The sequence below is a fragment of the Asterias amurensis genome, chromosome 7 (genome assembly GCF_032118995.1).
Source record: "Asterias amurensis chromosome 7, ASM3211899v1".
Lineage (NCBI taxonomy): Eukaryota > Metazoa > Echinodermata > Asteroidea > Forcipulatida > Asteriidae > Asterias > Asterias amurensis.
This window is the reverse complement of record NC_092654.1, coordinates 15,033,252-15,609,823: the sequence shown is the minus strand read 5'-3', so window position 1 is coordinate 15,609,823 and position 576,572 is coordinate 15,033,252. Positions and strand designations below refer to the sequence as shown.

The following is a 576,572-nucleotide window of genomic DNA, read 5'->3' as shown; positions in this document are numbered from 1 at the left end:
TGTTTTATTTTATTTTGAAACCCACAAATTACAAAATTAAACAATGAAAAGGTAACCCGACCCATTAATTGACTCTGTTTGTAAATATATAAAGTATATAAGGTCTGTTTGTATGATTTTGTATAAAATTATTGATAAATTAATGTTTATAAAAATCTTATTTAAAGAAAGGAAAAACAGAAGAAAGAAACAAACGCCATGGTTTTGGTTGGTGGGTTTTACTAAAACACGTTTCAATTAGATGTTAATCAGAACAGTCCAATAAAAAACACAGCAGCAGAGTTTGAATGAACTTGACCCGGAAAGGGTCCACGCGGGTCAGTCCCGCAACCTGGTCGGCTCGAACTGTTCTCTGAGGTTGAAGTGACCATAACAAAGAAACAGTCCTGCTGAATTGGGCCATAATCATAACTGGGCCAGCCTGACCCGTGTTCCGTGTAACAGTGATAATTACTTGGAGCAGGTTTGACCCGGAAAGTGTTTCCCGTGGGTCTTATAACCATGACTTGGTCAGCTTGACCTGTTCTATGGGGCTGTAGTGATCTTAACAAAGGGAAGGTCATGCTGAATTGGGCTATACCTATAACTGGGTCAGCTTGATCCGTTTCCTGGGCATCAGTGAGCCTGACTTAGAGAAGGCCTGACCCGGAGAAAGTTTCAAAAAAGTCATAATACCCTTACCGGGTCAGCTCGACCTGTTCTGTGGGATGCATTGACTGTAAATAAGTGAAACTAATGCTGAACTTGAAAATGGTCACAGTTGGGTCAGATTTACCTGTTTTCTTGTGGCGCAGTCACCACAATAAGGGCATGTCTGACCCGAAAAATAGTCAACGTGGGCCATACCCATAACTGGCCCACATTGACCAGTTTTCTTGGGTGCAGTAACCATGAGTAAGGAAAGGTTATACTGACCCACAAATTGGTCTTGCCCATTTGACTCCCTCCAAGTCAATTATGACCCTTGACATTTTAGAGTGTAGATAAATGACATTAAATGACCGCCCGTGAAAATTTGCATTACTAGTTATGAATAACACTGACTAGATTTTAGGTGTTTGATACCGGCTTTAGTCAGCCGCAGATGTTCCCACATAAAATTGACAACACATTTTTTTGTGACAAGTAATTAGTCAAGTTCTGATTTCATCGATACACAAATGTAGCAATATTGACGTAACTGACACGTCACGAAACGCCATAGTGCACTCAAGCACGTAATCAAAACGAACAGCTTAATGATAACCCGTTGATGTTTTCTTAATACTGTACGATTTAATATCTATCATTAACACTTTTCTCTGAGTGTAATAAACTGAACACGATTAAACATAATGACTGACAACGCTTATACTTTATTACTTAGAAATTATAGTAGGCCTACTAAAGAAAAAAATGTACATAATGTAATGACTATACAGTTGCAGAAGAGCCATATAAATTAAATGATATCTTATTTAATGATTCCAAAAGCGTGTTTGTGTTTCTATTTTACTCTTGCAAAAAAAAAAAAGACGTTATTCAACAGCCTGAGGTGAGCAGTTTGCATCAGCTAATTTTATTTCCCCATTTAACTCTTGTTAGAAGTATATCCCCATCTTAAATACTCAAAAGAATTCCTTAGCTTCAAAGCATTCCTGAGCCTCAAAGCACACAATGGGTACGCCACTCCTCACAATGAAGGCACCATTAACTACAATGGGTGTCTTGGTTTCCGGCCATTGTTGTTTTTTCCACTTGACCAGTCGGGGTATTTTTAGGTTATGACAGAGCTCGACGTAGTTTAAGAAAATGGTAGATCCAGTTTTGTGCAAGTGTTTCTGACGTTCTTTGGATACATAAGTAACAGCAGAGTCGTGACCTCTACTCATCTAGGCCCTCCATTGTCTTAAGTGTTGATGAGCTGCCCTGGTCAACGCCTCCCAGAACACACCCATGAATAATCTTGGTAAGAGTGTTGTACACTTTGCTTAACTTCTTTACAAATTCACATGTGTTTATACAAGCACTGTTGATTGTTGCTCGACATTTGCTGCGTTCTATTATGTCTTTTCTTCCCCGGAATAGCTGCCTTATCCTGAAACCATTTTTCCAGTCATTATGAAATAAAATAGAAGATAATTTTCCCGAATAAGATTTCCATTCCTTGTATTCCTGGTCGCAGGATACAGACGGTATTCCCTTTCACTTTCCGTATGGCGCCACCACTTTTTCACAAGTTTTTACAAAAAGGGATATCTCATTGAAGTAAATTAGATACTATATTATTTCATATCGAATGGAAGAGTGGTGGCGCCATACGGAAACTTTTCCGTATTGTCAGATGTTTTCTGCCTTTGACTTCCTCAACTTCAGAATTGACTATAAAACAAGATTAAGCAAGGCTTATTCCTTGAGATTTAACCCAGTTTCAGCCGATTTTGAAAACAATGTAAGGCTTATCTTTTAGTTTTCACCCAGTTTCAGCCGATTTTGACAGCAAATGGAAGGCTTATCCTTTGAGATTTTACAAAATTTCAGCCGATTTTGACAACAAATGCCAATCTTACCCCCTTCAGATTTTACGAAATATCAGCCGGTTTTGGCAAAAATGGAAGGCTAAGTCCCAATTGACTTTATTTCAGCAGATTTGTGAACCCCAAAAATGCAAGGCTTTTTGAGATTTGACTCAATTTCAGTAATTTTTGACATAAATGCTAGGGATCCCATTTGAGATTTTAGCCAATTTCGGCTGATCTCTGAAAAAGAAAATGAAAGGCTTACCTCTTGCGATTTTACACAGCCGAATTGGTTTTACAAAAAATGCAAGGCTAGTCGTTGATGACATCCCAGTTTCAGCAAATTTTGACAAAAATGCAAGGCTAGTCGTTAATAAGATTTTATCCAATTTACAAAAATGCAAAGCTTCCCTCTTGAGATTTAACCAAGTTTCAGCCGATTCTGACAAAAATGCACGAGATTTCACCCAATTCAGTTTTTTTTATTTGTTTTTTTTACCAAAAAATGCTTTTTAGTCCTTATTGAGATTTTATCCAGTTTCAGCTGGTTTGGGCAACAAATGCAAATTTTATCCCCTCAGATTTTGCCCAGTTTCGGCCGAATTTTTAACAATACTGCAAGTCTTAGTCCTGATTGAGATTTTATCCAGTTTCAGCAGATTTTGAGAACGAATGCAAATCTTGCCCCTTGAGATTTTTCCGAAATTTCAGCCGGTTTTTTTTGTTTACAAAAATGCAACGCTTACCCCTTTTGATTCAACAAAATTTAGGCAGATTTAGGCAACAAAAAAATCACAAAAGGATTATCTTATGTGATTTTACCCATTCTCAGCCGATTTTTTACAAAATTGCAAGTCTCACGCCTTAATGGCAGTGAACACTATTGGTAATTACTCAAAAATAATTATTAGCATAAAACCTTTCTGGTGACGAGTAATGGGGAGAGGTTGATAGTATAAAACATTGTGAGAAACGGCTCCCTCTGAGGTGCCATAGTTTTCGAGAAAGAAGTAATTTTCCACGTATTTGATTTCGAGACCTCAGATTTAGAACTTGAGGTCTCGAAATCAACCATCTAAACGCACACAACTTCGTGTTACAAGGGTGTTTTCTTCTTTCATTATTATCTCGCAACTTTGATGACCGATTGAGCTCAAATTTTCACAGGGTAGTTATTTTATGCATATGTTGAGATACACCAACTGTGAAGGCTAGTCTTTGACAATTACCAATAATGTCCACTACCTTTTATAAATACCAAGTTTCAGCCGGTTTATAGAAAAAATGCAGGGCCTACCCCTTGTTATTTCACCCAATTTCAGCAAACATAAATAAATAATTAAAAAATGCAAGCCTTACCCTTTCGAAAATTTACCCAGTTTCTACAGTGTGCAAAGTCTACACCTTGTGATTTTAACATTAACAAAAAATCTTGTTTCAGCAATTCAGCCATGCAATTTTCTAAACTTGTGCAAAATGTTGTGGTATATCACACGGCATAGGCCTAAGCCTTGAAATGTTCTCAAAGTTTTTGCCTGATTTGGGGCATTTCCCTTCAGTTTGACAGATTTTTGATGAAATCACATCCCTTGCAATATTCCCATTTCCCCCCTATATTTTGATGAAATCAAACGGCCTAAGCCTTGCAATTTTGTTTGCCTGATTTGTAATAAAATCACAATTTTTTTTTTCCGGATGTTTGCCTGAGGGTTGATTTGCCTGATTTGTTTCATTTTCCTGAAGATTGCCAGATTTTTTTGTGTGTGATAAATCCCCACCGTGCAATTTTTCACATTTTCCCATATATTTTGATAACATTTATCGGCTTTAGCCTTGCAAAGTTCCCTTTGCCTGATTTTTTTCTAAATTTTTGCCTTAGTTTTGATAAAATCACATGGCTTTAGCCTTGCAATTTTGGCCTGTTTTTTCCATTTCCTAAAGTTTGCCAGAATTTTGACGTAATCACAAAAGCCTTCCAATTTTTCAAACCATATAAAAAAAAATCAGACGGCTTAAGCCTTGCAATTTTCTTCATTTTTGCCTGATTTGTGATAAAAACACAGGGCTTTAGCCTAGCAATTTTCTCATTGCTTTTCTGATTTTTTATAACATCACAAAGCTTGCAATTTTTCAAAAAATCTATATTTTGAAAAAATCAAACGGGATAAGCTATGCAATTTTCTGATTAGTGATAAAATCACAAGGCAATTTTCTCATTTTTTATGACAATTTATTTTTTTTTTCTTTAAAAATAGTAAGCAATTGTTTCCACTTTCGCCAAGTTTTTTTTTTGATAAAATCAAAAAGTCTTGTAATATTCTTCCTTTTTGCCTGATTTTTGGTCAGATCACAAGGCCCTGCACTTTTCTCAACTTTTTCCTGATTTCAGGTAAAAACACAACAGTATGCTTTGCACTTTTCTCAAATTTGTGAGAAAATCACAATGGGTAAGCCTTGCCTGATGTTTGCTATTTTCCTTAAATTTGTCAGATTTTTTTATAACAATTACAAGCCTTGCAATTTCCCCCCTTTGTTCTGATAAAATCATCCGGCATGCGATTTTCTTCTTTTTGGACTGAATCGTGATAAAATCATAAGGCAATTTTCAAAATATTTGACTGAATTGTGGTGAAATTAGGTTTAAAATTTGCAATTTTCAAATTTGTTTTTGCCTGAAATTTTTATATATAAAATCACAAGGCTTAGCCTAAACCTTGTAATATTTTCCCTTTTTGTCTTATTTTTGATAAAATTAATTACAAGCTTTGCACTTTTCTCCACTTTTGTCTTATGTTAAAATCACAATGCTTAACCGCTGCAATATTCAACGTTTGTGCCTTGTTTTTTTTATAAAAATCTTTCATTTTATAAATGTTTACCCTACTTTTGCTAGAATCAAATACGGTTAATCTCGAATTTTCTCATTTTTATCCTATTTTTGCTTAAAAGCAGTGGACACTATTGGTAATTACTCAAAATAATTATTACCATAAAACCTTTCTTGGTAATGGGTAAATGGGGAGCCATTGCTAGTATAAAACATTGTGGGAAACGGCTCCCTCTGAAGTAACTAGTTTTTTTTCTTCTTCTTTTTGAAATAAGTTATTTTTTTACGAATTTGATTTCAAGACCTCAGAATTAGAGTTTGAGGTGTCGAACTCAAGCATCTAAATGCACAAAACTTCGTGTGACATGGGTGGTTTTTCTTCCATTACTATCTCGCAACTTTGACGACCAATTGAGCTCAATTTTCACAGGTTTGGTATTTTATGCTTATAAATGTTGAGATATACAAATTGAGAAGACTGATTTTTGACAATTACCAATAGTGTCCACTGTCTTTAAATTACAATGGGTAAGCCTTGAAAGTTTCTCAATTGTAACACTCTTTTTGCTAAAATCACAAAGGGCAAGCGTTGCAATGTCCTCAAGTTTTGCCCATTTTTCCATAAACTAAACAGTCTTGCAGTTTCCCTTTTTGCCTTATTTTTGATAAAACTAATCACAAGCATTGCAATTTTCCCAATTTTCTTTTTTAAAATTCGCAAAGCAATATTTAAAATGTTTGCCTTTTTGATGAAACCACAGTCTTGCAATATTCTAAATTGTTACCCTATATGTGCTAGAATCACAAAGTGTTAGCCTTGCGATTTTCTCCATTGTTGCCTGATTCCTGAAGAAGTCACAAGGCTTAATAAATATAATAAGCCTACCATTTGTTTTTTAATTTTTACCCTATTCTTGCTAAAATCCCAATTGGTATCACTGGCATATTTCTCGACTTTTGCCTGTCAGCCTTGCAATGTTCTAATTTTTTTCACTCTTTTGCTAAAATCACAAAGGGTAACCTTTGCAATTGTCTCCACTTTTGCATTTGTTTTTTTCTAAAGGCCTTGCAAGTACACATTTTCAGGCGAAACAAGGCCCTGTGAACTTGTGAAACTTTGCCTGAAAATGTGTACTTTGCGCATTTTGCTAGAAAATGTTTACAAGGCTATAACCTTGTGAACTTAGCAAAATTGGCTAGGAAATGTTCACAAGGCTATAGCCTTTTGAAATGTTAGTAAGGCATTTTGTACTTGGCAAATTTTGCTTGAAAAAAATGTTTACACCGCATTGCGAAATGGTTACAAGGCTATAGCCCTGTGAAATGTTTAAAAGACTTTGTGAAATGTTTACAAGTCTTAAGTTCTTGTGAAATTTTACAAGGCTATATAGCCTTGTGAAATGTTTACAAGACCTGTGAAATGTGTACAGAGCTATAGTCTTGTGAAAATTTACAAATGTAAATATTTACAAGGCTGTAGCCTTGTGTATTTGGCAAATTTTGCTTGAAAATGTTTACAAGGCCTTGTAAAATGTTAACAAAACCTTGTGAAATGTGTACGAGGCTATAGCCTTGCGTACTTAGCTAATTTGGCTTGAACATGTTTACTAGGCTGTAGCCTTGCGTCCTTGTAAACATTTGCCTGGAAATATGACAAGGTAAAAGCCTTGCGTACTTTGCCTGAAAATGTTTACAAGGCTATATACAATGTAGCATTGTGTCCTTAGCAAATTTTGCTAGAAAATGTTTACAAGGCTATAACCTTGTGAAATTATTACAAGACCTTGTGAAATGTTTACAAGACCTGTGAAATGTTTACAAAACCTGTGAAATGATTACAAAGCTATAGTCTTGTGAAAATTTACAAATGTTTACAAGTGAAATGTTAATAAGGCTTTTTGTACTTGGCAAATTTTGCTTGAAAATGTTTACAACGCATTGAAAATTGTGACAAGTTTACAAGGCTATAACCTTCTGTATTAGACAAATTTTGCTTGAAAATGTTTACCTTGTGAAGGCTATAGCCTTATGTACTTGGCAAATTTTGCTCGAAAATTTTACAAGGCTATAGCCTTGTGTAATGTTTACAGAACCTAGTGAAATGTCTACAAGTGAAATGTCATAAGTCTTGTGAAAATTTACAAATGTTTACAAGGCTTGAAATTTTGCTTGAAAATGTTTACAAGGCTATAGCCTTGTGTATTTGGCTAATTTTGCTTGAAAATTTTTACAAGGCTATAGCCTTGTGAAATGTTTACAAGGCTATAGCCTTGTGAAGTGTTAACAAAACCTTGTGAAATGTTTACAAGGCTATAGTCTTGTGAAATTTTACAAATGTTTACAATGCTATATAGCCTTGTGAAATGTTTACAAGGCAAATAGCCTTGTGTATTTAGCAAATTTTGCTCGAAAATGTTTACAAGGCTATAGCCTTGTGAAATGTTTACAGAACCTTGTGAAATGTCTACAAGTGAAATGTCATAAGTCTTGTGAAAATTTACAAATGTTTACAAGGCTTGAAATTTTGCTTGAAAATGTTTACAAGGCTATAGCCTTGTGAAATGTTTACAAGACTATAGCCTTGTGAAGTGTTAACAAAACCTTGTGAAATGTTTACAAGGCTATAGTCTTGTGAAATTTTACAAATGTTTACAATGCTATAGACTTGTGAAATGTTTACAAGGCAAATAGCCTTGTGTATTTGGCAAATTTTGCTTGAAAATGTTTACAAGGCTATAGCCTTGTGAAATGTTTACAAGGCTATAGTCTTGTGACATTTTACAAATGTTTACAAGGCAATAGCCTTGTGTATTTGGCAAATTTTGCTTGAAAATGTTTACAAGGCTATAGCCTTGTGAAATGTTTACAAAACCTAGTGAAATGTCTACAAGTGAAATGTCATAAGTCTTGTGAAAATTTACAAATGTTTACAAGGCTTGAAATTTTGCTTGAAAATGTTTACAAGGCTATAGCCTTGTGAAATGTTTACAAGCCTATAGCCTTGTGAAGTGTTAACAAAACCTTGTGAAATGTTTACAAGGCTATAGTCTTGTGAAATTTTACAAATGTTTACAATGCTATAGCCTTGTGAAATGTTTACAAGGCAATAGCCTTGTGAATTTGGCAAATTTTGCTTGAAAATGTTTACAAGGCTATAGCCTTGTGTATTTGGCTAATTTTGCTTGAAAATGTTTACAAGGCTATAGCCTTGTGAAATGTTTACAAGGCTATAGCCTTGTGAAGTGTTAACAAAGCCTTGTGAAATGTTTACAAGTCTATAGTCTTGTGAAATTTTACAAATGTTTACAATGCTATAGCCTTGTGAAATGTTTACAAGGCAATAGCCTTGTGTATTTGGCAAATTTTGCTTGAAAATGTTTACAAGGCAATAGCCTTGTGTATTTGGCAAATTTTGCTTGAAAATGTTTACAAGGCTATAGCCTTGTGAAATGTTTACAAGGCTATAGCCTTGTGAAGTGTTAACAAAACCTTGTGAAATGTTTACAAGGCTATAGTCTTGTGAAATTTTACAAATGTTTACAATGCTATAGACTTGTGAAATGTTTACAAGGCAAATAGCCTTGTGAAGTGTTAACAAAACCATGTGAAATGTTTACAAGGCTATAGTCTTGTGAAATTTTACAAATGTTTTCAAGGCACTAGCCTTGTGTATTTGGCAAATTTTGCTTGAAAATGTTTACTTGTGAAATGTTTACAAGGCTATAGCCTTGTGAAGTGTTAACAAAACCTTGTGAAATGTTTACAAGGCTATAGTCTTGTGAAATTTTACAAATGTTTACAATGCTATAGCCTTGTGAAATGTTTACAAGGCAAATAGCCTTGTGTATTTGGCAAATTTTGCTTGAAAATGTTTACAAGGCTATAGCCTTGTGAAGTGTTAACAAAACCTTGTGAAATGTTTACAAGGCTGTAGTCTTGTGAAATTTTACAAATGTTTACAAGGCAATAGCCTTGTGTATTTGGCAAATTTTGCTTGAAAATGTTTACAAGGCTATAGCCTTGTGAAATGTTTACAAAACCTAGTGAAATGTCTACAAGTGAAATGTCATAAGTCTTGTGAAAATTTACAAATGTTTACAAGGCTTGAAATTTTGCTTGAAAATGTTTACAAGGCTATAGCCTTGTGAAATGTTTACAAGACTATAGTCTTGTGAAATTTTACAAATGTTTACAATGCTATAGACTTGTGAAATGTTTACAAGGCAATAGCCTTGTGTATTTGGCAAATTTTGCTTGAAAATGTTTACTTGTGAAATGTTTACAAGGCTATAGCCTTGTGAAGTGTTAACAAAACCTTGTGAAATGTTTACAAGGCTATAGTCTTGTGAAATTTTACAAATGTTTACAATGCTATAGCCTTGTGAAATGTTTACAAGGCAAATAGCCTTGTTTATTTAGCAAATTTTGCTTGAAAATGTTTACAAGGCTATAGCCTTGTGAAATGTTTACAAGGCTATAGCCTTGTGAAGTGTTAACAAAACCTTGTGAAATGTTTACAAGGCTATAGTCTTGTGAAATTTTACAAATGTTTACAATGCTATAGCCTTGTGAAATGTTTACAAGGCAAATAGCCTTGTTTATTTAGCAAATTTTGCTTGAAAATGTTTACAAGGCTATAGCCTTGTGAAATGTTTACAAGGCTATAGCCTTGTGAAGTGTTAACAAAACCTTGTGAAATGTTTACAAGGCTATAGTCTTGTGAAATTTTACAAATGTTTACAAGGCAATAGCCTTGTGTATTTGGCAAATTTTGCTTGAAAATGTTTACAAGGCTATAGTCTTGTGAAATTTTATAAATGTTTACAATGCTATAGCCTTGTGAAATGTTTACAAGGCAAATAGCCTTGTTTATTTAGCAAATTTTGCTTGAAAATGTTTACAAGGCTATAGCCTTGTGAAATGTTTACAAGGCTATAGCCTTGTGAAGTGTTAACAAAACCTTGTGAAATGTTTACAAGGCTATAGTCTTGTGAAATTTTACAAATGTTTACAAGGCAATAGCCTTGTGTATTTGGCAAATTTTGCTTGAAAATGTTTACAAGGCTATAGCCTTGTGAAATGTTTACAGAACCTAGTGAAATGTCTACAAGGCTATAGTCTTGTGAAAATTTACAAATGTTTACAAGGCTTGAAATTTTGCTTGAAAATGTTTACAAGGCTATAGCCTTGTGTATTTGGCTAATTTTGCTTGAAAATGTTTACAAGGCTATAGCCTTGTGAAGTGTTAACAAAGCCTTGTGAAATGTTTACAAGGCTATAGTCTTGTGAAATTTTACAAATGTTTACAATGCTATCGCCTTGTGAAATGTTTACAAGGCAATAGCCTTGTGTATTTGGCTAATTTTGCTTAAAAATGTTTACAAGGCTATAGTCTTGTGAAATGTTTACAAGGCTATAGCCTTGTGAAGTGTTAACAAAACCTTGTGAAATGTTAACAAGGCTATAGTCTTGTGAAATTTTACAAATGTTTACAATGCTATAGCCTTGTGAAGTGTTTACAAGGCAATAGCCTTGTGTATTTGGCAAATTTTGCTTGAAAATGTTTACAAGGCTATAGCCTTGTGAAATGTTTACAAGGCTTTAGCCTTGTGAAGTGTTAACAAAACCTTGTGAAATGTTTACAAGGCTATAGTCTTGTGAAATTTTACAAATGTTTACAATGCTATAGACTTGTGAAATGTTTACAAGGCCTTGTGAATTGTTAACAATGCTATAACCTTCTGTATTGGGCAAATTTTGCTTGAAAATGTTTAAAAGGTCTAGTGAAACGTTTACAAAGCTATAGTCTTGTGAAATGTTTACAAGGCTATAGCCTTGTGAAAATGTATTCAGCTTTGTAAATTTTGCTTTTAAATGTTTACAAGGCTGTAGCCTTGTGAAATGTGTACAAGGATACAGCCTTGTGTATTTGGCAAATTTTGCTTGAAAATGTGAAATGTTTACAAGGCTATGAAACGTTTACAAGGCATAGTGAAACGTTTACAAGGCCTAGTGAAATGCCGACAAGGCATATAGCCTTGTGAAACGTTTACAAGTCTATAGCCTTGTGAAATGTTTAAAAGACCTTGTGAAATGTTTACAAGGCTATAGCCTTGTGAAATGTTTATAAGGCTATAGCCTTGTGAAATGTTTATAAGGCTATAGCGTTGTGAAATGTTTAAAAGACCTTGTGAAATGTTTACAAGTCTTGTTTACAGTTTTGGTTATAGTCTTGTGTATTTGGCAAATTTTGCTTGAAAATGTTAACAAGACCTAGTGAAATGTCTATAAGGCTATAGCCTTGTGAAATGTTTGCAAGGCTATAGCCTTGTGAAATGTAAACAAGGCCTTAGCCTTATGTACTTGGCAAATTTTGCTAGAAAATGTTTACAAGGCTATATAGCCTTGTGAAATGTTTACGCGACCTAGTGAAATGTCTACAAAGCTACAGCCTTGTGAAATGTGTATTTGGCAAATGTTGCTTGAAAATGTTTACAAGGCTATGTGAAATGTTTATAAGACCTAGTGAAATGTTTACAAGGCTTGTGAAATGTAAACATTTTAAAGCAAAATTTACAAAGCTGAATATTTCACAAGGCTATAGCCTTGTTTACAAGGCTATAAGCCTTGTAAACATTTCACAAGGCCTTGTAAACACTTCACAAAGCCTTGTAAACATTTTCAAGCAAAATTTGCCAAATACACAAGGCTATAGCCTTGTTTACATTTCACAAGGCTATAGCCTTGTAAACATTTCACAAGAATGTAAACATTTCACAAGGCTATTTTCACAAGGCCTTGCAAAAATGTTCAAGCACACAAGGCTACAAAAGCCTTGTAAACTTTTTCTAGCAAAATTTGCCTAATACATAAGGCCTTGTAAACATTTCACAAGGCCTTATAGACGTTTCACTAGGTCTTGCAAACATTTCACAAGGCCTTGTAAACACTTCAAGGCCTTGTAAACACTTGCTAAGTACACAAGTCTATAGCCTTGTAAACATTTCAAAAGTCTATAGCCTTGTAATCATTTTCACAAGGCCTTGTAAACATTTTCAATCAAAATTTCAAGCAACAAGGAAACAATTTGCCAAGTACACAAGGCTATTTGTAAGCATTTCACAAGGCTATAGCCTTGTAAACAATTTTGCCTGAGAGTGTGTACAAGGCTATAGCCTTGCGTACTTAGCTAATTTGGCTTGAACATGTTTACTAGGCTGTAGCCTTGCGTCCTTGTGAACATTTGCCTGGAAATGTGTACATGGTAAAAGCCTTGCGTGTATATAGCCTTGTGACCGTAGCAAATTTGGCTAGAAAATGTTTACAAGGCTTTAGACCTGTGTACTTAGCCTTGTACACACTCTCAGGGAAATTGCACAAGTACGCAAGGCTATAGCGTTGGAATATTCTTGTGTACTTGTGAATTTTTTCCTGAAAAAGTGTACAAGTGTATAGCCTTCTTTTAAGTCAGAAAATGTGTAAAAAAAAATACTGCAAATGTGTACAAGACCTCATCATTGTGTACATGTGGAATTTCGCCTGAAAATGTGTACAAGTCAGATTCCGGAGTGGCATCATGCTTGGATTCTCGACTGAATGCACCGAGTTACCGACGTCAGCCTCTTTAAACATGCGAAGGTCCTTCACAGATTGTCATTTTTCGCTTACGAACTTAGAACTCGTTTTCCAAAATGGCCACTTCTATCCCAAATGGCCACTTCTGTCCTAAATTGCCTTTGCTGTAGGAATTTACTTTTTCTTTGTGACTGGAGTAGCTCGGACGGTCCCGTCCCCTGTACACAAATGAAAGAAAACTGAAGTTACAATAAAACAATACTGCTTATTAATTGTGTCGTAATTTAAAAAGATTGGGAGTGTATTTGAATACATCTCATTTAACCATGATTTTTGAATGACTTCTAAGTGTGGTGTATCACTGTAAGGTGCGCATCGTGGCGACACATTCATTCTTTTTAACATAAAAACAATCTTGAAGTCAAATTTTAAAATGCACAATTTCAATTCGATGTCCATGTTAGGTTTCATTTCAGTTATTAAAAGAGTCGGTTGATGTTGGGGTCTCAAAATTCATCATTGCAATAACCTTATGTCTCAAAATTCATCATTGCAATCACTTATCTTTCTGAAAGTTTGTATACACTCAGCGCCTTGAGTACCTTGTTTGGTAAATTCGTGCGCTATATAAGACTTCGATATTATTATTACATTCATGTTGTAAACCAAACCAAATCAAGACCTGGCTTACTGCAGGAAACCATCAGGAAGCTGGGGAATGATCCATGTCACTAGTTCACAAAATTCCATGGGTAAAAAATTGCCAAAGACAACAACTATTCAATCAGTATTCTAGTACAAATATCCAACGGATATAGTAGAAAGCAAATCGTAATTCACTTACAATAATTGTGTCAACTTGTTGAAATAGCTTGTGTACAGACGTCGGGGACCAGATGAGTGTTTGTGTAGCTGTTGTAAGACAAGGGGAGAAATAAAGGATATCTAGCGCAGTTGAATAAAGGCAGTGAACACTATTGGTAATTACTCAAAATAATTATTAGCATAAAACCTTACTTGGTGACGAGTAATGGGGGAAGGTTGATAGTATAAAATATGTGAGAAACGGTTCCCTCTGAAGTGACGTAGTTTTTGTCATTAAAATGCAATGTATTTTGAAATCAATCTGTAAAGAATTGTTATCCTTAAAGGCAGAGGACACTATTGGTAATTACTCAAAATAATCATGATAAAAAAAAACCTTTCTTGATTTCGAGTAATGGGGAGCTGTTGACAGTATAAAACATTGTGAGAAACAGCTCCCTCTGAAGTGACGTAGTTTTCGAGAAAGAAGTAATTTTCCACGAATTTGATTTCGAGACCTTTAGTCTAGAATTTGAGGTCTTGAAATCAAGCATCTGAAAGCACACAACTTCGTGTGACAAGGGTGTTTTTTCTTTCATAGTTATCTCGCAACTCCGACGACCAATCGAGCTCAAATTTTCACAGGTTTGTCATTTTACGCATATGTTGAGATACACCAAGTAAGAAGACTGGTCTTTGACATTTACCAATAGTGTCCATTGTCTTTAATTGATTAAAAATGAAAGATTATAAATAACTGCTGCAAACTGCTCACCAACTAGAACGAACATTGCAGAGTCTTTCTCAAAGGCTAAACAAACATATTCAATTTTCTTAGCCGTCCAACTATTAAATTAGTCACATACATTGCAAAAATCGGATGATAAAACTTACGCCATTGGTGTTATCACATAAAGATACCAAAAAGGAATCACAACTTCCACTATGTGTTAAAAGAGAGTAATATCTCAACACTCAAAACAATTACCTTCTGAAATGGTGTATCTTTAAAGACTGTATTGTGTGCGCTGAAAAGAGGGGGCTGTAAAGTTGCACACTCGCCTTAAAGGCAGTGGAAACTATTGGTTATTACTCAAAATAATGATTAGCATAAAACCTTACTTGGTAATGAGAAATGGATAGCTGTTGGTAGTATAAAACATTGTGAGAAACGGCTCCCTTTGAACTAACGTAGTTTTCGAGATAATTTTCCACGAGTTTTATTTCGAGGCCTCAGATTTAGAACTTGAGGTCTCGAAATCAACCATCTAAACGCACACAACTTCATGTGACAAGGGTGTTTTTTCTTTCATTTTTATGTCGCAACTTTGACGACCAATGTAGCTCAAATTTCCACAGGCCTTTTATTTTATGCATATGTTGAGATACACTAAATGAGAAGACTGGTCTCCAATAGTGTCCAATGTCTTTAACATTGATCATTAATAATTTGATTTAAAAAAATAAAAAATAATAGCCTACTGATTAGGGTTCACCACTGCTAATATAATGATTTAACTAATATTGTTCAATTTGATGTCAGATGGCATGATTCAAAAGACGCAAGTAAAAAACCAACGTGAGCATGTTGTAATTATCATGAATACAATTTTTCAATTGACAACTCCCTTCGTATAAATGTGCCTTAACAAGCTTTGTGTTCATCGAATGAAGTGGAATCAATGAGTCTATGGTTAGCGTTCAAGTGGCGCATAATGCTTTTAATGAAAGTATAATTGTTTGATGCTGAATGCAGGTCGAGTCCGTACACGAATGGTATTATTCAATAAAAAGCACTTTGAATGCTGAGGGACCTAAGGGTAAATAGTATAACTAGAAACCTGCTTTTATGTTCTGATGTCACTTTGGCTGCAGTTATTGGCCCAGACATATCAGGTTAAGAAACACATTATAGTCGAACATCTTTGTAGTGGAAAAGGCAAACACCAAATTTATAATTTCCCCTCAAATGAAAATGCCAGAGTTGCCTGTACTGTTTAGTACCATCAACAAAGTGTGATTTTAGTTGTTGGAAGCGTTCGACTGTTTTAACCCGACGTAAATCAACAATACAACTCAAAGGCAGTGGACACTATTGGTAATTAGTCAAAATTATTATTAGCATAAAACCTTACTTGGTAACGAGTAACGGTATTGATAGTATAAAACATTGTGAGAAACAGCTCCCTCTGAAGTGACATAGTTTTCGAGAAAAAGTATTTTTTCACGGATTTGATTTCGAGACCTCAGCTTAAGAATTTGAGGTCTCGAAATCATCTGAAAGCACACAACTTCGTGAGACAAGGGTGTTTTTTCGTTCATTATTATCTTGAAACTTCGATAACTGATTGAGCTCAAATTGTCACAGGTTTGTTATTTTATGCATGTGTTGAGATACATCAAGTGAGAAGGCTAGTCTTTGACATTTACCAATAGTGTCCAGTGTCTTTAACGGTAAAAATTATATGTTTTATCGTGTGGTCGCCTTTTTAAGATATCGTCGAAAACGGAAGAGTAATACATTATCTGAGAAGCGTTACGATAGTAACGCTTTTCAATTTGGGCCTTTGGTATCTTTTTTTACATAACCACATTACTTTGAAATAAATTGTTTCTCAAAATGCTTTATACTTCTAATCAAAAGGTTGTATTGCCATTAATCTTAAGAGTGATATACCACACATTCGCCCCTTTAGACACATGGTTTTGGCAAAAACTAGGTGTTTCGCGAGATTGGATCCCATTTAAGCTTAGATACGAAACTTATAATAGAGTATTATCCTCGACAACCAGTTTAATGCACATACCAATTCACAATCAAGGGCAAAACCGATTTGAACGCAATTTTACGCCTAATATGTTTTCTTGTAATCAAATTAAATTCCAGTGCAAAGTAATAACAACTGAAAGTACTTAAACGAGTAACTATTGAAGATAAGACATCACGTGAAGTGTTACATAACAAAACAAAAAGACCAATATAGATCATTGACTACACAGATATTTTATGAATCACAACTTGTTATAGTTGGAGATGCCATATTTGAAATAATAAAGTCTAGTTGGAACACATTGGAGCATTCAATAAACCCAAAGTTTCCACCTCAAACTAACACTAGATTCATCATCTACCATAAATATCAATATATGAATACAGATATTTTATGAATCACAACTTGTTATAGTCGGACATGCAAACTTTGTAATAATAACGTCTACTTAGAACCAACAAACTCATAACACATTGGAACATTCAAGGAAATCAAAGCCTCCTACTCAAACTAACACTGAATTCACCATCTACCATTAATATCAATATATGAATACAGATATTTTATGAATTACAACTTGTTATAGTCGGAGACGCAATATTTGAAATAATAACGTCTAGTTGGAAAACATTGGAGCATTCAATAAACCCAAAGTCTCCACCTCAAACTAACACTGAATTTACCATCTACCATAAATATCAATTTATGAATACAGATTTTTTATGAATTACAACTTGTTATAGTCGGAGACGCAATATTTGAAATAATAACGTCTAGTTGGAACACATTGGAGCATTCAATAAACCCAAAGTCTCCACCTCAAACTAACACTGAATCCATCATCTACCATAAATATCAATAGAGTGAATGCATGATGATTCATACAAAAAAATTGTTTTTGTTAGTTTTCTTTCTAATCATAAATATCAGAGTTGATCTGGCTAGGGGCTGTTATGCTTCCATTGTTGAGTTCCCGACTGGGTTGGAAACAGTCTCTTGACTTGCAGCCGACGCCTTTCAGAGCAGTTTCCGTTTCAAAATCAACCCCAAAAGGAGATTAATAACATAATTATGTCTCCTTGGAAGGAGCTAAAATTAATTACCACCGAGTTCAAGATGTTAAGACGTATATATGACTCAAACTAGGAACTACTGTACGGCATTTCGGCTCCAGTACCTCGAGCGTATACCGTGGATACAGCTATACACCAAGCACGGAACCCAGGAGTCAACATACCGCCGTCAAGCGCTGCATGGATACGTTTAGGGTAGGTGCATTACATTTCTACTCACTGTTAAAGTCACTGGACACTACTGTTGCTAGTTTCTCAAGATAATTGTTAGTATATAAACTTACTTGGTAACGAGCAACGGAGAGTTGTGGATAATCTAACACAATGTGAGAACGGCTCCCTCTATTAAAGGCAGTGGACACTATTGTTAATTGTCAAAGAGTAGTCTTCACAGTTGGTGTACCTCAACATATGCATAAAATAACAAACCTGTGAAAATTTGAGCTCAATCGGTCGTCGAATTTGCGAGATAATAATGAAAGAAAAAACACCCTTGTCACACGAAATTGTGTGCTTTCTGATGCTTGATTTCGTGACCTCAAATTCTAAACTTGAGGTCTCGAAATCAAATTCGTGGAAAATTACTTCTTTCTCGAAAACTACGTCATTTCGGAGGGAGCTGTTTCTCACAATGTTTTATACCATCAACTTCTCCCCATTACTTGTCATCAAGAAAGGTTTTATGATGATAATTATTTTGAGTAACTACCACTGCCTTTAAAGGTATTGTAGTGTTTGAGAAAGGGGTAATTTCTTACTAAAATATTTAAAAGTTTCAGGCCTGAATTCTTGAAAACAAATTGGCATCTGAAAGCACACAAATTTATGCAATGAGGGTGTTTTTCTTTCGTTATTCTCTTTCCACTAAACTCATGACCAATTGAGTCCAAATTTATTTTCACAGAGTTGTTTATTTTTTGCATATGTGGGGATACACCAAGTGAGAGTACTGGTCTTTGACAATTACCAAAGGTGTACAGTGCCTTTAACTTCTCAATCGCAGTAAACTAAAGTAGAATTTGAAACTTTGCGAGGTGGGTTTTGCGGTAGCACCACGCATGTGTAAATCTTTTTGAGTACAGTGTTGATTCTGAGAAAAAAACCATCACTATCCAAAAGAGATGAAGGACCAACATTACTCAAAAGAAATTTAAAAACCTCATCGCACACCTCAGTCACCCAAATCAAAGTAAACTTTGGTCACTACGTTCAGGTTTAGCTTGAATTTAAATTATAACTTATGCCGGTGAATTTCAAGCTTAGAAGGATGTTTTTTCTGAGTAAGACAAATCGATGATGTCTTAATCATGTCGTTAAGAAAGATACACAAATAATACAATGTCCTGTCTAATTTTGAGTATTTTTTAACAACCCACCAGTATTGCGTGAATAACCCTATTGAACGTGTCAAAAAGGAGGTTATGTAAGTGGTCATGGGTGGAGTGCGGCAGCTTGCCTTTCTTTTTTTATTCCCAACACAACTGAGAGTAGCAGAAGTTAAACTCAAGTCGAGGCTTCCTAAACCTGTACATGAAGGGATGTTCACCCTTTTGCACTCTGGCGAGAAACGCAAACATTAGCCAGATAAATACACGCACGTGTAAAGTATAATATAAGGCGTTTGCAATATTTGCAAAATTCGGGAATCGGTGCAGAGATGGTGTTAGCACATATGTTCGCCATCTCTAAACCAATTTACTGGTTTGTAACATGCAAGTTAGACTAAAATTAGACCTAATATGCACCGAATCTTGTCACAATCATACCAGATTATTTGTGGACGTATCAGGAGTAAGGCAAATATTTCATTTTATTTTGAAGATCAGACTACAAATATATCGCCCAACACACACGGAAAATTCAGTTATGATTGACGGCACCGGCCCGACGGATTTAAAGGCATTTGATAAGTTCAAATAACTGGGAAAATATATTACTTGGTTATGTAGTTATGTAGTTTTTGCTAAAAGAGGTTAACAAAATGTTGGAGACTTCATTAGCAAGACACATCTACGGCGCGGAAACGGTCACGTAAAGTGAAACGCAACCCCTGGTGTAGTTCGCAGCACTGTATATAAGAACACGGTTAATAAAAAACCTCGAGCAAGACCATTCCAGCAGCCAAGTCAGCAATACGATGGGTAATTAAAATACAACAATAAACCGATTACTTGATAAATATTTAAAATCGTAATCACCGACCGCACCAAGCTTGATGCAGAGCAGTCTAATCACATTATTATTAATATTGTTATTATTTATTTGACTAAAACATACACAATTGCAAAGGAGCAAAATACAAGAAGACGAATAAAAAAGTAAACCATACAGCAGAACAAATTTAGCAACAAAAAACACATTAAGTAGCCATTGGAACATTTAGTTCCAGATTTCAATGAAAACCCGAGTTTCGTGGCAAATGAGCCATACTTGGGTTTAGTCTGACAATCCGGAACTCTTGTAAAATTCGACCTAGAACATTTCAATTGTACTGACCTAGACCTTAGTTTGACTCAACGGTACCTAGTGTTGTAACTGCAAAAGGCCAAACAGAAAATCTAAAATGAAGAATCTTGAACGCAAAGGAGGAGCCTTGGAATTCAAGCTCCGGTCAGCCAAATACATTTTTGATAGGAAAAAAGGGGAAAAAAAGAAAAGAAAAAAGTGGGGTGAGTTATCTATAATCAGAAGTCTACTCAGAACATGTGATGATTTAAGGCAAAATAAACCACTTTACTTTTAACCTTTCCCTTGTTTTAACCCTAACCTATTGTAGATGTAGGTAGGCCTTCCGGAAAAAAAACTGGATTGCTAATTTCAAAAGATGGTCGCGTTTTTAAAATATCGCTGAAAATCCGGGGCGAACTATTTCCACGCACGAAGAATAATCCCACAGGAATACACGTACGCGGCACGTTTCTCAGGGTCAAATTTGAGGGCATGTTTTTATATAACCACATTTAAGTCGAATTAACGATGCTTATACTATCAAATGTTTCTGTAGTTTTCAAACCAAAGTTGTTTTTCTGCCATTCATTTTACGAGTGACCAGACGTACACATTATTCCCTTTAAACAATCTGAACCAGACGAAATCACAACTTCGCTGACCGTACGAATATTTCCCTCAACTGTCGAGAGTAATCAAAGGTTTAACTTGGTCAATATCTAGAGTAAGGTCGAGGTCATGGCTATACACTTGGCAAATAATCTGTCTTTTTCGATTGAAGGTACTGCAGCCGATTTCACGAAACGCTAGGATGAGTCCTATCTCGGGTCAGGGGTGGATATCACAAAGAGTTAGGACTAGTCCTAACTTATGACTAGTCCTAGGAGATACTAAAAACGTATGGCTAGTCCTAAGCTAGGACGAGTAACTCGTCCTAACTCGAGTTAAGACTAGTATTACATCTTTGTGAAATCCACCCCTGCACGTGTAACCCGTCCTCACTTAGAATGGGTTTAGTTCGTCCTACGTCTTCCGATACGGAATTTAACTCGTCCTAAAGTCCAGTTAAAGATTAATCCTATGTTTGGAGAAATCGACGGCTGGACACCTTTGGCAATATTGTCAAAATCCAGTATCCCCACTTGGTGTTTTCTAACTTATGCGTAAAATAACAAACCTGTAAACATTTTGGCTCAATTATTGGTCATCGAAAAAAACACCCTTGTTTGCATTAGTGTGCTTTCAGATGCATAATGTATTCAGCTGAAATGTTTTATTATTTGAGTAGCCTTGCTCAAGGCAGTCGAAAAAGACCGCTGCTGTAAAAGCCACACCTACACTTTGAGTGAAATGTGTGTACCGGTAACAACATTGCACGACACGACGACCCCCGTACGCTATCCGCATGCGTCGGCCGTTAGGCCGATATGCCTAGCGGCCTGCGCATGCGGATATTGGTACGAGTGCGGATGACTTGTGCACAGATAGTCGTACAGTGGGCATTGAGCAATGTGACAGTGTGTATACGGTTGGGTCGTGCGGTGTGATTATACACGCTACGCACTAGTGTATACTGGTGGGTTTACAGCGGATACTTTTCGGAGTGAATAAGGCTATTATTTGAGCGACAAATTATTCTCTGTCTCAAAAAAACATTTACTTCAGAGGAAATGTTCGTTACCAAGTATGTTTTCATGCTAACAACTATTTTGAGTAATAACCAGTAGTGTACAGTGCCTTTAACTCTAACTGCAATTAAAGTTGAAGGGGTGCGCACCTTGGAGAAAACAAAACCTACTTATTCTCGCCATTTTTAAATGATTGCCCTTTGGAAATCACGTCTATAGATATCGCTAATTCAATTTCGACTGACTGATTGTCAATCTGACAAATGAGGAGAAATTACACAGGAGAACTGCTAAAAGGCCCTGAAAAAGCGAACTGATTCTTGAATGCATTGTATCTGACAATTTGAGAGCGAATCAATCAAGTAATTCTCTAAGTATTTCAGGGTTCTTTGTTTCCGCACGAAGTCAATGCTTGTACCAGCTGTATGAACAAATAGACAAAATGAGTTTAATCATCACGGTCCATACAACGTTTTGATTCAAGTTAATTTTAAAAATACTGATGTAAGCCACATACATTGACTTTTTAAAACTTAATTCAAGCTAAGGCCCGGCCTCAATGAGCAGCGAATGCTACAAAATACCAAATATTTATCAGAATAAATGTCAATGCTTTTACTGTATGCGATCATTTGAATTACCCTTTTTGGGATCTAATTGTTGTATTGTATTGTATTGTATTGAATACACCGGCCAAAGGATACCAAACAAAAATGGTTGAATACTTTCGTAGAACATAAATGTCTGACATTATGGATATACAGTTTTTTTTCTTTCTGTGACAAGATTACACAAAACGGATACAAAACTACCAATGGACAACCGAAGGCCATAAGATCTGTATAAATATTCTCGGCGCTCTTATTTGAGCAAAACGAGAAGAGTGGTGTTCTGTGCATACGATAAGCTTACGATAAGCTCCTAAAAAAAATAGTGCGGGTCAAATACAGTGCTTGCTTTTGGGAATTGTAACGATTCGTTGCCATGTTTGTTTGGCATTATAGGACTACCGCATTTACTGAAGCGCAACATTGTCCAATAATTCCAAAACATTTTAGACATGATCTGTTTTCATATTTTCTAAACACAAACTCCTTATGTGTATCCTTCACTGGTTGCTTAAAAAAATATGATGTATTTGCTATTTTCAAACGGAAGTAGTTCCGCAACGTGATACACCCCAAAGCTTAGACATATACCAAATTACTGCTGTTGGTGTGTTCTTTCCAGCCATGCATATAACTCAATCCTTGAAATTGTCAACATCTGACTCATTTTCACGTAGCGGGTCACATATAGCGTCAACATCGTATATAGAAACCTTTTTTTCTGGATGCTTCCTGTTCCCCCCCCCCATGCGATCCTAAAACAGCCTTTTTGAAATATCGATTAGAAACAAGGCTCACAGTTACGTTAATTAAGGGTACAACTAATTAAACATACACTTTTGATATACCGCTGCAGAAAAACAGGATATCATAAATACAATATGTCCTTTGTTTTCATGGGTAAAATGATATTACGGAACCCTTGAGTTTTTCGCCAACCTCATCAATGACGTTAGTACTTGTCCTTTGTCGAGTATTGCTTAAGTCTCCTTGATATTTAACTCATTGCAAGTACACCGCAACACTGACTTCTTAATGGCTTTAAAATGGCTTTCCAAATAAAAAAAAAATAAAAAAACCTCAATCCGAGCACGCGTCTCTTTGCTGACTAACAATGTTTCTAAGATTCACATTCATTGAACTTCACTTGACTTCACTTCACTTCCCCGGGCAACACACGGATAAATAACACGATAAATACTACACAGAGAACAAGCCTGCGGAAAACCAAAAAGCGAAAATAATCACTATCCAATAAAAGAAATAATTTCGGGCAGTAAAATTAGTCACAATGCGCTGAAAACTTAGCGTAGGCTAGGACTACTGTCTCTGCCAGCCTCCATGCTTAAACAAAACCCTTTGTTTGAGCATGACCTACACAATGTTCAAACACATTGTCTAAAAAGACATGTTATTTGATAAAACTTGTCGGTGAGACAAAAGGCCAGTGAATTGAATATGGAAAACAATTTGATGCTCATGACTCTCTTTTGTCTTGTTTTGTTTCTCGCATCTTGTCATTTTTCGGAACGTGTTTTAAAGGGCTTTGGAATTATGAATCGTCTGAAATGCTTTACACTATTGCATACGAATTTCACATTTTGTATAAGAGCGAAACGAAAAATGCAAACAACAATTAAAATCGCGTATTAAAAAAGGTCGACTTACGCAAAGCGCAAACAACATCTTGTATGTACACACAAAAACACTCATTGCCCAAGAGTTAAATAAGTTTAATGTTTCGAACGGAAATTAAAAGCATTGAAATGTAGGCCTTAGCCCTTGGTGGTCTTACATAAATGCTAACCTCACCTCGAGGGGATGTGCTAAAAACAACGCTGATTGACTACCAAAAGTCACTGCGTTGTATGCACGCTCGTTAAAATTAGAGAACTTAGATAACTTGTCGTGCGCTTAGCACAAGTCTTTCAAAATGCAAGTATTTTGACTCGATTCCATTTTAACTGAATCATATTTCCACATGGTCATCCTAAACTGCATATAGCTAGACATAATGTGGGTGCGTTCGTTTAGCTTCCCTGGGTCGACCCCGGCCTGCCCCGGTACGTTCGAATAGCTTTGACGGGGCTCAATAGTGTGCCACCTGTGAGGTGTGTCACTTGGGGGTGACCTGAGGTGCATGCCGTCACCACGAGAGGGCGATCAGTGTGATCGTTCGATTAGCTCTTGTCAGGGGTTCACCCGAGTGAGCACCGCGGGGTCGACCCATGGAAGCTAATCGAACGCACCCATTATCACAAGATCAAAGAAGAATAAGAGGGTTTAATGCAGGCCTACCAGTTGCTCTCAGACATAATTATGCCCGGTGGTTTGCGGGTTACCATACTTGAGTGCGTGCAGAGCAGAACGGACCCTAATTCAAATGTACTAGATTCTGGAACATTTGAATTAACCAGTTATGAGCAAGCACGACATGCTGGGAAAATGGCAGTCGTGCATTGTACGTTATCTAGGTGTGCAATGGGTCAATACAAAAGATAAGGCTCCCTTTTCCCACAAATTAATGTCGATCAGCAGTGTACAGACAAGCGGATTTTAAATCAAAGAAGACTCGTGTAACACACAACGATGAGTGACGAAATCCTTGTTTCGTATAATTATCAATCGCGGTAGTCTAGTTGGTAAAACACTGCTCTAGAATTGCAAGGGTCGTGGGTTCGAATCCGACACCAGTAATATGCCTGTCGTGGGTTCGAATCCGACACCAGTAATATGCCTGTGATGTTTGTTTACAGGACTCGGGAAAGTACTGAGTGTACAGTGCTAACACACATCGGTGTATGGGTAAAAAACCAAAATTAATATTCTTTATCCCCTATCCAAATTTAACATATATTTATAGTAATCATTAAAACATGGGGTCGTGGTGGCTAGTTGTTATTTTGGGATGCATTGAGTTTCTCCCCAAAGAACACTAAAGCAATGTATTTAAATCAGTCCAGATAATCACCAATGGTAAAGCAGGACCCGATCGGCAGAATTATCCGAAGACAGAAGACTGTACTACATGTATCGATGAGTAAAGTACAACACAAGTCAAACTCGCCATTCATCGGCCTTCTGCGAATTTCTGGGCATTTCCTCAATCCGAATTTCATATTCTAGAGATAGTTTTCTTTCCATCTGCCAGCTGTTATTTCGATCGCCATCGTTTACAAAGAGACAAAACGGTTTCCGATAGTTCTGCCCAGGTTTATAATAATTCACAAAAGTGCTAAAGAAAATATTATAGTGCAAGTAATGAGTAGTATTAGTTTGCGCCGATCTAACAAAGAACAGGAAATTTCCGACCTATTTCATTGTTTTTGACCTTTTGTTCTAGGGGTATGTTTTTCAGTCTGTTCTTTAGTCCCGCTTCTTGAATGGCTTGAGGCATTGATTAGAGCCTCACACGTGCGCAGGTGGGTCTTATGTCATGAATCAAATTGCTTATTCCTGCCTTATAGTATGGCGTCTTACAAAGGGGGTTAATAGAATCTAAGCTTGGACTGGGTATTTTTAGGATCCAACCTGACCATCCCCTTCACTGTGTCTATACGTAATTCTAATTAGCACCTGTCACTTTCAAATGTTGCATTAATCATTATAGATGTCTCAATTCTTTTGAAGTTGTTGTTTCTCGTATAGGTGGGGGTGGATGAAAAGATAGTTTTAAAGACAAGTCACAAAAACCGTTTTTGACAAGATAGATAATGAACATGTTAAAGGCTAGGGGGTGGGTGGATGTCACAATATTGTAGTTTATGGTAAGTGGGACTTGTAAGTTGATTATAACGATTTAGTGACGTTTGTTGTAATGTAACGAAATTAATATTTCTCAACTGATTCGAATTTCTAAAGAGATTTGGTTCGACATTAAGCTCCGATCGTATCATTTGTTTCTCATTGATGACCAAAGTACATACACTGATTGAAAATAATGTTCTTTGCAGAACCGTCAACGCCTTCAATATTGGTTTTCAACAGTTTGTTTTTAAACATAAACGAGTCGTTTGTTCGAAAGTCTTAACGGCATCTTTTTTGTATCCATGCTGACCCTAAGTTCTTTATATTTCATAAAATTACGTCACATAAAGTATTTCGTCCAATCTTAGTAGTAGAAATCTGAGTAGGATTTGAAACTTTGCATGGTGGATATACAATTTGGAAAGGTTTGCGGTAACACCATGTAATGACTATCTCTAATGAGTTGGGCTGGTTCTGAAAAGAACCGTTGGTTTCAACTCGACGTTTCGATCAGTATGCTTTGATCGTCTTCTGGAGAAAGCTGAGACGTCGAAACTTCCGAGTTGAAACCAACGGTTCTTTTCAGAACCACCCCAACTCATTAGAGATAGTCATTACATGGTGTTACCGCAAACCTGTCCTTATAGAAGAAATCTATTCTCAATGTGGATTGATTTTTTATTTATTTATGTGAAATGGTTTGAACATAAATAGAGGTACGCAGCGTTCTCTTTGCGGTGATGTTTGGATACAGAGTTATCACCACATCTGATACACCATGGCCTCTTAATACCGTCTGTTTACATGCCTGAGGTTATTTTGTAATAATACAAATCCATTATTACCCGTCAAAGATTAATTCCGATTTAATTCTTAACAATTGCCGCAGGATTGCCGGCAGTAGTCACACACAGGCGGTTTGCTCAGCAGCAATGTCCTATAGCTTTTTTTTCTTCTCATTTGTTATGTAGCTTGAGGAATAATCAAGGATCACAAGTGATATCTTCAAACAATAATTGAGAGGGTTTCCAGTTTCAGTCAGACTAAAAATAATGTGCAAACCTTTTTTAGAGCTCAAAAGACTGCCCATAATGAGATATCTGATACCTTGTCTATTAGTCGTATAGCTGTAGGCAGTATTACGCTGTGTTCGGTTTTCCCTGAATCAAATAGCAATTTAACAGTCCCCTAAAAAGAAACATCTTTTTGAATACTAGTTTCTTAACTTGCTCGAAATATCAGCAAAAGCATATCAGCATAAATTCAGTCTGGCTGTGTGATGTGTTCGTTTGCTATTTGTTTTGATTGGTAGTTTTTTTCTGCTCCAGTTAATGAGTTTAAATTATCTCAATCTTTTTTTATTTTTTATTTTTATTTTTTTTAACTCTTCTTAATATTTGTAAAATTACTCTTCTTTGTAGAAAATTAAACTCAATTCAGCCTCTTTTAGAGAGTCTATGTACTTTTTGTAAGAAAAAAACAACACAAGGTCTACAGATTTACACTAAACTTACACAGTTTGAAGATAATGATAGTAGAAAGCCTGAAGTGCTGTAGTTTTTGAGAAATGAGTAAAACAATGTCATGGAAATAATTGTCGTCTCACTGATCATGAGACGAAGAAAATTATTTTAGCATGTAAAAACGTATTTTCATGACATTGTTTTCCTCATTGCTCAAAAACTACAACATCTCAGCAACTAATACTTTAAGGTACGCTTTCTACTATCATTATCTTAAAACGGTGTAAGTGTAATGTAAATCTGTGGACATTGTGGACATTGTGTTACAAAAAAGTACCCACATCCTTTAAGGCTGAGAAGCTTTTGCTTCTTATCTGGAAATAAACCTAACATTACTAAATAATATAAACAAGAAGCTACAGATGAAAAACACATTTCAACCTCACGTTGATTCTGACATCAAAAGCTGTCATAATCTTAAATCATCAGAGAGAAAATGTTGTTTGAAGAAATGCCGTCTTCCCTCGAGCTAAGATTCCGGATATCTCTAAAGGAATGAAAGGATAACACTGGATCAATCTAAACAGGTGTTGTCATCTAACGGCGTTATACTTTGATCAAATAACCAGCTTGATCGGATGAAGAGGCTAAATAGTGGTAGCTGAAAAAGCAGTTGTTTTGGTTTTTGAAAAAGATGAGAAGTTAAATTGCAAGGGAGGAAATACAACTTGGAAGTTGGGAATTAAAGGAAGTCAGTGAATTACAACCGGATGCTAGCCACACATGCTGGCAAGACCCCCATTGCACTGTTCAGGCATGAAACTGAGTTAAATAACATGAACGATTCTTAAAACTACACATTATTATACAGAAACGCATGACTAAAAGTTCACAAAATGAAGTGAAACAACTGGCAGGAGAAAAGGTTTGAAAGTTACATGCTAAGCAGATGTGTTTTAAGTGAAATCTTGAACAGATCTGGGCCCAATTTCTAGGCTCTTCTTACTGCCAACTTCTGCGCTTACAGGCACGATTTCCCGCTTACGTGCTGCGCTACCTTTGTAAGCGTAGAATGCCTAGTAACGTGGAGTACGCACGCGCAGAAGACAACATTTTCAGCAAACCCGTGAAATAAGCTTGCCGTAAGCACAGAATTCCCTGCTACCGTAAGCGCCGATTCTGTGCTTACGGTAAGCAGAGCCATGAATTTGGGCCCTAGTGTGTTCGCATTCCTACCATGTGTTGGAAGCCAGTTCAGTGGCCGATTTCACGAAACTTTACGCAATTGCCGTAAGTCCACTTGCGCAACGTTTATGGCGTAAGTTGCGCCATAAACGTTGCGCAAGTGGACTTACGCAGTTGCGTAAAGTTTCGTGAAATCGGCTGCAGGACTTCTGGAGCTCTTATCTGTTATGCAAATGATACATGGCCGTATGCAACTGTGTTCATGGTTGCCCGCCATAGTTTATAGCAACTTGAGATGCATTATTATTGTATGGACATTTCAATTTTTAGCCTAGGCTTACCTATCTGGAAAGATATTGAAAATATTGCTCAAACTATATCCTCAACGATCTGTCTAAAAAGAAGAACATTCTTTTCCAGTGTTCATTGAATATTTTAGGTGCATCTTTGTCGCCACCCGGAGCAAGTCCCCATAGGATGTACAGACTCCGGGAAACAAGCTCTCATCGATATTTATAGCAACTGTACAACAAAAGTAAATTAAGTTAAAAAGGCGGGTAGAAGAAAGCAAGATAGGGACTACCTCTTTGTTTGACTGATGCTCGTGCTCGTACCAGACCGGACAAAAATACAGCAACATCCCGCTAAACAGAGAGTCAATATTTGCCATAGTCCGTCTTACGAGTCCGAACTACACCATTAATGCCTGCAAACTCGCATCGAATACCGTGCGCTGAAACTCAATGTGTTCATTTACATATTTCATGTTTTGGATTCGTAGCAACGTTTTTTTGTTAAGCTTGGGAAAACTGACGTGTCTCATCACTTAAATTGCTGATTATAAAAAGTGTAATTAAGATTGAAAGCTTATGGTTTCTAGGTCCACTGGTCCTTTGTTCTAATTGTTTCAATATGACACTAATCAAATAAAGGGCGAACGGAGCACTAGTTATGCCGGCTTTTATGATATTTGTACAATATTAGACCCAAAAGTTGCTCCTATAACTCGATACTGACGTACGTCTGGATCTAAATCCATCAGGTATTACAAACTGTTGGTAGAATATTTACTTGACACATATAATCGAGAATTTCCCGGAACATATATTTGTCGTTTATTTCTCGTTTTCGTTGTATGTGTTTCCGGTTTGTCTATTGTCATGATACTTCAGAATGTTACTTCAGAATGTTACTGAGTATCCCAGGACCACCTCCCTTATAGGGTTTGGGTGCTTTTTGTATCACACAAGATCACATCGTCAACATTTACATTAAACTTACACTTAAGCTTCCCTTAAAATAAAACTTGCTGAGGTGCTGTAGTTTTTGATAAATGAGAATAATGTCACTAAAATGATGTTTGTCTCTGGAGACGAAATATAAGTTAGGATGTGCAACGTATTTGAGCCACTCTCCTTAAAACTTTGCTTTGTGATTTCCACCTTTTTCTCAAAAACTAATGAAGCTGAAACTTTTACTGATAAATTACTTTTACAGTATATTAAATACATCTTCTTTCACAGGAAAGTAGGAATTCAAGTCATGACCAAAAACTGTGTCTACAAAAGGTGTCAAAACCCTTTAAAGACACTGGACAATATTGGTAATTGTCAAAGACCAGTCTTCAAATTCGTTGAAAATTAGTTCTTTCTCGAAAACTACGTCACTTCAGAGGGCGCCGTTTCTCACAATGTTTAATACTATCAACCTCTCCCCATTACTCTTTACCAAGAAAGGTTTTATGCTAATAATTATTTTGAGTAATTACCAATAGTGTCCACTGCCTTTAAAGAAGAAAGGTGGTTCGTTATTCTTTTCAACATTGCAATATCTTTTCAAACATATCTGGTCTTGACATAATTTGAAAAGTTTGACCTAAAATATTTAGGCACATGACCATACGCAACATAATATGAAGTACCCTCAAGGTATAGTCCATACAGATCGGAGTGGAGGTTAAATCTATCACCGGCCGTAAGATTAATATTGAAAGACCCAAGTCTTTGTTTATAAATATACCGTGATTTATGAATAAATAAATGTTTGGATTGATGCTTCTGGAAGAAGGCCCAAGTTCGGTAAAAATGCAATCAGTTTTTCAGATTAAGTTTTAGAAAATATGTGGCGAAAAGCCAACCAGAAAAATTATTTCATATGTAGAGCCTATTAAACATGTTAAGATTCTTGTTTGTGTTTGAATGCTACAAACCATTTGAGCTGTTGTACAAAAGATAAGCATGTTTATCAATTTAATGACCATGTTTAAAAGTGGGTACAGCATTTGTGTTTAAAGGCACTGGACATTATTGGTAATTACTCAAAATAAATGTTATCATAAAAACTTAATCGGTAACGGGTAATGGAGAGAGCTGTTGATAGTATAAAACATTGTGAGAAACGGCTCCCTCTGAAGTGACGTAGTTTTCGAGAAAGAAGTAATTTTCCACGAGTCTTATTTCGAGACCTCGAAATCAAGCAACTGAAAACAAACAACTTCGTGTGACAAGGGTGTTTTTTTCTTTCAAAGTTATCTCGCAACTCCGACGACCAATTGAGCTCAAATTTTCACAGGTTTGTTATTTTATGCATATGTTGAGATACACCAAGTGAGAAGACTGGTCTTTGACAATTACCAATAGTGCCCATTGTCTTTAAATCTATCACCGGCCCTTATATAAATACTGATGGACGCAGGTCTTTATTTATAAAATACACCTTGATTTATGAATGAATCAATGTTTGGATTGCACTTCTGGGAGAAGCCCCAATTTCTGAAAAATGTCATTATCAGTTCTTCAGATTAAATTTAAGAACAACGTGTTGACATTTTTAAAGTTCTAATCAAAAACATTTGTAGGCAACTACAAAATCCTTCTTTACAAGTAAAAACCTTCTAAACATGTTAAGATTCACGTGTGTGTTTGAATGCTACAAACCATTTGAGCTGGTTTCCAAATAATAAGCACGTATATCATTTAAACCTGTTTGAAAGTCAGTGTTTAAACTCTAAACATAATTTTTGCAGTGCAGAGCATACTGTTGGAAACGTCGATATCTAATTGGCGATCAAGAAGAAAATATTTATGTCTTTAGTGTGCGTGTGCAATCTCTTGTCATTAGGATGAGGGTTGCCAGCAAGGATTTAGATAGTTAATGGGAGGTTAACGCTTTCGAAAAACTATTTATCTTAGTACAAATTTACCATTGAACGGTGTTTTGTAGATGTGATGAAAAACGTATTGCGAAATTTGTCATAATATTATATTAGTCACATGCAGGGACGGGATAAGAGCGTATTGTTCTGTTAACACAAACAATTATGCATGATTGTGACACATACGCTCCCACTGTTGACAAATTGTACACAAGGGGCATTTCTAAAAGCTTTGATGCTTCAAGACCTCTTCTGAAATGCATTGACCTAAAAATGGTTGCTTCGGGATACCACTTTGATTGTTGGGGTTTCATAAATTGTCTTGCTTTTGTTGCTGAAACCAAACCACATCTCCGGGCAATGGTTTGTACTGGCATACTCACTTGCCTTGGAGCATTTTGTTGTGAATGGAGTTCCAAATATCTAGCGAAAAAGTGGGCATAAAACTCTGCGGAATTCTTGCGTTTTTTTTCTCTTTCTTTTAGAATGCGTGGGTGTTTTAAAAGCGACTCCCACCACCAACTAATGAAAGAACGCGTGAACATCCTATGGGTATCGAGTCCATTGCGTTTTTAGTCCGTGCAGGAACACAGTATTAATATTTAAACTACAATTTCTTATAAGCAAACAATGGTATCCACAAATTTAAAAAACGCCCACATACATGTTTTAACGTACATCGTAAACTATACCCATTTCTGACTTAATTATCATGGGTTCCGCTGGAGGCCTAGACCCAGGGGTGATTCTCAAAACTTGATTGTACTGTTGGTTATAAAAACGCTATATAAAAAGTAGGAGACAAATTATTTGAAACTAAAACAAAAGACAGACGAATGGAATTTACACAACTCGATCAATTGAAAACCACCAATGAATGCTCCCTTCGGTTTAGAACATAGCCAACTATTCTCACATTAGAGTTCTCACCAAAATGACTCGCAAAGGTTCAAAAACAATACGCAGGCGCCTCTTATGTGTTGATAGACTGTATACCTTTATTTAGAACTGTGTGTGTGCAATGAACTGACGGAGGTGCCTGTTTCCAAAATGGCTGTTTAATCGCGCATACCACCATATGACGGTATTCCTTGTGGAATTAGACCTCCCTCACGCTGTCACCATCTTGGTCATGTTACCCTGTTTTCAATAACAGAAATGAATGCTAACATTCATTGCGCAAACATGACACCAGATTATTATTTCGTCCAGCCTCTCAGTTTGGTTACAATGAGTTGGAATGGAGTAAAATCATGATAGCCACACCATGATAAGGTCTGTACCGGTGCGTTGTTGGATTTTTATCAGTTTCCAACAAACTCAGAAGCAGGGATCTTATTGGTAAACCGTTCGGCAGGCTCGTGTAGTCAATCTGTATTGTACTCATCCACAGACCCACCCACTTGTTTGTGAATCCCACTAATCGAGGACTTCTCTCTGTTCTCACACTGTCTGCACTTTGTTTTTTTTAGCGACGTCACCATCGGTTATGTACACGAAAGCAAAGCGAGAACGTCCTCGCTCTGTCGAAAGCCGCATACATTTTTGTTAAACTTGAAGTCCTCGGTTCCAACGGGTAGACACGTCCAAAATGCACAATAGAAGGAAATGGTTATTGAGATACGTTGGGATTCTTCAAAGAAAAACAGTCAATTTTGAAACGCTTCGATAGGTCGGAAAGGTTGGATGTACTTGTTAGAAGTGTTTGACAGCTTGTGTAAGTTTCTCGTTAGACATTGAGTGCCTTAGCAATACAATTGGATGTACAATATGAGAAAGGCTGACACCGGACCTTCTACAAATCAATCGTGTCCGATTGATATTTTACTGACCATTTGACAGCGAATTAAACAACAAAATTTGAAATTTGTGTCGAGGACTCACTTTCAATCATCCTCAGTGAGATACGCATCTCACATCAGTGTTGGAAGACTCAGGGGTCGGGGGTGGGGCACGGCAGATGGTTGAATCATCACACAGGCCAACACGGTGAGTTGAAACAAAAACTTTTTAATATAAACAAGAAAGATAGTAGGACCAAGTACTTAGCCCTGTGGAACACCATACTTGATCTACGTGGTTTGAGAAGGTTTAACCTCAATGACAACTCTCAACTCAAGTAGGACCAAGTGTTGGACCCTGTGGAACACAATACTTTATATATAAGTGGTTTGAGAAGGTTGAACCTCAATGACAACTCTCAGCTTGCGGTTGGAAAAAGGAAAACAGAAACCATGGATAACTGTTTACTTGACCGATATGTCCAATGCTACACCACGAGCCTCGCCACTATGATCTAAAGGCCCTTTATACTTGATCGATTTTCAATTAGGGAAAGGTGATCACCGACTAACCATGTACGTACACGACGGTTATCGTGTACGTACACGATAAGAGAGATGTTTTGTTTTGTGCATGCGGCCGCAATACGCTTCCGTAGAACAGCAACAACAACACATCTCCTTTCTGAAAGTTCAGTCTGGACATCCGCACAGCAGATAGTACCATCTCCCGTACATTACCACAAGCCTCCTACACATTTTTATTTTGTTGATACCACTCTTGTCCAGATATAACATTATGTACAAAAGACAGATAAGCAAAGTAAGAAGCACAAAATATAATGGAGGGAATTTGTTGTATAGTTAATGTATGGGTGCGTTCGAGAATAGCTTTCCTGGGTCGACCCTGTGGTGCTCACTCGGATGAGCCCTTGACAAGAGCTAATCGAACGATCACATTCGCCCTCTCGATGTGACGTCATGCACCTCGGGTCACCCAGAGTTGACCCACGTCACATGCAGGGCACTTGGGGCTGACCCGGGTGAGCCCCTGGATTGACGCCAAAGCTATTCGAACGTTCCGGGGGCAGACCGGGGTCGACACAGGGAAGCTAAACGTACGCAACCTGTGCAAACCAACAAAAAAGAGAGTTTGAACCAAGCTTCAAACTTCCACCAATACACTGACACTGTGCTGCCTCATCTTTCACATTTCTTTGAATAACGTTTACGAAATTTACAAAAAACATTCTCAGGCCTTACTTCTGAATGCAAAACAAAGTGTTGGTCGGGTAACTGACTACTAAGTTATTCATACCCACATTACACGTTGGATTTCCTCCTTCTTTATAGTATGGGGCACTCAGGTTAGACTCTCTAAATCCTTAACGAGCACATCATCTTTATTTAGGTGTCACCGCCAGATAAAAAAAAAGGCGCTTACCTTAAAAAAATACTTCATCTTCTATAGCAGCCAGTGATTGAGTGATTTAAAATGCATCTGAGTTTGAAGTTGTATGAGATTTGTTGTGTTTGACACTTGGCAGCGACTTTAAGTGCGATCAGACCGGAGACAGCAGCTGCCATGGCTCTAAATGCCCCGGTGGTGGCGTTTCATATTTGCACTCAGAGTGATTAATACTCACACGTATTGACTCACCCTTTACTCCTCTACTGCGCCATTATATGGCGTTTAATATTTGATGAAAACAAACGCGAGTAAGGCTGGCCCATCACTGTGACTGAAATTTTCTTGATCTTTTGCCTTTATTAAGTGCTTCTTTAAAGGGTAGTTTAAATAGGCAGTGGAAACTAATGGTAATTGTCAAAGACTAGCCCTCACAGTTGGTGTATCTCAACATAAGCATAAAATAACAAACCTGTGAAAATTTGAGCTCAATCTGTCATCGAACTTGCGAGACAATAATGAAAGAATTTCGAGACCTCAAGTTCTAAATCTGAGGTCTCGAAATCAAATTCGTGGAAAATTACTTCTTTCTCGAAAGCAATTTAATAGAGGGAGCCGTTTCTCACAATGTTTTATACTATCAGCCTCTCGCCATTACTCATCACCAAGAAAGGTTTTATGTTAATAATTATTTTGAGTAATTACCAATAGTGTCCACTGCCTTTAAATCTGCAACTGCAATGAAATCTAATGAGATTTAAATTTCAGACAGCAAATTAAAGAATTAGCCTTAGAGATGGCTCTTGACTTGACGAAGGTGCTTTGTTAAATTTCTTCAGATTCAAAACTGGGGCCATTTTCAATTTCTACAATATTCTGTCAGACGCTGTAATTAATTTTCATTGCTGTGATAAAAATGTCACTGTAAGTAACCACTTTGACATTTTTTTTCCTTTGAATGTCAAAACAGTGAGAGGACAATTTCTGATCAAGTGGGTGTTAAAGACACTGGACACTATTGGTAATTGTCAAAGACCAGTCTTGTCACTTGCTGTATCTGAACATGCATAAAATAACAAATCTGTGAAAGTTTGAGCTCAATTGGTAGTCGAGGTTGCGAGATAATAATTACAGAAAAATACACCCTTGTCACACGAGGTTGTGTGCTTTCAGATGCTTGATTTCGAGACCTCAAATTCTAAATCTGAGGTCTCGAAATCAAATTCGTGGAAAATTACTTCTTTCTCGAAAACTACTTCATTTCAGAGGGAGCCGTTTCTAGCAATGTTTTATACTACCAAAAGCTCCCCATTACTCGTAATCAAAAAAGGAGGGAAAAAACCCAAGACAATTAGGAAAGAGTGGTTTGAGTCTATTTGTTTCGTGTGCGTCAAAGTTACCGACATAGGACATGCCTTTTTCCTATAGCGTAAACATGTCCGATGCATCACCGGGGTGGATTTCACAAAGAGTTATATGTCTTAATATCTCGAGAGACTTGTCTTATCTCGAGTTAGGACGGGTTCCTCGTCATAACTTTAAATTCAAATCATTATGATGATTATTCCATACTCTTTTCGGAAAATAATGAAATGTTAGAGTTTATCAGTAGGCCTACATAGAAAGTAACAAAATCAGAAGCACATAAAAATACAAAAGTATATAGGATTTGAGGCATTGCATGATGATGTATCAATGTATATTTGGTTTGTGGTAACACCATGTGCGTATCTACTTGCCAGGTATAGAGTTTGTTCATAGAACAGTCTCCTGACGATGACTAGAGCAAGCTAGTTGAAACGTTGAGACCAATTCAAGAACTGACTCCACGGTGATACAGTTAATTACGATCCTATAAGCTAGTAGTCCCAGCCTATGTCTATACCATCCGCCCAGGCAGCCGATTTCACGAAGCTTTACGCAACTGCGTAAGTCCACTTGCGCAACGTTTATGGCGCAAGTTGCTCAGACAGTTCTTTTCAGAGCTGAGAAGTCTCTCGAACACCCGAACAATCTACTCCGCGGTAGTAGAGTTAAGCCAGACAGTCCTTTAAGAACAAACTCTACCTGGCAAGTAGATACACACATGGTGTTACCGCAAACAAAATATATATTAGTACAAAAGTAGTTAAAGCAAATGTTTAATAAATAACTAGGAACGAAGTTAGGACAACGCTTAACTTTTTGATAAACTCATAGGAATAGTTCTAAGTAAGAACTATCTTTGTGAAATCGACCCCAGATTGACCATAGAAGAAGTTTGTTCAAAAACTGTCTTCTTGGAGGGTTTCGTTCTTTCCATGTCAGGCATATTGATAGCTACTCAAACATTAAGTACATATTAATTTGAATCTAACCTCTGTTTCAAAAGACAGGTGAAGTTCACCACGATCAATTAAAAACAATAGGATATTCACAGACTCGTAGGTTGGTGGGAATGCCACGTGAACAAAAGATACGAAGGGATTAATGGAATAGAGGAGGAAAAGTGCAACTTGACTAAGGGGCTTCCGACTGGAAGCCCGTGGGAAGATCCGACATGGTCAAAATCGACCGTTTTTTTTCCAAAGCGTGAGCGGACAGACCCCGACTATCATGACACGTCCATCGAGATGAGCACTGTCAAGAGGCGGCGGCAGTGCCCACGATTAAATTAAGTAAAGTTCATGCCCTCTGTATCAAATGCTTTCTTCTTCCCTAAATGATGAACTGAAAAGCGTGATGCCGCTATAAAGAAATCGCTTGAAGTGAAGCTCGAGGTCTGAATACTCCACTTCATTTTTATAAATCAGGTTTTGAAAATGAAGAAATGGGACAAAGACAAAACAATTATCCTGTATGAAGGGCTGCAACGAGGGCAGACGCTCACAGACACTGTTTCCGCTCTACGCTATGTAGAGAGAGAGAACACAGATTGTAAGCTTTTAACCTTTTGCTTAGAGGGTATAACAATGACCACGCCTACTTGCTCAGACCATTTATCGCCGTGCTATCCGGATCGCCTCATGTATTATTTACCGTACATTGCTATGGTGTGTTATTATTCTACAGATCACTGCACTTCAAATCAAATCAAATACTTTCCCGAAATCGCAGGGAGTGCGAGATTTAAGAGTTTCAACCTGCAATATGATATATCGTTCGTGACTATTTACCTTATGCGAGACGATCGCTGATATTGATTTTGAATCTGATTCTTTCACACTGGCTGGACAATTCGAGACTTGTAACCAGAAAGTCAGAACTTTTCAAGTTGACAGATGTAATAATGTTGTCGCTATATTAAGCCTCTTACAATACGCTTAAAATTAGCTGGACAGACAAACTTGAGTTTTTTTGCATAATCATTGTTTAAAAAAAAGATTCAGGGCAAAAACAAAGACCCACCCCACAAACAATACAAATAATGAGTAAAATAAATTAAAATTACAAAATACACAAATAAATAAAAATTTATAATAAAAAAAAGTAGAAAAACAACAAAATAGAAAAACAAATTATTAAAACAAAACTACACAATAATAATCAGTTGCGTGAACGAACCCGTGCACCGGAACACTGTACTTAGAGATACCAGTCTACGTGCCATATGCTTCGCCTCAAAATAATTTAATTAGTTAACAATGTCATATTTAAAGAATATTAATTTACCCCAGACATCCAGCAATTATCTTGAGGAATTCAAATAATTTGCATAGAAATTTCAATAACTTGAATGAAAAATAGTTGGACCATGTTGGACACATTTTTCTTTAATTAAGTCCAGCGCTATACACGCATCGACCATTGGAAACAAGGTTGTCGAGCGTAACCAGCTTCATTTCCCAAAACAAGAACAGTTTCCTTAGCTTTTTTTTTTCATTAAATTTTACATAGCGTATGCCTAAATTACTTATATGCATTTCATAAAATGATGCGCCAATGTGTCTGTTATCATCTCAGCAAAAAACAATGGACCCTTCCCGTGAAATATGCTAATCACATTCACGCATGCGTACAGACCCTGTTGGTTGGCAAACGCCATAGAGTTGTGCACTAAGCAGACGCACAATCGCGTCTGCGTCACGCACCCATTAGCCGTGTACAAAAACAGCGCGATGTTCCCTCATTTTGCCAACCAAAATGTTAGTGCGCAGGCGCTATGTGCAATGTATATATTTCATGGGAAGGGTCTATTGACGACCACTTAATGAATAAACTACGTCTTACAGGAGTAAAACAACAACACACTTGTTAAATCAAATGGTTTGGACAAAGGATAATGAAGCAATAAAGTAATGAAGTTTAGAGTAGGTTTGTTTGAAAAGCACTTCAGTGTGTGAGCCGCGGGGGGGGGGGGTTTAGGGCATGAAGAGGGAGAGAATAAATAATGACAGTTGAGCTAATGAGTTGGTTTGTATTTATTTATTTATTTATTTTTTATTTATTTACTTTTTTGGGGGGGGGGGGAGACGGGGGTATTTAAGTTCACACAGCCTTGCTTCGCTACTTTAGCTGTTTTATAATTTGAAATGTTAATGCTTCATGTTTAATAACTGACTAACGACAGAATTCCATTGGCAAAACATGTGCTTTATAAATGCTTGTATTGCTATAGTTTTTTCAACAATACATGCTATAAAAGAGCATCTTCAAATATTTAACAACTGTACACCAGACGGTATCATTTATGGTTGGTCACATCTCTTTTGCCAGATGAAAATTATACTTCTAGTGGAAAATAGCATAACATTACCACGCTATCAGTTGTTCTTTCTAAAAGGATTCTGCATTTTCTTTTTTACAAAACAGGAATAAAGAATCTTACCCATTTTTCTGTTAGGATGTGAACATTATCGCAGCCCAATCCACAATACATTTCCAAGTTGACGTCATTTATTTAATGATTTATTTTCCACTCTTTAAAAAAAGAAATGAAAATACATTTCTTAAAAATGGTTTAAGCTCCAGAACATGACAACAACATGTTTCAAAATGGTTTAAGCTCTAGAACATGACAACAAAATATTTGAAATGGGTTGAAGCTCCAGAACGGGACAAAACATTGTTAATACATAAACAAACGTTCAGTATACAGTACAACGAACATTGGCATCAGATAACAGTCTCAAATTCCTTCCAGACAATCACATTAAAATTAAAAATGAATTTGCCCCCAAAAGAAATGCAAATAAGGTTCAGCATACTTTTCCATACGCACAAAGGTTGATACAGAAATTGATATCTACACTCGACTTATTGATGTTTAAACATCAAACCAAACTTAAAACCAGACTCGCGTCATCATTTGGTCATAGCTGAGCATTATCGAATTCCAGTTTTATTTGATCAGCTGACACACTAAAACCACTTCAAACCTTAAGCTTACAAACTCGTTTGTTCTAGGGTTTTTACATCGATTCACACGGTGTAACATTCACATCCAAACTCTGTTCACACGGGTAGACATAAGAACCAGGTCAAGATGAAACTGCGTACAGTGTTGCTAACAATGTATTCAGTCATGCTTGGCAAGCTTGTGTTTTTAACAGTGCTAAGATAAACGCATTTTAAGAACGCCGAGCGAATAGTTTGCGTCGTATTAAAGACACTTCACTTTCGGTAATTGTCAAAGACCAGTCTTCTCACTTGGTGTATCTCAACATATGCATAAAATAACAAACCTCTGAAGACTTGGGCTCAATTGGTTGTCGGAGTTGCAGGATAACTATGAAAGAAAAAAACACCCTTGTCACACGAAGCTGTGTGCTGTCAGATGCTTGAATTCGAGACCTCAAAATCTAACTCTGAGATCTCGAAATCAAATTCGTTGAAGCTTACTTCTTTCTCGAAAACTACGTTACTTCAGAGGGAGCCGTTTCTCACAATGTGTTATACTACCAAAAGCTCCCATTACTCGTCACCAAGTAAGGTTTAATGCTAACAATTACTTTGAGTAATAACCAACAACGGTGTTAAGTTAAATGCATTTTAAGAACGCCAAGCGAAAAGTAGGCGTCGCATTAATACGCCGGGAAAGGAAAGTAGGCAATGTGGCTGAGTGATACGCAGCCCAATCCATGCATCGTGTATCCGTGATGAACTGATCCTGTAAAATCAATAGAGACACCTTGTAGGCTAGGCTTGACTTCCCAACTTTACCAGAGAACGTGTGCATTACCAACTTACAAGCTTACTGCACATAAAACCACGATGGGCTCATACAACATTCCATCTATGAGTAGCGGACTAGTTGGCAACCAGGGTTACCAACGAATGACACAAATCCACGTTTATGGATTGGCGCGCTTATTCAATTATTTTTTTTGTGAGCAACAAGCTCAGTGCTTATCATTGCACTCTTACTGAAAGTACATTCCCTGGTGGATCAATCTAAACATGTGGTATGCTGGATATATTTAATAAGTAGCTTTTAAGAAGTAATACAAGTTCAAGTAATCTACTTTTAAGAAAACATTTCCTTTTTTATTATAGTTCAAATAATGTCAATTAAATTGAAGAACTCAATAGGGGAAGCCAGATTCTTAAATTAAAGGCATCATCAACAATACACCAAGCTGTCTGATCGATAAAGCTTTATTTTGACATTCGAAGACAAGTTAATGTCCTTTCCAGTTTGTAGGCACCACATATGCAACTCATTATAATGTACTTTTACCGGGGGGGGGGGTGGGAATTGTGTGATTCAAATGGTTAAACAATTATTCACCAGTTGTGGAGTAACACCGAAAATGGCTCAAACATTTTAACTAGATTAAATGAGTAAAATCATCGCCCAAAACGCGGGTAATTGATAGTTTATTAAATTCCCCCAAAAATATGTAAGCCTAAACAAATTACCGAACTGTCAGGTACAAAAATATACCCAACTATTGATGAGGAAATATTACCCAATTATTTGGCAAATAGAGTGTCCAACTGAGATTGAGAAAAAGTGCTCAAATGAGGGGCATGTTGATATTTTATGCAACGTTGGGTTTAAAATGTGTGTTTTGTGCCCATTATTTGTACAGTGCAAAGAGTGATCCATTTTAGGTTGGGTAGTTCAAGTTAACAACAAATTTTCCCCCCATTACACCATTGCTATTGTTTCCTCAAAAGAAAAATCTAATTCCAAATTGTGTTTTGTATTGTCTAGCAACTATTATCACAATTGATCTCTTGAGCCGTTCATAATTGATTTCAGTCCAAACAAACCAAACAAGTAAAAGCCAATATTTTTATAATAGCGGTAGCGAGAGAGAACGAAATGATACTGTTATCCCCTTGTGAGATGCCTGGAGGTTGGCCTTGGTGGCCCGGGGGAGATTTCATCTAAACACGGGCAATGTCATCAGCCTTGAATGAAGCCTACATTGGTTCTTATCATATCAACAATTACCCTAACATTACAGTATGGACAGTGGAAGGGGTTCTTATTGGTTCATTGGTTCTTATATCAAAACCCTATCATTACAATATGACCTTTGGACGAGTATTTTTAATTGTTGAAAAAGAAAAAAAAGAAAAAAAAAGAGAAGTGAAGAAAAACACGTTTTCTTAAAAGGCAGTGGACACTATTATTAAATTCTTATTCTGAGGTCTCAAATCAAATTCGTGGAAAATTCGGGAGCCGTTTCTCACAATGTTTTATACTATCAACCTCTCCGTACTCAGTACCAAGTAAGGTTTTGTGCTAATCATTAGTTTGAGTAATTACCAATAGTGTCCACTGCATATTGTGCAGAATAAACAACACAGGTTCTATTAAAGCTTCAATAAATCAGAGATATGAATTGTTTTCGTTTGTGTATTTTTGACAAACCGACTCTACTTATCGTTGAATAAAAACGAATCTAAAAGGGATCCATAGCATTGAAAAATAACAACGAATCCTGATATTTTTAACAAAAGATATGCACTTTAAAGTAAATTTGCGTTCATGACCGCTGATACAACTGAATGCAGTTTCTCAACCTTATTAATTTATCTTTTCCAGTTTGTTTTCTTTCCTAGTCGAATAAAATACTCAAGTCCTAAATCCGAACGATAAACTAATACACCTGTAACTGAATTCGCTTGAAGGCAAATATTTTGAACAGAACGAAGAAGATTAAAACATAAAGAGAAGCTGACATTCAGTGCAATACAGAATCCCTATAGGATAGATCAAGACCACCTGTTCACCGTAAACCATTTGAAGCCAGACAGAATTAAGAGTTTCAAAAAACATTAAAGTTACATTATCTGCTTAGCTTTTACCTTCAATGAAATACACAGATTACGATAGTTTCGTGAACTTCAAACTAAGCCCCTATATTCAAACATGCATTGACTGGATTTTAAGTCCCCTTTTTACGTTTACACATTATTTTCATGGGGGCAAGGTGATTTGGGGGGCAAGGTTAGTTGGGGTCAAGGCTTTGTTTCTTTTTTTTTGCAAGAAAATCTTTGTTTGATTAGTGGAAGAGAGACGAAGGACTAGGGCGTCTCAACACTATCCGTTATTGGCGACCCACCATCCGTAATCACTATCCGTTAATACGAAGCCGCCATCCTTGTTACGGATTCACAATCCGTTATTACGAATTCACCGCCGTTACAGATACACTATCCGTTTTAACGGATTCACAATCTGTTAGTACGGATTCACCACCATTACAGATACACTATCCGTAATTACGGATTCACATTCCGTTATTAAGGATTCACCACCATTACAGATACACTATCCGTAATTACGGATTTACAATCCGTTATTACAGATTCACAACCATTACACTACACTAACCGTTATTACGGATTCACAATCCGTTACATACGGATTCACCACCATTACAGATACACTATCCGTAATTACGGATTCATAATCCGTTATTACGGATTCACCACCATTACGGATACACTATCTGTTATTACGGTTTCACAATCCGTTATTACGGATTAACCACCCTTATAGATACACTATCCGTTATTACGGAATGACAATCCATTATTACGGATTCACCTTTTTGTTAGGGTGTAGATGCGTAGTAATGGATAATAAATTTGTAGTTACGTGTTATGAATCCGTAACATGGATAATGCATCTTTAATGGATCGTGACTCGTAATAACGGACTACTTCAATTCATATTTACTGGTAATGAAAACTAGAAAAAGTAAGGTTAAAGGCAGTGGACACTATTGGTAATTACTCAAAATAGTTATTAGCATAAAACCTGTCTTGGTGACGAGTAATGGGGAGAGGTTGATGGTGTAAAACATTGTGAGAAACGGCTCCCTCTGAAGTGCCATAGTTTTCGAGAAAGAAGTAATTTTCCCCGAATTTGATTTCGAGACCTCAGATTTAGAACTTGAGGTCTCGAAATCAACCATCTAAACGCACACAACTTCGTGTGACAAGGGTGTTTTTTCCTTTCATTATTATCTCGCAAGTTCGATGACGGATTGAGCTCAAATTTTCACAGGTTTGTTATTTTATGCATATGTTGAGATACACCAACTGTGAAGGCTAGTCTTTGACAATTACCAATAGTGTCCACTGCCTTTAAAGTAAATAAACAAATAACTTCAAAAAATTGTGTCCAGGCAGGAAACCATAACTATTTCTTTACCCGCTAAAACTCAAAGGCTTTATTATGTGTTGTGTCTCTACTTATTTTGAAATGTATAAATAAATTGCCATTTAAAGTGGTATTAATACAAACGCGTGGATCTCCATTAATACGATTGATTAAGATAGTATGTCACTGGCTAAAATTCAATTGTAATGATAAATATGTTTACTCCCACTTGACAATTAGTTCACAATCAATCGTTTGAGTATTGAGTTCAGTACCCCTTAAAACTCTGCCTTGAACACACGTGCTCGTTACAAACAATCGATATCACGTCCACTGTGTTCTTTCTATCCATCCAGCAAGGTAAAACTACGCTGAGGGTCTTTATTAGATGCTGATCGTAGGACGTGACGTACACAACCTCCACTGCCTACTACTACTCCTACTACCCCTGGACCCCCACCAACCCACAAAATCGGCCCCCGCATCATCAGACGCGAGCAAAGTGAGCAAGCAATAGCTTTAAAGACTTGGGATCAAGGCAGGCGGAATTAGTCAGTCGCATTTTGTACGCTGTAAAAGCAACCTGGGATAGAGAGATTGCTGCTTAACAACCCGGAGGAGGAAGACGCGACCAATAGCACCAAGTGTAGAGAAACATCACAGCCGGGAAAGAGTGGAGGGCTCGGTCGCTGGGAGAGATCGGATCATTTTGTGGGACTGTCTACTGCGACTACACCTGGTACATTTATACAGGTCTTACGGACAGGGAACTTGATTGTAACAAAGTTGGATACGAGTAGAGTCGACACAAACGAGGAAGGTGGTCGTACAGGTGGTAAGTTTAGTTTTTGTTTTGAGATACCGTTCCGTTGATTTTCTTAGAGGGTTTGGGTACTTTTTGTACGACAACAAACACAGTGTCCACAGATTTACATTTAATTCACATGGTTTGAAGATAATGATGATCGATGCTTCCCTTAAATTATTACTTACTGAGGTGCTGCCGTTTATTAGGGGAAAATTATTAAAACAATGTCACGAAAATAATATTCTTCTCGGTGAGACGGAATATAAGCATGTTTATTTTAATTTATTTGCGCGACTCTCCTGCATTGCTATGCGATTTTCCCATTTTTTTTCAAAAACTTGTCTGACGACAATGACGCTGAAACTTTTACAGGTAATTAAATTAAATATTTTCATTCACAATGAGTAACGATTCATGTCATAGCCAAAAAGGTTTGATCTACAATGTGTACAAACCCTTTTTTATTTGTTCTTATGGCATTCAAAGCTACAATCTATGAATGGAATTTATCTGTTAATTTGTAAATCGCGAGAATAACGAAGAATAAAAAATGCATCAAAGGTCTTAATGATTTAACATGCTGCTTTTCCATTTTCGACATCAAGAGTTCAAGTTTTTAAGCACCTTATTTTGGTCAAATTGTTTTATGTTGTGTTAAATTGTACATTCTTCAACAATTCTGTACGATTAATTAACATATAAACGGCTTAAAAAAAGTCTCGCACCAAATGAACATAAACAGTCGAAAGGAGCAGCAATCATGACATATTTCTAAATTTCTCCTTTTCAAATTCAATTTGTGTTAGTTTCGTTGTAAATATTGACGCTACCCTTCGATGATTGCACCAAGCAGATGCAATTTCTTTAAATCTTTTACAGACAGCGCTGACCAAAAAACATCTTCTTCAATTTCTAAAATTTGCAGTAATTTTAAACCTCGCTGTAAACACTGTCTACAGTTGTGGTATCACGACATAAAACTATTATTTTGAAGTTTCTTAAAAACAGACTTGAAATTCAGTACGGAGTGGACATTTCGATAGCGGTTCCTCACGGCGCCACGGCGTGACGCGACACCCCTAAATCAGCATCGATCTTGGCCCATTTGTGAACGGCTGGTACACTTTGTTTCTCCTGCAAGAACTTTCTCCTTCAGTGACAAAACTCTGGGGAGTTAGTTCAAACACCCACTTAACATTATGGTGGATGTGTTGTCGCTATTCAATGATACAAACAAAATACGATCTAAATAAACTCCCGATGCCCCCTTTTTCTAATTGATACGTGCACTGCTATTTTCCAATGAAATTAAATATTCTTCTTGTATAACTCAAAAGGGTTTTCAATTCGGGAAGATGTCACGGCCCTGCATTAATTTCAATATTAGTTTTACATTTTGTTGGGGGTGCTAGTTATAACAAACAATTACAAGATGAAAAGTATTATTGACAAAAATTTGATATTCAATCGTTGAGTGAAAACAAATTAATGTTTTTCATTTGTTAGATGACCATGCTTGTTTTTATTTCGTGGTGACTTCGGGTTGATTTTGAATAAATAAATAATTGACATTTTACAGTTGTTAAGGGCAAGGTTTGTTTAAAGGCAGTGGACATTTTTGGTATTTACTCAAAATAATTATAAGCATAAAACCTCACTTTGTAACGAGTAATTGGGAGCTGTTAATGGTATAAAACATAATGAGACACGGCTCCCTCTGAAGTAACGTAGTTCTCGAGAAAGAAGTATTTTTCCACGAGATTGGTTTCGAGACATCAGATTTAGAATTTGAGGTCTCGAAATCAATTATCTGAAAGCATACAACTTCGTGTGACAATGGTGTTTTGTCTTTCAGTATTATGTCGCAACTTCGATGACCGATTGAGTCCAAATTTTCAAAGGTTTGTTACTTTATGCGTATGTTGAGATACAGCAAGTGAGAAGACTGGTCTTCGACAATTACCAATAGTGTCCAGTATCTTTAAGAATTCATATTGAGACACACCTCTAAGAATTGACAGCTGTTTGTAGTTAATCTTGGGTTTAAAAGCTTACCAGGCACTAAATTATGTTTGTATGAATGATGGGTGCGTTTGTAAAACCACGAGTTCAAAACGTCGCTTTAAGCAGCATGTTTGGGATTGATAACGACAGAGTGTCGTGTTTCTTTAAAGGCATGGACATTATTGATCATTGCTCAAAATAGTCGTTAGCATAAATTCTGACTTGGTAGAGAGCAATTGAGAGCTGTTGGTGGTATAAAACATTGTGAGAAACGGCTCCCTCTGAAGGAACGTAGCTTTTGAGAAAAAGTTAATTTCTCACTCAAATATTAAAATACTTCTAGTCATCTGAAAGCACAGAAATTTGTGCAACAAGGGTATTTATTTCCCTTCATTTTTCTCTTGCAACTACGATGACCAATTGACTCCAAATTTTCACAGATTTGTAATGCTATGCAATATGTTTGGATACACCAAGTGATCCTAGGCCTACTGGTATTTTTGTGTTACCAAATGTGTCCATTGCCTTTAAAACAAAAGTCTAGTAATATCAACAAAAACATATCAAACACCCTTTTACATAATGTCTTCTCTCTTTCTTGGTACTACAAATTTAATAAGTTTATTTGTTACTTTGTCTATACAACTGGACGTGTTTTATGATATCGGATGTCACTGCGGTCTGTTGTGGCACAATGAACCATGATGACATTCGTTATATGATCCCAATCTTGTCCACTATTGCTTTCACTTTCTTTAAGTGTCCGTCTATCTTTTAAAGTGCTTCTCTATCAGATGATGTAAATGTCTCTCTTAATTTTTAAAGTACTTTCCTTTCGTTTCTCTTCTGTGACTAACAACAGAGTACGCTACAATGTCAACTTAAAGAACGCATCTCTTTCTGTCGTGTAAAATGTCCATCCAGTATTATTTTGATTGAGTCAATTTCGTTCTAAAGGTGATAATGAAACTAGGAAGCTTTTTATTGTTCAAGATTTATGACTTAGGAAATAAATGCAACCTTCTTTGGGTTCAAACTCGTTGGCCTGGATTTGTAGGGAGTTCACGAGAATAAAAAGAGAAAGTGGAGGCTGGTAAAGATTATTGGTACATTACTTGTGCACATAAAACAAAATGCAAATCAGAAACTTCATAACCCACAGTTCGGCCTGTTGATTATTCCAGTTGTTGAATAAAATAAAATACAATACATTGCAGTACACTTTTATTATGATCAAAAATTGTTTTTGTTACATTTGAATATACACCGGTGTCCATCAAAGAAGAAATGGCGTCTTACATCTGGATATTGTCAAACACAATCCAACTTTTAAATTGGATTGTGTTTTAACGTTGGATTGTGTTTAACAAAGTTAAATAGTTAATGTTAACATTAGGGCCTATGGTCTACGGACTAAAGGAATGGAATTGTTTGAAGTAGTCAATTAATATCGACTATTGTGTGTGTGTTTTTGCGACAACTTTTTTCATGTTAGTTTCATTCAGTTCGATAAAGGAATGTTAGTGTAAAATAAACAAAACGGGTTATTTTATTAAGGGGTTTCGTGAAACATATTATCCATCAACGAAATGAGATGTACAAAACCATTCAAACAGCTTTATTCAACGTACTGTTTCTACTGGCCTGGTGCATGTCCCCCATCAAACAATCTAGACTGTTTCAATATGAATAATATAAATTTCTCCTTTCAGCTCCCCTGAGTTATTTTCATCTTAAATATCTTTCTTCTCATAGCCTCTTACCAATAGTGGCTGTACGCTTTATTCGGGGCAAACTTGCAAGGAAAAATTGAAATGATTGGAAAATTGAAATATTGTGTAATGTCATGTGAGTGTATACCCTGCGTTAATATAATTTATTCCGAAATGCAACCAAACTATTTTCCCTTTCAGGGTATAATCGTGTTTTGTTTTTACATCGTGCATTTATATTGATTGATAGTTTAAATGCTACTATTTATTACGGTAGTGTTTTTAACCATAGCAGTGTATTTCAGATAAAGATGGAATGTTTCTGGTTAACTTCAGTGGAAAAAGTTGCCAAACATATTTTGTTTAAAACATCTTTATTAAAGCATTTTTTTTTTTTTTTCTATCTGCTTCCAAAAAATATAGACCTACAAAAAGATTCCCCTACAAACAGCATTTGCCAAAAAGGATGTCCAACCTTTGATCCCATGTGAATATTTACGAAAGTCATCAAACAGTTATCTTATTTGCTAAAACTTTTTTTTCTTCTTAAAATAATTTCACCTTTAAGACAGTATCGCATCCGGCCGTATGAACTAACCATAATCATCTTGTTCCTCGCATGTTCGAGTTTCACACTCCGTAAAACATAAATACACCACATCAAACAGGTTTGTTTGCTGCGGAATACCTATGATATATAGAAACAGTAATTGCCTCGTACTCTGATTTATGCCCCAAAAGCCATGTTCCCTCAAAGTGTTGCTTTCTATTTCGCTGAGATTTTGGCACGACGTCATCATATAAATTATCTTGGAGTGACATATTAAAATGGAAGGTGATACGAAATTATTGATGTACCGTACACGTTTGGTCTGATTTTAAATACACACAGAGCCTACAGCTTTTCGTCGATGAAGGCGTCGTATCTTTTTGTACGATGTTAATTACTGTGTCTTTATGACCATGACGTCACAGGAAACGTAAAATTAGTCATGTGAGTCTGTGAATGAATCTTCAGCCGTTCCATGCGCAATACAATAATTATTCGAAAACAGGAAACTTTTGACTTGTTGAAGGCACTTCGTATGACAAGAGTGTTTTTTTTTCTTCCATTTTTATCTCGCAACTTCGACGACCAATTGAGCTCAAATTTTCACAGGTTTGTTACTGTGTGCATATTGTGAGATACACCAAGTGAGAAGACTGGTTTTTGACAATTACCAAAGGTGTCCAGTGTCTTTAAGAAGAATTTAAAACTTTGAATCGTGGAATTACAATTTTAAGGTTTGCGGTAACACAGTGTACTGATAATCTCTAATTGAGTTGGGGTGGTTCTGAAAGAACCGTATGTTTTTAACTTGACGTTCCGATCAGACGTTTTCAACTCGACGTTTTTAACGTGACAATAATATCAACAATTTATATTCAAGAAGTCGCGTTTTTATTCACTCAGGGCCCAATTTCGCGGAACCTCTGCTTACCGCGGAATTCTGCGGGTTACAGTTGTAGTCTGTAAAGCACGTGATTTTTGAAAATTCCGCGAAATTATAGTCTATACCTCAATTACATTTCGGGGAAGGGCAACGTAATTAGAAAACAGTCCAAATCGGTTAAACGGAACAACATATAAAAAGGAAAAGGTGTACGAAACGTTCAACTACACCATTTATGCAAATTTTTATAGAACTTTTATTTTCCAGGAAGGACATACAGAAGTAGTTTTGGCTTTCAATTTCTTTGGTTGGAAGATCATTGAAAAACGTTCACGAAGATCTGAGGATGCTGTAGTTATCACATCTCATAGACTGTGCCACGCTAGAACAATTTAAAACACAACTTAAAACCCATCTATTCAATCACAGAAGCGCTTCGAGACTTTATTTTCTATTATGCGCCATTTAAGAACTGTTTATTATTATTATTAACACACAACAACAAACAACAACTAAAGCACGGTTGAGCTTTAACATATTATTCGTTTACACACCATTTTATTATAGACATGGATAGTAACAAAAAAAATGGTGTAACTTGTTCTGGTCCCTTTTCAAGTTCTTCCATTTCATCAGCTCAAGCAAGATTTACTTTTTTATCAGTCTGTTTTTTATGCAAGTCGCCTGACACACAAGGCCTGAAGGCCACTTCAAGGTGTGGGCTACAATTATTTTTCCCAAAGGCCGTTGCCACCTACTTCTAGGGCTGTAACAGGGTTGCCCCTTGGAACAAGTTCCCTGTCACACAACGTGAATATCTCCCAGAGAGACTTCAAGTCCCACTGGCTTTTAATCGCTAGTTTTTCATTTCAACGAACACTCTAAAAAAGAAGTGTAAAAACCTTTACGCAACATTGGGTATTTTTTTTCTTAGAGTGAACACAACTTTTGTGCCACACTTGGTTTTTTTTGTCTGCACCTTGACTGGCTATCCGGAGATGTTTTTCGTCCATATCAAAGCACATTATAAGCCCATATAGCGTTTTACTATTAATAACTGATCCACCAATTAAATTGATAGGTATACGTTGTTTTGGACTGTATTAAGGAACGGCGTGCTCCCTAGGGCCAGGCTCGGGTGCCTAAAAGTCGCCTCCCAATAGGGAAGGGCATCAGTAATTTCAGTTGTATATACATCAAGATAGGCCTACCTAAAGAAAAAAAGTTGATATTAAAGAAAAAGAGTTAGATTGAAAATCACTCCGATTGATTGATACTTATGACAAGTGCAGATGATTTTGTCCCCGGTTTTAAAAGATTAAAGTGAATTTCTTCATAAAATTTTAAAGGCACTGGACATTATTCCTAATTACTCAAAAATAATTATGAGCGTAAAACTTACTTGGCAACGAGCAATGGATATAAAGTATAAAACTTTATGAGAATTGGCTCCCTCTGAAGTAACGTATATTTTGAGAAAGGGGTAATTTCTCACTCAATTAATAAAGGACTTTAGGCCTGAAGCCTTTTATTAGCAACTTAAATCATGCAACTTTGTGCAATAAGGGTGTTTTCATTTCAGTATTCTCTTGCAACTTCGATAACCAATTTTGAGTCAAAATGTTCACAAGTTAATGTTATTTTATGCGTGTGTTTGGGATACACCAAGTGAAAATATTAGTTTTTGACACCAACCAAACGTGTCCAGTGCCTTTAAAGCCATTATACACTTTCGGTAAACAGTATTGTCCAAAGCCCACACTTCGTGTATCACAACTTATATATAAAAAAACAAACCTGTGAAAATTTAGGCTCAATCGGTCATCGGAGTCGGGAGAAAATAATGGGAAAACCCACCCTTGTATCCGCGCATTTCGCCGTGTCATGACATGTGTTTAAAATAAATCCGTAATTCTCGCTAACGAGAATTTATATTGCTCAATGTTTTCTCAAAAAGTTCATGGAAGAATATTTCAAGAGAAGTCTTTCACCATTACCTTCTGTAAACCCTGTAAATTATTTGTAAATCTGTGAACTTTTTTGTTTGTTCTGTACCAAAAGTGAATAATGGCTTTAAAGTTTAAAATTGAAATTCACTCCAGTTGATTGAAACTAGTGACAAGTGAAGATGATTCTGTCCCTAATCTGAGGAGATTGAAGTGAATTTCTTTATAAAACTTCGAGAGAATAATGGACTTTTTGATGGAGCATTAACACAAAATGGGTTAATATGAAGCTGAAAAGGAATTAAATTTAGTTAACAGCTTTGTTCTGGGCACTGTATTAAATTCCCCTTGTGCTTTTCCTGATTTGTGCTGTCTGATTTTCATGTCCTCCAGATATGAACTGCCGACCTGATACATATCACGAATAACATAAATGACAAATATGTGACACTTCATATCACCTATGTATATCTCCACCTGTAACTATTGCCCTTGGCTCTTTTATTGCATCAGACTCTTACAAATTTAATAATGCTGTGTCAAAAATCTAAAATCTAAAATGCAGTGCCGCGTATAACATCCCTCTGAGCGACTTGTTGGGTGTTTCAGTTCGTCAAGTTATTAGTCAAGTAATTTTATCCCTTTCTTAATGTTTGTCGAGAAAGTTTGGTTTAAACAGACCCGTGGATGTTACTTAAACCTTTGGGTGAAAACCGTATTATGTCATTTTTCAAGAAAAACATTCATGATCAGTAAAAAAAAAAAAAAAAAAAAAAAAAGTAGAAAAAATGCAGTGATACGCCTAATAATTCAATGCTCACTTCATATAAAGACAAAAACATACACAATATCATCCACTGTTATAACTAAACTTACCTAGCTGAGCCAGATACAATCAAGCTAAAGAAGTTGATAAGCTAACTTTATCGGAAACAAGCTGAAATTAATTTAAACTTTTGGTCTCGGACCTAACCAATCCAACGTAGCCAAAACGAACAAAACCATGGTACATTTTACTTTTATAAAGTAACCTTTGCACAAGCATAACAAACCTTTGCCCAAGCATAACAAACTAAATCAAACTTAACACAAGACATCCAAAACTAAGGTAACTTATACTGACTTGTAAGCTTCATAGTTGAAACCATAATACTTATTTGTCACCCTCACACCGAAGTGTTGTTCAAAACAAATCCTCAAGAAACGGGACCAACTCCAACCAATGCCGCACAGTTTACGGGAAATGTATCCACTTCTCTAGATCACGTATTCAATAATTATTCTTTTTTTGCCTAAATCGATATTTTCAGAAGACATGGAGCTGAACAATTTGTTTTGCCTTAATGCGATATTTTCAGAAGACAGGGAGCTGAACAATTTTGGCGCAAAGTGGCTTCTTTTAAAATGAAATAATTTGCCACAACATTGCCTCGTCTAACTAAACAACATACTGTAAGTCATCGGAACTATAAAGGTCACGAACCGAAAGATATGAATCAAATAGGTCACTATTATTATTTTAAACCGATAACCGGCACACCTACGATCTTTGATGTTTTGGGGGCTTAAGGCCAAACTCATTCCAGTGAATAATCGAATACCGGATTGGTTGTTATAGTTCGCTTCACCGATCAGCCAGATCTAGCCATGCGTTATCTGTCACTCAATAAACTCGGCTTACATTTGAATACATAGCCGTTGAAACAATGCTTAAAGGCACTGGACACTATAGGTAGTTAATCAAAATAACTGTTAGCACTATAACTTGATTGGGAACGAGCGATGGAGACAGGAGCCAATTTCATAGAGCTGCTTAAGCAAAAAGTTTGCTTAAGCACGAAAAACAGCTCGCTTATTTTACACATGGCCAAAATGTTATGCCATATATACATTGATTGTGACTGGTAATTAGCTGTTGTTCACTTAGCATAACAATTGAGTGGAGTCTTGGCCGGTAATCTGATTTTACTAAGCAAGGATTTTTAAGGATGCTTAAGCAGCTCTATGAAATTGGGCCCTGTTGATGTTATATATAACATGTGTAAGAAGTGGCTCCCTCTGAACTAACGCATTTTTTGATAAGGAGGTAATTTCTCACTCAGATAATAAAATACGTCAGCTGAAGCCTTTTATTATGCAGCTGAAAGCACACAACTGTGTTTTTATTTCATAATTCTGTTGAAAATTCGATGACCAATTGACCTCACCTTTTACAGGTTTGTTACTTTATGCATGTGTCGAGATACACCAAGTGAAAATACTGGTCTTTGACAAATTTAATACTAGAGGTGCCCGATGCCTTAAATGGATCACACCAAACTCAAATGTCTGTTATATGTTCCACAATTCGCGCCGGCAGTTTGACGAGCATTTTGACGAACATTTAGATGCGTCTCATCACCACCCACACCCGTTCTTGCCTGATCCAGCAGACTTATATACACAAACAACATGTTTCTCACATCTCGGAGCTTCGTCAGTATTGTATCAAATTAATCGTATAATATAAACCGAGTATAATTCAGAGACCAGTGGTACAAACAACGGATACCATTCGCTTGAAACTAATCGAGACCATAGCGAGTTGAACTTGTGTTGTTATACGCACTTGTCATTCCCATCAAAATAATAATAAACAGCCAAGTTCAGATTTGATGATTCTGTGCATTTCGTTTACACGAGGTAGTGGGTGCAGGTATAATTAAATCTATCAAACGGAGAGGATTGGATAAATTTCATCAGGGGAGATCGTCTCACATGAATATATCTATTGTGACATACACAGTCGCCGTTGCATTCTTGATCTTCATGATTTAATGATGGAAGAACAAGTAAAGGAAGTTAAGAATTAATAACTAAGGACTTGGTTGATCAAGAATCCTCTTGTTTATTTTAAGTTGTTGGTTTGATTTAACTACTCTCGGCTTTCGAACATCAGTTTTAACAGGCCGGGAGAAAGTTCACAGAAATAACTGAGATCCACGTCCAGCCGTTGACTCGTATGTTAATACTATATCATATTTAACAAAAAAGAAAAATCGCCAACCCAAACTGTGCGGCGGTCATTCTTTTCCAAGCCATGGGTTTGGACACAATGGTCCAGTCGATGATGGCTTCAAACACTTCAAAATGAATAGGTCAGTGAATGTTCTCGTGTCGGAGAAAACACTTGATTTATTTCACATAGGCCTACGTATTCTTACATTAACTCCGGACAGAGACTCCAAGTTCCCATGCCATGTAACAACTTCTGCTGATAATAGACCGTACAGCAAAAGTACCAACCCATCCTTAATTAACATTAATAACACCCCAGCACCGCAAGCAAGTGGTCACATAACAACCCTCGTAGGCCATTATAAGTATATTTGTTCTGTTAAAAAGGGAGTGGGTCAAACAATCTTCAATCTTTCACGGTGTTTGCACCTCCCGTGCAACTTAGTGGAATAGTGACTACCTACAAAAAGGAAACCTAAACCCAAAATATAGAATCACGAAGGCAAACTGCCCATTTGTTTTATCTACTATGTTAATAGCCACAACTGAGCGCCACACTGTTGCAAAAGTCCCTGGAAAAAAATGGTTCATTCGAGAAACTCACTAATATGTTTACAAGTAAATTGTGTGGACTGTTGTTTGATCAATGCATCATTGTCAACTGAATAGCAACCGCGGAATAAGCCACGTGCGAACAGTTCAAATTTAAACCGTGGCGGTAAAGTTATCAATCTTTATGTTACCGATACGACAAATTTGAGAAGGTCAGAAATGTTGGCAGTTTCAGTTTGTTTTATGTGTGTCACATTGTAAATTAATATATGGGGTAGGAAAGGGTGGATTGATGGGTTAAAGATAGCTATCACATTATAATAAAGTTTAATGCTGTTTAAATATATAACGAAAATTAAACAATCTTCTTTTCATTTACACTTCCGGGTTTGTTTTTTTTATGACAAAGGGAAACGAATCTGACTTGAGCCAATGGCTCTATATATTCAAGATTAAAACACGTTCATTGTGGCCATATTATATAGAGATATAGTAATATTTGCGTTCGTTAGAGCTATGTGAACTAAACAAATGTTTGTCCTGTTGTTGAGCAAAAGCGTATCAGGAGAAACGATAGCACCAAGGATTGCCCTTTTGGATAATGATTTAGTTTGCTTTTGGGCAATCCCTATAGGCTGCTATTTGTTTTTGTACTTCTACATATTCCTCTTTTGTTCGTAATGCTCAGATATTGTGCTTTCTAAGTCGTCGGTCTATTGTATTGTACTGGTGTTTTTGTATAGATTTGTTTTAACCATCATAGAAAATGGTCCTTATGCTGTAATCGATTCTTTGTTTGAGACACCCTTCTCCCTTCAAGGAGTTACTGTGATAGTAAAGCAACAGTGCTTGTTCCACGGTCACCGATTAAAGCCAGTGGACACTTTCGGAACAGCAAAAAAGTTAAAAGTTCACAGATTTACAAATAACTTACATGGTTTACAGAAGGTATGGTGAAAGACTTCTCTTGAAATATTCTTCCATGAAATGCTTTACTTTTTGAGAAAACATTAAAACATTATCAATTATCGGTATCGAGAAATACGGATTTATTCCAAACACATGTCATGACACGGCGAAACGTGCGGAAACAAGGGTAGGTTTTCCCGTTATTTTTTCCTACTCCGATGACCGATTGAGCCTAAATTTTCACAGGTTTGTTATTATATAAGTTGTGATACATGACAATACTGTTGGACAATACTGTTTGCCGAAAGTGTCCAATGGCTTCAAGGCGATTGTGCGTCTGTATACCGTTACTAAGTCTTGCAACAAAACTGTAAAAGTTCAAGCGTTTCATGAACAGTGCAAGCTGATATTATACTTCAAAAACACTCGTTGTTCACGCTAATAACATCCTTCAAAAACTCGTTGATTGTGTAGGGTATTGTATACCCAAGATCGGTTCTATAAAAACAGTTATCTGTTATAACGGGTGGGGGATATGTTGAAACTATAAAAAGGGCAGCTATCTGAACAATAATTAAGCAACATGTAGTTGAGTCCAAATTCCCATTTACTTAATTAAATGAAGGATACTATTACTCATGTAATGTATCTAATTCGCTCTTGCGCATTTCACGCTTCAGATAGTCATTTCCGCCCTTATGTTCTGTCGAACCCACGCCACTGGCAGCACGAAGGTTTACCCATGGTCAGATAGAAAGGTATTGGACAAAATAGCATATAGCAAGAGCTATCATTTCATTAAAAATATTCACAGATGAAAAACAAAATGTAAAGTACAATAAAGAAAACCTATCGGACATGTACATAATATATGAGAAAATACAAAAAAAGTAGCACCCTGATGGATTCCAACAAAAATAAACTAGTTTACGATCGAGTTGGTCGTAAGCTTCAAGATTAAACAAATTTATATTGGGTGGGGGGGGGGTTCTTGTAAGAGAAATGACAGAGGTCGATTAAACTATCTGAACTGTTGTGCCGTCGAGCGGAATCGATTGTACCTAACCAATGAAAATCTTTACACAAAACCACATGGTTTTTCATCTTTATTTATCAAAATCCACCCCCACGATTAAAACTATATGTATGATAGACATCATGTATATAAAAAGAGAATAATAACAAATATTAAAAAACTCCCTCTCCAACTATTAGGAATAGCCCATTGGGTGAAATGGCATAGCGCGACTATGTGGCCTTTTTGTAGAACGGGTAGATATTATTGTTTGCATTTTTGGGGGGATTCGAACTGCCTCTAGCTACCGGGCAATCACAGTGGTCTAGTTGCTAAGACACTTCTCTAGAATTGTGAAGGTCGTGGGTTTTCGAATCCCACTCTAGTAATATGCCTGTGAGTTCTTTCACAGAGCTCAGGAAAGTACTGAGTTGACCTACACAGTGATAACACACATCGGTATATAATATGGATAAGACCAACGCTGGTGGACAACCAAGAGGGAACTTTATTATTGAAGCAAGCGTCATGAGAACTTTTTTTCGTGGAAATCGGCGCTATAGAAGACGTCATTTTTATTAATATCTTTTATCCCCAATGCAAATCTCCATATATTAAATAAATGTTTACTTTTTCTTTGTGTATTCAGTACAGGAAGATGACGCGGTCCTACCTGGTACTCTGCTGTCTGGTAATCTGGGCGTTTCTAGCAACGGGCACGTTACCAAGCAACGCAGACAGTGCCTGCTGCGCTCGAACCTTCAGGTGTAATCTCCGGAGCGATTGCACTTGTATGGTCAGAGAGATCCTCTGCAGGGATCCCTCCGAGGGGATGTTAAACAGCGGAAAACGATCGCCCCCGTCGGATAGGCAGCAACAACAACTAAACGTATTGGAGAGTAGCGGTTACCATGCCAACCCAAGGATGATGCCCTCATCGTCAAAGTACCGGAGAGCACTTCGACTGGCAACAATGAATGAGGACTTCTTGTGATGACGATTATCAAACATTACCAACGAAAAAGAAAAAAAGGAAAAAAAAGTATATTTTTTGGTCCCTGTTTCCCCATTTCTCTATGAACTATTATACGACGCCGACGCAATGACCTACATGGAACAACGAATAACGACAACAGGTGACAACTATTACATGGAGATAATATACAGTCATTCATAAAGATACCATCATACCGCTGCAGCTATAAGGCTAAAATTTAATAAGCTTTGTCGGTTCCCAGGCGGTGGTTTTAATCAATTAAACATAATGCGGAAAATGAAAATGAATTTGTAATTTGCGGTCCGTTAGAATAATTATTTGAAACTTACCGCTCACTATCGAACAGGCACACACTCCTCTATGTATAATTGCGTAAGAGTTGATGTGTAAGAGTTTATTCCGTGTGAAATAATTGGTGTATATTAAATGATAAAAACTACAAAAAGACGCATGTGATAATTATGTAAACTAAAATTATTGAATTGCGACATGGACATTGAAACTAAATAAATAGTGAACAAAAAACACATAAGAGTGTAGTAAGCTTGTAAATTATGCCAAATATATACATGTAGCATCGCTTGTCTTTTTTGTTGCGATTTCTCTACCCGCTTCTATAATAGCAAAAAGTTTGTTGGTCTTTTGAGCTCTATTAACAACAAATACTTTCACAATGACAGCCACCTCTAAAATGTACTTAATATTTAAATAAAACCTATTCCACTATCAAGGTTGTCATTTATTTATACCTGACTTAAGATTTGTCAACAGAAATTCCAGGTCAAATGCTAAAAATAATAAGTATCTTTACTCAGATATTACCAGTCCTACGAAGTATGCGTGCATAACCTATATGTTAACAAAAGTCTCCTTTAGTTTGGCTGTACGGTCACCCCTTAATTATGTCAATAGTTTTAAGAGGTTTATTTTACCATGATATAAATGCTTTCACGTTCCGATTTAACAATTGGTAATTGTGTGTAAACAGTTGCGCTGAAGAAAAAAAACACAGCCACTGCTGTACAATTGATACAAAGTGGTACCTTTAGCCTCTTGGATCAATCAATTATTTTTTGCAATCATAATATTACCGTAGTTGTATACAATACAATTAACCTGTGAAAAATGCCGATTCAAAAGGTAATTGGTTTTTTTTTTAGTGTTTATTTTTTTTAGATATCGCTGAAAATCCGGGGCGAATATACAGGAAAAAATTATCACTGTAGGATAACATAACCTGAGAAACGTTACTGCAGTAACGCTTCTTAGATTCAAATTTAAGGGTTTGAAAACTCAGATCTTTGCACGTCACCACATTACTACGTAGTTACATGTTTCTGAAATTGCTTTATACAATGGCTTGTATTGCCATCAAAGGCACTGGACACACGTTTGGTAACTGTCGAATACCAGTATTCGACATTTGTGTATCACAATATATTCATAAAACAACAAACCTGTGAAATTTTGACTGAATATTGATCATCATCGAGGTTGCAAGAGATCAAGGAAAGAAAAAAAAAACACTCGTTAAATCACCTCTTTATAAAAAACAAAAAAACAAAAAAAACAAAAAAACAACTACGTTCCTTCATAGGGAACCGTTTATGTTGAGGAATTACCAAATAGTGTCTAGCGCCTTTAATCGTGGTTATCAAACGTACATGTACCTTCACTTTTAACACCATAGATTCAAACAAAACTAAGTGAAATGCGAACCGATTGGAGTGACCTTCGTGTCAAAGAATAAAGATGTGTAATTAAAAGGAAAACTGACTGACACCCGGACAAAGATATTGACCGTAAACAGAGTGCTAAAGATAGCTCAGCAGTTATTAGAAAGCCGGCAAGTCATGGGCCCAATTTTATAGAGCAGCATTCTTCAGCTGAAAATGCTGCTTAAAATAAATCCATGCTTAGCAATAATAAGCAGGATACCGGTCATTAAGTGTACATGTGTAGTGGTATTCTGGCTAGCATACTTTCGTTTTGCTTAGCTTATTTTGGGGCATAAGCAGCTCTATAAAATTGCGCCCTGCTCTATCTAATTTGTCTTTCTTGCCAGGCTGGTCTTTGATTAACACAGAATTACTGAGTCAGTTTCCTTTGTGGTTGATTACACTTAATAAAGAAGGCATCTTTTTTATATGGACTACCTTAATTAGAACTTGTTTTGTTTGAGGCCTGAGTTTGTTTTATGGCTTAGACCTCATGTAATCTGGGATGGATATGTGCGCAAGAAAAAAACAGAAACTTAAACAAAGAACGTTGTAGTTTGCTTGTATATGTTTTATCCCATTGTGTTGTATGTGGATTAAAATGTATGCATTCTGGTATGGATATGTGCACAAATGTAGAAACTTATGAAAAGAAACACATTAGCCCATGGTTATCCAAACTGTTTAACTGTTTATACGCCACAAATTTAAACAAACGCTAAAATGTTAAACTATGTTCGTAATGAGCGGTTACATGGCATCCAGATACAATGTTTCAATACCTCGCATTCTCTCAGTAACTACTGGTAGACAGGATTCATGATCAAAAACGTGATTAACGGGAAATTTTGACGAGCAAAATATTCAATATCAAGTAATGGATGCCCTTCATGGTATTACAATCACAGTGGTAGATACACCATATCATGTTTCCAACGTTATACATGCCCGCCTGTGTAGTCTTACTACCAGCCGGAAAGTTGAAGTGGTATTTCAGATTCATGTATGGAACAATTGTATGAAGGTTTCATCTTTTAGTATGAGTAGTCACGTTCAACGTGATTTACACACCGTAATTGAGGGATATATTGTTGGCATTCAAAAAGTCACATGTAATATTGGGTAACGGTATCCTTGCTTTGAAAGTCAGTGACTAAAAAATAAAGTATCAAATAACAGGAACGTTTCTAGTCATAAAAAACTCATGCAAATCAAAAGAACTTTGCATGTACACAGTTAGATATTGATAAACTAGTACGCTCTTAAAGACAGTGGACACTATTTCATTTGGTGTATCTCAGCATGTGCATAAAATAAGAAACCTGTGGAAATTTGAGCCCAATTGGTCGTCGGAGTTGCGAGATATCAATGAAAGAGAAAAACACCCTTGTCACACGTAGTTGGGTGCTTTCAGATGCTTGATTTCGAGACCTCAAGTTCAATATGAGGTATCGAAATCAAACTCGTTGAAAGTTACTTCTTTCTCGCAAACTACTTCACTTCAGAGGGAGCCGTTTCTCAGAATGTTTTATCCACCAACCTCTCCCTATTACTCGTTAATACCAAGTGAAGTTTTATGCTAATAGTTATTTTTAGTAATTACCAATAGTGTCCACTACCTTCAAGCAAAGCACGTTGGTATTTTGTTTTAAAAGCTGGGGTGTTAAAAATTACACCATTGGTGTTGTTCTAAAAATATACCGAAAAGAGAATCAAGATTCACTCCTCGGAAGTAGAAAGAACAAACTCTACCCGGCAAGTAGACACACACGTGGTGTTACCGCAAACCAAATATAATATTGAGACCTCACCATCAATGCCTCAAATCATATATAAGACTAACATAATTAGGTGTCACGATTGCACAAATGTTTTGCAGAAATACATGTTATTTTAATACTCTATTGCAGTAATAAACTTTGATTTTTGTTTTGCTAATTGTATGTGACGAAACACTCAATGTGTCGACTTTTGCAATACTCTGACGGTAGTGTGATGCATGGTGTGGTTATAATTAACGCTGAAGTGTCAATCCTAGTTTGAAAATCTACCAGTTGACTTTGTCATACATCTCTGTCAAGCATTGTTATGAGTTTTTACCTAAAATCTATCTTTAGCAAAAAAAATGTAAATTGGTTGTGGTGATGCCCAACTTTATTTAGATTATTTACATTTAAGGTGCTGTAACAAACATGACGTTTTAAGGAACACGTTGCCTTGGATCGGTCGACTTGGTCTTTGAAAAGCGTTTGTATTAATTTGTTATAAAATGCATTGATTAGAAAGATATTTTAAAAGTAGAATATAAGGATCCGCACAAGTATCACTCGAAATTGTGTGGTTTTCCTTTAACCTCGTCGACAGTGTATTCCACTTTTAAAACATATTTCTAACCATATGCATTTTATAACAAACGGTTACAAACGCTTTTCAAAGACCAACTCGACCGATCCAAGGCAACGTGTTCCTTTAATCTCAAAATAATGAAAAACCATGCATATATAAAATCAGAAAGTTAACGTTTCGAATACCAAACTGGGAAACAAATTTTGCAGTGCATCGTTATGCATTGCCTGTAATAACTATGGTTGTGAACTTGTAAAAAGGCAAAAAGTAACTGTAACCGAGTTTCTAATTAAACCTGAATGGGGAAATGTCTTCATCTGTGGTATGTTCTGTATTCATTGCTACCGTAATCTAACATTCAAGGTTATCAATGCTTGTATCGAACACTATGGATTATGTGTTTTGGGAATTTCATCGCGTAGTTTATGATAATAGTAAAGGAATAAGAGGAAGAACTAGTTTGCAGTGCTTAATCTACGGTCGTATAAAAAGTACGTATTGATAATAAAAAAAAATTAAAAAAATGAATTATAGACCCACTGTAGCCCTTAAAGACAGTGGACACTATTGGTAATTGTCAAAGACTAGTCTTCACAGTTGGTGTATCTCAACATATGCATAAAATAACAAATTGCTAAACAACAACATTTGTTTAATAATAATTTTATTTAGACGGGTTTTAAATAAACACTTTTGAATTATATATCCTTTGCGGTAAGCACATGCCTAAAGGCATTCAGCATCCACTGCCAGAAAAACTGGGACAAACCCTTTATCGTAGCTAGAAGTCATGTAACCGGGCTCATGTACTTGCATTGCATCTCATAACATTGGGGACGAAGCATAAAGCATAAAGCCCGGTCACACAGGCCCCGGTAACGAGAACGACAACGAGAACGATAAAAATGCACGCCCTCGATTGGTTGAAATGCTCCACGCAGAATACGCCCACGCTCATTTAACCAATCGAGGGCGTGCATTTTTATCGTTCTCATTTTCGTTCTCGTTATCGAGGCCTGTGTGACCGGGCCTTAATGGTTACGTGTCCTGCTAAACACAATTTTATGTTAGTGATATACCCCAGCTCAAAAATAACGCTGGTGTTAGTCTTTCAATGTCTCAAAGACAATGTTTTCTCAGCAGTTCAAAATCACATTAAGAATGACATTAAGAATGACTGCCCCACGCCTTAAACTTAGGTTGGCTCCTTTTATACTTCTCTTCAAAAACAAAATTAACAGGTCTTGCTCCGAATGAAGCAGGTTTCTCTGACATACCTAGTATAGACGTTGTGGTAGTTCTTGCTTTAAAAAAATACTTTAAAACATGTGCATTGACCTTGAATTATTGATGTCTAATACGTGCGTGCTTATATTCTAGAAGAAGGATGTATTTCCTAGAACAATACCAGTGTTTAATGGAAATAGACCGGACGAGTATGCTCAAAGGCCTATCAGGACTTACTGCCTAATACCCAAAATGAAGAGAAGACCGGACCAGTTAGCCTTTATATCAAGATTTAACGCATTTAGAAAACCGTGCGTTCGTAGGGGCAGATTAAAATCGATCCCACCGAGTCAGTTGGTTATTTCTTACATGTTGTTCACGAATGACCTTTTATTGCTCGTATTTACCATGGATACGATTACAATTTCATTCTCACCCAAATAATAGAACCGGACCAACTTTAACATACTTTTCAAAAATGAATTTAGAAATGTTGAGAATACATGGGGGGAAAACCCCGCATAAGGCTTTAACGAGTTGCTATATTGTGCGTGAGCCATCTGCAAAATGCAGACGGCATCTGAGATATCAAAGTGTATTTTGTAAAAGAATAATTAATCGGTAGTAAACTTTGCTCAAAGGTTTTGCTTTATACTCCACGGTGAAAGAAAGCGTGTTGTGTAAAGGCCAAATGGCAAGGCGCACTGGACACCACAAGCGCTAGCGTTTCTGATCAGTAGTGTGTGGGTTCGAGTCCCGTTCTCGACGTTTGTTTCCTTATTGTAGGCACATTAGCTGGGATTTAAATATAATTACGGTGCAAATGAGTAAATGGGGCACGTGCCAATTAATATGAAGCATAGAATCACTGAAACATAATTCATACTGAAGCAAAATGTTTTGTTGGTGTCATTAATTTTTTGTCTACGGGATACAAGTTGGTACAATATGAATACAAATTATGAAAATGTAGTTAAACTAATCAGGTTGCACAAGCCAAAATACCGAGTTTACCTGTAGCTGGAGTAGATGGGCTTTTTATTCATTCATTACGAATGCATGGAGTTATCGTAATGTTCCTGCCTCGATATTGTTGGTGGTCAACCTTTCCAAATAGATTTGTGGTTTTGGGTTCGAAATAAATGATAGTTTAATTATACTATAATTTTTATTGGTTTGATTAAACGTTATTACTATTGGGAAAGCAAAATGACTTTGTTACTCTGATTGACAATTCTAACTATAATTAATGAAGTAGTTTGAATGCACCTTTTAAAAGCAAAATTGCTTAACAAGATCCAAATGTAATGTAATTTGCTTGTTAGAGCATAACTGTTGTTCATTAGTTTAGTAAGCTATTGTATGTGGACGACGTTAAAGGTATATGTAACTACACACGAACTCCAGACTCAAAATAAAGCAACGAAAATGAAATTAAGTTAAGATTGAACTTGTTTATGAATAATTACTGCAGTTATGTATTATTGTTAATGACTCTGTATAGACATAGTGTTGTCAAAATATACGTCAGTTAAAACAACCAGGGCCCAATTTCATGGCTCTGCTTACCGTAAGCACAGAATCGGCGCTTACGGAAGCATGGAATTCTGTGCTTACGGCAAGCGTATTTCACGGGTTAGCGGCGAATTTGGGCTTCTGCGCGTGCGTACTTCACGTTACTAGGCATTCTACGTTTACAAGGCTAGCGCAGAAATTCGGCGCTTGCACGTAAGCGGGGAATCGCGATCGTAAGCGCAGAATTCGGCGGTAAGCAGAGCCATGAAATTGGGCCCAGTACCCGTTGCTGATAAGCTTAGGTAGAATTATTAGGTGTAGTTCAGAGACAAGCATTGACAAGAATGTAAACACTTCATTGATACTTATATAATTGAAGTCTTATTAATTTCATTCACGACACGACTGCACTAATTCAGACTTCATCCGTTTTGGTTTGTCATCTTGACATTTGCTTAGTGTCAGAATCAACCCGATGTAATCAATTTTGATGGCACAAATTGAGTCGACAAGTATGTTCAATCGATGTGTTAAAAAAAAGGTAATTTAATAGAGCCAACTTTGATTGAGTTAATCATTGATAGATTTTAGGGCATGGTATTTCATATAAACTGACAGCACTGTGTAAATAAAATGTATTGCACAATTTTTCGTGTAAAGGCTAAGCAGAAATACTTGTGGACTAATTGTTGATTTATATTTTTTTTTTGAGTTGGATATTATACCACTAACGCTTCACTCAAGCAACAGTCATAACAGAACAACGAACCATACATCTCTAAAACCCGTGCATAAGTTCTGTACCCACTTTTCCTCATGTGAAACATGTTTAGACTGTTGTGTGTGGGTCATTCCGTGTCAATTCAACACGCTTTTGGACCTGACCCTCACGGATTTAAATGAAACTCGGTGTGCTGATTGGACTCCCGGAGAAATGCCCAAATCCCAAATTTTATGCAATTCGGATCATTATTTAGGGAGATACGGCTTAACAAACTTTTGACTAATTAGCATGACCTGCTATGTTTGGATAATCATATCTCCAAAAGTAAAACACCTACCGAGATAATATTTACATCATTCTGAAGCTCTTGACATGGTAACATAAAATCAAAATTTGTCCACGCACCACCGAAAAAACCCGCACAAATTTGACCTTTGACCTTGATTTGCGAAAATGCGTACTTTCCAAAATGCGTACTTTTTTGTTAATGCAAGTTTAAGATGTAAGCAACAATATTCTGAAAAATTGTGATGGGCACTCTTACAGTTTTTCTTTTAATGATTTTTTTAGCATTGGCTATCAAGGCCAAAACACACGTGTGTGTTTGAATCCTACAAACCATTAAAGGACCACGCTGCATTGGATCGGACGAGTTGGTCTACGAAAAGCGTTTGTAACCGTTTGCTATTAAGTGCATATGGTTGGAAAGATGTTTTAAAAGTAGAATACAATGATCCACACAAATTTGCCTCAAAATTGCGTGGTTTTCCTTTTACTTTGCGAGCTATCACGGTCGGCCAGTTATGGGAGTCAAAAATCTGACGTTACAAACGATTTTTCAAAGACCAACTCGACCGATCCAAGGCAACGTGTTCCTTTAAGCAGACGTAAACATTAACATCAATTGCTACCACTCAATATCGACCAATCAGATCCTCTAAATCTACAGAAAGTTAGGAAAACTTCAAAGAAAAAGTCATCCACAATGACCCTTTGGCCATAGACATTAAAATTTCTGTTACTCGCAAATATTAATTTAATTTGGATCGAGGGATTGAGTAACCCCTCAGCCATTCACAGAACTGTGTACCACTAAAACACACTTTTTGGGTGTTCGAGCCGGTTCCTAAACAGTTTTTGGCTTTTAAGTTTCTTGAGGGTCTTCAAAAGGAGGAACGAATACAAAGTGAAATGTTACAGCGTTTCTGCATTTGGATGAAAAGGTTAATATGTGAGTAATCATTCATTTCGCCAAATGGTGATTTATTTTGTTGTAATGCCAGGACACTTTTTAGGCGACTCGGAAGACGAAACACCTTCTCTAGATAACAATGAGACTAGATAAAAACTGAACCCACTGTATCAATTGAACTGGATCTTTTCACTATACAATTATTAGTATGACAAAAAAAACCTACTCTCTAAATGCAAAGGAGTGAAAAAGCACTCTTTGAAAAGCCATATGAGGAACAACTTTTCTTCGAGTGGTCTTCCACTCTTTTAGATTGAAGTTTTCATGTTTTTGAGTGATTGTTCACTGTCCTGGAGTGAAACCCCTCTAAAAGAGTGAAATAACACCACTCTTTTTAAAGCAGTGGACACTATTGGTTATTGTCAAAGTCTAGCCTTCACAGTTGGTGTATCTCAACATATGCATAAAATAACAAACCTGTGAAAATTTGACCTCAATCGGTCATCAAACTTGTGAGATAATAATGAAAGGAAAAAACACCCTTTTCACATGAAGTTGTGTGCGTTTAGATGGTTGATTTCGAGACCTCAAGTTCTAAATCTGAGGCCTCGAAATCAAATTCGTGGAAAATTACTTCTTTCTCGAAAAACTATGGCACTTCAGAGGGAGCCGTTTCTCACAATGTTTCATACCATCAACCTCTCCCCATTACTCGTCACCAAGAAAGGTTTTAGGCTAATAATTATTTTGAGTAATTACCAATAGTGTCCACTGCCTTTAAATAGCCATGTGAGGGACAACTCGAAATGTACAGAGTGGTGTTTTTCACTATTTTACATTTAGAGAGTAATGCGATTAGTACAAATTTAGTTACGAGCTGCAATATTTTTTTACAAATTAGATACACAGGGTACTCGAGAAAAGGTTGCATTTCTCTATCATCACATTGTGCAAACCTAGCGCAAAAATCCCAAACACTAGATATTATGTTAACCACGTGGTGTGAACTGCTGTGATGTAATTTTGAAAAATGGACAGTTATTAACAATTTGAATTTTTTTTTTGACAATTTGACTTTGGTGCCCTAGAAATGGTGGCTATATACAAACACCCCGTAAATGGGAGGATAAGTAGTTTTGTTTTGGGCATTTTGTTTTTGGCCAATGTTTTTTACGTAAACGGTTCGGAACCTACCCCCAACCCTCCCGCGGCTAACCACGCAGCCGTCGATTTTACAAAGAGATAGGACTCGTCTTATCTCGAAATAGGACGAGTTACTCGTCCTAACTTAGGATTAATCTTTTAAGGTCTGCATGCTACAGTGCAGGGTTGGGACTCGTCCTAAGTCACAAGATTAATCCTAAGTTAGGAAAAGTTTGGTGAAATCGACGGCAGGTGAAAAACACGTATATGACAAACCTCTAACTGCCTCCAATGAAAATAAATGCCGGTCGTAAAACTAGTACAATTTCTTTTATAGTTATAATGGGGGTAATTTGGATCAAGATTATAAATAACATCGTTTTGCAATCTAACATTAGTTTCAATTTTCTTTACGATACAAGCTGGCTTAATGGTTGTACTTTATAGTATTTTACATACCCTAACCCGTTCTACTTGCGGGAATAACCGCCTTGTAGTCTCGGTCGTTTGACTGAAGAGAAACACAGCATTTGTAAGGAATATTCCAGGGACCAATGTGCTTGAGTACTCCTTAAAGCCATTGGACCCTTTCGGTACAGAAACAAAAAAAAAGTTCACAGATTTACAAATAACTTACAGGGTTTACAGAAGGTAGAGGTGAAAGACTGCTCTTGAAATATTATTCCATAAATTGCTTTACTCTTTGAGAAAACAGTAAAACAATATTAATTCTCGATAGCGAGAATTACGGATTTATTTTAAACACATGTCATGACACGGCGAAACGCGCGGATACAAGGGTTAAAGGTTATTTTCTCCCGACTCCGATGACCGATTGAGCCTAAATTTTCACAGGTATGTTATTTGATATAGAAGTTGTGATACACGAAGTGTGGGCCTTGGACAATACTGTTTATTTAAAGTGTCCACTGGCTTCAACTGTTCTTCTTCAGGGCCAAACTTCATAAAACATGTAAGCAAAACTCGAATCTGGCACCAGCGACACCAATGAAAACTTAATGTAATTTGGGCTGGTAACCCGACTCTTCTTAGCGAGTTTTTGTGCTTACAGGCTTTATGAAGTTTGGCCCATTATAGACTTGGCACTCGAGAGGGTTTCGCAGTGTAAAGGACCTTAACAATTGTTTCTGGCCTAAGTAATTGTTGTGCCTTGCTGTGATTTCCTTAGATCAAAATATATAAATATATATTTGAGAAAATGTGCTCCGTTCCATTCAATGCCCGCTTTGTTTAATATTTTATTTTAAAGGAATTTCGAACATTTTTGCAGGAAAAAAGAAACAACTGTTGTTTTTTTGAAAACACAATAAAAGTATTTTTCGAGCTGTTTTCTCATTTGCACTTCGAGCTGTTTTCTCATTTGCACTAATTATGCGTGAGACTTGCATAGTCAATTGGTGTAATTAACTTCTCCTGTTCAATAACGTAGTTTGGGTCGAGTGCACATCATTTGCATATAGATTGCTTGTTAAAAGTAGCTGCTATTAAGTGCAATAACTTGTTACAAGTCATTTATCATGATGTTATAATGTTGCTTGTCTTATATGCAACACACTAATACCGTAGAGCATCATACATTAGACAGCTTATATACCGTTTATTTCAAGGACGTTACAAAGTGCAGAAAACATTTGAACATTCCTGATCAATAACTCCAACACTGTAACACATTTCTGTCTGTCCGTTGTTTCTATTCTGTTTTTGTCTCAAATCGATCAGTAGTAGTATTTTGTTATTTTCTAAACCTACTTAAAGGGCCTGAGTACTTTTTTGTAGGACACAAAAGTCATTGTCTACAGATTTACATTAAATTAACCCGGGTTTAAAGATAATGATGGTATAGAAAGCTCCCCTCGAAATATTAATTACTGGTGTGCTGTACTTTTTGGGGGAAATGAGTAAAACTTTGAGACGAAAACTATTTCAGCATGTAAAACGTATTTTCGTGACATTGAAAGCAACAACGCCCTTGTCACACGAAGTTGTGTGCTTTCAGATGCTTGATTTCGAGACATCAAGTTCTAAATCTGAAGTCTCGAAAACGACGTTACTTCAGAGGGAGCCGTAGCTCACTGTTTTGTACTATCAACCTCTTCCCATTACTTGCTACCAAGTAAGGTTTTACGATAATAATTATTTAGAGTAATTACCAGTAGTGCCCACTGCCTTTAAAGGCAGTGGACACTACTGGTAATTACTCAAAATAATTATTAGCATAAAACCTTTCTTGGTGACGAGTAATGGTGAGAGGTCGGTGGTATAAAACATTGTGAGAAACGGCTCCCTCTGAAGTACCATGGTTTTCGAGAAAGAAGTAATTTTCCACGAATTTGATTTCGAGACCTCAGATTTAGAACTTGAGGTCTCGAAATCAACCATCTATAAACGCACACAACTTCGTGTGACAAGGGTGTTTTTTCTTTCATTATTATCTTGCGAGTGCGATGACCGATTGAGCTCAAATTTTCACAGGTTTGTTATTTTATTCATACGTTCAGATACACCAACTGTGAAGGCTAGTCTTTGACAATTACCAATAGTGTCCACTGCCTTTATATATAGACACATACCACCCCGTACAATAATTTTTCAAGCACAACAAATTACAACAAATAGTCAGAACAATAACAAAAAACAAACTACACTAAACCGTTGATACGTACCATTCCTATATAAATCAAAAAATAAAATTAAACGCAAACAAGAGCAAAGGTAACAACAAGACTTCGGGCATGACCAATTGAGCTTAATTTTTCACAGGTTTGTTGTTTTTCCCATATTTTGGGATACACCAATTACTGGTCTTTGACAATAATTACCAAAGGTGTCCAGTGCCTTTTAGCATTTGAAATTCCCCGTGGCACTGACTATTTCGCTGAGGTACAAAAACGTTTTGTGACAGCATAAAACAGCTTGATCTATATGACAGGATGTGAATTGATATCCAATACAAGAAAGGGTTACAAATGCATGGAGTGAGTACGTTTGCCTTCGCTTCTGCAAATCTCAGTCTCAAATTGAAAAAAACAAAACACCACCCCGGGTCTCAGCAATTTCCAAATTGTTGCTTCTACATACACACAAACCAATTCTATCGCGCTGAAGTTTGCGTTGTAGCCAAGCTATCCCATCCATTCTCGCACGTGCAGTTTGATGACAATTCGATTGTCAGTTAATATAGGCCTGTTCAAATGACACACACATTGTCCGAATGGTGCCTTAGTCTGACGTCACACGCAGACTTTCAGCTGGCTACTTGTATCGTGTAACCCCTAATTGTTATATCTGTCTGATACCATTTCAACCTCGTCAGAGAGGATGCCCCTTTGCCCATGGCCTGTTCAAAATTTTCACAAATTTGTTCACCTTATGGGTTTAACTTAATGATACAAAAGAAAGTACGGTAGGTCTGAAGGGATTTTATTGGAGCATAATTGCTTTGCCGCCAAAATGTCCCTAGTAAAATGAACGGGCTAGACAAATGACTGATAACTGCGTCAGTGCTTTAAGCAAAAAGACCTTTTCTCGTCCCCATTGCTATGAAAATGTGTGTATTGTCATGGCAATTTATCAGCCCTGTGTGGCGTTGGCAAATATTGGAATCATGTCCCGTTGCTGGTTCACCTTTCAAGGCGACGCTCTTAATGTACAGATAAGACATCATTATTTGTAGCTCCGATTAGGCCCTAAAAAAATTCAGTTGATCGTCCCCTCCCTCATCCTTTTCTGAGCCCGCATTTTATTTTGTATTTTTTTCAAAAAGAGAAATTTTCTGTGTAGTTCTCAATACTATCTACTCTTTAAAGAACATGTTACTACAACAATTAAGTGGTGACTTTAAACTGGAGAATTAACAGCTTGACTTAAAATGTGTGGCGGCCACCTTTGAAAGAAAGAAATGAAAACAATCAAAAGTTCCTCATCCTCCTCTTTCTTATAAAATCCGGACAATGAACTGATATTTTGTTTAACTTGGCCTTATAGCAAGCCTGTGTTAAAACCAGCGGAAAATGAAGCACTATCGATTACCGGATATTTGCTAGAAACTACCAATGTTGGAATCGTGTTGGACTGTAGATTGAGGTTGTGTACAATTATAGAGGTTAATGAGGCATCGGTGGGGTTGCTGAACAAACACGGGAACGTTTCAGGTAAAACTGTGAAGAAGAACGATCTTAAAACATAAACATGGCTGCCGATAGATACTCTTACACTTACAGAACTGTCTCTTAATTTGTATGTTGTTGGCCTACTGCCATAATGATTATGTTATCATGTTTAAAGCCATTGGACACTTTCGGAACAGAACAAAAAAACTAAAAGTTCACAGATTTACAAATAACTTACAGGGTTTACAGAAGGTAGTGGTGAAAGACTACCCTTGAAATATTATTCCATGAAATGCTTTACTTTTTGAGAAAACATTGTAACAATTATCAATTCTCGATATCGAGAAAAAAACGGAATTATTTTAAACACATGTCATGACACGGCGAAACGTGCGGAAACAAGAGTGGGTTTTCCCGTTATTTTCTCCCGACTCTGATGGCCGATTGAGCCTAAATTTTCACAGGTTATTTTATATACAAGTTGTAATACACGAAGTGTGGGCCTTTAGACAATACAGTTTACCGATGTTGTGCGATTGCTTTGACTATAGAGGTAAATCATTCATGGTCGACAAGTTTTCGGCAAATCAGATAGGTAAAGGTGTCGTTATCAAACTACTATTGCTCTTCTACCCCTTTGGACAGGCAAGAATAGATAAAACAATGAACAGAATAAATGGCCGAATAAATAATTTAATTAACCCTTATCGATTAATTTCAAAAAATCTTACGGCAACCTTTTTTTTTTTAAATGCACGAACCACTTAATACAAAACACAAAAATAAATTAGTTTATTTGATAAACTTCTCGAATATCGTGTTACAGTTGACCTAATATTCACTTACGTAAAACACCTCTGTGCTTGTTCTACCAATATAGACCTATATCGACTCCCTTTACACCAGAAATATATATAGGTCTCCAGTTCAGCGCTAACACTAAGATCGGTGTGTTATTGATGACGTCACTATACAACGGACGCTGCGAAGTACATAATTTGTGCCGTTCAATGGTACATTGCCTATAGCATTTTATTAAATACATTATTAGCTATTAGCGTTCTACTCTCAACTTGTACAGCCGTGGGGTATGATAGGGGATCGATGCGTGAGTGGTGGATTCATATTAAAGAGGCAATACTCGGGGAAGTTCCTATACTTAAGATGTTGTTGACATTAGAAGACTGATCCCAGCAACGAAGGATTAACAATGTCAATATCTGCTTTAAATATTGAAAAAAAAATTGCATTGGACACTCGTATTTCTTCCTCCATGTATAAACTACCTGTTACAAGACACTTCTGTTACAGGATCCTACTCAAGATGTTGTTGACTTTAGAAGACTGATCCCAGCAACGAAGGATTAACAATGACAATATCTGCTTTAAATATTGAATTTTTATTTTTTGCATTGCATATGAACACTCGTATTTCTTCCTCCATATTTAAACTAATTGTTACAAGACACTTCTGTTTCAAGATCCTACTCAAGATGTTGTTGACATTAGAAGACTGACCCCAGCAATGATGGATTAACAGTATAATATTGAATATTGAAAGCTTCTTCTCCAAAGGACACTCGTTAAAAGTAATTAACTATTACAAAACAGATCTTAAAAGATGTGGGTAAAAAACAAAGTGAATTATGTTACGAAACACTTTCGTCACAAGATCCTGCTCGTGATTTCCAAAGACACTTTATTAAAAACACTACCTTCACTGATCTCCACATTTCTTGCATTTTTAACCCTTGCACGAGTAAGATTTGCAAAAAGTGCTGTGTGTTTATGACGAGGAAAAAATGAAATGTGAAATAGTACCATAATTATAGAGAACTGAATAAGAAAGATATTTTGATAAGGTGTACTCTATATCCCTGTTTGGGGGGGGGGGGGGTTAGAGCTCTGGTTTTTGGAGTCATTCAACCAACATTTCCATTCTCAATATTTCACCGATGAACTTACAATTGAACTTTTCATCGACTCTAACCCAGATGCGTGTTGGTAAGAACTATAACAGTATTCTCAAAGGCTGATATTTGATCCGATAAGTGTGGGATTATTTGTAATGCATTTGACGTTTTGCTCTTAAATGCACTTAGCCGTAAGATAGGGGGCATACGAACAAATTGACCAAGACGCATGTCGTCTGAAACTTGAGGTTTTGGTCAACTCAGAAATATTTCCATATTTATCGACTTGTGTTGACCTTGAAGGCATGACCAAAGCAGAACAACTTCAACCACAATGACATAATAATAATGTATACTTTTCGAAAGTACGTTTGTGTTTTGTAGAAAATGTTAAATACATTCAGTTTAAAGGCAGTGGACACTGTTGGTAATTACTCAAAATAATTATTATTCTAAAACCTTGCTTGATTACGAGTTATTGGGAGAGGTTGATAGTATAAATCATTGTGAGAAACAGCTCCCTCAGAGTTGACGAAGTTTTCGAGAAATAATTAATTTTCCGCGAATTTGATTTCGAGACCTCAGATTTAGAATTTGACGTCTCGAAATCAAGCATCTGAAAGTAGTGCGACAAGGGTCGACGACCGATTGAGCTCAAATTTTCACAGGCTTGTTATCTTATGCATACGTTGAGATACACCAACTGTGAAAACTAGTCTTTGACAATTACCAATAGTGTCAGTGTCTTTAAAACAACAAATATATAACTTAATGATGGTAATAGTCCACACCAATCTTTTTGATCTACTGAGCCGTCATGAGCCAAATGAATGTTTAAAAATACAGCATAACAAAAAGGACGCCCTTTCTGGAAACATTATTGTGACCAATCGTTCTGTTTGTACCATACCCGAATCAAGTTCAGCAAACTATAATATTAACATATTTAAACCAAGCAGCCGTAGATGGATGTTATAATCGCCGTGTCTTATTATCATATGATTTCTTCATTGAAAATATTTGATAAATTGAAAGAAACCCTTTTGACAGTATGACACACGATGTTTATTCTTATGAAATTGATGAATGAAAAAATACCAAAGGAGTTGTTTAATTATTATTTATGGCGTGAATTTAAATTAAATGTATGTATCCATAGTTACACATTCAAGCAAATATACATCGATTCGACTACTTAACCTGGTGCATGGTAAACACCAATAACATTACAAATGACCAATGTAACTCTAGATTGTATTCCATTTGAATGAACATTATTCAATGTCATAATGTCTTTATTCTATCCAACCCGTTCACTATCCTCCAAACGAAGTTAAATCAGTCCTAATTATTCCTCCAACCCACAAGGGGAAACAGTATAAATCACTCATGAAGAGCTAGCTTAAAAACCTGAAGGTTGCCCACATCAATACCTACCCTCCAATATGTAGAAATTAGTTGTAAATTCAGTCCATTTACCCAGTGCAGTCTTCTTGCGGACTGGCTGGCTGATTCAATTTGATTACCTCCCCTGCCAGGACTAAACAAACCGTTTTTTATCTTATCTTCTATTCTCCGTTCTCTCGGGCTATGAACTCGTCGGACTCAAACCCCGATAAATCACCCTGGGCCACCACCATAGTCAACTTAATTGTTACTCAGTCAAATGATATTATTTTCATCTTCTGCACGGAGTAATTTCATTAAGATTGGGGGAGGGAGGGTGTTCGTTTGGGATGCTGTGCCCTGTTTCTTAAAACCTAATCACATTGTGACGCGTTGCTATTTCAAGATCTCACCAGCCAATACTGGTTCCCGCCTTTTTGTCGATATTGTATTTGGGTCACCTGACCTTTCATTGATAAAGACCCAGTGTATGTGGAAATCGCTTTTACGTGTTCAGCTTATCATTTTGACTAGAAACCCTACCAAAGTTGTATAGGCTTGACTTTCAAGAGCCCAGCTTCAATGTATCATTAAGTTTGATCAACTGTGTTGTTTAAACAGAACAACAATGTACTGTCTGAACAATGCAATAATTATATCATAACACCTACACAAAGTTCAGACTCAATAATATTTGGTTGACCCAAAACAATTTGGTTGACCCAAAGCAATTGATCAATCGAGTTGCATAAATAGAATAACAATTTACAGCCTGATCAATGCAATTAATTTTAATCATATCATACCGCCTACACAAAGTTCAGACTCGATATTTGGTTGAACCAAAGCAATAGATCCTTCCCATGAAACATGTAAATTTCACAAAGTGCGTGCGCACTAACATTATGGTTGGCAAAATGAGGGAACATCGCGCTGTTTTGTACACGGCTAATGGATGCGTGACGCAGACGCGATTGCGCGTCTGCTTAGTGCACAACTCTATGGCGTTTGCCAACCAACAGTGTCTGTACGCATGCGTGAATGTAATTAGCATATTTCATGGGAAGGGTCCATTGATAAGTGTAGTTAGTATACAATTCGTAGATGACCGTTACGAGTAACACTTACTGCAGTTTGCTATTTTAATTGCTGCACACTGTTACAGTAATACAGTACTTGTAAGCATTTTTGGGTTTTTTACTCACTGTAAAAAAAACTCAAGCCTGCGCTTCAAAAGCACTGCTTCGATATAGATGACAACCAATGAATTTACCAAGAAAACAAACTTTATTTCAGAAATAATACAACACAATAGGCACTTTAAAACATGTTAACTCAAACACATTTATGGAGACATGCAAAATTGCAAAATTTACTCATTATGATTGTGAACTTTCCCATCACCGTTGGTTGAGGATACCAATAAGGCAATATGAAAAGGTGCAGTATACGCAACCTGACAATTTCTTTTACGTAATCGGTTTATTCAATAGTACACGCGGTCATCGACATTTCTAATAATAACCCTTAACATCATCAAGATCCTGCCTAACAATCCTTTAATAGTGTTCTTGACAAGATAATCTACAGACTAACAAGGGGTACATGAAGACGATGAGGATTGTGTGCCTGGGATATATACAGTGTCATCTTCTCACATCTTAGAATTTCACAGACAGGAAAACAAAACTCTTTGCAGACGATTAGCTTTTGGCTTTTGAAATGATTCAAGTTGAAATTTGAAGAACATGTTTTCACATGTCATCAACGTTTGACGCACATGTTTTAATGATGAGTTCGATAAAGTTCAGTCAGCAAGTCCCTATTGTAGTAAGCGAATGTCAACTACCGGTATTAGTTGTGTACACTATATGAGTATCGTGACGAGAAGGGGACATTTTGTCATTGAACGTAGGTTTGCTGAATTTATTTGCATATTAATTAAGCAATGGACGATTAGTGCGAACCGTAGTTGCAACGTTTGATTGCTTAGTCGAGTTGCGACTACTGTTTCAACACTCGCTTAATCGTGCTGGCATAACTATTACAAAAATACACGCGACAACATAATCTACGAACAAAACAAAACAAAATTTGAATTTTCAGTATTGCTACTGCGGCAAACGATTTGCTGAAATGCATCTTGGAAACAAAAAATAAGTCGCGACTAGGTCAAGATAAGCTGCTTACAACATGTCTTTACATCTACAAACACTTAATGAATCTAAAACCGCCTATCTTTAAACCTTTCAAAGTACCTTTGCATCACTACTACACAAAAATTAACAAAATATTAATATTTGAAAACAAGATTTCGCACGTCATTATTGGAAAGAAAAATTCCGTCTTAAAGACCAATCGCCTTGGTAACCAAACACTTCCCATTCTGGCATTCTAAATTTAATGGCTTTTAAATATAAGGCTGGATGTCTTCTCCTAGAAGATATATTGATTTCTTAATCGTGAACAGCAGGTTAATCGGAGCTGAAAGTCAATACAGAAGGGTATACTTCCCTGACAGTACAACATTTCACACGTCCAAGGACGTGAATTAGATCGGAATTCAAATGTTTGCTTCTTGTTCAATTGATTTCGTAGTATTAATCATTTGCAGATTATTTGCCATGTGTAGTCATTGTCATGCTCTATTAACGTAGGATCTGAACAGTCAGGTATCGCTATTAGTACGCCGCGGTGTTTGAAGGTTTTCCCCCTTATGTTTCAGTCGAGTGTGCGCCACCTAAATGTAGCCCGAGCCCTAAATGTTGCCTGACCTAATAGTAGCCCCAAACATGTACCTAGATGTAGAGTGGACCTAAATGTCTCTGTTCGTTCATAGAGTGGACACGTCCAAACGAGTAAATTCAACAGAGTGCAATTAATAGAGTAATAGAGCCCTAAATGTAGCCTGACCTAAATGTAGCCCCAAGCATGTACCTAAATGTAGCCCGGACCTAAATGTCTCTGTTCGTTCATAGAGTGGACACATCCAAACGAGTAAATACAACAGAGTGCAATTAATAGAGTAAAAAAAAAAAAAAAACTAACAGCAAACAGATTTTTTTTTTTTTTTTTTCCGAGTACTCTGAAACTTGCTGAATTTGGCAAACCAACTTTCATTACAGTTTGAAATTTATTCTGGACAAGTACTTGTTTAAATTAAGCCCGTGAATTTTTCAAGGTTGGGGTAATTTATCGGTTCCAGATACGACGGACATCGATTAAGCATAATCAAAAAACCATGTTTAGCATCACCGCCCGACGAAAAAGGGATACTTCTAAACGTTCTCAGACGAAACAATTAATAAAAAAAATAATAAAAAATAATGATTACATTTGGTCAAGGTCTTGCTCACCTGACGGCAATACCAAAATGACAATGCTGAAATTTACAGTATTTGTAAATGCCGGAGAATGCTGTTTGATGACTGTGAATCCTAAACTGCGAATTTGATGAGATGCGTTGTGAATGGCAATACGATTATGTGATGAGAACGGGAAATATACAAAATCCCGTACGCTGTTATATATGTATCTTTTACTTTTTATAGTTTTCTTAAAGACAGTGGACACTATTGGTAATTGTCAAAGACTAGCCTTCACAGTTGGTGTTTCTCAACATATGCATAAAATAACAAACCTGTGAAAATTTGAGCTCAATCGGTCATCAAAGTTGCGAGATAATAATGACAGAAGAAAACACCCTTGTCACACGAAGTTGTGTGCGTTTAGATGGTTGATTTCGAGACCTCAAGTTCTAAACTTGAGGTCTCGAAATCAAATTCGTGGAAAATTACTTCTTTCTCCAAAACTATGGCACTTCAGAGGGAGCTGTTTCTCACAATGTTTCATACCACGAGCCTCTCCCCATTACTTGTCACCAAGAAAGGTTTTATGCTAATAATTATTTTGAGTAATTACCAATAGTGTCCACTGCCTTTAAATATATATATATCTATTTTATTGAATGTTTTCAGTGCTTTCTTATCTATGTTTTGTTATTTTTTACTTGCTCATACCTGTTAGTGGCGGTTTTAGTAATCAATAAAATAAAAATAAAATAATAATATACATTTTTCGGGAAGATCTACTGGCTGGGGTAGTTTTGCACATCAACAGTCAGGGCCCACACAGGGAGAATAGTGCATTGACAACTGATGGAGCCTGTATACCCTGGTTAAATAAGATGAAATAAATAAATAAATATATAAATAAATTTTCTGCAAAGATTCATGAGCTGAAATACCTCTTTTGACTTGTTGATTTTTTTTTCAACAAACTCAACTAATTTTTGAATATTTGTTTCACATTTCTACAAACTAAGGCTATCTGTTTTTTATTTGCATCTATGGCTTTTCATATAGTTTTCCAACCTCGGTTGGTAAAAACTCGGGCTGTGACGTTGCGATAGAAATTGCACAAACTGATGAAGGCCTGAACCAGTTGAACAATAATAATCAACTTACCGAAGAGTGCGAAATTGGGACACATCGTACAAGAACACTCACTGATGGAATTGCTTCGCGTGCTTATAAGAACAATGTAATCAATACACGTGATTCAGATGCTGAGTGAAATTTTGTAAACACAATCATGTATAAAACAAATATGTAAGTGATGTCTGAAGCTTTGCACGGTGTGAAGGATAAGAATAATCTATACAAAATAGTAAACTAATGGGTACAACAATGTAACTCTTTTGAGGGAAAAGAGCCGGTTTGGTCTCGACCTTTTGAACACTTTACTCTGCTCGTTTTCAGGAGAGAAACAAAAACGGTGAACCACGACAGGAATGAATTCAACGTGAGTTTGAAAAGTTGCATCCAACACACACCTAGAATACACTATTGGTAATTACTCGAAATAATTGTTATTATAAGAACTTATATGGTAACGAGTTATGGAGAGCTGTTGATAGTATACAAATATTGACTGCTTCGAGTGCTATGGTTAAAACTATGACTCCCGAGGTGATCCCCGGGAGCGTTCTATTTTCCCGAGGCGAAGCCGAGGGAAAATAGAACGCTACGGGGATCACCGAGGGAGTCATAGTTTTTAACCATTGCACGAGTAAAAGCAGTCAATATTTGTTTTGTAACACCCCAAACATGTCTAAATACTGTACTATTATTAAGTTACAGACCTGAACGGACGACGCGAATACAGATTGCAAACACTTTTACTGTGATGCATGTAGTGAGTGTCGTGCAATCCGAAATGGTTACAGACTATTAATTTATCATCCTCGTACACGCAACGGACGTCTGGGTACTGCACGCCGTGTGCTATAGTCTTCGGACTAGCGCATGGCAAACCGACGCACTATCACACGGCCGTCGTCTAGCAAAACTAAGACATGTCATGTGACGCGCTCTAAACCAATGAGCAGGCAGAATACTTGCAAGGGGTGTTATAATACAAAACATTGCGAGGAACGGCTACCTCTGAAGTAACGGTTTTTTAGAGGTAATTTCTTACTCATATATAAAAAGGTTTCAGGCACAACAATGGTGTTTTTGTCTTTCATTTGTTCTCTTGCAACGTCGATGACCAATTGAGTCAAAAACTTTCACAGATTTATTATTTAAATAATAAATATATTGGCATACACCGAGTGAGAATACTGCTCTATGACAAACATTGGGTGTCCAGTACCGTCTTCGAGCATAATCTAAAGAAGCAGAGCCTACTAATATTTCATAAGATCGATTGTGCACTATTCACATGTACTTCTTATGCACCAAAACGGAACAACGATATTCAGAAACAAAATTACCGACACAGATAGTTCATTGATTCAGAGTGGAAGCCCTAGATATTAGTTCGGTATATATCAAATACTGTAAAGCATCGAGTATTGTACTACTCGTCATCCTGTTTAAAAAAATAAAATATACAAAGAAAGCAAACAACTTGCTCCTTTTGCGCTTGTCTGGGTGATTATTTGATTTAAAAAAATGAAATTTATGAAATTAACGAAAATCCTTAGACAAAAATTGTAAGTGGAACGTTTGTAGTTGCCGCTTATATACAAACTAGGTTTGATGATATATACAATGTATAACCACAGATTAATCTCCATACACATTTTCTATGTAATTGTACTCGCAGAAGTAGGCCTTTGTGACAAACTATATTTGTGAACACTGACTGATACACAATGCAACAGAGTAGTTGGCCAAAGTATATATTCATATTGGTAGGGATTTCACATGAAAGCTTCCAGGTATAATTTGCAAAGATTTTGACTCTACACGAAGTATGAATAAAAGATACTCAAATGTCATGATAATAAAGCAGTGGTATACCATAAATACAATAGTATACCAGGTAAGAATAATAAGTAATACTTTACTGAATTAAAACCCAAAAGTACAGTATGTCATCATGTGTAGGCCCTATGCGTCGTGGCGTGTGTTTGTATCACTAATCATGTCTCATTTCTTCAGTGGAAACCTCACGTCAATGATATCAAACAAAGTGGCAGAAAGGGAATGTTTACATTTGTAAAATGCCTGAACCTTTGTTGCCATGGTCTTGGCCTTGGTGCCCCTTCAAAAGTTTCCCATAGACTTTTAGATTGTCCAATGTATAAAGTGCTTTTTCCCAGAATGAAAGTGGCCTTGCCCTCTCAAAGATTAAATTGCAGGCCTGCGTTAAACCAACGCAGCTTTCGATGAAAGCATTTTGAGAAACATTTCACTTTGAAATTATGTTATAAAATATCGCAGTTTGTATGCCCCTAAATTTAAATTTTAGAAGCGTGACCGCAGTATCACTTCTCAGATTGTGTGTTCGAGTTAGATATTATTCTTCATGCATGGACATAATATTATTCGCTTCAGATTTCCGGCGATGTCTTAAAAAATGTGACCACCTTTTGAAATGAAGTTTTCACGTTTTGTTGTATACATCAATATGTACACCAGGATTTAAAACCCGAACGGTCAAAAAAAGATATACTTTGCATTTAAAGGCAGTGGACACTATTGGTAATTACTCAAAGTAATTATTAGCATAAAACCTTACTTGGTGACAAGTAATGGGGAGAGGTTGACAGTGTAAAACATTGTGAGAAATGGCTCCCTCGGAAGTGACACCGTTTTCGAGAAAGAGGTAATTTTCCACGAATTTGATTTCGAGACCTCGGATTTAGAATTTGAGGTCTCGAAATCAACCATCTAAACGCACACAACCTCGTGTGACAGGGGTGTTTTTTCTTTTATTATTATCTCGCAACTTCGACGACCAATTGAGCTCAAATTTTCACAGGTGTGTTATTTTATGCATATGTTGAGATACACCGAGTGAGAAGACTGGTCTTTGACAATTACCAATAGTGTCCAGTGTCTTTAAAGAGACACACTATAAGGTCTATCGCATGCTTTTACCATCCCAAGGGAAGGATGAATTGAACATGGCTTATAGTGAAGGTCGTTCTAAACGCAGCAGCTGCATCAGCCAAATTATGTCAGGCCAAAGAGCCTTAAAATAAACATTTATAGCTTAGCGAATTGGGTAAAAGACTGTACGCAATGAAGACAAAATTACCTGTAAGCGGAAATGACACAAGTGGAGAAAACAGCGTTTAGACAAGGCAGTGCTTAAAGGAATGGTTTATACCAGCCTAAGTTGAAGTGCATCTCCAAAAAACTTCAGCACATAAATTGTATTATGCAACACTGGTGGTTTTTTCCGATTTTTTTCGTTTACTGTTCCATTTCAACGTCTATGACCATCTGAGTCCAAATTGTGCACAGATATTTGAAGCATTTTATGCTGAGATACACCCAGTGAGAATACCCAGTGAGAATACCCAGTGAGAATACTGGTCTTTGAAAATTACCAAAGGTGCCCAGTGCCTTTAACGCTAATGTAAGGTTTGACAATGATCTAAATGAATATCAACTTAAGAAACGAGATAGCAACTGATAAATCATATTCATTTGATTGTTGTTCCTCATAACAACATTAATGTGATGATCATTCTAAAACATGGCGTCATTGTGCAATATGAATAACCAAACAACTCCTTTAAGGAATTCATGTGAACATTAAGAACAAAATATAACACAGTCACCACAACCCGTTGTTGGATCGATATACGGTGCAGTAAAAACAGCTGTGGTTAGTATTGAGGAAGCTCGGTTTCCGCATACCAAACATGGAACCTTTGAGGAACCACAAGAAAACAAAACTATCCTTCAACCCAACACCTACGAAGAGCGCTGTCAGTCGCTCAGCAGTATTTCTCTTTATAAAGACAACTGTGAAAAAAGAAAATCCCAACAAAATCCAAGTTTATTAGAGCTGTATTAGAGCAGAAACAATAAGACTCCACCACCACCAGTAGTCCAGCATTCTCCTGAAGACGAGCACAGTATACTGTTCGAAACGTCGAGAGCATTGGAGAGCCGTTGATAATATAAAACATTGTGAGAAACGGCTCCCTCTGAAGTTATGTATTTTTTGAGAAAGAGGTAATTTCTCACTAAAATAATAAAAGACTTCTAGCTAGAAGTCTTTTATTCTTATCTGAAAGCACACACATTCGTCCAACAAGGGTGTTTTTTTCTTTCATCATTTTCTCGCAACTTCGATGACCAATTGAGCCAATTTTTTTACAAACTTGTTATTTTATGGTTATGATGGGATACACCAAGTAAGAAGACTGGTCTTTGACAATTACCAAACCTGTACCCTCCCTTTAAGTCGCCATTCCTTCCAGTAACAAATTATTGTCGGGCTTGGAAGGGGGGATACTGCTCTATAGTAAAAATCGACTGGGCGTTTGTATAGCTTTGTACATTGAAGAAACTTGAATAAATATTCCCCTCCAGGGAAAAAAAATCGACCGTGCTGTTTGGATGGGTGTGTAGCGGCACTGCTCTAGTTTGAATGAGGTGTTCCCGTTTCATCATCCCCGAAACAAGTCTCAACTGTGTTAGACCGGTGTAAACGGCATATCAAGGACCGTTCTATCGAAACAGACATTGAATTCTCACTCCTTGTATGCCCGGTCTGGTCCCCTCTTCTTCCTCCCCTGGTGATATATATAGTTTACATCCATACCAATATTTGCTGAAAATCTTATGTCTTCTTCATTGACAAACCGACACCTGACTGTGAATTTTAAGAACATGTTAATCATGTCGAAGAATATTGACACACTGGCTGGACACACTGCCTGAAGAAATGACAATAGATGGACAACCAGAATAACGGATTGGCAAGGGAAAGAGGTAGACAGAGAAGAAGATGGAGAGATGACATCAGAATACCAGAACTGCAAGAAATAGAAATGATTGGCATTTCAATGAGGATGGTTACATCCTACATTGGATAAACACAGCTTAAATGATGAGGATGATAATGATAATGATGAATATGGGATAACGTCTTAAGTGCTTTTCACACAACGGCTATTTAACTTGGGTCCCTTGCTTAAAGAGCACTTGGAGAGAAGAAAAAAGAATTGTTGTCTTTTCACACGAGGTACATTTTTTTCAAATTTGACAATCATGCTACAATTTAGCAAGGGATCCTTGATAAAATGCTCTCGTGTGAAGGGGGCTAAAGAGTCAGTAAGAAATCCAGCGTCTGTTTCCGAAACGTAAACTTGTTGATCGTGACGTAGTTCCGATGGCCGCTCTCTGACGAACGACAGGTTCCCGAGTTCAAGAGCAAATCTACTAAACGAACGGACATCTTTATTGCAATGTTTATTAACTGTTACTAAGAAAATCTCTCGCGTGCATAATTCCTGAGCTTTTTCAATCAACAACGATTGATTTTTTTGTTAAGGGTGACTTCGCTATAGGGGGAGGGATGATTGGCAAAGTAAACAGCGTGCATTTCCATGTTATTTTTCCTATCAGAACGATTGAGCGTGAAACCAGACTTTATGCTTCTTCTCACTCATATACTCTTACTACATCTCTTTGGAACTAATTCACTCCATCCTATATATAAGAGGAATATCATTTCCTGCTTCCAACTTCCCTTTGAGTTATTTATCACGTTTAAGAATTTTCTTCTTGTATAGCCCCTTACCAAAGAGAGGCTTCCCAGTCAATGAAACACGGCAAGCTACCACAAGGGAATATAAACGCCAAGTTGGCAACACCCAGTCTCTCCTATACAAACGTTGGTTTAACATTTATGAATATGAATTGCAATAAACAAGAAAATGTGATTCAGTAACTAGACGACAATTGCAGAATCAAGCTAGTTTGAGGATTCAAACCCACAACCTTGTGATTGCAAGTCATGCATGCAGCCTAACCAGAGTCAAGGTCTACCGTGATATGACTAGTATAGTCCTATCTCCAAAAAAACTAAAATTTACATGCAAGGGCCATCATCAAAGAAGCACGGATATTGAATTGATTTTTCGACAGTGCTTTGCATTCAGTCTCGTCCAATCCTAAATTAAATTGTTTCCTATTTAAGTATTTTGGATTTTGAATTGCCTTAAAAGCTCTTCGGTGCTTTGCATTAAACTGGCCGGATATAATTCTTTGTGGCATGACCACTGGCTATGCAGGACCTTGTAGTCATATCCATTCCTAATCAATCCAACGTGACAAACATGCCAATGTCATAATACTTCATTGATAAAGTCCGCGCGTACTATTTGCATTTCCTTATTGGACCTTTTCATTCAGCACGTAAAATGTTAGATAAATATCGCACTGAGTCTCCCTTACTATCACTTTGATGCACGAATTATAACTATACGGGAGCTCAGGTTCGCCAATTTTTAGAGACATTTTATTATCGGCGTTATAATGTCAAAGTATTGCGACATACTGCTTTACTATTGCGTTTCAACCACCGTCATATCGTGTTAGTGTCGCGGTACTATTGCGTTAGTCGATGCGGCGTAGGAGAACGGCATGTGCCTCGATTGTAGGCAACATACGCCAGTTTTGTTCGCAGTTTTGTTCACACTCTTGTTCCAGTGCTTTCCCTCGTTTTTTTTTTCGTTTTTTTTTTCATTGCCTTTTCTTTGGTGTTATAACTTTGTTGATTGTCTAGTTTTGATGTTTGTCATTGTTTGTTTTTGTCGTTCTTATGTACAATGTAATTTTGCTGTATTTTACTTACTCTTTTTAGCTTAATGTTTGTAAAACACTGTACAGCGTTTTGAGATTTTTATGTACGACGCTAATTTAAAAATAAATTATTATTATTATTATTATTAGCCGCCCCCCCCTCACAATCATCGTTTGTATAAACGTAGAGAAAAATAGACACTGACAAAAAGTTATTTTATAGCAAACAAAATTGTATAAAGGAGGAATAATTTTCCCGCACTTTTTAGACACACCGAACAGCACTTAAATTATTGTGTCAAGGTTTACTCGATGATTTGTTCAATTATCATGGCTTTTCAGCATGTTTGTAAAGTGAGGAGTTGTTTTAAGTTTGAACAAATAATTTCCTCCGTGGAAAAAATTGGTAAAAAAAGAAGAGCGAATTATAACTTTTAATAAACAGAAGAAAAAAAGAAAAGCAAAAAAAAAACGAAAAAAAAACCCATATCTTTAAAGAAGAAATGCTATATTTCATGTCTCTTTTGCAGCTGTTTCGTTCTCACTTTCAATGTTAATGTTTCAAACCGTTTTCATTCCATTAACGGGTCGAGACAAACGTACACACACAGACCAACCATAGACAGCCATTCTATAGTATCCGATACCACGTCGGTAAGATAACTGCATCAGAACCAATGTAAAATCAACAGTTACCATGGCAGCACTTCACCTCCCATAAGACTAATTGGGGTAACTTGGGATTCCCTAATAACATTTGGGTAAAGTTAGTATGTCTCTCTGACTCAATTGGCACCTCGGCGAAGTCTATTGCGATATAAGTTACACGGCATCTACGCGAGTGTGTGATTTCCTTGAGGTCGAATTGGGAAGCAGTCGAACTAGAAACGCGAGATGTGATGAACATTGTTATTGTTGCGGTCATGTTCTAGTTTTTAAGAGGAAGTAAAAAGTTCGACACTGGAGGACAGATAAGTTTACCCATGGGAAGCGACACTATAAATATAGGTTATATTAAAAAATACAAATTTATTGTTGGTGAAATAAAACGGTTTCTGCACTGACTCACAATGTTTTAGCTAAAGAGAAGGGAATACGATGAAACCAATCGTTGTCTTATGGGGACGATTAATATGATCATTCGTCCGTTTAAAAAAATTGGTACTTTGGTTCCCACCTCATATCATTATTTATCGATATATCTATGGTTTTACCAGGACAAAACTGATAAGTCAGTTACAGTTAACATTAATTCTGTAACTGATGTGTGTCACTAAAACCTACGTATCATCTTTGTTTGATTGCGATTTGATCCTGTATTTTTAGGCAGTTTCCAATACTGCTGGAAAAAAGTCCAAAATGTTGCAACAAACAATAACATAACCATAGAGCTAAATAATTTATACTTTGACAAGAGTGCTTATTACTGCGTTGTGAACGGCAAAGTTTGAGTATTATGTGTTTGTTTCAAGCATAGAGACAATTGATTGATTATTATTTGACAGAGATTGATGGTTGAATTGGTGAAGTTATCATCCTCGTTGTTAGTCAGATTGCTTAAAGGCGGTACTGTAGAACAAGATCTAATGATAAGCAATGGTACATACGCCCATTAAACTTGAAAAGGTCGAAAGCTAAGGAGAATAACAGAATAATTGCATACTTGAGATATCGTTGTTATTTAACCAAGAATGATTGGACTTAAGCCTGATTCAAACCTCCTGCGAATGGGATAAGAGGTCTGTCCCCCGCACCAGTCTCTCTTGGGGAGATCGATGCTTTTCACATGCTGCTCCCAAACTCCGGAACAATCTACCCCTTGAAATTCGTCAGTCTTCTTCATTGACTGTGTTTAAATCCTGCTTAAAAACCCACCTGTTTTCCTCACGTTTTTGTGATTAATTTGTTGTTCTTTTCTTTTCTTTCTTTTCTTTTTGTCAGTGCGCCATGAGCGTCAGTCATGGCGGATACCGGCGCCTTATAAATTTTCATTATTATTATTATTATTATTATTATTATTATTATTATTATTAAGTATGTTGACGTCACAGGGCTGTTTTCGCAGCAAATGTTTTGCAGAAGTTGAGCACAAGTCGACTGGTGCAAATCTGCTGCTTTTGAATAGAACGTGTGAAGACCGAGGAAAAAACCCAGTGACTAGAGTCGATTTATATATCTCAAGATTTTCATAGTGTAACATTTACTGTTTCATTAAAGCCATTGGACACTTTAGGTAGAAGAGCAATATTAGTTTGATAACGACCCCTTTACCGATCTGATTTGTCGAAAATTTGTCGAACATGCATGACTTAACCTCTGTACATTAGCTTAATGCAGGTAAAGCAATCGCACAACATCGGTAAACAGTATTGTCCAAAGGCCCACACTTCGTGTATCACAACTTACATATACAAAAACAACAAACCTGTGCAAATTTAGGCTCAATTGGTCATCGGAGTCGGGAGAAGATAACGGGAAAATCCACCCTTGTTTTCGCACGTTTCGCCGTGTCATGACATGACATGTGTTTAAAATAAATCCGTAGTTCTCGATATCGAGAATTGATATCGTTTTAATGTTTTCTCAAAAAGTAAAGCATTTTATTGAACACTATTTCAAGAGAAGTCTTTCACCATTACCTTTGTAAACCCTGTTGTAAGTTATTTGTAAATCTGTGCACTTTAAAAAAAAAAATCGGTTCCGAAAGTGTCCAATGGCTTTAATACAATGATTGTTTATTGCTGGTCGATAATATTATCATGCTTTACTTTGACATGCAGTTATCCACAGCGACAACTCATCGGGCACAGTAAATAACATACACCCTGCCTATACACGGACTGATCTACAAACTCTCAATACATAACAAGGACAAGTTGTGTCCCAAGATCACAAAACCGACCGTACCAAATGACGACTGGATCATTCACTCACCAAACTAACATCTCGGATAAACGTAAAAAGGTATTTTGAACAAGCTGACTGGTCTATAAGTTCAAACTTAGCATGGACCATCATTAGGTATCACAAATTTAACCAACATGTCAACATTAACGACTCTTGTAACTTAAAGGCAGTGGACACTTTGGGTAATTACTCAAAATTTGTATTAGCATAAAACCTTACTTGGTATCGAGTAATAGAGAGCTGTTGATAGTATAAAACATTGTGAGAAACGGCCCCTTCTGAAGTGGAGTAGTTTTCGAGAAAGAAGTAAATTTCCACGAATTTGATTTCGAGACCTCAAGTTTAGAATTTTGAGGACTCGCAATCAAGCATCTGAAAGCACACACCTCCGTGTGACAAGGGTGTTTTATCTTTCATTATTATCTCGCAACTTCGACGACCGATTGAGCTCAAATTTGTACAGGTTTGTTATTTTCTGCATATGATGAGATACACCAAGTGAGAAGACTGGTCTTTGACAATTACCAATAGTGTCTACTGTCTTTAATTCGTCACGTCGTGAAAACGGTGTCGGTATGGTGACCCCTGAGTATTTCTCAATGGCTACAAACGAAGAAACAAACCGCTGAAAGACTCTGCTCGGGTCGAAACGCCAGGCTATTGTTCTTTTTCTAATAGTATACCACCCGTCATTTAGGTTGGTAAAACAGTTTGTGACAGTTAATTCCTTTCCCTTTCTTGATCCGTGCGTGCTAAAAATAGACCTGTGTATATGCGCGTCTGGCTATGACGTCACAAGATGCGGTAGTCAACGTTTGATGCATAATAAATACGGCAGTTAGTTGACTGCGTTAATGGTATAGTTCAAAATTATTTGAACAGTCGGTAAGTCTTGTACACTTCTGCCAAGAATCAATATCTAGCTGCTTCATGTTTAATACCTTCCTCTCACTGATCAAGTTTAATTGCGAAAAGTTTCGATTTTTGTACAAGGTGCAGGTTTAACTCATGACCGACAAATAATTTAATGTGAAGAACTGTTTACGTCACAAGGTGCAGACAAACATGTCTCAAACCGAACCTATTCAAAAGCGAGTGTGAATGTACATTTTCTTTCATACATTTTTGTTCAGAAACTATACTTAAGGGGTTAATGTTTTCTTCGGAATTCATGTTTGATCCAAGACCATTTTCTAAAACGTTTTTAAAACATACACAGCCATGAAGTTGCTATAAAACTCAGATACAAATTATATCGTTTTTTACTGAGCTATTTAATTGAGGATGAAATTGTACAGTTTAAATTCCTGACATTTTTTTCACTGTCTTCCTAGCTATTTCAGCAATTAATTGTTGACGGGAATGCTATTTAAACTCGTTTCTTTGTAATTTAATTGTAATTTTGTTACTTTTACACATCTACTGCGTTTGTCGTAAGTATCAATTAACAAGTAAGGCCCAAAACTTAGCTCCACTTTTGCCTTGGAAGACATGCGTCAAATGTATAATACTTTGACGTCATTGTGGGGGGGGGGGGGAGCTTGTTGCAACAAAGCGGTTAGACAAGACGGAGCTCCGCAGAATGACGCAACATGGGCGATGACCTAACGGGGCTTTTCACGAATCTTGAAAAGACAAGCACCAGAGCAGGGTATTAAAATAATGCGATCGCCGTTTTGTAACTAAAATCTGTCTCCTTTCTGGCGACTTTAACTTCCTTAATGATTAATGACTGAAAACATTTGACATTTATACATCGGTGTTCATGGGCATCTGCAAACACCATTCTTTATCCAAAATGTAAAAAAATTAATTTAACATCTAAAATATTTTAACAATAATAATGTGTAAAATAAACGCAAATTTTTGTTTTTATTGTAGTTATTTAATGGTGTTTTTTTAGACTGACAGGGCCAACCTCAAAATAAAGTACAATACTGTAATTTAAGAGTTGTAAACTAAGTCTATCCAGATGGGAAATAATGAATTAAGGAAGTCAAACATCGGTTGACTTATAGCTTCGTTCTCAGTAATAAATACGCCCTCAACGGATGAACCTCGTATCATTGACTTTCCGTGTAAAACCATTGTTTCAGAAAACAATATGCGTATTATCTGAAGTTGTTAAAAAACTCCCTGACTATGGCAGTTGGTTGTTTGTGAGGTTTGTTTGCCGGTGTGTTTGTTTGTTTGTTTGTTCTCATATCCATTCATCCAACAGCTCATTTAAATTCATAATACGGAAATAATAATACCAAACTAAGTTACGGACAATGTTGTAGTATCCAAACTTGAATAATGGTGGCGCTATACCAGTTTATTATACAGACAAACTCGCAAAGATGGTCCCAGAATAAAGGAAAATTGATCTGGGAAATTATAGGGTAGTTGATTGTTTGTGATGTGGGGGCGCTATTCTAGTGCATTGGTCAACATTGAAGTCGCAACAACGCCTGTGTTATTCTGACATGATGTATTCCTTATTCAAAATAAGCATATATCCAGTTCTTACCCATAATCTTCAAGTTCCCAGTCAGCGACTCCAACCTCACGAGCTTCTTTGATACAGAGGTGATCTACCCTGCCGTCAAGTGCTCATGGTTGACCGCCTTGGAGACCGCCCTCAATGCACTCGAGGCACGTAAAGTCAGGTTGGCTTCGTGGTGTCTTGCCTTGCCTTCCACCTGTAACCCGGTTCAAATCCTACCGGGGCAGTTTGAGTGTTTTCCCTTGAATTATTGTCTGGGGTTTTCCTCCCACATCTAGATCTGAAATGTCTCCATTGTCTTCTCACCTTGTCCAGATACTAAACAGGCTTCAACAAGAACTATCATGCTATAGTGTGAAGATCGGAGTTCGCTGAAGAAATCCCAACGACAAACATACGCCCAATTCAAACCGACTAAACCAAGGTGGAATCTGTACAGGAACCAGAGGTCGCTTTGGACATGAAGGTAGAATATTGGAGACAATATCATCCAAAACAACAAATCGAGAAAGATCCTTGGAGTTAGCTGAAGATATTCCAACAACAAACGTAAGGGCTAACTCAAGCCGACTGCCTACAAGGTGAAATCTGCATTCTGGAACCAGACTATAGAACAAACTAACGGTCACTTTGAGGGTGGAGGTAGAATTCCATACAACTAGAGACATTACAACCCACCACCAACCACAACAAACAACGAGTAAAACCATCACAACAACCCAACCCACCGAAGCAAGACAATCCTTCGAATTGTTACCCTCATACACTGCGTCATTAGCTTCCGGTCTGTGGCAGCATTATAGTCATGAATCAATTACAATTGCTCTTGGGTCCATGCCCCATTCATCTTTTACAAACATTTCGAATAGTGATGTAATAGATTTATTTAAAGGCAGAGGACACTATTGGTAATTGTCAAAGACTAGCCTTCACAGTTGGTGTATCTCAACAAAATGCATACAATAACAAACCTGTGAAAATTTGAGCTCAATCGGTCAAATAACCATTGCCACACGAAGTTGTGTGCATTTAGATGGTTGATTTCGAGACCTCAAGTTCTAAATCTGAGGTCTCGAAATCAAATTCGTGTAAAATTACTTCTTTCTCGAAAACTATGGCGCTTCAGAGGGAGCCGTTTCTCTTAATGTTTTATACCATCAACCTTTCCCCATTACTCGTCACCAAGAAAGGTTTTATGCCAAAAATTATTTTGAGTAATTACCAATAGTGTCCACTGCCTTTAAAATCCAATGACTACTGCATACCGAGTCCCCTATAGTTTAAGTTGAGACCGCGAGGGTAAGGTGTTATGTGTTTCATGTACTGGGAATGTCGGCCAGGGGTACACAAGTTGCATCCCTGCGTAGAAACCTTTTGTCAGACTTTGTACACATAGAATTGTAAAATTACCATCCTCAAACATTTTCCTACTTTGTTTCTGGAGGATTACTTTTTTAAATCGATTTACAGAAGAAAAAAAATCCCATTTGAAAAGCCATTTTTAAAATTGGGGTTATTCGTTCAAAATAAGCAATTCGGGCTTGGAACATGCATTTAACGCAGTATTAACAAACACAAATAAATATAACCCTAACTCTAACCCACTTACAAAGCACTATGAGAGTGGCAGTTTTGGTGCACATACATATAATATATATAATCCGGACATTGCTTCTACAAAATTCAACAGCGACCTCAACGATTCACTTTTGTCCAAGACAGTTGATTGTTTGTATAAACGTGGCGGTGCTTTACTAGTTTTCGTTCATTTTCCGCCGTCTGAATTATTGTTGTGACTTTGGGAGCATGCATCACAGCGAACCAACATGAGTATTTCAGTTTTTGAGAGAATCGTAGTACTGAAAATTGTAGTTTAGGTTAGCCGTTAAATTGATTTGATAAATATCCCTAGTCCCTCCCCTTAGTTTGTCAAACATTACGGCCATCGTAATGGTTATAAAATACATTCATCACAGCATTGAGTTGTGTGCTGATTGTGTGAGCCTGCCTGAAGATTGCCGGTTACATTAAAGTGCGCCACCAAGTAGTTTCTAGGTGAGAAAAGTTTATTGCACATCGTGTAGACTTGTCCCGATGCAATGTTATGTATTGGTTTAACATAATCATCAAGTGAACTGCATACAATGATTTCATTGGATAAGGGTGCAGTAATGTAAGCTCTTCATCTGTGATTGGTCCAAGGTGACGTTTGGCAGGTGCTTTTGTCCATAATGTACACTTGAAATACATGTAACTTTGTTTCATATCATGCACGTAGGATTTGAATGCGAATCTCCATGTGAAGTGCATGGAAGGTCAAAGGTACTTTTGGACGGGGATGGACGTTAGATTAAGGCTGATATGTGGCGAAATTCGAGAGACACGAAGTGAGACTTCAAATTAATGGAGGCATTCTAATTATTAAATCATACATAAATTTTTTAAGCCGGAAAAAAAACCTTGTGAACAGAAAGGGCTCCACGAAAAGATCTTATCAAACTTTTATTTATTTAATATTATTATTATTATTATTATTATTATTTTTTTTTTTTTTTTTTTTTTTTGGGGGGGGGGGGCGGGGGGATTTTTGTATAATATTAAAAGCGAAGTTAATAATAAAACTTTACACAGAACACTATTTTTATCGATGGCGATACGCCACACTGTAACATCAATGTATCGTCCATAAGTTAACACAGCGCCCTCTCTAGACAAGAATATCCTGAGGGCAAACATCATGACGTCATTGGACCAGGCAAGAGGCCCTATTACCACGTCCCGCCTCTAGGTAAAGGACCTTTGTATACACATTTTAATAAAACTGTATACGTGGGCGGGAAGAGTCACTCGACCAATGGTATCAACGACTGGTTCACCTGTGAGCCTACGACAGAGTACCGTTGGTTTTACTCAGTGTCACTGAGTTTTGTACATAAATAAACTGACTTTACCCCGACAGTCTGCTCATATCTACTACATTTATATTTCAGTTTGTAGTAAAGGCAAAGAACTGGTGATAAGGAATCCAGCTTAGGATTAGTTTTTACTATACTTAGGCTAGGCTATGATTCTTAGGCTATAGGGCTCCATCAGCTTATAGTGTTGAAATCGTACATTTTTCGGTACGGGACTTTACATTTGCTGTCGGAGCCTATGCTTGAGCCCAATCAGATACCGTAGTTTCGAAAAGGGAATATACAGCAACACTGCTTTTCAATAATAATAAATAAATAAAAACCAGCTCTTATATAGCGCAAATCCAAATAATGATCCTTGCGCTTTACACACAAACAGAAGCAAATAATTAAAATACACTAGAATAAATAAGTTTTGAGGTTGCGTTTTAAAGCAGAAACTGTTGGAGAGGACCTTAGGGTATACGTGGTAATGTGTTCATGATAATGATGGCAACATCTTTTGACCGCCACGATGCGTTAAGAAAACGAGAAAAAACTTACAATGAGCAGAAACTAGACTACAATTATTGACATTCGTTGACAGACTGTTTCATAAAAAAAATTGGGTTATAATGATAATCAAACATCTAGGACAAAGGAACAAGTTGGCCCTGCCGCTATTGCTTAAATAGAAAAGAAACCATTGCACATTTTTAAGAGATTAAACACCAATTATTTATCCGTTTTAGTTTTCTTGGGGTTTTTCCTACCCTGTATTTAGCAAGTAGTAAAAATACTGACATAAGTGCATGCGTTTAACGGTTATTCTTTGTCGTGGGCGAGCGGATAAGAGCAACGAACTCAAGCTCTGGTGTTTCTGTTCAGCAGAGTTTGGGTTCGAGTCCCGGTCGTGACAGTTACGTCCATGAGCGAGACACTTAACTATAATTGCTTCCCTCCACCCAGGGGTAAATGGGTACCTGTGCGGGCATAGATGTTCTTGTGATTGGTATAGTTTAGTGCGCTTCATATTTGGTGGCACAGGCTGTAAACTCCAAGGGAGCTGAGATGGTTTAAAGAATGATTTAAGGCCCAGCGACCAGGGGCAATATTATGGAAGCGATTTGAGTTGCTCTTCGTGTGTATAAAGCGCTATACATAAAAAACCGAATAATAGTATTATTATTTTTGTATTGTTTTGTTTTTGTTTTATAGGATTATAGTAGGTGTGAATCCAACAACATCATGGACGAACGACATAAAGAATTGGACCGGGCTGGACATGAAATGGCAGCTGGACCTTTTGGTATAAACTTGTGATGATCACCGCAGCGAGCGCAATTTGCGCCACACTAAAGAGAGAGAATCGATGCTGTATATCCGTTGTATAATACTATTTTACTATTTTTGGCAGATTGGTCAACGTTTCCGAGGTGAGCAAATTAACAGCAGTTGTCCCCTTATGGTGGGGCCGACACACACCTAGGTTGCTAGGAAACACACTCCTCTAGATTGTTCCCAAAACACGCCATCTTTATGGGTAAATTGTATTAATTGGCTTACAGGCAAGTCAAGTGCTCGAATAATTGACTTAGCTAGCCGCATTGTGCACTTAAACCAACATTGAGTTTTGTGAACTGCACGCATGCTGCACGCCGTTTTCGAGCGAAACGCATGACTGTGAGTTCAAGCTGCCTGTATTCCCTATACTGGACAGAAATTGTTTTATTAAAAGGATTCCAGTAACAACTTTAACACACATTTTGGCTGGTAACCTCATTTTGGTAAGCATGGTTTTGATGTGCTTATAGATCCTCTTTATGCTTAAGCAGGCTCAATTTCATAGAGTGCTTTTAAGCACAGAACGTAGCTAAACATAACAAAATTACGCTTACCAGAATAAGGTTACCAGCCAAACTATCATATATAACAAGTACATTTGTGAGTGTTCATTTCTGCTTAGCAATTATTAAAGATTACTCTTGCTTATATAAAACTACTCTATGAAATTGGAACAGATGGCCGATTGGCGTCATCGTGTATTACAACCTTTAGTGCAAAACATAATTATGCAACTCTTTTGGAGAACTAAAAAGAGACAAATTTCAGACTTACTAATAAATCAAAAGTCTCAATTTACGTCATCAATTACGAGATCACTTGTTATAATTGGGTGATAATACACCAAGAAATTGATTAAATCCCTCGCACGTAGTGGCAATTATAAGGGAAACTGTGTGGTTACACTAAGATACACGAACAACCTTTATTGTTACCGAATAAATTGCCAATATAGTATATAACTCGTTGAAGGACTTTCCATTGTTAAACTAATTAAGAAAGATTTCCTATTAATTTGAAGATTAACTTCTCATTAGGATGACCGGTGGTATTAATCTATACGAAGAGATTTCACCGAAAGCTCAATGGATAGCGAAGGTGACAGACGAATCAGACAACGACTGACGTCACAATGTTGGGACGACTCTCCTAGAGAACGGTCGGAACAAGAAAATTATAATAATGCGTGTGTGTAACATTAGTGAAGGTTGCAAACATTATGTGCATCAAAATTGCCATCCTCAAAAATTGTCCTGATTATTTTTGTAAGGATTCAATTTTTGTAACCGATTTTGAAACAAATATTTCCCATTGAAAAGTACAAACAACAGCGGTAATTTTGATGTACAGAAAAAAATGGCGTAAGTTTATAAGAACTGCTTTGTACGCGAAACATTTTGCCATGATGAAACGTGTATCAACTGTACACGAGAATAAAACTAGCATTGTAAAAACCACTGGGTAAGACTTAGGCCTATCCAGCCTTCATACGAAGTTTGGACCTGAAAACAAACCTACACACGTCCACACTGTGTTTTACAGTGCAATGTAAGATATTCCTTAAATTTTATAGGAAAAAGAATGTTCACAGAGTGTGTGCAAAACAAAGCTCTTGTGTGTCCTACCTGGTTGTGTTTTTATACAACAGTAAGTATTGTACGAGTTACGTCGTTTAAGCGGGAAGCAGTAATCATTTAGTAGCCCATTAATTATATATAAATTTTCTATTGTTTTTTTTTTTCTCAACAAGTTCAATAAAATAGTAAATTTTCCTATAACCTAAAGGTCAAGTCTGTCGACAAAAACATTTCTCAGTGACGTCACTACAGTTTAACAAACAATCCTGAGGTATCGTTTATTTAATTACCAATACAAGGAGTGGGTGTATGTGGGAACCCAATTATCGCGCAGGGGTTGATAACTTCACACAACCTATCGAGAATTTTCTAATATAATTTTGTATGGATCAAAACATTGCTGGAATTCACTGCCTCTTCGAAACTGAACCAAGGACGTACAGGTGTAGGAAGATACACAAAAGAGTTTAGACACGACCTAGCGTTTTCCCGGGCAATATTGTTGTCACACGACTTGTATCTTTCATTTTTGATTTGAAAACAATTCTGTGGTGGCTCCAGCCTTTATTTAGAAACGTGTGTTTTGTATCAATATTTAGGAATCGAAAGGTGGTTTTCAAAGTCGTGTGGGTTAGCATGTGTCTATAGTTTCACATATCTCATGATCACTATACTCCGAGGGGTTAGTGTGATAGAAACCAAACTATTGTCTGTAACTAATATCTTTAAAACAAAACAATTATTTTTATCGGACTTGGGTGGGAATTCGAAGTATACACCTTGCAGCCCACCCATACTCGAAACACCCACACAAAAGCCCACACAAGCCCACACGCACACAAACCCGGTGTGGCGGTTTCAACTTTCCGCCGTGTTCAGTTTTCCGAATGACCAAATACGGTTACATTACGTCATGCGATGCCTGCGCACAGCAAGCGAAAGTAGTCCATTTTTAGTGCCGTATTGAGTCATCCGTGTGCTACTCTCCGGTAGCTGTCATGGCGGCGTCCACGAGTACAACGAGGCGGCGAACGCGTGGATCATATAAGAGAATTTGGTGTGTTTAGGAGTTGGTCATGGAAGAAAAATATGCCCCCATTTTGAGGGTAAATACAGATGGTGCTTTACACGTTGAAATACAGAGAATGGTCCAGTGACTTAGTCAAATTTTCTTGGGAAATTAGTTAACTCAAAATGGAAATAAAGGGAAACAAAAGCAGTTTGTATATGTGACAAAAAAGTCAATACTGTGTAATTACAGATGTGTTATTATGTGTGATTGTCTCGTCACCCAGAAAACTGAACACGCCGGAAAGCTAAAACCGTTCGAACAACGTGCTGAAATGTCTGGCTACGTCACCCGGAAAACTGAACACGGCGGAAGACTGAAACCGTCACACCGGATTACCACATTGTGTCATGGTGTGCTATAAAACAAGAGTTTGTAGAAGAACTTCTCGCACTTCCGGAGTTTGGAGTTCCTATAGGCATTTATTTTGTTTTTATTAATGACGTCTGCTATTTGAAATGAACGTTTTTCGTTCACCTCAAGTTAATGCCCCCCCAAAAAGATTGACGGCTACTGAGCTAGCTATGTTTGAGAAGAGGTCGCCCCTACCGTACCATAACAAATAAGGGGGAGGGATTAGTTAACCATTTTCGTTTTCCTTGTTACAGGTGGACAAAACACCCGAGGAAATGTCATCTTTATTACCAAGAAAGGGGTGACAATAGATTGATGTCCCTTCTTTATACGGATGCAACTACCGGAAGCTTTGACTTACTTTGCTGAGGGCGCTGCCTATTACACTTAACACATGTTTGTATAACCTAATAGTAATAATTATTATAACAATGCAGCATCGTTCCCACTTTGGGACCTCTCAACCTGAATATTAGGATCACAATGTTATCATTATATCCTTCTTAATAATATTTGATTACCCCAGATTCTCTAAAAGAAAACATCGTTATTTATCACCAAGGACATGGTAGTTCAAACGAGAGCTTCAAGTTGGATCTATTTACATTTTAATGAGTTTTTTTTTTATACATAAAGTCGAAATGCTATCAGAGCATCTTGGCAGCCGATATCCGTGTAACTACCATTAGTCTTTATGAGCATTTCCTTCTCCGACTTTGTGAAGTGAACACTTTTGTTAAAACAATCGAGAATAATGTCAGTGTTATTTTATCTTACTTCATTGTTCAAATGGATGAGGTGTTGTTGCCTGCAAACAATTACTGCTTGAAGTTTATCGTACGCCAACGTAATATGAAAGTCAATAAAAATGTTATCTCCTTTTGATAAATGCGGGAGTGGTGTTTTAACAAACTGTGTGTTTGGCCCGTGCTATTTCCCCTGGGCAAAATATTAAATTTAAATTGTAACTATCATCTGAAGAGTCTGTTAGTATGGGCTCTTTCCCTCTTTTGTGATACCACATGATATTAAGAGAAAGGTTGAGTGAACTTCTGTACGCTTACTTTTTAGTTTAATTGAGTTTTTGTGTATTTAATGTGTATTAAACTACTGAGTGTATCCAGGAACTCTCTCAGTACGGTAATGTAGGGTGCCAATCCATTATGGTTAATATTATACCCTTTGGCACGTGACGTCACAAAAAAAAACAAATAGTGCCCTCATTGCAATCAAAGAAGATCTATCCTAGATTGACATTTTGTGCTCTGTGAACACACAACCTAACAGATTGGTTTTGTGGGGTCTTGCTATTGGTCTTCTTTTGTTCCCTTTTCTAAAGAATTCCTTTGTGGGGTCCAAGTTGAACAAAGAATGACATTGTGGGGTCCCAGTGAAATAAATAATTATGGTGTGTGGTCCATTGTTCCATTGTGCAAAGTACCCCACAAAGACGCTTTCGTTTTAACCCAAGCATGTACTAAGTTGTTTGACCTAAAAGCAATGGCGGCCAATGGTAGGGTCTTATGCTACTGAGCAGTGGAGCCTCTTTCTAGGTCAATTGTTTCGATGAAATACTGTTGGTCAATATCGAAAGAGAAACCAAAATACACTGAGAGCAATACATGGTTTAGTGTGCGTATCTTCTCTTCATCCATTAATTATTAGTTAAAGGCGGGAACTTTTATGACTTAATTCCAAATGATAATGACCGGGTTTTTGAAAGTACCACGCAACACTGACGATGCATAGTTGCGGAACCGTGTGTCTAGTCAGCAAATGGCACTGACGTTCTATTAAGACATCAATATTTTAAGTTAATTGCACATGGAGTGGATCATACCCATTATGCCATCATTTCAGAAGGCAGTACTTTTATTACATGAAGTTTTTCAAGTGTGCTGTGTCTCGCGGGTTTGCATGTTAAGAAGGATGTGTTGAGTTAAGAAGTCGATTCAATGAGACAATGGTTGTAAACAAGTTGTCATGGGGAAGGAGTAAGCATTTGGTACGGTGGTTATAATGAAGGGTAACTTGCTGATGAGTGTTTAACATTGGTGCATACGATAAATTGTGAAACGAAACAAAACAATTATAAATGATCTGTTTTGGCCAATGAGAGAAGAATCCTTGTTCTGATTAAAAACCGATATTTTTTGGGTCTGTCAGATCGGCATGACCAACAGGGACTAAAGATGGGTGTCATTGGGCTATTTCAATGCGATAATTTTGTAAAGGTACTGTTGTTTATTTGTTTGTTTAGCCTGTTTGGGTATCAATTCTCATGAATAACCATAATTTGAAACAAATGTCATTTAAATCCGAAATGTAAAAACAAACCAAAAACCCAAAACAGTGTTTGTCAAGTTTATATCTTCATGAAATTTGCATATGATGTAAATATAGGCACACTTTTCAAAATCGTATACACATACCTTAAGAAAATTGAACTTTTTTTTAATCTTCCGTATAATTAACATTCGTAACAAGGTTTTATTAATTTCCTTTCGTTAACCACGGTTAGTCAAATCAGGGTTTCATTTGGCCCCTGCCCAAATAGTTAAGAACAAACAAATTGATATTATTAAAAAGTAAACACACGTAATCACATTCTAGAAATCTAATTACTCCATAAGATGGACTCTGTTTTATCGCCAGGACAATGGTAATAATTACAAATCATCCACCTCTGATATGAATAACTTAATTTATTGATATGTACCCCCATAGACCTAATCAGTTCATTAAGTCTAACTGCTGATGTATAACTTCCTAACAAAATACACACATTTCATTTACTGTAACTGCTGATGCAAAGTATTATACAATCCCTATCGTCCTCTAACGCAATGGAATGTCAAGTAATTGAATAAAAGGTCTCATTTTTAACGCGAGCATGGTGATTCATGATCACATTATAGGCGCCAGTCAGAAAACACCATCGGTTAAATGGACAGTAACGAACTTATATCATTTAAAGGGTTTGGATACGCTTTTTGAACGACACAAAAACACAATGTCCACAGATTTTCATTAAACTTACACAGTTTGAAGATAATGATAGTAGAAAGCTTAACCTAAGGCGCTGTAGTTTTTGAGAAATGAGTAAAACAATGTCACGGAAATTATTTTAGCATAATATAGGCCCTGCAACGTATCTACGTGACTCTAATGAAAACATTGCTTTGCGATGTTCACTTTTTTTTCTCTCACAAACTTGACAACTAATGAAGCTAAAACTTCTACGGGTAAATTATATTACATACATCTTCATTTACAGTCAAAAGGGATCAATGTCATGTCCAAAAATTCGATCTAAAAAACTCAAAGAAGGCATATGTAGGCCACACCTCATGCACCCTGATACACGTCCAGCGGTAGCGCCAGGCATGATAATATTTTGGGCAAAGAAATGTTTTATTTTATTCATCTGGGGATGGAGTGGGGGGGGGGGGGGGCAAAGACCTTACCCTCTTTTTTAGGGGGGAAATGCACCCTAAGAGCGCAGCCACAACGCACAGTTAATTACAAAAGCGTCTGCAACAGCGTGTGCGTAGCTTGTGATGGTTAAATATCGACCTTAAACTACTGAGGAATCAGTAAGTTCTGGAACCCCAAATGATATGGAATAGTAACATTTGAATTATTTTCAGTTTTCCGCCAAGTTATGCATTTTATCAATCTTTAAAGCTACGGGTTTTTTTTAGTTTTTTTTATCAACTATGGATTTTTTACTTGACTTACAATAACAGGTTCCAGTCGATTGTTCCATTTGTCTATTTTCTTACTGTGAAACTTAGTTAGTATAGAGTTGATGGTAAATACGTTTTCTCTGAAAAATAGCATTCTGCCTCAAGGAATCAAAGGGAAACACTGAATGCAATGTCACTCCCTTCCTTCTAACAACCGTAACAAGGCACTGGACACTATTGGTAACTACTCAAAGTAGTTGTTAGAATAAAGTCCTATCATTGAGAGCTGTTGACAGAATTGAAACATTGTGAGAAAGGGCTCCCTCTGAAGTAACGAAGTTTTCTTAGAAAATATATAAAGGTAATGTCTTACTCAACAAAGATTTCAGGCCTTTTATTGGGCATCTGAAAGCACACAAATTGTGCAACACGAGGTTTTTTTCCGGCATTATTGTCTAACAACTTCGATGACCAAATTGTGTCAAATTTTTTCAGAGTTTTGTTCTTTTATGCACATCTTTGATACACTAAGCGAGAATGATGGTCTTTGACACGAAAGGTGTCCAGAGGCCGATTTAACAAATATCTAAAACTAGTCCTAAACTTAGAACTAGTCCTAGGAGATATTAAAAACTTAATGCTAGTCCTAAGCTAGGACGAGTATAAACTCGTCCTAACTCGAAATAGGACTCGTCTTAACTCTCTGTGAAATTCACTCCAGTGCCTTTAAGTCAAGTCCGCTGAAAAATATCCCTCTGCCTCTCTGAGTCGAGGGGAAACATTAAATGCAATTTCCTTCCCTCCTACATCCATTAATGCGCTGCGGCCAGGGATCACACTCAAGTTTACGATACAACATAGGGAGCGGCAGCCAGGGGATCACCTTAAAGGGATGCAACTTTTTAGCTTAGGTATTCAACAATAATCCACCAGACAAACTGATCGGGTCAATTTTAAATGACTAAACAATTAGTCAGCTTGGTGTGACCATGACCGCAAAGGGGGGTATAAATAGTAGGCCTACAATGGGGAGAGGTTGATAGTATAAGACATTGTGAGAAACGGCTCCCTCTGGAGTGACGTAGTTTTCAAGAAAGATGTAATTTTCCACGAATTCGATTTCGAGACCTCAAATTTTTTCTTTCATTCTATTATCTCGCAACTTCGACTACCAATTGAGCTGAAATTTCCACAGGTTAGTTATTTTATGCATATGTTGAGATACATCAACTGTGAAGGCTAGTCTTTGACAATTGGCAATAGTGTCCACTGCCTTTAAAGAAATATAAAACATTGCAAAAACTATGTATGTGAACAGTAAGAACGAGAAACCATCATTACAAGTACTGACTGCATATTGAATATATTTTTCAGACCCAAAATCAACGTTTTTATTTGTTTTGTATACCATCTGTTGGATAGGGAAAGTGTAGTCAGAGTTGTGATTGTAAAGCATGCTGCATTCAACCCATACCCAGCACTTTCATTTTCTCACTGCACATTCCGTTCGTTTTGGACTCTATTGTCTGAGACGATACATGTATCATTTTACAACAAAAAGTACACCCTTTTGTAACAGATACAGAGTTACTTGAATCAGACTATCCACCCTTGTATGTTTATTGACACAAATAGAAATGATCAGTTAGAAAACAAGTGTTAGAATACCTCTTTCACACTCTTTAAGCCCCGGTCTTGCTCAAGCACAAAGGGAGTTACACCTCTTCATAATTTCTTGGCGCAATATTATCTGAGAGTTGAAATGGATCCCTCCCAAGTAATTTTGTTTTCAAGAGTTTTTGTGTGGGGTATAATCACAGCGGATAAATAGGCATCTTAGCTGTGAATAAGGGTGCGTGCTTTGACTTCATGTTTACAACATTGAACAGTATACATTGTCGCATATAGTGTTACCCCGTCACGTAGGCGACAATTTCAAGAAAGTGAATCAATATTCTAGTTTAGAAAGCGAAATCTTGGCAGAGCAAGATGTAACTGTGCTTTGCAATAATATTTGCGCTCTGTGTGTGGTTGGGTTTTTTTCTGCACGGACCTCATAATATTATAATAATGGAGTTCTAAACAAGAAATATCAAACATTTTCAAAAGTCGATACTGATTGAAAATAAAAAATGAGGTTTGTTTTTAATGCTCATGGGTTGACCTTTAATTAGGAGTCGATTCTGAGAATGAAATTGAATAATACTTTCATTCACTGAGATGTATATGAACTAAATGACAATAGCATGGGTGGTCTGCTAACCCCTGTCCCAGTTTATATTGAAAAATGTTATTGGAGAAAAGAAAGGCAACATAGACGCGCGGGTGCCGGGTGTCATTTTTGGTATATTATACACTATGAGGCGTCAAGATACAAATCATAAGAAAAGTACACTTGTTGGCACATAGTCTTAGACAGTGTGAAGTGAAATACAGTCACGTCTTATTACCGTTAAACCATTGTGACTGTACTGCGTCATAAGAAGTTAAAGGGTAGATATACGTTTGGTTGCTTCACTCTTAAAACTAATGGAAAATAATTTGAAATAAAAACCTTCAGCTTTCGATAGTATAAAGCATTTTGGGAAAAGACACTTCGAAGTTAAGTGGTTATTTAAAAAGACTCATTTTTTTATGCAGAGAAATTTGAATCTGAGAAGCGTTATTGCCTTAACGTTTCTCAGATTGTGTATTCCTATTGGGGATTATTCTACATGCGTAGAAGAAAAAAAAACTTCAGATTTTCGACGATGCCTCAAAAACGTGAATAACTTTTGAAATGAAATGTTAGTTTTACTATATCCACCAACATTGTATTTAAATAATCGAGCGGTTCTATAAAACTAGTGTAAACTTTGCCTTCATGTGGTAAAGTTGAGTGGTAAGTTAGAACAATGTCCAAAACAGATCTCCTGTCTCGGAAGTCAGGAATGATGTTGATGGATCGGTCCAATAATACTACATTTTTTGTCGTGAATAATGCGTTCGATTAACCTGAATAAAAAACCGTCATTAAGAGTCATTAGGAAACTGATGGTTTTTTGCTGGTGAATGCTTTGACTAACCTGAATAATAATCGTCAATGTGTTTCATTAGGAAACTTATAATGTACACTATGTTTTTGTTGGTATAAATGTGATTAACCTGAATAACAACCGACAATAAGTGTCATTAGAAAAATTCTAATACACTCTATTTGTTTTGGTATAATTATGTTAATTATGATGGGCTATCATTATTGATGTCGAATTGATGGCCCAAAATGACTGTTGTAAAAGGGTGTGCGTAACATTGCAGAGTAAATACAAATAATCAAGGATTTGCAGAAAACTTATAACATTGTGTAAAGATGGTCAGTGTAAAACCATCTTGCTTGAAGAGGTTTTTAGAAACGAATAAAACAACTCAATGACCGAATGGCTTAAACTCTCACAGGTTTAATAGATGTTAAATTTGCATCGGGAATAAAGAATATTAATTTGGTATGCCACTGCTCTAGAATTGCAAAGGTCTTAGGTTCGAATCCCACCCGAGTAAAATGCCTGTGATCTTTTTAACAGTACTTAGGTAAGTACTGAGTATACGGTGCTAAAACAAAACGGTGTAAATGGGTAAAACCCCAAAATTAATATTTCACAGGCTTGTTATTGCATGTTTGGTCATAAAAAGTGTTGGTACCGGTCGTCCACCATTACCAATGCTACACATTGCTTTAATCACCATACATACTATGGTAATGAAATGAGGCTAGAAAAAAATACACTTATGAACAAAATGTCTAAACTTCGAAATTTCAGACCCGAGTTTATAAGAAACAAAAACTCGTGTTTGATCGACTCATTGGTGTGAAAGTATTAAAACCGCCCCAAGCAATAATTAATCACGTAATCAGACTCAGTCCAATAATATTGATCAAGTAATACTCGCGTAGGACTGTCTCACATGTTGCAGATAACAAATTAATACCAGACTTAATCATGAAATCTATAATCAAGCATAAACAAAGGAGAAACATCTAACACAAACACTAATAATCTGATTTATAAGTTTCCATGAATTTTGAACAACGCTGATTTCCCTATAGACGTATCGAAGCTTGTGACGGTCCATTCCGACTTAAACTAAACAGCTTTGGAGGAAAGACACTTGAATGGAAAATGTAATACCTCCTTGTAGATTTTAGCAGCGTCGACGCCTCTAAAACATTGATGTATTTAAATTACAGTTTGTGGTACTAATTCGAATCTTAAGCTTTTCTGTAAGAAAATATTGTCATAGTATATTTGGGAAGATGATTAAGATTGATTTTTTTTCATGTCCCTCGGAATGTCTTCCTTTTTAATGAATAGATAATTGTTAATGTTCGTACTTCGAGTATAACAAAGAAGTTCATGTAAGTGGACTTTCAGTATAAAACCGTGTACGTTTCAGAGATAGATCTGACAGTTCAGTTATCTGTGGTTCTCTACATCAGTCAGATGTGTGAAAGTTCAAAGTTTTACTAAAACTCTTTTAACAATATACACTTTAACTATTGTAATTCCAATGTAAAAGTTTTCCATAGGAACGTTCTATATAAGCACTTCTTAGGATTTGGGTACTTTTTGTACCACAAAACACAATGTCCACAGATTTATATTAAACTAACATCACCGTTTGAAGGTAGTGATAGTAGAAAGCACACCTTATCAGTTGCTAAAGTGCTGTAGTTTCTGAGAAATGAGTAAAACAATGTCATGAAAATACGTTTTTACATGCTAAAATAATTTTCGTCTCATGATTACTGAGACGAAAATTATTTTCATTACATTGTTTTTCTCATTTCTCAAAAACTACTGCACCTCAGCAAGTAATATTTTTAGGGAAGCTTTCTACTATCTTTGTCTTCAAACTGTGTAAGTTTAGTGTAACTTTCTGGACATTGAGTTTTGTTGTCTTACAAAAAGTACATAGACCCTTTAACCACCCCGCCCCACACACACACAAAAAGGTAGCTCTTTTCGCCTTAAAATCCATGTGGCTCCTTATTTTTCCCACATTGGCGAGTAATGCACATTTCAAAATGATCGATGGCACACCTTCTTTTTGGGTCAAATTTTCCTTCTTCTAAAAAACCAAGCAAATAACGTACAATCCCCACCCCCCCCCCCCAATTTGTCCTGTCTTTGTTGTTGCGTGTCTGTCTTGTGAAACTACCTCTTTCGTTTTCGACCTCGCGATCTAATGAAGCTTGACCAGACTACTCTATCAATAGCTCATCATTTTAACGAGCATCTAAAAGGAAACTAAGGGGGATGTTTGATTGAATTATTCATCATAATTGTTGCATGCTCTTCGAGAGTGAAAACTCTCTTTGGTTAAAAAAATGACATCATTGTACAACCACTTCGTCCAAAACCAGACAGAATTCTTAAGGATAGCCCACGTCTGTGAAATGACCTTAGGCAGAAATACAGTACCACCATTAATAATATAAAAAGGGTAGCTACTAAAATAAATAAAAGGAAGTTGACTCAAGCAAATTGAAGATGTGTTTCTTTTTGTCGCATAGTTGTATTATTGTATGTAAATGCTATCGACGATTCACAGTTTTTACATTATTAGTATTGGCGATGAGAGTTTGGCCGATGTGTATAAAGGTGTCGTGTACAGATTATTTGGACAAACTGTGCCTAAGTTTCCATCATGTTACCAGCCCAACCGTGTAACTATGTTATAAACACTGCGTTAGGAAAAAAAATGTTGTCATCTCCAAGGAATTTGTTTTTTGGCCATGACATGAATCCCTACTCACTGTGAATGAAGATGTATGTAATATAATTTACCTGCAGAAGTTTCATATTAATTTGTTGTCAAGCATTTATAAACAAGTGAAAATCACAGAGAAATGTTTTCAGGAGAGTCGTTTAAATCCGTTACATGCTAAAATAATTTTCGTGAAATTGTTTGATTCTTTCTCAACAACTACAGCTCGACAATTATTATGTTAAAGGACTTCGGTATTTTTTGTAACACAAAGCACAATGTCCATAGAGTTACATTAAACTTACACCGTTTGAAAATAATGATAGTAGAAAGCGTACTCTAACATAATTAGTTGCTGATGTGGTGTAATTTTTGAGAAATGAGTAAAACAATGTCATGAAAATACGTTGTTACATGCTAACATAATTTCCGTCTCATGATCACTGAGACGAAAATTATTTTCATGACATTGATTTATTCATTTCTCAAAAACTACAGCACCTCAGCAAGTAATATTTGAAGGGAAGCTTTCTACTTTCTCCAGAAGACGATCAGAGCATACTGATTATAACGTCGAGTTAATCCAACGGTTCTTTTCAGAACCACCCCAACTCATTTAGAGATAGTTATTACATGGTGTTACCGCAAACTCTTCTATATCTTTTTTCCACCATGCAAAGTTTCAAATCCTACTTTCTACTATCATTATCTCCAAACTGTGCACGTTTAGTGTAAGTCTGACATTGTGTTTTTTTGTCGGCGTTAGGGCACCGCATCTTTAATAAAATCGACATGAGACTTGGGAAGACAGATGAGTGGTATAGTGATATGCATCGATGGTCGAATTTACAAGCGCAAGTCCTCAGAAGCAGAATCTAAAACACAACCAGGTCTTGACAAGTTTCCAAACACTCAGCTAAGAAAACTGCAACAGGAAGATACACTTCCCTCGGGATAGCACAATAAAAACACATCAGGCTTAAATCAACACAACCTTCTTACTTCTCATTAGATATATTTTCTTTTTGAAATAATATTCTAAGGCAGTTCTTTTTTTCAATTTGCGCAGACACTGGTCGAGTTGGTCTTTGAAAAGCGTTTTTTAACCGTTTGTTATAAAATCGATATGATTAGAAAGATGTTGTAAAAGTAGAATACAATGATCTACACAAATATGCCTCGAAATTGCGTGGTTTTCGTTTTACCTCGTCGAAAAACACGGTCGGTAATTTATGGGAGTCAAAAATTTGACTCCCATAAATGGCCGACCGTGTTAGTTCGCGACGTAAAATGAAAACCGTGCAATTTTGAGTTATTCTTGTGTGGGTCATTATATTCTACTTTTAAATCATCTTCCTTACCATATGCATTTCATAACAAACGGTTTCAAACGCTTTTCATAGACCAACTCGTCCGATCCAAGGCAACGTGTTCCTTTAAGTCTTTCTTGTTATCACACTGTAAATTGCATGGGATTTTATATGCAAGAACTATCAGTCCCTTAGGTTTGGTTTAATTGTGAAGTAATTTAAACACACGGTAATGCCATTTGGGTTTTGAATAGATAAATTGTAAAGCAACTTAAATACACGGTAATGACATTTTTTCAAAATCCCCTGGCTTCAACACTTTGAATTCGAAGTACATGATTCGTTTAGTCGATGCGGAGCATCGGATGATGGCCCTCCAAACACGTACATGATAACGCGTCTCAAAGGTACCACAGTCGAATCACCTTATAGGGACGGGGGGGGGGGGGGTACAGGCGTAGTAAACAGGTAGTTCCTTTTCAACCCATACGAGGACTGTGAGCATTGATAATGCCGGGGGGGGGGTCTCCAGTATTGTGTTCATAAGTTGTTAACACGGAGGCTTTTTTGCGACTTTCCTATAAATGATCCAGTATCACAATCATAAGAGAATCCAAAATTGTAACAAATACAGTATTTTGGACACTATAGTGTGAGTAATTATAATGTTTCATACATTTTTAGGATCGTTTATTGTTTGTTTTGTCTTTCTTTTTCTCTTTTGAGGGGGGGGGGGGGCTTTATTGTTAAAACAAAATAGTTTGTGTCATACTTGTTTTGTTATTTATGTTAAATTCAACAATTCATTGTTAATATACATTTTAATTTTTTTTTGTATTGTTGTCTGATGTTTTATGCCTTATTTTGTATGTATGCTCCTTATACGGGGCAGACAAGTTCCATTTTTGTATGATGACAGTAATGTCTTATTCTTTGATTCAATTTGTGGGTATCCAAGATTATTGCATGGATTTCTGATTTCTTATTGTTGAATAAAAAGTGACTCTTCTTAAAGTCATCTATTTGTAGTAGCTTCTTGCTCTTTGGCTCTTTTCGTCCTTCGGATGGGACGTAAAGCCGTTGGTCCCATGTGTTGTGTAAGGCATGTAAAAAAAAACTAGTCCACTAATCGAAAAGAGAAGGGGTTCGCCCCGGTGTTCTTGGTTGTGGCTGCTTAAAGGAACACGTTGCCTTGGATCGGACGAGTTGGTCAAAACAAAAGCCCTGTAACCGTTTTTTATATAATGCATATGGTTGGAAAGATGTTTTAAAAGTAGCATACAATGATCCACACAAGTTTGCCTCGAAATTGCGTGGTTTTCCTTCTACTGTGCGAACTATCACCGTCGGCCATTTATGGGAGTCAAAATTTTGACCCCCATAAATGGCCGACGTGTTAGTCGACGAGGTAAAAGGAAAACCACGCAATTTCTAGGCATGTTTGTGTGGATCATTGTATTCTACTTTTACAACATCTTTCAACCCATATGCATTTTATAAAAAACGGTTACAAACGTTTGTCAAAGACCAACTCGACCGATCCAAGGCAACGTGTTCCTTTAATGCGCCATAGCACCTTGTAAACCCTTATAAGGTGCTAAATAATTGGGTATTCAAATTCATCAATGCAATTACCTATCTTTCTGAAAGTTTGTATATACTCAGCGCCTTGAGTACCTTGTTTAGTATATACGTGCGCTTTATCAGACTTCGATATTTTATTATTATTATTAGAATACTGATAGAAATTGTCACTTGACCATCGCAATGCTTCCTGGGAATTCAAAACGGATTTGATCTCTTAATAGAATTTGCTTTTTGTCCGTGGAAGTCTATGTTTTTTACTCTTCGGGCAAAAAGAAGATTATGAAAAAGTGTCACACTAAACATTGAAGTGTTTCTGCGAATTGAAAATGAGTGCCAAACACTTATTACGGCCACATTGTTGTTATTTTGTTGTTTTTGTTGTTGTTTTTAATTCAATTCAAGTAAACGTTTATTTCATTCTACTCTTCACAAGATCAAACGATATACAAAATATTACATAGATAGGCAAAATATTAAGCACAGAGGATGGAGAGAAAATAGTTAATCTATGTTGTTTGTTGTTGATGTTTTTGTTGTTGTTGTTGTTGTTGTTTGTTGTTCTTGTTTTGTGGGAGGGGAACTTACATTTTTAAGAATAAGTGTAAACACACTCTTATAAATGTCAGTATTTGTATGTTTTATATTCAAGTTGTATGAACATCTTCCTTTAAAAAAAAAAAAAAAAAAAAGGGGAAAAAAAAAGGAAAACTGACTCAATAATTTTTGAAGGCAAATGACGCACGCCTTTTGCATTGACCTCAGAGAGACAGAACACACTGTAATTTTATTATTGGTTTAAAAGCAACCATATTTGCTAATTAGATAAAAAAATATTAAAAACATGGATTAAATATCGTTTCTATTGCATCTTGTAGGTTTTCGATTGCCCTGAAATACACAGTGCTTTCAATTGTTACCTTCATGGCGAACAAAGAATAAGAAAGACTCATCTAGAAACTCATCAATGTAGACGAGGCCATCCATTGGCTAAGGATCCTCCTGAAGTTGAACCTTTAGTAAATTGTTCTTGATTATACTGATTACGCCCTACTCACTAGAATTGCTATCAGGTAAAGTACATAACGTTATTCATGATCGATGGTCTCAATATTTTCATTTATTTGGACAATAAATTTTTAAATACAAGTATCAGATAAAATACCTTTTGCGTTTGGGAAGTAATGCCTCGTTAAGAACAATAGTTAGCTTTACATTAATAGAAGTACTTTTAAACTTGTAAGTTATTCTCTGTTCTATAGGAAGAGGGTGATTGCACTTAAATTTCATCCGCAGCTGACGGCTGTTCTATGTGTGGACTTTTTAGTGACTGCTATAGGGATGAACGCGTAAACTGAGCCGTTGGTACCATTAGATGTACGGGATATCAACAAACTACAAGTGAGGGAGTGATCCGCTCTCAGCTGCAGTTCCAACTATATTGGCTCGATCATTATATACCTGTCAGCCCAAGCAATACGAGGAGCAACTACTTCACCCAGCACTTTAGAAAGAACAAGACAATAACTGTCACCATTCGGTAAAAAGCAGCCATGCCACAGTTTCGGGTATGAGTTTTCTATGATTATATGCTGACTTTTGGTTGTCGCATTGATGGTGAATGTTTTGTACTATAAAATTAAAATTTTATAAAAAAACACTTCCTTTCGAGTAGAAAATGTCTGAATAATTTCCGGTGGGCGGACTAGTTGGTGGTTCTAATTGAATACCGTCTATAAAAGCGATTACTTGATGCTCATCCTCTCATTTGAACGCACATCAAGGACGAACAGGTGGCTGTACGCAACCTCTCACACCGCTGCAAAGTCACTTAGCTTTTTCTTTTCCGCACGACTGTCCAAGTTTTAGACGCTTCAGTTGACGGCGCTTGATTCGCAAAGTATCTGTTGACGCTGGACTAGGCGAGACGAGTTGTTGTGGTAAGTACAAACTAATTACATTGCCTATAATATGCATGGGGGAAAAGGGATGCAGTTCTGAGAAGTTGACGAAATGCAGAATTTGGGATGGTGTTTTGATCCGCAGAGAGGTGTCAGTCAGTATTATTATTCTTTAAGAAGGTTTGGGGGAAATGATCTTAATTTACATTGAATCAGGATACAGTCAGGGGCAGAGAATCTTAATTGTATTCTTCTCATTATTATTCGTCTGGCATCACTACCCCTTCTTAATGACCAATCGATACAAAAAGCAATGCAGATTAAAAAAAACAGAGCAGATTTCAAGTTAATCTTGTTTAAACGTTGAAACCGAAATAATGACAAAATATCCACTCTTTCGGTTGAACTATTTCCCACCTCTTCCCGTGCTAACATAACAAAAGTTGAAATAGTCCAGCACAGATATTATAATATATGGAAATGTATTATCATAACACTCTTTCCAAATTACAACAAGTCAACATATACAGCGTCACTGGATGGGATATAGCATTAATATTTATCATGAATCCCCAGCCGTGACACTTGTGTCCTTAAAGCATATGATATCTGTGCTGGACTATTTCAACTATTGCTTCGTCCTTCGGATGGGACGTAAAACCGTTGGTCCCATGTGTTGTGTGACGTATGTAAAAGCACCCAGTGCAACTATCGAAAAAGCACCCAGTGCAACTATCGAAAGGAAAAGGGCTCGCCCCGGTGTTCCTGGCTGTGACTGCTGTATGCGCCGTAGCACCTTGTGAACCCTTATAAGGTATATAAAATTGGGTCTCAGAATTCATCACTGAAATAACCTTTCTGAAAGTTTGCGCCTTGGGTACATTGTTTAGTATGCGGGCGCTACATAAGACTTCGACACTATTATCATAATCATCCTCTATGCAAGCTATCAAAAACATGATACCTTGGAACCCTAATCGTAAACGCAAGACTGGGGTGTGGTCAACTCCGCAGCTTAATGGCTGTATCTTCATTATGATTAGAGAGAGTCTACACTTCTTCCCCCCTCTAGGCCCGATGTGTCCAAAATAACGACCAGTCAAGCGTAAATCGAATTTAAATATGATTAAAAACCAATTTGATTTAATGTCACTACTCAAGCGCGTATGGTCTTATAGTGATATATACACACATCATGTGCAATACAGCACCGGTGCCGTCTTTGTGTGGATTGACTCATCCGACTTTGATACTAATACATGCCAACACATGAGCCTAATAAGACGTTGCAATTAGAAAGGAAGATGTTGTTATGATATTTAACATAAAAGGTAATTTATATCTTTGTAGATTTAGGCAAGGTTTGGGAATTTTATACCACTTTACACGTGCTTGGAAATTACACAAACAATTCGGCAGGTTGGGGTTTAGATATTGGTTGTGAGTATAACACATGAAATAATAATATGCATTATATGCATATAAATGAAATAAACCTGCTCGTTCGTACGAACAAGCGCTTGTTGCCAACCATTTGCATGATAATTGGTGAAATAAAATAAGTCACCAACATTGACTTTACGAAAATAATAGAATTGGGAAATCAGCTCAGCTTACAAAATAGTGCAAATGAAAATAGCGAAGCGAAGTTACGATGTCAAGGAAGGGCAACCGAATTGATCATGTGACCTGTGACGTCACATACTCATAAGAACCATTATAGACTGGACTTCATGCAAGCATGATTTGTGTACATAGCTTAATGGAAGCAAATTTTATCTGAGTTTTTTTTTTGGAGGTTGCACTGACGGATTATATTAACTTTTGATGTGTATAATGAAATGTGCACATCTCAAAACGTCTTCGGATGACCTTTTGATAACTCGCCTGTAGATAGAGAGACCATAGGTTTTGAAGGCTTAAGAGGCTTGGGAGGTATTAGAGGTTTTATTTGGAAGATTTAAGAGGTTTTGGATAACCTCTCCCTTAAACCTTATAATAATCCTTTACCTACACCACAAAAAAGGCTTTTGGCAAAACGACAATCTTTATACCACAAGGTTAGACAAATGTTTCTCTGTTGAAAGAAAGCAAATGTTTCTTCGTTGAATAAAAGCACCCACATCTTTATTGAAAGAGAGTGCACATACCTTTAGACAGAGTTTTGTCAACACTCAACATGATTTGCTTGGCTTTATTAAAAGAGGTTAGCCACGCCTCCACACACCTCCTCTGACTTGTCAAAGCTCTATTAGATTACAAGGTGATAATGCATGAACATGGTTCCGTACTGTGCCTACAAACCGAATAGGTGATTCACCGGTGTGTAACGCTGTGAGGGACCAGGGGTGGATTTCACAAAGAGTTGGGACTATAGTCTTATCTGGAGTTACTCGTCCTAACTTAGGACTAGCTGTACGTTTTTGATATCTCTTAGGACTATAGTCCTAAGTTAGGCTAGTCCTAACTCTTGTGAAATCGACCCCAGGGCCCAATTTCATAGAGCTGCTAAGCACAACAATTTGCTTAGCATGAAATTTCTTTCTGATAAAAACAGAATTACCAACAAAATTCCCATTTGTTGCATATTGCTTGTTACTGGTATTCAGCTGATGTTTGCTGAATCCTGAAAATCATGAAGAAATTTCGTTGGTAATCCTGTTTGTATCGAGGCAGAAATTTCATGCTCAGCAAATATGTTTGTGCTTAGCAGCTCTATGAAATTGGGCTCAGGTTATGGTGGAGGTCTATTAGGCGGTTCAAGTTGATCCATAAACCTGTTTACACTTGACGTTCATGATTTTGGAAAGACTCGGAATTGTCATTGATGATTGCCTTTGTTTTTTTTTTTCACAGGACTCGGGAAAGTACTGAGTATACAGTGCTACATACATCGGTGTATATAAGTAAAAACCAAAAATTAATAATTTCAAGTCATTTCAAGTCAACATTTATTTCAAACTATTCGTCTCAAGATAAAACATAAGCTTGTGTTGATATGGCCATACGCCATTGGAATTGTAGGCGATCGGCTACAGTTTTTTGGTAATTCCTGGCATATGTCCCTGGCTTTTGTTTTGTTAATGTTCGTATTTTGTACGTGTTTTAATGCCGAATAATTATTATCAATAGTAATAATAAATAATATACAAAATGTTGCATAGATAAGCAAATATTAAGCACAGATTATTTATTTATTTTATCATTTTAATTTCACCCCAAGTTCAATAAATCTTATACAATTAACATGTATGCAACAGCGGGAGAAAAATGTGGTTGTAAGGGAAAACCTGAAGTAAATTTATCTCTTTATATGAGAGGGCGCCCTAACTCAAATGACGTCATTTGCATTTAAAGGTCCAGCAATAGTGTAAACAAATAAACTATAATCTTCATCCCGATGCAAAACTAACATGTACATAATGAGTGATGGTGATGTGGCTTTATGATATGATTTCAAATCTGATTATCTATATATACATCCAACAGAGGTCAATCTGAATGACAACTGGGAATTCCTTCTTTTTACCCCGGGGTCCTCGAAAAAAAAAGCACGGGCATAATTTTCCAATCATCATAGTTGCGTCCATTTGCACAATATTAGTGAATAACTTATTAATCTCGTTTTCAGTCCCTATACAAGGTTGGGTTCTCCATGTACAACTAAAGATTCAATCATTCATCTTCGGTGCCAGATACTTTCGAAGATTTTTTCGTTTAAAACCAGACATAAAAAACACCAAATCGTATATACAGTGAAAGGCGCATAAACAACCCACAAAACACAGTCAACTATAGAGTGTTTTTCTTTAAGAGATTAAATTATATATGTATTGATTCAAAATTTGAATACTATATGCAAGGCTCCACATAGACTCCATTTCTTTCCCCAAAAGAGTGTTGCTAAAGTTTTTAATACCCACTTACAGTTCCCCAAAGAGTAACATAGCGTCATCTGTTGTGATTAATCATTGAAAGTGTTTTCTTCAAAATAGAAAAAAACAAATCTATGAGGGTTATGATTCTTCATACCATGCATCTGATTCTTCACACTTTATGCATCATTAGAATTCAAACATCGTAGGCATTGGAAAATGTTAGCAATTAATTTGTAAAGGTTGACCAACGATAATTTCCATTTTAGACCGTCATTGTGTAAACATAGTCGCCACTCTACCGGTCCCTTTACAGACTCACTGGCAGCAGTCGATCAATGTATGGAATCAAAATGGCAAAACAAACCTTAGCTGACAAAAGGAATGGGAATTAATTTGTAAGTTTTGGTTAAAACATTAATTTTGAAGACCCACAAAAGTATAAAGACGAAAAATTCAGTTTGACGGACAATTTTTATTCTCAGAGGTGATGGCAGTCACAATTATGAATCTTAAAGTTCAGGATATTACAACAATAATGGTAGCTTATGTAAGTTATGTAAATTTAAACATTTCTCAATTTTTTTTTGTCGGGCATTGTACTATTTTCTTTCAAAAACTCAGTTTAAAGGACATAAAATGGGACCAATGTGTGTGGTTTTGGGTTTTTTTTTTGCGAGGACGCATGAAATACTCCCATGCATAAAACAGTCGTCTAGTCAATTTTACCTGTTGGGCGAGAATGAATTAAAGTTAATCTAGCGCTATCTATATTTGTTGAGAAAATTAATCAGTGAGATTCATTTGGAAGCAGGGTTTCTGTAAACATTATCCATAAACTCAACGCTGACTCATAATTTACGTTCTTGTATCTCCAGGTAAAGGATACTTTAGTGGAGTTGACAATGAGACAGCGACTAAATGCTTCCGGTGGCGGTTGCGTTACATTGGACATAATAAAATGAGATTTAAAGGGATGGTATTTGGTGACAATCTTAAAAGTAATGGCAACAAAAACGTTTGGTTAGAAACCATATCTTGCGATAGTGAAAGGCACTTTGAGAAACTTTTCACTTCGAAGTAATGTTGCTGTGTAAAAAGAGATCAGTTTGTATGCTTAAAATTTGCATTTTGTGTATTCCTATTATTAGGAATAATTTGTGAAATGCAAACTTCACACAAAAAAGTCATGTTTGTTTTGTTGTATACATCTTCATTTGTGTAGGATTAAGGCAATCCACCGGGCTCCAACTCCCAAATTGGGTGACCCAATGTGTGTTTCGGAACAGAGTTTGATAAAATACAGACACAAAAACCTCTGTTCGTAACAACAACATAATCATGTTACATTCTTAAACTACGAGAAACCTTTGTATATATAGGTTCTCTCGGTCAATTTCGAAAAATGAGCAGCAAGCTATTCTATTTCGCATGAAATCGAATGCTACTGAAAAGGGTCATTCGATTTCTGATTAGTCAAATGTAATGTTGCGTCATTCGATTTAACAAAATGATCATTCAAATTAACAGTTCATCAAAGCAGCATTCAAATTCGCAGATGTTTCTTGAGGCGTGTGTGTCACGAAAAAAGAATGACGGTACGCTAAATTGAACAGAGTGCTAAAGGAATTTGACTCGACTCAAAACGAAATTGAATGGCCGATACCTGAAATTGAAACGCAGTAAAAACCGGAGAGGCAAAATAGCTTTTATTCGAACGCATGCAAATGAAATTGGCTGCTCATTTGCCGAATTTGACCGAGAAAAACCTATATTAGCGAGAAATAAATATTGATATTCATCGGTGAAACATTATTGCAGACCTGCCTCTTGTGACATTTACATTTACCTGACGAGTATTGATCAGGCTCTTAGCCGTGGTTCGCAAAACTTCGCTTGTTCCCTCCCAGGGTCCAAATATATTGAAAAGTAGGCCTGTCTGCATTTGTATTCGGAATACTGGACAAGTATAGTGACCCATTGGACTAAGAACGAGTGTTGGCCAAGTGACAAGACATGTCAAAACGGGCTTGTAGAAAAAGTTGGACTCGTTATTATTTACACATTTGAAAACTTCACACATTTTGTGGCTATCCCGACGAGAGGATAGTGATGACCAGGAAATTGTCACTATGGTGCGTTCGTTTAGCTTCCCGGGGTCGACCCCGGTGTGTGGCGGTTTTTTTTCCAGGTCGAACGTGGGTAATTATGCACACGACCGTTCGTCCTGGAAAAAGAAAACGCCACACACCGGGGTCGACCCAGGGAAGCTAAACGAACGCACCCTATAGGGGTCAATGGCTGAGCATAAAGCCTGGCCAGACGGTAGTGAAGTTAGAGGCACTGGACACTGACGATAATTACTCAAAATACATGTTAGCATAAAACCTTACTTTGTAATGAGCATGCAGTGGAGAGCTGATGATAAAGTGTAAAACATTTTGCGAGACGGCTTCATCTGCGGCTCCATACTTTAGGTTTTGAAAAAGAGGTAAATCACTCAAATATTAGAAGACTTAAGGCCTCAAATATTAGAAGACTTAAGGCCTGAAGCCTTTAATTGGGCATATTATGAATGCACACACCTTTTGAGCTAAAAGGGTGATTTTGCTTTCATTATTCTCTTGCCAATTCGATGACCAATATAGTCAAATTTTTTACAGATAACACGCGACAACAAAGTAATCAAATGGAGGCAGAAAAATGGCGATGTTACTCAATAATCTAAATATCAAACTAGGAATGTTTTGGCCTGAAACCTGATTCCAGTTCAGCGAACAGGGAAGTTTCACTTATCAAGAAAGTTTCTAAGATTGATATGAGCATCTATCTCTATAGACCTTTATCACGGTGTGGCCATCTTTATTTGACTCCATTCAAACTCATTGTAACCAAACTGAGGCCGTGTCCGAAACGACGACTTCGGCTACAGCTACGGCTAGATCGCGCGCGTCTGCCTATTCTTCAACACTGGTAGACGCGCTGATCTAGACGTAGCTGTAGCCGAAGTCGTCGTTTCGGACACGGCCTTAGGCTAGACGAAATAGTAGTCTGGTGCCATGCGCAATTAGTGTTAGCATTCATTACAGTTTTATTGGAAATAGGGAACATGACCAAGATGGTGACAGCGTGATCTAAAGGTCTATAAGTTTGCTGAGTAGTTGGAGAACTGAGAAAGGCCTAATAAGAGTCAGATTGTTCATCTGAACTGCCAAGTGGTACAAATCCTGGTTATATAAAGATATTAATTAGCTTCGTTGAAGGGAGACGCAAATGGCTAGACTCTTTATTTTGAGAAAGTTTGTTTGGTGCTGTTGCCACAGGGAAGATGATTGTTGTTTGGACAAAACAAACCTTTACATGCGCAAATTTAAAAGGAAGCGTCTAGATTAAAAAAAATCATATGACATTGGTAGTGAAGAGAAAAGTTTTGTTTGTGTAGGGTTTTGGTTAATATACTGTCTTTCAATCAGGGCAGTCTAAATCATTGGATGTCTGTTAAACATCCTGCCTTTACTATATATATTAATTAGCTTCGTTTTCACCCTTTTACACTGGGGGTGCGTTCGTTTAGCTTCCCTGGGTCGACCCCGGTGTGTGGTGGTTTTTTTTCTCCAGGACAAGTGTGTGCAGATAATTACCCACGTTCGTCCTGGTAAAAAAAACGCCACGCACCGGGGTCGACCCAGGGGAGCTAAACGAACGCACCCTTAGAGAGTAGTGATGAAAAACGTTTTCCCTTTTGGTAAGGATTTGGTCACTATCCAAGATGTAAAGTGTGATGTCACAATGCAAATCACTATGGTAATACTGACAACATGTCTTGCGATAAATTTAATTGCTTCGTAAAATCGAGCTCTGGTTATTAATTAGCTTCGTTAGGGGATGCGCAAATGGCTGGACTTTCTATTTTGAGAAACAGGATACTGTATGTTACTGTTGCCGCAGGGGAGATCATTGTTTGACAAAACATTTGAAAACACACGATAAAAAATAGAATATTATTCAAAACAACACTAATTAGTCAGATTATGAGACATGATTTTCGTGTAAGTTAGTCAAAATCATGTCTCGTATGACCAATTAGTGTTGTTTGGACTAATTATTTTAAGAGTGTATCTTGCCTTTAGCAGACAAGTATGACTTTGGTATAGAGATGAAAAACGTTTGCCTTTGGTAGGGTTTTACAAGTTTACAAACCATTGGATGGCCATGCCTGTTTTGGACGGAACAATAATAATTCACAATTTATATATTCAAATATATAACTGCACATTTTCTTGATTCATACCCCCCCCCAAAAAAAAAAAAAAAAAAAAAAAAAAAACGTAAAAGAAAAGTTAATAAAATAAATACATAAAAACTACCTTCCATAATAGGCACACTCTCTAAAAGAAATTAAAGTTCAAGGGATTTTTGTTGCTTGATTGGTTGTTAACTATCATGCGCCTTGAACACCCAGCAGGGTGGATATGTGCGCATTACAAGTCTTATTATTATTATTATTATTATTATTAATATCATTCACAAAGCAAGCATAACTGTTTGATATTAGTAAGACCTTGGCGAGATTGCAGGTCTACTTCTATCTTTAATAGTTCACTATACATCATCAAAATGACTTCAGACTGATGAGACCATTGACTCTAGCATGCCATGGCAGATTAAACTCTCTATAGTAGATTATGCCTCCGGTAACCAAGTACACGCGCTTCGCTTTATTAGAAAGATGCTTCTTCACAGTTCATTAAACCTGTATTGTTATATAAAGTACTGGTTAGAAATGTGTACGCCCTGGGTTAAACTGAAATGAATTGGCATTGATACCTGAGCAAAAAATTAAATATTATTATTATATTTTCATCGTTGGCAGATGACAGGTTTTCTTGACAGCCCCTGTTCAACTGAAATATTATTATATAAAAAAAAATCTTAAAAAAACATTTTTCAATAAAAATCTAGATCCGTTGTTTTTAAACTCATAGGCGGTGGCAAAACTGTATTCTATAAAGTGGCGTCCAGTCATATCAAAACTTAACAACCTCGAGGAATTTAATTTCAGGCCTGAAAACATTTTGGTACTTAAGACTTTCCGCAAGATACTGTGCTACTTCTTCCCTTGTCGTTTCTTAACAAGATTGACTATGCCAAAAAATAGTTAATGGCCTGACGTTCTGACCCTAGCAGAATTTTTTATCCTCTATTTATTTGCCTTCAGGAAAGGCTCTGCTAGTGTCGAAACATTAGGCCATCAAGCCATTTTTGCATTTGTACATTATGTCTTTTTGGTTGGCAAGCAGTTCCAGCTAATTATATTTTCTCTAGAATCCAGATTTGGTTTGTATGTAACGTGTTAAAAGCTGCATGTCTCTAACCGAAACCCTCTAGGGTTGTGTGTCAGTTCTTTAACCTGATACTTCCCTTTTTCAGCTCCCCGTCAAATTATTAATGCAGTTTGTTAAAACCGAGTAAAAAGGAAACTTGAATTGGATAAAAGCCTTTTTGGTTCGAATGTTTTGACACATCAGAAAGTGTTAAAAGAATTCGTAAGAAAAAAAACATGAAATGTAAGTCAGGTCCGGGCTACATCATTTAGGTACATGTTTGGGGCTACATTTAGGTCCGGGCTACATTTAGGTACATGTTTTGGGCTACATTTAGGTCCGGGCTACATTTAGGGCTCGGGCTACTTTATGGTGCCGCACAGACACTGGTTACAACAAGCATATCTTTCATAAATTTAACACCACTGCAAATAGATTTTGGAAATGTTTCTTTCTGTCTGAGGTAATGAATAGTTTTGAGAAAACCGCCATGTGAAAATGTTTAGCTCTTATTTGGTAAAAAAAAAGGGTTTAACTTAAAAGTAATTATTCGGAAGAAGAAAAACAATAACCGTTTTAATTCTACTAAACTCAAATAAACACAACAAAGTCCCCATACCGACCAACAAGAAACACAAACCATATATTATTGGTGCTTTGTCGAATATGCGATTTCTTTGTACACGTTTATTTCATTTTATGGCTTTTATGTTATTGTCTGTTTTCATAACTAGATGAATTGTTACACGTATGCCGACTCTGAAAAAAATCAATTTTGAATTATATTTTTGAGCATGTTCTTTAAATCAGTACAGTCCAGCTGAAGTCCACTCGATTTAAGTTCGTTCGATTTAATATAATTCGATCCCCTTGTGATTCAGGTTGATTAAATTTGATTCGATTTGATTCAGTTTAGTTTTGCACTTTAAAAAAAATAAGTTAATACAGTTAGATTTAATTACTAAAATTTAACTTCATTAAGTTCTATTCACTGCAGCGAATGTCGATATATTTCTTACCAGCATATGTTCGGGCAGGCCTACCGCGCTACTGAATGATATCTTTTCCACTTGTAGTATCATTTTTCAAAGACCGATGTTTACAAATGACTACGTGGGTTCTTTTGTTTGAATATGTTTTGGTTGTAAGCTACTGTTGTTTTAACACTTGGAGAAGGCTTTCATGATCCACTTCTAAAGTTTGTTCAGGGCAATCTAGGAAAGGGATACTCCGTGAGCGAGTTGGTGAGCAAACGATCAGTTTGTCTGTCTACTAATGATTGCGTTTTCTTAGGCCCTTTTCGAAACCACGGCTTCGGCCTTGGAGTCGGCGTCAGGCTCCGTCATCTCATCTGAAGCCCTGACCGCGTACGCAAAGCACGCGCAACTGTCAAAACAACCGCGGTGCCAAGCTAGCCTAAACCGAACCCAAAGCCGAATCCGTGGTTTCGAAAAGGGCCTTAGTCTCCAGTCTTATATAGGTCACCATTATTATATCTAGAGTTCTGGACCCTTTGGATGTAAAATGTAACAGACAAATACTTCATAACCAATAATAACGCAGCGGACAGCGAAATACGATTACGCACAGGAGCATCCTCTAATGTTCTCCTCTTACTGTTGTTCTGTGTTGCAATGTTTTTACGAGGCGAGGAGCATTAAATAAGTAACTTATCAACCCACGGGCGTAAAACACCCAGCAGCGAAAAGAAAAAAGAGGGGGGTAATGTCAACACAGAGCACCCTTCAAGATGATTCCAAATAGTTCATCTGGAAAATTGAGTGTAACGATTTGACGATAGCATCCGGATTGCTAACGGATACGGCTATACATCATGACTATAACATAATCACATCTCTTGAAGTATACCTGGCTATAGTGTGTTATTAGATAACTAGTTGATTGTTAAAGGTACTGGACACCTTTGGTAATTGTCAAAGACCAGTATTCTCACTTGGTGTATCCTAACATATGCATAAAGTAACACACCTGTGAACAAAATTGGGCTTAATTGGTCATCAAAGTTGCAAACGAATAACGACAGAAACAAAACATCATTGTTGCCAGTTTTGTGTTTTCAGATGCATACTAGGAGGCAACAGTCCTGAAGCTGAAGTCTTGTTTTTTTTTGAGTGAGAAATTACCTCTTTCTCAAAAACTACGTTACTTCACAGGGAGCCGGGAGCCGTTTCCGCGAATGTTTTATATATTGCCAATAGCTCTCTCAATAGAGAATAATGAAAAAAAAAAAAACACACGTGTTGAATTACTCTGTGTGCTTTCAGACGCATAATAAAAAGCTTCACCTGATTTTTTTTTTATTTGAGTGCAAATTTACCTCGTTCTCAAACACTACGTTACTTCAGAGGGAGCCGTTTCTCACAATGTTTTTATACTATCAACCCCATCAACAGCTCTCCTTTGTTTGTTTCCAAGTAAGTTTATTGTGCTAACAATTTTTGTGACCAAAAGTGTCCAGTGCCTTTAAGGACTGCGGTGCGTACATAAATGTTATCAATCCAGGCGATCAGGGATGGCTTTCAACAATTCAAGTCATCCCGGGCCGTTCAGCATTCATGTATAACAGATTAGTTTGATTCTATAAGCTCGCACTTTTTATCGAGATAAATAATTTCCAGCTGGGTATCGGGTCTGTTCAAAGGTTTTCACCATGGATATAATGAATGAGGAGGGCCTTTATCTTGCAATCAGTTTGACGATCCGTGTGAATCACAAAGTCTGGGTTTCATTTCTACGTACCTATCAAATTGATATCTCTTTTTAAAATCAGAGATAACTATTAAGTCTCCAAAATCCATTCAAGGGAGCTGTGATTAACATCCAATTAAAGTGTGGTTGCACTATATGTAACATCTTCATACATCATATAAATATATTCAACATCTTCATATATTATATAAGTTCACTATGGTGATATGCAGCACTTCGTCAGCGTTTCCACGTTTCACTATGTTTCACTATGCTTCACTACGTTTCACTACGTTTCACTATACGTTTCACTACGTTTCACTACGTTTCACTATGTTTCACTACGTTTCACTACGTGCTTAAAGACAGTGGACACTTTGGTAATTGTCAAAGACCAGTCTTCTCATCATGTATACCAACATATGCATAAAATAACCAACCTGTGGAAAATTTGAGCTCGATTGGTCGTCGGAGTTGCGAGATAACTATGAACGAAAAAAACACCCTTGAGGTCTCGAAATCAAATTCGTGGAAAATTACTGCTTTCTCGAAAACTATACGTCACTTCAGAGGGAGCCGTTTCTCACAATGTTTTACACTATCAACCTCTCCACATTACTCGTTACCAAGTGAGGTTTTATGCTGATAATTTTTTGAGTAACTACCAATAGTGTCCACTGCCTTTAAGGGTTTTTTTTGTGTACACTTTTGTTTTACTTGTTTGTTGATAATGCATGAAGACCTACAATTCTACGAAGTTTCAAAGCTAAGACAGCTTTACTTTTTATAAGCTATAGAGTGTTTTCAACCTTTGGAAGTAAGACAACAATACAAACTTAGAACTGGGATTTAATAACAAGGACAGTGAACTGGTTCAGACACAAGATATCTTTGAGATGTACGTAAGCACCAACCTCTGTATTAAAAGGCATCCTGACAACGATGTGATCCGGTAAACAGAAAAAAAAGTATAGCCCATTAAACAGAAAAAAAGTATAGCCCATTATAGCAAATTAAGTTGAGTCGTTAACCAAAGGTTCCTTTCAGAACCAACACTACTCATTAGAGATGTCCACATGTCCACGAAAGTAACCCATATAGTCTTTAATTCTATGTTACACTAAAAACATTACTTATTTCATACTACTAACAATAACTACTTCGTATACTTTTCGGTGCTTTGTGCTATTTGGTACCTTTATCTTTTACATATAACCCCAATTAAACCAATTCACTGATCAAATTAAAATATCTTTTTTTTCAACTAACATTCTGGTTTGTTCTTTAATAACATGGCATTAAAAATATCCATGATCTAACTCGACAACTAGGTCTAGTAAATGTTTACTTTTGTCTGTATTTGAGACAGTCGCCCCATCCTATAATTGCACATTGTAAGCATGCATTATAGGCAAGCTGATAAACTGTTTGTAATAAGCTGTTAAACAACACATGCTTTCAAATAAACCGGTCTAAGTGAACACTATATAGGGCGGGATGTTTGGGTTTAATCAAGGCGTAGTATTCATCTTCACAGGTTGCTAGAACTTCTCTAAAACGTCAAATTTGAGGAGGTTACTTTTTGTGGGTTGCCTCATTGATTGACGAATCATATTATTTATGTTGCATGATATGCAAATACCGAACCAGACAGTGCTATAGTGACACGTCTGCTGAGTTGGGCAGTCAATTTACGCCTGTTCCGTTGGCCAATCACACAAGTATGTTGTTGATGTTCCCATTAAAAACAAAATCTGTAGTAAAGAATTACCATCCTCAACAATGTTCATGTTGTTTTGTTTAAGGATTCCCTATTTTTAATCGAGTTTGAAGAAGAAAATAATCCCCATTGAAAAGCCGCACTACGACAGTGCAATTTTGGTGTACAGAAAAAAAAGCTTCCCGTTGATAGTCTGGTTATCAAACGTGTAGTATGGAAAAAGCATCCGCCTCGTCATTGATGATGTGCGGAAAGGTCATACTATTAGCAATACCAAAAACAGTGCCCTGCGGGACCCCGTTTGGTAATGTGCTGAAGGATATAGTACGCACCTACGCAGTGAAGAAGATAATTAACCAATGATCTCAAACTGATAAATGACACTTTATGAGAGAAATTGACAAACAGTACAATGATTGCCACGGCTGCTATTGAAAAGCGTGGGGTTCAGAGGCGCCACAATTTGGCCCGTTGAGATTGGGGTATGCGAAAGGAAAATAGAAAAGGGGTGTTCAGTTTGTATAGACTGATCAAGACACATTAAGAACGACTGTGGTGTGTATAGGGTTTGCTACTAATAATGTGTTTTTACATTCTGGTTCAATTTCCCCTGGCTCACTTGAAGTCTAATATTTCAATAAGATAGTTGTAATTCCGGCGACTCTTCAAACGGAGTACCCCAACAAAAATAAATTAACATAGAAAACATGATAACACAAATTATTTATCTTTAAAAAGAACAAGCAAACAAACAAACAAACAAACCAAACAAACAGACAAAACAAATCACAGCAATTGGTCATCGAAGCTGAAGGTAAATGATGAGAGACAAAAAACACATTGTTATATAGAATTGTGTGTTTTCAGGCCAAGAAAGGCTTTATGCCTGCGAAGCATTTATTGTGAAACATTTTCAAAGGGAATCGTTTCTAACATTGCTTTATAATATCAACATCTCTCCAGTGCTCTTTACCATAAGTACAAGTGGCCTTGTACAGTCATTGACGGGTGAATTACCAAAAGTAGGCTACATTTTTCTGCCTCTAAATGACATTTCTGGTTCATATCTCTAACCTACATTTTAAGACAAAACCATAGGGGATTTTATTTCTGTTACTGCGTCATAGAAACTAATAGAGTTGTTTTTTGCGATTCCCGCTTTAGCAATGTGTTCCTTTTGTACAGGCTACAGTTTGGTCCAAAAACATCGGTTTCCTTAAAATCCCTTGCGAAGCAAATCCATCAATATATTAACCAACAAGCAGTTGCAGATGAAAACAAAGTGCAAGCTGTCTGTTTATCCCGGTGATATGGACATACATGCTTTACAAGTAGCAACATAACTGTCAATAGTAGGTTTCTTATACAGTACGTCAATTAAATGAGTCTTTCTTTAGAAAACCGTTTCTTCTAGCACACAAACACATGTACTAAGGCTGACTAGAATGAAGACTACATACAAGATGTGGCAAGTTCCAGACATGAGGCTATCTGTATAAAAGAAGTCCCTCGATACTGGTTGGGTGGACGTGATCGACTATGCTCCATGCCCTTTATAAAAACAAAAACGCTGATGCTAAAACTCATTTTAGTTTCGGCAAAACCCCCGAGTCACCGGCCAACAACTACTCAGGGAGACAACGGCACTATAATTAAACCTCATCTCAAGTCCTGAACTACACAAACAAAGATGAAACCCAAGTCCTCTCCTTGACCACGTGGATACAAAAGGTTTTGATTCACCCCCCCCCCCCTTCCCCCAGACCTTCCCAGAAGAGCTATTGTGAAAACATGAAAAGGAGACGCGGTTACCCGAGACGATTGATATACGTACCGCCATCAGTGCAGACCTGTGTTCTGCAATGCAATATTTATAAACATGTCTCTACAGGAATCCCTGAAGATGCTCGCCTTACCCTCAAGCGACCGAGCCTTACGCGTCCAGTTCAGAATGTAAAAGCAATTTCCTTTACGCAGGTACAACAATCTCTTGGATTAACTGAAAACCCATGGCTTATGACTTACAGGGACTTATAACAGGTTCGAAAAAAGCGGATATTGATTTCTCCCAGAATAAACTAAAAACGGTTAAAATTGTTTGTCCATTTTGTGGTCTCGAGTTTGGTAGATGTGGTATTTTTGGTGGTAACTGAGAGGGTGACATCTTGCTCAAATATCTGTATAGGCGTTCTCAGAATGGATGAAACGTGGCACGGGCGAAAAACGACCGACTTTCCACAGAGCATCATCGGATTTCTTTCAAACAAAGGATATTAGAACCATTCTCATCGAACACTTCTACTGATTGAATCTTCTGTTTTTGTTTTGTTTTTGTTTTTTTTGTTTTTTTTTATACAGAGGTGTAAGATATTTGTATAGGGTTGTCCAGCGGAGGGTTTGGGCTGCAATGCACCCACCCACACACGATATTATATTTTGTTTCCAGGTATTCTTATAATAAGGGAATCAATGTGTGGTGAAGAGGTTTTCAACTATGTGGTTTAATCCCAACGAGGCCTGGTTCTTGATAATTTTACCGAGACGAAGTCGAGGTAAATTATCAAGAACCAGGCCTCGGCGGGTTAAAAATCATAATTGTTCAATGATTTCTTTCAACACAACACCCCTCCAGCTATGAAATGATAAAGCCCTCCGCCGCCCTCGGGTAAACAACTCCTTATAAGGGAATGTTGTGCGCGTCCCGCGTATCGCGTGATGTGGCACAACTGTTTCAGCTGTTGCTCTCTACCAATAGGATTGAAGAAACTGTCTTTAAGAACAGGTGCAAGCTCGCGTGTCACGCCCATGTTTCAACACTTTTTACTGGTCATAAACAAAGGTTTATCCACACCCACGTGACGCGCTCTCCACCAACAGAAATAGCGAAACTGTCTGAGGTATTTATGAATTGTATTTAATGTCTGCTCAAATGTATACAATAAGCCAACGGCCCAAACTGAGGTTCTGTATTTTGTACAATGTTGCGTTAAGGCAATTTATCCGATCTCAAAAATATTAAATTCTAAACTAATGAAGCAAACGTTGCTCTCAAAGTAATTAAGTATATCCATAGGTCTGCTAGAATGTAATAAAGTAGAGCAAAATATACTTTTTGTTAAAAAAAGTGGTGTGTATAATAATGTCCAAAATGAAATATTATGATACTTTGTCTTATCAACAAATAAATAAAATTAAACAATTTAAATAAATCCTTTGACGTATTTGCTATAACTACTGAATTTTATCTATTTACAATTAAACGAATCGGGAGATTAGGCAAATTAATTTTATTATATTTGTTTGGCCCGGTTACTTTTTGAAAATCATTATGTTTTGCAGTGTCAATGACCCTAAAAGAATGCGTTGTTGGACAACTGTTGGTAGTAAAAAGGCACCCCACCGTTTGCAAAACTGACATAAAAAGCACGTGGTATCGGGTTTCATTTGAATTACGCGGGCGCTGATGATAAAGTTTACATAATATTCTTCGCTTTAAATGACTACTTGTTTTCTTAAGAAATGAGTGATGTTTCCTCTACCGATTGAACCAACATAAGTACAGATGTCAATTAAACGGTTTAAATGAGCCTGTTTGAACAATCAAACATCAAGACTGATTTATAGTAGTTGCAATCTCATGACGTCACTCCAACTCGCACTTGTCACACATGACCCGCGGCACAATACACATTGAACGGCATGTGCATACATTTTATTTGCAATTACTGGCACTGTTGGGTATTCAAGCCTAGAATACCTAGAAAGGGGCTAGTCTGTCTTCATTCTTGTGTATAAACAAAAATCAATGAAATCACTCATAAGAATGTAATATACACGAGACTTGGGAAGGTTTCATGTTCACACCTAGCTATGACGCATTTTCTGACTTAAAGTGCGTTGAAAGTCCCTGGAGACGTATGTAACTCTCGTTATTGCAAGTCGTGCGAGCAGTAATTTGTGACCACTGTACACAATGTTGATGTTCTTATTGTAGTTTTTAAAATGTCATGTTCTTTTTGAGTTTATACGAGTCTCATGTCGATGAAAAATTTGAATTTTAAATTTGAATGGTGTGGATTTAGTGTTGACGTTTGTCTTTCGTTTATATGTCAAGTTGGAAGTGATCTATAGATACAAGACCCAAGTAAGCTTATGTTTCAGAGAAAATTTAAGTTAAAGGTGTATGAATTTTACAGGCACTGGACACCTTGGGCAATTGTGCAATTGCCAACGACCAAGAGATTCTCACTTGATGTATCCCAGCATATGGTGCATACAATCAAATGGTCATTGTAAGAGAGGATAATGGAAGGAAGAAAAAAAAACTTGTCTCACAAATGTATGTGCTTTCATATTATACTAAGGCTTCAGGTCTGAAGTATTTTAATACTTGAGTGAGAAATTACCTCTTTCTCAAAAACTTCGTTATATCAGAGGGAGCTGTGTCTCACAAAGTGTTATACTGTTTCATTGGTCCAATACTAGAGATATGATTTTTTTAATGCCAAACCAATATAAAAACTTCAAGGGAATCCAGTCAAACTGGTCTGTCTGAATTTCTCTGAACGAACCCTCCATATCCCTAAAAGCAAAATCCAATTTTTCAAATTGACACCTTAAAAAGCACAAAGGGTTTTCTACGTGACTTCAATCTTGAATTAAAGGGACACATTGACTTGGATCGGTTGAGTTGCTCCGTGAAAGCTTTTGAAACCGTTTGTTATGAAATCGATGGTTATAAAGATGTTTATATGGAGTCACAATTGTGGCTCCACAAAATGGCGTGCCGTATGAATTCACGAAGTCTATGGACAACCATGCAATTTTGAGGCACATTTGTGTGGAACATAATTAAGTACTACTTTTAAAACGTCTTTCTAACGATGCATTTTATAACAAAACTGTTTCAAACGCTTTTCTTGGACCAACTCAACCGATCCAAGTCAAGGTGTCCCTTTAAATACTTCTAGCCGGGTTGGTTGGAAGACGATGCCTCGTAATTCGGTTGTTGTGGCGACTGCCTCTCCAGTGGGGAAATCCAGACCAATGGCACTTAATTCTCTTGTCCCGAAAGAAGGGGGAAGGAAACAATCTTAAAGTATTCTTTTCAACTTTAGAATCCGCAAGGGAGTTGCTCGGTTGCTCAGACTGGTTTGTTAAAGTTCATTTTCGGGACTTCCTTGAATTCAAAGTATCTAGGATGGAGATTAAAGATTGATTGTCTGCGACTCCACACAAACAGCACAAACGACATAAGCGTTTATATGTTCACACTTGGTGGCAATTAATTATTTTTCTTATAATTAATTATTTATTGTTAATTACAATTATTTGTTCTTTCTTTTTTTTTTTTTCTTCTCTTTTTTTTTCCTTTTTTTTTTTGGGGGGGGGGAAGTGTGGTTGGCTCTTTTGTGTTGAATTTATTCAACTTGTATGCTTTTATTTTATTTTTTTTTATTAGGTAAACAAAAGTTTGTATTTTATACCAAAGAAGGAAAACAACAATAGCATAAATGTTTGACATAAATTGCATAATGGGAAAAAAATAAACATGCTTGCATTTGTTCTCTAGAAAACACAAAACAATTGAATCAATCTACAAATCAAAGAAATGACGTCAAATAAATCAGAACTTTTCAAACATGTCCGTCAAATTTAACAAACCAAAAATAAAATAAAACCTACACTGTAGGAATGCAACACTAAAGCTAGAAACAGAACTTTAACATAGGGGGGTGGGGGGTGGGGTGTATTATTTGACACATCAGATAACTTTATCAATATCATGACATAGTATAGAATGATTAAATGTATTGCCAGCTAGTCTTCTTTGCTCTTAAAAATTACTAAAGTACAGAGAGAAAAATCTGAGCAGACTGTATCCGTTGAAGACTATAGTGTGAGAAAGTTCTTTGTCACTTTGCATTATGTAGATTCGTGTCCTTTAATAACCGTTACTGGACCCATAGTATACGGTGTTTATGTGTCTCCAGAGAGTAATGCTCTGCAATTCCACATATCAATTATAATCCCCTTAGGTTAAAGGAGAATAATTTCATATGACTGTTTAGGGTTACATGTCATTTATAGCGGCCTTTTCTGGGTTAATTGGTCGTTTTTTAAATTAAATCTAGACAGGACAATCACTGCTTTAAACCCACAAGCGGCTGATGATGGGAAACCCAAGTTCAGACATAACAGAATACAAGCCGACGCGTTTTTGTTGTTGCTTTGAGGTTGTTTTTTCGTGGCTTTCGTTTCTTTGTTGGATGGATAAATCCTCTCAATTATCGATACCCACTTGGATTATTGCTTGGATTGCTGTTGTTAACAAAATTCACTGTTAATGTGTGAGTTTTAAGCATGTAATTTCGTAATAAAGTATTTTAAAAGCATTTTCCAAGTCAAGTCAATTGTAGTCCCCAGGCTGCCTTACAGTATTATCACCTCACACTCTTAAAACCATTCCTATGTGTATACCACACCGGTTCGTTTGAGCCACCACTCCTCCCAAAAGAGATTTGTCATAAACCATAGCTTCAAGTAACACTTATTCCTAAAACGACCTCAACTCCTTAGGAGTATGCAGCACCGTCCTCAGAACGGGGTGCCTATATAGGTAGCTCAATACTGAAGTCACTAATATCCACCCATACAGGTACCCATTTACTCCCGGGGTTTGAGAAGCAAGAAACGTCTTGTTGAAGCACACCTTAAGTGTCATGACCGGGATTCGAACCCACACCCTTGTTACCACGACGAGGCTAACAGGACTTGAGTTCATTTTACTTTATAGAGTACTCTGTTACAAAGTCCCACCTGTTACAAAGCTTCACTATTATGACAGTGATAAATCACATAGAAGATGCATGTTGATGCGACGTGAATCCAAGCCTATTAATACCAACTGTCATTTTCTTACAATTTTATTGCCCCAATGGTTTGCCCTGATATAACCCCATTAGGCCTTTATAGTCTATCATTTTAAGTCAATAAAAGGAATACAAAACTAACCATATAACAGTCGTACTGTAGAGGACATCGCCTCCGTAGGCCTAAGAGTTATAAACTCTTTGTTTCCTGCGTACCCTATTTCGTTACGCAGAAGAGACAAATATTTATCAAATGTCTATGATTTGGGCTCATGATGTCATTATGACAACTGCCTAATATAAAAAAAGTTGCTCTTTACGTCGCTGAACCCATTTTGCCTTACGAACGTGACACAAGAGTGGAAATTCACATAATGTGTGGGATTCATTGACTCGCTAACTGATTCCTCGGGCGAGTAATAAAAATAGCCAAAATCATTGCTCGTTCTAAGAACTGTATTTATAGTAATAGACCAAATAGCAATAATAACATGAAACCAGGAAATAGATTTATAGCTGTTGCAAACTTTTAAAAGGACATAATATGATATAAATAATAAAAATAGATAATGGACTGACGTCTCAACCCTAGCAGGGGTCTTTCTCGAAACAAGGCTAAAAATACTCTCCTTGCTATAATTAGGGCCAGAACGTCAGGCATATCTGTATGCAATAAAATAAAATAAAACTGAGTAAATGAGATAACATTTTCTTAGATGTTGTATGCTGGTTCACAAGGCGAGCTCACTCAGCCCATCATACCGTAAGATATGTCCGGAGAATATCGACGTTTAAGGGTGGATAGTGTTTAACAATGTGTATAAGTGTCACTGTCAATGATAACTACTGGACATATCGACTCAGAGTTTGGCAAGGAGGTCTCGTTGTTGCCTGTAGTGCCATAGTGACCTATGCTTCCCTTCCAGCCTCTGTCATTCATTTCTTTATTAGTCTCTTATAATCACACAATGTCAGCTTTCTGAAGGCTTGTTATTGCTTCGCGATGCTCAAAAGAAATAGCCTTTTGAAAATGATGAGGTTTTTTTGTGATATTTTTTATCAGTTTAGACGTGATTCAAGTTGTCAAGTGTCTTCAAGTAGTCCCAATCGCTTCGATTTGAGCTTAAAGTTCGCTTCTGATGTATGGAGTGATGAAATAATATGCTGGTCTGCCCTGGAGTGATTTATAACACAGCATGGAAATTATATGGGGGGAACAAAAATCGGAACTGGCCAGTGCGTGGATTATATGACTTACAGACGCACGCAATAATTACATTAGCACTGCTGCGTAATACACGTGTAGCCGCACAAATTACTGGAACCTGTCCCTGGTTTATTATATGGAGGAAAAAATTAAATCTCAATTTCTGGACTAAATGTCAGCATCAGTTTCACCCCTGGAGGCTAATCTATTGACCCTGCATATAACATGCATCTCATAAGCAAGTCACTACTACTATTATAACTACTATCAAACCATATCTTACGCTATTGACCTACATATAACATGCATCAAACAAGTCACTATTATAACTACTATCAATCTATATTTTACGCTATTGACCCTGCATATAACATGCATCAAGCAAGTCACTATTATAACTAATATCAAACTATATCTTACGCTATTGCCCTACATATAACATGCATCAAGCAAGTCACTACTATAACTATAATCAAACTATATCTTACGCTATTGACCCTACATATAACATGCATCTCGTAAGCAAGTCGCTACTATTATAACTACTATCAAACCATATCTTACGCTATTGACCTACATATTACATGCATCAAACAAGTCACTATTATAACTACTATCAAACTATATCTTACGGTATTGACCCTGCATATAACATGCATCAAACAAGTCACTATTATAACGAATATCAAACTATATCTTACGCTATTGACCCTGCATATAACATGCATCAAGCAAGTCACTATTATAACTACTATTAAACTATATCTTACGCTATTGACCCTGCATATAACATACATCTCATAAGCAAGTACTGTTACAACTATAAACAAACTATATCTTACGCTATTGACCCTGCATATAAGTAAGCAAGTCAATACTAATACTATAACTACTATCAAACTATATTTTACGCCATTGACCCTGCATGTAACATACATCTCGTACGCTATATTACCCTGCATATAACATGGATATCATAAGCAATTCACTACTGTTTATATAACTACTATAACAAACTATTTATTGCACTCTATAACAAACTATTTATCTCCCAAACAAACATGCAACATAAACTAAAATATCCTTATGATATTTCATATCATCAATAAATACAATCTAATTAGTTAACAACTTCAGTGGGCAGTTTATACATTATTAAGTAATTTACTACAAGGGAAACTGACGGGGTTTTAGTGATATAAAATTGACGGGACTTAATAATGACAAAGTCATTCAATACATTGTTATCAAACAATCATATTTAAACTGTCCAACTGGACAATATGTTTACCAAATAACCTTAAAATAGTATTATGTTAAACAAATCCAGGACAAGTTATTTGCAAGTAGCAAAGTGATATGTTTTTCCTTTTTGAAGATCACTTCACCCCCCACCCCCCACCCTTCAACAAGCACCTCCCTGACTGAACATTCTAACTCCCCTCAAGTAGAGAAGGAGAATCTAATAACATCGACTAAACATTGCGATGATCTTTTTCAACTTCACATTTTGACGGTTATTGACGCGGTCTATTTCATTATTGTATTCACATTGAAGTCCGGAATTTTTCAATTTAAACATTTGCTTTGAAAACATTCTCATTTTGAAAAAAGGCTAACTTCCCGTGAAACATGATCGTCATCAAAACCAGAAACGAGTCGAATATAGATTCAGTTGAATTTAAGGGATGAGATTTGTCACGTCGTGTATAGACCTATGTCTCAAAATGAACGCCTAAATTCCGTATCCTATGAGATAGTGCAAACACTGCCGTCGTTATTGTTGTATCGGGTTCTCACTTAATAATAAGACGAACGTCTTTATATTGCCTTCACTCGTAGGTGGGAAAAGAATAAGCTAATATTAAAAATGGAATCAATATGTGGTCTAAGCTGGGGCATGTACACGCCAAAGCCTCCCTGTGTTTGTGAGCTATTCCCGGTGTATATAGTAGCCACAGCAAAGCATCGAGGAAAATGTGTTGACATAGCTGATTAGGCTTTTCTACTTGGATGGAATATTTATTTATAGGACGAGGATACTTTGAGCAAAGGTTTAACGTGCTCCCGTTTCAACTGATGGGATATTTTATTAATGCTGTTACTATTTGGAGCGAGATGTCTTCATGCTCATGTTTCTTTTCCACTTTGAAACTCCCAATTTTAAAGATTGATTTTATATGATATTTAAGCATACGCCAACTCAAAATCTCCAGTTTGCTATGTCATTTTTAGCTAAACACTAGTCTCTGCAGCCTATGGCTATGTTTAAGGCAATACAGGAAGCAATGTTCATGTTTTTTAATCAATGGTCAATTGTCATCATTTTAAAATAAAGAACCAAAAAAGTAATCGATGACTTAATTGGAATGTTGTGTTTAAAGCTAAATGCTCACCGCAAGCCTTTCCTTATCAACACTAATGCTTTGACTTTCTTATAGACCTATTCAATCATTATGCGTTGCAAGTAAGTCCATGTGGTTAATTTTCACTTTCACATCTACTGGATACAGACACCCGAATTACTTACATTGCAAAACCAACATGAACACTTCCAGCTAGTTCGTAGTAATAATTATGCGAACCAGATCTAGTTAGACTCCTCTCTCTATCAATAGTGTGTATATTGGTCATAAGGCTTCATTCAGCAACTGCATATAACTCCATTAGTATCATGATTTACCCTTTTCTCACCACATCATGAGCTGTTGCTGTTGATTTATCTTCATTTCAACGACATACTCATTTAGTTGGACCCAAAAGGCACTGGACACGTTAGGCAAATGTCAAATACCAGCTAATGTCAAATACCTGGGGCCAATTTCATAGAGCTGCTTAAGCAAAAAATTTGCTTAAGCACGAAAATAGCTCGCTTATTTTACACATGTTACTGGCCAAAATGTCATGCCATATACATTGCTTTTGACTAGTATTTAGCTGTTGTTTACTAAGCATAACAATTGAGTGGAGTCTTGGCCGGTAATCTGATTTAACTAAGCAATGAATTTTTTGCTTAAGCAAAATTTTTTGCTTAAGCAGCTCTATGAAATTGGGCCCAGTAATTACCCTTTTTGGGATCTAATAAAGATTATTGTATTGTATTGTATTGTATTACTCTCATGTTGGTGTATCTCAACATAGTATAACAACAAATCTGTGAAAGTCTGTGCTCATTTGGTCATTGAAGTTGCAAGAAAATAATGAAAGAAAAAACACCTTTGTTGCTTTACTTTGTGCGCTTTCAGATGCATAATAAAATGTTTTAGTCGATTACTTCGCAGAGGGAGCCGTTTCTTACAATGTTATTTTTAATACTATCAACAGCTCTCTATAGCTCTTTACCAAGTCATTTGTTTGCTAACAGTTATTTTGAGTAACTGACAATAGCGTCCAGTGCCTTTATTAAAGATACGTTATGAGACATCTTTAATAATAGACCCATCGCACTAGCAGCCATCGGTTGTCAAACGTGCACGAGTGAAGGGATGTTCGTTGGCTGAGAGTCGTGTGCATCCAGCGCGTTACACGCATGCACCCGTCTATTGTTTTACATCAATGTATACGGTGGCCAATGACGTCATGTGAAGTTCATCCGTAATGAACACAAACAAGGCATCTATTTATCGCAATGCACTATTGGCGTCGAAACGTCAGACCATACACTATTTGTTTATACCATGTCATTTTTTCTTGGTAAGTAGTTTGAAGCAGCTAGAAACAAAAATCAAAAAGCCGTGGTGCAAAATGCAGACCTCACCTAGTTATAGCCTACTCTTATCTGCACAGTTTCAAATCATATTAAATTAATATTTCATTAAATTTGTTCAACCACGTCGACGGACTTATCTTGTTTATGTATCATTTGGTCTGTGTGTAAACAACGCTAATTTAGAAGTAGATTTCCTGCCAATGGAAACGTTTTGCAACCAACAGGAGATTTTGGCGGTCAAATAGGTCTTTACATACGTACGTAAAAGAAACTGTTATACGTCCAAATGTCGATATCATCATATGATACAGGAAGTTTAGAAAATAAAATTTTCAAGCGTAAAATCTATGACGTAAATCAAATTCAATTATGTAGTTAACAAAATATATTGCCATGGACTAATAGAGAACTATATCACATCACATACCTATACAAACATATATTACAAATATTTGTGTAGTTCTCATGCAACAATAAGCATCACGATTTCATAAAAAGGTAAATCAGCAAGTACATCTAAATTTGTAGCTGCCACAATACCATTTCCCGGTGAACACAAGTATGTAAATTTGAAATCATTCATGTAAATTCGGAACAGGACGACGTCATTGCCAGTCAGACAGAGTCATCTTGGTGCGATTTTAATAACTAGGCGTGGGTTATGACGGCAGATCCTTTCAACAAGGAGGATTGACTGTTGATGTATACTTCAAGAAGACGAAGAAGAAGCCAACAGTGGGCTATGGGTCTCTAGGGAGAAAAGAAACAATTAATAAAGCCTTGGGTTGGTGGGGGAGACAAAATATCCACCCCTACGCTTGAATTGGTTTGAGCCGCGGATTCGCTGACTGACGTGACGTATCTGGTTTGAGTGTAAGGTGGCGCGCTTCCGCCAGTAAAAGATAGTAACATCATTTTGCCGCACACTGGACGGCAGGGCTGATAGAGTTCTCATAAGGGGGTATGAATAACCAGCATTATCGGAAACTTTCTTTCTACACAGGAGCTACAGGATGCGGACGACCACTCTTTTCGTAATACAGACAGTAGTTGTTATCGGGTACTTCACCTGTTCGTCGACGGCAGCGGCCAATGCCTGCTGCAGGGGAACGTGTCATGACATCCCACCAGGTTGCAACTGCCCGTATAAGTCTTACTTGTGCGGGGAGTTGAACGCACTTACAATGGGAAAACGAAAAGCAGACGACACTTCTTATCTCCTGACGCAAGAACAGGAGACGCAACAACAAAACCAGCAGCGAAGAACGCAACAGCCCCAACCCTGGGTTGACCGGCAACCAGATGACGACCGGTAAGTTAGCACGTTTCCACTCCATTTTCCATCCACAAAGACTTCGACTCAAAAGTTACCATAATTGTCATCTTTTCAGAACAAGCTAAGGGGACAAAGTTTCAATAATTGTAGTTTAAGAATCAGCGGTCTTAAATTCACTCTATACAGCATGATTTGTCCAATATAGCATGGACCTGTGATCAATTTGACAAAGGTAGTCCTTTAGAACCAGTCATATGACTCTTTATGGGTGTATGACTCGTCCTAACTCAAGTTAAGACGAGTAACTCTTTGTGAAACCACCCAGATCTTCTTCAAAATTTTTTGAATGATCTCTGTGGTAGCTCCTGGTTAAGGTACCAACGTGCAGCAATAAGACAAATTCATGCTCAACAATCATCTCTTTTTGATTAAGAATGATTCAATTGGTCAATAATTACACCAGCAATTAGCAATCTGCCGTTTTATCATTAAGCCTGTCCCTGCCAAATAAGCGCGACGAAAGCTACCCGTTTGCCACCTGTCGTGCCGATACTTCCATCCACTGTGCCGACACTTCCATCCACTGTGTAGCGCCACCTCTGGGGGCTGTACGGTCAAAATGCTCAAACAGCAACTTCTTCGCAAGTTCGCGAGTCCTCTACAATAAAGTGAATGTTCATTTGTGGGTATAGTCTTATGAAACAAAGTGCACTCACTGGCTATATTTAACGACTAGTTCAGTATGCAAACTTTAACAGCTTCAGTGTCAGAAGACGCTAAATACTGAGTCTTTGTAAAATACTGGTACACATTTTTATCCCCCAAAAAGAGTGTTTGTCATTTTGTTCGCATAACTAATATTCGGAAACTGCTGTAATGAATGCACAAAATTCATTAGTTCATTGTGAAATGTATTTAAATTGCCATGCCAAAGTATATAAAAGTCAGTCTTTGTTAATAATAATAATAATATTATTAATATTTGTTATCGATAAATAAGCCGGATGGAAAACTGACTCGATAAGTTTATTTAAAATTTGGGGTGAACAAAGTCAAAACTGACTCAAACTGAACCTGCGACCTCAGGATTAAAATGCCAGCGCTCTACCGGCTAAAAGACATATTATGTAAAGCTTAATCCGCGGCACACCTTTGACTACCATAATTGTGACAATTAAATTTCGGATTTTGAAACTAGACGTTTAAAGCTTCATTATGGATTTATAAATTTCTGAAAACCACGCACTACTGGTCAAAACTTGAATGAAATTCCCCTTGTATTGCGTAGCTTCGTACCCTGTGTGCCCTCTTTTTTTTCCCAGATTTCTGTTGCAAGTTAAGAGTCTTTTCTTGTAAAATAAGCCGTCGGATTTTGAATAATATGAGCTGATCTTATGTAAGCTTAGCTGGAATGTTACACGTTTAGGTGCGCTGTTCAAGTGGTCACAGACTTTTGCTTTGACTATTGGAAAGGTCACCTTTTGTAATAACAGACGGCAATCGACTTTTGGTTGAAATCAAATTTCATGTGTGAATGAACCGCAGGATACAATGATTTCGTGAAATACAAACATTCTGACAATAGTCATAATTGACAATGACACACAAACTATGCAATGTCAAATGCCAACCTGCGTAATTGATGAAGCACTTCTGAATTGGATGTTGTTCGTGAGATGTTTTTTTACGGTGAATCTTTTTGAAAATTTAATATAAAGGAGTGTCAAATTAAGTTGTTTTTTGTTCAAGATTATCGAGTGCCTACGGCGAAAGATGGGGGAGTGGAGGTATGTCTATTGTTGAAACAGGAATTATGCATGAACGCCATTTTAGAAAGCAAATATTTTGCTTTGTTACGGCCATTGTCTATCACTTATCTGTTGTTGCATCAAATGGGTTGCTTACTGAAATGAAGTCACAAAGTTAACATTTCACATTTCAGCCCTGCCAAAGTTTCTCTTTTAAATCTTTGATTGTTCGATCAGCAATCACTTGAAAATATGCAGTACCGGTATGATCCCAAGAAGACAGAGATACATTATGCAAATGAGAAGTATTATGCTCAAAACCACAAATGAAGAAGCAAACGGGGAAAATCAAGCAGCATGGCACGATAGTTGTAATTGTCTTGTTTGTTACACAATCTGATACATGTTAATACGATCCAACCAACTTCAACAGTCAGATGTAATACATAATATTTTTTATACACACAATTTTGTATTAAAATACTATTTCCAAAGTTCTCAAAGTGATATCTATACTAATCTAATTTATGTATTTATGTACGTCATCTCTAATGAGGGTAAACTCCAATCAGCCCAAGCACTGCTTTCCATTGAGGCACTCAGTACCAACAACTTATTATTATAAAACATTAAAGGCAGTGGACACTATTGGTAATTGTCAAAGACTAGCCTTCACAGTTGGTGTATCTCAACATATGAATAAAATAACAAACCTGTGAAAATTTGAGCTCAATCGGTCATCGAACTTGCGAGATAATAATAAAAGAGAAAAACACCCTTGTCCAACGAAGTTGTGTGCGTTTAGATGGTTGATTTCGAGACCTCAAGTTCTTAATCTGAGGTCTCGAAATCAAATTCATGGGAAATTACTTCTTTCTCGAAAACTATGGCACTTCAGAGGGAGCCGTTTCTCACAATGTTTTATACCTATAACCTCTCTCCATAACTCGTCACCAAGAAAGGTTTTATGCCAATAATTATTTTGAGTAATTACCAATAGTGTCCACTGCCTTTAAGGTACGCATTACACCACAAAAATTGTTAAAAAGGAAAGACACCTTGGTCTCCAGCCTAAATAGCAAATAGCGCCTCTGTCCATTTGGGTTCACAGAATCTCATTCCTGTAGTATCTCGTAGTGTGTACAATCAATATACATACACTTATTGCAATTAACTTCAATTTCTGATCTGAATGAAGATGATTTCATTTAAGGTTATAAAACAAGAACATCGATTCAAGAGACGCATTGTTTCAACAGCTTGATAAATACAGTACAGCCGAACTACAGACAACTGGTCGCTAAAATTATCGAGCGGTTAACACCATGAGATAAGGCATCGAGCGATCGCCAACAGCCAAACGTAATTATTTCAAAGCCCCGATTCAAAAATGTTTTTCAGATTTTAGGAGCCATGGCGTTTCGAGATTGTGGAATCATTCATATTTTAGTCAGACACGTACAGTGGTAGTACGTGGAAGATGATTTGGGATTTAAGACGGGGCGTTGAAAAATTGAATTTTAATATTTAACTTGTTTTCAACAGATAAATAGTTAAATGTTTAAAGATTCGTTTATGGCCTAAAATTGGCCTTAAGCATGCCCTCAACTGGTTTGGTAATTCATCAACATGCTCATTTATCATTAAGCAAGGCCCAACTCAAAATAATAATATAGTTGGAAGACAATAATTATGTGAGTTGGGCTCGGAGTAGAAGAAATCGAAATTAAAATATTGAACAGTTATCCGGATCGGAAGTTCTTAAATGGATTTGTAAAGTTAAAAACATACCATCATTTCGATTTTGTTAAAAAAGATAATGGGATAGGTAACGATCCTTGAATAAATGTATTTCTTTTTATTGCAGCTAATTTTCATTTTGGAGATAAAACATATTTTAATGCGTCACAATGTTTTGAGAATATGAAACACATTCTCAAAGACAAAGTATACTTTTTTTTTTTTTTTTTTTTAACCAATCAATTCTGTTAAAGGATTTGGGTACCTTTTCAAAATGTGCATAGATTTACATTAAACTTACAGGTTTTAAAGATAATGATAGTGGAAAGCTTCCCTTCAAATTTTACTTACTGAGGTGCTGTAGTTTTTGAGAAATGAGTAAAACAATGTCATGAAAATACGTTATTAAATGATTAAAATAATTTTCGTCTCACGAGACGAAAATTATTTTCATGACATTGTTTTACTCATTTCCCAAAAACTACAGCACCTCAGCACGTAATATTTTCAGGGAAGCTTTCTACTATCATTATCTTCAAACTGTGTAAGTTTAGTGTAAATCTGTGGACATTGTGTTTTTTTGTCCTACAAAAGTTACATAGACCCTGTAATCCAGAGCGAGTATGTTCCACGCAGAAACAAAAATCCAAGTAGGAATACACTATCTAAGAAGCGTTTTTAGATTCAAATTGTGGGACAAAAACAATGATATCTTTTTACATTACTGAAATAGTTTACAAAAAGCCTGACACCATCGAAAGCTTAGACTTCTACTAACCCAAAACTTTATGTTTTATTTAAGAGTGATTACCAACATTTATTATATACATTCCCTTTAAACAAAAAAAGATCACAGTTACGGTGGCATTAGTTCCACCTCACTGGAAATAGCACCGTCTTTCACCAGAAAACCTAACTTTGATCATTTATTTGTCACTCTTAGAGCAAGCTACCTTCTCGAATAAGATATGCTTCAGAATATGTTGTGACTATTCTACACGTATTGGCCAACACCTATCACAACAGAGGACTATGTGTAATGACGTATACAGGGTGATTTCCATCCCCATTTGATACAACAATATTTTCGACCGGATCTCTCTCGTCGAACATTTTAAATTCATACAGGCATGAGTTGTGATGGGGATAAATAATGGCTGCATGCGCTATTACCTATTGGACACTGTGGTTGTGAGAACACACAACCTGGATATGTCCAGGAATAAAGTATAGTGCTATTCACACGACAGCAGTTTAACTGGGGTCCCTTGCTTAATTTTAGCTTTGTTTGTCAAATGTAGCAATGGGGAACAAGATCTTGCAAGACAAAAAAAGAATTGCTGTCCTTTCACACGAGGTACATTTTGTAACATTTTTACAACCATGCTACGAGTTATCAAGGGACCCTTGCTAAATTGCTCTTGTGTGAAGGAGGCTATGTCGTCAACTACCCCTCCACCCTAACACCCCACCCCCTCCAGGCATGACACGTTAAGCACTGATGCAACACTGACTTGTATCGACTGTCTTGCTACTGTTATTAGGTTAAGACCTGGATTTGACCATAGATACCCGAGGCAATGTAATGTTTTCCCGTGTATTAGTAATCATTCGGTTTGCTGTCTTTGTAAACTAAGTTTTCAGGCGAAAAGCTTTTCTTTCTTTCTTTTGGCGGGAAAAGGGTGGTACTAGGATTAATCATGCGTTAAGTGCCGAAGAAGTGAAGGGAATGATAGAGCAGAAATGGTTTGAATTTGGGGTGATTTTTATGATATGGTGTTGTAAAGACACTGCGGCTAGAAAAACTTAACTACAACACTGCATAATGATTAAGAAAGGGCATTGTGTGCTAGTTTAGGATTGTTTTTTTTTAAGAGTTTGATGTAATCTTCGTTGTTGTCAGTTTGTTCATTGTGATACTTTTTATAAGTGGACAAAAACAAAGGAAGATGTTATTTTCTTTAAGGCAAGTTACAACGAAGGGGTTTCTAACATGTTTATGACTTTATTGCACATTAACCGGTTCTCTTTCTATTCTTAGTAAGTACAAAACATGTAATTGTTCTAAATGAACGAATCTTTAGCGGGTTACACGTTAATAATAAATCCCCAACCTACATTTGATTACAACAGTGCTAAAATACAGTACTGTTTTACCGCACACGATATCACTTTGCGGTCACACTAAACTGTGATACTGCGATAAATGATTGATGTATTTCGGTTTTAAAAAAGAGTCTCATATATTATTTTGTTGGACTTCAAACGCTCATGTCCATTTGATATTGACAAGGTGTCAGTATGCTGGACATTGTTCTCCGACCCACGGCATTGTCACATCACAGGCACACTCAGACAGGTATATCTTATTTCACTTCACCGTTTGCAGACGAAACACTTTAGTGGCCCACGAGACCCGCTTTCTCGGAAGATTATGACATTAAATTCTTAATTCTTCCTCTCCCACAGAGTGCCTTCGAAATTTGCCATTAGTAAATTTTATCGTGTGAAATGCCCTGTGTTCCCTTCTTTAGGCACATTTGCCGAGAAGCAGGCCGATTCATTTGTTTTTGCTGAATGAATCTGGTCTTATTTTCACAAAGATGTTTAAAGACTCTAGACACTATTGGTAATTGTCAAAGACCAGTCTGCTCCCTTTTGGTGTATCTCAACATATGTATGAAACAACAAACCTGTTCAAATTTGAGCTCAATTGGTCATCGAAGTTGCGAAATATTAAAGAAAGGAAAAAAAAGTCACACGAAGTTGTGTGCTTTTAGATGGTTGATTTCGAGACCACAAATTCTAAATCTGAGGTCTTGATATCAAATTCGTTGAAAATTACTTCAGAGGGAGCCGTTTCTCACAATGTTTTTTACTATCAACCTCTCCCCATTACTCGTCACCAAGTAAGGTTTTATGCTCATAATTATTTTGAGTAATAACCAATAGTGTCCACTGCCTTTAACATAAAGTTTTGCGTAGCAACTTCCTTTGTTAAGCCAAAATTATAGGTACCAGTCACACCAATGGTAAATGTACGGTATTTTCGCTGGTAACCTATTTCTGTGATTAGCAAGCTTTTGTCCTTACATGCTCTATGCAATTGGGCCCTAGTTCTCAAGAGTTTCGGGCAAATATTAACATCTCCTGCTTTTTTTTCACGTGCAAACTACCCCAAATTTATTTCGTAAATCATTATTGAATTGTTAATGGTATTGATTAATGAACACACAATAATTGAGCTGCACTTGTATAAAATGATGGTCTGTTTTGTTTTGCAGGTAAAAAAAAAAAAACCACCGCGTTTCAATGTCGTTCCTTTAAGACATGGTCGCTTCCTTTAATGTAAACAAATGGAACTGCACCGTCTTTTACTGTATGGTCACTGAACAAGCTCAAAAAGTCATTTTATCTGTGATGCAGTGCGAAAAAGTGGGCTTTGCAGGTTAACAAAAAAACACCGCGTTTCAATGTCGTTCCTTTATAACATGGTAACTTCCTTTAATGTAAACAAATTGAACTGCACTGTGTTTTACTGTATGGTCACTGAACAAGCTCAAAAAGTCATTTTATCTGTGATGCAGTGCGAAAAAGTGGGCTTTGCAGGTTAACAAAAAAAATACCGCGTTTCAATGTCGTTCCTTTATAACATGGTAACTTCCTTTAATGTAAACAAATTGAACTGCACTGTCTTTTACTGCATGGTAACTGAACAAGCTCCAAAAAAAATCATTTAATCTGTGATGCAGTGCGAAAAAGTGCCCGCTTAACGACTACAGAGAAAGCTTTCTTAATATCCATCACGTTTCGGCTCGGTCAAGTTAAACCAGGCAGAAAGCTACTGACAGTCCAACTGCGTTATGGTAGAAAATTGATTCCCCTTCCATGCACAGATCAGTAATTGTATAAAGGATGGTAAAGAAAGAGGCAGGCAAAACACATCCTTCGGTTGACAAAAGGTGTGGCCCGACCTCGTATACAAACATACATTAGTTCTCGCTGTGACTGACATCAATTTTGGATGTATATAATTATATATAGGATCAAACATCAACTACTTCATTCTGATCTTCATTAAGATTGCTGGCTCTTCAAAACAATAGAAGGTCAAGAAGTGACATTTCTGGAATTGGTATACAAGGAAATAATAGCAATTCTTTGAATGAAAAGACTGGGATGGTCTCCAGTAATGACATTGCTGATTGTGAGTGAAAAACTCTAAAAGGTAAACTAAAAGCAAATTCAACAGTGTAGACCGAAACATAATAACTCGTACTGCAGTATTAACTAGGTCTATGCCAATACTTTGTAATCAGAATTGTATAATTATAAGTAACCACTGTCTGACAATAGTGGCCACAAAAACTAGAAGAAAAGAAGTTCCGTGTGGTAGAGAAAGTCACACACCATGACATGAATCGTGAGTGGAATGATTTGAAAGTCAACCGTAGCTCTTTTGTGGTTGTGGTGAATTCCATATTTAACCGTCATTCTATATTTAAGTATTTGATGGGGGGATTTGTAGGAAGGGCGCGGAATGACAAGACAGTAATTGAACTGACTGATCTGGGAAAGCATGAATCTAATATGATGACACTATACCTCAACCATCAGACTTCGGCCCCTAATGCATCCCTCAATCGATAATAAAAGACATTTACTACAAAGCCTATCCCACTTGCGTGGTAGATATATCGGTCAAGGGAAACAGAGTGAAGTGTACTAAGTGCCAGAATTCTAGCCTTTATATTGTTACTAGCAACATGCATGGACTGCTCCTATCTAGGTATCATCTTCACCGTTTCTTAAGGAATGTCTCTTTTGTATTCTGATACCTTTGTCTCCGAACAGTCTAAATGCATAGGGCATAAAGACTAATCGGATGGGTTCATCGTTAAGTTTGGCTATATTCAATTAAAACGAAAGACGCAATGACTTGAGGGAAGTTTTGAAGAAAAGAAATACGCATGACATAGCATCGATCAATCGGTACCTCTTGGTTCCCAACGGAAAGTGATTTTGAAGTTTGACAAGAACGCTAGCATGGAGCTAATGGGTTCTAACCGTGCACTTGCATAGACATTATCACTCCCAAGTATAGACAGTCTGCAAAATTCACTTAAACCCCAAACACCCACCAACATCCGTGTGTTACATTCTGATATCTCTAATAGCCACACACACAAACCTCGGTTGGCAATAACTGGCTTAAAGGCACTGGACACTATTGGTAATTACTCAAAGTAGTTTTTAGCATACAAAAACTTACTTGGTAACGAGCAACGGAGAGCTGTTGATAGTATACAACATTGTGAGAAACGTCCCCCTCTGAAGTAACGTTGTTTTTGACAAAGAGGTAATTTCTCACTAAAATAATTACTTGAACTGAATAAGAAACCTCAGCTGAGGTCTCGAATTCAAGTCATCTGAAATCACACAACTTGTGCGATGAGGGTTTTTTTTTTTCATGCATCATTCTCTCGCAACTTCGACGACCAATTGAGTCTACATTTTCACAGATTTGTTATCATAATATGTATATTTAGGGATACACCAAGTAAAAATACTATAACCTTTGACAGTTATTGTACGTGTCCAGTGTCTTTAAGGCCGTTAGAAGCCCCCGCTCTAATATCTAAATTTCGCTGATCCGCTGCAGCTCCGTTGAGTATTAAAAAACAGGAGTTATTTTTAAAAGACCCATAAATTAGTTTGGCCTTGACTTATCGAGCTTTTCAATATTGATTTCTGAAAAACCGACCTGGATCTGATAACTTAATTGAAACCACAAGAGAATATCATTAAAAATCTACTACAATAAAATCAACGAAAAAGCTTAATATTGATAAGTATTATTTTGAGAAAATAATACAATTTTTTTTTTTTTTAATTAAATTAAATTGCTGTTTTGCTACAAACATTCTATTTTTATACACACAAGTGCTCCATTTCTATAGTAAGATTTGCACGCGAGGGGACCTGGGCTCTATTATGGGAACATGCGTCATAGCTGGGATACCAAACAACATTTCGATGATTTGAGACCTAAAATAGACGGTAATTTGCCCTTTGTTGTTTAGATTTGACATTAGCCGAAGGTAAGGAAACCTTTTCACAATTGCATCTTACTTTATTTGTATCTTATAACTGTTTAAAGGCAGTGGACACTAATGGTAATTACTCAAAATAATTATTAGCATAAAACCTTTCTTAGTGACAAGTAATGGGGAGAGGTTGGTTTGGTGGTATAAAACATTGTGAGAAACAGCTCCCTCTGAAGTGCCATAGTTTTGGAGAAAGAAGTAATTTTCCACGAATTTGATTTCGAGACCTCAAGTTTAGAACTTGAGGTCTCGAAATCGACCATCTAAACGCACACAACTTTCTTCTTTCATTATTATCTCGCAACTTTGATGACCGATTGAGCTCAAATTTTCACAGGTTTGTTATTTTATGCATATGTTGAGATACACTAACTGTGAAAGCTAGTCTTTGACAATTACCAATAGTGTTCACTGCCTTTAATTGTTTTAATCCTATATAAAGTTTAGAACTAACATCGGGAAATTTCATTTCAAAAGGTGGTCGCGTTTTTGACTGATATCGTCGGAAATCCGGAGCGAATAAAATCTCCACACAGGAAGAATATTCCAAATACAAAATCTGGGAAGCGTTACTCACTAACGCTTGCCTTCCCAGATTTTTGGGGCATAACAGCTGTTATCCTTTAACATATCCAAACTACTTCGAAGTGAAATGTTTCTAACAAAGCTTTATACTATTTAATGTTTTTCAAAATGCTATTAAATGTTTCTATAAATGCTTTATACTACTGCCCCTCAACTTTAAGAGTCAGTACCTTTCCTTTAAACCATTCTTTTGTGCGCCCATCCAAATTGCCGTTAAAAAGAAAATATTATCAAAAGGAGATTGAAAATAAACTGACTACTTTAATTGGTCTCATTTTGAACATGTAGTCCCGGTGATATCTCCTAAGAAAAAAATGATGAAGTATTTCCCCTCGGGGCATCGAAGTTAAATTATTTACTTTGATAGCCTCATTTCAGTACATCAAACCGGGTGAGTATTGTGAAGGGAGACACTCCCGTAGCAAATTGGAGCTGACCTTCTGTGTCCTGTAACTGGTTCTTTACAGAAGCTAATCATGGTTTCTATTATGTTGATATGCAAGGCATCAGTGTTGCTTATCATAACAAATCGTGGGAGTGTGGATCGAAGTTATTACATCTCAGCATTCGATAAAAGGCCAATTGGATGATAAGAGAATTCGAGTGTGCTCACCCAAACCTGATCAGACAATTTAAATTGGGCAGCGCGCACCACTCACAGAAGGAAGAAAGAACTGGGATACAAGATTAAGGCTTGTGTTAAATTGGTAACTGTCGAAGACCAGTCTTCTCACTTGGTGTATCTCAACATATGTATAAAATAACAAACCTGTGAACATTTGAGCTCAATCGGTCGTCAAAGTTGCGGGATAGTAATGAAAGAAAAAAGCACGCTTGTCACACGAAGTTGTGTGCGTTTAGATGGTTGATTTCGAGACCTCAAGTTCTAAATCTGAGGTCTCGAAATCAAATTCGTGGATATTACTTCTTTCTCAAAAACTACGTCACTTCAGAGGGAGCCGTTTCTCACAATGTTTTATACCATCAACCTCTCCCCATTACTCGTCACCAAGAATGGTTTTATGTTAATAAGTACTTTGAGTAATTACCAATAGTGTCCACTGCCTTTAAGTGCCGCTCTAGTTGAATGAATTTTTATACTGCATGGAAATTTGTATAAAGCAATTTTAATCTTCTTCAATACTATGGTTACTTAAATTTTGAAATAAAATGTAAAACCTTTACCCAAACAAATTATTCGGTGCCAAACTTTCCAATAAAATTAATGTTATACTGCACTTATTTGATGCGTATATTTGAAATATTTTGTTTGCGGTTTGGAGCCCTTCCATTTTTGTAACACAGACATATTTACAAAAGCACAATTGTACAAGTTATACGATAGCTCTTTTGTGTTTTTATTGGTTGACCATAGGCTAAGCTTCGGTATAAATATGTGGAAGGTTCTGCCAAAAACAGTTCGTATAAAAAGTGAAAATCACCACAACTATCCTATAATAAAACAAATCATTATGTTTGTATCATGAACTTTAACGTTAAAGGCAGTGGACACTATTGGTAATTGTCAAAGACTAGCCTTCACAGTTGGTGTATCACAACATATGCTTAAAATAACTAACCTGTGAAAATTTGAGCTCAATCGGTCATCAAAGTTGCGAGATAATAATAAAAGAAGAAAACACCCTTGTCACACGAAGTTGTGTGCGTTTAGATGGTTGATTTCGAGACCTCAAGTTCTAAATCTGAGGTCTCGAAATCAAATTCGTAGAAAATTACTTCTTTCTCGGAAACTATGGCACTTCAGAGGGAGCTGTTTCTCACAATGTTTTATACCATCAACCTCTCCCCATTACTCGTCACCAAGAAAGGTTTTATGCTAATAATTATTTTGAGTAATTACCAATAGTGTCCACTGCCTTTAACGTTAAATGTACAAACTATATCCTATTTTAAAAGCCATATTCACAACTTTCGGATGAGGATAATTAATAGCTACATTACTTCACAAGAATCTCAAAAGCTCAGACATTGAACACAAAAATATCCTTTTAACGCGGCATCGGTGTTATTATTACGTTGTAATTGGTCAATTCAGCAAAGAAAACACCACCATCGGTATCCGGCGACAGGAATTAAGCCTACATATAATTCATTTATACTGCCACAGTTAATTAAATAATGGCGGCGAATAACAAACACAAAGTTCGGCTTCAATGATGTTAGAAATGTACCGGCTTAGTGACTAGTCTACTATATTATAGTATTTGTCTATCGAGTCTCAAGGATACTGCAGCGATATATATTCCTATAGGAATTGATACTCAATCTGATGACAAGCATAATAATTTGTGGTTTCTTTTGTGTTTCTGTTTTGTGTGTAATTCAAATAAACATCTCTGAGGACCCATTCACTTCTGAACCGTAGTCCGTTTTGCTTCCACGTGAGCTATCTGTGTTTTCACTTTTTAGTTGAAGGTGGGTTTTTTTCTTGGTTTCAACGTGTCCGGGTTTAGTAATGACTACTGACGTGGAAACTTTTTCTCACGACATCGGACAATTTGCAGTTATTAATTGTATATTTTTGAAACGTTTGGAGTTGCTTTTATGACCTCACTGACCGATAAAAGTTGATATGGACCCCTTGAGAAAACTACGCTACTAATAGTGATTTGTTATTTTAAAGCAGCTTGTGTACACAGTATAGAATGAATGTAACTGCATTGCGTTTTATTATTGTACAGTCTGGGGATATAAATACAATCAGTCAACTACATCTTGGTGTTTTTTCTTCTTGTTTGGCTGCAAAATTTTCACGTTTCGATGAAAATAATCATAAAGGCTCTAAAAATGTAATTAACGAATCCGTGACGACCCACATTTAAGTACAAGCAAGACCAAAGGGCAGACATGTTCAGCCAACAACATCGTATAAGGTGACTCTCAATGGGGGTAAAATTCACGTTTACAGTTACAAAAGAGATTTGTATTTCAAAAGAACTTTACTTCGTGTATATAATATAAGTGTAGTAAATTCTCCCCAAAATACGCTTTGGCCCCTAAAGAGAACATTTTGACACAATCTAACAAAAAAGTCAAATAAATAAGTTATAAAAAGCACTTCCTGTTTTGTCATATTTACCACAACAAAAAGATCCCCTATAGCAAACAATCAATTGTTAATCCTTCATAATATAGATATCCAGTTCTATCTCCCACGAATAGAATGTATTTTTCCAGTTTCATCAGAGTTTTTTGGAAATTTAGTAAATAGTGTGAAAGGATTTCAATAAAGGCGTGCGTGAAACATTAACCGTTGTGTCAACAGCACGCAGTGTTGAGTTTCGCCAGGGTCCTGGACCCATCTCTTCTTCTATTCTGGTGTTTCATAACTCTATTGTCAGATCCACATCTTACACCGCTCTCCGTGTGTTTGGTAGTTTCTCATTCAATTGGAACATAAAGAACTGCAGGGTTTAAGGTGCTCGCAGACGGAGTTGGGTATCACGATGTTTTCTTTAGGGAGTGTGGATGCAAGGATTTTGAGGTTTTTCAAGCCTTTTTAGGTGGGGTATTGAATTTGTCTCTGCCTGCCAAGACATAGTCCATAAAATATCAAATAATCCACAAAAATGGTCCATAAAGAGCCTTTCCTGCCAAACGGTGTAAACAACACCAACAGCTCAAAAATAAAGATGACTATAAGTTCGACTTGATGTCATTCAATACACAATGTCCCAAGGTTTACGTTAAACTCACACGGATTGAAGATAAAAATGATAAAAAGCGTTCATTAAAATATTTACTTGCTGAGGTGCTGTAGTTTTTGAGAAATGGCAAATCAGTATCACGAAAAAATTTTTTTTTACTTTATAATACGCGACTCTCTTATTTTCACGGTTTTTATTTTCTCTAAAAAACTTGACGACAAATGCAGCTGAAACTTCCCCTTAATTATATAACATACATCTTCATTCACAATGAGTATGGACTCATTGCCTAAAACTTGCAAAGGTACAGAATGTATCAAAACCCTTTAAAAGCTTTGAAATAACAAAGAATATAGACAATACCTCTATTGGTCACAGCCCTTCTTTTCAGGACAGTCACATCCAGATAAAAGTTCGTTTAAAGGAACACGTTGCCTTGGATCGGTCGAGTGGGTCTTTGAAAAGCGTTTGTAACCGTTTTTTATAAAATGCATATGGGTAGAAAGATGTTGTAAAAGTAGAATACAATGATCCACACAAACATGCCTCGAAATTGCGTGGTTTTCCTTTTACCTCGTCGATTAACACGTCGGCCATTTATGGGGGTCAAATTTTTGACTCCCATAAATGGCCGACCATGTTAGTTCGCACAGTAGAAGGAAAACCACGCAATTTCGAGGCAAACTTGTGTGGATCATTGTATTCTACTTTTAAAACATCTTTCCAACCATATGCATTTTATAACAAACGGTTACAAACGCTTTTGTTTTGACCAACTCGTCCAATCCAAGGCAACGTGTTCCTTTAAGCATACTCTAGGCTTCTTACTCACATAGAAGCAGTTGCCCTTTTCGTGTTGTCTTCAATGAACTGTACGACTCTTTATAATTGCATTGTGGGCCCTGGTTGTTTTGTGATTGAAGCTGAGGGGCAAAATGGTATTGGGCAGACATTAATGCCTCTGGGCAAGTATGGGGGAAATAAATGACATCTGCTGAATAAATCTGGTTTCATGTGCTATACAATCCATACGAAGGAGCCACTTAATTAGTTGGTTCAAACACAGAAAGATTGTTTTGAAGTTGATCTATCGGCTGCAAAAACTGGGTTTTAAAGCTGACACCCGGGTGTTGTCATTTGTATGGAGATACCCCCAAAATAATCAAAAGTGTGGGTGTTAAAACAACACATATTTTAGAGTTATTTTAACACCATATAGATGTTATTTTGGTTATCTCTTCTGTATGTGTGCAACAACACCCACGGTGTCGATTTTAACAACCCGGTTTTGCAGTGATGACGTCTACATACAAAGAGAGGGTGTTAATTTTTACAGGTTTTTTTGTTCTTATGGGTTTGGTTTCAAGTTGTTCTGTCCCTTATTAATGTACAGTTTTTGTTCTCATGGGTTTTATTTCAAATAAATCTACCCCTTTGCACGTCTCAAACCTACGGGTTTGATTTCAAATTGGTCTACCCCTTTCTTCTCACGCCATTGAGCTATCTAACCTACTGCACTATCATGACATTCTGTGACTCAGAATGTTGTTGGTTCAGTTCCCGCCGACCTTATACAAATTGTTTTAAAGTTATGACGTTTTAGTTTCCCAAAGCACCAGAGCGTGATGGGGATACTTTTGTGTTCTGCCGGTTAGGCCTACGACGTTCGTTTATTGAATAAAAAGAAAGCAAGTCTCTTTTGCCTCATGGATTCGCTCCTACACAAACTCTTCAGGGAATGTGTTTAATACAATATGACACCAATGGTCCATACAAACGTCCATACGCCAGAAGCAAATGCATAAAAGTCACAATTAAATGACACGCATCTGTGAACAAAATATAATTATGCAAAACCTGGGACTGTTTAAACTTCGCCCATGGCGTCCATATCGGCAAGTTTGTGTCCCGACGTTTAGAAGTCGTTTCTTTTATTTCTTCAATTAAATGTTATGACTATTCACTAAAAAAGTAAGTGGATATCGCAATGTAGATATTGCACACTCATTGCAACATACTGACAGGTGCAACGAATTATACACACTCAAACCCTCATCCAATGTGTGGATTGAGATTATTTGTTTTCATTTGAAGCTACATCACTAAACTATAGTCATCAATACAGTATTGCTATGTCTAACTGTGTAACAAGACACTTTCATGGGGAGGGGGAGGGGGCGTGGAGCAGGGGAAGACGTTTCAGGGCTATTTCAATTGTGCATTTTTGTCTATCTCATTTGCAGGTAAGGGAGGAGAGATTTTTGGCGAGGAAGGGTGGCTCCCCCATCTCAACCCCCCCCCCCCTGCTTCCGTAGATCATTGTGTTCCGTTTCGATATTTTAGTGGTTTAATCGTTTGTTTGTATACAAAAACAAAATTGCACGGAATGTTTTGTCATGCAGAATTAACAAAAGAAACAGTCGGTGAAAATGAACCAATCCGAATGATTTCAATGATCCCATTGTACACATTTTTTTTCGCTGAGCCTTTTGAGGGGGGAGGTGTCAAAAAACAAATCATTGAATCCTCAACATACGTGGCGTTAATGGAGACTGTCAAGATTCAGTTCGGTGTGAATCGTCACATTCAAAGTGTCTCTAATGCGACTACCATCACAATTTTAATTACCCCATTTCCGGTCATTAACATATTAAAGTGTAAAGCAAGACAAGTTCTCAAAAGAACATAATCTAACCTGGCAAATAGGTAGACACATGGTGCTACAAACCAAATACATATTGATACCTCACCATGCAATGCCTCAAATCCCAACAACTTTGTCATCACAGTAATTGTCCAGAATACAGCAAACACGTCACAACAAAAGTTTGACGTCACGCGTTAAATTTCTACATCCTTCTGGTAAGGTTGGCGTTATTCTATTACAAACCACACTCACAAACCCATCTCACAGAGTCTCAGATGCCCACAAGGAATGCATTGAGAATTTTTTTGTTTTGTTTTAAGATAGGAATGAGAAGTTTATAGTTATGTCAGTCTCCCTAAACTTGAAAAAAAAGTTTTTCTTTCTTTATTTCTTTCTTATTGTTGATAGTATAAAACATTGTGATAAACGGCTCCCTCTGAAGTAACGTAGTTTCTGAGAAAATTGTAATTTCACACTCAAATATTTCAATGCTTCAGGCCTGAAGCCTTCTAATATACATTTGAAAGCATAACAATGTGTTCAAAAAGGGTGCTTATGAATATGTTGGAATACACCAAGTGAAAATAATGGTCTTTGACAATTACCAAAGGTGTACAGCGCGTTAAAATAGTGAAAGGAGCTTGCTGCTAATGTGTTGTGTAAGTTCATTAAGCATTAAGGCGGATGCATATGTACTGTGTACGCAAATGCAACACAATGCAGCAGAGAAAAAAACAACAACAACTCGGAGCATCAAAGAATGACACAACATTATGGTTGATCATGTTTTCGGTCCAGAGGACACAAAAGTTAAACCAAATGATCGATTTTGTCAGCAGCATGGGTAGCCTGCCGGAACAAAGTGATTTAAAGTTACAGTGTTGCGCACAATTGCGAGAAGCACATAATATTTTTACAGAAAACACAGAAACATATGTATGGGGGCAGTCATTCACAAGTTTTTCTTATACCCCCCACCCCCAGTCCCGCACTCAATTGAAAAATGTACAATTTGTGAGTGTTCTTAAATAATTATGTGCAGGTTTACCAGAACAACGAAGACGAAAGGATGGGTTGGTTCAACTCCAAGTACAAAAAAAAAAATTGCCAAACACGAAACAATTCAAAAGTAACATATGGACTTAAAACATCTTCAAAAAATGCTTCATCAATTTAACATTAATTTTTTTAAAGGAAATGTGCCTTTGATTTAAAAGAACAAAATTACTGTGAAATTGCAGGTTTTACAACCAAAATAAAGTTAACCTATAATATATTTCTGGGTCTGAGAATTGTTGTATCAGTTCTTACTGGATGTTTGTTGTCCAGAGTATGTTGCTGGCATTATTGGAACAGTGTCGAGCAATTCAAGTCACATTAATGCTAATCATCAAGTATATAATGGTCATCATTCATTGATTCAACAACGTGATGGCTAACCTTGGCATGGTTTTCATCTGGGCTTATTTTCAAGTTTAAAAATTTACGGTTTGGATTTATCTTGGCGGCACTCCGAATTGATGATATATTTGTTTTCGTTATCACTTTTTGTCCACTTTTTGTCCACTTTTTTATTGAAATAGTCAGCCGTTTTCTTAGAATACAATTTTCATATCGTTAGCTGCTTATAACTTAATAATATCCTACAAAAAAACCTCGTGAATTCTTTTCTGTATTGGAATATTTTGATTGATTTCTTTTTCCCTTGACGTTTCGACCAGAAAAAAAAACCACTCTTGAGACTAACACAACCATCGCCACCTTAGCTTCCACCCGCCCCTCATTTCCATATTGCTTTTCAAGATTCCGTTACATCAATGTCGCATCCTTTTATACCCTCGGGATATTTTGCAAATGTGTCTTGCATTTCCCCGGTGTCAGCGTAAAACTCTGCTAAGTCCGTTTTTATTATCCCTGATTGATCTGCCCTGCGGCGGTACCCACCATTAGAATCCAACCAACCACTGATAACCGCCCTGGGGTTTTGCCTCGTTCAAATGTGGAAGCATCCATAACATGCGGCTTAATCAACTTCGACATCGGGAAAAACAGCGATGGCAATCGCGGCTGAGGTACAATTCGAGACCAAGAAAGCAACGAAATCTGGAGGGAAATAAAGACATTGAACAAACGTACCAATCCCCATCTGAAATCTCGGGGCCTCTGTATGGAGCCATTATCGAGGAAAGAAAAAAATATGAAAGTTTACAAAAAAAACATGCTTTTCAATCTGGGAAATGGTCACTCGGCGAGATTTTTTTTTTCATTCCTTCAGATCCTTTTTCGTCAAAATCCAATTAGTTCTTTTTCCCTGTCCCAACATTGGTAATTGAAGGAAATGTGTAAGTACGTTAAGGTACAAAGGCCTTTATCAACGGGGTCCAATGCGATGACTTTGCTCTTGAGAAACATTCATGCTAGGTATCTTGGGCTCTTTTAAGGACCCCAATGCACCTTCAGAAGACATTCTACCAGTCTTGGAAAACATTGTGTTAAAGAAGTGATGTTTAAAGCTGTGCATGTCTGAAGGAAAGAATAATATAACAGTAAACTTGCGGGTACAGCTATGTATATAGTTCTTTGAAAACAGCCGGTTTGGTCTCAACGTTTTGAACATACTCTGTTCGTTTTCAGGTGGTTTCAGCAGCAAGTTTATTACATTTGTTGTTTCCTCTCAAGATTGTCTAAACAAAGAAGGGTGGTGATTGTATCTCTGTTGTGGACGTAAAAGCAAATGGAAACAAAACTTCTTAACCATATAAGATTGGTTTTAAAGTAAACATATGAAAGCAAAATATAATCACAAGGTTAAATCTTGACACAAGTTTTTTTTTCAGTTCGCGAAATTGAGTAAAAAGGGAAAACCAGATTTCAAAGAATGATATTTTCAGTGACAATGCACCAACGAAATGTATTCAATGTTTGTTTTAAGAGATCCTTATCATTGAACACAGCATATCATAGACATGGAAACTCGTCCAAAAACAATGAAATATCCATTCTTAACAACTTTTGGGTAACTCCGCGCAGACACAAAACCTTACCCACCTTTGAACCTTTCCTCGATTTTGACGAACGAACAGGAATAGGAAACATCTGTAATTAAGGACAGACGCTGCTGTGCATTGTCAAAATATCATCCATTTCGGAAATCAAAATTAAATTGTGGGGCGTCACGGCGTTAAACACAATCTCACACATGACAAAACAGCAATTACCAAATAATATGTTGTTATATTATGGTGCTATAACTATCAACAGTATCTGACAGTTTTAACAATCAAGATTAATGCGTGACGGTAATGGTTTAAAGCTTAATGGATAGTTTGAGGAAACGTTTGTGGAGTATTCTGATAATAATCAATCATCGTTGCGTGTAAAAGTGTTGACACAACTAGGAATATCCCGACGTTTGAGGAAAACTCGCTAGAACCGCCTGAAAGATAAATTGCGGTTAACAACGTGTACCGATAAGTGGGATTGTCTCAGGTGTGGAATGATATGGTATCAGAAAGAATAACGAGGATGCAATGTATCAGAGAGAATATTAAACAGTATATGGAGGGTAACGTGGTATCAGAGAGGATATTTAGGATATCACGCCATCTAGTAGAATTTTGAGGATATCATGGTTTCAGAGAGAAAATTTGGGATATCATGGTATCAGAGAGGATATTTAGGATATCATGGTATCGGAGAGGATATTTAGGATATCATGGTATCTAAGAGAATTTTAGATATCATGGTATCGGAGAGAATATTGAGGATATCATGGTTTCAGGGAAAATATTTATGATATCGTGGTATCAGAGAGAACATTGGGGATAACGTATCAGAGATAATATCACGGTATATAAGAGAAAATGGAGAATATCATGGTTTCAGAGAGAACATTGGGGATATCACGGCAGCAGTGAGGATGTTTAGGATATCACGGTATCATTGAGAATATTGAGTATATTATGGTATCGGAGAGAGTATTAAGGATATCGTGGTACAGAGCTTTGATGATATCATGGTATCAGATAAAATATTAGTAATAAATTTATCATGGCATCTGACAGAATATGGACGATGGTACCAGAAAGGCTACGGGGATAGCACGGTATTTGAGAGAACTATTGAGAGTATCATGGTATCTGAGAGAATATTAAGGATAACACGGTCAGGAAGAATATTAAGGATATGGTATCTAAGAGAATATTGAGGATAACATAGTGTCTGAGAGAATATTGAGGATATCTGAGAGAACATTGAGGATACCATTGTATCTTGAAGAATATTGAGGATATTATGGTATCAGAGAGAATATTGAGGATCGAATGGTTTTTGAGAGAATACTTAGGATCAAATGGTATCTGAGAAAACATAGAGGATATCATGGTATCTGCGAAGAATATTAAGTCTTTTGGTTCTTTTGGCCAACATTGTAATTCCAAGATTAAAGATGTTTACGTGCATGCAACACATTATCTGTACGGATACTCGTTCAATCAGTGTCAATGTTTTTGAAAAACAACAACTCAAGCACTTTGACAACGTGTTTCACTTCGTGCAAGTATTATTCACAGTTTAAGCATCAAAATCGGCAGCTCGTCTTTTGTTTATTTTGTATAACATTCTAAACCCATGATTTGAGTTGTCTAGGTGAATGCAACAAGTAATCTGTATGGATAGTCATTTAGTCAATGTCAATGTATTAAAAACACAACTTTGACATCATGTATTGTGTCAGTACTATTCACAGTTTGGGTATCAATGGACAGCTCGTCTTTTGGTTATTGTGGCCAACATTTTAAACCCAAGATTTCAGACGTTTAAATGAATGCAACATGTAATCCTTGTTGATACCTGTAGTCACGTTTGTCGTGTCGTGTTTAACTACCGTAATGTCATGATCGATAGTCGTTGTGCATGTGTTGTAGAGCCCATTGGACCAGTTTATTGTCTACGTCAATAATGCACGTTCTCATTCAATGCCAGTGAATTCTGGCTGTGTTATCGATTATTCGCAACAACTTTCTTTTGCTTCCGTAGGCGCGAGGTACAGTCACAATCAAACATTATTGCGCCTTTTATAAACCTAAAAAAGTCACAAACCAAACAATATTGATGACACGTTCTCTACTCAAGACATAGTTGCAGTTAAGGACTCAAGCTTTATGGGAAAGATACAACCAAGTACGATATCGGCGTTATCTCGAGGAAGCCTGGTCCATACTTCCTGCGAATTCGAATACGATACGAATCTTGACGTCACAGGCGTTTAGCATAAGACGGCTTGTGCAAATTATTTGTTGCGAATTTGTGACGTCACTAGTTGTATCGCATTCGCATTCGCATTCGCAGGGAGTATGAACCGGACTTTGCAGTTCGCATTTAAAGGCAATGGACACTATTGGTAACTACTCAAAATAATTATTAGCATAAAACCTTTCTTGATTACGAGTAATGGGGAGAGGTTGATGGTATAAAACATTGTAAAAAAACGGCTCCCTCTGAGGTGACATAGTCTCGAGAAAGAAGTATTTTTTGCACTAATTTGATTTCGAGACCTCAGATTTAGAATTTGAGGTCTCGAAATCAACCATCTAAACGCACACAACTTCACGTGACAAGGGTGTTTTTTCTTTCATTATTGTCTCGCAACTCCGATGATCGATTGAGCTCAAATTTTCACAGGTTTGCCTTATATGCATATGTTAAGAGATCCATCAAGTGTGAAGACTAATGTTTGACAATTACCGATAGTGTCCAGTGTCTTTAAACTTCATTCTCAAGGCAATGGACACTGAGTTAGACTAAAGGTTTAATTGTACGGTAAAGGCAGTCAAGATACCATGACAAAACATTGTATTTATTATATTTGCACTTCAAAACGTGTTTACTGTTTGTCGGCATCTTAGTCACTACAATCCAACACAATATAACGTTTACCAAAAGAAAAATGTGGTTTACTTGTGTAAAATCAATTTTTAGCGAATAGTGTTTTTAATGTGTTAATGCACCCAAACATCTACCTACAAGCAAAACTACTGCGATTGTCCGCAGATTGAGTGCATTTCAAAAGTCATCTTATAATTTCACTCATTCCGCTAAACCCTTTTTAAGTGTTATCTTTTTGTGTTTTGAGGTTTGTATCAGTGTTGTTGTGAGCTTCATACAGGCGCCACACAGTAAAGCTTTAGTCCAGCCTCTGCGCTCTAATACGTACACAGAAAGAGATGCTTGCTTGTGATAAAAACGCAAACAAGAATGTCAGGTTATGACACCCAGACGAAATCTCTTCTATTTGAATAAAATCCCATAAAGGTTAAAGTGAGATCCCCAGCTATCTGTTCGCCCTGGGCACATGGAATCTTACGACTTCTCTTTTTTTTATCACATCTTTAGCAGAGTCACATCAGCTTCATAGAAGCGAAGAGAGTTATTGTGATAAGAGTCGAGCTGTGTGGCCGGCCTTGTGTCTGTTGCAAAGCTCGGCTCCGGGGCGACGCCGACAAACATGGCAAACATTGCAATATCTGGTGATATGTTTGGAGGGGTGGGGATGATGCAAATGGGTCACATGTCACGCCTAGGGTGACTACGTCAGGTTCTGAATGGTCGATGGGATAAGGAAATTAAGAGTAGGGTCTACTTCATACCTATAAGACGTTTATCTTCACAAGTCTGAGTATTGCCACTGCCAGAATTGATGGGGTACAATTATAGGTTTATTGAGTGTGACTTAGGAACCGCATTGTATCCCCCTTCAAAATATCATGACTCTATTGATCTTCAAAAACCTAGTTACAGTGATGTAATTTTTGTGTAATCCTCCTGGGGGATGCTTGGCAACGCGAAATGTCAGTTGATGTTTTGTTTTATTTCTTCTATGAGTGTTATTTGACACGTTCACTTCACTTTATCTCGAATACCCTCACACAAAGAGACACAACTATTATTAGCTTGGATGAAAAAGAATGTCAAATATGCTTTAAGTTTGTTCAATAATCACCTGTAGGCATATCAGGCTGGAAGCGTAAGTACATGATGTCCTACTCGATAAAGAAAGGTGTAGTGGTTTATATTGGATTAAGTCATGCACACCATCAATATTCTCCACAGTAACATGTTGCACGTCGTCTTTACTGCCCAGCAACTTTCTAGCCGCAAATGATCAAAGGAGGGGAATTTCTCGAGTATATATTATTGCTTTTATACGTGATTGCAATTGAAATTAATTCATATTACCAGATGGTATTTTTTTTTTCATGGTTTAAGACTGATATCAAGTTAGTTAGGTCCAAAATTAGGCATGATGTTTGTTGTGTTAGCTACCATTATGAAAACTGAGGGGATTGATTCTGTGAGATTTTCGATGGGGTTCCCTGTGTGTCCGAACACAACTCAACAAGGAAACTTCGACAAAAACACAAGTTTGGCTGAATTTAAGTGCAAGACGAGCAGATTCCAAAACAGCCCCTTGTCCTTTAAACAAATTTTCTGAACACCTAAACCACAATTTTATCTATAAATATTATGTTGTTCTTATTTGTAGTTATCCATTCTTAGTCCATTTATGTTATCCCATGCGTCTGTTATGTTTTTTGTTATCCATTCTTAGTCATTTTCTGTTATCCCATGCGTCTGTTCTGGCTTTTTCCTTTTTTATCGTTATATTTTTAACGTTTGCAAATTATCAGCGGTAGGCTGCAATGACATTTTAAAACAAATAAACCATTAGCCATAAACCTCACAACTCTGTTTAGTTATTGACCATGTTACATGATTACGAAGGAAGCCTAATAAGCTGTTATTTTCCTGTTAACATAAACATCTTAAAATCCATGAGCCCCATTTTTATTTTGTTGATGCACATACCCTACTCTAATAAATCCTTTACCCTAATATCATCCTCTGTGATACTAGGCTCCATTCTTATTTTAGTACCCATAACATTCTTTCCGATAAAAACAAACAAACAAATTGAGGGTGTTTCGTTAGTCTCTTTTCATTCCACTTCATATTGACGAGTCACTTGCGAAGGAAGAACGTCAGCACATTTTGCCCTTTACAGGAAATCGTGTTTACTGGACACTTCTTATTAAACCTATGAACGGCTTAAGGGCGCTAGGTGAAGAAACCGGAAACAAAAAAGTGCGGGAAAAATGTCTAAATGAGACGGAAACCTGAGCAGCTGCGAGTATGTTTCAAACAGGATACTTGGATACGTGTTTTGTGCACTCTGCCACAAAGAAGTAGGGGAACGTTCTTTGAAGGTGTCATTCTTCAGGATGCAGCCTTTCTCTGCCGTGTATTTAACATCCTGAAAACCTAAGATACACCTTTGCTTTAAAGTCTGTTACCCAATAGGGGCTGTTTAAAAACCGTTGTTCCGTTATAAAGACTTGTCAGTGTTGTTGGTTTAGACATATCGTATTATAAAAAATGTCAGACCGGAAACGCTATTATGGATTAAACAGAGTAGGGCGTTCTATTCTCTGCTCATGATGAATGACATAGTGACAATATTACAGTCATCGAAAAAAACATTCATTTCTGAGCCAGATATGAAAGACGCTAGAGGGAGATGCATCAGTGCGCTTCGAGACCCTTTATCCAATCACGGGGGAAGGAAATCCCCTTTGGATATAACTAAACACAACAGCTGGTCTACTGGGTAGGCCTACCCCGGAGTCACACTGCCAGATGTAACCCGGCTTCTTATATTATTCATCGGTTAAAAAGGGCAATGATTTACAAGAAAAGTTAACTCTGTCTGTAGATTCTAGAGTACAATGATCTTCAACAATCACGTGCGCGGTGTAGGCTATTTGAATCCCGTGGATTTGGCGCGAAAGTGACTGATGTATCGAGACTGGCACTACTATACATAGAAGAGTAGCGCGTATACAAAATTGTACACATTCTCAAAACATACATCCTTTTGGAGCAATATGTTGAGCTTTCCTTTGTCCCATGTACTTAACAGTTTACCATAGACGTTGTACACACAATTTCTTGTGGAGCACCCCGGTCTTTAGATTTCCCCTATGGGGTCCATTTTGGTTTCCCTTTTTGTGTTGTCCTTGGTCTCCATAAGGTAGTGATGAGCACACATTTCTAACAAAGCGTTGTTAATTTGTCATCATCAATCACTTTTTGTTTTGATAACGCCTGAATAATCAATTTGATTCACAGATTAATTGCCGCTGAACTGCTTGACGTTATCGCCGATTTGTGGTTTAAAAAATGTTCGTTCTAAGATCACATTACTACACACGATAGATATAAAAGTGTTATAGCGTGTATCTCTACTGTTGTGACACCGTTTAATTAATTAGTACCCCGTATGTGCCTTTTTAAAGAGCTAAAACACTTTAAAGTTTGCATTTAAAAAAATATAGAAACCGACAAGAATTAATTCTCCCATGAAGAGCTTATAATTTAATTGTCATTTAATCGGTTGCCCTTTCATCAAACGCATCCCATAGGGGGTTAAAAGAGTAAAGACTTTCAAACTATTCTCTGTGACTTTGCCTTTTAGCAATGTCGTCAGGAAGGAGTCGCTTGACTTGGAAATATTCGCTGTAATTAATTATGGGGTCATTAAATACTATCTTGGCGGTGGAAGAATCGGAATGGAGCCGCTGACGAGAAGTGATTTACCTTTAAAAGTTTAGCTGTCTTAAGTTCATGCCCGCCGGGATTTACTGCAATTAAAGCCGCGGCGATACCCTAAACTTGTCTAATTATTATCACTACTACACGCGTGCACTGTTATCATATCGCTACACTCCTGTTACAACTAAATGTTAAAAGTATAGTTTTTACCGTATCAACTATGGCACTTTTCGAAGAGGCTATATAGAAAGCGCGTGTTGTAATTCAGTTAGCTTTGTGCTAACAATTTAGGCCGGAACCGACCTAACAATTGCCAATGTATCAATGTTGTGAATACAAGCCGCTTCATGCCGGTAGGTAAAGGGCAAAGTGAGAAGGGATAAGTTGAGAATGAATGGGAGATGTGAATCACATAGGGATCGTTTCAATCCCATTAGATGCTCATTAATTGTAGTGAAATACCTCACGGTGATTCGAAGTTCTCGAATTTCATTCCAGGCAACTCTCAATTGAAAGTTTTTTGTTTCCTTGATACAAAACGTTGTCCAAAACTCTGTCATTCTTGGCAAAGGAGTTTCCGCTAAGAATGGTTGACGCAAATGTATGCATTTTGCGGGATTGAGCTTTAGGAAGAATATTCTCCTTTCGCAACAAACAGAAAGGGTTCAATCGAAATTAGGGTATAGAGATTAAATTACGCAAATGCGTCATAAGGAATATCAATATTTTAATAACCTTCTTTGAATGTGTGTCAAGAACATGTTTTCTAGTATGGAGGTTTGAAAATGAACCCACGGTGGGATTCAAACCCTCGACCAATAGATAGAATAAGGTATCTTTACCGGACGCGGGTGCCAGGGTAACACTATTTTAGTCACCACTTAACCTACTTTATGTCCCTAAAAACAATGGGTCTGTTTTTTCTGAAGACATATCAAACCTTTTACGGCTTGATAAATTATGTTTAAAATTAAAATTGTTATCACTTTTCAAATGTAAGTTTTTAGTAATGGTACAAACTGTGTTACCAATGTGCTCTGTGTATGGAAAAGAAAACCCAAGGGCTACCAGGTGAAAAACAAAAATTGTCAACTTCTTTATGTCCCAAGAACAATGGTTTTGGTCTGATGGAGAAAACACTAACAATGTATCAAACCTATGTCCATAAGTTTTAAGTGATACACGGTAAAACGGTCATTTTACACCGAAACACTCCCAGTTATACTTCTTCCCGAAACAAAACAATGAGTTTCACTAGAGGGCGCTTCAGAAAAAAACTTGTCTCACATTGTCTTTTACTTTTGGCTTTAAGTTAAACGCGTGTCAGGCTAAATACTGATGACGTCGTCTCGTATCAAAGAAATTACTCTGTTAAAATAGGCCAAATAAATATGTATAGGTTTACTTCAAAAAAATACTATGATCGGTAGGTTATAAAATTTAAAATTAAGAGGTATTTTTTCTCCTCAGTGATTACTTATTAACACGCCAATTTTCTTCTGTTTTGATTGCAGGATCGTAGATGTTTTGAATAATCTTTTGAAACTCTTCAAGGAAACTCATCAAGGGGATCAAGATGGTTTCGATCTCCAAGACCAGAGTGAGTCATTTGTATTCTGCTTTTTTGTTATATTCCACGCTGGGGACCTTTAAGGCGGGTTTACCTTTTTCAAAGATAATTTCTTGCAACTTCACTGACCATTTGAGCCCGAACTTCACAGATTATATTGGAAAACATAACATGATTTTACGTTATATTATAATTTCCAACCAAAACGTGCAAGATACCACCAGTGCACTAAAACAAATAGCATACCCTCGCCTCAGCTATTGCTTGTTTCGTCAACTGACTGTCATAGCTTTTTATTAATGTTGATTCTGATAAAAGGGCCGGACAAGAACTTTGAGTGGCGACCACAGTGTCCTTCATTAGATTATTGCAAAAAATATACTTCTCTAAAAACTTCCGAAAGACGGTTACCAACAAAAAGAACTGTCAATCTAATTCTTAAGTGTGACGTAATTCCACTGTAAGACATGCCCACTTCATACAAACAGGCACCCGATCCCGAGCGATCGAGTGCGTGTGACGCAATGATTTGCCAACAGCAAAGATGCTTTGCATGGAATAGGGTTAATGTGTTGACCAAAAACATCTTTCAGCAAACACTGATATAGAAGCCAGTTGCAAATGGTTCCATTAACGCAGTGTTTTGTTTTGCTGTCTGTTCCTGATTTGCTCGTAATTGTTTTTCGTTGGGTTGTTACTTAACACCAACCAATTGAGCTGCTGTGAACTGGACGTTGCGTCGTCTAAAAATCACTTGGGCGTTTTGTCCCTTTTAAAAGGTTAAAGGGGGGTCTGCATTTTGGTAATTACTGTTATATAAAAAACAATGACCATACAAACTTACATTACAAGAAGCATTGCAGTTGTTTATAAGCTGTAACATTTTGCGAAACAATTCACTTCAAATGAATGTGGTTTTAGAGAGAAGGGTTCAAAACATTTCAATCTGAGAAAGTTTCTCATAATGTGTATCCCATTTACGGATCATTCTTCCTGCGTGGACAAACGGCTCGGGGATCTTCGGCAATAGGCAACAATGCTAACACCTTTTTAACGACATTTTCACAGTTAAGTTTAATTGTATAATTAATCTACATTTTTTTTTAGTAGAGCAAGTATTCTGAAGGTGTACTTTGCATTTAAAGGCACCGGACACTTGGTTTTCGTCAAAGAACAGTATTCTAACTCAGTGTATCTCAACATACGCATACAATAACAAACCTGCGAAAATTTGGGCTCAAATTATTGGTCATCGAATTTGCAAGAGAATATTGAAAGAAAAAAAATACCCTTGTTGAAAGAATTTTGGGTTCTTTCAGATGCCTTAAAAGGGCTTCTGCGAAAGTCTTTTATAATTTGAGTGAAAATTTAGCTTTGTTCAAAAACTTCAGAGGAAGCCGTTTCTCACAATTTTTTTATATTATCAAAAGTTTTTATGCTAACAAATTATGTTAATTAATTACCATTATATTATCCAGTGCCTTTAAGTGTTTTATTGTATCGGAAAGCAGACAACAAAATGCATTTAAGTCTTTTAGTTTGTCAACTAAATAACTGAGACGATGCATTTATTTTAATCAAAGATTTTTCTAGGCTAAACCCTTTTTTCTTTTTTAAAATTTTATTGACGCATTCCCTATTCAAGAGTCCATATCTTTCCTCCATAATGAGTATGTACCTGTGATATTTCAGTAAAAGCAGCGAAAATATACTTTTACTGAAGGTGTCTGTCGTATGCTAAAGAAAAAGCCTATTTGTATCATGTTACGTAGTGGTACAATTCAATATATTATAATATACAAATGGCACATGCGCCTCTAAGAAGAGTGCAACCAAAAAGTTCAACACAAAGTACAATTAACCTCGCATGGTTATCAAAAGTCGATGCTATGGAAACAAAACCAGAATTCGCCAGAGAAAAAGCTGACCAAAACACGTGTGACAATTGCTTCTGGGGTAAGGTCTATTTTCATCTCAAAACATGTCCTGGATTTGGGGCTATAGTTCTATCAAACCATAAACATGCACAAGAATATCCAGCCTGGGTTGATTTCACGTGTTAAGCATTGCCTTCTTGGTTAGCCGGCGGGAAGGATGGTGGCCGCATTGAGTGTATAAAGTTACCCCCCCCCCCCCCCCCTACGTCAACAACCAGCCCTGGCCCCTTGGTGATGTTGAACATTACAAATTACATGCTTGGCAATCATATTAATCGAAAAGTAGAAAGACCTTCAAGATGTTTGACTTTAAGAACCCTATAGCAGTTTTTACTTACGGAATTTTCTTCGAAGGTTGCTCAAAACCAAATTCACCAAGTTGGCACGGTATATAATACTTATAGTGTTGTGGCATATTTGCCTTTTGGTCGAGATTTTGCGCTGAAAGTGACATTCAAGTACAATTCGAAGTCACCATTGTCAACAACGAGTATCACGCTATCCTACCCTAGATTATAAAATAACGCATTTTGTTGTCGAGTTAGATTGTCATTTTAATTCAGTATCCGCGCTTATAATATACTAACTTACTTTTTTTACTCAAGAAAAGAAAAAAACTCGAAATCTTGTTTTGAAAAGCCTTTTCGCTATAACTGTTTCTGAACAAAACTTTCCACGCCGTTCGTTTTTTTTCCGAGAGCCTAACGGTTGTGAACAAAATACTTTCCAAAATGTTAAATGATTAACCACTCCATTAAATATACGGGGAAAACATCCCGATTTATACGTGACGGGTGTTCTGCACTTGTAAACATTTTGCGGAAAACCAAAGGAAATAAACACACCTTGCTGATGTCAGTTTAGAAGATAATAAATTGTCAATTTATTAATTGAAAGAAGCATTTGTTTCACCTGTCAACAAGCGATAACAGAATTTTTAATCTGCTTACTTGTACGTTGTCTTTATTGTTTTACGATCATATTTATGGATTTTATTTTTTTACCTTTTAATTATTTAGTTTTGGTGGTTAAAATTTTATTATTTTAAGAGGGTAGAATACATTAAAATGTAGGAGCACGAGGCATATGTAAACATTACAAAAAGACACGAGTTTCCAGTAAAGATGGCGCTACAAGTTAAAGTTATTCAAGTTTCCGTGTTATGTTTTGAAAACATAAATACTTTCTCATTAATTATTTCGTGTCTGTTGCGATTCAAGTTTGAACATTAATCGCATTCCAATACGTCATGAAATAATTACTGTACATTCAAGATGTTGTTTTAAATATACATTTAAATGTTGAGATCATTTCCCTTTTTCTATTTAAACATGAGCAAGCAAGACCAATGTTTAAGGTTGTTATTTGAGAGAATGCAATGCAGCGGTAGCATTTAGTTTAAAGACAGTAGACACCATTGGTAACTGTCAAAGACTTGTCTATGTTGGTGTATCTCAACGTATGCATAACATAACAAACCTGTGAAAATTTGAGCTCAATCGGTCGTCGAAGATGCGAGGTATTAGTGAAAGAAAGAAGAAAAAACTTGTCGCACAATTGTCACACGAAGTTTTGTGCTTTCAGATGCTCGATTTCGAGACCTCAAATTCTAAATCTGAGGTTTCAAAATCAAATTCGTTGAAAATTAATTCTCGCAATGTTTTATACTATCAACCTCCCCCCATTACTCGTTACCAAGAAAGGTTTATGATAACAATATTTTTTTTGTAATTATCAATAGTGTCCACTGCCTTTAAATTATGGGTTTTGTTTCTGTCACACAGTTTATATCACGTTCATATTATGAGTAACTCAATGTTGCCTCAGCTGACTTATCATTGCGGCGTAATAACTATTTTGTAATGCGTGAGCGACTCGACCTACTTCTTAAGCTGTAAAATATAATGTGTAGATTCAGAATAATAAATGAAGAGATTAGTTTGCTTTCCTCTCTAAGTAAATTATGCATAATTTGTTTGACAACCTCTCACAATGCCTTAAAAAGTCGCTGGAAAACCGTGCTTCGAAATAGTCGGAATAAACATGTTGAAAACGTTTATACTTGAATTTTGTGTCGCTAACGATCCATGCCTCGTCCTTGCGCAAATATTTTCCTTCACTCCGCCCAAACAATGTAATCACCGCCTGAATTGCTTTTCGTGTTGACTTCCTTGAATTCAGACCACTGCTGAACAAGGAGCAAACACATCTTATTGTCCGACTTGACGGAAGACTATATAGCCCTGCCTAAACGACCTCTTCAAACACTTTTATTCTCCGAGTTCTGCCCTTCAATTATCTGAGCTTTTTACTCCGAAAGCTTTGTATAGATGGTTAAGATTTTTTTTTTTTTTTTTTTTTTTTTAAGAGTGATAACAGCACTTTGAGAACGTGGTTACATCTAGACATGCTGACTGTGGTATATAAAGCTCAATTTTACGGAGAAATTTAAGATATGGTGTCGAGTATCAGTGTTATATCACATTGGCTTTGAAATGGCAGTTTACGCTGGTGAAACCAAGCACCTTGCTTTACGTCATTTCACTCCGTCTATTGTCATTATAGTAAAACTGATATAGGGTGCGTTCGTTTAGCTTCCCTGGGTCGACCCCGGTGTGTGACGGGTTTTTTTTCTTCCCAGGACGAACGTGTGCAGATAATTACCCACCTTCGTCCTGGAAGAAAAAACCGCCACACACCGGGGTCGACCCAGGGAAGCTAAACGAACGCACCCATAATGATCACGGGTTTCAGTATCATATATGGATGCTTGCTTCCATGAATTGGTACAACTCCAGCTAAATAGCTATAACTAATTCGACTTATTGACTTCAACCTATACAAGAAAAGCGAAATGCACGTGCATTGTTTGATCGGTATACTTTTCCAAGAAGTCCACAGGCAAACTATTCGGGTGAGTTCGAACCCACGACCACTCTGTGTACTACAGTACAAAACAATACAATACAACTTTATTGTCCCTGCATGGGAAATTCCTTTGGCCTTATTGCTCACATAAAAATACAGTCACCAGTAAAAAGGCACAACATTAAAAATGGGATAGACCTTACCACATAAAAAACGTGGGCCTAATAAAAGCAGAGTTAAAAAGTGAACCACAGATCAAAGGGCATTATACGGAAAAGAACACTAAACAACAACATAAGTAAAAATGCACTTCAAAGGCGTTTAGATACAGAATGATACAGCAACTCACCGTTCAAGCTGGCCATTATAAGAGTGTATGTCTTAAAAGGCAAAGTCTACCTTTAGTTTTTGGAACCGTTAGATTATTTCAATCACGTGAAAATTTCATTTCTAAGGTGGTTGCGTTTTTCAGATAATGCCCGACAATCCGAATCTGTTGTGTCCACGCACATGAATAATAATCCCCGTATCCAGGTTTTAAGAAACATTACTGCGGTAACGCTTTTCATATTCAAAGTTTGGGGCTTAAAAACTAATATATTTATTTAAATAACCACATTAGTTTGAAGTGAAATGTTTCTTAGAATACTTTAACTTACCGAAAGCTTCTGATTTAGGCCTCTAACAAAAGTGTGTATAAATTGCCATTAATTATTGTGTAATACGTTTTTCGCCTTATATCTTTATCTGAATCCATACCGGGTACGATTGATCGAGAACAAATCTGAAATGTATTTCCACTGAAGTTTGTAATAAGTTACTGTCTACGCACTAATGTAAAATAGTCACATTAGAACCACCTTAGAATTGCCAACAAACTCTCACAGTCAATCAAGCAGCAACTCACTGTGTACAGACATGGACGGGCATGGCTACGTGGCGTTGATCCCAAGCTGCTACCTATTTACTCAAGTAATGGACCGGTACTAACGAGTCCAAAGCAAAGTTTACCCTTCATCTTGGGTAAAAGTCTCCATCGTAGAAATTCTGTCTTCATTGTGAATCATCAAGCATTCAAACCATTTTTTAATACGTTAAGTCGATGTGTTGTTAATGGTATGGGCAAATATTTTGCGTTAATCGCTCGCAAAATGTGTTGAACCTTTTGCTGTTTGTTTCGTCATAGTGACGTCATTTTTGTTCTTTAAAACCACTGTACACTGTTGGTAATTACTTGGAATTGCTATTAGCGTAAAAAATGTTCATTATAACAAGCAATGGAGAGCTGTTGGTAGTATAACTCATTGTGAGAAACGGCTCCCTCTGAAGTAACATAGTTTTTGAGAAAGAGGTAGTTTCTCACACAAATAATAAAATACTTCAGCTGAAGCCTTTTATTATGCATCTGACTGAAAGCACGCACAATCTTGTGTGCAACAAGGGTGTTTTTCGTTCATTATTCTCTTGCAACTTCGATGACCGATTGAGTCAAAATTTACACAGGTTTGTTATTTAAAGGCAGTGGACACTATTGGTAATTTCTCAAAATAATTATTAGCATGAAACCTTACTCGGTAACGAGTAATGGGGAGAGGTTGATAGTATAAAACATTGTGAGAAACGGCTCCCTCTGAAGTTGAGTAGTTTTCGAGAAAGAAGTAATTTTCCCTGAATTTGATTTCGAGACCTCAAGTTTAGAATTTGAGGTCCCGAAATCAAGCATCTGAAAGCACACAACTTCGTGTGACATGGGTGTTTTTTCCTTCATAGTTATCTCGCAACTCCGACGACCAATCGAGCTCAAATTTTCACAGGTTTGTTATTTTATGCATATGTTGAGATACAACAAGTGAGAAGACTGGTCTTTGACAATTACCAATAGTGTCCAGTGTCTTTAATGCATATGTTGGGATACTGCAGCCGATTTCACTTAACGCTAGGATTAATCCTAACTCGAGTGTGGACGAGTAACCCGTCCTAACTTAGGATGGGTTCAATGCGTCCTACGTATTTGGTTACGGAACTGAACCCGTCCTAAGTCCTAAGATTAATCCTCAGTTAGGAAGAGTTTTGTGAAACCGACGGCTGGTCTTTGAAAATATTATTACCAAAGGTGTCCAGTGCCTTTCAGAGTGCCAGAGTGTGTTCTTTTTTCTTAATCAATACAAATGTATATGAGAAAAAAAGGAAGACTGTACGTTTACCAGGTTAATAATATTTGCCTGGTAATATTTGCGCAGAAACCTATTGATCGGTGTTACATATGACTCCGTTTATTGAATTTAAATTATTCAGATTCCTCATCGTGGCGAGGCCTTGACAAACTGTAGACTGATTGCCGGCAACTGAGGTTGAGTTCCAAGTAAAGATCAGATCTGCCGAGCTGTTTATAATTACTCCCAATATGTTCACACTGTTGAACCATAGAGAAATTACAATGAAGGTCAACATACCTTTTTTCTTTTCTTTTTTTTTCTTTTTTCATTATCTGTAAAAAATTATCAAAGCTTAGGATGCAGTTGATTTTTTTTCATTCTTTTTGGTCGATTTTTTGCTTCTTCTTCTTTAGGTTTGGTTTACAAAGTGCGGTGAGAATTACTTTTTTTATGGTACACACTTGGTGAATGCTTATAAAAAGCTGTTTTCAGAATCAATTCTGTGTCGAGTAATGAAGTCGTCGCAATACTTCCGATATTTACATTCATTTCATAATAGCCGGTGTCACACTTGTAGTGAGAAAAACACAAAAACATCAGGCTTTTATATTCAATCTGGAATATTGAAGAACAAAAGGAGTATAGTATATTTGTGTCTACCAGTATTTTTTTTCGAAACCCATATCCTTTCAACCATTAAACTGTAAGGTGGCAAGCTAGGTGATACACAAAGGGTATCAAGTGTTCTGTCTTATCTCGGTGACTCCTACTATTCGCCAATTACGGCGTAATATTGCATTATATCAGCGAATGCAAAAATAAAACTGCACTTTTTTCGCACCAACGGCGATATACAAAACGGCGATCTGTAACTCAAAAGTGCGGCGATATATCTCAATAAAATACGGAGATATGACGCAAAAGTACGACGATTGTCGCAACAAAAGACGGAGATGTGACGCAATACACGGCGATATGTCGCAACAAAGTTTAGTTCGGAGATATGACGCAATACGGCGAGATATCGCAATAAAATGCGGCAATATATAAACACAACTGTACAGCGATATAACGCAATAAAATAGACCAACGGGAATATAAACGTATAATCTGCATCTGTTAGCTACTGTACAAACGCCTGGTGTGGCTATCCCGTGGCTATAATTATAGTATAGCAAAATGTCCCAATACTTCGTCGATAATGACGCCGTGGAACACAGGTTTTCTATATAGGAATTGAGTCATCGAACACAATATCACACCAAACATTATTAATGTGTAGACTCTTTTCCCTAAGCTATACTGATAACTTTTTATCAATTGACATATTCTTCTCATTCTTATATCTTACTACAGGTGATGACTGGGAACCAGTGACGTCAAGTCGAAAGCAACAATCCGAGCATGCGCACAACGTGTACCGCCACCAACCGCTTTTCTCAGAGGACATATTGTAGAATAGACAATTAAGGCGAAATTTAAATTTTTATTTTCTTTATTCCTGAAAACAAAACTACTTAAAAAAAAATAATGCTGTACGTATTTTTGCAGTCTTTTAAGGCTTACTTTTTAAAGTTTATTTCATTGTCAGACATTCCTTCTGTCGACTTCTCCTCAATCTGAAATGCTTTTCAAAACAATTGCATAATTTTATCCATGTTTTTTGCACCACTTCAAATTTCCTGTGAACGTGACGGTTTTCATAATGTTTAAATGGCAACAATAAATTCCAAAATGATTCCGTGTTTTTTTGTTTTTTGTTTTTTTTTTTTTTTTTTTGGGGGGGGGGGTTATGGCGAGGCACTGCTAACACCCTTGGCCTTATATGCACAATGACATGATGAAAGTCAACTCTATTGTCTTGATAGCGAAACAATGGTCCTTTATTCAGAACAATCGTAATGTGGAGTGTTGTTCAAAACATAGTGAAATTTCAACAATGCATTTCGTCAAGGTCTCTTTACCTTTTTTTAGAAATAAGTTCCTTTCATCAACGGAATATCTTACGTCTCACAAATTTTTCATTATGTTGATCTTTCCAAGATAAAACATCGATTTTTTGTTTTAAAAACATGCATTTTTGTTTCATACGAGGACCGTCTAGACACAATGACAACATAATCCATCTATATTGACAGTATTTTTATTATAACCCGTACAGATCGTCATATCATTGTTCATGTCATTCGATGATACTTTTTATTGTCATTGATCATTTCTTGGAATGTCATTAGATTAACGCGTAGCTCATGTCACAGTTATTATTATTATTATTACTACTACTAATAGCTGTTTTTAATTAATTTAAACAGTTTAATTTTACTGCCTGCCTTGAGGTTAAACAAAACACTGTAAAAAAGAATCCTGAAGGATTCCACAATAAATTGTTAAGTATTAATTGTGAAATACCTGTGGGAAATTAAACAATTTTTGTTATTGTGCATTTTGCTTAAGGACATTACAAGTAAAGGTTTCAAGTTCTTAGAACAGTTTCGATTTGTTTACATGATAAACTTTATTCTTTATGGCTTTTTGTCCTTCGTTCGATCCTTAGGCCTTCCAGTCTGCGTTCTGTTTGTTTTAGTTTTTTTTGTTTCGGCTTTTTGTTTATGTTACTCTCAAATTAAATTCTATGATATATAGAAAACAGTTTAGTTGAATTCAATCATGTAAAGGCAGTGGACACTATTGGTAATTACTCAAAATAATTATCTGCACAAAACCTTTCTTGATTACGAGTAATGGGGAGCGGTTGATAGTATAAAACATTGTGAGAAACAGCTCCCTCTGAATTGACGTAGTTTTCGAGAAAGAAGTAATTTTCCACGAATTTGATTTCGAGACTTCAGATTTAGAATTTGGGGTCTCGAAATCAACTTTGTGTGACCATGGTGCGACAAAGTTTGTTTTCTTTCTTTTCATTATTATCTCGCAACTTCGACGACCGATTGAGCTCAAATTTTCCAAGTCTGTTATATGATGCATATGTTGAGATACACCAAGTTAGAAGACTGGTTTTTACCAAATATTAATAGTGTGCAATGTCTTTAAAGTACTTGTTTTATAGTTAAGATTTGTCTGTCCACAAAGGTACTAAGTGATTAATGCATTACGTGTACACAGCTTTGTTAAAGGGTTTACACGTGATCATAGATTTAATAGTAGGGTACACTTTAATAGTTAACAAAAACAAAATGTTTTGAATGAGCGTCTTAAAGACACTGGACACCTTGGGTAATTACTCAAAATATTAGCATTCAAATGTATTTGGTAATGACAGGAGCATTGGTGATGTTTGGATGATTTGAAAATAAAGCAACTATTAAAGAACCAGAATGGTATCAATTTGGACCAAAATTAATCACGTGTTTCATCTCTTTTTGATTTTGGGCGAGGGTAAATGCCGAGGAAAAGATTTGATGTTAAATAGTCGTTGTTATCCTCTTATTTTAAAATCATGCACCAAATAAAATTGTCTTCTAAATCGAATACATCCCCCTTGACCCTTTCTGTCTTGACGAATTTCAATTAATTTGCTAGCCAGTGACTAAATAACGTGTGAATTTTTGTTTTGACCCTTGCCTATAGGGTTACCATGAACCATGCGTTTATAAGACATATTATATGTCTGATGGTATGGACTGTCCGACAACTGTCATAAGAACGCCAAAATTGCTGAACAGAAAGCACTAATGGACTCTATGGGTTTAAATTGACCCGTAATCTGAGACAACTCGACCCAAATATTTCTTGACATTCGAGCTCTTTTTGTGTACAATTTACTATCGCATTTATATTGTGAGCGGCACAGTGACTTTCCAAAAATGCAAATAAACATCTTGATAGAATAAAATACTAAAAGAAAGAAGACTGTTTCCTAATAATTATTTATTTACATATTCACGACATAAGTTAGGAAGGCTGACGATGGGGCAAGTTGTTACCGTTTTGTTCGTTTGCCACCATATCATATTTGCTCGACGGTTCAGAATACTTTCAAAATTGCATATTTATTATTACAAAACCCAACACGATTGGTCATCTCTAAACATTCTGCATAATTATCTGCCCTGTCAAACTTAATCGCAAGTATTGGGAAATGGGTCGTCATAATATTAAATTAGCCCACGTTTGCACCGTTCAATGGTTGCCCCCCCCCCCCCCCCCCGATTTTTCTTGTCTACGACTTTTGGTTTTGGGGAGGGGTGGTTCGGGGACGGGCAAATTGTTTTACATTCCTTATTCTTTCAATCCAGTAGCAGAATGCAGCCTACTCCTTGAAAGGCATTGGACACTATTGGTAATTACTCAAAATAATTATTAGCATAAAACCTTACTTGTTAAAGGCATTGGACACTATTGGTAAATTACTCAAAATAATTATTAGCATAAAACCTTACTTGTTAAAGGCAGTGGTCACTATTGGTAATTACTCAAAATAATTATTAACATAAAACCTTACTTGTCAAAGGCAGTGGACACTATTGGTAATTACTCAAAATAATTATTATCATAAAACCTTTATTGGTGGCGAGTAATGGGGAGAGGTTGATTGTATAAAACATTGTGAGAAACGGCTCCCTCTGAAGTGACGTAGTTTTCGAGAAAGAAGTAACTTTCCACGAATTTTGATTTCGAGACCTCGAGTTTAGAAATTTAAGGTCTCGAAATCAAGCATCTGAAACACACAACTTGGTGTGACAAGGTTCATTCTTTCTTTCATAGTTATCTCGCAACTCCGACAACCAATCAAGCTCAATGTTTCACAGGTTTGTTATTTTATGTATATGTTGAGATACACCAATTGAGAAGACTGGCCTTTGACAATCACCAAAAGTATGCAGTGTCTTTAACAAGTAACGGGGAGAGGTTGATAGCATAAAACATTGTTAGAAACGGCTCCCTCTGGAGTGACGTAGTTTTCGAGGGTAATTTTCCACGAGTTTTGATTATGTTACCTCGGAATTAAGTTTGTTTTCATTATTTTCTCGCAACTGCGACGACCAATTGAGTCCAAATTTTCACAGGTTTGTTATTTTATGCATTTGTTGAAATACAGCCAGTGAGAAGACTAGTCTTTGACAATTACCAAAGGTCTCTAGTGTATTTAATATCTTTAATTAATTTGATGAACACGATAGACATTCTGCCCCTACCCACGGAAGTAGCACGACCTTGGGTGAGCACGTTCACATCCATCATTAATCAAACATTTTGTTTATGAAGTGAGTTCAACACGGTATAGAAACACATGCTGTTTCACAATCCTTACTTTAAACAGGAAGACAAAATGAACAAAATTCATGGTTGTTTAAAAAGTAATGTAAGATTTCCTCTTTCGAGCAATATAACTAGAAACAAAGAAGGGTTTACCCATGCATCTTGGACATACGCTATATGAGCAGATAAGCTCTAATTAAAGCCTAGATCAATATGTTAGAAATACAAGTCGTTCTCGATCATGCGAGAGGTCCGCCGTCAAAAAATGGCCAGTTGGTCCCGAGAAAGGGAGTTTTCTGATGTTAAAGGCGATGGGACTGAAAATAAAAGGACTCTCACGGGATTGGGACTTGAGTCAAGTCTAGGGTTAAAGTTAAAGGCCTGTGAATGATATCCTAGTTTTATTAAAAAGATTTAAAATATTGACGTTTGACGTTAAGTTGTATGTATTGAATGACAACTCAAGCAAACTGGCGGTGGGGTTGGGTTAAAACGCGTAGGTTTAAGACAGACATTTCATTATTGCACTAACGTATTAGGGCCCAATTTCATAAAGCTATTAAGCAGAAACTACTGCTCATCAAATTTCTTTACTGAGCATAAAATGAGTGGGGCACCAGTTGCAACAGTGTAAACTTTGTGGAGTTTCGGCTGTTTTAACATTCTGTTAAGCAAGATTTTTCTCTGCTTAGCAAATGTGTATGCTTACACGCTTCGGGCAATTGGGCCCAGTCCTTGGTCTTGATGAAGACTCGATTATGTTATCATTGTGTTGAATGCCTACCCAAAGTTGTGTACAATAAAAGATTGGGATTTACTGTTAAAATCGCCGTTTTGACCTGATTGTATGTTGAGTGATGTTGAACGATGTAATAATGATTGCGACATTGAACGATTGCGTGTATTTAAGACAAGCATTTAGTAAAGCAGTCTTATTACAGCGCACGTATCCACACGGTAATGAAGTCGCTGGAACAAAGGGAGACACTTTTAAAGGCAGGTAATTACTCAAAATAATTGTCAGCATAAAACCTCACTTGGTAACAATTAATGGGGAGAGGTTGATAGTATAAAACAATGTGAGAAACAGCTCCCTCTGAAGCGATGTAGTTTTCGAGAAAGAAGTAATTTTCCACGAATTTGATTTCGAGACCTCAAGTTCAGAATTTGAGGTCTCGAAATCAACCATCTAAATTTAAAAGCACACAACTTCGTGTGACAAGGGTGTTTTTTCTTTCATAGTTATCTCGCAACTCCGACGACCAATTGAGCTCAAATTTTCACAGGTTTGTTTTTTATGCATATGTTGATATACACCAAGTGAGAAGACTGGTCTATCACAATTATCACTAGTGTCCACTGTCTTTAAAGACAGGTTTTCAAGACTTTACAAGGCCGATTTATAGCACCTCATGAGCGAACTGCCATTGATGTCCATTTCTGAAACATTTCTTGTAGATTGCCTCAAACATGTAAGTACAACTCACCTGATGAGTGACACAAATTATGCATTCAAGGAAATATTTTGTGGAAAATATCCTGAGGGTAGCGAAGTGTAATGTTAGTTGTGGGTTTGTTTGTGCATGCATAATAAACTGGAACTAATGTTTGCGCTTGCAGGCTCAATGTTTGACAGGAATTTCAAGTTCACCGCGAACTATTGATAAATCAATATTTTGTCTCAGAAATTTTACCTGCCCTTTTTTGTCCTCACACGACGAGCATCAATTCAGCAGAACAAATCTATCTTCATCACTTAAGCCGCTTTCCTGTATCTACTGGAAATTGACGTTTTCACTGACATTACCTTTATAATTGATTTAATGTCATATTTACAGATAATGGTTCCACCGCTTGGCCACATGTCTTATAGCCCCATGTTTGACTTAAAGCCTTTCCGTAAAATGAGCCACTTAGTAGAAATAACTTTGACTCCACGCACCGCACACAAAATAATAAACACTACAGTCCATTTGCCAATTCCAAAGTTACAATGAACAATAATTGTGTTTTTTTGTTCCAATTAAACTATTACAACAGTTGTCCACAACAGGCGTTTTTTATTAATCAAGTTAATTAAATGACTGTAGGTTTGTTTGATGTGTTCTCTAAACAACACACGCCCCTAACGATAAACGTTTCCGGGTGCACTTTTTTAAGTGGACATAATGCATCGCTTAATACTATAATAATTGCAGTTATACGCCATCAAGTATCCTTCAGTGACTGTGCTTCTCTCTGGCAAAAAAGGGTATTTAGAACATCAGATCCTTTTATATAAAGGTGTTAGGGAAGATACACAACCACATTTTAAAAGCATTGTTGACATACCGTTTTAATTGGCCCAGTTCACATGACGTCATCGTCACAATAATCTTCGTTTGGGACATTTTGTGAGTCATGTCTAAGTGTGTCACACTACACAGTCTTATATTGCGCATTTAAAGAGGATGTGCATGTTTGGTTATCGCTCTTAAAATTAATTGAAACGATATAATCATACAACAGCTTTCGACAGTATTAAGCATTCGGAGAAACATTTAACTTCGAAGTAGTGTGCTTATGTATTAATCATATAAGTTGTTACGCCACAAAATTTGAATATAAGAAGCGTTACTGTAATAACGCTTCTTAGCTTGTATATTCCTGCGTGGACAATCATTTGTTTGCTCCGAACAGGTGGGAAGCATGGGAGTATATGTACCCCACCGCTACCCCCCCCCCCCCCCCCCCAACTCAACACTACGTTATTTACCTTTAAGGGGGTACAAATCCCATCTCAAACCAGAGCCTTGCATGCATGTTGGGATTTCAGTCCTTACCTGTTTGCGTGGGTTTTCGTTCGCTATAAATCCTGTTATAGGCGCTCACTGTGTTGTTTAAGTGCAATAATGAAATTAAACAAATAAACACCTCAGAAACATAGGAGAGCAACGGAATACCAATTTGTAAATCAATGAATAGAGGGCGATGGTGTTTGGACGAGGCACACTTGAATAACCTGCTATTCTGTAGGGTAAAGGGGCCCACTCTCTCCAACAACTGCAAAATGTGCCAAGCTCATCCGCTGAGTGACTCATTGAGCAATGAAATTGTTCTTTGCAATAGATCGGTTGCAATACGCGTCATTGACCACCATCTTTGATGTAAAACAATGGAATAGTGCACGCATGTACTAACGACTCTCAGCCAATGAATAGCTCTTCACAGATGTATATTGTTCATCAAAGATGGCGGCCAATGACGTATATTGCATTCCATCTATTGTCAGGCCATTTACATTAATTAATTTAGTAAACAAAAACACAGGCAATCGTCAACAGGGGTTTTTGGTATTATATATTCACTTAATATCAAACAAATCCTACATGAATGGCACCCGAACAAAGCTATTGACAAATTAGAGTGACCGCCGACATAAGGCTGAAGATAGCTCAGTTGGTAGAGCGCCGGCACGTTAATCCAGAGGTCGTTGGTTCGAGTCCCACCCTAGTCAGTTGTCTTTGTTCAATCCCAAATCAAAAACAAAAACAGTAACAGGTGGCGTGGAACAGCGACGTGACGTCATAAGTAAACTACGAGCGTGTCAGTGGCGTATCAATCATTGACTGGTCAAACTCAACACCTGTTAAGATCTTCAACAACACAACACCGTAACAAAAGGTAGCGGTCGATTTCGCAAAGATCAATTCCGTTCCCAAAAGAATATTATTAGTTTGAGCAAAGTAAAGGAACTGAATAAGCACGTCCAAATCGCGTCAAACCTGGATCAACTGAACCAACTGTATTCGATCGTAAACATTATTGATATAGTCATACATCTAACAGGTCAACGACGGATAATGTCAACGACGGTTTATTAACGGCCAGTCTCGCAAATTAATACATCATAAACCGCAATTTGTTTTCGACCCCCTCCAACTATAATCATAGATTTTAATTATGATGTATTTTTTTTCTTCATAATGAATATAAACATGAACTAAAATGCTTCGGGTTACCTTACAGTAGATTGGTCACCGTGTATTAATATTGAAGGAGAAACATGTCAATCAAATATAGCATGTTTTTTTAATAAGTCTTTCTTAGGGTGAAAGAACACGCTAAAATAAACGAATACCACAGCAGATTGACCAAAGCCATTCATTATCATAGATGCTATTTTAATACCAAATTATTTAAGATGTTTTTTCTTTTCTTTTCTGCAAAGTTTATCATTCTGTGGTTGTAACATATCGACAGAGTGTAGTGAATTAAACTGTATTTACTTTGAAACGATTAGGAATGGAAACTTCTGATGGTTCATTCCTACAAAGCTCAGAGCCCAATTCCATAAAGCCTGTATGAGCATAAAAAACTTGCTAAGCTCATAAAAAAATATTGCTTTACAGAAACTGGGTACCAGCCCAAATTCGACAAAGTTTACATTGTTGCAACTGCATGGTGCCCCATTCACCTTTCAGCTTTATGAATATGGCATTGCTTCTTAAATGGATCCCTTAAATGGAAACCTATGTTGTGAAACATGTACTTTACATTTTGTAACAATTTTGTTTAATTATATATATTTATATGAAAATGTGGAAGATAATTGAACTTCATTATGTGTCCCACGAAAAATGAAAATTCATATGCCATGAAGTGATTGAAGCTCCAGAAAAATTACGAGTAACAATAACTGCATTAAAAAAAGTACGACGATATGAAGGGAAGCAGTTTCTTTCATACTCAAACATAGAATCATGATATCTATTATGTTGAAATTCCTGAGATGTATAATTGTTTATCAACTAAAAATAATGAACACGGTATACTTAACAATAACATGCGGATTTTGTTTTGTTCTCCCAGATTGTTGCTAAATTAATTTTGCATGGAGTTCCTGGTAGCCAATTACAATGCGTAATAAATGTCGATTATACCTTGAGGTTTATATTAATAGACGGTTACTGTAAATAAAGTCGAGAGGATGGCTTTCATTGACACGATGCTTTCTAATCAAACAATTATGATTTATTCTGGCGTTATTAATCATCTATCTCTATAGGCCTTGGTTTTTCATTTATCTGTAAGTGGTGAGGAGGAAGGTCGGAGAAGGCTGACTAATTTGGTCTCTGTTGAATATCATTCCTGGAACCCCATAGAAACCGATTATTAAAGGCACCGGACACCTTGGGTAATATTATTGTCATAGACCAGTCTTTTCACTTGGTGTATTCTCAACATATGCACAAAATAACCTGTGAACATTTGAACTCAACTGGTCATCGACATGGCGAGATAATAATGAAAGGAAAAAAAACCTTTTCGCACGAAATTGTATGCTTTCAGATGCTTGAATTTGAGACCTCAAAATCAAATTCTGAGGTCTCGAATTCAAATATTTTAAAGAGAAATTACTTCTTTCTCGAAAACGACGTACTTAAGAGGGAGCCGTTTCTCACAATGTTTTATACTATTAACATCTCTCCATTGATCGCTAACAAGTAAGTTTTTATTCCGACAATGATTTAGAGCAACTACCAAAAGTATCCAGTTCTTTTAACCAGCGGTTCTTTTAAGAACCAACACTATACAAAAATAGATATTGGCATGGTGTTACCGCAAACCTCTCTAATAGTTAACTAACATCGATGCATTAAATTTTTGGTCATCACCTAAAGACACTGTATTGTTTGTTCATCAATATGAATAACGCAAACAGACCAAAAACCTACCAAGTATACAAATCGCAATTCCTTTGATATCATAGCTTCCTCTCCGGGGTAAAATACATTATTATTTTTAAAAAGCTTTCACAATTCATTTTCTCCATGAGTGCGTCACTAATGGCAGTGTGCAGTCATGCCAACCTAAACCTATTAATGGATGGTCATGGATACATCATTTTCAGTGGTTTGTATCATTCAACAACATTTTTTAAGCCTCATGTTTCGCTAAGATGCTGTATTTGGTGCTTGATATTTGGCGTGTAATAACCCCTCTCTCAACGCTTGTGTCTTCAGTGCACACAAATCGGCCCCAAATGACACTCAAGGCGCTTTATAGATTAAAGATGTACAAGAAGACACCGATACATGTACATTTGAAGATAAATATCAAACAGCTGTAGGTCTAAACACAAACAGAAATTCCATCCAGCCCTTAAAAAACTTATACTAAAACTTAAAAGACCCATAATAAGTGGCACCGTTGAGAAAACCCAACACAATTGTGTTCTGTGAATCTTGTTTTTTGTTTAAATTTACCTGGAAGTGGTATTTTTTCAAAATAAAGCTTTTGTCACTAATATATGTGTTTTGATGAGTGGAATGTGAATAAACAGTTAACTAAGGTTTTAAAAAATCAGTTCTTATGTTATTTACAAATTTAAGAGTAGACCCCGACCCGAGAGGGCGCTGTTCGTGACGTAAATCGAGGCAGACTTTGCCTGTAATGCGTAGAGTAAACACAATTGCAAAGTACATGTACGGACCAAGTCGTGAGTTTGTACGTTTCCAAAAAAAAAAAGTTTTGTTTTTTTCCGGCAATGCCGACCAGGTGTATTGCTGCTGAATGCAGAAAAACACTTTTTGAAATGTACCAACTCACGACTTGGACGTACATGTACATTGCACATGTGTTTACTATACGCATTGCAGGCAAAGTCTGCCTCGATTGACGTCACAAAAGGGGTAGGCGGAGTCAGCCCCCCAAACAACTTTATATATTTTTTAAACATATAAATCGTGACAAACAATTACTAAAAAAAATTGTTTTATTGTTCGTAAGCATATACTCTTATGTTTGAAAGAAAAAAAATTCTATTTCCAGGTGACTTTAAAGGATGTACGATGAGTAAGGAGTACATGTATGTTGGAGCTGAAACATTTTGGGGTGGGGACTCCCTCTCTCAATGCCTCATCGGGCGTATGTATAATGCATGAAGAGCTCTGTCAATAACGATATTCACACGAAATTGCAAATCAATTTGATTGAATCCCATATACTTTCAAATGTATATTTGCTGTGGGTGGGTGTCATGTAGGTGGGTTTTTATAGAAGTACATGGTCATCCTAGAAAATGAACAAACACATTATTGGAATTGAAAATGTGGGTGGAAAATTCTTGTAAATACTTCAAAATAAAGACAAGACCGCAGTTCAAAAAGGTGCAGCGATAACGAAATACCAAATTATTACAACTGAGACGCTAAAACATAAATTCAACGCACACAAAAATGGGGGGAAAGACGTCAAATTAAATTCTTGGCGTTGCAAATATTGGCGCAAATGTGGTGTTTAAATTGCAAAATTTTTACGGCTGATTTTGCAAACTCCACCATGCTTAAATTGTCACCCAATAACTCGCGGTCCGAAAATCACATGGTCTGGCAGGTATCTATGCTGATCTCTGACTAACGTGATGCATCTAAGGGAAAATGTTTGAAACTTTAGATAAGGAAATACATTAACAAATTTTCTAAATGTGTGTACGGTTGGTGCCAGACTAAACTGCGTGTTTAAAAAAACGAAACACTAACGAATGACTCCGTTTGCGACTTGGGTACTATACCAAATTGTGAACTATATGCAACTACTCGTGTACGTTTTGGAAATCTAAAGATTTCACACAAATGTACGATTTGAGGGTACAATTTTGTGATTTCTTTTTACGCAAATTTACGATTTGGGGTAAATATTTTCGCAAAATTAGTTTAAAATTGGTGTTCGATGTCTATCAATCTATCATCTGATATAGTTTTTAATTACCAGTCTGTGTGGAAAATTGCTTAAATTATGTTGATCATTATTGAGGAAACACGACGGAAATCAGTTATTTTGACAGGGATTGATGGGGAGGGGAGGGGGCCTTCTTGATTTTGAAAGAAATTCAGACGGAAACATTTGTATCTGTTTAAAAAAACAGCAACTTATTTTAACGTGCAGTGGCTTTCAACGCACACGAACACATTTTTTGCAAACAATGGCTATGCAAGGTTTACCTTTCCTATCCAATTGTTACCCCTTAACAACTGTGAGCGTCACACCTGTTTTGATTAAGAACTATTTATAAATAGAAACACTCAATAATTGGTTACTTAGAGGCTGAGGAGACAACAAAAACAACAACAAACGAACATAAAAACACTTTGATTAGTGAAACATGAACAATGGTTAATCGATGCAAAGGTTGTTGTCATTAGAGGCTGGTATACGACTTGATAAATCCTCGTCACGAACTCAAAAAATATCAAAACAATTAGAAAAGAAATTGTTCTTTCCGGTTCGGTGTTGGTTAAAGAGCCCAAGCCATGTGAGTATCGCCAAGATTAACCATAATCGACACACTACACAAACTGTGGTGTTAAAATTTACACCGCTGGTGTTGTCCCATAACTACAGATACCGAAGAGAAAATAAAACTTAACACCCGGTTTGTTAAATCAACACCAATGTAATTATTTTGCAGAATAAAGTGTTATTTAAACACCCTTTGTGTAAATTTAGATTCTTTTTGGGTATTTGTAATAATATGACAGCACCCATGATGTCAATTTTAACACCCCAGGTTTTGCAGTGTAGATGTCGCACAATCTGAGGGTGTGTATTAAATGAATACATCGGTTTGGAGAGATATCGATCTGACATCCAGATAGATATATTTTACATGCAATAAGATATCAAATAATCTAATATATAGATACAAACAGATCTTTCACAGATCACTAACCCAAATCCAAACCCCAAAAGCAAGACACAGATGAAAGCTTCGTCGGCAATTCAAAGGTAAAAAAAGGTCCCACTGTGGGAATAGATCCTCATAGTCTTATATAAGCTAGACAGAGTCGTAACTCACCTCCCCTTATATTAACAACCTGTCTCATTAATAAACTCGTGTAAATATGAAACGACACAACAAGTGTTCTTAGGCGCCCTTTGGGAAAAAAAACGTGTTGAACTCACGGAGGGAGCGAAGACGTGACCAGGCATCAACAGATGGCGGTTTTTAATGGATTTACAAATCCTACTTTATGACTGGCGGAAACCCCTTTTCCGTTGGTGTGTATGGAAACAGATTCATCAGAGAGTACAGAACCAGACGCAAGGGAAGGGAGGGTTAGTCTGGGCACTTGGAGCGGCAGCATTGAACAGCCTTCACCGAAATCAAACTAACACCTTTTAAAAAATAAGTAAGCCGTTAATGAAATCGATTAATCGAAATTGCTTTTACGGGAACATTTAAAATCTTTAAATCGAGAAACAAAACATCGTTAATAGTCGTTAACTGGAAAGATCTTCTGGCGCCTTGTCAAGATTATACGAACAAATCGTACGAGTCTCAAAGGTATTTCTTTGTTTTAAAACAAAGTGCAGATATTGAAAAATACAGAACACTTATTGGTGTTGGGGAGGATTTTATTTAAGTTGTTGATGCCTGTAAAAACAGACATATGCACTTGGATCGCAAGAGTCTAGACGAATAGTACAGCCACTGAAAAAAAAAAAAAGGATAGGCTAAGACCCATGTACACTTCTGGACCAATTTAAATTTAAACTTCTGCCAACCTATTCGAAAACGAATAGTTTGCGGTGTGATGGTGTGCGTAACCTGCTCTCTATTTTGGGCCTTGCCACACGAGGCAACTTTTGCAGGCAACTTGGAGGCAACCAACTGCAGTGCATGCTACAGGACCACTTTGGTAGCACACGGGTCAATTTTCAAACATTGTCTTACGATCCACAAGAGAAATGGGTGAACATTCAAATGTGAATGTCTTTTCTTCATGGAGATTGCCTGGAACTGGTTGCCCGTAAAATGCCTCGTGTGACATGGCCCTAAAGCCCTTTGTCACATGAGGCAACAATTGGAGGCAACCAGTGACAGTGCATACTACAGGACAACTTTGGTAGCACATGAGTCATTCTTCAAACAATGTCTGACGATTCCCAAGAAAATTAGGAGAAAATTCAATGTGGATGGATTATCTTCTATTCCTAGAACTGGTTGACTGTAAGTAGCAAGGTGTGCCATTACCCTTGATCGACTAAAATATAGATTTATATATTTGTATTTCTGTTGGTGTCCATGTTGTATTAAATGTTTTTTAGACAATTTGAATTTCCTCTCACCATCTTTCCTCCCGTATCGGCAGAAACTTTGATATATATATATATATTTTTTTTTTTATTTTTTTTTTTAATATTTTCGCCATTTACACATGACAATAATTTAAATACAGAGCGAGACAATAATCAGAATGACAAGGGAACATACAATAGAGCCAGCAAAAAGATGGAAAGTGTTAACCTAAATACTGTGACCTGTGGCCTGTGTTTCCTATACTCTATAATGTTTCATATTGTTCATCTCCAACACTTTGTCCGATGACCCCTGTAAGTCCAATACTTTTCTATCTGGAAAATATGAAGAGAGAAGCCGCAAAATAATAAGTGCAAACACGGTGTTTAGCACAAAACAAAGAAGAAAGATTATATTTCTTCATAGTATTTGTCACAAAACCACCCACACGAGCCTCATCCCACTAAATTATCGGACAATTTAAATGCCTCTAGTTGTTGACAGAACCCATCGATCACAGAGCGTCACATATTAATGACGTCATTGACTGCGCTGACAGTGACCTTCCAATGGAGGTGCAAAGTCAGTCGTTCAATTTAGGAAGTCATGCTTTAATTTGATCTAATCCGTGGGGTAATTAGTGCATGCGCTCAGAAAAGACTTTTCTGTGGGAAAGGACTTCTTATTGTGTCCAAAGAGATTGCTTTTTCCCTTCATCATTATTCTATAATGTCATGGCTTCAAAGTAATTTTTTTGGAAGGCCGTACCTTATTATTGTCTGCCTAGTACTATATAAGGTCCTTTAGTGCAATTTGTATGGATTTCAAAACTGCCGTTGCATGTTTTTGGAGCTCCTGGTAAATTTGGCTTATTGGTCAAGACATAGTCTTCAAAGTATTTGTTTGGCAGTAGAAAGAAACAACAAAAAATTCTTAGTAAAACCTCTTCCTTGTTTTCAAATCTATGCTTTTTTTATTTTTTGACCTTTTGATCTTTACGTATATGAAACTACTATTCATAAATACCTAAGACAGTTTATCCATTCTGATTGGTCGAGAGGGCATCGCGTGGGGGTTGTTTGAACGAATGATATAACACCAGTGAAAAGTGATGAAACATGGGCGTGACTGGCGAGCTTGCACCTGTGCTTATAAGACAGTTTCTTCATTCCTATTGGTCGAGAGCAATGGCTGGAACAGTTGTGCCACATCACGCGATACGCGCGACGCGCACATCAATCTCCTTATAAGGAGTTGTTTACCTGAGGGCCTTACCATTTAATAGCTGGAGGGGTGTTGTGTTGAAAGAAATAATTGAACAATTATAATTTTTGCATTTATTTTACTTTTTGACCAAAAAGTGTTGATTTTTTTTGACCGGAAAGGTATTTATGAATGGGAATCAAAGTGTGTTGAATCGGTTTTCAACTATAGTGGTTTAAACCCGCCGAGGCATGGTTCTTGATAATTTACCTCGACTTCGTCTCGGTAAAATTATCAAGAACCAGGCCTCGGCGGGTTTAAACCACTCGTCGAGGTAAATTATCAAGAACCAAGCCTCGGCGGGTTTAACCACTAGTTGAAAACCTCTTCACCACACATTGATTGCCTTATTAATGACCTTTACTTCTGAGCAGACGAATGTAATTCCTATACCATGACCCCAGTCATCGCAACTCTTCTGACATGTCATAAGAAGTTCAGTTCTGTTCACAATCTTCGTGAGCTAGACACTGGAAGAAATTACTCAAGTTGGTAAATAAGTTACATTTATGCAATTTATCTGATCATAAAATAATGTTATTTGAATGAAGGGTATATGCTTTTGGTAAGTTAACGACTATAAAAACTGACAGGGTAAAGAACAGAAGCACCGGAGAGCTGTTGATATTAATCAACAAAAAAAGTAATGTTGTTTTATAGAGAAAGAGGAAAATTATCTATACAAAAAAATGAATCTGGGAAAGGCTTCATGCTTGAATCTTTCTCATGCTGTTAGAAAGCACACTCTCAATTCTATGCAACAAGAGTGTTTGCTTGTTTCATTATTTGTCTTGCAATTTCTAAGTCCGATTGAGGCCAAATTCTCGCAGGTGTGTTATTTTATGCATGTGTTGAGTTACACCAAGTAAGAAAACTGGTCGTTTACAATCCAAAAGTATACACTTCTTTTTAAGCCAATCCATTTGTCTTTTCTTGTGCATCAACCTTCAATTGATTATGATCTATCACGGGCCAGTAATGACTTAAATGTTGTTTGTGCTTGACTCTCTCCATCTGGCCATTGATCTCTATAAAAAAAAAAATCCCCTCATTGAAGATCGTGCATGAAATTTCAAATTTAAATTAAACTGTCAAAAAAGACGGACAATGATAGCATTTTGAACAAATAGGGGAAGTTTACTATAATGGTTTATATTATTAGCAACAGTTAATAAACAAACTTGAATGTTATAGTATACTCTGAATGGTTATCAGATAATGTAGAAGATACTTTTGCACAAAGGTTTATCATGCAGTCACGTATTTTTTTTTAATTTTTTTTTTAAGGGAATCACTCTTAGAGTAGTATTACAAAACTTTGGTTAGAAGTCAACAGGAGCTTTCGATAGTATACAGCCGTCGATTTCACAAAGAGTTAGGACTCGTCTTATCTCAAGTTAGGACGAGTAACTCATCCTAACTTAGGATTAATCTTAAGGTCTGCATGCTACAGTGCAGGGTTGGGACTCGTCCTATGTCCTAAGATTAGTCTTAAGTTAGGAAGAGTTTTGTGAAATCGACGGCAGCACTTTTAGAATCATTTCACTTCGAAGTGGTTATGTCAAAAGTAGTTTATATCAGATTTTATGCCCCAAAACTCGAATGTGAGAAGCGTTACTGCGATAACGCTTCTCACATTGTGTATTCCTATCTTATGGGATTATTCTTCAGTCGCTCCAGATTTCGCGAAATTTCAAAAATGTAAACACCTTCTTTGAAACAAAATTTCAAAAGTTAGTCTGATTGTAAACAGTCATTAATATTTTATAGGGTTAAAGGCACTGTACACGAATTGTCAAAAACCAGTGTTCTCACTTGGTGTATCCCATCAATTGGTCTTTAAAGTTGCGAGAAAATGATGAAAGAAAAACACCTTTGTTGAACGAATTTGTGTGCTTTCACATAGGAATAAAAGACTTCTATAGCTAGAAGTCTTTTATTATTTTAGTGAGAAATTACCTCTTTCTCAAAGGTCAGTTTTTAAGTTAATATTTGTTTTGAGTAATTACCAAACGTGTACCTTCCCTTTGAACGGCTCCGCAAACCAAAGGCATATACTTTTTCTTTAAAGGCAGTGGACACTATTGGTAATTGTCAAAGACTAGCCATCACAGTTGGTGTATCTCAACATATGCATAAAATAACTAACCTGTGAAAATTTGAGATCAATCGGTCATCGAAATTGCGAGATAATAATGAAAGAAAAATAACCCTTGTAACACGAAGTTGTGTGCGTTTAGATGGTTGATTTCGAGACCTCAAGTTCTAAATCTGAGGTCTCGAAATCAAATTCGTGGAAAATTACTTCTTTCTCGAAAACCCTGGTACTTCAGAGGGAGCCGTTTCTCACAATGTTTTATACTATCAACCTCTCCCATTACTCGTCACCAAGAATGGTTTTATGCCTTTACATCGAAACTGTATTTATCTGTAAATGACCGTTTATAAAGATAGAAGAAAAAAACCGCAAATATGTCGCCTCTCCCAAATGAAATTCACTCATCATCTTGACCAATATAGTTTCATCCGACTCAATAAAACTTCATCATTTACATCGAAACCTGTCTTCTTGAAGAAGATAAATCGACTTGAGAAGATGACGCGTCTTCAAGAACCGTTTTCAGTGATAAATTACCCCGAGTCAGTGACAAATTGGCGTCTTGCTCACGTATACTTTGTTTGGTTTTTCCTTTTCTGCTAACTATAGGCTATATCCGTTTGTTTGATTGTTTGTTTGTTAAATTAGAAATACTCATTGCCCATCGGGCAATATAGCGGTGACCGGACAGAAAATGTGCTTACGTGCTTTTATCACTGCACCTCTTCTCAGAGATGTGACAGCTTAAAGTTTAATTATAGGCCTATCTCTCTTTTTTAAATAAAGTATTCTATTGGTTTTTGGAACCGTTCGGTTGTTCTTATCCTATAATATAGGTTTTCTCGGTCAAATTCGGCAAATGAGCAGTCAAATTCACTTTCATGCGTTCGAATTAAAGCTGTTTTGCCTCTCCAGTTGTTACTGCGTTTCAAATGCAGAATTCGGCCATTCAATTTCGTTTAGAGTCGAGTCAAATTCCTTCAGCACTATGTTCAACTTAGTGTTTTGCATTCTTTTTCATGACACACCCGTATCAAGAAGCGTCTGTGAATTTGAATGCTGCTTTGATGAAAACCTTATTTCAAAGGGTGGTTGTGTTTTTGAGATATCGCCGAAAATCCGGAGCAAATTATATGTCCAAGCAGGAATAACGATCTATTATAATAGCAATACACAATCTGGAAGGGGCCATAAAAAGTGATATGTTTTATATAAACACATTTATTACTATAAGTGAAACTTTTCTCAAATGTTTTCTTTCTGATGAAGGCTGATGTTTTTATTTGTTATTGCCGTTAATTTTAAGAGTGGTTACTAAATTCCATCATAATTTCAGGTTAAAGGTTCTTCTGTTTTCCTCCTTCTTATGGCTCCTTTGAGTTTTGTTGTAGTTTCATTGTTTTTTTGTTTTTTAAGAGGTTCAGGAATGTTTATGCTCAGTTGTTTTATACATTTCGGTATGTTTATTGACTGCTTGTTTTACTTAATATTTTAATAATACTGTGAAGGCATTGAGCGTGTTTTTAGGCAAATTTGTGCGCTACATGTTGTTATTGTTATTTATTATTATATAATGCAACGTTAATAAGTCAATATCTTCATGATTCAAATTGGTGAATAGGAGGAAGGGAAGAATCGATATAGCTGCACTTCCAAAAATATATCACAGTTTCAGTTCGGTCGAGCCTCACTCTTTAAGGTTAAACCCGTCCTATATTGATTCAAATATCAATTAATAATACGCCTATATCAGACGTGAATATTGATTACAGAGTTAAACACCACGGCCAAGGTAGCCTGTACATCCGACGTCACACGTGGCTCGTTACGCCTGCAGAGAGTGGCCTCAAACCATGGTCAATCCCCGTCCATCTTCACCTTTCACCTCTAGTTTCATATGCAGACGCCCGAAAGGGCAGCTGCCAAACGTTACATCGGACCAATCAAAACACAGTACTAGAAAGCTTACGTCACTCCACATTCATCCAATGAAATCTATGGATCCAATGAAATCACTGGTTCTGAAAAGCAACTTTGCGGATATTAAAAAAAAGGGTACCAGTCTATGATCAAGGTAACACAGGTAATTCACTGTTCACTCGACGATTGCCTCAGAGGGACATCACCATTTTATAGTCGCATCAGTGATCAACTCGCCACTGCTGTGTCATAATATACTGTTTTCCATATTTATGACGTGATAACATCTTCATTCGTCAGGAGTTTCTTGCCACCTGATCATTGACTGATCGTTATTCCAGGGCTCGATTTCATGACAGATCTTACTAAACATTTTTAACATGATCTCAGCTAGGATAGTAAAATTCGGCTACCCACCACTTAAAACTGTTTAAGTTTTGCACAATAAGACTACATCTAAACGTTTCATTAAAGGTGGTCGCGTTTTTGAAATCCGGAACAAATAATGACCACGTAGGAAGAATAACCCCTTAATAAGAATGTTCGATCTAAGAACGCTTCCCAGATTAATATTTTAAGGCATAGCAACTTTTATGTTTTTACAAAAACACTACTTCAAGGTGAAATGTTTCTCGAAACATTTCTGGGCATAAAAACTTTTATCTTTGAACATAAACACATACTTCGAAGTAAAATGTTTCTCAAAATGCTTCCTTAAAGACATAACTATCTTTCATATCCTAAAGATACTACGTAATACTATAAACTACTCATAATTTGAAAATAATTATCAAACTTTGTAAAATTAATGTGTAAGTGTACATGTAGGGCAGCAATGAAATAAATGTGTGTGCAAATACCCATTAAAAATTGACGTATACAATGTATACAAACACATAGCAAACGCTGTTGAATGCTTATGACCAAATGTTGTTATTGCCATTAATTTTAAGCATCGACCTGTCAGCGTTGACCGTGCCACAATCTTTGAAAAAGCAAAACGCAGAGGGAATCACAATTACTTGAGGGCGCCCTTTCCTGACTAATGTTATCATAGACCTTATCGCAAATACCAATGCGCAAGCGCAGACTGTTGAATGAGGTGCATTGTGGGATATATATGAATCAAATTTGTAATCAGCTAGACCACAATGCACCTAATTCCAAGCTTTACGCGCGCGCCCCGGTATTTGCGAAAAGGTCTATAGACCTTTTCGCAAATACTGGGGCGCGCGCGTAAAGCTTGGAATTAGATGCATTGTGGTCTAGCTGGTAGCAAAATTTGATTCATATCTATCCCACAATGCACCTCATTCAACAGTCTGCGCTTGCGCATTGGTATTTGCGATAAGGTCTATTAGCGTAATCATTGCCTACCTGTATCCATTGTGACAGACATAATCCAAATGTAACATCCATGGCATTTACTATTTTTACAACCTGTCGTCTATTGTCAGCTCAATCATGACTAAGACTCTTGTGTGTCTTCTTTAAGAAGGGATATAAATTACCCCAGTGCCGAAGTGACACATTCTTCTATCCATCAATATAGATTTGCAATTATGATAAATGACGCTGCATTCACAGATTAATATGAAATTGGGTACTCAGAGGAAATTTATCTTGTCGCTGTCTGAAGAGAATTAGTTCCACTATTTCACCAAGATGCAATGGCTTTAAAACAAGGGTACAAATTGTGGTAAATGGAGGTCGATAGCCAGTTAATCTCACATCATACAGTTTTTGCATTGGAAGAATGAACACCATGACGAAGTGAATGGGTAAAAAAGGTAGGATAGCAAAGGGCGGTGTATGCTGTTATGAGGTTACAATTGGAAGAGTTTCTTTTCCTGAAAGACACTGGACACCATTAGTAAGATTGTCAAAGACCAGTCTTCTCACTTGGTGTATCTCAACTTATGCATACAATAACAAACCTTTGAAAGTTTGAGTTCGTCGTCGAAGTTTCGAGATAATAATGAAAGAAAAGACACCCTTTTTACACGAAGTTGTGTGCTTTTAAATGGTTGATTTCGAGACCTCAAATTCTAAATCTGAGGTCTCAAAATCAAGTTCGTGCGTGAAATTTACTTCTTTCTCGAAAACTATGTCACTTCAGAGGGAGCCGTTTCTCACAATGTTTTATTCCATCAACCTCTCCCCATTACTCGTCACCAAGTAAGGTTTTATGCCAATAATTATTTTGAGTAATTACCAATAGTGTCCACTGCCTTTAAAACTAACTCTATTCATTCGCACTGTCAATCATCGTAAAAACAGATTCAGTGAGATTAACAGCTTTACAAGAACTACGAAAGTTTTGTTTCTATTTGCATATGAAGGCTATATATAGGACTTGTGATTTTTTTTAACGTAATTGAAGCAGAAGTAAATGTTGATTCTTTGTGTTAAAAACACGCACTTGTATGTAACCAACAACAGTATACAGTCACAGTATTCTTTTAGAACATGCACGTACACCTCAGATGAATTGATGATCATAATCAGGCACGAAAAGGTTCTATACCCTTTTTTCCCCCGTTGGGTGCAGTACGCTCAGTTAAAAAAGTTATTTCAAAATAAGTAGAAAAACCAAACCTCAGTAAACAAAAAACTAATGTCAATGATGATGCTAAACAGCAATTGTATTTAAACAGATTCAACTGTTTGTTCAACCCCCACAAAATCATTTACGAATTTACCCAGTCAGTTTCCCTTGTGGTTTGTATTGATAAATAAAACAAAGAGGAAAATAAAACATTTTATATTCTAGAAAAGGTCTCCCCACCTTCTGACATGTTTTTGTCACTCAGATAGACCTTTCTTTTGTGTTAACCCCCTTTTAATCTTGCATTGTGGGCAGGTATTGAAGAGATGAGCATGATTATGCCTCTAGACTTACAGTCTCATCTTCATTTTGTGGGGAGAAAAGTAGACCACAATGCTGACTCACAGACAAATCACAAGACGATATCATAAGATGATTCACAGACATTGAGGGAAGGGGGGGGGGGGGTCTTCCGAGGGTTATCTGAGGTTGGGATGAACAATCCCTTCGAGATACTTGAAAGACGAGGATGACGTCAGACGCCGCCCCTGAAACTTTAGCATTTCAAACTGTTGACAGAATCAGTTTTACGAAAGGTCAACCAATCAATATGCGAGATACGTAATTGACTCAGTGACTTCGCTATGGGTTGAAGTCATGTACCAATTAAGGGGGTCCCTACCTTCCCCCAACAAATTCTCCCTTCCCACTCACGTCCACATCGTTACCATGAATTTTACTTTATTAATCTTAAATTGCTTAATTGCGGTAGTTAGGGGAAGGGAATATGCACCAAAATGGACACGCCAAATTTACCATCATGATCCCCCGGATGAAAGATGGGAAGCCGTGTTATTAGTTATGGGGCGGATATGTAAATAATTGAACTCTAATACGACTGGTGATACATGTTTGACATTCTCTTATCGGTGAATCGATGGATGGGGGGTGATGGGTAGATGCTTTAATCCATAATTTATGAAATTAAACCGCTATGATTGATGTTGTCTGCTGCATCTGAAAAGTGCCTTGTGTAATTTAGTCGTCGTCACGTTTATGGTATTATCCACATTCCATGCAACAGTGTTAGGAGCTATATACCCTGTATAATGCCTACATCTAATAATGGAGTCCCTCAGGGTATACCAATTATAATGGTATAATGACATCCTGTGAGGGAATGGCCAAACAATATGTAATTTATCATGAGTTGATGGACCGTAACGATACTGTATGTCTTCATTATATTTATTTTATTTTATTTTATTTATTATAAAACAATAAAACAAGCACAGGCCGTCCGGGGAAGGGCGAAAGTATAAAAAAAAAAAACTGTTATCAAAAAAGATGTGCTCTCCCAGACCTAGCTCATAAAAAGTTCACATTTATATACTATACATTAAACACTCTAAACTTGCAGTAAAAATTAAAACTAAGCTCCATTGAAACTTACTAATGGATGCTTTTTTCTTTCAAAGATCCCCAAAGAATAAAACATGATTGAAGCTATCAACTCTGGAACATTCTCAATGATACCAAAAGGTCCTTCAACCTTTTGCCCAACGGTAGAAAAAAGACGCGCATTTCTTGAAGTTAGTGTATGTGCCTCGACTTGCCTATGGGAGAAGCAAGTTAAATGTTCAAATAAGTCTTGAAATGGTGTAAAGGCCTTAACTTAAGAGAGACAACACGTTTGATGTGTATAGACCTTTTTTGCTTTCGGGGATGAATGAATGTTCAAAGTGCAAATACTTAAACTGTGCATGTGCCTTAAAGGCAGTGGACACTATTGGTACTTACTCAAAATAATAATAAGCATAAAACCTTACTTTGTGACAAGTAATGGGGAGAGGTTGAAAGTATAAAACATTGTGAGAAACGGCTCCCTCTGAAGAAAATTAGTTTTAGAGAAGGAAGTAATTTTCCACGAAATTGATTTCGATAACTCAGAATTAGATTTGGAGGTCTCGAAATCAAGCATCTTAAAGAACACAATGTCGTGTGACAAGGGTGTTTTTTCTTTCATTATTTTTTCGCAACTTCGACGACCAATTGAGCTCAAATTTTCACAGAGGTTTGTTATGTTATGCATGTTCAGATACACCAAGTGAGAGGACTGTGTCTTTGACAATATTACCAATAGTGTCCAGTGTCTTTAACTTGCCTAAAAGAGGTTCAATATACCTAATACTGATGTATTGGTTTTAACTTGCCTATGGGAGACAAAACGTTCAATATAGAACACCTCGACTTGCTTTCGAGAGATGGAAAGCAGATGAATGATTGTTCAACGTGCATATATATTGGGTATAGGCCTACAAGAAGTTCTATGTGCCTAATACTGGTGTATTGGCCTTAACTTGCCAGTTTAATTTGCCTAAAGGAGTTGAATGGCCAATGTGCATATAATACTTTAATGGTGTAATGACCTTAAATTGCCTATAGGAGATAAATGTTCAATGTGCATCTAGTTAAATGATGTATTGGCCTTAACTTGCCTGTAGTGAAATGAAATACTCTCAAAATGCATTCATCGAAAGCTGTTGTACTTACAACGTAAGTTTTTTAAACCATTAATGTTCACAGAGTCATTATACAGATCCTTGCCTATGGGATTTGAATGTTCAAAGTAGCTAACATATACAATGGTCATGATATATATAAATATTTAGGCTGCCTCGACTCGTTGGGTGCAAGCCATCATGGCATCTCCTGTAAACAAGTAAACATGTTTCTGCATGAATAATGAAATGTTTTTTTTTTATCATTCACTAAAAGCTCGCACATAGTTTGTATTTCACCCAACACAAACTCACTCACACTTTCAGAACATCGAACTCCTGGTTATACATGTGTAGTATAAAAGTCGATAGTGGAGCAAAATCATCAACAGGACTCAATGACGCAGCCAGAACTACAATGAGCGTATGGTCAGAAGGGACTAGACGGGGGAGTACATTAACAGAATAGAACAACTTGGTTTAGATCGGGAAGCTTGCGTGCCGGCTCCTGAATCTCACTGATTTTTTTTTTTTTTTTGATTTTTTTTTTTGATTTTTTTTTACATCTGAGAAAAATCAAATTGTTGTTTTGCTAACTTTAAATATTAAACCTTAGTTCTAGCACAGGGCCCAATTTCATAGAGTTGCTAAGCACAAAAATTTGCTAAGCATGAAATTTCTTCCTTGATAAAAACAGGATTACCAACCAAATTTTCACGTGATTTTCAGGATAAGCAAAAAACAGCTGAATACCAGTAACAAGCAATATGCAACAAATGAAAATTTGGTTGGCAATCCTGTTTTTATCAAGGAATACTTGTTGTGCTTAGCAGCTCTATGAAATTGGGCCCTGATGTTATTTGAAGGAGATTATACATTGGCTTTATTGCTGCACACAAAAAAAAAGGATTTATCCCTAATGTTTCATTTCAACAATAATAATACAAAACTAATGTTGAACATTTCTAGTAAACCATGTCTGTCAATGATGACACTCCTGGCGCCAAAAAAACAAGAACTCTGATAATACACAATGACACAAGACAACCAAAAAATATAGTCCCGAAAAGAAGCATAATCACTGACAGGAACACACAGTCTGAGAAGGTAACTCTGCGGTAACTCTTTTCATATTCAAATAGGGGCATACAAAATATAGACCACAGTTCGGACGGTCAAGAGTTTAGTTTGCCTTTGGTTCTTTTCAGGACCACCTTCGAAGCAGATATTATTTACAGAGCGGCCGTCGATTTCACCAAACTCATCCTAACTTAGGATTCGTTTTGGGACTTAGGACGAGTTAACTTCTGTATCCAAAGACGTTAGGGAACATTGGACCCATCCTAAGTTAGGACGGGTTACTCGTCCAAACTCGAGATAGGATTAATCCAATAGCGTTTCGTGAAATCGCCTGCTGCATCCCTCAAGTTGTCTCTTATATTGTGACACAAATCTTACTGTGGGAACAATGTTAAGTTGTTCTGTATACAACCAACATTGAATATCTGTGTTGTCTCGGGTTTTTTGCACAGTTTTTATCTAAACTTAAATGTATATAGATAAATTGAGTGCGCATTTTTCCCCTTTTCTTGAACACCCACTCTCAATGTTCCCTCAATAATTTCCTGTTTTGATGAGATAGACACGCAGGATTGATCTTCGGTCAGGAGTCAAAGCAAGTATACACCTTATGTTGTTGTGGCATTTGTGGACTAGCACTCTGAGAGTACCGGACTAACAAGCTCTGTGTTTTTGATCAGCAGAGTGCAGGTTTGAGTCTCGGTCTAAACACTTGAACAAGGTATTTCACCTTCACCTTTCGAATAGGACATTAACTTATATAGAGTGCGTCTGTTTAGCTTCCCTGGGTCGACCCCGGTCTGCCCCGGTACGTTCAAATAGTTTTGACGTCATTCCAGGGGGCTCACCCGGTGTTGCGGTTTCAACTTTCCGCCGTGTTCAGTTTTCCGAATGACCAAATACGGTAACAAGCGAAAGTAGTCAATTTTAGTGCCGTACTGAGTCATCCGTGTTACTCTCCGGTAGCTGTCATGGCGGCGGGCACTGGTACAACGAGCGGCGAAACGCGTGGATAGTATGAGAGACAAACCTTTATATAATTTTAAAATGAGAAATGGGGTTACCGTTTGTTTTTTATACAAGCAGTGTGACCTGCTTAAAGTTGTACGCATTAGTACGTGTAAAAATGGGGCAAGAGAATGTGACTAAACAGAAAAGAATCGTAATAGGAACAATTTGGGGTCACTGAGAGAACTACAGTAACTCACCAGGGTACTCGCGGCGGTATTTTTGTCTGACTACGTCACCCGGAAAACTGAACACGCCGGAAAGCTAAAACCGTTCAAACAACGTGCTGAAATGTCCGGCTACGTCACCCGGAAATCTGAACACGACCGGCGGAAGACTGAAACCGCCCCCAGTGCCCTACTGCTTGTGGAGTGGGTCACTTTGGGGCTGGCCCCAGGTGCACGACGTCACTACGAGAGCGGTGAGTGGTCGTTCGTTGAATTCTTGTCATGGGCTCACCCGAGTGGGGACAGCGGGGTAGACCCATGAAAGCTAATAGAACGCACCCATAGGTCCTGATGGATGGGTTATCGTAAAAGAACACAGAACATTTATCGTAGAAAAGGAGGTGTTTAACCCCGGTGTTTCTGGTTCACATGCAAGCCTGCTTGTTTACAGGTTTCCTCAGGCGTGCGAGCCACAACATTCACCAAAAGCTCATATTTTACAATCGTATATTACGGATAAATGTCAGACGGGATAAACTAATAAACAAATCAAAATATGCCTAAAATTAATCACATAATTGAATCAAACCCGAGTAGGTCTATCGGGTGATTTTGATCAGACTTTTTTTTTATCATCGCTCAACAACTCGGAAACAATAATAGCATGTTTGAAATGCCTGTATTGCCAACCTGGGAATAACTAAGTGCCGGCAATTACATGGGGGGAAACGCAAGATTTTTTTTCTTCTTTTTCAGCTACACATAGCCTACGCTAACTATTGTTTATCAATTTCCTCCAAGCTTTTGACATTTATTGGACAGCTACATATAGGGACCACTGCTGCCGGTAGGTCTAAGGGAACCGATTGTTGCCATTGTTTTGTATGACAATTGATGGGTAATGCAATTATAACTTTTACAACATGACATTTCACAACAGACAGGGGACCCGCGGGAGATTACAAACAAAAATCCCCTCAGCGAAACAAACTGCGATGCAGGATCATCAGTTCATCCTGTAGATAAATGAAGCCTATAGAAGACAATGAAAGGTACGTATATCCTTACCACGCATCCAACACATATTTTAAAAAGGAAAGGAAAAAAATTAATGTGCATTTCCTAACACCTTTTACAAGAAATGACTTAACATGCCCAGCTATGTATTGAGCCCCTTATTATCTTATTATTTGTTTGTTTAAAACAAAATCGTGAAAAAATCATGTCTTATTGAGTGAAATCAACTTTTGATATGATGAAAGGGGGCACATCTCAAAACTTGTCCAGCTTTTACTTTCATAATTCTTTGATTTGTGTGGAAATAATGACACAAAATGTCAACTTTCCTATAGGACCTGTGTAGTATTGTGCCTGCCATAATACTGAAAGCATGTACAAGGTCACACTTATTGTAAACAAAGTTCACATGGTCTATAGTAAAGTGTATTGATCTCTCTCTCCAAATTAGATACACTTGGGTGACATGTCTTTTTTTTCTTTTAAAGATATAAGCCCACACAGATAAATGGAATTGGGGTGGGTGTGTTGAAAAACACGTACACTCTCTGCCATAAACCTGTTGCATGCAAAGAGATCATGAGGGTTGGATCTGTTTTTGACAAGAGATACTAATTATGTTCCGCAAGTCAGTTTTTTTTTACTGCCAGTGTCTTTTTTAAATGTAGTTGAATAAATAAACCATTAATAACAATGTTCCTAACTACGTGAGTGCAAATAGTTCTCTGCCCCTGAAAAAAAATCTCTAAAACCTGACCTTATTTGGAACTGCCCAGTTTAAGGTGTCAGTCATTGTAACCCCCATGGTCATTGCACTTTGAATAAATGGCTTAATCAGTCATTAGGGGATTGATTAATTGGTACTCCATCTTTTGAAACAAATAAGTTGTCATACTTTGTTAATGTGTCAATATTACCCTTTATTAGAAGACCATTACAATGACCCTGATTGACAATCTGTCTTAATTACGGGGCAAAAGCGGAAAAGTAAAGCACTGATTACTTTTAATGCTGCCTCTCATAGTGTAAGATATTGGATTCTTTGAGTCCAATTAATAAGGTCCGAGTTACACTATGTCATCTTTTGCACTGTATACAATCATGACATTAAAGAAGGTCAAATACAAGAATACAACTTAAAGGCAGTGGACACTATTGGTAATTACTCAAAATAATTATTAGCATAAAACCTTTCTTGGTGACGAGTAATGGGGAGAGGTTGATGGTATAAAACATTGTGAGAAACGGCTCCCTCTGAAGTGCCATAGTTTTCGAGAAAGAAGTAATTTTCCACGAATTTGATTTCGAGACCTCAGATTTAGAACTTGAGGTCTCGAAATCAACCATCTAAACGCACACAACTTCGTGTGACATGGGTGTTTTTTTCTTTCATTATTATCTCGCAAGTTCGAAGACCGATTGAGCTCAAATTTTCACAGGTTTGTTATTTTATGCATATGTTGAGATACACCAACTGTGAAGGCTAGTCGTTGACAATTACCAATAGTGTCCACTGCCTTTAAGAGATGCACCCGAACTGTAATCCTATATAATCTTCTTCACTGAGATTCATTTACGACGCATGCAATAAGATTTCTTATTTTACATTATTTTAATAGATCTTCAATGGGGATTTCAATGCCACTAGTTATAACCCAGGCCCATTGTGCTTTAAGACTCTTACAACAGTCGCTTTTCCTTCGTATTGAACGAAGCAAATTTTCTTAAGATTGCGTGTCGTTGACATTGTAATAAAAAACACCGACGCAAGCCTTTGAGCTTGGAGCAAGGAGCAATGGTTACTTTTTTTAAGATTTATTATTTCACATTAATATATCTACAATGGGCTTATTTAATTACCAAGTGACTTTATCGTCGAACGAAGCAAAGTTTCTTAAGAGTGTGTGTCGTTGACGCAAGCCTTTGAGCATGGAGCTAGTTGAGTATCAGACTTTCCCTCAATTCTTGACTCCAGGGGAAACTAAAAAAATCGTTGGGTAGCCATTGGCACTACACAGATCAAGCATGGATCACGTCAAGCGTGGGAGTATTAGGCTAACCAAGGCTAAGAATTTGAATTAACGTCAAAGATCGATCGGCTGTACCGAGACTGTTATAATGATAACATTGCCTTAAACCATTGTAGCTAACCAGCCGCAAATCCTCCGCAAGGAAACGAGGAATACTTATTGAACCTTTTTCACGCATCTTGTGTATAATATAGGGTTGAAATAATACTAACTGATGGATCTGTAGTTTTCAATTCATATGATTCATTTTGTCAACATTGTCCATATTACGTACCACATGGTTAAAGGCAGTGGACACTATTGGTAATTGTCAAAGACTAGTCTTCTCACTTGGTGTATCTTAACATATACATAAAACAACAACCTGTGAAAATTTGAGCTCAAATGGTCGTCGAAGTTGCGAGATAATAATGAAGAAAAAAAACACCCTTGTCACACGAAGTTGTGTGCTTTCAGATGCTTGATTTCGAGACCTCAAATTCTCAACTTGAGGTCTCGAAATCAAATTCGTGGAAAATTACTTCTTTCTCAAAGACTACGTCACTTCAGAGGGAGCCCCGCGTTTCTCACAATGTTTTATACCATCAAACTCTCCCTACTACTCGTTACCAAGTAAGGTTTTATGTTTAATAATTATTTTGAGTAATTATCAAAAGTGTCCACTGCCTTTAAAGTGCAGGACTTGCAATTACAGGTTTGTGGTTCGAATCTTTCAAACGAGCCGATGATTTCACAAAGACATAACTATAGCATACGTATTGTCGTCTTGAACAACAATTATGTGCAATTCATATTCATAGACGAATGTTCATACGAGAGAGATTGGCTGCTAGCTGCCAGCTTGGCGTTTATATCCTTGTGGGTGTTTGCAAATTTCTCTTGACTGGAAGATCATCTCGGATAAACAAATAAACAACAAACATGATTGTCTCATCCGTATACATGTGGTATAAAGTAAAGGCGTCTATTAATACCGGTAGTTATTATCTTCAAGTTTCCCAACGTGTCAGATCACTACTTGCTTAATGGAACACGTTGCCTTGGATCGGCCGAGTTGGTCTTTGAAAAGCGTTTGTATTCATTTGTTATAAAATGAATATGATTAGAAAGATATTTTAAAAGTAGAATATAATGATCCACACAAGTATCACTCGAAATTGCGTGGTTTTCCTTTTACCTCAAACACGGTCGGCCATTTATGGGAGTCAAATTTTTGACTCCCAAAAATGGCCGACCGTGTTAGTTCGCAAAGTAAAAGGAAAACCACGCAATTTCGAGGCAAATGTGTGTGGATCATTGTATTCTATACTTTTACAACATCTTTCTAATCATATGCATTCTATAACAAACGGTTACAAGCGCTTTTCAAAGACCAACTCGACCGATCCAAGGCAACGTGTTCCTTTAATATTGTCCCCAACCTTAGCAGTCGACGTTTGTGAACTGCCACTGATGTCCCATAGTAAGCTGTGCATCAAATTGAATTGTAGGCCTAATGCAAAATTAAAGAAATCGTGATTGGCATTTTCATTTGTCATAATTCACATACAAATTACAAACAGAAAAACACAATAAGACCCGAACAAAGAAAGACCATACATATTACAGAATATTATTGCTGATGTCGACAACGGAAGAAGCGAAATCACTGTTGCCCTCCAGGCATCTAGCTCCCGAAGGTAAAACAAATTTTGATTAAATTTTTAGAGTGAAACTCAAAAAATTCAAGGCAAACAAAAATCATTAAATGTCAGTATAGATCCATTAACATCATAATAACTTTCTTTCCACGAATGACTGTTCAACAATAGAAGCATGATACTTCCCTAGTCACACGGACTCGTTCTTGTATACCATACATTGTTTTCCAATCATGAGGGCGCTGTGTACTCGTTATGTGCGCGAGACGTACGAAAATAGAATAAACCTACAATCAAACGATTGCAATTTCACAGTAAAAGAAAACACCTCTTTTCTTGCCATCTATCGGGAATCGAAATGTCTCGGGAATTTAGAAATCCTTCATAGAGCTGCTAAGCACAGCAATTTGCATAGCATGAAATGTTTGCCTTGATAAAAACAGGATTACCAACCAAAGTTCCAAATGATTTTCAGGATAAGCATAAGCAAACAACAAGCAAAAGGGCCTATGCAACCAATGGAAATTTGGTTGGTAATCTTGTTTTCATCAAGTATGAAATTGTGCCCGGGTATTATTTTCCAATGGTCTAGGCCTACATGGCAAGCAACAATTACAAACCATCCAAATAGAGCAAAAACATACTCCAAGAAACAATTAAAATTTAAAATTCTTTACCTGGTTAATGTCAGCAATTAATAAGCAGCATACTTAAACACAAAGTCAATCTGTTTTGCGCAACATAAAAGCTGCAAGAAATCAAAGTTAAAAATTTGTTTTTAATATATATCTAGCCATACCCCATTTCTTTTTCTTTGTTTGTATGTTGTTTTGTTTTGTTTTTGATTACGCTAGCAAATATCCTTGTTGAAAAGTGGGTTTGAAAATTGAGCACACTGCCATCGAAACTACCCTGGACTAAAAACAAGCGAAGAGGACAATTGCTGAGCCTATCCTTACTTTCTGAAACAGGCAAGGAATATCTACGCTTGTACTAAAAAAATAAAAGAAGTGTCCTTCCATTACGCTCAACATTTCAAAATAAGAAACTTTATTTCATTCATCGATATAATACAATTTGTTATGTGAAGTAGTGTTCGAAGCTTTGCAGGGTGTGAATATTGGAAGTACAACGTAAATATTAAAGGAACATTACAGAATTGTTTTTGCTAACAAACAGTTGCTGGCAGTTTAAACACTTTATGTAATCCACCATTTACATAAACTGACAAACCTGTAGAAGTTTGGGATCGATCGGTCATCTGGGTCACGAGAGAATAGTGAAAACCGATTACACATTTTTGTATTGCATTGATGTCAAAATAAAAATGAATAAAACGCTCACTGAGTGATAAACTCCAAACGCGAAATTAGATTGTTTATTTCTCATTAAATATGAAATTTCAGACAGAAATATTTCAAGTGATGTTTTCTACTATCATCATCATTAGACCATGTAAGTTTTATGTTAATCTGTGATCTTCACGATTTTTGTTTCTTACCAATTCTGTAACGTTCCTTTAACATTCTTGCGGGTACAACTTGTGTTAATCATTTTTTGGAGGGGTGGGCTTACTTGCTCTAAACAGAGCTATTGTGCTATCGACGTTTCGGACAGTACTTTCTGTTCGTCTTCAGAAGAATGCAAAGTATGGGTACTACACAATTGTTTGAATTATGGAACAGCGAACTTACTTCCATCCTGTATTAAATCAACCATGCTTTGTTTGAGTGAAAACAACGAAACGGGTGCACGTTTACTTTAGACTTATTTTAATTGCGGGAGTCAAGCTATAACAAAAACAAATGTGATTTGCGGGAATTTTAAAATGCTGGTAAAAGCATCCTTCATTGAAAAGCAATTTAGACGAATTATATTCTTTCTTATGGATTGGTACTGGTATGAACTTTATCATCAGTGACCTTTTCAGAATGAATATATTCAATTAAATACCATTCGTGGTGTCTACTATGTCTTTAATGATTCTTTTAAACAGCAATCAGATTCAAGGCAGAATATCTTACCAGGATAAACATTTTGCACTTAAAGCTTCGGCAATCTTACAAACCTGCAAATCCTTTAATACTCCGCCCAATGGGGATTTAAAGGTAGTGTTATTGTAAAAGTGTTTTTTCGTCAACGTAAAACAATCAAGGTCCTCTGTGAAGGTTCAAGCTGAGTAAAAGTGTGTACTTGTTGAGAAAACAGCAACAAACAAAATGTCAGTATTTTCGCAAGGATCGTTAAATCTATCCATTTTGAGCGAGGTAACAGCGGATGCCGACCGCATCCCTAGCCACTGTATTCGCGCACAGACACCATCAATCTCTAATTATCGGTAAATTAACCTCTCACGGATTAAAACAGAAAAAGCCTCACTTACTAAACAAAACTGCAATATAAAATATGATTACACAAAAACAATAAAATCCTTGTAAGAAATGAAAAATAAAAAGAAGCTCAATAAAAGTATGTCATCACATTATAAAAACTCCAGAAAGATCAGCTGTATAACAGTATATTTATCATACTCTTAAAGCGCTCGTGGTATAAGAAGTGGCCAGACAAAAATCTATTTTAAAATTTATAACTTTCGATCACATACAAACTTGAAAATATTTGACATTCTGATTGATGAGTTGTAATGCAAAAAGTGCATGTTTCAATCTCGCAATTATACACGCATTGTCCCATGGCTATGTTAGTTATGGACGGGCGGTAGCAATAAGTCACTTGTGTCAGCCAAACTCTCAGTAATTATTTTACGTAAATGCCAGGGCAAACACACGTACTATTTCCCTTCAGTTATCAGTGGTTATACTGCATGACTTGCAATTACAATGATGTGGATTCGAATCACCTAGGCTAGCCTCTGGTTTCCTAATGACTGGAATAAGATTGTCTCCTCATTGTTACTGAATCACAGTTTAATGATTTGTGTAATTCATAAACATAGACGTTACACCAATGTTCAGGAAGATCACCTAAACAAGTTTTGCTTATAACAAATTTCCATGCCAGTCCAAGCAGCCCCTGCTCCTCGTTTTAACCAATACTGCTTGACTTTGCCTTTGTGTCTGCCTGTTGGCAGAGTTCATCATGATACCCATGACAATCAAGTAACTACCAGTGAGTCAAACAGAATTGTATAGTTATCTTTCAGTTAAGCAGGTAACATTGTACATGGTACAGCCAAAGTCAGTTTACATTTCATTTGTACATCATCTTATATAGAGTGACGGGCCTGATTGCTACCTGGGGCAAGGCCACCAAGGCATTTCCTCCTTTTAACTAAGTACATTGCCTACTCATAATGCATGTTTTTTCTCTTGAGTGACATTTGTTATGAATTGTTTTTGTAACTTTAACTTGCTTTCTTTTGTGAGTTATTTTCATATCTTTATAATGTTTTGGTGTGTTGTTTTAAATGACTAAGTACATTGTTTCTCATGGGGGTGGAATTCTTAGAGAGTTTAGGGCTAGTCTTTTTTCAAGTTAGGACATTAAGTTACTCATCTTAATTTTAGGACTGGCCATATCTTTATAATGTTTTGGTGTGTTGTTTTAAATGACTAAGTACATTGTTTCTCATGGGGGTGGAATTCTTAGAGAGTTTAGGGCTAGTCTTTTTTCAAGTTAGGACATTAAGTTACTCATCTTAATTTTAGGACTGGCCATACATTTTAATATCTCTTGGGACTAGTTTTAAAGGGACTGGTCCTGACTCTTTGCGGGATCGACCCCTGATATGATATAATTGTAAGTGTATTTCCTATATGGACTCCTTTTTAAAGTATTGTAAGTTTAACTAATCTTTTTATAGTAGTGCTTTTCCATAACTTTTTAAATTTCGCGGTTTGTGGTTTTAACTATTGGCTGGTCCATTTTGTGGTTTATATTTGTAGAAATCTTTTATGCTCGTGGTTTTTTTTTGCTCTTGTTTGCAGCTATTTTTAATGTGTACAGCGCCTTGGGGTCCAATCATGGATGTAAGCCGCTTTATAAGCGTTGTTTATTATTATTATTATTATTTATTATTATTGGTAAATGGCACCCTATGAGGAAATTGTAAATTTCTACTGGAGCATTTTAAGGGCACCAAGGCAATGACCAGGGGGCATGAAGGCAATCGCCTTTGTTGCCGCTGTGAAGTATTGGGCCTGGAGTGAGGTGCAAAGATTTGAATGTAAATGCAGGTGTTTAAACTGAGGAACAAACACAGCTAAGTGGTGGACTGCAGCAACCTATGACCATCTCAAGCTCATCATGCAGCATTAAAGGAACACGTTGATTTGGGTCAGTGTGGATCAGTCGAGTTGGTCTTTGAAAAGCGTTTGAAACCGTTTTTACTGAAATGCATATGGTTAGAAAGATATTTTGAAAGTAGAATATAATGATCCACACAAGTATCACGCGAAATTGCCCGGTTTTCTATTACTAACACAAGTGTTTCTTCATGATGTGAAAGAAAAACCGTGCAATTTTGAAATATATAATATTCTACTTTTAAATTATCTATCTAACCATTTGCATTTCATAACAGACAGCTTCAAACTCTTTTCAAAGATCAACTAGACCAATCCAAGGCAACGTGTTCCTTTAATCTCTGGTCCCTTTAATCTCTGGTCCACTCCTTGGGTAGCCATCTGGCCTCGGTGTTCAGCCATTTACCATGCTGAATGTAGGTCACCATCCAGCTAGGGTCAACTCCTGGAGAAAAGTCACGGTGGAACCTGAAACAAAAATTATGAAATCCAATTAAATAATGAACTGGAGCTCTAGAAAAATAAGTATCAGGGGTAAGATGGAGATAATCTCTTAAAGGCAGTGGACACTATTGGTAATTGTCAAAGTCTAGCCTTCACAGTTGGTGTGGCTCAACATATGCATAAAATAACAAACCTGTCCAAATTTGAGCTCAATCGGTCATCGAAGTTGCGAGATAACAATGAAAGAAAAATAACCCTTCTTACATGAAGTTGTGTGCGGTTAGATGGTTGATTTCGAGACCTCAAGTTCTAAACTTGAGGTCTCGAAATCAAATTCGTGGAAAATTACTTCTTTCTCAAAAACTATGGCACTTCAGAGGGAGCCGTTTCTCACAACGTTTTATACTATCAACCTCTCCCCACTACTTGTAATCAAGAAAGGTTTTATGATAATAATTATTTTCAGAAATTACCAGTAGTGTCCACTGCCTTTAATCATAATAACACCAACACTTTTGTAGCACCTTATTCGTGTCGGCAAGCTCAAGGGCACTGATCAATGGCACTAGTCAAAAGCTATAAGCAGCCGGTACAATTGTATGTAATTAACTTAATTATATTGATAGGAGTAGAAATAATTTAAATAAAACATTTAACCTAAAAGTAATACATATAAAAACGAATATTGAAATTTAAAAATCAAATTTGATCTAAAATACAAAATATTAAAAAACGTTGCTAACCATAAATTGTTAACTGAATTTAAGCAGGTTTAACCATTCAGTGAAAACATTCAGTTTTAAACAATTTAGTTTTCAGTGTGCTCCTTAAGCTCCCCAGTTATTTAAAGACAGTGGACACTATTGGTAATTGTCAAAGACCAGTCTTCTCATTTGGTGTATCTCAACATATGCATAAAAAACAAACCTGTGAAAATTTGAACACAATTGGTGGTCGAAGTTGCGAGATAATAATGGAAGAAAAAACACCCTTGTCACACGGAGTTGTGTGCTTTCAAAATTTAATTCTGATGTCTCGAAATCAAATTCATGAAAAATTACTTCCTTCTCGAAAACTATACGTTACTTCAGAGGGAGCCGTTTCTCACAATATTTTATACTCACAACAGCTCTCCATTACTCGTTACCAAGTAAGGTTTTATGCTAATAATTATTTTGAGTAATTACCAATAATGTCCCAGCTTTAAATTCTAAGTAGTGTTTTCGAAATATAAAACTGAGAAGTCTAAGCTCAGAAATGCTACACTTTTTGTTAAAGAAGTAATTCTGGCCTACAAAATACGTCTTAATGCCACTAATTGACCTGTATTGTAAGAACAAATCTGGAGCAGAGGCATCTTGATTAAAGGGGGCAGGCCAAGGTTAAATCTAGAGCTCAAACACAAAGGACGGAGACAAATGGTACTTGGTTTGTGAGTGACACATGAATGGGATACGACAGTTATATACAGTAATGAATTCCACCAAAGTAGATTACCACTGTAAATCAAATTACACCCATCTCGGAGGGGCTAATTCCAATGTATGCACACAAATGATTAAACCATTGCACTGGGTGGTTTTTTTTTCTTCATTCGTCCTGACATTGTAAACATAATGACCTTTATAGCATGCCCAAGGATACCCACTAATGGATCAAATCTTAATTTTCTAGACCGGGGCGGGAAAGAATTTTCTCACAATATATCTTCATTCTCTTTAAGAGGATGAAAATAAAACTCAAAAGGTTCCTCCTTATTGAATGGGTATGATACGAAATGCGCATCAAGTTTGGAAATCTAATTTATATGTCCCTGTGAAGAAAGCATTTTGTTAGAAAGCAGGGTTAGTGGCGTACAAGAGGGATTGCTTGAAGGTTGACTCTAATGGGCTCATTTCCATCAGACATTTTAGCTGTGAGACTTGAGCCTCTCTGGGGGTGACTTAAGTTGTCGCCAATGTAGACAACAACATGAAGGAATTAACCTCCTTCGTTCCAAGAAAGAAAACCCTTTTAGTACGTTAAAATATACATGTACAAACAGATGAATGGATGTTAAGTTGCTTGTTGTTATCATAACAACAATTTGTACAATGACATGTTTGTACAGTAAAAACATGCACAATATAGACATTTTAGTATAATAAATCACAATTTATCTGGTTTTTCCAATGGCAATACTATCATGCATGGGAAAAGTATCACAACACTGTATCATGAATAGTGCATTTATTAAGCTATGTATGCCTATATTATATGGAATGAAAGGTAAAGATAGCAACATTTATACATGTATATGAACACACTGTTCATGAAGATAGAATAAGTTGCAGTTGGTAGATTATAATGAAAGGTAACACACTGCCATCTGTATACAGTATAAAGCCTGATGCTTCACAAGGGAATATGAGGCACACATATGTACCAATTTCTAGTACTAGGTGAAAAGTATTTTGGGGGTTTGTTGTTATGTCCAAATTTGTCCCATTGTTTTGCTCTAGTTTGGGAGGGCAAGCCTAAGCCAAGCCGAGCCAAGCCAAGCCAAGCTAAGCTAGGCCAATGCGCAGCTGAGATACCGAGCAAAGCCGATGCAGAGCCGACCAGATGCCGTCCATGCTGATGCCGTGCCAAGAAGCCAAGCTGAACCGAGTCAAGCCAAGCCTAGCCGAGCAGATGCCAAACTGGGCTACATGGAAGCCAAACAAAGTAAAGCCGAGCCAATGCCGAGCTGAGCCAAGCCGAGCAAATGCTGAGCCGAGCCAAGCCGAGAAGCCTAGCCGTGCTGAGCTGAACCGAACCAAGCCGAGCCAATGCAGATGCCCAGCCAAGGCAAGAAAAGCTGAGCCGATGCTGAGCCAAGATGCTTAGCCGGGCCAAGCCGAGCCAAGCCGAAATTGATACTGAGCTGCGCCAAGCTAAAAAGCCTAGCAATGCTGAGCCAAACTGCACCAAGCCGAGCCAATGCAGATGCCCAGCCAAGGCAAGAAAAGCTGAGCCGATGCTGAGCCAAGATGCTTAGCCGGGCCAAGCCGAGCCAAGCCGAAATTGATACTGAGCTGCGCCAAGCTAAAAAGCCTAGCAATGCTGAGCCAAACTGCACCAAGCCGAGCCAATGCAGATGCCCAGCCAAGGCAAGAAAAGCTGAGCCGATGCTGAGCCAAGATGCTTAGCCGGGCCAAGCCGAGCCAAGCCGAAATTGATACTGAGCTGCGCCAAGCTAAAAAGCCTAGCAATGCTGAGCCAAACCGAACCAAGCCGTCCCAAGCCGAGCTGATGACGTTGCCCAGCCAAGCCAAGAAAAGCTGGGCACTTGCTGAGCCAAGATGCTGAGCCGAGCTAAGCAAAGCCAAGCCAGGCCAATGCTTAGGTGAAAAGCCTAGTCGAGCTGAGCCGAGCCCCGAAGCCAAGCCAAGCCGAAACCAAATATATTTATACTGCATTGAATACTATGTTCCTAAACGCTATGGTGCTGATGTCCTAGAAGACCAATTTAGTAAAAGCAGGGCATCGAATTCAAATTTACAAAAAAATAATGCAATAAAAAACAGCAAATAGTAAACATGAAGATGGGTAAACAAATTAACAACACCAAAATACAAAGATACAAATTTCCAAAAATAATGCAATAAAACAGCAGATAATAATCAAGAGAAAGGTTACAAAAATTACCAAGATTGAGAATGGGGTTATGACAGTGATTTGAAGAAATGCATCTTCAACATTCATGTAGTTTGAATGTTTGTAAGCAAGAAGCATTTTGAATTTAGGGAGGCAGAGTTTTCCCTAATTCGGAAGCAGCAAGAGAGAAAGCTCTGTCACCGTAGCATGTTTTCACACGAGGACCAGGGGCCAATTTCACAAAGAGCTAAGATTGATCTTAACTACCAATCAATCGCAGTTGCTAAATGTTATGTCACAATACAAATCACTAAGGTGATACTGACTATTTGTCCTACGAAAAATGTCATTGCTTTGTAAAATCGGTCCCAGGCAACAATTGAAGGTGAGAGGGTGTGGAATATCACAGACTGGTTGATTGAGGTTTTTGTTTCATGAATTCTGTAAAGATAAGGACACTCACCATTAGAGTTTTAAAATTGAGCAGAAGAATTTTAAACTGAATGAGTTTGAATAATTTGTATAAAGGTTTGATGTACAGGCCTATTTGCTTCATTTTTTAAAAGGCAAGGGCACCGAGGCATTGCCTTCTTATTAAAGGCAGTGGACACTATTGTTAACTACTCAAAATAATTATTAGCCTTACTTGGTAATGAGTAATGGGGAGAGGTTGGTATTATAAAACATTGTGAGAAACGGCTCCCTCTGAAGTGGAGTAGTTTTCGAGAAAGAAGTAATTTTCCACAAATTTGACTTCGAGACCTCAAGTTTAGAACTTGAGGTCTCGAAATCAAACATCTAAAAGCACACAACTTCATGTGACAAAGGTTTGTTTTTTCTATAATTATTATCTCGCAACCAATTGAGCTCAAATTTTCACAGGTTTGTTATTTTATGCATATGTTGAGATACACCAAGTGAGAAGACTGGTCTTTGACAATTACCAATAGTGTCCACTGTCTTTAAGGGCACCCTTTGAGGAAATTGTACATTTCTATGACATTTAAAGAGCACCAAGGCAATGACCAGGGGGCATTAATTGCCTTTGTTGCCCCCAAGAAGTACCATGCCTGATGATAGAAGGTGGTTGGACTCACTCATATGTACAGCTGATGACACTGCCCATGTTATTAAACTCCTCTTGAGACACTCCAGGGGGCGGTCTACCAATACGCATTCCAACAACTCCTTTATCACTCTCCTCTGACGACATGCTATGACACCAGAAACGCATCAATATATTTAGAAACTTTCCACCTGAATAAAACAAACATAAAGTAGGATTTAAAACTTTGCCTGGTGGGAGTGTTTATAGGTGACGTTTGTAGTGATAACTGCAGGTGACTCTTTTTAGAAGTGACCCTTTTGAGTAGTGTTGGTTCTGAAAAGAAGCAGTGGTTGACAACCTTAAAGTTATATATAAGAACTAGAGGGCGCACTGGCCTATATACGTGCCCCGGCATGCGCGCAGGCAGCCATTTACTAAGTTGAACAGACATTGCTTAGCGTGTGTTTGTGCGGCCATTTGTAAGTTGACAAAACAGCATTCGTCAGCGTTCAACAAACACAAACTCCAACGTGTTCTTCATATTCAACGCGCGTGCAGAATGGCGCGCGTGTCTCCTTACGGTCCCGTTGCGTTTGTGCAAGAAACATCACCAGTGCACCCTCTAGTTCTTATATATAACTCTATGTTGACAACTTAAAATTTCGATCAGTATGCTTCATTTGTCTTCAGGAGGATGAAGACTAAAGAATCTCCTGAAGACAATCAGAGCACACTGATCAAAACTTGAGTTGTCAACTACCAGTTTTTATCAGAACCAACTCTACTAGAAAGAGATTTACACATGGTGCTACAAACCTCACCAATTATTAAACCAAACATACATGTAGGTGGCATCAAGATCAGTTATGAAAAGTGACTACAGTCAATTCCCGTTATAACAAGATCGCTGGGATGGGCAAAATGTTCTCTTACTACAAGGAACTCTGTTCAAATTGAAAGAAGACAGCAAAACAAAGTAACACAAAGCACTCAAGTTGTAACAAGATCCAAGTTGTAACAAGATCCAAGGGACTGGACAAACTACTTTTTTATAACAGGACCGTTGTTACAAGCGGACAGCAAAACAAAAAACACAAACCAAATAAGAGATTTGGGACTTCAGAATGTACCATTATAAACAGAACCTCTTCAAAACAAGTGCTCTTTGTAATGAGGGTTAACTGTAAATAGTATAATGGCACGGTTCTAAATGCTACAATATTCAATATGCTGAATAAGCCAACAAAACATTTATATCAAATCAGTAAGACATTTTGAATGATGCTATCTTACAGATTCTTCAAACCTCTATAAAGGTTTTTGACAAACCTTAAAAGTAGTGGACACTATTGGTAATTACTCAAAATAATTATGAGTATAAAACCTTACTTGGTAACGAGTAATGGGGAGGGGTTGATGGTATAAAACATTGTGAGAAACAGCTCCCGAAGTGACATAGTTTTCAAGAAAGAAGATTTAGAATTTCAGGTCTCGAAATCAAGCATCTGAAAGCAAACCACTTCGTGAGACAAGGGTGTTTTTCTTTCATTATTATCTCGCAACTTCAACAACCAATTGAGCTAAAATTTTCACAGGTTTGTTATTTTATGCATATGTTGAAGTACACCAAGTGAGAATACTGGTCTTTGACAATTACCAATAGTGTCCACTGTCTTTAATATCCTCAAGATACTGGCCTGCTTTTTGCCCCATTTTGGGATGCTGTGTTTATGTGATATTTTTATTGTACATGTGTTGTATGGACTCCGGCAAACACAAGATTTACCTAAATGTGTTCACTTGATATAATGTGCATCAAAGTATGCAATAACTCACACACAAACCACAAGTTCAGTGTGTGAGCGCAGTCTAGTTTCCATTCTTCACTTGGCAGACGAGGAACCATAAAAAACATGTACATGTATTCCCTGAGCATGAAAAATGATGCCTAGACACCAAGTAGTAAAGTAAAGTCTGTCCTGAGCAATTATGGCTCATCAGACCAGTGTTTTTATCTTATTTCCTTGGAATCAAACGACTGAGAATATTTCTATTTCCCCTGGACAGGATGCAAGTCCATCACGGGTGACTCCCCAGCTCTCAACGGTACCAATTTTCTACTCCGTGGTGGAGGAAAGCAATTATGATCAAGTGCCTTTCTCAAGCAAATAAGTGTCAAGATTGACCAGGCCAGGATTCAAACCTTCATTCTGTAAGTTGCCTAGACACCAGCAATCATTATATTCTTGTACCTTTCCAAAGTTTGGTAGGGTTGGAAGATAAATGAACGATTAGCCTTGCTCAAGGCAGTCGAATTATTCACTCCGAAAAAAAGACCGCCGTTGTATAAAACCCACCAGTACTCACTCTGCGTAACATCGCACGGCACGGTGCCCCCGTACACTATCCGCATGCGGAGGCCGTCAGGCCGATAGCCTTGTAGGGTCTGTGTTGAAGCCACTGACCTCATTACTATAATAAGCGAAGAGTTCCCACGGTCAGCTCATTACCATAATGCCCGCGAAAGACGAGACATGTCTACATCATCACACACCACCACCACGGACGCTCAGTGAGCATGATAGGCGTGCGTGATTGGACGTCAAAATGAATAATTCATTTGCCTCACATCCTGTGTTGTCTGATAGGTCTGACGAATGATATACATATTCATGAGCTGCATACTAGCATATCCGAGAGCCCCCCCAATTTTTTCCACTAGTGGAATTTTTTCAATACAACACATAAACCCGGAAGATACAGACCCGACAAGGCTGTCGGCCTGACGGCCTCCGCATGCGGTTAGTGGTACGAGTGCGATGACTTGTGTGAAACAGTATTCGTACGATCTGACAGTGTGTATACGGGTGGGTCATGCGGTGTGATGGCACGCACCACGAACAGGGTATACGGGTGGGTTTACAGCGGCGTCTTTTCGGAGCGAATAATGCGACTGCCTTGAGCAAGGCTAATGAACGATTTATGTTTATTCTTCCGAAGAGTAGGCATAATCCCTTAAGCAGTTCTCAAAGGACCAGAAACTAAACTAGGATGTTGCATCAGGTGACATCACTGGTCATTTTTGTCAAGTGGTGAAAAACTAATTTGTAGAAGAGCGAGTAAAAGGCATATAAACTACAGGAGTCTGGAGCCAGCACTAGGAGTTAAAACTCTCAAAGCTGGAAGAAGGGCTACCTTCTGGAATGCTACGACAGATGTAGCAAACACTGCTGATGGGGGTAGCTGGTAGCTAGTTCCATATCCTCACTGAGCATGGGTAGAATGAGAACTTTTATGGGTCAACGGATGCATCAGGTCTGTAGCGAGTCCAAGTTTTGTTTTGAAATTAGTGTTGAAATTCTTCGCAGCTGAACGCCGATGTCAATTTAGAACAGCAGTTGCTCTTCTACATTTTATTAACATTTTATTTGTACATAATATATGCACAAAATACATATTATGACCAATACAATACACCCCTTGCCTTGGAAATGTTAACACGTGTATACGCTCTGCACATGACTCTCCGCCAATGATAGCTCTTCACGCACACTGAACTGATAGACATAAGACATATGACATAAGACATAAGAAAACTTTATTGATCTCCAAAAGAAGAAATTGCATTGCTCACACAAGTAAAAAAAAAAAAATATATATATATATTTATATGAAAATGAAAATGTAACAACAGGCAGATAAAAAAATAGCACAAGATACAACGCACAAGGATTTAAGAATAAGAAAACATATACCCCGACAGGCTATGTATATACAACAATATTAAAATACGGAGAATAATTTATGTAACAAATATTTAGCAGTATAGTAACTTTCAAGGTGTTTGCCTCTAAATAGAAACTCACCGCTTTCATCATAATGGACAGCAACATTCTGTGGGAATATATGCAGAACGTCATCCGTGTTGACAACTATATTAGCACGGTCTCTCATCCCAAGGTCTTTCAAGGTCTCCTTGACTTCATCTAAAAGCTATAAAAAAGAATACACAAGATATTCATCAACCATGGACTCAATCAAGTCACTGTGGTCCAGTGGAAAGACTGCAGCCATTGATTTCACCAAACTCTTCCTAACTTAGGATTAATCTCAGGACTTAGGACAAGTCCCAGCCTTGTACTGTGACTCGAGATGTGACTAATCCTAGTGATTAGTGAAATTGGCTAAAGGACTTGCAATTACAAGGTTGTGGGCTCGAATCCCCAAGCTAACCACTGGTTCCACAATTACTAGAATAAGTATTGTCTTCTCGGTACTGAATTACAATTTCTTGATTAGTGCAATTCATAAACAAAGACGTTAAAAAGCAATGTTTGTTTGAGAGAGAATTGCAGTTGCTACTGTAAGCTTGGAGTTTATATCCCCTTGTGGGAGTTTGCCGTGTTCCCTTGACAGGAAGATCATCTTAACAAACAAAACAAAACAAAAGCCTGAAAACCACAGTATGTGCCTTGTACAATGTACATATAACAGTTTTACATTGATTTTAACTGTGGAGGGTTTTTCAAACTGACCAATGCCTAATATACAGTTAACATACATGTACATGGTCACACTAACTTGCTGGGCCTACCAAAATAATCTTGAATATATACCTTTCTGGACATCAGTCCCTCCAGTTGGTCGAAGTTACCATCAGAAATGAATCTTGATATTGTACACATTGCCTGCAAGTGGAAACAAAAACAGATATAAAATGTGGTCATGCTGTATTTTTTTATACATGTGTAGGTCATGCAAAGGAAATCCAACTGTTCAGCAAAAGCAAACTGTGGTTAAACAAGGGATCAATTGTTGGCCACATGAACCAGACCATCTATTAATGTTACACTAAAGTTTAATGGGAAAGTTGCTTAGCCTGACTGAACAAAAGAAGGGTCAATACTTATTTTAAAAGTGTGTATACTGTAGAGGGAGTAGAGTGTGACTGTGGAACCCACAATGTTGAAACTTATGCTCGATCCCAATAACAGTGTACACAAGTTTACATTTTAAACTCAACTATGATGCCGTGAGAACCTGTGTGCTGTGAGTTTGACTTTGTGTTTTGGACTTTATTTCCCTTTAAAAAAATCCTTGAGCGAAAAGAATGAGGCATTAATGAATGGGACGGGTTAACAAGGGGAACAACTGTGGAGGAATGAGAAGGCAAAGACAAAAAGTTATTAGTCATTTCCTTCTTAGATGTTCACATCATGGGGTTTAGTCTGAAGGCGCCTTATCCACAGTTTCTCCCTATTCAGACGAACGGTCTCTCTGTGGTTACCTAGGGCTCAATGCTCTGTCAAACCTTGTCAGAAATTGAGTAATGACAAAGATTGAAGTGGTAGCCACAGAGAGACTTTAGAAAGTTGACCTTGCCTGACCTGACGAAGGCATGGATCAAACTTGAGTGAAAATCCACAAGATCGCAAACGCAGGGCTTATACTATAGCTAAAATGATTACTTGACCACAAAGTTGCTTACAGTAGCCATAATTGAAATAAGGAACCAATAAGAGAAGATGTATCTCATGTGTAAGTATTCTATATTTCAACACAATGTAATTTGTAAAGATTTTTAGCTGACTGAATAAAAAAAAAGTCAACAAATCTATAAATTTATAAACAAAAACACAAGACTGCGATGGGCTTTTCAGGTCATTAGTTTACTTAGGGCTTCAAATCAATGCTTAATTCCCTTAAAGGAACACGTTGCCTTGGATCGGACGAGTTGGTCTATAAAAAGCGTTTGAAACCGTTTGTTATGAAATGTATACGGGTAGAAAGATGTTTTAAAAGTAGAATATAATGATCCACACAAGTATCACTCAAAATTGCACGGTTTTCTTTTTACGTCGCGAACTATCACGGTCGGCCATTTATGGGAGTCAAAATTTTGACTCCCATAAATGGCCGACCATGTTATTGGACGAGGTAAAAAGAAAACCACGCAATTTCGAGGCATATTTGTGTAGATCATTGTATTCTACTTTTAAATCATCTTTCTAACCATATGCATTTTATAACTAACGGTCACAAAACGCTTTTCAAAGACCAACTCGACCGATCCAAGGCAACATGTTCCTTTAAACCACTGGCCTCTGGTGTGCAGTGCCTGCAGTCCACTGCACTGTTTCCGCAGCTTACGGAAATTAAGTCCTGAAGAGATAAGTGTTGTTCAATTTAAGAATCTAGGCTAGGGCATTATTTAAGGGGTGTGGAGAGAGAAAAATCATCATTTTTATTCTCACCTGCATAGCTCCTTCGGTGAAATCTTCTGCTTTGAAGTCAGGATCAAAATAAGACCGAATCATCCAGAAATAGATCTTGTTTCTGATCAGTTTGAAGGGATTAGGAATTGCAACGAAAATGGGTTTAACTTTTTTCTCACTCTCTCCATCGGACTCACTGGAAAACGGTCGCAACTGGCTTGTTTGAACACATTTCAAAGCAGGTTGCAGTTGCGGAAGTGTTGTTTTCGGTTGTTGTTGTAAATGTGAGTGATTGTCACAGAAAAGTTTGTGATTTGTAAAGAAAGGCACACAATGATTACTTCGTTTCATATGCTTTGATGTGGAAAGATACCTCTGCACTGTGTTTGTTCCACTAAATCGAGATAAGTAAACATTTTTAACGGTTTGTGTTGATTTTTCGCTGAGAAGTTTGCAGAAGAAAATCTTGCCAGTGGAGGCCGCCATGTTGGATTAAAAATCAGGCTAGTCAGAAACCTTTAAATTAAGAGTATTATTTTTGCATTTAGTTTCTTGATAAATTATAAAATACATGTTAGTAATTAATACGTTAATTTATAATTATTATATAAAGATTTATAAAATAATAAATTAATTTAACAAATTGTAAACATTCATTCCAAAAACTAATTATTACAAATAAAAACAAATTCGGACTTATTGGTTGGCGTAAATTGAACTATAGGTGGCGCAGTTCAACAGCAAAACAAAATTTTGTTGAACTTGAATGAAGTAAAAAGGTAAACAACAACTGTCTTCCTTGTTGTACACGTTTTTGCATGCTGCTGTCTCTGCACGTTCACCACGCTCTACTTTCACAGTGTCGGTCATTTGTTGAGTGTGCCTCTGCTCTGAATATTTCTTCATGACGTGACTTCCTCACTCAGTTATGGCCGAAAGTGTGCGCATTTTTGAAGGAGTTGATAAAGATTTATTCACCAGTGATATCTACCCACAGGTTTGTATAAATACAATAGAACAGTTTGCCCATGTGTTCTGTCCTAATATGTTCTTGCTAGTGCCAGTGAGATGGTGTGATCAGTGGGAGTGGCATGGTGCTAAGTTATCTGTGAGAATAGGTTCCAGACAAAGTCAGATGTCACATGAAGAGAGAGACTAGTTTTAATATTATTAATATAGAGGGTAAATGGGCATGAGCCTCAAGTTTCGGCCAAACCTTTTATTAGATTATCTCAAAAAGGAGACCTTAATGATGAGACTTTAATCAAATATTGTGTGCTCCAGTCATGAAACTTTTCCTTTACACAAAGCAAAGCCTATCTGGAGTCTGGTAAGTGAATATTGGGCTGTTATCCTGCTCTCTTTTATTATTAAATATTGTCTTATCATCAAAGTCGCAGCATGCCATAAGACCAACTTTAAAAGAGAGCCATAACAGCCCGCACTAGCACTTGCGAGAACACCAAATTCTCAAGAAAAGGATCGCTCTTGTGTTTAAGCTGCATAACATACTGCAAATTGATATTTCATGTACATGTACTTGATACTTGATCATTCTTAATAAGCAAAACTTGTATTTTTATTTATATTAGGTCTCTCAGATCATAAATTTGAAATTTTTACTTGCAGAGGAAACCGGCTGTCCTGAGAGGTCTAGATATTGGTGAATGCAAAACAAAATGGACAGAAGACTACCTCTGCAAATGTGTTGGTTCTCAAGAGGTCAAAGTTCATGTTAGCCCTTCAGCAAATATGGATTTTGTAAACAAAAACTACGCCTACAGGTGAGAAAGGGATGAAAACCACTGGAATCCAATGATTCGTCTTCACTTAGAGATTATTTCAATATCATAGAGCAAAAATGTGCATTAATTTAGATTGCAAAGGCCTTTGATGAAGGCCCTCTCGTTCGGGGCTGAATTTGAAAGTAACATCCACAGACACCTCAGGTTTTATTGCTCAAAATGTTTACTGGACCAGATGTGTTGTTCTACAAGACCTGAATCTGAATAAAAATATAGACAGAGTGTATGTTTTAAGTACTAAGAGTACATTGTACATATTGTAAGACATATTATTTATAAAGAGAAGAAAGATCTCATAATGTCTTTATGGGTTAAGTATACTTCAAAGAGTAGAACCAAAATTAAGTTTATCAGACTAAAAAACGGTCACTATTACAATTCAATTGAAAATCACAAGACTACTGGACTTGACTGGTCATGGGTTTACACTAAAACTGCTGACGTCGGGCCTGTGGTCCAGTGTACAATTCGAGCTCTGCTACTGTTTTTGACGATCCCTATTTGTGTATTTCTTATTTTTACCTTAGAACTTTGCCATTTGACAAGTTTTTGAGACGTGCTGCTCAATCTAATCACGATGAATTCTTCTTTGAACCGGTAAGCACATTCTGTACAGATGTTTTTGACAAATTGAGTTTGAGTCATTTTGTTTCCACATTTTGTCTGCTGCTTTGCCGATTTGATAAATCATTGAATTTTATAACATGCATTTAATTAATTTTAAAAAATTTAAAAAGCTGACTATTCTTGAGTACTGCAAACATGAAAAGGAAACTGAGGTTTAAAGGGAAATGGGTTAGTAAACTAAGTGATTTTAAACCTTAGGTTAAATGTTTTCCCCCAGAAATACAAGTTTTTATGCTTTCCTCTTTGGAAACAACAAAAAAAGCTGCACTTTTTGATATTGTCACACAAACCTAGGCATATCAGAAAGTGCAACACATATCAAATTTCCTTAGAAAATGACACTTTTTGCACTTCTGTTTTCCAGGATGAAAAGTATTACTTTCGTGCTCTTGGAGGTGACCCAAGAAAGGTAAGGACACAACAAAAAGGGTCACTGTGGTCCAGGGGTTAGATTACAGGACTTGCAATCACAAGGTTGTGGGTTTGAATCCTACCAAGCTAATCGCTGAAAAGTAAGGACACAACAAAAAGGGTCACTGATGTGGTCCAGGGGTTAGATTGCAGGACTTGAAACCACAAGGTTGTGGGTTTGAATCCTACCAAGCTAATCGCTAACAAGTAAGGACACAACAAAAAGGGTTACCGTGGTCCAGGGGTTAGACTGCAGGACTTGCAATCACAAAGTTGTGGGTTTGAATCCTACCAAACTACCTGCTGATTCACAACGGCTAGAATAAGTATTGTCGTCTAGTTACTGAATCACAACTTCTTGATTTGTGTAATTCATAATCAAAGACGACGTTACACCAATGTTTGTATGAGAGAGATTTGCTGTTGCCAGCGTGGTTTTAACATCCCCGTAAGGAAGTTTGCCAAGTTCCCTTGGCGGGAAGATCATCTTAAACAAACAAACAAGAACAGGTGGCCTTCTTTCAAAATAATGTCTTGTGGATTTGTTGACAGAGAATTCTATAAAATCTACGTTATAAAGTGTGACAAGTTGAATAAGATACTAACAATGTTTTCTTGCAAATTACAGGACTACTATTCCCTTACTGTAAATACTCAATGCCTTTTTAAAGTAGAGTTTCTCTGCACAGTTGAAGTCGTTTTTTTAAATTAATAACATACTAATTGGTATTATTGTATCAGCCGTTGCACTTAAGATCCATTTGCTTGAACCCAAAACGTTTTTTTCAACTATTTGAATTCCTTCAGGAACCTGCAGATATAACTAAACAGTTTCCATCTCTAGCACCTGATGTAACGATCCCTCAGTTCTTCGAAGCAGACGCAATGTTCTCCACTATTCTCCGATTAGGATCAGCCGGGGTGCAGTTATGGACCCACTATGATGTAAGCAATTGTATAAGAAAAGCAAAGTCCAATTGTATACTTCCCTTCTTTTTGCCCCTTTGAATGTAACATTTATTCAGCGTTTGGTGTGTCGTTGCTGAGTGGTATAGTTCACTGGACCCAAGCTCTGTTGTTGTCAGCAGCAGAGTGTGGGTTTGGATCCCTGTCATGTTACTTGTGCCTTTGAAACAGGCAGTTAACCATAATTACTTTTGTAAAAAGTTGAGAAAGTAGTACATTTTGTCATACCAGCCAGGCTCTTACTGAATGATACCCATGCTTACATCCTTTATGGACTGTGACAAGGATCCTCCCGCATTAAAAACTGACACTTCCTTCTTTGTCTTTCTCCATGGCGTTGTTGGCTAGTGTAGTGATTAAACTTACTGTTCTGAGAGTCCCAGAATAAATTAAATGAAAAATAACCACATCAAAGTTTTCTTTCAGATAATGGACAACCTCTTGATTCAGATCAGTGGTCACAAGCGAGTCGTGTTCTTTAGTCCTCAAGATGCCACTCATTTATATCTCACAGGTATGCTCTTTCTGTTTACAAACTTACTGGGGACATTTTCTAGTGTCAATCTACTCATGTAACTGTATGTACAACTTGAATGGTTTTCTGCAAGTTTTTCTCAAGTTATTTTGTACAAAAATGTATTAAATTCAGTTTGTTGTTCAACATAGTTTTGATATTGGAATTATTGAAACACAAATTCTTCCACAACAGCACACATCTATACACAGTACCCAATTTTACAAACTTACTTATTGCTTAGTTAACTGTTTTTTGTGCATGTATTGCATTGCTATGAATTAGAAATTGCGGGTGCGATTGCGAATTATTTTTGTGTTCTGTCTATTGCTGGTGCTAATTATCTTTTTGTTCTGTCTTGTGACTTTTCTCTGTCATGCATAATTCTTTTGGACGCTTAAGGATTGCAGGTAGCATTATTAGTGCATACTGACATTTTGTTGGTTTCTTTTCACAGGAGATAAGTCAGCAGTGTTAGACATTGAGAATCCAGATTTCAGTCGATACCCAGCTTTCAGACATGCAAGACCAATGGAATGTCACTTACAACCAGGAGATGTTCTCTTTATACCTGGTGAGTTTTGCTAATTGACTTACACCCCCAGAAAGCAGATGCATTGAAACAACTAATTCCATGTTGTGCTTTGCTTTCTTGCATCGTGCATTGCTGTTATCTCCTACTAGCATTGCTGCTCTCCTGGAGAGGGTGGGTTGCAAATACCATGTGTGCTGTCAAGATTGTGGTTATAAGAAGGTGATACTGTCAATTTGTCCTGAGAGAGATTGGAAACTCCATCCCTCTTATTGCTGGCAGTGCTTACAGATTTGTTGCAGTGACTGAAGCCATTGGTAGAGCAGAATGCAATACTGTCCCAACTTTTTGCAAAGCAATAATGGTTCAGTGCCTTGCTCAAGGGCACAAGAGTCATGACCGAGAATCGAACCCACACTCCGCTGCTGACAACACCACAGCTTTGGTCCAGTGACCTAGACCGCTCAGCCACGACATGCCACATTTGTGTAGTATCAGACACCAGATGGAGCATTTTGAAAACGATCTTTAAAATGTAGTTTACCAAGAACACTCATGTTCATGTAAACTCACTGTTTTATTTTTGTACAGCACTTTGGTTCCATAATGTCCGCTCCTTAGACTTCAGTGTTGCTGTGAATGTTTTCTTCAGGCATCTAGAAGCAAATTGCTACGACACCAAGGACCCTTACGGTAACAAAGACCCACAAGCAGCTGCAAGAGCTCTGCAGATTCTAAACAGAGCTCTGAAGTGCCTCGAAGAATTGCCGGACAACTACAGGGATTTTTACGGCAGGAGGATGGTGTCGCAGATCGAGTCTAAGGTTTATTTGAAGTCTTGAGAGACGGTTAGACACTGATGAGCAACTCGACATCAAAACTCCAACATCTGTCTTTCATCCAGCCATTTACATTCCAGGTCGTGAAAGTCGACGTACAGCAGCTGACAAACTCTTCCTTGTGGAATAGGCCTATGTTGTGAATAATTTATGGGGATCCCATTTTTTTTAAGTATAGCTGCGGGGAAGGTCTGAAATGGTCTACCATCCAGGCAACAGAACAATTTTCAAAAATAGCCTTGAAAACACTTCTTTTATACAGAATTGTTGTTTTCAAAAAGATACAAAAGCCGTTTTATTATTACTATTATTCCGAATTCTTTGGTGATTGGGATTACTGCTTATTTTGCTGCTGTTTTTATTTTATGCTGCAGCCCTTCTTTTAACTTGTTCTTGCTTGTGCACAGAGAAACTTTATTATTGTAGCAAGCACAATGAGCATGATTTATTTTATTTGTATAAAAAAAAATTAAAAAGGCCGACACCTTACAAATTGACAAAGTTTGTACAAAGTTAAGAAAACAGAAATTAACAATAAACGGGTGAAATCAATACACACACACACATGAAAGCATAGTTCAACTGAGCTGCGAAATGTTATCAGGAGACTTCATTCATGCACTTACTAGTGTGCGGAATCAAGGCATGGCGCCATTGCTTCTAGTTACTTTTTTAATCAGAGGCTTGTATGGCTGGTATTTATTAATGAGGTGTATATTGTGGACAAATAACTGTACAAGGTTGTTTATGTTCGGCTTGAAGTTGTTTGGTACAAACAGCTTTCAAACTGTTTTAAAGATGCTATGTCAGTTTTTTTGCCGATTTGACATGTTTGACCCAAAAATTTTGATTTAAAATCCAATAGGTATTTTGATGGGGGTCGAGAAAGTTACAAGCTTTCATTTGAGCCATTGCTCGAAAAAGACCGCCAATTATTAGTAGCAGTGAAATAAAGTGCTCTAATTTAGTTTTTGTCGGGATCCCGCCAATATATCACGTGACCAATTCTTATGTGTTTTATAAGAAGCGTTTTAAATTTTTGCCATGGTTCCTGACCATTAAAAGTAAAAGTTTAACTGTTTTACCATTCACTCAAAAAAATCTATTTTTTAATGTTTGGGGCCAAAAATCTGACATAGCATCTTTAAGCGTTTTGTTAAAAATTTCACAGAAAGGGAAGGTATGTGTTTGGTAAACGTTGTTAAAATTCATACTCCTAGTTTAGCCAAAGGAATTTTTTTGTATTTGTAAAACCAAGTAGAACTGAGTTTGTTAAAAACAGTGTCTTTCATAAAGGAGTCCTTTACTTGAATTGTCTGAATGCAGAACTTAAACACTCAGCCAGTGTTTTATCTTTGCATAAAAAAAAATAAAGAATAATATATTGATCGATTTATACACCAGTTAATTTTGTAGTAGGCCTAGCTCTTTCATTTTATGCAACTTAAAATAATAATTTAGTCCCAGTCTCAATAATGCAAAACTTGTCCGCGTCCCCATTTTTCTGTACGTGCCGGTATCGTTTGCCCTGTATACGTTTCTGTAGTCTTTGTCTTTATAGAGAAGGGCAACAAAAAAGCATTTGCTTCCCTTTTCCTACATATTTATGTCACATAAAAAAACTATTACTATTATCATTTATTTTTCAATAACCAGAACAGGTTTTCATTTTAACAAGTTACAGTGTATGTTAAACTGAGCAATATTATCACACTTTGCCTTGAATGATGTGTTGACATAAAAGAAATGTAAAAACAAATAATAAATCTAAAAAATAAACAAGGCTTACTCCAATGTTTGAAACGGCCAATATTGATCAGGGTCGCTGTACCATCTAGGTATTTATAAGTTAATGTTTTCCTGTGCATTTCCCAACAATTTTTTACATCCAATGACTTCTTAACATTCCCAGCTATAGTTTAGAGTGATTTGGGTTCATTAGTTAACCAGTAACTGATTTATTACCTTATAATTAGCTAGGGGCGTGGCAATTACACCCCAACTTTATCCTAAAGGTAGCAAAAGGACCAATGATGACAGCAATTATAATTTATTTAAAGACGTATGTTCATCTTCCAATAAATGATTATATGTCACTGACTCCTTCACATGCTCAGCTATTGTCTTAGTTTATTTGAGTTTTGCAGGGATCATCCTTTTTGTTTTTCTGTAAAAAAAAATTGTTTTTAACACATCTGGGACCTGACTGACCCCACTTTTTAGATATGTGAAATGATCCATTATAGGATATCAAGGAAATTTAAGCCCCCATGACAATGCCATTTGGAAAAACTTATTAATTAGTGACTATTTGCCACCATCAATCGGCCCTTACACGTATTCCCTTATTAAGCTGAGCGTGCCAATTCACAGAGGAAGGCACTAAAAACTAACCTCTACAGCGGTTCGGAACTTTTCGTGTGCGCTCGGAACATTCCGGCACGGTACGCGACGATCCCCACGCAGCAGGTTTGGGGAGTTGTTACATAAGAGTGGACTAACCACTGGGACCTGGTTGTTTATATTTTCATGTTTAAAAGATCCAAGCACTGCTTCAGACCTCTTTATTCAAGTACATTGTAGCAGCAGGTTTGGGGAGTTGTTACATAAGAGTGGACTAACCAGTGGGACCTGGTTGTTTATATTTTCATGTTTAAAAGGTGCAAGTACTGCTTCAGACCTCTTTATTCAAGTACATTTGTAGCAGCAGGTTTGGGGAGTTGTTACATAAGAGTGGACTAACCACTGGGACCTGGTTGTTACGCTCGGGTATTCTCCGATGGGCTGAACCGCTGTGGAGTTTAGTATTAAGAGAGGGTGCAACACTCCCCTCCAGAACAGCACAACCAACTTTTGCGAGCGACTCTGTCGCCAGAGGGCGCCATTGTAAATAGTGTGCCTTTTTTGGACGAGCGTGGGTCTTTTTAACTCTCGCCAAAGTCCCTTCGAATCCACACTTTTCGTAGAGTCTGTGGTCTCCTTCTGCATCCGATAAAGCATAGATTTCCTTCCTCAATGGATAAAGTAACGGTTAAATGGCTTGAAGGATGGATAGATTACGAGGAAGAGGTGTCAAGAACTCGAATAAAGACGCCCAACCCACTCAAGATCGGCATGGAGGTACAGGTTGTGTGCACGTTAAAGCAGCAGTACAATATCTATTCTGCAAAGATTCTCAAAATCACTCGTCATGGACGTAGTGATAGTGATGAGAGTACTTCTCACTGCCCAACCACTGCTCATTGCCCAACTAAAGGAGCCACTACTACTAATACTTCGACTACTTCGAGGAACGGACACTCAAACAGCATCCCAAACAAAAGTATGTTACAACAAACAACAAGGAAAGAATTGATTGGGCTATCTTTATCAATTCAATATCATCACAAAAATCACACTCACAGTATAATGTTATTCATAACTTTTATTGTGTATCCGAAAAATACACACAACAAAAAAGCCTGTGAAGTGTGAATTAAAAAAAGTGAGTACTGACTCTGAGTTGGTGATAAAGTTCATTACACTTACAGAGGCAATTGGCTTGCCTCTACTTCTAGAAACTAGGCCTAGGGGAGCCTTATAGTTTCTAGAAGTAGCTTGCCTCCATATGGCATTGCTGTTATTGTCCATGCGCCTTGGTCAAGTGCCAGGGTGTGCGGCCCCTTTGAAATGTACCAGATGTAAGTTGTGCCCTAAATTATAATAATACTTTACCAATTGAAGTACAGTACAAATTAATGTTAAGACTCATGACTCGTGTGTTAGTTGCGATAACGTACATGTAACCCTCCTGCCGACGGCTTCATCGGCAGGAGGGTTCAAAGGTTATCGCAACTACTCATGTGCAAGCTTCACATTGCAGGTGTGCGGTTTTTTTTAAAGCAATTCTCTCTCACTCAGTGGTTTCATAATAAGAAGATTAATGGAAGTAAACACATTTCTGGTATGCAAAAAACTATATTGAAGGTCTTGAAGGACATTATTGTAAAAATAGTAGAAATGAAATTTACTTGTATTTTTTACTTTGCAGAAGTATCAATAAAACGTCGCTTTGGTGATGGAAGTCTTCCTTCACATGGAGCTTCATCCAAAAAAGTAAAGCATCAAAGTTCATACGACCAAGTCAATGCTGTTCCAGACCAGGACCTTGTGATTGATGAAGGAATGCCTTCATCTAGTGAAACCAGCCAGCTTCATCCAAAACACCACAACAACAGTTCGACAGCTTCTAATCATTCAAATCAACCATCAATGACGACACAAATGACAAAGATCTTGACAGAGTTAAGACAGCTCTCCAAACAGGTTTCTGATCTTCAGGCTACTGTGTCGGCGCATTCATGTTCGTGTTTGGGTCGACGTGACGTCCGTTCTACCAAACCTGATCGAATCCCAAAGTGTGTAACTATGGGGGATGGTCAAGTGCAGATTGGTTCTAAAGAAACGGCTCTTCTCACACTAGATGAAAATGACTACTTCACTGTGTGGTATCAAGTCAACAATCCCAAAGATTTCATCGTGAAACTTTTACCAAAGGTATTTAGCACCGAACAGCTCAAGAGATCAAACTTTAATGGTGGACAAGTTTATAACGGAACGGATCACATCATGAAAGACAAGCTGAAAGATAAAGAGCCTTTCATTGCTTTAATGGCAGAAGCAGAGAAGGAGTTTCCAAATAGTATGACATCACCAGACTTTGAAAGACAACTGAGATACGCAGTCAATAACAAGTGCCGAAGATGAGGTTTAAACGCAGGCCTGGAACTACACGCAAGCCATGAGGCAATGGCTTCCGTTGCCCCTGGTCTTGGCTTTTGTGCCCCTTCAAAAGTTTCCCATTGACTCTCCAATGTAGGCACCCTTTGCATTGAAAAATGAAACTGGCCTTGCCCTTTCAAATATGAAATTAAAGTCTAATGATGAGTCTTTCTTTGCATTATAATTCATAAACTTTATATCTTGTTTTTGTAATAATGAAGTGTCTTACACGAAAGAGTTTTCAGGCCCCAAAAAAGGGTCACATCGGTGACATCTCACATTGTCTCATCCAGAATATTGATTGTAGTTTGTGTTCTTTTAAAACTCAATTTGCTTATTTCCACAATCTGAAAATCTATAGGCCTAGTGCCTGCCTAATTTTCTTGCTAACCTGTGAAATATGCTTGCGCTTAAAAGCAAACTTTTCTGCTATAGTAAGCACGGAAAATAAAAAGTGCTTCCAGTTGATAACTGCTATGAAATTGGCCCCTTGGTACACTGGGAGTTCAAGATGCAGTAAAACCCAAACCGAACGAAAACAGGCGCAACAAAATTAGTCCTTGAAAACCTGTGACATAAGATAATTTTTGAGAAGAGATTTGAATGTTGTGATACAGAGACAAGATTAAGTGGTAGAGAGTTCCAGATACCTGGTGCAGCTGAAGAAAATGACCTAATTGTGTTTGTGTACACTTTGATCGAGTGGTGAATGTAGTGTGCGCAACAAGCTTAAGTGTGAGGAGTTTGAATGGTGGTAATATTCTACCAATGGAAGGATTAGTTTTGCTAAACATTATTAACATAACATTTTTGTTTACATTGTTATTATTTACAATAATTTTATACAATCACAGCAGCATGTACAGTGGTCAAGACAGGGTCTTCTGGGTTTTGAAATAGCATACACACAGTAATGGTCAGACAAATGATATTTTATCTATTTATAACTTTAACAAACAAAAATTGTCTTTGAACTGAGCTCTTCCAAACATGTAGATGTTTAATTTGTATTTAAATATTGATAAAGTTTATAAGTTTACATCTTCCAATGTTGTAATTGTTTGGTTTAAATTATTGCATGGTGTTTGTAGCAATAACATTTTGAGTATGGTTTTGTTTTTCAGTTAAAATTCGCATTAACTGTTTATATCTTATTTTTTCCCAAAGGGTATTTTTGTTTAAATAGGGTGCCACCTGGGGCCAATTTCATAGAGCTTAAAGCCAAGTGTAAGCAAAACAACACTATTTGTTGTGTACTGGGCTCTTTCAGTCATGTCAGATGTTGAAATTGTATCTCAATAGGTCTATTGATTAAGTTTATATTTTTACATATTTACCAATAGTGTAAAGGTTTGGTTAAATTATTGTATTGGTGGTTACAGCGATAACATTAATTCAAGTATCGTTTTGTCAGTTAAAATTCACATTAATCTTAATTTTTCCCAAAGGGAATTTGTTTCTTTATATTCAAATAGGGTGCTTCCTGCCACCTGGGGCCAATTTTATTGAGCTAAAGTATTTAAGTGTAAGCACAACAAAATTATTCTTACCAGATTAAGGTTACCAGTCAAAATGTCATGTCACAAGAATTATCTCCGACTGGTATCCTGCACTTATTTTTGCTAAGCAGAAAATGTTTAAGCAATATTTCCTGCCTCAAGGCAGTGTATGAAATTGTGCCCAGGACAAGTCAGTATGAATTGAAATCATGATGCAACATTTTGAGATAATATTAAAGTATTACAACAATAAAAAGATGTACAGAGGTAAGATGTTTGTTTTTTCTCTTTCTCTAAAAGTTTATTTTCTCTTCAAATAATGTACAACTTTAAAACGAGAGAAATAATATATATACATTGTAGTTTCTTTCATAGTAAAGCACTGTACGGATGTGTAATATCAGGGCTTGAGTTGGGGGGGGGGTCCACAAGGGCTTGTGGACAAATGTTTACCAGAACTGTTTTTACAAGACCAGAATCCAAACGATTGAAATAAATTCCTTCTTATTTATTTGAAAATAAAAGACACTGTGAGAGAAGATTTATCTCATTTGTCATTAAAGGTCAATTACACTTTGTAGAATAGAATTGAAAGATATTTGATCAAATTCAATGCCAAAATTTGAGCACAACATAACACAGAGTGGGGTAGTATTATTCAAGTTAAAATAACAAGACCCATCGTCCAGTCATGAGTTAACTGGCCCGACACTAAAACTACCGGCCTCCAGTCCGGTGTAAAATTTGAGCCCTGAATATTCTTTTTATTAACCATCTCTTATGTCTGGAATCAACTCCTATTGACCATCAGGACAAAGGTCTGGAATCGAGGGTTACCAGGAATGAGAAACTTCAGACTTTCATCTGAATTCAGACTTTTTAAAGTATGCCTGGTAAACAAAAAATGATGTAGTTTTCTTCCAAAACATTTAGGAAAATCCACAGTTGTTCCAGGCGTTACAACCCTCTGCCGCAGTTTGTTTAAACAAAGTTTGCAGAACAACACGTCATCCAACGTGAATTGATTAAAATCCAAACCCAGAGTGCATTTACAGGCCTTGAAGGGGCAAAGCAATTTTCCTCTTATAAGGAGTACTCGGGGCCTGAATGCTTTGTTTTGAAAAGGGCAAGGGCACCAAAGCATTTTCTCCTTGGTAAGGGGCACCCGTATGAGAAAAAATGTAAATTGCCACGTACTGAAGCATTTCAAGGGCATGGAGGCAATCGCCTGAAAGAATCAGGCCTGGGAAAATTTCAAGTTGTACTGGACAGCAAAAGCACAGGGCATCACGGCAATTGCTGTGGGTGCGCAGTGGGTTATTTCAAAGCCTGCATTTATGTTGTTAACTGGAGACAGTTGTATAAGAACCAGCAGCCAGGAGTAAGTTCCGTCTTGTAAAGTGAAGATAGTGTACAGCTGTGGCCTTGGTTGGATAAGAACCAAGTAGCAACTTACTCTTTTCTGATCTGTATAGAGAAACAGAATAATAATAGGAAAAGTTAATAGAACTTACATGTATATAGCACCTTACATCTAAATAGTAAAGTGGCTTTTTATATAGCATGCATAGGCCTATCTGTCACTCATTGAAGCTCAAGCATAAAGCCCAAAGATCTTAACAGGGAATTAAATACTGGATTAAAAAAACTTTCTTGTTAACTTTTTGCCCAAATAAATAGTATTACTACATTAAAATAAAAATATTAATAATCAATTTTTATATAGTGCTTTATCACAGCCTGAAAGACGTCTCAAAGCGCTTCTTACATTATTACCCCTGGTCACTGGGTCTTAAATCATTCACATGAACCATCTCTGCCCTCACAGGTACCCATTTTACCCCCGGGTGAAGAGAAGCAATGGTTAACTGTCTTGCTCAAGGACACAAGTGTCATGACCGGGATTCAGACCCACATCCCAATGAACCACCAGAACTTGAGTCTGATGCTCTTGTCCGCTCGGCCACGACACCCCCATAAAAACATGGAATAAAGGTACACAAGCAAAGAACACGACAACAGAAAAACATTGTCAAAGAAACCTTCTCATCATGAAGTTATAGGTACACACAAAAATAAATGTTTACTTGTCATTGTTGATATCTATTCGGTAGACCTTACATGACAATAATAACAAAACAGTAAAGAAGATGATTAGATGATAAAGGCGTCGAAGGATGAAGATATAATAGAGCCTGCAACACATTTCAGGAAAAGAACAACTTAGACGAATATGTGTGGTCCAAAGGCCTTCTTTTCTAATGCTACTGACTATAAAATAAACAAATAAAATTATAAGGAAAAATTATACAAAATAAAAAATAAAATGTGAAATAGAAAAGAAATCAAATTATGCATAAACAATTCACAAAGTTACAAATTGTATGATGGCAAATTCCAACTGTACAAAGAATGATAATAGAGAGGGTATCGTCTCACACTCACTGCACTATACAACATGTAACATTTCAGCTTATTGGTATGGCTTTGAACAAAGAACAATGACCTAAGGATTAATGAACCAGCGCTCTACCAACTGAGCTATATCCATCCCTATGTTGGCAATTTCCCTATTAGTAAATATCTTTGTTCGGGGGTATCAGAACCAACTGTAAGCTGCCATGTAGCCAGGGATTACACCCTAATTTTTTAACAAACTGGGAAGCGGCAGCTTCTGGTTTATTACTTGATTTAGTTAAAAGTTTCTCAACAGGTTTTTATTTTGAAGATGTCTGAAAAGGTGTTCTTTGAAATACTCACTGTACTATATGAGGTGTTGTGGTCATATCTTCAGCCTCTACTTCTGTAGCTACTTTCTTAGCATCCCATAGCTTTATGCAGTGATCAATACCACCTGTAAACACAGATATAATCAATTCTCATCAACACCAAACACATACATTATTTACAATAAGTAAAACTAGTGAAAGAGGTTGTAACATTGATTCCAACACTTTACCAACAAGATTAACAATACGCTTCTGCACTCTATCTTATAAAGATAAATGACATAATATTGCATACATTTATACATACATACAACAGAGCATTTATAAAGTGCCTTTTCGACAAGATCAAAGCGCTATAAGTAAGCAAACCAATGGAACTAAACTACAACATATTACATTTGATACAAATAAGTTTTAAGAGATTTCTTGAACATTGGCAATTTCTAATGGATACTTGGAGGTTGTTCCATAATTGGGGTGAAATCAACATAGGTGACAGTCTGATTGTGAGCAGATAGGGAGTGATATGCTACATAGGGAGTGATATAAACCAACCTCGGTCAAGTGGTTAGACTGCAGGACTTGCAATCACAAGATTGTGGGTTCAAATCCCCAGCTAACTGCTGATTTCACAATGACTAGAATATTGCCGTCTAGTTAATGAATCACAATTTCTTGATATGTGTAAACCAACCTTTGAATGAGAGAGAATGGCTGTTGCCAGCTTTGTGTTTATATCCCTATGTGGAAGTTTGCCGCGTTCCTTTGATGTGGGAAGATCATTCAAACAAACAAACCAACCTGATGCGAGTACGCTACCATCCCTGCAGAATGCCAGAGCGTAGACAGTGTCTGTATGTTCAGTAAGTTCAGCTACTAGGTGACCATGTCTTAGCTCCCATATCAGAACTCTAGCATCGGCACCTCCTGAAGCAAGATAGTGACCATTAGGAGAGAAACACAGGATTTGTATCTGCCCCTGGAGAGAATAATAATTTACGCATTTATTTGTTGGTATTTATAAGTAAAATGAACATCAGCAGTAGCTGAAAGGGTCACTTAACATTGACACAAAATACAAACCCAGGTAAAAATACAAACACGTACTAAAGGGCCAAAAATATCAAAAGTAAAATATTTATAAAACTAATGAACAAACTATTACAACATTTGGGTAAAGTAGTGGAATGGTAAATTTCCTGTGTTTCCTTTACAGCACAAAAAATAGCTTTCCAGAATAAGGTTACCGTATTTTCCTGCGGATAAGACGCTCGGCGGACAAGGCGCAGGACGCTAAAATGTCCAAAAAAAATTCAAACGTCAGCAGACAAGGCGCACCGCCGCACAAGGCGCACGTTTAACCGCACACAAAAGAACACCTGGCGCCATCCGGTGTCGGTACATTGACACAAAGACGTAATTTGTTGCCTTTGAGAACCTACGTATACCGACCTTTATCCAATCAGCCAACGCTGTACATTGTATATTGTTAAAAACATAAAGTTCGGCCCAATCAGCGGGGAGAAACCATGGTCCACGCACCGTCTGAAGTTAATTTTATTTGCAACATGAACACAATGCCTCCCTGGACATCCGACGTCCCACAACGAGGATCTTTGCTGATACAGATACATTGCAACGACAGACGGACGTATCGTGTGTTTGTAGTAATGTATCGTAAGGCCGGGATGTCGCTGCATGCACACTGATATGCACATGTACACTGTGGATTGCGCTGCTCAATCTCGAGATTGCACAACAGATGTTGGAGACAATGTGGGCACCGTATTGAGCGATGTTCGCCGACGGGTTGCGCTACGCCCTCGCATTTGCGCTGCCTGGAAATGCGCCAAAATTCCCACGTGACTGTGCGGATCCCAAGCGCAAGCATGCTCAGACCATGCTCAGACATAGCCTGAACGTATAGATACGCAGTCAAATTCCATTGCGGACTTGAGAGCAGTGACTATTTGGGCATCTATGTCACTGCACGTTCAGTGTATCACTGGATCTAGCGGAGAAAGACACGTCGAGTCTTGTCTCAATGCGTTTATTGCTGGTTCGCGTAATTTTTACCAATAGAGGGCGTTTAACCTCACGCAATTACATTGTTCCAAAACTCCCTCTAGCGTTCAATGTTTCTTGTATTTATTGTCACACGCACAGTAACAACGACTATAGGCGTGATATCTGCTTTTGTGTTGCGTGATTAAATTTACAGACCTCGGAACAGTTGCGCTTTGGGGCTAATTTTCTGTGTCATTTTGAGAGATTTTCGAGTCTGAACTAGGACATCGTTGATTTTACAGGCAAGTTTCATGCAAGGGCAACCATGATTTTAACAACCGTTCCTACCCGAAGTTTTGAAGCAATAAAATAATTCAATAAAATAAAATGTGGTTTCTTCCCTATTTTTTTTGGGCTAGTGTTGTATTATTTTATTTGGCACTACAAACAAATACAAATCATATCCTAGTAAGATAATGCTACGTTCCCATAATAATTTTTAAAAGCAAACGTCTAAAAGGAGGCAATAAATATTCAGCCTAAAGCACACTTCAGAGATCGTTGTTCTCTACAATAAAAACCCTCAAAGTTTACCACACAAAAGCGGTTGGGTGAATGACGTTTGTATGAAGTTATTGACTGTCAATCGTTTTCGGAATGAATACCCGGCCACACAGAAAAACGTTTGTACGCTGCCGACGTCTGTTCCGAAAGCTAGACGCATTGCGGCATTATGGAATGAAAGCACGGTCATGGGGAATAAACATGTTGCAGCATTGTTGGAATAATTGGACCGTCTGGGGGATTGCGGCATTGTTCGAACGAAAATACGGTCTCAGTGTCTGAATAGCCTTGTTCGACCGCATTATTGAGTAAGGATTCTTCACACAAAGATCGTTGATTTGAATTGGACATGAAGGTATTTTTTATTTCACGCAGTGATCATAAAAAAAAAAAAAATCAATCGTCAGCAGACAAGGCGCACCGAAAGATAAGACGCATCGATGTTTTTGGGGTCTAAAAAGTCAGATAAGACGCGTCTTATCCGCAGGAAAATACGGTACAAGTAAAAAATACCATATCACATGTAACATTTGTGCTTGGTATCCTGCTCATTTCTGCTAAGCACAAACTTGTTAAGCAACATTATCTGCTGAAGCAGCGTTATGAAATTGGGCCCAGGACTCGAACGCACACTCTGCTTGTGTCTGGTTGACCAGGGCCCAATTTCATGGCTCTGCTTACCACCGAATTCTGCACTTACGATCACGATTCCCCGAATTTCTGCGCTAGCCTTGTAAGCGTAGAATGCCTAGTAACTTGGAATTCGCACGCGCAGAAGCCCAAATTCGCCGCTAACCCGTGAAATACGCTTGCCGTACGCACAGAATTCCCTGCTTCCGTAAGCGCCGATTCTGTGCTTATGGTAAGCAGAGCCATTATGGTAAGGCCCAGCCCTTTCGACCAGGGTACGCAAACAAAAAACACAATGAAACAAAATATATATTTGATCACATACAAAAATAAAATTAAGAAATGTGGCTTGTAACTTACCTTGTGTCCAGTCATGATTCGAACGCACTTTCCATTCTGTACGTCCCATAATCGAATAGTCCTATCGCTTGAACCAGTAGCAACGTAGTTGGAGTTGGGATGAAATTTAACACACTGAATCAAATCAAATAAAGTCAACTTAGCATTTTTAATTGACAGTCAATTCAATTTTAAAAACAAAAGCTTGATGGGTATGTCACTTCCAACTTCTACAAATATAATCAGAAATGTATGAAAAGTGCACACACAAAAAACTCACAATAATCATTAGTGTTAGTAAAAGTTTAACTGTAGTATTAAAGGAACACGTTGCCTTGGATCGGCGAGTTGGTCTATTAAAAACGTTTCAAACCGTTTGTTATGAAATGCATATGGTTAGAAAGATGTTTTAAAAGTAGAATATAATGATCCACACAAGTATCACTCGAAATTGCACGGTTTTCCTTTTACGTCGCGAACTATCACGGTCGGCCATTTATGGGAGTCAAAATTTTGACTCCCATAAATGGCCGACCGTGTTAGTCGACAGGGTAAAAGGAAAACCGTGCAATTTCGAGGCATGTTTGTGTGGATCATTGTATTCTACTTTTACAATATCTTTCTACCCATATGCATTTTATAATAAACGGTTAAAAACGCTTGTCAAAGACCAACTCGACCGATCCAAGGCAACGTGTTCCTTTAAAGGCAGTGGACACTATTGGTAATTACCCAAAATAATTGTTAGCATAAGGTTGGTAGTATAAAACATTGTGAGAAATGGCTCCCTCTGAAGTGGAGTAGTTTTCGAGAAAGAAGTAATTTTCCACGAATTTGATTTAGAACTTGAGGTCTCGAAATCAAGCTTCTACAAGCACACAACTTCGTGTGACGAGGGTATTTTTTCTTTCATTATTTTCTCGCAACTTTGATGACCGATTGAGCTCAAATTTTCACAGGTTTGTTATTTTAAGTAAGAAGACTTTCTCGATAACTTGGTAACTTCAGAGGGAGCCGTTTCTCACAATGTTTTATACTATCAACAGCTCCCCATTACTCGTTACCAAGTAAGGTTTAATACTAATAATTATTTTGAGTAAGTACATGTACCAATAGTGTTCACTGCCTTAAGAACATAATAAAATGTTAAGAGAGAGAGAGAGTGGTTTGAACAAGCGGAATGTGAACTTTAGATCAAGCTGCCAAACAATAAATTATCCCAAGTAATACACTTACATCTATATCTGAGAAGTGACCTGCAAGTAAACGGAGTGGTTGGTAGTTTTCTGTTGACCAAAGCCTTGCCGTCCTATCCTTACCACCAGACACAAAGTAATGACCATATGGGCTGGGGGAAAAAATCACAATCATTAAGTTTACAATAATCACTAATAACAAAATCAAAACATTAGGTTTTCAATCATCAGTAATGAAAAAATGTGTAGACTAAACAGTTTTAATAATAATAATAATAATAGTATTCAGTTTTTATATCGCGCTTTATGCACCATGTCTCAAATCGCTTCCGACATTATTACCCCCGGTCACTGGGCCATTTTATTCCTTAAACCATTTCAGCTCCCTGTGAGTATACAGCCTGTGCCGCCAAATATGTAGCACACTGAGCTAAACCAAACACAAGAACCATCTCTGCCCTCACAGGTACCCATTTACCCCGGGGTGGAGAGAAGCAATTATAGTAAAGTGTCTTGCTCAGGGACACAAGTGTCATGACAGGGATTCAAACCCACACTCTCTGCTGAACAGAAACACCAGAAATTGAGTTCCGTGCTTTTATCCGCTCGGCCATGACACCATGTTTGAGACAGACATGCAAAGACCATTATACATAACTTTAAACTATTAGAATCACCCGGTGTAGATTTTGCTTTGTAGATTTTGTTCATTTGGGAACTAGGTCTTGTTAGTCGTATGAGGCCTGAAATTACATGGAGGCCACTAAAGCCTCAGTAAGATGCTTTTGGTCTCGACCTTGGTGCCCCCCTTCATATCAAGAGTGTCCCATAGACTTCCAAAATTTGACAATGGAAGTGCCCTTTGCAAAATTAAAAAATGGCATTGCCCTTTCGAAGATGAAATTCCATGCCTGTCGTAATAATAATAATAATAACGAATTCTTATATAGCGCATTTCACAATAACCGTATCAATGCGCTTTACATTAGTGCCCTGGTCATAGGGCCAATAACATCCCTTTTAATGGTTCTCAGCTCCCTTGGGAGTGTACAACCTGGGCAACAGTTTATATCGCTCCAAAGGCTTTTTTCATTCACAATATCAACCTCTACCCTCGCAGGTACCCATTTATACCCCTGGGTGAAGAGAAGCAATTATAGTAAAGTATCTTGCTCAAGGACACAAGTGTCACGACCGGGATTCGAACCCACACTCCGGTGAATTCGCACCAGAACTTGAATTCGATGCTCTTAACCACATGGCCCACTGGAACAATTTTGGTTGTCAGAAGTGGGTCTAGGCATCTTGGTTTTCACAACTGTTAGTTTTTGTGTAAAATACTCACCCAAACTGGACGTCCCAGACGGGGTAGTTGTGTCCTTTATAACAGACTAGATTAGTAAATGTGTACATACTCCACACCCTGACAGTGCCATCTTCAGAGCCTGATACAATGTAGGTTCTATCAGGGCTAATACTAACTGAATAGACTGAACCGCTGTGACCGTGTAATGTACGACAATCTGATGATGTCCTGTACAAAGAAACAAACAAAACTCATGGATAAAAAAAACAATATCTGAATCTGAATTGTAGAGTTGGTTAAGCAGCCTAATGGAAAAATCACACAAACTAAGCTAAGAAGTATTTTCTGCTTAAAGGCACTGGACACTATTGATAATTACTCAAAAAAATTTTTATCATCATTACTTACTTGACATCGAGCAATAGAGAGCTGTTGACAGTATACAGCATTGTCAGATTGTGAGAAAAGGCTCCCTCTGAAGTAATGTAAATTATGAGAAATAGGTAATTTCTCACTCAAATATTAAGCGAATGCAGGCCTGAAGCCTTTTTTCGGCATCTGAAAGCACACAAATTTGTGCAACAAGGGTGTTTTTTCTTTCATTATTCTCTAGCAACTGCGATGACCAATTGACCCCAGATATTCACAGTTTTGTTGTTTTATGCCTATGTTGGGATACACCAAGTGAGAATACTGGTGTTTGACAATTACCAAAGGTGTCCAGCCGTCAATTTCACCAAACTCTTCCTTACTTAGGATTAATCCAAGGACTTGGGACGAGTTAAGTTTCGAATCCGAAGACATTAGGATTCATTGAACATGTTGAACCCTTCGTAAGTTAGGACGGGTAACTCTTCCTAACTCGAGATCCTAGCGTTTCATGAAATCGGCTGCAGTCCTCTTGGCCCTAATAACTATACACACAGCCTTATCAGTGTTCTGGTGCGATGGATAGTATACACACCTACCATCCATAATCCTCTCCATGATGTCATCAGCCTCCTTATCAATCAGAGCAAGATCACTACCAGACTTCATATTACGTAGTTTCCTCTGGGTCAATGCCCAGACGCGGATACAAGAATCAGCAAAACCAGCCACCATCAAATAAACCAATCAATAATCAATAATAATAACACACACCTATCATCCATAATCCTCTCCATGATGTCATCAGCCTCCTTATCAATTAGAGCAAGATCACTACCAGACTTCATATTACGTAGTTTCCTCTGGGTCAATGCCCAGACACGGATACAAGAATCAGCAAAACCAGCCACCATCAAATAAACCAATCAATAATCAATAATAATAATACACACCTATCATCCATAATCCTCTCCATGATGTCATCAGCCTCCTTGTCAATCAGAGCAAGATCACTACCAGACTTCATATTACGTAGTTTCCTCTGGGTCAATGCCCAGACACGGATACAAGAATCAGCAAAACCAGCCACCATCAGACTAGAGTCATCACTGATATCTACAGATATTAAACTGCAAACAAAAAAAGAATTGAGGATAAGTACAGGAAATCGGGCGGTACTTCTACTTTCATTTGGTGGATTGAGGTGACTTCTCAATATTAACTTCACTGCTGTGGAGTGAGTTCTTAATTGGACTCAACATTTGCTCTAGTCGGCATTGGTAGACTGAAGAGTGTGAGAGATATTGGCCTATATTTAATCTTACCCTTGGTACGCATTGAGGAACGTGTAGAAACAGATGGATGGCAAGCAGTCTGGGCCAAGTCTTATCCTTTTGGATAACTCCCTCAGAGCAATAGCACGGTCAATCTTGTCCGAGTCTTTCCTGATAACCAGCCAAAATAAATTATTAATGCACAAATAAAATACGGTTCTAAGCAAAAAAAAAGATCACATCTGGGGGCTTTTTCATGGAGCTGCTTACCAAGGTTTTAGCCAGGCTTTGGTAATAAAAATAAGCAACATTTGCAGGAAACTTAAAAGTGGGCAATAGTTGCAACATGTGTAGTGTTGAGTGTATGGGAGTGTATGGGTTTTACCAACTTAAAAAAAAATGTCTTGCACCAGGACTATACATGTAAAGGACCAAGCCATCTTCATTTTTGATATGTCTCGCAGACACAATTTCCATGACAGAAATTGTTTTACAGAAATCTTTAAGATCAAGCTCAACAGTCTCAACGAGTACAAGCTCGACAGTCTCAACAAGAACAAAGCACTTCTGGAAAATGTCAACTTACAAATCAAGAAGGGGGATTCTGTTGGCCGGTGGGGCATTTGGATCTGGTTTGTTCTTCTTGCTGGCGCTTGAATCTTTCTTAGGTCTCTTTCTCTGTTCATTCAAAAGAAATCAGCAATATATTTATAAAGAAAAATTACAAATTAAAGTAAAACAAAAACATTGAACCAACAGTCAAGGAGTTCCCATTTTGGTAAAATGAAAACCTCCAAAATTGCCCACTAGGTCAAGATGTTAAATAGTCACTGAAATCAACAAATAAAGCATTTCCATTCAACCTGCAACCTTCAAAAAATGTAAAAGCATCACTCCAACAATTGTAAAACTACCTAGCGATGGTAAGCCAAGTTTTAAAACTTTTTGTAAAAAGAAGTAAGTCAGAGGGGCAGTTAGGTTGGCTCAGTGGCGTGCCTTTCACCTCTGTGGACCCCAGTTTGAACCCGATTCAAAGCTTTGCATGTGGATTGGGTTTTTCAATCCCAACTTGACTGCCTGTGTTTTCCTCACAAGAATTTTCTTTCCACTTTTAAAAACTGAAACTTCTTCATTTTCTTCTTTATAAAAAGTTGGTGTGATATATTTCCATTAGGAGGCTTTGCCAAGTATAATAGTGAAATTCAGATTCAGAGAAAGTAAAGCTGAGTTTTCTTACCTTTGGTTTGTCTCCTTCCTCTCCTCCTTCGTCATCTTCTTCTATAGGAAGAGCGATCTCTGGTTCTTTCAGTAACCCGTAATAAACTCTTCCTTTATTGGCTTTGAAAAGAAACCAAAAATATATTGCATTTATTATTTTTATAACTTCCTCTCTCCTCCTTCGTCGTCTTCTTCTATAGGAAGAGCGATCTCTAATTCTTTCAGTAAGCCATAATAAACCCTTCCTTTATTGGCTGAGAAAAGAAACCCAAAATACATTGCATATTATATTATTATCACAACTTTCTCCTCTCCTCCTTCATCGTCTTCTTCTATAGGAAGAGTGATCTCGGGTTCTTTCAGCAACCCGGAATAAACGCTTCCTTTATTGGCTGAGAAAAGAAGCCCAAAATACATTGCATATATTATTATCATAACTTTCTGGTAGCAAAATCAAGGAATGCTCAAAGGTGCCTTGAGTGCAACCCAAACCAGGACTTGAATTTGACATTGAACCACCCGGCCGTCCCGAGGCCTGTAATTTTAAACAATATTTAGATAACTGGTACTGGAAGTGTCATGGCCGAGCGGTTAAGAGCACCGAATTCAAACTCTGGTGTTTCTGATCAGCAGAGTGTGGGTTCGAATCCCCAGCCGTGACACTTGTGTCCTTAAGCAAGACACTTCACCATTGCTTCGTCCTTCGGATGGGACGTTAAACCGTTGGTCCCATGTGTTATGTAACGCATGTAAAAGAACCCAGTGCACTTATCGAAAAGAGAAGGGGTTCGCCCCGGTGTTCCTGGTCCGATCGGCAGCAAATTGCGCCACAGCACCTTGTAAAACATTACATGGTGCTATAAGAATTAGGTCTCATAATTCAAAAACAGTCCCACATCTTGCAGGAAATACTGTGTTACAGCGCCAGGAGCGTCACTGAGTGACGGACATGTGCGCTATATAAGAAGCCACAATTATTATTATTTTTATTACTACTGAAACCAGCTGACCTCGAAGATTAGGTTACTGATTACAAACTACAAAGCAGTTATTAATTAATGCCACTCGGATGCAACACCCCTGAATTAAATAATGAGCTGCGATGAATGTAGAAATGGAATGTGTTAGATAATAAATCTACTTGGAGAATATTCAAGTCAAGTAAATTCTTCAGCTAGGGGACCTGTGTTGTGTGCTCCTTTCACATGTTTACAAAATAGACTTTATGTAAATAACACAGACATGAATCTTACCATCTCTTCTAGCTTCTCCAACCATGCCTCCTGCAGTAGCCTCTATTTGCTGCTTGTTCCGAGGAACTCCATCAAAAACTGTCAATTCAAATCCAAACAACTTTATTACAAACACGAAAGAAAATTTTAATAAAAAAAAAAAAAAATTGAAAAATGAAACAGCCTATTTGCTGATTTTGATGATAATAATAACAATTAATAATTTATTGCATTTCTTGTGCGCCATTTCCATCCGAGGATGTTCAAAGGCGCAAAATGGATGTTCCGCAACTGGAACACAATCTGCCATCACTGACACACTCCTTCAATCCTTTCAGCGTGAGTTTTACTATTGCACCTGCGGCAAAAATTATGCAGCAATGCATCTTGGGAATTAAACATTTGTCGCGACTAATTTCAAAGTCGCGACTATTTGAGGCGCGACTAGTAGTAAATTTCACTAGTCGCCCAGGCCTACAACTTCCTACAAGTTTATGACATTCTTGAAGCCTCGTTGTACTTACCATCAATAAAGAGATGTTCCTCTACTATAATGAGTACCATAGTAATCTGTTTATCATTCAGTTGTTTCTTCAATGTTTGGTAGGAGTTTCTACACATCCGAATCACGTACTTACTGGTCCTGGTCAGAGATACAAAAGAAAGGTTGTCAAAACCTACACTTGTGAGAAAAAAAAGAATTAGCTGCTGCAATCAGCTTATCAATCGAAAGGAAATTAAAGTAGTTAATGGCATGACGTTTGACCCGAGTCTGTCGCGAAGGCTAACATTAGCCTTCAAGTCTTTTAGCTTTCGAAAAGCTCTACTAGGGTCAAAATGTCAGGCTATTAAAGTCACCTGGAAATAGATTTTTTTTTCTTTCAAACATAAGAGTATATGCTTACGAACAATAAAACAATTTTTTTAGTAATTGTTTGTCATGATTTATATGTTTAAAAAATATATAAAGTTGTTTGGGGGGCTGACTCCGCCTACCCTTTTTGTGACGTCAATCGAGGCAGACTTTGCCTGCAATGCGTATAGTAAACACACGTGCAAAGTACATGTACGTCCAAGTCGTGAGTTGGTACGTTTCAAAAAGTGTTTTTCTGCATTCAGCAGCAATACACCTGGTCGGCATTGCCGGAAAAAACAAAAAAATCTCTTTTTGAAACGTACAAACTCACGACTTGGTCCGTGCATGTACTTTGCAATTGTGTTTACTCTACACATTACAGGCAAGGTATGCCTCGATTGACATCACAAACAGCGCCCTCTTGGGTCGGGGTCTAATCTTAAATTTGTAAATAACATAAGAACTGATTTTTTAAAACCTTAGTTAACTGTTTATTCACATTCCACTCATCAAAACACATATATTAGTGACAAAAGCTTTATTTTGAAAAAATACCACTTCCAGGTGACTTTAAATATTTTTTGCAAAAAAAAAAGACAAGGGGCAGAAGCCGAACTGTGAAGGTCTGGTACCTGTAATTCATCATGAGTTCATTGTGTATCATATGCTCTTTCTTGGCTACAGTTGCAAGTTGAGTCAGATCTTCTTGATGATGTTCCTCCTGGTCCTCACCGAAGGCAGCAAAGAATTTCTTGGCTAAATTGAAAAACACAAGATGACGATACTGAGAAAGTATAGGCCAAATCAAAGTAACCTCTATCCTAGGCTCCGTTATGATACTACAGGCCTGTATGCTTCGTTATTGAAAGGGGAAGGGCACCAAGGCATTTTCTCCTATGAGGGCATCCTATGAGGAAATTGAAAATTTCTACATTGCTTATTTCATTACAAGGGCACCAAGGCAATGACCAAGAGCATGGAGGTAATCGCCTTTGTTGCCTCCGTTAAGTATTTAATTTTATTTTAATTCTTCGGACAAAAAAAACAAAAACAAAAAACAAGCACAGGCCGTCCAGGGAAGAGCAAAAGTTAAAAAAACTGTCATCAAAAAGATGTGCCCTCCCAGACCTAGCTCATAAAAAGTACACATTTATACTATACATTAAACACTCTAAAATTGCAGTAAAAATTTAAACAAAAGATGGCAAGTAAAAAGGAATCAGCACCGATAACAAACTTAAAAGTTTATTTTGTTATTTGTTATATTTTATTTATTTATTTATCTTACAGGTTCAAGTATCATAAAAAAACAGATTTTGTTTTTGTTGTCTTCATGTTTGTGCACACAAACTAACTTGAATAAATGTAACCTTCTAAGAACCAATTGATGTTGTTATTTTCCTCAAAAAGCTGTAACCAACCTGAGCAATTACAAAATAGTAAACTTCAGTTAAACTTCAAGAATTCAGACACAGTGGGCCTACAATATGCACAATGGCTAAATGCGTCTATGCAACAAAATCTACACACAGTAGAAGTCAACAGTGTTGTTTCATCACCCACCTTGGTTTTCATGGCCATTGTAGACAAGCTCCAAATACATATGAACGAAGACAGGATACAAGACCTGGGAAAGTTCACTCTGTGGTTGAAGCATAGATATAAAAATGTATGAAAAACATATGAAAATACATACATGGAAACTAGAGAATCAACGTAAATGATTACATATTGACATTTCTGGGGTGACTTCAGTTTTTCCCATGCTGGCCGTACTCTCTGGAACAGTCTCCTACTTCCCCTTCATCAAGCCTCATCAGCCAGTTCTTTCAAACATTACTCATAACCTATTTGCTCACACTTTAAAGGAACACATTGGATCGGTCGAGTTGGTCATTCTAAAACGTTTGCAACCGTTTGTTATAAAATGCATATGAGTAGAAAGATGTTGCAAAAGTAGAATACAAAGTTCCACGCTCGTAAATTTTGTAGCAAGGGACCCTGGCTACATTTTGGCCGTGTGAAAAGGGCTTTAGTGTGTGCCCGGTAGCGCTCGGCTTGGCCTGCACGTTCTTGTCATAGAGAGACCGGCTTTGGCGGGACTTTCTTTGGCTCAATGCTGCAGGTCTGGTTGTGGTTTCCCTCCTCTGATTTCTTCCCATTGTTGTTGTTTTAAAATGGTGTTATTGATATTGTTTGTTTAGCATTCACTGGATATGTAAATGTATTGTTGTGTTTACATTGTCTCTGCTGCGCCTTGAACATCTGTAAAGATTGATTTGGCCTGGCAGGTCTGGTTGTGGTTTCCCTCCTCTGATTTCTTCCCATTGTTGTTGTTTTAAAATGGTGTTATTGATATTGTTTGTTTAGCATTCACTGGATATGTACATGTATTGTTGTGTTTACATTGTCTCTGCTGCGCCTTGAACATCTGTAAAGATTGATTTGGCGCATACAAATACCTACTATTATTATTATTATTATCCACACAAACATGCTTCGAAATTGCACGGTTTTTGTTTTTCATCGACAACTAACATGGTCGGCCACTTATGGGAGTGAACTTTTTGATCACTTAAAGTTATTAGTAAAATATAATGTACTAAAAACGTGGGTTTTGGGGGCAGGGAGAAGACGAGGGGATTTGAATGTGGTTTTGAGATCATCTGGACTTATGAACATTTCAAATAATATGTACGCATTTCTTTAATTTACTTCTATAGGTTGTTTAAGCTTACCTTGCTGGAGTCAAGTGAGGATTCTACAAGGTTCTGTAAACCGCGGTAAAATTCTTCATATAGGCAAGGATCCCCGTCGCTGTAAATCAAATAAGATTAACAAAAAAGTTAAACTGGTGCAAAATTCTTCATACAAATGTAGGCATGCAAACTGAACTTCGCTCTTGAAGGTGGACAGAACTTTTCCTCTGGTAAGGGGCACTCTATGGAGTAAAATGTCAATTTGTACACAATGTAGGAACTTTGCAAAGTGCACCACAGCAAAAGTACAGCAGCAATTCATGTGGGTGTCAGGGGTTAATTTGAGGCCTGAGCATGGATAACTCCAATCACTGAAAAAATCAAGCAAGATTAACAATAACAATTCAGCCAGATTTAAAAGTGAATATTTTTACATTACAATCTTAGGCTACCCTCCCCCATCCCCCACTGCAAAAAAAATCCATAATATTATAATGACAAACAATTGTTAACAGAAGTTTTTAAAAATTTACAAACTACGAAAAATTTGCAAAAGAAACAGTTTCACATTGTCTACAATTGTGGAATTATTTGGCTTTTTAACATAAGGGCATTATGGATGGGAATAAAAGAGTAGTGACTCGTTCTTAAACGGCCGTTTAAAACCTTGCAGGGTCGTGGTCGTGTGATACAGGCTCGAGCCATTTTTAAACGGCTGTTTAAGAACTCGTCACCTACTCTTTTATTCCCTTAATAATAGATCTATGTTTGGTGTCTTCACACACAGGCCAACAAAAGTCATAGGTACATGGGGTACATATTTCCAATTTAAAAGCAAACAATCTTTGATCATCAGATGGCACAATTGATGTTATAAACTTGTTTATAAATTTATAAATTTAAAGAGTTTGAGCTAATAGAATTACCTGTTATAGGCGGATAAAACTGAGGAGACATCTTGATCAGTACTGGTACCCACTCCTTCATCGGTATCCTCTACGTTAGCTTCCTTCTTGAGTAACTCCTCAGTTTCCTGGTGGCTCAACAAAGAAGACAAACAATGACACAATTGTCTAGAGGCCTGGAATTTCATCTTTGAAAGGGTAAGGCCATTTTCATTTTTAAAAAGGGCATTTTCTTTGGAGAATATTAAAGTTAATGGGAAACTTTTGAGGGGTCACAAGGCAAAGACTGGGGGGACAGAGACCATGGCTTCTGTAATGTAACATGCCCTGCATGTAACTCTAGGCCTGGATTCCTTATTGTCATACGAAACTCAGACACATGTTCTTATTCAAAAATTATGCCACCACTGTTTCACTCACTTTAAAAGCAATACATTATATGCATTGCTTTTGGTGATTAATGAGTGAACAAGTGTTGGCGGAATTAACAGAAATTTCTCTAAAATTATTGTGTTCGAACACTCTACTGCCCTTCGTAAAGTTAAACTGATTTACGTAATATACGAGTTAAAATGCCAATGATAAAGCCACTGACTCATGTTTTGTTTTTGTGTTTTTTCCAAAGCAGCTGGTTGGCCGAATATGAACTAAATTAAATGAAACTATAATTTTTAAAATTTGAATGATTTTATCGCTATTTCTCACTATTTTTCTGCACAATGAAATTGGGCTGTGCAACAAGCTAGCTATGGTTGGGTAACAGTAAACCTGATCCAAAGACATGCAATTCGGTCCCACGTCAATTCGGCAGTCTGAGGTCAATACAGCAGTCCGACAACAACTCGGTCCCGAAGTTGACTGTTGTCGGTTGACTGCGTTAGTGGTTTGGATTCGGACCGAGTTGCTGGATCCATTTGACTTCGGACTGAGTTGACTCATATATTAAGCCTAGCTATGCACACATAGTTTTGTTTCATGTTTGTTTTTAACTTTGAAACTCATCTTCACAAGTCAAGGATTCCTGAATCATTCCTAGCATTCGGCCACAAAAGTGGAAGCTAAATTTCATATAATACTAATAGCTGAACTGAACAGAGACTGCTTTTTTGGCAGAACATAGGCCTACTGCTGAAATCATAAATCCCTAATTAGCAATAATGAGCAGGATACCAGCCACAAATTGTACATTGATGCATTTTGGCTGGTGTAAATGTGTAAAGAAAAGTTTATTCTGGTTAGCTAGCAATACATGTCAAGATATTTGATAATTCTGTTTTGTTTATTTTTTTTTTGCGTTCAAGAAAGGGCAGCTCAATTGGGCCCTGTGGTGTCGTTGTGTTTGTCCAACTTGGGTTATGTCCTGCAAAAGATTGTTAAGAAACTAGGGAAATATTTACCGCTAAGTTGTTTTTTCGTAAAAACTGTAGAACGGCTGCTAGAGTTTGTTTGTCCATTGCGAAGTCAAAACGGCGGTTTTTGGTGCTTCTCCGATGCACACAAACGATAAGTATCCTCACTACAACAATTCCCGGTTGTGCTACAATCAACTTCCACAAGTGCTTCCCTTACTTCATTTCTTAGTTTAACCGCCAATAGGCCTAAATAAAATGTATAAAATCAACCTCTGTAAAAGAAATAACTTCAGTGGAAATGTCGTTGGGATGTACATAAACGAAAAATGGCAAAATAAAGGGATTGACAATTTTACTACCCAATCATAATACTGGATGGAATGGGTAATGTTTAGTAAAAGAGCCATGCGCACTATTGTTTACTTCGGATACTTCTTCATCAGATGCGCACGAAAAGGCACCTAAAAATAATGTGTCGAGTGAGGGCGGTACACCTGTCGGCCACAGTTCTTTCACAATGAGGGAAAATCCCCCAGACAGAAACAACACTCTAAAAGTGTGGCGCAACAACGACATTTTGAAGCCTGGTAAGTTTGTATTTTGCACATTTCTGAGTCCAGTTCCAATTCAAAATGTTATTTATCTTTACAGTAACACTAACATGGGAACCCGACACGTGTCCTAGTTCAGTTGTTGAATCTTACAAAGAATATTTAAACTTTTACTTAAAATAAAAAGTTGGTAGGCTACGTGGCGTACGTGTGACCAATAAGTAAACAAAACATCCCTTTACTTTATACAAAATATAGTCTGAATCTAGATAGATTAGAAACTGATTTAATGTGTGCACAAAATAATGTAAATTTGTGGACATTTTCTTAATACTCACTAAAATTTTCAAGTTTCAGGTTTTTAAAAATCAGTGAAGTTGAAGATGGCCTCTTCATCAGAATCTCAACAGTATCAAGCGAAGAAGGATGAAGATTTTCCACCACTTGGATTTGGAGGAGTGAGTTTTTCTCTTCAGGGTTGCAGTAAATAAAAACCATCAATGTCATTCATATTTTGAGTAGGTCTGAGAAACTTTGAACTCATGCAGACATCCATTTTTTTTTATTTTGGCTTCGCTTTTCCCCTGGCTGCGCTTTATAAACCTATGACGCTATTCTTGCACACAAAGAAATGGAACTGGGCATCAGGCTGCAAATCTGCAAAATTTGAAAGGTGGTATATCTTATTCAAAAACCGTAGTATACAGTATTCTCATTTAAACAAGATCGTTTTGACTGGCCAAATTGCATCTTTTGTAAAAAGAATCATTCTTGTTGTAATGTAAGAGGACAGCAAAGCAAAGAAACATAAAATTGGAAATGAGATTCTGGCTACTTAGCCTATTATAGGCCTATAATATGCAGAACCTCTTCTTCATAGTGCTCTTTATAATGAGACTGTACTTCGAAGTGAAATATTTCTCAAAATGCATTATACTTTTTAATTAAAGCTGTTTACCTTCTTACCACGTAAGTTTTTATTACCGTTCATGTTCAGAGTCATTACCAAACAATAACCATTTACATAGCCTTACTCCATTTTTATCTGTTTGTGCAGTTTTATGATAGTAAGAGCAAGCGTAAACAAAGTCGGACCCAGGGAGCCCCCTGGCAGGCCGTGCCAGTGAGATCATCACAAGGACGAGATGGTCAAAATGGTCGCAGAATCGGCCCAAAGCAGCCCCACCAATCTGGTAGCTCTAGCAGAGAGGATTATAACCAGCAGCAATCTGATAAAGGAGGGGATCTGGGACACCAGCCCTCTTCAGGAAGGGACCAACAGCCCCAATCTGGTAGAGGAGGTGGTCAGGAGCAACCGACGCAAACTGGTAGAGGAGGGGGTCATGAGCAACAGACGCATGGTAGAGGAGGTGGTCAAAAGCAACAGACACAATCTGGTAGAGGCAGAGGTAGAAGAAGGGGTACTTGGCAGCAAGATCAGTCCGATAGAGGTAGGGAGTATGATGATAAGCCTCCCCGTTTCCGTGAAGCAAAGAATGCTGACAACCAGCATTACAAATCTGGTGGAGTAAGGTATGACGACCAGAGGAGACCAAACTCTGCCAGAGATGGAGGTTATAATCAGCCGTCTAAGTCTACTAAACGATGGGGTGGTCCACAGCAGGTGCAGTTTGGCAGAAGAGGAAGGGGACCTCGGCAATTTTCTGACAGATCTCAGTTTACATATGAGGCACCTACTGAACACATCGTAATACCTACAAAGGCTAAAGAGAGAGTGTTAGTGTAAGTAAACTGTTGTTTTTTCTGCTCCATTCAAATCAAATCCAAGTAAAGCCTCTTTAAATGTTAAAAGGGCTCTTTGCCTTGGATTGGGCGAGTTGATCTTTGAAAAGCGTTTGAAACCGTTTGTTATGAAATGCATGGTAAGATAGATAATTTAAGTAGAATATAATGATCCACACAAACATGCCCTCGAAATTGCATGGTTTTCCTTTGACGTCGCGAACTAACACAATCGGCCATTTTGTTTTATTAAAAATTTTGACTCCACAAAATGGCCGACTGTGTAAACACGCTGGAACCAGTTTTTGTTTGGGTATGATGTCAACAGTGTGTGATGTTAACACCCTCCAGACATCACATTGTGCATGGGTAGTGTGTTACACTTTGTTTTCCCCGTACAACAAAGGATACCTGGTTGCATACTCAAAGTCTCTGTTTTTTTTTCATGGGGATAATTTTGTTAGCCCCAATTTCTAACCTATAGATGCCCATTTGTTGTACAAACAAGGACCACTGACACATTAGGGTCTTGGACCAGTTGTCTTCTAAAATATATTTTGCTTCATTCCATTATGATTTATCGTGTGATTTATCATTATTCATAAACAATTTCTGCTTAAATTATTTTATGCAGGGAGAACGGAAAGCACATCCTTAGTGAAGAACCATCAGGGCAGTCTGTGTAAGTAAAATCTTCGTTAGATTTTTTGTTAAATAATTATTGAGTCCACAGTGAATAAAAACAGCATATTTTTGCGATCACTTTGGCGTAGTGGTATCTTTCCTTGCCTAGACCCCGGTTTGAATCATGCCGGGGCATTATATGGAAGGTTTTCAGTCCCTACCTGATTGCGTTTGTTTTCCCCGGAATAATTCTCAGGGGTTTTCCTTCCAGATCTAAAAAACTGTACTTTATTGCCTTCTCCGGGGCATTATATGGAAGGTTTTCAGTCCCTACCTGATTGCGTTTGTTTTCCCCGGAGTAATTCTCAGGGGTTTTCCTTCCAGATCTAAAAACTGTACTTTATTGTCTTCTCTCCATTGTGTTCTTGGCTAGTTCAGTGATTAAGTTTGCTTTTCTGAGAGTCCTTGAAATTAAATGAAATTAAATGAATTGCGTCAGTGTGACTTGAGGTTCATAAACACTGCATTGTCATGACGATTTATTGATAGTTTATTTATTTTTAAACAAAAGAGATGGCTGTTACTTGTTGATAGGATCACTTGCAACCACAAACAAAATATTTGTAAAGTTTCATTATCCTACAAAAAAATAGTTAATGGCCTGACGTTTTAGGGTCGAAACATCCAGCCATTCACTATTTTTTGCATTTACAGGTCCTTTTGGTTGGCAAGCACTTTCGCAACAGCTAATTTAATTTTCTCGGTGTGTTATCCTTTAAAATTTGAAATGAAAGCACTTTTAAAGACCCTCGACACTATTGGTAGTTGTCAAAGACCAGTCTTCTCACTTGGTGTAGCTCAACATATGCATAAATTAATAAACCTGTGAAAATTTGAGTTCAATTGGTCATCGAAGTTGCGATATAACTATGAAAGAAAAGACACCCTTGTCACACGAAGTTGTGTGCTTTCAGATGCTTGATTTCGAGACCTCAAAATCTAATCCTGAGGTCGCGAAATCAAATTCTTGGAAAATAACTTCTTTCTCGAAAAACTACGTCACTTCAAAGGGAACCTCTCCCCATTACTCGTTACCAAGTAATGCTAATAATTATTTTGAGTAATTACCAATAGTGCCCACTGCCCCTAAGAAAGTAGTTGCATTGCTCAGCATGTTTTACATTTGAAATTGGTTTGACTTTGACAATGTTCATTTGTTGAAGGGTGGAACTGATGGTTGACTTCTTAAAAAAAGAGGAAGCTGATCGAGTCTTTGAGATTCTCGATAAGGAAATTGACTGGTATCAGCAAACAAATAAGAACAGATATGGTGAGTGTTTTAATACAAGTCATTATGACCATTGCTTGTTATTTATCCTAACCTAGCCTGAACATCTGATGTCACACTTCGAGGCTCGTGAATAACGTGAGAGAGAGGCCTGTCCAGCTGGCGTTTACATTCACCTTTGACCTACATTCATTTTATGTAGAGATACACAGTCAAATTCTACACTGTTTGGGCATCTATGGAAAGCTCATGTCACTGCACGTTTATCCAATGATATCATTGTATCCAATGGAATCACTGGATCTGAGCAGCAGGTACATGTACCTGTCTTGATCCTTGTGGATAAAGACGGGGCCCACTATAACCAAGCATTGTGTGTGTTTTACCTTCATTCCTCATTATAAATAAGGCAGATACTGGCGTAGTACATTCGTCAGTTATTAGTATTGTTATTGCATAATCATCTACTTGTTGACTTTGGTCTGGGGTGAGTTAATTATTGTGTCGATAATTAGCCATGGTATGCTGGAATGTCAAACATACACTTGTACCTCCATTATGCCAATTACAATGTAATAACAATGGCTGGCAATATATCTCCCATAAATGTCTTTTGTACACAAAAAAAGACCAAGGTCTTGAACCAGGGATAACACATTAACCCTCGGAGAAGGGAGATTTCGAGCATCTATTTTAGTACCCTTTGCTCAGCTTTGTACAGTAGGTGCATACAGGTGCATTCACGTCAGTTGGTCAACTGGCCGCAACCAAATCAGGACACTCCGAAGTTGTTACTGCCATTTATTATAAGCATTAACCGTGTTTCAACTCAAAAACATTTCGTGTGTTTGTATTTTTAAAATGCTATTAAGTGGCTACCCTATTAGTTTTGTTGCAGACCCTTTTGACCCCTCGCACACATGTCATACGTGGCGACTGTGCCACGCTCACCATTTTGGTGGGGAATAGGTTTACGTGTAAACGCTGCGTCGCCAAAATGCGCACTTCACTGAATAACGCATGATGACATTGCCCACCAATGTGGCACATCCAAGATTATTCTTATGATGACGTCGGGTGCATTGGGTCAATAGTGCAAAATGATGTTATTCCCTGAGTTTCTGATATTTTTTACTCGTAATTCTAATCAATTTTTTTTTATTGATTGCTCTTCAGGGGATGATTACAAAGAACCTCGTGAGGTATGCTGGTATGGAGAGCATCCATACGCATACTCCAAAGTCCAAATGAAAGCCAATCAGAAAGTAGGTTCCTTAAATGCATTATTTTATACTTTTTTTTTTCTTTTTTTGAAGAGGTTTTTATAGAAACCGAAAAACTGATCAGCTGTATCAAATTTTGCAAAGCTCTAAGATTCATCTTAAAGGCACCGGACAGGTTTGGTAATTACTCAAAAAATATGTTAGCATAAAAAGATGCTTGGCAAAAAGCATTTGAGAGATTTCATTATATCTATACTATGATGCCTATCATATGGGCGCCGCCATGTTTTTTTTTTAAGGTCAAGTGATGCCCGCACCCTTCTGAATTGATGGGTCCTGGGGTCAATTTCGGGGTACCCGTGGGTTGGGGGTATGTGTTTTTTGTGATGACACAATCATATTCAATGATAGTGTAAAGCATTGCGAAGAGACGACTCTAAAGTACATGTACTGTACTTTTTTAGAAAGAGGTAATTTCTCAATAAAAATGTGTGAATCTGTAAAAGACTGCAGCCCTGAAGCCTTTCTCAGGCATCTGATGAAAACACTCAAATGAGTGTTTACTCTTTCATTATTTTCTTGCAACTTCGATGACCAATTGACCCCAAATTGACACAGATTTGTTATTTTATGCATATGTTGGGAGCACCAAGTCTGAAGTGAGAATACTGGTCTTTGACAATTACCAAACGTGTCCAGTGGCTTTAGGCGAGGGTAGCATGTGTGACTTGTGTCAAAATCGCTACTTTTGACTGCTAATGTCTAGTTGCGACTACCGTTTTTCAACAATCCTGTTAACCTCACCTCGAAGCGCACTAGTCATGGTATTGAATTTCACTAGTCGCCAAGCCCAACTTGATTTTGTCTGCTCTAACATATCTTAATGCATCAAAATAGTTGCTTATACTGCAGTGGCGTCTATTATGATGCATACTTTACACTACAACCTGATGTTTACCACCTACAGAGACCCACAATCTTTGGTGTTAAAAAAAGTTGATACAAGTGTTGAAGTCAAGATTAATTGAAATGCGACTATGCAGACTTATTTCTGTTGGTGAATTTCACTTGACGCCCAGGCCTAGTTTTTATAGACTTGATCTCAACATGAAATACAATCTTCACAGATTATCAGATTTTATTTCTGTAATCCACAGCCCTGAAGACTTAAAGATTTAATATCAAGCAATTAAAACTGGATTTTGTTGATGTTTTCTAATTAAATTTTTTTTTTTTTTAAATAGCTTACAAATTTCTCCATGACAATACTTAGATTCAGAGAAAACTATTTCTGGGGCTGCAAAATGAACAAAATAGTTGAACAAGAGACATATTTCAAAAAATTTCTTACGATTCCCAAGAGAGTGTTATTTATTTTAATAAATAACTTTCTCCGGAATCGTAAGAAATCAATTCAGCTTAAAAGCTGAAATGTGATTGTTTATTTTTGTAGTTCATTGAGATGAATTTGTCCTTCGAGAAAGACTCTGCTAGGACCAAAACAAGTTAGGCAAAATAACTTTTGTTTTCATTTATAGCACAGGTAATTTGAGTTGATATAGCAGTTTGCAAACAGCTAATTCCATTTCCTCACCCATATGGCATATAATCCAAGTACTTAATGTTTCTTCTATATGTACAGTGGCCCCATGAACTTCTTGAAGTCAGAAAAAAAATTGAGGATAAAGCTGGGATGACGTTCAACTCAGTGCTGTGTAATAAGTATCGTAATCAACACGACGGAGTGGCATGGCACAGTGATGATGAATACGGACTGAGAGATCAACCAACTATTGCTTCACTCTCACTGGGAGAGGAGAGGATGTTTGAAATGCGCAAGAAACCATTGGTATCATTGATAATATTTACTTTATGATAATAATAATCAGTTTTTATATCGCACGAAGGGCTTCTAAAAGTCCTCCAACATCATTACCCCATTACCCCTGGTCCCTGGGTCATTTAATTCATTCCTTAAGCAAAATCTCAGCTCCCAGGGGAGTTACAGCCTTGCAACAAATATGCACTACTAAGCTATTAAATCACAAGAATAGTCTCTGCTCTCACATGTACCCATTTACCCCTGGGTGGGGACAAGAAAGTGTCTTGCTCGGGGACACAAATGTCTTGACTGGGACTCGAACCCACTCTCTCTCTGCTGAACAGAAACAGCAGAGCTCAAGTTCAGTGCTCTTATTTGCTCGGCCACGTTACCCATGTAAGATTTAAAAGCTCTGTATGGTGTTTTGGAAGCAACGTGGCTTGGCCGAGCGGATAAGAACACAGAACTCAAGCTCTGGTGTTTCTGATCAGGAGAGTGTCTCGTGTCCTTTAACAAGATGCTAACTATTATTGCTGCCTCCTCCAGATGGAATGTAAGGCTGTTGGTCCTGTTTGTTTTGTCTCGCATTTAAAAGAACCCGGACGTCGATTTCACAAAGAGTCAGGACTCGTCTATCTCGAGTTACTCGTCCTAACTTGGGATTAAAGGAACACGTTGCCTTGGGTTGGTCGAGTTGGTCTTTGAAAAGTAATTGTAAGCGTTTGTTATAAAATGCATATGATTAGAAAGATGATGTAAAAATTTAATACAATGATCTTCACAAATATCTCTCGAAATTGCGTGGATTTCTTTTTATCTCGTCGACTAACACGGTCGGCCATTATGGGAGTCAGAATGTTGACTCCCATTAATGGCCGACCGTGATAGTTTGCAACATAAAAGGAAAACAGGCAATTTTGAGTGATACTTGTGTGGATCAGTATATTCTACTTTTAAAACATCTTTCTAACCATATGCATTTCATAACAAACGGTTTCAAACGCTTTTAATAGACCAACTCGTCCGATTCCAAGGCAACGTGTTCCTTTAATCTTAAGGTCTGCATGCAACAGTGCAGGGTTGGGACTCGTCCTAAGTTGTAAGATTAGTCTTAAGTTAGGAAGAGTTTTGTGAAATCGATGGCTGAGCACTTATTGTAAAAGAGAGCGGGTTTGCCTTGGTGTTCCTGGTATGATTGGCAGCATATTGTGGCACAGCATACTGCAATACAGCAAGGAAGCATTATGGTAAAGCATTAAATGGTGTTATCATCAGGAAAAGGTCTCATACTTGATGCTCCACACACCTTACCTTGCAGGACAAAACACAGAGCTTTCGTCGTTAAACATGACTATAACAAAAATAATTTTCACTAAAATAAATATATCTCAGGACGAGGGGTTAAACCCAAGTTGGTAATTTTTTTCTGATAAGTACCCGCATTTTTCTCTGGCTTTTAATTTGTTGGTTATTCTTCTATTTTCAGGATCGCAGATCAAGGGACTATACCAACTGTGAGAAGCTGAAGGTACCCCTTACGCATGGTTCCTTTCTCATTATGTCCAAACATACACAGGACGATTGGCAGGTGAGCAGTCTTTTTTTAGATTCCGTATTAAGTTCCCTCTTTGTATGTGTCTTCTTACTAGTACATTTCAGTTAAGTTTAAAATCAACTTCAATTTGCTTAGAAGTTTGTTTGAGGCAATGCGAAGGGTTATACATGTAAACAAATTTGTTTGTTTGATTGTCTTTTTGCTGTTAAAATCAGCACTAAATGTATGAAACATATAGGTTTGGGTGGAATTTGGCTTCAAGGGGTCGAATACATATCTTTCTTATAGATGAGCACTTTTTTACTTTTGGCTGAAAGAAAAAACTGCACAGAGAGGTGCGTTTTTTTTACTTGAATTCTATCCACCTTAAAGGCAGTGGACACTATTGGTAATTACTACAAAATATTTATCAGCACAAAACCTTACTTGGTAATGAGTAATGGGGAGAGGTTGATAGTATAAAATATTGTGAGAAACGGCCCCCTCTTAAGTTTTTGAGAAAGAGGTAAACTTCCACGAATTTGATTTTGAGACCTTGGATTTAGAATTTGAGGTTTTGAAATCAAGCATCTGAAAGCACACAACTTCGTGTGACAAGGGTGTTTTTTTCTTTCATTAATATCTCGCAACTTCAACGACCGATTGAGCTCAAATTTGTACAGGTTTGTTATTGTATGCATATGTTAAGATACACCAACTTTGAAGACTAGTCTTTGACAATTATCAATAGTGTGCATTGTCTTTTTAAAATGCAAGTTTAGCCGATATCTGTGATATTTAGTCGGCTATAAAAAGGTTATAACTTAAATATTTGTATAATTAAGTTTCGGCTAAATTTGTATAAAGTTAGAAATAAATTCTAGTAAAAAATGCACCTCTCCATGCAATTTTTTTCAGCCAAAAATAAAAAAACTGCTCATCGATGAGAAAGATTGACATCTTGAAGCCATTTCCACCCAAACCTAACCGTTTCATACATGCAGCGCTGACTCTCTTAAAAGAGCATCTTACAGTATTTTAAGATTTATCAATTGACTTGTTTGGAACTCAATATTGCTACTTCGTTGATGTGAACTTTGCTATTTTCTGTGTGTACAATTTAGCATCAAGTTCCCAAAGAGTACAAGCCAAAGAAGTTGCGCATCAATCTAACCTTTCGAAACATATACCCAGATGAAAGGTTTGAGAAAATAGAAACGAAAGCACCGCCAAGAGGAAAGGAATCATCAAGCTTGGAAAGAACCGAAGCATCTTCAATGGAGGAAGAGAACAAGGCACCATTCAGCCGGGATGGGACCGAAGCATCTTCAATGGAGGAAGACAGCAAGGCACCATTCAGCCGGGATGGGACCGAAGCATCTTCAATGGAGGAAGAAAGCAAGGCACCATTAAGCCGGGATGGGACCGAAGCATCTTCAATGGAGGAAGAGAACAAGGCACCATTTAGCCGGGATGGGACCGAAGCACCTTCAATGGAGGAAGAGAACAAGGCACCATCAAGCTGGAAAGAGGCCTCACCATCTTCAAAGGAGGAAGAAAGCAAGGCACCATTTAGCCGGGATGGGACCGAAGCCTCTTTGAAGGAGGAAGAAAAAAAGGCACCGTTGAGCTGGGAGGATACCGAAGCATCTACAATGGAGGAAGAAAGCAAGGCACCATTTAGCCGGGATGGGACCGAAGCCTCTTCGAAGGAGGAAGAAAATCAGGCACCATCAAACTGGGAAGATCTTGAAGCATCTACCATGGAGGAAGAAAGCAAGGCACCATCAAGCTATGAAGGAACCTCAGCTCCTTCAAAGGAGGAAGAGACCAATGCACTAATAGGTAGTACAGGAAACGCAACATCTTCAAAGAAAACTAGGAAGGAATTGCGTCAGAATAAGAAGAAAAAAGCAAACCGGGAAGACTGCGAAGCGTCTACCATGGAGGAAGAAAGCAAGGCACAATCAAGCCATGAAGGAACCTCAGCTCCTTCAAAGGAGGAAGAGACCAACACACTAATAGGTAGAGCAGGAAACGCAACACCTTCAAAGAAAACTAAGAAGGAATCGCCTCAGAATAAGAAGAAAATAGCAAACCGGGAAGACTGCGAAGCGTCTACCATGGAGAAAGAAAGCAAGGCACAATCAAGCCTTCAAAGGAGGAAGAGAGGAAGAGACCAACCCACTAATAGGTAGTGCAGGAAACGCAACATCTTCAAAGAAAAAAACTATGAAGGAATCGCATCAGAATAAGAAGAAAATACCAAGGCGTCGTTAGGTAGTGAAGAAGTCACAACTTCTTCAATGGGGAAGAAACCAAAGTCCCATACGGTAGGAACCCTGGCATTTTTCAAAGGAGTAAGTAAGCAATACAAATGTAGATGTTTACAATAAAACTAAGATGTGAACAATTCATTTCAAAAGGCAGTCGCATTTTTTAGATTCCCACAAAAAATCCGGAGATAATATTATGTCCATGCAGAAATGATAATCCCTAATAGGAATACACAATCTGAGAAACGGTTCTCAGATTAAAATTGTGGGCGTCAAAACTGATATATTTGTACATAATCACATTACTCCGAAGTTAGATGATTCTCATAATGCTTTATACTATCAAAAGCTCCTTTATGCTTCAAACTGAACGTTTTTGTTGCCATTTATGTTAAGAGTGATTACCATATGTTTGCTTATTGAGATGTGTTGCTTTTAGAGATTGCATTGTATGATCATTTATAATTGTATAATTTACAAACCATGTATGCAGCTGTATACAGACTTTGCATGAATTGAATTGAACATATTTTAGACTCGTTTTAAAAAAACAATCTTCACACTTGGAAGAATAAACTTGTATTGAACATGAGGTTTCCCAAATGTTTCAATTTGCACCAGACTTGCACATTCTACATCAATTCAATGCCATTAATGTGTATCTCCTGCCTCAAAACTTAAAGATTATCTAATCTATAAAAAATATAAAATTAAAAATAAAAAGTTGTACAAAAAAGTTAACGATCTTATCCGCATTTGGATTATTACATGTACTTCGACAATCACGTACTCTGGACTACAATGTAATGTTCTCGTCTTAAAGGTGGTCTGAGGAAGATGATTCAGATGGAATTTTTCTTGAAGGAAATAGATAGTGTTAGAACCAATAAGTCATATATTTTAAGAACGTTTGAATACCCAGAATCAATGCTGCCCAGAATGCTGTTTTATTTTGTATGGTTATTACAAGAAAAGTGCCATGCTGTATCTGTTGATATACAAAGATTGTTTAATTTTTCCTGTATATAAATAATGCTTTAGTGCAATACCATGAATTTAAGAAATAGTTTTAAAATAGAATTTGTGAGTTTTAGACTGAAGTTTTTTTTTTTACTGGTACTCTCATTAATTATAAAAGTGTTTAAAATTAGACATCTAAAGCGAAAGTCCATGTCCAATTTGACATATATGGCTATAGGACTAAAGCTTGATCTCCACATCATCATGTTGAAGTATCGGGCGTCCTTAGCGACACCCTTAGCAGCAGTCGTCGTCGCAGCCGCCAATTTGAATACCACCTAATATTAGTGACCAGGAATGAGATTACGCTATTTATCAATAAACTGTACAGTCGTATAATATCAAGTAATAAAAGCCACCAAGGAAAACTGACTGGGCAAGGTTATTCTGGGGGTCGTTTGTAGGGCACAGTCAATTTATCTTTGTTCAAACCCAATTCTTATAATATTACGTATCTGGAAATGTTTTGACGTTACAAATTAGGAACCGTTTTGGGGTTGTTGTTAGGTACGATGTGTTTGTTTAAAAACTAAGCAGTTTGAGTTAATTTTTTTGTCATAAAGACATTTTCGTTTCATAAGCCTTTATACGCAGAGTGTTAAAAAGTTTGGTGCAACAAGTAGTAATTAAATGTTATTAAGGCACAACTGGAAATATATTAAGGTGAGGTTTGCAGTAGAACCATGTTTACATCTCTTTTTATTTGAGTTGTGAAAATATTTAGAAATAGTATAGTTCATGCAAAGTCACAATTTTTCTTAAAACTTAACCTGTAAATACATAGTTGTCAGTCTTTGTGTAGATTCTTTTTAGTTGGTGTGTAAAGCTTGATTACATAAGTTAATATATTGCATAATCAGCTGCTCATTAATTAAATTGCTATGTATCGTACTAAATAATTAATTACGTCCTTTTGTTTTTTAAACTTTTAAGTTTATGTATTCAAAATACATGTTATAGTTTTGTTTTCTTATTGTTAGATAAGACTTAAGTCTATATGCATGGTGGAAAGATAGTAAGTCCGGATTGCGGGGACACCATGTAAGAATTCTCCAGCGAGTAGTGGTGACTCTTTGAAGAGCCAGTTTTTGCTCGGCGTTTTCGAATAAGTGTGCTCAGACCGTCTTCTGGTGAAGCACACTGGTCAAAACATTGAACAGAAACTAGCTCTTCCCAGAGCCACCACTCTTCTCAGAGCTGCCACTACTCAAGGTCAGAGAGCACATTGATTAAGAAGTCGAGTAGAAACCGGCTCATCTCAGATCAGAGCCGAACCACTACTCACAAAAGAGATTTCTGTCTTTCCCGAGTTCTGTGAAAAAAATCCACTGGCAAATCAATCGGGTCGGATTGGAACCATTGGTAGAGCAGAATGTATTTCCAATAGACTACCGAGCTAGCCCCCTGGCTATAGAGGCAGTTCGAATGCTGTGGGTACAGCAACGGTTTATAAACAATTATAAAAAAGGCGCCTTGTTTCCTTATAAAATTCGCTATTGGTAAATTCAAAGAACAAGGCAACATTTTTACAGAGAAAAGTAGTTTAGTGGTGTTGTGGTAGCTATGCTTAATGTTATTTTTTAAGGAAAGGGCACTTTCAGTTATTACTTTATAAAAATAATCAATGACAAATTTATGACATTTTTTATATTTTACATGCGTACCTGGAATCACAATTGGGAACTTTGAACTTTGCATTGTATATCTGGCTGGTTTTCACGATTTATTTCTAGTAATCAGTTTGTGCTGGTACTTGTATGTCACTAATGGTTTTAAAAATCTCTTTAGAAATAGTTTTAGAAAACTAGCAATGAATCTTTCACAGGGTAGTTTTAAGATGATTGTTCTCCAATAAGAGCATGGCATGCATGCATGATGCATCTTAAAGGCACTAGACATGTTGGGGAATTTCAAAGACCAGTAGGTACCCCAACATAAAATAACAAACTCAATTAGTCATCAAATTTCATGAGAGAAAAGAAAGAAAAACACCTTTCTTGTACACAATTGTGTGCTTTCAGAGATGCACAATAAAAGGCTTCAACTGAAGTATATTATTTGAGTGAGAAATTACCTCTTTCTCAAAAACTACCTTACTTCATCAGAGGGAGCCATTTCTCATGCTGATCAGGATTAGGATTCTTAGGGTGTATACATTTTCAAAAACCTTTTTATCCTTCTCGTTTGGGCTTTTCTCCTTTCAAACTTTAGGGGTTTTTTTGGGGGTGGGGGGTATGTTAATGGCACTGGACTAGTAATAATTGTCAAAAAACAGGCTTCTCAACATACGAATAAAAAAACGAATCTGCGATAATTTTAACTCAGTTGGTCGTCAAATTTGCACATTTGTGCTTTCAGAAACTTGAATACGTGACCTCAGCTGAGGTCTTGAATTCTATTCAAATATTTTAGTGCGAAAATTACTTCTTTCTCAAAAACTATGTTACTTCAGAGTGAGCCGTTTCTCATGTAGAGTGTCATGGCCGATTGGTTAAGAGCATCGAATTTAAGTTCTCGTGCTAATTCACCAGAGTGTGGGTTCGAATCCCGGTCGTGACACTTGTGTCCTTGAGCAAGAAACTTAACTATAATTGCTTCTCTTCACCCAGGGGAATAATTGGGTACCTTCGAGGGTTGAGGTTGATATTGTGAATGAAAAAAGCCTTTGGAGCGATATCAACTGTTGCCCAGGTTGTATACTCCCAAGAGAAACATTAAAAGGGATATATAAGAATTGGTTATTATTATCAACAGCTCTCCATTGCTTGTTACCAGTAAGTTTTTATGCTAACAAATATTTTGAGTAATTACCATAATGACCAGTGCTCTCCAGTGGGAAAGGGAGGTCCTTGTTATTTGTTATTTTCATTTTTTTTGTTATATCGAAAGCTGCTGTACTAGGCTTCTAAACAAAAGTTTTTATTGACATTTATTGATTTAACAAAAGTTACTTTCTCTTTAAGTATGGTAATTAATGTATTCTTGAATTGAATTTAGATGGAATCGTGTTTTTTAAAAACGAATTGTACAAACAAATAAAATTGCTAAGCAGATTACAACAGGATAATAAGAGTATGTAGTTCATTTTATTAACTTTTTTAAGTTAATTTACTGTACCAAATAATACATTTACAAAAAATTAACTTCGACATAATTTCCAATCTTTCAATGAAATATTGCACATTGAAGTATGCTATTTCAGTATAAAAACATTTTCCTAATCCAATATAAAGGTAAGCCATTTTGAAGGATAGACGATACTTTCCAAACACCACGGCTAGATCACTACTTATGTTACATCTACCATGCTGAAACAGTACTCATCAACTCTTTACTTATTATATAAGTCTTGGTTGGCAATGTTGTTTTTGTGAACATAGTCGTCATCGATATTGCGACACAAAATAAATGTCCGCAACACGAATCACTGGATAAGACATAGTACTAACCAAACATCTTTTATATAGACCTTTCTATTGCAACGTCACAGCCAAAGTTTTTACCAACTGAAGTTGGAAAATCAAGGAGAGCCATAAATAAAAATCAAAAACTGAGAGCCAATATAGCTTGTAGAAACATTAGGCCTACACAAATATTCAAAAGTGTTTTGAATTTGTTGGAAACAACTCAACAAGTCATAATGAGATATTTCAGCTCATGAATCTTTACAGAAAATGTTGTATTTGGTCACAATTATTATAAACGGTATTGACGGACACACTTTGTTTATTTCCAATGGACAGGTCTATAACAGGATTAGAGACTTCCCAGTCTCTCCAAGTCAGCTTCCCAAACAGTTGATTTTGTGCCCCTGACCAGTCAGTGGCCAATACAAAAACAGTGTCGCAAATCAAGACTAAGATCTTGATCAGACAATAAGAAACTATAGGGCCAATTTAGAGCTGCGTAAACACAAAAAGCAGCCAAGCACAACAAAATTATGCTTAGAATAAGGTTACCACCCAAACTACCATGTCACATCTACAGTTTGTGACTGGTATCCTGCTCATTATTTCACTGAAGCAGTAGTCTATGAAATTGAGCCCATAGTATCAAAATTCCCCTCATGGTCACATTTGCCTGACGGTTTTTGAGCCACTCGGCTAAACAAGGCACTCGACAGATTGAAGGCTTTGTTCTGAGATAACATTATTAATGTTTAAATTTTTAAGAAAGAGAAAATACATTATTCTTTTCTGAAAAGTAAAAATATATTCTAATATCAAGTTTCCAATAAACAAAAAACAAAACCCACCCGTGATGTCATTAATTGCCATTCTACTGGATCATTACAAATGAGCCTGAATTCAACCTCTATCAAAATGGCCTTGTTGGCCTATATAGGTACATGTACTTGCACATTATTGAATTAGCTGCAAACAAATCAAAGTATATATCAATATCAAGGTATCTATATCAAATCAAATTTAGAAGACTTTTGAATATAATCATGTCCATAAATTACGGATAACATAATGTGCAAAAACTAAACTACATGTATTACAGTGGTTTATAAAGGAACAGTGAGTGAGGGTGTATTTCAGAGTATTGAATCTAACACTGCACAAACGAACTAAAATGGTCAAGTTAAAGGGACACTTTCCCTTGGATTGGGCGAGTTTGGTATTTGACCAGCGTTTTAAACCGTTTGTTGTAACCATGGAGGAAGAAATTTTCTTCCTCCATGTTGTAACGGTAAAAATGTTTTAAAAGTAGAATATAACGATCCACACAAATATGCCATTTTACGTCGTGAACTAACACAGCACGCTATTTTATGGAGTCATATTCTTTTAATCCAGAAACTGGCCGACCGTGTTAGTATGCAAAGTATAAGGAAAATCAAGCCATTTCGAGGCATGATTGTGTGGATCGTTATGTTCTACTTTTAAAACATCTTTCTAACAATAAGCATATTTAACAAATGGTTTTAATTGCTTTTCATAGACCAACTCGCAAGATCCGCGGCAACGTGTCCCCTTAAATCTTCCAGCATCCCAGTGTGCATATTACCTTTCATGGATTACAGCTTATGGTTTATACAAATAAAAACAAATAAAAAAAACAGCAACAAATAACAAAACAAACTGACCAAAACTAAAACCAAATTACAAACATTACAGCATAGTGTCATACATCATTACATAAGTCTCCCTTTTTACTCCTCAACTTATTTTAACCTTTAACTGCAGGAAAGTCATACTTTGCCTCTAAAGGCACTGGACACTATTGGTAATTACTCAAAATAATTGTTAGCATAATAAACTTACTTGGTTATGGAGATGCTGTTGATAGTAAAAAAAAAAATTGAGAGAAGCGCCTCCCTCTGAGGTAACATAGTTTTTGAGAAAAAGGCGATTCCTCCCATTTATTATGCCACTGAACACACACAAATTAATGCAACAAGGTTGGTTTTTTCCTTTCATTATTCTCTTGCAAAATCGATGACCAATTGAGCCTAAATTTTCACAGGTTTGTTATTTTATGCATATGTTGGGAATTGGGATACACCAGGTGATAATACTGGTCTTTGACAATTACCAAAGGTGCATTGATTACAGATCAAAACTGTGACCTTTACTTTCCACAGGTCGCTTACTAGGTTATCTTGATTTTGAAAAGTCATCATACCCAATAGCAACAAACTTTCAACAACTCCAGTCCAGTGACAATTGACCTCATCCGATAAGCAACCTTTGACCTAATATTATTTTTAAAACATACAGAGGCTACTTTATCACTGCAAACACTTGAGCATAACGTGGAGCAATTTTGCTGTTCAGTTTTACCTAATGTACTAGACATTTCCTTCAACCTTCCTCCATTGATAGATTGTCCAAGTTTTGAACCTTTCTGTATGTAACAACATTGAGAGGATGCTAAAATATGATCTTTCTGTCAGCTGAGAATTGGCAAAACTAAACAAATCAATAATATTTATATATTCAGGGAACTGGACACTGTTGGTAATTGTCAAAGACCAGTAGTCAGCTCCCTTGGTATATCTCAAGTTTTGACTCAATCCATTGAAGTTGCAAGAAAATAATAACCCATGTTGCACAAGTTTGACACCCTAAGAGATAGGGTTTGAAAGACAACTGCTTGCCAAGCTAACAACTTTATCCGTCTGTGTAATTCTGTAATCAGGCGTTAAATAACACATCTCTGGCATCCACTGAGAGGGTGGTATATGTATATGTATTAACAGATTTTTTAGTTCGCAACCTTTTGAACTTTTGAAATGTTACTTTTAAGGTCACGCTTGCATGTAATTTGTAAAGTAATTGATTGTGTCTTACTTTATTTTCTATATCTTGGTAGTCAATTTGTATTATTAAAGGCAGTGGAAACTATTGGTAACTACTCAACATAATTATTAGCATAAAACCAAGGCTTGGTGACATGTACTAAATGTTTGTAATTAATTCTGTGTCTTTAAAATGTAATTTTGTTTTTGTTTTTCTAAAAGTATCAAATTTGAATCTTTTTAGTGCACACAGAGAAAACAATTTCCACTTTTTACTTGTAATCTGTGATGAAATAAATAAATTAAATTGAACTAAATTGAATAATGGGGAGAGGTTGATGGTATAAAACATTGTGAGAAACGGCTCCCTCTGATGAAGTGACATAGTTTTGGAGAAAGAACTAATTTTCCACGAATTTGATTTCAAGACCTCATATATAGAATTTGAGGTCTCGAAATCAACCATCTAAACACACACAACTTCGTGTGACAAGGGTGTTTCTTCTTTCATTGTTATCTCGCAACTTCGATGACCAATTGAGCTCAAATTTTCACAGGTTAGTTATTTCATGCATATGTTGAGATACACTAAGTGAGGAGACTGGTCTTTGACAATTACCAATAGCGTCCAGTGTCTTTAACGTCAAGGCCCAATACCTTAGTAGTCAGTTTATGTTGTTGTTAAGCCTACTGTGGTTGTTTTTATAAGAGTTGTTTTGCGATTCTAATGTTTCAGTTGCCAATGGAATACAATTTCAATGCAGATATAAAGAAATGTAATCTTATAATCTAATCTATCTTCAAACAACCTTAAAAATATAACACCACAGGAAATATGTCAAGTAACTACAACAAAACTAATATAAAATATTTCACCGGACTTTGACACAGTAAGTTTACATAAACCTAAACAAGCCAAATAAAAAAGTTATTTTTAGGTTGTTTTTCCATTTCCTTTGGTTTTCTATTTCAGAAAATCATTTTCATACTGCAGTTCCAAAACAATTGAACAAACCTAACTCACCATCCATTTCAAATTACGTATCCTTCACAGAGTTAGAACATCTGGAGAACCCAATCATAAAATCAAAGGTACAAATTGTACTACTTTGCAACCTTAGCTATGTTTGCAAGCTATCTTTACCTAAATTGTCCTAAATTGATTATTTTGTTTTCCTAATGAATGTTTTATTGGAGGATTCATTTAAGTTGTAAGATATAACCAACACGCCGTCCATGTCAGTTTTGAAGATAACTTATACATTTCTTCAATTTACGATTTCATATGTACACACCACTATATATGTATGATTGTATCAACTACAATCGTAAATAAAAAAGGTTAATGACCTTGGGTTTTTTCATATATTGCCAACAATTTTCTATTTTGTTTACATCATTGGTTCAACAGATGGAAATTTGCATAGGGGATACAGCATATAATTTTTGGTTTTACCCATATATAAACTGATGTGTGTTAGCACTGTATACTCAGTACTTTCCTGAGCAGTGTGAAAAACAAATCACAGGCATATTACTTAGGTGGTTCAAAAGAAAGACCTCTGTAGTTTAGTGACTTATCGCAGAATGAGGAAATGTGGTCCAAAAATTATTTATAAACAAAAATATATTTCAAAAAAAAAAAAGATTTTAAAAAATTCCAACCAAAAACGTTTTCTCATGAACATTTGCTTCCAGAGAAAATCTCAGTCTGTTTTTCACAGGACTTGGAGAATGATACCACTACAGACTCAAACCTGATTTGATAGTAGTTGCATTTTCGACGGTCTTTTATTCATCATAGCCTACATTTGGGCTAGTCGTAGACTTTATCATATCATCATCTTGCTCACTGTCGCTCATGAACTCTTGATACTTCTGGCCATCCGGAGAACCTTCTATTAACATCAAAATCCTGTACATGAACACATACAAACAAAAATGTGAATTTTACAATAGCTGCAAGTGCCATAGCAACAGGGGTTTAAGGTTATGTAAAGTTTTCAGTATTATCATTGGTTTATTATAACCATTTAAAAACACATTTTCCATCGCTGCAGGGGCAGAAGTTTGTTTATTAATGTCATTACAGACTTATGTATTTTTTCACCCATATACCATTGTAAACACCGATGTGTGCCAGCACTGTACACTCAGCACCTACTCGAGTTCTGTGACCAAAAAAATCACAGGCACACTACTCTGGCGGGATTCAAACCCAGTGCTGAGTGTACAGTGCTGGCTATGATCGGTGTATATGGGTAAAAAAAGGAATATTCCTTATCTCTGATGCAGATTTAACATCTATTAAGTCACTTATGCATGGAGTAAAACAAAACAGTACTCACCCTACAATGATCATAGCTACAACAGTTAAAGCTATCATGACAACGAAGACAGCCAGTGAGAATGTGTTTAAGGTAGCTTGGTAGACCAGACCAAGGATGAAGGGACCAAGAATGTTAGCTAGACTCTCTATAGTCCCAGTCAAGGAGAATAAGGCACCTTGGGGAAGAAAGGAGAAAGTTTGAATTTAGTTCGACCGTGGAGGAAGACAAGTTATAGCTATCATGACAATGAAGACAGCCAGACTTACTACACATAGGAATAATATCATCCCTGCAGTGTTAAACCATTTTAATAACAGGTTGAACAATCTACCTTGTAAGGATGGTTCAATGAGTTTTGACATCCTGGCAATGATGAGAGCTGGCGGAAGGGCATGAAAGCATCCAGCGACGTTAACTGAAAGGTGGAGAAGTCAATTAAAAGTGAAAATCTATTCAACATACTTATAGCATATTGCCATCAATCACGTTTATTCAATGGTGCAGAAATCACAGTAATTCAAATTGAAAAGAACAAAATGCAGAAGTCACAGTAATTCAAATTGAATAATAGAAAATGCAGAAATCACAGTAATTTTAAATTAATAATATAAAATGCAGAAATCACAGTAATTCAAAATGAATAATACAAAATGCAGAAATCACAGTAATTTAAAATTAATAATATAAAATGCAGAAATCACAGTAATTCAAAATGAATAATACAAAATGTTATAAATGCATAAATCACAGTAATTCAAAATGAATAATGCCAAATTTTATAGATGCAGAAATTACAGTAAATTCAAAATAAATCATACAAAATGCAGAAATCACAGTAATTCAAAATAAATGATACAAAATGCAGAAATTACAGTAATTCAAAATAAATAATACAAAATGTAGAAATCACAGTTATTCAAAATGAATAATACAAAATGTTATAATATAGTCAAAATTAAAGCACATGCATTTCATAAAAGCGATACAAAAGTGAACTTCAAACAAAATAATGGCAACATAATGTAAAAAATTACACTTGCAATTTTTCTGTAGGAAAACTTCATAAATCTAAAAGTAAATAATCGATATATCGCGATATATCGAAATATGGATTAAATATCGCGATATATTTGCTAGCTGAGACATCTTGCACCCCATAGGTTTGGAGTAAAACCAGAAGAATAGGTCATTAGAACACCTCTCTTATGCTATGACTGTCTCTTCTACAACTTTCACTTGGAGTTTTAAGACTGATGTCAAATTTCATTAATCACGATTATATTGAATATCGCGATATATTGTCGCCGATATATCGTGAATAAAATAAATCGATATCGCCCAAGCTTAGCTAGACCAACTTTGTTAGAGATTATTACAAATGTAATTTAAAATGGCCTTTGCACGTAAATGCACAACGTCAGGAATGATGTAAAAACTTACCAAGAAACATTCCATATGTCTCTGTGCTAATACAAATGACAATCAGCATAGCTATAGTTGACAGGAATCCAATCTGAATGACAGCGTAATCCTTTAAACATCTCGTGAAGAAGCGAGTTCCAAGAGTTAAGCCTGTTGGTTACCCAAAAAGAGGTAAAACAAACATTATGTTTAATTTGCATCGGGGATAAAGAATATTCATTTTGGTGTTTTACCCATACACCGATGTGTGTTTATTACTGTACACAAAGTATACTCAAAACGTACCTGAGTTCTGTGAACAAAAATCGCAGGCATGATTCTCGGGAGGGATTCGAACCAAGAACCTTTGCCAGTGTAGAGCAGTGTCTTACCAACTATATTGTAGACCACCGAGATTACCCGGTAAATAGATGCAGTTTGAATCCTGTGTTAAGCAGCGGGTACTGCAACCGATTTAGTAGATGTAAAATTTGCATCGGGGATAAACCATTTTGGTTAGAAAAAGTAACTTCATTCTTTGAGATGCCTTAGAGATGCCTTAATACTATTCCACAAGAGCCCATTTCACACTGTACTCATCCCCAGGGTTGCCCACTGCTGATGATCGATTTATAACTGTACAATTGGTAATAAAATTGCACTCGAAGACCTGATTAACAATTAACTTCCACACCATACAATGTCTGAAAAGAGACTACATTACATGGAGCATATTCTATGAAAAGAGGCAGAGTGTACTTTTGGTTATTATACCACCTGAAAATTTAAATGACCACATGAACTTACTTAGTAAAGAGAACTGGATAGCTGTGTGTACTACCATGTATTACAAAACATTTTTAGAACCGACCCTGTTGAAGTAATAGTTATACAGTAAGGAAGTTTTTTTTTCCACGAATATGTGAAAGCCTTACTCAGGCATCTGAAGGCACACAATTCTATGCAACAAAGGGTGTTTTTTTCTTTCATTATTTTCTTTTTAACATCGATGACCAATTGTTATGTTAGCATTATTGGGCCAAGTGAGAATACTGATCTTTAACAACTCCCAAAACTATACCATCCCTTTATAAAAAAGAAGTACTTACCCAGTCCATTGATGAAAGGCTTGGTAGCGTTGAAATAGCCAAGCAGCACTGAATTCCAACAAAATGGCAAGCTTAGAAGTCGCACCGTTAAGATACTATTGATGGCACCAAACACTGCCAAGGCCAAGAACTGAACACTGAGCGCAAGAAGCAACCAAATACGACGCCCCTTCTCAGCTACATTCAGAATGCCAGACAGACCCTGGCAAAGTGTAGACGCCGTAGAAGGCTTCGGCTTGTTTGTAAGGACATCTTCGGTGGACTTGACAGTTTCCGGAACCCAAAACAGGAGGTAGAAGACGGTGATTAGTTGCATAGCAAACGCTAACCAGAACGGCGGGTTAAAGCCGCTTGCCTTAATCCAGTAACCCGCAGCAATACCAGCTATCCCACTACCAATCAGAGATAATGTGAACAGCAAGGCAAAGACAAAGGTACGATCCTTCTTTGATGTCGTATCTGCAACATAGCTAGCGCACCCGCTGAAGAAAAGAGCATAGCCCCCGGTGAAACTAAAGACGATGTTAGACACCAGAAGTACGGTCAGAGGCAGGTGGAGATGGGACACTAAAAGGAAGACGCTAGTCCCACACAGCATGCCAACAATCGGCAACAGCAGCGGTAACTTGCGACCGACCTTATCACTTATAGCTGAGACAATCAATGTAACAAACAGAGCTGGTATCCCACCGACGAAACCAGAGATGACGTTAAAACCATTGAACTCCAATTGTGCTTCTTTTTGCGCTTCAGTCAGGTTGGCAGTCACATTGCAACCACCCCCACCACCACTTGTACTAATATTGAAGTTCTCGAAAATACGATGCTGGACAAACTGCATGGACACCCCACCGGTCAGACCCATACTGATCATGACAACAAGAAGGGCTGGTTCCACACTCACCCGCCGAACCGCATTCATGTTTCTGAAGCAGAGACCTTTCAGTTTGGTACAGAAATTGGTCTTGGGTACGTTGACATCTATGTGCTCTGAGCTGTTGCCGCTAACTTGTTCATTTACAACTGTAACTAGATCTGGCTCTTCCATTTCCACAACTTTACCGCCAAGGTCCTGCTTTTTCATGCTACTTTCCTGAGCCGATTGATAAACACGTCTTGGAGTTCAATATTGAATCTGAACGCCTCCTTGGATAAAGTTCATTCTTCCCTTTTGTAGAGGTTTTTCATGACTTCGTGAACAACTGGCAAACAACACAATCATCTGGCTTCAATATTGTGTTCATAGCCTGTAAGACAATGGAAGGGAAAATTGGTTATAGTTGATTAACTAACAAGTGTGCATAAAAGCCTACCTGCATTTTATCTCAGACTGTGAGTCATGTGCCACCACTCTGATTATATAGTGCAGCATCTTAAGGACACCTTAGGAAATCCACCAATAAAACACCTTGAAAGTCTTGCTGGTACAAAAAACCAACACACACCATTTGGATAGAAAGGCCCACACAAATCACAACTTGTGCATTGAACCATTTTTACACTGGTGCTGCTAAATAACCTTAATGTATATTAAAGGTTTTATGCTGGCAGTTGAAATGACTTCTCTGTATGCCCATTGTGCGTTTCCAACACTTCTTTTAAAGCCAGTGGACACTTTCGGTAAACAGTGTTGTCCAAGGCCGACACTTCGTGTATCACAACTTATATATAAAATAACAAACCTGTGAAAATTTAGGGTCAATCGGTCATCAGAGTCAGGAGAAAATAACGGGAAAACCCACCCTTTGTTTCCGCACATTTCGCCGTGTCATGACATGCGTTTACTATAAATCCGTAATTTTTGTTGTCGAGAATTGATAATTGTTTTAATGTTTCTCAAAAAGTAAAGCATTTCATTGAATAATATTTCAAGAGAAGTCTTTTACCACTACCTTCTGTAAACCCTGTAAGTTATTTGTAAATCTGTGAACTTTTTTTTTTTTTCTGTTCTGAAAGTGTATAATGGCTTTAAAGGCACCGGACACTATTGGTCATTTTATCAAAATAATTATTGACGTTACAACTTACTTGGTAACAAGCAATGGACAGCTACATGTACACATGTATTGATAGTATAAAACATTGAGAGAAACTGCTCCCTCTGAAGTAGTGTACATTGTAGTATGAGAAAGAGGTTATTTCCCACTCAAATATCAACAGACTTCAAAGTCTTAAGCCTTTTATAAAGCACACAAATTTGTGCAACAATTAGGGTGGTTTTTTTCCTTGCATTATTTTCTTGCATCTTCGACGACCATTTGAGTCAGCATTTCATAGATTTGTTAATGTATAGGCCTACGCTTGGGATACAACGAAGCGCATGGTTGGTCTTTGACAATAACCAAAGGTGTCCAGGGGTGAATTTCACAAAGAGTTAGGACTAGTCTTATCTTGAGTTAGGACCAGTTACTCGTCCTAACTTAGGACTATTCATGCAATTTGTATATCTCCTAGGACTAGTCCTAAGTTAGGACTAGTCCTAACTCTTTGTGAAATCGACCCCAGTGCCTTTAACACCTGATAGCTCTATGTTTACACAGTGAAGGGTATTTAGTCCTTCAGAAACCGAATGAATTAAAGTGGACCACATTCATTGTTTTTAGCATTTTTCTATGCCATTCTTGCTGGCTGGGAGGCAATTTGGAACAACAAATACTAAACAAGTATGTTGAAGCATGCCGAGATGAAAACACTTAATACTAGGCCATAAAGACCAACTCTGTGAACAAGTGAATAAATGGCCAGCTACATGTACTAAACACTGAGTGTGTATGGTTAACTGTATACATTGTGCTTGTTGTGCAGAAACTATCAAATCAACTGTTCCCTTTAGGCATCGTTTTGGGGTTTTTTTGGGGGGGGGGGGAAAGACCTTTGTGCTGTTTGCACATTATACGTACGCATGAGTGCACAGATACTGTATCAATTATCACGCATGAAACTAACATCATACAAAGACTAGGGCCCGACAGCTGAACACCAACAAAAGTATTGCTGTTAATTTTTAGAGATCAAGTTAATTCTTGAGAGGATGCGTAGTTAGAGATTAGTAGGTCCAATGCAGAAACTGAATATTCATCCAAAAGAATGAACCTTCAACATTGACACTATGTAGAAATGACAAATTCTGATGGATTTTACAATTTGTCATTGTGGCTAAAGCAGTGTAAGGAGCCGGTCTACACTGCACGGTAATGACCTTGGTTGGTGCCCCCCTCCATTAGCAAGCAAACAACCTATTCCAGTCATTACCACGCAATGAAGACCGGGTCCTCACACTGTTATTGCCATTTTACTTCTCCTTCTCTAATCAGTACACTGGCCCCATGCATACATAACACTTCTACCACAAACAAACAGTTCAAAAGAAAATATTTCATCCTTGCAGCAGGGTTGTTTGTGCAAGGTTAACTTATTTTTGCTTAATTTCCATTTTAAAAAGCATTGCATCTAGAAGTTTTTAACAAGGAGTCCAGTCCACAACTTACTTGGTGTCAATGTAGGCTTTAAAGGCAGTGGACACTATTGGTAATTACTCAAAATAATTATTAGCATAAAACTTTACTTGGTGTCCAGTAATGGGGAGAGGTTGATGGTATAAAACATTGTGAGAAACGGCTCCCTCTGAAGTGAAGTAGTTTTCGAGAAAGAAGTAATTTTCCAAGAAATTTGATTCGAGACCTCAGATTTAGAATTTGAGGTCTCAAAATCAAGCAGTGAAAGCACACAACTTCGTTCGAACCATGGTGCATCAAGGATGTTTTTTTTCTTTCATTATTATCTCGCAACTTCGACGACCGATTGAGCTCAAATTTTCACAGGTTTATTTTATGCATATATATAATTTATTATGTTGAGATACACCAACTGTAAAGACTAGTCTTTGACAATTACCAATAGTGTCCTGTGTCTTTAAAACTCTACACTCCACAAATTTTGAAAAAATATATCACTAAATGTAACGAGCACTTCAACCAAAGGATGGACATGAGGAAATGCAGTGGATTGGTCTGTGGCTTTTGAACTATCAAAAATCAACAGGGATCAGATTTAACGTACCGCTATGTGCGCACAACACAGACAGTGGTCCTCAGTCTGGCAAGGCATTTCCTGTCTAGTACGTTACGATTAACCTACTACACAGATAAGATGCGTGTTATCCGCAGGAAATTACGTTATAGCACTATTAATGTGAGAAACAGAATGGTACTAATTACAACATTGACTAGTCCCGTGGCTTTAAAAGTAGGCAGGCCAGGGTTCTTAACAGGTTTCAATTTTGTCTAGGCGCTAAACCAATCCGGCACTATCCTCAAATTTCGTAAACCATTCCTGCACTGCTGTCAAAATGCACAAAACCATTCCTGCACGATCAGCAATTGCATAGAAATAATCCTGCAAGATCGACTGATTGTGCAAATTATTTTGTGTTCAAATCACTGCAAGAACAAAGCCACCTGTACTAGAAAGGCAAGACGGGCGCGCTGACCGCTCACGATGTCCGCCGTTCACGCATTAGCGCACACGCACTGCCGCATAACACCCCTTCTACAGAACAGTTTAGTCCAACTCGGTCGTGGCGAGGCAGTTCGGCGAGTAGGCTGGTGTACAGCGCTTGGTGACCTAGTGACCAAAAGATAAAGCGTTGAGCATATTGAGCAGTCAAAATTCGTGCGATGCGGCAGAATAACAAAAGTGAGTACCGCGCAGAAAACGTCATTTTTTGAAGATGTTTTTTTAATTTAACTCAGCAAAAAGGCCGTACAAAAATCATGAATGTATATTGAGTGTGTGGTGAAAGTTTATGGTGTGTAGTACTTTTTACAAAGGAAGTTTTAGTTATTGATGGCGAACGGTCGTAAAACTTTCACCTATCAACGCCGATTTTAAAATGTATAGCGATAAGGAGGTCCAAAATATTAGACCCCTATATACCCCACCTAGGGGAAACTCCCGTGCATGTGCCATGTCACCCCGCGCTGAGCCCCCGACGATCACGGCCATCCGTAGTTCTAGCTGCGATATTAACGTAACCCTCATCCGTCGACTTTTCTTGACCCCAAGTCGAGTTGTCTGATGGTTAAATAAATCATCCGTCGAGTTATCCGAAATGTGGAGTTGTCTGAACCGTCGAGTTGTCAGAACGGAGGAGTTGTCCGGAGGAGTTGTCAGACTGACGAGTTGTCTGGTTTCCATTAAATTAGATTCTATTCTATTTATTTCATATCCTCATTTTTCTTAGAGTTCACACCTTCACAACTAGAATTAATCAAATTGAGAAATGGGACTGAGTGGCAGTAGACAAATTAGACATTGCAAATAAGAAAGTAAAACTTTAACAAATTATTAAAGTTTGAGTTTGACATCAATCAATTCAATGACAAATCATTGATTTGTTGTGAATGAATGAATGAATGAATGTGATAGGTTAATAAGTTGCTAAATGAGTTGGGGTGGTTCTGAAAAGAACCGTTGGGTTAACTCGACGTTTCGATCAGCATGCTCTGATCGTCGGATAACTTTCCGTATGGCGCCACCACCTTTTCACTTATTTTTACAAAAAGGGATATCTCATTGAGGTAAATTAGATACTATATTATTTCATATCGAATGAAAAAGTGGTGGCGCCATACGGAAACTTTTCCTTAGAGATTGTTATTACATGGTGTTACCGCAAACTCTTCTATATCTTATCTCCACCATGCAAAGTTTCAAATCCTACAAATAAGTTGCTATCAAACAGAACAACATAATTCATGGAATTACTACATACCCACATGTAAAGCATTATCGTAATCCTGGAGGCTGACGAGCTCAGCAATTGTATTTGAACATCATTCAAAGGGGGCCACACTACCCACAATAACCAAAACAAGCACCCAACCTGAAAAACACCAAACCCCGTGATCAGCTGTTTGTTGTTGAATGTTGTGGTTCTAAAACCACGCCGTCTGTTGAGCGCCCTCTGTTGAACACCTGGGCTTCTTCTCAGAGCTGCAGGGCCCAATTTCATTATAGAGCTTAAAAAATCTTTGCTTAGTAAAATCAGATTACCGGCCAATACTCCACTCAATTGTTAGGCTAAGTAAACAACAGCTAAATACCAGTCACAAGCAATGTATATGGCATGAATTTTTGGCCAATAAAATGTGTAAAATAAGCAAGCTATTTTCGCGCTTGCTTAAAGCAGCTCTATGAAATTGGCCACAGAAACGAAGAAAAAAATTCGCCAAGCGTATGAGACATCCACAAAGGTTAAAGAGCCAACAAAGGATGATCTCAGTATGTCAACTATTAACTTTTTATGGCCAAATAGACATCGCAGATACCGGTTAATAACCATTTTACTCTCAGAATTTGCATTTAGTAATAAATAACTCGAGTCAAAAATGCACCCGGTCGCGCGGCTTTTTCAACCGAGAGTCAAAAACAGCTTATCTATTAGTATTATAATGACCCTGGACGCAAGTGACGATTTTCCCCTATTGGTTTTGAACACAGTTATCGAACTTTGGCATTTCCACACCAAATAGCAGCCACTGACGTTACGATTCCTTTGTCGCGCGGGTTTGTTTGACCCCACGTTTTTCAGACATTTGGCTATATAGGAGCGTTCTGGAGAAAAACCCATTTTTACCATGTTTTAACGTGAGGGAGACTCGTTATAATTTTTATGTTTCCTGGATGGACTGCAGCTGTTAGAAATATATATATATATATATATATATATTTGAGATCATCCTTTATTTGCTGTTTAAGAAGGGAGGAGTAAAATGCTTCGAAAAGAAGGCCTACCCCAAACGTTGTTAAATTTATGTTTTTCTTTAAAAAAAATATTAAGGCTGTTATGGAAAAAATGCAGCTAAGTAGCCATCAATCATGGCAGCTCCATCGCCAATTAATTTACCCGACTAAGTTTCCAGCCGTAAACCGGAATTTAACATCATTTGCTGATTATATTTTCCTCTTTATTTTTATTTTATTAGATGCAGGGGTGACCGACCAAAAAAAAATGAACAAAAAAGGGGAAAAAAAGATAAAACAAAAAGGCGCTCTTTTGTATCAAAGTTTCAGCTTGTCATAAAATTAATATTAGGCCCTACCTTATCGACCGGAAACGTGTTTATTCTGGCGAGGTATAATGCCCATATCATCCATTAATAAATTTTGTGTAAACACTCTAATGTAACCCCATTAACCGTGAGTGATTAACAAAGGCTATGACATCACAATCACTACGGTGACAAAAATAAAGCTACTGAAGCAGTCATCAAGACCTCGTCCTTCGATGTTGGGGTGTAATAGCCTTAATTTATTTTAATAAAAGCAAAATTAAACAAATAAATAAGCGAGTAGCTTGCCAAAATCCATTAACTCATCAATAATGGACTCTGTATTTTAAAGGGGCAGATTGAATATTTTTGAGAGTTCTGGTTGTTAGGTGATGGGCTCGTGATGTGATGGGTGGAGTAGGTACATGTATACGGGTAGGTATACACATTCAAACCGGGGACATTTTACAGAGGAGGACAATAGAATCCACGGTTCGGGAAAGGTCCACAGTTGGAGAACGTGTATAGAGTAAAAATGGGAGCTGTTGTAAGAAAAAGTTTGAGTATTTTTACAAAACAGTAACGACAAGAGGAGGTACCAGTTGAAGGCGTATTACAAGCTTGTGTGAGTGTAATCAGAGCAATTACTAAAAAGCTGTGCTCTGTTTATTAAAGGGGGATTACTCGCCCTTTAATCAATCCCTTCTATAATTAAATGTTTTTAAAGCGGCCATCTCTTTGGGCGAACGCCAGAAATGATGGTAAAGGGGGCTTGCTCAGTGTTCATATTTTATTGATAATCAGGATGGCGTTGCAGCGTGTTGGATGCGTGTTACTCCTCTTCGTCTTGATTTTTACTGTTGCAGGTAAGTTTTTAAGGTACTGTTAGAGGTAGGCCTATTTATGTGTGTTTTTAAGAGGCAATCGTTTAAAGACACTGCACTGGGCACCTTTGGTAATTGTCAAAGACCAGTCTTCCCACTTGGTATATCTGAGCCTGCACAAAAATAATAACAAACCAGTGAAAATTTGAACTCATTGGTCGTAAGTTGTAAGTCATGAGATAATAATGGATGAAAAAAGCAACCTTGTCACACGAAGTTGTATGCTTTCAGATGCCTGATTTCTCAAAATAAAATTCTGAGGTCTCGAAATCAAATTCGAATAATTTAGTGAGAAATAACTTCTTTCTCGAAAACGACGTTACAATATAGGGAGCCGTTTCCCACAACGTTTAAACAAACCTGGATGTGAAAATTTGGAATCAATTGGTCATCAAAGGTTCAAGAGAATGATGAAAGAAAAACACACCTGTTGTACTGTGTTCGTGCTTTCAGATGCCTTATAAACAAAGGCTTCAGGCCTGAAGTCTTTAATAATTATTTTGAGTGAGAAATTAGTACCATTTTTCTGAGAAAAACTACATTACTTCAGAGGGGGCCATTTCTCACAATGTTTTGTTCTATCAACAGCTCTCCATTGCTCGTACCAGGCAAGTTTTATGCTTACACTTATTTTGAGTAATCACTAAAAAGTGTCCAGTGCTTTTAACGTTTTGCCATAAATTAAACGTTTTGAAGTTTTATTCCTAGATCATGACCGTATTGACGAATACATCATTTCATTGTCTGCCATTACTGGAACGCATAGCTTACTACCGCTCCGGAGTTATCTCAAAAACACGGACCAACACTTTTCGAAATAAAACATTTTCACGGGTTAATTTTATTGTACAAAACTGCATTAATCTAGGATTAAAACAATCGAACATTTCCGAAAACCAAAGTTGTATGCCTTCAATGCCTTAAAATTGATTGCAATAAAAACTCACTTGGTTAGAAGTATAAGTATAGGCGTATACCAGCAGCTTTCGATAGTACTAATTGGTTTTACTTCGAGAACAATCCAATGTTTGAGCACTAGACGGCGTCTATACAAAAATGCTACGGATGGCCCTTGATGTGCACTGGGAAGATCAGATGCCAAACTCCCAGCTCTACGCTGCCCTACCAAGGGTAACTGTTAAGATCAGCGAACGAAGGATGAGGCTTGCTGGCCACTGTGTACGCCATCCAGAGCTAGCTGTGAGCCCCCTAGTTCTCTGGGAACCCATTGACGGAATCAGGAATAAGGGCAAGAGAAGAACTTCATTTGTAGATCAGCTGAAGAAGGATGCTACACAACAGGAAACATCCGAGCTTAGGACGCTGATGCTGGACCGGGATACGTGGAAGACGACCATCAGAGTTTCCAGAGAAGGCGTCGGCTGAAGACATCCTCTCGCTCAACTGAATCCAATGTTAACCTAATTATGTCATCTTTTAAATTCATATGGAAGCCAAGTAAAAAAGAATATAGGTCTTTATATAAAAAATGTTCTCTTTTGTTTGAAATCCCCAAAATGGATAGCTGTTTGCTAGGTCTAATTTTTCACTGTCAGTGCATTTTAAAAACTTCTGATTAAAGGCAGTAGACACTATTGGTAATTACTCAAAATAATTATTAGCATAAAACCTTACTTGGTAACGAGTAATAGGGAGAGGTTGATGGTATAAAACACTGTGAGAAACGGCTCCCTCTGAAGTGATGTAGTTTTCGAGAAAGAAGTAATTTTAAACGAATTTGATTTCGAGACCTCAAGTTTAGAATTTGAGGTCTCGAAATCAAGCATCTGAAAGCACACAACTGCGTGTGACCAGGGTGTTTTTTATTTCATTGTTATCTCGCAACTTCGATGACCAATTGTGCTCAAATTTTCACAGGTTTGTTATTTTATGCATATGTTGAGATACACCAAGTGAGAAGACTAGTCTTTGACAAACACCAATATATAGTGTCCACTGTCTTTAAGTTGTTCAATGACATGTATATAGGCATACGTTGTAAATGTATCGTTCTACTTAGTAGTAGGCATATTTTTGCGAGGCGAGGAATTTAATGTTGTTTTAAATGCGACATAAATAAATACATGAATGAATGAATGAATGATTATTCTAATAAAACTGTTTGATAATGTTCTTTAGGTGTGACAGCGATCCAAAATGACACAGCTGCCCATGGTGGTGGTTCAAGTGATTACCTGGCAGAGAGACGTTTACGTCACGTTCTGATGGGACACGATGACTATTACGCCAGAGAGAGACCCGTCAATGTATCAAGCGATCCAGTTAATGTCAATATCAAAATGGTTATGTATGGCCTGATATCACTGGTGAGTTTATTGCCCTGCGATGCCCACCCCCCCCCCCCCCCCCCCCCCCCACTGGGTCAGGTTTACACGATGCCATGGTGTAGGGGGCTACTGCTGCAGCCGTACGCCGTCTAGCGTGATTAACTCATGATTTTGTAATGTTGATTTCACTTTACTCGTTGTACAAAGAAAGAAGTGCAGCACCGCAAAAGCAAAGCACCCTAACAGCCCAAACAATGTTGCACATCATCCTTCCATAGGCCTTTATTTTCACACTTTCCGATGTTTTCTTTGGACATTTGATTTCCACACTTTCAATTGTGTATGTGGTGAATAATGGTTAATATTGTTCATTGTCTTCCACATTCCCTTCTGTACAGAATGAGATGGACCAAATAATGAAGGGAGCATCCTGGCTCGTTATGGTAAGAATACACTTTTTAATACTTAGTTAAAATTAAACCAGCTTTGGTTTGCAAAAAGAGTCTAGTCCCTTATAATTTTTATTGTACAATTTGTTATTCTTCATTTAACAGCAATGGTATGACTACAGATTTCAGTGGAATCCTGAAGACTTTGCCGATATGGAGGTTCTTTCGCTTCGTATGGATGAGATATGGACACCAAAGATCCTTCTGACAAACACGTAGGTACAGTGGTGTTTCATATGATACATTCCGTAAACAAACGGTAAAAGGGCCTAATAACGGCAGTAGAAATGTGAAATAGACAGTGGCCCAATAACGACAGTAGAAAGCGCAAAATATACGGTAAAGGCGCACACTACATTACCGACGAAACAAAGACGGTAACAAAAATGGGGAATCGGTAAAGGGCGCAAAAACGGCGGTAGCGAGCGCAAATAGACGGTAGGCTCAAAAAGCAAAAAATAAAAGTAGGGGCGCAATGACGACGGTAGAACGCTAAAAAAAACTGTTTCAGAAACGGCGACTTCGGCGAGCTAAACGCTAGATCACGTGCGTCTGCCTTTTATTTGAACACTGACGACAAACCACTGAGGAAGAAAGCTTCCCATGGACAGACGCACTGATTTAGCCGCCGTTTCGGACACGGCCCATTATCGGCAGAAAGCAGGATGTGCTATCCGTTTGATGTTTAACCATAATATAAATGCCTTTAATATTTCTATTGTGATGTGATTTTCATGAGGCCTATGCTTCCTACTCTTATAAAACTGCGGGTGCGGAAGGTGAATCAATAAAATACCATGTTTCACTTTTCAATAAAAGATGCTTTACTAATCGTGTATTGTACCTTTTTCCCGTAGTGCTAATGAAAACGTCGAAAATCCAATTCGAGATAATACTTTTCAAGTGTTGACAACACATCATGGCATCGTCACACTCTCAGGTAAAGACAAAAAGGTTTTGTTTAATTGTTGGGATTTGAAATGGTTCCAAATTATTTTCTTTGCAAATATAGTCTTAAGGGCCTTAAGAACACTTAAACATTTCAAATTAACACCGTTTGTGTTGTCACATTGGAGATACACGTGAGAGAATCTGAATTAACATAGTGTGTTAGAATAACACCAGGAGTTGCGTTGGCAAAAAACATTGTGTTAAAGGCAGTGGACACTATTGGTAATTGTTGATTTTTCTTCCAATGAAATGTGAACTTAATTTATTCTAATTTTTTATTTACAGGTTCAATTATTCACGAAACGACATGCCTGATGGATCTTGATATGTTTCCTTTCGACAAACAGGAGTGTCATATACGGTTCCAAACTCAAAACATGCCCATCAATCTGGTTCACCTACACAGCAGAGGCTCTTCATTGGAACTCTTTCCAGGCGGTAAATTTCACTCCCAATGGGAACCTCTTGGTGTGGAGGGACGTAAAGAGATACACACCATCAATGATTCGGTAGCCAGACATGTGAAGACTTACTCTAGACTAGTCTTCACTTTGAAAATAAAAAGGATCCCGACCTTCTATATCTACAATATTGCTTTGCCTTCATGTATACTGACCGTCATCACACTGTTTGTGTTTTGGTTATCGCCAGAGAGCGGAGAAAAGGTAAGTCTTCTCATTACTAATTGACAAAGACAAACCTTTGTATCATCAATATTTGGCGATAGCGTATCACCAAAGTGGCACCGTACTGCGAACCGCGGGGAAGTGTTCAGTATGCGTATAGGCCTATTCTTCGTAATAACAGGAAGAATTACCAGGTGGTCACGGACGCCGTAATATTTGTTGCCCCTGGACTTGGCATTGGTTCCCCCTAAAAATTTCCCCAACACACTTTTTGATGTTCCATAGGAATTGCCCTTTGCAAAATAAAACTGGCCTTGCCCTCTCAAATGAAATTCCAGTAAATGTTGAAAAGCAGCACTTGAAAAAATTATAACGTTTTTGTAAAACAGAACAGACCAACAAACAATTTCTAAAAATAATATACAGCATCTTTACGGGCACGTTGGATTTTTGTCAATTAGTTGCGTAAAGCATTCTACTTTTAAGAAGTAACTACAAACAAAAGGTAAGCTTGAGGGTACAACCATTATTAAATCTCGTTTGTATGGGAGTGTTGGCTCTGAAAGAGCCGGTGTCGTCCCGACGTTTCGAGCAGTACACTAATACTCGTCTTCATGAGAAGGCTTGACATTTCAGAAGTGACAGGCGCGCCAGATTCGCGCCGAACCAAATAAGTAAGTTCGACCCAAACACATTTAGATTTCAGACAGGCAAAATCAACATAACATTTACATTGGCTCAGCTCTTGACAATAAAGATGTCTGCAACCAAGGTGCTCCAGCTCCAGAGTTGTTCCGAACGACTGCAACAGTCGATATCTAGACTTCTAACGCGTCCAGTTGCATATTGTTTGTTAAACGTCGAACTTTTCGTGTTCAGAATTTGGTTCGGCGCACTTTGGAGCGCCTGTCTGAATTTAAACGGGTGTAAGTAATTTAATCCCAAATGATTTGTTCTCTTTCTTCAGATCTCTCTGAGTATCTCCTTAATGCTTGGCCAGGCAGTGTTCTGGTTGGTGGTAGCAGACGCATTACCTCCCACCGGTACATCCCCTCTGCTTTCAGATTCTATTCGGGTGAACTTCATCGTCGGCAGCCTGGGAATCATGTTGAGTGTCATCACCGTCACCATTCACCATCAAGTCGGCACTATCAAGAACAGATTCCTCAGGAAATTGTTCGTGAACGTATTGCCTCGGATCGTGTGTTTATCACCTCCTGATTGGACGAAAGTTGGCGACTCCTCGCTGCGCATGGAAACCGTGCGTGAGTCAAAGTTCACAGAGGGAGGAAGTGAAGCGAATCTGAGTGTCATCAGTGACCAATCAGGAACGAGCAGCACAGACCTGCTCAAGATCAGCCCATGTAATGTAAGTATGGCACATTTTTGTCACATTGTTTATAGTTGCGTGTAGGATGACCTGAACAGCTGACGTCACACTTCGAAGCTCATGACTTTCGTCAGATACAAGCCTGGTTTGGTGTATGTACGTCCGGATCCGTACGAATGCACCTTTGACCTCGCATTTATTTCAAGGGAGATTTGCAGGCAAATTATACGTTCATGTACATGTAGGCCTATTCAACAACACAATGCAGAGTGGAAAAAAACCCTCAAACATCTCAAAAGCTTTCGTCACTGTAAGTTTATCCAAAGAAATTATCGTATCCAATGAAATCACTGGGTCTGTAAAACCATTACCTGACTTAAGAAAGGGGGCCAGTCTATGTAAGGGATGACTTCTTGAAAACTGCGAGTTAAAAAAGTACACCTTTTTCATGAAAAGCTTATCCACTAAAACAGAGTACGTCCCTTACAGGAATTGGCTTGGCAGTGTGCGCTTCTGCTTAGTAAGGCCGTTTAAGGAAGAAATAATAACACTTATTGTCTCGTGACAAGAATTGATAACTCATGACAAGAGTTGATAATTGACACTATTAATCATTATATTTTGTTGTTTTGGTAACCAATGGAAAAACAAAACATTTTTATATTTTTTATTTCATCCACATTTTAGGGTGAAGGTGAAATGAAGCTGCTAGCGGCAACTCTAGATCGCATTTTCTTTGTCATCACCGCTCTAATCTTCATTGGTGGCAACGTGGATTTTTACATTAAAGCCACCGCACAAGAGTACAATTGAATTTCCAGACCGGACCCGAGATACTATAGCACATAAAATGGTTCAAATAATAAGTAAATGTGGAATAATTAAGACCCATTTACATGTACATTGTAATTGGATTGTTGTTAGGGCTACAATGTATATAGGATATTATGTCACATTGGCCAAAATTACGGGCAACATTTAGAGCCAAATGTGTCACGGCATGGAACACTTTCTTCTTCTTTTCCAGTTATACTTCTAACGATGGAGCCCAAGAAAATTATGTGCAAATAATTGAAACATGAACGCCGTTTTTATTCTTTGAGATTTGAGATTTTCTGAAACTTGTTGCCAGTATGATATTGACATGTGCGACATGGCCTTCGTAGGACACATGGGGATAAGTTACCATGGTTGTTAAACTTTCTTTCAGAAAATAGTTTGTTTTTCATCAATTATTGCAAGTCTTAAATTTTTCTATCTGTATATATTATTCAATAAATCTTTTGGCTTTGAAATATGAAGGAAAAACCCATTCTATACTTGTGGGAGGTCAACATTTCAAATGACACAATGAGACAAATTACACATCTTGATTGTTAATGTTATGGTAGTTGTATAACTTTTCAAATGAGCTCGAATTAATGAATATAGTTAGACTATTACTCTCTTAATGTAAACAAGTGAAAAACCACTCGTTGTGTCTGCCATACCACTCTAGACTTGCAAAGAGCCATATGGCGGACAACTCTTTCATGAATGAAAAACAGGTACTTTCAACTCGATTTCGAGTGAAGTTTGTTACAATTTCACTCAGAAAGAGTGAGAAAGAGTGGCCGTCACTCTCAATTGGTGGAAAATGCCACCACTCGGACCAGCGAGAGAAATTAATTACACTCTTTTACGTTAAGAGAGTAAGTAGCTAAGACTCTTCGGAATGTATAGATTTATTAGATTCTCTCCATGAGAAAATAGAATTAGCTGTTACAATCTGCTTATCAACCAAAAAGGCACGTGGTGTATAAATGCACAAAATAGTTGCAGTTTCGACACCGTAGCACTCGGTCTTTCAAGAGGGATACAAATGAAGGCTTCGAGAGACTCTGTTATATTAAGGTCGGAACGTCATCAGGCCTTTATTGTTGCAGTTTCTTTTGTTTTATATCAGATTGTATGTTACAAAAGGAGGCAGTCTAAACAAGTGTAATTATAGAGCACATAAGCTATTGATGTGCATTATAATAGTTTTCTTCAAAAATCTAACATCTTTGAAAGGGAAACATTATTAAAGATTAACCAGCCTTAAATGGACACGTGCTCTTCGGATTTGGCGCTTTGGTATTGTTATGAAATTAATATGATTGAAGATATGTTTTTGAAAATTAAATAACTGTCCACACAAACATACCTCGAAGCTGTGTAATTTCCCGTTTACTTTGTGAACTTTGTGAATGTTTGCATCTACAAAATGGCAGACCGTGTTAGTTTTTAAAGTAAAAGGGCAACCATCTCTTTCCAATCATATTAGTTTATAACACACGCTTTTTATAACCAAACAAAGCGCCCAATCTGAAGCAATTAACGGTAGGTTTTCAGAATGGGGAATGGTATATATCGAAAATAAGAACATTATCTGAAGACGAGTTATTTCAACAGAAAATAATAATATTCATATAGGCTGGTTAGTAAAGTTACTATCAGATTGGTTGTCCCTTTCGTGTCACAATATATGTAGGCCCTATTATTATGGTGTAATCTTTCCTCAACCCAAATAGTGATTGTGCAATATTTTTTTAATTCTTATGGTGAAAACCTTGTGTGTGTTTTAGTTTCGTTTAGCCTAATTCTTTGTCTTCTCGAGTTGGCCTTTGAAAAGCGTTTGTAACCGTTCGTTATAAATTGCATATGGGAAGAAAGATGTTTTAAAAGTAGAATACAATGATCCACACAAACATGCCTCGAAATTGCACGGTTTTCCTTTTACCTCGTCGACTAACACGGTCGGCCATTTTTATGGGAGTCAAATTTTTGACTCCCATAAAACTAAAATGGCCGACCGTGTTAGTTCGCTCAGTAAAAGAAAAAACCACGCAATTTCGATGAAAATTTGTGTGGATCATTGTATTCTACTTTTAAAACATCTTTCCAACCATGCATTTTATAACAAACGGTTACAAACGCTTTTTATAGACCAACTCGTCCGAGCCAAGGCAACGTGTTCCTTTTACAGATGTTCGTATTTTTGTTTGTTAGATATCTTAATCAGTTGAATAACATAAACCTTTAAAATTTGAATTTCATACAAGCGACGAACGTGGGTTATGTGTTGTCAAGTTTGTGCAGTCAAAAGAAGCAAAATGCTATTTCTTTCAGACCTTGAAATTATTTCAGTTTAATCATGGACGAACTTCGGACGAACTTGGACAAATCAAGTTTATCTTTTTGAAAATGACCGGTCATTGTCTTTTAATAAGTTAAGATCTTGGGGCAATATGACTCGACTGCAAGACGTCCGTCAATCTTAAAATTGATATTATAAAGCATTTTGAGAAACGTTTAACTTCAAAGTATAGTGTATGTAAAAACATATCAGTTTTTATGCCCAAAATGTTAATCTGAGAAGCGTTACTGTTAATCACTTCTCAAATGAGAGGTTATTATTCTTCCTGAGTGGGATACACCGCCCCTGACTTTCGGCGATGTTTAAAAACGAGACCACCTTTTGAAATGAAATCTTCACAAGTTATTTTAATTATCATCTACTATAACAATCTAAAAGGAAAAAACAAAAAACAAAGGTAGGCCTATACTTTGCCTTTAATTCAATGCATAGATTAATACAAACAGTTCAAATTCATAAAAAAAACATCTCAGGCAAAACTGTACACGGCAAATTCTTGGGCCTGATTTGCTTATCGTTAATAATTTATACTGTTTTAATAATGTGATTGAGTTTTGTTTTTGCTTACTTTCAATAGCAAATACTTCTATACAGTTAGATTAAAGGGAAGGTACACGTTTGGTAATTACTAAAAAACAAATATTAACTTAAAAACTGACTTGGTAACGAGCATTGGAGAGCTGTTGATAGTATAAAACATTGTCAGAAACGGCTCCCTCTGAAGAAGCATAGATTTTAAAATAGAGGTAATTTCTCACTAAAATATTTAAAGACTTCTAGCTAGAAGTCTTTTATTCCTATCTGAAATCACACACATTCGTCCAACAAGGGTGTTTTTTCTTTCATCATTTTCTCCCAACTCCGACAACCCAATTGAGCTCAAATTTTCACAGGTTTGTTATTTTATGCAGTTGAGATACACCAAGTGAGAACACTGGTCTTTGACAATTACCAATAGTGTACCTTCCCTTTAAAGTACGGCAGATGTTGAAGGGTTATGGTCATGTCACATGAACCATTTTACAAACCAACCGGTTCCAGGCAATCTCCATAATTTATACAGGGAAAGGCATTCGCATTTGAATGTCCGATTGTTCTTGGGGATCGTAAGAGATTGATTGAAACAAATTATTCTTGTGCTACCGAAGTAGGCATGAAGGAGACCTTTTCGAAAACACCATTGCGCAAGCGCAAACTGTCGAATGAGGTGCATGCTGGTCTAGCTAGTGTCCAAATTTGATAGCTAGCTAGACCAGCATGCACCTCATTCCACGTCTATTGTGCGCGTACCGAGTATTATGCGATAAGGTCTATATCACTTGCATTTGGTTGTGTCAAAGTTTCCTGCAAAAGTTGCCTCGTGTTGGCAAGTATTTGCAAATTCTTGAAGCTCATTGATATTTTTGTTTGGCAGTGTCTTTTATCGGCGATATGCCCTCTTTGTGTCAATCAGCTGAACTATATCTGGCAGTTTGTAGAATTCCGCGTAGTCTCGTGCATTCTCGTGTGGTTTCCTCTCTCGAGGGGAGCTCGTTTTCTGAAAAAGAGATGGACAAAAAGGCTGCTTATAAAATTGTTGTTGTAAATCTTCATCAAAACGGTTCTAACAGTTTTGTACGATGTTATTTTTTTTTCTAATCGTTTAACTTGTTTTACTGGTATAAATTGAAATATGACAGCAATGCCACCAATGACATCCAGGTAACAAAACAGTTACTAAATCGGTTATTTTAACATGTCTATCCTCAGTTAAAACCGCTGGATCACCGCGTCATTAGAAAAGTTTTGACGCATAAAATTGATGAACGTCTCATTCGAATACAACAATTTTAACCTGGTGCCAATACACCCTCTGTTGTTGATTGACTATGTTTAATTGAGCAGACTAGACAGAGACCATGGTATACGGGATAAGATCGTCTTGAAAAAAATAATCGTTTCATTCTTATAATTATGATGCAGTACTAACCTCGTAGTGATACCCCAAATCTACACCTTGCTCAATGAGGAATTCTGCAACGTCAGAATGACGACATCTGATTGCTCGCATTAGCACTGACTCCATGCCCCACTACACAAAAAAAAGGATATTAAACAGGTAGCAATTAATTCAATTGTCGCTGATGAGCATTTCGATCCTTCAATATCACCAAAATATAGGAACAGTCACAGCAAACCCATAAACGTTAAGCAAGTAATCTTCTCTCATCCAAAATTTTTTTTAAGGCACTGGACACTTGGTTATTACTCAAAATAATATTAGCATAAAACCTTTCTTGGTGACGAGTAATGGGGAGAGGTCGATGGTATAAAACATTGTGAGAAACGGCTCCCTCTGAAGTGCCATAGTTTTTGAGAAAGAAGTAATTTACACGAATTTGATTTCGATACCTCGGATTTAGAATTTGAGGTATCGAAATCAACCATCTAAACGCAAACAACTTCGTGTGACAATGGTGCTTTTTCTTTCATTATTATCTCGCAAGTTCGATGACCGATTGAGCCCAAATTTTCACAGGTTTGTTGTTTTATGCATATGTTGAGATACACCAACTGTGAAGACTAGTCTTTGACAATTACCAATAGTGTCCACTGCCTTTAAATTGGAATGTAATAGTTTGGTAATCACTCTATAAAAGTAAATGGCAATAACAACTTTTGGTTAGTCGAAGCCTACATCAGCTTTCGATAGTATAAAGGATTGTTTCGAGAAACATTTAATTTCGAAGTTGGCCTAAAATGTGGCCATGTAAAAAGATCACTTTTTACGCCTCAAAATTTGTTGAGAACTGTACTGCCAGTATTAATGTTTCTAAGTTTGATTATTATTCATGCATGCGTTGAACAACCGCTCCGGATTTGTTGGGATATCTCATAACCTTCTGAAATGGTTTCAGAGATAAGTTTTATTGTATAGGCCTCTACATCTTAAATAGGGTTTTTATGCGATCGAATGGTTTCAAAAACCAAAGGTAAACTTTGCCTTTAAAAAATGGTGTTCTCTCATTAAAATTACAATTCAATGGGAGAGTTAACACGAAAAGTTAGTAAAAATCCAACACTAAAACTGTATATATAATTTGATTACAAGATCAATATTTATTTACAGGTATTTCATTGATGTCTGCTCCTCTTTTGACGGCGATTTGTACATTTGGGAGGTCACCCTGTTCCACGGCTATGAGAAGAGCCTATAGATAGGAAATATAAAACAAAAACAATTGCATCAGGAGCCGTTCGGAAAACATTTGATGGGATAATATAAAATCATATAATGAACGAGGCTTATCAATAACGTTTTGAAAGACCCTTTAATTGTTAGGGTTAACACATTATTTCACCCGAGAAACACAAACAAAAACACACACTACACGATCCCCGCCCATACACATTCCCATAACATTGTGCCAATTGATACGCTGGACTCCCTCTCGGCTTCTTCTACCTCTTTCTTCGGGAGGTTAAATCATTTTTCGAACAGAAACACACGTTTTGATGCCGATATTTTCCCTTAGTTGTGGTCACTTGGAAAAAACACTATAACGTTTTATTTCACCTCATTATAAAAAAGAGAGATACGCATAATATGGCTGGATAACTTTCCGTATGGCGCCACCACTTTTTCACTCATTTTTACAAAAAAAGATATCTCATTGAGGTAAATTAGATACTAAATTATTTCATATCGAATGAAAAAGTGGTGGCGCCATACGGAAACTTTTCCATATGGCTTATTGCCAAGGAGCGGATCGAGGGGTCCAAAGTATTAAATTGACACTTTACGGGGCTACACTTGGTTCCCTACCCTTCTGCATAAATCCCTCTGATCAACCCGTATTATTTATAGGCCTAGTATTATAAGCAAGTCTCACCTCATGAATCTGACGTCGATACATCATGGATTGTAGTCAATAATTCTGCTCACCGATGAAGCTAAGTTGATACAGAAAGACCTAAGCCCTAAATCCAATCCATAGATACTACTGAAATAAGGGAAGACTTCCGGTAATCATAACCTCATTAAACGTCTTCCATGTGACTTGTATTGCTTTTTTTGTGCAACAAATTGTATTGCAACAAATTGTATTGCAACCCTGAACACCCCAACGACTGCACCTACATGGGCTACAAGCTAAGACCCTCTGTATATTTCTGCCTCCATGATTTTAGTAAACAAACTCGGTTTAAAGGGCACGTCATTCACTTCCAGGGTCTACACACAATACTTCTTGGTCTCTTCATTGAAATGCAAAGTGTACGTATTGATCTCTCTGGCCCCGCCAACCATGACAACACTGACGCCACTGAGAAGTAATGTGAACAGCGCCCTCTAAGATTGGATAGTACTTTTTGGTTCTCTCAAGTTAGTGCAATTATTTCTAGTAGAGTGTACATATGTAGTAATGATTTTTGTGTATGAAGATGCCGGTGTCGCATGCAATTATGTCCACTATGCAATACTATCCGGAGAACATTATTGCATATGCAATAATGTCCGACGGACAGTTTTGCATATGCAATCGTGCCCGCCCGGACGCTTCTGCATGATGCAATTGTGTCCTCCCGGACACATTTGCATATGCAGTTGTGTCCGCCCCGTGCAAAACCATCCTAGCAGTAAATTAAACGCCCTTGGTCGACGGAACACGTTCGCCTTTTTTTTTTTACAAGCTAAGTACATGTAATGAATGACATGGGAAATGTTCGGCCGTTTGGGTATTCGCTGCAATCATAAAATACGTGAATATTCATGCTGCAAATACGTAGGCATGTTCAACGGACGGTTTTTGCATAGCCCCGGACACGATTGCATATGCAAAGGTGTCCGGAGCGGACAGTATTGCATGGCGGACACAATTGCATCTGACACACCGGTACATGTGTTATCATTGACAGTAATGTGTGCCGCGATGTACGTAATAAGTTTATTGGAATGTACAGTTGTTTTCGGGTGGAGAAAAACAGAAAAGAAAACAAAAAAGAGAGCAAAAATCCTGCCTGCCAAAATAACAAGGAGGCTACAATTATTTTTGCCGGGTGGGAGGGGTGGGGCAGGGGACAAAAAGAAAGAAAAAAAAATTATATTACAGTTGGATTATTATTTCTTTTTTACTTAATTAAAATAAACTTAAAAGCCGATAATATGGTCAAAGTTATGCTGTAGTTTGTGAGCGTCTTCCAAAAAAGTTTTTTCGTCTACAGAGCACAACCATTAATTTAATACCTAGGTGTGCACTGGCCAGTCAAAGCTAAAGATGTTTGCATCAGTGTGATACTGATAGTCTAGGCAAATTTTAAAGGTATGCCCCCTTTCTAGCGCCTTCGTAATGCACCAACATTTTTGTAATTAAACTTTGCTTAACTAGTGAAAATCTCACAAGACTTACTTTAAAACGCTACGTATTTCCCAGTGCAACAGGAGATTCTGCACCCCCCCCCCTCCCCTCTATTGAATCAACCTTCTAAATCTGGATAAATTTTCTCAATGTCCTATTTAAAGCCAAACGAGAAGAGAAGATGATGAAGGAATTTCAGTTATAGAAAATGGGAGAAAAACCCCAGAGAATTATTCCAGGTCAAATATGGGCTGCGAAAACCCAATCCACATAGTTCCCCGGTGGGATTCAAACCAGGGTCCTAGAGGTAGAAGGCGAGGCAATACACCACTACACCAACTTCTCGGCCAGCCCATGGTAATTTTTCATAGGATAGCTTTTATCTATGACATGGTCGGTCAAAACCAGATGTTTATGGAATACTGTATCATTACGAAAAAGGAAAATGTAATCATAATAATAGATGTTAAATTTGCATCGGAGATAAAGAATATTAATTTTGGTTTTTACCCATAAAAACCAAAATATAGGATTCGAACTGCCTCTAGCTACCGGGCAACCTCGGAAGTCTAGTTGGTCAGACACTGCTCTAGAATTGCAAGGGTCGGGGGTTCGAATCCTACCCGAGTAACATGCCTGTGGTATTTTTTCACAGGACTCAGGAAAGTACTGAGAAAACGTAATCATTATACATGGTGAAATGTAGCTTTATTACCAACCCGTTAAATATAGCGTATACAATTAATTTTTCATGAATCAACCTGTTTAAAGTGGACATACATCAATTTGCAAAAATGTTAAAAAAAATTCACAAGACTCTGGCAAGTGCTGAGTATACAGTGCTTAAAACACATCAGTATGGATTAAACAAAAATTAATAATTTGCGTAAAGAAATACAAAAAAAAGTAAAAACACCTCTGCTATGGAATGACATTATTGTTTTACAATGATAAAAGATAAAACAAAAATATAGGAGGAAGATGATACCTTTGAAAACTCATTGTTATAAAATCATCATAGCTAAAATAAATTGATGGTGCAACTGTGAAAATCCCTGCAATACTGGAGTCGAATCTTAACTTCAATTACTGAACTCAATTCATCTTCACAAACAAAGAATTAACTCCTGATCCTTGTAATTGAACAAAGGTGGGCAAGTTCTTTTTATACAAATTAATTCCCAAATTCTAAAGATCCTACGTATTTTACTTGCATTGCTTTCACTTATCGGGAGAAAAATATTTGAAGGGTGCAAAGAAATATATGCACTTACACTTCTTGCTTCTTCCCTAAATGATTTTGCATAATATGGAAAATTTGTGAGGGAGACCAACATGGAGTGATCTTTATAGTTTATTTCTTTCTTTTGATGCACTTAGAAGGCTTTTGCATTAGGCGCTTTACAAATATCTTCATTTCATACTATGATTTTTCAAGGCTTATATGGAACTATTAAAATATACCACCTGTTCCAAAAATTATTTCCAGTATAAGAAATAACATCAACAGTGTTTGAACCACCTCAGCCCAATAATACCTTCTAGCTAAACCAAAGACATCACCAAACTATGTTCCTAAAACCATGGAGGTAGAAATAGCCTCCATGCTACAACCAAGCCCCATAACCTTGACGATAAATTTAACTCACCACCGTGACCTAGAACATTGATTTATAACCCGAGAACAATTCAAACCTTTTTCCCCCAAAGGGAAGGGAAACCCACTCCCGAGTTTCAAGTCCAAAAAATGTCACATCTTAGTAGAGCTACAGGCTGGGAAAGATTAGCTTTAACACACCAACAAGACCTCGAACTTTGACCTTTTGCACCCAAACATTCCCAAATTTATCTTCTTCAAGGGCAGCCGCCCAAAACCCAAGTAACCCAAGTCCAAATGTCACTTCTGGAGTTGAATCGAAAACTGACTGGACACCAGGGCGGATGGCCAAAGAAGGCATTGATTATTTACACCTTCAGCCTTTTGACCTGAGAGGTACACAAAAATGTAACTTACATTACTAGAAATTAATATCAATATCAAAAATAGTTCCACTCTATCAAAGAGGTCAAAATTTATACATCATGAGAACACACGTTGTTTATCTATTTTAATCATTATACTACTTACGAGAATACTAGTCTAATAAGCTCAAAAAATATATGATTCTTCTTCTCCAAGATGATAAGTCATGGTTTGTCGTCTTCAAGATTGGATGTAAAGTATTCGACCTTGGAATCTGTCTGGAAAAGGTCAAATGTCAAGTACCATGTACTTCATCCACCTTTCCACGCATTTATTTTATTCAATATTTAGAAATAATAGTTATCACAATAAGAGGTTTTTCGTTGCCTGATTTGTACTTGAAAATACTTGATTTTTAATTGTTTGTAGCTCTGCTGTCACTGCTGTCACAATATCTTGGAAACCTTTCTTATGGTTTCACCTGCCGATGGCTCTCATCCTTTCTTCTTATTACGACTGGATTTAAGAATTCTTCTGAGGGGTTCTCACAATGACCTGCAGAAAAAGAAAGCATTTGAATGGTCAACAAATTAAAACTAGAAGGTCGGCAGAAAGATGGCTGTTCTTTTCTTTGAAAGGGAAGGTACATGTTTGGTAATCACGCTTAAAATGAATGGTAATCAAAACTTTTGGTTAGAAGCCTGTGGCAGCTTTCGATTGTATATTTACATAGAGCTATATATGTATTGACTAGAGCGCTAACTTGCTCTGCGTTTTGAAGCCACCCTGGGCGTAGACATGTTTGATGTGTTGCGTACTACATGTACAGAACTATTTTAATGTCAAGAGAACACATTGCTGCGATTTTTGTTTACATTTGGCATGTGCGCTTACGTATGCGACTGCCCATTCGCGTACGTCCATGCTACGAAGTTTGACTTGATTCATGTACATGACGTACTAAAAAAAAGTATACGCGCCTTGTAAACATTACACACATGACGCTCCCAGTTTGTACACTCATCAGCACATTGTGCGTTAACATTTGCTGCATTTTTGGTTTGATGACACATAGAAAAGAACAAACGCACTATCATGCAAATAGCCGTACAATTGCCATACAAAGTTTCACGCTTTTGTATTTGTTTGTACATAAACATGGATGCGCCCACACTGCTTCAAAACCTTAGTGTGTGTATAACGGGGTGTTAGCACTCTGGTCAATATATATAGCTCTATGTATAAAAAGCATTTTGAGAAACATTTCACTTCGAAACATTTCACTTAGTTGCTAAATCTTAATTTGTGCAACTCATAATGATATACATTAAACCAATGGTAAGACTGTAGGACATGCAATCACAAGGTTGTGGGTTCGAATCCTACCAAGCATATCAATGATTTCACAATGACTAAAATAAGTAATGCGGTCTAGTTACTGAATCACAATTTCTTGATTAATGATAGATAGACGTTAAACCAATGTTTGTATATGAGAGTTTGGCTGTTGCCAGCTTTGTGTTTATATCCTCTTCTAGGAGTCTGCCAAATTCCCTGCACATGACGATTATTACAGGCACTGGACTCTATTGGTTATTACTCATAATAATTGTTAGCGTAAAAAAACTTACTTGGTAAGCTATTGATAGTATAAAACATTGTGAGAAACAGCTCTCTCTGAAGTGAACAGTTTTTGAGAAAGAGGTATTTTCTCACTCAATTATTAAAAGACTTCAGGCCTACAGCTTTTTATTAGCCATCTGAAAGCACACAAATTTGTGAATCCAAACGTTCACAGATTTGTTATTTTATGAATTATATATTGGGATACACCAAGTGAGAATACTAGTCTTTGACAATTACCAATAAGTGTCCAGGGGTCGATTTCACAATGAGTTAGGACTAGTCCTAACTTAGGACTAGTCCTAGGAGATATACAAAATGCATGGATAGTCCTAATGCCTTTAATACAGACAGACAAGGATCTCAGGGTGTGGTCGATAATTATCACTTACTGATTTGGTTTCCAAGTAGGAGTCCAAGGCAGCTTCTCCCTTCTCTCTCCCAGTGCCAGACATCTTATACCCACCGAATGGGACTGCTATGTCAAATACGTCATAACAGTTGATCCTTTAGCAAATTAAAGATGAGAACCATTCATTACCATTATTAATTAACTGGCTGGAAATACTATGGTCAGAAGATTGCTAAAAATATTAATAATTCATATATTCATTGATATACATGTAGAGCAAATTCCAATAGAGTTTTGTTCAAATGCGCTGAACAATAAAATATTAATCACAAATACAAGAAATATACTCTATAAAACTATATACCCAAACGTGCTATTACACACATTAAAATGATTAAAGGTTTAACAGCAATAAAATTACTTTAAAAATGAACAATTAAAATTGTTGTGCATTTTTTCTCTCCAAGAACTCAAAATGCAATTAATTCAAGTAGTGACCTAAACCTGCTTACTTTCCTTAACGTAAAACCTGTTGTTTATTTCCAACAACTGAAATTACATACTTTACATACATACACACATACATAAAACATAATTTGTTATACCGCCATCCTATCGAGATCACAGCGGTTTGTGATAATACAAACTGGAGCAAGATAAATACAAACCAATATGAAAATATATACAAACAGCAAACAATCAATAAGGGAAAAAGGCATGTTTTCTATTTTTTCATAAAAACATTCAATGACAGAGTGTACATGTAGGTGGGAGATTTGTTCCATAATGTTGGTGCAACAAAGGAAAATGATCTGTTGATAATGATAAATCGTAATACAAATTCTAGAAGAATAGCTAATGAAGGCAATGTTTAAAGGACACACAGAACAACTACATGTACATATATAAGCAACACTGGAAGAACATAGTCAAAGTGGCAAACGAAATCTGAAAACCCGTTTAAAGGGACATGTTGCATTGGATCGGATAGTTGGTCAATGAAAAGCGTTTGAATCCGTTTGTTATGAAATGCATATGGTTAGAGAGTTGTTTTAAAAGTATGCCTCAAAATTGCGTGTTTTTTTTTTCACTTCGCGAACTAACACGGTCGGCCATTTTGTTCTCGACATGCAAGGAAAACCGTATAATTTCGAGGCACATTTGTGTGGATCATTATATTCTACATTCTAAACAACTTTCTAACCATATATGCATTTGATAACAAACAGCTTTAAACGCTTTTTGTAGACCAACTCGACCGACCCAAGGCAACGTGTCCCTTTAACAACACTATCAATTGTAAAGTACATGTATACTCACCAGACAGTTCCGGCCCTGACCCCGTTAGCAATATGAAGAGCTTTCTCAATATCTTTGGTCATTACACCAGCTGCTAGTCCATAACTTGTCTTATTAGCTCGCTCGATGGCTTCATCCAACTTCTTGAAGCGAAGCAGCTGCTGCACTGGACCGAAAATCTACCAAAAAAATTGACAAAAATTGACATTTTGATTGGTTCATTGTGTTATCGTTTAACTTTTGCTGTGCTTTTTGATGTACTTGTATTTGTTGAGGTCAAATAAATAATAATAATAATAATAACAAATTATAAGAAATAAATACAAAGATATTGTCAAATTAGGGTGACTGCCAACATGGGGCTAAATAGCTAAAATAGTAGAGCGCCGGCACGTTAATCTGAGGTCGTTGGTTTAAGTCCCACTCTAGTCAATGTTCTTTGTTCAACCCAAAATCACTTATAGTGTACCCAGTCAGTTTCCCAGTTGTGGTTTATAACATTTTGAAATAAATACTCCTGAATTGTTTTGACAGGACCAAAGAACTTCCTTTTAAATGAGAAATAAGGACCAAGGGAGATTACAAGTGCTCGATTACATGTGTGTTAGCACTGTATACTCGGTGCTTCTCTGTGATAACCATTGACCTTTGCATCAAGAGCAGTGTCTTACCAACTAGACCACCGAGATTGCCCGGTAGCTAGAGGCAGTTCGAATCCTATATTTGTATGTATTAATTTTATATTTTTTTAGGTTGAACATCTTTTACAAAAATTGAAAGAGCAAGAGCTACCTCCTCCTTAGCGATGCGCATATCATCTTGAACATCTCCAAAGACAGTGGGCTGAATGAAATAACCACGGTCACCGGCACGTTCACCACCGGCCAGAAGTGTAGCTCCCTCCTTCTTGCCACTTTCAATTAGTCCCAGAATTCTGGTGAACTGTTCCTCATCAATCTGGGTGGAAATGTCAAACAGGGTTTTAATAGAAGAGTACATGTCATACAAATAGCATACAGATAGCATAAAAACAGCATACAGATCGCAAACAAATAGCATACAGATAGCATACAAACAGCATACAGATCGCAAACAAATAGCATACAGATAGCATACAAATAGCATTCAGATAGCAATACAGGTTGCATACAAATAGCATACAAATAGCATACAGGTTGCATACAAATAGCATACATATAACATACAAATAGCAAACAAATACATAGCATACAAATAGCATACAAAAAGCATACAGATAGCATACAAACATTGTCACAAGGAGTAAATGACATACAAATAGCATACATTATAGTTTCTAACAACATCACACGAAGTATAATAGCGTTCATTTGGCTACAGTCTCTACCAATATAACTAGAAGTAAATATCATACAATACAGTTCTTACAAATATCACAAGGAGTACATGTAAATAGCAAAGGCCTATAATAACAGCTATTACCAATATCACAAGGAGCAATAACGTATATTACAGTTCCTACCAAAATATCACAAGGAGTAAAAAGCATACATTACAGTATCTACCAATATCACAAGGCGCAAATGTATACATAGCAGTTGACTGCAAGTTTACACAGACAGTTTTAGGATTTTAAACTCACAATACATTGTAGAGCCAAGGTAATTATACCATAAATGAAAACAACAAACACCAAGAAAACAGCTGATTTGACCCCACACAACAAGCACAGTGTGTAGAGAACATTTACACAACATGCTTGTTTAAGACAGGCCAATCGAATAAGAACACTGGACTCAAGCTCTGATGTTTCTGATCAGCAGAGTGTGGGTTTGAGTCCCAGTTGTGACACTTGTGACCTTAAGCAAGACACTGAGCAGAAATACCGAGTGCTTTGATATGCCCAAATAGGGTGTGATAAAGTGCTGTTTAAGTATCTAGTATTATTAATTCTGTAAGTCTCCCTAACTAACCTGCGGGCCTTGTTCGTTGCTCTCATTAAATGGGTCTCCAACAGTTCGTTTCTTAGCTCGTTCAGCTGCGAGTTCCACAAAATCATCATAGATGTCATCTTCGACGAACGTGCGTGATCCAGCAGTGCAGCACTGACCCATGTTGAAGAACAGTCCAAAGTGGCTCTGCTCCACGGCTTCCTCCACTGAACAGGAAAGAATGCATCAATATTATACTATTTCAATTCAATTCAATTAACAGTTATTTCCAAATTGGTCAAAAATGAAGACAAATTAATTAAGTAAAATTTGTTTAAAGCCATTATACACTTTCGGTACAGAAACAAAAAATCCACAGATTTACAAATAACTTACAGGGTTTACAGAAGGTAATGGTGAAAGACTTCTCTTGAAACATTATTCCATGAAATGCTTTACTTTTTGAGAAAACATTAAAACAATATCAATTCTCGATAGCGAGAATTACGGATTTATTTTAAACACATGTCATGACACGGCGAAACGTGCGGAAACAAGGGTGGGTTTTGCCGTTATTTTCTCCCGACTCCGATGACCGATTGAGCCTAAATTTTCACAGGTTTGTTATACGTAGAAGTTGTGATACACGAAGTGTGGGCCTTGGACAATACTGTTTACCGAAAGTGTCCAATGGCTTAAAGTCAAAGACAGTCAAGAACAGACCAAGAAAATATGTCATGAAAATGTTTATTATTTTTTTTTTATGTATTGGATACGGAGCAAACCAATATAGGGGCACTTACAGAAGCCAAGGTGATCTGAGCATGATTATCTCAACATTGAGATAAACTTCACTTTAATGGCAAGGCAAACTTTTCCATTTATCAGTCAATCTGTCAAATATCGTAGTTAATAATCAGTTTGAGTGATAAATGGCAAAGTTGGTCGTAACCATAGAGTTGTATAAGAACTAGAGGGCGCACTGGTGATGCTACCTGCACAAATGCGACGGGACCGCAAGAAAACACGTGCACCATTCTGCACACGCGATCCAGTTTTGTCAACTTACAAAATGGCCGCACAAACACACGCTAAGCAATGCCTGTTTGTTCAACTTAGAAAATGGCCGCCTGCGCGCATGCCGGGGCGCGTATATACGCCAGTGCGCCCTCTAGTTCTTATATACAACTCTATGGTCGTAACGCTACTTAGAAACCCTTTGCAGATCATTTCATAGAAGTCTGGGTACTTTTTGTAGGACACAAAACACAATGACCACAGATTTACATTAAACTCACACAGTTGAAAGATATGATAGAAAGCTTCTCATAAAATGTTACTTGCTGAGGTGCTGTAGTTTTTAAACAAATCACGAAATTTTCAACTCAGGAGAAAACATTTTTTTAAGCATGTAAAGCGTATTTTCGTGACATTGTCATTTTTCAAAAACTACAGCAACTCAGCAAGTAATAATTTAAGGTAAGCTTTCTACTCTCATTATCTTCAAACGGTGTAAGTTTAATGTAAATCCATGACACAGTGGTTTGTTTCCTTCAAAGTAAATCCTTGAAACAACGATGTCGTCTTTGTGTAAAGATTATCATCTCAGTCATGATATTCCAATATTTTCAAAACCAACATCAATACTGCAGTGTTGTCTTCAATATCGTATCTTAACGATATTATATTTATATTATATTTATTGGTTTATTTCATAAAAACATTACAAAGGAATGAACAGTATGACAACCGATATGGTTGAATTGCACTAGAACATGTACAGTATAAAAATTTCTTTAAAAAGAGTTAAAAGGTTCAACAGTTATTTTAAAATATTATCGTGAAATGGTCCAGGCTTAAATTACAGTAATAACTCTTTGCGCTAAGGTTTGCGCCACTACTTTGTTATCCGACAGTTGGTACTTACAGTCACAATCCTTCAAGATGATATTGGGACTCTTTCCTCCCAACTCCAAAGTGACTTTCTTCAGGTTAGAACGACCAGCGGCTTGCTGAATCATGTGACCAACCTTGATGCATTAAAACAGATCAATCGTTAATTACACATTTGTTGACATTTGTTTGGGATTGACAACCAGCAATGATTGAGTGTTTTGCACTGGTGAAAGTTTGATGTTCATAAGTCATATTGGAAGTTTAATTCTGCAGATGACTGAGAAAATATATCATTGGGGGTAATCCTAGTGGTTAATCCTAGTGGCAATAATGCAACACTGATGCCATATTTTATTGCTTACAACTTGTAAAAAGAAGGAAAAGAAATGCATCAACATATCAACATTTATATTAAGTGTTTACCTCTGTAGATCCAGTAAAAGCTACTTTATCTACATCCATGTGTTCAGCAATGGCTGCTCCTGCTGTGGGTCCGTAACCAGGCAAAATGTTCAACACACCTGGTGGGTAGCCAGCCTAAAAATCACACATTGTAAATAAAATAAAAAAATCATAAAAATCCAAGCCTTGAATTGTTATCTTGAACGGGCACAGACATTCTTCTCCTCTAGTAAAGGCCACTTCTATGAGGAAAGTTTCAATTTGTATTGGAACTTTGCAAAGGGCATCACAGCAAAAACACAGGGCACCAAGGCAATTGGATCGAATCACAGGCCTGACACTTCCTGGAGGCAACGACGGCGAATATCCTGAAAACATTGCTCTGTGATTTTCACTTCTTTTTTTTTCTTTAAAAAACTTGACGACTAATGATACTGAAACTTCTACAGATAAATTAGATTACATACATCTTCATTCACAGTAAGTAGGGATTCATGTCATGGTCAAAAACTTGATCTACAAAAGGTATCAAAACCCTTTAAAGACACTGGACACTATTGGTAATTGTCAAAGACCAGTTCTTCTCACTTCTGTATCTCAACATATGAATGAAATAACAAACCTGCGAAAATTTGAGCTCAATCAGTCATCAAAGTTGCGAGATAATAATGAAAGAAAAATCACCCCTGTCACACGAAGATGTGTGCTTTCAGATGCTTGATTTCGAGACCTCAAATTCTAAATCTGAGATCTTGAAATCAAATTCGCCGAAAATTACTTCTTTCTTGAAAACTACGTCACTTCAGAAGGAGCTGTTTCTCACAATGTTATATACTATCAACAGCTCCCCATTACTCGTTACCAAGTAAGGTTTTATGCTAATAATTGTTTTGAGTAATTACCAATCATGTCCACTGCCTTTAAACAAACAAATATTGAGGAATCTACAAACTCACCTCCACAGCTAGTTGGGCAATGTAGAGAGCAGTTAGTGGGGTTTGTTCAGCTACCTTCATTACTACAGTGTTCCCTGTAGCCAGGGCTGGACCAAGCTTCCATGCTAACATCAACAGAGGAAAGTTCCACTACAAAAGCAAAAAGATCAATCAATTTGATTAAACTCAAATCAATTCAATTTAAAAAATTTAGTTGTTCATCATACGTGTATGAAATCACATGAAATTTGTTTTCCATTTAAAATCAAAACCAAACATATCACCTTTGCTTTAACGGATTCAGGAACTTCTTGTAACACATAACACAGTGTCCACTGATTTAAATTAAACTTACACCGTTTGAAGATACTGATAGTAGAAAGCTTACTTTAAAATATTACTAGCTGAGGTGCTGTAGTTTTGGAGAAATTATTAAAACAATGTCACGAAAATACGTTTTGCAAGCTAAAATAACTTTCTTCTTTCGAGTCAAAAAACATTTTTGTGACTTGTTTTACTAATTTCTCAAAAATTACAGCACCTCGCCATCTCAGCTTTTTACCATCATTATTTTCAAACTGTGTGAGTTTAATGTAAGTCTGTGGAAATTGTGTTTTGTGTCCTACAAAAAGTATCCAGACCCTTTATAAAGTCAATTGCATTCTAAATTAAGTCATGCTTCATTGGCTCAGAACCATTCAAGGTGAACACAGAATTTGGCTAGTGGAACTAATGTATTGATTCAGCATTGGGAAAAAAATACTACTTCTGCTGGTTTGAAATTATCGTGCATTTTAACCTCATATATTTCTACAGGTTCCCTGTTGCAGATAACAATGATACAATTTAATTTAAACCCCTGGACACCTTTGGTAGTTGTCAAAGACCAGTATTCTCACTTGGTGTACATGTATCTCAACAGATGCAAAAAATCACAAATCTGTGGAAATTTTAACTCAATTGGTCATCGAAGTTGCGAGAGAATAATGGAAAAAAAAACACCCTTGTCACACAAGTTGTGTGCTTTCAGATGCTTGATTTTGAGACCTCAGCTGAGGTCTCAAAATCAATTCAAATATTTCAGTGAGAAATTACTTCTTTCTAAAAAACTACAATACTTCACAGGGAGCTGTTTCTAACAATGTTTTATACTATCAACAGCTCTCCATTGCTCATTATCAAGTAAGTTTTTACGCTAACAATTGTTTTTAGTAATTACCAATAGTGTCCAGTGCCTTTAACCTGACAGTGATAGTAACAGCACAGGGCTTAAAGTTAACACTGGATCGCCTGCCCTATGCTAGTGATTTTAGGGTTGGGGTCAGTAAACTCATGTTTTTACCAAAACACAGTAGTTGACAACAATAAAAAATAATACAATAATCGGTTTTATATAGCACTTAACACACCTGAAGGGCGTCCCTAAGCGCTACCAACTTTGGTCACTGGGCCATTTAATGCATTCCTTAAACCATTTCAGCTCCCTGGGGAGTATACAGCCTTTTCAACAAATATACGCTACTTAGCTAAATCAATCACAAGAACCATATACCCCTTAGATGGAGTTAAGCAATTACAGTTAAGTGTCTTGCTCAAGGACACAAGTGTCATGAACAGGACTCAAACCCACACTCTGCTGAACAGAAACAACGGAGCTTGAGTGCGGTGCTCTGATCCACTTGGCCACCACACTTCCCCACATTTAAACATACATTTTGGAAGGTCAACAAACAAAATGGAAAATTGTCAACTTACTGGAATAATCTGTCCACAAACACCGATTGGTTCTTGACGTGTATAGCAGAAGAAATCCCCATCTAAAAACATTGAACAAATGGAACATTTTACCAAATGTATACTCCCAACTATTGATGTTGAATAACTTCCTGCGTTCTTTTCAAAGCGAAGCACACCTTTGGTAACGGTCAAAAACCAGTATTCTAACTAGGTGTATCCCAAAAAAAGCATCAAATAACAAATCTGTGATAATTTGGACTCAACTGGTTATCGAAGTTGCAAGAGATAAATGAAGGGGAATAAAACACCAAACTTGAGTGCTTTAAGTTGCGTAATAATTTTGTTTTTATTCTATTGATTCAGTGTTTTGCTGAGACGGCTCTCCCCAGGAGAAATAATTATTAATAACATGAACTTCTATAGTACATTGCGATCTACTTTCATCATAAAAAAGAAAACTTACCAACGGGAATGGTCTTTCCTTCGATTTTGTCAGCCCAACCAGCATAGTACCTAAAAATAACAAAATAAATCATTATAAGATTTGATCTTAATTCAAACCATCATTGCCCTTATTCATGTAGTCTTGATTAGCAACGTTCTTCCTTTTGTTAACCATATGGCAACACAAACTACAGTTTATCCCCTATTTGTATCACACAAACATCATGGCCCAATTTCAATTTCATTGAGCTGCCTAAGCACAAAAAGCAGCTAAACACAACGAAATTATGGTTACCAAAATGAGGTTACCAGTCAAAATAGCATGTCACAAGTACAATACGTCACTGGGATGGTATCCTGCTCAATCTTGCTGAGCAGAAAATTGCTAAGCAATATTTTCTGTTTTAAGCAGCTTTATGAAACTGTAACCACATTACTTCAAAGTGAAACGTTTCTCAAAATGCTTTATATTTTCATAAACTGTATCTGAAAACCTAAACCAAAACGCAATCAGCCGATCTTTTGTTTACAGCAAAATTTAAGGACAATGTGTTTACATGCTGAAAATTGTTTCACTATTTTCTTCTTACACGACAAAGTCAGCCAAAAATTTGCACCGGTTTGTTATTTAAAGTACATGTGGTTGATCATAGCATAAACACTGTTTGTGACTATTTTGTCAGTTGTACCAATCATGTATCAAACCTTTAAATAAAACGTGATGGAATGTTAAGATGAAAGACATAAAATGTTGATTAATGTAGTAATTATCAGTTGTGAAATGTGTATGATGGCCCCGTGTACATGTATACAGTTTACTGCACTTCATATTTAGCACCTAAACTTTTTTTAAATACATATAGTTTTAAAATGTTGTGGTTATTTCCGCAAAGTTGAATATGACATGTACATTTTTCTTCCTTTATCCTGGGGTTTTATTGTTGCAAGCCAACCTTCCACTCTAGTGGGTACAGTATTATTGTTGTTAAATGTGTTGAATTAGTGGGATTCAACAGGGAATTGTTTGTAAAAAATTTAAAAAACAGGCAGGCTATATTCACTTCCTGTGCTTTGGTCTTGAGAACATTTGAATTCAAATTTGAAGCTGGACCGCAGTCCAGTGATTTTAGCCTTGGGCCCCTGACAAGTCCGCCAGTCTTGTGTTTTTCAATTGAATAATAACACCTCACTGTGTATAATATCTAAAAATATGATGCTCAAATAATGATGACTTTAAGTCAGGTACTGGTAGGCCCTAATACACTTCCGTTGAGTATCAAACTGTACCAACCAACGACACATCATTTTAAACTCTCTAGAAAAATTGTTTTAAGGACGATTTTTGGTCTTGTAAAATAAATTCTGGTCCAAGAAACAGCTTGGAACTGTATGCCCAATTTGAGCCATGGATTGTAGCTTACCTCAGACATTTAATAACCATCTGTAAATCTACTGCTATAGATATAGAATATGGTTTCCCATTGTCCAAAGTCTCCAAGCTCTGTAACACAAAAACATAAATATGGTTAAAGGCAAAGTAGACCTTTGGTTTTTGGGACTGTTTGATCAATAAAACTTTGTGAATTTTTTTTTAAAAGGTGGTTGCATTTTAGAGATATTATATAGGAACAAATCTGGAGTGGTTATGTCCAACTAGGAAGAAGAATCCCCCGTAGGAATAAACACAATCTGAGAAGCTTTATAGTAGTAATTGTTCGCTTCTCATATTCAAACTTATATTTTTTTTATAAGCAGATTACCTCGACATGAAATATTTCTCAAAATGCTTTGTTCTATTGAAAGCTGGTGCAGGCTTCTAACCAAGCGTATCTATTGCCATTAATTGTAAAAGTGATTACCAAATGTATACCTTCCCTTTAAAGGGTCTATGTAACTTTTGTAGGACAAAAAACACGATGTCCACAGATTTAAACTAAACTTACACAATTTGAAGATAATGATAGTAGAAAGCTTCCCTGAAAATACTACGTGCTGAGGTGCTGTAGTTTTTGGGAAATGAGTAAAACAATGTCATGAAAATAATTTTCGTCTCATGAGACGAAAATTATTTTAATCATGTACAAACGTATTTTCATGACATTGTTTTACTCATTTCTCAAAAACTACAGCACCTCAGTAAGTAAGATTTGAAGGGAAGCTTTCCACTATCATTATCTTCAAACCCTGCAGGTTTAATGTAAATCTATGGACATTTTGAAAAAGTACCCAAATCCTTTAAGTGTAATTAATGTAATGAATCTTTTGCTAAGACAAACTAATGTCAGGAGTGCCTTTTGAAATGAAACAATTATCTGATGAAAAATGCTTTTACCAAAAGAATTTCTGAAAGCTCAACGAAAATAAGCAGTTACCAGAAACAGTGTGTGAGACAGGTTTTTGGGGTCTAAAAAGTCAGATAAGACGCGTCTTATCCGCAGGAAAATACGGTACATATCTTGAAGTTATTTTTCTCAAAAGCCTTCATTCTATATTCAATTAAAAGATTTTAGTCTTTCATTTAAAAAAAGAATTTTTTTGGTTTGTTATGTTTCAAAGATTTTCATTTTTCAACAGGAATCCGCCATTGTGGAACCAAGCCTAGCAAAGCCAACGACTCGGAAAATGCTTTGGTGTGAACAGCCAATTCATTGCGGTTTACAATAACCAAAGAACTGTGTCTGGCCGGGGTGCCCAAAAGACCCCCCAGTGTTTGAAAATACTTTAATCTGAATGTTTGCTCATATTCAATGATTTATGCAATGGGCATACAAACTCACAAGTACAACTGAGCAAGTTTCAGCACTGCATTGAAGGTTTTTTTTCATAATAGGGCCTACACTTTGAGGTTTTTTTCATAATAAAAAAGTAGGGCCTGTACTTGTCTCAATTGTTTGCATTGATTTGAACACTTTTAATTACTGCTAATTAATATTAATATTTAAAATATAGAGCGGCATCATTTATACAAGGAATTTTAATCATTGAATCTGAACATTCACAGACCTTAAAGTTCGCTCTTGAAGGGGCACAGCAATTTCCATCAGGTAAGGGGCACTTCCATCAGGACAATTTGTATTGGAACTTTGCAAAGGGCACTACAGCAAAAAGCACAGGGCACCACGGCAATAAACCCTTCCCATGAAATATGCTAATTACATTCACGCATGCGTACAGACCCTGTTAGTTGGCAAACGCCATAGAGTTGTGCACTAAGCAATCGCGTCTGCGTCACGCACCCATTAGCCGTGTACAACACAGCGCAATGTTCCCTTACTTTGCCAACCAAAACGTTAGTGCGCACGCGTTTGTGCAATTTACATATTTCATGGGAAGGGTCTATTGCTGTGGGTGCCACGGGAATTTTACAACATTTTTTTTTTTTCAATGGAAGTGACCAGTGCAAAATAAAAACAGCTTTGCCCTCTCAAACATGAAATTCCAGCAGGCCTAGCATTTATTGTGAAACCTACAGCCAAATAGTTTTGGTCCCTCTCGATCAAGTCAGCCAGTTTGCTCAGTAGACGTCCCCTTGTTGAAGCGTCCATTGTCCGCCATGGTGAACCAAATGCAAAGGCTGACCTCGCTGCCTGCACTGCTAGCTCAACATCTGCCTGTTCAATAAAAAACGAGTCAAGCATAATAATAAAGAACTTATTTTGACCCACAATGTCTGACCATGAAATGCACATTCTTAGTCACAGATCAGGAGGCTTGGTTCAGAGGTTGATTTGACAAATCATAATTTCAAAGAATTCATTTCAGAGCATAATAAGTAGAAATGAATGTTTTACACCCGCGCCTGTCTGAATCGTCACTCCATATAATCCAAAATCATTGATAAAGGCCAGTCAGTTTTCAAGTTCTTTGCCTTTGTAGGATTTGAGGCATTGCGTGATTTGGTTCGCGGTAACACAATGTTTGTATTTACTCACCAGGTAGAGTTTGTTCTAAAGAACACTGCCTTGCTATACTACCTAGTTTCCTCTATGTGTTACATGTACATATACATGTACATGTAAACCAAAAACATTTTAGCACACACACAGTACACACTACCATACAGGGCTCTGTAGGTGTTGCATTTGGGAACTTTTTACTCCAAATCCAAGAAATTACATGATAGCAACCTTCCTTTATGTTACCATCATTTGAAAGATTGGACCTTCTTTTCAACGATAGTAAGCTTGAGTATGGAAGATGAACATGGACAAAACCAATGGCCTTGGTGTTTTTTGTGTGTGTTATATTGGTTGACCTTAGTTGCTATTTGGGCCTAAGCAGAGTCTGAGTGCACGGACCAAAGAGGGCATCGGAGTTTGAAGGGTCAAATGTAAAGGATTGGTAGGAACCAAAACACTTATTTAATTGTAGTCTGAAAGATTACAGATTATGATGTTTAAACTAGAACTGTTTTTTTTGTGAAATATTTCCCTCCGAAATGAAGTGAATAATTCAGGAAAACTGTATCTACAAACCTAAAAAAAAAATATTTAAAAAATGAAAGAAAAAATACCCTGGTATTTCAAGACTTCGATGACCTCAAAATCTAATTCTGAGGTCTCAAAATCAAATTAGTGGAAAATTACTTCTTTCTCCAAAACTATGTTACACATGTACTTCAGAGGGAGCCGTTTCTCATAATATTTTATACTATCAACAGCTCCCCATTACTGGTTACCAAGTAAATTATTTTGAATGATTACCAATAGTGTCTAGTGCCTTTTTAAGTTATTATCCAAGTGTCACTTGGTGATTTGTATATTATTGTATTTTGCCCATCTGGACAGGCAGGGCGGACGATGCTATTAAAGAGTATTAAAGTCATTATACACTTTCGGTAAACAGTATTGTCCAAGTCCCACACTTCGTGTATCACAACTTATATATAAAATAACAATCTTGTGGAAATTTAGGCTCAATCAGTCATCGGAGTCGGGAGAAAATAACGGGAAAACCCACTCCTGTTTTCGCGCGTTTCGCCGTGTCATGACATGTGTTTATAACAACTCCGTAATTCTCGTTAACGAGAATTTATATTGTTTTACCGTTTTCTCAAAAAGTAAAGCATTTCATGGACTAATATTTCAAGAGAAGTCTTTCACCATTACCTTCTGTACACCCTGTAAATTATTTGTAAATCTGTGAACTTTTTTTTTTTTTTCTGTACCGAAAGGGTCCAATGGCTTTAAGTGAGTGAAATTGAGGTTTTTTTTTTATAATTATATTCATTTTAATAATAAGTCTACTTATTGTTCAAGTCCTATAGGATTTGAAATTTTTAATTTAAAACTAAGACGAGAAGTTTTTATATATATCTGGTTTATTTATTCACTGCACTGGCGGCCAAGCAGGCCAACAAAGTATGTACAAGTAAAAAATAGCTGATATAGGCCTATGTAATAAAAAATACATACAAAAATGTTATTGTTTTAAAATTAATTGCAAGAATAACCAAACAAAAAAAAACAAGTTAAAAAGTTTAATTGAACATAAAATGGCGGTCAGGCAGTACAAAAGGAACACATTACAAGTAAAACTGGTACATAGGAAACAAATAATACAATGGTTGTGAATATCTCTTTTTGAGTAGTGTTGGCTCTGAAAAGAACTGGTTGTTAACCATTCAATGTTTCAATCAGTATGCTCAATTTTAATAACCTTTTTTTGTTGCTTTTTACCCCATTGTGTTCTTATGTAAAAGCACTTTGCGACTGAGCATAAAGGCTGAGTTATAGTCGGTCGCGCGATGGTCCGTGATGAAAATTTTGATGCGTGACCATAAAAAGACATCGTTTTTAGGGCTCATTGATGACTATAAACTGTTTTTTTGTTTTTACGATCGCGCGCCAAGATTTCCATCGCGTGACCTTAGCGGGACTGACTATAAATCGGCCTTTAAGCGCTTTTTAAAACTTGTTATTATAATTATTATTTACTGACCTTGTCCGCCTCTGCCACATCACATATTATCTCTTCAGTGGCAGGGTTGATGGTAGGGAACGTTTTACCACTTACAGCATTATGCCACTCGTTGTTGATGAAGATCTAATACAAAATAAATTACAAAATAGAATAAGCTGACATTATTCAGGGGTCGAAATTGCCACTAGCCCGGGACTACCAGATTTACAGCCGGGCTACTGATTTTTCCAGTTTGATAGCCCGATGGGCTAGTGGAAAAACAATGCAAAAAATCATCATTACAACCAACAAAGAACTGTGCTATGGTGTATTGTAAAGTTTAAGCCATGACTCGAGACATAATGTGTCTTTCAGGCTACCAAAATCTCATCAGGGCTACTAAAAATTATTGGTTACTAGCCCTGCTGACTACCATGAAACTACACTTAATTTCGACCCCTGATTATTGTAAACTGGCTGCATACCAACCAAAAGGACCTTTGGTATTGACTAAGCTTGAGCGATATCGATTTATTTTATTCACGATATATCGCCAACAATATATCGCGATATTCGATATAATCGCGATTAATTAAATTTGACATCTAAATCATCAGTCTTCAAACTCCAAGTGAAAGTTGTAGAAGAGACAGACATATCATAAGAGAGGTGTTCTAATGACATTCTTCTGGTTTTACTCCAAACCTATGGGGTGCAAGATGTCTCAGCTAGCAAATACATCGCGATATTTAATCGATATCGCGATATATCGATATTTCGATTAAAACCAAATCCATCCGATATCGAAATCGTTTCCAAAGTAATATCGCGTTATTCGATAATATCGTGATATCGCCCAAGCTTAGTATTGACCCATTTCACCTGACGCCATCATCAGAAAAAATCTTGAATGCGCCATACTGGTGGGCAAGTTCACTGTGCGTTTTTATATAAACACATCAACAAAGTAAGTCCCCCCCCCTAAACAATCGCCATAACATCGTAAGGTAAAATGTTTTACCAATGCAACTAGGTAGGAAATAATTCTATGACATGTTTCCTAAGGGTTGTGTGAAAATCAAAGATGTCCATGAATTCAAAGCTGAATGAGCTCAAATGGAAGAAAAAACTGCTCTTCTCAAAAGTCACAAAGATTGCGTTGTCTTGCGCCGTCAAAAAAAATTGGTTTATTGTAAATCACATTGCATTAACAAAAATACTAGCTAACAGTAGCTATCTCTATGCTAAGTGATAACTCATTGTTGAGATAAATCTATACAAAATAAAACATACAAAAAGTTCCTTTATTAAAATTCAGAAAATCTGAGTCAAAAAATACAGAAATGCACACTCAGAAAAGTCTCTAATTTAAAATCAAATAAAGTAGATAATACCAAGTTTGATATAAAAACATGTGTGCATAATGATCAGTTAAACCCAAATGGTCACTACACTTGCTGATAAATAAAACCATGAATCAGCTGTTTAAAAAGAAACCTCTTGTTAACGTCAGTAAGCCCCCCCCCCCCCCCCCCGCCCCATTCCCCTCCCCTCCCACATAAACACGCAAGCTAAACTTTACCACCACATCAAAACCTGTGCAATGTGACAAATGTCCACAATGTGGTAAACTTTTATAGCTCCATTAATATGGAGCTGGTGTAGGATGCCTAGCCCGGCGGCCTTGGCTGGTACTGGTAGGACGCCATTCAGGAATTCTCATTCACTTATTCAGTGCCCCGGCCATAATAGACATGGTCCACAAACAGTAACAGTTAACGGTAGCACATAACCCCTCAAGCCTGGACCTGACCTTACCTTATTAAAATGTACTTCAGGTTTCGTCTGTGGAACACTGGAGAGACAGCGGATCCACGCCGAATTCTTTCCCGCAACAAACAGGCGGTTGGCTGCTCGCAACATTGCGGACGACGAAGGGTCTCGATGGGAAAGGTGACAGCCAAAAACTCGAGGGCAAAGACTGTTTTTTGAGTGTGGATGAGTTGTTTTGTGCGCCTTTCTTCGATCCTGTACCACACACAACAAACCGTGAACGACGTACAGTGTGAGACGACAGCAGTACTACCCTCAAGAGGTAAAAAGCATGGGGGTGTTTTTGTTGTGCAGCGACGAACGCAATGAACTGAAAGGACGCCCTCACGTGACGTACTCTTTCTAACCAAACGGGCTTTATTCCCATCAATAGTATAATAATTTACCCTCTCTCGTAGCTAGAATGTATACTTCTTGATTGTGAGAAGCATTAAATATATACTACATAGTGAAATTATTGGTGATTTCCACCATGTGTTAATCTTTTTGGGCGTTCATCAGTGGCTTTTCATTCAGAGGCAAAAGGCCCCCGCGCGCCCTTAATTTCGAGAACTCTCAAATCTGAGGTATCGAAATCAAATTTATGGAAAATTACTTCTTTCTCGAAAACAACGTCACTTCAGAAGGGGCCGTTTCTTACAATAGTACTATCAACCATGGAGGAATAAATTCCTCCATGTATCAACCTCTCCCCATTTATTTTGAGTACCTATGTTAATTTAGCCTTGACTCAAGGCTGTTGGCGTAGTGTGCCCCAGACCGGCGCGGCGGCACGATTCGTCAGTCTGCACGCTGTGCATACACACGAACAACGTACATGTACATTGTATTACAGTACAGCGAGAACAGTATAGCGAAGTCGTGAGTACGGTCGTGTCTTTTTACTTCAACCTCGCACACGTGGCTCAATTAAAAAGTACTTAGGCCGTGTCCGAAACGGCGACTTCGGCTACAGCATTTAAATTTGACACTGCCGTCCGCGACAGACGTTTGCTATACAACTACAGTTCTAAACTGAACAGAAGTTCGATCTGATTTGACAAAACCATCCACTTTCCCACAAACCCTTCGTAAAAGATTTGAGATGGGCGACTTAGAGATGGCGATTTTGTAAATTATTTAGGGCGACTTTGCTGCTGGCGACTGAATTTAAAAGCATCACTCAATTTTGTTCAATAAACCCACCACAATATAGGTCTTTCAAATACTTTTTTTTTCAAAGTAATGAAACTATAATCCTTAACACACAAAAACGTTCAGATTAATGCTGAACTATATTCTCTTCTCATTTTTTTTTACAAAGAATTTGCTTTTACCTACAATATTTATTCAATACAATAATTGCTACAAAATCTGGGCCCGATATCATTCAAGCTTAGAGTGAGTGATAGTGCATGTTTGAGTGAAAGTTGTCTTAATATGTAATGTGCAAAGTATACGTGCAACAATAAACCCGAAGTGCATAATATAATGTAAAAAATGTAGATTATTACATGAACCAAAACTATTTTCGATGTTTAAACCCCCCCCCCCAAAAAAAAAAAGTCATAAGAAAAACATTCTTGTAAAAATCTATAAAAAGGGGGTTTTCAAAAATGCAACACCGCATGTTTGAACCTACCACAAAACTAACATCGTTTTTATAAAAAAAAATAAAAATTCACCAACAAAACAATGCTGCTCACCAATAAACCTTTTTGAGATATGGCGGATACAACGCTACAAGACATTAGGTTTGGGTAATTTGTCCGACCCAAACTTCCAAACAAAACACTCCTTATAGTGCCCGCTATAACTCAAAAAGCCTAATACTATTATTTTCAACGCACAAATATCCATCTGCAAATCGGATCCTTTTTATGTTCGCTAATGTCAAAGTTTATTTAAACTCCTGCGTGCTCAACTCTGCTTTTTCAGAAACTGCCTGAATTCCCGGCAGTGGTCTCTGAAGTAAAGAAAGTCCCTTACTTTTCTTTTCTGGTTTGGTGTCCTTAGGGGGAGAGATTGGCATTGTCGTAGCAACACTCCGTCGCCTCGTCCGGTCACCCTTATTACTGTCTCCAAATTGAAACATTGGCCTAAGCAGCATGGTCAAGCTCTTTCGCCTGGTCCTTGGTGCGTCCACCTCCACGATCTGGAGATTGTCACGAGAGGTTGATGCGTTTGAGGTAGAGGGCGCCATCTCAGCAGAAAATGGACACTCGGGTGGGGTTAGGATAGTGGGGCTTGTGGGTGGAGTATCGACGCTTATAACGCGGTTGCGACGTGACATTAGGGGTTTGTTAGGAAGATTCAGCGCTCCCGAACTCCCCGCTCGAGGGATACCTTCGTCCATCCCTTGCTTTCTGAGGTAAGTCATCGAGTCTGTTTTGCGTGAGCTCTCCTCTACTAGAGTGGACATACTCTTCTTCTTAGCTGATTTGACTCTTTCAACTCCTGATGGTTCCGGTCGATCCTCCTCATTGTTACTTTCCGGACTATCCGAGGACTCTTGGCGGGATAGCTTGTCTGTCTCGTCACCCTCGCTCAGCCGTTTCTGCCGCGTAATCCCCGTAGGTCTCTTGCTTCCAGACGAGGGGATCCTATTCAAATTAATAATGTCCGATCTTCGGCTTCTTAAGGGTGAACCCCGGACAAGCTGTGCCTGCTCCCTTCCAAGGATGGTCTGTAGTCTCGACACCTCAGTCTGAAGCTTCAATATTAATGTGGCATCCTCTTCGTGTTGATCTTGGAGCTGCTTCTCAAAGTAACCGATTTCTTCCTTTAACTTGTCTTCGAAGAATGTGCGAATCTTGTCTTCGGCCCTTTTCATCTTTGATTTGAGTATTTTGGATTCGTCAACTAATGCAGACGGGGTGCTTTGGGTCTAGAAATAAAAAGTAAGATATTATAAACTGTTAACAATGACGAAAATAGGCCCTTCATATTTCTCCTTTTTTTTTTTTCTTTTTTTTTAAATGGCGCAAATTTTTCATTTATTATTATGCGAGTTGGAACCAAGTTTGCATTTTAACCCATCAACTCTTAGGTAGAGGTAAGTGGTCCGTACCCACAACATGTTCATACCTCACTCTTTTCTTGCTTATTTATAACCAACCCACCTTAGCAATGTATTTTTGTAGGGTCTCAATACACTCCGTGTGTTCCTGCTCTTCAGCAAACTCCATGGCTGTTTTACCGACCTGCATTCAAAGAGATATAAATAATATAGTTACAGTCTCTTTCTCTTTCAGTTTTGATGGTTTGAGTAATAAGCAACATTCTTTTCAAGTTTGATCGACTTCCCCTGCATGTCATCTTTGAAAGGACAAGACCTTTTTTCATTTTGCAAAGGGCACCTCCATTGGAAAATCTTAAAGTCAATGGGAAACTTTTGAAGGGGCACTTAGGCCAAAACCAGGGGCAATGACTTACGATGGTGGAATTTTGCTGACCTAACTAAAAATTGTCTTATTTCTTGCATAAAATCTGAAATGATATCAGTTAGGGGCGGACCATGACTTTCAAATGGGGGGGGGGGGGGGGTGGGGGCACATTTTGAGGGCTAATGCAGGTGCCCTACTAATGGTGAATTTTGTGGCGGCCCACTTCAAGAGAGATCAAGTCATTGGTCAGTCCGATCTTGGAGGCTATTTACGGTCATCATTTACCTTGCTCTTTTCGTCTACTTTGGCGCCAAGTTGTAACAAAACCTCAAGTACATCAGCTTGTCCGGTCCACGTTGCAATATGAACAGCATTTACACCAATTGGCTAAAACAACAACAACAACAACCATTATGAAAGCACAGAAAATTGTCCTTAATGTTATAGATAATTATCACAACATAACTAATATGATCATCGCGCACTTGAAAGCGATTATTTTAACATGTAAAATGGTGAGTCTTAATAGAACTTTACGAAATGTAGATTAAGTAACATGTTCCCTATAATGTCATATGAAGATTGTTTCAAATCATTGGCCCAGCCACACAAAAAGCTTTTTTACCTAGAACTTTGTTTGCTCGGGGAACATTCAAGCCAGTAATGCAAGTGTGGACCGAAGAAATCGTGGTGCAGTGTAGTGTGACAGTAAAGCGGAAATACATCGATGGGTAGTTGTGTTCAAGCATTTAAAATCAAGAAGAGCAATTTTAATATGGATTCGTTCTCTAATCGGTAGCCAATGAAGATCATCGGTTGACGCTACACAAACACACAATGAAATTTAAGGAAAACAGATCGAATGTCTTAACACTTACTATAGGTATTTTTACAAAGCGACTATACTCACCGGTATGAGTTTGTTGGGATCGCACCCAGCACCCACAAGAAGACGTGTTACCTCACAATGTCCGTTGCCTGCAGCACAAAGCAACGGTGTGTAACCTTCCTACAAGATCGTACAACATCGGAAACAAATTATTGAAATCATTTTAATTAAAGACATGTATAATCATGGTAATTTTCCCATCAACAATCTAGCTCTGGCAACAAGAATGTTCAATTGTTTTAAAATACCTGGACATACTATAACACGTAATTTTTAAGGGTTTGAGTGCTTTTTGTATGTCACAAAACGCAATACAGTTATTTTACAAACAAATTCATGAGACTCTCTTGAAAACATTGCTCTGTGATTTTCCCTTTTGAAGCGTATTAGGCTAAAACTTTTACAAATATATTTTTTTCACATTACATCTTTATTCAAAGTGAGTATGGATTCATGTCATGGCAAGACATTGAATATACACTGGGCAAACAAAACCATTTAACTGCATTTTTTTCGGGTGGGTTCGCATCCCACCCGAGTAACATGCCTGTGATATTTTTTCACAGGACTCGAGGAAGTACTGAGTATACAGTGCTAACACACGTATGGGTAAAAACCAAAATTAATATTCTTTATCCCCGATGCAAATTTAACATCTCTTATTTTGTTTTTGTTTTTAGAACAAAATTTTGAGCAACCTTGGTTTGGGTGGTGATGTCGGCTCCCAGTGCCAGGAGCATATGTGTCGCTCTGATGTTACCGGCTAAGCAGGAGTCGTGCAATGGTGTCAGTCCACGCTGTAACATAAACACAACATTAATAAACTATGGATAGTTCAACCAATTCAGTTAACTCAGACCAGTGCAAACCTCATGTCAAAACGTTTAGTAGCAGTTAAGGGCTCTGGACACTGGCTATCCTGATGTTCTCATATTTTCGTATAATTACTATATGTAAATTATAATAATGAATAACTTATTCTTAAATTGTGTGTTGGAAAAAAATAAAAGAAATGAAAATGAAAAGTTGAGTTTTTGAATTGTGATTTTATCTTACCTTGGTCTTTGAATCAATGTGCCATGCTAGACCTTTAGTCACCCCAGCCATAATGATGGAAACTGCCCCACTCTGTGCTGCCCAGTGTAACACAGTGCGGTCATCCTGTAGAGTTAAATGGAAGAAATTAAAATAATGGCTTTAACAACTTTTGGTTAGACGCCTAACACCAACTTTCGATACTATAAAACATTTTGAGAAACATTTCATTTCATTTCAAAGTATGCTCAGATGCCAAATCTAACTTCCCTCCTCATCTGAAAATAAGTATTGTGTAAAAAAAAAAAAAAAAAAAAAAACTTTACTAGAAGTTTCGTGCAATTTTTTCTTATCCGCTGAACTATGTGTATCAGTTTTAGTGCTCCAAATAATTGTGAGATAATCCCATTTAACTTCCTGCGTGGACATTTCGCTCTTTTTGTGGCGATATCACAAACACGCGGCGATTTTGAAATGAAATGTTCACATGCTAGTTTAATTGTAAACATCTGCATTTACATGGAATTAGAACAATCAAACGGTTCCAAAAATGCAGTCATACTAATATTACCCGTAGTTGGTGACGTTCTCTCTAAATGTAAAAGACTGAAAAACACCACTCGTTACATTTCGAGTTGTCCCTCAAATGGCTCTTTAAAAAGAGTGGTTGTTATTTCACTCTTTTAGAGGGGTTTCACTCCAGGACAGAGTAAAAAATCACTCAAAAAGATGTAAACTAAAGAGTGGAACACCCCTCGAAAAAGAGTTGTCCCTCATATGGCTCTTCAAAGAGTGTTTTTTCACTCGTTTGCATTTAGAGAGATATAAGGTGTTAAAAATACAAAATATTGGTGAAGGACAATTTAGCCTCAATTGACCAGGGCACAGGAAACATTCATATAGTCGATGATACTGCTCTTGAATATCAAGGAAGCTATGAAATTATCCTGAATCTTTTGGGAATGGAAAAGGGGGCAAAGTCCAACAACCTTTGTTGAGTTCTTCAAAGAAACAAAACTAAAGAAATTTGCCTATTGGTAACTATTTGATTAAGCAACGGAAACTTAACACATTGTGTTCCCATGTTTTCGAACACTTCAAACTGCATAAACTTTTCCGAGTTGGCGTTTGCTGAAGTCGCTTGCAAATCAAAAAGGCAAAAGGCACGATGGCATAAAAAAAACCTCATAGATTACTCTATGTTTTAAACCCAAAAAGCTGAAAGATCATTTTTAGAAGAATTGGGGCTCGATTTTGTGTTGCCGTCTTTCCGAGTTGTTGACTCGAGTCATGTGTGACTTGCACTCGCATCGCAATTTTTTTTTAGTGTGACTTGACTGGTAAGTTGTAACTTTCAGCATTTACTTGTGACTTGACTTTCTTGGCTTGCAAAAAAGTGACTTGTGACTTAACATTGACTTCCAACAAATTCAGGCCCGAAACTTCACGGAGACAATGAAGGCGATTGCCTCAATGCCCCCTGGTCATTGCCTTGGTGCCCTTGAAATGCTCCGGTAGAAATTTACAATTTTCTCTTAGGGTGCCCTTTACTAAAATGAGAAAATGTCTTGGTGTCCTTTGCCCTCTTAAAAACGAAGCATACCGGCCTGAAAATGACTTTCTGCCGACTCCAGAATATAGTGCTGCAATTAATATGTGGCCTTCAACAGCCACCATTTCAGTCTGATAAAGCTTGATAATCGATCACGTTGTGCAAATGACCCAAACAAACACCATTACTTCAATAATAGTGTTTTGCAAGACGCTCCATTTTGTATTGGTCTCACTGTCAATGACAGGCGATATCAAACGACGTGTGTTTGTCTACCTACGGGTTGCATTCGTCTTGTGGAGTGTAGGTGTATGATAAAGTTTACAGTGGATGCAACTCGTGTCTCTCGTTTCCTAGATACGGATGATAGTATATTGATAAGACACTTGACTATTGCTAGGCAGTCGGGAGTTGTCAAACAATGATAGCTTGTTGGGCAGACACAACGTCGCGTTTAGTTTTGTGCTGTTTGACTCGTGAATGGATTATACTTTTTTTCCATGTGAATTTGACTTGTAGCATCGTTGTCTGCGATCTAACATTCCAAAATCAAGCAAACGCTTATAGGCATGCCTCCATTTCTCAATAACTCTGCCCTATTCCTACTATTACGCAACAGCACGGTGTATTCTGTTTTAGGTAAATCATCACTTGTATGATAACGGCACATGAGATGTGAAATGAAAATAAATGTTGTTGAATTGAACTGAATTGAATGTTGAATTGAATTGATTCCATAACGTATATTATGTCGTCTGAAATGCAAAGGAATGTTGCTGACTTTAGGAAAGCAAACCCGAATAAAAACTATCCCATATTTTTATACAACTAAATATAACAGCTATCAAAAATTCTGAAAGGTCTAGGACTACACAAGTAATATCAAAGTATAGCAGCATACAAATTTTAGGATTATACTTGTTCACGTGAATTTGACTTGTATGAGAAATGAATATGATACATTCTTTCGTCTGCATGGAATGCAAGAGAATGATGCTGATTTTGGGAAAGTAAGTCCGAACTTGAAAACTGACACACAGATCAAAGACAGCAAAGAAACTACAACTTTAGGTGAGAAAGTTTACGGCAGATAAGTTGCCACCTGGCGTAAAACCAAACTATTTTTCATGCGATATGAGCACAGCGAAGTAGCTTTAAAAAAACAACTACTTTGTTATGTAAAAAATAAAGCTAAGTTAATGACAACTTAAGGTGTGAAAGTTTAAGCCGATAGTACAAAGACACAAACTAAGCCATACACTAAAATGTTTACCTTGTCTTTCTGTAGTACATCATCACCTTCCTTGAGCAATTTCTTAAAGGTTGCAATATCACCGACCTTGGCACACAGGAGCAACCCTTCCACACTGCTCGATTCATCATCAGACATTATCACTTTGTCGAGATCTCTACTTCCATAAACACATATTTTCGATCAATGTCCACATAATGGTGGTGAAACCAAAGAGCAAGGGTGAAAACATGGAGCTATGCGGTAAAACCATAGAGCAAGGGCCAAACTGGCCCACTTTGGAGTATAGACACCTCCGTCGCATTGACTGAGTGGTATAAACTGATATGCGATCAGACACTTCATCCCCTTCAGAAAACATCCCAATTAAAGTACACGGATAATGGTCTAGTTTATATTTATTTAGGAGTGTTTATTTGCTCGTGCTGATATGATCTTTTCGGTTTGATATGCAAATATAGCTCCATCTGGTCATAAACGGATACGGTGCTTCGATATAACAGGATTTGCCTATATAAAATTCATAAGTACCTCAGACATTTTGGCTATTCCTATTGGTGGAGAGCGCGTCGGTGTTTAAACGGTTGATAATGACCAGCTGGAGCTGTTTATAACCAGTTGTTTTCGGATACGTTTAGATGCATACTACTACGCGCACGAATGCGAAGAAAAAAAATGTCTCAGTCATAAAAATGCAACACACGTAAACGGATAGGTTTTGCAGAGTTTCATTTATTACGCATTTTAACCAAAAAGGCATTTATGAATGGGAATAAACGAGTTGCAGAAGTGACTCGTTCTTAAACTGCCGTTAAAAACCTTGCCGGGTCATGGCCGTGCGATAAAGGACATCACCTTCGGCTCGGACCTTTATCGCACGGCCACGACCCTGCCGATTTCAAACGGTAGTTTAAGAACTCGTCGCTACCCTTTTTATTCCCTTATTTAAATTTTGATCAGAGACCAGACACCCAGTGTTGAAAATGGATGTTTAAAAACACTTTATGTAACTGCTCAAATCTAACGCGTTATACCACCTCAATGGAGGAAAATGCATTTGAACTTGGCGCTGAAACCACGTTAAATATGGGGTGGGGTTCGAAGGGCAGTGTTGTGTGTGTAATGTACTTTATAAATTCAAATTATAAAAGTCTACACGATTTTATTGTTGTATTTTCCAAACATCACTAAAACGTGGTTTCATGCATGGTGTTAATAATGTCGTTTCCATGAGAGTGAGACAGGTTAACATTTTCATTTCTCATTCAAATCGTATCGCACTTGTTAGAAAAAAAACCTAACCAATCATGGGAGGTATTTTATTTAGTTGACAGTTTGCAGAAAATGTTGAATTTGGTTAAAACATCTGTTATTAGCACGTTGGGTGTTTTGCTAACATTCGGCCGTCCATGCAAACCAGTGGGTTTGATTACTAACAATGGAAAGGTCTTTCGCGGGAGTAGCAACTATATTCCTATCGAATTTGGGCCCAAGAAAATAATATCAGCGCAAGCATTTATTATCAAAATTAAGGGAAAAAAGATGAAAAACACTTGAAGGGGTTATTCCAGGATTTTCATCAAATTTGGTCGAAAAATTCAGGGAAAAAAACAAGGGGTATAAGGGGTTGATTAAATTTGATTAAAATGTTAGCCTTCCCCTTGTGGTTTTTTTTTTAAATTATGTTTGACTAAATGATCCCCATTTGTGTTTTTTAAATTGTAGAGCCAAATTTGAAAAGTATCACAGTTTCTAAAGATTGGCACAAGTGAAAGAAATATTACTGCTGTAGACAGTCAAAAATAGCAACAGTTTATTTATTTCTTTACTTGAAAACAGCGTCCACTTAATAATAAACCAAACTGCTGTCTGTTAACTGTCATATTATTATGTCCAGTAAGATGTCATGTACACTATTATAATATTTTGTGAAAGTAAATACTTAGTTAAAACTACATCATTGGTATTGTGCATTAAACAGAAGCACTAGAGACATCAAGATGGAAGAAAATTTGAAACGAAAAATTTGTAAATTTCGTAAGAATCTGATTCCATTTTTGAAGTATGTGAAATAAATGCACAGGAAAACAACTTGTGTATATTATGGGAAAATGCCAAGCCTTACCGGCTAAAATGCCATTTTACATCTGCGACCTGTAACTGGTATCGTTCTTAGTTTTGCTCAGCAGAAAAATGTTAAGCAATATTTTTCTGCTTTAAGCAGCTCCATAGAATTGGGCCCAGATTCATGAAATGCTACTAAGCATGAATGCTACTAAGCAGAATACTAGCAAAGCACCAATGAAATTCATTGGTTGTGACTAGTAACCGGTTTCTTTTTTTTGCTTAGCATTAACAACCTGATGAGCAATCTGTTATCCTTTCAGCTTTATTTAAAGACACTGGACACCTTTGGTAATTGTCAAAGACCAGTATTCTCACTTGGTGTATCTCAACATATATATGCATAAAATAACAAGTGAAAATTTGTGCTCAATTAGTCATTGAAGTTGCAAGAGATTAACGGAAGAAAAAGAACACCCTTGTTGCACAACTTTGTGTGCTTTCAAATGCATAACAAGAGGATTCAGGGTTTAAGTCTTTTATTATTTGAGTGAGAAATTACCCTTCTCTCAAAAACCTTGTTACTTCAGAGGGAGCCATTTCTCATCAACAGCTCTTAATTGCTCATTACTATGTAAGTTTTTATTCTAACAATTATTTTGACTAATTACCAATAGTGTCCAACCAGTGCCTTTAATTAGGTACATTTATTTTGTTTTCCTTTTTTGCTGATCATCAGCATTTTATCAGCAGCTTTTTTTATAAATTAAAACATAATATAATTTCTATAGGAAGTTCGCATGAAGAGTATATTATACTACAAAATTGCACCTGATAATTACTGTTTCTAAAGAATAAAATTAAACATTACATCATGTCACCTTAACAAGTAAATAGAGACAAGTAAAATATCAGACAAAAGGGAAGAATATTTATGAGATATACATATTTGAAATAATATAATATCTTTTTGCCCTGGTTAAATGATGCATTCACACCACAACATGAAGCAAGCTTAATAGCAATAAGGAAAACAGACATGCACCTTTCTAATTGCAAAAATATAAAGAGGAAATGGCCGATCACACTTAACATTTGAACAGTGTTTTCAGTTTTCTATGGTTTTAAAAGAAAAAGAGGAAATCAGCTGAAAAGTTGCATACCTGAGAAAATAATTAGCCCTTTTGAGGAAAGATAGGCACTGTATGAGTGCGTTGTTTGGTGCGAGTGTAATACCAGGGGTCGATTTCACAAAGAGTTAGGACTAGTCTTAGAAGATATTAAAAAATTAAGGTTAGTCCTAAGTTAGGACCAGTTACTCGAGAAAAGACTAGCCTCAACTCTTTGCGAAATCCAGCCCAGAGGTGAGAGTTCTTCTGAGGTATGTTGAAATGATGGCATTTCCTCCTTTTTGGTAAACCCTGGAGTTCAGATTTCAAAGTGCTTTAAGGAACAGTATCCTATCAAAGAGCAGGATTTCTTTATAGTGTGGGGGGGGGGGGGGCTGGTTTCTCCACAAAACACACCACAAGTCAGATAAAAGCCTGAGAAATTTTCTGAGAAAAGCCTGAGAAATGTTCTCATCCCTGTAATACATAGAGATATACCCAAGCCAAACAGTAACATTAGAACACTGAACTCTAAGCTTTGGTATTTCTGATCATCAGAGTGTGGGGTTCGGTGTTTCTGGACTGATACGCAGCATATTGCGCCACAGCACCTTGTATACCATTACATGGGTGCTGTAAAGAAAATAGGTCTTATACTTCAAAAACATACCTCTGCATACCTTGCACATCAAAACTGAGCACTTAGATATGCCATAGGGGTTTGATAAAGCACTTAATATAAGAACCTAGTATTACCAGTGAAAATTTATAGATGCCTATAATGTGTCATAGAAACAACAATAAGTAGTACATGTATAGTCAGGAAACATGTCATCTAAACAAGCACTTGCCAATGACTTGAGTCAGTGTACCGGACGCTAACAACACTCATCTTAGGTTTTTTTTATGGGGTAAATAGTTAGACATCTACAGATCATTAACAACATTCACATTTGAAAGCAGTATTTGGGGTTACAAAGAGCCTTAGGTCATGTCCGAATTGGCGGCTACAGCTACGGCTAGGTTTCCGCGTCATCATGTGTTGAAGTGCGACACATCCTTAGCAACACCCTTAGCAACAGCCGTAGCCGGTAGCTGTACCGCCAATAGTTCAACTGCATCAACAGACCTGCCAACCAACAGCTAAGACAATGTTACAAATTTGATCACTATTCACAATAGATGTTGACTTTGGAAGATACAACTTTTTACAAATTAAGACTCCTGTGAGAAGAGTATGGAATGTATTTTCAGCAGGATTCATTTTAAGACGTTCTACTTGGCTTGTCAATTCAGAAGATAAGACGTTTGGCTGTGAAGAAATGAGAACAGATGATGCACAGAACATCTGTGAAGAATCTATAATCTAGAATGTTATCTCTAATCAACATTATCAATTTAGTCATTATGCAATAATTTGTACAGATGTCTGTCCCTGCACCAAAATAAACTAAGAGAAGCAAATTAAATGGCAGTTAAAATAATTATTTGGAGTTGTCTGTTTTTTGGTACTTCTTTCATCATTGGTTGTTCTTGCATAAAGACATGACGTCATCTCACCAAGGAAATAACCATCAGAAATCAGTAATATTACTTCATATTACATGTAAATGTTTAGAAGTAATTTATGGTAATCAAAATTCAATACTCTTAAATTGGTTATTAATGTCTCTGCTTTGGATTGAAGAAAGCTTCAAAGTTAAACGACATGTCACTGGATGGTGCTATAACAACATGTAAAACCTATATAGCATTTCATCACACAAATGTTTTAAAATTTTATACATATAAATATTTGGGCGAGAGAAGTGTACAAAGCTTCACAACCGAACACACACTGTTAGATTAGTTAGATTCGGTCTCTTCCATTTTAAAGGCAGTGGACACTATTGGTAATTACTCAAAATAATTACTAGCATAAAACCTTACTTGGTAACGAGTAATGTGGAGCTGTTGATAGTATAAAATGCTGTGATAAACGGCTCCCCCTGAAGTAACATAGTTTTCGAGAAAGAAGAAATTTTTTGACGAATTTGATTTGGAGACCTCAGAACTAGATTTTGAGGTCTCGGAATCTAGCATCTGAAAGCACACAACTTCGTGTGACAAGGGTGTCTTTTCTTTCATTATCATCTGGCAACTTCGATGACCAATTGAGCTCAAATTTTCACAGGTTTGTTATTTTGTGCATATGTTGAGATACACCAAGTGAGAAGACTGGTCTTTGACAATTACCATTAGTGTCCAGTGTCTTTAACAATCCGCAGATGCGGAAAAAACCCGATGATGTGGTCAATCATAATCTCAGAGTGGCTGTAACATTTAGAATACTTTTATTGTGGAGAATAATACAGGGTAAAATTACTTGCTAAATTGTTTTAAATTTGCTTCTTTCAACATGAACACACCGGTCGCTCATTTCAAGTCCTACTACTAACCATGGAGGGAGAAAAAATATAACAATTTTTTCCCTCTATGTACTAACTTAACAAGAACACATGGTTCAATACTGGTTTGGGTGTATATTTACATAATATAGAATTAAGCTGCGGCCGATTTCACGAAACGCTAGGATTAATCCTAACTCGAGTCTAAGATGGGTTCAATTCGTCCTACGTATTTGGATACGGAACTGAACCCGTCCCAAGTCCTGAGATTAATCCTAAGTTAGGAAGAGTTTGGTGAAATCGACGGCTGGTCTGTAATCTAACAATTATCACTAGACACCATAGTCTTCCTGTTGTAACTCTCGAGTGATTGTGGGTTACCCCTGAATGGCACCCAGCATACTGATCAGACTTCTAGGGGTGCACTTTTCGCGGTCGTGATAAACCACTGTTTTGGTTGAACTGGCAGCCCTGTATGCTTAATTTTTGAAAGAGCTAAGGGCACAAAGGCACTTTCTCCTCGTCAAAGGGCACCCTATGAGGAAACTACAAATTTCTATCCAAGCATTTCCAGGGCACCATGGTAATGACCAAGGGGCGTGGAGGCAATCGCCTTCATTGCCTTCATGAAGTATCAGGCCTGAATTGGCCAATTAGTTGATCAATGATCATTGACCTTAAATGTCTTTTTATTTATTTTGTTTACAGCATTTTAGCTTACGATGTGCAATGCACTTGCAATATTCTTTCATCAAACTGTTATAGGAGCTTTTATTTTGATTATCAATTGGGTTTGAATAAATGACATATAAACAATATTAAAACACCTTCACTTTAACAGTTTAGCAAAAATTCTAACAATAGAACAATTAAGATAAATCATATTTCTATAGTAACACAACATGAATACTTTCATTTTGTATATACTATATCGTATACTTTTTCATATACAACATTGAAAACAATCTTTCAACAATAAAAATTTGGAGTTCTATACACCTATATGTTATAAACATATAAAATGAAATGCAATTATTTTGTTCCCCTGGAATTACACACTATTTGCATATAATGAGTTAATTTTAAATACAACCACGGGTTATTAAGTTTTGGACAGATGAACATTTAACCTTTTTTAGTTTTGTTTTACCTCGGGCACCACAACTGTATGGATATTATATTTATTTCACATTATATTACAATACATGCATTAGCTTTGTAGAAGACCATGGTAGTAGGCCTGGGCGTCTAGTGAAATTTACTACTCGACTAGTTGCGCTTCAAATAGTTGCCACTTTGACACTCGTCGCACAGGCTTACATGGTAGGATCACAAAAAAGCAAACTTGGAGATGAGAAGGTACACTTTGCAACCACGGATAATACAATTCATCAATTACGGAGAATTGAACCTTTAAAACACTCTCAGTTTGAAATTACTTCATAGAAAATGTCATCGTTAATAATGGTCATAAACACCCCACAAACCCATACTTCAACAACAGCAGGTTTTCCCCGAGTGTGATGTATTCAATATGTTCTTAGTAGCACACAAAGTGTCATTGGGCTTCAGGGGTAATAAATAATTTGTGCTATAAAGGAATAGGTCTCATACTTCAATAGATCGTATTGAATAACCCCTTTGCTGCTATAAAAGTCGCCATCTTGTAGGTCAAACTGTATGGCGTCTAAACACGTGTATCAAAGAAACACGCAGCACGCAGCGTTCCCGGTTTGAGTTCTACGCGTAAGCACGCACACACACACGCACACGTTCGCACATGCCATCTTGTAGGGCTGATATTTGAACGGTGACGTCATATTCAGTACAGTCTATACGTAGCCCCACATACCTTGCAGGAAAAAAAATGAGCACTTTGATACGCCCCCTAGGGGTGTGATGATAAAGCGCTATATAAGAACCGAGGATTATAAGACCATGGATTGATGATAGGCTGTCCTTCTCAATCTACACACAGTTTAAAACACCTCCTAGAAACTGGCACCACATCCCATACAAACAAAAAAACATTTACTGAAGTAGTCACTCCACGAGAACTCTACTAGAGTTATCACCAAGACGTGCTCCCAGAGCTTTCTCAGGTCTCATTCCTGAGGATGAAGTCGGTTTCCAACATGAAGGACTTGCATCTTAAAGTAAAACGCTCAAGTTCGAGTGTGCACAATGGTCAACTAAAATTTGACTGTTTTGACTCAAACACAGGCTGGTCGACCATTGGTTGACTACTGTGGTCGACCATTTGGAACCAGCCTAAATAAGGACCATGGTTTCTTCAGTGGTCCCAATAGCATGTTCCATGCTTACATGTGTAACACCTAAAGGGGTACCAGTGACACTACCGTGGTACCGATGGTTGACTAGGCTTCCAAACGAGTCGTTAGAGTGAGTGCGTCACTGCTGGTCAGTAGTCGACCAAATGTACGCTACATACAGTAGACTTGCCACCAGTGCTCTGCTTTAAGATATTCCTGAAGAAATGTATTCCATCAAAGGAACATTAGACTTGCTACTAGAGCTCTGCAGTCGTTATTTATAAAGGGTTTTGTTCTGAATGGATTCTAGAATAATAGACGACTTTCTACCAGAGCTCTGTACATGTTAAGTGCTTAAATCCAGGGTCTCGTCTCAAATCCCAGTAGTCACCCTTAAAAACACACACTTCTTTGCCATTCTCCTTGGCGAGTCTGAGGATAGAGGAGGGAAAAAGATAAACACTTGTCAGCAGTTGATACAAAATGAGCATCTACAATCATTGTCACAGGACTCACAGACAGTCAGAATACATACTGATGGCTTTATTCATTTATATTAACTTTGGAACAGTTTCTCTAATACAAATGCAAAAACTTTAGCGTTTCCCAAGGAGTGTGTGAACACGTAAAAAGAATTCTGTCCTTTCACGAGAAGCTCATTTTGTAATATTTCACAAACATTGAGAACATTCTGCCAGGAATGTTGATTTTTCTCCCGTTGAGTGAAGGGGCTTCAGAGTGGACTCAAGCCCAGTCTTCAGAAAGGCCTCCACAACACTCTTATAAACTTTGGGCTGTCCGGTTGTTGTAGTGGTATCTTTCATCGCCTTCAAGGACCCAGTTCAAATTCCGCCGAGGCACTATAGTGACCCCGGCAGTAATATGACAATTGGGTTTTCAGTCCCTACCTGACTGTGTGGGTTTTCCCTAAAATAATTCTCCTGGGTTTTCCTCCCACATATACATATACAACTAAAACTTCCTTCCTTGTCTTCTCTCTCCATTGGGTTCTTGGCTAGTACAGTGATTAAGTTTTTTTCCTGAGAGTTCTTGCCTTCAAAACCAGAATTGATAAGTAAAAGGAAAACTTACCTGAAGAATCTGGGCTCATAGCTGTTGCCTTGTTCTTCCCTCCATTTCCTTCGCTCTCTTTGTAAACTTTCCAGTCTCTGTTTCTCACGTTCCGCCCCCATCACATCACCATCCTCAAGTTTTCTACATGGAAACAGACATCATTTTATAATCAATAAGTACTAATGTACAAATAGTGTATAGTATAGAAATATTGACTGCTATGAGGGGCAAAGTTGAAATAATAGGCCCAAGGTGATGTTAAAACATTCGCTTCGGGCATAGCCATGGTTTTGACATCACCGAGGGCCTATAAATTTAACTGTTCCCCGATTATTAAGCAGTCAATATTTATTTTATATACCGAATAAAGATTCTTCTAATCTACAACACTGAATACGGTGAAAGGTCATCTGCGAAAAAAGGTTGAGCCGTGACACGGGATACTAGTCGTAAATTTTACATATCATAGTTGCGTTATTTTCAAGGCGGCCATAGTCACTACGACGTCATCTTGATAGAAAAAGGGGGCGTAGTTATTTCCATGACTCCATTTTTAACTAATCAGATTAGAGTATTCTATACATGAGGTATATAATATAGAAATAATGACTGCTATGAGGGGCACAGTTGAAATTATAAGCCCAAGGTGACGTCAAAACCATGACTAGAAGGGAATCCCCCTTTTTAAGCAGTCAATATTTCTTTTGTATACCGAATAAAGATTCTTCTAACCAACAAACCCTGACTACCATGACACAGAACGTGAGTCATACATGCTGTACACATAAGCGACATAATTGCGAATGTCATTTTCAGGGCGGGCACAGTCGATTTCGATTGACTATGCCCCAGGCATAGTTAACTATGACGTCATCTTGATGGAAAAAGGGGGCCCAGCTATTTCCATGACTCCATTTTAAACCAATCAGATTAATGGATTCTAATAATCAATATTTACTATATTAATTTGTTAAATCAGTGACTGACCATTTATTAACCTTTATAGAGATCATAGTGGCTGCAAGCGGCTTGTATCAAAATGCTATCTGCTAAAACATTAAATATTTTAATAACAATAATAATAAGAATCATTTATATAGCGCTCTACGGAGAACAGAGCGTTTACATGAGACTAGGACAAAAAGAAAAACAAACAAACAAGGAGTGGTTTAGGAACAGAAATGTCTTGAGGAGGCTTTTGAAGACAGGCAACGAGATCGACTCTCGTAAACCAGCAAGAAGCTCGTTCCATTTGCTCACAATCGGCTGTCCATGCCAACCAGGGTGGATTGTTCACCAACAAACTAGCTAAATCATTGAACATGTAAACAGTGAATCAGGAAATGTAACCACGGTGTGTCGTACCTTTGATCTGGTCTGAGTCGTCCGTCCGTAGGAGGTAAGAGATGCTTGGTATTTGGATCTAACTCGTTCAACTCTATGGCAAACCGAGTGAATCCATAGTACATGCGATGATTCTCTGGCATAGATCCTGCAAGATCACAAAACAAAAACCAAACAATTGTTAAAGGCAGTGGACACTATTGGTAATTGCTCAAAATAATTATTATCATAAAACATTTCTTGATTACAAGTAATGGGGAGAGGTTGATAATATAAAACATTGTGAGAAACAGCTCCCTCTGAAGTGGCGTAGTTTTTGAGAAAGAAGTAATTTTCCACATTTCGAGACCTCAGATTTAGAATTTGAGGTCTCGAAATCAAGCATCTGAAAGCACACAACTTCGTGTGACCATGGTGCGACAAGGTTTTTTTTCTTTTCTTTCATTAATATCTCGCAACTTCGACGACCGATTGAGCTCAAATTTTCACAGGTTTGTTATTTTATGCATATGTTGAGATACACCAACTGTGAAGACCAGTCTTTGACAATTACCAATAGTGTCCAGTGTCTTTAACTGAAGGTATATGATTGGTAATGACTCTTGAGTACTTGGCAATAACAACTGTTGGTTAAAAGCTTACAGCATCTTTTGGAAGTGTAAAGCATTTTGAGAAACATGTCACTTATAAATGTGTCCGTTTTTATGCTCGAAAGTTAGAATCTTAAAAGCGTTATACTCTCCTGCATGGACACACATACAGATGTACATGTATGTATCCATTTAATTAAATAAAACAAATGAGCAGTTTTAATTTTTTTTTAAATGCATACTTTGCATTTAAAGAACAAACAAAAAGTAGAAAGTCATCTCTGAAACAGCAAAAAAAATTACTCCAACTGTGATTTTCTCCAATTACAGAAAATTTAAGTGTGGAGCACATTTATGTCAATTTGTGGGAACAGTGCCGATAGAATGAGGACAATTAATGGAACCATTACATTAGCAACATCCTTGCATAATGTAGTTCCATCCTACACACTACCCACAACAGTCCACACATATGAGAGTTTAATCAGTACCGAGTATCACAAGGTATCCACGGATTGCATTAAGAGCATTAGCGGTGACATCAAGGTGATTGGAATTCATTTCAAGAGGGTTTTAAGTTGTACACATCTGGGTTAGTGAACCTCTACAGAGAGGCAGTGAAGTTAATCATTATATTAGGTTGGAGAGGGATTTGCCAATCATTCACTGTGGTAACTTGGTTACATCAGATCCCAGTGGAACTAGAACACAAGAAACTCTACTTGCTTCTTTACTATTTGATTCTACACAATAAAACTAACGTGTGAACATTTCATTTTAAAAGATGGTCCCTTTTCTTACGACATTAACCCTTCTCAGATTCAAATTTTGGGGAATATAAACTGATATCTTTTCACACAACCACATTACTTCAAAGTGAAATGTTTCTAGAAATGCTGTATACTATCAAAGCTTCTGTAGTATTTGGCTTCTAACCAAAAGTTTTTTAGCCATTACATGTAATTCTTAGAGTGATTACCCTTTAACTTAAGTAAAGCAGAATTCTTCATTCCTACAGACCTGTCACTATGTTTTCATTCTTGCAGATAATGAGTAATTATTTCCGAAACAGATCACTTTTTGTCAACAAGAGTCCACCCCTATGTTATGTTAGTGTCAAAGAACGCCATCTCACCTGTACGCCATATGCATTTAGCAGAGGCAGATCTCCCACAGTAGATACCCTCGTTCCATTTCCCAAACAGCTCATGAATAACTTGTCCATCTTCTGTGATCACACCATGCACTTCATGCCTTCGATTACTCCAGTAACTCGCCTGGTTAGGAATAGAAGAATTTTGTATCTCATGTTATACAATGTATCTGATGTCTGGTTTGCAAATTTTGTGTGTGATTTTTCATGTTTGCTGGTCAATAAAATGAAATGAAATATTTGAAGTTGCATCTGCTAACCAACCAAAAGGACCCATGGTATGAAAAAAAGAATAGTTAATGGCCTGACATTTTGACCCAGGCAGAGTCTTGCTCGGTTGCTTAAAAAAAAAAATTAAAACATTTAAAAAAAACATTGCTAGGGTCGAAATGTCGGGTCGTTTGCTTAATAATATTAGGCAGCATAACACATTGTAAAGTGACAGAGACTGAACCCAGTACGCCTCTCTTAATATTTATGCATGAGGTACGTCACAATACTAATCCAAAACGAGGCGATGGGCGCAGCCACTGCAAGTGATGGCGAACGTGCACCCTATTTTGGGTAAGAATTATGACGTCAAGCATAAATATTAAGAGAGGCGTATCAGTGCAGTCAGTTCACAATCCAGTAAAGAAATTGCTTGTGGCGTTTCGTGGTCAAGCAGACTAGCGCATTGGACTTAGGTTCTGTTCAGCATAGAGTGGGTTCAAGTCCTGATATGTATTGTTGCTTTGTCTTGAAAAAGTTTTGGTCATGATTGTGTGTTGTATAAAATGTGTAATGGACTTATCATTAAGAGAAGGGTTTTGCCCCAGTGTTGTTCCTGGTAAAGTTGGCTGCAGATTGCACTGCTGCTTTAAAATGGGTCTCATAATTCAAACACACAGCACACCCCTATCATACCTGTCACAAAATGTGCATGTAAATGAGTGACTTTATTATAAATAGTTGTTTAACACATAAGTCAATAATCAAAGAACTAAATTCCAGTGAGATCTAATCCAAAAAAGGTCTCTGTAGGTTATTTACAAACACTCCTTATCAATCCAAACACAAATCATGCAAGTAGATGACCGTAACCCTTTCGAGACCATAGCGACCGTGAACAGCTTGTACCAATATGCCAGGTGTGCTCACAAATGGCTTGCAAGATCTGACATACTTCCACTCAACCCAAGAGGTCAAAGTACAACCAAAATTGACATTTTCTCACGAGTTGTTCACAAAGTATCTATGTTTCTAAAACAAAACCAAATTTTTACAAGTAACAATTGCACCAAAAAACTCAACAATAATTGTCACGTATGGGCCAATGATGATGATTTTACAGACATGAATAGTCTCTAAAGAGTTTAACTGATTCAAGCCATGGCTGAATGCCTGGGCCCTTATTTCATAGAGCTGCTAAGCACAAAAATTTGCTTAGCATGAAACTTTTGCATTGATAAAAACCGGATTACAAAACAAATTTTAACATGATTTCAGGATAAGCAAACACCAGCTACATGTATAATACCAGTAAAAAGCAATATGCAACAAATGGAAATTTGGTTGGTAATCCCTTTTTTTTTATCAAGAAAGAAATTTATGCTAAGCAAATCTTTGTGCTTAGCAGCTCTATGAAATTTGGCCCTGGCAGCCAAACCATACTGCCATGGGCAAACAATTCTACCTTGCCTACCTTAGTGAATGTCAGCTTGCAGACAATACGTCCATTAGTTATTAAACTTTCCCCATAGTGGTCGAGCCATCTCTCTCCACTCAGTATATTATGTACACAACTGGTCACCTTGTTGTACTTGTAGTGATCGTTGTACCTAAAGGAGGACGGCCAAATTAATCTGGTTGTTAGGCAATTCAATTCTACATATCAGTAACACCCTAGTGGGTTGCTACAATGTACTTACAGGCACTGGAAACCTTTGGCAATTGTCAAAGACCAGTATTCTCACTTTGTGTTTCCCAACATATGCATCAAATAACAAATCTGTGAAAATTTGGACTCGGTTGGTCATCAAAGTTGCAAGAGAATAATGAAAGAAAAAAAACACCGCTTTTTGCACTAATCTGTGTGCTTTCAGATGCCTAATAAGACTTCAGGCTCAAAGTCTTTTATTATTTGAGTGACTGAGAAATTACCTCTTTCTCAAAAGCTCTGTTACTTCAGAGGGAGCCGTTTCTCACAATGTTTTATACTCTCAACCGCTCTGCATCGCTCGTTACCAAGTAAGTTTTTATGCTCACAATTGTTTTGAGTAATTACCAATTGTGTCCACTGCCTTTAATGGTGTAATAAACATAAAGCGGAGCAAAGAATAAATGTGCACTGAATCATGGCTGCAATGCAAAGAAAGGGTGCCAAATACTAAGGATATTATTAACACTATATCTTAAAAGGTTTATCGTTTCACATGTACCTTTAACCAGCCCATTGTGACTGAGAATATTCTTAAACCAATCTTCAGATTCTTGACCAATATTTGTTAAGTTTGTATTTTTCTGTTATTTACAGACTCATGAATTTATTGATTACCTACAAATACACTAACTTTACCTGCAAAATTGTTGAAAAGGCATTACATATTTCCCCAAAAGTTAATTTTAAGAGCTATTACCAAACGTTTACCTGCCCTTTAAAGCCATTGGACACTTTCGGTAGACAGTATTGTCCAAAGGCCCACACTTTGTGTATCACAACTTGTATATAAAATAACAAACCTGTGAAAATTTAGGCTCAATCGGTCATCAGAGTCGAAAGAAAATAACGTGAAAACCCACCCTTGTTTCAGCACGTTTCGCCGTGTCCTGACATGTTTTTAAAATAAATCCGTAATTCTCGATATTGAGAATTGATAATTGTTTTAATGTTTTCTCAAAAAGTAAATAATTTCATGGAATAATATTTCTAGAGAAGTCTTTCAACGTTACCTTCTGTAAACCCTGTAAGTTATTTTTTTTATTTTTTTTTTTCCTGTTCCGAAAGTGTCCAATGGCTTTAAAACAGTCAGTGACCAATAGAACTGCCTATACTACCCGGGGTAGTTACGAATACTATGAGACGTTATTTTGTTCAGTTACCTTGGGATTTTGATGTTGACATTCCCAGCTGGGATAATCTCCATAGATTTGCCCCAGAATTTAGTTTTGATACGAGCATCCTGGGTGTAGATGAAATTCTTGCTCTCGCAATGGCACGCTGAGACTGGGGGATGATGAGAGACCTGAAGACAAGGATTTACAGTACATCAGGATTATTATTACAAAACATAAAATGCAGAATCGAGACAATGCTTAGTATCTGGCAGTACTAATAATAATAATAATAATTTATAATAATAATAATAATACATGGGGACTTTCTCAAACCTCGGCTTGGTCTCCGGCTTAGGCTCAAGGCTCCATCCGCTGATGTTCAAACCATCGTTTGCAATACCATTGCTCCAAAAATGCAGGATAAAGGCCAAGCTATGTTTCTACTGCGTATGTGGAGACTAAGCCTGAGCCGAAGCCCAAACAGAGGTTTGAGAAAGGCCCCTAGTTCTATATAGGGCATTTTTCAATAATAACATTAAAGGAATAGAATTAGTAAGAAAACAAAATCGTGAAGATCACAGATTTACATCAAACTCACATGGTTTAATAATGATGATTGTAGAAAACATCCCTTGAAATATTTCTGTCTTAAATGTCATAATTTGATGAGAAGTAAATAGTCTAATTTCGCGTTTGGAGTTTATCGCTCAGTGAGCATTTTTTTTTTTTTTTTTTTTGCATCGATGTCATGCAAAATGTGTAATTAGTTTTTCACTATTTTCTCGTGACCCATCGATCTTAAACTTCTACAGGTTTGTCAGTTAATGTATATGGTAGATTACATAAAGTGCTTACACTGCCAGCAACTGTTTTGTTAGCAAAACCAATTCTGTAATGTTCCTTTAATGATAATTGAAATTAAATTAGTTTATTGATAAAAATGTCATCGCAGCCAGAGGCTAAATTAAGATTTTGTTTACATACAAGAATAATATTGACAAACATATATAGATAAATAGAAAAATACATAAAATACAAATGCACAGAAATGAAAAAACATCAAATATAGAATACATAACATGGCAATGCAACGATAACACAAAATAAACTGTGATTGAATATAGAATTTGATAGAAACAGTATAAAGCAAAAGCTACTAAAAAGTACAATCAACCAGCAACACAAAAAAGAGAGCGGGAGATGAGTTAAACCATTTACATCAGTACAAAAACAGCAACTCAAAAAAGTGGCTATAAAAATTTAGAAAGACATTCATAAAATCGCAAAAACATATCCACCGAAGGGGTGCTCAAGAAGGTGCTCATCACAAAAAGAAAAGTTATCAAAGTATGAACATTCTCATTGAGTCAGGGAGTTTGTTCCACAATTTCATAGAGCTGCACAAGCTTAGCACAACAAAAATTTGCTTACCGCAATAAGGTTACCAGCCAAACTATCATGTCACATGTACAACTTGTGACTGGTATCCTGCTCATTTCTGCTAAGCAAAAATTTTGTGGAGCAAAATATTTTCTGCTTAAGCAGCTTTATGAGATCGACCCTGATGCGCAGTTAAATGGAATGGTTTTCTGGATCTGGATAAATATTCTCAATGCTCTTATTAGAGCCAAACGAGAAGAGAAGATGATGATGATGATGATTGAACAGACCCACCTGTTCGGCCATGAAGCGAAAGCCTTTATCCTCCCTAACACATTCATAAGTTTCTCCAAGTAATGGATTGAATGGTTTAGTACCAGCACGGTAGTACGTCGAGGCGTAGCTGGAGACGGCGAATGATGCCACATAGACCATCCTCTTATAAGGATCGTCCGTCTCGGCAGCCTTGTCCAAAAGTTCGCTGTACTCCAACTCTTCAGCTAACACCTGGTAAGAATAAACAGGACCAAACAAGTTAGTTATCAAGAATGCTCTCATATTAATATTTCCACTACACAAGAAACAAAAACTTTCTAACATGTTTAATGGTAGAAATGATACCTACCCTTGAAATTTGTTTTTAATACACTGCTGATCTTCTACGAGGACAATTTTTTTTTTCCTTTTCTGAAATCACAATTTAGTGAAGGTGTAACATCATGCTGTTATTTTTGCAAAGAGAAACAACATATTTGTTACACAATGCAGGATTTCTGGTCAAGCCAACAAACTGTAATAGGCAAGTGCATGGTGAGAAATCGAATGAAAAGCCAAATTCGCACCACAGTGCTTCTTAACGCTACCATCGTTTAGATGTTGACCCCAGTGTTTCTACTTCACGAAGCAAGCTTGTTTACAGGTGTCCTCAGGCTTAGGAGCTACAGTGATTAAGTTCACTAATGAGGCATCCATGGTTTCATTTACAGGAAAATATAATAGAAAATAACAAAATGTTCTCCTTCATGTGCCCATACTAATCCAATTTAGTAAAGGACTGTGATACCACTGAATGAGAAAACCTTTTTAAAATCAAATTTTGTCAGCAAAAATGTCAACAAAAATAACACAAATAAACTGTTTTTTTTTTTTTAAATTGGGATACTATGATAACATTCTACATTGGAAAATATAATATCTGGATATGACCGTTACTTTGACCTGGTTATGTGAATGGAAGTAGCTCAAACCTTGCGACCGTTTGCGGCTGCTTCGGCCATTTTAGTTCAGGCCACTTCTGGCCGCTATGGTCTCTAAAGGGTTTAAAGCTGAAAACTGAACCAACCTGAAGCATGCTGAGTGGCTCGTTGAGTGCGACTGGCATAGCAATCTTAGACAGATCTTTGCCAATGTTCTTCTTGAGAATGTTCCAGAGACTGAGTCCGCTGGTGTCTGGCTGAGGTGCTGGTAGTTGAGTTCTACGTCCGGTCTGTGACTTCTTTAACCCTTCAGAATCGTCTTCCTCCACTGCAGACAAACAGAAAAGAAGAAAAAAAATCAATTATCAATTTATTTATTAAAGGGAAGGTACACGTTTGGTAATTACTCAAAACAAATATTAATTTAAACACTCACTTGGTAACGACCACTGGGGAGCTGTTTATAGTATAAAACACTGTGAGAAACGGCTCTCTCTGAAGTAGCATTGATTTTGAAAAAGAGGTAATTTCTCACTGAAATAATAAAAGACTTCTAGCGAGAAGTCTTGTATTCCTATCTGAAAGCACACATATTTGTTCAACAAGGGTGTTCATTTTCTCGCAACTTCGATGACCAATTTAGCTCAAATTTTCAAAGGCTTGTTATTTTATGCTTATGCTGGGATACACCAAGTGAGAAGACAGGTCTTTGACAATTACCAAAGTCCCTTTAATAGGATTCAAACTAAGCATCTAGGTGGACATGTCAGGGTAAAAACGTGTTATCTTCTGTATCCCTGATGCACAAAATAGCATCTATTAAATCAGTGCGGTACCCACTGATGACAAATGGGTTTTGAACTGCCTTTAGCCACCGGACTAATGTCGATGGTCTAGTGGTAAGACATCTGCTCTAGCAATGCAAAGGTTGTGGGTTCGAATCACACCAAAGTGATTTACTTGTGAATTTTGTTTTCACAAAACTCGGGAGTGTACAGTGCTTAATACACATCAGTGTAGGCGTCAAACCACATTGAAGTCTTAAAGGAACGTTACAGAATTGGTAAGAAGCAAAAATCGTGAAGATCACAGATTTACATAAAACTAACACGTTCTAATCACGATGATAGTAGAAAAAATCCCTTGAAATATTTCTGTCTGAAATTTCATATTTGATAACAAATAAATCATCTAATTTCGCATTTGGAGTTTATCGCTCAGTGAGCGTTCATTTTTGTTTTGGCATCGATGCAGCGGAAAATTTGAAATCGGTGTTTCACTATTCTCTCGTGACCCAGATGGCCGATCGATCTCGAACTTCTACAGGTTTGTCAGTTTATGTATATGGTGGATAACATAAAGTGCTTACACTGCCAGCAACTTTTTTTGCTAGCAAAACAAATTCTATAATGTTCCTTTAACTCGATGTGAAGAAGAAAAAAATTACGGAAGCTCACAAAAAATGTTTCTTGTCTTTATCTTATTTGGAATTTCGTTCTTGAATTGACAATGGGGCAATTTTATAAGGGGAAATTGTAAATTTGTATTTAAAATTTTCAGGGCACCACAGCCAGCCAGCAATTGCACAAGGCACCAAGGCAATTGCTGTGGGCGCCGTGGCTTACTTCAAGGGCTGAACCATGCATCCTACCAGTGAAGCCTGATGTTTTTCACTAAATTTGACAACCCTAGCCGGAAACTCAAACCAAATTAATTAGAGACTAACGCATTGCATTAAGGCTTATATATTAAGGGAACATACATGTATTGTACTTATGTAAATTTGACATTGTATACTGTGAGTTCCACTACAAACACAATACCTGTACCTGTTATGTCACATTAATTAGTACAACACACCATATGTCTGTACATTGCACGTATGAATGTACTGACAGGCAAAGATTGACATGCATTGTGGAAAAGTGTGCATGTACAAAATGTACATCAATTTTTTTTTTTTAAACCTTTGAGAAAGACTCTGCTGGGGTCGAAAAATTTGTTTGCCTTTATACTATCTGTAGGTCCCTTTGGTTGGTAAGCAATTAGCAACAGCCAGTTCCATTCATACAAAAAAACAATAAATGAAAAATCAATTGGAAGATATTCAAGACTAGACATAGTCTTTACATAAAACACTTCATATCCAAAAATAACAGAACTCTGCAGCATCACTGTAAATATTTGTTTTCTTCTGGATAAAAACTGTATGAGAAGGAGACACCAGGGGCCAATTTCATAGAGCTGCTTCACCAGAGAACATTGCTTGAAAATGTTCTGCTAAGCAGAAATGAGCAGGATACCAGTCACAAATTGTATTTTTGACATGGTAGTTTGGCTGGTAACCTTATCCTGGTAAGCGTATTTTTGTTATGCTTAGTCTAGTTGTTGTGTTTAAGCAGCTCTATTAAAATTGCTCTCAAGCTGTCAGAATCACTGTCGCAAGAATTCAATCAAGAAGAACGAGCAACAGTTATAACAGCACTGCTTGGAGACGAGAGTCACCGGGGACAAAAACCATCCTTGGCGTAGTAGGACTTGTTAATTATGCGCCGAGGCAAACAGGATCCAAGCAAACAAATGGCAGGAAATTAACAACCCAGGCCACGGATAGATCCATGATTCAGATGGACTATACAGCAATTACAGAGTATAGAGAGTCGTTACTTTAAGCCCACTGGCAAAATAAGGTTTTCACAAACTGATTTGCAAATCCAGACTGAAAAATTATTCTAGTGACAAGAATTGGGTGGTGTTGAGGGAAGTACATGTACAGTGTTCCAGTTTGTAGTAATACTCTAAGCTTATTATACACGCCACAGCAGATGATATTACCAATGTACACAATGTATGTAGAATACATAAAAGCTATCCTATCGGTAGCATGTAGCATCACTTTTTTTTTTTGGGGGGGGGTAATGTAAAGCGCATCCATGCTCTTGTAAAATTTTGTCTCAGACTGCCTGAGTTTTAATATAGTATTTTTCTTCTTTGTAAATTGCATGTAATTCAGCCTTTGGCTGCAATGTGTTTTTAACAATAAACCAATTAATAAAATGCTCTAAGAACTAGTTATTTGTAAATTTTATTTATAGACAACCCTGTTACGTATTTGATGTATAAAGTGTACATGCACATACCCTAAGACCTGTACTACTAGTGTGTGCTGCTTTTACATGTACTATTAACGCTAAGAACTATTAACGCTAAGAACTAAACTTCCCAAACACGGAACTCAAGATTGATAGAGGGACAAAAATGTTGTTGACGATTAAATTAAAAGAACTTAAATTTTCAGAATGTTAGTTTGGTGTGCTACATATTTGGCAACACAAGCTGTATCACAAGAGAGCGGTAAAATAAATAGCCATGTGACCAGGGGTCTAATGTTGGAGCAAAGAGCGTCACTGAGTGATGGATTTGAGCGCTGCATGTATTATATAAGCAGCCACTGTTGTTATTATTTATTATTATTTCCAGTTCAGTTAAATTTTGTTTCTTTAAAACTCAATTTAGTTTCATTAACACAATTATTTTGAAATCTTAAAAAGACCTACTTGAAAAAAAACAGCAAGTCGTGATCTTTGCTGAGTTCATTTAAAATGTTTTTCAATCAATAAGGAAATTGAGTTCACATGAGTATAATTAGTTTTTAGTTGTGTAAAAATAAGCATTTTGATGAATACCCTTATCCAGTGCTTGTCAGAAATATTCAAGAAAAGCTCTGTAACGTCATAACTCATGCTACATGTACATCATGAAGTGGGAGCTCCAATTTGTATAGCCGCTTTGTTGCAGCATAGAGGTATGACAAAGCAAACTCCCAGTGCTCCCACACATGACGTCAAAGTATTGCCATTTTGACGCACGCTGTCAACGTCAGAAGTGTTTCTAGATTATCAAAATCCTTGAGGTTGGTGCCTCCCTTTTTGATTGACAATTAAGAAAAATTAAGACGTACACAAGAAGTTTGTTTAATTTGAATAGAAAAAGGAAATGGAACAGACAATTTCAAAAAGCCAGGAATGTTAGCCATGTGTTCAATTCAAAACAGACACAAAAACATAACAATATATTGAATCATGTAGGAAATCTTTGAAAAGAGACAAGTAAAACAACCACCAACAAAAATAGTGGGAAACAATAAACAATAATGACGCCAAATTTAACCTTGCGAGCACAGCGTACAAGACGCCCCCCATGATACCAGGATAAAACCCACGTTTTTTAATCAGCTAATCATGTTGTGCGGTAAGCAATACTTGACATCAACTCCAGACCTCGATAAATCACTTTCCTCCGTTACGTATCATCAACTAAACCCATTGATTATAGGAAGACTGCGTAGGAGGGAGAGGTTTCTAGGGAAGGTGGCTTGTTTAACATCTCAAGATTCTGACCATTCGCCTCATTCCTATTCCTCAAATGGATTTGTGGTTTTTGTTTACAGCGGCAAATTACATAGGACTACTGTACTGCGTGTATATATTCTCAAAAATTGTATTCTTGAAATAAGAAAAACATATTTTGAGAATATATTTCTTGTTTCACTCCCTAGTCTAGGGAGTGACACAAGAAATATATTCTCAAAATAAGATGTTTTTCTCGTTTCAAGAATATCATTTTTAGCAGTGTAGTCTTGCATCTGTACATGAAATGTTTCATATATACATTGTACATACAGTGTAGATGAAAATTTGCATAGGGATAACAAATATATATATTTTGGGTTTACCCATATCCACCGATGTGTGTTTGCTATGTATACTCAGAACTTTCCCGAGCTCTGTCCAAAAAAATCACTAGCATACATGTACAGAGTCTGCAAAATATGCTAACATGGCTGCGGACACTAATAGTAAAATCAATGGACCTTATGCATTGACGTCATCATGCTCTCATTCTAGGCGTAAATCAGTGGCCAAACAATGGAAATGCACAGCTACGTACACGCAGCGCATAAGATGGGCCAATGACCAACCTTCTTTTGACCTCTACACTAGGAACCCTGCTTAAATGACGTCACTACTAATCGATGATGTTTATTTATGCAAGAGATAGATGAATTCCATCCCACGTGACTTCAGTTGCCGTTGAAAGCTCTAAATTGTATTTGGGTTTTTCTTCTTAATTAAATAACAGGGCGTTGGTGCAGATCAAGTTGTTGTTTTTGTTTTTTGCACTTAAACTTAAAACAAGTATTTAAGAATCTAAAGAACTCAGTTCACTAATCAAATCATTAATTCAGACGTGCAACTGTAACTTCACCAAAAAATGAGGAAATTACAAAATACCAATGGTTTTGTACAGTGTTTTTTCAATTGCACAAATGAGAATATACAAAAGAGGAATTCTGCTGATCGATGAAAAGTTGCAAACCATCTAGCCTTGATCAAGGCGCTCTAGCTGGCCGCAACCGGCATAATCCGAGTCCCCACTGAATTCTGCCAGCGCACCCCTTACATAACACAAAGCATGCATATAATACGTGTACAGCGTATGTACACGTGTACATGTACCATCTGTATGGTGTACATTACCACGCGTACGAGGTTGAAAAACACGACCGTACTCGCGACCTTGCTCTACTGTTTTCGCTGTATAATGTACTGTACACACACTGTATCCATACGTTGTTCGTGTATGCACTGCATATGTACATGTAGTTGTTGCCGAATCGTGCCGCAACGAGCCGGGACACACTACGCCAACAGCCTTGAATCAAGGCTACATACCATCATGAATCATACATTGTGCATTGTGCATAACTCAGAGTTCAATTCTAACTCCGTGTAGCTGTTTCTCCCTCCACTTTATCTCTCCATCCACCGTACTGTACATGACGATTCACATTTTGTGCTAATGACACAACTGACCTGTGATATGTGGTTTGTGCTGTTATAATCAAATCAAGAAGCACTAAATTGATTTATCCCATGGCCATCTCCATCGCCGCTCTCAAGAAGAAAAGAAAAACAGTCAGGAGAAACAACATCAATGGAGGACTGTACAAACACTTTGCACTCAGTGTTGTTATGAAATCAATTAATTTATTTTGATTCTGAAACCCATGAGTGATGTCATTAGTTTTCTAGTTCCAACTAAATTTGTTCATGTTATAGTAAAGTCTTTCTTATGTTTTTGATTCTTTCATTTTGATTCTGAATATATCATGAAACCCCTTGAGTGAACTCATTAGTTTCCAGTTCAAACTAAATGTACTCATCTTTTAGTAAAGACCTTCTCAAATTAAAGTGAGCAATTATCTCTTTCTCAAAAACAACTTCAGAGGGGGGTCGTTTCACACTAAGTTTTATACTATCAACAGCTCTCCAATTAAGTTTTCAAGCTAAATATATATTTTGAGTAATTACCAAACGTTCTCCAGTGCCCTTTAAGAAATCTTATCTAAGAGAGCATAGTGCGTCAATCGTCCCCCATGATACAAGTATGAATTCACTTAAGGAACACGTACAACGATCCTTTCGAAATATGATAATGTTAAACAAACTCAAGGTTTGATCCATGCTTATTAATGTGTATCCTTGCATTTTCTTAGGACAAAATATAAGTTCCTTTTTAACACCCTTATCACATGAAGGTGTGTGCTTTCTGATGCTTGATTTCGAAACCTGAAAAAGTTCTAAATCTGAGGTTTCGAAATCAAATTCGTAGAAAATTACTTCTTTCTCGAAAACTACGTTACTTCAGAGGGAGCCGTTTCTCACAATGTTTTATACTATCAACCTCTCCCCATTACTCCTTACCAAGTAAGTTTTTATGCCAAAAATTATCTTGAGTAATTACCAATAGTGTCCACTGCGTTTAAGTATACTTCAATACTCAATAGAAATGAAAGTTTTTTTCACAACTCAAAGTCATCACAACTAAAATCCAATCCCTATCTCAGTGGCTGCAGTTCGACTGCTTACAAAACAGCACAGAACAATTTTCTTCTCTGCTGTCTGAAAATTTAGTGAATCTATTCCAAGTTTATCCAAAACATTTTCCTTTTACAAAACTAGACAGACCACCCAGTTTTGTTTTTGCCTTATTTCTTTGGCAACTTTGTCTATGATGAATGCCAAATCACTCACGATTATTTATGTAAAAATACAAATCCATTACAAACCAGCATGACCACCGTATCACCTCAAATCACTACAAACAGTGAAGCCTGCCTGTCATAATACCATAATATAGTCAAGTGTTCATTGATGCATAGCTGGAAGCATAATCAATTTCATTCCCTACATGGACCAAAATTGAAGAGAGTGAGATGAGATTGTGCAAATATCATTACTGACTGAAGTGCACAAAGCAGGGATGCGATAGGCTGTTGACAAAAACTGAGAGCGAAAAATGCTTGGCAAGCGCGAAACCTGCTTACATCTGTTTATCTTTAGTTTCATAAGCCAACTCTATAATCTGTGACGTTCTGTATGGTTTTACCTTCATATTTTTACAAATGTTATTTTAACTATATAAAAAAACCATATAAAAAACAATTTGTTAATTTTTATTATTTTTAAGGTGTTAAGAAAACAAAATCGCCTTAGAATTCCCTTTTTGGTAGTTTCTGATTACCATGACGCATTTGTCTACCTTGACATCAATTAGCGCCAATAACAGGATGAATGGGAAATGAGAAGAAACCAATGCAGGCAACCCACACAATTTTATCTGTATGTCTTTAAATATACAAGACAGTTAGTCTTACATCAAGGTGGTTTTTTTTTTTTTTTTCTTTTTTTCGAGGTAAACATGATCCAATTCTTATTTAATAAACAACTGGGACACTCGCACACAAGTTAAAACGATATCACTTGTATAAAAATATTCTTTTTGCAGACTACAGTACATGTATATAACTAGAATCAAGTTTGTAATAATCCAATTCAATTCTCGAGGTGAGAAAAAAAGTCTACACGCACGAGCGACTTTTTCCAATTGAAATTTCCAAGGAGGGACTCAAGACTTTCATTGATTGAAAACTCATGAATTTATTTCCAAATGAGTAAACACTGCCCTTTTTACATGTGTCAATGTGAAAACCTGCCCATGAGTTTTGTCAATTACAAGCAACGCAACACTATCAAGTGTGTTATCATATTTATTGACCTACAATGTGTTGACCTTTGTACATATTTTGTGACATACACGTAGTATGCATAAAATAATAAACCTGTGAAAATTTGAGCTCAATCGATCATCGAATTTGCGAGATAATAATGAAAGAAAAAAACACCCTTGTCACACGAAGTTGTGTGCGTTTAGATGGTTGATTTCGAGACCTCAAGTTCTATCTGAGGTTTCAAAATCAAATTCGTGGAAAATTACTTCTTTCTCGAAAACTATGGCACTTCAGAGGGTGCTGTTTCTCACAATGTTTTATACCATCAACCTCTCCCCATTACTTGTTACCAAGTAAAGTTTTATGCTAACAAATATTTTGAGTAATTACCAATAGTGTCCACTGCCTTTAATACTTCAAAGCTTAATAAAATCTGGTCTGTAGAAATTTGCAGTGAAAAAACAATTAGTATAATATGTGACGAAAAAAAAAATCATTGGTTATAAATAAGTTTTGAAAATAACTTTCTGTCACAATCAAGTATTGACCATTCCACCGATAGAGGGCATTAGTTTTCCGACAGCGCCCGCTAGCGCTCGATAGTAATGTGCGCGGCACAGAGAAGTGGAGTGGGGGATTGCGAGTGTTGAGAGATAGTGAATAATAGCGTCTTGCACCAAGACTCAATGCAGATTGCAGACCTTAAACTTCGCTCTTGAATCAGCACAGCAATTTCCCTCTAATAATGGGAACTTCTACGAGAAAAATATAAATTTTCATTGGAACTTTGCAAAGGGCACCACAGCAAAAGGCACAGGGCACCGCCACACTTGCTGTGGATGCCATGGGATATTTCCAGGCACGACATGTGTCAGTACCTTTTAAGGAATATTACTACTACAATTAGAATTGTGAAACAAACTTAGTTTATAGGCTTGATCACAATAACAAAGAGAAATGAAACAAAATCATATGCCGAAGCCTGATGGATGTAGGGAAACATGGGGAATCCATACACCCCTTGTGATAGAAGAAAACAATCACAAAACACACCTGCCCCTGATGTGCTGCTACAGCGCCAGGGGCTACCTGCTACGTGTATGCTCCAACCAGCCCTTGCCACTCCTAAACGTGCTAACATGACACTCTATTAACATAGCCTGGTTGTACAGCAGAGCGTCTTCTAGCCTGTAGAGAATTCCGTATTGATTATGATCAGTGAAACAACCCCCACTACCCCGATCAACATCTCCCCACAGTCAACCTCTCTCTTTCTCTTTCTCTTACTCCCTCGTCGATGATGAATGCGAGACGAGAAAAACTCAATTTCATTCCCGTCTCGAGTTCTCCAGGATTTACTGCTGACAAAATGGAATCGATTAACCATTGCCTATGAATCAGAATTGTCTCTTTGCTCATACATTGTTTGCATGAAAAGAACCCTGACAGCCGATATGTCATTGTTTCGTCAGAGAATTGTGTTGATTCATACATACATATTCACATGTAGGTAGTGTATAAATAAATCTGATATCTCCTTTAAGAGTTTGAAAAGTAAATGACAAATGTGCTGCCTGAATAATATATGCAACATTTCAATATCAGTCAGACAGACACACCTTGTGTTAAACTAAATCAAAGTACATTAGAACATGAAGTTGTGTTGCGTTGGTTTTTTTTTTTCTCTCTCTTTTTTGTACAATCAAACACGAAAAGCAAGTGTAAAGAGATACACATCTTTGGTCAAACATTTTGATAATTAACCCCGGGGAAAATTGTGAAAGGTTCAGCTTCTTTACATCACAATTTTTTTAATTATTTTATTAAAAAATCATTTTTATTAATACTGCAGACGACCATTTTCAAATCTTTCACTCAAAACACATTTTACTAAAAGCATTTATTTTAATTTGACATGTACAGTTGAGTTGTTACATAACCAAAATATACATAGCCTTTAAGAAAGCAAATACAATAGACATGTACTCGTACATGTAAATCCTCAATGATTATGACCATCCTCGGCTTACACTCCCATGCCTTATTATTTTCACGTCTCCCTAGAAAGTCAATGCTCCCAGCTTACAGGTAAAATGGATTACACTAAACAGGTGCTTCCATTAAGGGGAAGAGAATCATAGTATAGCAACTGCAAGGCATTGGGGCTCATCATAATGTCACAGAATGCAGGGACCTGAGTTCCAAGCGCAAGGCGCGAAAGCATGCAAACTCGGAAACTTGTTATTAGCATGAAACCCAATATTAATAATATTTATCTTTAGTTTTAAAAGCCCTTATCTGCAATTGTGGGGCGTTATTATAATAATATGGTTATATCTCCATTTCTTTTAGAATTTGATCTTAAAGAAGAAAACAAAATGGGGGGGGGGGGTAACAAAAACCGTAGTTTAATTGTTAGGGCAAAAAGAAACGTAATTCCGATATAAAACAGAGGAATCACATCCCTGCAGAATGAGAGGCTTGTGGATTTTTTGAATGATTCTCTACTTGCAAGTACAAGTAGTTCCCCTGCAGCGTGCCATCTTACTATCTCATCAACTTGCTCTCGGTGTTCGTTTGTATATTTTTCTAGTCTCAAGTCAACTTCTTTTTCAATTCATAGGATAGCAACTGCAAGAATCAGAGTATAGCACTTGCAAGGCATTGGGCTCATCATAATGTCACAGAATGAGGAGAGGAGATCTTGAGTTGGATGATTTTCTACAGCATAGAGAAGTAGTTCCCCTGCAGCATATCATCTTATTATCTCATCATTCGATGTTCAATGAGCTTCGTACACTGTTTCCTGTGAGGAATTCCTCTAACTTGTTCTAGCCCCTCGTTTGTACTTGTTTTTAGTCTCAAGTCATCATAATGTCACAGAATGAGAGGCTTGTGGATTTTGAGTTGGATGATTCTCTACGTGCATGGAGAAGTACCGGTAGTTCCCCTGCAGCATGCCATCTTATTATCTCATCATCCGATGTTCGATGAGCTTCCTACATATTTCCTGTGAGGAACTCCTCTAACTTGCTCGCTCCTCGTTTGTATTTTTTCTAGTCTCAAATTGACTTCTTTTTCAATTCCCTGTGTATAACTGAAGCCACTGAAATTTGTAATATTTTAGTGCGATTTTTATTCTTTTAACTTTGTACATTGAAGCAATATTTGGCCTTTGGACCTTCTGTTCAAAAATCTACCATAAATATATAAATATGTGTAGGGATTTTAAAGACAAGGTATTGTACAAGTTTTTGTATAAATTTCTAGGAAGTAAAAAGTAAAGTCTTCCCCAAAAATTTATTTTTCCCCTTGACAGACGCCAGTCCGTAAAAAGTTATTCCCCAACTATCGCCAGTACCCCTTTGTTTTCTTGGGCAGAGAGAAGCATTTTTGATAGAGTGATTTGTCAAGGACACAGGGGTTTATTATTTTAAATTGAACGTCACTAACATGTATAAAGCATTGCCTACACACTATTCAAATGCCTACCCATGTGTGGTTCCCATTTACATTGCCAAGGCACATTGTCACTCCATGTTGCATTATTTTGTATTGTATTTATTTAATACGACTACGACTAGAGCAAGCTAGTCGAAAGGTTGAGACCAATTTAAAAACTGACTCCGCGGTAGTACAGTTAATTACGATCCTACATGTATAAGCTAAAGTAGTAGTCCCAGCCTATTTTCTATACCATCCGCCCGGGTAATAGTTAAAAAGCAGGACAGTTCTTTTCAGAACTGAGAAGTCTCCCGAACACCCGAACAAAGAAAGACAGTTCTCTAAGAACAATTTCTACCTGGCAAGTAGATACACACATGGTGTTACCGCAAACCAAATATATATTGATACCTCACCAAGCAATGCCTCAAATCCTATATTTTTATGTATTTATTTAAATAAAAAAAAACACAGCAACCCTTTAAAGCCTAGAATGTTCTTTATGCTGAGAATACACGTAGCAATAAAACACCATGACTATCAACATGTACGTTTGTGTACATGATTGTAAAAATAATGCCAAGATTAATTAGGGACAACTACTTTAGTCAATGGTCACTATTAAATGGTACTTGATAAATGATATTTTGTAATGAATTTATTCAAACATTTTAACCACAGCAAATCTTAGTAAAGCCTAGAATGTTCTTTGCGCCGAGAATAGCAACAAAACATCATGACTATCAACATGTACATAATTGTAAAATGCCAAGACAATTAGGGACAACTACTTTAGTCAATGGTCACTATTAAATGGTACTTGATAAATGATATTTTGTAATGTATTTATTTAAATTTTGTTAACCATCAGCAAATCTTAGTAAAGCCTAGAATGTTCTTTGTGCTGAGAATAGCAATAAAACACCATGACTATCAACATGTACATGATTGTAAAATGCAAAGATAATGTAGGACGACTGTTTTAGTCAATGGTCACTATTAAATGGTACAGTACTTGATAAATGATACATTTAAACAACCCACACATCCACAGGGGATGAGGATTGGTTGCCATGGAGGAGTGCAGAGGTGCACTGACGTCACTTCTTGATTTTGATTACTAGAGGCACGGCGGTCCTTCCCAGTTAAAACCATCTAAGAATTAAAGGCTTTATTACAACTGACATAGATCTAGAAAACAATTTTGAGAAAACAATTGATAACAACTGGACAAGTGTTTTTCGTGTGACAACTTGGTCATTTTTTATGGGGTCAGTAATCATCTAATAAGATCATAAATGAGTTTTTATAACTATTGCATTATAAACGACCAATTTGTTTGTGCAACGACGTGTCTGATTGTCTTATAGAACAAGCAAGATGCGCATAATAATAACAATAAGTTTGGAGATGGCCATGAGCATGCAATCTTGGAGAGTGCATGATAATGAAATTAGTGATCACGATGAAATGTGCGGAAGTGTAACACAATGCATTCAGCCAGATGTCACCAACTTGATTTTTTTTTAAATAATTTTTTGAATATATTATACAAATATACAATTTTTTTTTTTTTTTGGGGGGGGGGGACGGGGTGTGATTGGCTAGCACAATTTCAAAATTCAACAAAAAATATTTGCCGTGTATACATGTACATGTATATCCCACAAAATTGTCTGGGCATCATTCAATGGTGATTTCCTTTACTTTTCGCAAGTGTCAGATTACACAAAAGTCAGTATTTGCATCATGTATCTAGACCTACTGAAAATCAGCTATTTTAAAAGTTGCATAACATTAATATTTGAATTAAACTAAATTCTGCCTCTAGCCATCACTACTGTAGCTCGGTGGTCTACTGGCATGGCATCTGCGCTCGCAATGTAAAGGTCGTGGGTTTGAATCCCACCAAGCGATTTGCCTGTGAACTTGAGTAAAGTACCGAGTATACAATGCTTAATTAGAACACATCGGTGTAAGGGTTGAACCAAATTAAATGGCTCTTTACATGTTGCGTGTTACATGATGTGAGGACTATGTATAGGTACTTCCGTTGTATATTCAATATGCTGGTGGTATTACCTTTCTCTGTTCAGCCCACAACATGCATAATTTTGGCAGACAAAACAAAGGTTTTTTTATAATCGATCTTAGGTTGATGAACAAAGAACAATTTAAGAGGCTTACAACTAACAAAATCACTGACTGCTTCATAGCTGGAGGGGTGTTGTGTTGAAAGAAATCATTTAACAATTATAATTTTTGCATTTATTTTACTTTTTGACCAAAACGTGATGATGTTTTTGACCGAAAAGGTATTTATGAATGGGAATCAAAGTGTGTTGAACCGGTTTTCAACTAGTGGTTAAAACCCGCCGAGGCCTGGTTCTTGATAATTTACCTCGACTTCGTCTCGGTAAAATTATCAAGAACCAGGCCTCGTTGGGACTAAACCAATAGTTGAAAACCTCTTCACCACACATTGATTCCCTTATTAATATTCCTTATCCTAGATGAAAAATTTCTATCTATTAAAATTCATTGTTAGGGTCATTATAATGAAAATAATGAGAAGTACTATGTATGTATTCCGTCGTTAAATATCAAGGGTCAGTTTTCTCAAATGATTTTTATTTTTATTTTTAAGTAAAAGGATGGTCGTTCTGTTTGTCTACTTGTATTTTAAGTCATTGCTATGGTGATTGTGATGAAAATAACTAGGTATTCTTGAATCAAATATCAAGGGTCAACTTCTCAATCTGTTTGTAGGAATTTGGGGGGATTTTTTTTTTAAGTAAAAGGATGGCCGCGCTGTTTTTGTCTGAGGCCAGCCATGATGTAAAATTGCAGACTTCCCTTGATGAATAGTTTCAAAAGATTATTCATAATAATCTGGGACAGTTCGTGCATTCTAATTGGGTGAGAATTAATCCAATGGCAGTTTTAAAAGGTGCGATAAAATAGTATCTGTAGTGACAAAATCCACCTAAAAAGATGCTAAAAGCAGTTTACAGAGTTAAAGATGTAAAACAAAATAAGCCATTAAAAATATACACACACAAAAACATTAAATAGATAGCATTTTACAATGGTAGTTAATAACAAAAACAGAAGGTCAGGGTTGTAAAAATATAAGTTTGATGACAGTGATCAATCTATGAACCAATGATTTGATTCATTATTTCAGTTATATAATTCTGTGCTAAAGTAAATTAATTTGAAAGATTTTGGATTTGAAAATAAACATGGATCCTGCAAGACATTAATAGACACTGGACACTATTGGTAAGACCAGTCTTCTCACTTGGTGTATCCCAACAAATGCATAAAATAACAAACCTGTGAAAAATTGATAGCAATTGGTTGTCGATGTTGCGAGATAACAATGGAAGAAAAAAACACCCTTGTCAACTGCACACGAAGTTGTGTGCTTTAAGATGTTTGATTTCGAGACCTCAAAATCGATCCCTGAGGTCTTGAAATCAAAATCGTGGAAAATTACTTCTTTCTCGAAAAATTTGTTACTTCAGAGGGAGCCATTTCTCAAAATGTTTTATACTATTAACTTCTCCCCATTACTCATTACCAAGTAAGGTTTCATGCTTGACATTATTTTGAGTATTTACCAATAGTGTCCACTGCCTTTAAATTAAATTATTTAAATACAAACATAAGACACACTTTTTACCAGAATCTCATTTTTCAAATACTGTTTTAGTAGACTATATATATAGTGTAGATGCGCACTGCACTAAATGTGAAAAATTTTAAAAGCCGAATACAACTCATCAAACCACACCATACAACACACATACATGTACACAAGAGATAAATCCTATTAAATTAAAAACGCTATCATGTGACACCAAGACATACCGTCAGAACCCAAGTCCATTTTGTATCCCATTTTGGTTTGGCAGGCTGCTGCTGCAAAACACATCCACGCTGGGACCTCCTTGACCATATGGGCCCGCTAGGTTCCCCCTGTTGCTGGATAGCATTCACAGCCGCCTTGGTGCTGCTGGCACAACCGCCATACAACAACGACACTCTCAGTCTTCACTACTTCACAGTGAATCAAACCATGACACAGTGAATTCACCTAGCCTCGTCGTCGTAGACACACAGCTCTAATATGTAATTGGATAAATTATTCATATTTGCAGGTAGGTTGTATGGTCAGCGCTCGGTCGCCCGGTCTCTCTCCAGTCCGTGGTGGCGTAAGAGCGCTCATTTGCATGTGAATGGTCCTCTAGGCTCTCTCTGACAAGGGGTTAGTCAATGTTGCTATGGTAATCATCATATTTGTGTAATTTGAGCGGGAAAGAGGAAGTTATTACAACTCTTCTGAGAATCAGTTTCACTCAGTATTGAGCTCATATCTCAATAGGTATGATGAACTGTCGTTTGAATAAATGATTATCACGGGCTATGCAAAGCAGTGTTATGTAACTTCTTTTTTAATTAGTCATGCCGCGGTGCTTTGGTTTATTTAGAAGAACGCAAGATTAATTAATGGGACAGTGGCAAACATAATATATTAATTGACCAGAATCTCTCTTTTTACCAAATTTGTATTTTTTAATGCCCATAATGAGCTTTTATAGTTTTAATTGCATGTATATTGTATACTGTATAAGCCATGTTTTATGTTCATTATAATGTACTTTTATATTGTATGTTTCTTAAATTGTGGAATCAGGAGATTAACTCAATAATAATTTAATTAATTTTTTTAATCCATCAGGGGGGCTACTTTTTTTGTTCTCTCTCCTTTGTGTTATGTTTATGTTTTCTTTATCGTTCTTATTTTCTGTACTTTGCAGTTTTTGGGGGGAAATTAGCAAATGAAAAAAATAATGATTTTTGTGCTTTGGAAATCTGATCTCACAGGTGAATAAAACATTAAATTGAAACAGAAGTTTATAGCTTTTGCTGGTGGGCACTAAGAGTTTGAAGTAAGGCAGTTAGTTTGCAACAAAATATGTGGAAATTTCTTTTACTGGTACATAATTGAGTGCATGTAGACAATGATATCAGAGTCAACATAATAATTACTGAAGTGGTTGAAGCATTTAAATGTATGAAAACTGCAGCTTGTATGAAAATTTGAACCATTTATAGCCATTATACACTTTCGGTACAGAAAAGAAGAACAAAAGTTCACAGATTTACAAATAACTTACAGGGTCTACAGAAGGTAATGGTGAACGACTTCTCTTGAAATATTATTCCATGAAATGCTTTACTTTTTGAGAAAACATTAAGACATAGCGAGAATTACGGATTCATTTTAAACGCATGTCATGACACGGCAAAACGTGCGGAAACAAGAGTGGGTTTTCCGTTATTTTCTCCCGACTCCGATGACCAATTGAGCCTAAATTTTCACAGGTTTGTTATTTAATATATAAGTTGTGATACACAAAGTGTGGGACTTGGACAATACTGTTTACCGAAAGTGTATAATGGCTTTAAATGTGTGATCAATATAGCGCACATGTCCGTCACCCAGTGATGCTCCTGGCGCTGTAACATACAGTATTTCCTGCAAGATGTGGGACTACATTTGAATTATGAGACTCAATGTATGAAAATTGCACAGCAGACAAGGCTACAGAAATTGTCAACTGACCTGCATTGTCATGTCAAGACACGGGTCCAGTTTTATTGAGCTGCAAAAAGCAGAAAAAACCCATTTACAAGCCAAATTATGATGATCTTTTTAAAAATTGATATCCTGATTTGTTCAATGACCTGCACTGCCGAGTCAAGACATGGGTCAAATTTTATAGAGCTGCTTAAGCACAAACGAAGCAAAAAACAATCCTGCTTACCAGAAAAAAGTAACAATTAAAAATACCATCTACTTTTTTGAAATTGGTTTCCTTATTTGTTTAATGACCTACATTGTCAAGTCAAGACATGGGTCAAATTTAATCTTACAGAGCTGCTTAAGCACAAACTTTGCAAAAAACCTAACTGTGCTTGATAGTTTAAATATCCAGATATTTGTTAAAACTGCAATACTGTTAAAGGCACACTTTATATCAGAATATTTGAGTTTAATAGTGGCTCATGTTACACTTCCCTGTTGTTGGTTATTAAAGGCAGTGGACACTATCGGTAAGTATTCAAAATAATTATCAGCATAAAACATTACTTGGTAACGAGTTGATAGTATAAAACATTGTGAGAAGCGACTCCTTCTGAAGAAACATAGTTTTTGAGAAAGAAGTAATTTTTCCACGAATTTGATTTCGAGACCTCGTAATTAGTTTTTGAGGTTTCGAAAACGATCAACTGAAAGCACACAACTTTGTGTGACAAGGGTGTTTTTCTCTCATTATTATCTCGCAACTTCGATGACCATTTGAGCTCAAATTTACACAGGTTTGTTATTTTATGCATATATATGTTGAGATACACCAAGTGAGAAGACTGGTCTTTGACAATTACCAATGGTGTCCAGTGTCTTTAAACCTGGTGAAAACCACAGCTGGTGTTTATACACACTACAAGCAATAACTCACTAGTGTCAGCACACTCTTGTTCTTATAAATGAATGACAAATAACAGCCAGTAATGAAGAATTCCAACAACTTTGTGGAAAAAATAGAGGACTTTGGACAAGCGTAAGTTTCAACAGGACACAATGGACAATTCTGCACAAAGAAACAACGCACAACGCTGCACACTTAACAATGTACTTTATCATAATAACTTTGCTCTTATAAAAATTTTAAATAATAATAATAATAATAAGACATTTGTAAAGCGCCTAATGCAAAAACCTCTAAGCGCATAAAAGAAACAAAATAAACAATGTGAGAAAGATACAAGACACAGGATACAATGCACAGTATATCTTGTTGTTTTTACTGTTTATTGTTTTAGTCCTATATAAATGTAGATGTACCCAACAAAACTTAAAGGTAAAAATAAAGTTTCCTGTCATCACACTTTGAGGCTTGTTAATAACACCAAAGACCGGCCTGACCAGATGTTCAGATCCTGCCATTTATTTCACTCACAGATTTGCAGTCAAATATACATGTATTCCATATTGAATAAAACAACACTACAAGATGTACGCTGCACGCAGACGGTAGAAGGTGCAAGCTGACACTACATTACCTTGGACCAATCACAACATATGTCACTGCACGTTTATCCAATGAAATCATTGTATCCAATGAACTCATCACCAGTGCCTGTCAGGGGACCAGTCTATAGGACACCCCTCTACTCTGTTGATGTAAAGTCTTCCTGCTAGTGTATGCTTACTCTGTCTTTTATATATTTGCATTACAATGTGTAGATCTGTAATTTAAGGAAATGTGTTCATCTGCATCTGCATCTGCATCTGTTAACTACTGTACAAATGCCTGGTGTGGCTAACTCGTACAGATCGCGCAATGCAAGGATACAGTTCACACTAATTTTTGTTACATTTATGTAGATCAGCCAACTCAATTTTAAGTAGGTGATCTTTGAATTTTTTGCAGAGTTGGTGCACAGCGGCTCGTCTCGGGTGTTACTAACACCGTGTCAGTGGAAATAAATGTGAATTAAATTTAAAACAATGAATTGAAGTCTGTAAAGTTGAAGAAACTTACGTTCTAAGAAATCTTCTTCTCTCATCTCCACTTCCTCCTCACTGGCAAGAGATGAACTCTCAATCTCCTCCTAAAAATTCAAATCAATCCATCTTTAAAAAAACAATTTTGATAGTTTCATATAAAAATTTCCATCTTCCAAACACTTTTAAAAAGCAAGTCAATTTCTCATCTTTAAGGAGCTAAATATGAAGTAGGTCCTGGACAGTCAATGTATGCAATAATGTGAAGGTGTTAAAAGTAATGTGGTTATGTAAAAATATATCAGTTTTTGAGGCCCAAAAATTTGAATCTGAGAAGCGTTACTGCAGTGAACTACTCTCAGACTGTTTGTTCCTATTACATGGACATATTCATTCCGGATTTTTGGCGATATATCTAAAAAAAGGCAACCATTAAAATGAAACTTTCAGATGTTAGTTTTATTGTATACATAAGATTAGACCGATCAAACAATTCCAAACACCAAAGGTATAAATTGCCTTCAAGTCAAGTTGGTATGGTTATATACAACCTTAGAAAGCCCAGTTCATACTTCCTGCGAATGCGTAGTGATTTTTTTTCGCAGCAAATGTTTTGCTCGTTGCGAATTCATGACGTAAAAATACCTATCCAATGCTCCAAATTTTTGACCGGTAGTAGTAGTTTTGTCACTTCCGGGGGTAAACGCGATAAGTCCTGCACAGTTTTAATAGGCATTCTACAACTTTTGTTGCGCCAAAGTTTGAAGTTGCTTTAGAGGTGGATTAAAATGGCTTCTTTAAAAGTCTTATTGTCTGTGATGGGTTAGATGCCTCGGGTGGTAATGTGTTCCAGTGATTAATAACCGTTTTGGGTGTGAATGAATACACCCCCGGATGTGATTGAGAGCGCCCTCACGCGGTCAAAGATCTGGCCCATTCACATGAAGTATGAACCGAGCTTGACAGTCAGCAATTCTTACCTCATCTTCAGAGGACGATGCACTTGTTGATGCTGCATAATCCAATGCATCGTAGAATTCCATTAAGGATTCTGAACGTGACATCTCTCTATCCTCAGACAACTGAGGGGACATTGAGTAAGGCTTAAGAGAAGAAAACACAAAATAATGTGTTATTTTGGGAAGGAGCTAACAGTAAACTTTAAAACTCAAAGAAAATGTTTTGTTATCTGATACAATGAAACTGTAATATGTAATGAACAGAGACACTCTGGCATAGCGTTAGCCAGAGGGATATGTCTCGGTGTAATTTCGACACCCTGTTTTAAACTTGAAAACCCCTTTATATCTGTCATTTGCATGTAATTGTAAGAGAACAATTTAGATACCCAGTTTTCAGGTTTTCAGGTTTCGAGCAAACATTGACAACTTCAACAAATCCTGGCTGAAACCTTACACTCTGGTGTTATCATATTTTAAATGTTTAACAAGATGTATCATGCCAAGCCGATTTTCTCATTCTTTAGTTGCAATCTATCATTATTTGTTTTAATCAGTAAAAATATGACGACCGATCAAAACTTCCATTCTGACCAATCATTAAACAGTCTTAATGAGATAAAATGCAATTCATGTGCCAACTTTTCAAGATCTTTTGCAACAACATCAAATTCTTTTTATAGTCCTTGGTAATAAGTTTTAGTGTGTCATGGCCAAGTGGTGTAATAAACTGGACTCAAGTAATGGTGGTTAAGTTATTGGGATGTGGGTTCCATATCCATACAAATCCTGGGGCCAATTTCATAGAGCTGCTTAAGCACGAAAATAGCTCGCTTATTTTACACATGTTACTGGCCCAAATTTCATGCCATGTACATTGCTTGTGACTGGTATTTAGCTGTTGTTTACTTAGCATAACAATTGAGTGGAGTCTTGGCCGGCAATCTGAGTTTACTAAGCAAGTATTTTTTTGCTTAAGCAAAATTTTGTGCTTAAGCAGCTCTATGAAATTGGGCCCTGGTCGTGATACTTGTTTCTTTAAACAATATGATTTACTCAGGGGTAAAAATTGGTACTTGCTGGTGTAGAGGTTGATACTGTGTTTGAAAAAGCCTTTGCAATAAAACTCCATTATTCGACTCCATTTATTCAGTAGTTAAGTTAAGTTATTAAGTAGTTGTTATTATTATTAATAAAAGAAATATGGAGCGATTTCAATGTTGAAGTTACTGAGGGTATTGTAGCTATTGAGGTTATAGAAGTTAGTGAGGTTATTGGAGTTGTTGTTTATGTGCATGCAAACAGGAAATGTAACTTATTGGTGGAAAAAAAGACAATTGTCTTTTTCTTTCGACCATAACAACAAATATTGGTGAACAAAATACATGTGCAATGTTACTGTGGAGAACCATGCCATAAGCTACATAATTTTGATTTTCTACAATGTGCAAAGGACACATGTATTAATGTACATCTGTGTCTTCTGCATTATGTACGTGCAGTATTGGCCGAGGGTTTAATCTTAGCTGGTTCACATACATTACATGCATGCACTATATGGTTAACTTGGCCTAGTCAGTATGTATTGTAACTATAAGCAATATAACCAGGGTGTCATTATTTAAGCAACACCATTGAACTACATAACAAATTGAATAGATGAAAACTGAATGTTTTCCTTAAAATATAAAAAATACAATGTAGGGTCTAAACACTCACTGGGAAGAAACGTTCCGATTTTCTATTGGTAAACAAAACCGTTAATCGGAGATTATTAATGCCCTTAAAAAGATGGACATGTTTTTAAAAAGTACATTATACATACGTGCATGATATTTTGCACAAAACCCACACAGAAATCAATCAGATTACAACCAAGGCGTACCAACAAACATACAAAGAAAAAATGCAACAGGAACACAGATGCCCTCCATGAGGTAACATAAACAGAGCCCTCTACCTTTCAGTTTCAGGCATAGGTGTTCTTATTGGTGAAGTACTGGAAATATCTTCCATTCACCGATTGAGCGTGACTTTTACTTCTTGACTTGAAGCAAATAAATTTTTCTTTGTCCAAACGAAATCATTTTAATATAAAATTTACCAAGTCAGTTTGCCTTGTGGTATCAGCAAAAATGCATGTGGAGTAAAGATTTTGACAATTATCTTAACAAAAATGTTCTCTCTTAATTTGTCAATCACTGTTTCAGAGTTTTGATAAATAGTTTAAAGTCTTATTTTTCTGATTTCGATGAATGTCTCAAAGTATTGCTCACTGCGTACATGTTCATATTATCGTCCCAAACACCCCCTAAATGAGAGAGGGCGCTCTTTCAACTACACAAACAAACAAAAGGAAAGGGCAATCAATGCCAAGATGACACACACATGAAGCCCACCTTTGCTGTCATCATACCGTCATCTAGATCCCCACTCATACTTCGTTTTAGTTTAGTCAGTAATGTCTCCAACGCTCCAACACCCTTCAAATGAGCAAATTGGCAAAGGTATCAAAACCATGTTAAAGGGTTTGGCTACTTTTTGTATGACACAAAGCGCAAACCTTCACACATTTACATTAAACTTACAGGGTTTGGAGATAACGATGGTAGAAATCTTCCCGTAAAGTATTACCTGCTGAGGTGATGTAGTTTTTGACAAATGAGTAAAACAATTTCACAAAAATATTTTTCATCCTGGAAGGCGAAAACTATTAACAGCGTATATTTGAAAGCTAACAGAATAACACTAGCTGCTGTTTAACAACTGGAATCTGATGAGTCAGGAAAAATGGATCCGCAGGATCAATAATGTCAACTCCTTTTATAACCCAAGTACAAACCAGCCTAGGAAGATGGCGCACAAAGTACTTATTCGAGTAACCTAAAGCTGTTAAGCAATCAAATGGCAACTGGGAAAACAAATGGCATTAATACTGTTACATTTTTGTTGCTAGAATTATCCCAAGACATGTTTTTCCCATCACTGTGCATGTTAAACAACCGCAGAAGTGCCATGCTAGACAGCGTGGGTTATCTGGTGATGGTTTAGCATTAATAAATATATAAATGGCTTTGAAATAAATATTGATGAAGGTTAATAATACTGATGTGATGTTAAAGGCACTGGACACTATTTGTATTTACTCAAAATAAATGTTAGCATAAAACTTACTTGGAATCGAGTAATGGAAAGCTGTTGATAGTAAATATCATTGTGAGAAACGGCTCCTCCCTCTGAAGTAGTTTTTGAGAAAGAAGTAATAAAAAACTTTAGGCATGAAGCCTTTTTTAGGTATCTGAAAGCACACAAATTTGTGCAAAAAGCGGTGTTTTTCTTCCATTACTCTCTTGCAACTTTGATGACCAATTGAGTTCAAATTTTCACAGATTTGTTATTGTATGCATACATGTATGTCGGGATACACCAAGTGAGAATACTGGCCTTTGACAATTACCCAAGGTGTCCAGTGCCTTTAAAAACAATGAAATCATATTTAAATCAATTCAATTGTTGATAATGACTGAAGTAAAGAGATAGAGAGAGAGCATTGTCCTGAAACAGAAGCTGTAATAATATCCACATGTAACAGAAGAAAATAAATTGATAATTCATGTTGACAGGTGAGTAAAAGTAATCCAATTTTATCTTCAGATGCTACTAGCTGTACTATCATGATGGGAAATAGAAAATGACTGCATTTAATCTGCAGAAGGTCATGTAGGTGATGCATGCAGTGGCACAGTAAGCAATTTACCCCAGGGTACATGAACATTGATGTTATAGGAAATGTTTCTTCTTCCGCCCATATCCAGGGAGGCCATATTTCCGCGTGCAATAAATGTCTGCTAGTCATGCCGAAATCATCAGATTAGTGCCGAGATGGCTTCTTCTTCTTGTAGTACTAGGTGTAAGTTTAACATTAAATACTAATGTTTATATACCACACAGACAGATCCTTGTCATTTGATTGGTGGAGCACAAGTCATGTGTCTTTCATTACTTTGACAGTATTAACTGCCACAAAACTCTGAAGTTTCATACAGAAAAGGCTCGTTCTATACGGGTAGCGATGTTGCTAAACTCCATCTCCGCCCATTTGTCCCGATGAGGCAAAGCTTGTGCCACTGTGGACAAGGTTATAAATTGTTTTTTATTAACCCTTGCACGGATGGGTATTAAGCACTGTATAGACCGTATTGAATATGACGTAACCCGGCTCAAATATCTGACCTACAAGATGGCGTCTGTGCGTGTGCGTGCGTGCATGTGCCGTAGAAATCAAACCGGGAATGTTGCATGCTGCGTGCTTCGATGATGTACGCGCTTAGACGCGCATACAGTTTGCCCTACAAGACGGCGACTTTTCATAGCAAAAAGGGGTTATTCAATACGGTCTATAGTCCGTACTTTCCCGAGTTCTGTGAACAAAGTCCAGAGGCAAATCACTCAGGTGGGACAAGGTTCGAGTCTAAATGGAGTCATCAGTCATACAAGCTGTTTAGAATGTTTTTCTTTTTAGAAATTTCAGTGTGTACAGTGGATGATTTTGTGTCTATTTGGTGTTAATGGGAGACTATTTGGGACGCTTGGTGGCAGCAGACTTACCAGGTAAAATCCATTGTTCTTGGCAATGTGACCATGCTCAGAACTACGCAAACAATGGAAATTAACCTTGTAAGTCTGCTGCCACCTAGCATTCCAAAGTCTCCCATTGGGCACATTTCAAATGACAAGGCTCTACGTACTGTACAGTGGATGTGTGAGTTATACAAAACAAATATTTCACACACTTCGTTCATGTATTGTCAAAAAATATAACAATTCTGTGAAATCTGGCTTTGCCTTGTGAAACAGTCCAGATTTCACTTGGTGATTATATTCTGAAACAATGCATTCATACTGTATGTGCATTCAATATTTGCAAAATATCATTTTCATTAATTATCGTTGAAAACAATAAATATATTTTATTTCTTTATATGAGTGCAATTAATTAGGCTATGAACCATGTGGGTCTTAACTTTTGGTGTTAACAATATCCCTCAATTACGCAGCTGTAATATAGCACCCTCAGGGAAATCAAAGAGCTAAGTCACCTCATGCCATTTTAAGGTTACGCCACCATGTCAGTCTGCATTGTTAGATGCTGAGAGGTTTGAAGTTGTTTCCTTTGCTTTAGGATGATGTGTGAAGCGAGGTTAATTATGCCCGGTCATATTGGAATTGGCTTCTACAGCTACGGCTACGGCTACGGCTGATGCTGAGGGTGTTGCTATGGACGACCACCCATGATGATGACATGGAAATCTAGCTGTAGCCCTAGCCGTAGCCGCCAATTCCAACATGACCTCAATCAAATGGTTTTGCTATGAAACCTGTTTTACCTTTGTCTCACAATGATCAAAGCTGAAATTCAGCTTTAATGGTGTTGGCAATGTGAAGGATCTTTGACGGTGCTGCAACAATTTTACGAATAACACCATAAATAAATCAAAGCCTCATCTCTTTAAAAACAAAAATTAACACTGGAGGAAGCACAAGTACGAAATACATACAGTGTATGAAAAGTATCTTCGAAAAATTTGATCATGTGGCACACGGCATGTGAATAGACCATTGCACTCAACGTCATTTGAGTATGGCGCCCTCGGCGGTTGTTCATTGGCCAATCCTTTGCGCTGCGCGTACAAAATGTGTGTATCCATTATTTTTTTATTTTTTTATTTCACCTCACCTAATATGGCAGCATGATCATGTCAATGCGTGAGGTCTATTCTGTTACGATGACCCACAGTTTGTGTAGGGTGATACACAAATACTCCAAGTGGTAACAAAGTCAGCATTTGTGTGAAATAATGTAGTGATTGCAACAAGTAGGAGAGACTTACCAGGAGATCCGAGTCTGACTTGACGGGCGGGGAAAGATCTTGGATATTAGATTCATTGTAGATTCGACCGAGTCTACCCCTCATGTCCTCATTTTGACTCCTTGCCTAGAAAAAAAAGGGGAATTTGCTAAATTCATATTCTCTATATATTTGTTTAGCGTTGGCGGGGGTCTGGTGGTACTCATCTTAAGATGACAGTTTTTATACTTTTTAATAACCTTGACAGCACTGTTCAACTTGTATTCCTTGTGTAAATGTCTAAAGATTTGAAATAAAAAAACAAATAAATACAATATAATAGGGCCCGGTAGTAATTAAAAAGTTCACACCTTACACAATGTGGAGGCCTGTCCTGTTTGTCAAGTTGGTACATCCTCTGTAGTTCCATTTCTTGTTGTTATTTGCAAATGGAAAACAATCATATGTATCTTTTAAAGACCCTGGACACTATTAGTAATTGTCAAAGACCAGTCTTCTCACTTGGTGTATCTCAACAATGCATAGAAGAACAAACCTGTGAAAATTTGAGCTTGATTGGTCGTCGGAGTTGCGAGATAAGTATGAAAGAAAAATACACACTTGTCACACGAAGTTGTGTGCTTTCAGAAGCTTGATTTCGAGACCTCAAATTCTAAACTTGAGGTCTTGAAATCAAATTCATGGAAAATTACTTCTTTCTCCTAAACTATGTAACATCAGAGGGAGCCGTTTCTCACAATGTTTTATGTTATCAACAGCTCCCCATTACTCGTTACCAAGTAAGGTTTTATGCTAATAATTATTTTGAGTAATTACCAGTGTCCAGTGCCTTTGTGTGGTTTTCTCAATGGTGGTCCATTGCGTGGTTTTCTCTTTGCTTTGCTAACTATCACGGTCGGCCATTTATGGGAGTCAATATTGACTCCCATAAATGGCCGACCGTGTTAGTCGACGAGGTAAAAGGAAAACCAAGCATTTTCAAGGCATATTTGTGTGGATCATTGTATTCTACTTTTTAAACATCTTTCCAACCATATTCATTTTATAACAAACGGTTACAAACGCTTTTCAAAGACCACCTCGTCCGATCCAAGGCAACGTGTTCCTTTAAGCATCTCTATGAAATTGGGCCCTGATTGGACTGTGAATGTTTTACCTTGGTAAGAGCCTCCTGTAATATTGAGATCTGTCTGGATTGTGAGGCTGCTCCCCCTGCACTGTTCTGTGCCTCAATCACATAGCGTAGTCTATCATGCTGGACTGATAGTAGATGGAGGACACTCTTAAGGATCCTATGCACTGAAAAAACAAATAGAGTCAAATTATTGGGAGTGTTATGATATATGTGACCCGCTCTGTGAAAATGAGTCAGTTGTAGGCAATTTCAGGAATTAAGTTATATGCATGGCTGGAAAGAACACATCAGCAGCAGCAATTTGGTATGTGTCTAAGCTTTGGGGTGTATCGCGTTGCTGAGTTACTCCCGTTTGAAATTAGCCACTACACCATTTTTTGGAAAAACGAATTACAAGTAAAATGATATTTTCAACTACCATTGTGTGCAAAAGGATACAAATTAGACATAAGTGTGATCACAAAATTGTTGTATTCATAGCTTTATTGCCTAAAAGTAAGTGTTCTAAAGGTTAACCATGCAACTAAAGATCTTAAAAAGAAAAGAAAAAGATTTTTTTTTTTTTTCATTTTCCACATTAAACTGTCCATAACTTAATATTGCATTGGGCGACATGTGACTCGTTTTCACAGAGTGGGTCACATAATAGTTGTTTTGCTTTGGGATGAAGAATATAGGGTTTTTGTTTACCCGTACACTGATGTGTATTAAATAAAACACTGTGTACTCGGTACTTTCCCAAACTCTGTGATCAAAATTACAGCCAAGATACTGAGTAGTATACAGTGCTAACTCACATCAACGTATTATGGCTAAAACCAAAATTAATATTCTTTATCCCCGAAGTAACTTAGTATCTATTAGATCATCATTCACAAGGACAGGCCTCGAAATAGACCCTGGCACCCACAGCGATTGCTGAGGTGGCCTGTGCAACAGATTTACGTTGTAATACCCGGTGCTAAAACAGAGGATTCGAACTGCATCTATCAACCGGGCAACCTCGGTAGTCCAGTTGGTAAGACACTGCTCTAGAATGCAAAGGTTCTTTGTTCGAATCCCACCCGAGTAATATGCCTGGGTATTTTTTCACAGAACTCGGGGAAAAGTACTGAGAATACAGTGCTAAAACACACATCGGTGTATATAGGTAAATCAAAAATTAATGATGATCTAGTTGAGTACCTTGGTTAGCCATATCCATGAAGTCATCTCTTGGATTGGAGTCTTCTTGAAGCTGCTTAGAGGATGCAATAGAATGCATGGTGTCATTGCCGTACGTTGAGTTGCTCTGAATACTGGAAGATGTGTTACTTGATCTCTGTTAACAAAAAATTATTTCGGTAAATATGCCGAACATACAACTATTTAGTCATCTAAACTTGATAAAGAGAAAAAAACACTCCACACCAACTTGTGGTTTATTGTCATCTCTTTTTGTAACTTGACTCACACTGATTTTTGCTTCAGAGCAAGTTCATTTATTCTGCAAAACTTTCTTGTAAACATGGCCCACTTTCGTAAACCTGTTAAGCAGGAAATACTGCTTGAATTTTTGTTTTGCTAAGCAAAAACCGAGTGGGGCACAAGTCCTAACAATGTCAACTTAGTTTACTTTTTGCTGGTAATCTGATTCTTTTAAGCAATACGTTGCTGTTCTTAGCAAGTTTTTGTGCGGACATGTTTTACTCATTTTGACCTAAACATAAAATGCAAACTAATTAACTGAACAGTTTGTAATTGAGTTTATTCTAAGAATTAGAAATCTTGCAAATGGCTGGTATGTTAGGTGGCACCAGATATGAGCGATTATGATAAATTGTTTTGTCTGCCATCATTGTATGAAGCATGGATGTAAGTCTGAGATTCCAGAATGCCATGGTCAGTTATTGGCCGTAGATAACAGCCAATTGGCTAATTCACACAGAACTTTTAAAAGCTACATTTTACAGAAAGAGAAAACTAATACCTCAATATTTTATTTGAACATTATTGTCTGTACTTAGTTAAGTCTGCTGCTGCGGAGTATACAATTTCTGGTTTTAGGAGACTTCTTATGTAGTTCTAAAAAGAACTAATGGATCGAGGGGGACTTCTTAATGAAAATGTTATTACCCGTGTATCTACTACTGATGTCTCGCTGGAAGACTTCTTGGCTTTGCTTTTCCTGAGTGACAGCTTTCCCTTGGATCTCTTCTGACCAGCAATGTCATCAACCTAAGAAAGAAAACATTGCTGAAATCATTAACAAATTACACACTACTAGAAGAAGGTAAGTTGTTTTTGTATTTAAAAGTAAGAGGAAATCAGCTGATCAGATAAAAGACCAACACGCCTATTGAACACTGATGGCTAATTAAAAAATTTTCTTTCAGTATCCACTGTTGTGCCATACCTTTAAACTAATAAAAATAATAATAATAATCAGGCCTGATACTTCACGGAGGCAACGGAGGCGATTGCCTCTGTTGCCCCTTGCCATTGCCTTGGTGCCCTTAAAATGCTCCAGTAGAAATTTACAATTTCCTCATAGGGTGCCCTTTGCCAAAGAGAAAATGCCTTGTTGCCTTTGCCCTTTCAAAAACGAAGCATACAGGCCTGTAATAATAATAATAATAGTAATAATAATACAAAGCATTTATAAGGCGCTATACAAAGAACAGAGCGCCTAACATTAACAAAGGGAGGGCAATACAAGAACAAAAACAAAACCAGACCAACGACAGGCTAATAGAGAAACAAAAAGAGGAGCAATTTAGAATGGTTCTGGAAATACAAATGTCTTGAGGAGGCGTTTAAACACAGCCAACGACGTAGCCCCTCTCAGACTCTCAGCCCCTCTCAACCGCGAAGATATATATAAGGGGAAGGTACACCTTTGGTAATCACTCTTAAAGGAACACGTTGCCTTGGATCGGTCGAGTTAGTCTTTGGAAAGCGTTTGTAACCGTTTTTTATAAAATGCATATGGGTAGAAAGATGTTGTAAAAGTAGAATACAATGATCCACACAAACATGCCTCGAAATTGCAAGGTTTTCCTTTTACCTTGTCGACTAACACGTCGGCCATTTATGGGGGTCAAAATTTTGACTCCCATAAATGGCCGACCATGTTAGTTCGCACAGTAGAAGGAAAACCACGCAATTTCGAGGCAAACTTGTGTGGATCATTGTATTCTACTTTTATAACATCTTTCCAACCATATGCATTTTATAAAAAACGGTTACAAACGCTTTTGTTTTGACCAACTCGTCCGATCCAAGGCAACGTGTTCCTTTAATGGTAATCAAAACTTTTGGTTAGAAGTCTACTAAGTGTATAAAGCATTTTGAGAAACATTTCACTTCAAAGTATTAATGTGGATATGTAACAAGGCAACCATTTTTATGCCACAAAGTTTGAATCTGAGAAGCGTTGCTGTCAGTAACATTTCTCAGATTGTGTATTCCTATTAGGGATTATTCTTCCTGTGTGGACATATTCGCATCAAACTTTGTATACATGTACAGTATGTATCTACATTTAAAGCCATTGGACACTTTCGGTACAGAATTTTTAGCCCCAATATTATGAAGAACATGTTTTTAAAGCCATTATACACTTTCGGAACAAAAAAAATCACAGATTTTCAAATAACTTACAGGGTTTACAGAAGGTAATGGTGAAAGACTTCTCTTGAAATATTATTCCATGAAATGCTTTACTTTTTGAGAAAACATTAAAACATTATCAATTCTCGATATCGAGAATTACGGATTTCTTTTAAACACATGTCATGACACAGCGAAACGTGCGGAAACAAGGGTGGGTTTTTGACCCGTTATTTTCTCCCGACTCCAATGACCGATTAAGCCTAAATTTTCACAGGTTTGTTTTTTTCATATAGAAGTTGTGATACACGAAGTGTGGGCCTTGGACAATACTGTTTACCGAAAGTGTCCAATGGCTTTAAATAGGATAAGCAAAATTGAAAGGTTCCAAAAACCAAAGGTACACTTTGCCTTTAAAAGCATTTAGTCCATAACACTGGAAGACTGAGATTGGCCATCTTCAGATTTATTAAGTTTTAGTTTTAGTTTTATTAGACTTTACACTGGCATAAAAATATAGAAATACAAATCGATACGAAAAAAAGGCGAGGAGGAACAGGTGACCAGCACCTCTACAAAGCCGTCCTGCCACAAGAAATGTCCCCTGAAACCCAGGGGGCTTTAAGGCGGGACTGACAATTACAGACGACAAGAAGAGCAATGGCAGTGCGACACCCAAGTGCAGACATCATCCGCTAAGAATGACTTGCAAAGCATCTGTACATTAAATTAGAATGTTATTGTGGGCGGAGGAAGAACGTCAAATCCAATTATGAAAGAATGTTCCAATAAGAAACTGAAGGAGCCAAGGATGCTCGCTGAGGACAAGAGGCAGTGGAGATAAAAAGGTTCTGAGTAAAAAGTTACAATCACAAAGCAATGTATTCAGGAGAGACCAACCCAAGAACTGACTCCGCGGTAGTACAGTTAATAACGAACCTTTAACATGTTTAAGGTAAAGTAGTAGTCCCAGCCTATTTTCTATACCATCCCCCTTGGTAATAGCAGGACAGTTCTTTTCAGAACTGAGAAGTCTCCCGAACACCCGAACTGAGAAGTCTCCCGAACACCTGAACTGAGAAGTCTCCTGAACACCCGAACAATCTACTCCGCGGTAGTAGAATTAAGCAAGACAGTTTTCTAAGAACAAACTCTGCCTGGCAAGTAGATACACACATGGTGTTACCGCAAACCAAATATATAATGATACCTCACCATGCAATGCCTCAAATCCAGAATTCAAGAGAGTCGCATGTACTGGTAAATACATTATACATGCAAAAATAATTTTCGTCTTCTGAGACGAACAATTTTGTGACATTGTCTTTACTCATCAATGAGAAAAACAATGTCACAAAAACTACAGCACCTCAGCAACTAATGTTTTACGGTAAGCTTTCTTCCATCACTATCTTCTGAACTTGTAAGTTTAAAATCTGTGGACATTGTGTTTTGTGTCATACAAAAAGTACCCTAACCCTTTAAGAGTCTTACCTCTGGTTCTTGATTACCATACGGAAATGGTAACTCTTGGTTGAGTAGATCTTGAAGGATGTTAGACAGCGTTACTATACTATTTTCAGCCTCTGTCAACTCTGTTTACAGGTTAAAAAGATATTCAATGGTTAAATCTAATAAAAAAAATGTATTTTTCAACCCCAACTGAGCTATCTATCCCTAATCTTTGCAGTCTCCCTATTTTGTCAATATCTTTGTTCGGGGTGCCAGAAAGTACAGCATTCCTGACAGTATGATTTGTCAGTCTATCTTGTATCAAAAAGATGTTAATTTATAATGTATGTAAACCTTTATAACAACATGCTCGCAGTCATGTTGTGTAACTACCAATGACATTCAGTCTCTTTAATTGACTGCCTGGGTATTTTCAGCTGTCCTCATAACTTTGGCTTGTATTGAGAGGAGGTGTTATTAAAGGTACTGGACTTGTTTGGTAACTACTTAAAATATGTTTAGTTTACATAAAAAACTTATTTTGGTAATAAGCAATGGAGAGCTGTTGATAGTATAAAACTCCCTCTGAAGTAACATAGTTTTTGAGAAAGAGGTAATTTCTTACTAAAATGTTTGAATCTGAAAAAGACTTCTGGCCTGAATGAAGCTTGTCTCAGGCATCTGAAACCACAAAAATGTATGCAACAAGCATTTCTTTTTCTTTCATTACTTTCTTACAATTTTAATGACGAATTGAGTCCAAATTTTCACTGGTTTGTTATTTGATGCATATGTTGGGATACACCAAGTGAGAATACTGGTCTTTGACAATTGCCAAAGGTGTCCAGTGCCTTTACTTGACTGCCTTGACTGGCCTTGAGCATTTTCAGCTGTCGATGACTTCTTATGGATTGTATTGCGAGGAAATGTTATTAATAAGTATTTATCAATCTCCGGAGAGAAGTATCTATCACGTTCAGATTAATTTGAAAATCTGAATGTGATCATGCCGTCATCCTGGTTCAGTTCATATTAAATTGACAAGAGGTGATTTTGTCTGCTCGGAACTACATGTATAAAGTCTTTAGTGCAATTTGTATGTATTTCATAAAATCGCTTTTGCATATTTCAGAGCTCCTGGTAAATGGAGTTTATTAATCAAGAGTGATCATCAAAGCATTTGTTTGGCAAAAAGAAAGATTCATTTAAATGTACTAAGTAAAACATTTTTTATTTTATTTTTTCTTCATACTAATTTTTTATTTAGTGACCCTTTAATCACTATCCGAGTATGAAATTGCAATCAATGACCTCATAGCACTGAGTAGACGAAATTACAATTTGAAAACTTGGTTGAACTTATTCAACATGGCACTTCAAATTGAGAGCATATGAGTCAAACTCGTTGAATAATTCATTTTTTTCTTTCATCAATTCCCACAGAATAATCCAGATCAGACAAGCAGTGAAGTGTATACAATTAGCTTGTGAGTTAAACAGTTACTGTACTGGACATGTGGATGTGTTGTCAACCTGTGCACAATTTTATAGAGCGGCTAAAGCAGACAATTGTGCTTAAAAATGTTGTGCTTAGCAAACAATAACAGGATACCGATCTAAAGTGTACATGTCATGTTTCTTTGGCTGGTAACCTTATTGTGGTAAGCATCATTTTTTTTTTCTTAGCTACTTTTGATTCTGAAGCAGCTCTATGAAATTGAGCCCAGAAATAGCTCCCAAGAGGAGAGGTTGTAAAAAAAAAAGAGAGTAAATTTTCCAATTAATCTTGAGTTAGACTGTTGCCATGGCAAGAAAGTACTGCACAGACCTTGAGATATAAAATAGCATGGAGAATACGATGCTTATTTATTTGGTTGACTTGTAGTTTGATATACATGTATTGGGCACTCTTCCTGATTAATAGAGAAATGTGATATATTTATTGCTTTCCCAGTTCTGTTGCAAACCAGAGACAATGATTGTGTTTAATATCGTAGTTTGATTTTCCATTGCCACAGATGAGAAAACAGCTAAACTATGTAAGATGCGTAACTATACATGCTATACCTGACAGGGCTCGCAATTTGGGGGCAAGACACTACATTGTAGGGCTTGTAGCTCAAAATGTTTTCTAGACCAGAATTTATTTTACAAAAATGGAATCAAAATGAGTGGAGCAAGCCCTAAGAGAAGATCTACATGCAGTATACATGTAGATCTTAATTGTCTTATGTGTAAGCGTACTTTCATACTAAAGAGAATTGAAAGATACTATCAGATTTTCTCACAAAGATATTACATAATGAGGTTGCTACTATTTTTATTCTCTGGGGCAATTCCACCCTTTTAACTTGGGTTTATTCTCAATGTTTTGAATTATTGATTGTTGCATACAAAGTCTGCATTTATTACATTTTTTAACTGTATTTTCTCTTGGGTATTATAAATGTATCTATATAGATTTTAATAGGTTTTCTTTTAATTGCCCAGGAGCCTGTTTACATGGATGGGCGCTACATAAGTTTCCATTATTATTTATTATTATTATTATTACTATTCAACTGAAGAACTCAAGACCCCTAGGGTTGTACCACGGTCGTGAATTTACTGGCCTGACACTAAAATTGTGTGCCTCGGACCTGAGGTCCAGTGTTCGAACCCTACCTGACACAGTTAGAGTCCCGACCTGCAGTGGACTCAGTTTTTATCATCAACCCAATCTGCCACTACTTGCAATCTGTGACAACTTGCAATAACAAGACATTCAGAGCATACTGATCAAAACGTCGAGTTGAAACCAGCGGTTCTTTTCAGAACCACCCCAACTCATTCAGAGATAGTCATTACATGGTGTTACCGCAAACCTTTCCACAACTTGCAATTCAAACACTCACCTTTTGAACATTTATCCAGCTCACTTATTTCATTTTTCCAGCTTCCTGAGCCTTGTGAGCTCGAATGCCCTGGTAGTCTGTACCTAGACATTTGTTTACGCAGACTCAGACGTCTGCGCTCCAACGTCATTGCTTTAAGGGTGATTTCACTGGTTGGACTTGCAGCAGGATGGGCTGGCCTGTCCCCTAACATCTCCTGAGCTAGTTGGATTTGTTTACGGTAGGACTGATGAAGGTGCAGGTGGTTATGCCATGCCAGAAACTCATCATGGGAGGTAGCCTAATATCAGGAGGAAATACAGAACAAAAACATCGTCAGAAAGTTTCAGGAAAACAAAAGTTTCTACTTATAACCTACACAGACATTTGATACATACATGTAATAAAAGTTTAAATCCTGGGAGCTGCCGCATGCAACACTCATTCAACAGACCTTTTAACATATTTCATGAGAAGGCCTTCCCATGAAATATGTAAATTGTATATGCGCACTAAAAATGTTGGTTGGCAAATTTTGATTTAAAAAAACCTTTGCTGGATTGTCCAAAGCCGATGGAAATCAGATAAAAGTAGAAAGAATATGAATGAAGCCTGCATTAACCAGTTCTTCTTCTTTTTTAAGTCATAAAAATACAAGTTTTATTACATTTGTTTTTGTTTCTAAAAAATGCTTATTTGATAAGACCAGATTAAACAAAAATTATCATAAACAAAATATTGAGATATACTGTAATTGTGTTTTTTATTTTTTATTTTTTATTTTTTTACTGGCACCAGCATGATCTTTATAACATGTATAAACTTTTACTTCTCTTTTGATTTCATCTCAAAGCGCATAGGGACTTTTCTGTGATTGTGATATGCGCTCTACAAAAATGGTTCATTATTATGTAGTAATTGAAGACGAAAAAATGAAAAATTAATTTGTCTGGGGTGATAAAAAAAGAATTAGCCCTCAAATGAGGCAAACTGCTTACCAATTAAATGGACCTATCAAAAACATTAAACCCTAAAATGCAAAACAGAATTAATGGCCTTAGGTTTCAACCCTAGCAGTGTCTTTCTTGCAGGTATTGACAATACAACACAATCCTCTAATACATGTGTGTCTACCATGCAAGGCAAATAAACACATTGCTAAATGTAGTACACTGGTGATTTAAATGGTCATTCATAAATACCTCGGACAGTTTCGCTATTCCTATTGGTGGAGAGCGCGTCACGTGGGTGTGTATAAACCTTTTTTTAAGACCAGTAAAAAGTGTTGAAACGTGGGCGTGACACACGAGCTTGCACCTGTTCTTATAAGACAGTTTCTTCATTCCTATTGGTCGAGAGCAACGGCTGAAACAGTTGTGCCACATCACTCGATACGCGTGACGCGCACAGCATTCCCTTATAAGGAGTTGTTTACCCGAGGTCGGCAGAGGTTACTTCGTCTCGGTAAAATTATCAAGAACCAGGCCTCGTTGGGTTTAAACCACTAGTTGAAAACCTCTTTACCACAAATTGATTCCCTTATTTAGCAGTAGTTCAATCAAGCAGCTGTCACGAAGCAAATCTATTTAACGTTTGAAACTATTGATCACACATTGACTATCTGCCTCTGCCAAAACTCTCCTAGACGCACAAGACAAAGCGACTGGAGGGTAAATGGAATCTACAAACCTTAACGTGATAGAGAAACTCTTCAGTGTCAATATCAATTCGTCTGGCTTTCTTATCCCCTTCCTTCTCTGTTGAGATGACAGCAGCAAGAACATCAATAGTGCCATGAATCTTGCCTTTCATCAGCTGAAAAAATCATAGGATTACATTTATATGTATGTAGGACGTTAATATTACATTAATTCAATGGAATCGGGTATAAATGTGTACATTTAGTAGAGTCATATTTTAATACTGTGAAATTTTCATTTGAAGTACGATTGACTTAAAGACAGTGGACACTATTGGTAATTGTCAAAGACCAGTCTTCCCACTTGGTGTATCTCAACGTATGCATAAAACAACAAACCTGTGAAAATTTGAGCTCAATTGGTCGTCGAAGTTGCGAGAGAATAATGAAAGAAAAAAACACCCTTGTCACACAAAGTTGTGTACTTTCAGATGCTTGATTTCAAGACCTCAAATTCTAAATCTGAGGTCTCGAAATCAAATTCATGGAAAATTACTTCTTTCTCGAAAACTATGGTACTTCAGAGGTAGCCGTTTCTCACAATGTTTGATACTATTAACCTCTCCCCATTACTCGTTACCAAGTAAGGTTTTATGCTAATAATTCTTTTGAGTAATTACCAATAGTGTCCACTGCCTTTAAAGACAAAATACACCTTTGGTTTCTGAAACTGTTCAATTGTTTTAATCCTATACATATACAATCAAATTAACCTGTGAAAATTTCATTTAAAAATGTGGTTGCGTTTTTGAGATATTGCCAAAAATCCGGAGTGATATGTCCACGCAGGAAGAGTAATCTCTAACAGGATACAAAATCTCAGATTCAAATTTTAGGGCATAATAACTGATGTCTTTTTACAATAACCCCATTACTGCAAAATGAAATGATTCTCAAAAAGCTTTATACTATCGAGAGCTACTGTAGGCTTCTTACCAAAGGTTTTCTTGTCATTAACTTAAAGAATAATTAGGCTTACCAAACGTATCATCCCTTTAAAAAAAAATCATCTTAAAGAAAAGAAAATGCACCTTCCCTTTAAACAAACATTTTCAGATAGTTAAAAATGAATGAAGCGACCCTGTCAGTTGCTTGTGGGTTATGTTAAAATAATCAAAAAATGTTTATTTAACCAACTAACCACTTTAAAATGCAAAACTAAATTTAAGAATTTCTCTCTCACCTCTCCACAATTCTTGCCGTAGGTCAGCATACCTTTCTCCAACACAAAATACCTCTAAAGATAGAGAAGGAAAATATAACATTATTATTCTGCGACGACAGCTTTGCATCATTTACACAGTATTCAGTTACCAGAATAACCCCATTAAAGGGAAGGTACACGCTTGGTGATTACTCAAAACAAATATTAACTTAAAAACCGACTTGGTAACGAGCATTAGAGAGCTGTTGGTAGTACAACACATTGTTGGAAACGACTCCCTCTGAAGTAACATAGTTTTTGAGAAAGAGGTAATTTCTCACTAAAATAAAAAAAGACTTCTAGGCTCTAGAAGTATTTTATTCCTATCTGAAAGCACACAAATTCGTCTAACAAGGGCGTTTTTCTTTCATCATTTTCTTGCAACTTCGATGACCGATTGAGCCCAAATTTTCACAGGCTTGTTATTTTATGCTTATGATGGGTTATACCAAGTGAGAACACTGGTCTTTGACAATTACCAAACGTGTACAGTGCTAATGAAATAATCAACCTTCATCCCTTCTTGATGAATTTCAGTACTTTTTCAACACACTAACTGTGGCACTGCATAATGCAGGTTACATCAGTACACCTCACAAGCATGACAAGAACTAGAAAATTATACAGAAACATTGCAGTCTACAAAAACATGGCATTACCTAAAGCCCTAATATTATGAAGAACATGTTTGAAAAGAGGAATAGTTTAGAAATCGTTTGTGGTAAGAATGGAAATGTCTTTAAGATCTGTGTGTTTTTTGTTTTGTTTTCTGAGACACAGTTTGTACACTGCTCAACAATTGAATTCTTGGAACAAGAAATAACTCTTTTACGAAAAGTTGTTCTTGTGTCACTCCCACAAATCTTTAAAGAAACAAAATCTACATAGCCCAGCAAATTGGGAAAAACATTTTTTAAAAGAGGAATAGTTTAAAGTTTGTTTATTTTATTAAAGAGTATAATGTCGACGCTGAATATATTTTTTTCTTTTCCAATACACAGTTTGTTTGTACACTGCCAAAAATTGTTTTCTTGAAATGAGAAAAACTCTTTTTTTCAAGAAAACTTGATCTTGGGTCACTCCCAAAAATCTCATTCAATAAGACGGTTACACAACAATATTTTTCATGGAATGTTATTTGTTTCTTATTTCAAGAATACCATTTTTGCAATGTACAAAGTACAAACTCTATTTATCTTTGTATTTTGAGGTATTGCCAGAGTTTTGTGCTGTCATTGTTGTTCTGAAGGATTCAATTCCGAAGGATACTCCATACCTGTTGAAACTGTCCTTGGATGTCCAGTGCTTCAAAATGTTTACATGAAAAATGTGAACAATATATGGAGACTAACTAGAAGATCCAACACTTCGGCGATAAAGAATATAACTTGTTTTTACCCTTACAATGGGGTATACGCCTCTCTTAATTTTTATGCATGACGTCATAATTCTTACCCAAATTGGGGCTATGGGCGCACGCTCCCCATCACTTGCAGTGGCTGCGCCCATAGCCTCGTTTTGAGTTAGCATTGTGACTTACCTCATGCATAAATATTAAGAGAGACGTATAAGCACTGTATACTCAGTACTTTCCCAAATTCTCTGAGTACTTCCCAAATTCTCTGAGTACAGGGCATAATACACATCGGTGTAAAGGTAAAAACAAATAAGAAAACTAGAAGGTTATTTCAAATTAGGTAAATCTATGTGTACCTACATTGTACAAGAAATATTCTCAGCTAGTCCTAACAGATATACATTGTACAAGTGAAAACAAAAATGAAATCAGAAAGACAAATCAAAGTTTTCCACCTTGTGCCATCCTTTCATGGGACGTTTCCGTCGCTTGAGGAGGTATCCTTCAATCTTGCCCGGTTCCTTAGCAACTGTCTCGCCGGCTTTCTGTAGATTCAATGGGAGGAGTTTGGGAGATTTCTTGTCAGGTTCATCAAGTGCAGTCGTACCAGTGGAAGACGGCAGACTTAATGAGTTGGTTTCAGTTATAGGCTCCTTGAATCAAGACGAGAAATAAGTACATTAATTTTAGCATCTGGAGACTGAAATGTCCTCCCAGTCAGAATGAAAAGGGTGTTCTTTGAGAAAATATTGTTGGGTTCTCCCCATTTTGCACGTAAGCTAGCATATCAGGCTGATATGTGCCATTTGCGTAATACGCCTACATTTCGTCCGGGGAAAAACAAAATAAACAAATTTATTTACATATATCAGTTTTATTTTTGTATTACTACATTTAATTTCACAAAAAAAACATCAAGATAAAACCATTTATAATGCTCCAGAAGGCAAATTAGGGCATTTAAAATGTGTACATTTATAAAGACCAAGTACTGCAGAAACATTCAAAAAGACCTTGGTTCAATACGGTGTAATTTTGCCAAAAACTGGAGAAACCTGTATTGCAAATATTGAATGTTCTAGACTGCAACCACACTCAGTTGTTTATACTCAGCTTTTCATGACGTGTGTTAAACCCTGGATTTCTTTTCAATGTTTAATTAAATTTGTGGAACCAAATCTCTACTACAATGGCAAAGGTGTACAGTGAATGTAAGGCCTTCATGTACTGTACAAGGGATGCCACAAGTTACAGGTTTGATTACAACAGTGCTATAAATTTAGCAACGCACATTTAGTATCCTGTTCCTTGCTCTATGGTATACTGCACACAAATACACATGCAGTGAATAAATCTACACTGTATGTGCCATATTGATCACACCTCTAACCATCACCTATCTCAGTGCAGCCCTATGGGTGTAATTCACATCATAATATTCTTTAAGAGCCATTTTACACAGATTAAAGCCATTGTACCATTGTTTGGAGGATCATCTTTCCTGGCAATCACAATTCATTGCCATATATTCAGTACAGGTTTTAAGGAATCATTAGACAAAATAACTATTTCTTTTAGTCTTTGAGAAAGACTGCTGGGATTGAGCATTTCAGGCCAGGAACTATTTTATGCATTAATTTATATGTAAAATAGATCCTTTTGGTTGGTAAGCAGTTTGCAACAGCTAATTCTATTTTCTCACAACAAACTACAGTGGTGTTGAACTAGTCAATATCTAGTATAATTGTTTGCACCTATGAATAAGAACTATAATAAATTATTCAAATAATATTACAAAACGGCACCAAACATATTGATCAACAAATTAAGCTACCGATTTTGATGAAAGCCCTTTAAAAACAAAAAGGCAACCGTTAATTTCGCACACTGTTCTCCTATCCCATACTTTGTACATTGAATATTATGAAAGAAAGCACAATTTTTTAGTGGCAATTTGCAAACAAAAACAATGCACTTTGTGTATACATCCATTGCCAGGATGCACGAACTAGGGAAAGTGTGGCATGTTAAAGTGTTAACTTTTCCTTCAACAATTTATCTCAATATAAATCTGGTTTCCAACAAAGGGTACAAACAAATGGACAACTTCCTCTCAAGAAGAAAGTAGAACTGTCGGTACTAAACATGCACATTACAACCCTGTGATTAGCCATGGAAGATTTCCTGTGCAATAGTGAAACAGCAGCCACAGCTCTGTGACCTTAAAACAATAAATTATACTCAAGAATAGAAACAGAGTTATCACAACTTCAAAGTCAGGCCTGATACTTCATTGAGGCAACGAAAGCCTCCATGCTCATTGCATTGGTGCCCTTGAAATGCTCCATTAGAAAATTTACAATTTAGGGTGCCCTTTACCAAGAAGAAAATGCATTGGTGCCCTGCCCTTTCAGAAAAAAAGTATGCCAGTGAAGTGCAAAGACATTTTGCGAAGGAACAACAATCTCGCAATTTGGGCAAGTTCAGGGGTCGATTTCACAAAGAGTTGGGACTAGTCCTAACTAAGGACTAGTCCTAGGTGATATACAAATTGCATGGATAGTCCTTAAGTTAGGACGAGTAACTGGTCCTAACTTGAGATAAGACCAGTCCTAACTCTTTGTGCAATCCACCCCAGGAGTCCAATTCAGGTAGCCCAAGTAAGCCTAAGATTAGTAAAGTCCAATGACACCTGAATGAAGTCATTTAAAATCACTGTACACAGGTGTATGTTTATTGATCAACTAACTGTCCAGTATAATATTGTAATCAAAGAAGTGGATTTCTGAAAATACATTGCATTAAATTGGACAATCATAGATCAATTTGTGCTCTGTAAACCTCAGTCCATTATCATGTAACACAACCATGCTAAATTTGTGCAGTTCAACCCAGCTCCATAAATTACAACTTGGCAAGGTGTGCTTCAAGGTCTTTCATAATAAACTTCAGCTCTTCCCAAATGAATGGATAAACCATGTAGCCAGAAATACACCATGAATCACAAGTTGTGCATTTATTCGTTGTTGATTACTGTGTGTGTATCCAGTTGCATTTATTTGCTACCTCCATGTTCGTGATGATACAAATGGTAAATGAGCACGATCTTGTGTGATACAAACAAAATGCATGTACTTACCATTTTTTGCAGTCCAGCACGAAATATGTACGAAATTTATGAAATGGTGAATTTGCGAAGACTAATGCAAATATACTTTACTGTGTACTACTAGGCGAGTTTATCTTTTGTATGTACCACTCAGATCATGTACTGTACTTGCGTACATGATGTACAGTAAGTTTAGTTTAACAGCATCATAGAATCTGCACATCATAACCCCTCACTAATGCATGCAAATAAGACTGAGTGTGTGTGTACAATAAGATAAGACCATCAATAATAATTAGCTAGATTCCATGTTGGATGGTGGAGGGACCAGAGTGCCTGGCCAAGGCTAAATATACATGTATTAGATACTGGAGTTGGACCATAAATCTATATTGTAGGCCTACATGTAGATGTCAATAAAATGGCTCATCAATATTACTTGCAATAAAGTCAATATTGCTTGTCTCTCTCACAAGATTAAATGTATATTGCAGGATGTAATGAACACGATCAGTTTTAATTTACTGAGAACATAGCATTGACTCTAGTAATAGCTCCATTATCTGAGTGAGATGCACAATAGAAAGACTGACTTCAAATACAAAATACATTTGTATGTATGTACATGTTGTAGGCCTGCAGTTAGTCAATTGTCCAGGGCAATACATGTGTGTACATTTGCTAGACTTAAGTTCATGCCTGAACATATACATTATAAGCAGGCAGTCCTTTCTATAAAAAATGAAAATAAATCACAATTTCTTAGAGTAAATTGATCTTTACAAAAAACTCATTAAAGAGCTTTGTCTCTTTAAAATGGCTTTCTCACTCACCAAGTTCCATTCAAACTTGCCTACAGATTTGACAGCAATTCACACACATTGTAACTTCTTCAAACAATTGCAACAATTGCAAGTTGTTTTTTGCCATTTTAATTTTGATAATTTGTATGGAGCATGGAGCATGGCGGCAGGTGTATTTTTCAGATAAATCTGCGCTCAATGTTAACATACATGTATTCCCAGTTTAATACAAGCAGGAAGTTTTAATTTGTCTGCAGGCGTAATTGTTTATAAAAAGAAATACTGTGCACACATTCTACACACACGATGTGCCTTTCTAGCACACACGCATGATATTATCCCAGCTGAGCGGTCAAGCGCACTGGACTCAGGCTCTGGTGTTTCTGATCAACAGCAGAGTGTGAGTTCAAGTCCTGGGCTTGACACCTAAGCTTTAACAGCAAGACACTTACAGCCATTTTTGTCAATAGCTCTTCTGAGCCAACACTCCTCCCTAACGCCAAAAGAGATTTATACATGATTGTACCCACAACTTTACTGTTGAATTCCCATCTGTTTTATAATGAGGATGGGACGAAAAGCCATGATCCTGAGGTTGTGTAATGCATCAACCCAGTTAAACTTTGATAACAAAAGAGGCCTGATCTATTGTTTCTGGTATACATTTGCTGTAGATAGTGCTGCACCGCTTAACCTTGTAACCCTTAAAGGAACACGTTGCCTTGGATCGGACGACTTGGTCTATAAAAAAGCTTTTGTAACCGTTTGTTATAAAATGCATATGTTTGGAAAGATGTTTTAAAAGTAGAATACAATGATCCACACAGGTTTGCCTCAAAATTGCGTGGTTTTCCTTTTACTGTGCGAACTAACACGATCGGCCATTCAAACATTTGACTCCCATAAATGGCCGACCGTGTTAGTCGACGAGGTAAAAGGAAAACCGTGCAATTTCGAGGCATTTTTGTGTGGATCATTGTATTCTACTTTTACAATATCTTTCTAACCATATCGACTTTATAACAAACGGTTACAAACGCTTTTCAAAGACCAACTCGACCGATCCAAGGCAACGTGTTCCTTTAAGGTGTTACCTTATAACAAAAATTGTTATAAGCAGTTTGGGATGCCTAAAGATAAAGGGCTGCATAGAAACTGATCATTGTTACTGTATAGTAACAGTTTTTAACCAAATCGCCTGATAGTACATCTCAGGGAACAATTTCGTTTATCAACTTTGCACAGAAAAATATTTTGACTAAACAGATTGTGTGCACACTGAATGCTTATATACTTAATAGGAAATGAAAATATGCGAGTAGCGACTGAGTACAATTTGCAAACATGTAGCATTTTGCTATGCAAAATGTATACAAGGGGAATCTTTCACTGCATCTGCTTTAACACTCATCAAGGCTAGTTGAACTTACCATATCGGCCGGTTGTGAATTTCTCTTTGATTGCTGCTGAAGACGCTGCCTCCTCTCCTTAGTATCTGCATCCTCCATTAGTGTTCATGCTCTGTCTGTATCAACCTTATACAAGTAATGAATCCACACTCAAGGCAAAAGTCAACAATGTAGTCTGTTGTTCAGACGGTGTCAAGTGTCACTGTTGAAGCAATTAACATTGAGAAAGCCTCGGGCTTCCTTTGACGTATATATCAATCACTGTTCCAAAATGGTTGATGCTTGAAGAGAAGTCAAGTTGATAATTAATTTGTAAACAAAAGTACTTCACCACATTAAGGGTATACAGAGGAGCTGTAGATGCATACACCTGAACATCAGGCTTTGTTCATTCTTTCTTCAATGCTAAAGTTCCCCCGGATTCGATGTTACTTCCATCATGGGGTGAAGTAGCACACAGTGTGAAGGCCTGTAGAAAGACAAAACAAAGTAAAGAAGAGAACTTAATTCAATTACTCTGTTAAAGTGCATTCCACTTGTGAGAATGCAATGGATTACAGGGATCAAAATGACTTACACATGGACCATTTATATTTCATGTTTATGGATTTAACAACGTACAACTACTGGCAGGCGCCATAAAGACTCGTTTGGGAATCCCTCAACATTTGAAATGGCTAAGTCTTTCAAGAGTGCATCGTAGAGGTCCATCCAGCACAGGAAACCACAAATATTTTGTTCATTAAAGTTAAGTTGCTTGTAATTTGATTATTTGCTACATGAATGCTTTCCTCAAGAATACACTAAACATGTAGCCTTAATCACACTACCGGTTCACCACAACATTACATTTCAGGATCAAAAGTGCATACTATTGAAAGGGCAAGGGCACCAAGGCATTTTCTCATTGGCAAAGGGCACATCTACATGTATGGCAACAGTTTTAAGTACAATCCATTGTTCATTTTCTTCACTGTGTCAAATTCATTCAATTGAGTTGACTATAATGTTATTCCCAGGAAAATGTTGACCTTTTCAGTCACACTCAAATTGTTAACAAGGCAGATTCTAAATCTAGACCTTTTAGAAAATCTATACCTTTTACTTAGCCGGTTTCCCAGGTTACATGTATGGCCTTATCCCAGGAGTGTACATGTACATGTAGGAGAAGGGTTAAAGTGAGATGACCCATAGTGTAAGTTAGCATGGAGTGTTCAACTTTTTTCAGGAAAACTGCATCAAATGTGAAATGAACAAGGGATGGCTGTATGATTACAAATCCCCAGGAATTTCCTGGGGTTTGATTTCATAAGAATTGGCACGGTACTGTGAAAAGGGTTTTGTGTTTAGAAAAAGTTGAAAAGTATTGAAACACTATCATGCTAGTGTCAGTAGCATCAGTTTGAGTTAAGCCTAGGAGGAAAATCCATTAATCCATTAATCTGGGATTAGATGAATGGATTATGTTTAATTTCATCAGGAACTGATAATAGTCCCTGGAGGTACTAGCAGTAAGTTATCTCAGCAGACTGATACAGACTTGTCATTCCCTGTGCACATTTAAATTACATTCTGTAATAAAGCAGGGCTTGAAATTAACGCTGGCTCACAGGCCGGAGGCCAGGGTTTTTAGCGTCACACCAGTAAACTCATGACTGAACAAGTCAAGTTGTCAATGTGTTTTTACAAACTTTGAACCTGAAAAGTATTTTCAATTCTGTTGACTATAGTATGGAGGGATACCTACCTAAAAAAAACAGTATGTAATAAATCTTCTCTAAATTCTTGTTCAACAAATGTTTCTCTTTTTGATTCGGGTCTTGTACAACGAATTTTAGGCCCAGTAAACATTTTGAGCTACAAGCCCAGTGGCCTTGTGGATTCCCCCCCCCCCCTCTCCAAAATTCAAGCCCAGCAAAGTGGACTGTGCAAACTAAACAACGTGTGACCCCCATCCTAAAGAAAACACAACTTCAAAAAATAATAATTACAAAATAAACAATCAACAATGTGTTCACCTTTTGAATATATATATGAAGCAGTGTGGTTTAAGTGCAAAGGTGCAGTGTCAGCAGAAAAAGAACAGTCCTACTTTAGAAAGTTTCCCTATCCTTGCTCTATGGACTGTACAAACATTTAAATCATTTATACCAAACTAAGCTTGGCAATATTGCCTTTATTATCCAATGATATATCGTCAACAAAGCGATTTATATTTTTAGTCTGAAATTATGCCAACTCACGACGCCCAGTTTCAATTAGTTATACTACTTACAAATCGGGTATGGATCTGTGGGGTGTACTGTCTACCCATGGTGTGGGCATGGGCCTTTCAGAGTTCTTCACACACATAAAGTGTTTTTTAAAGTGTCTACTGCAAACCATCTAAAGTGTGCACTTTGGGGGATTTCCGTTTATCATATTTCATTATGATTCATGCTTACATCATAGTGAATAGACAAATTGTACATGAATCTGTTAAATAAAATGTAGTTTTGATTTTGGTAAGTTCATAAGCGAAACATGTACTTCAACCTTGTTGGTGAACCTTTGATGGCACTTTCTGTAGTTGGAGTGGCTCTACAGATAAAGGTCAACCAATATCTGATTTCCTTTCCATGGAATTGTGCTGAGTAATCTCTTTGAAGACACTTTATGTTTTGTTTTTGTTTTGTTTTGCTTTGTTTTGTTTTGTCAACTTATTCAATTCAGAATTGGCATGACTTCATAAAAATTCCTACAAATAGTTGTCCGTAAATTTTTAGAACTGATATTGACAACAAGCATGGTAGTCTAGAATGCACCAATAGTTCAAAATCTGGTTCTATACTTGATAATGTATACATGTGTACAAGGATCAGTTCACTGTGTCTGCAAAAAAGTGTACAGGTGTATCTTGATTGTGCAAAAATGCCATATTTCACACACAAATGGATAATGTATTTTCAACATTTTGACACTGTCAGACTTGCTTGGAAAGTAGTATTTTAGGGACACAACAATTTTGCACTGGCGTTTGGTGTAAAAAATAAAAAATAAACTCACTTTTCCAAATCTATGACCGAAAACACTAACAAAAGCAGCTTAAATATTTTGAAGAATTTGTAGATTACTTCAATGCTTTCAAATGTTAACAGTCAAATCTAAGGTAAGTCACCGAGGAGACCATGGGTGAGTTCACTTGGCAGGGACTGACCCACCATGCACAGCTTGCAAATGATACCTTTTGACCCTAAAAAAAGTAACACTTTCCACATGTTTTAAGAGTGCATGCACTTCTTACGCAGTACTGTTGAACCTGTTCTTGAACTCCAAGCAAAGTTTATTAATGCAAATTCACACAGTTTTATTTCCTATAAAGCAGGGCAAATGCTTGTTTACCAGTATTGTATATAAAATACTATATTTTTGCAGATTTGGTTCACCCATCCCTGTGTAAATAAAAGTAAACAAATCAACATTTTCATGTACAACAACTTGCAAAAAATCCGTAAGCTTTTAAACAATCAAAATTGACAGTGGAACTTTGGTTTCAGAGCTACATTTAGAGTTACTTACTATACAAACTACTCGACAAAATGTGATCAGTGCACAAAAGCAAAATGAGTTGCAGTTTTAAATTGACAATGAAAATTACTTTTTCAGATATATATTCAAATTTCATTGTTTAAATATAATTTAAATATTAACAACAAACTGGTGAACAAGCATTGCTACATTGAACAATGTGCAATATATTTAATGTTACACACCTGTACAACTGGATGAACAACTGGTAAAGGCCCTATACTTTATAAATTAATACCCTACATAAATAAGCGTGTGGGATCATGTTTTCATCAAGAGACATAAATTGTACCGAGTTTTAATCGTATGCAAAGTGGGAAGGACACCCATCAATTGCAAAAACCAGTCCATTAGTTAATGTGTACTGCATAATGGAGTATTGTTTGTTCACTATAGGAGAATCCATTAGGGCCTACCCAGCCTACTGACTACATGGTGAAAGCACAACCTCCTACATTGTATTAATACCATGGAGCTATAAAAAGCATTTAGTGAGGAAACCATCATAGACACAACACACAGTCAGTGTTTCTATTGTATGTTAAAATTTACAGCAGGCAATTCTAAAACTGAATGGGTAAATTTTAATATAAATTTTGGTAGACCAAAGATACAATTACTATGAGCGAGACTTGAATCTTCAAACTGTGGAGCTCAGTTGGTAAAGCACGCGGATTTGAATCTGGAGGACGCAGGTTCAAATCCAACTCCAGTAAATTTGTCTCTGTTTAACCCAAATTTAAACATGCAGAATTCTAAAACTGCACAATAACATTGTAATGAGCACTACCACACAGTAATGTATTGGAAGTGTACAAACCCTAAAACTGTAACCCTTAAACGTTGAGACCAATTTAAGAACTGACTCAGCGGTAGTACAGTTAAAATCACGATCCTTTAAGCTAAATTCATAAATACCCCAGACAGTTTCTCTACTCCCCAACAGACTCTTCACAAAGTTTTTGAAAAAAATATTTGAAACCTCAAATTTTCAACTGTCAAAGTGTCTGTAATTGTATTTTTTTTATGTTTTTCAAAACAAAAGGGCATTTATGAATGGGAATAAAAGAGTAGTGACTCGTTATTAAACGTCCGTTTAAAACCTTGCAGGGTTGTTGCCGTGCGCTAAAGGCCCGAGCCGTATCACACGGCAATTCGACCCTGCCGGCTTTAAACGGCCGTGTAAGATCTCGTCGCTACCCTTTTATTCCCTTGGTAGTAGTCCAAGCCTATTTTCAATACCATCCGCAGGTTGGTTCTTTTCAGAACTGAGAAGTCTCCCGAACCAACGAACATCTACTCAGCGGTAGTAGAATAAAGCAAGACAGTTTTTTAGGAACAAACTCTACCTGGCATTAGATACACACATAGTGTTACCGCAAACCAAATATCTATTGATACCTCACCATGCAATGCCTCAAATCCTACCCTTACATTCCATTTTTTATACTACATTGTACTGAACCTGTTCTTTTTCACCGTTCTCTTTAAATGCTAGAAAATCATTAAGACACTGTACAGTATACAATGTGCTGGGTTCCATCTTTTAGTGGATCAATTTTGCATCAAAATTAATGCTGCATTACAAAGCGCATACATTACAACACTGCACATGATACCGTCAGTAAGTTGATGTTAAAAAAATGTTGTGGGCTTCAGTCGTCTTGACATGAGATAATGATTTTTAGATGCAAATTCGTGTACAAATCGGATGTTGTCCCACACCATCATCACCACACTGTACAAAATTGTACCACACCATACCCACTGCAGTTAAATCTTGCATGTTTTGAGTATTTAAAGTCATACTGCGTACACTTACATAGGCCCTAGTGTTCGTAACATTATATCATAACTTGTGTAAATTTTACACCTGTGCATCAGGCGCATATAATAATTGCCATTTGCATATTTACAATCAGAGAGATTTTGTTCAACAATCAGAAAGAATTGTTCATTACATTTAATGTATCTATAGACCTTTTTTGTTCAATTGTTGATTTAACAAACCGCGCTGGTTGGCATTGACACCGAACATTAGCAAAACATTCAATCGTGTTGTAAAACAGATTAGTGAGCCTGACCAAATTCAACAAATTTTGCAAAGTTACAATTCAATAATACATACTTATATCACACAGGATTGGTTGCCTTGTTTTCAACAAATTCAACAGCATTTTTGAATTGAATTACAAACTGTGCCAATCTGTTTTTGTTTTGCATTCATAAATACCTCAGACAGTTTCGCTATTCCTATTGGTGGAGAGCGCGTCACGTGGGTGTGTATAAACCTTTGTTTATGACCGGTAAAAAGTGTTAATTCGTGGGCGTGACACGCGACCTTGCACCTGTTCTTATAAGACAGTTTCTTCTCTCCTACGAGAGCAACGGCCGGGACAGTTGTGCCACATCACGCGATACGCGCGACACACACAGCATTCCCTTATAAGGAGTTATTTACCCAAGGGCGGCGGAGGGCCTGTACCATTTCATAGCTGGAGGGGTGTTGTGTTGAAAGAAATCATTGAACAATTATAATTTTTGCATTTATTTTTACTTTTTGACCAAAAAGTGCTGATGTTTTTGACCGAAAAGGTATATATGAATGGGAATCAAAGTGTGTTGAATCGGTTTTCAACTAGTGGTTTAAACCAGGCCTCGTTGGGATTAAACCACTGGTTGAAAACCTCTTCACTACCCATTGATTCCCTTATTTATAGCTTTCCATAGTTTGCAAAAACTCAGGCTGTGACATTACAATAGAAAGGTCTATCCAGTGGAAAATGCTTTCAGAAGCAGAGATATTTACCCTATTTTCACGGAATTTTCTGCAGAATAAGGGAGAGTTGGAAGCTCTATGTCATTCATACTGATGTATATAGCAAGGTGTTCAAAAGTGAGTCGGCCAACTATTAAAGGTCTCTGGGAGCAGTGGCACTAGCCTGTATTTTTAAGAATCTTGGGGGGGGTGACAATGAAAATTACTATCTAGAAGGCTTTGAAGCTTATATTTCATTTAGAGTGCTACTGTAGGAAAGTTTGCTGAAAAGAAAGGGTCGCTGTGAAGAATTGCATCTTTTTGAGAATTTTGGTAGAGGTGTGTTTACAAATGTAGTTGGGGCCTAGGGTGCTCTTTGGGTCCGCAATAGTTGCATGCCATGGGATGGGCACGAGAGTTAAAATTCATTAAATAATAATAATGCGGACCAGTATTTACCCCACTTCACATTCACATACATGTAGGCCTATACCACCACAGTTTTCATCAGAATTAAACACTATTTAAACAAACACCAACGTTTGTAAGGTGTACAGTTATTATTATTGTCGAGATGAGTGAGGAGTGTATATTTTTTCACTTTCATATAAAATTCTACTGATGGTAAATTCATAATCAAAGGAAGGGTCATAGATTAGTTTTTGGAATTTTGTCAACGTAATGCTGACTTATTGGCTGAAATGTCAACAAACATACAATAAAAGGATAACTTTCCGTATGGCGCCACCACTTTTTCACTCATTTTTACAAAAAGGGATATATCAATCAGGTAAATTAGATACTATATTATTTTATTTCGAATGAAAAAGTGGTGGCGCCATACGGAAACTTTTCCCAATAAAAGTCACGTGTATAAAGTTTCATCAGGACAACGTCTACTTATTGAGAAAGCAGCAAAAGGAACTGTTGGGGTATTTTTATCATTTTAAAAAGTGGGTTACGTTGTCGTTATCGCAACTACCTACGTCAAGGCCTACAGGCTACACTCTCTACTATCCATAGGGCATAGAGCTAGATCTATGAATGATGATCTATCCATGCAATATGATGATGACAACAATCAAACGATTGGATTTGTTGGAATGGTAGAGCCTTAACTTAACCCCTACAGTACACTTACTAGAATTAGAAACTATAAGGCGCTCCCTACAGGGGAGCCTTATAGTTTCTAGAAGTAGTAGAGCCTGGTAGGTAGTGGTACTGTTACTGGTCGTGGGCACTCTACCGGACCATGGATGGAGCAATTGCTCCATGACCGGACCGGCCGGCGGCCATGGCCGATCGTATCCGTCCGGCGTACGTTGAAATCACTGCACTTGAAATCTAGGTATACTGCAGTGCATGCAAAGTCAAGTGGTCCAACCCACCAGGCCCACTATATCGCTTAATTGTCCTAAATATTAATACAAAAATCGACCAAAACTTATTTGCCTCTAAAATTATTAATATCATACTTACGTTTCACTCCTCAATGTGTTTTAGGTGGACTCCCGTGTAAATAAGCTGATTTTCACTGGATAGAACTTGTGTGTGTGGCAGACGATTTCGTTCGACCATCAAATTTTATCAGACAGGAAAAGAAGTGTATGATGGGTAACATCCCCAAACCTCTCATACCGCGCCGTAGTCTTCATTCGCGACGTTCAATTTAGTCGCGGATAGCGCAACAAGAATTATTGGAGACAAGATGTATGTGTCAAACAACCATATGGATCAAAACCATTGATCTCCATTATACTGACTGGATAGGACATCGCGTCTAAACGCAGGCCGCGCGCGTATTTTTTAAAACGGGTGAAGACCGTTCGTCACACGAAATGCGCTGTACACTTTTAAACGGAGTTGCTGCAAGCAGAGAGAAGTTTTCGTCCTTTTAATTGTCATTTGGGGATAAATACAATTGGAGTTGGATCAAACAAACTAAAAATGCTGATGGTGAAGTCGTGCGCGGCTGTCAATCACTGGAGGAGGGAAAACTGAGTCGGCAAAGGGATTGTCTTTCCATAAGTAGGTAGGCCTTTGCATTTTTTTTAGCGATTCATATTATTATTATTATATCTAACGTTACAAATATAAGCCGGAAATTTAAACTATCTTTCATTGTTATTTTTACCGAGCAATACTATTTTTGTTTTCGCTCCGTTACAGATGGTTGTCTGGAATCGACGAGGACGGGAAGCCCGGATTTCAACAGATGTTTGTCATAGCATCAATAATTAAAAGGTTCGGGAAAGCGACAAGTATATGCGAATTATGTACAGACGATACAAGTTCGTTGAGAGGATCAGTCATCTCGGAAATAGCCGACTTCGTTATTTGTGACCAAAATAAAAATATTTATTTCTGGCGGAACAGTAAAACGGTTATGGAAGTTTTGCTGTTGGGATTGTTTTTCAATTAACATGATGAATAGAAGCTTCACAATAAAAAGTTTAAATTTGTTAATGGAGTCAACTCTCACTTATCACATTGTATTTATTTTTCATCTTTCTTGTTCTTTTCCCTCGATTTTAGCGAGTATGTAGTTCTCACTCTAGTGCCTACTCGAATTGTTTATTGTTGGAGCGACTCTTGTTTTGTCTTTATATGGTTTATTGCCATTTTCTCAATGAACTGAAAGAATTAAAAAAAACATGTACCTGAATCCCAATACAGTTTCTCGGCCGAGTGTTTGTTTAGAAATTTAAATATCATTATCATAATACTAATAGGGCATTTGATAGAAACAAATGTAAATTTAGTTTGCTTTATTGCATTTCACTCAGAAACTTTTTCGTACTTCAAACTATCGATCGTCATGTTTTCCCCACATTTCTATTCTCAATTTACAACTTCAACTGACAGACTCAAACCCGACCAAGTGCACATTAATTTACCCGTTTGAAGGAATTGCGCCGCCATTGTTGGGCCGCGTGTTTATGCACGCAGCATAGCGCAATGTCCTATCCAGTCAGTATAATGGAGATCAATGATCAAAACGCATGTTTAAAAAACTTGCCTAGTCCCTCGAGTCAGCATTTTTTTTAAAGTCTAAAAAAAGTTGCACCCGTTGTGACTATTAAAACAGCGTCTCGAATCAAGACTAGCCATTCGGAATGAGTTTTTGTTTTTTGTACTTTAGTTTATAAATGCATGTTTATGAGATGTCTCGGCTCTTTTGGTCCATTGCTTTTTTTTTGTGCACAAGGTTTTTGAGGCTATTTCATGACAAGACAAGCGCTCCAGGCAAATTAATAAGGGAATCAATGTGTGGTGAAAAGGGGTTTCAACTAGTGGTTTAATCCCAACGAGGCCTGGTTCTTGATAATTTTACCGAGACAATTAAAGTCGAGGTAAATTATCCTATATAGCTTTCTTCATAACAGAAAACACAGGGAAAATAAAAAATACTAGAGAAACAAATCACACTTTGTTGGTGGTCTGTGTATAAATTACGGCTATTTATTGAGCCAACACTGCAAACATTTACATAATGCATACAACTGCATTATCTTCATCAATCAATATTTACAACAAAGTAACAACAAACAATTGTAAAAATTATTAAGAAAAATACTCGCTGGAAAATATAATGATTACATATATATCGACCAGTTTCTACTACTGTGGTGATGATCCTCTCTAATAATGCAGTGCTTTCTAAGTCGTAGTAGTTGTCTACAATCATTACATAATGGAAATCACAAGAAGATAAAAAATACAACCAGAATTGGTTAATTATTGTATCAATCAAAATATTATTTATCAATTTCAAGTAATAAATCACAAGGGAAACTGACTGGGTAAAATTTTAAGTTAATTTAGGGCTCCAACAAAAAAAGGATGTATACACAGCACAAAGTGTACTGTGCACCCCTACCCCTGGTAATACTTTCGTATTATACTAGTGTGCAGCACAGAGAAAGAGTCCTATATAGGGCTAACAGCACCCCCTAAAATAATAATAGATAGCTAATTAGATGGGTCACATAATAATCTCTTAGAGAATTTGAAAACAAAACTCTGCAAGTCAGCCCAGACCTGATACTTCACAGAGGCAACGAAGGCGATTGCCTCCATGCCCTAGAAATGCTTCAGTAGAAATTTGCAGTTTCCTCATGGGGTTTTCTTTACCAAGGAGAAAATGCCTTGGTGCCCTTGCCCTTTCAAACACGAAGCATACAGGCATGTTAGCCAATTACAAACCCTCTTATCCAACATAAGTCGATTTTGTTGTCTTTGCTAACAACTGTTTTGCGACTAATTAAAATGTAACAAAATATTTTGACAGCTGCTTAAATAGAATAACCTTAGCATTAACCCTGGCCCTACCACATGGCAAAACATTTGCACTGGATTTGTTTTTTATATATCTATTGATAACAAGAAATGGAATGTGTGTAATGTTGGTACTATCTTTTATGAGAATAATGTATTTGACACAAACTACAGCTTTTTGTTTTCGAACATCCTTATGGCAGTACAGATCCAATGATACAACTCATTTATTATTTTCTATACAAGTTGAGTTTTTGATGAAAGCTTGAAGACATAAAGTCACAAAGTTTTTTTGCAGTGATGCAAATTTTCATTGAATGTCTTTTCATTAGCAGTATCAATATTTTATGCCATCTTCTGCTGTCATCATAAGTACTTGAGAAAATAGAAGTACATGTTGCAAACTGCTTACTGCTGCTTACCAATCAAAAGGACCTATGGTATAAATGCAACAAATAGTTAATGGCCTGACGTTTTGACTTGAGCGGAGTCTTTCTTGAAGGTTTTCACCCTAGCAGAGTCTTTCTCCGAGTTTGCATCATAAGTACTTGTTACAATTATCCCAAATCAATTTCAGCATGATATTTATCTTTCAAAATAGCCCATCATGAAAATTATGTTTCACGTTTTAGACAATTCAAGAATTATTCAGTATCGTCAAAACTAGATATAAATGCTAATTTCAATAGAAAAAGACAATTATTTACATATAAATATACAGTAACAATAAGAATAAAATATTCTTTGGTTCTTTGCATGTTTTAAATTAAGGTTAGAGTCACATGGGACTAACAATATTAAGGCAAATCACGGTACCGATGTTTGAATACGCTTCAATCTCCATCTTCAAATCACACAATTCAAGAGTTATACACAGTACTGTCCTAATGAATACTAATATTGGTGAATAAAGGCCTCAATATCATAAATTACTCTTAATTATTCAGTACTTATATCTCACTTTCAGTTTATTTGGAGGTGTTTAGTATTTCAATTAATTTTACTCCCAGAAAAGCAGACTTAATCACTGTACTAGCTAAGAACCCAATGGAGAAAAGACAAAGGAAGTTTCAGTTTTAGTTATTGGGAGAAAAAACACAGAGAGATATTCCATGGTAAACCCGTTCAGTCAGGTAGGGACTGAAACCCAATCTACATAGTGCCCCGGCGTGATTCAAACCGGGGTCCTGAAGGTGAAAGGAGAGAAATATTCCCTGGAAAACCCGTTCAGTCAGGTAGGAACTAAAAACCCAACCCACATAGTGCCCCCATTGGGATTCAAACCAGGGTGCTGGAGGTGAAAGGTGAGGAAAGTAACCCTAGACACAAACCTGACCACATGAAATTTGGTAAATGGCTGTAAATTTATCCAAATGAGAGTGGAAAGAAAGAAAAAAGAGTTTACACACCATCCTTCTAAATTGAGCCAACTCAATGGTACTATTTGAAAGAAAATTTAACATGTGTTTAGGTGTTTGGGTATTTTAAGAATACTGCACAACACAATGACAGCACGCCCCATTTGTCAAGATATAATTATATACACAGTTTGCGGTAACATCATGTGTACCTTACTGTGTAGATTTGTTCTTGCTATTTACTCTACTGCCGCAGAGTAGATTTCAAGGACTACTTAGTTCTGGAAAAGAACTAACTTGAGAGGTAGGAATACGGCCAGGACTTCTCGATCTAACTTAACTACCACAGAGTGAGTTCTTAATTGGTCCCAACTCTTTGACTAGCCTGCTCTAGTTATCGTTGACTTGAGGGAGTTCCAGACATGTACAAAGAGAATGAACTTTGATTTAACAATCCCAAAATTTAGAGGTAGATTATTTTGGAAATCCAAATAACACATTAATTGGAGACATGCTGTCATAAATGTTACTTTCCATGTAAGTGCTGATCAGTAACTTAGGCTGTTAAACTTTTTATAAACTTGTGATCTAAAAAGTTTCTCCAAGTGCAATGCAATTCAAAATTAAAAGCATGACAAACATGTGAAGCTACTTTACATGGAAATACCTTGGATTCATGCTTGGTGTGTTGCACTGTAGAAGGGAACTATTAACAATTCCTTTAAGATGATTCAGTATGATCAGTTTCATAACTTTTAAGAAAAAAAGAGGAAAATCAAAACCAAAAAAGAGGAAGTCAGCTGAAACGAGGAAGTCTCACATGCCTGTTAACTCTTTGTGAAATCCACCCCTGTGCTTCTATTCCAGCGTGCCTAGTGCATTGTACAGCTTCTAGAGTTGATAACTTTGGGGTTGAAACCCCTGTTTGCCCAGTCTTCAAGCTTGTGTCTTTAAGTTGCTATGCTATTTGAAAGGATGCCGAGTAATTAGTCCTTTTTACTAGTACAGCCGACTCAATTGCAATCTTAATTGCTCAGCAAAGTGTGATGCCACAACAACAAAATCATTATAAAAATATTGACAAATCCATTTTGAGATGAATCTTAATGTTTTGTGAAATCGAGCCCAGTTTGATTCCATTTCCACATTCAGATAGTGTAACTTAAATTATTTAAACATGTCTAAAAAATTATACGCCGAGATATGTTTAAATTGAACGTGCAGAGTTCAGTGACAGATTAGGACTTAGGTATCCTTTCTAAGAAGCAAAGAAGAAAATTATTTTTTGTTAAATTTGAATGACAGAAAACTTGACAAAACCCTCGTGAGAAGAATGATACTGAAACACATGCAACTAGACCGACGGAATGTAGTACCTTTTAAAAAATATTACATTTCAAAACTTTTGTTTGAAATACCATGTGAAAAGGAACATTAGATTATCCTTACACTGACAAATTTGCATATTAACATTCCCTTCTTCGTTGAAGCACAGCTATGCACATTTTCTCCATGAAATTCCGAGTAAGTTGCAATGTTATCTGCACACATCACAAATGCTGGCTGTCACTGCATACCTATACAGAGATCCAAACCACAGTTCCCAGCTAGGTCGTAACTATATCTGCAAAAGGTCTTCCCATGGCAGAATCCCACTGTATGGATGATGCACTGCTTATCGTTGAGGGAACTTGATGTTGATAAGCTGCACTGTTTATCATAGTGACAATTGCGTATTGATAAGTTGCAGTACTTCTTACTATGATGTGTATTTGTCTTCTGCGATAGAGGCCAAGTTCACACGGCTCTTTGTTAACAATATCTGACCTATCTGATACCATTCACATAGTCTGTGATGAAAACATACATGTACATAGCTGTACATGTATAAGCAGTTTTCTCTTTACTAGTCTAATGCGTGATCCCAGCTTCTATACATGTAAGTATCAGGCATGAAACTGTAACTTCACAAAAAAAAGAGGAAGATACAAAATTTCAATGATTTTTGTACTGTAATTTTCAATTTGGAATGGCAAAACTGAGAATGAAAAAAGAGGAAATCAGCTGATCTGAGGAAAAGTTGCATGCCTGAAGTATACACGGGTTTCCCATGCAATCAGGAAATTCATGTTTTGTTTACTTATACTATGTAGGCTGTATTGTTGCTTTATTGCTAAGTTGCTGGTGGACATGTTGGACCAGCATAGACACCAATCATCTTGACATAGTATGCTGTAAGTAGCTCCTGATCCTCGCTTCATCTTTGGAAATCATAACATGTGAAATAGTTCCATGTTAAAAGACCAGAACCCCCTGTGTTATGTCAACACAAAACATGCACAACTTTCCTGACACAAAACCATTTTACTGGTCTCTTAAAAGAGCTCTGTATTTGAAGGTCAGGAAACTCGCTCAAAGGAACATCGTGATGATACTTCTGAGGAACTGGAAGCAGCTCGTGGCTCTATGAGGCCAAAACGGAAATCTTTGGTTGGCCTCTCCCTCCTAAGGACATTATCACTAGTTCAGACGTGGTCCGTTGTTAAAGCATGACCGAGAGGGTAGGCAGGCCATTGCAAACCTTGGTTGAGGGCCACGGACAAGGCCTGGACTTGGTGCAAGGGCAGTCTTCCCCTGGAGCACGTCAAAGTAATGAGTCAGAGGCCTTCGTAGTAGGGAAGAGCTCGTGGGGGCCAGCGAAGCTCCCTCCCCCACGACCCTGCATGGATGACTCGATCTGTTATTAAAGCATGACCAAGAGGGCGGGTGGAATTAACAGTCCATGCTAACTTTGGATACTCTAGTGTTATGTTTTTGGTGTGACCAGAAGATTGTGGATGTAGTCTAGCAACCGTCCATCAGTCTGGTCTTTGGGAAACTTCTTCGCCAGAGAGCCCTTCATGAAAGAAAGAGAGAGAGTTTTCATTCTGTTAATTTTGACATAATCTAGTTTTCATTCTTTTTGTATTCAGTTGTTACAACAAAAATGATTGTTATTTTCCTCATAAAAAAAAACAATGCAGAAAAAAAAGTACCAATGATTGATTGATTGATTAATTGACGGACTAATTAATCCTTTGTTTGATTATCATGTTGATTGGTCGATTAACTGATTTTGACTGAAACAAGCATGATTTATCACCCATGATCATGTGTAGCATGCCAATGATAAATTACGTTGCAGAATTTAGACCATTACAGCACTGTGACAATACCAAATTTAACCACAAATTTCTCATACATTAAAGGCAGTTGGTCACCGTGGTTAAAGGCAGTGGACATTATTGGTGATTGTCAAAGACTGGTCTTCTCACTTGGTGTATCTCAACATATGCATGAAATAACAAACCAGTGAAAATTTGAGCTCAAATTGGTCGTCGAAGTTGCGAGATAATAATGAAAGAAAAAACAATTGATTTCAGATGCTTGATTTTGACACCTCAAATTCTCAATCTGAGGTCTCGAAATCAAATTGTGGATAATTACCCCTTTCAAGAAAACTACTTTCTTTCATAGGGAGCCGTTTCTCACAATGTTTTATACTATCAACCTCTCCCCATTACTCGTTACCAAGTAAGGTTTTATGCTAATAATTATTTTGAGTAATTACCAATAGTGTCCACTGCCTTTAAAGGGTAAGACTGTAGGACTTGCAATCACAACATTGTGGACTCGAATCTGGCCAAGCTTACAGCTGATTTCACAACTAGAATAAGTCTTGTCATCTAGTTACTGAATCGCAATTTATTGATTTGAGCAACTCATACGCACAGACGATTAAACAATGTTTGCATGAGAGAGATTGGCTGTTGCCAGCTTGGCAATAATATCCCCTTGTGGGAGCTTTGCCAAGTTATGTTGTTGAGAATATCAAATAGAAACAAATAAACAAACAAACAGTCAAACAAACAAACAAACCAACAAACAAACAAACAGATAAATATCCTTATTGCATATAAAATCTACACACATGAAGTGATCTGTGTCATGTAGAGTTCAAATCTTTAAATTTTACATACCTTCAATTTGTCTAGGAATGTATCAGATTTAAACCATGTATCTGAGAATTGCACCATGTCAGGACCATCCTTGTAAAAGTCCACTAGGTATTTCTGTGGGTAACAAAAATCAAAACAGTGAATAACTCTTCAACTTTACCACTCATAAGGGCACACTTTTCCATTCATTCATTATTATTTGTAATTTAAGAGAAATTCCCAAGGCGACCAAAGGTCGAGTTATGGGAAACTATACAAGGAATACAACATGTAAGCCTGAAGAAACTTGTTCACATAGGGTGCTTCCTATCTCTCGCTCTAGTCGACCGAGGTCGGAATCATACACTAGGGTGCTTCCTATGTGATACAGAAACAGTGCGCAACCCCTTCTCTTCTAAGATAAGTGTTCAGGGTTCTTTTATGTGAACTAACAATCCTGTTACACAGGACCTACGGCTTAACGTCCCATCTGAGGTACAAAGTAATTATGGTAAAGTATCTTGCTGTAGGATACAAGTGTCATGACCAGGACTCGAACCCACACTCAGCTGATCAGAAGCACCAGACCTTGAGTCCTGGGGTGGATTTCACAAAAGTAGTCTTAACTTAGGACTAGTCCTAAGCAATGCTAAGAGATTGGACTGGTCCTAAGTTAGGACCAGTAACTCATCCTAACTTAGGACTGGTCCTATCTCTTAGCATTGCCTAGGACTAGTCCTAAGTTAGGACTACCTTTGTGAAATCCACCCCAGTGCTCTTAACTATTTGGCCATGACACATCTCTATGCTCTATTGTATGTTGAATACAGGCTGCTTGATATAAGAGCTATGCTCACAGTCTAAAATACCTCACAGGAAAATAAGTGATAAAGCGCCTTGAGCGTCACTGAGTGACGGATATGAGCGCTATATTAGAAGCCACCATTATTATTGTTATTATTATTATCATCTACCCTAGGCTGAATGACTAACTCACCATTTCTAACAATGTTTCCTGAGTCAGGAAGATGTCGGACTGCCAGTTGAAGTTCATTGTCATTGGCATGCCACGGCAACTACGGCCACGATCCTACACAGGAATGAAAAACAATTGAGTATTGTTATGTAAACATACCCACAGAAGAAAACATTTTATAACAATCTTGACCGTGTGGTCATCCTGGATTCTTATAACTATAAAACAGCTTCATTATGAAGCCAAATTATGGTATTAAGCAATATTTTCTGCTTTAATAATTCAAGTCTGCCCATTCCATCCCAAGAAATGTCATTTCTATACATACCTCTATTTGTGGCATCACCCAGAACGCTTTCAGACTGGATTCTTTATTTGGTTTGTGGAGGTTGAAAGGTGCTGTGAATAACAGATAAAAAATAAATAACAAAAAATAAATATTACACATAAAACTATTACATATATATTAAATCCAAAATAATTAAGACATGAACTTCACATCTGTGTTAACAAAGAAACAAGTCAGTATTGTATTCACACAAAGACACTGTTTGACACCCAATTTTTGGTAATCCATTTACTTTAGCTCTGAAAAGTAAACATCTTAAAGGCAGTGGACACTATTGGTAATTACTCAAAATAATTATTAGCATAAAACCTTACTTGGTAACGAGTTATGGGGAGAGGTTGATAGTATAAAACATTGTGAGAAACGGCTCCCTCTGAAGTAAAGTAGTTTTCGAGAAAGAAGCAATTTTCGAACTCAAGCATCTGAAAGCACACAACTTTGCGTAACAAGGGTGTTTTTTCTTTCATTATTATCTCGCAACTTCGACGACCAATTGAGCTCAAATTTTCACAGGTTTGTTGTTTTATGCATATGTTGAGATACACCAAGTGAGAAGACTGGTCTTTGTCAAATACCAAGTGTCCAGTGTCTTTAAAACAAGCTCAAAAACTGACATCTTATTGAAGTATTTTGAGGAAAAAGAAGAAGATGATTTGGGTTGAACTAAGGCAAATTAACTAGAGTGGGATTTGAACCATCGACGTCCGGACTAACGTGCCATCGCTCTACCAACTGAGCCCTATGTTTGGGGTCTCCCTATTTGTCAATATCTTTGTACGGTTGAATGGCTTCTGACCGGCGCTCTGAACAAAGGTATTGAGAAATAGGGAAACCGCCAAAATAGGGCTGGATAGCTAAGTTGATAGAGCACCGACACGTTAATCCGGAGGTCGTTGGTTCAAATCCTGCTCTAGTCAATTTTTCTTTTTTTTCCACCCCAAATCATGTCTAAAGTTTACAGTCAGTTTCCCTTTTTGTGTATTATTTGACAAAAGAAAGAATAACCTTTTTTTTTTTTTTTAAAGAGAGAGAGATGCAAACTCGTTACTTACAACATACAAAAGCTAAACATGGCTGGTAGACGGTTCCCTCTCCCTTCATCTGGAGCTGGTAATCCATCTGTGTTTGAATATCTTTCAATGATGGTTGTGCAGGGTAGCATGGGTGACTGTGGTACCAGCCAACAAGTTGAAGACCACGCAATGCTATTGCCTTTCGAATCTGTGAATGAATTAAACACATTTGACATTACACTGCGTTACACCACAGTACACCTTACGCTCAGGCAGAAGAGGGTAAATTTATTGGGTCATATGGCCTTAGTGGTATTCCAAAATAACAGTGCTATAAATTTGTATCTATGTCTGGCAATCTATCCATTATTATTATGATCAATTTCTAGTAATGAAACTAAGGATGCTTTGAAAGCGAACTTAAAGCCATTGGACACTTTCGGTACAGAAAAAAAAAAAAGTTCACAGATTTACAAATAACTTACAGGGTTTACAGAAAGCATGGGTGAAAGACTTCTCTTGAAATATTATTCCATGAAATGCTTTACTTTTTTAGAAAACATTAAAACAATTCTCAACATCGAGAATTACACGGCGAAACGCGCGGAAACAAGGGTGGGTTTTCCCGTTATTTTCTCTCGACTCCGACGACCGATTGAGCCTAAATTTATAAGTTGTGATACACAAAGTGTGGGCCTTTGGACAATACTGTTTACCGAAAGTGTACAATGGCTTTAGTCACTGAGAAGCCTGAGAAAACCTGTAAACAAGGGTGCTTGCAATGAACCACAAACACAGGGGTAAAACCCTACTCTTCCATTATGAGTGTTCTCTGGGTTCTTATTTGTGCACTACATTACATAGAATACCGGACCTGCGGCTTCATCCCATCCTAAGGACAGAGCATTTATGGTTAAAGACACTGGACACTATTGTCAAAGATCAGTCTTCTCACTTGGTGTATCTCAACATATGCATAAAATAACAACCCTGTGAAAAGTTGAGCTCAATTGGTCGTCGAAGTTGCGAGATAATAATGAAAGAAAAAACACCCTTGTCGCAAAAAGTTGTGTGCTTTCAGAATTTTTTGAATTTGAACCAACATTCTGTGAACGACAGAACTTGAATATGGTGCACTAGACTCGGCCAAAGTAATTTTGTTTTAAAAATCAAGTTTTGAACCCTTTCATTTCCCTGTCTATAAGTACACACAGGTGTAAAACACATAGAGTTAAGACTGCAGTGTGACAGGGTCCATCACTGTTAAAAAACCTCAGACAAGTTTTCTTGAGTAATCGAATCAACCAACCTCTTCTTCCACCGTAAATGCTTTCCTCTTATCTCCTAACCGACATCTACACGGAAAAGCTTGAAGAACTGACATATCTGTATATTGCAAAATTTAAACATGTGTAAATGAAATTAACAATGACAATTACAAGTACTATGCTTTTTGTTAATCTCCGAGCAACAAAAAGTTGCTATGAGAAGATAAGCACCTCTAACAAAACACACAATGCAAAATTCTTTGTTAAAGCCATTGGACACTTTCGGAACAGAAAAAATAAATAAAAGTTCACAGATTTACAAATAACTTACAGGGTTTACAGAAGGTAATGGTGAAAGACTTCTCTTGAAATATTATTCCATGAAATGCTTTACTTTTTGAGAAAACATTAAAACAATTATCAATTCTCGATATCGAGAATTACGGATTTATAGTAAACACATGTCATGACACGGCAAAATGTGCGGAAACAAGGGTGGGTTTTTCCGTGATTTTCTCCCGACTCCGATGACTGATTGAGCCTACATTTTCACAGGTTTGTTAATTGATATATAAGTTGTGATACATGAAGTGTGGGCCTTTGGACAATACTGTTTACCGAAAGTGTCCAATGGCTTTAAAGCTCATCATTATGTGGATAATTTTTTTTATGAAATGTCTTCCTCGCACCTTAGTAAGTAAGGAAGAATATTAACAGAGTAAACCAATATGAAGGAATCAATAACTACAGTTAACAGGTAGGCTTACTGTCTTTTCAAAAAAGAGAACATCTTCTCTAATTAACTCATACATTTAGTTTTTCACCCAGTTTTTGGTGCATTATAAACATTGAACAACACGACAAACCACGTTGTTGGGTAAATTCTAGTTTGTTCAGTGAGAATTGTAAAGACTTACGTTGAGTATTTGGATCCCACTTTCCTGCGAGGTATCCAACAACTTCACTTGTTGTTAGATGACAATGGAAATCCTGCAAACAAAATATGAAAAACAGGGCTTTTTTCTTTTTCAGGTTCATTGTTTGAACTGAGCAGGACTTTATGAGATAATCAGCTGTAAACATTTCATTCATTGATTCTGGTTGTGAAGCCAAGGACTCTCAGAAAAGCAAACATAATCACTGTACTAGCCAAGAACCCAATGAAGAGAGAAGACAAGGAAGGAAGATTCAGTTTTAGATGTGGGAGGAAAACCTCAGAGAATTATTCAAGGGAAAACCTACACAGTCAGGCAGGGTCTGAAAACCCAATCCACATATTTTAATGCCCCTGTTGGGTTTGAGGTCCTAGGACTCCTAGGGTCGTAGGGCTGGAAGGCTAAACAAGATACCACTATGCCAACCTGACCACCCATAAAACAAAATCTCCAAACTTCTCTGCCTAACCAGCAAAAGTAAATAATACATCAGGATCATCATTGGTAAAATATCCACTCTTAATTGAATTTCTTTTTTAAGTACTTGATTAATCAGGCCGCTGAAATTACCTCTAAACTATTCATACATGTGCACTAGTCACACCATTCCATACATGTGTCGAAATGCAATGGTCCTCCAATTACTATAATGCCCCATTGTATGGTGCCATGGTTACAAACAAGGCTCAATTTCATGAAGCTTAAAGGTATCTTCCAAAAAGTGTTAAAATTTGAGTTAGCAAACAAAAGTATACTTTCAAGTTGACTTACCATAACAAGGAGACAGTTTGTAGTTGCTGAAACTGTAAATGGTTGCATTCTACCGACTGAACTAAAAGGAAGACACTCAACTAAAGTATTGGGACTCCTAGAAAAGGAAACAAATTAGCCATTTATATTACTTGTGGTTTTAAGAAATTTAAGAAAATCTGCTTTAAGTGTAAATGTGACCGTATCCCCTGAACAAGTTTAACCAAGATTGTTTTGCTAATAAGGATGGTCTCAGGGAATACCTACAAAACAATATTCACTCAGTATTTGACGTCACCAGTAGAACTAGCAACAACAAAAACCCAAACCTGTACAGTTGTGACAGCATTGCACTTCTAAGAGTTTTGTTAATTTCACCTGTGAGGTCATATGCTATACATCAGGAGCAAGTCTTAAATCAAAAACTAAAAACTACACCAGTTCCATTTCCAAATGAAAACATTATACTTTACCAACAAACACAAATCTATTCACTCACGTTTCTGAGTCCCCTTTTGTCACATCTGCAAATTTGACAATTCTTCTTTCTTTTAAATCGTGTTTCTTGAATGAGTGCGCAAAACCTGTCAGAAGAAACAAAGACAGTGTACAATGTACAAAAATTTTTTATTTGATTTGGGGTTGAACAAAGGAAAATTGACTAGAGTGGGACTCAAACCAACGACCTCTGGATTAACGTGTCGGCGCTCTACCAACTGAGCTATTTAGCACTTTGGTGGCATTCTCACTATTTTGTTAATATCTTTGTTTGGGGTGCCAGTCAGAAACCATTAACTGCCGTATAGCCAGGGTTCACACCCAAATTTCGATACAACCTCAGTTTCCCATGTACTTTATATATGATAAAAAAATGATTTCATGCAAAAAGCACCCGTAGAGTGCAAAAAGTCATAGAGTTATATATAAGAACTCAAATACACGTTTGAGGTTTTTTTTGAGGTTTTTTTTTATTGAACGCTTATGCGATGCTGTTTGTCAACTTAGAAAATGGCCGCCTGCGCGCATGCCGGGGCGCGTACATAGGCCAGTGCGCCCTCTAGTTCTTATATATAACTCTATGGCAAAAAGTGCATTGTGATGCTTATCGTTTGTAGAATGTTTTGATTATCTTACTACATGTATGTGAAACTATCCCAGTATCATCTCTATAAACATTCTGCCATGATGTGGCTGTGGAGTGGTGATTATTGAGGTTAAAAGGTGAGAGTACATTGTAGATCTGATAGTCATAGCTCAGTGTCTGTCTCAATATATTTTCTTGTTGCTTCATACCATTCCTACAAAAGTGTTTGTAGCGGATTCATATAATGTAGATCAGAACCACACTGAGTTTGACGATTATTCTAATCAAAACTAATCCCTTTTTTAATTGTCAATAAGTGTAATGATACTATTTGTTTTTACCCTGACACAGATATGTATCAAGCACTGTGTACTCGGTACTTTCCCAAGTTCTGTGAAGAAAATCCAAAGGCAAATCACCTTTGCATAGCAGACGTCTTACCACTTACCCACCAAATATATTGCCAAAATAGACTGTGCAAGTCTCGCGCGCACCGGAGCGAGAAAACACGACAACTGAAGAACTTAATTTTTTTATGAATCAAATCTTTGCTTTAATTTTTTTTTAATGCCGAATCTGAACAACAAAAATATTCATAAGAGCTTGTTTAAATTAGTTTAGCTTTTTAACCAAGTACACAATTATCGGTTAAAGTCTATGTATAGACAAAAGTAAAACTCTGGGACAAGGATGTTTGTTTGATCTGAAATGTTTTGAAACCCCTTTTGTAAATCTACGCCCGAATGTGAAACTACTCAAAGCTGGTTTATACGCGGACGCACAATGGTCGCAATGGCGTTAGATAAGCACGAGACGCATTTTAAAGAGGAAGCCGACGCCTAAGCGACCAATGAAAAGGCTTTCCACCCGGCGCGGCCAAAACAAGCGTCTGCGTAAGTTTCCTGATCGGAGATGGGCACAAATTCTTAATTTTTACCAAGTAACCTGACCTGAGGTCAAGTTTAAATATCGGTTTTTCATCGTTATTATGTTGACTTTATTTTTACTTTTATGTATGTTAATTAGTATTACATTTTTAACAACATATGTCATTTTTATGGTCATAAACTACATTAAACTAAAGTAATGGACGAAAAAAATCTCCCCAACGTAAATCTCCATTAGGTTGGGACCACAATGATCCCGGAAGTTCAAATCCGCGCGAGACTTGCACAGTCTATAGGAATATGTACAGTAGTGGGTTCAAATCCCACAAAGTCAATAGTAAATGAAGTCGATTACATTAAAGCCATGTCAAATATCCAACAGAAACATGCAAAATAATGCACAACTTTGAGAGCAAAATAATGATTTCAAACCAATTTGAGCATGACTTACCCTCTTTATGTATGCTGCCATCACTTTCACTGAATTTTCTGTGGGGATAAAATAAAAGTAATTTGTTTCAGTGTTTGTTGGAAACACCTTGCTTATTCCACCCAATACTACGGGTACAAAAATTGTATAAATAAAAAAAGAATAAAATAAGGATGTTTCATTTCAACATTCAGAGTTACAATATTGGCCCAATTTTATAAAGCTGTTAAGCAGGAAAAAATGCTTGACACATTTCTTTACTAAGCAAAAAAGATATGATGGTAGTACCAGTAGAAAGACCAGTAACCTTCAATGTAAGCTAGCTACCGATCCATTAAATAAGGATATTTTGACAAGCAATCTATACAAAATTCTCAATGGAATTGTTTACTTTCACGCAAAGGTTATTTACTTTTAGCCAAAACAACAAATTTTCTGTTTTCAGTTACCCGGTCGACCGTAACTTTACTGCGCAGTCCTAAACTTGTTATTCAGCTCCGAAGTCATATTTAAAAATATTTAAATGTAATATAATTTGTTTATTCTTCATATAAAACCCCACAAAAATAACAGAATAAACAAAATCCTGATATAAATGTACCAACCCTATTTTGAAATTTTGTAATAAAAAAAATTACATTTTTTATTTACCTAATATGACTGAAGATACTAATAATGTTATACAATGGTTTATAAACACACAATAAAAACACGGCAAAACTCATGGGTTTCCAATCTTATAGGTGACTCTCTGATAATACATACTGGTACTAAATATCCACCTGAAGTAAGTAAGAATGTTGTTTATATATGACCACTAGTTACCAGTAGTTACAAATAAACTGTTTGACTGTCCTGTTCCAATGATGCTTACTGATAGAAATTTGATTTGAATTTTGAAGGTTCATTTAGTGAGAGATTTCTTTAAAAACGCATCTTAATCTTAATATGCTTTCCCCAAAGCCCCCTTCCCACAACATTTCATCATCCATGATTTTGTCTAAATTTGCAGAACTTGATACTGCACTCCTGGACCATGCTATTTGCAAGTTCAAACATTTGAGAGTAAACATTTGAAGTGAAGAATCCATCAAAGCTTCGGATTGGATGTAAAGCTTAAAAGAACAAGTTTCCCAACCCACACTCTGCTGATCAGAAACACCAGAGCTTATTAAGCCCAGTGCTCTTATCCACCCAACACGCCACATAAAGAAAAAGATAATATCTTATGAAGATAAAGCACTAAACAAAAACCAGTCATTAGTATTGAAATAATTATGGAGACAATTTTTTTTCTTTCTTTTCTTCGTGGGATGGTCTGTTGAAATTAGCACTTACATGTAGCTATCCCTATGGGATATTATGCTTGTTTTTCATGGGGTACTCCTTAACAATTTGTTTTGTTTTTTAACTTCTTGACAGAACACAGTGAGTTATGTAAAACCTGTACCTTTTCTGGCTCTTGGTGGCTTCCGATGAGGGAGGGTTAGGTCTTTCTGTTGGGCTTTCAGGCACTCCTGTGTTACCATCTTGTTCATTCTGATGTTGCTCATCAGTGTGCCCATTGGTGTAACCGTTCTCTTCCTCTTTAAAATCAGGCTGTGGGATAAGAATCAAATCAGACAACCACATCAATATTGAGTTACATGTGGGAATTCTTTTAACATAAATGTTTATTTCCTTTGTCTATGAAGTTTAACATCAAAAAGAAATTCACAACAGTGGGTACGTGTATTTCTTTCACATTGGAATGTATACATTGGAACAAATTTATGTGACCCTCGGAATAAGTCCGGGCACAAACAACATTCAATGCGATTCAGCTAGTAGCTCTTTAGTTTTATTGAAATCGGTGAAAACGTTGAATCTGTTGGGTGAAGACACACAAAGACGTCAGTACCGGTCTTCAGTCCAAAACAGAATGATCATAAAGGGGAAGCAGCCCGCAGAGGGCTCTAGCCATGCAAGTCAAAGCAAATGATTACGTAATTCAAAAATAAACGTGGGGGTTCGTGTCATACCCGTGTCATTTAAATCAACACAATAATATTGTTTAAACAAATTTTCCCAATAAAGGGTCTGATTTCAAGCGTCGGACAGCAACATTTTAAAGACACTGGACACTATTGGTAATTGCCCAAAACCAGTCTTCTCACTTGCTGTATCTCAACATATGCATAAAATAAAAAAACTGTGAAAATTTGAACTCAATTGGTCATCAAAGTTGGGAGATAATAATGAATGAAAAAGCACCCTTGTCACACGGAGTTGTGCGCTTTCAGATGCTAGATTTCGAGACGACAAATTCTAAATCTGAGGTCTCAAAAACAAATTCCTGGAAAATTACTTCTTTCTCGAAAACTACGTCACTTCAGAGGGAGCCGTTCTCACAATGATTTGTACCATCAACCTTTCCCCAATACTCGTTTACCAAATAAGGGTTTGTGCTAAAAATTATTTTTAGTAATTACCAATAGTGTCCACTGCCTTTTATATTGTTCCCTTTGTTTTAAAGTATAAAGTGTGCAGTAAAACAGTAGTTGGAAATGTAAAAAAAACTACCTACCACTGACTCAAAACCAGGCATGCTGATTTTCATCTGGCTGAACCAAGTTGACTTCAGCAGGTCCAACTTTTTCCCCTTGTATTTTACCTGCCAAATAAATAATTCATTCACTATTAGAGATATAGTGAAAACATTCTGAAGTCCGAAGACAATGGGTGTTAGAAGACATGTAATGGGTAACTTTCAATTGTTGACTCAAAACAACCAATTCCAATTACAGAGTGACGAGTAAACTTTACCAAAGAGTGGTATGTTAATCTGAACATCTGAGGTTTTTTTTTAGACTGGCAAAAGTTCTTCATATTATTGTCAGACATTTAGAGGTCCCAAACTTCAGCCTGGTTCATACTTCCTGCGAATGGGAATGCAAAGCGAACTTTGACGTCACTAATTCGCAACGAATAATTCGCAGCAGTTCAACTCTGCTCAACTCACTTGCGAATATCTCTGCAAAAGGAAGGTTGTGACATTAAATTCACGTCAAATTCGCTTCGAATTCGCATTAAGTATGAATCGGGCTTTCCAGTGCGGTGCTACAGTTCATTTACAATGTACAACTGCAAGCTACACAGTACGAATGCGATTGATTTTAGTTTACTGCTTTTCAGGAAAATGGCGGTGATCTGTTGAGTGCATTTTACTGTATTGTGAATCCGCGTATTCTAAAATCGTAGCAAATCTGTGGAGGTACTAAGTTTATCTTTTGCCTGAACAGTAGCCAGTCAGTAGCCAATTGAATCTGAGCTACATGTACATGTACTTACAGAAGCCCAACCGCACCCTGATTTCTTGGCAGGGTTGACAAGTTTCTTGATATGGATTGCCCATGCACTCGGTGAGTTGAATTCTTGATCTGACCATCTGATTTTGCCATTCTCCATCAGATCAGCTGTGAATTTCTTCCCCTGAAATCAAAACAAATTTACTCGTGAATTCAGGGTTTGCTTATAACCTATTGCAGGTATTATCCTAAGCCAGCAGGACCAGTTACGTAGCTTTTCATTTCACTAGTCCGTCAGCTTTTTCACTATCCTTCATATTAAATACATATGGGTGCTTTCCAATCAAAGAACTAGCCACCTGGACCACTTGGAGTGAAGTTTGACTAGTCCTCAGGTGTTTTAACTGGCAATTGGCCGGTGGACCACTGTTCAGGGAAAACACTGATGATCAATTGCACAATCAATTTGGATACAAATGTCACCTGGTTAAACTTCTGTTTCTCAGTAACGATAATGTCAAACTATGGTAACCAACAAGATAAAGGTCTTAAATCCCGGCCAAAATGCATTGGGCCACATGATAAACATAACCACTGTTCCTCAGCTCAATGTTAGTTTTAAAAGCTCATCTGGACCGCAGACCGCGCAATGAGAGCCAACATTGAAGGGGGGCCAGGGGCCCAATGAGATATGATCAGGATCGTAGTCTTACCAAGTAATCAATGGTCAAGAGTCCATCCCCCGACTCCACAATACCATCTGCCATCAGCATCCCAAGGGTGATTCCCCGACCGGTCACCACCCCGGATCGATTCTTAGCCGGGCTGGGGCTGGACGAATTGATGCTGTCCCTGTCATCTTCAATGGAAGTGAAGGACTGGAACGTGTCTACTGAGTTGGTGTCGTCACACTCTATTGGTGGATTCATCATCATCATTTTTACTGTGTGACCAAAAAGAATCAAATCAACAAAGCATTAAAATGGTTCAATAAAAAAGCCAGTTCACGATTTTGTGACTATTTGATTACCTGTATACTTGGTTACTTTAGATTATTGTAAATGTTACTCTACAAATTTTACAAAAGAAACTGGGAGTTTGTATAAAATTCCCAATTGTTCATTAAAATTGTTCAACAAAAGAATAGCCTACAGGACACCGCCAATATAGGGCTAGATAGCTCAGTTGGTAGAGCGCCGGCACGTTTCCGGAGGTCGTTGGTTCGAATCCCACTCTAGTTAATTCTTTGTTCAACCCCAAAAATCATTTACAAATTTACCCAGTCAGTTTCCCTTGTGGTTTATATTGATATCTGTAACAAAAAGTCGCATCCCCTTAAGGTGATCCCCTAGCTGCCGCTTCCCAGGTTGTATCGTAATTTGGGTGTGATCCCTGGCTACACGGCAGTTAACGGTTGTATGGCTTCTGACTGGCACCCCTGAACAAAGATATTGACAAAATAGGGACACCGCCAATATAGGGCTAGATAGCTCAGTTGGTAGAGCGCCGGCACGTTTCCGGAGGTCGTTGGTTCGAATCCCACTCTAGTCAATTCTTTGTTCAACCCCAAAAATCAGCTCAAAATTGTGTGACTTTTTGATTACCTGTACTACATACTGTTACAATGACATGTTAATTAGATTATTTGAACGTACATGTAACTCTACAAATGTTACAAAAGAAACTGGAAGAGTGTTGACATTAAATTTCCAAATTAGTCTGGAGCAAGTCTTTAGTTCAGTTCAGTTCAGCTTAAATACATGTATCCACTCCCTCTGTCAATGACATGTAGTTTAACATACCGTAATGTACAGGTACATTCAATGCAATGATTAGGTAGTTAAGCGGGAATCTTCTAAAAGCAAGCTTGTTTGGTGGATGCGTTTTCACTTGTGCAACTCTTGGGAAACATGGTATATGCGAAAAAGTATGCCATTGTACTTTGTAGCTTACGGAATTGGGCCCATAGATCCACTGCGTATCAATAATACAAAGTTGATGTTAAATTTTTATCAGGGATGAAGAATATATCAATTTTTGGTTTTAGCTATTTTGGAATGTACATTTTGGAATGAATTGTCCAGTGTGAAAAAATGAATGTACACAATGCACTTATTAAGATTACTTTAAAATAACAGGTGCAAAGAGGATTAACATTTCATTTTTCTAATACACATTTATCAAACAGATGTAGATTATACCTATAGCCTGGCAGTAAGCATTTTGATCAAAACATAGGGCTGGCCTGCAACATTCTTTTAATTTGTACGCATCAGCACTTGTGTACCAATGTTTACACTGCCACTGAAAGCCATACATGTACCTACATTCATTACACAATTTTACATATGTACATGTATGTAAGTAAACATGCTTTCTAAGGTTGAAATAATTAATCAGGACAGCTGTACTGTGCATACTGCAGTGAATAAAGACTACCTGTACACAATGTAGTTTTAATGGAATACCATCATGACTAATGTATTGAATGGGAAGACAGTGCTTAATAAAAAGCATTGATGTACGTTAATGTAGCAAGGACCAAATGTAATGAATGATGATGGCAATGTTCATGATTAATGATGATTAACCAATGCAGTATTAAACAATGATGTATTGTCAGATTATGATCATGATACATGTAAATAAATGTAGCATTTCTACCTCCATACATACAGTGTCTTCTTTAGTGGTATGTGTACATTTAATCCAATTGCACTCTTGAGATCGTACCTGGTACATGTAGGTCAAACAAACCATGTTCTACATGGTCACCCTAAACTGCATTCGAGTAGGATTGAGCAAGACGTCAGTTTGTAAGCCCACTAAGATAAAATGGCAGGGTGAGATAATACACAAATGGGGACGTGGTAGTTTCAGACTAAGACCGTGTTAGCCTTGCTCAAGGCAGTCACATTATTCGCTCCGAAAAGACGCCGCTGTAAACCCACCCGTATACCCTGTGCGTGCGATCACACCGCATGACCCACCCGTATACACACTGTCACATCCTACGACTACTGTGCACATAAGTCATCCGCACTCGTACCACTAACCGCATGCGGAGGCCGTTAGGCTGACAGCCTTGTCGGGTCTGTAACTTCAAGTGGAAAAAAATGGGGGGCTCTCGGATATGCTAGTATGCAGCCCATGAATATGTATATCTTTCGTCAGACCTATCAGACAACACAGGATGTGAGGCAAATAATTATTCATTTTGACGTCCAATCTCGCACTTCCCTTATCACGACCTTTGGACCCTATCATGCATCCGTCCATGGTGGTGGTGTGTGATGTAAACATGTCTCGTCTTTCGCGGGCATTATGGTAATGAGCTGACCGTGTGGGAACTCTACGCTTATTATAGTAATGAGGTCAGTGGCTTCAACACAGACCCTACAAGGCTGTCGGCCTGACGGCCGATGCATGCGGATAGTGTCATGCGATGTTACGCACAGTGAATACGGGTGGGTTTTTATACAGCGGCGGTCTTTTTTCGGAGTGAATAATTCGACTGCCTTGAGCAAGGCTAAGACCGTGTCCAAATTGACGGCTGTGGCTATAGCTATGGCTGGATCTCTGCAAATCATGCTATGATGATGTCCATAGCAACAGACACCCTTAGCAACAGTTGCAGCCGTTGACGTAGCCGCAAATTCAGCTTTGGTCAAAGTTTCGCACAGTAACTTCCTGATTAGTGAAGCCTAATACAACACACAGTAATTGACAAAAGCACTGCACACTAATGCTAAAAATTAAAGTGAAAATTCAACAACAAAATATCAAATTTCAATAACATGTTTGGGTACATGTCCTGGTTTTATGTTTACTAGTGTGTACACACAGTAGTTTAGCGACTTGCCCCCCCCCCCCAAAAAAAAAAAGTTTGGCGCATCGGTTGCTGACCGTGTAAAGTGGTGGAATATTATTTTTTCTGACAGTCGGGTATTTTGAGTAAAAGTTTGACATTAGTGTGGAGTTGTATCGAGTTACATGAATGTTGGCATTCTCCTCCATGTACACATGGTAATTATTCACACTAGATTTGACATTCAACCAAGTGCAATTTTGTGCTAGCTTGCAAAAAAAGTCTTTAGTCTGAGGGATTTATTAAGGGCCTACGCAGCCCCAATTGTGACCAAACAATTGCTATGTAAGCAACTGTAACATGGTTTGAAATGGCAGTATAGGTGTTCATCTTTTGTCAAAGAAATTTATGCGTTTAAGTCTATAGGCCTATCTTGCCACATTCCCCCTAAACAATGAGCCATAGATGAGGTGTTTGAGACTTAGTCACAATCACAAGAGACTTAGTCTCCGCTTAGTCACAAGATATTGTTTAAGTTTGATTCTTAAGACTACAGACAGTTGCTACGTCACATGGTTCAGGGCAAGCTTTTGTGGAGTATCAAGGGATTAGATCCAGCCGTCGATTTCACAAAACTCTTCCTAACTTAAGACTAATCTTAGGACTTAGGATGATTCCCAACCCTGCACTGTAGCATGCAGACGTTAAGATTAATCCTAAAAAAGGACGAGTTACTCGTCCTGACCTAACTCGAGATAAGACGAGTCCTAACTCTTTGTGAAATCGACGGCAGATGTAAATGGGGCGATACTCCCTTTTTTCCTGAAATTTGTCATTATTAGTCAGAAATTATGACAAATTCCAAAAATTTTAAAGTTACTGGGTCTACCAGGGATGGCTAAAACCCATTACTTACACAATTCTGAATTTGTCTGTGAATGACATGCAGGGCTGTATGCTTCGTTTTTAAAAGGGCAAGGGCACCAAGGCATTTTCTCTTTGGCAAAGGGCACCCTATGAGGAAATTGTAAATTTCTACTGGAGCATTTTAAGGGCACCAAGGCAATGGCAAGAGGCTACGGAGGCAATCGCCTCCGAGGCTACGGAGGCAATCGCCTCCGTTGCCTCCGTGAAGTATCAGGCCTGGACATGACGGCAGAATGATACCACGCTTGCCCATGTGGATTGTGGAGGTTGCTTTACAGTATGGCAATTTGGTCCAAGTACAATCAATGAGTGTATTTTAAGTCAGCTTTTCTGTCTCATGACAATTTACTGACCAATGTTTAAGGCTAATGCTCTAGGATGCTAGAGTTTTAATAGTGCACAACTTTTTTCTTTTTCTTTTATTTCTCTTTGCACTTTGCACCGTTCAACCATTGACGCCACCAACCCAGTTTACTTTAGCTGTATAGGGATTGTTCTACAACAATGAACTTAATTAAGACTCAAGGTAAAGGCATCACATAAATGAGCAAATTGTTTGACCACAATATCTAAAAACAATTTTTTGGGGGGTCATGTGTGAAAAAAGAAACGTTTAGTCTGATTACAAAAAATAAAATGTATTTTCCTACATATTTTATCGAACACCACCAACGTCTTCCCTTTTCTATTAATTACATACATTTGGTTATGTTCAGACACTCACTCAAGTCAAACTAGTTTGCAAATGAATAACAAATTAGCAAAGCACAGTCACACAGTGTGGGCCTATTTAATTTACATACCAGTAACACATTCAAAACAACAATATTAAATTAAACAATTCCATTCATATTTTTAATTGAAAGTTTTTAGAAAATAACAAATGTTTTCAATGTAAGGTATGCTTGATTTCCTCCACAATGATGCCACATCTGCCACGGATGCAAATTCCTTGCTCCTCTCGCAGCACGCTACACTCAATGGGATACAAACATTCTCATTCACCAAATAACTGTTCATGCATGTTGACATGTGTTCCCATTACTTCCGCTATTCCATGAAAACACCGGTCACAGGCGTCCCAATTTCAATGCAATACGTTTCTTGGGAGTTTCAAGTACCATATTCGACCAAAAGTTTCTTACCTTTTCGTTTAGTTTGCCGACAAATATCATAAGGAAATTGTGATGTCTCGGGGTTCCATACCGAACAGCTTGGATAACTTTTGTCAGTGGTAAGAAATCGCGCAGAAGTTCCTTCGTCTACGAACGTGTATCAATCCCTCTTTGTTCGGTGTTTTTGTGTTTTGTTGAAGAAAACACCTGGTGTCCTGTTCCATTTCGTTTAAGGGGTGTTCCTGTCCTAGTTATGTTTCTTTGGTTTTTTTTTGTAGTGACCGACAACGCTCTTGTTGTCAAACTTCTGAAATTGACAACTTTGATAAATGGGAACCCGGTTTTCAATTAATATTAGCAAAGTGTGATCTAAAAGAACATGTTGATGATGGGTGTGCTGTCACAACGAATACAATATGACCACGGAGGAAATAGGCTAGTAGGCTAAGCCATGAAAGTTTGACCATGCTCTGTCCGTTTCCAAACTGAGCCCTCAGAATTGTTTACAAACAATGAATATTTACTCGCATGTAAGCTGAGTAGTTTTTTTATTACAATTTGCTTTACTGACTAATACTCATTTGTTGTCAAATGCAAAGGTGTAAACTCGACATTGAGTCCCTGTAACTCAAGATTCTGCTGATAAACAAATTGACCTACCCTTCTATATTAATGGTATAGACCAGTTATTTCGTTGGTTCGTGGTTTATTTCCTATTTTTAACTCAAGTAACATCAAAATTACTGCCGCGCACCAGCGAGGCAAGATGGCGGCCGCCTTGGACGCAGAAAAGTTGCTTGTGCAATGTGAATCGCAAGAACTAGAGGTGAATAACTCTTTTTGTGTTACGAAATTTACAAATAACAGTAAATGTTTATCAACACGCAAACCGCATCCGCCAATTGGGTATGGGCCTTTTGGGACCGCACTGATTGGAAGGTGCGAAAAGTTGTATGCTCCAGCAGCCACAGAGCCGGCCGCGTGTGCTGCGGCGCGGCGGGCCCGTCGATCGTTCCACTGCACTGGTGGTGGTGGACGGAAGATAATCATTGCCAATTCATCGACATTTAGAGACTTCTAAGCAGTGGCCAATGTCTTTTTTTTATGTTTAACTTCAAGACATGTCGACCTAAGTTTATTATGAGGTCAGGGTTAGGGTCCCTATGTATTATTTTGTATTTAATTTCGTCAATCCCGACATTCCTTGCAAGTCAAATCAATATAAAACAAATGTTCAACCAATAAATTATTATGAAAAATCATTGTTATTAAAAAAAAGATCCCCTACACCCTAGCCCCACTTATGTGGCCAAGGATAGCTGATCCTTGGCCACACAAGTGGGGCTACCCTATACCCTAGTTGCGATAACGTAACCCTCCTACCGACGGCGGAGCCCAAGAGTATGTCACGGTAAATGTAATTTGTGTACACGTTTTTTTTTACCAATTTTCAAATCATCACATCTGGACAAAGTCATCATTTAGTAAGCCCTGTTATGTGTCATAGTAATTCCACAAATGTAAGGAATAAAATGAGGTATGTTGGAGTAGTATTGGACTTTTTTAAGTGGGAGAAATTTGCAATCAAACTACCTCGCATTTTGCGACCTTTGAAAACTTAGCGTTTAAGACATGTATGGAAGGTGGGCTGTAATGGTGACAGTGATGAGACCGATGTTAAAAGCGGAGCCATTAACAGCTCAACAAGGTGGGCTAATCCGATGCTAGATCCAGTAAAAGAGGTACTGAATGTATGTACTTTTGGGGGGAAAATTTTGACAACTGCTGTCAAATTAGTGCCCCATAATATCCACAGTACCTCACAACACAATCGGCAAATTATGATTTCCATCACACCAAGCCACAAAAAGATAACCATAAATAACAACAAGACCCAACAAAATAGTCTAAAATTGCGAACTGGCTTCTGGATGTCTATGCAACATCAGGCAATTATTTGGACTCAAGGTCATTTCTAGTATTTACTGTTCATACATTGTATGCACCCTCCAACAGGACTTGTGCTTTAAACTGATGACTTTTATTATTAAGTCCACAATCTGAGAAACATCGGTCTCGACCTTAGTATTTGGACTCTCATGAGGTCAAGTATCACTGTTCAGGTTACTCCTAGAACTATTTCGGTTTCGTCTGGCTATCGTCTCCAGTAAGACGATAGCCGGACAAAACCGAAATAGTTCTAGGAGTATGTTTAGGTTTGCCACTGATACATTATGGGTAGTGGATGTACATGGAGCACACCCTACTGATTCACACAATCTATAGATTGAATGGGCAATGGTTCACCATGAAATTCAGAGTGGTTTTTTTTGTTCCCCATTATTTTACAGGCTCCAGGTGGTGTGGCTACCCCAGAAGTTTATTCTAAGCTTCTTGGCTTGTATCTTCTGACAAATGACATGTAAGTTTATATAGCGCCATGCCGCTTAAAGGCTTAGTCACTAGGCTCAGACAAATTTCCTTGGCCCAATTTCATAAAGCTGTGAAGCAGGTAATACTGCTTAGAAAATATCTTTGTTAGCAAACAAATTATTTGGGCACCAGTTGCAACAGTGTAAATTTTACGGAATTTTGGCTGGTGGTACACAGTTTCTGCTCAGCAAGACTTTCCTGTGCTTTAAGCACATGTTGATGCATTACAGGTTGATGCTTTACAGTTTAAAACTTTGCAACCTGCTTACGTGTGAAACTGCACTGAGTGCTTATTTTACATGGTAATTATAATTTTAAAAAAAATTCAAAATAAGCAGTTGTGACAGGGGTCATACTAAGTCTGTAAGAAAAAGGATGGGTATTTATAAAAATGTGGACTATCATAATTTTTGTTTCTGCTTTAATCCTCTGTCTGAATTACTATCTAAGTAAAAAAAAAACTGCAACTGCAGACTCGCAAAATAACTTTTGCTTAATTTGATTGCAGAAGTAAAAGCAACAACCCAACGACAAACTCACAGATTAGTTGTTTAGTGAACGAGATGGCAAAGAATGTACTCTTTCTAACTCCAATGATGAATTAAACTTGTTTAATTTACTTCATTCTTTCCAAAAAATTAATTAAAAGGAACATATTCTCCCCCAATTTGTACACATGTTTTATTTAAAGATGATATTCCTTACACAAAGCCTTCACTTTTAACTTTTAGGAACAATGCTAAATTCTTGTGGAAGAGAATCCCTCAGCCAATCAAGACAGCCAACCCAGAGCTTGGTCTAGTCTGGGCTGTTGGTCAGTGTATGTGGCAAAGGAACTTTCCAGCTACCTATGCTTCACTTAATAAAGAATGGTCAGAGACGGCCAAGCCCATTATGGAAGCCATATCAGGTGAGAGGTCACTATAATAATAATAATAATCAATAATTTGGGGGGGGGGGCTAATCATCCTTACTCGCAGCTAAGAGCTGAATTGCGAAGGACGCGGCTACAACGTGTTCGAGAAGCAGGCAGGCAAGGGCGCATTCAGCTGCCAGCCACATCAACCCATTATGACCACGGAGCACAGCCAAGATCGAAAGTGTTTGATTTTTTCCTGAGGGTGGAAAACCAGATAGTCTGGAAAACCCTCGTGGCACAGCAGAGAACCAACGCACAACTCAACTCACATATGGCCCCGACCTGGGAATCGAACCGGGGTCACCTTGGTGAGAGGCGAGCGCTTTACGCACAAGCCAACCGTGCCACTAGACTACTAGTAAGGCCATATAACATGCACCACCCTTGCTATAGACCTTTATCACGTTGTGGTCATCTTGATTTTACTCCATCCCAACTCATTGTAACCAAACTGAGGCTGGACAAAATAATAGTCTGGTGCCATGCGCAATGGATCTTAGCAGTCATTACTGTCATTGGAAACAGGGAACATGACCAAGGTGGTGACAGCTTGATAAAGGTCTATTGTCGGTCTAACACGGTCGGCCATTTATGGGAGTCAAAATTTTGACCCCCATAAATGGCCGACGTGTTAGTCGACGAGGTAAAAGGAAAACCGCGCAATTTTGAGGCATGTTTGTGTGGATCATTGTATTCTACTTTTACAACATCTTTCTACCCATATGCATTTTATAAAAAAAAACGGTTACAAACGCTTTTCAAAGACCAACTCGACCGATCCAAGGCAATGTGTTCCTTTAAAGATTTTGATGCTTTAACGGGTTGAAGGGAAGAATTTGATGCACCAAATTGCTTATCTTAAACAATCAATTTAGTTGATGAGATTTTACACACTAGGTATAGAATCACATGGAGGCCATGGCCTCCGTTGCCCCCTGGTCTTGGCCTTGATGTCCCTTCAAAAGTATCCTATAGATTAAATGATTTTACAATGGAAGTGTCCTTTGCAAAATTACAATGGCCTTGCCCTCTCAAAGATGAAATTCCACGCCTGACACACCATTTCATGCTCACATGTTTGTGCACAGTATTTGCTTGTCCCATAGCTTTTTTGGATGTCTAGACATTATGTTGTTTTTTGAAAGGCTTCAAGATGTACATTTTTCTTTTTACAGAAAACCATGTTGTAATCTTTTTTTTCATGAAACATAAATGTGACTTGAAGTTTCAAGGCATCTGAAAACTCTGCCTTATTCATTTTAAATAATAAGGGAAGGTACAGAGTTAGTTTCATGTTCAATGCGATGATTGATTTATTACTGATTCCTCTACAGCTAACATAAGGCAAAGAATGTACCATCTCATTAGCTCAGCCTACACAACGATTGAAGCAGAGGAATTTGCAACGTATGTCGGACTACAAGTTGAGCCAGCAATTGCTGGTGAGTACAGAGTGCAGATCATCTGGTAGCGGCACTATTGCCTTTTTCACACTATTCTATTACCCAGGGTTGCCCCCTGCGAAAAACGGCCGGCCTTTTCACACTAAAATTGCTTTACCCCCAGTCTGCCCAGGCAAACGGGGGTACCTGGAGAATAGCCACCTCTGCTCTGGAGTAGGGGTAAGCTTGAAACGTGCAACCGGAACCTTGTGGAATAGAGACACGTGTAAGAAAGTCCACCGGGGTAACTGTGGGGTAAAACAAGTCCTGAGGTCTCGATGGGGCTATATTCCACAGGAATAAAGAGATCTACATTGTGAAAAGGGCTTATGTGGATTTGTTTTTAGTCTCTACCTGATTTAGTGGGTTTTCCTGGAATAGTTCTTTTGGGGTTTTCCTCCTAGTTATAAAACTGAAACTTCCTTCCTTGTCTTTTCTCAATGCGGTTCTTGGCTAGTACAGGGATTAAAAACGCTTTTCCAAACAGAATTTCCAAATGAATGGAAATTAAATTATTATTTTGTGTCTGGAGAAAACAGCTCTACAAACAGATTTGTTAAAAGTTTTTTACATTTTGTTTTTATTTGTTTCAGCTGCAACAGCAGAAGGATGGCAATATAACGCTGAAAACAATATGATATCACCGAGAAAACCAGGTTTGTACATTTATTTCTTAAAGTCTCACTTGGCTAGGCCTTTTTGATTTATTTTTGTGGTTATGTTGTTGTGTTGCGCATCTTTGTGCAAATATGAAGTCGATATTGAATCTAAATGATATATTAGAAGAATATCCCTCGTTCATATTATCATGTTTCCATCGTTTTTCATTATCACTGTTTGTTCATTATCACTGTTGGCCTTGGTTCAATTCCCGGCTTAGGCCATTTATGAGTAAAGTTGTGTGTTGGTTCTCTCCTGTGCCACAAGTGTTTTTCTCTGTGCCCTCTAGAAAAAATTAAACACTTACCGTTAAGTCTATGTGTCTTGCTACCAAAGGTGCCTATAAATGCCTGCAGCACAAACACATTGCAGCCACACCTTCACAACTAACATCTCAGCTGGGTGTAAGGATAATTAAGCTTACAAATTTGGTTTACTATTATTACTATGTAGGGTGTTTGGCACATTAGTAATCTTATTGTTCTTTTTTTGACAGGTACCCAGCCGGACCAAGCCATTCCAAGCGAACAGCACATTGCCCAGTTGACAGACTTTGTATCATTTCTTGAAAACTAGCTTTTGTAAATATTTATATTGATTGTACATACATGTATCAAAACGTCCAGCCACATGCTCTGTGTTGGTCTGCATACTTACTGTGTACAGTTAGTCAAAGCAAGTTCTGTAGTTTTTATTTGCAAAGTTAAAGGAAAAGTAGCTCTGGTTTGATGCAAGTCTCTGTTGCAATGTATGAATGGGGGGGGTGTCAAACCTGGGCCCATTTTCATGGCTCTGCAGGAGTGCGTTTTGGCGACCCCAACCAAAAACTGTTACTGACGTCATAACCAAAACGGTAACCAAGCTCACAACTCGGTTATCGTTCAGTCTGAACAGCAGAACCAACGACCAACAACCGAAACAGTTTTTGGTTGGGGTCGCCAAAACGCACTCCTTATTAAAGAATCGGTGCTTGGAAGAAGGGAATTCCGTGCTTTACGTCAAGCGTTAGCAGGGATTTTTACCTTGTGCATTTGCCACATTACTAGACATTCTTCGCTTACGCAGCTAGCACAGAAATTTGGTGCTTGCACAGGAAGTGGAGAATGGTGATTGTAAGCGCAGAATTCAGCGGTAAGCAGAGCCATACAATTTGGTCCTGGGCTAAAGGAAAAGGAACAAAGATGTAATAGATATGCAAACCTTAAAATCCGGTTTAGTAGACACGGAATGTTTCGTTGAGATTCTCACTTAGTGTACCGGTACAGCTCAGGTGCAAGTGTTATCCACTTGAAGTTTGTATTCCTTTATATGTAAATGCTTAATCTTGGAGGTAAAACTATAACAATATGAAAGTGTCGCCGGCTTTTGGCATTCAAACATAAATATTGGTCTGGCTATGTTGTTAAACCCCTAGAAAACATGCAGTTTTTATCAAAAACTGTGAACCTATACTTGTTTTATAGTAAAGCATCAGACCTACTATTTGACATAAAGGCAATGTATTGTGCACTCTGGTATGAAGATGCTCAGGCAAGTCTTGGATCATTGTAAAACGCCGAAGGTAGTGGTTGTACTTAGGCAAATTAACTAAGCAAAAAGGCATTTAGCTTTCGTAGCAACGACAACTTCATCAGATGCAAGTTGTTGCTCTACAAAACCTCATGCAGTTTTTATGTAACTAGTTTGTCTGTAAGTGCAACCACTACCGTCCCTCTGTATTATCTATCAGATTAACACAGCTATTTCTAGTATTGGAGCATTATGAAACACTTGTATGTATGTTGTTTTTCTTTAGAATAAAAAGCAAGTCAGAAAACAGTCACAAAAGTGTGGTGTGAGTTTGGGGATATGACCCTATAGATATAAGTGTTATAATGGCATGACAGAAACATCCCTCCTCAAATCTCCACAAGAAAGCGAGAGAGGAGGGGGGGGGAGTAAGAATGTTCAGGAAGTTTTGTTTCAAAATCTATCTGTGCATTACACTGACAGTGCATGTGAATGCTGACTGATTATCTGAGCTTTAGCACATGGAACTTTTCATAGGAATTTATAAAAGGGAACGCTGATTGCAAATATTCTGATTTTCCTGATCATAATAATCAAGTAAACAAGTTAGATTTTAATACTAGTATACTTTGACTTTGAATAGTCACAAAATGACCCAAACTTTAATCTCTTCGGTCAAACAGCTCCTGTTCACCATACTTTGTAGTGCCAAGAACAAGTCGCATCACTTTTGCCGATAGAGCCTTCTCGGTATATGGACCCAAACTCTGGAATAAACTTCCACATCACATCAGGGACACAACATCCTTCAACACAACGTTTTTTTGATAAACCTATTTGGATATTAGACAAAAATCAATCCCCAAAGAACACCCTCCCCCAAAATTAAAATAATAAATGAGTAAATGAAGAAAATATTGTTGAGCACATGTATTGTATATGCTTAGCTATAATATTTAATGTTTTTTAGCAAGCCGATAAAAATAGCCTAAACGGAATAAGCCAATGCCTCCTTTCTGGATAATTTACATATAATATTGAAGTATATTGTACCCCCTCGTGCTGAAGTTATGTTTGGTGGTAATAATATCTCAGTATGGTGTAATTTTGTCAGAAATCAAAGATGGCCACCAAGATGGGATTTTAAAAAAAGCAAGGTCGAAAAATATAATATTATTTTGGCGCATGGGAACCCAAATTTCCCACATTGAAGAACCCGCACCGCACCCGGTTCCAGCAACGAAAAGAAGGTTAAACCATCCAGGGAAATTAAAAATGGGGGTAGCCCACTTTTGAAGACTCATCAATGAGCAGTAGTCAGAAAGAAACGGAGGGCCGATGGGACTGAAAAAGTTGTCAGTCAGATAATCGTAGCCTGAACTTGTTACACTTCAAGGCTCGTGAATACACTGCATATGACATCACTTTGGGCCAATCATCATCACAGATGTGGAACGCTTACGTCACAGCACTTTTATCCAATGAAATCATGCATCAAATAAAGACGTTGGGCCCGTACAGCTAAATAATTGTATGCCTACTAGCTCAATGCAACCAACATGGGTGGGTGGGGAGAATTAGTGTGATGGGTGTATTATTCAGTGATTATTATTTCGAGAAACAAAACGGAATTTTAGAAATCTAGTATTTGAAAGACGAGAATTCCATTCTTTTTCCCTCCCTGGATCTTAAAATCACAGCTCTTTGGAGTGTCTCATATCGGGTTGTAACAAAGTGTGTCGATCAGGAACCCTTTGAAGAGGAACTTGAATAGGAAGACCACCATTATGTATGCCGGGACTTATTATATACTGTAAGTTAATAATTCTAGAAGTGGATTTGTACAACAAAGAAACATGGTTAAACTTTCAGTTTGGCGACCACAGGTCCACATGGCGGCCTCGCTACTCCGTTTCCCGCTGAAATAGTTCGATAGCGCCCTCTCTTCGTTAGACAGTCAAGATGCCATCAGCATTGCAGTAGCACACATACTGCACCGAGCGGTATAAGTGGGAAAGACACACACTGTGTGTAGCAAGCTGGCAACTGTCAGGCGCACACGACACGACACTACGCGACCACTACCGGACATCAGAATAATCCGACGTATGCCTACTTGGTTTCCCTCGTCCCTGTGTTAGCCATCATTTAGTGCAGGTAAGTAACTATTTCGTAATGGAAATCTCTTTCTTGGTGACCCTCAGAGGGTTTAGTTTAGGCTTCAAAGGCCCAATAAGTTCGCCTATTCATCAAGAGCAAAACTTGTCGGCACTATTCTTTGATCTTGTTTTTTTCTTCTTCGTTTTATGGATGGCGGGAGGCGGATTCAATAATCATATAAAAAATCATGGATATAGAGCTAGGTAGCTACATGGGTGTACCTCCGTGGTCCAATCTTGGTCCAATAATGTGGTTTTAATGTTTGTCCGAGTGTTCTCGTTCCATTTATTAAAATGTACTATTAATTACACTACACTTTGCCTATGCCGTCCGTGATCCTCACTCAATAAAAAACCCACCACACACACAATACCATCATTGAGCTCTACCTGCACACACAGGATGGTTGATCAACAAATGAATTATTGTATAGCCAGCCCTACTGTACGTATCTTGGACCAGTGGTGGTTTGGCCTTTATTATAGGGGATTGGGGGGGGGGGGGGAGTGCACATTGTTTCCAAATAATTGTAAGTAAGCCGAAGCCAAAACAACGTGCAAAAGGCATGGTTTTCAAAAGAGCCTATAATTTAACATTAATTATAATGACTGTTGACTGGGCTCTAGTGAATTGACATTTGGAGACCTGATATTATAAATGTGCTATAAACTTAACATTTTATCTGAAAATACACTCCTTCATATACTACATGCTTATATTATAGGCTTACTATGTTTTTTCAAGTTGTATGATAATGAGACTCAGTCATCAGACCAGACAAAAAATGTAAGGTGGGTTGACGGTGAGATATGAGGGATGATGGATCAAGTGTACCTGACTTGCTGTATCATCTCATCATTCATAAATTGGTCTTATATAGTTATCAATCAGTGGATAATTTTATGAGCAGTCATAATAGTTATCCCGATGATGATGCTGTAGTTATGTATTTATCAAAGTGCATGAGCGTGTGTTACTATTATATGTCTCTTCAGTCAATTTGAAACAATTTTATTGAATTATTATTAATTTAAAGGCAGTGGACACTATTGGTAATTACTCAAAATAATTATTGGCATAAAACCTTACTTGGTGACGAGTAATGGGGAGAGGTTGATGGTATAAAACATTGTGAGAAACGGCTCCCTCTGAAGTGCCATAGTTTTAGAGAAAGACGTAATTTTCCACGAATTTGATTTCGAGACCTCAGATTTAGAACTTGAGGTCTCGAAATCAACCATCTAAACGCACACAACTTTGAGTGACATGGGTGTTTTTTCTTTCATTATTATCTCGCAAGTTCGATGACCGATTGAGCTCAAATTTTCACAGGTTTGTTATTTTATGCATATATGTTGAGATACACCAACTGTGAAGGCTAGTCTTTGACAATTACCAATAGTGTCCACTGCCTTTAAAAAATAACTCTTCTTATTTAATTATGTTGTTGCCCTACTGCTTATTTATTTTTGTATGTCTATTTTTTTATATACTCTTTTGCTTTTTCTTGGTGTATTTATGAACTTTTTCCCCTTGCTACTTTGTAAATTGTAAATTGCTTTGTTTGTCTTTGTCAAATAAGTAATAGTTATAAAAAGAAGAACTGAGAAGGACAAAATTTAAATACTTTTCCCCCAAAAATATTCATATAGTTTCTGCTAAAAAGCTCAGAGGTTAGGGGTGGGCATGCATCACAAAAGATTTTTTGTTGTTGAAACAAAATTGCACTGAAACTAAAAAAATGTTTTGTATCTTTGTAAGATAGTTTAAGAAAATTCTCTAAAAAGAGTTTGGAATAAATTTTCACAACATAATGGTTATTGATGATATGTAACCATTAATGTTTACCACTGTTACGGTAGGCAAGGCAATTTCACAGACAGCATGAAATTTAACCAATGTGCTTAAACTAAAACCACTAGCTATGGTACACTTCATTACTCTGGTCCGAGAGATCCAGACGTTAGAAAAAACAAATTGTGTTTTGTGTCAAGGGTCCACTTTTTAAACCACTTACCATTCGAAAATACAGAGAACTTTATAGATTAATGTGTGCAAAGAGACTTCTTTGATATTTTCTGTTTTAAGTGCTTTGATGTCGCTGTGCTTTATAAGTATTGAAACTTTAATTAATAAAAACAAAGAGCCATAAAGGCTTGATAATTATTTTCCAGCAGGAGAAATTTATACTAATTGTAGAATTGATTCAAGATCTGGAAACAAGTTTTTATAAATACCAGTGGTGACTGGCATACAATATACTGTAGAGAGACGACCGGGTTTATGGGAGGGGTGGTGGAGGGGTGGGGGTCACTGTGCAACTGCTCTTCCAAATTCAGGCAAAATTGTAAAAACAATTCTAGGCTTAAACTACAAAATGCAAACACCAAAAGTTATTTTTCATAAATATGTTCACACACAAATAACACATGACTCAAACTGGTGTCTTATCGTGGGGCACTCTCAGTGGTCAAGTGAATGAGACATTTGCTCTAGAATTGTGGGGGTTGTGGTTTCAAATCCCCCTTAGATTTTCTCCTGCAAGCAATGTTCAGGCGTTCCTCCTGTTTACCCTTAGTTTCAGGTATGTTCACAAGAGTAACTAACTTCGCTGCTAACTTTGTTGCTAGCTAACAGAGACAATTATTGACGGTGTGAACCCAAATATTAGCTAACTATGCTGCTAATGTAACTTTGCTGCTAACTTTTGGAGTTAGCAGCAAAGTTAGCAGTTCAGGGGTGGATTTCACAAAGAGTTATCCCCCAGTGGGATATACAAAATGTGTGGCTAGTCCTAAGTTAGGATGAGAGTTACTCGTCCTAACTCGAGATAAGACTAGTCTGGACTGTAGACTTGATACAATTTGGTATACTGTACATTTCAACTTTAAAGTGCACTGGCAAGGAAGCACGATATGTTAATGTATAGGCCTACACATAGTAGATTGAGTCTTGGAATCAACCTGCTATGCTCCATAAAGATTATCCCTAGACTCAGCTACCCTGGAAGTAGCCCCTGGCTAACTATACACAGTTAACAGCACAGTCGTTACATGTAACTGGACATCTAGTTTTATTGGTAAATTAATTCTTTTACCTGGGGAAATGATCTGCATGGAGATTTTGACAGTTATTTGAAAAGTTGGCTGGAAAGTCTCTCCAATCGGCTTGTTGGAACTTGGACAATGACTTTAAGAAAGTATTAAACAAAGCTAAAAGCTTTGATGCATTTTTGGTGATTGTTCGTTGCGGTTTGTTATTGTGACAAATCCGATAAAGTTTACAGTAGCGTAGCCCTGACTGCCACCGGATGTCTTTAAGGCACCTAGCAAAATCCAACTGTCTTGAAAGAAATACCCTGCTAAAAGCATTTAGAGGACTCTGATTGCAATATAAAGTGACACTGGATGGGGCTAAATACACCACAATAACTTTGCTGAGGACCTAAATTGCACATGGATGTCAGTTGGCATTTAGACCCATGCTAAATGCACACAGTGCAACAGAGTATTAGTTACAGGAGGTGACTGCTAATTGCAATCAATTTTCTCTTGTCTGAAAGTCTGTCAAAGCCCCACACATCTGTTACACTTCTTTTACTAGTGCAATGTAGCTCACTTTGCAGCATTTGACACAAAAAGCATGGACCATAGTCTTTTGTTTGTTTGTTTGTTTATTAGATATTCTCCACAGAGTTCTTTAAAAACAACAAGTAGACAAAAACAGTAAATTAAACACAAGAAGCATAAAATACTTCTATGAAATCTGGTGAACTGTCCAGGCTAACACAAAAAAAAGCTAGAAAAAAAACAACTATATTGTCCACATGAGCAGGCCTGATGCTTGGTTCTTGAAAGGGCAAGGATACCGAGGCATTTTTTCCTTTGTAAAGGGCACCTCAATAATGAGGAAATTTAAAATATCTGATATTGGAATGTTTCGAGGGGCACCAAATACCTTGGAAGCATCAGGACTGTATGAGGGGAAAACAACAAAATCCTGAAATCTTAGGAGAAAGAATTTCAAGAAAAAAACATGCACTGTATCTGTATCAACACAGGCAATGAATGTAAGGAAACAACATAGCCAAGTTTCAGTTTCTTGTTAGTGATAGACGATGCACTTTCCCGTCATTGTCAAGACACATCATTGATTGATTACCTGTACAATAATGATAGGCGTCATGTGTACAAAGAAAGCAGCCATGTTGCATTGAGCTAGCTGCAGTTTGTCTAGTAAACAACATTCACATCTCTCTATGCTTGTGGAGATTCTACTCATTAAGAGTGTTTCCCGTGGGCTGGCAAGAAATTTTTGAGTGTGTGTGTGTGTCCTTCATGTAATGATAGATTCCCTAATTACATTTAATATTTGATAGGGGTTATGTGATAAAGATACTGAACTGGACTCCAAATGTCTTTATATACTCATTATTCATTATTCTTTACAACATTTAAAAATTTAAGCCATTTATAAAAATTAAAAAAAATTAAAAATAAATAAAAATACAGCATTTATAAGGCGCACTTTACTGAAAAAGAGAAACATTTAAAGGTGCCGGTCAAGTTTTGTCAAGATATTGGAAAGCAAGCAAGAACAGGTGTGTTTTGAGTTTTTGCTGGAAGAGAGTGATGTTGTGTATTTGTCTGAGGTATTCTGGAAGTGAGTTCCAGAGTGTTGGTGCTATGTTGGACTTGCCAGGCGAGTTCGAGGAACATTTCTAACATTATGTTTCAATGAGCATATAAGTGTTCAGGCCTCAAATTAACTCTTTGGCACACAGCAATTGCTGTGGTGCCCTGTGCTTTTGCTGTGGTGCCCTTTGCAAAGTTCCAATACAAATTTACATTGTCTCTCAGTGCCTCTTGCCAGAGGGAAGTTGGTGTGCCCCTTCATCAGGAGCGAAGGCCTCAGTTTTCTTCAACCAAAGTGTTTCTACAGCGCAGAGGAAAGATAGCTGCATAAAACCGATACTTTGACGTCACAGGGCTATTCACAGCGAATGCTCGCACTAGTTGAGCGAATTATTCGTTGCAAAGTTTTTGACGTAAAAATTTGAATCGCATTCGCATCCGCATGAAGTATAAACCGGTCTTATAGTTCTATGCATGATGCATATGACATGATTACAGGTTGTGTGTGTGTTCAATTTAGCAGGTATGGTTTGAGGTGCAGAATATGCTGGTGATGCATGCATCAGATTGAACTGTTGTTGTCCATTAGTGGTTAACCATAAGGCCAAGATAATGTGGCATGGCTCCTTCAATGGCTCAGGCACCTGCCCACTTGCTTCAAAGATGCCTCATAAGTATAGCCTTGGCCCAAGGACAATCTCCCACATATCATTTGCATCTTGGGTTTGTTTCTGATCATCAGCAAGGAAGAGGTTATACCTGCAGTTTGACAGTATAGGTCTTAAAGGGAAGATGTTTGGTAACAATTCTTATAATTAATGACAATATAAACCAATGGTTAGAAGCCTACAGCAGATTTCGATAGTTTTAAGGATTTTGAGAATCATTTCACTTTGAAGTAATGTGGTTATGTAAAACATAGAAGTTTTTATGCCTAAATTTGAATATGAGGTTCAGATGCATCATGGTGTTTATTCTTTCAGGGATTATTCTTCCGGCAGGGACATATTCACTCCAGATTTATATAGGATTAAAACAACAGAAGGGTTTCAAAATCCAAAAGGTATAGTTTGTGTAAATTTAGCTCATATTATTGAGACTCCTTTGCGAAAGGAAAATAACATTTCTAGACAATAAGTAAAGCTTTGATCGACTACTGGGTTATTTCAATTGCCAGAAGGTTAAAGCTAAAATGTTCTACATGTATCATTGCATTTGTTTAATCACCATAGTTAAAATGTTAGTTGTGTTGTTTGGTAATATCATCTGATCATGGATATGAAAAGACATACTGCTTGACAGGACATACACAAATTTGACCCCACTTCTCCAGCAGGCATAGAATTTGGTTATTTTATGTTTTAAATATTTATTCAGAAACAATTCTTTTTAATAAAGTGATTCAACACAATTTAAAATTAATGATTGTAGTGCTTTTAAACAATCAAAGCATTTTAAAAGCACCTTTCTGTATCCTAATTTTAGGGTGTAAAATTAGTCATTAATGCAGAAGCTACAACCAATAAAGTCAAGTGACGATTGATTTACAATGCATCAGAGAGCAGACTGCAGATTTCAAATTATGTGTGATGTTAATTTACAACAAGTGTACACATACACATACGTACATGCGGAATATGATGAGATTTTCATATAAAGGAGGCTTAAATTGGAAAATCCAGTCATGCAAACCGGTTTCATTACAGTTTGATTTTTGCACAAAAGGATTTTCAATTACGCCCGCAGGATCGGGAAATTCTCTGCGAGCAGTCCACATCATAAATGCATTATTCCTAGTCCAAGCTCCTCCCAGATTCATGTTATTTGATTACAAGAAGCGCATGGAACGAGGTCCGTGTTTACACTAGGTATTTTTACCATCTGCACCCATCATATAATTTTTTGTATGTTAGCGACGGAGCTCAACAAGTTGGCCTGTATTTTATCAGACATTTATTTGAACAAAGACATGCCGGAGACTCCGAGATCCCATTATCTGCCCTATATACTATCATCATAGCACTATGGTATTGATTTCAATCCCATCTTGCTTGGCATTGTGCAGTAAGTAGACCCACTCAGCCACTGTAAATATTTAATCGCCCACAAATCTTTCGCGAGCTACATCAACATGGTCTTCACAAATGTTGTCAACTATCTAAGGTTTTTGCTTCATCCCTAAAGTACAAAGATTAAGAATTCTGATTGCAGTTGCACAATGTAAAATTGATGTAGGTTGAAATTATTTCTCTATTGTTTCTTTTAAAAACTGATAAAGACAAAAATTGTACTTGAATTTCTTGTGTGTGGGAAATTTGACCTAGAACTGGATGCATTGAACTGTTTTGTATTGATGTTTCGATTTTTAGATCTTTGCATTGTATCTTCATCCTCCCCATTTATCACCTCCTGCTAGACACATTCTACTTCTTTGTCAATTGTAGTGTTTAATTTTTTTTTTTTTAAAGATCATGTTACAATCCACATTCAAAGGACTGGATTGGTAGAGCCATTTTAGGAGATTTTCTTCCTCCATGGAAGAGCTGACAAAATAGTCCACAGAGGTCATCATGTTTTGTGTACCCCTGTGAACATTTGGGCTGAATCTGTTTTGTGGCACATTGAGCAGTGAAAACCATGCAAAATTTTCATCATGTAAACACATTGACATTGATTTGGTTGTAAAAACTGAAAACCTTAACAACTGCTGCACTATGTTTTAGGTTTTCAGATACATTTTCATGTGTGCTAAATTTCTCTAATAATACACAACGCTTAAATTATGAGGCAAAATAACAAATCAAATGCTCTCTGCTCTATGTATTTAACAATCTGATTTTTGTGCACTTTTTATGTACAAAACAAATGTTTGATCCCTAAATTTTAGCCCATGCATAATATAAAAGAATTAGGGATTGGGAAAAATATGTAGACCTGCGCATTTTCAAGTCTTGTTTAATTAAAAATTTCTTTGTAACAGCAAACCAAAGAAATTGCAATGGTTAGCTAATTTTAAACACTGAAGAGGTGTTGAGGTAGCACCATAGAGAATTATCCTTTATTCAACTGAAACAATGCATGCAATAACCATACACGGCACACCTCCTGATCATTAAGCCTACTGTAATGGTTCGGATTTAACGACCTCTCATTTGTTTATGCATTGTCTGCGCTTTATGAATGAGTAATTAGTTTCCACCACTGTGCCACTGTATGCATGGCTTGTTTTAGACATTGCTTAATTGACTCACAGTAGAAATTAACTCACACATTTGACAGTCGTCAAAAAGGCCACTAATGAGCGGAGAGCATCTGAGAATTGAAGTGAATACCAAGTCACTTTGATGAACTCCTAGATTTCCTAATGGTTTAAATGCCCCTTGGGACGTGAACAATGGTCCCAATACAATATGGAAGATCTTAAATTTCATGGGTCATGCATGGCTGGGTCATGGCTTCACAAAGAGTGAAATATGCAATTTAGGTGTTGATTTCATCCATCCAGAACTACTGGACAGATGGCCTCCATGTGCTAAGAAAATAAACTGGATCTGAATAACTTATCCCATGGTACAACCATGTACAGTTTGGGGGCATTTTGTGTGGTGAATTAGTAGTTCAACCACAGATGCAAGCATGAAATTAAAGGTGTATACATTAAAGCACAAATATTACACCTTTTTCTCATTTATCATTCGAGGAAGACTCTGCTAGGGTTGAAACGTCAGGGCATTAACTATTTTTTTGTAAAATGATTTTCTGACATACTTTTTTTTATAGTAAATTGTGACTGTGATTATTTCACATTTACATCACAAAATTTGATTGTTTTGATTGATCTTTCTTTTTTATTGCTGACATTCTACAGGATATCGTTTTTTATTGTTGTTGTTTTAGTTACCATAATGTAATTACACGAGAAAAGTGTTAACAATCAAATAGTTTATCTTCAAATCCCATTATTTTTGTGTTCATATAAAAATGTACTGCTTCGTGTGCACACATGACCTTATCTTTGAAAATTGTAAATTATGCTAAACCTTACAAGCTATATTTGTTAGTGGCGCCCTATGATATCTCAAATTCTTTAACCATGGCAGAGCACAATATAATGATTTTGAACGCTGTAAATAATGTCTGTAGAAACAAAACACTGCCCCTAGGAAAGACACGTCTGCGATCATTCAATCTTAGCGAGGGAGCGGGAGAGAGAAACATCCCTCCAAGCACCCGGTTCAGATCAATCGTATTTGCCTCGTTCCGTTCCCCCCAGAGTCATTTGAGTCATCAGCCAAAGATGTCTGGAAACATTTGGATCAATAAGACCCAACGCTTAAATGTGGGTTATTCAGCTCCCAGGCTGTGGTTGGGTAGATGGTCTTTTGCTTCGCTCATTGATTATTTCGGGGGAGGGAAAAACTCGTGATTAAATAGAAAATGTTAGAAGTACTTTTCAAAAGTTGATTATTGTGTATATTCCCTTCACATACAACAAGCACACATGGTGTTGTCCAGAAACTCATTCAAAAATTACGCATGTCATGTTTGATTTCATCTTTCGTTAAATCCAATCGTGGAAAGATTAATATACTTGTGATTGATTGATAGTTTAAATTGATCCTAAATCATAAAGGCCCACTCATTTTAACAGAGTATGATTTTTTCATTGTTGTGTCAAGCCCCTACTTGTAGAGGCCCCTACATGTTCTTAAGGCCACAGACGGTGGGCGGTCTTTAGCTGTTTTCAAATAACCCTTCATTGTAAATTTTCCCAAGTGCCTGGGCCCAATTTCATTTTCCATGAGCTGCTCTAGCACAAAGAATCATTAAAGGCAGTGGACACTATTGGTAATTACTCAAAACAATTATTAGCATAAAACCTTTCTTGGTGATGAGTAATGGGGAGAGGTTGATGGTATAAAACATTTTGAGAAACCGCTCCCTCTGAAGTGCCATAGTTTTCGAGAAAGAAGTAATTTTCCACAAATTTGATTTCGAGACCTCAGATTTAGAACTTGAGGTCTCGAAATCAACCATCTAAACGCACACAACTTCATGTGACAAGGGCGTTTTTTTTCTTTCATTATTATCTCGCAAGTTCCATGACCGATTGAGCTCAAATTTTCACAGGTTTGTTATTGTACGCATATGTTGAGATACACCAACTGTAAAGGCTAGTCTTTGACAATTACCAATAGTGTCCACTGCCTTTAAGCATCAAACAATTTTGCTTACTGGAAAAGGTTTATCAGCTAAAGTATCAAGTTATGTGAACACATTTTGCATCTGGTTCCCTACTTATTTTTGCTGAGCAGAAATTTGTAAGCAATATTCCTTGCTTTAAGCATGCACAACAGCTCTATAAAAGATCTATGAAGTAAATTTATCAAGTAAAATGCAGTTAAATGTGAAGCTTTTGTACAACGGTGCAGATTTGTACAAATGTAAAATTGCATTTTGAAGATTATTTTGAATTGACGTACATCTAAAGAGAAGTGAATGACACTTCTGGCTATATGATAATCATAAAGGGCTTTATTATACAAGCTTATAATCCACTCTATGTGCTCCTGACTAATGATGCCCTTATTAGCATTCTGCTCTGAGCATGGGGTACCGTTACATTCACCACGATGATACCCAATCAATTACAGGGACTTGATTACACACTTAAATGTAGTATTGAAATGAATATTTTACCCATGCAAAATCAACCTGTCTGCAATGTTCCTGTTATAAACCTAGGACTCATGCAGGTGTATACAGTACCAGTAATGCAGGCATCATGCCATTGATGTTCATTAACTATTCATTTCTTTTTAATGAATTTTCACCAGAGGACCTTGTAATTCATGAAAAAGGGAACCTATACATTAGTGTGTCTGATGAAATGTACCTATGAATTGTGGAGTCGCTCACAGTCTAAGGAATTGCGCCATGCATAATGTAGGCTCCATGGAGCCAGTGTAAGAGTTTTATGTGGGAGGCAAATACATTTCATTTCAAGACATTTATTTCCATTCCAACAGTATACCACGTCAATTCTATTTAAACCTTTTTGTCCACCTTAAAAATAATGTTCTCTTCTGTTTTTTGTTGTTTATTGAATACTTCTTCATTCTAGAAACTGCATTTAAAATTAAGACAAGTTTGCGGTAACACCATGTGAATATCTTCTCCTGAAGACGATCAGAGCATACTGATCGAAATGTTGAGTGGTTAACGATGGTTCTTTTCAGCACCACCAATACTCAAAAAGAGATATTCACATGATGTTTATGCAAACCTCTCTTAGTTATTCATTCTTTTTCTGAATTGTTTGGTAACAAAAACATACCTTGCAAAGCTCTCATACGGTAACCTTTGAACTTCTATATATTTGTATACATTGTACAGTGATGACCTAAATTTACTTTGCTTCCCGTGCAACCTGAAGTTCGAATGACAGCCGATTTGACAGAACCTTTACACACATGTATGTGTTTTGTGTATTGTTTACTCACTCTGTTTATGTCCCACAACACTTGTAATGTTTGCATCAGGGATGAAGAATATTCCTTTTAGGTTTTACCATATACACCGATGTGCGTCAGCACTGTAGTACTTTCTTGAGCTCTGTGAAACAAATAACAGGCATTTTACTGGGGTGGGATTCGAATCCATGACCTTTGCAATTCTAGAGCGGTGTCTTACCATTTAGACCACCGAGATTGCCTGGTAGATTGATCTGTAATGGGTGTTAACCAAATACAATGGCTCGAGTTGCGCATCTCCTTAATGTGCTCCTAAAGTTGTTATGAATGGAATGATAACGATTGAATTGATTAAAAAAAAATAATATGTAATTAGCTTTATTGAGTTTGAGTCTGGTCACAAAGTGGGGCTTGATTCGGATTGTTCTTAATTAGTTTTAGTATTTCAAGTTGTTAGTGAATAGGTTTGTGAGGCACAGTCAGATGTCAGTTCTTTAAACTGTTTTTTTGTGGTTCACTTAGAGGTTTGTGCGTGCCGTGTGTAGTACAATGATAAATTGAACCTTCGTGTCAGTTCACGAAACGGAAGTTGCCAGTTTCCGTGCAAAGTTGCCTAGAGCCTCATCATCGTAATTAAAAAATTAAAGTTCCTGAAGCCTTGAAACTTTATGAAACTGTAGGCCTCTGTTAGCATTGACTTAAAGGCAGTGGACACAATTGGTAATTACTCAAAATAACTATTATCATTCAACCTTACTTGATTATGAGTAATGGGGGGAGGTTGATAAGTATAAACCATTGGGAGAAACGGCTCCCTCTGAAGTAATGTAGTTTTCGAGAAACAAGTTATTTTCCACAATTTGATTTTGAGACTCCAGATTTAGAATTTGAGTTCTCAAAATCAAGCATCTGAGAGCATACAACTTTGTGTGACAAGGGTGTTTTTTTCTTTCATTATTATCTCGCAAGTTCGACGACCGATTGAGCAAAAATTTTCACAGGTTTGTTATTTTATGCATATGTTGACATACACCAAATGTGAAGGAGTCTTTGACAATTACCAATAGTGTCCACTGTTAACATGCAAAACTGAAAACTACAATTGGTTCTGTACACAGTGTGTCTGAGTTTGTGGTGTCTGTGATGAAATGGTAGAGTCAGAACTAGCAAATTTCATTCCAGAAGTGTAAACATAAAGGTGATAAGACATGACAATTGAATGTGGTAATTTCCGGTTTTGCTGGGAACAACAATTTTTTTTTCTTTTCATGTGGCTCTGCTGTGATCATAAGTGGGATCAGAGCTGGATCAAGCGCTGTTGTAAGCGTGACACAAGATCTTAATCTGTGGTCAATATAAAAATGCTGGATCTCAATCCACCTTTCTGAATTGAGTGTAAACGCAGTGTTTGTGTTACAACCATAAAAATTGTTTAAGAGATGTTTGATCTATAAACACTACATGGACCACAAGTTGAAATTTGTCCTGGCTTGTGACAGAAAGCCAGTTGGCAAAGGAAAGGAACAAGTTAATGAAAAACTCTGAGTCTGAACTGTCATGGGGTTGTACTCTACTGGCAGCAATCAATTATAGATTTGCAATAACAAAGCTCCGACTAGTCTTCCGATTTTCTGGCTGTGGTGTGTATTTTTAAGGACACCTAGGTACACAGTGCAGAGATTTGATTTTGGTTAAAGGCACTGGACACTGTTGGTAATTACTCAAAATAATTGTTAGCATAAAACCTTTCTCGGTAACGAGTAATGGGGAGCTGTTGTGATAGTATAAAACATTGTGAGAAACAGCTCCCTCTGAAGTTACGTAGTTTTTGAGAAAGAAGTAATATTTCTCACTAAAATAGTTGAATTTGATTACGAGACCTCAGAATTAGATTTTGAAGTCTCGAAATCAAGCATCTGAAAACACACAACTTGGGCAACAAGGGAAATTGTTCTTTTTATTCTCTCGCAAATTCGACGACCAATTGAGCTCAAAATTTGACGGGTTTGTTATTTTATGCATATGTTGAGATACACCAAGTGAGAAGACTAGTCTTTGACCATTACCAATAGTGTCTATATGCCCTTAACTCTATAGTCCAAAGGGCTCGTATTTTCACCTGGTGTCAAGATGTAAGACTGTATTGGATCACCCAGTGCATGCTGAAAGAGCAGACTTAATCTGTGAAGATGTCCCTAATTAGGTTATGTGATCAATGTATGCGTGGGTTGTTTCAATGCGGGCTACAGTGGCCCACATGAAGCCGCTTGAGAAGTTATGACACTGTCAGGGCTCTGGAGGTGTTTTTCTGCTGTGAATCCGTTTCTGGAATCTAACCTTTAAAGTGATGTTAACGTGTGAAATATTACATGCTTCTTCTCCCTGATATTTCATTTGAACATGTCTGGACTGGAAAGAGCAAAATGATTCAAAGTGGATTGATATTTAAAGGGAATTCGGTATACGTTTGGAAATCTCTCTTGAAGTTAATGACAATAACAACTTTTTGTTAGAACTTAGAACCCGCCTACAGCAGCTTTCAATAGTATAAAGCATTTAGAAAACATATTCACTTCAAAGAAATGTGGTTATGTAAATGATTTTCAGATTTTATGCCCAAAATTTTGAATCTAATAAGCATGTGTGTTCCTATTAGGGATTTACTATTCCTGCGCGCGAACATATAACTCCAGATTTTCAGCGATATCTCAAAGAAGCAACTTTTAAAAATGCAATTTTTCACATGTTAGTTTTAGGCCTTAATTGTGTACATACAGTTAAACAGTGTTAAATCAGTTGAACACTTCCAAAAAACAAATTTGCCTTTAAAAAAGGGTCGATACTCAGCCGATACTAAAAGGTCACTTCAAGAAGGAACAATGGCTGGAGTTGCGATAGGATGGAGGCAAGATGTCACTAAGATGACATCTCTGAACACTTCTTTATTCATTGTATGTGTTCATCACTGTGTTCTAGATATCTGTGCACTTAGGGGACATTTGTAATTGAATCAATTGTACAGACTTCAAGACAAATTTCAGTTTTAAAGGCAGTGGACACTATTGGTAATTGTCAAAGACTAGCCTTCACAGTTGGTGTATCTCAACATATGCATAAAATAACAAACCTGTGAAAATTTGAGCTCAATCGGTCATCAAAGTTGCGAGATAATAATGAAAGAAGAAAACACCCTTGTCACACGAAGTTGTGTGCGTTTAGATGGTTGATTTTGAGACCTCAAGTTCTAAACTTGAGGTCTCGAAATCAAATTCGTGGAAAATTACTTCTTTCTCCTAAACTATGGCACTTCAGAGGGAGCGGTTTCTCACAATGTTTTATACCATCAACCTCTCCCCATACTCGTCACCAAGAAAGGATTTATGCGAATAATTATTTTGAGTAATTACCAATAGTGTCCACTGCCTTTAAGGGGCAAATGTGCACACAAGACACGTTGGGTCAGACTTGCTTAAAGGCAGTGGACACTATTGGTAATTACTCAAAGTAATTATTAGCATAAAACTTTTCATGATTACGAGTAATGGGGAGAGACTGATAGTATAAAACATTGTGAGAAACAGCTCCCTCTGAAATGTTTTCGAGAAAGAAGTAATTTTCCAGGAATTTGACTTTGAGACCTCAGGTTTAGAATTTGAGGTCTCGAAATCAAGCATCTGAAAGCGCATACTTTGTGTGACCATGGTGCGACAAGGGTGTTTTTTTCTTTCGTTAATATCTTACAACTTCAAATTTCACAGGTTCGTTATTTTATGCATTATGTTAAGATACAGTAACTGTGGTATGTTCACTGTCTTTAATTCTGTGTCATGTATAGTTGTTCCATCCTATGCTGGGAACTGTAAGAGAGTATGAAAACAGTGTTATTTGATATAATGTTACCCAGGCTTTGTATGCTTCGTTTTTGAAAGAACGAAGGCACCAAGGCATGTTCTCCTTGAGAAGGGGCCCCCTATGGGGAAATTGTAAATTTATACTGGAGCATTTCAAGGGCACCAAGGCAATGATGATCAGGGGATAATCAGGGGGCATGGAGGCAAAACGCCTTTGTTGCCTCTGTGAAGTATCATCAGGCCTGTGTTTCCATTTGTGTGTGTATAGTGTTGTTTTTGTTGGGTATGTGTTTGACAAAAACACAATTTGCCATAAGTCTTATTTTTTATGAATATAGAATAAAATAATATAAAATAAGATTAAATAGTGTTTTTTCATACAATTTTTTTTTAAAGAGATTCTATTGTTCTTACAACAATTGGATTATGATTGATCATCGGCCATTTTGTTTTCCTTGGTTAAATTTTACAGGTCATTAATTTACCTGCGCTGTGCAATGAACCAGCCCATATTATTCTTGACCTTAACTTTCAACCACAGCCAGCTGGCTACAAAAACTGTTGAATAATGAGAGTGGCACCATCTACGAGACCATATTCCTCTTCATTATAATGACCACCTGTTTGATTGTAACATTTTTCATGATTTTATGTATTTATTTAATTTTTTTTTTTGGGTGGGGGCCAAGTTTTGCAGCTTTTTATTTGAAGATTTCTTGCTTCTTAAAACTTAGCATTGGGATTAGTCTGTTTTTAAGTTCATTTTAACACTAATTTAGGAATTAAGAACATGTTACACCAAAGTGATGTTTACAAGAAAGATGATTCATTTTTTAGGAAGTCACCTTTGTGCAATCATGAGCCTTTCTCCATGGTACATGATATTGTTTAAAACTGACTTGAAAACATTACGCTTGTGTTTCACTGAACAAATTTTGTGAATGTAGGTCACACACAGTTTGCATATAACACATTGACACAACTGGATTCTTTTTAATCTTTTGTTTACCTGTTTAAAACACTGTTTGTCCCATATATTGATCAACACAGAGCTCCGAGAGCAGCTTGCTTTAATATTTGAAGCTTTGTAGGGCTACATATATAATGATGGATTCATCTTGTTCTAATCATGGTCTCGTGTGCATTTAATTTTCTCATCAACTTATTAAATTAGAATGCTCCGTTTTTTAATGCATGACAAGTATGGTGACCTACTTACATTTTGAGTATGTCATGCATAAACATGAATGTGCCCAGCACAGCATAGGAAAGAGCTGTTGAACAGAACACAGATTAGCCTACCAGCCAGTAGCCACCATTACATTACATAGACTGGGCCTATTTTCATAAATTACCTCCACTGTCTTAAAATGTAGACCTGCCCCTAAAAAGGGCAAGATCCGAGATGGGTCCACAACTAAAAATGATCCCTAGATAGGTTATCAACTGTAGGAAGTTTCATGCTTTTACCACAAAGTGCATGCTTCTTCCACATATGGGCCTCAGCAGATGGGCCCAATTTCATAGCGCTGCTAAGCAAAAACAAATTCTAACATTACATTTCTCCCTTGACAAAAACAGGATTACCAACCAATTTTCCACGTAATTTTAGGATTATAAAAACAACAGCTGAAAACCAGTAACAAGCAACATTAAACAAATGGAATTTTTTTTAGTAATCCCGTTTTTATCAAGGATGAAATTTCATGCTAACCAAGTTTTTTGCTTAGCAGCTCTATGAAATTGGGCCGTGGACTATTATAAGCCCACTAAATGTTAAATTGCTGTAGACCAAAAAAAAAGTCCTGAACAGAAGCTTTTTGCAAACTAAAATGCATAAATTTAGAACATTGTTGCAGTTGGTGGCCTGTCATATTTTTGCTTAGCATAGAAAATTGGCTAAGCTACATATTTGTTGGCTTGCCAGCTATATTAAACTTGGCCCTGGTCCACTTGTTATATTTTGTTTGTTGCATACAAAACTTGCTCAGTAGCTCGACTAAATGAGGGCTCAGGTGTATGGTATAATGTTGGTAACGGATGGTACCACCATGCCCAGACAATATGCATTTAGAATGGTTAATGTTATTTACTATCACGTGTAACGTAGCCTTACATTTACATTTTAATCCTTAAGTGGAATTATGCAGGCAGCTTCTAGTATGTGGAGATTAAAGTAAAGTCTATAAAATGTTATTATCTAAAGGTGTATACTTGTGACATGGTGTACAAAAAAACGTATACAACATTGCAGCCAGGTACGTGTACATGTACATATTGGGATGTAGTTGTAGTTGTAGTATTTTGATTTTCTTTCATTTTTACAGTATCAAAATTTATAAACACTTTTAAGTAAAGAGAAAGTACATGAATGGGAGACTTTTGGGATGCTTGGTGGCAGCAGACTTACCAGGTAAAATCCATTGTTCTCGGTAAGGTGCGCACGCTCAGAACTACGTAAACAATGGAAATTTACCTGGTAAGTCTGCTGCCACCTAGCATGCAAAAGTCTCCCATTGTAACTTTTTGGAAAAAAAAATGTTCAGTTTCAATCTGAAAGCCCACTGTTTGGAATAAAGTATGACACATGATGCATGTTCCACCAATCAAATTAAAAAAATCACATTAACACCATCAGACAGATATTGAGGAACCAAACTGTTCACACATTGAGCTCATTGACTTTTAATGTGTTTCTAAATCTTTGAACTCTCTGCTAATTCTATACGATCGAGGAAAAATCTCATTTAAGACAACAAATTACTTCTTCTTTGAAGTTAATTTCTTTACAATGGTAATTCTCGGCAGTGAGGCGTTGACAATGGAAGAAAATAAACCTACTGTCAATTGTAATAAGCTGTGATTGACAGGGAAAGATGAACACAAATGCAAAATTAGAACCATCTACCCCCCTCCTCCTCCCTGCCAGCATGGCTCAATTTTATGGCCTAGTTATTGAGCAGATAAAGAAAACAAATCAGGGCTCATCACAGTATGCAGGGTTTGGTTTTAACATAAAGGAAAGGTCAACGTATGAGAGGATTTTGATATTTGAGAGTGAAATTTCCTTGATCAGTTTTCTTGAGTTTATAAACACTGAGCGTGACATATTTGTAATTAAAAGTAGGATCATCAGATGAGCTACATTCGTTAATCTCTTCATCATCATAAAAGGAAACTGTGCAATTTCTGATGATATGTTGCATCTCGTAATTTTGATTTTTAACCGAGACATAGTTTTTCTTAAAAAATAAAAATAAGACTGGCAGTTCCGCTGCATTTGTTCAGACTCATCATCATAAAATGAAATTGTGTAATTTTGTATAATACATGTATATTGCATCTCTAAATTATGATTTAATCAAGACATATTTTTCTTGAAACATTATGACACTAAAAAAAAAACCTTGTTAGTCTTGCGAGAAGGGTCTAGAAGTGGTCCCCTCTTTAAGGACCTGTTGGCGCTTTGCAGGCAAGCAGGCAGCCCCCTGCGCTGTGAGCAACCAACCCAGCCACATGCAGACTAATGCCATTCTAATTTTGTGAACCTGTTGGCGCTTTGCAGGCAAGCAACCTCTACGGTGAGCCAACCAAGCAAGAAGTTTTACAATTTCTGAAAAGTGGTCCCCCATTTAAGGACCTGTTGGCGCTTTGCAGGCAAGCAGGCAGCCCCCTGCGCTGTGAGCAACCAACCCAGCCACATGCAGACTAATGCCATTCTAATTTTGTGAACCTGTTGGCGCTTTGCAGGCAAGCAACCCCTACGGTGAGCCAACCAAGCAAGACGTTTTACAATTTCTGAAAAGTGGTGTCCCCCCCCCTTTAAGGACCTGTTGGCACTTTGCAGGCAAGCAGGCAGCCCCCTGCGCTGTGAGCAACCAACCCAGCCACATGCAGACTAATGCCATTCTAATTTTGTGAAGATGAGAATGCTAGCCTGCACTCGCCCCAAAGGGAATCTAATTAGATCCAAGTCTTCACCATCTTCCTCATAAATTTCTCCCTCGTTTCCCCGAGGCGAATACAGGAAGCACTGGCGCTTTAATCTCGTCATTTGCTCGTCGTTGCACCCCCGTCTTCTTCTTTCTTCTATACCTCTCTTATTTTTTTTTTTTAAGTATCGGAGCACATCTCCGTTACTGCCTTTCATTTGTGGCAATGCTAATCAGGGTCATAGAGCTGTGACATTTATTGGGGGGAGAGGGTGTAATTGAATTATTTGAATTAGAACAAAGCTGCAAATTAAGTAGAGACATATCAAGAGTGGATTGGAGAAGTGTGCAGCCTGTATCATGAGTTAAGATATCTGGCTGTTCAAATGGGATTTATTTAAGGATGTTTTTTTTTCCTTTTTTTTTCTTGAGTTATCTTGGGAAAGCTTCAAATAACTTCTTTATATTATTGACTCTTAGGCCTATAACAAAAACGTGTGCACAGATCAGTGATACGTTGACAATTCCACACTAACGCATACAAAAATGATATGTTGGCATACAGACCCCCCAAAACAGGGTAGGTAGGTAGGGATTATTCCTATTATTATTTTTATTTTTTTTCCCCTCCCAGCAACGAAAATGACTTGTTTTCTAATTGTTTATGCCGGTAGTATACTCGATAACAAAAGAAAACAAGGCTACACACAACAAATAGAATATTTTTAAACTCTTGATGACATTTATTTTGTTGTTATGTCTTTAATAGATTTTAATCATTAAATTTCTTCCCTTGAAAAAAACCAACAATATCCAGGGTCGGGCGTATTTTTAGGGTAGGTCCGGTTACGCCAATATAATTTTTTTTGTATGCCTAATGCACACATACAAGTGTGGCATGGGAGGGGAACAAAACAGTAACAAATGAAGTAGGAATATATTTTTGTCTGTGTCCATGCAAAGGTACATGAGGATTGTGGTTGAAAAACGGGTAAATGACTGCAGGACTATTTTTTAAAGATAATTCTTCAAAATTTATAAACATGTAACAAGGACAGACAATTTTGTTATCATCTGGTAGAAGTTATACCAAAACGAGGTTATTGGACCAAACCGACTCTTGCAGATAGTTACCAGCCAGAATAAAGAAAGCCCCTTTCCTGGTTAGTCGAAGTAAACTTGTTCATGACAAATTTTAAACACCAGCATTGACAAGTTGTTAATTACTAATATTTTGTCTTTCTTACTTATTACCTTGCTATCATTATTTTTACATTTAATTATTTTTATTGTCTCATTTGTTTCGCTCATAATGTGCCTGGGAAAGAAGTAAGTACCTACAAATGTAAAATAAACCTTGTAACTTGATTGTAGGCATTAAGAAGAAAAAATAATTAAAAAACAGATTGGAATTTTTATGGTGTAAAATTGCATGATGCCGGATTTGCTTTGTTGAAAATACTTAGTGCGACGCTGATTCCACTATGAAATTATACTAATATATACAGATGATGAATACAAGTGAAGCCGAGCATAGCGCTTGGTTTATTAAAAGGGACCCTGGTCAATACAGTATGAAAATTTAATGATGTGTCAAAGACGATTTAAGGACAGTCTTTGTGGTTCTGCTTCTCGCCTGAACTTGACCCTTTTTTTGAGACCTTCAAAATGACGTAAGTTGGTTTACTTGTCAGTAGGAGTAAACTGACAATAGATGGATTGGCCTTGACCACCATCTTTGAGGAGAACAATGAAATGGTGCACGCGTGTACGCCCTGCACATGACCCTCAGTCAGTAGTAACCTTTCACGCGAGCACGTTTCATCAAGGGATCTCTATAAAGCAAGACAATTTCATAAAATAGCATTATTTATCCAGCAAGTTGATAAAGTTGTTACAAGTTATATACATGTATGAATTGAATAGAATTCAATTGAATTGAAATTGGTGTCAAACATAAAATTATTCAAAAACAAACTGGCAAACAAATTTGCGTACTTACTGTAGCAGAAAAATTTGCTTAAGCCTTAGCATATTTCACAGGTTAGCAGCATATTGCGTGTTTACCGTGGATTTGCATTTTGCATTTATCTTTGTGCAGTAAGCACCGAGAGGTTAGCATGCCACTGTGTGCTTATGGTTAACATTGCTATGAAATAGAAATTGCACAGTAAGCACAAAATCGGCCGCTAAGCAGCGCTATGAAATTGGGCCCTGTCGTTTAGTTTTGGAAAATGGATTGATATTGACTTGGATTGATAAAAATGCAGGGCTTAGACTGTCTGATGCATCAGATTTAATTGATGCACCAGTGTGGGGGGAAATGGAATTCAACAGATCCCTGATATAAGAATCACATCTGTTCCATTTAAATATTGACTTTTGATTGATAAATATTTGATAGGTTGTAAATTTGAGTAGGGGGCGCTGAAGCACACGTACATGTACAGAAGGTATCTAGTGTGCTGATGCTTTGCTCTCCGTGAATTCCAATTTGCCTAGTAAGCTTGTAATTTGGTATAAAGGTTAATGTAGATTTATCTACCATTAATTACATTTTGTCGCGGTGATGTACATTTTAGTTGGGTGGGGGGGGGGGCTTTTAAGCAGCTGTTTTTGGCGAATTGTTGGGGTTTTGGCCAGTTTTGCTGCTATGCAAATAATTTTTGATTGAAAACAGAGCATCTAAATTAAAATGTAAAACAGAAAGATTCCATAATTTGAGTTCTCAAATTTTTTAGAGAACCTTAACCTCAAAAGAAACCAATGCATAATCCTGCAAACAAACGCTTAAATACTACTTATAGTATTTCCAACTATTTCTAGAGAATGTTGTCTTAAATGTTAATTCATGTCGGTGCACACAGTCATTAACATATGGCGTACTTGTACTTGCCCCTCAAAATGCAATTCTCCTCCCTATTAAACTCGTGGTACATCCCTGTCCAATGGAAACTGGAAACAGAATCCTGCACCCGAATGTTTCAAAATTACTCAAAGTATCTCAACTATTTCTTGATAAAATTGTCTTAATTGTTGATTGGGGTTAGTTTGCAGTCATATGGCGTACTTGTACTTGCCCCTCAAAACCTCCTTCAATCCTCCTCCCTATTCAACATGTGGTACATCCCCGTCAGCGCAATATAACGTCTATGCCTCCTGTCACATCAATTGTCTCCCCGGTTCCCAAGACACCACGCAAAATCGTTGGCGGCCGTGTGGCGCTTATTGTTTTGCATGTTGAACAGTGTGGATGCATAAACTGCAAGGTGTTGGGAGGGGAAATGAGCAAAGCGGTGATGGATAATTGCAATACTACTCCGACTGTTCTGGCCAACATGCATTCTCAGATCCAATCTGTGTGATTATAAGAAATACTTGGGTATACTACTTTTATGTACGCAGTGTAATCTTGTAAGGTAAAGAATATATATCTGTTTATTAAGGTATTAATTGTATTCAAGTTGTTATTGACATAATTAATTCACTTACCTTTGTACTCAGTGTACACATCATGAAGCAATGTGGAAAACTTGAAAAATTTGAACAATGTGACGATTTTTGTCTTTTAAAATATTATTTTATAAGCATTAAAATGCTTTATTTATTTACTTGGTTTTCAGGTTTTTAACTCAACTCTTTCTTTTGACAGAGTACACTGTGTTTTATTTTAATAAATGTCAGGAATTTGTTTTTTGTATAATTTTTATGATCATCACTTTTTCACACACCATTTTCTGAATAAAGGTAACTTTTTGCCATATTAACTAAAAAAGTGATCGTACAATTCAGATATTCTGTCTGTCTCCAGAGTAACGGCACCTTCCATGAAAGGAGAATGCACTTGTGCACTTATTAATGTTCAGTACTGTGTGTGATCTTTTAGACATGCGTCGGTGAACAGAAATAAAAGGCTACACACTCGAGGTTACCATAGGTACTTTCGAGGGTTCTTTAGTTTTCATTACACCAAAGATATAATGCTCCTATGTACCCCGTGGTGGTGCAATTTTATGTCTTTTTTTCTGTGCAATTTTTATCAATAGTTTTACCTTGTAATGCCACATTATTCAGCTTTGTGCTGCCAATTTTTTTTTTTTTTATAAAAATGCATGAATGAATGAATGAATGAATGGAAAAAGATAAAAATACAAATTAAAACAAGTCATTTTACGCGCATAGAAATACATTTGAGTCGAATTGGACTTCTTAAGCAATTGGCAAGTGTTTTATGATTGAACAGAAGACAGACGAAAGGATGATTTGAGGCTGCATGCTGTTGATAATATTGTGCAAAAGGAAGCTGAAGAAATAAGATGAGATTTCGTTGAGTTTAAGCCTGAGTGCATGTCAAGTGGACGTCCTAGTAGAAAGCAATTAATTACATAGACACAAGCCTGAAGATACAAATGTACACAGCGCAAGGTACATGTACAATGTATACTTAACCCCTTCTCGTTTCACCTGTAATGATTATCATGAACATGGTGGTGTATCCTCAGGGGAAATTATCACCAGCGTCGTTATTGCTCAGACACAATGTACTGTGCTTCTACTGATTGGAGTTAATTACATTTAGAAATCATGTATGTCTATAGAGAGGACCCACTGAGGGCCTTTTTGGACAATGTAGAAGCTTTCTCTCAAGCCATTAGGCAAAAGAAACACCAACAACATGTTTAGCGTTCTCGCCCGCTTTGTTTTTAGAAACTGCCTCGTTTTTTCTTCCTTTTTTTTTTAAACAAGAAAAATGGATAGGCCTACAATTTAATGATCTCAGATGAAAAAAAAAGAAATTTTGAAATTTTTTTAGCCGGTTGTGTTGGGCGATCATTACCTAAAAAAACAAACAAATAAACAAACCTGCTCCTTATTTTTTTTTCAAAAAGGCAGAACGTGAAACATGTTTTATTTTGCCTTTAGGCATTATTAACCACTTTTTAAAACTCCAATGTTGTGGAAAACAGGCCAAAAATCTTTTGTATTGACTAAGATGTGTCTGGGTAGTGTATTACTTGCCCATAGTGAATATTCTACCGCCATCAGTAATCAAAAATAATAAAAAATTATGTAGACTTAACCTGTGCATGTGTATTAGAAGCGTAAAAAAAAATACCTGCTAAAAAGACCAAATCTTACACATGTTTATGATATACAATTACAGCTGGGCTGAAAATTGTATTGTTTTAGTTTAAAGGAAAGAGTGCAAAAAGAAAGTATATTTTAACCATCATTCCTAATATTGCATGTGTGTGGCTTCAAATAATTTCATTAACAATTGTCTGGGAAAAATGTTGATTTTGTTTACCCTATACCTTTGTAGTAAAATAGCTCATATTTCGTTCTTGTCTTGTATCGCTTTCATTGGCTTGAATGTGACACACATTCAGCTGACAGGTCTTTAGACATCAATTCACGCTGTGCATATGGCTTGACTTAGTCAGACTGTTGTGTTAATGACCAGTGCCCAATATCATAGAGCTGCTAAGCACACAATTTTGCTTAGCATGAAATTTCTTCCTTGATAAAAAAAGGATTACCAACCAAATTTCCATTTGTTGTATATTACTTGTTATTTGTATTCAGCTGTTGTTTGCTTACCTTAAAAATCAAGTGGAGATTTGGTTGGTAATCCTTTTTTTTTATCAAGGCATAAATTTCATGCTAAGCAAATTTTGTGCTAAGCAGCTCTATGAAATTGGGCCCTGGGCCCAAATTCTTAGGCTGGTAACCTGGTAACCATAATCTGGTAATCATGATGTTGTTGTGCTGAGCTACTTTTTGTGCTTATAAGCAGCTCTATGAAATTGGGAACACTGACTCTGAGCGTTCTTATTATAGTGACCTACAAATGCACGTACTACACCTTGCCCTCTTGCACTAGACTTATAATGATAGACCAGTCTGCAGCCATCATCTGCTGTGGCCATGAACTCAATTATGGAAGCAGCTACAAAGAGCCTTTGTTAAAATAGAAGATAAAGCCAATTATATGAGAGGTTTACATGCTCTTCAGTTAGCCTAAATTATTTCTCGTTGCAAATACTACGTGGACTTAACACTAACATATACCTTGTACACGATGACAATTACACTGCATAGCTCTACCAGCGTGTGCATACACAATAAAGTGTCCAGGGTAACCATACTTACATTGCAATTTGGTATTTGTTAATTGTAGCGTAAACGATATTGTGCTTGCAGTTGTTTTTATCCAAATACCTGTGAAGTAATTTATTTGCTGGTACCACTAACTTGAAATAAAAGAGGTCAATTGAAAATGTATGCAGTAATGTATGTCTCTTTTTGTGTAAATCATTTTAAGTAAAGAAGAAAATTATCTTAAATTGTGAAAGGTTATGAATTCAAATAATGATTGATTTGATCTTTCATATTCTGCTTGTTGTGAGCAATTGTGTAAAGTTATAATTTCAACAAATTCTTTCTTTGTTTTTTTTTGCAGAAACGGCATATGACAATGCAGGACTAGTGCCCTAAACCGTTGCATCAATAAAAAGTAGGAACTTAACGAGATTTGTAGCACAACGCAATCAAGATGGGTCGTAAGCTGAATCTGTCTCACCTGTCTGAAGGAGAATGCCGTCAGATCTTAGATGTTATACAGCGAGACTTCAGTATCAGGCAAAAAGAGAAGGAACGCTTGGTGTAAGTATACACATTATTGGTGCTTTATACTCAAAATAATTGTAAGCATAAAAACGTACTTGGTTATGAGAACTAAGAGCTGTTTATAGTATAAAACAATGTGAGAAACGTCTCCCTCTGAAGTAACGTAGTTATTGAGGAGGTAATTTCTTACTCAAATAATAAAAGACTTCAGCTGAAGCCTTTTATTAAACATCTGACCGCACACAAACTAATGCAACAAGGTTGTTTTTTTCTTTCATTATTTGTTTTGCAAATTCCATGACCAATTGAACCCCAATTTTCACAAATTTGTTATTTTATGCATGGGGATACACCAAGTGAGAGTACTGGTCTTTGACAATTACAAAACGTGTCTGGTGCCTTTAAAGCTCCAAATTTAGTATAAATTGAAAGCGGAGAGTCGATATCATTAGTTATCCAAGGTATTGGAACAATGACAAACTGGTTTTGTCAACTTCCATTTACCTCGGGGAGCTAATAAATGGAAGTTGACAAACTTCCAATACACCAGGGAGCTAATAGCCACCGTCTTCCTGAATTAAACCTATATGTTATGTTTGTTTTGTACAATACAATAACTTTAAGTCATCTTTGAGATTGGGAATATGTGGAGTGACCTTTTTGTGCTGCCATCTTCCTGTGTGTTTAAGCTAGGGCGATGTTATCGTTATTACTGGTTTATTCAAAACACTCACTGCAGCCCAAAGGCTATACTGCGCACAGTGCGTGTTCATACATACATCCTGTGCAACGGTTCCATGAGTTTTTTGTAAAACAATTATACGTAGTAGACTGTTGCACTAACTACAGTTTCCTATGCGACTGATGAACCCTGTGTGTGAACACTCATGCAAGCACTAGTAACAGCAGAAGTACCTTCTGGCATGTGACAGGGAATAGAAGGCACCAGAAATGACCAGTGGAGTTTGACTCGCGATTAAGAAACGTTGTACTGTAGCAGATACTATAACTGACAGTTTGATGTACAGTGTAGAATGTTGGTTGTATGACAAACTTGGTGACATGATTCTTTGACAATGTGACTTTGTAAATAACATGAATTTGCTGGTGCTATGATTAATTATTGACACAGTTTTATGACAATATGACAGTGAGTCAGTCCTGACAGTAAATTAATGCAGAAATGATACACCATACATGCTGTGTGCCTGTTGACAAAATGCGACCTGTTGACTTGGTGGTCGGAGACAACCTGTTCACTCCAACACACTTTACTGTGGTTACCAGGCAATATGGTACTCGATTCTTAGCTCTCATATCGTAACAACTCTTGATGGTTACCGGGAAACAGTTTTTTAGTAAATGAAGGGTTTATTTTGAAGTGTTTGTAGTACACATTGTATGCGGGCCTTGTATTGGTGCACACAATGATCTAACGCTGGGCTGTACATTGACACTCTACTTTCATTTTAACCACAAATCCCCTCCCTGTCTATAGCTGTTTTTACAATTCCTGTTTGTCTGTTTAACTCTAGCAATATTTTTAATATTATTGTTTTATCATGTAAACTTGTTTTTAATTTTGATGATGTAATTTTATCGTTAACCAAGTAGCATTAGTCTATGACTTTTTATTTGGTCTTGTATTTTTATATGAAAATAAACCAATATTGAAATTGTGTATTGCTGAATAACTAGAATTACAAGCTATCTACCAATCTATTAATATCTGATTTCAAGGCTTGTATCCTAGTATGCAGCAGTTCAGTTATGGAACAGTATTCCAGAGGTTGTCAAACAGGCTGAACCTCAGAACAATTCAAAACTCGGTTAAAAACATATCTGTTTACATTGTACAATAATCGTTGATTACCTTTTACAGCGCATAGGGACCTCACAGTGATATGCGGTATATAAGAATGGTTTATTAATATTATTAATAGGCTTTTTATTAGTAATATTAATTTCACAGATAATATACAAATTCATTTGGCACTTTTGAACCAAGCTAGAACCTTCTGTTGCACATTTTACACAACCCTCACTTTTTCTTCCTGAATTTTCCTCATTTTCAGAATCAATCAACATGTGTTTGATTACTTGATACTAGCAATAAAAAGTTGCTTCCCCTCATGGTGATTTCCTTGCTGCCATTTCCAGGTTCTATCCAAAAACTGGGCATGATCCCTGGCTAATAATATAATAAACGTATTTATAATGCGCCTTTCCAAAGGATACAAAGCGCCAACTATTTTAATTACAAGGTGGGTGGGACGAAGATTTTGAAATTATGCGACTTAATCCTTAGCACACCATGTAATGGTTTACAAGGTGCTACGGCGCATACAGCAGCCACAGCCAGGAACACCGGGGCGAACCCCTTTTCTTTTCGATAAGTGCATGCACTGGCATCTTTTACATGCGTTACACAAGTCATGGGACCAACGGCTTTACGTCCCATCCGAAGGACGAAGCAATGGTTAAGTGTCTTGTTTAAGGACACGAGTCTCACTGCTGGGGAGTTGAACCCACACTCTGCTGATCAGAAACACCTCGGCCACGAAACTTCCACAAAAAAATAGAGGACAAAACAGTAACAAGCAGTCTTACGTATCAAACATGTTTACAATATGTATATAGACCATATAGCTCAGTTGGTTAGAGCCCCGCCATGAAAGGGTCCATTCCTTTTACTGGAAAATTACTGAATTTTGTTAATAGTAGTTCTCTTAAATTTCACATCAGTCGCTTGATATGTTTTCTTCGTGTTGTCCTCTATTTCTTGTATTTTCGTTGTTTGTTGCAAGTGCATATGTATGAAGAAAAAAGTCATTGTGTAGACCCGGCCTTCATTCCCCCATTACAGTTTTACAACCCGGATCGTTGCATGTACTTTCAGGACACAAGAACCCTATAGTATTGATGTTGCTAGGGCAATGGCTCACAGTGGCATTACATCTCAGATATTTGTAGCCTAAAGCATGCATATCTTACACCTTCGAAATTGATTTGTTGAATCTTTTAACCTTAAAGATTTATGTGCGAGTCACGTTTTGCATAAAAACAACCAGGGGCACCTAATTGGAAAAAACCTAGAAGCTCATTAGGCTCTAGTTCTCACTTTAAAGTTTGTGCAAATTTTACCTGTATCCTGACTGCAAGTAATCCGACCAATTTAAACAACATTAGAGAAGCTCAACTTGTTGGCTTGGTTTTCATTTGGTTTGTAAAGTATTCACAATACATCAAATCAAGACAAACAAGGTGTACAGATTGCAGGCCTCAGAATTAATACTTGACCACAGGCCTAGGGTTGAGTGAGTTGAGAGTCTGGTCAGTAAACCCAAGACTGGACACATCTTGTAATTTTCATATGCACACAAGTTCCTCTTTGTGTTGTAGAAATAAAAAGGGGGTTCAAATGTTGACTTTTTAAGGCTTGTTATGAACTTCAACTGCATTGAGTATCAAAGCATACTTAATATATAAAACGAATGAGATATTCTCTTAGTGCTTGTTCAAATATAAACAGTTTACATGTTTATGTTAAACTGTGTAATTAAATAGAAATTTCTTTCTCATTAGATCCGTAATTCTGGTTCAGTCATCAGTCGATTTGGTCTTCAGTCCCTTTACCTGATTGCATGGGTTTTTCCCTATTTGAGGTTTTCCTCCCACACCTAAAACTGAACATTTTTGTTCTTAAATTCAAATCCATTTTGTAATTTGTACGTATTGTGCTGTCGGATGTGCAATAAAAAAATTATAAATTATGCATTGTCAGTGTTTAGTGGACATCTTTTTGAAAAAAGGTAATAAACAACATTTAGGAGCAAAAGGTTCTTTGGGAAAACAAATAAAATTGCGTAGGAGTTTTTGTTGTGTCGGGTTCATCTAGTGAAACAAAGTCAAATTGAATTTTACTTTGTACGTGTACAACACCCACTTACTTCCTAGATGAAGCTTGCTTCTTTTTCATAGTCATTATTTTTTTTTAATATCACCTTGTGAGATTTCAGTTCAGTGAAGTGTACATGCTGTAGCGATGGAGCAAAACAAAACCAATGCATCTGCCCAGTTATCTTTTTTGGCCAAGTAAAAAAATATACCAGTTCATCATCTGGGTTTTTTTCAAAAAGAGGAGGATGAGTGCCTTTATATTTATTTCAAAGCTGGCCGACAAGCATTTTAATTCAAGTTTGCCACCAATTCTTCAGTTTCAAGTCACCACTTACTTCATGTAGTTACAAGTTCTTAAAGGCAGTGGACACCATTGGTAATTACTCAAAATAAATATCAGCATAAAACCTCACTTGGTAACAAGTAATGGGGAGAGGTCGGCAGTGTAAAACATTGTGGGAAACGGCTCCCTTTGAAGTGACGTAGTTTTCAAGAAAAAAGTAATTTTCCAGAAATTTAATTTCGAGACCTCAGATTTAGAATTTGAGGTCTTGAAATCAAGCATCTGAAAGCACACAACTTCGTGTGACAAGGGTGTTTTTTTCTTTCATTATTATCTCGCAACTACGACGATCAATCAAGCTCAAACTTTCACAGGTTTGTTATTTTATGCATATGTTGAGATACACCAAGTGAGAAGACTGTCTTTGACAAGTACCAATAGTGTCCAGTGTCTTTAAAAGATGCGTAAGTTTAGTTAAAAGTACACAGAAAATTTGTCTGTTTCAAAAAATAAAGTAAAAAGGGGATGCAGCCACAAAAAGGATGAGAGAGGGGACGACCAACTGTTTTTTTTATTTGTTGGGCCTACAGTGGTTGTTTTTCACCAACACGGTTGATAAGTCAGCACTTTAACTGTTAACTGATAAAGACAGACCAGATTCAATTTAGGGAAGACTTAAATGACAGGCCAGCTTTAAAAGCTTCTTCTGTCTCAGACTTTCTTCCTCCGTCTCATCTTTATCATCAGCCTTGGACCACTTTCAAAGGACTCTCTAATTTGTGGGAGGGTCTTAAAGGGAATCTTGGGGATGACTTAAAAGAGCAATCCAGTTTGACAACAGCTATAGTAAGCAAGGTTCTGCTTGTTAAAGGTGCAGATGCTGAATCTCAAATGATATTTTAATTGCAATGGCGTTGAATTCGACTTTTTGAGTGGTACAGAATTTCCTCTTGGGAAAACAGACCATTGTTTTTGTTGTGCGATGACATCATGTTTCAGAACTTGATTCAATCAAAATGGCATTGAATTTGCCAAATTTGACCTTTTGACTGGAGCAGGAATTCCTCTTTTGAAGGAAAACCGACCTTTTAAAATATTTTTTATGATGTTGTGATGATGTTTCAAAATTTGCTCTGAAAGATTATAAAACATAATGATATTATTTTTACAAGGTTCGGGACTCATAATTGTTTCCCAGCTTTCACAAGGACTCATGGAAAATGAATGCATCACAAAACTCAATTTGTCCATGGAGCCCATCTCCAGTTGAAAAATGACAGCTCCTCTGGTAGTGCTAAACAATGTTTGTTACCAACGTTACAAATCTTGAATGAGTGGATCGTGGGAAACTTATTTTTCATAGGAGGTCCATGCATTTGTCATTATCAATACATTGAATTTGTATTTGGTCCAATAATGTTAGAGTCAAACATGTTCGAATACAATTTGTTCGCTGAAAACAATAATATTAGTTCAATTCCAGAATATATTCATGTCATGTATGATGTTATGTTGACCTAAAGTAATGTAGTATAACTTCTGGGGATTGTCATTGCTATTTTTTTTTCCTTCCCTGAAGCAAGTTTCCAGATTTGGCTCAAGAAATTGAATTTTATTTGTGGGGTAAAAAATTAGGTTATTTCATTTGGATGGTCCAAAAGGAATTTAATTTCACTCATCAAGTAAGTGATAGTCTGTTTCGATGCAAGCTGATATCATCGTTTGTGACGTTTATAGGAGGTTTACATTACATGAATCCATGTGAACAACTAGAAGTGTGTCTTATCTTTAAAGAAGAAGTGCATTTAGTGTCTGTTTGCTGCGGTGGGATTGTCTTGCTATCCAAGGCTCTGTGGAATTAGAAAGCTTTTAAAATGTGCCAGACTGTGGTGGGTTATCAAGAGTGAAATATTGACATGGGGGAGATTTGCTGTATGTAGTTCTCATGGGGTTACAATACAGTGCAGAATGCGCTACTCAGTTTATTTAGTGAAACAAAAACAGTGTATTTTCTCTGATCATCATCATTGACCCGGGGTCTGTATAGAATTCCCCTACACTATGATTGTTAGATGCGCTGAACATTGTTTTGTGTAGTTAGTGAAAAAACTTTGTATCTCTTGACATAATACTTATGTTACCTGCGAGTTTGCAATTGTCAAAATAATGTATCTTCCTTAGTTTTTTAGCCTGAAAGTACACAAATTGTATGTGATGAGATACACACAATTTTCATTTACAGAGCATTTTTGTAAGATACATCGTGTTTCTTTTTCGAAATTGAGATATAATCTATTTTTGCACTGACACAGCGATTTACAAGCAAAAATTAAAAAAAAACACATGGCTGAAGGTTTCTATTAATAATATGAGTTGTTAATGTTGACAAAAACTGTAAACGTCATGTTTCGCCAGGCAAAAAGATGCATAGTCATGGTTAGATTCTGAGTACTCTCTAGCTGGCTGCCAAAACACAAAGGTTTTGCCTGGCAGTATGCGCGCGAAATATGTTATAGTTTTCGAGTGACCTCAGAGGTCACATCGTCTGTAAAAGTGTTTCAAAAAGGAGTCCCCTTACAAGAGGAAACTTGATGTGCCCCTTTGAGAACAAAGCCTGAGTACATAACCAAAGAAAGGTAAAAACAAGTTAGATAAAAGAGGACATTGCAAAGAAGTCATGGCGGTGTTGTAAAAAAATTGACTCTGATGAAGACGAGAAGTCTGTACATTAAGTCTGTGAAGGTTGCACTGATATTAGACTGACTCTATGCGTGCATGACCACAAGGTGAATACATATGGAAAAACCTGCTGGCATTCATATCTGGACAATTTTTACAAGACAATTAAATAACCCTGTAAATTAAAAACATCTCGACCGCATCTTGATTGACATCTAAAAATTTCTGTGTGGAGAAAACCTTCAAAGTTTGCTGTCATCGCGCCAAGAAATCACATTGTACAATAAATGTCAATGGCAATAACCTAATTGTAAAATTATTTAATTGAAGCATTCAAAGGCCCCTGTAATTTGGTGTATTGTATATGAAAGGTTAAAGCTAAGTCCAACATTTCTGAGAAAAAGAGTTCCTTAAATTCAGTATCTTGAAAAAAAAAAGGGTAATCCTATGTTTGTATGGTGTTTTCTCAAGAATTTAAACACCCTTTTTAAAGAAAAGTTTCATGATTCATTGCTTAAATTTTGGATAATCAAATTGAAAGGTATTGTTATAACCTGTACTGTGCACCCTTGTTCTAAACTTTTAAAGTAGGGAATGAAATGAAAATGTGACTGAATAATTTGTTTGCGCTGTCTGCACGCTTTGTGTGTACACAAACATGTACTCTCAAAAATCCATCCAACCTAACAATATCCCATAGACTTTGTACATTGAGCTTGCAGGGTTTTGGGATGGTGATGGTGGAGGGCTTCCCTTGGAGTGGCGCTTGTCGGTGTGCTGTGGTTTTTGGGGGATGAGTAGGGCAATGTCGCAGAGTTAGTTTTCGTCTCAGTGTTGGCATGTAGGGGCGTATTGGCCAGTTATGGGATGTTTTGGTATAATATCATGGCTGGTTGATGGGTTTTTGCATGCTAAAATAATGTCATCTCACTGAGACGAAATATGTTTTGTGGCTTGTTTTGCTCATTTCTCAGGGGCTGCAGTTCCTTGGTAAGTGGTATTTCGGGGGAGGCTTTCTACTGTCATTGTCTTCGGGCCCTGTCGGTTTGGTGTGAATCTGTGGACATTTTGAAAAAGTACCTTGTGTATCGTTTGTGTTATTGCTTTTTACTTGCCATCTTTTGTTTAAATTTTTACTGCAATGTTAGAAGATTTAATGTATAGTACATAGATGTGTATTTTTATGAGCTAGGTCTGGGAGGGCACATTTTTTTTTATGACAGTTTTTTTTAATACTTTTGCCCTTCCCTGGACGGCCTGTGCTTGTTTTATTGCTTTGAAATTCCATAAAGCTGCCTTTTGTTTTCCCCTGTTTTTATTCGTCCTTGGTCTCCATAAGGTATAAAAAATAAGCACTCCAAAATACTATGAGACAGTATTTTCCATTGGATATGCTTCGAACAAAGAAAAGTTTACAAGAGTGGGATATCAATTTTTTTGTTCATGAAATTCAGTACATTCAAGTGAACTATCTTTGTGATTTTCATAGACATTTTCTGGTGAGGATGATGGTGTCTCTCAGGTCCATTTTTATTTTATTTTGTTTTCAAAGAGGAAATTCTATATTCAAACTTAAAACAAATTACTCCTCACTTTATGAACATGCTGAAAAGCCATGACAGACATATTATCTTTGCAGACAATATCCTAACAGTACCATCCTTTCTCTTTGGTTGTACCATGTCTTTTTGCTATAAGAGACACTATTATGACCAGTCCTCTACAGCATTTGCAGATTTGATTTCATTTAAAGAACAAGGTCCATCTGTGTCCTACATGTCTTGTCTCTCACCACCCACCATGCATATAGCATCAACAATTGCGCATAAAAGATCTAGTATTACCATGGTAACCATCTGAAGATGCCATCCCTCTACAGTGACGCGTGATTCTGAGACGGACATTGTTGTGAGTGAAGATTATCATAGGCAGTGTGGAGTTATGGCCAAATACAAAGGAGGAAAGGACTGCCAGGAATAGCGAGTATATTGTTAGAGGGGAGGGTTTGCATGAACAGTGGGCAGTTAATACTTACAATTACAAGGTCAAACTAAATACGTCCACTGTGTGGGCAGTTGATGGCCTGAAACTAGAATTAGAATTTTATTGTCCGGTAAACAGAAATTTACTTTCCGTTGGCAGATCAAAATTGAACAAATACTAGTTGAAAATAATAATTACAACGATACACAGATTAAAAGGACAGAAATGAACACACTCAAATTAAACACCCACCTAAAGAAATGTACAAATAAATAGATAAATAAGTAAATAAAATAAATAATCCAGACAGAAGACAACCTACAGAGTAAAAAGAAAATGGATATCTAATATACAATCTCGACAGAGTCTGCAGCCATGGTAGCCTATTCATTTTTTAAACAATAAGAATAAGTCTGTTAATTTTTATTTTATTTTTTTAAACCCATACACTGATGTGTGAATTAGCACTGTATACTCAGTAATTTCCCGAGTCCTGTGAAAAAATATCACAGGCATGTTACTCGGGTGGGATTCGAACCCACGACCCTTGCAATTCTAGAGCAGTGTCTTACCAACTAGACTATCGAGATTGCCTGGTAGCTAGAGGCAGTTTGAATCCTAAGTTTTGGCAGCGGGTACTGTAACAATGTTGAATTTGCATCAGGGATAAAGAATATTGTTTTTTGTTTTATGCCGATACACCGATGTATGTTAGCACTGTATACTCAGTACTTTCCCGAGTCCTGCTTTAAAGGAAGTGGACACTATTGGTAATTGTCAGAGACTAGCCTTCACAGTTGGTGTATCTCAACAGATGCATCAAATTACAAACCTGTGAAAAATTGAGCTCAATCGGTCATCGAACTTGCGAGATAATAATGAAAGAAAAAACACCCTTGTCACACAAAGTTGTGGGCGTTTGGATGGTTGATTTTGAGACCTCAAGTTCTAAATCTGAGGTCTCGAAATCAAATTCGTGGAAAATTACTTCTTTCTCGAATACTATGGCGAATCAGAGGGTGCCGTTTCTCACAATGTTTTATAACATCAACCTCTCCCCATTACTCGTCACCAAGAAAGGTTTTATGCTAATAATTATATTGAGTAATTACCAATAGTGTCAACAGCCTTTAATTTCCTGTTGAGGTAATAAGTTGACTGTCAATTGAAGCTATACAATGTAAATTATGTCTTCTATTCAGGGAAAAGGATGAACCAGGTATAACTCAACCCCTGTTTGCCTCGAATTCTTTATCATCTAATGAAAACTAACCAAACTATAAAGCAGAAAAAAAATATTGTTCAAATTTGTGTTTTCTCCAATCAAACATGAATATTGTTTGGTGCACCTATTGGCCAAATCATCATTGTGGATAGTACACAGGCTTGAATCTTCATGGAGGCAGCAAAGGGATCACTACCATTCCCTTAGTCATTAAACCTTGATGCCCCTTTAAATATTATAGTGGAAGTTAATATTCCCTAATAGAGGTAGACTGTATTGTTCAGGAAAAGTGTCTTGCCCCTACATGTACAAGAAGGAAGTATTGGGCCTGTTGGTGCTCTTGGTGGCACCTTTTACTGCAAGTACTTGGGTCCTGAACACTGTCAACTGTGATTTTTTTTTATATTCACTAGCTTTGATAGCCTTGGCTTTAAAAGCAAAATGATCCTTCACAGTTGAAGATATTTGTGTTGAAATCACACCTTAACACTGAGACAGAAGTAGGATGGGTACAGGTTGTGTTAAGGTCATTTTACACTCTTTGCTATGCCCTTGAAATGTATGCTTGTACAGAATATACATGTAGTTTGTCAGACTCACTTTGTGATGGGAAGAAACAGTTCATAAATAAAAGGAGTGGTTTGTGAAAGACAAATTCATAGTGTCACAATGCTTGTGTCACTAAAGTATACCACTGTCACCAACGTACTCCGCTCGACTGTCAGAATATTAAGCTGTCACACTTGCTCAAATCTTCAGCCAATTTCATCAAAGCTTTATGCAATGCATAGTCAACGTGCACGCGATTTCTTGTGTTAGTGCATAGTTTAAATGCCATAAATGATGCACAAGTAGAGTTTTACACATGCATTCTATCAAAAATGCATCTCTGTGGAGCTGTCGTTTTTTCCTCCCTTTGTCCACACATTTAATATTTTCCCATAGACTGCATACACAAGCACTTTTGTTGAGCACCCTAGTCTTTAAGATTCCCCTATGGAGCTCTTTTGTTTTTGTAAATTCACACAACCGTTCATGCTCATATTAAAGACCAATTTTGAAAACCAATTAAAAAACAATCTCAGAGTAGAGACATAGAGTCTAGGAAATAGAGAAAGAAACAGACTGAGCCGAGTGGGTGTGTAGAACAAAGTTGTAGGACTTGGCATCTATTCAACATTATCTGTTGACCAATATGCAGGCCGTAAGGCTCACCAGTACAAGACGGGAGTAAGGAACCTGGCAGACAGTCACCTCCGCATCTTGGCCAATCAATCCTTCCTCGAAATTAATTTGCCAAGGGAAGCCTTATTGATCATCATCATGGAGAATGAATCGTCACTTGATATTCAGTGTAATTGATTCAACAAAATGCATCAGGCAAAGAGAGAAAAGAGAAATATGATCATTCAGCAGGGGTCGAAAGGCATCTACGGACAACCCCCCTTCCCTTTTTTCCTTTTGGTGGCATGGATGAGTGGTTAAGAGTGTGGCCTTATGGTCTACTTGAGATGCTTTCATTCAAGAATACAGGTTTTGAATCCTTGGTATGGTCAAGTTGAAGTGATTATGTCCATCCGCAAGATACACTTAAAGGGTTTGGGTACTTTTTGTACGTCACAAAACACAATGTGTACAGATTTACACAGTTTGAAGATAATGATAAAGAAAGCTTCCCTTAAAATATTACTTGCTGAGTTGTGTTAGTGTATTGAGAATTTAGTAAAACAATGTCATAAAAATAAGGCCTCCGTTTCCAGTTACTTGTGAACAATTTAGAATTTTGCCAAATTTCGCGCAAATTCGAGCGTGATTGGCAAAAAATGGGATTTCAAAAAAATAAGCATCTTTGTTCCAGAGAGTTACACATGGGGCTGTCGCCAAACATCGCCTTATCAGAATCCTCTAACCATACTGTAAAGAACAAACCTTCATTTCTTGTAAAGTATCATCCCTTCCGAACTGTAGGTATTATTTGTAATAAATGATTCACTAGCGACCCGTGAGTCATAAGTGTCATTTATTGATGGCAAACTATAGGTGTCCTTAAACTTGCCACTGAATGCAACAAAACAACCTGTTATGACCAAACCAACGGCTGGATACTTGTGACAAATTGACAATAAACTTTCATGCATCAGTGCATTAAAGGCCAATGCACATGGCTGATACTTCATGGAGGCAACCAAGGTCCATGACAAATGGTCATTGCCTTGATGCCCTTGAAATGGTCCAGTAGAATTTAAATAATAATAATAACTTTCGATTTATGTAGCGCCTAATAACTAATACTTAATTCTCTAAGCGCTTTACATTAGTGCCCTAGTCATAGGGCCAATAACATCCCTTTTAATGTTTCTCAGCTCCCTGGGGAGTATACAACCTGGGCAACACTTTATATCGCTCCAAAGGCTTTTTTCATTCACAATATCAACCTCTACCCTCGCAGGTACCCATTCATATCCCTGGGTGAAGAGAAGCAATTATAGTAAAGTATCTTGCTCAAGGACACAAGTGTCACGACCGGGGTTCGAACCCACACTCCGGTGAAAATGCACCAGAACTTGAATTCGATGCTCTTAACCACTCGGCCATGACACTTTACAATTTCCACATAAGGTATGCTCTTTACAAAGGATATAATGCGTTGGTGCCTTACTCGATATGTGCAAATCTGTGGAGATTTTATATTTTCCATCTTACCATCATTGTGTGCATTCCTTTAAGTCATTTTTTAATAAGTATGTGTCTTTGCCGGTATTATTTTATTAATTCCTTAACTTAGCTTTATTACATTTGATTAATAAACTAAATCCTCAAGCTTATAATGATCATCTTAACAGGGAAGGTTTATGTAAAAAAAAAAAAAAAAATCTGGAACAGTAGTCACAAGAAGTGTCCAAGTTAGATCGAAAGAGCTTCTGCAAAAACATGAGTGTTTAACAACACATAAATGTCATACATGTAGTAACAAGTACATTAACAAGCTTGCAGACTGTAACTTTGCTATAAACTGAATTACATTTCAAATCATGGCAGTAGTATAGGCCATGTCCAAACTGCTACGGCTAGATTTCTGCGTCATCATGAAGTTGAAGTATAAGACTTCCTTAACACCCTTAGCAACAGCCGTATAGACATCATTTCGGACACGGCCTCAACCTCATTACAACAAGAAACATATACAAACACTGACATGCCTGAGCTGCCAACTCTACCTGATTCTGCAGAAGGTTCCCGGAAAGTAAACCAATCATTCCATGTTCTGATGAATGAAATTTTCCTGATTGTGGAAACTTTTCCCGCATTATGTTGAATGTAATTCTGAATATCCCTCTGATTGCTGTACGAAATCTTCTTGATTGCAAGATGCACATGTTGGCAGCTCTGGCTTGCATTGCATTTCAATCTAAATCTTTAGCAATCTAAAAAAAAAAATTTTTTATAAAGTAGTCAGTCACATTGGTTTTTACTCTGCACTATATAGCTGTACAGTATTGTTGAGCGGTGAGCCTTAGGATTGAATCTGCTCAGTCAAGACAGATGAAGAAATTGATAATTGAAATCAAATTAGAAAGTGACGTGTGCAGTTTAAGTTGTGCCATGTAAATGTTTGACTTTTGAGTTTCAATTACTGTGAAGATTGTTTCTTAGAACCAGTGATGATTGTTTTGCTGATTTTGGTAAATTCAATTGACTGTGTTACAAATTGCATTAAAGGCACCGGACACTGTTGGTAATTACTTAAAAAAACTGTTAGCACACAAAACTTACTTGGTAACCAAACAAATCAACTCAAACTATTTTCAGAACAAGGCTCTACGTACATCCACATGTTGAAACCTAATATTGGTAATTTCAGGTACTTCATAAAAGTTACAACCATTGGAAAGATCACTAATATGACTGTAAAAAAAGTGGTACACTTCATTGTGTTTCCTGTCTTCTTGGAAATTTCAGGCCAGCTGCGTTGAAAATTTTTACAGCTTATTAAACCCTAATAAACCCTCTTGCAAATTATGCAACTGTAGCCTTGCCATTTAGAGGGGTTCATTGCTGCATGAAAGCATGAAAGCATCATATGTGTCTGTCAATGAAACCCAAACCAGACTTGTTTTGAGCCACTTATGCATCAAGGTAAATAGACCTTCAGTTGGATTTCACTCCAAATTATGTAGAGGGCACCTGAGTCCGTTTAGCCCATAGGAAATTGTCAGCAGTCCTATGAAGGGTGAATGCATTTTAACAAGTCAATTATATAATAAGCATCAAAAACAGGCTTTTATCAGAGACTTCTGTGGCTGTCTACTGAAATTGTTGGAGATGGGTTTTTTCTGATGGCAAAACAAACAAATCAAAATCATATTTACGAACTTTGGAAGAATATCATGGCTTATACATGTACTTTGTTATGTAGGTGGTACAGCTATTATTAACATATATTATACTGATGGAAGTTAAAAAAAAACAACACTCTATAGCCCCTTTCACACAAGAGCAACTTGTAGCATGGTTGTAAAAAAAATTACAAAATGTACCTCGTGTGAAAGGACAACAATTTGCTCTCTGACCAAAATCTCTTGCAAAATCTTGTCAAACATTGCTACATTTTACAACCCCACTACTTAAGCAAGGGACCCTAGATAAGTTGCTGTTGTGTGACTAGCACTTAAGACGACAAGGAGATGTGAAAGAAAGACTTTTCTGAGAGAGATCATAGAACATAATAATGATCTGACAATGAAATGGCACTGATAGACCAACCAAAAGGTGTAGATTATCATACAGGCCTAAAGCCTTGCAAGTGGGAAAACTCTTCAATTACTTTTCAACAGCAAACAGAAGCAATTAATGAATTAGAAAGAGCATCAATAAACCTGCAAACTACGAATGTGACCATACGATTACAAGAAGGAAGACACTTCAATTCCAACTCTCTCTCTCTCACTCTCTCACAAGTAAATGAAGCGTGAAACAGGTGCAAGGGCCTGAGTGGATCATAATTTATAACCAAGTGTCTCAGCCTTTACTCTATGATCTCATCCACTGTTTGAATTACCCTCAGATCGTACTGCTTATGTAAAACATTATGCCACTTACATCAAACAGAGTTTGCTTGGAGTAAAGGATTGTCAAAGGCATTAAAAACAAAAATGTCCGGGTAGATTCCCAATTCAATATTGTAGGGTTTTGAATCCCAATAAATTAACGCCCCACAGCATTCAGTGCAAAATGCTAAATATTCGAAAATACACAAAATATACTTAGAAATCTCGCAGCTTCTACAGTCAAGGCCGGTTTATAGTCGGTCGCCCGATGGTCGCTCGATGGAAATCCTGACATGCGACAAAGTTTATAATCATCGCTGAGGCCTAAAAACTGTGTTTTTTTTTATCACACCTCAAGATTTCTATCGCCCAACCAATGCGCGACCATCGCGCGACCAACTTAAAACCGGCTTTTAATGGAAATTATTATTCATTGACTCTTGAACTTTAATCCTCTGTTAAATTTGATGTTGGGAGTTCCTGGGTCTGTCCAGTTATCCCCCACCAAAACGTCCCTACACCAGTGTGATTTTATCAAATGTCCGCGCATCAGTCTTGAAAAATGTCCCTACGCCTCTCAGCATAGGACAATTTTTCAGGGCCATATGTCATCCAAAATACATCAAGTTGGAAGTCAACAACCCCCAGGTCACAATTGAGCAGTTATTGTTTTCATTGAAACCCCTTTGGGCTCTCATCAAGTCTGTCTAAAAGGGAATGTTATGAGGGCCTACACAAAATTAATGAGCTCTGTTTTCTCCTTATTGTGTGAGGCACACCCTATAGGTTAGTAAACTCTGGATGACTGTCTAATGGCAAGCTTAAAAATGGGCACCATGGTCGACTTAAGTTTTGTGATGCACTCATTTTTCAATACAAAAAACCCTTATGAACGAATGCAAACAAAAATGACAAGTCTTACATTATATTTGATAAATTTCAAGTGCAAATTTTGTTAATACCCCAAAACACACATCATCACATTTCAAATATATGGGTTTGTTCATCTTTGTACAGGAAATTTTTTGTTTACTTCATTCCTCAATACGGCATTGAAATTGACAGTTTGACTGCGACAAAAATCCTCTTGGGAATATACAGACCCATAAGTTGTCGATCACTGATGTCTAGTTTCAAATTTCGCTTTAAAAGAGGCTAAAACAAAATGCCATTTTACACCATTATAACATCAGGTTAGAGGCTAGTAATTTTCCCCCCAATTTCATAAGGTCTTTATCTATCAGAAAATGAGTGCGTCACAAAACTTAATTTGACCTTGGAGCCATTCTTTAATAAAAAACAAAACAAGAAGAAGCTTGTGCTGTGTTTATTTCCTGTACATCCAATCCAAGCAAACATTTCACTAAAGACACTGCACACTATTGGTAATTGTCAAAGACTGGTCTTCCATCTTGGTGTATCTCAACATATGCATAAAATAACAAACCTGTGAAAATTTGAGCTCGATCGGTCATCGGAGTTGCGAGATAATAATGGAAAAAAAAGACAATCTCACACGAAGCATGCTTTCCGATGCTTGATTTCGAGACCTCAAAATCTAGTTCTGAAATCAAATTTGTGGAAAGGTTCTTCTTTCTCGAAAACTACTATACTTCAGAGGCAGTCGTTTCTCACAATGTTTTATACTATCAACAGCTCCCCATTATTGATTTAGCAAGTAAGGTTTTATGCTAATAAATATTTTGAGTAATTACCAATAGTAACCACTGCCTTTAAATACCCTACATGTAGGTATAGACCTCCATGGTATAGTCAAGCACTTGGCTAAACCCCGTCCTGCATTTCTCATCAGTCGGATTATGCTAAACACTCAGACTTGACTTTATGCAGGTGAATATCAAACAAACATAGAAGGCTGACATGTTTACAGCAGCATCAGGCTGACAGAGATAGAGAGTGCTTAAAAATAGAGTATCTCATTTAATAAGATACACTGGTTGAGAAACACCTGCATCAAGATAGGCATCAAAATGGTGACAATCACAAAATGCATATCTTCCAACTCTCTCTATTTTCTAGGGACCGTCCCTCATTTCAGAGAATTCCAATGTAAAAAAAGTAGGGACAGTCCCTAACAATGCAACTTAAACATTGATGTGAATTTGGTTACAAAACTGTTTTTCATAATAACTTATGGCCCATGATCTTAATTTTCTGGATATTACACATGTACAAGTGCCTGAATCCATCAAAGTATTTTATTACGTGCCCAACCATTTGTGTCTTTGTGCACATGCTCACAGACAGTGGGTGTGGGAGCCTAGACACAAATCTGGCTAATGTCCCTATTTCTGACTTTGCTATGTTGGCAGGTATGCAAATTAATCGTTTGTTGGAAATATTATTATGGAGAAATTTAAGCCAAAACATGCTAACGGGGTGAATTTTTTAGAAACATGTGTAAATTTAAATGCCAAAAATGTGTCTTGTTTTAAATTGGCAACTTCCTTCCTGATAAATAACATCAAAAAGGGGTTAAAATTAGCATTGAAAGAAAATATGCCAATGTTTGTTCAATAAACAGCTAAAATTTATTAGTAGTCTTTTTCTTTCTCAGTTTCAATCTCTCACATCTCCTCGTGCTTCTACTTTCACAACTTTTGAACCATAGAAGGTATCAACATTGGGTTTTAGCAGAAATAAAGCATAGATTATGCTCTTTTCAAATGTATCAAACAATTACGAATGACAGTGGTGGACAAACGAATCATTTTGTTTGATCACATCATCACAATTAATGTCAAGACAAATTGATACACTACATGGATACCCCAGGCAGAGTGCACCTTAAGTGCTATTCACATGACATCAATTTAACCGGGGTCCCTTTCTTAATCTTAGCATGGTTGTAAAATTTAAGATTTTGCAATAGCACTTGGACAGTTGACTCATTTTGGCCTTTCACTGAACACAAGGTAATTTAAATTTTGTTTTACAACCATGCTAAGTTAACAAGGGACCCATGCTAAATTGCTCTTGTGTGGAAGGGGCTTTATATAAGTGAATAATGTGTTCTTATACAGCCAACAGTTTAAGCTCTTTACAATAACTCTGCTAATGCAATTACCAATCTCTGCTAGTGCAATTACCAATACTAATTGCCTTGCCCATGTTCACGTTTTTAACTTCTATGTCAATGGATCTGAAAAAGGCCTTCAGAATAGAAGCCTAGTTGTGACTGTTTATAAGATTAAAAGCTCATAATTATCGAGTCACTATATGCCCAAGGGCATCCTCTGAAGCTTGCAGATGTGGTCAAGTCTTAAGTACATATGGGTGATTGAGTCACAATTAAACATTATTACTTATTATAGGTTTGTTGTTTTGTTATTAGCCTACATGTTAAAAGTTAAGATTGACAACGTTTAAATATCAAATCTTTTACTAAGTTGTTACTTGATCATGTCTAAATGATGCCAATTCAGAAACAAAAGGGAGTAGAAGTCCTGCTTGGCTAGGAATTATTCATCAGTTCTTTGAAATGCATGATGCAACAATTTATCAATCATGTTTCTAGGATTTGAGAAAACAAAATTCTTTCTTTACCTCCATATTAATTTCTCCACAGACGTACATGTACACATTCAGTACTTGTATTGAACAAAAGTTGTCCTTTTTTTTTACAAGGGCCAAATATCATTGCTGTATACTGTTTAAGCAGGAAACATAAATTGAACAGAATTGCTGTTTTACTATCTCATTAGAGATATTCATTCATTCATTCAAGTCAATTATTCTTTCATTTTTTTATTGATCACTTTAGTTTAAAGCAACAGGACATTTATCCCACAGAGTGCAATAAAGAATCTAAAAATATATACAAGAACCATACTTCATAACAAAAAGACATTTACAGTACATTTTGAAAAACTTTTAACATCAAAAGATTTAAAAATTCGCTGACATAAAAAACAAACAAAATACACTAGGTGCAAAAAATATCTATAAGGTCTAAATGATGTTAAATTTGCATCAGGGATAAAGAATCTTAGTTTTGGTTTTTATCCATATGTGAAAAAATCACAGGAATATTACTCGGGTGGGATTCAAACCCACGACCTTTGCAATTCTAGAGCAGTGTCATGCCAACTAGACCACCAAGATTGCCCGGTAGCTGCGGTAATGCAAACCATTTAATAGGCCTAGATGTTAAATTTGCATCGGGGATAAAGAATATTAAAGGGAAGGTACACGTTTGGTAATTGTCAAAGACCAGTCTTCTCACTTGGTGCATCCCGTCATAACCATAAAATAACAAGCCTGTGAAAATTAGGGCTCAATTGGTCATCGAAGTTGCAAGAAAATGATGAAAGAAAAAACACCCTGGTTAGACAAAATTTTGTGCTTTCAGACAAGAATAAAAGACTTCTAGCTAGAAGTCTTTTATTATTTTAGCGAGAAATTACTTCTTTCTCAAAAACTACGTTCCTTCAGAGGGAGTCGTTTCCCATCATGTTTTATACTATCAACAGCTCTCAAATGCTCGTTACCAAGTCAGTTTTTAAGTTAATATTTGTTTTGAGTAATTACCAAACGTGTACCTTCCCTTTAAAGACACTGGACACTATTGGTAACTGTCAAAGACCAGTCTTCTCACTTGGTGTATCCAAACATGCACAAAATAACAAACCTGTGAAAATTTGGGCTCGAATGGTCTTCGAAAGTGCAAGATAATAATGGAAGAAAAAACACCCTTGTTGCATAAAATTGTGCTTTCAGATGCTTGATTAAGGGATATCAAAATCTAATTCTGAGGTCTCAAAATTAAATTCGCGGAAAATTACTTCTTTTTTCGAAAACTGCGATACTTCAGAGGGAGCTGTTTCATACAATGTTTTATATTGTCAACAGCTCTCCATTGCTTGTTACCAAGTAAGTTTTTATGCTATTATGATTATTTTGAATAATTACCAAATGTGTCCATTGCTTATAAGGTATAAACTGCAATGTAATAGGTACATTCTATTTTGAAGATTTGTAGACCCACTTCGTTCATTTCTTTCTCTAGTGGAACTAACGGAAAATGAGATTAAACAGCCATCAAAAAGTGTGATATGATTACTTGCATGGATGACAAAAAACGGCTGATGCACACTTGAGCGAACTTGAGTTCGCTTGAAATGAACATCATAAAGGAGATTACTTCATACGTGGCTGCATTGTTTTGAAATGACAACCTTAGCTTTTGCATCCATGGCGCAGGTTAATAATGCATTTTAAGAGGAGGCAGTAAAATTTGCAGGTTCTGGTGAGGTGGAATAATTGGCAATTTCAAATTCCATCAGAAATGTACAATCTGACAATTTGATTTTAAATCTTTCAACCACTCCATCCCATTGTCAAAGCAGACATTGTGCAAATAATCTTTTGACATTTATTATAAACCAACGTACATGTGGAATAGATGTTTTTATATAATCGTATCGGTCTCGTGTTTTGTATTTTGTTGAATGAGAAATACGGTCTTTTCTTCGAGGCAGCGTGTACAATATTTATTGACTTAACATTTGTATGCAATTCATATGTAGAGAAGTGGTGCCCAACAATGAGGTTATTTTGTAAGTAACTTTAGACTGGTCGTGATTTTAAAGGTCATATTGTTCTTCTGGATATATGCAATCTGTATGTGCAAATACAAATTCCGCAGTAGACATTCATTTCAAATAAACCATCTAAGAAAATTGTGAAAAACAATAAGATTTTGAACTGTTCCCCGTGAGGCATTCTGAATTTTCCCTATGCTCTCCAGAATAGTTTTGTTGTTGAAAATACCATTGTCACAACGAAACCATGACATACAAGAGACCTAAATTTAGAATTGTTTCGTGTCAACAAATCAGATTATTATTTTTTTACAATGAATATATTTATCCTATTCTAAAGTTGCTACTGAGTTTAAAGAGAAAACATTTCTCTTGTTAAACGGTATTTGTACAACATTACACCAAGTTACTGCTGAATTTATACAGATATTGTAAATCTTAAGTATGTTATGAGCCTCTTAGCCCAATTGGTAGAGCATCTTAATGGAGTGTCAGGGGTCTTGGGTTCAAATCCCAATGAGGACCATTTGATATTTCTCGCATCCAATGTTTGGTTATTTGAATGTGTGTGTCTACTCCTGAGCTGCAATAATTAAATACTATCACATTCATGAACAATTGATGCACCTCATGACGCAAGAATATTAACCTTCGACCTCCTGAATGCATACCAAATGTAATCAAGTATGTTTGAAATTGAAATAAGTTAAACTCTATGTTCCTGAAAGATATAAGTTCTGTGCAAAATATAACAATGAATCGGCTGGAAACATATACTGAGGGCTCAGTTTCCACTATACACTATAAATGGTTACATCGCATGTTTTCATAAAGTCTCAAACTTCAATGAGCTTCAGCCGTTGACTGTCATGAAACAATATATTGCCTTTCCGTGCCTCGTGTCAGCCTTTTTTTTACTACCATGCCTTCAGAAAGTACAGTAAAAGTGAAGTAATTGCTTCCTTGCGGATAGGGGAGCTGTTGTACACAAGGCTGTGGGATATTAGGTCTAATAATAACAAACCTACAGTATAGATTGGAGATGCTACATGTACATGTAAATCGCCCATGGATGCAAAAGATGCGGCTGGATTGGGCATGGTCTAATACACCGATGAATGAGAAGTACCAATTTGGTTGAGATACAATCAAGAACTGGTAATCACTTCAGAACTCGTCCTGATAACAGTTTTAAAAGTGTGATATTAGGTCTAATAATAACAAACCCTTAGATAGGAGATGCTACATGTATATTGCCCATGGATGCAAAAGATGCGGCTGGCTTGGGTATGGTATAACACACTGCTGACTGAGAAATACTAATTTGGTTGAGATACAATCAATAACTTGTAATCACCTCAGAACTCCTACTGATTAGAGTTTTTAAAAGTGGGATATTAGGTCTAATAATAACAAACCATTTGATTGGAGATGCTACATGTATATTGCCTATGGTAGCATAGATGTGGTGGTGTGGCTGGATGAGCTGTATGTACACTGACAGTGGATGTGATACAATCACGAACTTGTAATCACATCAGACTGGGGGCAGACTCTTCACAACACAAAATTTTGCCGAGAATAGAGTATAAAAAAGTGCATTCATTAAAGGAACAAAATGCGAGAGTACAGTTCACATGATGTTTTTCTGTAAAGGAAATTAAAACCATTGTTCAACTACTATTTGTGAGAAACAATAATAAAAACAAGTACTTCTTGTGTAAAAAAGGACAAAAATGTGTTATTTATTGTTTGTTATTTATCGTTTGAACTTTTTATTAAATATTGTTCACATGACAAGCACAAAACTTCCTTCATGCTTTATAGTTACTCAGTCGTTAATTGTTCAGATTTACATGTTTGTATCCACAGAGAAAATGTCAGGGAAAGTGTCTGCACTTCACCAATGTCCAATAACATTGACAGTAACAATCAATGGACAATAGGATGTTGTAACAGTAGTACTGCGGGTTTTTGGACATGTTATTAATGACCTAAGGGGAAAACTATTTTGACATATAAATTGCAATAACTGAGGTGAGCTTAATAAAAGCCAATATATCATTGACTGACTCGGGCCAGTTTATGCTTTGTTTTTGAAAGTGCAAGGGCACCAAGGCATTTTCTCCTTGGTAAAGGGCACCTATGAGGAAATTGTAAATTTCTACTGGAGCATTTCAAGGGCACCAAGGCAATGACTAGGGGCGAGGCAATCACCTTTTTAGCCTCCTTAAAGTATCAGGCCTTCTGATTGAAGCACATTGCATAATGGAATGCTTCTTTTAACTATCTTTGTAGGAAACTTCAGAAACTCGTTAAGGATGAGGAACAAAAGCGTCTCGTACTGTCCCGACAGAAAGAATTCAACGAGAAGTACTGCATCTGCTGCTTCTCTTCATTCGGTTTAATCTTCAACAAGCGGACTGAGTGTAAATCCTGCGGCTTCTTCATTTGTCGTGGTTGTTCGGTCAAGCCGGAGGGGATCAAGGTTTACATGTGTCTCGGGTGTGCTCAACAAAGGTAAGTTTACTACAATCTCCAAAAATGGAGGGTAGGCCTGTAAGAAGCTTAAAGGCAGTGGACACTATTAGTAATTGTCAAAGATTAGCCTTCACAGTTGGTGTATCTCAACATATGCATAAAATAACAAACCTGTGAAATTTTGAGCTCAATCGGTCATCAAAATTGCGAGATAATAATGAAAGAAAAAAACACCCTTGTCACACGAAGTTGTGTGCGTTTAGATGATTGATTTCGAGACCTCAAGTTCTAAATCTGAGGTCTTGAAATCAAATTCGTGGAAAATTACTTCTTTCTCGGAAACTATGACACTTCAGAGGGAGCCGTTTCTCACAATGTTTTATACCATCAACCTCTCCCCATTACTCATCACCAAGAAAGGTTTTATGCTAATAATTATTTTGAGTAATTACCAATAGTGTCCACTGCCTTTAAAGACATTGGTCATGCCAATTTATGAGAAGCGAAGTTAGGAGGGCCCTGTAATTTTTTTAAAATTCTAGATGCTCTGTGGTGCAATATATAAACTCCTGGCCTCTTTTTATCTCACTTTTTGAGGGAAATTATGAAGTTAATTTTTACCGTTTCTTTAATAATAATAATACAACAGCATTTGTAAAGAGAAATTTATCCGTGTGACATTCAAAGGCGCTGGTCAAGAACAAGAAGAAAATAAAGTAGGCTTGTCATATTTCCATCTTCAAAATAGGGCTGGGGGTGGGGGGGGGAGGGGGTAAAGCGGTAGAAATTAAGGCCATCTCATCATTTACTGTTGAGATTTTGTTGTGAAGCATCATTTAGAGTTGCACCTGCCAGTTAAGAATGAAACAGTTTGCAGATCATGTTTGATTTCTACTACGTTCAGGGGAAAGAAAGAAAGAAGAAAAATAAATTAGAGAAAAAAAGAGTAAAAATATTGGTACGGCCACCGTCCTACAGCCCAGATGGGTGAGGTTGGGGAGGATGGGGATGAAGAAGTTTGGATGTTTTTGGTGAGGTCCAAGATTTTTAGATTTTTTTTCAAGTGTATTTTGTAGAGGTGATTATTTGTTAGACATGTACTACATGAACAAAAACATGTCAAATTTTTTTCCCAGGGAAGTCTTTTTACTTTAAAAGTCCCACAGAGAAAACTCTCTGTTGTTGCACTTATTGCCCAACAAGAAAACCCTATGTATCTGCCTACATTCAAAGTTGCCACAAGCGAAAAAGAAAAAATCCAACACACAGCCATCTTTCACTCAGTGCCTCACAGCCACCCCATAATGATATAAGCCCTATAGGCATCCCGGGCAAGCTCTCCCTCCAGAGACTGTGTGGCTTAGATAGAGTTACAAGATGCAGAGCTAAGTGAATTAAGAGCAACACCTGTAGAAATCAAGAGAGGATTCCAAGATGATTCAACTTCTCAGGAGGCCAGCAATTATCATCTTCTGGATCATCAGGTATATCATCTAATGTCAGCTGAGATGGTGGGATCTGTTTACAAGCGTTGGACACTGTTACATGAGAGCTGATCAATCACTTGATTATTGTGGATTTTTTTACACTGTAACAGGGCTTGAAACTTAGGGTGGGTGGGGCACAAGACTATTCGACTATGTAGCTCAGAATCTTTAAAAGACTTGGAATTTTATTTACAATACTAGAATCAAATGAGAAGAAACTTTAGAATCAAAATGTGAAGACTGAGAAATTTGAGAAATTCAAGAAATTTTTGGGAAAATCCACAAGACCACGTGGCTTTTAACTCAGAATCTTTATTAGCCAGGATTTTATTTAAAGGCAGTGGACACTATTGGTAATTACTCAAAATAATTATTGGCATAAATCCTCACATAGTTTTAGAGAAAGACGTAATTTTCCACTTCGTGTGACAAGGGTGATTTTTTCTTTCTTTATTATCTCGCAAGTTCGATGACCGATTGAGCTCAAATTTTCACAGGTTTGTTATTTTATGCTTATGTTGAGATACAATTGCCAATAGTGTCCACTGCCTTTAAAAGGGAATCAAATTGAGAAGAGACTAGAGAAAAAATGAGAATGCGGTTTTATCAGCTTCATTTGAACGCTTTCCTATATAGCCACCCATAGACAGTGTTCACCAAATTTCCTTTTGGATGGAGCACCCCAGTCTTGAAAACTTCCCTATGGAGAACCTTTTCTATTCTGTTCTCATAAGTCTCCCTAAGGTAGTGAATATGAAATCACCAGGAAAAAAAACGAAGAAATGTCATACAGGTTATAATGGCCGATGTTGACAAGAGGAGAGTTGGGTTGGACAAAAGATACACTGGCTTTCGATCAGTAGACGAATTCACCCAAGGGGAAACAGGATGTCAGGTAGATTTATCTGATGAAGCAACTGTAGCAGAATGTGTATGATACATGAAGGCTTCAAGACATTTTTGATAATTATCAAAGACTAGTCTTCTCACTTGGTGTATCTCAACATATGCATAAAATAACAAACCTGTGAACATTTGAACTCAACTGGTCGTCGACGTTGCGAGATAATAATGAAAAAAAACAAAAACATCTTTGTCACTCGAAGTTGTGTGCTTTCAGATGCTTAGTTTCGAGACCTCAAAATCTAATTCTGAGGTCTCGAAATCAAACTTGTGGAAAATTACTTTTTTTCTCAAAAAATACCACTTCAGAGGGAGCCGTTTCTCACAATGTTTTTTTTTTACTGTCAACCTCTCCCCATTGCTTGTTAACAAGTAAGGTTTTAAGCTAATAGATATTTTGGGTAATTACCAACAGTGTCCACTGCCTTTAAAACTGGAATTTCATCTTCAAGTGTAAATTTGTTTTCAAACCATCAAACATTTAAAAAGGCTATGCATATGAAAAACTACTAAGGATTATTATGCATGTTGGTATGCTGAAGTGTATGTCAGGCCTGGAATTACACTGTTGCCATATGGCCTTCGTTGCCCGTGGTCTTGGTGCCTCTTCAAAAGTTTCCCATTGACACTAAGATTTTTCACTGGAAGTGCCCTTTGCAAAATGAAAATGGCCTTGCCCTTTCAAAGACAAATTGCCAGGCCTGGTGTTATTAGAGATTGGTTATTTTCACATCAGTCATGAGTGGATGCATAAGGCACTGTGTGTACAGTCAAGATTCATATGAGATAATTATAATAATACCAATTATTTATAGAGCGCATAAGCTGCGGCATCATTGCGCTATTAAACAAAATTAAAAATCTTAAGCTACAAAAATAGACAATCATGCTACACATGGAGGAACAATAAAAGTTAAAAAGTACCCAATTGTTTGCACTGTCAAATACTACTCAATACTAAAATCACCAAATAATAAATCAAAAACGTTTAAGAAAAGTCAATAGCATGCAGAAACTGAAGTACGTTCAATGCGCCTTTTTACAAACATTAACAATTCTTAAGCTACACATGATGAGAACATGTTGAGCAATCCATGCTCATTATCGTCAATGATTCACATGCAACCAGGCTCCCTGCTTGTGGGTTATTGCCCTAGTAGATTCTAAGAACTGCTGCACGGTTCTTGATGAATCATCTGCAACAGGCTATAGAGATGATTAGTTACTGGCGATGATGCAGAGATAGGTCTTTATTATTAGTCATGTCTTGTGTTGGTAAGAATCCTCACAGACTAGGTCAAGGAAGAGTCTCGATCCACTGGTTGTGTAATATTCTTTGGCATGAAAACGTATTATAATAATAACAATATAAACCACAAGGGAAACTGACTGGGTAAATTTTGAAATTATTTTTGGGGTTGAACAAAGAATTGACTAGATTGGGATTCGAACCAACGACCTCCGGATTAACGTGTCGGCGTTCTACCAACTGAGCTATCTAGCCCTATATTGGCAGTGTCCCTATTTTGTCAATATCTTTGTTCACGGCACCCACATCAATTGCCCTGGTGCCCTGTGCTTTTGCTGTAGTGTCCTTTGCAAAGTTACAATACAATTTCAAAATGGCCCCTTATTACCAGAGGAATATTACTGTGCTACCTTCAAGAAAGAAATTCAAGGCTTGTACATGTAATTGAAAATTATAATTAGCTGTAAACAAACACGGTGACAGTTTCCATTGAGAAGACACTATATTAGAGAAACATCTCACGTCTCTGTGTCCCAGAATGTGTAAAGGAATATGTAGGCCAGAGGCTTTAAAACAGGCAAGATGAGGGTCCACTATGACTGTACCTCACTCACTACCTCGGACTGGCCCCCAAGAGTTACAGAATCCCCCCATAAGATTTACACACTTGCAGCCAGAGAGCTCTCCCACAGTCATTTGTAAATGTCATATTTTCACAGCTTGGCAATTATTGAACCTCGGGAGGGGTATCTAGGGTGTGTTTTGTAGCATAAGAAGCTAGGCTCGCTCGCTGAGGATTATTCTTAATCTCGTCTCCTAATAAATTATGACAAGTATCATCATAAAGGTTTGGATCTGATTTTGTATGTGTCTAGGAATACTTAGAAATGTGTGTAATATAAAACCAGTAGAGTAAGACTAGAGCTGCAACCGAATAGTCCTCGTCTTTCAAATAAAAGCTTGTTTACTAAAGAACCTGTTTTTGTATTGAAATCAGGTACATGTAGAAAACAATCCCTGAAAGCTAAATTTTTCTGGCTTCTTTCATTTTACTGTTGTTGAGGAAAAAAAGGTTCAATGTGTTGACAGCAAACGATCTTAAAGGCACTTGGCACTATTGGTAACTACTCAAAATAAATGTTAGCATAAAATCAAGCAATGGAGAGCTGTTGATAGTACAAAACGTTGTGAGAAACAGCTCTCTGTGCAGTAGCGTAGTTTTTAGGAATAAGGTAATTTAATTAACTTACTCAAATATTAAAATACTCAGGCATGAAGCCTTTCATTAACATCTGAAGCACACAATGTAATATTCTCTTGCAACTTTGATGACCAATCAAGTAAAATTTTTCACAGATTTGTTATTTGATGCGTATGTTGGGATTAACCAAGTGAGAATACTGGTCTTTGAGTCAATTACCAAAGGTTTCCAGCGCCTTTTTAAACAACATGTTTCAGGTGAAGAGAACGTGCAAACTATTTATTTAAAATGCTAAGATCCTTAGTTCCTTGATTCAGAAACCACTTCATTGAACCCAAGGGCTGGGTTGATAATTTGCGTACGTGTTCACGTACATGTACAAACAGGTTGTTTGAGACAGTAGAGCAATACAAACAGGATGTGACGTGCCTTAGACCGGGCTCCTCATCGGCCTACATACTTCAGCGGTAAGCCAATGCACCGCACAAACCCCTGAATATCCATAAACATGGCAACACACTAGTGGGGGAATATCACCACTGGCTCCTTGCATTTTTTTTTATTTAAGGGACACATTGCCTTGGATCGGGCGAGTTGGTCCGTGAAAAGTGTTTTAAAAACAAAATGGCGGCCATGTTAGTTCACAAAGTATTTATAGGAAAACCGTGCAATTTCAAGGCATTTAGTGTGGATCATCATATTCTACTTTTACATCATTTTTCCAACCATATGCATTTCATAACTGTTTCAAATGCCTCTCATAGACCAACTCACCCAATCAAAGGCAACGTGTCCCTTTAAACTTGGTAATAAGAATCAATCTGATGAATCTATTTTGATTTTGTCTTCTTCTTATAGGGAGCTTCAGGTTCAAGTTTGTGAGTGGTTTTACGGTCAGATCAGGAATAGATTTCGGCGCTTTGGCAGTGCAAAGGTCGTTAGGTCACTGTACAAGAGGGATAGTCTCTCATGTAAGTTATTATTGGCCTTCTTGGTGTAAGTTATTATTGACCTTCTTGGCTGTAGTTATCGTCTTCAGTGGACAACCTCAAAATATTATCTAATCAAAATTATCTTTGAGACTAATACTTGACTTAATTTACAACTAAACCCAGCCTGCCCAACCATTTGTTACGAACAAACACAAACAAATAATATGTATAACAAAATTGCTGTGAAAAAATTTGGAATGGGCAACATGACACTAACTTTCCAGGAGCATTAAATCCAATGTTTCAGGTATTTCATCCAAATATGTTTAAGCGCCTCATACAACTGTTTGATTGTTTTAATCCTATAATTATGCAGATGTATAGAATTAAACGAAGCTGTGAAAGTTTCATTTCAAAAGGTGGTCGCATTTTTGATATTTTGCCCAATATACTGAGGAAATATAATGCAGGAACATACAAGAGGCCTACACAATCTTACGCTGCTCAGAATTTTTGGCATAAAAACTGTCATCTAAAAATAAGATTACTTTGAAGAGAAATGCTTCCAAAATGCTATACTTTCGAAAGCTGCTTTAGGCTTATAACAAAATTGTTTGTATTGCTATTAATTTGAAGAGTAATAATAACCAAACTTATTTCCTTTCACAGCTGAAAGCTTTGACCATTGTAGCAATGATTCCGGTGTTGACCATCAGCTCAGCCCTCCAGCCAAGGGACTATTATCCCCTGAAGAAGCTTCCAGACTCTTCATGCAAACCCTGGAGAAACAAACAGGCACAGGTTGGTTCCTTATAGGGCCATAAATAAAATAATGCATGCTTCAAAGGACTTATGCCTCAAGGGCCATTAATAAAATAATCCATGCATGCTTTAAGGACCTTTAACTATTGACTCTTCATGGAAACCCTGGAGAAACAGACAGGCACAGGTTGGTTCCTTATAGGGCCACAAATAAAATAATGCATGCTTCAAAGGACTTATATTGCACTGATCATGAAGGGCCATTAATAAAATAATGCATACTTTAAAGGACTTATGCCTTGCACTGAAGGGCCATTAATAAAATAATGCATGCTTTAAAGGAACTTTAAAGACTCATGGAAACCCTGGAGAAACAGTCAGGCACAGGTTGGTTCCTTATGCCTTACACTGTAGGACCATTGATAAAATAATGCATGTTTTAAAGGAACTTTAAAGACTCTTCATGGAAATCTTGGAGAAACAGACAGGCACAGGTTGGTTCCTTATAGGGCCATAAATAAAATAACCCAGGCATGCTTTAAATAAGGACCTTTAACTATGGACTCGTCACAGAAACCCTGGAAAAACATACAGGCACTGGTTGGTTCCTTATGCCTTACACTGTTAAGGGCCTCTAATAAAATAATGCATGCTTCCAAGGATGTATGCCTTATACTAGCAATGTCATAAATAAAATAATGCATGCTTTAGGGACTTTATGAACACAATATGTTTTTATGCCCGCCACGAGTCTTGCAAATAAATAAATTCATTCCATTTTGTGTAACCCTCTGAGCTCTTTTTATACAAAGCTTATTCCAACATGTATATCGATCAGTGTTTCAAAGCTATTTTGACAGCCAATTTTGGCGCTAGATATCCTAGTTGGTTGCATCGGCATAAACCCGGAGGTCATATTTTATCAAATCCTGCACACACAAAAATGTTGTTCTTTTCTGCTGAACTTGTTGACGTTGTACATAGAACATATGGAAAGAAATTTTCCTGTTCTTTACCAGCACTGTAATAACAACGATTTCTTCTCATTTTGGCGCGGATCAAGTTCTTTCCCCGGGGGAACTGAACAAAATGGATTATCCCCGACATAACAGTCGGCAAATTTACATGTAGACCTGTGTACATAAAAAGAACCTTCAGTAGGAGAATTTTCTTTCTCCATGATTCAGCATATGAGTGAAGGTCTGGGAACGGCCTCATCAAGCCCCCGCTTCCCCCTTTGGGAGTACTTCCATTCCCAACCCGCCCTGAACAAGAAAATACTGGATTTAACCATCGCGGCACGTCACTTAAGTGTACATGTTCCTATAATTTGCTCTTTCATCTTCATCAAACTGCGCCGTTTACAATCCCGTTGACGATGCTTAAAAGTGCACGTACTGTGGACTCACTCTATCATGAAATGACCCGTAGGAAGTTGAACTTAAAATCTGAAGAATTTTTCAGTCCCATGCATTTGCGGTCTGCCGCATTCTGCTTAGCAACTCAAGCTTCTGCAGCTAGCACTCCTTGCGACTCCATGAAAAGAAGACGGGTTCATTGACGTCATAGACTGATGAGACTGTGACATTGATGGACCATTTCCCCCATCGTTCTTTCATTTGGATTACTTCTTTATCATATAGAAGATCCCTTAAGAGACATTTAAAAGCTTCTGAAGAATCCATTCCTCAACTGCAAAGCACGCATTTTGAAGACATTCTCGTAAATTTCATTCAAATGTCTCTTTCTTACTATGGATAGATATAGCAGTGCATTGCTTATCTTGATGTAGTGTGAAAAGACAGGTTGTTGCCTAGTTTTATTGTGTTTTTTTTAGAAAACATTCATTTCTTTGTAAAAAACAATTTACCAAGGACTACATCACTTTCAGCTGAGATATTTATGAGATTGTTTCATTATGTCATTTTTTTTCATCATGTTTATACAATTACTTTTTAATTGGTGTCAATGAATATGATGGCAAATTGATCTGAAACTGTATTCGATTGATGGTGTTTATGACCAGTGTCAGCAATCTCCAACAAAAAAAACAACACCCAACTGTTTATTTTCACATAAATTCATTGGGTAAATTAAGATTCTGTCATGATCAGTAAAATGGATGTACAACAACTGGGCAGCTAAGTGTTCCTTTTCATGCAGTGCAGTTGGGTGCCTCCAAAATGCCTCTAAAACTTGCTGTGTGTGACATGGTCTTAAGGTTGTATTGCTTCTCACCACCCTTCCTCCCCCAACATAGACTTTGACAAAATAAAGAGCCTGCCGACATTAGTTAGTAGAACTCAAACATATGTTAAATGGAGGTCGCAGGTTCAAACTTCTTCTAGTCATTTTTTTTTCAAACCAAAATTGAATAATTCAATATTTAGTTAGTCTTTACATGGTTGGGTTTAATTGAATATTAAATTAAAAATTATAATACACAACTACAGCGAAATAGCAGATCCAATACATTGGAGGCAGGTTTGGGGGTTTGAACTGGGCCCAATTTCATAAAGGGTTTCCAATCGAATTTTCATGTGATTTTCAGGATAAGAAAACAATAGCTGAATGCCAGTAACAAGCAATATGCAACAAATTAAAATTTGGTTGGTAATCTTATTTTTTTATCAAGGAAGAAATTTCATGCTAAGCAAATTCTTGTGCTTACAGGCTTTATGAAATTGGGCCCTGATTGTGAAATACTGGATTCCTTAATATGAAAACTTGCTTGCTCCATGGCTTTCGGCAATCCAATCAGACGCTTGGTCAAGGACCATTGACAAATGAGCTGAAATTTAGTCAGAAATCATTTCTCATGATGAGGGGACATAAGTCAAGCTTTCAAACCTTGGCACAGAGCACCTGCTGAATCCCCTGAGCTAGCTGTAACTTCTTAGCCTGGTCATCTTCTCCCTGGTATTACATGACATATGATATGATGAACTGATATAACTCATTGGTTGAGATGGGTACCTGGACTTGGGATGAAAGGTCAATGTAGATTCAGATCTTGGTTAGAGCGGGGTTATGAGTGCCAGGAACTTGGATGTTTCATATTAAGTGAGTTTAACTACAGTGCTAATTGATGGCACTTTAAGTATGTGAACAAACTATTAAAGGCACTGTCAAAGACTAGCCTTCACAGTTGGTGTATCTCAACATATGCATAAAATAACAAACTTGTAAAAATTTGAGCTCAATTGGTCATCGAACTTCGAGATAATAATGAAAGAACAAAACACCCTTGTGACACAAAGTTGTGTGCATTTAGATGGTTGATTTTGAGACCTCAAGTTTTAAATCTGAGGTCTCGAAATCAAATTTGTGGAAAATTACTTCTTTCTCGAAAACTTTGGCACTTCAGAGGAAGCCGTTTCTCACGATGTTTTGTACCATCAACCTCTCCCCATTACTTGTCACCAAGAAAGGTTTTATGCTAATAATTGTTTTGAGTAATTACATACCAATAGTGTCCACTGCCTTTAACATGAGGATGTGTTAATTTGATTGATGGTTTCAGATCTTCCAGGGGTTGTTGTGCTTTACTTTGTTTCTCATAATTTTTTTTACATTTTTTTCATTATGAAAGAGGGGCTCAAGATCAAATTCAGTTTTGTGATATTCTATGATAATTCTTGTCAAGTCTGTTCAGCATCTGGACAAGGAGAGAAGACAATGACAAAATTTCAGTTTTAGATGTGGGAGGAAACTTCAAGAGAGTTATTACAGGGAAAACCCAAGCAGTCAGGTATTGGGACTGAAAACCCAATCCACAAAGTGCCCCTAGTAGGATTCGAACCGGGGTCCCAGAGGTGGAAGGCGAGGCAAGACACCACTATGCCAAGCTGACTCTCATTGCACCAGAGCTAAAGACAAGTTTATGACCTCACATTAAAATGATGGAAAATGTGTGCATCACAATTTGAATTTGATCTGACATCTTTTAATTCTAGATGTGCATTATTTATATAACTTTTCCTTTTAGGTGAAGGATGCTGGAGGATGGCTAATTTTAAGGATACTGGAAACAAATTTAAACTGTATCGTCAATAAATGGCCACCCCATCCCCTCCCCCTCAAAGCTTTCAACTAATGTGCCTGGCTGATACCAGTTTGGTTTTCTTTTACTTAGTCTTCTTACATTCTCTAAACGCATTCAAACAAGCCAATAATAAATGCAGTCCACAAATAAACTGCAATTTTGCTTGCCTCCAATGTGCCTTAATCAAACTGATTTCAAAGACTTTATTTACAACATTTTCTTTTGGTTTTGCAACCCTTGTTTTTTTTTTATGTTGCCTTTTACAGCCGGCAAAGAAGTGTTTGGTGTACCTTATAAAGCATTGCTGGACAGTGAGTTAAACAATGGTTATGTTTCATTTATGTTCACTTTTATTTGTTTCTTTCGCAAGCACTTGAAGGGAATTTGACTTGCATGAAATCCCAGTTAAGAATCCACCTTGCATGCAAAATGAAAGGCTATGAGTTTTATACTTAACATTTTAAGTAAACTTCCAAACCCAAACAGTGCACTCCTATATAGTGTCCAACATATCTAAAAAATAGCCTGATGGCACTGCTTACTGCACATAGAATCAAACGCCTTACGAGCGTCCTGAAAGTGGGCTGGCTGGTCATCTACATATGTAGCATGCATCCGAACATGATTGCCAATTCAAAAGATACTTGAATCACCCCTAAAACCTCCTTTCTGAGCAGAGATACACGTAGACACATCTGTTACAAGACGATTTATGCAAGTGTTCTTACATCATCAATGAAACATGATTCAAATATATGTTATATTGCTATATTAGTCTGATGACAAAATGTCTAGAAAGAAACATTTGTCAGCCAGATTATAATCACCATCTCTCAAGTATTCTTCCTAAAGAACAGTGATGTAATTGCTTCTCTTGTTGTGAATTTAAGGCCACAAGTGTTGAATGTTTTGGCTGAAATCGTTATCATGTGACGAAAATTGGATGACTCAGTGTCAAGCACGATCATATAACTGCACCTGCCATTAGCACCTTTCACATGCACCAGTTCACTTGCATTTTTAATCAACTTTTTTTTTAAGGGATCTTTGATTTCATTCCAGCTCAGTTTTCAATGATGTAGTCTTGGTTCAAGGCAGTGATCTTACTCATATTAGTGTTTTTATATATTCACAATATCTGATTCGGTCAAGCTAAATGGGTTGCTTGTCGGAAATATAAGAATAGAGAAACATTCCAAAAACTGTGACATTTTCCAATATATTTTTGTTTGTAAATTTAAATGCACAAATTTATTTTATTTGATAGTGACCACTTCCTTCCTGATATATAACATCAAGTGTTAAAGTTAGCATTGAAAGAGAATGTGCCAGTTTATGTTCAATAAACAACTCGACTTTAAACTCTTTTTTTACTCAGTTTCATTGCCTGGAATCTCTTGGTGTTTCTAATTTCCAAATTTTGAACCAAAGAAGGTATCAACATGGGGTTTGCATTAAAACCTTAAATGTTATGCTCTATTCAAATTTGTAATTTTACTTAAAGACACTTGACACTATTGGTAATTGTCAAAGACCATGTCTTATCACTTAATGTATCTCAACATATGCACAAAATAACCAATCTGTGAAAATTTGAGCTCAATTGGTCGTCGAAGTTGTCACACGAAGTTGTGTGCGTTCAGATGCTTGATTTCGACACCTCAAATTCTAAAGCTGAGGTCTTGAAATCAAATTCGTGGAAAATAACTTCTTTCTCGAAAACTACATTACTTCAGAGGGAGCCATTTCTCACCATGTTTTATACTACCAACCTCTCCCCATTACTTGTTACCAAGTAAGGTTTTATGCTAATAAATATTTTGATTAATTACCAATAGTGTCCACTGCCTTTAAATGACCTGGGTTGGCAATCGACTCATTTTGCTAGATCCCATCACGCTATATCTTGTCGCACAGATCCTGCCACAGACAAGTAGTGAGCACCCTCTAGTTTGGTGAATTGTATTTTTGCAAGTTTATCAATCAGCTCATATTTATCTGAGAGTGTAGGTCCATGATACTGCATTTCCTGGAGACGCTGCACCTTCATCGGCATTCAGTGTTTGTATCCATCATTCTTTAGGACACTGTATGAAAAAATATCTTCACTTTGTTGAAGGGGGGAGTATTTTGTTAATCTAATCTAAATCTACTCAAAAAAACCATTTCTGAATCGTACGTTTCTTAACCTTCAAAACAAGAATGTTCATTCAATGAGCTAAATAAACTAGGTAAAAAAAAACTTTTATGAATTGAACATTTTTGAATTGTACATTTTTGAAACTCAAAACAAGGAATTTATTTACAAGGGGAAAAAGTTGTTGTTACTTTAAATATTAGTAACCCGAATTACTGTCACAAATTTCTGTCTCTGGCGAGAGGAAATCATTTTCCCAGTGCAGTGTATAGGTTAAAATCTCCCCCTCCCCCCAAAAAAAAAGAAAATGCAGAGTTATTTGCTGACATTTTGACAGATTTTCCATCAACCTAGATCTTGTTTTTCCTGTTCACCTGACAGACCCAGACTGGCTGCCTCTCTTCAGACCACAGACATCTTCAGTGGCTGTTCAAGCTCCAGAGGATGTATTATCAGATGTGCTGGACAGCAGGCAAGCATTGGAAGACTTTGTATTCAACCTCCCACCGGAAGAAGAAGAGCTTGTAAGATATCTTTAGAGACATTGTGTGCCTTACTAAAGATGTTGGCATAGGTCTGGGTTGTAGGGTGGGGAATCAAATATTTAACCAGTCTGACACATATCTATAGCCGGACAACTGGAATGTGGGACGTGTTATTAGTAATTCATTGATGTTGACGATTCTGATTGCGCCGGGAAACGTAAAAGGGGTTGTTTCATATGGGGAATTTATATTGGCAAGTAATGTCATAGCTTGGTTCATGATGTGCACAACCGCATTCTTGTTTTACCCAGCTTGAATGATGGAAGGAAGGAAAATTACTGCTCAGAAATGATGAGTATCAAAAACAAACAAATGAATAACTACACCTTGGTTGTTGACAAGATATGATTCTGTCATCCCGGGCCCAATTTCATAGAGCTACTTAACATCTTTCTGCTAAGCAGAAATTAGCAGAACCAGTCACAAATTGTACTTGTGACACGGTAGTTTGGCTGATTTAAGACCTTAGTTTGGTAAGCATAGTTCGTTATGCTTAGCTACTTTTTGTGCTTATAGGCAGCACTATGAAATTGGGCGGCCCTGGTTTTAAATCCTTCAGTACCAAGGGTGTAAAATCCGACTTTTTATATTCACTATGCGGTAAGGTAGGTGAATTAAATTGTCAGTTGGTAACTTTGGGTTGTTACTTGAATACTATTCCTGGGTCATTCCATGGTCAATTAGCTACTAATTGACAAATATTCTGAGATACAAAAACACCTTTCATTCTTGAAAAAAAAAAAACCCAGTCCTCACAAGCCAAAGTTTTTAAAAACTATTTGAAGTAAATTTTGTAATTTGTATGTGTGTCGGTGCTGTAATTTTTGAATGAGTGTTTTGCACAGGTACAGTTTTGAGTTGATGTTCTGTGTGCAAGTGTGAGTTTTTGTTGTTTACTTGTGAGATTGTGAACACGTGCCTTTTGAGTTGTATACTGTATTTTGTGGTTAATATTGTATCCCTATGCTTGTTACAGCACAGTGTTGTTGATTTGTAAACTGAATGAGCTAGGACTATGATGTGATTAGTGGAAGTGTAACCACTGAAGTTTTTCACATTCATGTTTGACTTACCAAAAAGTGTACTGAATATTGCAATCTATTGTCAAAGGAGATAATTTGCACCGCAGCGAACCATTGCTTTGCAATCAGCAACTTGCTTTGTTGTTACTGTATTTTGTAATGTTAAATCTATAGTTGTGTTGCAATTATCGACAGTTTATTTTTGCACGAGTGTGACTGCATGAACGCCAAGCTTCTTCTGTTTTGTGTATGTGTTGCTCATCAAGGGTTGAAGACAACCCCCCTCCCCCATGTGTTGCTTCCTCAAGTTTGGTAAGTAAGATCTGACAAGAAATAGCATATTTTAAATTTTTTATTTAGACATAGTATGCAATCATTTTCAAATGAGATTTGTAATTTTTCAGATCTGAAATTTTCTTGATTTAAAATATCTGAAATAATCCTATTTTTGAAACGGTCCTTTCTCTAAAACGCAACCAACCAAAGACATCTTTAAAGGCACAGAAAAGTTTACAAAATTTATCAGCTAGTGAACATAACTGTTTGCTTTAAGGAAGTGGTTTATTTCTATAAACCATTGTAAATGCAGCCATATCAGTTTTTAGAATCAAGAGATATGATATCAAAATAACCAGTTATCAAAATCAGCCTACAGCTGTGTGTTATATATAAAGAGAAAAAAACCATACTCAATCAGTATAAAACATAATCTCAATTTGCTCTCAGTAATATTTTAAGCCTGAGTTTTAACATCTAGGACCCTAGAGGCTTATTCTTTTTGAGACTTGCAACTCGCTATTTCGTCATTTAAAACTTTTCAGAATACTACAACGTTTTATACTTGAAAGTACATGCACTCTCCATTTATGCAGACGCAATGTAAACATGACGCACTTGATTACAGTGTTTCACAAAAGAAATTATTTTGTCTTCACCCTAACAAGCAATCTCAACATGTTATAGACGAAAGTGTATTTACTCTCCATAGAACGGTAGTTTCCAAAAAGAGAAGAAATCACATCAAAGATGGACTCCTATTGTGTTAATCATTTCCAGGATCCTTGCTTGTAGTTTCTTAATTAGGCATGTGGGGTCCGTCACTCGCTGACTGGTACGTGGTCGTCAAGTCTTTTGTCAATAACACTGATAGTGCGTTGACTTATGAACAAGTGATATTGAACATCAAGAGTGCATCTTTAGGATTTTCATGCCATTATATATTAGATATTCGGAGAGTAGAATGACGTTGGGAAAAATAGGTTTTTGCATTGTCATTGACTTTTGGTTTGGTGAAATTTTAAAGCAATTGATTTCTTCATAGGATTGAATGCAGGGACATGGTGACTTTTCTAATTCTGTTTGGTAATTTTTGTTTACACTTTGATGAACACAGAATTTTCCAAATGTTTTTTAGAGGCACAAAAGACTGATGAATTCCTCAGTTTTCAAATCGAAATGCTAGCAAAAACCCACAAAAATTACAATTGTAATAGTAACAATACAATACTTAACAAGACAGGTTCAGTAAGCGCTTGCTTTGTTATTAAGACCATGGGCCAATTTCGCACAATAATGCACAATAATGCACAATAAGTATAGCTAAGCACAATACACTTGTGCTTACCAGAATCAGGTTGCCATCCAAACAAACAACCATGTAAAAATGGGCATTCTGTGACTGGTTTGCTGTTTATTTTTGCTTAGCAGGAAACTGTACAAGTTCAAGAATAGTAAAACATTATTTCTAATTCATCAAATTAAAACCTTTATGCTACTCCAACCAATCAAAGAAAAAATATATTTGCAATGAAAAGATTTCAAATGCATAAGTTGCCAATGCTTTTGGGATAGTTTGGTATGTTGCCATATAAAATGTTCTTGGTCAGGGTTCTGGAAACCTGTACTTTCTGCTTTGGAGCAAAACAAAAAACCACATGTGTCTATACTTGGCATCTTTTGTTATTATAAACTTACAATTGTACTTGATGTAAGTGCATCAGCATGTTTGTGCATTTCTAAGAACAACACTCGATAGTTAAGTGTGTGGTGTTCATAAGCATTCTGTCAGTACTTATAGACATGTAAGCCATTATAGTCGCTGGGGTTCCACTGCGGATGCATCAGTTATGTCAATATCAGGTAGCAGTAGAGTGTGAGAAAGCTCCGAGACTCTACTTAGTCCTACTAGATTTGAATTGATCTTCTTAATCAGGCATGATTTCTTCCTACTTTTGTCTGATTTCAGATTTTTTGCTCTTAGAAAACATAAAAAAATTGTGAAATGTCTTTCAAAGCCTACACTATTTATTTGTACCTGTTAGGTCAACTCTTGTACTCCAAAGCATATATTGAGTACCAAAAGTTTAAATTGATTTTATATAAGGTTTATTTCTCGAACAATTAGATTGGAACATTGAGACCATTAGAACTCATTCTGCGGTAGAAGTCGCTTCGATCCACTATGAAGTGAAAGTGTTTCGACTGATTTTCTATCCTCTGCCCAGGTAGTAATAAATAAGCAGGACATCATTTTTTTTTTATAACAAAGAAGTCTCCTAAATTCCTGAAAATTTACTAAGCGGCAGTAAAGAAGTCTCCCGAATTCTGAAAAATCTACTCTTCAGCAGTAGAAGCAAGACAAGTTCTCATAAGAACATAATCTACCCAGTAGATTATAATATACACATGATCTTACCGCAAACCAAACATACATTGATAATTTATTTGATTAATGGAAGAGTTAATGATGTCTACATAATCAGCATCATCTTGGAGCCTGGTTTGGACAGACGAGGCCTCCATATTGCACACAATGTATAGTACCTCTCTGTGAAACGGAACATTGTCAAGAACAATCTGCTTCCTTTGTACAGAACAGGAATGAGTGTCATGGCCGAGCGGTTAAGAGCACCAAATTCAAACTCTGGTGTTTCTGATCAGCAGAGCGTGGGTTCGAATCCCCAGCCGTGACACTTGTGTCCATAAGCAAGACACATAACCATTGCTTCGTCCGGATGGTACGTAAAGCCGTTGGTCCCATGTGTTGTGTAAAGGCATGTAAAAGAACCCAGTGCACTTATCGAAAAGAGAAGGGGTTCGCCCCTTTGTTCCTGGCTGGATTGGCAGCATATTGCGCCACAGCACCTTGTAAACCATTACATGGTGCTTGTGGATTAGGTCTTATATCTAAAAAAAACCTCGCCCCACTCCTTGCAGTAATAACACCTGGCGCTTTGTATCTTTTGGCAAAAGGCGCGTTTTATGGTTATGGTTATTATTATTATTATTATTATTATTAATACTTAGGTTAGAAGAAAGGAAATGGCTGGCATTTACAGGTGGAATAGCCCTAGACAAGGTAAAAATGTCTTAAGTGAAACGGCAGAAATGTAGAAGCATTTTTAATTAAGAAGAAACGAGAGTCTTCCATCAAGCGATGTACACTTGTTGACAGATCTAGCTGCCATGCTGGAGCACTTGTGTGACTATTTACCCATAGCCTGAAGGGAAACCTATAAATTGGATTTGCTTCCTAGTATTAGACCAGTGTATTATATTACTCTTACGTTTTTTTCGAGATTGAATATGAAAATGAGGATCAGGTCCATGCACAGGTTTCATAAGTTTCTAAGCCATGAATAATTATAAGTGGAAGTTGAAAACAAGCCTACCTTCGTACTTTGACTTGGAAACAGTTTGCATGTAACTGTTTAATCATTCTTGTGTTACTATTAAGCACTGTTTTGGTGTGTTTTTTTTTGGTTTTTTTTTTTTTGGGGGGGGGGGGAATGGCAAAGTATTTCTTTTAAACTGTTAATGTTAGTTCATCATACCATTATAACATTGCTTGATCCATCAAGTGACAGTCAATGTTCCACAGTTAAAAAAAGTCTGTCTTTGGAAAAAAATTGCAATTGAATCGCTGTTTCTGAGTATGTTTCCTTTTTTTATGTTACTTCTGAAAATAAAGGTAAAGTTGACTTCTTCATTACTGCAGAGACATACAATGTATTGCCTCAATCTTAAATGGAAAGATGCCTTTAAAATTTGTTTTTCTAGGGGGGAAATAACTGTTTATGTAAAGAAAAAAGAAGATGTCATTTTGCCTTAAAGTGTGTTTCTCTTATATTTCTTGATTTTAAAATTGGTTTGGCTGTATTTAGATATATTTGTAGTTAGTTAGTAAATAATTTATTGTTTGCATCATAAAAATACTGAAATTTAGTTTCCATTGGCGCAAGAAAATGGAACAATCATTTAGTTTAAAAATAATAAATGCAACATTACACAGATTAAAAGGACAGAAGTATACACACTCATACAAAACATACATCCTATGAGCAAATTAACAAAAGTATTCTAATGAAAGGGAAAACTGGGTCAATTGAAACACCAATAAGAAATATTGAGGCAAAGTAAAAAAAAAAAAAAAAACACCTGCTGAAAGGCCAGAGGATCTGCATGAAAGCCTTCAGTTGCATGAATGTCCTGTTGTCACTGTATATCTGTTAAAGCTGTAAATGTAAAGTACACCCTTGATTGTCATTGATAATCTCTACAACTGTAGTATGGAAAATTTAAGATCGATTCTTGTTTATTTTTTTGTGTAGGAGAAAAAAGGAGATTCTGGAAAGAAAGTGCGTAGGAACTCTGGTCCCAAGGTTGTAATTATGGACCCGGAAGGAGAGCCTCTCAGTAAAGCACAAGAAGCTAATCGCAAGGTTCACTTTGGTGACACAACAACCTTGACAAAACCCAAAGAATCTGGATCCTCCTCATCAATGACAGCATCTGGAGCAGCTTATCACATCCTATCTCCAATTGAGGAGGTCTTGTCCTCCCCAGAGCTAACTGCCGATGCTAACGGCAACAAACTAGACTCTAGTAGTGCATCCCCACTCAAAGACAGAGCTAGTATTGATAGGCTTGCACTTGGTGACGATGACAAAAGAGTACGGGCAGATTCTTCAAGCACAATATCACCCCATGATTGGGATTCAGGAATCCATATGTCCCTGTGTCTTTCTCAGGACGGCGGTTGGGAAGTCTCACAAAGCACCTCTTCAGGAACAGACTCAGTTGATGGCCTTCTATCAAAAGAATCCAATCAAAGTACACAATCAGAGTCAGTGGACGGCTTTGCTGGCATGGTTTACCCTAGTCTAGACGCAAATGACACACTTGATAGCTTGGAAACCAACTTTAATTCAGTCCAAAGCGAGATGAACACATCTGAGATGAATGATGACTTTATTTCAAGTAGTTGCATACTTCACGAGAATAGGCAGAAACATGATGAACATGACGAGAGCATGAGTGGCATTGAGATAGAGCAACTCACATTATCCCGTAGCTCCAGTGCTGATACTCTGAAGACTGATGATGATGATGATATTGATGGAAACTTGACGATGGAGGAATTCCTAGATCAACTAACAAGCCTTTCTTTGTCAGCGACAAGCGAGAGTGCTGATGACTTCCTGAAAGATGCACAGCAAGGCAAGACCGAAGCAGATTCTAGTGCAGCGTCTACAGACGAAACACTTCTACTTTCTTCTAGTGAGGAAGTAAAAAAAGAAGAGATAGAGTCTCTCAGCCTCTTACTGGAGATGAATGAAGAAATTCAACCTTTACTTGGCGACATGGAGGAAGAAGTAGACCTTCCACAAAGTGACTCTGAGATAAGTCCAACAAAGCAGCAGCCCGAGAAGGCTTCCAAGTCAGTCAACTCACAAAAGCAGGATGACACCATCAAGATAAAAACCGATGAAAGACATTTCAAGTGTACCAAAAGCCATCACCATCACTCTGGAAGATCACATGAGCCGTCAGCCAGGAGTAAAAGCCCATACCGCAGGTCCAAATCTAGCGATGACTTTGCTTTGTCCGGGAGAAATGGGGAAACCAGGAGTAAGTCCAATGGAAACAAGAGCCATCGCAGAGATGGGGACCCCAACTTCAAATGCACAAAAGAATCACATCACCATGGTAAGCATCATGATCGGTCGCCGTCAAATCGCTTTATCCGTTATGACTCACTCCCTCTGGTTGTAGAGGTCTTTGAATCGGACTTTAACTATCACTCACACCACCACAATCACCGTGATTTCAGGCAGTTCTCACAGGAGACAGACAGCAACGACAGTGAGCCATCTAACCAGGTAGCTGGCAAAACAAGTAGGTCTGGTGCTAAGCTGGTACGAGCACCTCACCTCTCGCCAAAGTCATCCTATGAGGAGGACCCCACTCAGTCAAGACAACTCTCGATGGAGTCCAATACAACAGAGGACACCATGCCAAAGAGTACCTCACAGTCTTCAGGACCAACCACACCTGAGTCGCGCAGAGACAGCCAGCAATTGGCTGGAATGTCTTCAGAGAATGAATCTCTCATGGACAGCAGCAAAGAAGAACAAAGGTCACCCGATAAACCCCTTCACCGATCACCAATACAGCAAGGGGGTAGCAGGTTACACTTCGATAAGCCCAAATTAAGTCCATCTGGAATAGACTATCCGGCCAAAGATAACAGTATCAAAGATTTCATACAGTCACTTCACAGGGTAGACATGGAAAACTATAGTGAGAGCAGAGCAGAACATTCAAACTCAATCAATGAGTCACCTACGTCATGCCAAATGGAACTAAACGTCAATGCATTCCCTGAGAGAAGTTATCAGGACAATGATGTTCATCACAAGTCACAACGTGGATCGCCGAACCAACTCAAGTCACCTGGTCATTCCTCACCCTTTACCTCACCAACCCAGCCTTCTCCAGGTTTGCCCTCGCCACATGCTTCTCATAAAGGGTCTCCAACCCAGCTTTCACCCTCTGCTTCACCAACACAAAGTGACCATAGAGCTTCCCCTACCTCTAACCCAAAGAGGTTGACGGCATTACGGAAGGACATTCAGGAACTCGCTAACTTGAGTAAGAAGGTGTCCATAACCCAGGAGGAAATGCTCCAGTCAGCTGAAGAAGTTCTGACATCTGCTCATAAGGTAAGTAAAAAATGTACTCCTCCTTTTTGAACACTTGATTCATTAAAAGCACTGGACACTATTGGTAACTACTAAAAATAATTGTTTGCATAAAAACTCTCTTGGTAGCAAGCAATTGAGAGCTGTTGGTTTTACAAAACATTACGAAATGGCTCTTTTGAAGTAACTTAGTTTTTGACAAAGAGGTAATTTCTTTCTCAACTGATAAAAGGCTTCAGGCCTGAAGTGTTTTAATATTTTATTAGGCATCAAAAAGCACACAAAATTGGTGCAACAAGGGTATTTTTTCTTTTATTATTCTCTTGCAACTTCAATGACCAATTGAGCCCAAATTTTCACAAGTTTGTTGTTTTATGCATAATGTTGAGATATACCAAGTGATCATACTGGTCTTTGATAATTACCAAAGGTGTTCACAGTGCCTCTAAACAACCTGTGTGCTTTAGGTATTTTGTTTGTTGTCACAGAAATTCCAAGCTGTCTTTTCTTCAAACCAGGGTTGGATTTCACAAAGAGTAAAGACTTGTCTTATCCCAAGTAAGGACAAGTTACTCGTCCTAAGGGAGCGTCTCAAAAGTCGGAACGGTAGGAACGTTCTTTTTGGATCGCAAGAGTATCCCCGCCGCTTTACTTGGACCGGTCCTTTGGACCGCCAGAGCGATCTTTTGGATCGTTCCAAATGCGTGACCGCGTCCAATCTCATGTTAGAACGTTCCTAATGTCATGATGTTGCGATCCTGCGGGCATATGCCCGCAGGAACGTTCTTTTGCGCTTGGAACGTGCCCGACTTTTGAGACGCTCCCTAACTTAGGACTAGCCATACGTTTTTAATATCTCATAGGACTAGTCCCAAGTTAGGACTAGTCCTAACTGTTTGTGAAATCGACCCCAGGTTTATAAATTACACTAAGCATTCTAATAACTAGCTAGGTGTGGTTTCTTTGTGTTTGTATTGCAGATGTCAAGTATTCAGAACGAAGTGGAAGAGTTAGAGAATGTCTTAGATTCCTTGGAGAGGACAGTGATTGGTGACTCCTCATCATTATATGGAAGCAGTAGTGACAATGATGAGGAAGTTGTTGGTCCCAAGGTATGTACAATCTGGCAACAAAGTGTCTGTAAAAATTAACAACATTGTAACAAAGATTACATTTAGTACTGATTTTAGTTCACTGAAATGGTTATGGTTTCGGTTTTAGTCTGACGTGCCTTTCAGTTCATTTACAAAAATTTGAAGGAAAAAGCTTTCAATATGAGACATCTGATGTTATTAGGAGCATTGTCCTTATAATATTATTCTTGAGTGACATGGCACCAACTTGAGTTACAAAGGCTCTCAGTTCCTTTTTATTTTCCAATACTGACAGTGATGAAAATATGTGCTGCAGAGACCTGTGGTTTGAAAAAAAAAAAAAATGTAGGGCCGTAGATTGGTTTTTGTCAATATAATGCTGATTTTTTTAGGCACAATAATAAAGAAAGATACGTTGTCAAACTATAAAAATCATGATACTGAAAATAGTTTACCATACCAATAGCTGCACTGCTTCTCACTAACAAAGCTTTCATGGTCAATTTATTTTGGAATACTTTCCAATCTATGACCCTATCTTTAAACTTGGAAGCCTGAATCTTGGATAAAAAGTTAGACCTTGTTGACGGTATTTAAAAAGATATCACTGACGAGCTGCATTTGTATGCAGATCACTTTTTTTTGGGGTGGGCAGCACATTTTTAAAAACAAAGATATCATTTTACAAATAATTCAAAGACTCTGATTTTGTTTCCATGGCAACAGGAGCAAGTGGTTGAAGATATGCAAATATTGGAGCGCCAGCTTGCCTATTCAAATACAGAGGATGCCTCTTCAGAGGTAGGAATAATATAGTTGCATTTAAAGGTGCAGTTCTGCTAACAGTGGACAATTTCTTAATCGCTTAAATATCCCCCCAGTTCATTCTGTTGCCTTAATACGGTTAAGTCCTTATTTGCAATGTGACACATAATAAACAAAGTGCCGTAATTAATATTTAAATGGCTAAAAATTGCTAAAAATAAGGAAAAATAACTAGAGTCAACTGACTAAAGATATCATACCCCCAAAAAAACTTGTGTGTGAAAAATATGTCCCACATAAAGTCAATTTACTTGGCGCTTTCAATGGTAAATAAAAATGTCAAGAATTTTCATACTAAATGTAAGAAGGACATTGTTATAGTTCTGCTTTGCGGCTGATTTAAACGCGAGTTAACCATAAACACACAAAAATCAAATCATAAGTGTATGACAAGAGAGACATAATAATGCAAATACACAGAGAATGTTCAAGATGGTCACTTAATTTTTTTGCTATAAATAGCTAAGAATTGCTCACCGAAACGAGGTTTGTAGAGATGGTGGGTTGCTAAAAAACATTGCATTCAGTTGTAGGTTTAAAATACACTTATCTGTACATAACACGTGTCCATGTGGTTCCTCCTTTCTATCAGGTAAACTCTGCATCAGCTGTACGTATGATAACTACAACTGCCCTAAAACTCTTGAGTACAACAGAAGATGCTATGGAGTCTCATACTGCCTCCTTAGCATCACCCTCATCTCAGTATCACAGTGACTCTCAGGTCAAAGACTCCGCTGAGGAAAGACTTGGAACAACATCAGATGTAAGAACATCTGAAAGAGATGTCTTGGAAAGGAGAAGTTCTGAGGAGGAAGAGATGTGCGCATGTTCTTCCAGTGATGGAAGCCGTCCAAATTCTCTCACACTTGACGATGCCCTGACTAGAAACGGTAAACATGAAACGGACCTTGGGGAGAGAAATTCCAAACCATCTCCACATCAGTCTGAGAGGTCCAGGAACCAGACCGGTGTGTCGTTCCTACATCTGCATCCTAGCAATGGTCAGGATTCGCCGCCCATAGCGACGCTAATGTGTGAAATGGACGAGGATGTCCGAAATGGGAATGGGTTCAATGAGGCCGTTAGCCCGTACCAGAATGGCGACAGGGCGCTACTGGATGACATCCAAAGTCATGAATCCTTATCACCGACGGACCAACGACTGCTGGATATGACCCTAAATCTTGATGAAGGAGTTGGCATGGAGGGGCTTCCTAAGGATAAGCGGGCGGAGAGGAGAAGAAGGGAGAGGAAACTGAGAAAGTCTACAGGGTATAAGACATCACCGGCTAGGGAGAAGGAAGTGGATTTATTACTGTATAATGAGATGGCCCAGCTTGAGGAAAAGGTAAAGAAAGAGGAACAAATGGTTGCTGTTGTGTTTTTATAAGTGGTGCTTGATGTTTGATGTTCTGCATGTTGTAACATTGTTGTAGCCTCAGGAAGCAGTTGAGAATACTTGTTTTCGTCTTTTATATTCATATACAATTAAGGTACACATTTGTAAGCTTAAAAAAAACTTGTCTTTCTTGGAATTAAAGAGTATCAATTGACTAAAGTTGTAGCAAAATCAAACTTTCATAGGAAGCTATGAAAATTTATATGGATTGCTGTCACATGTTAGTCAAGTTTCAGTAAAAGAATTTGTTTCCTAATTTCCATTAGAAAGATTCCAACAAATGTGACAGCTTTGGAACTACTTTGATGTTATTTGGAACAAAAAAATTAATGTGTTGGGCTTGAGCAAGGGAGTAAATATTTTCATTTTTTGGAAGCTTGAATGTTCCATTCAACTTAGCTCTGCATCGCTGAGCGGAACATTCCATCTTTCAACTCATGAACATCTTCCCACCTTTGCAGTCTTGAACACTCATTATATTTTTTAAAGTAAAACAAATAAATTATTCCATCTGAAAGTACATTGTTCTTTGTTTTGATGTAATTTTGCATGATTATTCCATGTTTTTATTTTGTAATCACCGAGCTTGTATGTATGTATGTATATAAACCAAATCTGTTTGCTAATGACTGTGATGAAGATTTTCACCAGATTCAAAGATTTATTGATTTGAGTCTTCTCTTTTCCATGAAATCATTGGTTTCTAACACTCAATATTGATCTTTAGATAGGAGTTTGATTGTTGAGATTGAAGTTTCTTCATACAATGTTTTTAAAATTGATGTGTAACAAAACAAAATAAAATATACAGGATGATTGTTCTAAAATGTGTAATGCATGCATTGTGAATATTGTGTTGTCTGTAAGAGTCGGTCTTTAGAAAAATAATGTTTGGTTGATCTATGGGTTGATTATGTACACTATTTGTCTACCAAAACATTGTAGTGAGAACAAACCAATCTGAGTCAAATACTCACCCACATTTCTGTCTGATGGGAGACTTTTGAGACCCTGACAGTAGCAGACATATCGGTTTCTTTTTTTCCGCTCTGAGCTTGCGCACATGCTCAGTATTGCACACATAGGTCTAAGCACGTCAAAAAGGACCATCCACAAGTCTCTGATTGGATACTTTTGCAGGAATTACTTTGCTGTGTTTAAGAACTCATGAAATCACCCAATGGAATTTCAAGTGAACATATCACCTCACTTATGTTCAACTATGATTGTTTAAAAAGTACCCGAGTTTGTTTGTTTCTCATCAATGTTAATTGGTTGAATTGTTATCACCTGACATAAATGGTCTATCCTGATTGGTACAATTCATCTGACCCCCCCCCCCCTACCTCGGTAGGTTTACTTGTCAGCCGGTAAAGTCTTCACCTTAGAAGATCGTCTCAAGATTCTACAGGAGCGGGTCAATCGTGTAGATCGGATGTCACCAGAAGAAAATATCATTGATCTTGAAGATAAGATTGCATTGACCATTGCTCAAGTTGCTCAGAGTGAAAGTCAGGTAAACTTACTTGTGATGTTTGTAAGGAATCTGAATTTCTTTCACTCTCTTGAACCATCCTCTTTCATCTGTGAAAAAAAAATTAATTAAAACTTGGGTGCGGTTGAAGGGAGGTGTGGAAATATTTGTCTGATCTGTTATTTCTTCCTGCAGAAAACACGTTATGTACGCTGTGGATTTCTTAATGAGCAAATGGATGTGTGAATTTTCAACTTGGCTGCAGTTTGTTGTCTTTGAGAATTTTTTTTAAAGAAAAGATGATGATTAGAAAGGTGTAATATATGTGATTGTTAATGAGTTTTTGAAATGAAATAGTGTGAAAGTCCAAAAGAGGACTAGAGGCTGTGTGTAGTGTGGTGAAAGGGTTGTGTTTTGCTGGGAAAATAACTATGTTATAATAAAAAAGGTACCTCAATCTCAGAACTGAAATCCTCAGATTTCTTTTAAATCTTCATCGATGAGTTTCCCTTTTTTAAATAACCTGACCATTGGATATGGTTGGTTTATGAGTGCTTGATGAACACTTAAAATTTCTTCTGAAAAATTGTGATGCTATTAAGTTAACCTTGGGTGGATTTCACAAAGAGTTGGGACTAGTCTTATCTCGAGTTAGGACGAGTTAGGACTCGCTGTACGTTTTTGATATCTCTTAGGACTATAGTCCTAAGTTAGGACTAGTCCTAACTCTTTGTGAAATCGACCCCTAGTTAGCTGCTCAACCCTCTCAAGCTGGTAAACATTATCTGCTTGCCATATACAATACCGAAATACATACCAATCAAAACATGATCAGTTTGTCCAATTTGTTTGGTAGTACCAAATTTTAATGGCAAATCCTCGGAGACACTGTCATTTTAACAGGGTGAGATAATTCAGTCTTGTATCTGCATTATTCAGACTTTTTAAAGTCTAAGGGCCTTACTGGTAATCAAGAAGCTGTATTTTTCTCCAAACTAAATAAGTCAGACTCTTGGATCTAAATTTCTAGCACTGAGGATACTGTTACCAAAAGCTCCTCGGAATCTCCAGGGGTATAATTTCTATCATTTCAATGCTCCTAAGATCTGGACCTCAATTTCAGACTTTCATGTCAGCAATGACTCTCATTCCTGTTATAGGAATGGACTGCATCTAAATCTAAGTTCACACTTCAGATCTTAAAGGCAGTGGACACTATTGGTAATTACTCAAAATAATTATTAGCATAAAACCTTACTTGTTGACGAGTAATGGGGAGAGGTTGATAGTATAAAACATTGTTATAAACGGCTCCCTCTGAAGTGACATAGTTTTCGAGAAAGAAGTAATTTTCTACGAATTTGATTTCAAGACCTCTGGTTTAGAATTTGAGGTCTCGAAATCAACCATCTAAATGCACATAACTTCATGAGACAAGGGTGTTTGTTCTTTCATTATTATCTCGCAAGTTCGATGACCGATTGAGCTCAAATTTTCACAGGTTTTTTATTTTATGTGTATGTTGAGATACACCAACTGTGAAGGCTAGTCTTTGACAATTACCAATAGTGTCTACTGCCTTTAATAAATCTACCATTAATTAATTTCTTGCTCTCTTGGTTGTGGTATGTTGCCAGGTGGCTGCAGTGGAGGCCCAGATATCAGCACTACAGCGTTCAAGAGAACAATCAACAATGGATCTAGCAGGCTACCAGGCTGATGGAAAGTTTGCTACAGTGTCCGTGGCAATGTGTAATCTAACGAGCCCAGGTATATACTCAACAAAATAATTTGAAATTGTTAAATTTTTGCTTCGGGATTAAAAATAATATTTGTTTTTTAGTCCAAGTATTTGCATTAGATGTTAGTTTTTGCGTTGAGGATAAGAATACAATTTGTATTTTTCAATTCAAATTTGGCAATTACCCACACAAGTTCTTTCCCAATGCTATGATAGCTCAGTTAGTTGCTTAAATCTTACAGTGTTTTTTCCTGAAAGTATTCTGTACGCCCTAAAATAACACTGCTATTCGTTGAGCTTCTGAGTGATTTTTCTTTCCCTTTAATCTGAGATGACTCAATTAGTTGCACAAATTTTCTGATTTTCTTACACTTTAAAGCAAGTCTTTATGTAGGATGTCTTCATCTTTAAGAACAAGGCTATCTATCTTCATGTTAAAGTGTAATCACGTTTGGGAATCTACAAAGCTTTTCTGTTTTGCTTGCAAATGTCCTCTTTAAAGCAAACCTTTATGTAGAATACCTTCATCCTTAAGAACAGAATAACAACTATCTTCAAGTTAGAGTGTAATCACGTTTCAAAATCTAAAGCTTTTTTGTTTTTTTGCTAGTTACACAAATCTTTATGTAGAATGCCCTCATCTTTCCTGAACAGAAGGTTACGTCCCGTTTACCTACGGGCCTGCAATACAGATACAGATCCCACGTGAGCGTGTAGATTCCCCAGTAGACTTTACCATGGATGTTCCCAAAACCCCAGAGCCTGAAAGTAACGAGTGCAATAACAACAAGAACCAAGAGGAACTTCCTCAAGATGATGAGGTTGAACTTGAGATGGGTATAACCAACGACAATGGCGACATCAACGGAGGGCAGAGGGAGCCCTTCAGTATCTCAAAGTGCGAGGTAACCATGGCATTGCGGCCTTCCAATGCTGTCATCATACGATACCTACAGGAAGGGGACGACGAGACCGTGTGGCCGGATTACCGATTCAACCGTAATAAACTCAGAAAGCATGAGGGTTTAGGTGACTTGCGGGGGTTCTTTCGTTCTTGAGGGTTGCACCATTCCGAATCATAGCATTGGCACGACATCTATCATGATTGCCCATTGCTCTATTTTATTCACATTGCATTTTGATCTACACTTATCCAGGTTTTAGAACTGTCATTCATCCCACAAATTCTAGACGACTTTGCATAATCATCAGCTAATGTATTGATACAGATAAAGAACTTATCATCATGCCCTAAGCAAAATTCTTTGGAAGTCTCAGTAGGCTGATTGTTTTTGGTAATGATACATACTGTCATGAATGAGGTCTTCACAAGTAATGTGTCTTTAAGTTTTCACCTAAAAACTCTTAAGCATGGACAACCTATACAACAATCTGAAATGGATCTCAATAATGCTAAATCAATACAGAGAATTATGTAGACCTTATGCGCATGATGCCATTTAAGTAGGGCGCTCTCAGCTTGGGGTCAAAGGAACATTACTCATTGGCCATCATCCTGCGCAAAGCGCATACATGGTCTGCATTTTCCGTTGGTTTGCCTCAAAGGCAGTGTGATAACATCAATGATAAATGTCCATCATACAAATATTACCTGTAGCTCTTCTAACAATATGAGAATGTTTAACCATGGAGGTAGAATGTTGTTGTATCATCATTTTGATTTGTTGGAAGTGTTGATGCATCTACAGATAGTTGTTTATGCAAACCACCTTTAACACCATGTCTTCTGTCTGTTCCGGCCTACGTACACTCCCCATAAGTATACAAAATCTCTAGCTCAATTTCATTTGTCACTTCTCCAGAAATTGAATTACTCAAAGCTCTACTCTCGCCATCTCTTTGATGAGGTGGGACGTGTTTGTCTTACTTGCGTCACGCATGGCTTAGCGGTGTGTTGTCCTACGTGGTACGCCAAATACCAATTGGATATCATGTCATAGGCTCCCTGAGAGTAGCTGATTGCCTGACCACATCTCTACAGCATGGGCTGGATGCATTACAGAAGCTAACCCAATTACCGGGTTGGCATGTCTGGACGCTATGGCTCTACCCTATTACCAACGCCTCAAGGCAATGTTCCGATGCTCCAATGTGCAGCAACAAATTACTGTAACAGAGTCAGGGCATTCACTTATAATTACATCATTCACCTTAGACACAAGCTGTACATGGAAAACAATAACTGTTACTGCTTTATTATTTATTCCCTAGGATCATAGGTGTATGGAGATAGGATGACAGTGTACATGTATATCAATTTTCATTCTCGTGGAGGGGGGCTGAGGAGAAGATTTGTCTAGGGTAACTTGACAGCAGAATACATGTGTAACTAACTACATGTAATTTTGTTCACCGCACAAGCTTTGACATGTTTGAAGAAAAGCTGAAAATAATCTGACAATAATACTAATCTTTCCATGTTCTAAGTAAAACATTTGACAAAACTCTCTGATCATGGAAATGTTTTCCCTGTTATGTTGAATGTCTTAATATGTCACATGATTTTATGATTGTTGTATAAAATCTCCTTGACTGCAAGTGTTGGCGGCTCTGTACTAGTGATGATATTATTGGTAATTCATGTTAGTGTTTTTTTTTCATTAATTTTTTTATCTAGACTTTTCTTGATTTCTAAAGATGCTTATTAGGGGTGAACGTTTTGAAAACTGGTGGAAAACGCTATGGGCAGGGCACCATATCAAAACATCTTTTCACAACCTAACTATTATGGTCAGGGGCAGTGTGCCAGATAAAAACCTCTCGTCACAGCCTCGCTACAATGGGCGGTGCACCGTTTAGATACCTCTCATCACAGCCTTGCTACCATGGACAGCGGGCCGTATAGATGCCTCTCATCACAGCCTTGCTACCATGGGCAGCGCGCAGTATAGATACCTCTCATCACAGCCTCGCTACCATGGACAGCGCGCCGTATAGATGCCTCTCATCACAGCCTTGCTACCATGGACAGCGCGCCGTATAGATGCCTCTCATCACAGCCTTGCTACCATTGGCAGCGCGCCGTATAGATACCTCTCATCATAGCCTTGCTACCATGGACAGCGGGCCGTATAGATGCCTCTCATCACAGCCTTGCTACCATGGGCAGCGCGCCGTATAGATACCTCTCATCACAGCCTCGCTACCATGGACAGCGCGCCGTATAGATGCCTCTCATCACAGCCTTGCTACCATGGACAGCGCGCCGTATAGATGCCTCTCATCACAGCCTTGCTACCATTGGCAGCGCGGCGTATAGATACCTCTTATCATAGCCTTGCTACCATGGACAGCGCGCCGTATAGATACCTCTCATCACAGCCTCGCTACCATGGGCAGCGCGCCATATAGATACCTCTCATCACAGCCTTGCTACCATGGGCAGCGCGCCGTATAGATACCTCTCGTCACTGCCTCAACATCACGGGCAGCGCGCCATATAGATACCTCTCATCACAGCCTCGCTACCATGGGCAGCGCGCCGTATAGATACCTCTCGTCACTGCCTCGTTATCACGGGCAGCGCGCCGTATAGATGCCTCTCATTACAGCCTCACTACCATGGAAAGCACGCCGTATAGATGCCTCTCATCACAGCCTTGCTACCATTGGCAGCGCGCTGTATAGATGCCTCTCATCACAGCCTTGCTACCATGGGCAACGCGCCGTATAGATACCTCTCATCACAGCCTCGCTACCATGGGCAGTGCGCCGTATAGATACCTCTCATCACAGCCTTGCTACCATGGACAGCGCGCCGTATAGATACCTCTCATCACAGCCTCGCTACCATGGGCAGCGCGCCGTATAGATACCTCTCATCACAGCCTTGCTACCATGGGCAGCGCGCCGTATAGATACCTCTCGTCACTGCCTCGTTATCACGGGCAGCGCGCCGTATAGATACCTCTCATCACAGCCTCGCTACCATGGGCAGCGCGCCGTATAGATACCTCTCGTCACTGCCTCGTTATCGCGGGCAGCGCGCCGTATAGATGCCTCTCATCACAGCCTCGCTACCATGGGCAGCGCGCCGTATAGATACCTCTCGTCACTGCCTCGTTATCACGGGCAGCGCGCCGTATAGATACCTCTCATCACAGCCTCGCTACCATGGGCAGCGTGCCATACAGATACCTCTCGTCATAGCCTCGCTACCATGGGCAGCGCGCCGTATAGATACCCTTCGTTATCAGCCTGTCTACCATGGGCAGCGCGCCGTATTAGTATATCTAGTCACAGCCTCGCTCCCATTGCTTTTTTAACAAGCCTTGGACAGGGCTTATCTCTAAGAATGTGGATTCATGTCTTTTGCAAATCTATATCACAACAGATGACTTAATAGGTGCCTTGAAATAATTTCTTTTCCTGCTGCTGTACTAGTGTTCTGAGGGGGGAGGGGGAACTGGGTCCCAATGGGATAAATACATTTGCAGACATTTTCATCATAGAGTTAGGCTTTGTGTCCGAAATAATGACTTTGGATTTCGGCTAGATTTCTGTGTCATCATTCATTTGAGTATAAGACATCTTTAGCAGCACTCTTAGCTGTAGTTGTAATTGCTAATTCAGATACAGCCGTTGTATCCATAGTCAGAGATGGTGGACAACCATGCTCATCTGAAAAGAGTCTTTCAAGCTAAACTAATCAAGTCATTAAGGAAAGCTTGAGTATATTAAAATTTTAATTAAACATCATGACTTTTTTTCTTTTTTTTCAGTAATAAAATTTGTCTTCACTGTGGAAACTCAATTTTTCATGTCATTGAATTAACCCTTCCCTTGAAATATGCTACATCCTCGCATGCGTACATACACTATTAATTGGCGAAAGCCTTAGAGTTGTGCATTAGGTAGTCGCACAAACGCCTATGCGTCACACCACCAGCACCTCTAGCTCCATGAAAATACATGATGTTCCCACAGTTTTCCAACCAGCTATTGTTAGTGCGCACTGATGTGACCTTATATTTCATGGGAAAGGTCTTTTGTTGCATGTTACCACAATGGTAAATACATATACTAACACATCACTAAATCTTCACTGAAGAAGGGTTTGGTTTACTAACAAAGGTTTTAAACAGAACCATGGCATCTGGCTTTGCACCATTCATATACTTAAAACTTTATCATGTTTGATGTTTGATTCATTTCATGAATACCAACATTTTGTCAACTTGTAAAAAGGTTTCAACAAATTATGTATTTCTAAACTTCAAGAGGAAACCATTTTCAATAAGTCTTTTTACTCGAGGTTTAGCCTACATGACACTATGATCCAGCATTAAAAAATAATATGTCACTTCAAACCTCCTGGGCCCAATTTCATAGAGCTGCTTAAGCACAAAAGTTTGCTTAAGCAAAAAAATCCTTGCTTAGTAAAATCAGATAACCGGCCAAGACTCCACTCAATTGTAAATGCTAAGTAAACAACAGCTAAACACCAGTCACAAGCAATGTATATGGCATGACATTTTTGCCAGTAACATGTGTAAAATAAGAGAGCTATTTTCGTGCTTAAGCAATTTTCTTTTGCTTAAGCAGCTCTATGAAATTGGCCCCTGGTGTTTATGCAGTTAGCAGAGTCATGAAATTGAGTTACTGGGCATGTGTGTGGCCAAGCAGGAGCATTTCGAAACGCATCATCTTTGATTGCCAAAAAGGCAGACCATTAGCAGACAGCAGTGCAACATTGAGGAGAGAGACCATGCCCCCCATAGAAGAACCCATCTAAACAATGCTGCACTCCCTTGGTGCCCCCCTAAAGTTATACCCTATGCAGACAGGCCAGTAGTAGCCGAGTGTTGTTGTTGGTGTATGAGGTAAGTTTGCTTTTCAGAGAATTCAGTGACTTTGACATTTTACTGTTTCCATTGCAGAAAAGAAACTGAAACTCATGAGTGAAGCTGATGAAGGCACTGACTTTGAATCAGAGGTAAAGTAACGTGGTGTGATACTTTTATTGGATAAGTAACATGGTGTGATACTTTTTTTATGGGTTATTGAGGTGTTGCATCGTGAGGTTGTATAATTCAGTTTGCGGTAACACTATGTGTATATTGCTGTGTACATTTTTTCATGAGAACTTATCTTTCTGCGAAGTAGATTTTTGCGATTACATATAAATGAACTGTCCTGCATATTAAATACTACATGGGGATGTAGGAAATCTGCTGGGACTACCAACTATTACTGTTTCTTGCTCTCTGCTAAAGGCCGGTTTATAGTCGGTCGCGCGATGGTCGTGCGACGGAAATCTTGCACGCAGTTCGAAGACTGCGGCCTAAAAAACGTGTCTTTTTATGACCCCGCGTCAAGATTTCCGACGCCCGACCATCGCGCGACCGACTATATTTCGGCCTTAATAGAGAACAGTTTAGATTGTATGCCCAGAGAAGAACAATATTTGTAAATATGTACATAGTCCATGGTGAACAAACCAGTCATTTACTCATGTATTGTTTGAAACTATTGAGAACACTTAGCAACAAGTAATATTTTAAATCTATCATAAACGTTAAAACCAAAGTAAAATTATATTTTACTCATTAAAGATGAAGATTAGCTTGTAGGACAACTTATAATATAGGTTTTCTCGATCAATTTCGGAAACTGAGCAGCCTATTAACCACCAAGCTATTCTATTTTGCGCGAAATCGAATGCTACTAAAAAGGGTCATTAGATTTCGTTTTAGGATTAGTCAAAGGTAATGTTGCGTCATTCGATTTAACAAAATAATCATTAAATTTATTGATTCATCAAAGCAGCATTCAAATTCGCAGAAGCTTTTTGAGGCGTATGTGTCACGAAAAAAAGAATGACGCAAAGGTAAATTGAACAGGTTGCTAAAGGAATTTGACTCGACTCAAAACGAAATTGAATGGCCGAATTCTGAATTTGAAACGCAGTAACAACCGGAGAGGCAAAACAGCTTTAATTTGAACGCATGAAAATGAAATTGATTGCTCATTTGCCGAATTTGACCGAAAAACCTATACTTCTACAACAGAGAATTTACAAATGATTTATTCCATAGATGTCAAGAGATGTTTAATCCTTTTAGGTCAGTAGATGAAGCCTAATTGCTGTTTTTATTTCTCACAGATTACTGAGCGCCACATTTCAACCCTTCATATGTCTATTGGTACAAATGATAATCTTCCACTCACAGTGACAGGTCAGTAGACTTAAAGGAACACGTTGCCTTGAATCGGTTCAGTTGGTCTTTGAAGAGGGTTTGTAACCATTTGTTATAAAATGCATATGATTAGAAAGATAATTTAAAAGTAGAATATAATGTTCCACCCAAGTATCACTCGAAATTGCGTGGTTTTCCTTTTACCTCGTCGACAAACACGGTCGGCCATTTATGGGAGTAAAGTTTTTGGCTCCCATAAATGGCCGAGCATGTTAGTTCGCAAAGTAAAAGGAAACCACACAATTCGAGGCAAATGTGTGTGGATCATTGTATTCTACTTTTAACACATCTTTTTAACCATATGATTTTTTATAACAAACGGTTACAAACGCTTTTCCAAGACCAACTCGTCCGGTATAAGGCAATGTGTTCCTTTGAGGAATGTCTCATTAATCTCACTTTGCTCTTTGATAAATATATTAAAGAAAATATTTGATAAAGAAAATTGCTCTTCAAAGTATTCGTAAGATTGATAAAGAATTATTAGACTAAAAGTACATTGTTTTTTGGAAGAGTAAATAAGTTCCCAACTTATTCCCAGTTTTTCGATAACTCCCTCCCCCCCCCCCAAAAAAACAAAAAACATAATTAGTTTTTCTAATTGTGGGAATCAGAAAAAGCAGGAGTGGTTTCAGAGAGTTTTAAATGCTATTGTCTTGGATTCAGACAGTGTTTCAAGATGAAACTATTTATTTAGTGGGTGAAATAAACAAACTTGTGCACTTTATAAACGGCAGTGGACGCTATTGGTAATTACTCAAATAATTATTAGTATAAAACCTTACTTGGTAACGAGTAATGGGGAGAGGTTGAGGGTATAAAACATTGTGAGAAACGGCTCCCTCTGAAGTGACGTAGATTTCGAGAAAGAAGTAATTTTCCATGAGTTTGATTTCGAGACCTCAAGTTTAGAATTTGAGTTCTCGAAATCAACCGTCTAAACACATAACTTTGTGTGACAAGGGTGTTTTTTCTTTAGTATCTCGCAACTTCGACGACCAATTGAGCTCAAATTTTCACAGGTTTGTTATTTTATGCATATGTTGAGATACACCAAGTGAGAAAACTTGTCTTTGACAATAACCAATAGTGTCCAGTGTCTGTAACAGTTTCCAATGTTGAAAATGCACTTGCACTTTTAACCTATTTGAGATGGATTGGAATAAAGAGTCAAATTATACAATAATATATAAGCAAGATTCTAACAATTGTCATGTTTTCCCCCTAAAGATGGAGAGCAAACAGCGGAAGTAACTCTTCCAGTGATTGAGACTGAAGACCGAGGTGTAGCAGGCGTAGTGTAATCCTGTCATCACTCTACTGGTAACTCACCAGGGTCCAATTTAATAAAGCTCGTAAGCAAGGAAACCTGCCAAGCATAGGAAAATATTGCTTTGCAAAAACAGGTTACCAGACAACATTCCATATAGTTTACATTGTTGCGACTGGTGACCCACTCATGTTTTGCTAAGCAAAATCCTTTGCTAAGCAGAACTTCTGCTAAACAGCTTTAATGAAATTGGTCCCAATCATCCCATCTCTTGGATTCACAGGGCAATAGAATGTTCCATCCAAAAAAACACAAACCTTGTATTTTAAGCAAATTATGATGCAATATTTTTATGAAATGGACATTTTAAATCAAGATAAGATATATAATGTTTTCTTCACTTGTAAGCATTTTCTGATGTCAGAAGCCTCTAGGGCTTTATGTAGCTCAGTTGGTAGAGCACCGGCACGTTAACCCAGCGATCGGAGGTTCAAGTCCTGTTCTTGTTTTTGTTCAAACCAAAATGATAAAATCTACCCACTCATATGTTTCCCTTGTGATTTGATTACTTGGTATTCCTATGAAGTCACAAGCCACATGGGTAGAGCGGTGTACAGAAGGGAATGCAAACAGGTAAAGGGAGATTTTGGGCCGGTCCTTTTTCACAGCTTTCACCAGTAGTGCGCGTGCTCAGACCTACGCACGTTCAGAGCCACAAAAAAAAAAGACTGTTATGTCTGCTGCCACCAGCGTCTCAAAAGTATCCCATTCTGGTTGAAGTTACCGTTTTTTTTTATTTCGAGACCTCAGATTTAGAATTTGAGGTCTCAAAATCAATCATCTTAACGCACACAACTTTGTGTGGCAAGGGTGTTTTTACTTTCATTATTATCTCGCAACTTCGAAGACCAATTGAGCTCAAATTTTGACAGGTTCATTATTTTATGCATATGTTGAGATACACCAAGTGAGAAGACTGGTCTTTGACAATACTACCAATAGTGTCCAATGTCTTTAACCGTGTATTATGCAAATTATTGCAGCTTGGGTGGAGGTAAATCAAACTTGTTGTGATGCTAATGTTTGGTCTTTTTGGGATTCCATATATGTTTTTAATTCTAGGACAGCAAGGAAAATTTTGTGTATGTCATAATGGGTTTAAAACGGGCAATCACTGATAATAACTTAATTTATTACCAATCTCAATATTCCATGCTGTGTATAATAGTAGTAATCAATATTCATGATTATAATATTAACCAAATAATTTATCTGATAACCTTAAAATACATTCCAGCAATGCAAGATTCTCATATAAAAAATTGTACAATGCAATCTTGTGCATCTTTATGTAACTATTATACAGACTATAATTATTAAATATTTCATACCGCAAAGTACGTTCTTGTACAAAGTCTTTCACGCATGCTTGTGAGTATACACCAATTTTTTGGAAGGTATAAAAATGTTTGTATTCGTTCTTTGTTCAGTACTCAGTCAGGCAATACCCACCAATAGGAAATGTGACTTCATTAGTAAAAGCAAAACTAAAAATTAAAGTACACCTGTTGTAACATTCACAATTCACATCATACCTACTATAGATGAATGGATTACTTTGCCTGTTAGCTGTGGAATGGGGTGCTTGGTGGTCTAGTTAGTGACAAAGTTTAGTCATTAACTAGATCGGGCCAAATTTCGTGGCTCTTCTTACTAATCTTCTTACATCTAAGCAAATAATTTGTGTTTCTGGAAGCAGGGAATTCCATGATAAAATTACTACAAGACTTCACGGTTAAGCAGGGAGTTTTTGCTTGCTCCACCTTACTAGGCTTACACAAACTAAGGACGGAATTTGGTGCTTGCAAAGTAAGTGGAGAATGGTGACAGTAAGCACAGAATTTGGCAATAAGCAAAGCCAGGAATTTTGGCCCAGCTTGCACCTCATTCCACAGCTTATGTACACGATCCCAGTATTAGTGATAACATAGAGTAAGTTACTCTATGATGATAATATCCCAAATACTGGGATTATGTACATATTATGTAGTGACTTCAGTGATGTGCTGAGATGAGTCAATTAAGTTGTTCTTATAGCATTGAACAAACCCATTGAAAACCACATCTTTTAAAACAAGTCCATATAAAATACCCTACACCCAATTTTTTGAATATTTGCTGTTGTATATAAATTAATAATCTTGGAATTGGATTCAAACTAGACATACACACCAGATACATTATTAAGTGTCAGTATACTGTGTTAAGTATACACAGTATTTTGTACTCATTGTTCAGACATGGGCTTTCACTGGAATGAGGTCGAATTGGACAAAGACTCATTCTTCTTTTTGCGCAGGCTTTTCTTATTTTATATGTAGCCTTCAAATTAATTTGCAGAGTGATAAACTAATTATTAAATTAAGATGAGACATTGCTAGTAATGGCCACTTAGATTTTATCCTTGAACTAATTGGTTTAGTTTTATTTGAAATGGAAGAATCAGTTATACCCCCAGTCTTTTTTTTAATGCTCCTTTGGTTAAACCATTTTTATTTGTTGATTTAGTATAATTTAAAGCATTTCTGATAAAATTTAGTTTTTTAAAACCAATTATTGGAAAATGTTTATTTTGAATGATATAATCATTCCAATTGTCCTGCAAAGATTGTGCTTATAAAAGTTGACTAAGTAACTGAAATTTTGAAAATTTATAATTTTATTAAAATAAATTAAGTGCAAGAATTCCATTTCTGGACAACAAGACAACCTTTTTTTATAGAAACTTATCATTTTAGTGAGTGAAATGTTTTTATAGACATACTTCATCTTTGGTTTGTTATGGAGTATATTAAGATATTGGTATGGCTTATAGGCCCGTTTACATAATAAAATATGCATACTGTTTCAGGCTGCAGCGAACAGTGCGGAAACCCGAACTAAGTAATTTTACAATACATAGTACAGTTAGCACTTTTCCCTATAAAAAGTAATCCCCTAGAATGTGCAATTTCCTTTAGTCATAACCCAGTTGATGTTAAAATTATTGACGGATCGATAGAAGAAACAGCTCTAATATTAATGCATGATTCAATGTTTTGAATAAATATATATATCCACTTCACTCTGATTTGGAACTGAATTTTATAAATTTATGGGTTTTATTTAAAGATAATTATAAGACATTATAGCAACGAAATTGTAGAATTGTAGTTTCCCACCAAGTGATTTTGAGATGTTACACAGTAATTGTATGATTAAATAACCACATTATTTGCCAACATTAGACAACTCATATTACAAAGTATTTATAGATAAATTTCCTCCAGTTATGCTGGTTTTTAAAAGTCAGATGAGAAATTCAAATCTTTTCTTTGCTAACTTGGAGATAAGATATGTCTCGCTTTTTTTGAGATAACTAATACTTGTTGAATGTTCTTGCTATAGTTCCCTTTCTCTGGCTAAGAATATCGGGCAAATGGATGTGCTTTGGTTGTTTAAGGGTTTTGCTACCTTGTACATATATTTTTTTACAACAGTGAATTTTACTGTTGACTGAACCCACTCTGGAACATTAACTGAATGTTTCAAAATCATGTGAATGACTGATGGAATGTAGTATATAACACATGGCAAGCAACAACTATTAACTTTAGATAGATATTATAGTGGATAATACTGAAGAGTCTTAGCAAACAAAAAAGACAGAAACCCCCTTTTGTTTTGATAAAGAACAGAAATCCCCTTCTGTCTTCCTTGTAACAAAACAGCTTTGTAGAAAAAGATAGAACCCCACGTTAGTTTCAGATTAAAGCCTGGTTTATACTTGCTGCGAAAGCAAACAAAAAATTGACGTTACAAATTTGCAAAAAAATAATTTGAAACAGCTAAGTTGTGTTCAACTCCTGCGAAACATTCAAAGCGATAACAGCCGTGAGAGGTCAAACACGCATTCGCAGGAAATATAAACCGGCTCAACCCTTATTATAAATTGACTGTAGAATGACTAAACTTATTTGTCACCCATGAGGTTTTTCAAATAAGGCTATTCAGTTGTAATCTTTTTCGCTGATTGTCAATGGAGAAAGAAAACTAAATTTTGCCAAAATGCTAGTTGTCAGTTGATGACAATATGAAAATGCAAGTGGAATATCTCATATATTATGAATAAATATGTAATATAAATAAAATGTAAAATATAATACTTTTTCCTATGTATACATGGTTTCTGATTAGGGATTTTTGTACTTGTATTTAGTTGTGTGTCTGTAATTCACACTGATCCAGTTAAATGCATTCCCATCCACTTATTATTCATAAAAACCCACCATACTTGTAGGCCTATTATTAGATAGTTGTACAGTAAGTGTAGCCCATTTTCAAAAATATATTTAAGATATTTTACAGTCTATATAGATGTTAAAGCAATTAGGCCCAACGTCACTGTATTTATACTTGTTTGAAGATAAATTCTGGATGCACAAGAATATGTATTTGAGATACTAATTTGTTAAATTTCTCTATTTTAATTTTTTTTCTTTCAATATGATGGATTTATTAAATGATTAATTTTACTTTGCAGGATTATGAAACAAATAAATAAATAAATAAATAAATACATCCGTTGCTGGAGGCTTAAAGCCAGGAGAAAACATGATGTCCACTGTCCACCATTTTTGTCTCAAAACATAAGTTACTGAATAAAGGTATTTATAACACCCATCTCAAGGAATCTGCCTTTTGATTGGTTTAGAGCATGTCGCATGATATGTCTTATGTGTACTAGACAGCCTCGGAATTTGACGCACTACACACGCAGCAACCATGTATCAAAGTACTAACACCCATAGCAACCAGCATACTATACCCATGGCGATAGCAGTTTCTTGGTCAAGGCCTCTAGGTCAATCTAGTTTTTAAGATGTTTTAAAAACAGGGAACTCGGGGTGTTTTTTAATCAGCTGAGTGTGGGTTTGTGTCCCGGTTGTGACATTTGTGTCCTTTAGCAAGACACAAAACCATTATTGCTGCGTCCTTCAGATAGGACAAAAAGCCATACATGTAGGTTAGCCAAAAGCCATGTGGTTGTAATGCGCGTAAAAGAACCCAGTGCACTCTATTGAAAAGAGAAGGGGTTGACCCCTTATACAGTGTTTGTGATCTGATCAGCAGCATATTGCGCCACTGCACTTTGTAAACCATCACATTGTGCTATAAAGGAATAGATCTCATACTTCAAAATGTAGCTCCTCATACCTTGCAAGAACAAGTATTTTTTATTATCTATTCTACTCGTGGTTAAAACTGCGACTCCCTTGGGATCTCCCGAAATACTTTAAGACACCCGCCCGGCCTCCTATAATCCTCAAAAAAAAAATCTTTTCGGTGATTACCCTCCCATCAGGCTTTATGATTAAAAAAAAGGGTACTCTTGGTTCCAGACCTTGGCATGGATTATTTCCCAGCCTCGCTACCATCGGCAGTGCACCATATTACCCGCTATCTTTGCGAAAGTCCATACTCTACCATGGGCAAGTCAATTCTTGGTTCGATAGACACAGTTGTCAACCGAAATGAAACCAAGAAGAAAAGCGCGCCCTCTGTCGAGTTATCACGTTTACGTTACTATGATATAGTGTTGTCTTGGAAAATGACTAACAAAAGTGTTAACAAACCACTCAAACAATCATTTACAATTAAGAGTTTATTTATCACAGACATTGTACATGGTACTACAGTTGTGTTGACATTCTTAACATTGTTTTATACACTCATAAACAAAGATCCATTTGTATGAAATTATAGCTTCCTGTCAAAATAAAAACTCTGAAAAATAATTTTTGTTTAAAGTGTTTAAATACTCAAAGCACTAAAATTACATTGATTATTTTGTGTTGTGTAATAAAAGTGCAATGCCAAATAGTTTCTTGCTGTAGCGGATGCAGCTGCTGAGTGGAATAGGTATTGCAATCAGTTTTAGACTTTACCTGCAAGGCTTAGATAGGTATTGCAATCAGTTTTTGACTTTTCCTGCAACGCTTAATTTCACAAAGCTAAGATTCATCTTAAGATGAGTTGTTGGTATTATCCTTGTGATTTGTGTTGCAACATCACATTCTGCTTAGCAGTTAAGACTGATTCGAGCTTAAGATTAATCTGAGCTGAAATCAAGACTCGGTTCATAGTAAAGTCATGTCAAATTTGAAGATCATTCTCCATATACAGAAAATACAACATTTGTAAATTATCCAAAAATATATAAAATATATTCCTGTAAAATATATCGGTATTCCACACAAAACACACACAAATTACATAAACATGTTTGTAATAGTTAAAAGGAAGGATGATGAACTTGGACGGCAGCATAAAGATTGTTTATCTAATTAAAATAAATTCTGTTTAACATGAAATGATGAAAGTACATTAATAATGAGATCATTTTATTTAATCTACTTAAACCAGTTTCTGATTACACTATATTGTGTTGATGTTTTCTCAGCAAATAGACACAGTATTCAGCAGAAACTTTCACACGATTCCTTGACATCCTCCACAAAAATATCACATAAGAGCAAAAGGACACAGAATATGCCTACATATTCAAATAAAAATCACACCACAATTCAAGACATCACAGACAGTGAAGAATCAGTGGATAAAGATTTTACTGGCTCAAAGATTTCCCTGAGCAAGTAACTTCTATAACCATCACTAAGATGGTCCTAATCTTCTCACAACACCACCTTCAGGATGCACATACTGTTCACATTTTCAAGGCATGTCGTAGCCCAGTGCTCTAGGTCACGAACCCAATCTCTGGCGTTGTCAGCAGCAGCAGAGTGTGGGTTCGAATCCCTGTCATGACACTTGAGCAAGGCACTTAACCGTAATTGATTTGTATCAATTTGGGAAGGTAGAGCATTCTGCTTTACCAGTCAGGCTCCAAGTGGATGATACCCATGCCTGACTGAAGGGGTAACCCTGTTCAGCCCCAGGAGTAGGTGGCAACATGCCCCTGGTGACAGTTGATATGGGTCAACAGCCCAAATCAGTTAAGTGTAGCCATCACCTTGAAGTGGCCGTCCCATGGCCTTGTGATGTTAGGCAATATCTCATAAAATAAAAAAATTCTTGCCACAAAAAAAAGAGTAATAACATTATAAATGCAAGGAAAATGTTTTTCAAATCACAATGTCCTCCTCTTCAGCAGGAAATTTAAATGGTAGAAATTGTGAGGTGCATACATTGTGTTTAAAACTCTTCCACAGTTTAACTGTGATAAAAACCAGTGTCACGAAAAATACACGACCTTTTTATTGTATTAAGAAAAATAATATTTTGGAATGTAAAATATGATCAAGCACCCAGTCAAACAATTCACCACTTGTATGTGTAGGCAAAGTATACAGTTGATTTTTGGAAATGCTTGATTTTTTTTTATTCTACCTATATGTAGCTATATACACAAAAATAATCTGTGAAAGTTTAATTTCAAGAGGTGAAAGCGTTTTTGAGATTTGGACCAAAATCTCGAGCAGTATCCCAACAGAAAGAAATGAAAAATCTGCAATTGGAATCCACAATCCGAGAAAGCAGAAACATTCCTCAGATCAAGAAAATGTTTTTGAATTGGTCTCTCTAAAGCCACATTAATTTGGAGGGAATTGTTTTCTCAAAATGTTATACATTGTAGCAACAGCTGCTGTGCTTCATACCAAGTAAGTTTTAATATGTCATTAATTGTTGGAGCAATTACCAAAGGTATACCCTCCACTAAAGACACTGGACACATTTTGAATTTTTTCAAAGACCAGTATTTTTACTTGGTGTATCCCACCTATGCATAAAATAACAAATCTGTGAAAATTTTGACTCAATTGGTCATCAAAGTTGCAAGAGAATAATGAAGGAAAAAACACCCCTTGCACATATTTGTGTGCTTTCAGATTCCTAATAAAAGGCTACAGGCCTGATGTATTTTATTATTTGAGTGAGAAACTACCTCCTTCTCAAAAACTATAATACTTCAGAGGGGCCCTTTCTCACAATGTTTTATACTATCAACAGCTCTCCATTGCCCGCTACCAAGTAAGTTTATTTGCCAACAATTATTTTAAGTAATTACCAATAGTGTCCACTGTCTTTAGGCAAACCTATAAGTCCTGGGAAAATGCAACGAGGGCTGTTAAATAGCTGCTGAGATCGCTAACATCAAGATATAACACAATTACTGGATCGTGGTAGCCTTCTGGTGTCTCTTAAGTCAGAACTGTTTTCCATTTGTACCTGAAAAATAATAATAGTAAAAATAAAACAGCATTTATATAGCGCACTCTGAATCACAGATCCCTCAATGAACTTTACAATTTCACAAGGCTATATTTACAAAGATACACTGCAGACAACTATAACTGATGAGTGAAACCCGCTAGTCATGTGACAGTGAAACCCGCAAGTCATGTGACAATGAATCCTGCTAATCATGTGACTCACCTGTTCATCTTCATCATCCTCTATGTCTACAATCCCTCCCGTTGACTTGGCAACAGGTTCCTGCAGGATAACAATGATATCAATTAAGATCACTCAGGCGTTATTGTTATTATTAATCAACATTTATTTAGCTTTTCATCGAATGATTTAAGCTCTTTACATTAAATTTTGAACAGTCGAAAATCACTAAAAAATATTGTATTAAATAGTGAACAAAAATACACTGCACAAAAGAAAAGACTTTTTAAGTATGAAAATATACACACAAAAAAACTAACAAATTCTACAAGACAGGAAATATTTAAAGATAATTAAGTTACTAATAATGTTTCTACAAAAAAACCACAAGATTATCGTACAATAAAAAGATGGAGCAACTCATTAACACAAAATGTAGAAGAAATATACACATTTTAGTTGAATAGATATAAAATATAAATATTGCCCATTACAGCGAAAATTGAATAGATGATAAAACTTACGATACAAAACAAAGGCACAGGGTAAAACAAGACCACACATATAACAAGGAAAACACAAGGAAATTGACATTTTGACAACATTAATCCGGAGAGAAACAGGCAAATTAAAAGATGGGCTGCCTAGGAGAAAGACAAAAAGACACTCTGACAAGTTAAGGCCTGTGTAAGATGGCTGCTTGAATGATGTGTGAGCTGACTGCTATGTGATAAAAAAAATCACACACATTTTTATAGCTGCACAAAAAATTAATTGCCATTGCTCTTATTAACTTGACCTAGCAGAGTCTTTCTCACTATAAATCTTTCTCAAAAGGTAGCCTTTGAGAAAGACTCTGACAGGGTCAAAACATGAGACCAATTTGTTGGCGGTTATACCATGGTTCCTTTTGACTGGTAAGTAGTTTCTACAGATCATTTTATTTTTGTTTGTGTAAACATAAAGATTCCTTAATTTTAAAATTGTTTTGAAAAAGCCTATTCTCTTATCCGTTTAAATAAAACTGTTACACAATTGATTGAATACGTACCACTGTAAAGTTGTCGTGTGAGTTTGCGTTCATTTTGCGTTCATCCTGCAAACAAAGATTGAAGACACTTTATTAATAAAAACAGCTTATGTTATTAGACAAGTTGTTCCCGTTGGTTTTCTTTTAAGTCAATAACTTATCAATGGGAAAATATGTATTGAATGCAGAATGGATGATCACTAGGTAAAATCTGGCATTTCCATTTCATTTTATTTATTTTATTTATTTATTTATTTATTTAAAATCTTTAGACATGCACAATAGTTACAAGTTGTACAGGGGCTGTCAAGGTTAAAACAAAAGTATAAAAACTGTCATCAAAAGATGTGTAAAACCAGACCCCTAATTTCACACGGTTTTGCCTCAAAATAATGGAGTACAATCAGAATACAACCCGGGCAACTGTCAACCTCTATCCCTGCAGGTACCCATTTATACCTGAGGGTAAAGAGAAGCAACTATCTTGCTCAAGGACACAAGTGTCACAAGCAGGACCTGAACACCACACTCTGATGACTTAAGAGTCGAAACCTGAATTCCATGCTCTAACCACTCGGCCATGACACCCTACTAGATGTCTTGGGCATGACACTTTGGGAGGATAAAGCTTTTTGGTCTTCAACAATGTAGTCCCAGAAAGTTTAGATGAATATTATACATACTTGATTTGTTTTCTTCTTTTCCATTACGTTGTCGATAAGTTCAACCACATTGTCATGGTTCAGTCGCTTCGCAAAACTCCGTGCCGATTCTGGTTCAGTTTGGTCAGGAAACTATGTGAACAATAAACAAGATTAATAATAACATTAATAAAAGTAGGCATCAAATAGTTGTGCGGATTTAAGGCTATTCGGCTCTCACATAACATGAGATTTTAATTCCCAGTGAATTTGCGAGCAAGGCAGACTATGGCATGTGACATTGGTGCAAGTGGTCAATAGTGGACAGTACATGAGACTTATCTCACCATAGGTATTTTTCAAGGCCACCTCTTCTTCATAGAGGAGATTTTGATGACATCGTTATCCCCTATAAAACTAAGAGCCTTTTCCCACGCTTGGTTCTGAATTCATCTCCAGGCTCCTTTTGATGTTAAAACACTGTGAAAAATGTACATGTTGTATACTGCTCAAAAATTCATGACAGGGCCCAAGTCTAAACCAAAGCCGGAGCCCAAGCAAGAACCCTAGCCGGAACCAGAGCCCAAGCCGGTGTGGCAGGAGAGTCTGTCCCCCCGAAGATTCTGTCCCCCCATATGGCGAACTGCGTAAAACATTCTTCTGCTGATAGGGCCGTCTGTTAAATTATCCACCTTAAGCCCATGATGTTAGTTTCCCATTTTTGTGAGAGAACCTACGGTGGACAGCGTTCCCTGTTACAACCAGAGCTCAAGCCAGAACCAGAGCTCAAGCCAGAACTGGAGCTCAAGCCAGAACTGGAGCCCAAGCCATAGCCGGAGCTCAAGCCAAAGCCGGAGCTCAAGGCATATAAAAGGTCCTCAGTTTCCTTATCACTGTTCTGAAGAGAACCGTGGTCATACATGGAGGCCTTAACCAGAGTTTACCACAAAAAGACATGATACTTGTTCCTTAAAAAAAAAAGTCGGACATTTTTATTGAGTACAGGAGCTGGCCCACATGTTCTTGTGGTGTGGGCTTGAGTAGACATTTCAGGCCAATTAATCACAATTATTCAGATTTTTCCTAAGGCAAAACATTCGAAAATCAGACTAAAGTAGGAAGAATATCATGCCTGTTACAACTGCACATTGAAGCCATTGGACACTTTCGGTAAACAGTATTGTCCAAAGGCCCACACTTCGTGTATCACAACTTATATATAAAATAACAAACCTGTGGAAATTTAAGCTCAATCGGTCATCGGAGTTGGGAGAAAATAACGGGAAAACCCACCCTTGTTTCCGCATGTTTCGCCGTGTCATGACATGTGTTTAAAATAAATCCGTAATTCTCGACAATGAAAATTGATATGTTTAAATGTTTTCTCATAAAGAAAAGCATTTCATGCAATAATATTTCAAGAGAAGTCTTTCACCATTACCTTCTGTAAACCCTGTAAGTTATTGGTAAATCTGTGAACTTTTAAATTTTTTTTTTGTACCGAAAGTGTCCAATGGCTTTAAGATTCATACATTGTTTGAGTGCTACAGGAACTTACAGTGACTGTGTAATGTAGATCTATCCCTCTCTGTATTAGCAACTGGACTACGTTTATATGGCCCTGACTGAGAGCAATCAGTAATAGATTCATCTGAACAGATTCACCGTCCTGATAAGACAAAATCAAATTAATAACTCAAATAATAATAAGTAGGATTTGAAACCTTGCGTGGTGGAAGTATAACTAAGAGAGGTTTGCGGGATAACATCATGAGGTTATCTCTCTGGAGTATTGTTGGTTCTGAAAAGAACTGGTGGTTAACGACTCAACATTTCGATCAGGATGCTCTGATCTTTCTTCAGGAGAATGTTTAACCACCGGTTCTTTTCACAACCAACACTCAAAGAGATATTCACATGGTGTTACCGCAAATCTCTCTTAGTTAAAATAATAATAACAGCCTTAAAACAATAATAATACCACAATTTAAGGGTGGTTCTGAGGGTGGTTATTCCAGACAGAATCGTATCGAACAGATTAGATAAAAAATAAGTCTGACTTGAGTTTCTGTCTGAAGCGATGTACAGAATTGACTTAAGTGTTGAAATTATCAAAGTATGATTATCCTTAAGACAAACAAAACCAGATCATGTTTAAAGCCCGGTTCATACTTCCTGCGAATGCGAATGCGAAGCGAATGTTGACGTCACAAATTCGCAATGAATAATTCGCAGCAGTTGCCCTCTGCTCTACTCACCTGCGAATATCGCTGCGAAAGGAGGGTTGTGACGTCAAATTCACGTCAAATTTGCTTCGCATTCGCATTCGCAGGAAGTATGAACCAGGTTTTATTGTGAAGTTTTTTTTCTTATTTTGACGCTGGTAAAACATTTGCTAGTCCAGTAACAGCTTTGAGATACATGTACAAACCCTGTAGAATTGTGGATTTCCCCCCCCCCCCAATTCGAGCCCAACTAAATGACTTTTGGGGTTGATTTAAAGTCATAATTTACAGCCGTTTGGTACTAGCTGACTTTGGCCATTGTAGTCTTTTGAGGTTTAGAATCATATGTGGCTTTTTTCGTTTACTAATGAGACTGTGTCCATAGTGATGTGTGCTATCTCAATCACTCCCATTACACTGATCACAGGTATTAGAAATCTGCTCGTCTTTATGACTTCATATCTTTAAATTGCCTTAATAGTCAGAAATGTCAACATATCAAGTAACAAAGTTCAAATAGAGGACACGATTTGCGCTTGAGAGATTGTCCGCTTGTTTAAATATTGTCTGTAATACCGGTTGACTGTTTCTAAGGGTGTTGTTTACCTTAGTCAGCATATTGATGTTAGCTCCGGTATTAAGCGCGGTCTGCACTTTGTCTGAGTTGCCCTCCTGAACCGCTAAGAGTAACCTCTGAGAAAACAAAAACAAAAACGGTCATTCATTCATCATGTCATTCAACAGTCATCGTGTCAATCACTGTTATCGGTTATGTCATGTCATTCTTAGTCATCACAGATACATGTATGTAATTTCTCACTCAAATATTAAAAAACTTCAGGCCTGAAACAGCTTTGTTGATGCATTTGTTGGAATACATACTGGTCTGTGACAATTACCAAAGGCATTTTCAACAGAATGTACAGTCAAACGATCTTCACAGTCAACCCTAAGAGTAACTTTTTATAAGTACATTCTGAAGTCCGATTTCAGACCGCTTTGTGTTTCTTTCTTTGTTTTGCTGTCCATTTACAATGTATTAACATCATTCCAGATGTAATTTGGCCAGTCCCAGCGACCTTGTAATAACGACAGTTGGTTGGACATTGATTACTAAATTGAGAAATTGATTTTTTTGAAGTTCATAGATACCTGATTGGCTTCCGTCTTCTTCTGGATAACACTGACCAGAGGCAGTAATTCCTTCTCCTTCGCAATATCAAGGGCCGTCAGCTCTCTCTTATTCACCTGAATATACAACAAATGGAAATTGGAATAATTATTATAACACTTAAAGACACTGGACACTATTGGTAATTGTCAAAGACCAGTCTTCTCACTTGGTATATCTCAACATATGCACAAAATAACTAACCTGTGAAAATTTGAGCTCAATTGGTTGTCAAAGTTGCGAGATAATAATGAAATAAAAATACACCCTTGTCATACGAAGTTGTGTGCTTTCAGATGCTTGGTTTCGAGACCTCAAATTCTAAACCTAAGGTCTCCAAATCAAATTCATGGAAAATTACTTCTTTCCCTCACTTTAGAGGGAGCCGTTTCTCAGAGTTTGTTTCATCTCCATTATTTGTTACCAAATAAGGTTTTATGCTAATAATTTATTTTGAGTAATTACCAATAGTGTCAACTACCTTTAACAGTGAAGATTACTTCAGGTGTGCACAGCCCTGGTGATTCATTTATTTTAAACCAGTTTATTTTCTACCAAATTGAAACTGACTTCTTCAATGATACAGACCTGGGCCCAATTTCATAGAGCTGCTTAAGCACAAAATTTTGCTTAAGCAAAAAATTCATTGCTTAGTAAAATCAGATTACCGGCCAAGACTCCACTCAATTGTTATGCTAAGTAAACAACAGCTAAATACTAGTCATAAGCAATGTATATGGCATGAAATTTTGGCCAGTAACATGTGTAAAATAAGCGAGCTATTTTCATGCTTAAGCAAATTTTTTGCTTAAGCAGCTCTATGAAATTGGCCCCTGGGCCCAATTACATAAAGCCCATTTATAACCATAAAACCTTGGTAAGCACAGAGAAAAAAAACCTGGCAGAAACTGGTTTGTAAGTGTTGATTGAAGCTTGGTTTCCAGCAAAAATTCCATAAAGTTGACATTGTTGCAACAACAAGTAACACACTCATTTTTGCTTCTTGCAAAGAAATTGGCTAGGCAGTATATTCTGCTTTACTTTATGAAATTGGGCCCAAGTTTTTATAATACTGTTTTCAAATCACTTGGCTGCCAAATTATACTGGATTGGTGAAAGGCACTGGACACTATTGGTCGTTACTCAAAATAATTATTATTATAAAACCTTACTTGGTAAACGTAACGAGTAATGGGGGGCTGTTGATAGTATAAAACAATAACTCAGAAGTAACGTAGTTTTTTTGAGAAAGAAGTATACTAAAATATTTGAACAGATTTCGAGATCTCAGCTGAGGTCAAAAATTCAAGCATTCTGAAAGCACACAAATTGTGTGACAAGGGTGTTTAAATACTCACAGGTTTGTTATTTTATGCATATATGTTGAGATACAGGAAGTGAGAAGACTGGTCTTTGACAATTACCAAAAGTGCCCAGCGCCTTGAAGGCAGACAATTTATCGTAACCGGAACAACTTTGGAGTTCCCTCAATTGTTTGCTGTCAGCCAGTTTAGCTGACGGAAATATCCCCCCGATCTTTCCATTGTGCAGCCTGCACAAGCACTACCATGCTTCGCATTGTTTCACCCAAACCCAACCTGGAGGGCACTTGGTATTGGAAAACATGCTTTGTAATATCCCTTTTCATGAGGTTCTTGTATAACACTTGATTTCTGACCTTTGTCCAGTTGTTGTACAAGAATGGAATCAATTAAAAATCAGAGTGTTCTGAGTTTGTAGCACACCACTTCAAGTGTAAACAGGTCATTTATCCATTCATGAAAACTCAAAAGACCCAAACTTTCTCCAACTACGGGGCTCACCCTTAACACCTAGTAGCCAGCGTATTTTTTGTCTAGTAAAAACTGCTACGGGCTAGTAAACACCACCTCTCAACTTGCCCTGTGGGCTACTCAAAACTGTGCACCCTATTTGTTAAAAATGCACATTTTTCTTCAATTCAGATGTGGAAAATACATGAAATGGGTTAATATATTTTTGAGAGCTAACAGTGTAACTTCTTTAGTCTGTTATGCTGGTTGTGATTGCTACCATTAGTGCATTAGAAAGATACATTTATATGACAAGTTTAGGGCTACTAAAACTTCCCATGGGCAAGTTAAATCCAGAGACTTATTAGCGTGGTTGGCTACTTATCAAAATGCTTTAGAAGAGTACGGTCTGAACTATGACACTCATTGTCTGACCCTAGCTTTCTCCAATGCCTCTTACACTCAGTATGAAACACTCACCATGACTGTAGCAGTAAGATCAGCTCCCCTGTCTACAAGAAGATTGGCAACATTGACATGTCCTTTCTGCATAGCAATCAGTAGTAGCGTCTGTTTGGCTAGATATCCCCCAGTTCCTTCATTCACATCAGCTCCTTTATTTAGTAGCGTCTCTACCTCGGTCTGGTCACCTCGGTTGACAGCGTCAATCACTGACTGATAGAGGAAAAAAATAAAGTAATGAAATTATTATTCAAATATTGGATAAATGAATGCAGGCCTGATACTTCCCAGAGGCAACGAAGGCGATTGCTTCCATGCCCCCTGGTCAATGCCTTGGTGCCCCTATAATGCTCTACAGTAGAAAAATACAATTTCCTTTACCAAGTAGAAAATGCCTTGTTGCCCTTGCCCTTTCAAAAACGATGCATACATCATACAGGCCTGTGAATGCTTTGCTTCAGAATACACATCTATTCCAAACGAATGACTGTGACGAAGTGAGAGATAAAATTAACAAGCCTAAAAAAACAAAACTTCTGGCGCTTTGATTGGTTGAAACAAAAACAATGTTATACATCGATTTGCTACCTAAATGTAATACAGCATGACCCAGAAACACAGCTATGAGTTTGGAACTCTGCACTATGCAGCACAGGGGAAACAACAACTTAGTGCTTGCAATATATAATATATGCCCTGTGTGTAAAGCTGGGAACATGCAAAGTACAATGAAGGTTGCGCTGAGTATAAGGCCTTTTATCCTTTATGGTGATAAAAGGAAATGTAATCTGGGTCCAATTTCATGGCTACTGCTTTTAAGATATCATTCTATATCCCCAAAAAGGTTGAAGGGAAACTTTCCGTCTTCTGACCTGCCACCACTTTTTCACTAATTTAGTCCAACAATTTCTTATTTTGAGTAAATTAGATAAGTACAACATTATTTCATAACGAATGCAAAGTGGTGGCAGGTTACGGAAACTTTTCCAAGATGAATCTGAGAAGTGTCAGTAACATTTCAGTAACAGTGTTAAAGCGCTTTATAAATGCATTTAAGTTAAATTAAGTTAAGTTATTTCTTCCTGCATGTATAATCCAGATATTCGGCTATATATCTCAAAAACGCTACGACCTTTTGAAACGAAAGTTTCTCAGGTAAGTTTTATGGACAGTATGTGGGTCTACAGCTATGACTGAAACAAACAGAGGGTTCCAATTACCATCGTAGGCAATCCCTTTTAGCTGGTCCACAGTTTAAAGCAATAAAGTTAGTTTTAAAGCATTTATTTTAAAATTTGAATACTGTGCCAAATAGAGCAGCTCATCTTACCTCCCGCAGTTTTTGGCGTAAACTCCACTCACTCATGGTAATAAATGGTTTGTACTCCAAGTTGGAGAAGATTCGGTTTCAAGTTTTATGTAGAGTCCTGCAATTGAATAAAAGATTACAAAAATTACTTTTTCAAGATTAAGTGGATGAGAGAAAAATAGTTTCAATAATTCCAATACTAATAAAAAGTATTGACTAAGTTCACCTTATGTCATCACTCACCATAAAATAAAAGTCTTGACACTTGGTACGCTATTTGGGATACTATCATAAGCAGTACCACAATCTGCAAATAAATGAAAATTCCTTTGCAGTTCTTAAATTTGCTTTTAAAGCCATTGGACACTTTCGGTAAACAGTGTTGTCCAAAGCTTTTGAAGGCCCACACTTCGTGTATCACAACTTATATATAATTAAAGTAACAAACCTGTGAAAAATTAGGCTCAATCGGTCATCGGAGTCGGGAGAAAATAACGGGAACACCCACCCTTCATTCCGCACGTTTCCCGTGTCATGACATGTGTTTAAAATAAATCTTTAATTCTCGTAAAAACGAGAATTGATAAATGTTTCAATGTTTTCTCAAAAAGTAAAGCATTTCATGAAATAATATTTCATGAGAAGTCTTTTACCGTGACCTTCTGTAAACCCTGTTAATTATTTGTAAATCTGTGAACTTTTTTTTTTCTGCTCCGAAAGTGTAGGCCCTACATGTATATAATGGCTTAAAAATCAATGAACCAAGTGAAAACACACCCAACAGTAGTGTGATGATCGTAACCCTACATTCTCCCGACCCTTCCATCATGTCCATCCTCTCGAAGGTCGGAGGATCATGAGGGTTACACGATCATCGCAACTAACCCAATGTCAGCACCAAAATAGGTAACTGTAACGCAACAAAATTATTTAAAATTTACGTTATATATAAAAACCTGCAGTGCTACTCTATAGTTTGTTTACAGTACATTACAAGATCGTCATACAGATACAACAATACAAATCAGTCAGTGGAAAAATCTGCAGTGTCATCATACAACATATCATTTGTCCCTTTTTGTGACCTCCATTTATAATAATTTTCAATACTCTCAAAGACATTTACTGCACAGAAATAAATAAACTGCAAAGTAATTTCCCTTCAGATGTCAAAATTGTTTTTAAAAAGGAGTGGGCCTCTCCTACAGTACTTCTACGACTACGGGGAGTTATTTCTTGGTAGAACTAGCACTCATGTCATGGAGGAATAATATAGTACCCATTTTATTTAGCCTTAGTTAGGCCTACTCCTAGAACTATTTCGGTTTCGTCCGGCTATCGTCTCCCGTTACGGGAGACGATAGCCGGACGAAACCGAAATAGTTCTAGGAGTAAGTTAGGCCCATTGACATTGTATTTGTAAATATATTGTTGTTGAGGTGAGAGTTGTATTGTTCCTTCAACTTCAAACATCACGATCAAGATCGAGTTCAAAACCCTCAAATGATTGATAGTGTTTTGATATTGTTTGGTCCATCCTCTTAAGTCTTACCTTAGGACGTACTCTTATATTATTATATTTATATGAACGATTTAAAAGTTCACTTGCCTTATTTCAGACACACTGCACACACACACACAGGCTTCAGAGTTCTTGTGAGTCCAGTTTACTGTTTTACTTGTTTTAGTCTTTTCTGCATCTTCTAATCCCTGCTTGACTGCTTCCAGTTCCAGTGTAGTCGGCCCAAGTTCACCGATGTTTTGCAGTGCATTGCACCATTGCCCAGCCGTTGTTCAGAGAAACATCAGCTTGGTTCGGTGGTTCGGCATTCAACCAAAACCAAGATACAGAACACAAACACCAGGTCAGTCATAAAACTTGATCAGCAAACAAAACCAAGAATGACATATCGTTTTCACACATGTAGTAAACTAGTATTATGCAAAGTAGACCAAGTTAATCCTTCGTGACGTGCCAAGCCGTATTGTACAAAAGTAAATATTGCTCAATTGTAGCCTGCTAGTTTATTGATCTGTCGTGACTAGTTGCTACACAACATCGATATGGAATACTTACTATTCACTGTTGAGAGCACTGAACCGGAGACTGAAATAGATAATACCCTTTCATAACAAGTGCACTTCTCCCCCGTGTGCCAGTTGTTTTCATACAACAGAGAGGGCGCCCAACCACATAGACCTTTTCGCAAATACTGGGGCGCGCGCGTAAAGCTTGGAATTAGATGCATTGTGGTCTAGCTGGTAGCAAAATTTGATGCATATCTATCCCACAATGCACCTCATTCAACAGTGTGCGCTTGCGCATTGGTATTTGCGATAAGGTCTATTAACGGTGCAGAAAAGAACAGAGGGCGCCCAACCACATTAACGGTGCAGACAAATCGGAACACTCGAGGGGAAAAGTATGGAGGGGAAAAGTATGGGTTGCCGTATTTTTATGTGACGGCAGAATCTCCAGGGCAATTTTTTGTTTCTGCTCGACTTTTTTTTTTAAGTGTTCCCTTTTTCTAATCGACTAAGAAGGACGCAATATGCAGTTGCAAATATTGGACTGAGATGAAAATCCACTGCTAGGGATGGGACGGATGGAATAAATGACACTACGAATCTCTTACAGTATTAAAATTATGTAGGCCTACAATTATTTCTGTTAGTGCTCTCTTTTGAAACTTCCTTCTTAAGCCGGCGTTAATTTTTCATTGGGAAATAACGCCGGCTCCCTTAACCATAACCTCACCCTAGTTGGATTTCAACTGCGAGCTTCCAGTTGATAACTCATCTCAAAGTGTCTGTACAAGTTTGGTTATTATAAATGGCAAAAACCACTTCCTTAGTGCGGTAGCTGCTATGGACATTGCATTTTTGAGAAACTTTTAAATCGAAGTACTAAAGTTTTTGAAAAAGAGTGACATTTTTTATACCCCAAAAGTTGAACCCGAGATTATTACATCCGCTTCAGATTTAAGGCAATAATATCTCGAGAACGCTAACACCTTTTGAAGTGAATATTTCACAGGTCAGTTAAAAAAAAAAAAAAAAAATAGCCTCTACGGGTTCCGATTACCAAATGTAAAATATGCAATCCCAAGTGTGCAAAGTGCCTATCACAATCCTTAAAACATATGCTGTTATAAACCCTAGGGAAAGTTGCAGAGTAGGCCTAATGTTCAAATTCAGGGCCCGGGAAATGTTTTAATTTTTTGATGCTCTATGTTGCAATCTTGGGCAAACTTTGAGGAGGGGACATTTGATATAGACATAAGTGGCCTGCACCCTTCAAAAAGTTGTGCCTCCCCCCCCAGGATTATACGCCCATGGTGGGACACAGAGTTTGGTCTCACTAAGTGCAATAATTTGGCTTCAAGATAAAGGTGGTCAGAAAGATATGGGGGGGGGGGGCGTTTGCTATTGTTTACCCACCCTCCAAAAGATGGGGGGGGAGACGTCCCCCTGTCCCTCCCTTGATTGACGCCCATGGATCCCTGACTATACCACATCTAGAAGTTGTATGGCTTCTTACTGGGTAACCCCACCCCTATACTGACAAAATCGGGCCAGATATCAGTTGGTAGATCGGCGGTGTAGCACGAGATTCTTAGCCCACTCCCCCCATCCCAGCCGATAGCGCCCTCTTTGGTTTCCCATTATGGGGATGGGGGACAGAATCTCCTATTGACAACGGCATGTTAAACCTAGAGGTCGTTGGTTCCAACCCCACCGGTGTAGCATGAGATTCTTTGCCCACTCCCTCTCCCGACCAAACTGACGAGCAAAAATTTCGTCTTATAACGCCCTCTTTGGTTTCCCATTATGGGGGTGGGGGATAGAATCTTCTATTGACAACGGCATGTGAAACCCAGAGGTCGTTGGTTCTAACCCCAATGCCGTGTTTTTTTTGTTCAACTCAAATAGAATATACTATAGCAGGGATTGAACCGACCTCAGCCTTAATTGGACGTTGTCCAGGGAAATCCTGCCCACCCCTCCCCCCCAATCAATTTGGGCACATTATTTTATTATGCCCTTCTGTGTTCCAATAAAAAATCTCAAACGCTATAAAAACAGATAATCACAAAAGAGTATACAACAAAACTTTATTTACACAACAAAGTAAAAATCCACTAGAAAAACACTTTATTCCAAGTTGCATAAATACCATACAAGTACAAGTACAATTGTTTCAAAACTTTACAATTTACAATAATTAATCTATCTTCTGTTTCACTAAAGTTGTTTTTGAGCGCAGGGGAAACAACCTTTTTTTTGAATGAACGGATTTTGGATTAAGATTCATCCTAAGATGAGTGGTCAATATTGCAATAGTAGTTTGTATTGTGACAGAAACTTTGCTGCGAAGCAATTTTAAGACTGATATGATCAATCTTAGCTCTTTATGAAACCGAGTCATGATGTTGTGGTCGTTACAGGGTTTTTGTCTGCACATGCATTTTCCTTAAACATGCATTTGGCCCACATCTTTTTTTTTTTGCACCCAAAAATTCCAACATATCTTTGAATAGTAGCTACTGAGTGTGAAGTTTTCTCCCTTTATTGTAGATGAAGTTCATACAATAATAACCTCAAAATACTTTAAGATAGTTGTACCAAATAACAATCATTTTGTCAAAGTATTTTGTCTGTTTTCTACCATCATCAACTTAGTTTACAAAGCAGTACTCCACAGTAAAAAAAAAAACTAAGCTTAAGCTCTCCTTGCCATGATTTTAAACATGTTGTGGAACAACATTTCGTAATTTTGTTTTAATGCTCTTACTTGCTGCAATCTGCTGATAACATTTTCACGTACCCACTCATAAACTGCACAGACTATTACATACTACTTTGCCTTTTTGGTACTGATTTAATTTCTGTTGTTCTCCTTTAAAAAAACCTGTACAATCTTTAAGGACATGTCACACAGAGCAATTTTCAGGCAACTTGGAGGCAATTACCAACTGCACTGCATACACAAGGAACACCTCGGCAGCACAAGAGACATTCTACTGTAGCGGTAACTCACTATTCCAGGAAATTAACGAGAAACTGGAATGAGAATGAACTTTCTTCTTGTTGATTGCCTGGAACTGCTTGCATGTAACTTGCCCAGTGTGACATGGCCAAAGAGTTGTACTCCTAATTGCTCCGACACCATCAAAATCCAAAGGATATTGCACTTGAATTTAACAAATTTGATTTCCTATGATAAACCAACAATGGCATGAGGCAAAGTTATGAAATCACCAATTTATAAAGCGTACCATGCTACTTGTGCAATATGGTATTGGATTTTGATGGGTTCAAGAACAGAGTATGTTGAGTGTTAACATTACACTAGACTGTATCTGAATGAGTGGCTGTTGGTATGGCTTGATCATCATGGTGCACAGGGTCCAATCTAATAGAGCTGCTGGAGCAGAAAATATTGCTTAACAATTGTCTGCTAAGCAGAAATGAGCAAACTGCATGAGAGGGACATGTTAGTTTGCTTGGTTACCATATGGAGGTTAGCATAATTGTATTGTGCTAAGCTATTTTGTGCTGCACCAGCTCTTTGAAAATGGCCCGGGTGTTAAATCAAAATATGAGGTCCATAGCAACAAGTGCAGCCATAGCCACAGCCACTCATTCAGATATTGCCAAAGATGGTTTTCTTCTTAAGCGTCTTCATACAGTGAGGTGCCATCATGGTCCAGCGTGGTAAGTCTCAAAACATCCCTCTGTCATTTGAAGCAGAGAGTCAGTTCTTCAGCTGGTGGCACACAGTCCAAGTGTTGATAAGCCTCAAGATTCACCTTCAAGGTCATTGTCTCAATCTGCAGGGGAAAAATTTTCACAAATTAAATGATTTTTTATTAAGGCAATAAGCCATCTTGAGATATGGTGGACACAGTACTATAATGACATTGCTGGGTTTGGGTAGATGTGTCTGTATTCACCCAAACCGAACAGTGCACTCCTAGTGTGTCCAACATACCTCAAAAAGACTAAAAGCCTGGTTCACACATCCTGCGAGTGCTTCGTGCGAAGCGAGTTTCTCTGCGTCCTAAAGGGAAATGGAGCGCCTAGCGATTGTTGCGTCACCAAAGTTGGCTTTGCATTTGCATAGAGTATGAACCAGGCTTAATACAAACATTTTGTTTGTAGTTACAGTTTAGGCTATGCTTGCATGTGCAAGACAATACTTATCCTCAAGTTCCAAACATTGCTTCAACTCAATGCAAAAGGAAAACAACTATCAGTTGTTTGCTTCTCAGAGTGTGGATTTATAAAAAATTCTGAAAAATCAATCAACTTTATCCTTTGTTTTTTTGTTTGGATAAACACAAGTTTTGTGTTTTTTTCTGAAAAAATTAAACTCCAGTTTTAATTAGGTTTTTCACCAGTTGGTTGACATTGTTTATTGCATACTTAATGAGCCAATACCTTCAGATGTCCTCATTCTGAAAAATCAATCAACTGATCAAACCCTTGCTTGTCTTTTTTGGATGAACCTTCTCTTCAAAGAAAAACAAAATAAAAGTACTTGTAATAGCTTACCAATCGGTGTGTTGTTGACTGTCTCCTCCCTGCTGCAAACAAGAGTCCGGTTGTGTCCCACAAGGCTGCCAACAGGTCCGGATGTATAGTCACAACAGAATGCTCAAAACTGTGAAAAATAATGGTACGCACATGCAAATTTATGTTAAGTTGCAAGATGAGTTGACTTATATTGTTTCAGTACAAGTTTCAATTTGGTTGATTGTACAAAGACACAACAAAGTTAACTGGGTCTTTAGGTGTTTAAGGCTCGATTGTTGGCTGGCCGTTCATCATGCTTGCTGTTGCAGAATCTCAAATGATACCAGTTTTTGGACTTCTGATTACAACTATTGACTAGTTCAAAATGTGGATTGTTGATGCCTGTTTCCCTCCCCCCCCCCCAAAGTCAATAAACTTATGTAGATTTATTTGTGATCCTTCAAACTTCTTGAATGAGTTGTTGATCAGATAAGTAGGTACTTTCTTGACCAGTAACTTGTCACCTGATATTGTCAAATTGTTGTGTGAAACAAGTTTCTGGTGAGCACCACCTCAGCTCAAGTTGAGATTTCATTACACAAATTACTTCATCATCATCAAGATGGAACCAATATCTGCTTTTTGGAAGATTATTATCTAGAAGGTTTAGCGTTTGGGGTTCACTTCAATTAGCCAAAGTCAGGTGTACCTTAGATAACCTCAATACTATACCAATCAATGGTGTTCCAGATACTGCAATCTGTGCACAAGTCCTTGCCACGAGATCCATTTCAGCAATGACAGGCTGCAGACTGTGAGAAAACAAAAACAATTTAATTACCAGTTTAGAGTAAAGAAAAGGAAATTTTTTTCATTCACATTAAAGCTCAGTTCATACTTCCTGCAAATGCGAATGCTACTAGAATAATTTTTTATTGACAACACAAATTCGCAACGAATAACTTGCCGTTGTTTTCTCGCAACAAATAATTTGCTACAGTTAAGCTGAGCTGTGCTTAAACTCTTGCAAATTATTCACAATGAAAAAAAAAAACATAGTTGTGTTGTAAATACTCGCTTAGCATTTACAGGAAGTACAGTATGAACTGGGCTTCACTCTTAATTTTTACCAAATACTTCACCAAATCAATACTTAACCTTTGCTGCCAGCACCCGACCATGTTGACCCCTCACTCAAGGTCAATACACTAGTCTCTACCTTCGCGGGAAGAACACATTCCAGACTGTTGAGAAAGAAAAAAGGTGAAACTCGATGAGAAAATCGTTCAAAGCTGTGGAAAGAAAGTTTTTTTTAATGTTGGTTAAATAGGAAGCTGTTGAGAAAATGTTGGTTATTGGAAAGCTGTTGAGAAAATGGTGGTTATTGGGAAGCTGTTGAGAAAATGTTGGTTATTTGGAAGCTGTTGAGAAAATGTTGGTTATTTGTAAGCTGTTGAGAAAATGTTGGTTATTTGTAAGCTGTTGAGAAAATTTTGGTTATTTGGAAGCTGTTGAGAAAATGTTGGTTATTTGGAAGCTGTTGAGAAAATGTTGGTTGTTGGGAAGCTGTTGAGAAAACGTTGGTTATTGGGAAGCTGTTGAGAAAATGTTGGTTATTTGGAAGCTGTTGAGAAAATGTTGGTTATTTGGAAGCTGTTGAAAAAATGTTGGTTATTTGGAAGCTGTTGAAAAAATTTTGGTTATTTGGAAGCTGTTGGGAAAATTTTGGTTATTGGGAAGCTGTTGAGAAAATGTTGGTTATTTGGAAGCTGTTGAGAAAATGTTGGTTATTTGTAAGCTGTTGAGGAAATGTTGGTTATTTGTGAGCTGTTGAGAAAATGGTGATTATTTGGAAGCTGTTGAGAAAACGTTGGTTATTGGGAAGCTGTTGAGAAAATGTTGGTTATTTGGAAGCTGTTGAGAAAATGTTGGTTATTTGGAAGCTGTTGAAAAAATTTTGGTTATTTGGAAGCTGTTGAAAAAATTTTGGTTATTTGGAAGCTGTTGAGAAAATTTTGGTTATTGGGAAGCTGTTGAGAAAATGTTGGTTATTTGGAAGCTGTTGAGAAAATGTTGGTTATTTGTAAGCTGTTGAGGAAATGTTGGTTATTTGTAAGCTGTTGAGGAAATGTTGGTTATTTGTGAGCTGTTGAGAAAATGGTAGTTATTTGGAAGCTGTTGAGAAAATGTTGGTTATTTGGAAGCTGTTGAGAAAATGGTGGTTATTTGGAAGCTGTTGAGAAAATGGTGGTTATTGGGAAGCTGTTGAGAAAATGTTGGTTATTTGGAAGCTGTTGAGAAAACGTTGGTTATTGGGAAGCTGTTGAGAAAATGTTGGTTATTTGGAAGCTGTTGAGAAAATGTTGGTTATTTGGAAGCTGTTGAGAAAATGTTGGTTATTGGGAAGCTGTTGAGAAAATGTTGGTTATTGGGAAGCTGTTGAGAAAATGTTGGTTTTTTGTAAGCTGTTGAGAAAATGTTGGTTATTTGTAAGCTGTTGAGAAAATGTTGGTTATTCGTAAGCTGTTGAGAAAATGTTGGTTATTCGTATGCTGTTGAGAAAATGTTGGTTATTTTTACCCTGATACTTCACCTGTTATACTTAACCTTTGCTGCCTTCAGTCACTCACCAGAGACATCAGCGGGAGAGTCTTCATCTTCGGCATTTACTGATGACTGGGTAGCTCTTAGTTTTGTTTCAAGATTGTGTATCTTAGAACCAAGACTAAGAACTACACCAGTCATCTTATACTTTACCCATGCCAGTAAACCTGATGAAAGTTAGTGTTTTCCCTAAGCTACGTCTATTTACTCTAGGCCTTTACTGATTTACCTCATACAAACCTCATACAAACCTCAGCAACCACCGTCGTCTTTCCTTCATGGGTGATCTGCTCTTTCTTCCTCCTTTTTTTTCTCTGATGTTCTTCAGTCTTTCCTGTTTTTTTTCTTCTTTTTTCGCAGCGCTCGCAAACAAGTGGTTGAGGGAAGTCAATATAAAAGACGCGCATTTTGAGACTACAGCTTTAAAAGAAGTTTAATGCTTTAAGGTCCCCCTCCCATTTGTTTTTTTAATTGGACTTAATAATTGATCCAACAAAGCAAGAGATACAGCTTTTATTTTAATTATGTATGATTTGTTTCCTAATTTTCAAAGACTTAAATAGTTGCACGTTTCGCCATTCATAATTGATGTAATGCTGATATTAGGAATATGTAAATATATGTTTAGCTAATGTCTAAATTATCTATTTAAATACTCCTTAGTCAAACATTATCCATCAAATGAACGGTAAAGTTTTACATACTTGACTTCATGATTACTTTTTACTAATTACTTTTACTAATTGTGGTGTGTTTTTGGATTGGAGTGTGTAGAATCACTTTCAATTTAACTTTGTCTACTTTGATTTGTAAAAAAAACAAAAAAAATATGTTTTCACCGGAATTGAGAAATACTTTGAATGAAGTTTTAGTGGCATTTTTTACTCTTCCTTGTCTAACGTATGTATTACTTGGAGTTTAAGATCATGACAATTTTAAATAAACATGACAACTGATGGCTTGAAGTATCAACCCAAAAGAAGTTTCCAGAAATTTCCTAATTAAAAAGCATCACTGGCTTCGACCAATATGCAAATCAAGAAAAACAAAGCCAAGAAACTCTTAAGTCACCTTGAAAACTCTCAGGCAAGGACAACATCAACAAGATCGATGAACATCAAGGATGGGAAGGGGTTGTACGAGGGGTGGGACCCTGCAAGAGAACGGGTTAGATCTTCTCTTACTTTTTGAAGTCTTCATCTTGTCTTGATCTTGGTCTTGAGGGTCAACTTGCGCTATCCAACCTCCACTATTGCGCTCTATCAAAAATCTAATTTTTTAACTGTTGGTTCTTTTTAGAAAAAGTGGAACTCAAAAGAGAGTGTTTTATGCATTTTCATTTCAATTCAATTGATATACTAATCATTTTGCAAATTTGTAAAAAAAAATTGTACTTTTTTTGAAAAAATACAAAAATAAAATGTTTGTGCGTTCACATTTTGTGTGTTTACTTTTACTTGTATTTACTGGCAGTTGAGAGATTATCTAAAAAGGGTACATCGCAAAAGCTGACTTTGAAAAGTGGAGGTCGGATATACGGCAAAGTTGTTTTTACCTTGGTCCTTTGGTGACCTCCAAGTACGTCCACAAACCACAAATCCATAGATCTTCAACACCCATCTGGACAAGCTGGAAAAAAAAAAAAAAAAGGAAGACAAAATGAAAGAAAGAAATTTATCAAAGAGGTTAATCGCAAAAGTTGTTTTTAAAATGTGGAGATCGGGTTACCTGTGAGTTGCGACACCAACATTTTAACCAAAGAGCAACTGAGCCCTAACTTCCTGTAGGCACTATTTGTACACAGCTCAATGGAAGCAATCATCAAATATTGCATTTTGTGGAGATTGCAATGTCTGATTAACATAAACTTTTGAAGAAAAGGAGCACATAGCTGTTATTTCTATAACTCTGGAGTATGCATGGAAATTATTACACACAATGTAAAACTTCTCGTATGACAAGTGTATGTCTTGCCTGCCACAAAGGCCCCAAAAATGACAATGTTAGGCTGGTAAACAACGCGTTTCTCTACCTTAGTTCTTGTCGTCCAATGTATGCCCAGATACCACATATCGAAGATTTTCAACTGCCAAGTGGTCACACTCTCATGACGGACCTCAACACGAAACAGTCCCATCGTTGTCTCTTGAAGCTTGCCTGGATGAGGGCTCGCTGCTGGGTTGACCATCAAGTCGCCCCCCAAGTTTCCATCCATTGCTTATACATCTGACCCGTTTCTGATTTGAGAAAACAACATATAAATACAATAAATAAATAAAATAAAAAAATAAAAAAATAATAATAATATCAAAATAATATTTCATTCCCTCTAAATAACTTAATTTGTCCCCCTCCAAAACGTTTTGATGGGAAGAAATGAGGAGCAGCATATAATGAGGTAATGAATTCTGAAATATTAACAACCCATAGAGCAAGGGAAACTGCCAGATAACTTTCAGTATGGTGCCACAATTTTTTCACGAATTTTTACAAAGAGGGATATCTCATTGAGGTAAGTTCAATACTATGTTTTTCCATATCGAATGAAAAAGTGGTGGCGCCATGGGAAAATTGGCCAAGATTTTTCACACTTGAACATTTATTTATTTAATTGGCAAATCATATAGACGAAAATTTCGTCTGATTATCTGATATCTGGTTAAGAGCCACCAATTTCAATGAACTGCTCCCCCGGGGGGGGGGGCCTCGTATTAATATGTCTTAAATTAAAACTAATTACGTTAACCGAACATACCCACTCAACCAAAGAGTCCAGATATGCCTTGGTCATGCCTTGGTGTAAAACTTGTTTTATGAATTATATTTTAATCAAAAGGTTGTTTCGGCGGTGGTTCACCCCCCTACTTTGACCCCCAAGCTTACCTCAACAAAAACAATGTTGTTTGGTCGATGTGTCCAGCTTTGGTTATGAAGTTTCAAACTGCATTCTACGGCAATTCAGCGGAGTTCCCCATCCACTCACTATAATGCTTTCAAAGTCTGTAGTTCTTGAGAACTTCGTGGGAATCTCTACATGTGCTCGACTGCAGTTTTTAGTAAAAGCTTGTCTAGCCACCCAGTGAAAAAGGCACAAATTGCATACATTTTGTCTTGTAGGCCTACTTCAAATCAAGACCAAATTGGTACCAAACGTGCAACAGTTATAGTAGGAATAGTTCTGAATGCACATGGCTGGCCAGGGTAAGAATTTCGACACATTTACGGGTAAAAGAGTTCATCAGAAAACGCGACGTCCAAAATTGGAGAGCCGAGAGGTACGGCGTGCTGCTCCGTTGCGCGACACGGTGAGAAAGGCCATGCGGTCACTGGTGTCTAGAAAAAAAGCGCAAAACTCGCGACAACGTGTATAACAATGCGAAGATCGCCAATGACGTGACATTCCACAGTGACCCCGTCCAATGAAAGCACAGAATGAGCTTGTTGCTGAATTAATTTATTCCAGGGGCGTTAACAAAACGCATTAAAGCCATTACCTATACACTTTCGGAACAGAAAAAAAACACAAAAAAATCACAGATTTACAAATAACTTACAGGGTTTACAGAAGGTAATAGTAAATGCCTTCTCTTGAAATATTATTCCACGAAGTGCTTTACTATTTGAGAAAACACTCAACAGCGAGAATTACGGAGTTATTTTAAAAACATTACACGACACGGCGAAACGTGGGGAAACAAGGGTGGGTTCGTTATTTTCTCCCGACACCGATGACCGATTGAGCCTAAATTTTCACAGGTTGTGATACACGAAGTGTGGGCCTTGAACAACACTCTTTACCGAAAGTGTCCAATGGCTTTAATACAATATTTATTTGTGATTTTCAATTTTTCAATAATTAATGTAAAGAGCTTAAATCATTTGAAGAAACGCTAGAAAAATGCTGGATAACAATAACAATAGCGCCTGAATGATCTTAAAGGCAGTGGACACTATTGGTAATTACTAAAAATACTTATTAAAATAAAAACCTGTTCACCGAAAGTGTCCAATGGCTTTAAGCCAGCAGGCCTAAAAAGAGAAATATGTTGACTCAAAAGAACCAAGTAAGTGTTTCTTGGGAATGGAAAATGGGTGTACCATCATAACCCCCTTTTTGGGGGGGGGGGGGTGGTGAGCAGTTACGAGATCTCTGTGGTTTCATCAATTAGGCTACAGTCAATGTTGATTTTAAATGAGAAAAAAAAAACTCGTTTTATTTTTTGTTTTTGTGTTTGACTTCCAATTATTGTTTTTAAGGCATGACTTTGCATCAAACAACTAACAACTTAGGGCTGTCTTTTGTACGCAAACACATGGGCTTCGGCTTTTGTAGTAATCCACACAAACTAAAGCCCTTTTCGAAACCACAGCTTCGGCTCCAGAATCGGCTCAGGCTATAGCCTGGCCCGCTTTTGTTTGGATAATTTGCTTGCGCTGTGCCTACGTGCACAGGGCTTCAGACGAGAGAAAGGAGCCTGAAGCCGAATCCAAAACCGAAGCCGTGAATTCGAAAAGGGTCATAGAGTGTGCTTATTGGTCAATCCCACCTGGACACCCTCGTTGTGTTGCCTCAATACTACAAATTCCACGCACGTGCGACTGATCACAAGCCACGCCCCCAACCATTAAAAGCCAGTTGCAACCAGTTCTATATAATATCCAAGTCTTTTTGTTCACTGACAACAATTAATGGGGTTGTTATAAAGTAGTTAGCGAAAAGGGCGGTTACTAACCTCTATGTCGTTAATCGGTTGAGTCAATGACCGTGGAGGAGAATGGAACACGATTAAAACTCTTTCACTGCAAATAAAGCTTGTTTAAGATTTGCTGATACACTTTACAGGCCAAACTTCTTCTTTTCAAACAACTTTTTTCCAACGATAATTAAGTGTAGGCATGGAGTGTGTGTGCGTGTGTGGGGGGGGGGGGGGGGGTAGCAAGCAAACTAGGGAAGGAGTGTGAACAAAACTTAATGAAAAAATAATCCATAATTAATTTGGTATGAATCAGCGTTTTACTGACTTGCACACCTCATTAAGTGAAATGTCACCCGTTTTGTTAATTCTTCAGGTGAAATCGACTGATTTTTCAAATAATTAAAGTCACCTGAAAATATAATGTTTTTCTTTCAAACATCACAGTATATGCTTACGAACAATAAAACAATTAGTAATTGTTTGTCACGATTTATATGTTTAAAAAATATATAAAGTTGTTTGGGGGCTGACTCCGCCTACCCCTTTTGTGACGTCAATCGAGGCAGACTTTGCCTGCAATGCGTATAGTAAACACACGTGCAAAGTACATGTACGTCCAAGTCGTGAGTTGGTACATTTCAAAAAGTGTTTTTCTGCATTCAGCAGCACACACCTGGTCGGCATTGCCAGAATTATTATTATTATTTTTTTTTTTAAACGTACAGTCTCACGACTTGGTCCGTACATGTACTTTGCATTTGTGTTTACTCTACACATTACAGGCACAGTTTGCCTCGATTGACGTCAAGAACAGCGCCCTCTCGGGTCGGGGTCTACTCTTAAATGTGTAAATAACATAAGAACTGATTTTTTTAAACCTTAGTTAATTACTGTTTATTCACATTCCACTCATCAAAACACATATATTAGTGACAAAAGCTTTATTTTGAAAAAATACCACTTCCAGGTGACTTTAAAAAAAAACTCTAGTTTCATCTTGATATATTAAGACTGCTTAAAATCTTTCGTAAATTTTACCACTTTTGCGGCCAAGCGTGGTAAAAAACATACAACAAACATTAAAGTATTTTTGTTCTGTTGTTTGGCTGATATAGCCCAGGTCCTAACTTTGGTGGATTTGAAGCGTGATCGCCAACATTGGCTGCCAGAAATGAAAGTGGGATGGTAAAAAACAACGGGTGCGTTTGATAAGCTTCCCTGCGGGTTTACTCCGCGGTGCTATTGACTCGGGTGAGCCCCTGACGAGAGCTTCTAGAACGATCACACTCGCCCCCTCTCGTGGTGAATGTCCCACCCAAGTGACCCACTCCACAAGCAGGGTCGACCCAGGGAAGCTAAACCATGGAGCAATAAACTAGAAACAACGCACCCTATACTAATTTTGGCGGCCATCTTGGCGGCCATCTTGGATATCTCGAGTGTTCATATCTTAGTCAAGGATACAATTATAGTGGCACTTCCGTCTTGAGGGCTGTGCTTGGTGAATGATTCCAGGGGATTATGCAAACGAGATTACTTTAATAATTATAATGAGCAGATTTAAATTTGCAAAAACACACACAAAAGTATGACAGTATTGTAAAAATGCGTCAAACTTGGTGAGAATAAACGTCTAGGCGTAGGCTTCTTCTTCTTCTTCAAAATAAATTGAGTGACATCTATTCTTTTCATCTGGGTAAATTCATGTTTCAACTGGCTCACAACAGTTTACCCTCCTGCCTTGCTCCCATTTTCACCCATAATCAGTCCATCCATACTCATTGTACCCGTCAAGCTTCCCACTATCACATTCCCTTTACCAGAACCCCCTTCTTTTTCACAATAGTATTAAAGGAACACATTGCCTTGGATCGGTCGAGTTGGTCTTTGGAAAGCGTTTGCAACCGTTTTTTATAAAATGCATATGGCTGGAAAGATCTTGTAAAAGTAGAATACAATGATCCACACAAACATGCCTCAAAATTGCGTGGTTTTCCCTTTACCTCGTCGACTAACACGTCGGCCATTTATGGGGGTCAAAATTTTGACTCCCATAAATGGCCGAACGTGTTAGTTCGCACAGTAGAAGGAAAACCACGCAATTTCGAGGCAAACTTGTGTAGATCATTGTATTCTACTTTTAAAACATCTTTCCAACCATATGCATTATATAAAAAACGGTTACAAACGCTTTTGTTTTGACCAACTCGTCCGATCCAAGGCAACGTGTTCCTTTAAATACCAAGGTCCTAAACTCTGGAACTCGTTGAACACTCCTCTCACTAATGCCACTTCTTTGAGTATGTTTAAAAGTAACCTTAAGCAGTTCCTCCTTGATAATTGTGCCTAGTTCTATTATGCCCTGTATTAACCTATTCACATTATTTTTATAGTCTTGTTGCCTAATTCTGGTTTTCCATTTTGTTTTGTTTTTGTTCTCTAATGAGTATTTGTTTAATTTTAAGGAATCTAATTACGCACCTAACTTGTCTTCCTGTTAGATTATTGATGTAAAGTTTGTACGTGTTTTTGTCTTTTGGGGGTTGTTGTTTTGTTTATCTGTGTCATGTTCATCTCTGAATTATTGCTTAGTATTTATTTAGCGCCTACGTACTGTATTGTGTTTGTATCCAAGTTTGTAAACTGATTGTTATGCTTTATTGCTTTCGTTAGGGGGTCCATACTCGGCCAGTTTTTCTTGTTATGGCCCCCCAACTCCAACACCTTGTGCTCTGTATGTTTTTTTTGCTTGTTTTCCGTATTTTATATTTTGTCTTTGCTCGTAAATGTAATATTTTAGTATTACTTCATGTATTGTCATTATTCCATTTGCTTGGAAAACATAGTTCTTTATTCACTGCTAATTGTTTTGTTTATTTGTCTGGATTTGGAAATAAAGTGAATTGAATTGAATTCTTTTTCTCTCTCAAATAATTCACTTGGAAAAAAAAATATGGATTACTTTTTTCTAACTTGAGGTGGTTTATGTTTACATTTTTTTGACTGGACAAATTAAACAAATACGTACAACCTCGTCCGTTTGTGGTTTGTGAAATGTCAAATCTAATTGTTTGTCTTTTGGGAAACCCAGACTTCAATGTAAATACCGGTAGGAAAAAGAATCAATAATTTGCAAAAAAAGACATAACTGTTTTACACTCAAATGCTGAAATATAGCCAAGAAAAAGAATAACAACTAAGTTAACTGCTGATTAAAAGACTACAACAGCTTAAACATCAATATTCAGCGATGCCATTGGTTAAAAAACAAGCATTTTGACGTCGAACAAAAGCGGTGACACCGCCGCTGCTGGGGTTAACACGCACTGCGCATGCGCGAGTTGAGCAGCGCCATTTTATACGTGCAGGAAAGACGTAAGTGGAACTGTTGGGCGCGATCGGTCAATCTGCGCGATCAACCGATCGCGCTGCGCTATTGAAAGATCAAATTAAGATCAATATTGGTCGCGCAGCAATCGGTCGATCGCGCAACAATCGGTCGATCGCGCAACAATTAGTCGATTGCGCAATGAACATTTTTGCGCAATTGACCAAACGCGCTACGAGTATTTTTTCCCGTTATCAGCGAATCGCGCAGGAAAAGTTTTGCGCGAGCGATCGACCGATTGTTGCGCGATCGACCGATTGTTGCGCGATTGACCGGTTGCTGCGCGACCAATAGATATATTTCAATAGCGCAGCGCGATCGGTCGATAGCGCAGCGCGATCAACTGATCGCGCAAATTGACCGATCGCGCCCAACAGAACCAGCCTAACCGCCTAGTTCTAGGAGTACTTCGTGACGCAGTTCTAAATTTCACTCAGGAAAGGTAAATCTATTTTGTTTTAAGTTCCATCTGTCAAAATGCATTTCCGTAAAATCCGCTATACTGCGTAAACGGTGTTGTTCGGTTATTTGCACTTAAAATATATTCAAAAGCCGCGATTTTCCTTAATCTGTGCTAATACACTGTGACGACGACACTTAGTTCACTTGTTGCGTGTGTTTAACATGTACATAACATTTCATCCTGCGTACACTTGACAGGCGTACGGCCACGGTATTCAGTAGACAGCCTACCACTCAAGATTAATTGGGAGCTAGTACTTTAATAATAGAGCAATACGATGTTCAAAAAAGATTCTAATAATTCCAGATGTATTTAAATCATAATTAATATTGTTTCATTCATTCATTGTCTGAATGATCCGAATGAATGAAAGCTGGCCTAGTATAGTTATATATTTAAATTGCCACAATCTTTATTTACATGAAACCTATGGACAATTGTTTCAAAATTGCCATCCCATCCACACAATTCGCAAAGCTGGTGTGACTGATGTGTCTCTAGCCATTTTGTTGCCGATCAAGCACAAAGATACAGATAGTGCCAAATAATGTCAAATAATACTAGAGTCCCTCCACTTCTTGTCTATCTTTCCCCATACATAGGAGGTGATCAGTAGTTTTTTTCGTGCTGACATTTTTGGCATGATTTGCAAAATCAGTTGATCTTGCAGGAAAATTTTGTGCAGTTGCAGATAGTGCAGGAATGGTTTGTGCTATCGGCTTATCTATTGCGCAGGAATAGTGTGCGCAGTTGGTCGATTGTGCAGGAATCGTGTGCGATATATGCTGATAGTGCTGGAATAATTTGCGTACAATTGACAACAATTGTTTGTGCAATTTGACAATAGTGCAAGCTTGGTTTAGCACCCGGACAAGATTGATCCATGCAGAGAAGCCTGAATTAGCGCGCGGTTTACCCAAATATTGAGCTTTGAACCCTTAATTTTGCTCATCAGCTTAAAACATCTGGTCAGGCTGCCTTCTTCGTACCAGCCGCTGCACATTATTTATACCAAAAGATCAATCTACTAGCATGTTTAGGCGCATTGAAATGGTGGTTTGTGTTCATGCTAGGTCATTCTTTGAGATCTTTTGCCAGGGTGTTCGTCGATTTTGTCCAGGTGCTACAATTTTTAACAGACGCATTTGGTATTTTGAGAATTTTGGACGGGCAGGGCCCATGTGTGGAGAACAATGCCAAAGGCCGTTTTTGTCATGTCATTTGTACTAAACCACGTATAAATCTTGTTCAAATCAAAACACAAGTGTTTTGATCAAAAACATCCTTCCTGATTAAAAATGTGGAAATATTGTAGAACCCATTTATAAGGTCATAATAAGTGCAGCTTTTCTCTTGTGGTTGATATACATACTGCCTCTTGTTCATTAAAAATCACAAATGGCCTATTAAATGTCTTTTGTAAATATCCCCTTCTGTAAAAATTTACTTTGTTCGCCTCTGACTTTATGCTGCAATAACACTTTTATCAATAAACTATTTAAAACCATTTCAATTCAATTCAATAATAGAAGTTCTTAATACTTTATTTGCAGATGTGGTTGAGCTACCGAGAGGCTTTGATTGGAAATCAAGCATTATCATTAGTTGTGTCAACACACAAGGTCGGATCTACACTCAAGCTTGCAAGAAAAAGAATGGAATCAGGTCAGTGTGTAGAATGCATCCAGAAAGTGATCCAATTGTATCAATAAATATTAACTGTTTTAACCTATGCAAAGGTACTCTTTAGTTAGAAATAACAGTGCCAACTGTTGCTTCAGTAAAAATCAGTATAAATGATTGTTGTTAAGCTACCATTTCTATGTAATTACAATCGGGTGAAAATTTCGTTAATGGTTCTGCAAAAGTCATGAAGCATCAACTTATAAGTACACTCAAGATCAATGGCATATTTTTTATTGGTTGTGTATAATCTACATGACTTTTTTCGAATGCAATTACTACAGATAATGTAGGATCACAAATCATTGAGGTCTTTAAGTGTGTAAGGAAGACCATTAATTCACGTCCTTTTTTTGAAAGGGGATAAACAAAGTCACGGTATGAAAGCGCAGCTAATGATTTAACAAAACGTGCCAACATAAACAACGTTGACGTCGTGCAGCACGAAAACCTGATAAGCACAAAACCTGATAAGCTCTGCAACTTAGGCTCGCACTCATCATACACGAAATGGCGCACCCGCTAGAAATTAATTATGCAAATGTAGCGTTTCTTGGTAGGCGTCTGCGAGTGTAGGTTAACAGAATTTTAGTCGCCTTGTGGTCATACTCAGAGGTGGATATGATCAAGTGGTGTCGTCCTTTGTAGTTGTAGGCTGACATGAAGTGGATGGATTGGTCTTGAGGTAGAGCTTTAGTTGGAAGCATTCTTTAGCTTACTTTGGTTGGTTCTCTGGTAGTTTGAGGTTCTTGAAAGTTAGCAGGATCTGGATAGGGAGTTTTAAGGTTAGGACTAGGGTTGAGTTCAGGTTAGGGTTAGGGTTTGTGGTTTAGGTTGACTGTGGTCAACACATCTGACTTGACTTCAAGTAGACTGCGATTTTGTTGGCCAACACTTGCAGACACTTTACCAAGAAACCCCATCTAGGCCATCAAGCGCAAGATCAGCAACCAGTCGCGCCACAAGCCATCAGCACACCCATGTCCTGCCATTATAAGACCTCTGCATCTTCCTGCCTAAAATACACAAGCGCGATGTTCCCCTCTGTCCAATTGTGGCGTTCAGGGTTTCAACAACCTTATAACAAGGACAGACATCTCACCAAGATCCCCCACCCACTAGTGGGCCTCACACAGCACCACACACTTACAGACCTCAATGATTTTTGGCACTATTTTATCTGTAGTAATTGCGTGGTTCACTCTAATTATAATAAAAGTAACAATTTATATAGCTATATCCATCACAAACAATGCTCCATGGCGCTAATACAGAGAAACACTTAAAATATAGATATTCAGCAAATACAACAGGATATAAAATTAAGTTTAAAATCAGCAAAAAAAAAAAGTCCAAAAAAAAACCAAGCGAACAATGACAAGCAAAATCATCATATATGAATTATTTGTAACTAATCAAATTAGGTCAATCATCTTGAGTGGACTTTTCACAGGAATCGGGGAAAGTACTGCGCCTTGAACACCCAGCAGGGTGGATATGTGCGCATTACAAGTCTTATTATCATTATTATTATTGTGTTAGTACACATACATAGGTGTCAGGGTACAACCAAAATTATTATTCTTTATGTTTGATGCAAGTTTAACATCTAACAATAGGAACATGGTAGTTTTTCAACAATCATGACTGATTTTTACTGAAGCAACAGTTGTCACTGTGCTCAGAACTGTTTACAGTCGATACTGCAATTTGCATGGGTCTCGTAAAAATGCTTTTACATATTATTTTGGAGATCGTGGTAAATGTGGTTAATTGAATCTGCTTGGCCAAAAGAAACTTTTATTTCAAAATTTAAAAAAATTCAAACATTTTGAATTTGTAATGCCATATTTTCCATTCAAATATCTCTAATTTATTCTATCATTAGAAATACGAATTTGCTGTTAATGACCTTAAATAGTTCTGAGCAATAAATATCTGTGCAAATGGAGTGACAAAGTGTATGGGGGATAGCCCATACACTTTGTCACTCCATTTGCACAGATATTTAAAGTAAAGTCAGTGGGAAACTTTTGAAGTGGCACAATGGCCAAAACCAGGGGCAAGGAAGGCCAAAAAGAACCGTTAAATTGTAACTAATGACCTTAAATATGTCTGAGCAGCAAATCATTGTGCAAACACATTTAAAGAAGAACTTTTGTGGATCGAATGTAAGATTCAATGGCGGGTACATGTATACGTACATTGTAGTGACAAATACTTTCAGAATCTATTTTCTGATGACCTAAACTGTTTCCAACAAAGCCAATGGAAACATTGTATAGTTAATGCTAAACTACTAGTCATTCATGTGGACGTGGTGTCAATCTTCTGACAAGAGAACATTATGGAGGCGTCATGGACCAAGACACGCCATCAGGAAAGCTCTCAGTACTGCAGAGTCTGTCGCACATTCAAGTACCATCTCTTGCAAGCAATGCACAGATGTTTGCATCTTCATCAAAAGACGCCCACATGTATTAGTTTATAGTATAGTAACATTAATAACCCAATGTGCATTTGATCATTTTGTTATTGATTAGTTTGTTTTAAAGACACTGGACACTACTGGTAATTGTCAAAGACCAGTCTTCTCACTTGGTGTATCTCAACATATGCATAAAATAACAAAACCTATGAAGACTTGAGCTCAATGAGTTGCGAGATAACTATGACAGAAAAAAACACCCTTGTCACAAAAAGTTCTGTGCTTTCAGATACTTGATTTCGAGACCTCAAATTCTAAACTTGAGGTCTTGAGATAAAATTAGTGTACATTTACTTCTTTCTCAAAAATTACGTTACTTTGAAGGGAGCTGTTCTCTCACAATGTTTTGTACCATCAACAGCTCCCCATACTCGTCACCAAGTAAGGTTTATGTTAATAATTATTTTGACTAATCACCAATAGTGTCCACTGCCTTTAATACATAATTTTGATGGTATTGTGTTGAATTGGTCGTTGTCCAAGTTATTAAGTGGGTATTTTTACAGGAGTGTTTCTAAATTGACGTCATTTTTCAAAGTATTAAGTAAAAGCGATATCAACTTTCGAGACTTAATTTTCAAAAGATTATGAATTATTTACCTTTAAGACACTCCTTTGACCAACATGTAGTTTGCAGGCAATGATCATGACCAGGGGCCATGGAGGCAATCACCTTCGTTGCCTCCATGAAGATTCAGGCCTGAGTTTTGGGTATGTCTGTTCACTCTTCTAATGACTTTTTCTGAACTTCATGTAACCAATTTTGTGCTCTTTCCCTCATAGCAGTCTTTGAAACATCTGCAATTTATGCAAAACCATTATATTTGTACCTGTCGGGTTTACTAGTCATGAGAGAGCAGGAAAGACTTCAAGCATGAAGCCCTTTTCTTGCATCTGAAAGCACACATAAGTGCAACAATGGTGTTTATTCTTTTATTATTTTCTTGCCACTTCGATAACCAATTGATGAGTCAATTTTTTCTGGACATTGTCAAATACCAAACAGGTAAAATCTTGGGAACAAATGGAGAAGCCTAAAACAACATGACATGTCCTCAGTGTCCCTTAAACCACTCATCACATGAAAAGTCTTCTAGACATTGCATTTCTTATGAGTGGGAACAGACATCACCCAAATAATTCACTTCAGCCGTCACTAAAAACAAGTTAAGTAATTGGTTGTTAGGATTAATAAAGTAAATTGTTATGTCGGATTCTGTTAGTGTAGGCCTAATGTACATGAATAATCTGCTTTCAAATAAAATAGACATAACGCACATTTTTCTTTTTGCTAGTGATTTTTATATCTCGATGTAGGCCTATTATATTTACAATTCAGCCATGTGCTGTGATTGTGAATAAACCTTTTATCTGTCTATAATCATTCTCTCTATCTATCTTTATTTCTTTGAATCTGTGGAGCGCAACAGCCAGCGGCATTGCTTTTCTTGTAATACAGATAACATTTATGTTAAAACCAGCGTTGACATTAAAGCCTGCTTTTAATTAACCGGAAATAAAGGTCACATGGGGTCAAACTCTGTGTAGCACTTGTTAAATTATTCAAAGTCCATCATTTGATGTTTAAATTGTATTTTTATATAATCCTTCATTTTAAAACATGTTTAAATTTGTTATTCAATGTGTTTGGGCCAAACAGTAAAAAATAAAAGATAAAGTATGAATCAGGATAAAGGCTGGATGGAGCTCAGTTGGACAAAACAGAGGAACACTTGGTGATAAGAACAGAATTACAAGTATGGAACTTGGGAGAAAAATAACTTGATCATCATTGTGTGCTACGAACAATAACTTATGGAGCAGAGAAAGAACTGTTGGAACATAAACTCTACAAAGCACAGAAAGCACACATAGCAATGAAGAGACAATTGTGCATCTCAAATAGAGACAGGATGAAATGCACAGAAACACGAAAGAAAACTGGAGGAAGAGAACGTTATATAAGGACAATAAAACAAACTAAATGGAAATGGGCTGGACACCAGCCTGAAGAAATGACAATAGATGGACAACAAGAACAGCGGATTGGCAACCAAGGATTAGGAAAAGAGAAGAGGATGGAGAGATGACATCAGGGTTTATGCACGAACAACATGGACAAAAACTGCAAGAAATAAAAATGATTGGCGTTTATATTTGGAGGGACAGCCTACACAGCCTAAATGAGGATGATGAATAGTGACAGCACCATGATGAAGCTGAAGAATTTTCATCCTTGAACATCAAATTAACATTCAGTTTCAAGTTTCTATGGGAGTTGCCTGCTGGCTGGATGTGTGTAGGCTGGAGTGTGTCATCAGTGCTGTGGTGAGTGGATGCTAGTTGTTCAGGTGTTGGAAGTTAGAACTCTTCCGTATGAGCAATTTTGTCATTGAATTTCACCAGAACCATGGATAGAGGAGATCCCGCAGTAGAGACCCACCAGTTTGCTCATAGAACAGGTCCATTTGTTGGAAGCTTGATGAAGCAATACTTGGGTGATAAGAAGATCAAGGATTTGTTGAGGAATGAGGCTCGTGGCTATTGGGTCTATGTCATGGTGGAATCGGCTTGGCATTGTTTTGCATTGAGGCATGCTTTTTTCGTAGGAACTCGTTTTATGGTGAAGAAAACTGACATTCTGTGTGAGGCCAACTAGTTGGTGTGGAGAATCTTGGTGAGATGTCTGGCCGTGTTGTAGGCTGGTAAACCACTCGACACCACTTTGTTATTGAGGGAGTCATCAAGATTGTGTATCTTGGTTTGACTGAGGAAACAAGGGCAGTAGGATTCAGAGAGCTTGAGATTGCAGAGGGCTTTTAAAAGGACGCTAAACTAGCTTGAAACAAATGGAGAGACCAGAGCTGCTATGTGATCTTGCATTTTATATCCGGGATGGGCTTTCTTGTAGGTGTCTGTCCCTAACACAACTCTATATAAACCTCATCTTAACACTAACCCTAGGACTACCCGGGAGTTCTATCACCTTAACCCTTAACATAACCCTATAACATACCTACACTCATGTCCAACACTTACAGACAACTGACTACTCTAACCAACTCTTACAGGCACCAACTCTAACCTACAGACACCAACTTATAGATACCTATCAAGAAACCCCATCCCAGATATTGAATGTAAGATCACATATCAGTTTCGGTCTCAAGCCTAGATGTACGATGCAGCGCAATGTGGCAAATTTCGCTATTGCTCTCCTTAAAACGTCTCTGTTTTCTCTGTTTTCTTGCTACATTGGTTGTCTACCAGTATGTCAACTTCTGACAGCGTTGACCGTGGGTTGCATTGAACACACACAAAGGTTCAATCAACTGGCTTTTCTGTCCTCGTTCCGGAGCTTTGTTTACACTCAACAAGTCATACTGAATACACAAGAAAATAAAGGACCTTATCTCTGGTGAGCAGATTTACCGATTGGCCTACAGGGGCCAGTAGCATCACTCGACGGGAGTCGTGCTGGCACCCCCTACTGGTTGATCGGCACGGCCTCTACTCTGCCACTCCTAGGCCCTTGCTTGTCCCAGAAGCAGGCAGCAAGCACCATCGCCTGCCAGTGAAGCCAGTGAGAACAAAATAGGGGGAAAGTGTCCTGGTGGTCCCCGTTGCACCTCAGTCCTGTGCAGTAGTTGTTTTCCATAAACTGTGGGTTACTCCTTTTGGAGATCACAGTGGCGGGTGGACTGGCAGGGGTCCTTATGAATGTTGCCGCAACATGGGTGCTGTTACCTGCAGCAAAGGCGGGTCGGGCAGTGCTCCCCTTCTGGGTGCTGTTATCCACCTGAAATGATGGTTCACTCCCCGTCCTGCCAGGTGTTCGGAGTTCCCGTGTCCTCTGCTCCACCGGGGCGGTCCTGGTCGTGGCTACCCTCCGCCGCTGGGGGAGGTGGTGTCAGAGGCCACTCCGACGGGAGATGGTCCTCTTTGTCTGGCCCTACCCCCAGGAAAAAGAGATCCCTCAAGAGGCTCAGTTCAGGCGGATGAGGTGACGTTGCAGGTTCTTGTGCATTGCTTCTAGCCTCTGGTTGGTGTTGTCGGTTCATTGGAGGTTGCCTCCGTCGAGGTTACCTCAGAAGGGAAGGAGACGGAGGCATTCCGAGCTGTCACAATGCCCCTTTACTCACTGTAGGCCTATGCTTGTCTACCTTGTGTTCGATGGAATGGTTGGAGGGCGCTCTGAGTGGTCGCAAACCTTCCCCACTCCATAAGGTCCTCCTCCAGTGCCGAGGTGATGGTGGGACTGTCTAGTCTCCTGTCATCCCTGCTCTGGTTCGACTCCAAGGGGATCTGTGCCCCTGACGTACACAAGATTGGCATGCAGCGATGGCTGGATTGGAGATGTGTGTTGTGTGTGTGTGATTGATGTCGAGTGGGACGGTTCTGAGTGGATCCAAGCATCCGACGTAGGTGTGTTTGTAGCCTTGAGCATCTCTGAGTGGAGATGTGTGTGGTGTGTGTGTGATTGTATGTCGGACGAGACGGTTCCGAATGGATCCGTGGGTCGGACATAGTGTGGGGCTGCTACCAAAGAGAAAGTTGTCTCACCCTGGACAGCCCCCAGTCCCTGAGAACCCTATCAAATTTCTGGAGATAAAACTTCCCCCTTGTCCTCTGCTTCCCTCCATGGACAATAAATCTTCAACACAGATGAACAGTTGATGAACAGTTATGGAGATCGCCATTAAATATCTGGGGATAAAACTTCCCCCTTGTCCTCTGTTTTCTCGAGTTTTCTTAGTTTTCTAAAATATTCAAATCTTTTTTTTTAAACGCTGTTTACTAAACACTGTTTAAAGTAATTATCTGTAGAACAATATATACTGCTAATTAGCGTACTTCTAATTGCATACCAAAGTAATCGATGATGTCGCTACATTAAATTAAAAAAAAATTGTTTAAAATAATTATCTGTAGATAAATATCCACTACTAATTAGCATACAAGGTATTTTGCATATCAAAACACTTGATGTATATATACTAGAAATCTTGTTTGAAATATGACCCCATGTGACCTTTTCGTCTGTTTAAAACCGGAAGTTCAAATCTCTTAATTCAAGGGTTAATATCACAGCAACCAATATAAGTTTACACATGAAACTAAATTCATCTGATAGTTTGCATGGCCCAGTATTTCTTTGGGGACGATGATACCATCAATGACGCCACAACGTTAAAACAGCGCAAGAGACCTATAATGCCTACAAGTCCCTTATGGACTCGCACACAAAGCGCCATGTAAGAATTTTTGAATAGGTTCGCTGCTGCGCTCCTTTTCCACTTTCTCTACTACTTCCCAATATCTCTTTTCAAGGAACACCTTTGCTAGTTTAGTTTCAGCTTTTATTTAGTGTAGAGCCTGGACCCCAGAAAAGATAATGGTCAACACTTAATTGTTGTCAGTGGGAGCATGTAGGAGTACACATATACTCACAGATCTCCTGCTGGTGGGAAAGGCGTATCCCCACACTGCGGTATGGGTATTGGTCTGGTGTTCCAACTTACTCTTTCTGTCGTGTTCCTCAACCCTCTTGGGCTATATTATTTATCCAAACTATTCCAACAAAGAATGCCCAGTTGGCAGCACGATTTTTTGATTATACAAACAGCTGTTAAATTGTCAATATGTTTCTTGTGTAACTGTGGTTTTTACGCATGGTGCCAAGTTTAATTAGTGTTTTCAATTCCTTATTAAACAGCCGACATGTTATACATGTATTATCCAGTATTTTTGTAAACAATAAAGCCTTTTTAGATTGTAAAGATCATTGTGGGACCTGTGATGCAGAATGAGCTATTGTTCTAATACTTACTGTTAAATTTAACTGTTTTTATAATGTTTAATATTAATATTTTTGATCAATCCTGTAATTGGGGCTTGCACATAAATGTTTCGCTTTTTGGTTGAGCCGTCAACCAGAGAAATGTCTCGCTCGTTGGTTGCATGATCTGTCAACCACTTAAATATCTTCACTCTTTGGCTTCCTCTATCAAATAAAGAAATGTCTTCATTCTCTGTCAACCACAGAAATGTCTATCTCTTCCTCTTGCAGGAAAAGTTGATGACACGGCAAGGTCTACCCAATTTCCAAATCACATGTTTTATTGAGGGTTCCGGGATATTATACGCATGGCACGATATAGTTGTTTTTTAACTTGATGGTTGTAACATTGTTTAACTGTTTAATTTTATGCTGTAATTTTAAATTTGTTGTCTGTTTATGTTGGTTTACATGGTTTGGGACAACAATGAGTTTGCATAGTGGATTAAACTAGTTGAAGACAGTTTTATTTTAAGCTGTGACTTTTTTGGGGCACTGTAATTTTGTTTAGTTTTTGTTTACTTGGGTAAGTCTTCACTGGGTTTTCTTTGTACATCTATAAGTAAAGGTTCCAAAAAAGATTCAGTGTAAGGTTTATGTAACCATCCATATTAGTCTTAAGGTGTTTTTATTCTGCTTCAAAGGCACTGGACACTATTGGTAATTACTATAAAAAAATGTTCAGCATACAAACTTACTTGGAACAACAAATGGACATCCCTCAACTAAAAAGTAACTCAGTTTTTAAGAAAAAAAAGGTAATTTCTCACTCAAATATCAAAATACTTCAGCTGAAGGCTTTTTTTATGCATCTGAAAGCACATCATGTGTGCAACAAGGTTTGTTTTCTTTTCTCTTGCAACTTCAATTGAGCCCCAAATCTCACTCAAAAAATAAAAGGCTGTGCAACAAGGGTGTTTTTTTTTCTCGTTTTTTTTTCTTTAATTATTTTCTTGCAACTTCAATGTCCAATTGAACCTCAACAAACCTGTGAATTCACAGGTTTGTTGTTTTATGTTGGGATCAACCAAGTGTGAATACGTGTACAGTGCCTTTAAAGTAGTGTTATTGCTGTTAGTCTTACCTTTATTCATTTTAATGTGTGTAAGGGTTTGTTTTTATAGTGCATTTGCTTGTTTTTTATTAATACTTTATTGTTTAGAGCAATTTATACAGGAATTTGTTGTACATCAATTATTTAGTTATTATTATTATTGATAATAAGGTGCTTTATCATGTTTTATACTCTTTATTGTACTTATAAATCAAGTATTAAACCTCAAGAAACACTGACTGGGTAAAGTTTTCGTTGCTCATTTTTCAATTCATTCTTTTACTTGTAGGAATTGTTCAGAATTATGACACTCTGAGATGTGCGGGCGGGAGGATGAGCCGGGAGGCAGCCCAGCAAGGTCTCCCCTGCAATGGCAGCTGAAGAAACTTGAGTCCACAAAGTACCATCAAAGCTTGACTGTAGTGAAATCTTTGCCATCATCCTGCAATAGGCACAAGGCAAGTACAGTTTTGCAGTCACTTTTGTTGTTATTCTATCTTTAAAATAAGCTAAACACAGCAGTTCTGCTTTATACAAAAGTTTTACTGAACTAATGTATTTGAGTAGGATTTGAAACTTTGCATGGTGGAAATCTGATATGGAAAGGTTTGCAGTAACGCCATGTATTGACCATCTCTAAATGAGTTGGGGTGGTTCTAAAAAGAATCATTGGTTTCTGCTGGACTGATTTTGTTGTGGCTAGTGTTTAAATGGCCAAGTTTTTTGCGTCTGCCTAGTGCACAACTTTATGGCATTTGCCAACCAAGAGTGTATGAAGATATGCATGAATGTAAACAGCATATTTCAATGGTGGTCTTCATTACCAAAGTCGTCCCCAGTGGTGTTTAGTTTCATGGTGCATATTTTTCTTTCCCATAATGCCTTGCTTTATTATAACCGCAGGGATGCGTTTTAGAGACTGTAACCAATAACAATTTTAGCTGAGTTGACGACCGAAACAGTTATTGGTTACAGCAGCCAAAATGCACCCCATGAAGAGTGACTTTAAAATATCCTGTTTTCATATTTTAATTAGTCCTGTGATTGATCCATTCAGTGTTGAAGACTACATGCATCAGAGCCCACTGTCAAAAGATCAAGTCATAGATCTAATGTTGTGCCCCTCTCATTGTTATTTGATCTTGAGGGAGATCATATAAAAGCATGACTCATTTGAAATGTATTGCGTAAAATTACAAAATTTTGTACACCTGTGTATTGAGGGCATAAATAAGGGAATAAAAGGGTAGCTACTAGTTCTTTCACATTCGTTTAAAACACTGTGGCATGGTCGAATTGCCGTGTAAGATAAAGCCCCGAGCCGAAGGCAAGGGCCTTTATCACACGGCAATTTGACCATGCAAGGTTTCAAACGACCGTGTAAGAACTATAGTAGCTACCCTATTATTCCCATTCAAAAATACCTTTTTGGTTAAAAGGCGTAATAAAGTATGAAACTCTGTAAAACTTAACCATTTCCGAGTGCTTGAGCTCTGTATGTTTCAACCTCCATGGTATGTTCATGTACATGTACGATGTCCGTACGCGTGTGTTTTCCGGTTCCGTTCGTGCGCATACGCGTATAGTCTTGGTGCATATTTGCTGGTTTTTCATTCACTCGCCGACAGCGCCTGCGTCGCCCATAACAAGAAACGTCTTGCATCAAGACTAGCGCGGAGTCTCCGCTTACAACCGGTAATAAACAAAGGTTTAAACACCCCCACGTGACGCGCACTCCACCAATAGGAATAGCGAAACTGTCTGAGGTATTTATGAATGTGTTTTAACAAGCGTGCCCACACAGCAGTAAATTTGTTGAAGGCAGTGTACACTATTGGTAATTGTCAAAGACCAGTCTTCTCCCTTGGTGTATATCAACATATATGCATAAAATAACAAACCTGTGAAAATTTGAGCTCAATTGGTCATCGAAGTTGCGAGATAATAATGAAAGAAAAAGCAGTGTGCGTTTAGATGGTTGATTGCGAGACTTCTTTCTCGAAAACTACATCACTCCAGATGGAGCCATTTCTCACAATGTTTTATACTATCAACCTCTCCCCATTACTCGTCACCAAGACAGTTTTTATGCAAATAATTATTTTGAGTAATTACCAATAGTGTCCACTGCCTTTAAACTTAATTGTTTCATCAAAAGATACCCCTAGAAAGCATAGTTATGAAGATCTTTTCAGTATTGATTTTCAGTGGTTAGGATACAAAAAGATAAAGAGATACTGATATTGCCTGCTGCCCAGGTTTAACGAGGCTGCTTTATTTTTTACCTCCATGAAGTATCAGGCCTGCTGTACACCTTGTTCAAATTCAGTATTGGCTTATTTTATAAAAATAAATCACAAAGGCAAAAGTTTAAGACTAAGGGAAATAGGTTCACAAAAGAATTAAAAATAAATATGAATGTATATTGTTTTAATACATTATTACAAATATTGTTAGGGTTAAACAGACAAACAGTAATTGGGAGAGCAGCATTTAAAAAAGTAAAAAAGAGTGGACAAAAATTTAAACCAGTCTTTTTTGTTTTTGCTTTTAGATCTGTTGGTGGATTATCTCAGAAAACAGTGTTACTCGGTTAGTTGGAAGGCGTAGACACACTCCTACAACAGCTTGCTGTAAGTAGCCACTAGATTGTTTTTCTTGTCTGACAAACATTATTATACAAATATTGACTGCTTCGAGTACTATGGTGGAAACTACAACTCCCGAAGTTTTATGGCAACGAGGTAACTAGTGTACGTCTTTTCCACCCGAGGGACTTTGAGTGACCAGAAGAGGGACCTATTTCCTGAGGCCAAAGGCTGAGGCAAACAGGTCCCTTTTCTGGTCACTCACAGGCCCGAAGGGGAATAGACGTACACTAGTTACAGAATGATGCCAGTCAATATGTGTTTTATATTATAAATACAAATATTGACTGCTTCGAGTACTATGGTGGAAACTACGACTCCTGAGAAGATCTGGCAATGAGGTGCGTCTCCGCCCAATGGACTTTGAGTGACCAGAAGAGGGGCCTATTTCTTGAGACCGAAGGCTGAGGCAAACAGGTCCCTGTTCTGGTCACTCACAGGCCCAAAGGGGAATAGACGTACACTAGTTACCAAATTATGTCAGTCAATTTGTGTTTTATAACACACCTCAATCTTAAATGAGGTGCAGCTGAGGGAAAATGTAACGGTCCGGGATCAACAAGGGAGTCAGAGTTTTAACCTGCAATAGCATGAGTAAAACAGTCAATATTTGTTGTATATCAACCTGAAACATGTGACGTTCGTACACGCATTTCAGATACACAAATGCATAACTGATTTGGTTCAAGGTGGGTTAAAAAGATGTCTAGATACTGTACGCGCCATGTAATAGTCGACTATTACATGGCAAACGACTACCACATGACCGCCGGGTTTCTAGTAAAACGAAGACGTATCATGTCATTAGCTTTAAAAGCACTGGACACCTTTGGTAATTGTCAAGACCAGGGGATCTCAACATATCCATAAAATAACAAGCCTGTGAAAATTTGAACTCAGTTGGTTTTTGAAATTGTGAGAGAATCATGGAAGAAAAAACACTCTTATCACACAAGTTGTGTGCATGTTTGAATTTGTGTCCTCAGCTGAGGTCTTGAATTCAATTCAAATATTTTAGTGAGAAATTACTTCTTTCACAAAACTACGTTACTTTATAGGGAGATGTTTCTCACAATCAACAGCTCTCCATTGCTCGTGACCAAGTATGTTACAAATTATTTTCAGTAATGACCAATAGCGTCCAGTGCCTTTAAGTTGATGATTTAAATGAACACAGTCAAGGTACACCCAAAACTAACAGTACACCTATGTTGTTCAAGGGAGCTCTGGTGTATTTTTTAGTGTACACCAATCTGTGCAAATGACTACACTAAAACTACACCAACTTGGCACCAAATTGGCCCTAGACATGCTAGAGTTGGGCAAGGGCAATGAAATTGATATTAGCATTCAGTGAAGAGTTCTTTGATATAAGTAGAGATAGTTCAAGGAGAAGGCTCATATACAAGACTCAAAGTAAACCATTGACCTTTTGCTCTAATGTCACATGCGGATTATGTGTTTCACTTTAAGGGAAATTCTATAGTCTCCTTTGAGTGAAATTTTTCTGAATCTTTAGTGTTTAAAAATGTTTGTCAAGGGTAGTCAAAAAACAGGTGGACACTTCATCCCCATTATTTTAACCACATGTTGGATGATGTGTACAAGGTCTAATTCTATTCAAACTGGCTTATGGTGAAAACTTACAAACGCCTAGAATAACTTCAGAGTATACTTTTTGTGTGTGGTCAGTTGACCGATTGATGTGGTCTACTTTGATCCAGAAAATCTGTTGTGCTGTATACACAGGCAGGCACCTAAACAGCTATGCTTCAATCCCCTTATACAAATAGGAACCAAGTGTACTGGAATTCAGGTTAGAAATCTCCCTTTTAGCGGGGGTTATTGTTGAATGTAGCTCAGGATTCCAGACCTTTTGCCCTTTTGTTATATTTCTCTCCGCTATTAATTTTTCTTTGAAATTATTACTCTTGCAGTACTTTGAAAACATCTTCAAGATGGCTCACAACTTCACGACAAAGCTGGCAATGGATTGCCTCCACTACGGAAGAGACTGAAAGAGAAAAGGCGAGGGTGTGCAACTCCAGGAATGTGCCCCACTGCTACAACATGAGGATGAGGCAACCACGCAAGTCTATGTCAGATTCGCGACACTTCACTCAAGCGAACACTTTCATAGCCCAAAGTGCCCAATCTTGAATTGCCTAGCATGCTTAAAGGCACTGGACACCTTTGGTAATTGCTAAAGACCAGGGGTCGATTTCACAAAGAGTTAGGACTTGTCTTATCTCGAGTTAGGACGAGTAACTCATCCTAACTTAGGATTAATCTTAAGGTCTGCATGCTACAGTGCAGGGTTGGGACTCGTCCTAAGTCCTAAGATTAGTCTTAAGTTAGGAAGAGTTTTGTGATATCGATGGCAGGCTTCTCACTTGGTAAATCTCAGCATATGCACAAAACAACAAACCTGTGAAAATTTGTACACTCAATTGGTCGTTGAAGTTGCGAGATAAAACACCCTTGTCAAACAAAAATGTGTACTTTCAGATGCTTCATATCGTGACCACAAAACCTAACTTCTCACACTGTTTTACACTATCAACAGCTCTCCATTGCTCGTTACCAAGTGATTTTTGATTTTTTTATGCTCACAATTATTTTGAGTAAAATTACCCAGAGTGTCCAGTGCCTCTAATGTGTATATGACAGATTGCTTGTGGATTGGGTATTTTGTGCTTTAGAAGGTGCTTTAGAAGGTGCTTGAATGCTAAGAAAAAAATACTACATGGTTGGAAAGATGTTTCCAATTTAGAAAATAATGATCCACACAAATGTACCTGGAAATTGTTTGGTTCTACTTTTATCCTCCAAGAACTAACACAGTCCACCATTTTGTTGAAGCAAACTCTTGACTCCACAAAATGGTGGACCATTTAAGTTCACAAAGTAAATGAAAAACCTCAAAGTTTTGAGGCACATTAGTGTAAATAATTAAACACCACTTTTCAAAATTTATGTGTTGAACCAGGTTCATGTCATAGCCCAAGTCGCCACATCGAGTCTCCTAAAAAAGGTTTGGATGAAATCGTTGATTGTGATTGAAATTGTTGTAAATTTAAGATGAGATGAATTTTCAACAAGGTTTGATAGCGAGTAGGCCTACCAAGCCTATCATTAATAATGTTGAATTACCTCACATGCCTAAAGGGGCATGTTGCTTTGAGTTGTGTTTTGTTGTTGTTTTAGAAAGTGCTTTTGCTATGAAATTGATGTGGTTGGAAAGATGTTTCAAAATTAGAAAAATAACAAACTGCACAAATGTTCCTGAAAATTGTTTGGTTTCCCTATTACCCTCTTGAACTAACACTAACTGCCATTTTGTTGAAGCAAATTTTTTTTTTACTCTACAAAATGACAGACCATTTTAGTTCACAAAGTAAAAGGAAACACAGTTTTGAGGCACATCAGTGTAAATAATGATACACTACTTTTCTACTGTGACTTTTGCAATGTTTTTAATAAACCAAAAAAAACAAATTCTATAAAAACAACTGCGTGTGTTCATTAACTGGGGCCGATTTCACAAATTTTGCAAATCAATACTAGTTACTAAGTTAAAAGTGTGATGTAACAATACAAATAACTATGGTGATACTGAACAATTTTCTTACGATGGATTTCATGCTTTGTGAAATCGACGACCCAAGGTTTACGTCATAACAAAAGCTTCCATGGTCCAAAAGCGCCATATATAAAAGCATTATGTGTTTCTTAAAGAAGGTTTCATGAATTCAATGAAATCATTGATTGTGATTTTCAACATGGTTTGATAACGAGTACTAAGCCTGACTTGTTTATGTTGAATTACTTCACATGCCGAAAGGGATAAGTTAATATTGCATTGGATATGTTTAGCTTTAAAAATGCTTGCTTTGAAATGGATATGGTTGGAAAGATGTTTCAAAACTCGAATTTTATTATCCTCACAAATAAATACACCTGGAAAATGTTTGGTTTTCCTTTTACCCTCTTGAACTAACACCATCTGCCATTTTGTTGAAAAACACATTTTTGATCCCACAAAATGGCAGACCACTTTAGTTCACAAAGTTAGAGGAAAACCACGCAATTTGAAGGCACACTAATGTAAATAATTACAGCACGTTTCCAGCAAGATTCATGTCATATCAAACGCTTTCATAGTCCAAAGTGCCAAATTTAAAAGGTTAAAGGTTTATGAAATCTTTGATGTTGATTTTTTTAGATGTGATGAGTTTTCAATGATTTTTTTTTGCTTCGAAATATGCTTGTTATTTGAAATACAGTAGTAAAGATGATTCAAAATAAAATAAATGATTAACACAATTATACCTGGAAATTGTGTGGTTCTTTAACCCTTAAAACAACCTGCCATTTCGTTGAAGCAACCCCTGTCAAAATGGCGTACCACTTTAACATACTTCTTCTTATTATTTTTCCAAGCTTTTATGAACTTGAAACTTCACATACATGGACTCTATGGACTTTTGGCTAGAACTGAGTTTCTGCTAAGCAATATTTATCTGTGCTTAGAACATAGTTTGTGCATGAATTTGTGCTTGCATCAGGCTTTATGAAAACGGGCCCTGCTTGAAGCCCCGTGTGCCCAAGCCGTGGTTGTAGGTGTGACAAAGGGACATTTACTGCCACTAAGCCTGATTCACTCACACTTGGGATTAATACAAGTTTAATAATTTAAAAGCTAAGTTTTGTAACATCTCAAGTTAACTACTAAAATTGTTAATGCACTGTGTAACTATTATTTCTGAGCTAACAGTCTTAGTTTGATTCTCAAAGAGTAAAACAATCATGATTAATTTTAACATTAGTATGCCGTACCGGTGTCAGATGCAATTGTGTCCGCCATGCAATACTGTCCGCTCCAGACACTTTAGCATATGCAATCGTGTCCGGGGCTACGGTTTTGCACGTGGGCGGACACAACTGCATATGCAAATGTGTCCGGGCGGACACAATTGCATTATGCAGCAGCGTCCGGGCGGACACGATTGCATATGCAAAACCGTCCGTCCGGGGGACATTATTGCATACGCAATAATGTCCTCCGGATAGTATTGCATAGAGGACATAATATTGCATGCGACACCGGCAATGAACTAAACAATGCGACTATGCAGCTCTACTACATCCACAATCTCGGGTGCAGATTTTCAGAACCTATTGAACTCTAAGATATTGGCGCCTGGTTACATTATTCCTTATCTTTAAACACTATCGATCTACTTACAAAAAGTGTTTATTGAAAATTGACGGATAAACTTCCTAATACTGTGTTCTTATTGTGCACTCTACCTGGGCGTTAAATAATTAACATTGAATATAAAGAGAAATTAATACCATTCATACCTCAAACTACGGAAGACTACGGAAGCCCTTAGCGCCAGTAACATATAAATTTCAAATCCGTATAGAGAAAATCACACAAATGGCATTGTGTGAGGTCATTACATTATACTTTAAAAACATCTTTCCAACCATTTAAATTTACTTCATAACATTCGCCAAATCCAGGGCAATGTGTACTGTTTTTAGGGACCGATTTCTGCAACGTTACATGTTAAGTGTTAAATGTTCAAAAAAAAATAAAATAATAAAACAACTGTTCATGTTTCCATCATGATTTATTTGACTTGAAATCATAGTTAACGAGCGTTTTCGGAAATTTGAAGGGTATGCATGGATACATGTAGATATATCATGACAAAAAATGCTTCACGGTGGAGACTCGACTTGTTGTATTTCATTAAAACTACTCAGATATAATCAATGTCAATTTTGCCAACCAAGTGATGTTAGTTTGATTTTTATCCTTTTAATTATTTCACTCTGGGGACTTAGTAATGTCATTGGGTCACCCAGAACTAATGGAACTACAACTGTCTTCTAATCATTGTTCTTATGACAGTTATATAAACGAAGAAGCATCTTCCTTACACTTAACTCCGTCGGGATCTAAGATTCCTAAAAAGACGGCGGACAGTTCCCTGTTCAAATTGCGAATCCGTAATAACGGATTACTAATCCGTATTAACAGATTGCGATGATCCGTAATAACGGATTTCAAATCCGTAATAACGGATTGCTAATCCGTACTAACGGATTGCTCATCCGTAATAACGGATTGCTAATCCGTAATAACGGATTGCTAATCCGTAATAACGGATTGCTAATCCGTAATAACGGATTGCTAATCCGTAATAACGGATTGCGAGTCCGTAATAACGGATTGCGAATCCGTAATAACGGATTTGAAATTTATATTTTACTGGCGCTAATGGGCTTCCGTACTAATGGGCTTCCGTAGTAAAGAGTAAACAATAGAAAGAAAAGGTGACCAGCCGAAGCAGTGTGCGTGTTGAGGTTAATGTGATTCGTCTCCTGCCGATTTTGATAGCTAGGACTTCAGTTGAAATGTTAAAGGGAAGGTACACGTTTGGTAATTACTCAAAACAAATATTAACTTAAAAACTTACTTGGTAACGAGCGTTGGAGAGCTGTCGGATAGTATAAAACATTGTGGGAAATGGCTCCCTCTGAAGTAGCATAGATTTCGAGAAAGAGGTAATTTCCCACTAAAATAATAAAATACTTTTAGCCAGAAGTCTTTTATTCCTACTGAAAGCACACAAATTCGTCCAACAAGTGTGTTTTGTTTGCATTTTCTTGCATCTTCGATGACCAATTGAGCTCAAATTTACACAGACTTGTTATTTCATGATTTTGGGATACACCAAGTGACAAGACAGGTCTTTGACGATTACCAAACGTGTACCTTCCCTTTAAGGTTGCAATGCTCCCGAGTTTTTTAACGTATTTATTATTTTTTTTAAGACTATTTCCCCCTCAGAACTGGTTATCTTTTTTGTTTGTGCTCTTAATTTTTGCGGAAAATCAGTCAGAAATCAGACATTTAAGCAACCTTTTTTCTACGACACCACTTCGGAAAATACGAAAATCGCACCAGATAAAAACGAACACACATGCGTCTGCTTCAGTCTGAAGTCTCAAACATGTTTCAATGTAAATGTTGGTTCATTATGTCCGTTTCAATGTGTTTGACAACACCTTTGTTTAACTGGTGTTCAATTGCGCTGACGATCAGCTAAGCATGGTTTTCACTCACTGGTATTCATAGTAGACGCAGTTCTCCTTCAAGTACTTGTCAGAATCAACCTGGGAGATGGTGACATTGTTGAGTTGGCACATCTTCCCAGACAGGTTGAAGGAGTGGCAGTTGGGATCCTTGGAGCAGGCCAGGCAGCACTGTATGGGGTTTTGGATGATGGTTTCGTTGAAGGTGTGGCCAAGCAGACAGTAGGGTGTGGCTTGATGATCTGAATCCTTGATGTTGACAGTAAAGCAGCGAAGATGACCAGGGCAAATGTTTCTCTCACACAGGAAACGCTTTTTCAAATAACACTTTGGGTTACCCCAATAGCCACGTTTTTTTCTTATGGAAACGCATGTGTTGTTGATGTGTTCTTTATTCGGTTCCCAGTTCTGGTACTCATTCTGATTATCGTTGTAGCATTTCAACTGTCCAGGAACCTCGATGCCATAAGTGCAACCCAACCACATGTTGGATAGCCCCTCATATTTCTTCAGAATTTCCTTGTGTAAATTCCAAATGAAATCGTTTTCGGTTTTTGAGTTTGGTACAGCCAGGTCACTTCCAGCATCAAGGCATACCTGACGAGCTTGATACCAGTTGAGTGGTGTATCAGTGACCATGTAGCATGACTGATCAAACTGCTTCCAACCATAGGGACAGCCAATGGAGCGAATTGCTCTGACCACCGATTGACCGACAATCATCAGAAGAAATCCACTCATCAAAATACAGGCTTGTTTGAGATTCATGGTTGAAAATAATTTCAAGGCCTTTTCTCCTGAACACAAAATTAAATTATAGGTCTATCGCCGATGAATTTAAGATTTGGAGTGAAACATACATGTCTTTTCTTTGGGAATTATTAACTGACGTAATTCCAGTAGATTTTAATTCACCAGTGAGTCCAGCACACGATTGCATCGTTCGTGATGCAAATTATGGGATATAAACCTAGCTCTGGCAGTTGTATCGACCAGACTTTTGAAAGAGCAGAATGAAATCGTGTATATTATATTTTAGGCTCCTCCCTCACACTAGTCTTTTGTCATGTTATTATCAGTGTTGGCACTGATGAAGCCGTAGACTTGATTCAAGTCTTAGATCGCGGTTATTCTTCTGCATCTCAACCACGAAAACGCCCCCACATTATTAGCTATCACGCGCCCTAACTCGTAGGATAAAATGACGAAGAAATATCACAAGAGGGCGTTGTTTGTAGCAGCTTTCAGGACGACTAAAAAGCCACAACCAAAGACTTGGAACCAAGTCTAATGAAGCCAGAGCGCCTTGACACAGGGGCCTTCTTGCTCCCCCATGCGAAGGAAAATAAATGTCAAAATGAATGGTTCGATATTCTGTGTTACCCCTCTCCCAAGTATGTCCCTCACTCCCCCCCCCCACCCCATGCCTGCTTCTCTCTCCACAATGATTGGTTCGATATTTTGTTGCCCTCTCCTTATTATGCCCTTACCCCCTGCCTACCTGCTTCTCTCTCCACAAAATAAAACCGTCTGGTTACCCCACTGCTTATGTCTCTAGCAACACACCCTCACTAATGTCAATACTCCCCAACACTCTTGTGACAAAGCCCCCCCCCCCCCCCCCCCTTACAGGAACACCACTCTATAATATCTAAGAAACAAGTCAAGTTAGTAAATTTTTCTTAAGTCAAGTTTGTAAATTTTTCTTAATTTTTCTTAAGTAATTCATTTGAAATCATTTTAGCTAAATGCAACACATCTGGTTATCAGTGGAGCTAATTAATTTGTGCGAAGTGGGCGGGACTTGCAGTGGAACTACATGTACGTCACACTTGGGAAAGTGTGTGCTTTAGTATTATTATTTTTTGCGAAGATGCCGCCAATCCAGTAGGCCTGAATTTTAATAATCTATAGTCAATCCATCCAACGCGCAACTATACATGGCCCAATTGTTATAAAGCTGCTGAAGCAGAAAGTATTGTTTACAAGTCTTCATGCTTAGCACAAATTAGCAGGATACCAGTCAGAAATTAATGGTACATGTGACATGGTATTTTGGCTGGTAACCTTATTCTGGTAAGCATGATTTGGTTGTGTGCTGAGCTACTTTTTTGTGCTCTATGAAATTGGGCTGCTGTCGTGAGAGAAATTATAAAGACCTTGATGATTCTCTCAACAAAAGACTTGGCTCTTGCGTCGATTAGAGCTTGGATAAAGCAGAACGCTATCGTGTTGGTTATATAGGTCACTTCTGCAATTATTTTGCTGTAGGTATAATTCGTTGTTTTTGTCTCACGTGGCGTGAACAAAAAATTACCCACCTGAATTTTTGAGGGTTGAATTTGTGCACCTTGAAGCCATTAGCTCTAAATGGAGGAAGCAGATTTTGTATTACGAAAAGAACAGTTTGGGCCACCTTTTTTATTGGGAAATAAAAATTATTCGACTAAAAGTTGTTCAAAAGTGGTTCGACCCAGTGTTCCTGGCTGTGGCTGCTGAATGCGCCGTAGCACCTTGTAAACCATAATAAGGTGCTACATGATTGGGTCTCAGAATTCATCACTTCAATTACCTTTCTTTCTGAAAGTTTGTATATATGCTCAGCGCCTTGAGTACCTTATTTGGTAGATAAGTGTTTTAAAGGCAGTGGACACTATTGGGAATTACTCAAAATAATTATTAGCACAAAACCTTTCTTGGTGACAAGTAATGGGGAGAGGTTTGTGGTATAAAACATTGTGAGAAACAGCTCCCTCTGAAGTGCCATAGTTTTCGAGAAAGAAGTATTTTTCCACGAATTTGATTCCGAGACCTCAAGTTTAGAACTTGGAGAGGTCTCGAAATCAACCATCTAAACGCACAAGACTTCGTGTGACAAGGGTGTTTTCTTCTTTCATTATTATCTTGCAATTTATTATCAAACAAGTCAAGTTAGTAAATTGTTCTTAAGTAATTCATTTGAAATCATTTTAGCTAAATGCAACACATCTGGTTATCAGTGGAGCTAAATAATTTGTGCGAAGTGGGCGGGACTTGCAGTGGAACTACATGTACGTCACACTTGGGAGAGTGTGTGCTTTAATATTATTATTTTTTGCGAAGATGCCGCCAATCCAGTAGGCCTGGATTTTAATAATCTATAGTCAATCCATCCAACGCGCAACTATACATGGCCCAATTGCTATAAAGCTGCTGAAGCAGAAAGTATTGTTTACAAGTCTTCATGCTTAGCACAAATTAGCAGGATACCAGTCAGAAATTAATGGTACATGTGACATGGTATTTTGGCTGGTAACCTTATTCTGGTAAGCATGATTTGGTTGTGTGCTGAGCTACTTTTTGTGCTCAATGAAATTGGGCTGCTGTCGTGAGAGAAATTATAAAGACCTTGATGCTTCTATCAACAAAAGACTTGGCTCTTGGGTCGATTAGAGCTTGGATAAAGCAGAACGCTATCGTGTTGGTTATATAGGTAACTTCTGAAATTATTTTGCTGTAGGTATAATTCGTTGTTTTTGTCTCACGTGGCGTGAACAAAAAAACTACCCGCCTGAATTTTTGAGGGTTGAATTTGTGCACCATGACGCCATCAGCTCTAATTGGAGGAAGCAGATTTTGTATTACGAACAGAACAGTTTGGGCCACCTTTTTTATTGGGAAATAAAAATTATTCGACTAAAAGTTGTTCAAAACTGGTTCGACCCAGTGTTCCTGGCTGTGGCTGCTGAATGCGCCGTAGCACCTTGTAAACCATAATAAGGTGCTACATTATTGGGTCTCAGAATTCATCACTTCAATTACCTTTCTTTCTGAAAGTTTGTATATATGCTCAGCGCCTTGAGTACCTTGTTTGGTAGATAAGTGCTTTAAAGGCAGTGGACACTATTGGGAATTACTCAAAATAATTATTAGCACAAAACCTTTCTTTGTGACAAGTAATGGGGAGAGGTTGGTGGTATAAAACATTGTGAGAAACAGCTCTCTCTGAAGTGCCATAGTTTTCGAGAAAGAAGTATTTTTCCACGAATTTGATTTCGAGACCTCAAGTTTAGAACTTGAGGTCTCGAAATCAACCATCTAAACGCACACAACTTCGTGTGACAAGGGTGTTTTCTTCTTTCATTATTA

At 37.3% G+C, this 576,572-nt stretch overlaps 17 protein-coding genes and 1 long non-coding RNA gene across 30 annotated transcripts; 7 read left to right on the top strand and 11 right to left on the bottom strand.

The window, feature by feature from the left end:
• Window positions 1-11,009: 11,009 nt before the first annotated feature.
• LOC139939451 (uncharacterized) lies at window positions 11,010-93,218 on the bottom strand. Its single transcript, XR_011786311.1, has 3 exons — window positions 92,658-93,218; window positions 13,745-13,812; window positions 11,010-13,118 (listed from the first exon to the last, which is right to left on the bottom strand). It is a non-coding gene; the product is annotated as an uncharacterized lncRNA (long non-coding RNA).
• A 20,408-nt stretch (window positions 93,219-113,626) lies between these two features.
• LOC139940067 (uncharacterized) lies at window positions 113,627-181,453 on the top strand. Of its 2 annotated transcripts, XM_071936300.1 has the most exons (4): window positions 113,627-114,139; window positions 140,520-140,828; window positions 168,411-168,496; window positions 176,784-181,453. In XM_071936300.1, the coding sequence occupies exons 2-4, from the start codon at window positions 140,530-140,532 to the stop codon at window positions 176,882-176,884; spliced, it is 486 nt and encodes a 161-aa protein (XP_071792401.1). In that variant the 5' UTR covers window positions 113,627-114,139; window positions 140,520-140,529; the 3' UTR covers window positions 176,885-181,453. The 2 variants fall into 2 exon arrangements, with proteins under 2 accessions (XP_071792401.1, XP_071792400.1); XM_071936299.1 differs by lacking the exon at window positions 113,627-114,139 and having other exon boundaries at window positions 140,449-140,828.
• Window positions 181,454-211,516: 30,063 nt separating this feature from the next.
• On the bottom strand, window positions 211,517-224,051 carry LOC139939858 (m-AAA protease-interacting protein 1, mitochondrial-like). The gene is made up of 5 exons (XM_071936011.1): window positions 223,612-224,051; window positions 221,974-222,045; window positions 221,224-221,350; window positions 217,407-217,566; window positions 211,517-212,715 (listed from the first exon to the last, which is right to left on the bottom strand). Exons 1-5 carry the CDS (start codon window positions 223,921-223,923, stop codon window positions 212,598-212,600), a joined length of 789 nt encoding a protein of 262 aa, XP_071792112.1. The 5' UTR covers window positions 223,924-224,051; the 3' UTR covers window positions 211,517-212,597.
• Window positions 224,052-224,310: 259 nt separating this feature from the next.
• Window positions 224,311-231,372, top strand: LOC139940028 (tRNA wybutosine-synthesizing protein 5-like). The gene is made up of 8 exons (XM_071936225.1): window positions 224,311-224,569; window positions 225,202-225,356; window positions 225,905-225,974; window positions 226,369-226,413; window positions 227,223-227,360; window positions 227,808-227,895; window positions 228,353-228,469; window positions 229,019-231,372. The coding sequence occupies exons 1-8, from the start codon at window positions 224,501-224,503 to the stop codon at window positions 229,267-229,269; spliced, it is 933 nt and encodes a 310-aa protein (XP_071792326.1). The 5' UTR covers window positions 224,311-224,500; the 3' UTR covers window positions 229,270-231,372.
• A 799-nt stretch (window positions 231,373-232,171) lies between these two features.
• Window positions 232,172-235,463, top strand: LOC139939450 (uncharacterized). The gene is made up of 2 exons (XM_071935379.1): window positions 232,172-232,588; window positions 233,297-235,463. The coding sequence occupies exons 1-2, from the start codon at window positions 232,282-232,284 to the stop codon at window positions 234,010-234,012; spliced, it is 1,023 nt and encodes a 340-aa protein (XP_071791480.1). The 5' UTR covers window positions 232,172-232,281; the 3' UTR covers window positions 234,013-235,463.
• Window positions 235,464-235,607: 144 nt separating this feature from the next.
• On the bottom strand, window positions 235,608-254,559 carry LOC139939448 (transcription initiation factor TFIID subunit 5-like). The gene is made up of 17 exons (XM_071935378.1): window positions 254,248-254,559; window positions 252,872-252,978; window positions 251,985-252,063; window positions 250,810-250,888; window positions 249,879-250,002; window positions 248,915-249,033; window positions 248,412-248,489; window positions 247,178-247,278; window positions 246,527-246,618; window positions 245,992-246,111; window positions 245,620-245,796; window positions 244,337-244,525; window positions 243,032-243,143; window positions 241,817-241,930; window positions 239,057-239,234; window positions 238,287-238,380; window positions 235,608-236,993 (listed from the first exon to the last, which is right to left on the bottom strand). The coding sequence occupies exons 1-17, from the start codon at window positions 254,302-254,304 to the stop codon at window positions 236,870-236,872; spliced, it is 1,944 nt and encodes a 647-aa protein (XP_071791479.1). The 5' UTR covers window positions 254,305-254,559; the 3' UTR covers window positions 235,608-236,869.
• A 152-nt stretch (window positions 254,560-254,711) lies between these two features.
• Window positions 254,712-272,151, top strand: LOC139939370 (uncharacterized). 2 transcript variants are annotated; one of them, XM_071935191.1, is made up of 9 exons: window positions 254,712-254,789; window positions 255,111-255,211; window positions 255,811-256,496; window positions 257,131-257,178; window positions 258,344-258,450; window positions 259,585-259,673; window positions 261,274-261,480; window positions 262,940-263,041; window positions 264,112-272,151. In XM_071935191.1, the coding sequence occupies exons 2-9, from the start codon at window positions 255,137-255,139 to the stop codon at window positions 265,183-265,185; spliced, it is 2,388 nt and encodes a 795-aa protein (XP_071791292.1). In that variant the 5' UTR covers window positions 254,712-254,789; window positions 255,111-255,136; the 3' UTR covers window positions 265,186-272,151. The 2 variants fall into 2 exon arrangements, with proteins under 2 accessions (XP_071791292.1, XP_071791293.1); XM_071935192.1 differs by having other exon boundaries at window positions 254,713-254,789; window positions 255,105-255,211.
• A 140-nt stretch (window positions 272,152-272,291) lies between these two features.
• On the bottom strand, window positions 272,292-283,280 carry LOC139939371 (proton-coupled folate transporter-like). 2 transcript variants are annotated; one of them, XM_071935193.1, is made up of 6 exons: window positions 283,144-283,280; window positions 277,371-278,617; window positions 276,301-276,432; window positions 275,192-275,275; window positions 274,879-275,035; window positions 272,292-274,445 (listed from the first exon to the last, which is right to left on the bottom strand). In XM_071935193.1, exons 2-6 carry the CDS (start codon window positions 278,452-278,454, stop codon window positions 274,322-274,324), a joined length of 1,581 nt encoding a protein of 526 aa, XP_071791294.1. In that variant the 5' UTR covers window positions 278,455-278,617; window positions 283,144-283,280; the 3' UTR covers window positions 272,292-274,321. The 2 variants fall into 2 exon arrangements, with proteins under 2 accessions (XP_071791294.1, XP_071791295.1); XM_071935194.1 differs by lacking the exon at window positions 283,144-283,280 and adding an exon at window positions 281,834-281,904.
• Window positions 283,281-286,823: 3,543 nt separating this feature from the next.
• Window positions 286,824-292,280, top strand: LOC139939572 (neuronal acetylcholine receptor subunit alpha-6-like). Its single transcript, XM_071935571.1, has 8 exons — window positions 286,824-286,833; window positions 287,446-287,633; window positions 287,993-288,037; window positions 288,149-288,258; window positions 288,901-288,983; window positions 289,280-289,659; window positions 290,588-290,989; window positions 291,638-292,280. Exons 1-8 carry the CDS (start codon window positions 286,824-286,826, stop codon window positions 291,761-291,763), a joined length of 1,344 nt encoding a protein of 447 aa, XP_071791672.1. The 3' UTR covers window positions 291,764-292,280.
• A 543-nt stretch (window positions 292,281-292,823) lies between these two features.
• On the bottom strand, window positions 292,824-298,308 carry LOC139940063 (uncharacterized). Its single transcript, XM_071936293.1, has 4 exons — window positions 298,001-298,308; window positions 297,236-297,319; window positions 296,098-296,199; window positions 292,824-295,665 (listed from the first exon to the last, which is right to left on the bottom strand). The coding sequence occupies exons 1-4, from the start codon at window positions 298,025-298,027 to the stop codon at window positions 295,549-295,551; spliced, it is 330 nt and encodes a 109-aa protein (XP_071792394.1). The 5' UTR covers window positions 298,028-298,308; the 3' UTR covers window positions 292,824-295,548.
• A 1,842-nt stretch (window positions 298,309-300,150) lies between these two features.
• On the bottom strand, window positions 300,151-320,024 carry LOC139939583 (aldehyde dehydrogenase, mitochondrial-like). Its single transcript, XM_071935592.1, has 14 exons — window positions 319,745-320,024; window positions 317,966-318,070; window positions 315,496-315,636; window positions 313,447-313,526; window positions 312,045-312,094; window positions 311,600-311,661; window positions 309,866-309,994; window positions 308,931-309,044; window positions 308,539-308,641; window positions 306,654-306,838; window positions 305,494-305,658; window positions 304,723-304,880; window positions 303,443-303,557; window positions 300,151-301,982 (listed from the first exon to the last, which is right to left on the bottom strand). Exons 1-14 carry the CDS (start codon window positions 319,847-319,849, stop codon window positions 301,950-301,952), a joined length of 1,545 nt encoding a protein of 514 aa, XP_071791693.1. The 5' UTR covers window positions 319,850-320,024; the 3' UTR covers window positions 300,151-301,949.
• Window positions 320,025-321,014: 990 nt separating this feature from the next.
• Window positions 321,015-328,176, bottom strand: LOC139939582 (uncharacterized). Its single transcript, XM_071935591.1, has 7 exons — window positions 327,874-328,176; window positions 325,070-325,174; window positions 324,712-324,810; window positions 324,035-324,133; window positions 323,410-323,511; window positions 322,861-322,941; window positions 321,015-322,625 (listed from the first exon to the last, which is right to left on the bottom strand). Exons 1-7 carry the CDS (start codon window positions 327,988-327,990, stop codon window positions 321,639-321,641), a joined length of 1,590 nt encoding a protein of 529 aa, XP_071791692.1. The 5' UTR covers window positions 327,991-328,176; the 3' UTR covers window positions 321,015-321,638.
• Window positions 328,177-329,651: 1,475 nt separating this feature from the next.
• Window positions 329,652-397,931, bottom strand: LOC139939828 (oxysterol-binding protein-related protein 6-like). Of its 4 annotated transcripts, XM_071935967.1 has the most exons (23): window positions 397,824-397,931; window positions 390,041-390,488; window positions 385,154-385,351; window positions 383,321-383,374; window positions 382,128-382,253; window positions 380,460-380,739; window positions 377,608-377,708; window positions 374,638-374,739; window positions 373,708-373,843; window positions 372,544-372,686; window positions 371,409-371,513; window positions 370,905-370,976; window positions 367,917-368,000; window positions 365,539-365,661; window positions 364,596-364,665; window positions 345,605-345,786; window positions 344,557-344,769; window positions 342,928-343,070; window positions 341,531-341,666; window positions 339,829-339,970; window positions 338,125-338,251; window positions 336,778-336,900; window positions 329,652-336,117 (listed from the first exon to the last, which is right to left on the bottom strand). In XM_071935967.1, the coding sequence occupies exons 2-23, from the start codon at window positions 390,116-390,118 to the stop codon at window positions 336,012-336,014; spliced, it is 2,844 nt and encodes a 947-aa protein (XP_071792068.1). In that variant the 5' UTR covers window positions 390,119-390,488; window positions 397,824-397,931; the 3' UTR covers window positions 329,652-336,011. The 4 variants fall into 4 exon arrangements, with proteins under 4 accessions (XP_071792068.1, XP_071792070.1, XP_071792069.1 ...); XM_071935969.1 differs by lacking the exon at window positions 367,917-368,000; XM_071935968.1 differs by lacking the exon at window positions 370,905-370,976.
• Window positions 397,932-398,490: 559 nt separating this feature from the next.
• On the bottom strand, window positions 398,491-422,939 carry LOC139939680 (MPN domain-containing protein-like). The gene is made up of 15 exons (XM_071935742.1): window positions 422,817-422,939; window positions 417,650-417,879; window positions 416,980-417,120; window positions 416,216-416,302; window positions 415,100-415,248; window positions 413,671-413,708; window positions 411,748-411,832; window positions 411,270-411,366; window positions 410,481-410,553; window positions 409,605-409,681; window positions 408,335-408,503; window positions 407,262-407,332; window positions 406,955-407,047; window positions 406,000-406,092; window positions 398,491-404,876 (listed from the first exon to the last, which is right to left on the bottom strand). The coding sequence occupies exons 2-15, from the start codon at window positions 417,872-417,874 to the stop codon at window positions 404,787-404,789; spliced, it is 1,488 nt and encodes a 495-aa protein (XP_071791843.1). The 5' UTR covers window positions 417,875-417,879; window positions 422,817-422,939; the 3' UTR covers window positions 398,491-404,786.
• Window positions 422,940-423,515: 576 nt separating this feature from the next.
• On the top strand, window positions 423,516-430,649 carry LOC139939611 (COP9 signalosome complex subunit 8-like). The gene is made up of 6 exons (XM_071935643.1): window positions 423,516-423,612; window positions 425,138-425,208; window positions 425,951-426,129; window positions 427,473-427,580; window positions 428,174-428,236; window positions 428,737-430,649. The coding sequence occupies exons 1-6, from the start codon at window positions 423,553-423,555 to the stop codon at window positions 428,814-428,816; spliced, it is 561 nt and encodes a 186-aa protein (XP_071791744.1). The 5' UTR covers window positions 423,516-423,552; the 3' UTR covers window positions 428,817-430,649.
• Window positions 430,650-431,768: 1,119 nt separating this feature from the next.
• On the top strand, window positions 431,769-521,549 carry LOC139939827 (uncharacterized). 5 transcript variants are annotated; one of them, XM_071935964.1, is made up of 17 exons: window positions 431,769-431,906; window positions 457,263-457,465; window positions 480,410-480,631; window positions 486,291-486,403; window positions 487,034-487,165; window positions 491,438-491,482; window positions 493,690-493,832; window positions 499,486-501,879; window positions 502,839-502,970; window positions 503,679-503,753; window positions 504,370-505,128; window positions 506,534-506,695; window positions 508,291-508,423; window positions 509,049-509,393; window positions 514,295-514,350; window positions 515,521-515,593; window positions 516,845-521,549. In XM_071935964.1, the coding sequence occupies exons 2-17, from the start codon at window positions 457,356-457,358 to the stop codon at window positions 516,916-516,918; spliced, it is 4,968 nt and encodes a 1,655-aa protein (XP_071792065.1). In that variant the 5' UTR covers window positions 431,769-431,906; window positions 457,263-457,355; the 3' UTR covers window positions 516,919-521,549. The 5 variants fall into 5 exon arrangements, with proteins under 5 accessions (XP_071792065.1, XP_071792063.1, XP_071792066.1 ...); XM_071935962.1 differs by having other exon boundaries at window positions 509,049-509,423; XM_071935963.1 differs by lacking the exon at window positions 431,769-431,906 and adding an exon at window positions 453,968-454,218 and having other exon boundaries at window positions 509,049-509,423.
• A 1,317-nt stretch (window positions 521,550-522,866) lies between these two features.
• LOC139940005 (uncharacterized) lies at window positions 522,867-536,080 on the bottom strand. Of its 2 annotated transcripts, XM_071936199.1 has the most exons (10): window positions 535,558-536,080; window positions 533,970-534,066; window positions 532,658-532,852; window positions 530,387-530,482; window positions 529,841-529,927; window positions 528,568-528,678; window positions 527,052-527,162; window positions 526,390-526,434; window positions 525,381-525,440; window positions 522,867-525,173 (listed from the first exon to the last, which is right to left on the bottom strand). In XM_071936199.1, the coding sequence occupies exons 2-10, from the start codon at window positions 534,003-534,005 to the stop codon at window positions 525,099-525,101; spliced, it is 816 nt and encodes a 271-aa protein (XP_071792300.1). In that variant the 5' UTR covers window positions 534,006-534,066; window positions 535,558-536,080; the 3' UTR covers window positions 522,867-525,098. The 2 variants fall into 2 exon arrangements, with proteins under 2 accessions (XP_071792300.1, XP_071792299.1); XM_071936198.1 differs by lacking the exons at window positions 533,970-534,066; window positions 535,558-536,080 and adding an exon at window positions 533,021-533,121.
• A 3,199-nt stretch (window positions 536,081-539,279) lies between these two features.
• On the bottom strand, window positions 539,280-546,361 carry LOC139939753 (uncharacterized). Of its 2 annotated transcripts, none has more exons than XM_071935852.1 (7): window positions 545,955-546,361; window positions 545,104-545,308; window positions 544,627-544,700; window positions 541,626-541,711; window positions 541,177-541,279; window positions 540,507-540,615; window positions 539,280-539,782 (listed from the first exon to the last, which is right to left on the bottom strand). In XM_071935852.1, the coding sequence occupies exons 2-5, from the start codon at window positions 545,284-545,286 to the stop codon at window positions 541,203-541,205; spliced, it is 420 nt and encodes a 139-aa protein (XP_071791953.1). In that variant the 5' UTR covers window positions 545,287-545,308; window positions 545,955-546,361; the 3' UTR covers window positions 539,280-539,782; window positions 540,507-540,615; window positions 541,177-541,202. The 2 variants fall into 2 exon arrangements, with proteins under 2 accessions (XP_071791953.1, XP_071791954.1); XM_071935853.1 differs by having other exon boundaries at window positions 541,200-541,279.
• Between the last annotated feature and the right edge of the window lie 30,211 nt (window positions 546,362-576,572).

Excerpts from the sequence above, each read along its gene's own strand:
- LOC139939371 (XM_071935193.1), bottom strand. The coding sequence starts at position 278,454 with ATGAAAAAGCAGGACCTTGGCGGTAAAGTTGTGGAAATGGAAGAGCCA. Across the intron at positions 276,433-277,370 it reads GCCTTTCATCAATGGACTGG|GCTTAACTCTTGGAACTCGC; the intron begins GTAAGTACTTCT and ends GGTAACCAACAG. Across the intron at positions 275,036-275,191 it reads CATTGAACCATCCTTACAAG|GTGCCTTATTCTCCTTGACT; the intron begins GTAGATTGTTCA and ends TTCTTCCCCAAG.
- LOC139940028 (XM_071936225.1), top strand. The coding sequence starts at position 224,501 with ATGGCCGAAAGTGTGCGCATTTTTGAAGGAGTTGATAAAGATTTATTC. Across the intron at positions 225,975-226,368 it reads ATGAATTCTTCTTTGAACCG|GATGAAAAGTATTACTTTCG; the intron begins GTAAGCACATTC and ends TCTGTTTTCCAG. Across the intron at positions 226,414-227,222 it reads TTGGAGGTGACCCAAGAAAG|GAACCTGCAGATATAACTAA; the intron begins GTAAGGACACAA and ends GAATTCCTTCAG.
- LOC139939572 (XM_071935571.1), top strand. Across the intron at positions 287,634-287,992 it reads TGTATGGCCTGATATCACTG|AATGAGATGGACCAAATAAT; the intron begins GTGAGTTTATTG and ends CCTTCTGTACAG. Across the intron at positions 288,038-288,148 it reads GAGCATCCTGGCTCGTTATG|CAATGGTATGACTACAGATT; the intron begins GTAAGAATACAC and ends TTCATTTAACAG.
- LOC139939450 (XM_071935379.1), top strand. The coding sequence starts at position 232,282 with ATGGATAAAGTAACGGTTAAATGGCTTGAAGGATGGATAGATTACGAG. Across the intron at positions 232,589-233,296 it reads AAACAGCATCCCAAACAAAA|AAGTATCAATAAAACGTCGC; the intron begins GTATGTTACAAC and ends TTTACTTTGCAG.
- LOC139940005 (XM_071936198.1), bottom strand. The coding sequence starts at position 533,074 with ATGATGTATGCATCGTTTTTGAAAGGGCAAGGGCAACAAGGCATTTTC. Across the intron at positions 527,163-528,567 it reads ATCTACATTACACAGTCACT|TTTCCTGACCAAACTGAACC; the intron begins GTAAGTTCCTGT and ends TTGTTCACATAG. Across the intron at positions 525,441-526,389 it reads CACACGACAACTTTACAGTG|GAACCTGTTGCCAAGTCAAC; the intron begins GTACGTATTCAA and ends GTTATCCTGCAG.
- LOC139939370 (XM_071935191.1), top strand. The coding sequence starts at position 255,137 with ATGGCCTCTTCATCAGAATCTCAACAGTATCAAGCGAAGAAGGATGAA. Across the intron at positions 261,481-262,939 it reads AAATGCGCAAGAAACCATTG|GATCGCAGATCAAGGGACTA; the intron begins GTATCATTGATA and ends TTCTATTTTCAG. Across the intron at positions 263,042-264,111 it reads ATACACAGGACGATTGGCAG|CATCAAGTTCCCAAAGAGTA; the intron begins GTGAGCAGTCTT and ends TGTACAATTTAG.
- LOC139939680 (XM_071935742.1), bottom strand. The coding sequence starts at position 417,874 with ATGATGATGATGAATCCACCAATAGAGTGTGACGACACCAACTCAGTA. Across the intron at positions 409,682-410,480 it reads GTGGGATCCAAATACTCAAC|ATATGTCAGTTCTTCAAGCT; the intron begins GTAAGTCTTTAC and ends TGCAATATACAG. Across the intron at positions 407,048-407,261 it reads GGGTGATGCCACAAATAGAG|GATCGTGGCCGTAGTTGCCG; the intron begins GTATGTATAGAA and ends ATTCCTGTGTAG.
- LOC139939753 (XM_071935852.1), bottom strand. The coding sequence starts at position 545,286 with ATGGATGGAAACTTGGGGGGCGACTTGATGGTCAACCCAGCAGCGAGC. Across the intron at positions 544,701-545,103 it reads ATTGGACGACAAGAACTAAG|CTTGTCCAGATGGGTGTTGA; the intron begins GTAGAGAAACGC and ends TTTTTTTTCCAG. Across the intron at positions 541,712-544,626 it reads GAGGTCACCAAAGGACCAAG|TCTGGAATGTGTTCTTCCCG; the intron begins GTAAAAACAACT and ends CTTTCTCAACAG.
- LOC139939828 (XM_071935967.1), bottom strand. The coding sequence starts at position 390,118 with ATGGAGGATGCAGATACTAAGGAGAGGAGGCAGCGTCTTCAGCAGCAA. Across the intron at positions 368,001-370,904 it reads TTGATCATTGTGAGACAAAG|GGTGTTGGAGCGTTGGAGAC; the intron begins GTAAAACAGGTT and ends GCTCATTTGAAG. Across the intron at positions 341,667-342,927 it reads GTCAACATCAAAATCCCAAG|GTACAACGATCACTACAAGT; the intron begins GTAACTGAACAA and ends GTCCTCCTTTAG.
- LOC139940063 (XM_071936293.1), bottom strand. The coding sequence starts at position 298,027 with ATGATGTATCGACGTCAGATTCATGAG. Across the intron at positions 297,320-298,000 it reads ATCGACGTCAGATTCATGAG|GCTCTTCTCATAGCCGTGGA; the intron begins GTGAGACTTGCT and ends TCCTATCTATAG. Across the intron at positions 296,200-297,235 it reads CAGACATCAATGAAATACCT|TGGGGCATGGAGTCAGTGCT; the intron begins GTAAATAAATAT and ends TTTTTTGTGTAG.
- LOC139939827 (XM_071935962.1), top strand. The coding sequence starts at position 457,356 with ATGGGTCGTAAGCTGAATCTGTCTCACCTGTCTGAAGGAGAATGCCGT. Across the intron at positions 502,971-503,678 it reads AGGAAGTTGTTGGTCCCAAG|GAGCAAGTGGTTGAAGATAT; the intron begins GTATGTACAATC and ends CCATGGCAACAG. Across the intron at positions 503,754-504,369 it reads CAGAGGATGCCTCTTCAGAG|GTAAACTCTGCATCAGCTGT; the intron begins GTAGGAATAATA and ends CCTTTCTATCAG.
- LOC139939611 (XM_071935643.1), top strand. The coding sequence starts at position 423,553 with ATGGCGGCCGCCTTGGACGCAGAAAAGTTGCTTGTGCAATGTGAATCG. Across the intron at positions 423,613-425,137 it reads GTGAATCGCAAGAACTAGAG|GCTCCAGGTGGTGTGGCTAC; the intron begins GTGAATAACTCT and ends ATTATTTTACAG. Across the intron at positions 426,130-427,472 it reads CATTATGGAAGCCATATCAG|CTAACATAAGGCAAAGAATG; the intron begins GTGAGAGGTCAC and ends ATTCCTCTACAG.
- LOC139939448 (XM_071935378.1), bottom strand. The coding sequence starts at position 254,304 with ATGGACAAACAAACTCTAGCAGCCGTTCTACAGTTTTTACGAAAAAAC. Across the intron at positions 252,979-254,247 it reads TACGAAAAAACAACTTAGCG|GAAACTGAGGAGTTACTCAA; the intron begins GTAAATATTTCC and ends TTGAGCCACCAG. Across the intron at positions 246,112-246,526 it reads AGAATCCCCCTTCTTGATTT|GAAAGACTCGGACAAGATTG; the intron begins GTAAGTTGACAT and ends GCTGGTTATCAG.
- LOC139939583 (XM_071935592.1), bottom strand. The coding sequence starts at position 319,849 with ATGTTGCGAGCAGCCAACCGCCTGTTTGTTGCGGGAAAGAATTCGGCG. Across the intron at positions 313,527-315,495 it reads GGGACCAAAACTATTTGGCT|AGCTTGGAGACTTTGGACAA; the intron begins GTAGGTTTCACA and ends TTTGTGTTACAG. Across the intron at positions 306,839-308,538 it reads CATCTTGAAGGATTGTGACT|TGGAGGAAGCCGTGGAGCAG; the intron begins GTAAGTACCAAC and ends TTTCCTGTTCAG.
- LOC139939858 (XM_071936011.1), bottom strand. The coding sequence starts at position 223,923 with ATGAAACGAAGTAATCATTGTGTGCCTTTCTTTACAAATCACAAACTT. Across the intron at positions 221,351-221,973 it reads AGGGACTGATGTCCAGAAAG|CTTTTAGATGAAGTCAAGGA; the intron begins GTATATATTCAA and ends TCTTTTTTATAG. Across the intron at positions 217,567-221,223 it reads TGTCCATTATGATGAAAGCG|GTGGAAAGTTTCTAAATATA; the intron begins GTGAGTTTCTAT and ends TGTTTTATTCAG.
- LOC139939582 (XM_071935591.1), bottom strand. The coding sequence starts at position 327,990 with ATGTCTGATGATGAATCGAGCAGTGTGGAAGGGTTGCTCCTGTGTGCC. Across the intron at positions 325,175-327,873 it reads ATGTACTACAGAAAGACAAG|GATGACCGCACTGTGTTACA; the intron begins GTAAACATTTTA and ends TTAACTCTACAG. Across the intron at positions 322,626-322,860 it reads TACAAAAATACATTGCTAAG|ACCCAAAGCACCCCGTCTGC; the intron begins GTGGGTTGGTTA and ends TTTTATTTCTAG.
- LOC139940067 (XM_071936300.1), top strand. The coding sequence starts at position 140,530 with ATGCGGACGACCACTCTTTTCGTAATACAGACAGTAGTTGTTATCGGG. Across the intron at positions 140,829-168,410 it reads CGGCAACCAGATGACGACCG|GATCGTAGATGTTTTGAATA; the intron begins GTAAGTTAGCAC and ends TTTTGATTGCAG. Across the intron at positions 168,497-176,783 it reads TTTCGATCTCCAAGACCAGA|GTGATGACTGGGAACCAGTG; the intron begins GTGAGTCATTTG and ends ATCTTACTACAG.